The 482464-nt window shown below is 43.4% G+C and overlaps 3 protein-coding genes across 9 annotated transcripts; 1 reads left to right on the top strand and 2 right to left on the bottom strand.

Annotated features, from left to right (window-relative positions):
* Positions 1-26547: 26547 nt before the first annotated feature.
* Positions 26548-79668, top strand: GOLPH3 (golgi phosphoprotein 3). Its single transcript, XM_059916174.1, has 4 exons — positions 26548-27237; positions 61834-61965; positions 67731-67845; positions 77748-79668. Exons 1-4 carry the CDS (start codon positions 27013-27015, stop codon positions 78170-78172), a joined length of 897 nt encoding a protein of 298 aa, XP_059772157.1. The 5' UTR covers positions 26548-27012; the 3' UTR covers positions 78173-79668.
* An 11028-nt stretch (positions 79669-90696) lies between these two features.
* On the bottom strand, positions 90697-464100 carry PDZD2 (PDZ domain containing 2). 7 transcript variants are annotated; one of them, XM_059916168.1, is made up of 25 exons: positions 464036-464100; positions 328284-329123; positions 189494-189995; positions 180173-180315; positions 177043-177175; positions 171623-171778; positions 144161-144272; positions 137746-137891; positions 134285-134404; positions 133359-133473; positions 130426-130499; positions 130057-130282; positions 129130-129247; positions 127356-127488; positions 123034-123115; positions 121537-121571; positions 120664-120811; positions 118600-119405; positions 113491-113635; positions 107097-111102; positions 106188-106305; positions 103182-103283; positions 101336-101606; positions 99379-99513; positions 90697-93537 (listed from the first exon to the last, which is right to left on the bottom strand). In XM_059916168.1, exons 2-25 carry the CDS (start codon positions 328757-328759, stop codon positions 93356-93358), a joined length of 8484 nt encoding a protein of 2827 aa, XP_059772151.1. In that variant the 5' UTR covers positions 328760-329123; positions 464036-464100; the 3' UTR covers positions 90697-93355. The 7 variants fall into 7 exon arrangements, with proteins under 7 accessions (XP_059772151.1, XP_059772150.1, XP_059772152.1 ...); XM_059916167.1 differs by having other exon boundaries at positions 463795-464094; XM_059916169.1 differs by lacking the exon at positions 464036-464100 and adding an exon at positions 349659-349720.
* Positions 151371-151877, bottom strand: LOC132363556 (transcription initiation factor TFIID subunit 13). The gene has a single exon (XM_059919239.1). It carries the CDS (start codon positions 151840-151842, stop codon positions 151468-151470), a length of 375 nt encoding a protein of 124 aa, XP_059775222.1. The 5' UTR covers positions 151843-151877; the 3' UTR covers positions 151371-151467.
* Positions 464101-482464: the final 18364 nt, after the last annotated feature.

Genomic DNA, 482464 nt, shown 5'->3' with positions numbered 1-482464 from the left:
ATGGGAAAAAAGTGCGTAGGAGTATATCAGTCTTTTATGGGAGAAGAGAAACCCTATCCTTATCAAACTACCTGGCCACCAAGAAGATATAATGGAACTCAGAGAAGGGACCAGAATGTTTGTGTTCTCCCTCCCTTCCCTCCTTTGAGAATTTGACAAAGATGACTGCATCACAATTAGTGAGCAGTTAGTAGCTGTCAAAGTACCTGCCCCCTTTTTCTGTTTCCATTGTCTCTGCGCCATCATTTTCTGTTGCCTGGATCATTATTCTAAACTCCATTTTCTCTGCTTTTGGTCCCTTCTCTCATCCTGCCCGTGAATCTTACTAAAGTAGTCATGTGATTTTTTTTTCTTTTTTTTTTTTCGGCTTCAAAACATGTAATAGGTGCATCCGTTAGAACTCTGGGTTGCAGTATATTAAGCCAAAAAGAGGGATTGTATGTGTTTGAAGGTGTAAGTTGGAGATGCTGTTGGGTCTTGGTTCCTGAAGCCCATGGAGTCTTTTCCGAGTGTTCTTTGCTGCTCCTGTGCTGCACACCAGCTTTCTCGTCTTTCCAGCCGATGAAGTGGGATGAAACTCCCACAGTCACTCTGTTTTCAAGAGGCCAGTCAGATTGAACTGGAACCTTGGTCGTATTCCACATCCTGGACAGAGAGTCTGGGCCAGCCAGCTGTGGGGCAGGGTCTTCGTGTGGGACTCGCGCCACTCCTACCAGCTCTGAGTGTGCTGGGCACTTACTTGCCTTCCCAGCACAGACTTTGACAGCTACTAACTGCTCACTAAATGTGATGCAGTCATCTTTCTCTGTCAAATTCTCAAATTTTGTCACATTAGGAATGTCACAATTCGTTTTTTTTTTTAATTTTATTTATTTATTTTTATACAGCAAGTCCTTATTAGTTATCCATTTTATACATATTAGGGTATACATGTCAATCCCAATCTCCCAATTCACCCCACCACCACCCCCCCCCGCCACTTTCCCCCCTTGGTGTCCATACGTTTGTTCTCTACATCTGTGTCTCTATTTCTGCCTTGCAAACCGGTTCATCTGTACCATTTTTTTAGGTTCCACATATATGCATTAATATACGATATTTGTTTTTCTTTTTCTGACTTACTTCACTCTGTATGACAGCTTCTAGATCCATCCACATCTCTACAAATGACCCAATTTCATTCCTTTTTATGGCTGAGTAATATTCATTGTATATATGTACCACTCTTTATCCATTCACCTGTTGATAGGCATTTAGGTTGCTTCCATGTCCTGGCTATTGTAAATAGCGCTGCAATGAACATTGTGGTACATGTGTCTTTTTGAATTATGGTTTTCTCTGGGTATATGCCCAGTAGTGGGATTGCTGGGTCATATGGTAGTTCTATATTTAGTTTTTTAAGGAACCTCCGTACTCTTCTCCATAGTGGCTGTATCAATTTACTTTCCCACCAACAGTGCAAAAGGGTTCCCTTTTCTCCACACCCTCTCCAGCATTTGTTGTTTGTAGATTTTCTGATGATGCCCATTCTAACTGGTGTGAGGTGAAACCTCATTGTAGTTTTGATTTGCATTTCTCTAATAATTGGTGATGTTGAGCAGCTTTTCATGTGCTTCTTGGCCATCTGTATGTCTTTTTTTTTTTTAATTTTATTTATTTATTTATTCATTTATTTTTGGCTGTGTTGGGTCTTCGTTTCTGTGCGAGGGCTTTCTCTAGTTGTGGCAAGTGGGGGCCACTCTTCATCGCGGTGCGCGGGCCTCTCACTATAGCGGCCTCTCTTGTTGCGGAGCACAGGCTCCAGACGCGCAGGCTCAGTAGTTGTGGCTCACGGGCCTAGTCGCTCTGCGGCATGTGGGATCTTCCCAGACCAGGGCTCGAACCCGTGTCCCCTGCGTTGGCAGGCAGATTCTCAACCACTGTGCCACCAGGGAAGCCCTGTATGTCTTCTTTAGAGAAATATCTATTTAGGTCTTCTGTCCATTTTTCGATTGAGTTGTTTGTTTTTTTAATATTGACTTGCATGAGCTGTTTATATATTTTGGAGATTAATCCTTTGTCTGTTGATTTGTTTGCAAATCTTTTCTCCCATTCTGAGGGTTGTCTTTTCGTCTTGTTTGTAGTTTCCTTTGCTTTGCAAAAGCTTTGAAGTTTCATTAGGTCCATTTGTTTATTTTTGTTTTTATTTCCATTACTCTGGGAGGTGGGTCAAAAAAGATCTTGCTGTGATTTATGTCAAAGAGTGTTCTTCCTATGTTTGCCTCTAAGAGTTTTATAGTGTCCGGTCTTACATTTAGGTCTCTAATACATTTTGAGTTTATTTTTGTGTATAGTGTTAGGAAGTGTTCTAATTTCATTCCTTTACATATAGCTGTCCAGTTTTCCCAGCACCACTTATTGAAGAGACTGTCTTTTCTCCATTGTATATCCTTGCCTCCTTTGTCATACATTAATTGACCATAGGTGCATGGGTTTATCTCTGGGCTTTCTGTCCTGTTCCATTGATCTATATTTCTGTTTTTGTGCCTGTACCATATTGTCTTGATTACTGTAGCTTTGTAGTATAGTCTGAAGTCAGGGAGTCCGATTCCTCCAGCTCCAAAACTATGTTGAATAATAGTGGCGACAGTGGACATCCTTGTCTTGTTCCTGATCTTAGAGGAAATGCTTTCAGTTTTTCACCATTGAGAATGATGTTTGCTGTGGGTTTGTCGTATATGGCCTTTATTATGTTGAGGTAGTTTCCCTCTATGCCCACTTTCTGGAGAGTTTTTATCATAAATGGGTGTTGAATTTTGTCAAAATCTTTTTCTGCATCTATTGAGATGATCATATGGTTTTTATTCTTCAATTTGTTAATGTGATGTATCACATTGATTGATTTGCATATACTGAAGAATCCTTGCATCCCTGGAAAAATCCCACTTGTTCATGGTGTATGATCCTTTTAATGTGTTGTTGGATTCTGTTTGCTAGTATTTTGTTGAGGACTTTTGCATCTATATTCATCAGTGATATTGGTCTGTAATTTTCTTTTTTTGTAGTATCTTTGTCTGGTTTTGGTGTCAGGGTGGTGGTAGCCTCATAGAATGAGTTTGGGAGTGTTCCTTCCTCTGCAATTTTTTGGAAGAGTTTGAGAAGGATGGGTGTTAGCTCTTCTCTAAATGTTTGATAGAATTCACCTCTGAAGCCATCTGGTCCTGGACTTTTGTTTGTTGGAAGATTTTTAATCACAGTTTTAATTTCATTACTTGTGATTGGTCTGTTCATATTTTCTATTTCTTCCTGGTTCAGTCTTCGAAGCTTATACCTTTCCAAGAATTTGTCCATTTCTTCCAGGTTGTCCATTTTATTGGCATAGAGTTGCTTGTAGTAGTCTCTTAGGATGCTTTGTATTTCTGCTGAGTCCGTTGTAACTTCTCCTTTCTCATTTCTAATTTTATTGATTTGAGTCCTCTCCCTCTTTTTCTTGATGAGTCTGGCTAATGGTTTATCAATTTTGTTTATCTTCTCAAAGAACCAGCTTTTAGTTTTATTGATCTTTGCTATTGTTTTGTTTTTTATTTCATTTATTTCTGCTCTGATCTTTATGATTTCTTTCCTTCTACTAACTTTGGGTTTTGTTTCTTATTCTTTCTCTAGTTCCTTTAGGTGTAAGTTTAGATTGCTTATTTGAGATTTTTCTTGTTTCTTGAGGTAGGCTTGTATTGCTATAAACTTCCCTCTTAGAACTGCTTTTGCTGCATCCATAAGTTTTGGATAGTTGTGTTTTCGTTGTCATTTGTCTCTAGGTATTTTTTGATTTCCTCTTTGATTTCTTCAGTGATCTCTTGGTTATTTAGTAACGTATTGTTTAGCCTCCATGTGTTTGTGTTTCTTACGTTTTTTTCCCCTGTAATTGATTTCTAATCTCATTGTGGTCGGAAAAGATGCTTGATATGATTTCAATTTTCTTAAATTTACTGGGGCTTGATTTGTGACCCAAGATGTGATCTATCCTGGAGAATGTTCTGTGCGCACTTGAGAAGAAAGTGTAATCTGCTGTTTTTGGATGGAATGTCCTATAAATATCAGTTAAATCTATCTGGTCTATTGTGTCATTTAAAGCTTGTGTTTCCTTATTAATTTTCTGTCTGGATGATCTGTCCATTGGTGTAAGTGAGGCATTAAAGTCCCCCACTATTATTGTGTTTCTGTCAATTTCCTCTTTTATAGCTGTTAGCAGTTGCCTTATGTATTGAAGAGCTCCTATGTTGGGTGCATATATATTTAAAATTGTTATATCTTCTTCTTGGATCGATCCCTGATCATTATGTAGTGTTCTTCCTTGTCTCTTGTAACATTCTTTATTTTAAAATATTTTATCTGATATGAGTATTGCTACTCCAGCTTTCTTTTGATTTCCATTTGCATGGAATATCTTTTTCCATCCCCTCACTTTCAGTCTGTATGTGTTCCTAGGTCTGAAGTAGGTCTCCTGTAGACAGCATATATATGTGTCTTGTTTTTGTACCATTCAGCGAGCCTCTGTCTTTTGGTTGGAGCATTTAATCCATTCATGTTTAAGGTAATTATCGATATGTATGTTCCTATTACCATTTTCTTAATTGTTATGGGTTTGTTTTTGTAGATCCTTTTTTCCTCTTGTGTTTCCCACTTAGAGAAGTTCCTTTAGCATTTGTTGTAGAGCTGGTTTGGTGGTGCTGAATTCTCTTAGCTTTTGCTTGTCCATAAAGCTTTTGATTTCTCCATCGAATCTGAATGAGATCCTTGCTGGGTAGAGTAATCTTGGTTGTAGGTTCTTCCCTTTCATCACTTTAAATATATCATGCCACTCCCTTCTGGCTTGTAGAGTTTCTGCTGAGAAATCAGCTGTTAACCTTATGGGAGTTCCCTTGTATATTATTTGTCATTTTTCCCTTGCTGCTTTCAATAATTTTTCTTCGTCTTTAATTTTTGTCAGTTTGATTACTGTGTGTCTTGGCGTGTTTCTCCTTGGGTTTATCCTGCCTGGGACTCTCTGTACTTCCTGGACTTGGGTGGCTATTTCCTTTCCCATGTTAGGGAAGTTTTTGACTGTAATCTCTTCACATATTTTCTTGGGTCTTTTCTCTCTCTTTTCTCCTTCTGGGACCTGTATAATGCGAATGTTGTTTCGTTTGTTGTTGTCCCAGAGGTCTCTTAGGCTGTCTTCATTTCTTTTCATTCTTTTTTCTTTATTCTGTTCTGCAGCAGTGAATTCCACCATTCTGTCTTCCAGGTCACTTATCCGTTCTTCTGCCTCAGTTATTCTGCTATTGATTCCTTCTAGTGTATTTTTCATTTCAGTTATTGTATTGTTCATCTCTGTTTGTTCTTTAATTCTTCTAGGCGTTTGTTCTTTAATTCTTCTAGGTCTTTGTTAAACACTTCTTGCATCTTCTCGATGTTCGCCTCCATTCTTTTTCCAAGGTCCTGGATCATCTTCACTATCATTATTCTGAATTCTTTTTCTGGAAGGTTGCCTATCTCCCCTTCATTTAGTTGTTTTTCTGGGGTTTTATCTTGTTCCTTCGTCTGGTACAAAGTCCTCTGCCTTTTCATTTTGTCTATCTTTCTGTGAATGTGGTTTTCCTTCCACAGGCTGCAGGATTGTAGTTCTTCTTGCTTCTGCTGTCTGCCCTCTGGTGGATGAGGCTATCTAAGAGGCTTGTGCAGGCTTCCTGATGGGAGGAACTGGTGGTGGGTAGAGCTGGGTGTTGCTCTGGTGGGCAGAGCTCAGTAAAACTTTAATCTGCTTGTCTGCTGATGGGTGGGGCTGGGTTCCCTCCCTGTTGGTTTTTTGGCCTGAGGCGACCCAGCACTGGAGCCTACCCAGCTCTTTGGTGGGGCTAATGGTGGACTCTGGGAGGGCTCATGCTAAGGAGTACTTCCCAGAACTTCTGCTGCCAGTGTCCTTGTCCCCATGGTGAGCCACAGCCACCCCCTGCCTCTGCAGGAGACCCTCCAACACTAGCAGGTAGGTCTGGTTCAGTCTCCTATGGGGTCACTGCTCCTTTCCGAATCCCGACGCGCACACTACTTGTGTGTGCCCTCCAAGAGTGGGGTCTCTGTTTCCCCCAGTGCTGTCAAAGTCCTGCAGTCAAATCCCGCTAGCCTCCAAAGTCTGATTCTCTAGGAATTCCTCCTCCTGTTGCCGGACCCCCAGGTTGGGAAGCCTGACGTGTGGCTCAGAACCTTCACTCCAGAGGGTGGACTTCTGTGGTATAAGTGTTCTCCAGTTTGTGAGTCACCCACCCAGCAGTTATGAGATTTGATTTTATTGTGATTGCGCCCCTCCTACCGTCTCATTGTGGCTATTCCTTTGTCTTTGGATGGGGGGTATCTTTTTTGGTGAGTTCCAGTGTCTTCCTGTTGTTGATTGTTCAGCAGTTAGTTGTGATTCCGGTGCCCTTGCAAGAGGGAGTGAGTGTACGTCCTTCTACTCCACCATCTTGAACCAGTCTCCAGGAATATCATATTTCTATATTTCTTTAAATTAACTATCACTGCCCCTCATTGGGGGCTGTGGAATGTGATGGTTAAGGGGCTGGCCTCTCTAGAGCCAGACTGCCTGAGTCTGAACCCCTGATTCGCAACTTACAAACTGTGGGACTTGGGTGAGGGAGTTACCGTCCCTCCCTCTCAGTTTCCTCATCTGTAAAATGGCAACATTCATAGAACCCACCTTATTGGAGCATTGGAGGGTTAAAGATGAGTTCCTTTTAAGTGTCTATCACATAGTAGATGGTCAATAAATGTTAGCTATTATTGTGTGGTCATTTAAATACTTTATGTAAACAGAGGGTGTGTGTGTGTGTGTGTGTGTGTGTGTGTGTGTGTGTGTAAATTTAACCAGGAGCAGTTAGCATTTGAAATACCCTAAACAGGAATCCAACTTCCAAAGGTGGCTACATAAGCACTTCAAATATTCAAAATCTACCTCAAAGGGTTTGTTGAGGATCTTCCAGTGGTGAGATGTGTAGGTGTTTGGGGTCTGCACTTGGCTAGAAATGCCATAGAGGCTCCATCCTCAGACCTATAGGGTAAACATATCCCTCAGTCCCAGCAGTGTAAAATGTTTGGAACAGAGCACAAGGTCTAAAAACCTCATTGGTCCCATGAGCTCCAGGTCACTTGACAGACCACAGGGTGGGCCGGTTCTGCTGTCTCATTGCATCTATCTTGGAAGTGAAACTTTCATGCAGGACACTTAGTGGAGGCCTGCGGACAGAGAGGGGGACATCTCCCACAACCAAAGAACAAGAAATACTATTGTTTTGTGCTGTTAATAAATGTTCACACATCTGGTAGACTTGGTCCCAGACTGGCTTTCATCATAAAACGCCATCTCCTAAGGAGGTTGTGGTGATGGTGCCAAGGAGCTATAGCCCCCACCTATCTCTGATTTCCAGAAGCTACTGACTTACAGAAGAATGTCACAAATGCAGCATGGCCAAATTGACTTAGATCAAGTCATGACATCAATTCAGTCATGATACATAGTTAGAGTTACTGGATGTTCAGTCATAGTTGTATCTGGGGGACTCCTCCCTTGTTCCTTAGAATTGTATGCGAGGCTTGGGGTATATGAAGTCTGCCTGTGGGTGGCTGCCGCCTAAGGTCTCCATGTCTTAGTTTGAATTGGCCGACTCTGAGACAAAGGTTTGGGTGCAAGTAGTTTATTTGGCAGGTGATCCCAGGCAGCAGTGTGAAAGACTGGGGAATTAGGACAGGAAAGGGCAAACAAAGTGCCTTCATGAGCAAGTTACTGCTGTGAGCAATGGGGCTCAACCCTGCTGGGGACTCTCTGAGAGACCATATGAATTTGGGAGGGTGTTGATTACACCCATATCTCTTTATCTTGCCTTAATCACTCAGCATGGTCTTCTGGAAATTCCTCTAAATTAGGTGGTAGAGTTCCAATGCATTTTATATAATAGCTCCTCAGAGAGCATCGTAAAAGGCTTTGTAAAGCCCATTCCTCAACTAACCCTTTCAGCTCTCTCCTACCTCAAGATAAATTCTCTGATTTTTCCCCAGATTGCAAATGTGGGACTACCTGTGGCTCCTCTTTTTATAAAGGGGTACTATTTTTGTACATCCTCAAAGTCTGTGGGCATTTCTAAATGCCCTTGCTATTTCTACCAGGAGGTTGAATTTCATCCTGCCTCAGAGCTTCTGGTTACAGGGCCTGATTTCCCAGAATTCTTGAAGGTTCGACCCACACTGTCCCTTGCCTCACAGGAAGTGGCAAAATTAACTAGATGATTATGTGATTCAATCCTTACTGTAAATTAGCAAATTTTGTTTAATTAAATAAAATAAAATGAAAATAATTGCAGTGTTTTCAATTCCAGAGTACCCCTACATTCGTCATTCAATTTCAAGGACCCCTGCCAGCCTTTTCAAGTGCAATAACATTCTCAAATGTGCAATACCACCCCAAATCCTCTAAGCTATGAAGCGCTAGGAAAGGGCAGTCAGAATTCAAGAAATATTTTGTGATTTTTTTTTTAAATGAGCAAAAACCAAGACATTAAACAGCCTCTGTTTATAGTAGGTGGTAAGAAAAATGTAATGTAACACATACCATTTCCTGCCTTTGCCTAACAAGTTTGATGTATACTTCTAGTATGTGAGCAGATTCAAAACTTGTTGGTTTTCTTCGCAATAACATAGCACGTGCCAGGGAATAAGGGCTCAGTGTGTTGTAGGCACAAGGAGAACTTATCCTGGACTGACTCAGGCAGAAGGGAGCCAAGTTGTTGAGACAAAGGGCAACTGAGACCCATGATCCAACACCATGCCCATGGCTGCTCAGTGCAGAGATATAGTTCCATGACTGTATCCCAGTGACCCACATTTTGGGTACCCCTCTACTTAGACTAGGTGGTTGAGAGTATCCGTGACTCACAGAGAGAACAGGCTGGGTAGAAGGAAGCTGCCCTTTAGCTGAGAGTTTCTTTGTCTTTTTTTTGGAGGCGGTGGCAGGTAACAGCTTTATTGAGATATAATTCACATACCATACAATTCACCAATTTAAGGTGTACAAATCAATAGTTTTTAATATATTCACAGTTGTGCAACCATCACCACAATCAATTATAGAACATTTTCATCGCCTCCAAAAGAAACCCTTACCCATCACTCCCCAACCCCCATGTTCCCCCAGCCTTAGGCAACCACTAGTCTATGGCTCTATATATTTGCTTATTCTGGACATTTTATATGAACAGAATCATGTATGTGGTCTTCTGTGATCAGTTTCTTCCACTTAGCAGAATGTTTTCAAGGTTCATCTACATATAGCACATATCAGAGCTTCATTCCTTTGTGTGGCCTAATAACAAGCTGTTGTATGGATTTACCACATGTGGTTTATCCATTCGTTAGTTTGGGTGTTTGGGTTATTTCCACATCTTGGCTATTACGAATAATGCTGTTAGGAACATCTGTGTGCAAGTTTTTGTGTGGACATATGTTTTTATTTCTCTTGGGTATGTATCTAGCAGTGCAACGTCTGGGTCAAGAGTAACTCTTTGTATAACTTCTTGAGAAACTGCCAAGCTGTTGCCCGGAGTGGCTGCACCATTTTATATTCTCCTCAGCAGTGTATGAGGATTGCGATTTCTCCACACCTCACCAGTACTGGTTATTATCTGACTTTTCGATTCTAGTCATCCTAGTTGGTGTGAAGTGGTGTTTTTTATTCGCATTTCCCTGATGATTAATGATGTTGAGCACCTTTTCATGGGCTTGTTGGCCATTTATCTATCTTCATGGGAGTTGGAGAAATGTCTCTTCAGATTCTTTGTTCATTTTTAAATTGTGTAGTCTTTTTGAGTTAAGAGTTCTTTATATATATATATTTTTAATATATTCTTGACACAAGCCCCTTATCAGACATATGATTTGGTGCTGGCACAAAAACAGACATATAGATCAATGGAACGGAATAGAGAGCCCAGAAATAAGGGTAAGGGTCCAACTTCATTGCATTCCATGTGGATATCCATGCAAGTTTCTTTTTGAGGCTTCTCTTTCCATTCTGGCTGCTGGCGGTTGAGGTTCATTTTCCTTAGAGGTATCCAGTAGGATACAGAAGTGATGTGCCTGGACACTGTAACCCCACTGTATAATATTCTGACCCAGTACATACATGTTGAAGAGGCTAATTCAGGAGGAGATGAATTTAGACTATTTGGTCTCAGATTTGTTATAGTATTATAAAAGATTGGCTTTGATATTTGTGAACAGAGCCATTACTGGAGATTAATAGAAAAGATAGGATTTATTTATTTATTTATTTATTTATTTATTTATTTATTTATTTATTTATATTTTTGGCTGCATTGGGTCTTCCTTGATGCACGCAGGCTTTCTCTGGTTGCGGTGAGCGGGGGCTACTCTTCGCTGTGGTGCGTGGGCTTCTTATAGCGGTGGCTTCTCTTGTTCCAGAGCACAGGCTCTAGGTGCGCGGGCTTCTGTAGTTGTGGCTCTCAGGCTCTAGAGCTCAGGCTCAGTAGTTGTGGCGCACGGGCTTAGTTGCTCTGCGGCATGTGGGATCTTCCCGGACCAGGGCTCGAACCCCTGTTCCCTGCATTGGCAGGCGGATTCTTAACCACTGCGCCACCAGGGAAGCCCAGGATTTATTAATAGAGAAGATAGGAAGGAAGCCCCCCCTAGCTCTGTGGATCTAACTCAGCACTGTGTTCAGGGAGGCTGTGGCTCGTGCTCCACAGTCCCTGTCACCCTTGGCTTCCCATTGCCTTTATCCCACCGTTTTCCTCTCTGTCCCTCCTGTTACAGTGGAAGACACCCGTATGGAGCCGCAGGACCTGTGTGCTGGCTGCTGTCACCTGTCATCTGTGTTATCTGCTCAGGAACCTTTGCTCTCTTACCTTCTGTCTCCCTTGTCCTTCAGTCTCTGCTGATCCTGCCCATCACTATTTCAATGAGCTCTGCTTTAGTTTATCTCAAAACAAACCAACCCATGTCTTGTCTACACTCCCCACCCCACTCCTGCCCTCCAGCAGCTGAGCTTGAGTCCTCTTCACTTCGGGTTTTCGCTGTCCCACCTCACACTCACTTCTCAGTCCACCCCAAACTTCTGAGCCTGTTGTCTCAAGAACACAGTGAGCTCCATGCCACCAAACCCAAAGGACACTTTTCAGTTCTCATCTTGTGTAGCAGTTAGGACTGAGTGTGACAAGCCAAGAAGAAGGGGAGAATGGACATGGGGAAGGTGGCTGTCGACGACGTCTGCCAGACCTTGCCTGACTCCCTCGGTGGTCAGCGCTGTGGGCCGTTTCCTCCTCCTTGAATAAGTCTCTTCTCTTGGGCTCCATGATATTATACTCCCCTACTTTTCTTCCTACCCTTCTGGCTCCTCCTCCTTAGTTTCCTTGACAGAGATTCTTTCTTCTATCCTCCTCAGGTCCCTTCTCACTCTTAACCCTCTTCCTGGGTGACGTTATTCATTCCTGTGGCTTTAATCACCTCATGGATGCAGATGACTCCCAAATCCTTATCTCCTGTCTCTACTCCAAATCTTTATCTCCTGCTTGCTACCCGTATATCAAGACTTGAGGGCTTCCCTGGTGGTGCAGTGGTTAAGAATCCGCCTGCCAATGCAGGGAACACCGGTTCAAGCCCAAGCCCTGGTCCGGGAAGATCCCGTATGCCGCGGAGCACCTAAGCCCGTGTGCCACAACTACTGAGCCCTCGTGCCACAACTACTGAAGCCCGCGTGCCTAGAGCCCGTGCTCTGCAACAAGACAAGCCACAGTGATGAGAAGCCCGTGCACCACACGAAGAGTAGCCCCCGCTCGCCGCAACTAGAGAACACCTGTGCACAGCAATGAAGACCAAACGCAGCCAAAAATAAATAAATTTTTTAAAAAAATAATCAATCAATCAATTAATTAATTAATTAAAAATCAAGACTTGAATGTCTGCAAAGCACTTAGAACTCAACATGTCCAAAATTAAACTCATTTTATTCCCTCCAAACTTGCTTCTCCTCCAGAACTGTGTCTTCATAAATGGCTGTACCATTCACTTAGTCGTTCTAGATGTCTTGTTTCCCTTTACTCCCTGACCCTAATTAACCCCACAGCCCATTGAGTCTACCTACTACGTGGCCTTGGAGTCCTTCCTCTTCTGTCCATCCTCACTGTCACCACCCTCATCTTAACCAACTTGGGCAGTCACCTGGACTCCTCTCTCAGTGTCTCTGATCTCATCTTTCTGGATGTTTACCTCCAATCTGATCCCCACTCCACAGCCAGAATCTTTCCAAAATGTCAACCAGATCCAGTCACTTACTTCTCATGAACGTAAATTGTCAGAGTTATAAAAATGATATTTTTGAAGAATATATTGATTGACACAAGAAAATGCCCACAACCTAATCCTTAAGTGAAAAAAAGCATGAATTTAAAACTCCTGTCAAATGTCTAATTTCCTTTATGTAAATGCATAGAAAAGTGACAGGAAAAATATTCCAAAATGTTAGGAGAAGTTATCTCAAACTGGTAGAATTATTGGTCACTTTTTGTGTTCTTCCTTATACTTTTAATAATTTAACAATTGTTTCTAATAATGAACTTGTGAATAAGTTAGGTTTTTTCCCTCCTTTGGTTGCAAGAGACAGAAACCCAAATCAAATATGCTTTAACCAAAGGGAGGAGTTAATGAGAATCCTGTTCTATCTAAGAAACTAAATGACAAGAAAACAGCCCAGCCTCAGCAATTACTGGAACCAGTAATGCAAATGCTGCCTGTGTTCTTTCTCCATCTCAGTGGCTTTCCTCCGTACGTCTACTTTGCTACCTCCTTACTTTCCAGACCAGTTTTCCCTGGTCCAAGTAGGAGAAGGTGTGGTCCCTGAATGCCCCAGCTTCACATTCATAGTCCTGAGATTCTTAAGAAAGACTAGACCACCTGTTTCTAGATCCAAACCGGTTAAGGATTAGGAGTGTCCCAGCTCAGACAAGTGCACCAGTTACCTGCAGACAGGGGTAGAATCACGGCACACTAACATGGTGGCTTCCATGGTAATCATGTGGATGGTTGTGTGTGTGTGTGTGTGTGTGTGTGTGTGTGTGTGTGGTGGGGGGAGGGATTGAAGAGAAGAATAGTAGGTGGTTGCTTCCAAAAGGAAAGAAGCTCTGTATTTACAAAACAGTAATCTTTTTTTTTTAAATTTATTTTTGGCTGTGTTGGATCTTTGTTGCCACGTGCGGGCTTTCTCTAGTTGTGGCGAACAGGGGCTACTCTTCGTTGCGGTGTGCGGGCTTCGCATTGCGGTGGCTTCTGTGGTTGCAGAGCACGGGCTCTAGAGCACAGGTTCAGTAGTTGTGGCACACGGGCTCAGTAGTTGTGGCACACAGGCTTAGTTGCTCCGCAGCATGTGGGATCTTCCTAGACCAGGGCTCGAACCCGTGTCCCCTGCATTGGCAGGCGGATTCTTAACCACTGTGCCACCAGGGAAGCCCACAAAACAGTAGTCTTTATACCAACGTGAAATTTTATTAAAATTAGGAAAAAGTATACAGTATGATATTTTTTACATCTCATAAATTGTTTTCAGTAACTTCTTAGTAAGTCATCACTTACAGATGAGTCAGCACTGACTCATCCCCTTTTCTTTCCAACAACTAAACTCATTCCTTACTAGCTTTCTCATAAATTCTTTCTACTGGTCATTTACCCATAAAATGTAGAGATTATCTGCTTCAAACCTGTCATTTCTGAGAGGATGAACTCAAGCCCAGAGGGATGACATGACTTGCTAAACTCCCCCACGGGGTTAGCAGAATGTCATCTTCAGCACCTTTCTTGTCCATTGCATTTCCTCTCTCCTTCCCAAACTACCCGCCTTCATAAGCCTCTCCACATCTCAGCTTGTGCTCCCAAGACTATTCAGAACAAAGTCTGAAGAGTACAACAAGCCTGATAGTCCCTTGGCATTGTTACTCTATTCAGCTGCATTTACTAGACCTAGACACTCAGTGGGAAACCTTGAGTCTTTTCCTGCATAATTACTCTAACTCCCTGACATTCAATAGAGCATCGGTAGTGCAAAGGGCTTCCAGGGCTATGCTGGAGAGGATATAGGCCCATTCTGAGGGAGGGAAGCCTCATGCCTCTAAATGCTACAGATTGTAGATCTGGGAGTCCCAATACCTGAACACATCCAAACAATGAGATTGCTATAAAAGACTCCCCCACTCACCCACCCCCAGCTTCATTATGTATTCATTTTTAAAAAGCACACCATTGTATTAGTCGAAGAAGGCAGGACGTGCTTCAAGTATGGACTACCAGGCCTAGGTTGACTGGTTGGCCATATCACATGGCCTAGTTCATCTTATAAAGACAGGATGGTAAGAACAATAATGGTCAGCAAGAAGAAAATTACTTAGTGTGGCAGGCAGCACCTAAAACGGTTCCCAGTGGTCATGTCCTTGTGAATCTTCTCTCCCTGAGTATGGGCTGGACCTAGTGACTCCCTTCTAACAAATAGGGTGTGGCAAAAGTGATTAGGTTACAAAAGACTGTGACTTTCTCCCTCTCTCTCTCTCTCTCTCTCTCTCATGTTTGGAGCCCTTGGTTCAGGGGAAGCAAGCTGCCATTTTGTGAGCTGTCCTGTGGAGAGGTCCACATGGCAAGAAACTGATGTCTCTGGCTCATGGTTATTGAAGACCTGAGGTCGGCCAACGACCAGGGGTAAGCTTGGAAACAGACCCTCCCACCCCCAGTTGAACATTAAGGTGACTGCAGCCCTACAGGAAACCTTGATTGCAGTCTTGCAAGAAAGCCTGAGCCAGAGGACCCAGCTAAGCCATGCCCAGATTCCTGATCTTCAGGAACTGTGAGATAAAACTGTTTTGTCATTTAAAGCTGCTATTTGGCAGGAATTCCCTGGCTGTCCAGTGGTTAGGACTCCACGCTTCCACTGCAGCGGGCATGGGTTCGATCCCCGGTCGGGGAACTAAGATCCCACATGCCATGCGGCGTGGCCAAAAAAAGAAAAAAAAAAAAAAGCGGGACCCTGAAGAATTCAGGGTACACACACTTACATACCCTCCCCAACCTCTCTTGACTAAAGACCCTCCGGCTGGGAAGGAGAGTCAGCGGAGAGCAGGGATGGGCTGGAGTATCCTGTTCCCTACCCCTACCATTGAGTTCCCTGAGTGTGAGCAGAGGAAGGTTAGGACGCCACTCCGCCACAACCCACAGCATTGATTTGGGGAAACTGAGAGTAGAGGAGTCCTATGTCTCATCCCCATCTGTAACTTAGGGAAGAGACATGTTTCATAGACCTCTCCCCACGCCCCACCCAGGGGGTAGAAGAGTAGACGGTTGGGTGGGCCAGGTGGAAAGAGAGGCCTGAGGAATGACAAAAGGATAATTTGGGCCAAAAGGATAATTTGGGCCGTGGAGCAACTAAGCCCTGTGAGCCACAACTACCGAGCCTGCACCACCCACGCACCTAGAGCCCATGCTCTGCAACAAGAGAAGCCACGGCAATGAGAAGCACACCCTCACTACAACTAGAGAAAGCCTGTGCACAGCAACGAAGACCCAACACAGCCAAAAATAAATAATAAAAAAATAAATACATTTATTGAAAATAAAAAGGATAATTTGGGAGCATTGTAGGCATGCCCCTCGGCTCTTGCTTAATGGAAGAGCATCGTAATGGGTCTCAGAAATGGAAGATGGTGGCTCTGGCTGGAGAGCTGAATAATGAGTGTTCTGAGAGGTCAGTTTGCCGTGGGTCAGGCGTGGCCCATGGACGTGGACGTGTACATGGTCACAGTAAAGTGTAACTTCCTGATTATAAACAATGGAAGATAGAAGGGACCCCATTAGACACTGTCCAGGAGAAGTTGGGCCCATGAGGGCTAAGGGATCTGTGGGACCACAGTGAAGCTTGGAGATACAAGGTGACTTTGGAAACGATGTTTTCGTTGTTGGTGCGTTATTAAAAGAATTCAAATGGGGATTTGCTGCATTTGTGGTAGCTGTAGGGGCTGAATATTCCCTAAAAAGAAGATAGGGAGCATGACCGAAGATAATACCTTGGAAGTAAGTATCTTAGTGGCTTCTTAACTCTCTCATAAAAATAAGATTTCTTCTCTGTAAAAAAACAAAAAAGAAAGAAATGGAAGATGGTGGGACTTCCTTGTTTATGGCACATCACCTGTTACTCTCGTTTCTTCTCCCCCAGATGAAATGCTAAGCACCGTGGTGAGATCACAGCAGCCAGTCTACATGCTACCACTTCATCTCCTTTGTTCCAGCCATTCAGTCCCATCAGCCAGCAAACAGATGTCCTCAATCACAACTTTCTAAATCTTAATTCCAAACAAATCTCCTCTTCCTGAGATTTGAATTTTAGTTCAAATTGCAATGGCCTTTTTAGGTTTATTTTTCTGTTATAAACAAACTCCTATATTTTTGAAGTTAGACAATTTGAAAGGTGCCTCTCGATAAACAAGCCAACAAATAGACCACCGTTAAGAAGAAACTTTTCTCATGAGGAACAAGGAGGAGATGTCTGTGGCAACTGGAATGGGATTGTCACAGCCCCCAGGAGTTACGGTTGAGGAAGGAAACACATCTTAGAATAGTAGGTGTATCTTTGACATAGCTGTAAGCTATGCTGTGGTTTTACTAACATGATAGGTGAAATACAATTCAATTATATAAGGCCCCCAAACAAAGATTTATTTATATTTAGCTTTGCCTTTGAAACCGCCCACTGGTCTGGTCTTTGTAAAAGGCAGACCTAACCTATTCGTTTTCCACTTCCCCTCCTCAACCCTTATTGAGACAAATAAATAAAAATAAAACTGGTAAGCCAGATCCAAAGGCTGGATGTAGCTGTGATTTAGACTTGGCCTTTGGAAGAGACATTAGGATTTTAAGGTCATGAGGCATCAGTTAGTACCATGAGGCAAATGTACTAAGAGGAGGCTAATGGGGTAAAGGAGCTAATGACGCTTCCAAGGGTACATGCCGTTCACCCCAGGATGGGCATCTACAGGGGGAGGAGATGGCTAATTTTAGCTGAAACTTTCTTCATTTATGTTATAAGCCTTCCTTTTTTAAATTTTAAAAGCATGTATTTATAATCAAGTATTAACTTCGCCCAAGGAACTAAAAATAGTAGGGGAACCAAGAAAGTAAACATATGTCAAGGCCATCTTTATTAAGAAACTCTTTGGGAGACCAAAATTGCTTTCCAATGGCTCATCTCAAATTCAATGTCTTATTTAACCTCAGCTTCTGTAGCTTAATTTTCCTGCCACTGGAGTCTTCTGTTTCCTTAGTGAGTAGCCATGCTAGAGTTCCTTGGGAGCAGTCACTCAAGAAACAGTCCTCAAAGGCAGAGGAAAGAAGGATGTCAGAGACTATGTGAATGTTATGTCAACGGGAGAAATAAATGGAGACATGAGCTGCTTTATTCATCAGCTCACACTCAACCTGAGTCCCAGAATCGATCTTACAGAAACACTCTGCATGCAGGTGTTTGTACAAAGGGGTTTATTGCAGCACTGTTGGAATAGTGAACATTTAGGAATAAGTTAGATGTCCATCATTACAGAATTGATTAAATTGTTTGCCCATACCGTGAAATATTTTGCAGCCATTAAAAAGAATGAGATAGAGGTAAATGCACTGATAGGGGGAGAGTCCCAAGATATATTATTATGTGGAAAAAGCAACTTGCAGAACAAGGTGTACAGCATAACCTGTTTGCATTAAAAATCTGTATAATGTATGTCCATGTATTACACATAAATGCATAGAATAGGGACGGAAGGATGGCTGCCAAACCACTGTCCTGGCTAATTTGGGGGAGGGATGTGAAAAAGGGAGTGAGGATGAAAGTTGACTTTTATATTTTGCTCTCTGGAATTGATTCTTGTTTGAATCTTTTAGCATAAGAATGTGTTCATGATACTTGCTCAATTTTCAAAAGATAGTTTGATGCATGTAATCTACTAAAAACAAGAAGTAATGAATTCATTGAACCCCTTTGGCATCTGACCTCGTCCCACCCACACCCACCTTCAAGAGCTAAAAAACAAGAGAGATGATTTCTGTGACAGCTTCTCAGACTCAGCTCAGGTCACTTAACTGACTTGAGTTTTTTTTGTCCTGCCCTCACAGTTGGAGGGGTCTCTCCCCATCTTTTGAGAGCACATCAACTTTCTTCTCTTCCCGACTGCTGCATGAAACTGCTTGTTTTTCTCAGCCAGACTGCTCCTGGCCCTGGTGTCCACTGATGACTTAACTCTTCCTGTTTAAAATCTCCAGCCTGTAAAATGGGTGTAGGGTCAGCTTTCACTAAATTACTTACTTGGGTGAGGGAAGCTGACGGAGGGTTCAGAGCTCTATTGGCAGTTAACAATTCCTCTTGATTACTGGCTTGGTTGGTTTACCTCAGGAAGAGGGAAGTCCTTTGTATGTAAATATACACCAGACTCCACTCTAGAGTGGTTTGAGCCTGGGAAACTCTTCTTCCTCTGTGTTTCAATTACCTATTTCTCAAGAATGGATGGCTCATCTCTGCTCCACATGGCATCAGCTGGGACAACTTCACTGGAGGGCAGGATTCACTTTCAAGATGCCTCACTCACATGGCTGGCAAATTGTGCTGTTAACTGGGAGCTCAGCCAGGGGTGTGGGCCAGGGGCCTCTGTTCCTTTCTAGGTGGGCCTCTAAACAGAATATTTGGATTTCCTCACAGTATGGTGGCGGAGTCCAAGAACTATCATCCTCAGAGAACAAAGCAGATGTACATATTTATAATCTACCCTCAAAAGTTACATAAGCTCACTTCCCCCATCCCCTATTGGTTGAGGCAGTCTCAAGTTCTACTCAGGTTCAAGAGGAGGAGATACAAACTCCATCTCTTGACTGGGGACAAATGTAGGCCATCTATTGACCACACCTTGGTCTTGAGAGGTGGCAGAGACAGAACTGATGACTGGATCTGAAGTAAAATATAATAGCAGTTAAACAATGCAACGACAGAGAAACTGATCTTCTCAGATCTTCCCCAATCAGATCTGTAGTTTGGTTGATAAGAAAATTTCCAATTACCACAAATGCAAATGCAAAAAGAATAATAATTAAAAAACAAAAACAAAACCTACTTAATCAGGCAACTTTTCCAGAAAAACACCCAATTTCAATGTCAAATGTAGGATTATTTATTACTTTTTAAGTTTTGACTTATCTAGACCTCCCTTTCATAAGAGAAGGAAATAGAGTTAATTACATCCCACTATCTTATTTATTAATTAAGTGGGTCAAGGTAAAAGTTTACCGGTATTTTGAATTAAAGAAGATGTAGTCATTATTAAGATTATTAGGAACATTGCTAAGTCACCTATTAAGATAATTTCTTGCATTCTTATCTCATTTTGGTGGGAAGAAATAATCCAGTTGGAGTAATCATTTCTATTTTGAGTAGATTAAATTTTGGTAAAATTAGTGTTTTGTATCTAAACCCTGTTGCTGATTCACATGGTAAATATACTCTATTCAGAAGAGCTTTTTCAGTTGATCTGGAATACTTTCTGAATTTCGTTGTGAACTTTGCCCAAGTCTAGAAAGGAAAAGAGGTGGAGTCTATTTCCCCCCCGTATTGCATCTGGGCTTGCCTTTGATCAACAGAATGTGACAGAAGTGATATTGTACAACGACTGAGCTTTGTAGCTTCTCTTCCTCCTGGAACTCAGACACCATGTGAAGAAGGCTGGGCCAGCCTGCTGGAGACCTAAAGCCAGCACCAATTTCCACGTATGTGAGTGAGGCTGTGTTAAAGCAACCAGCCCACATCCAGCTGCAGACGTGTGACTCCAGCCACAGGCGAAACCCCATGGGAGAGCAGCAGAAGAGCCCAGCTGAGGCCAGCCCAAATTGCTCACCCTCAGAAAAATGAGCAAATAGTTGCTGTTTTTTTTTTTTTTTTTTAAAGATTGATTGATTGATTGATTGATTGCTATGTTGGGTCTTCGTTTCTGTGCTAGGGCTTTCTCTAGTTGCGGCAAGCGGGGGCCACTCTTCATCGCGGTGCGCGGGCCTCTCACTATCGCGGCCTCCCTTGTTGCGGAGTACAGGCTCCAGACGCGCAGGCTCAGTAGTTGTGGCTCACGGGCCCAGCTGCTCCGCGGCATGTGGGATCTTCCCAGACCAGGGCTCGAACCCGTGTCCCCTGCACTAGCAGGCAGACTCTCAACCACTGCGCCACCAGGGAAGCCCAATAGTTGCTGTTTTAAGCCACTATTTGCGGGACATGTTTTGTTAAACAGCAATAAATAACTCATACAAATGCTTTTCTGAGGATTTATGGATAAAGAAAAAAGATAATGTAAAATACTGAAAGATAGGTTACCTTTTGTTTATTAATTTGTTCATTCACATACTCCATCTCCGTGTAGAAAGGATTCAAGTCGGCTGTGCTGGGCCAACCTAAGGTGATCTGCAGTGATCCCTGTATTCTGGTGTTCATACATTTATATAATCCTGTTCTCTTGAGTGTGGGCTGAAACTAATGACTGTCTCTAATCAGTGGAATATGGCAACAGTGAAGGAATGTCGCTCCCATGACAATGTTACATTCTATAAAACTCCATTATGCTGACAGATTCACACTAAGGATTCTCCTTTTTGGTTCGATGAAGAAGCAGCCATGTTGAAGAAGCCCATTCAGCAAGAAACCGCATGCAGCCTCTAAGAGCCGAGGGTGGCCTTCAGCCAACCGCCAACAAGAAACAGAAGCCCTCAGTTCTACAACCTCCAGGAAATGAATTCTGCCAATAACCTGAGCAAACTTGGAAGCCAGTTCTTTCCCAGTTGAGTCTCCAGATGAGAATGCAGCTCAGCTGACATCTTGATTGCATCCTTGTGAATCCCAGAGCAGAGAATCCAGCTAAGCTGTGCCTGATGCCTGCCCCACAGATTGTAAGATAATAAATATCTCCTGTTTGTTCTGTAGCACAGAAAGCTAATATAGCCACTCAGGAAGCTTCAGCATTCAGTCCTTTGACAGGAAAGCAACCTTTGTTCCTAGAAGGAAAATTCGTGGTTTGTTAAAAGAGGGAGACATTCTACATATGAAGAAGCTCAGTTCTTTCTCATCACACCGTGATTTATTTAGAATCTTGGACAAGAGGGCATTTATTTTCATGGTGGACTCAGGGAACCGAGGATAATTTATTCAGAGAAGGTGGGGCAGAGAACAAATTAAATTTGTATACATGTGTAAGGGGCTGTTTTCTAGGTAACAGTGAGTAAGCTATTCAATTTCCACTGAGCTGAGAAAAAGAGAGGGGTGTTTAGTGCACCCAGAGGATAGAGGATTATACTTAAACCTCAAGTAAATTCCAAGAAGATTGCTTTGGCCTAAAACGTCCAGTCACAGTAGAGATCTTTACTAATAAGTCAGGAGATGCCTTATCTCCACGTCAACAGCTTTTCATATCTGGCCTCATATAGACTAATAGTTAAGGATTTAACATAGAAGTTTAGAAGACTTCCTGATGATCACGGTGGAAGGATACTAAACTACCTGGTATAATAAAACCATGAAATCTTGCCTTTCTAGATTTCCAGGAAAAATGAGTAGGCAGTTGGAAAAATTTCAGGATTGTGAATTGTTTAATCTCTTGAACGCTCCTTAAACTATATAATTCTAGAATTTGTGTGACAGACTGTTATATAAACAAACAGCTAAAATTGTTTTTATAGCCTATCTAGTCTGTGTATTTCTTTGATGTTTATGTTATTTGTTTTCTCACTATAATCTTCAATGAAGGTAAACAACAATGCTTTGTTCTACATTTGTTTAAAATTTTAAATCCTTCTCCAAATTTATTGGTGAAAAAAATATGAGTTTATGTTTTATTATGCCAAAAGTATGTTCGTTTTTCATCACCAACGAGCGAACCTTGTTCAAAACATTTTAACTTAAAAACTAAAAAGTACCTATTACAAAAAGCACATTTTAAAAAAATCCAAATTTTTTTCTCAATAATATATAGTATCTTGGAACATGCTTCTAGCCAGACCTAATTCAAAGATCCCTAATTTTTGTTAATAACAGATTCATTGGAATATAATCTACATACCACACAATTTACCCTTTTAAAGTGTATAATTCAGTGGTTTTTAGTATCTTCACAGAATTGTGCAGCCGGCACCACAACTAGTTTTAGAACATGCTCACCACCCCGAAAAGAAACTTTGGACAAATTTAACAGTCATTCCCCATGCCCTCCAACCTCGCCAGCCCTGGGCAATCACTAATCCGCTCTCTGCTTCTATAGGTTTGCTTGTTCTAGACATTTCATATAAAGAGAACTGCGCAGTGTGTGATCTTTTGTGACTGGCTTCTCCAGTTAGCATAATGTCTCCAAAGTCTATACATGCTGCAGCATGTGTCGGTACTCCATTCCTTTTTGTTGCCTAACATTTCATGATGTAGATATACCACATTTTATTTATCCATTCATCAGCAGATGGGTAGTTGGGTTGTTTCCACTTTTTCATTATTATGAATAATGGTGCTATGAATATTCATGTACAGGTTTTTGTGTAAAATATATTTTCCATTTTTCTTGGGCATATAAGTAGACACGGAATTGCTGGGTCATATGGTAACTCTGTGTTAAAACCTATGCCAAATGGTTTTCTAAAGTGGTGCATTATATTACCTTCTAACAAGTATTATGAGGGTTCCAGTTTCTCCACATCACAATATTTGTTAATATCTGTCTTTTTATTATAGCATTTCCAGTGGGTGTGAAGTGATATCTCATTGTGGCTTTGATTTGCTCTTCCCTAATGATATTGAGCATCTTTTCATTGGCTTATTGGCTATTCTTGTATCTTCTTTGGTAAAAAGTCTATTTATATACTTTGCCTATTTTATTTATTTATTTTTGGCTGCGTTGGGTCTTTGTTGCTGCACGCGGGCTTTCTCTAGTTGCGTCAAGTAGGGGCTACTATTTGTTGCGGTGTGCGGGCTTCTCCTTGCAATGGCTTCTCTTGTTGCAGAGCACAGGCTCTAGGCAAGCGTGGGCTCAATAGTTGTGGCGCATGAGCTTAGTTGCTCTGCGGCATGTGTGATCTTCTCGGACCAGGCATCAAACCCATGACCCCTGCATTGGCAGGTGATTCTTAACCACTGCACCACCAGGGAAGTCCCACTTTGCCTATTTTAAATTGGATTATTCTATTTTAAATTGGATTACTTTTTATTATTGAGTTGTAAGCGTTCTTTATATATTCTAGATATAAGTCCTTATCAGATATATGATTTATAAAATGTTTTTTCCCATTACATGGGTTGGCTGTTCATTTTCTTGATGGTGTCTTTTGAAGCACATTTTCTTAATGGGGTTCTTTTAACAATGTTCAATTTATCTCTCTTTTGTTTTATCATTTGGGCTTTTGGTTATATCTAAGAAACCATTGCCCAATCCAAGATCATGAAGATTTATGCCAATTTTCATCTAAATATTTTATATTTTTAGCTATACACTTAGATCTTTGACCCATTTTGAGTTAATTTTTGTATCTGGTATAAGGTAGGGGTTCAACTTCATTTTTTTTGTATGTGGATAAACAATTGTTTCTGTACCATTTGTTTGTTTATTTATTTTGGCTGCACTGCATCTTAGTTGCAGCAAGTGGGATCTTTGTTGTGGCATGCAGGATCTTTAGCTGCAGCATGCAGGATCTTTTAGTTGCAGCATGCAGACTCTCAGTTGTGACACGCACGCAGGTTCTAGTTGCCCGACCAGGGATTGAACCCCGGCCCCTGCATTGGGAACGTGGAGTCTTACCCACTGGACCACCAGGGAAGTCCCTGTACCATTTGTTTTGAAAAGACTATTCTTTCCCCATTGAATTGTTTTGGCACCCTTGTTGAAAATCAATTGACCACAAAGTGAGAGTGTATTTCTAGTAACTTTGTGTACGTGTGGTCTTATTTTTTTTTAATTTTTGTTTTATATTAGAATAGTTGATTTACAATGTTGTGTGTACGTGTGGTCTTAAAGTCTATTTTGTCTGATATTAGTATAGTCACTCTAGCTTGATTATGGTTGCTGTTTGCATGGTATATATTTTACCACCCTTTATTTTTTTCAACCTACTTGCATCAATGACATAAATTACTACAAGTTCAGTGGCTTAAAACAATACACATTTATTATTTCAGAGTTTCCATTGGTCAGGAGTTTGGCATAGCTTAACTGGATTCTTTGCTCAGAGTCTCACAAGGTTGTGATCAAAGTGTTGGCTGGGCTACATTCTCATCTGGAGATTGGGGTCTTCTTCCAAGCTCATTCATGTTGTTGGAATAATTCAGTTGCTGTAGTTCTAAGACTGAGACCATCAACTCTTAGAGGTTTCCGCTCTCCGTAGGCAGTTCACAACACGGCTGTCTTCCTCAAGAGAGAGTGTCTTGAGAGCGATCAAGAGAATGTCTCAGCTGACTCAAGTCTCTCTAATTAGGGAAGGGATGGATCCACTTTCGAGGGAAAGTGATTATGCCACCTGATTACGTAGGCCCACCCAGGATAATCTCTCCTTTGATTAACTCAAAGTGAATTTATTAAGGACCTTGATTACATCTGCAACATTCCCTCCCTTTTGCCATATTCTAGTGGTTAGAAGTAAGTCACAAAGTCTGTTCACACTCAAGGAGAGGGGATTACACAAAAGTGTAGATACTAGGGCAGCAAGAATTATGAGGGCTGTATTAGAATTATGCCCATGACAGATGGGGACATGGGGAGGAGCACAAATTCTCTGTGTATGTTCAGTGGTAGAGGTTCAGACTCTTTCATGAGGTTGCAATTAAGATGTTAACTAAAGGTTTGACTGGGGCTGGGATCCACTTCCAAGATGGCTGACTCACATGGCTGTTGGGCAGGAGGCCTCAGTTCCTTCCCAACTAGACCTCTTCATAAGGCTGCTTGAATGTCTTCATGATATGGCAGCTGGCTTCCCTCGGAGTGAACGATCTAAGAGAGAGCAAAGGAGAACAAGGAAGAAGATGCAAAGACTTTTATGTCCTAGTCTAAGAAGTCACACACAGTCCTGCCTGCCACATTCAATTCATTTGAAGAGAGTCACTAAGTCTGGCCCACACTCAAGGGGAGGGGAATTAGGCTTCACCTAATTTGTTGACATATTTTAAAATCACCAGGGGGAGGGGAGAACAACTGGGTGAACAGGGTCAGGGCTAGAAGGAAGATTTTCACTATAGCTATCTTTATACTCTTTAAACTTATGTATTTGACTATATTAATCAAATAATTATATTTCTTTTAAAAAGAAACATTTTAAGCTATTTGGGAAAGAACTGGGAGAGAAATAAAAGAAAAAAAAATGAGTTGAACAGGATGTTAATGAGAGAAATTGGTTGAAGTGAAATTGACCTTTGCCCAAAAAGATAGGAAACAGGGAGGGTCTACTTTGTGCTCACCCTTCCCCCTTCTCCCCACCCCAGGAGATTTAGCTTCTCACTTTCCCGGGCACAGGGTGATGGTGATGGTGCACGGCCAGTATGCGTTCTGGATAATGGGTTTGTGGAACAGGAAGAACTCTGTAGCCAAAAATGTTCTATACGATGGTTTTACCGTGGGCGTTTATCGCTTCTTATAGCTTAAGTCCTGTTACATTCCTCCTATCTAAATCATTCTGTAGCCACAGCCTGTGATCACTATTGACTTTAAATAATATCGGATGGCATACAATGCTATTTCTGTATAATGTTTTACTTATAATCTCCACTCTTCTGGCCCTACAAACCCCCCCTCTCAGGTTGGACATCTATTCTTTAACATAACTTGCTCAAACTGTCAAGCACGCCAAGAGGATTTAACCGAGTAATTAAACTGAAAGAGATTTAATGTGTACAAAGACGTGGCACGAAACCCAACAGGTTTATTGTCTCTATAAAAAGTTCGTTAAGGTCGACTGTACTGACGTGTGCAGTATTAACTGTACTCACTGCGCCCTGGTCGGGAAGGAGGAACAAAGTTTTACAAACAAAACTATTCAGTTTGTTCTAACCTCTCTTTTCATACCGTAATACACCCAGAAAAACTAAAAGTCCGCTTGCAGGCCATTTAAACGCTGTTGCTCCTTCTGAAGGGTCTGGGAATGTGGGCAGAGCGCGCGCCCTCTCCCCGCCCCATCAGCGGTGAGCAAAGTCCTTCCAGTAACTCGTGGGGACCCCGGATTCCAAGCCGGGCCTCTGCAGCCCCGGGCGAGGCCAACTCCGAGGACGGTGGTGTCTGGGGTGCTAAGGGGACAGCTCCAGACGGAGCAGGGTTCAACCTCGCGAGGCCAAGGCTGCCCGGATTCGCTGGGGCCTTGCCAGACTCTGGCTCCAGCCCCGGTTCTTTGGGGGACACAGGGGAAGGCGGGCGGAGGAAGGACACGTCACGGGAGGGGGGCGGCGGGCCGGGCGGCGAAGGAACCCCAAGAAAAGGGCGAGCGCCGGGGGAGACCCGGGGGGCGGAGGGGGGCTCGTAGACAGCGAGACGCGACCCCCGGGTCCCTGCCCGCCGCTTCCGGCGCTCTCCCGCCCCGCCCCGCCCCGCCGCGGCCGTGCCACATCCTCCAGTGACGTCAGCCGGCGCCGCCATATTGGAAAGGCCGCCGCCGCTTCCTCCTCCTCCTCCCCCGCCTCCGCCTCGGAGCTCCGGCAGCCCGTGGGCTGCGACCGCAGGAAGGAAGAAGCCCCTCGCCCGCCCTGACGCCCGGCCCGCCCGCTTCGCCCCGGCCCGTCTCCCCATGACTGCACCCGGCCCCGCTACCGACGGACGTAGCCCCAGCGCCCGGGTTTAACACGGAAGCGCGGGTCGGGGGCCGCGGAGGGAGGAAGAGGGAGACCCGGCAAGTCCCGCGTCCCTCTCGGCCCGGCGCGGCGCCTCGGCCGGAGCCATGACCTCGCTGACCCAGCGCAGCTCGGGGCTGGTGCAGCGGCGCACCGAGGCCTCCCGCAACGCCGCCGACAAGGAGCGGGCGGCTGGCGGCGGCGGCGGCAACGGCGAGGACGACGCGCAGAGCCGCCGCGACGAGCAGGACGAAGACGACAAGGGCGACTCAAAGGAAACGCGGCTGACCCTGATGGAGGAGGTGCTCCTTCTGGGCCTCAAGGACCGAGAGGTGCGGGCGCAGCGGTCAGGGCGGGGGCGGCCGGTGCGGGGCCCCGGCGCCAGGCGGGAGCCTGGCCACCGGCTCCGCGCGTCTGCCCTCCCAGCTACCGAGCTCCGCGCCCGGGAGCGCCCAGCTGGTCCCGTGCTTCCAGATCCTCCCCGCCCTGATTGCTTGGATTTCCCTTTCTCCTTTCACAGTCACTTCTTTCATTTTGACTCCCCGGCGGTCTGTTGCTTCCTCGCTTTTTTCCGCGTGTTTAACCCGGGTAGACCCCAGGGTACAATTCCTACCAGGAGACTTGCAGGTTAGAGTGTACCCGAACTCATAGGTTCTGCAGGTTTTAGGACCTGGGAGATCAGGGGACCTAGGTCCACTCATTTGCTTTCTGGGTGATTTAAAAAAAAAACAAGGTGTACTGTTCGGAATTTTGAAAAAATTTCGGTGAAATGGTAATGGAGGCAAAAGTTGTTTTACTGATAAAAGTCCAACAAAAATCTCATGAAACCTGGAAATTGACTTTCTAGGTAAATTTGTTTTGCCTGAGAGATTTTTAGTATCGCGTTTACATTTTACCAGTTTACTATTCTTAAAAAAGTCTTGCAATCTCGAGGAGGGGCATTTTCATGGGCGCGCTTGAAATGCTAGGTTTGTGATTTGATGAAAGGCCTCAGCGTTTCGATAGATACTTGTGTTCTGACTTTGAAACGATTGTTTTCACCCCAGTACCTTGTGAGATTGTTCACACATAGAGAAGTTGAGAAAAATGCTGCAGTGGACACCTGTACACTCACCTCCTAGGTTCTATAATTAACATTTTGCTATATTTGCTTCATCACGTGTTTGTCTCCAAAAATGATTATTTTTAGAGACCTGCCAGAGGGTCAGACAGATGAATGGATATTGTATAAATCGTGTGTGGTGAGGAGTCCCAGAAGCTTGTTTTATCTCCCTATGGAAACTACAGACGGCACATTTTGAGAGTCAGATACAAAAATATCTAAGTTTTTTTTTTAAATAAAGTTTTCCCAATTCACAGAGGTGGGCAAAAAAAAATTAAGTCTTATTAAAACAACTTAGTCTTATTCACCAAAACTTATCAGATATACGTGAGTTTTATATGGATTGTTTGTGGACTCCTGATATTTAGTAATCTAATGAATTAAAATTTACCCTGATGGACACGTCTAGTGTATTTGCATTTTCTGGGTTTCCATTTTGCTCAGGTTTTTCTGATGATTTCTTGAAAAAAGTTGATGTCCCTCTGGCTATGAAAGGGGCCCCAGTATCTGTGTTTTAATTACTGAGTTATGATGAAAGCAGTCTGTATGTGAAATTCCTTTTTGTTCTTTGGAAAAGCAAACTAGTTATATAGTGTCCTAGAAATGTGATTTTTAGTAAGTATTCTTAAAAAAAAAAAGAAAGCTTTTTTTGGGCTTCACCATTTAGAATCTTGGTAATAAACATTTTTCTTTTTTTTTTTTTTTTTTTTAAACATTTTTCTTTAAGTCTCTATCTTTTTCCTTTGGGACAAAGGTAACATAGAAAATACCAAAAAAAAAAAAAAAAAAAAAAAGCAAAGTGAAGAAAAGTCATAAAGTCATCCATATTTCTGAGTGAACATTTTGGTTTATAGTTTCTGAGACTTCTATGTGGATACATTCTGTGTGTAAAACTAAAACTTAAACGCTAAAACCAAAACTAGCTTTTGGACTTCTGAGTCACTCTAAATGAGAAATTATGGTGAGAAAGTACCTTTTTGTTTTTTTTAAGTATGTGTTACTCTAAATGTTTACGCTGAAACATATTCACATGCTGTTTTTCTGTGATTGGTTTTCATGAAGATAATCTAAAAAATTTATTTGTTGAAGCTTAATGATACTTACAAAACCTAGAAAATTTAAAGTTCTTTGGTGGTACATAATTGAAACCATCTGTTGTGTTTGTGTCAGGAGTCACTATACTTTGCCATGTCATGGCCGAGGTCCAGACACTAGGTAATTCTCAGCAGTTCAACAACCACATAGGGAAAATTTTTTTCCCTTTTGCAGGCAAGTGCATGGAGTTGAAGTGGCAGTGGGTGGGGTTGGGACTTTGCATTGCTTTAGACTTAGGTTTTAGGGATTAACCTGTATATTTTCCCCTGTCCTCACATCTTTACATAACAACTAGCCCTGGCAACTCATCCATTCATTTCTTTCTCTTTAGGAGATTCCTTCCACCTCCCCCACCCCCCCCCCCCCAACCCCCGCCTGTTGCCTGTAGCTATGTCTTCAACTTGTATCACTCTTTTTAGGGGACAGGAATTACTCTCTTACATAGGTTCTAGGCATTTATGCTTTTAACTTACTAAGTTTATTATTTATTTATTTATTTAAAATTTACTTATTTATTTTTGGCTGTGTTGGGTCTTCGTTGCTGCGCGCGGGCTTTCTCTAGCTGCAGCGAGCGGGGGCTGCTCTTCGTTGCAGTGCGTGGGCTTCTCATTGCGGTGGCTTGTCTTGTTGTGGAGCACGGGCTCTAGGTGCGCGGGCTTCAGTAGCTGTGGAGCACAGGCTCAGTAGTTGTGGCTCGCGGGCTCTAGAGCGCAGGCTCAGGAGTTGCGGTGCACGGGCTTAGTTGCTCCGCGGCATGTGGGATCTTCCCGGACCAGGGCTCGAACCCGTGTCCCCTGCATTGGGAGGCGGATTCGTAACCACTGCGCCACCAGGGAAGTCCCCTTACTAAGTTTAATATTAACAAATTGTAAACTTTACCTGTAATATATACAGCTTAATAAATTCACTGCTTTAACTTTTTATTATTTTAACTTAGTGTCCATCTTTGTTATATTTCTGGGTACTTTAAAGATATTTAAAAGCTAAATTCAAAGGTTAGGTTTGTCATTAATGATGGACACATTTTATATATATGTGAGCTAACCTTACTTGAAATCAGAACAAGAAGAATTTTAAAGAAATTGTGAGAGGTGAAATTAGTTTGACTTTTCAAAAATGCTGGGACTTATGGTTTGTTAAAAATGCTTTTTGTTGAATAATAAACCCACAGAAAAGTGCACGAGTGTGAAGAATTTTTGCAAATTGAACACACCTGTTGAACCAGCACCTAGATCAAGAAACAACATGACCAGCTCTCCAGAAGCCCTGCTTGATTTCCTTTTCCAGTCACTGCCTGGTCCTCAAGGGTTATTACCACTGGCTTGACTTTAGAATTCAGCATAGAATAATTTTGCCTATTTTTGTACTTTGATTTGTGTCTCTTGTAAAGCAAGGTTTGTGAGCTTCATCCATATTGTGTGAGGTTGTCATTTGTTCATTCTCACTGTATTATCAGCTTACTTTTAACACATTTACAATCTATAATATTAAAATTATTTTCACTCATATCCCCAACCCAGTATTCTCTCCCTCAGCCCTCTGCTGAACGGAAGGCTCAGCTTGCCTGCCGGTAAGCAGATGGTCTGGCTTCAGATTACCTATCAGGGATGACTCTAAAGTCACTGTGAGTTTCATTTCAGATTTTTTACCAATGATTTTCCTTTCTGTCTTTCATTAAAACACCAATGCCTGGGCCCCTCTGGGGATTCCGATGCTCAGTCTGGGCAGAGGGCATAGGTATTGAAGTAAGTTGTCAGAGATCACAGCAAGGATGGCAGATGGGTTTAAACTTGAATTCAACTTCCAAATAATTAGCAAGATTTCTGCTGTCTCCCCTGTAGTTGAGAGGAAGGGACAGCAAACAAGCTAGGTATTTTTTTCCTCCCAACTCTTTGATTTTTCCATAGGTGCCTCCAGTAGTTAGTGTTTTCAGAATGCCTCATTGAGAATTATGTGAAATAACTGGTGTCATATACTGTTAAATATCTTTATTCATGACAAATCTTAGTGCTTTAAAGTTGGATTTGATTACTTTAAACGGCCAGGTATAATTTAGAGTGTGCATGTGGAATAGCAGAGTGGAAAGAGGCGGTATAGTATAGTCCTGGTCTGAGGTGTATCCTTTGTTTTACATGTTATTTGATCTCTGAGCCTCAAAGCTCTCTAAAATGGAGAGAGACGTAGACCTCTCCTATGGTTCTGATTGGACTGCTGCGGACATTTATTGTTTTACTCTCCACCTTGTCCTTTCTAGGTTTTGTCTTGTTTTTAGGGTGTTCCCATTGGATGTATTTCCAGGATGCACTGTTGAAGCATTTACCCTTTCCCTTTTGTGGTGCAGTCCAACCTAGACTTGTCCAACCAGACATTTTCTCCTGGGGCTTTGGATCTTGAGAACAGAACAGCAGGCTTGTGGGGTTTTTTGGAGACCTATCAGAGGAGTGTCAGTGTGTGGGTCAGAGTGGTCTCTGACTTGGGTCCTTTAGCTTCTTTCTCCCTAGCCCTTTGGTGCTTGTCTTTCCCATCCCGATTTTCCAGGCACCTTTCAATTTTGTAAGCTTTAGGAACCTTACAGTAAAGTCCCTCTTTAAAGAAAGCCAGAGTCAATTATTAATGTTTTTAATGCTTGCGGATAAGAACCTTAATGTGATAATTTAACTCTGTATCTTGAAAAATAAGTAAGTGCTTGAGCTGGATAATACACACTTAGGGTAAAATAGTTAAGTTTAACTAAAATGATGGAACTGACTTTTGTGTGGCTTTTAAATTGGCTCCAAAGATTGATACCAGAGTGTTCCATTTTTGGAGTGAGTTTCCCAAGGTCGCTACTTTGAAATACAATACTTAGCAAGGTGGATAACTTTGTTTTTTTTTTTTTTTAATTCTCCTTTCTATACATGCAGTAATACACACCATCTCTGGATATCAAATCTGTTAATGAGAAATTTATTTAACAAATATTCAGTATTTAAAGGTGTGCTAAGATTTCAGTAAATTAAAGTATAATAAAGACTTCAGAGTTTTGGAATTTTGTTATTCCTTTAATACAATTAATATGCTGTTCATATTTTTGAAAGATTTGAGTTTTCATTTATTTTTTTCAGGTGTATTTAAGAGTAAGTACACACATAAGAGATATACAGGAATCTCAAAAATTAGTTTTTGGAGGTCATTGAACCACTTGATTGTATCTTTTAAACAAGATTTTATGTTAGTGAAGTTACTTTTCAGTGCTTCAGGGTCCTTTCACAGTATGGCCAAAACATTCACTGATTCATTTTATAAGTCATACTAATATTTGATATTTATTAATTTTAAACCATCTGAGCATTCCTGTATGGATCATTTGAGATTATCTTGTAGAATTTTACTTTGAAATTATTTTGATCAAATATTTGGAGAGTTTTTTGATGTTTAAAGAGATAACCTATTACAGTAAGTGTCAGCTTACATGTAAATCTCAAAAGACCCTAAATGCATTATGCTTGTCCAGTTATGTTGTGTTAAACCTTTGGCCCAAGCAAACTTTCCCTACTTTGTATCAGCATACTTTTTCTGCTATTAATCAGAGTAAATTGTATCATTCAGAGTTGCTGTAGTCTTTGTTTAGGGGATTTTATTTTCATGCTAGTTTCCTTTTGAAGCAGCACAAAGAGACTGCTGGTCCCCCGTTTCTTCCACTTAATAAGTGTAGTGACAGGTAACAAAGGTGGGAGCTTGGCTTCATTTTGGAATTGATGTTAGTGGCTTTAGGTTTCCCTGATCAAAGCTTGAAAGACTGCAACATGTTTCAAAAGTATTGTAGAGTGTTATAATGTAATTTAGTAAATCTTGGGGTTTCAATTTAGGTATTACAGGTAAGTATGTAAAATAGGCTGTTATTTTATTCATATTATCTCATCTTATTAGTTGTTTGGTAAACATCTGATCTGCAAGAATACAATTAATATTAAAGTACATTACATTGCCAGAAAGAATGCTTCTTGTAAATATATTTTTAAGCTGATGAAAAAGTTAAATTTTAAATGAAAAAAAGACCTTATTTTTAAACTTAATAAATTGTGTATAGTTTACATATTCCTTTAATAAGGGAAGTTCTTAAATTGGAGTCAAAGGATGGAGTTTCAAAGTCTGTAAAACGTTCTGCAGTTGTGTGTGTTGTATGTGTATATTTTTCTGGAGAAAGAGAACATAGCCTTCATCAGATACTCAAAGCATTTAGTGAACCAGAAGGTTAAAAATTATCTAATAGAAAAAAAAAATTATCTAATAGAAACTGTTTCTTTGTTTTAGTTTAAGTTTTTTGTTTTGGCTGTGATTTGTCTTTTTTTTCCTCTTGAAAATTGACTACAGAAAATTTCAGGTTTCAGGGTTGTGGTGGGTTGGATTTTCAGTTCTGTGAGATTTGAGATAGGAAGCCAGCATTTCTGTAGCCTGGTCTTTCTACCACATGTAGAATTCTAATACCTTCCATGCATTAATCAAATGTTTATTGAGCCAAGCCCTCGACGAGGTGCAAGCACTAGGAAGAAGTTCTCTATCTTCAAGCCCATTTCATTTTGTTCTGTGGGTCAAAACTCTTACAGTAAACTAAAAAACTAAATTGTGTTGCAGTCGTAGAATTTTCCCATGGTGAATATCTCAGCTTGGCATATAGCTACCATTCAGAAGATATTTACTAAGTAAATCATGTATTTTCATTTAGGGTAGCGTCATACCCAAGGGAGGGAAAATTGTTTCTGGGGGTGGTGGTGAAAAATTCTTACTTCTTCTATGTGTAGAGCATAGATACACATACCGTGTGCCATCTTACTAAAATTTTATGGGGGAGGGTGTGGTTATAGAAAAAAGCCTGAAAAAGCTTCTTTAGGGAGCAGTAATGGAAAAAAAAAAGTTGAGAAATAGTGAAATAAGTTAATATTGAAAATACTAAGTTCGTGCTGAGTTGAGGATTAGAAATCTTTTTCTCCAATAGGACTTTTTATTGTAATAGAATTTGACTTGTAGTTCAGTAGTAGGAGGAACAATTTTAGTATACTGAACTGTAGGGAGTTGTGAGTTAAATTTTAAGAACAAAGTTATTCTTGTTGGTTGATAATGTGTAGGTAAACTCTTTGTTCCCTACTGTCTACCCTCTGCCCTGTGGAGGGACTGGAAATTAAAGGACTGCATATACATTGCTAGTGGTTATTTTTACTCTGGTTTCATTTTCTAGTTCCAGTTTCTCAAATGCAACTGTTAAACAGTTTTATACTATGTTAACAAAATAAGCTCAGAAATAGCATTTTAAGAATTTAGCTTAAATTTCAGTCACTGAATTGAGCTTGTCATTTAATTTTTGTATCTATGCCCTGTTATATAAAATGGAAACAGATTTAGTTCAGTCCAACTTTTCTTTTAAAAATAAATTTATTTATTTATTTATGGCTGCATTGGGTCTTTGTTGCTGCATGTGGGCTTTCTCTAGCTGTGGCGAGTGGGGGCCACTCTTCGTTTCGGTGCACTGGCTCTAGGCGCGTGGGCTTCAGTAGTTGTGGCACTCGGGCTCAGTAGTTGTGGCTTGCGGGCTCTAGAGCGCAGGCTCAGTAGTTGTGGCGCACAGGTTTAATTGCTCTGCGGCATGTGGGATCTTCCTGGACCAGAGCTCGAACTCATGTCCCCTGCATTGGCAGGCGGATTCTCAACCACTGTGCCACCAGGGAAGCCCTAGTTCAGTCTAACTATTGAACACCTATGTGCCAGTGTCTTTGCTGGTGGTGAGGTTGCAAAGAAAAACTTCTTACCCTCAAGGAGCATCCAGTCTATATAGAAGACAGATTTGCAAATGATTCCAATAAAATAAGTTATTGACTTTAATGGAAGTACACGTTAATTGCAATAGGGACATAAGGGGGGTGCCTTGGATCAGGAATCAGAAGATTGCCATGTTTTTGATTTCCAGCCTTGCCCTTGAGTAGTTGGAAGAATTAGGATAAATGCTTTAAATTCTTAGACCCTCAGTTACCCCCTGGGCACAATGGGCCTACATTTGTGGGCTGTCCCATAACCTCTAAATTGTAGGGATCCAATGAATTGGCATATGTGCAAGTGCTTTAAAAACTGCAAGGTGTTGAACAAATGCAAATAGGTAATTACCTAGCCCAGAGAAGAATTAAGATTTATAGTGATCTTGACAAGTATTTAATATTTCCACTGTTTTTATTATTTCTTAACCCTCTTGTGCTTTGCTGGGCTTAGTGAACATTCTGTTCAAATGCAATTAGTTATCTGTGCTCGCTTATCTTTGTGTTTGTCCTGAACCTACAACCCGTTTTATTTTTTTGGTAATCCGTGGCATACTGTACTGGGAAATCTGGAAACCTGAAGTACCACTTCTTATTCTTAGGCCAAGTCCAGAGTCTTCCTTGAACAATTCTTATAAGATACTGCTGACTCTCCAGAGACATCAGAAGCCTCCAAACCTCCAAAATGATAAATGATTCTAATGACAAGTAAATAAAATAACACATGTAAAGTGCCTAGCATAGTTGGTGAAGAAGTATTAGGTTTCATCATGTCTTGGCTCTAAGTCGGAAAGCTTAAAAAGGTTCTTGACCTCTTCTAACCCCTCTGGTCACCAGTTCTTCCCACCTTTCGTTGTTCCCACCTCCCATTTTTGATGCCCCTTCTCCCATTTTTTAGGGGGAAGGGTCCTTCCTGCCTAAGTTCAAGGCCAGGATCTCTTGAAGGTCTTAGGGCTGGGTCCCCTCGAAGGCATTGGCCCACAACTCTTTCTTTTTAAATTTATCTTTATTGAAACATTTTCCCCATTTCCTCCATATCTTTTAATTTACTTTTCATTTCTCCTTCACTGTAGGTCCTTTGGCTACCAAAGTGCCTTCCCTGAGGAGGTTGAGAGTGGGGAAAGACGTGGGAATAACAATTTCCAAAATTGCACCAAATTATAAAATTGTACTTTGTGCAAGGTTTTGTTAAATGGGACTAGGAATGAAGTAAAGTAACAAGAAAAGTCTTAGTCTTCACAAGTTTATAGTCCAGTAGTGGGGAGATAAGGCACTTGAGAATTAAAGTAACAGTGTAAAGTAGTACTGTCCTAAGTGCCAGTTGGGTAATAGAAGACAGTACATTTTTGGTTCAGAGGAAGTAGTGAATTAGGCTGAGGCTGTCCCGGAAAGTGTCAGAAGCAGTGGGGAGTTGGGCCGGACATTGCACTATTTACAGAAGAAGGGGCATATCAGTTTAGGAGAGTAGGGGGAGCTAGGGCTTGGAACAGAACCTCCTGGGGAATTCTATTCACAAAGTACTTTGAAGCTGACTGGAAATTGGTTTTGGGATTAACTTCCATTTGATTGTCACAAATAGTCTTTTAAGATGGCGTCTATGAAATTCTAAAAGTTAAAAAATTGTTTTAACATATGTTTTAGTGATCTTCAAAAATATTTCATATGTTTAGAAATTGTTTTTAAGTTTTGAACTTATAGTATTTTGTCCATCCATCCATCCATCCGTCTCTCGCTTGTCCTCAAATAGTTGAGGATCGTTTATGCTCTGGGCAGTGTCCCTAGTGCTGGGCTAGAAACTATTAAAATGGTTCCCTCGTACAGTCTCCATAGTCTTAACTGTGACTGATAGGTCTAAAAGAATAAAAGGAAAGGTTTTTTTTCAACTTTTTTTATTGTGGTAAAATATACATAACGTTTACTGTTTCCGCCATTTTAAAGTGTACAACTCAGTGGTGTTAAGGACCTTCACATTGTTGTGAATGTTGCAACCATCATCACGATTCCTTTCCAAACTGCAACTCTTACCCATTAGCTAACTGCTCCTTTCCCCCTCCCCCTAGCCTCTGGTAACCCTCATTCCATTCTGCTTTCTCTCTCTGAATTTGACTCTTCTAGATACTTTGTTAAGTAGAATTGTACATCTGACCTTTTGTGTCTGACTATTTTACTTAGCATAAATGTTTTCAGGGTTCATTCAGGTTGTAGCATGTATCAGAATTTCATTCTTTTTTAAGGCTGAATAATATTCCATTATATGTATGTACCACAGTTTGTTCTATCCATTCAACTATCATGGACATTTTGGTTGTTTCTGCTTTTAAGCTATTGTGAATAAGGCTGCTTTTGGAACATTGTTTGAGTTGTTTGAGTCCCTGCTTCAATTCTTTTGGAGATATACCTAGAAGTGGGATTGCTGGATCACATGGTAATTCTGTGTTTAATCTTCTTGAGGAACTACCATACTGTTTTCCACAGTAGCTGCACCATTTTACGTTCCCAGCAGCAGTGCACAAGGATTGCAATTTCTCCACATCCTGGCTGTCACTTGCTATTTTCTGGTTTTTTGGGTTTTTAAAAAAAATTTATTTATTTTTGGCTGCATTGGGTCTTCGTTGCTGCACGCGGGCTTTCTCTAGTTGCGGTGAGCGTGGGCTACTCTTCATTGCGGTGCACGTGCTTCTCATTGCGGTGGCTTCTCTTGCTGCGGAGCACGGGCTCTAGGTGCACGGGCTTTAGTAGTTGTGGCACGTGGGCTCAGTAGTTGTGGCTCCTGGACTTAGTAGTTGTGGCACACGGGCTTAGTTGCTCTGCAGCATGTGGGATCTTCCTGGACCAGGGATCGAACCTGTGTCCCCTGCATTGGTAGGCAGACTCTTAACCACTGCACCACCAGGGAAGTCCCTTTTGCCCATTTTTTAATCAGTTTTTGTTGTTGTTGTTGAGTTTTAGAAGTTCTTTATATATTGAGATACTAATCTCTTATCAGATGCAGGCATACCTTGTCTTGTTTTATTGTACTTCACTTTATTAAGTGCTTCACAGATATTGCATTTTTTTTTAAATTGATAGTTTGTGGCAACCCTGTGTTGTCAAATGATTAAGTGTAAACATAACTTTTATATGCACAGAAAATTTGTGTGACTTGCTTTATTGTGATATTTGCTTTATTTCAGTGGTCTGGAACTGAACCCACAATATCTCTGAGGTATGCCTATATGTGATTTGCAAATATTTTCTCCCAGTCAGTGGGTTGCCTTTTTGCTTTGTTGATAGTGTCCTTTAATGATGAAGTGTAGTTTATTTTTTTCTTTTTTTTTTGCCTGTACTTTTGGTGTCATATTCAATAATTCATTTCCAAATTCAGTGTCATGAAGCTTTTCTGTTGTTTTCTTCTATAAGTTTTATAGTTTTAATTCTTAATTTGAGGTCTTTGATTGATTATGAGTTAGTTTTTGTGTAGGATACAAGGTAAGGGTCCAAATTCATTCTTTTACATGTGGATATCCAATTTTCTCAGCACCATTTGCTGAGAAGACTGTTCTTTCTTTATTGAATGGTCTTGGCCTCCTTGTCAAAATCATATGATCATACATGTGAGGGTTTATTTCTGGGCTCTCTAATCTATTCCATTGGCCTAATGTCTATCTTTATGCCAGTACAACATTGTTTTGATTACCATGGCTTTGTAATAAGTTTTTTTTTAATTTTTATTTTTTTAATAAATTTATTTATTTTTGGCTGCATTGGGTCTTTGTTGCTGTGTGCGGGCTTTCTCTAGTTGGGGCGAGTGGGGGCTTCTCTTCATTGCGGTGCGCGGGCTTCTCATTGCGGTGGCTTCTCTTGTTGTGGAGCAGGGGCTCTAGGTGTGGGGGCTTCAGTAGTTGTGGCTCGTGGGCTCTAGAGCGCAGGCTCAGTAGTTGTGCACGGGTTCAGTTGCTCTGTGGCATGTGGGATCTTCCTGGACCAGGGCTCGAACCCGTGTCCTCTGCATTGGCAGGCAGATTCTTAACCACTGTGCCACCAGGGAAGTCCCTGTAATAAGTTTTGAAATCAGAAAGTGTGAATCCTCTAACTTTGTTCAAGCTGTAAATTTTTGAAAATGAAACTAGATATTAAAAGAATTATCTGTCTGCCTAAATAGTTAGAGGCCTTGAAAAGAGCTCAGAGGTCTCATTTAGACAGTCCCTTGTAGTCTGTTCACTCTCTTGTCTTTTTTGTCTGTCTGCAGATTTGTACTGGGTTGTAAGTGCCTTTAGGAAATGCAAAAGGAGAGGTCCAGTAACTTATTTATTGGGTTGGCCAAAAAGTTTGTTCAGGTTTTTCTGTAAAATGTTATAGAAAAACCTGAACGAATTTTTGGCCAACCCAATATTTCTATCTAACCTTTATGCTTCAGTAGGCAGTTGCAAATTTGGTGTTCAGGAGATGTTCGGACTGGAAATGGAGATTTGGGAGTTGCATCTTTGCACTAAGATGTTCTGCATTCCTTGTCGGAGCCCATACGCTTGCAGCCACACAGTTGCTAGGTCAGACTCTACAGCCTTCTCTCTTTCGCCATCCACATCTACTAGGTGACTCAGTCTACATTCTCGGAATTAATTGTTTGAATTTGTCTTCTCTCCATTCTCAGGGCCACTGCCTTAGTTCAGGTCCTCATTATTCTCTGCAGTGACAATTTAAAATCTTCACCACTCCCTTAAAGTCTCTTGTTTTACTCCTTCCTTGCTCTGAGCCTACAAATAGAGGAGTCCCTCACCTGTCTTCCCCTGTCTACCTTTATCTGCAGCTCTTCTGTTCAGTTGCAGGGTAAGTGGCCTTCTCGTAGGCTGATCGCCTGCTCTCACCCCAGTATGCACTCTGCTTCTTTGGGGTTCTTGCTCTTTCAACTCTTGTGTCTCCTTTTCCTGCATCCACCCATCTCCTCCAGTAACCACACACTGCCGATTGAAGCTTTGTCGTGACTTTACTTTCCCCATTTCCTTTGTGGGTATGTTCTGATTATAAACTTTGTTATTAGAAACTCTGCCTTCAGTAGAATTGGTATTGAAGAGGGTTTGTGTTTTTGTATGTTTTTTTCACTGTTTGGTGGGGGAAGTAGCTCTTCTCTTACCTCCAGATTTCTTTGATCACATTTTGGCGGATGCCTTTGCCTCATCTGTGGAACAGTGGCAGCCTTTTTCTATTCCCTTGCAATTCAGGGGAAATTAAAAAACATCTTAATAGCTGGTAAGAAAAGAGAATTCCTTTGAAGGAAGGAACTCCTTATGTGGGCTCTTACCTAGATTTCATGAGGAAGGGAAAAGTGACTCTGTCATCAGTGGTAGAGTGGGTAGGAGTGCTCGGTGCTGTGGGGACCGGGGCAAGTGAAGAAGACCTGAAGTTGGGGGGTGTCACTGAAGAAGGATGTTGGAAATGGAAGGGAACACTTTAGGGAGATAAGTTTTGAGCAGATTTTTTTTTTCTTTCTTTTTTAATTTTTATTTTTGTTGCGTTGGGTCTTCGTTGCTGTGTGCGGGCTTTCTCTAGTTGCGGCGAGCAGGGGCTACTCGTTGTAGCGGTGCGTGGGCTTCTCATTGTGGTGGCTTCTCTTGTTGTGGAGCACGGGCTCTAGGTGCATGGGCTTCAGTAGTTGTGGCACGTGGGCTCAGTAGTCGTGGCTTACGGGCTCTAGAGCTCAGGCTCAGTAGTTGTGGTGCACGGGCTCAGTTGCTCCGCGGCATGTGGGATCTTCCCGGACCAGGGCTCAAACCCGTGTCCCCTGCATTGGCAGGCAGATTCTTAACCACTGCACCACCAGGGAAGCCCCACTGAGCAGAATTTTGAATGAGATGTGGCACCTGACTTGATAGGAAACTAGCATTCTAGATGGGATATATTATGAGAGGATATATATGTGAAAATAACTAGATGGGAAAGTTATCTTTCTAAAAATGTTATTATTTTACACAGCTGAAGAAGAAAATCTGAGTCGTCTAATAATGAGAACTGAGCTATGAGGGGGATTGTGCGTAGACTAGGGAAAATAAAAAGTCATTCGTCCCTTAGGACCTTTACACATAAGTTGGCAATGATGTTGGAGGCAGTTGGAGGTCTTAAAAATAGCAGGAATAATGTAAACTGGATTTTTGGAACGGCATTTCTTTTAAGTGAAGAGAGGATTGGCAGATGGAAAAGCTAGAGGCAGGAAGGTTTGTAGTAGGCTTGAAGTTACTAGAATTTGTGAAATTTGGTGCCTGGATCTTGGATGAAGAGGGAACAGGACAGATCAGAAAGATAATTATTATAGAAGAATTATTTGGATTTAATTACCATTAAAGCTTAGAGAGGAGAAAAGATAATTGGTTTGAGTTTAAAGAACCAATAGGTAGTAATATTGTCTTAATTATTTTCTTATACAAGTCTATGCTCATTGTTGAAAAAGATTTAGAAAATATAGATTACAAAAGAGAAAAATAAAATCCATAATTCAACTTTTGTTCCTTCAACAAGCATTTATGGAGTGTCTCCTATATAGTAGGCACCGTACTAAGGAAGACAGAGACATATATAAACACATACAGATAGGTACATATATGTATAAATTATACACCGTGATAGTTACTGTGAAAGAAAATCAGAGGATGCTGTATGAGAATGGGTGTTGAGGGGAGGGCACGGGGAAGAACTTTCCAAGGAAATAATATTTAGGCTGAGACCCAAAGAATGGATAGCTGCCAAATCCAGTGAAGACAGACTAGTATGTTTCAAGGCCCTGAGGTGATAAAGAGCTTGGTTTGGCTTGAGGAACTGAAAGATGGTTCAAGGCAGGAGTGGAGCGATAGGGAGAAAGACCTGAGATGATGATAGAGTGCCAGAACATAGAGTCCTTACACATCAGGTTAAGGATTTTGTGTATTATGCTGAGAGCAATTGGGGAACCATTGACGGATTCGGGGAGTGGTATACCCAATCTTTATTTTAAAGAAAAGTTCTGTGTGGAGAACGGATTGAACAATGGCAAGAAGTGGAAGTTGGGTGGTAATATTTTGGTATTACATTATTCTCCCAGTCCTATTTTAAACAAGTTTACCTATGTTTATTTTTTTACTAAACAAAAGAAATCTCATTCCAGTACTGTTTTGTAACCCCTTTTCTGTTAATGATGCATAGTGACCACCTTCCCGTGTTAGTAAATAGGATCTTTCCAGTGAGAAATAAGGTGCTCCATTATTTGCCGTGACTGCATGATAGAACATATTATTTGATGTACCCTAATTAGTAGGGGTGTATTATAAATATGGTCATGCTGTGGACCTTCATCCTTTATTTATTTTTCTCTCTAATGGCCTGGAAATCACATTATTACTTTTTTTAGGCCTTCGTGTTTGTATTTGCAGATTCTTCTATATAGGGTCTCCCTTTTTCCACCTGGCAGCCATTTCTTACCCATCTCTTGATGCCCAGCTGAAGCTCTTTTTGCCTTATTCTAATCCCCAAGGCACCGTTTGTTGCTCTCATATGCCTTTTCCTTATCATTGTGTACACCTAGCACAATGTCTAGAATGCTGTAGTTGTTTATACATGTGTGTTAGTCTGCTGGGGTTGCCATAACAAAATACCAACAGAATTAGTTTAAACAGCAGAAATTCCTTTTCTCACGGTCCTGGAGGCTAGATGCTTCCATGGTTGGGTTCTGGTGAGGTTCCTCTTGCTGTGTCTTCACATGGCAGAGGGAGACAGCAAAATCTCTTGTATGTTATCCTATAAGAGCACTAATCTCATCTTGGGACCCCACCTCCATGACCTCATCTCAACCTAATTATGTGCTGAGGCATTGTTTCCATATACCATCATATGAGAGTTAGGGCTTCAACATGTGAATTTGGGAGGGGGGGGTTCCTCTTCCGTTCATAGCATGTTTTTTGTAGCAAGGAATGAATGGATGTCATTTTATTCCTATCAGTATTATGATATTTATCACATTGAATTATAATGATTATTTTTTTCTTTTCATTTTGTGCCTTGTATCATGGTCATCTTTATCACTTCTGCTTAGCAATATCTTGGTATTCAATAGGTGCTTATTGAATTAAAATTATATTTTTGTTATTTCAAGAATTTGAAAATTATTTTTTTACTTTATGTACTTTTAAACTTTATGTAACTTAGTGCCTTTGCCTACCAAATGGGATTGTTTTTTTGTTAGGAAAAACAGAGGCAGAGGCCAACATCTAATAAATAAATTGTGTTATGGTGACTTGATAGAAAACTTAAATGCTTTTATTATTCTATATGCTTTCCAAAATGTACTCAGCTTAAAATACTGACAGTGTTAATGTAGAGGTGAAAGTACTGTGTCTAGAGTCACATGAGGCTTGAGGTATAACTGCTTGAGGTATAACTGCTGATTCTGGAGTGTGAACATGATTATACTTCTTGATTTATCTGAACTTCAGATTCTTCTAATAATACTTTACTGGGTTATTGTGAGACGAGGTGATAATTTACATATGTGAAAATAGTTTTGCAAACTGAAATGTTGCTGTGTTTACTAACTAAAACCTTCATGTTTCCTAGGGAAGAATTAAGAATATGGAATTATAGTTAGGTCTTGTTAATAAGATGCTGTAAAATATACTGGTTAAAACTTTGCTAGGGAATTCCCTGACGGTCCAGTGGTTAGGACTCCACACTCTCACTGCCGAGGGCCCCGGTTCAGCCCCTGTTCGGGGAACTAAAATCCCACAATCCGCGCGGCGTGGCCAAAAAAAACCCCAAACAAACAAACAAACAAAAAACTTTGCTAGTCAAAAGTCTGTGCATTTTTGCCAGAAATCCTTTTAAAAAATTTATTTGCTTGAGAGGAAGTCAGTTTCTGCTCACACTTTTTGTGCTGTCTGCAGTGAACAATGGCAGGCGTGGAAGGAAAAATGAGTAATATTCTTTTCCATTTTCATGGAGGCTGAAAGGAAGCATTTGTGGATCATGCATTAGACAGACCGGACTTGGAAGGCAAGACAGAATGAGAGCTAGGGCTTTAGAGCTAGGGAGACCAGTTTCAGTTCCAACTTTGCCACTCGGTATCTGGCAGGTCCCTTAATTCCCTTGAGCCTCGGTTTCATTATCTTGTGAAAATGGAGGAATAAATCCTACTTTACTAGGTCTTCTAAGGATTAGATAATGGTGCTCATTAAATGCTTAGCCTAGTTTTAATTTATAGTAGTACCCGGTGTATGACAAACTGTGTGCACATTGGAAGAAAAAAGGATTTGGGGAGGATATGTTCCAAATGTTAATAGAAGTTACCCTTGAGGGAGTGGGGGATGGATGGAAGGGAAGGGAGGAGGTGGGGACTTTAATTTTCCCTCATGCGGTGCTATTGGAAAAACATTTTAAACAAGCAGGAGTGACTGAGACGTCTCAAGAAGAGTGTATAAATGAGATAAGAAAAGGCCACTTAGCAATACGACACACTCAAGGAATAGGTAGAAGAGTAACCTTTAAAAGCCTGAACAAGAGCTGCAGCGGAAAACTGGAGCGTGGTGTTGGGGGAGCCAGGGGCCGAGGAGGGAAAGTCAACAGCATTAGCTTTTGTGGGCGGTTACTCAAGAGAACTGTAGCTCTTGTTGAGAACTGTATCAGATTGCATGGGTTGGGAAGTGAAAGGGAAGTGGTGGAGACTTATTTTTTTGACTATACTTTCAAGGAGTTTGCGGTGAATGGGAGGAAAATAGGGCCATGTTGGCCCTTGACTGTCTCTTTCTCTTGATGGGCAAACCCGAGGATGTTTGAATGTCACTAGAAGATGCCAGCATATATGTGAGAGGTTTAAACTATTTTAGGAGGGCAGGACTTGTGAGCAAAGATACTTCTTGAGGTGGGAGAGAATGGGTAGAAGGATCAGCCTTAGGCAGCTTTCCTGTCGTAACCAGACAAAAGAAGGTGTGTGGACCGTGAAGTTGAGTTTATTGGTGTGGTTCATTGCTGGAGGTTGAGGTTGTTCCCATCTGATGGTATTTACTTCCTATGATGTTCCCTGCTGAAAATGAGTTGAGTTGAGATTTGAGGGGAATGTGGTTTTGAAACAGCTGCTATGGAGAGTGGTAAGAGGTTTGACTAGGGAAACGTAGAAGGATTTGCCAGGATGGGCTTAGTTTACGTTGTACTGAGATTGCAAGACATCTTTTTTCCACCAGCATTTCAGAAGCACAGGTACAGAAAGGAGAAAGTGGACAGCTGGATTGATCCGTTGGAGTTTTGGTAGGAGAATGCAATGGAGGAAAAATAGTTGAAAATGCCTTCAGGAAATGAGCAGGAGTGTAGTTGAAGTGGTGTGCTTGGGGCTTATTTTCCCTATTGTGGATTTGGGAGCGATGGTAATGGTACTTGCCTCGGAGGGTTGTGGAGGTTTAAATGAACTACTTAGAATAGTAATTGGCACAGAATGAGTGCCCAGTAAATGACTGTTGGGCTGGCTGGAGATGAGCGTGAGAATGGAGGAGACTGATGTGAAGAAGGGAGGGAGGCTTGGGTTTGGAGTCTGCACAGAACTGAGAAAGAATCGTACATAGATTGAATTTATTACTTGGATTGGGTTCTAACAGAGCGGTTCTTGGTTCAAGACTGGTATCCACGTTCCCAGGGAATAGATTGGTCCTTAGCCTGGAGGCAGTGGTGGAATTGATGGTAAAATGCTTGGATGGGAAAAGTAATTACTTTTAACAACCTATAACTGAAAGTTATCTACTATTTACAATTACGGATATAGGCAAGCTGAAGTAGTTTTAGTGGTATCTGTGAGTTTGTCACCAATAGAAACCAGAGATATTATCATATCACATTACATTTATTGATATTTAGACATCTTACATTACTGTCTGCTCATCACTATGTTGGAATTATACTTGCTGCTAGAATTTGTTGTTTAATGTGCTAATAAAGAAGCACATGAATTGTTATCACAAATTTATTTTAAATATTGTAATACTTTCTATCTGGTTTCCTTTGTAATCCTATGCATTTTATTTTATGCACTCAAAAGGCAGTATAAATACAGTAGTCTCTCAGTATCCGCCGAGCATTGGTTCCAGGAACCCACATCCCAGGGGATACCAAAATCTTTGGATGATAAAGTCCCTTATATAAAATGCTGTAGTATTTGCATATAACCTACACACATCCTCCTGTATACTCTAAATCATCTCTGTATTACTTGTAATTCTTAGTGCAATATAAATGCTATGTAAATAGTTGTAAATACAATGTAAATAGGGGCAAATGCAAGTTTTGCTTTTTGGAACTTTCTTTGATTTTTTTTCCCTAATATTTTCAATCTGTGGTTGGTTGGATCCTTGGATGCAGAGGGCTGACTAAACTTAATTTTCTTTTAAGTGCTAAGTTTTAGAATAAGGAGTGAGTTAGTGTCTTAGTTACTTCCAGTGAGGTGTGGGCTTTTTTTCTTTTTTAAAACTATTACTTGTAGTTTGTTTTTTTTTAAAATTTATTTATTTTATTTATTTATTTTTGGCTGCGTTGGGTCTTTGTTGCTGCGTGCAGGCTTTCTCTAGTTGCGGCGAGCGGGGGCTACTCTTCGTTGTGGTGCGCAGGATTCTCACTGTGGTGGCTTCTCTTGTTGCGGAGCACAGGCTCTAGGCACGCAGGCTTCAGTAGTTGTGGCCCGAGGGCTCAGTAGTTGTGGCTTGTGGGCTCTAGAGCACAGGCTCAGTAGTTGTGGCACACAGGCTTAGTTGCTCCGTGGCATGTGGGATCTTCCTGGACCAGGGCTCGAACCCATGTCCCCTGCACTGGAAGGCATATTCTTAACCACTGCGTCACCAGGGAAGCCCCTACTTGTAGTTTTTTAATATATTCATTGTGTTTCAATCACTTGTATTAATTATTCTTTTTTATGTTCAAGTTGTCCCACCTTTGGCTTATGGGAATTCCTTTCTTTTGACTTCAGTGTTCTTTTGATTTGACTTACTAACCTTTGATAACTTCTTGCTTTCTGGTCAACACAAAAATGCCCCAGGCTCATTTTGTACATATCCTGTTTCAGACCTGAGATCAATCTTCAAGGAATCCTAGATATTTTTCAGTGGGGAGTGAACCACAGTCTGGGTACTGGATGTCCTCAGTGTTATTGGGATGTCATTGCTTCTAGGACTTTTCAGTACACAGAGATAGAATATATTTTCTTCAAGGGATAGAGCTAGCTAGCATTTTGGGAGGAGAGAAAATCAGTTTACATGGTTTTTGATTAAAATTTAACATTATGGCTTTTTATTTCACTTACTGAATTTTATACTTGTATCTCTTTTTCTCTTAATTGAAAATCTTGGTTCCTAAAATATTAACTTAGTTGCATTTGGCTTACTACATGTATTTAAATAGTTTCAAAATAATAATAATGTCAGTATTACTACGAATTGACTATTGAGTTCAGCCTAAAATTTCTTTGCAGTACTTTACTAGGATGTACAGTTAACATACTGCATTCTAAAGGCAGTTAAAATAGTTAATATTTCTTTGTGGTTGTATCACTAATTAGTATACAGTTAGATTAGTTCATTTGTTTTCACTCTTTAAAAATGTTTTTTCTGTTTTGACTATGTACAACTATATAACAACTTAGAAGTCTCATTTCCATCATCCCTTCTACCTCATTCCTTCCTCCTCCTATTGGTCATTTTTAAAACTTAGTTTGGGGTTTGTCTTTCCAGTGTTTTTGTAGCAAAATTATATGTATTCGTTCTTGCCCCTCTCCTCCATATACAAAAGGTAGCCTACCATATGTGCTGTTTGCATCTCTCTTTTTATATATTATAGCTTGAAGATTATTCCACATCATTATATAGAGATCTTCTATGGCTCCATGGTATTCCATTATGTTAATATATCTTCATATATTCATTGTTTTTATTGATGTTATTATGGATTATTTCCAAGCTTTTACTGCTTCAGGTAATGTCACACTTAATAACCATATGCATATATTGTTTCATATTTACAGGGATGTATTTTCAGAGTAGATTCCTAGAAGTAGGATTGTCAAGTTAAAGGGTGCATGTGATTTTCCTTGATTTCTGTCAGGGGTGGTATCATTTTTGCATTCCTGTCACAGTGTATTGGCCTCATCTTTGTCAACAGAATGTGGTATCAGATTTTTGGATTTTTGCCAGTCTTATTAGGTAAGCGTTGTCTCATGTAGTTTTTAAAATTGTGGTAAAATGTACATAACAAAATTCACTGTTTTAACCATTTTTAAGTTTATAGTTCAGTGACATTAAGGACATTGTCTTATTGTGCAACCATGACCACTATTCATCTCCAGAACTACTACATCATCCCATACTGAAACTCTGTACCCATTAAACGACGACTCCCCGCTCCCCCTCCCACCTGCCCCGGCCAACTACCATTCTACTTTCTGTCTATGAATTTGACTCTTCTGGGTACCTCATATAAGTGAAATCATACAGTGTTTGCCTTTTTGTGATTGGCTTATTTCACTTAGCAGACCTGGTTCATCAATGTTGTAGCATGTGTTAGAATTTCCTTTCTTTTAAAGCTGAATAATATTCTGTTGTATGTATGTGTCACATTTTGTTTATCCATTCATCTGTTGATGGACACTTGTTTTGCCCATTTTTGAATTGGGTTGTTTGTTTTTTTTGTTGTTGTTTTTTGTTTTTCTTATGTTATTTAAATGTGTGTTGTTATGAATGATACAAAGCATCTTTTCATATGTTTGAGTCATTTTCATTTCTTTTGTGAATTTACTGTTCATATCTTTGCCTTTAAAAAACTGAGTATTGATCTTATTTTCCTATAATTTTAAGGAACTAATTGTGTATTTGTGATATGTTATAAATATATTTTCCTACATTTTCATTTGTTTTTTTACTTTGCTTATGCTTTTGCCATGCATACTTTAAAAAAACTTGTTGTATAGTGTAGTGTATCAGTCTGTATTTCTTCTAGATTTTGAGTAATAGCTGGGAAGTTTTGTTTTTTTTCCCTCCACTCCCAGTTTATGAAGGTATTCACTCCTATTTTCTTGTAGTACTTATACTGTTTCATTTTCCATTTCAATCTCTGATCCATTTGGAGTTAATTTTGGTGTATAATATGAAGTATGGATCCGATTTTGTTTTTCTAAATGGCTATCCAGTTGTTCTAATACTAATGATTAAACTGTCCATCTTTCCCTCTCATGCTGATTATGTCTTCTTTGGAGAAATGTCTATTCAGGTTCTTTGCCCATTTTTTAATTGGATTATTTGGTTTTATTTGCTGTTGAGTCGTATGAGTTCTTTATATGTTTTGGATATTAATCCCTTATCAGATATATGATTTGAGATAACACCTTCATCATATACTAGATTTCAATGTACTCTTGAGTTTATTTCTGGATTTTATTTTCTTGGTCTGTTTGTTCATGTGCCAGTATCACATTTATCTAGAGGCTCTTGGTAAATCCCATAAATTCTGATATGTTGTATTTCCATGTTTGTTTGTCTCAGGAAATTTTTTATTTCTCATTTTGTGTCTTTGATCACTTTAATATTTAAGAAGATCTCGGTGTCACATGAGAACTGGAAAATTTTCTTGTTCTCTTCTACATTATGTATAATAGTGCCAAATATCAATTTTCAGGAACCCCATTATAAATGTTTGTTTATCCTGAGATATGTTAACTTTATTCTTCAGACACTTCTTTATATTGCTATTAAGCAGTTTTAAAAATACCCTTGATGATTGACTTGCAGATGCTTTTTCGGAAATTAAAATAGATCATGTATCCTGTTTTGCCCTAAGCCACGTACTTACTCCCTTAGGGAATTCTTAACTGATTAGAATCATACTTGTAGAATGCTTGAAGTCTGTCTGTCTCATTGTGTAGAGGAGAAAATGGAGACTCAGAGAGGATATTAAATGACCTGCTTAAAATCCGCTAACAAGTCTTCCTTGTGGCTGTGGCCAGTATTCAGGTTTCTCAACATGTGGTCCATACTCGTTCTTCTTACATCTCAGTAACACTCTGTGTGTGTGAAGATTTTTATTACCTAATTCAATTTCTTGTTTTAGGTTTATTCTGATTTTATATTTTTTCTTGAGGTGGTTTTGGTAATTGGTGTTTTTCCAGCAATTTGAACATTTTGTCTAAATTGTCTAATTTATTGGCATAAAGTTGTTTATAGTATTCCCTTATAATCCTTTAAATTTCTGTAGGGTTGGAAGTGATGTCCCTACTGTATTTTTATTTTGGTACCTTTGTGTATCTCTCTTCCCTCTCCTTTCTTCCTCCCCTCTACTCCTGTTTTAACCTTGATCTTTTTAAAGAAACAACCTGGCTTCATTGACCTTCTCCTTCTTCTATTTTTCTGTTTTGCATTTCATTGGTTTCCATGCTGATCTTTATTATTACCTTCCCTTTGATTGCTTTGGATTTAGTTTGCTCTTTTTCTAGTTTCTTTTTTTTTTTTTTTAATAAATTTATTTATTTATTTATTTATGGCAGTGTTGGGTCTTCGTTGCTGCGCAGGGGCTTTCTCTAGTTGTGGCGAGCGGGGGCTACTCTTTGTTGCAGTGCACGGGCTTCTCATTGTGGTGGCTTCTCTTTGTTGCAGAGCATGGGCTCTAGGCGCACGGGCTTAAGTAGTTGTGGCATGAGGGCTCAGTAGTTGTGGCTCACGGGCTTAGTTGCTCTGCGGCACATGGGATCTTCCCGGACCAGGGCTCGAACCCGTGCCCCCTGCGCTGGCAGGCAGATTCTTAACCACTGCGCCACCAGGGAAGTCCCCTTTTTCTAGTTTCTTAAGGTGGAAGATTAGTTTGTTGACTTGAGATCTTTCTTCTTTTGTAATATAGATATTTAATAAAGCTAAATTTCTAAACACTGCTTTAGAAATTTCTAAACACTGCTTTAGCTGCATCCCATAGATTTTTATATTTTGTGTTTTTATTCTCATTCAGTTCAAAATACTGCTCCCTAACTTCTTTTGTGATTTCTTTGACCCATGGATTATGTAGAAGTGACAGATTGATTCTCACATGGAGATTTCCCATATTTTATTCTGTTGATTTCTAATTTAATTCTCTTGGAGTAAAACATTTCCTATGATTTCACTCCTTTTAAATTCACTGTTTTATGGGCAGGCATATGGGGTATCTTGGAAAATAATTCAAGTGTGCTTGAAAAGAATGTGTATTTTGATGTTCTTGGTTGGAGCATTCTATAAATGTCATTTAAGTCAAATTGGTTGATATTGTTCAGTTCTGTATCTTTGGTGTTTTCTCTCTAGTTGTATCAATTATCAGTGTAGTCTTCAACTACTATTATTGTATTGTCTATTTCTCCTTTTTGTTGTCAGTTTTTGCTTCATGTATTTTGGGATTCTCTTGTTAGGTGTGTGTATGTATAAGGGTTAAATCTTCCTGATGGTTAACTTCATTATCATTATGAAATATTCCCCTTTGTCCCTCTTAATTTTTCTTACTCTGAAGTCTGCTTTGTCTCATGTTAAGATATCTATTCCAGCTTTCTTTTGATTAGTGTTTCCATGGTTTTTTAAAAAAATTCATTCTTTTAAACCTGTTTGTGTCTTTGAATCTAAACTGTCTCTTATAGACAGCATAGGTATGGTTAGATCTTTTATCTAGTCTTGGAAACTTTACCTTTGGAGTATTTGATCTAGTCACATTTAATGTGATTATTGATAGAGTTGGATTTACACCAGCCACTGTGCCCTTTGCTTTCTATGTCAAATGTCCTTTTTGTCTCTCTGTTCCACTCTTACTACCTTCTTTTGTGTTAAATAGAAAATTATACTATTTAAATTTCCTTCCTCCTCCCTTTTTCCCTCCTTCCTTTCCTCCCTCCCTACATACCTATATCCATTTGAGTTTTTTCCTTAGTAGTTGCTCTGTGGATTACAATATGCATCTTTATCATACTCTTCTTTAAAGTAATACTCAGTTAATTCCAGCAAAATACAGAAACTTTGCTCCAATATATCTTCATTTACTACCCCACCTTGTGCATTATTGTCAGAAATATTATGTTTATATGTTATAACACAAACAATACTGTTTTATACTTACTGCTTTATGCAATCTTTTGCTTTTAAATGAGTTTTTAAAAGCAAAAAGAGAAAATATACAGTCTTCCTTGTTTATTTACCTTTTTGTTTGTTTGTTTATTTACCTTTGTATCTGTCTTTACTTCATATGGATTTGAAATACTGTCTGATGTTACTTTCAATTAGCAGGATTTGTAAGGCAGACCTGCTAGCAACAAATTCAGCCTTTGTTTATCTGTGAATGTTTTTGTTTCACCTTCATTTTTGAAGGGTAATTTTGCTGGGTATAGATTCTTGTTTGATAGTTTGCTTCTTTCAGCACTTTGAGTATGTTATCCTAATGCCTCCTGGTCTCCAGTATTTCTAGTGAGAAGTTATCTGGTAATTGTATTGTTCCTTTATACGTGATAAGTTGTTTTCTCTTGCTGCTTTCAATATATATTCTCTTTGTTTATGTAACAGTTTGTGATGCATCTAGGTATGATGATCTCTTTGTGTTTATCCAGCTTGGAGTTTATTGAACATCTGGATCTTAGATGAATATTTTTCACCAAATTTGTTTTCAGTTGTTATTTTTTCTGCCTTCTCCTCTTTTTGAGACTCCTGTAACTGCTGGGAGGCTTGCTTGAACATTTTAGTCTCTGAGACTTTCCTTATTTTCTTTATTCTTTTTTCCTTTTGTTCTTTAAATTCAAATTCAAGTTCATTGATTCTTTCTCTCTCATCTCAGATCTACTGTTGAGCTCCTCTAGTAAACTTTTCATTTCAGTTGTACTTTAAAAAAAAAAAAAAGTTTATTTATTTATTTTTGACTGCGTCAGGTCTTAGTTGCGGCACATGGGATCTTTTGTTGTGGCACACAGGCTTCTCTCTAGTTGTGGTGTGCGCGGGCTCAGTAGTTGTGGCGCGGGCTTAGTTGCCCTGAGGCATGTGGAATCTTAGCTCCCCGACCAGGGATGGAACCCACGTACTCTGCCTTGGAAGGTGGGTTCCCAACCACTTGATCACCAGGGAAGTCCCTCAGTCATACTTTTTAACTAAAGAATTTCCATCTCTTTACTGAGATTCTGTATTTGATGAATCATTGTTTTTCTTAATGAGTCATTGTCATTCTTTCCTTTAAGTCTTTAAATATGGTTTCCTTTAGTTCTTTACCCGTTATTTGATAGAATGTCCCTCAGTTTGAATTTGTTTGATATATAAATGATTATTAATGTGTGTCTTAATGCTTGTGTGTTTTCTGTCTTTTAAGGTTGGGGCTGTCAGGGTTTCATTTGTATGAGATTAATTGGAATGTGGCACTTAAAGTGTAAGTGGTATTTGATAATTGCAAATCCTAATTTGTTCTTTGACAAATTGGTTAGTTGGGTTGATGGGACTGCTGTTTGTTTTCTCGTAAGCAGCTGCCCTTATTGTCATAATCACACTTAGTGGTTTTCTAATAGCAACTAAAGGTTACATTTATGCAAATTTGAATTTCTTGGCCACACATAATATTTTTTAGCCTGTGATGAATATTTTAGTTATAGTTTCTATACTTGAATTACAAAAACCTTTGCCAGATACCACTGATTTATTATTTCATTAAAGTCCTTCTGGCATTACTAAAAGTCAGTTGCTTGCAAGAACAGAAATCTCCTCCAAGTAGCCTAAGAAAAGGAGATATAGGTGAATCTCATGGAAATAAGGTTTAGGAGTACAGCCCAAAGATACAGGAATGCTTCTGTTAGGATGCCATTCTCTGTGTGTGTCTGTGTGTTCTCTGTGTGTATGTCTTGGTCTGCCTCACATTCTGTGTTCTCTCATTTCTGCTCTGCATATCTCTTTTATACCTTTCAGTTTATCATTGTTCTCTGGTTGCATTTGTGCACAATGGCCAGTGGCTTCTGAATCCACATAACCAATTACATCTCTAGTGCCCATGCGCATGTACCTGATCCAGCCTCTGTGGGCCAAGTTCAGATTCCCAGGAGGAAAACTGTAATGTGTGCATCCTGGTCCAGTTAGATGTGGCAGAGTACAGTCATCTCTTTCTGTAAAATCTGTAGTTGAGGACAAGTTTTCTAAAAGGGGGATGTGAGCCAAGAGTGGCCTCAGTACAAATTTTGGATTGAGTTTGGTAGTAAATCTCAAATGTTTTTGGAAACCTGGTATTTTCTTTTGCTGAGGAAAGTCTATGTAGAAAGCCATTTCTGAAACATTGGTCACAACAGAATTCAACATTATAGGTTGTTTTTAGTGATTTCATTTTGAAATACTTTGTGCATAAAAACAGAAACATAGCTGGTAAAATATGAAAACTCCTCTGTGTACCTTGTACATATATTGACAACTAGTAACTATTTTGAATTGTTAGGTGTTTGTAGTTTCAAAGTCTGGGCTCTTCAGGCCTGTTCTGTATGACCTCCCAATTCTGGTTTACTTTGTAGTTCTTAGATCTTTCCTTTCCTTTTCCTTTTCCTTTTCTTTTTTCCTTTTCCTTTTTCCCTTCTTCCCTCCCTTCCTTTTTTTCTCTCTTTCTTCCTTCCTTCCTTTCTTTCTTTGGGTATATATTTATTTACTTCTTTTGGAAATATAGTTGATGCACAATATTATGTTACTTTTAGGTGTACTATGTAGTGATTTGACATTTTCATATATTATGAAATGATCACCACCTAAGTCTAGTAACCATCTGTCCCCATACAAAATTATTACAATATTACTGACCATATTTCTTATGCTGTATATTATTTATTTAATAAATTTAGGTTTGTATCTCTTATCCCCTTCACCTGTTTTGTTCCCATCCCCTTCCCCTCCAGCAACCACCTGTTTCACCTAGCGTAATACCCTCCAAGACCATCCATGTTGCTGCAGATGGCAGAATTTCATTCTTTTTTATGGCTGAGTAGTATTCCACTTTATATATATATATATATATATATATATATATATATATATAAATGCAGTAATATGATAAAGAAAGACAAAATACTAGAAGTAGTAGAAACTTCCAGTGATATATATATCACATTTTCTTCATCCATTCATCTGTTGGTAGACACTTAGGTTGCTTCCATATCTTAGCAATTATAAGTAGTGGTTCTGTGAACATTGGTGTGCATATATCTTCTTGAATTAGTGTTTCTGTTTTCTGCAAGTAAATAGACAGAAGTGAAATTGCCTGATCATACAGCAGTTCTGTTTTTAATATTTTGAGTAACCTCCATACTCTTTTCCTTAGTGACTGCTACAATTTACAGCCCCACCAACAGTGCACGAGGGTTCCCTTTTCTCCACTTCCTTGCCAACACTTATTATTTCTTGTCTTCTTGATGATAGCCATTCTGGCAGGTGTGAGATGGTATATCTCATTGTGGTTTTGATTTGCATTTCCTTGTTGATTAGTGATGTTGATTATCTCTTCATGAGTCTGTTGACCATCTGTATGTTTTCCTTGGAAAAAATGTTTACTCAGGTCTTCTGCCCACTTTTTTTTTTTTTAAATTATTTATTTATTTATTTATTTATTTATGGCTGTGTTGGGTCTTCGTTTCTGTGCAAGGGCTTCCTCCAGCTGCGGCAAGCGGGGGCCACTCTTCATTGCGGTGCGTGGGCCTCTCACTATCGTGGCCTCTCTTGTTGCGGAGCACGGGCTCCAGATGCGCAGGCTCAGCAGTTGTGGCTCACGGGCCTAGCTGCTCCGCAGCACGTGGGATCCTCCCAGACCAGGGATCGAACCCGTGTCCCCTGCATTAGCAGGCAGATTTTCAACCACTGCGCCAGCAGGGAAGCCCCTGCCCACTTTTTAATTGGGTTATTGCTTGTTGTTTTGATGTTGACTTGTATAAATTCTTTGTATATTTTGGATATTAACTTATCAGATATATCATTTGCAAATATATCCCATATAGTAGGCTGTCTTTTTTTAAAAAAAATAAGTAAAGCGCCTTTTTTTTTTTAGATTTTATTTTTGGCTGTGTTGGGTCTTCGTTGCTGTTCGCGGGCTTTCTCTAGTTGTGGCAAGCAGGGGCTACTCTTTGTTGCGGTGCATGGGCTTCTCATTGTGGTGGCTTCTCTTGTTGCGGAGCATGGGCTCTAGGCGTGTGGGCTTCAGTAGTTGCAGCACGCGGGCTCAGTAGTTGCAGCACGCGGGCTCAGTAGTTGCAGCATATGGGCCCTAGAGCGCACAGTCTTCAGTAGTTGTGGGTTTTATATGTTAATACAGAAGGGTTTTATGTATTAATACATATAAACATTCTCTATGCATATATATTTATATAATTTCAAATTAGGGTCATACTTTATATATACTATTTTATACCTGTTTTTCATGTTTTATTTATATATATATATCATGTTCTATATTTTTTATTCTGTGCTTACATTTTATTTTTTATATGTGTGTGTGTGTTTATGTTCTATGAAGGAAAATCACATAATACTTTTGGTTGTATACCTCTTATGATATTTGTACACTATGTTTTAAATATTTTATTGCAGGTGGCCAGCCTTTTGAGTTCAGTCTTAAACAACAAACGTCTTCTGGTTAAATACTCTGGAGCTCGTAACTTGAATGATGAGAACTCAGTGTTTGTATATTTAGGGACCCAGTGAGCATTTCCCTTTTCCTCTATTCAAGTTGAGCCACTTGAGAAGAAAAGGGAATCAGGCAAATAGAGATCCAAATAAATGTTATCTTATCACTGAGAAAAAGTTGTGTTGGAGGTTGTTGCTTAGATCTACAGCAACATCAGGTTTCATATATGTAGTCTCTGTCCCCTAAGTTTAGATCTTGGAACTGCCCACTGAGGGAAGGATTGTGTCTGCAGAGCTTGTCCCTCGTATCGTTGCCTCATTTGTTACTGTACCATTCATTCTTTCTACTTAGCTCCTTGCTTCTGAGTGGCATACTATATGATAAAGGTCATTTATCACAGTTTAAGTTACAAGCTTCTCTTGAGGTCTGCCTAAAGGTTGGCCATTTGTCTGAGTGTCTGATGCTGAGTATTACCAACAACGTAAGATTGATTGGAGCACTCTGTAGTCAGTTTAGCTGGCTCTCCATTGGGAAAGTCTCCACCTACCTGGTTATTATTAGTTGTAATTATTAAAGTAGATTGTTGGTGAAAGGCAAGTAGAGGTGCTTTGCATTAGTTTCCAGGGCCTTCTGATTCCCTGTCTCTTGTGTTCTGTTCTTGGTTTTGTTGGAGGCTTGTGAGCTGCACATGGTATGACTTTTGAATGTGCCTGTTTTGATTTTCTAGCAGCGCAACTCACCAGGAAAACCGTATTAGGGTCTTAATGTGCCCGTTTATTCTTGCATGTTTCCCCTTGTTTTGGATCCATGAACCTAATGAAATCATGTTTCTCTGGATTCTGTGAGGGCAGTGTATGATCCACCTCTATTTGGCATATCTCTGCCTCTCCCATTCTATTTTAGGAGTAGGAGCTGATTCTGATCATAATCTTGAACTTGTAGGGCCCCAAAATAGTTTTTTTTTTTGGTGGTTGTCCAGCCTCCATCAGGACCCAGTTGAGTCTTCTACAGTGAGTGGGGGACATCCTCAAGATACTGTGGCTACTAGTATTCCCAGCGCAGTGCTGCTTCTTTATCAGTAAGTTGATTGCCTGGCCAGTGGTTCTCCCTTGGTGTGACCCTGAACTTTGAGCACTAGTACCCTATCCTTGGACTAACCTGGGATATGAAGCTATTTCCTCCATTGCTGGTGGTAGAGTCTCATACCCATTGGGGGGATCTGAAATGATTATTGGCTTCCAAGCACAAGAGCTGTGCAGTGTCACTGAATACATAGTCATAATTTGTTATAATAATCATCATTGCTATTTCTTTCTTTCTTTTTTTGGCCTTGCTGTGCAGCTTGTGGGATCCTAGTTCCCAGACCGGGGCTTGAACCCGGGCCCACGGCAGTGAAGGCACCGAGTCTTAACCATTGGACTGCCAGGGAATTCCCCATCCTTGCTATTTCTTTACTCTCTCACGGTATGGTTGCACATGTAGCTAGTTGTGCTTTTGAACCAAATCGTAAACTGCTTGATACTGTCAGGTCTTCCTCACCTATTTTAACCATCTTTTTTAATGTGGCTGGCTTGCCTTTTTGACAGATACGGTATAAGATTTTTACTGGGGCATAAACACATTCATGCCCTGAATATATAACCATCCTGTTTAGACTGCAGCTTCTTGTAATTGTTTCAGAGAGTAGTGGTTTATCTGAGGACAAAATCCTCTGGGCAATGTGGTTGTTACTGACCTGCTCTTATAAACTCTTTTCCACTGAGAAGTCAGGTGGATTGATGGCATGCCTGGATCTGGATGTTCAGTCACCCAATCTTGTACCAAGTTTTAAGATGCCCAGTAATTGACATGGTAGGCTCTAGTTCATCATTACACTGCTGGGCACCTGTGAGGCCTATGCCACCTGTCTCTTCCCTCTTCCATGGGTTAAGGTTAGCTCAGTAGTTACAATACCATATTTCCTTTAATCTAAGGTACCATCTATTTAAAAATGCATCCCAATATCAGAGATAAAACATTTTCCCGGGCTTCCCTGGTGGCACAGTGGTTGAGAATCTGCCTGCCAATGCAGGGGACACGGGTTCGAGCCCTGGTCTGGAAAGATCCCACATGCCGCGGAGCGACTAGGCCCGTGAGCCACAATTGCTGAGCCTGTGTGTCTGGAGCCTGTGCTCCGCAACGGGAGAGGCCACGATAGTGAGAGGCCCGCGCACCGCGATGAGGAGTGGCCCCCGCTTGCCGCAACTAGAGAAAGCCCTCACACAGAAACGAAGACCCAACACGGCCATAAATAAATAAATAAATAAATAAATAAATAAATAAATAAATAAATAAATAAAATAAAAACAAAACAAAAAAACATTTTCCCTCAGTTTTATTGAGAGATAATTGACATACATCACTATATAAATTTAAAGTGTACAGCATCATGGTTTGATTTACATATGCAGGCATACCTTATTGTGCTTTGCTTTATTGTGCTTCACAGATATTGTATGTTTTACAAATTGAAGGTTTGTGGCAATGCTGCGTAGTCAGATGACGGTTAACATTTTTTAGCAATAAGGTATTTTTAAATTAAGGTATATACTTTTTTTTTAAGACATAATGCTATTGCACACTTAATAGACTACAGTATAGTGTAAATATAACTTTTATATACACTACGAAACCAAAACATTTGTGTTACTTGCTTTATTGTGATATTGGCTTTATTGTGGTAGTCTGGAACCAAACCCGTGTTATCTCTGAGGCATGCCTGTATCATGAAATGATTACCACAGTAGGTTTAGCATCTGTTATCTCATATGGAGATACTAAACTTCTAAAATATATGTTTGGGGATCGATGAAATCTAGTTTTAAGGTTAACACTAGAGATTAAAAGATGTAAGGGCTCTTTAGCACTTGGCAAGGCCTAAGCTGGTGCTCCGGCTTCTCAGTAGCTCTGCTCGCATGTGTTGTGACATGGATTTACTGCAGAATCTTGCTGGCCTAGATCATGACCAGATTCACTTGACTCTTTTCCAACATACTGCTTTCCCTCTAATAGATGTAATTCTTAAGGATGGTGTTGTCATTTTATCCAGTAATGCCATAAAAGTTTTTAATTTAACACTTCCCTTTTTAGTACCCTTTCTCCCCCGCCTCCTACCTCCTGCAACTTGCTTAATTCCTGATCCTACTTTTATGATGCAGATTTTACCAGGTGTCATCAACATGCTGGACTGTTCTGTTGCTTGGTATGGCTTTTTTGTTTTGTTTTGTTTTTAATTAATCTATTTATTTTTGGCTGTGTTGGGTCTTTGTTGCTGCTCATGGGCTTTCTCTAGTTGCGGTGAGCGGGGGCTACTCTTCCTTGTGGTGCGCGGGCTTCTCATTACGATGGCTTCTCTTGTAGCAGAGCGCGGGCTCTAGGCGCGCAGGCTTCAGTAGTTGTGGCTCGCGAGCTCTAGAGCGCAGGCTCAGTAGTTGTGGCGCACGGGCTTCGTTGCTCCGCGGCATGTGGGATCTTCCTGGACCAGGGCTCGAACCCGTGTCCCCTGCATTGGCAGGCGGATTCTTAACCACTGCGCCACCAGGGAAGCCCCTTGGTATGGCTTTGATGGCTTCATTTATTTTTGGAATATTGCTCATGTGTCCCAGAAGCTTTGCTACAGAACTGTCCGCGCCCATTTGTCTATTTTCCCACATGAAATCAATTCTGTTTAAGCATGTGTCTTTTTATGTTAATGCCCAAAAGCCATTCATTAAATGTAGATCTTTGACGTCTGTTATTAGAGACTCCATTTTGCTGACATCTCTGGGTATGCCATTACTCTGAGAGCAGTTGAGGCTGAGGTGTATTTCGTTCTCTGCTAGCAAATGTAAGCTTCTAACGAGTACTGTTCATCTGAAATTTCCAGGCTGCAGAGACAGGGCATTGTCCTGTCTACGTCCATCACTGTTTTATGAGGTGTACTCTATTGTTTATAGTTTTTAGAGGCTCACCTAGGAACTCCATCTGTCTGTCCAGGCCAGTTGAAGCCCGATAGCTGTAACTTTGATTTTATGTGAATCCATTCCTAGGCTTCCTAGGGCTTTAATTGTTTTGGATGGATACAGAAGCCATCGTTTGTACCTAATGTCTGTAAGTTATTGGTCTTATTAACCACTTAGCTAATATCTGGCAGTCTTAATTTAATCAGATCCCTAACACTTAAGTTTAAGAGGATTCCCTCAAACCTAGTCAGTGTTTGCTTTCCCTGCCTCACATTTAAATCTCCCTCTTTGAATTCATATTTTTGTTGATCTCCTTGTGGCTCCCTTCATCCAAATTTTTATTTTCCCAAAGCCTTCATTCTCAGAAGCGGTAGCTTCGTCATTTAAGTCCTTGTGTCAGTGGTGAAGTCCCATGGACCCTGATGGTCAGTCATCTTCTTAAATACAAGCTGACCACTGTGACCTGGCAACGTACCAAGACTGACCTCAAGACAGTACCGAAACCAAGGGTCTAGGCCTCCCTATTCCTGGCCCTCCATTCTTCAAAGGATCCATTGACCTGTTCTCCCTCCCATCAGAATTACGTGTTACCTTGTTCTGAGCCTTAACCAGAACCATTTATAGCTTCTGCTTTCTCTTCAGAGTTGGGTACTTTAAACTAATAGCTGGCAACTCTGCTGGCAAAGTTCATAGCTTCATAATTTGGACAGTCCCAGTTATTAGCTCTCAAAGAGTGCCCTGACTTTATCTGGTGATGCCTGTTTCACTTGAGAATTCCCAGATCCCTGGATGTCTATCAATCTCATTCTGTCTGGCTGTTTTTCCACCTTGGATGTTGCCCTTAAATTTCTCTTGGTGGGGTGGGGGAATCCAATCGCTTTACAGTTTGTTATTCAGAACTTTAGGCATGGCCCCATATGTAAGTTTTCTGATATATTCTTCCAAATATAACCTTGTATTTTTATTGTAAACAGCATTGAATGATGTTCTAATTCTCCATGAGGCTACATTGGGCTAGATTATTTTTCCTGAGCTTCTTAATTTGCCCACATATACTAGTAATAAACCACTATAATCTAAGGTTAACTGAGTCGGTGAGCCCTGATGCCTGCAATCTGCAAGAGCCTAATTAGCTCATAACTTAGTGAGTTCCAAAGTTATTTGTTGTTTATCTACATGTAAGGAAAGTGGTGAAAAGACAGTAAGTCCCTGAAAATCCTAGTTTAATAATGTATAGTAACTGTATTTTTTCAGTATTTTAATTTTAATTATGGAAAGACATGCAAGGTAAAAGGCACAAGAGATAACTTTGGCTAAAAAGTATTTCTGTTCTTGACTCTGAGTTCAAAGTAAATTAGCTCTTTTGTTTTCTTTTTTAAATAGGGTTACACATCATTTTGGAATGACTGTATATCATCTGGATTACGTGGCTGTATGTTAATTGAATTAGCGTTGAGAGGAAGGTTACAGCTAGAGGCTTGTGGAATGAGACGTAAAAGTCTGTTAACAAGAAAGGTAAGAGGGGGCCTATATAACATCTCCTTTTTAAAGAGTTTGTGCTGCCTAAAAATGAAGACTGTTTCTACTAACAGTTTTCTTTTTTATTGAAGTATAGTTGATTTACAACGTTGTGTTAATTTATGCTTACAGCAAAGTGATTCAGTGATACATATACATGCATTTTTTAAAATAATCTTTTCCATTATGGCTTATCACAGGATATTGAATATAATTCCCTGTGCTATACAGTAGAACCTTGTTGTTTACTAATAGCTTTCAAAAATTAAAGAAGAGAAGTTGATTTTAAAGTTAAGTCTTTGTTGAATCATGTTTCCATATCTTTTCTTGCATCCTTGGGTTTTTGGTTCTTTGCGCATAATGAGTAATGTAATTCATTGTTAGGATCACTGGCCATTGCATCCTACATATTCAGAAAGACTCCAAACTTTATTTGCTGCTCCTGAAAGCCATGATTTGGAAGACTTGACATAACTACTCAAAAGTGGTATTGTGCAAATTAACTATCCATAGGCTGTTGATCTTTTTGCCAGAATACAAATAGTTTTCAGATCTCCGCCTCTCCACTGTGAAGGTCTGTGTTAATAGAGGTATTATTGACTAGTTTTTAGAATTTCTAACTTTAACCTCAATCTAAAATACTCAAGACTCTTTCTCTTCTAGTCTGTCATTGTTTCTTGGGGGACGTGGGGTGTTTCAAAGCTATTTTTTCCTTAATACATTGTCTTATAATGAAATCCAAAAAGTTTTAGGTGAAAACTGAACATTTTTTGATTGATATGCCAGAGAGAGTAATAATCCTATAGGAAAGAAAGAAATGTATTCTTGAAGGTTGTATGCAAAGTAAACACGGTATGGCAGAAAATATTCCTCGTGGAATATTAAAATTAAATCTAGTCATTTAGAGTCAAATGAGCTGGCATGAGATTAGTTTTGAAGTTACTGTTTTAGATATCTATGTCATAAAGCAGAATAAAATTTTTATTTGTTTTACTGTACAACCATAGATTTATGGAGGACAGAAACCTTAAGAATTTGTCATTATAATTATCAATGAAATACACACATTGGTTACTACTAATAATAGAAATTACAAGTAATTTTACATTAATGTTATGGAGCCCTGACCTAAAGTGAAAAGATTTTGATACTGTTTGTTTTTTTTTGGAACAGGAACCAGTTTTGTGTTGATTATCAACAAATTATTTGCTCTTTCATTCATTTATTCATTCATCATTTACTTATTTAGTGCTTAAGTCTTCCATGCATTGTGCTTGACTCTGGGGATACACTGGAGACCAAGAGACACATGTTCCCTGCCTGCATGGGCTTTTTATTTCAATCTACTTGTTTGTATGATCTTAACTAGGCAGTTGATAGGTCTTTTGGAAAAATACTCCAATATGATTTAATCTATTCATTTAAAAATAATGATTGATTATATTAAGATAATACATATATGATAGTTATAAAATCAAATTGTACTTAAAGACTGACAACAAAAAAGATAGCAGTCTTCTACCTGCCCTTCCCCACTCCTTAGTCTTGTATCTGGGCGGCAGCCATTCTCAGTCCTTGTATTAGTTTCGTAAGGCTGCCTTAGCAAATTACCACAGACTTGGTTGCTTGAAACAACAGACGTTAATTCTCTTTACAGTTCTGGAGGCCACAATGTGCTGTTCCTTGCCTCTTCTAGTTTCTGATGGCTTTGAGGCTTTCCTTGGCTTCTGGCTGCATCTCTCTCTGTCCTCTGTTTTTACATCACCCTCTCCTTTGTATGTCACTCATAAGGACACTTTCATTGCATGTTGGGGCTCATCTGGATAATCCAGGACAATCTCATCTCCAGATCTGATTTAACTTAATTTTATCTACAAATATTTATTAAGGGTTAGATTCTGGGGGTTAGGACATGAACACCTTTTGGGGGTCACCATTCAGCTTGCGACTTGCGACAGTTTTCACTTATTTGGGCATTTACCTCCATATTTCTAAATAAGCTTATACTGCCATTTCTTGATAAATCAGTTGGAGATGCTCTTTACTTACTTACATCTATTACTTAAAATAGATGCATATTTGCGGGCCTTCCGTGGTGCCGCAGTGGTTAAGAATCTGCCTGCCAATGCAGGGGTCACGGGTTCGAGCCCTGGTCCGGGAAGATCCCACATGCCGCGGAGCAACTAAGCCCGTGAGCCACAACTACTGAGCCCGTGTGCCACAACTACTGAGCCCACGCGCCTAGAGCCCATGCTCCGCAACAAGAGAAGCCACCGCAATGAGAAGCCTGCGCACCACAATGAAGAGCAGCCCCCGCTTGACGCAACTAGAGAAAGCCCGCACACGGCAACGAAGACCCAGCGCAGGCAACAAAATAGATGAATATTTGGCTTTCTTACATACCACTCTTTACCGCTACCTTTCAATCTTCCTAATAGAGTTATATCATAATTTTTGGCAAAACAGTAATGATTGTTTTATATTGTTACAACTATATTAATACTGTTTTCTGTAGAGTTAAGTTTATATCCTATGATTTCCTTTCTTAGATAGTTTTGTTTTTTTCTAGAGTTAATCCCTTTTTTTAAAGTTTTCTATGTAGCTCTCCTTTTTTCTTACATGCTCCATCAGAGAAAAGTTAGATTATTAATTTTCAAATGTTCAGATACATCAGATAACTCCATTAAAATTTGCCTGTGCTCCAGTTTGGACTGGTTATGCTTTGGTTCTACTGGGACTTCCTGTCACTTTTTTTTTACTGCTTCAGCCCCCTGTTTTCTGGATCTAATGTTTTCTTCCACCCTCGTGGGAGGAAAATGTTTTGAGACTTTGCATGCCTGAAAATTCCTTTATTGTACCATATTTCTATTTGACAGATTGGCTGGGAATAGAATGTTAAGATTTTTCCCACAGAATTTTTAAGGCATTTCCCTATTGTCCTCTAGTATACAGAGTTGCTGTTAAAGTCTGATGCCCTTCTGATTTTCATTCTTTGTATGATACCTGTTTTTTCTTCTCTGGAAGCATTTAAGATCTTCTGTTTATCTCTAGTGTTCTGAAATTGTATAATATGCCTTGATGTGGGTCTTTAAAAAGTCACTATGCTTGGACTTCTTCAATCTAGAAATGTGTGTCTTTTGATTTTGGAAAGTTTTATTTCTTGTATCTTCACTCTGTTTCTAGAACTGTATAAGGTGGAGTGGACCTCTTGGCTGTTCTTTATTTTCTTTCTGATTTTTATGTTATTTTTCTTTCTGGTTTGTTTCCTAGCTTTTTTGAGATATAATTGACATTCTCTTGGTCTCTCTTACCTTTTAACCCTCTGTTGAGTTTTTTATTGTGGCTTTCATGTTTTTGATTTCCAGGAACCTTTTTTTTTATCATGGCTTCTTTTTTTTTTTTTAATTTTATTTATTTATTTATTTATTTATTTTTAGCTGTGTTGGGTCTTTGTTTCTGTGCGAGGGCTTTCTCTAGTTGCGGCGAGCAGGGGCCACTCTTCATTGTGGTGCACAGGCTTCTCACTATTGCGGCCTCTCTTGTTGCGGAGCACAGGCTCCAGACGCGCAAGCTCAGTAGTTGTGGCTCACGGGCCCAGTTGCTCTGCGGCATGTGAGATCTTCCCAGACCAGGGCTCGAACCCGTGTCCCCTGCATTGGCAGGCAGATTCTCAACCACTGCGCCACCAGGGAAGCCCATCGTGGCTTCTTATTCTTCTTGTTTTATGGATATAAGATTTTCTTTTAAATCCCTGAGGATATTACTGCTCTTTTGAGAGTTTTCTTTATCTGTGTTATCTGTTTCTTCAGTTCTTATTTTCTCTTTTGGTCTCTTCCTTGTTGAAGACTTTCAAGTGTCTTGTCGTCCTTGGTTATTTGTTTGCATTTAAGAATGAGGCTTGTCCTCCAAGAAGAAAAACCCTAAATATAAATTATATGTATGGGCAGGAATATTTACTAGTGGGCCACACATTGCTGAATTTTGTTAAGGAGTTGGAACTTGCTCTGAGTTATTGAAGAATTTTAAGCGGAAGCTGAAATGTCATGATAAGATTTACCTTTAGAAAGATCAGTGAGGAGTATGGATTGAAAAAGGCTAAAACTAGTTCAGGGAAGCTAGTTAGGAAACTTAATCCAAGGAAAGTTAATCAGATTAGGTAGATTAGAATGATTGCAGAGGTGATGGAGAAAAATAGTCCATCTGAGAGAGATTTGGGGGGCAGAACTTCATAAGAAGAAAGATCCAACTATACCCAGCTTATTGTCAACGTGAGACCATTCTCAAAGGGGTGGGCATGCACTGGGTGTTCAGGCCAGATGGAAGTAGATTTAGGGAGTAAGTGAGAAGTAAGAAGTGGTGGCATGACCATAGCATATAGACATACAACTTTTTATCCCAAAGTTCTCCTTTTTTTTTTCTTATTCTCTCTGACCCCCTACTAAAAACATGGTCTAGAATAGTACTTGCCAATCAAACTCTGTGATGATGAAGATGTTCTATATCTGCACTGTCCAGGATGGTAGCCACTAGCCACATGTGGCTATGAGCCAGACACTTGAAATGTGGTTAGTGCAAATTGAGACATGCTGTAAATAAAAACACCCTGGATGTTTGAAGACTTACTATGGAAAAATAAGAATGTAAAACAATCTCAATTTAAAAATATTTATTACATGTCAGTATTTTGGCTATGGTGGGTTAAATCAGATATATTAAAATTAATTTCACCTGTTTTCATTTTTAAAAATATAACTACTAAAAATTTTAAAAATAGATTTGTGGCTTGTATTTCTGGTTCTAATTATATTTCCATTGGGCCATGTTGTCTCAGATACCGTATTTTTTTTTTAACCTTTCATAAGATTGAGCAAAAAGGAAAGGACGTATTGTCAAGGACAAGTTTGAGGGAAGACTCCCATTTTAAAAATAATACTGTTAAATTTCATAACATCTTAATAGGTAATGTAAAGTAATATAACAAATTCAACTTTGATATTATAGAATTTCAACTAGAAATTTGTTGTTTAGCCAAGAACGTTATAAGGCTATAAAGATCTAGTACTTGGTTAAAGCAGTGTAGCCTTTTCTTCTCTCATACCCTACCTCTGGTTTTTCTACTCTTAAAGTGGATTCTATATCCATCTTAACTTAAAGTTTTGTAGTATTTCAAAATTTTACGTAATCAGACCTATTGGTATTTTCAAGGATTCTGCTTGTTGCCACAATTTTGAGAAAACTTTCTCATCCCCTCAATTATATTTCATATTTAAATCTTTATCTTTTATTGTGGTATAAGCTCTGAGGAGCCAAGTCTTACTTTACCTCTAATTTGTTAGCCAGTTGTTTCAGTAATATCTATTGAAAAATTAGTTTCTCTACTGATGTGAAATGCCACCTTTATTATATATTGAATTCTTATATATAATTGAGTCTGTTTCTATAACTAATAAATGTTTAAAAAATGAATTTCAGGATCAAATAGCCCAAGGTTTAGCAGTAAAAGGAATTATGATGAGTATAAACTGTTCTACCATTTTGCTTTCCTAATTATTGCACGGTAGCTAAATTTTCGTTCATGATTGTGGCTAATCCGGTTAGGTTAAATATTGGATTTCCTTAGTATGGAATTAGTTTAAAATCTGAACTTTGATACAGTATGAACACTTGGGGCTTTAAGCATAATGAAATGTTTGCATAATTGTTTAAGTTTTTTGTTTAAAAAGATCAAGTAGATCATGTGATTCTTGTTGATTACATTTTAGGTGATTTGTAAGTCAGATGCTCCAACAGGGGATGTTCTTCTTGATGAAGCTCTAAAGCACGTTAAGGAGACTCAGCCTCCAGAAACGGTCCAGAACTGGATTGAATTACTTAGTGGTAAGCTTCTGTGTATAAACTAAAAACTGAATTCTCTGAAAGATTTTTGTAAAAGTTTAAAATCCTTTTGAAAGGAACTTAGACAAAATAGCCAAAAGCTTGTTTAGTTAGTTAGGCAATCTTGAAAGTTAATCAGTCACTAAATAGGGAAAATAGTGGTTTTTAAAATTTCATCACCTTTAACAAAACAGAGCAGATGTGAATCAGATATTGTATACTTCCTTAGCTTCCTTAGCTCCTGTCATTCTTTATCAAAATTACTTCATGCTACCTTATTCTGGATAGACTGGGTTAAGCTGTGGTAACAAGCAACCCTAAAACCTCAGTGGCTTAAAACAACAGTTTATTTCTCACTCATACTGTAAATCAGTCACAGGCCACTTCATTCTCATTTTGGCAGCTGGGCAGATGGAGCTGCCACCATCTGGAGCACTGTCAGTCACTACTGTAAAGGAAAGAAGAGAATAACAGATCACCCAGGCTCTTAAATTTCTGCTCAGAAATGACATGTGGTTCAGGTTTCATTGGTCAGAGCAAGTCACATGGCCTCCTCTAACTTTAAGGAGACAGGAAGTGCAGCTGTAGGAAGGAACACCTACTTGGTTGATAGCACTAATGACTACATTTATTTTAAAGTTATTTGTGTATTTGTCTAATCTTTAGATAGTAAACTCCTTGAGTATAGGACCTGAGTTAGCTTGTTGTTCCTCTCTACTGTTATATAAAACATAGCTTCTGCATACATCTATGATCACTTCACTTCATGTTCAAATATATTGCTATTTAGACTGTTTTAAAAACCTTTGGAGGTTGTCAGAGATTGGTAATTAACATGATGTCATTTTTCTCACTTATAAATAGAGTTTCTAAATTAATAGTTGTATTATGAAGATATTCTTATATCAGTAAAAGATTGAGTTTTGCATGTTTGTTTATTTATAATGTGAATACACATATTCCAAACTTAGGTAGTAGGACAATAAATGGGCACTTTATACTTATGGCAGGGTTCATTCTTCCTTCTTATTGGTAGAGAACATAAGCTTATTTACAAGTTTGTCTTGATAATTTTGAGGGGTTTTCTTTGACCACCCTCTTGTAGATCTGCTGATAACTTTCTTTTTACCTCATTGAGTAAGAGAAACTTTAATGTGACCCTTTTTCCTTCTTTGTGGTTGTGATATTGATGTTGTCTTCAATGATAATTTTTTTTGTAGGAAATCTTTTAAAATTACTTTACCCATTTGATGAAAGTTTGTTTGGTTAAAACTAGGTACTTACTCAGCACATACCAAGACTATATGTCACAGTGCTCAGAACATTGTCAGCCCTCTTTGGGTGAGCCTTCCACCTATTCAGCAAACTGTGGCCAGCTGACAAAGACTCAGTGAGGGTATGATGTTAACTCCATATGTTAAATATTAGCAAATATGATTTTTTTGAGATAAAAATAGAAGTGCTAATACCTTCTAACTGATGGATCGTTTCTACATTCTCTGGAGTTCACTGGCCTAAGCAGTCTTTGTGTTGTGCTCATGTTGTGCTGCCATTGTTGGCCATTACCACTTCCCGTGGTGCAAATTAGAATTTGTAATTAGGTTCTCAGCTGACCAAAAGGAGGGTTTCTCAAGTTGTAGTTACTTTTTTTGGGAGGTATGTCAGGTAAGTCAGAGTGCTTAAAGTTCTTTTTATGGAATATAGTTTGTCTTGCCTTAACGTCAATGTTTTTGATGTCACTTTGGTGCCACTTAGCACGTGGAGGTGTTTTCAGATGCTTCATCCATCAACAGTCTCTTTATCTTACATCATATATGTTAATGGCACATTGGGATTTGGGTTAATAATATATCTTAGACCACTGGATTTCCTTTGTTATGTATGCATGGTACACAGGGAGTATGGCTTGCAAAGAGTTGAATCTCACCGTTTAAGGTGGCTCTATGTGTCTTAAACTTTACCTGTTATGTAACATTTTATGCATGTAGCTTATCCAGTACTCAATGTGTATGATAAATGAAAGTGGTTTTCAACTTGAGCTGTGTGCGCTGTTCTCACTTGGTTGAGTGAAAGGAGGGCAGAAGTCTATAAGCTTTTCTCAAAAGTATTAAATATAATTAAGATTTTGTGAAACAGTGTCCATTTGAGTTAGGAATTTGTGTAAACCAAGAAGCTAATACGAAGAAAGTGGTTTTTAAATTTTTTTAAACAACATCCTGTGAAGTTTAGGATGGCTGTAAATGCCAAAATATCACCTATAGCACTTTGGTTGCATGTTCCTGATGTATAATAGGATATAATATAATGTATAATAGGAATGACCTGTAATTTCAGCGTAAAAGAAAGGAATCCAGAGTGGGAGAAGGAGAAAAAAGCACATTTCTTTTAAATTAAGAAAATATCTACTTCACACCTAGTTAAAAGTACTGCTAGTGCTTGCTGATTTTTAATAAAAAATTGTATCCAACCTAACACCATTTTAACCATTTTTACGTGTTCAGTTCTGTGGGTCAGTTTGTTGATCTAAAATTTTTTAGTTGCTTCAAAATAATGAGTGGTATCAAATACCAGTTATTGCAACAATACTGATGTAGGTACTATGAAACTTAAAAAGAAGTGCTTCCATACTAAAAGAATCTTAAAATTCATTTGCAGAACAGTTGTATATTTCTGTTTATTTATTTATTTATTTAGGCTGCACTGGATCTTTAGTTGCAGCATGCAGGATCTTTAGTTGCAGCATGCGGGATCTTAGTTGCGGCACGCATGCAGGATCTAGTTCCCCGACCAGGGATCAAACCCGGGTCCCCTGCAATTGGGAGCACGGAGTCTTACCCACTGGACCACTAGGGAAGTCCCCAGTTGTGTATTTCTAATAACGGATTGATAACAGATTAGAGTTTAATAGTATGGTTCTGTGAAAGTGCAGTAGCCCAGAGAAAAGAAATCCTTGGGAGCTTTAGTAGTTGGAGGAAGTGGAACTTGGATTGGGCCTTTGAAAGGTAAAAATGAGACAGAAAGAAGGAAGTGTTCCTGTTCAGAGGGCTTAGAGGGGGTGGTAAAATTGGTGGACCTATCCTTACACAGTTAAGTCTGTACTTGTTACTAGGTTTTCAAAACTATGTATTGTACTGTGTTGTTGAGGGATACGTGCATAGATGGTGAGACTATATGTAAAGAAAAAAGAATGATTAACCTAAGTTTGTTTGGTGGTTACCTCTGAGGCAGAGAAGACACAAGGGAAGCATCTAAGGTCTTGATGAAGCTTTCTTCTTTACCTGGGGTGGGAGGATGGATACCCAGGGGTTCATCTTACTGTTATTTACAGTGTGCATATATACATGTTAAAATTAGTGATATTTAAATATTACTTATATATCTTGTTAATTAAAAAAATTAATAAATATGTGTATTTGAGGCAAAGAGTAAAAAGTTTAAAGACTACTTTGTTTTCAAGAACAGTATTTTTTGCTTTCTGAAGTCTTAAGACATGTAATTGATCAGTTTGGTCACAAGGTGTCGCTAGATTGCCAAATTTATGAATAAAGCTGCTTTTTTTTGGTAACATGATGTCAAGGAAGATGGAAATTTTTTGTAGTGAAATTATTTAGGTGCCTGCCAGTATGTCATTTTCACTGAAATAATTGTTGGGCAGTGGGATATAAATAACCTTTGAAGAAATTTTCCTCTCCGTATATACTTCTCAGTTTCCTTTATAAAAGAGTGAACTATAAATAAATTCTATACATTTAAAATTTGCTTGTATAACTTATAAAGTCTTTTTTGCATAGTGAGTAATTTAGGATGAATGACAATATGGATCACAGTAACATATTTTAATCTAGAATTTTGAACATTATTCCTCCATTGGGGGTTTGTTACAGTATATTTAAAAGATGAATTCAACATTCTGCTTAAATTGAAGCAGCTAAATCTTTTAGTAGATAGTATAGGTTAAACCTTTATTGTATCTTCTCTTCACTTAACCAACTCCCCTCCTCCCACCCCAGTTTATACTGTTGTCTTAAGTATGCTAATCTCAGGGGTAACTTTATTCTTTGGATTTAGATTAATTTGGTTCTTTTAAAATAAAAGACGGAAGTGTAAATCAACCAAAATAAAAAAATTAAAAAAACAAAAGCCCAAATAGACAAAAATAAAATAAAAGGCAGAAATGTCAGGATGCCAAGACACTTTGACCACTCAGTTATTTATTTATTTATGTATGTATGTATGTATGTATGTATGTATGTATGTTTATATTTGGCTGCATTGGGTCTTTGTTGCTGCGCACGGGTTTTCTCTAGTTGAGGTGAGCAGGGGCTACTCTTCATTGTGGTGCACAGGCTTCTCATTGCGGTGGCTTCTCTTGATGCGCAGCACGGGCTCTAGGCACGTGAGCTTTAGTAGTTGTGGCGCACGGGCTTAGTTGCTCTGCGGCATGTGGGATCTTCCTGGACCAGGGCTCGAACCCGTGTCCCCTGCATTGGCAGGTGGATTCTTAACCACTGTACCACCAGGGAAGTCCCACCACTCAGTTATTTTATCGTGCCTTTTTTGGAGTGTTCAAAATAGTATCAAACAACATTTACATATTACCCATACTGGTTCAGCTTTCTGCTTACGGGATTTTTTCATTTTTAAAAAATATCTGAGGAAAGCTGAATAACATTTTTGTTGGAGTGGGCACACAAGATTTGCCCTTTTCCAGGGAACTGCATCAAAAGATGATGATGTCTGAGTCCTTTTTTGTTACTTCCTCCGAGGCAGAAATGATTGCCCACAAGAAGGTCCAGTCATAAATGGAACACATTATTTGAAGGTTGGTCTGTGTTCAGGCTCTTCTCTTTCTTAGTAGCAACATTAAACTAAGGTAGCATATTTTGGATTTGAGGAATTTGTCACAGGAACTTTGTAATAAGCATTTCTTGTTCTATTGGGTGCAGTATGTAAGATTTAATTGTGGATAAGGTGTGGATAAGCCTTATTAGCATGACTTCAATACAATAGACAGTGAATTATAAACTGCTAATACCATTTATTTCCAATGAGAGGAAAAAAATCATTGTATAGCAACATCAGAGGGATTTCTGTTTTTTTTAGGTCTATAAAGAGAAATTGACCTATAAGTTTCTTAGAATAATCTTAAACACCCCCCGTCCCGCCCCAACAATTACTTGAGAATAGATAGCCAAGATGTTTTCTGAGACATAGAATAACTTCCTAATTGACTAGTGAGTTGCCAGGGAATAGTACTTCTTTGATAACTCACAAATTATTATTATGAGTATAGTTAATTAATTAACCTTGGATTTGAACTCTAGTTTTTTATGGGCTTTTACGTGAATTTGGCTATTGATTATTTTGTGTTTATTAGTTTGAATTTCCAAAAGTAATTTAAGAATGTTGGAAAACACAACCTAGCTAATTCTAGCCTGGTGCCTTAGGCTGCCTACCACGTGCCAATGATATTAGAAAGCACAAAACAAAACCCAAACTGTCTGGTGAAAGTTACGGCAGGCATTTATTGGGGAGAGAGTGGGTTGGTACAACAATTGAAAAATGAAAGTTATAACTAACCTTTGAAAGATGTGTGCCCTTAACATCAAACTCAAGTAATTTCTTATTCCTCTGGGCTCTTGGTTCATATTGTTTTTATGGCCCTATTTATATCTTATTCTAGCCAGTTAAGTACAGTTAGTTGTTATATTATGAATGTTCCCTTCATTTGATTTAAAATATCTAGAGTTAGAAATATGTGTTACTAGGACTTCCCTGGTGGCGCAGTGGTTAGGAATCTGCCTGCCAATGCAGGGGACACGGGTTCAAGCCCTGGTCCGGGAAGATCCCACATGCCACGGAGCAGCTAAGCCCGTGCACCACAACTACTGAGCCTGTGCTCTAGAGCCCGCGAGCCACAACTACTGAGCCTGCGTGCCACAACTACCGAAGCCTGCACGCCTAGAGCCCACGCTCCGCAACATGGGAAGCCACCGCAATGAGAAGCCTGTGCACCGCAATGAAGAGTAGACCCCGCTCGTCACAACTAGAGAAAGCCTGTGTGCAGCACCGAAGACCCAACGCAGCCAAAAATAAATAAATAAAATAAATAAATTTAAAAAAAAAGAGAAATATGTGTTACTAATGTCTGCATTCTCAGTACCTAGTATGATTTTTTTAGACCATTATAAATAGGATAAACTCTTTCTGCCAAAGTGCTGATTCTGCACATGGATAAATAATAATAGCTAACGTTTATTGCAAGCTTACCATGTACCAGGCTCTATTGTAAGAACTTGATATGTCTTTAACTTAACTTAATCCTCATAATAACCCTTGTGAGCTGGAAAGAGTTGTTTTCATTGCTTTACAGATGAAAAGACAGAGGAATAGAGAGGTAAGAAGCCTTGCCCAGGGTTGCACTGCTAGGAAATGACCAAATTGGAATTCAAATCCAAACAGTCTGGCTCCAGAGCTTGCTCTCATAACCTGTTATGCTATAGTGCTTCATCAAGTAACTGTTAATGATTTCTCTTTTTTCGTTGTTTTTTGTTTTTGTTAATGATTTCTTAACATTAAATGTAGGTGTGGGCTAATTTAACACCAGAAATTGAAAGTAAGTAGAATTTCATTTATTATTGAGTTATATTTTTCTTTTATACTATTAAGTTTTAAAATCTAATAGGGCCCCAAATATATTTCAGCTCTTTTACTTTTTGAAGTTATCAAGGAAATTGAATGCAATGATTGTTTTTCTTTTTGTGGAAGCTGATTTGCCAGGGTTTTTTATTTGAAAAGGTTATCTTTCTTTTCTTGTTTTCTTTATTTTTATTTTTTGCTTTTAATCTTCTTTTTTTTTTTTTTTTTTGGTTGTGCCTCATGGCATGTGGGATCTTAGTTCCCTGACCAGGGATTGAAGCCATGCCCCCTGCAGTGGAAGCATGGAGTCTTAACCACTGGACTGTCAGGGAAGTCGCGGTTATGTTTTCTTTAAATGTAGAAGATGACTTTAATAATGATTCATGGTACCATTTCTTCATTATTTAATTGACAGTTTTTTTTCAAGTCCCTAGTTCTTTTTTTGTTTGTTTTTTTTTTTTAATTTTATTTATTTATTTATGGCTGTGTTGGGTCTTCGTTTCTGTGCGAGGGCTTTCTCTAGTTGCGGCAAGTGGGGGCCACTCTTCATCGCGGTGCGCGGGCCTCTCACTATCGCGGCCTCTCTTGTTGCGGAGCACAGGCTCCAGACGCGCAGGCTCAGTAGTTGTGGCTCACGGGCCTAGTTGCTCCGCGGCATGTGGGATCTTCCCAGACCAGGGCTTGAACCCGTGTCCACTGCATTGGCAGGCAGATTCTCAACCACTGCGCCACCAGGGAAGCCCCTCAAGTCCCTAGTTTTATAGCGTGAATAACAAAATGTAAAATGGCAGTTCCAGATCATTTAGCCTTTAAAAAAAGAAAAGCTCTCGTTTTCTCTTCATTGTGCTTGTGTTTTCCTTTAAATTATTTAGATATTTATAATAGCCATTTTAAACTCCTTGTCTGCTAATGCCATTGTCTCTTGTCATTTCTGGGTCATGTCAGATTTGGTTGACTTTCTTTTTTGGTTGTGTGGCATGCGGGATCCTAGTTCCCTACCCAGGGATCGAACCTGCGCCCCCTGCAATGGAAGTGCAGGGTCTTAACCACTGGGAAGACACCAGGGAAGTCCCTGTTTGACTGTTTCTATTGATTTTTTTTTCCCCTTAGTTTTGGGTCACATTCTTCTACTTCTTCACAAGTCTAGTAATTTTTATTGGATGCTGGACATTGTGAATGCTATGTTGTTGTGTGCTGAATTTTGTTTGTCTTTAAAGACTGTTGAAATTTGTTTTGCTAGGCAGTTAAGTTACTTGTGGATCAGTTTGTTTGTAAGCTTTGTTAGGCCAGGTCTGGAGTAGCCTTTACTCAAGGGCTAGTTTAGCCCTATTACTAAGATGTGATCCTTCTGGAATCCTTTCTGAATGTCCTGGGTGTTCAGTGAGACCTTTCCACTCAGGCTAATTGGCATGCATATTTTTCCTAGCCCTCTGTGAACTCTTGGAATTGTTCACGTTACAACTTTCTTGAATTTTTTTTTTTTTTTTTTACCTTGTTTTGTGGAGTTTCTCACCATAACACATGTGGCTTTGTTTTTAGCCAGACTCAAGCGAACACCATGCAGATTTCTAGAGCTCTTATTCTGCATAGTCCCCTCTTCTCCAGTACTCTGCCTTGCATATTCCAGCTGCCTTAGCCTCCCCCAGCTCTGATCTCTGCCTTTTTACACAGTGTGAGTTCTGTGCTCTACTTGAGGTCTTCTGTTCTGCTCTGCTGCCTGGCATGTGCCTTTGGGTAGCAAGCTTGGGCAGTAGTAGGGCTCAGTGAGGTTTGTCTCAAAAGGTCACAGCTCTGGGCTGCCTTTTGACTAGCATCTGAACAGTTGTTTCATATATTTTATGCAGATTTCTAATTGCAACAGTGGAAATGTTTTATTTCTGTGATGTCCGCTCAGTAACCTCTAGCCCCACTTGGCTGTTGAGCACTTGAAACGTGGCTAGGGCAACTGAGGAACTGAGTTATTTTCCCTCCTTATTTATTTATTTGGCTGTGCTGCAGGGCTTGTAGGTTCTTAGCTCCCTGACCAGGGATCGAACCTGGGCCCCCTGCAGTGGAAGCATGGAGTCCTAACCACTGGACCGCCAGGGAATTCCCTGAGTTTTTTTATTAATTTAAATTTAATAGCCCTATATAGTTAATGGCTGCTGTAGTAGACAGTACAATTTGGTTTTTCTCAATATTATAAAATTTCAGCTTTTGCATATAATAAAAGTGCCAGTGGTTGATCTCTGACATGTCCCAATTTAGAAAGGTACTATAGTATTTTTTTCAAATTACCCAAATAGTTACATGTTCATTGGAGATTATTTGGAAAATACAAAAATTACAAAAAAGAAAATTTGTCACATATAATCCCCCAAATAATCAAGATTAATATTTTGATATATTTCCTTCTAGTCTTCTATAAAGAAAAAACTGTTTTAGTGAAAAATATTTGGTTTTATTTTTTTTTTTAAAGATTTTTTTGATGTGGACCATTTTTAAAGTCTTTATTGAATTTGTTACAGTATTGCTTCTGAGGGTTTTTTTGTGTGTTTTGTTGTTGTTGTTGTTGTTGTTGTTGTTGTTTGGCTCCAAGGCATGTGGGATCTTGGCTCCCCGACCAGGGATCCAACCCGCACCTCCTGCATTGGAAGGTGAAGTCTCAAACCACTGGACCGCCAGGGAAGTCCCTTGGTTTTATTTTAAGTATTTATGTCTCAAAGGGAAATACGCATAGATGACAAGATTAAAATGATGAAAATGTTTTGTCCTTCTATAGTTAGGTTTATATTATTTGTCAGCAAAGAATAGCATTGCCTAAACAGGCCTTCCCAGCTTTATAGGTCAGGTATATGTAGCAGTTCAGGAATAACTTATTAATCAGGGAACTTTTTAATTCTTTTCTCTTTTTGTTGCAGATGGGTGTTTAACAGAAATGAAATCTCATATTTTGCTATTGGCTGCTTTTTGACAGTAGCTAGAGAGAAGCCAAACATAATTTAATATTGATATTTGGCTTATTTCCGCATTAGGGGAGCTGGTTTGGAGACTGCTTTCAGCTTGAGTAACTGTTGTGCCTGAAAATCATGTGCCAGGTGCCTAGAAGCCGAAGGCCTGGCCATCAAGGGGTTCATGGTTTAGTTGGCAAGAAAACATAGGTGGATTTTCTTCTGCTTCTCTGGAGGAAAAAAAGTCAAATGTTACTGTTCATTTTAACAGTACAAAATTTAATAAGATTAGCAGATAATACCTATCATTTCTCACTTCGGGAATCTTTCTTTTAGGCGAGACGTGGAATCCGTTAAAATTGCATTATCAGTTAAGAAACGTGCGGGAACGATTAGCTAAAAACCTGGTAGAAAAGGGCGTATTGACAACCGAGAAACAGAACTTCCTTCTTTTTGACATGACGACACATCCCCTCACCAACAACAACATTAAGCAGCGCCTCATCAAGAAGGTGCAGGAGGCCGTTCTCGACAAATGGGTGAACGACCCTCACCGCATGGACAAGCGCCTGCTGGCCCTCATCTACCTGGCCCACGCCTCGGATGTCCTGGAGAACGCGTTCGCGCCCCTCCTGGACGAGCAGTACGACTTAGCCACCAAGCGGGTGCGGCAGCTCCTGGACTTAGACCCTGAGGTGGAGTGTCTGAAGGCCAGCACCAGCGAGGTGCTGTGGGCAGTGGTGGCCGCCTTCACCAAGTGACCCTGCACAGAACCGAGCGTCCCCCTTTCTCTCGCGGGAGCCAGTCGTTTTTCTTCCAGGGACTTCTGGTTTTCTGCAGTTTGTACTTCCCACACTATAATTGGCTTTTGTTTTATGAAATGGTGGGTGGCTTTTTCTTTTGTGTATGTATGCAGGATTCTGCTGGTACGAGAGGCCTTCCTCTTTCTGTTGTGAAAAAAGTTTCACTGCCATACTGGCATTCCATTCCTCGTGGCCATCCTCACTGTTGCCTGTTTGGGTTCTGGTGGGCTTTGACTGTCAGAGTGCCTCCAGGCTCCTCACACGCACATCTTTTGGATTACCTCAGGTTGAGTTTCTCCCACATGTGCATGTACATCTCGCATTCTGCCTGCAATTCAGACAGAAGTCACAGAAAGGCCTTTAACTCACCAAAGGTAAATATCTGTATCTATTAGGACATTTTATACATAGACCTCAGTTGAGATGTATACTTAGCAAAATTATTTTTAAATTGAAATACACAGTAAATAATATAAAGTGCCCCTTGGATCTTGCTTCCCATGTAAATCTATTGTATTATTACACTTGTTATAATTTTAACTATTAAATCATAAAGGTCCAATTGTTTCACACAGCCAGTTTGGGATGAGCTGCATTCCAGTTATGCTGTATATAGTTTGAATTATATAGAAGTTGTTCCTTCTTCTGGCCACCACTGCCCATCTGAGTATTTTGCAGGGTTTAATTAGTTGTACACCTGGTGCCCCTTACTTGCTACAGTCATTGTAATTTGATGGCAAAATAGACCTCTCATCATTGAAGGAGAGAGAAAACATGTGTGTCTAATTGGTCCCAAGATTTTTTGAGCTGTGCCATTCATGGTACTCTTTGCCTATGCATCTCCTTTCTGGAATTTTTTTCAGTCTTATTATTTTTATCATTTCTGTAGAGAAGAGGCTTGTGACCAGTACTAATCTTGAGTACAGTTTTATCTTTTTCTGTCCACAAGTAAATTAATGTCTGCTCTTAAATAAATATCTACTCACACTTTCTTGGGGGAAAAAAATCAGATGTCAGTACTAGCAGATGTTGCATGTAAATCGTTAGCAAGTAACGACTACAACTCAGATGATTAAGAGTTTTGTAACAGAAAGCTCTGCTATGTTTTAATTTTTATATACAATTATGATAATTAGCACATTGTAAGAATATAAACCTTTGCTTTTTAGAGTTTATTTTTACTATTTCTTTATCACTGTTTATCATATCTCCATTGGTTTCATAATGTAAATACTATATATTGAACAAATTAAATGTCAAATTTTTTATTACCATAGTTCATGTTACTAGTGGGGCTTTCAGGTGTTTAGAGACTTTTTTGGTTAACATTCAATGCAAAAGTACTAGATGGTGTATAACTCTAGAGTTGAATTTTAAGGGATTCCCTGATATGTATACTCTCTTTTTATCTGAAGTAATAAATAAACTATGATCTTGAAAGTGCCTGAATCAGAGCAAGCATGTCATTTGTATTTTTGTATTCCAATTATTGTGGTTTTAGTTTTCTTTCTGATGAAGTTTTACTTAGCCTTAGTTTAGTATGGCAATATTTCTATGCAGGGGTTGGCAAACTTTTTCTTATTGGGCCAGATAGTAAATATTTTAAGAAAATATTTTAGGCTTTGTGAGCCATATACGGTGTTGCAGCTACTCAACTCTGCTGAATGAAAGTTGCCATAGACAATACAAATAAATGGGTGAGGCTGTATTCCAGTAAAACTTCATTTACAAAAGATAGGCAGCTGGCCATGGGCATTGGTTTGCCAATTTCCTGTTTTAACTCATGAAAAAAGACAGATTTTTCTCTCCATTAAAATAACCTCCTTTACCTCCAAGAATGATAACTACTGGTGGTAATTAAGTATAGAAAGTATTAATTTATAGTTTCTTCCCACAAAATGGATACTTGAAACTTATACCATGTCCTGGAATTTCTTTTTAGGTGAAGATTTACTGTTTTCCTCCAGCAGAGATTTTAGAAATGAGGTAATGGTTGTTTCTAAGGAAATCTTGGCTTTCTAAGCCGCATCTGTATTCTCAGGCAAGGGGGAAAGGGCCTCACCCAAACTTCTGTCAGCGTTTGTTTCAGAGCAGGTAGGGCCTGTCAGCCCTACCTGTGTGTGACCTCAACTTCAGTACATGTTTGTGTCTCCGGAGGAGAGGACAAGTGGTACCATCCGGAGGCGAGGGTGTTACCTAGAACTCCTTCTTCCTGTAGAAGGCCGCTGTTTACAGTTCTCTGTAAGCAGGAATGGTGTGACTCCAGGGACATTATTCTGTGTGGAAGGAGCAGTATGTCCACAGGCTTATGCCACTTTTGTTAAAAGCCTTCAGATCCGAGAATCAGGCAGTGAGTTTTAATATAATAAAACTTATTGTGCAATAATAAATCGATCTCTTCATATGTTGAACTGCTGAGTGTTCCTTAGAATAACCTGGTCTGGAACAATGCTGTAACAGAAGGGAGAAAGGAAACTTGCTGAATGCATGCTCTGTGCCTAGTAAAGTATTTTATATCTTGTTTTGACCTCCCCAAACCGCAATTAACTGTCTTCATTTAATGAAGAACAGGCTTGGAGAGGAGGGGTTGCCCAGTCTCACATTATCTGGTAAGTGTTTGAGCTTTTAATCCTGAAGTGATTGAAAACAGTAATGGCATTCAACCATAATTTTTCCTTTCTTATTTGGGGACTAGGAGGGGGCTTCTTTTCCTTAACAGAGATAAAAACCACAATAGCGGGCATGCAAAAAATCCTCATGGTGGTGCAAAATACAATGATAAAAAGATATCCCTGCTTTATTCTGATATCTTGGTATAACTTACATAAATTATCTTTTGGGGGTGAAAAAGTTGACTAGTTCTGTATATTCTCAGGAGAAAGAAGCATCATCAGATGTCAGTTGGCCAAGAAATCCCTGGCCTGCTGAAGTAAGATTGCCTTGTGGCCTCTGATGCATTACGTTACTCAGTTCCTCCCCTCGTTTGCAAACAGATGGGTACAATACTTTTTTAAAGTATGACAAACCCTTGAATTTGGCCACCACCTGAAGGAAAGTGAGAGGGGCTGGTGTGTGGTTCGGTGGCAATATAGGACCAATGAGTGATGACATCCAGCCTGATGATGACAGGAGTCCATGCATGGCTGGCTACTCTTGCCCCAGGAACATGGAAACCACTAGTCACAAGTCTTTGTGAGGTATTTATGAAGTTTAATTCCAACTCAATGGCCTCTCCATCTTAAATGGAGATACTTATATTGTCAGATAACATTGTTCCATTTCACTTTCATCCAGATCAAGATGACTGACAACCTGAGGTAATTTCCAATTCATTGCAGCCCACTGGGTCCCAGAATGATAGCCCTGACTCTTGTAAGTTCTGCATGAATGTCGTATGTTCTTCAACATGTCGTATGTTCTTTAGCACCAAGTAAGGAAGTGATATTAAGGTTTGTCACCTTGCAGGCTACTTACTCTTCAAAGAGGCATGGATGGTAAAGTTAGATTGATATCCACACTTCCTCAGCCCAATATTAGAATTATGTAGGCAATTACTCCTGATAGAGCAGTGGTATAACTGTGATTCCCACTAGCATCATTATATACTGGTGTGCAATTTACTTTTTGCACTTACATTGTAGAGAACTTTCAGAATAAGCACACATCATTCTCTTTAATCATTTTTGGCTTCATTGTATAATTTCTCCCATTAATGGGCATTTGGGTTCTTCTCATGTTGTTCATTATTACAAACAGTATTGTAATGTATATTTTTGTACATATCTTTATATTTGATTTCTATAGGAGGAATTAATAGAAGTAAGTTTGCTCAAAGACTATGCCTTGAAAATGTAAAAGATAAAGCCAAATTTTCTAAGATTCATGTTAAGTTCCACTTCAAATTAACATGAATGCTGGTTTCCCCACACCTTAGCTAATACCGTAGAGGGTGTCATCAATCCTGGTCTTTGCCAAGGTAGTAGTGAGGAGAAAGGTCAAATTATTTTAATTATCGAAGAGTTGATTATCATTTACTATCTTTATTGGTAATTTGTATTTTTTTTCTGTGAGTTACCTGATCATGTTCTTTATTCATTTTTCTAATTTAGGGTATTGATCTTTTTATGTATTGATTCACCAGGACTTTCCATATATTGTGGATATTAACCCTGTGTCTGTGATGCAATTGTTTTTCTCAGTCTTTGGAGTTGGTATATATGGTAAGTATTTTTTTTCCTTTTTTCCTTTTTTTTTTTTCTTAACAATTCAGAAAAGTGTAAGGTGCAGTAGTGCTTAAGCATGGAATCTGTGGAGACCTTAATTATCATACTAAAGAGATCAGCATGGTATTCAGGTTTGGGGATATATATATTTCATAAAAATTTGGGGAGGTATGATTAAATATAACAAATATAAAAATCATGAAAAATATGTATAATTATATGTGTATATAAAGGTTTCGTGTAATTTTTATGATTAAAATGCAAATGGAAAATCTCATAAACAAATGTGTAGGCTAGTGGATTATTTGAAGGCAAACATGCTTGCAGCCATCACCCAGGCCAGGAGATAGAACCTTGCCAGCTGTCCAGAAGCCGTTCAAGGCTTCCTCCCAATTACAACCTCCCTTACAACCTCCCTAAGTCTCTATCCCAACCCAGTATTCATCTTTAATAATTTTGTTCTGTTTCATTTTTCGTTTTATATGTCTTTTTTAGTTTCTCTCAGTCTATAAGTTCTTTCCCTCATCTCTCTTATTTTTTTCCTTGTGGAATATTTGTTGATAAAATTGGATCCCTTTTCCTGTTGTTTGGATTTTGCTGATTGTATCCACATAGTGTAGTTTAATGTGTTATTGACCTCTACTTCCTGAGAATTGGGCGTTAGATCTGAGGCTCCGTCAGATTCAGGTTGGTATGTGTAGGCACCTGTTGCATCGGTGGTGGTGTGTTCTTTCATCAGGAAGCACATGGTGTCTCTCTTTTTGTGATGGTTTGTGATAGCAGCCTTGCTGTTCAGTTCTCAGATCCTGTGATTTATTGAGGTTGCATGTGGTGATATTTTAACTGTTATCATTTCTTCTTTGTTTATTAGCTAAAATATTTCTATAAAGAGAAACTTCACCTTACCTATAATACCTTTTAGTACAGTTCGTAGAGGAAAGGTAGGAGAATTTCTACATTTTATTTACCAATTTTCAAAATAGACTTGGTTCCAAAGCATTCTCCAAAGGTGACTGATTAATTTAAGTATCTTGAACTTGTGGAAATTAACATTCTTTTATCATCATCATTTTCCTTGATGAGAAGTAGGATTCTTGATGTGGAAAAGTAGAGCTATAGCTTTAAGACAGAAGACAGAAAACCCTTGTAGTTCTAAATTCTAATCAGAAGTATTGCTGTAAACTTACAGGGTACTTTATTTCTTCCTTTTTTATTGTGGTAAAATATACGTAACATAAAATTTACCATTTCAACCATACTTAAGTGTACAGTTCAGTGCGTCTGCTTTTTGTAGTTGCGCTGCATCTGCTTTGTAAGGACATCATCATTATATACTATAATCTCTCCCTTTTAACTCTTGCTTTAGTCTTAACTCTTCAAGTAAATACATGCTTAATGCTCTCCACCAGTCTTTGTGTCATCTATCCAGTCATTCTGCTTGTCTTGCTCGTTTGTTAGTAGATTCTTCTGGAAGGGCTTGTGAGACTAGTATACCCTGAGTTTTCATATGCTGACAACAGTTTATCTGCAGCCTTTCGTTTGAAAGTCTGTTTGGATAAAATGGTTGGGCCACATTTTTTTTTTAGTATCTTAAGTATGTTCTTTTTGGCTTAAAACATCACTGTCAATGTCTGATGATAACATGATTTTCTTTCCCTCATGAATGCCTTATTCTTTTTTGCTGGGAGCCCACGGGATTTTTTTCCCCCGATTTTTTGCCAGTGATGTTACTGCAGTATGTTTTGGTGTTGGTTGTTCTGGATCAGTATTCCCAAGTACCTGGTGTGTTCTTTCAATAGGTAGCATCAAATCTTTTTTTATTCTCAATTTCAGGAAAATTAAAGTTTTAGTAATTGTTCTGTTCCCTTGTTTAGGCTTTCTTCTTTGGGCATTGCTATTATGTATGTTGTTTTGGGTCACTTTTGCTTGGCTTATTTTATTATTGATCTTTAAATGTTTTACTCTTTTTATCTTCTCTTCCTCTTAAGACATCCTGTTTATTTACTGTGAATGATCTTTCTAGTTTAGTCTTTTCTGAAATTAATTTTTTCCTGAGTTTTTTTTTTTTTTTTTTTTTTTTAATTATTATTTATTTATTTATTCATTCTTGGCTGTGTTGGGTCTTCGTTTCTGTGCGAGGGCTTTCTCCAGTTGTGGCAAGAGGGGCCACTCTTCATCGCGGTGCGCGGGCCTCTCACTGTCGTGGCCTCTCTTGTTGCGGAGCACAGGCTCCAGACGCGCAGGCTCAGTAGCTGTGGCTCACGGGCCTAGTTGCTCCGTGGCATGTGGGATCTTCCCAGACCAGGGCTCGAACCCTTGTCCCCTGCATCGGCAGGCAGGTTCTCAACCACTGCGCCACCAGGGAAGCCCTTTCCTGAGTTTTAATAACCAATTTCTGAATTTTTCTAATTTCTATTGATATCATCCATATTTTGTGTCATTTTCCTGATGTATTTTAACTCATTTTGGGGTATTATATTTTTCGTTGGTTCCCTAGGTATGTCTTTCTGGTGTGCTTTTGTTGTCTCTAGGGATTATATTTTCTCCTCATGCTCTTTTTTTCTTATGATAACTTTGTATGGGATTTGACCTAGATTGTCTTCTGTTGCCCATGTTTACATGAAATTACTTTTCCTATTTTCGAAGAGAGATGCAGGTCAGGGTAGCTTTTCTAACTGTGTTTATTCTCTAGACCCCTTTCTTCTGTTTTTGAGTGTGAAGAAATATGGCAGCTTGCTTTCTGAGATCTGGTTCTGCCACTCTCAGCCACCTTTATCTGGACCTTCTTTTTTTTTGATCTCTGTTGTTCTTATCTTGCTCAATTTCGATTCTGGTCCCAGTAGTTTCTCCTCAGTGTGGGGCATTGGCTGATCATCTCTGAAAGTGAGAAAACGATTCAGGTTTCAGGGGCCGTTATCCAGTTGGTCCTCTGAGCTTCCCTGTTGATTATGAGGCCAAGGGTGAGGGTGTCGGGGTGGGTGTGTGTCTTAGGGGTATCAGATGCCCTGTTGCTTCCCTCTACCCTCCTGGCACAGATTCCGATACCAAACTGGTCTTGTTGCTGTTAGTAGTTTACTCCTGCTCATTTGTACCTTCTGGGGTTTGTGAGGGTACTTTCACACCTAGTTTTGTTGTAGATGTTTACCATGGACTTTCGATACTAGTTGGTCTGGGTTGTATGTGTGTGGTGTTAGTGGTGGGGAAGGGGAAATGGGTGCTATATGAGGAAATTAAAACACTATGTTGGGGAGCTCCCTGGTGGCCTAGTGGTTAGGATTCTGTGCTTTCACTGCCGTGGCCCGGGCTCAGTCCCTGGTCTGGGAACTGAGATTCCTGCAAGCTGTGCGGCACGACCAAAAAAACAAACAGACTGTGTCACTGTTGTGTTATCTTGCCTGAATCTGCCGGGAGAGCCCCCAGTGGTTTTTAGTTTGTATGTAGTCTCATTAAATTATGAGTTTTTTGCTTTATAGCTTCTGCATTTAGCCTCATATTCACTTTATGATTAAAACAGTATATTTAGCTCTTTTGATGGGTTTTTATTTTCCTTTCTTGCTTTTAAATTTATGTATGGTGACTCTGGAATTTTATTTTGTTGTGAAGGATTTTGTTGCAAGGAATCCAGCTTTTTTTACCCCCCCTAAAATATTTAGCCAGTTTTTCCAAAATCAGCTATTGTATAATCTAGGTTTTCTGTAACTGACTTAGAATGCCCCTTTGAATTTTCTTTGAATTCAGAATCTATCTGTCATCTTTATTCCAGTGGTTTGGCTGTCCATGGAAGAGGAGACACTTTTAATTATAGTAGCTTTTTTGATGATGTTGTAATAGGGCTAGTCCCCCACTTATTATGCTTTTTCAAAATCTGGTTATTTTTACGTGTTTATCCTACCAAATGGACTTCAGAATAATTTTTTTCAGGTTAAAAAATTATTTTGAGATCATTGTTCAAATTTTATTACATTTATAAACTAGTTTGAGGAGAGTTGAGATTTTTAGTGTTGTCATCCTATCCCAGAATAAGCTAAACCTCCCCATTTGTTCAAGTTACTGGTTTTATGTCCCTTAATAGAATTTTGTAATTCATTTAGGTCTTTTTAAAAATAATTAATTAATTAATTAATTTTTTTTGGCTGCGTTGGGTCTTCATTGCTGCGCTCGGGCTTTCTCTGGTTGCAGTGAGCGGGGGCTACTCTTCGTTGCGGTGCACGGGCTTCTTCTTGTGGTGGCTTCTCATGTTGCAGAGCATGGGCTCTAGGCAGGCGGGCTCAGTAGTTGTGGCGCAGGGGCTTAGTTGCTCCGTGGCATGTGGGATCTTCCCGGACCAGGGCTCGAACCCGTGTCCCCTGCATTGGCAGGCGGATTCTTAACCACTGTGCTACCAGGGAAGCCTTCTTTTAGGTCTTGCCAGTCCTTGCCAAAGTTAGATGTATTTTTAGTTACTATTGTGAAGTGTTTCCTCTTATAATATGTTTTAAGTGGTTATTATTTATAAATAAGAAAGCTCTTGTTTCGGTGGATGATTTCTGATAGCCAACTTTACTGAATTCTAATATTTTAAAAGTTTTTAAATTGATGTGTTTGTGCTTACAAGTACCCAGATATATCTGTGCACACTATGATACATTTGTTTCTTCTATTTATACCTCTTTTAAAAAATTTTTGTCTGATTGTATTGGCTTGTACCTCTAGAATATTGTTATCCAACAATAACAGCAGTGAACATCCTTTTTGTGTGTATTCCTGAATCTAATGGGAATGATCCTGGAGTTTTTCCGTTAAGAGTTTGAAGCAGGCTTTTAAAAAAGTATGTCTTTCACAGGATTTTTTTGTGTGTGTGTGTCCTACTGATATAATGAACTACATTCTACATTTACATTTATAGATTTCTTTTTTTTAAAAAGGAGCTCTTTATTTATTTATTTATTTATTTTTGGCTGTGTCGGGTCTTCGTTTCTGTGCGAGGGCTTTCTCTAGTTGCGGCAAGCGGGGGCCACTCTTCATCGCGGTGCGTGGGCCTCTCACTATCTTGGCCTCTCTTGTTGCGGAGCACAGGCTCCAGACGCGCAGGCTCAGTAGTTGTGGCTCACGGGCCTAGTTGCTCCGTGGCATGTGGGATCTTCCCAGACCAGGGCTTGAACCCGTGTGGCCTGCATTAGCAGGCAGATTCTCAACCACTGCGCCACCAGGGAAGCCTCTATAGATTTCTTAATTCCAAATCATTCATGCATTCCTGGAGTTAACATCACTTAGACTTGGTATCTTCTTTATTGTACTACTGGATTCATTGGCTAACATTTAATTAGGATTTTATTTATAAATTTGTTTTGTCCATTTTCATTGTATTCTAAGCATTTTTCAGGTTCATCAAGTTCATCTTCAATGGCACTGACTTGTATCCTGCAATCTGATTTGACTTGATGCTTATATGGCTTTGGTTTGGTAAGGTGGTCTCCTCAGTTTCTGTTTAGTTCTACCAGATCCACATTAATCTCATTTGATTTTCTTATCTCTTCTTTGATCTTGTGCTTCTTAGAAGCCACATTCTCTTTGAGTGCATTGAGAATATGAAGCAGTGTGTGTTTATAATTTTCTTTTGATTCCTAAGGTAGTCGTCCAAATTATTTTATCTGCCTTTTGCATACTATGTTTCAGCACCCTCCCCCCACCTTTCCCAGCTTCGTATCACGAGAAGGGCCCTTGCTCAGCCTGTGTAATGGGGGAGGTCGGCTTCTACTGAAGCCTGCCATTTGGTCAGTAATGGATACTCTAGAGCTCTGTGTTTAAGCATCGTTCAGTTCCTCCCTTAGGATGAGAGAGGAAAGTTGGATACCAGATGGTTTTAACCTTTATTCAGATCTACTCAGCTGCTTTGGGGGGATCGAGAAGAAGGCTGTGATCGGTGCTTGGTGTGGCTTTTACGGGGTCGGGTGAGCAGAGGCTGCTGATCTCTGAACGGATCAGTTGAGGCCTTTCGTGGCAGGAACGTACGTGGTCGGGGCTCCCCTCAGATCAGACCATTCCTTCCCTGTTACTCCTCTGACCTGCTGAGGCTGACCAGGTGCCTGGGAAAATCAGAATGAACCTCCCCTTTAACTTCACCTTCCCTACCATTCTGAGGAGTGGGAATGGCTCTAATTCCGGGGGCTTCCTGCTTTTTCTGGGGCTCACCTTCTGTAATTCCCTTTCTTCAAGTTAAGGGTTTTGGTGACATTCTGATATTCTTCAGAACTCTCATTTCATACTATCTTTGCTTTCTCACATTCAGAGAGAATTGTATCCCATTTCATTGTTCTCCTTCAGTTTGGTTTCAGGTTTTGTTTTTTTTTTTATTAATTAATTAATTTATTTATTTTTGGCTGTGTTGGGTCTTCGTTTCTGTGCGAGGGCTTTCTCTAGTTGTGGCAAGTGGGGGCCACTCTTCATCGCGGTGCGTGGACCTCTCACTATCGTGGCCTCTCTTGTTGCGGAGCACAGGCTCCAGACGCGCAGGCTCAGTAGTTGTGGCTCACGGGCCCAGCTGCTCCGTGGCATGTGGGATCTTCCCAGACCAGGGCTCGAACCCGCGTCCCCTGCATTAGCAGGCAGACTCTCAACCACCGTGCCACCAGGGAATCCCCTGGTTTCAGGTTTTATTTATTATACATGGTATGTAGCCTTCAACATTCATAGAATGGGTTTGTGGCTTTTTTTTTTTTTTAAATTTAATTTATTTATTTAATTTATTTATTTTTGGCTGTGTTGGGTCTTCGTTGCTGCGCGCGGGCTTTCTCTAGTTGCGGCGAGCGGGAGCTACTCTTCGTTGTGGTGTGTGGGCTTCTCATTGCGGTGGCTTCTCTTGTTGCGGAGCATGGGCTCTAGGCACGTGGGCTTCCGTAGTTGCGGCACGTGGGCTCAGTAGTTGTGGCTCACGAGCTCTAAAGCGCAGGCTCAGTAGTTGTGGTGCACGGATTTAGTTGCTCCGCGGCATGTGGGATCTTCCCGGACCAGGGCTCGAACCTGTGTCCCCTGCATTGGCAGGCGGGTTCTTAACCACTGTGCCACCAGGTAAGTCCCTGTGGCTATTTCTATAGTGTATTAAAACTCTCCCCCAGGAAAAAGTTCTACCCAAGTGTAGCAGTGGACTGAGCCAATCAGAATCTTAACTTTTGGAGGATATATGGAAAATCAGGCAGGTAGCAGCCTGTATGTCCAGAGAAATTCTGTGATATAGAGTGGGGCTAAAATTATAACAAAATAGCATTCATTGGTTTCTAAGTAAAGGAAAGGTGTGAGGAATTGGGGATAAGGCTGCCAGCTAGTGGAGGGAGGAGAAGCGGGTCTGCAGAAACAGACCCACAAACAGCAGGGAAGTCCTGCCAGTGGGGAGCACTGAGTGACAACCCATGAGCCCCCGAGTTCCGTCGAGGCCTGGTCATATGCTGAGTTCTGTTCTGGGATTTTTGTGAGATGCCGTCTTGCTTTCTTCCCTTGGGCTACTCTAGTTTGGCGTCTGCATCTGAAAACCAAAACAGCCTAAAATAAAGTAGATGCTTTTTATTTCACTCTGTGAAATAAGATCCCAGATCATCCAGGTATTTGGGGGGAGGGAGTGGTGAATGGGTAGGGATTTTAGGAAAAATGAAGAATGTATTCATTGTGAAGAATGAGAGAAAAAAACTGACAAGGAAACAATTGCCAAGTAGCATCCAGAGTCCAGTTGAGGTTGGAAGCCGTGAATTTATAGCAAATCACTATGTGTAGTTGTGAGATTTTTCTTTAGGAATAAGCATGTAGGCACCAAGAGGCTGGCTGGTTGGAAGGATCCTGGATTAGACGGGGTGAGGGAGCTGTGCGCCTATGGGCTGGAGGGCGATTGTTGTCCTCTACTGTGGGGTCTAATCTAAACAGACAGAGAAGGGAAGGAAACACGGGTGGGGATTCTGAAGCGGAGAAAATTGCCAGTTGCCTAGGGATTGGAGGGCCTGTTGAAATTGAAGCAGCAGAACCAGGAGGAAGGGGAGTAAGCTCCAGAAGGTCAGGAGGTTGTAAAGAAGGCATGAGATGTTTGATTTTGAGATCTCAGAGGTGGAGTGGGTTTGGATTGTGTCAGATCCTGGGTGTGGCCATGGAAGAAGAGTGGTTGACTTGACTTCTTTTGCCTTTGTCCCTCTCACCCATTCAGGTAATCACCATTTCTTAGCTTGATGGTTTAAAAGGTTATTCTATAGATGCAGAACTAAGCAAACAAAAAACCAAGTAGTAAACAGTGTTTATTTTTTTAAAATTACTTAAAAAAGGTTGTTTATAGAGACGTGGATTTACATAACTTGGCGACAACATTTTAAAAATGTACAGGCTATTTCATATTATTGCACTTACTCTTTAATAATATATAAGGCATTTTATTTTACATAAATAAAGGATAATGTATAATATCATACAACAGGTGTGGTGCCAACTAAAAGTCAACCCTAAAATTAAATGAGCTGTGTATGGGATGATAGAAATGAAACCCAGCCTACTTCAACCTTCACGGTATATCCTTGCAACTACGATTTACATGTTATAACAGTTACCATCATAGCTTATTGTGGATGACGGACCAGTTAAAAAACCAAAACAATGGAAGTTTTAGTAGGACAATACCATTAGTGTTCATGTCAGGAAGTTTGGGAATTTATTAGAGTAATTAGAAGTACTAGTCATGCCTTGAACACTGACGACAAATAAATAGCTTTCTATCTTAGGGTCAAAGTTTAGCTTTTGCTTCCTCCCTTAAATTCCAATTGTCGAATTCCAAGGGAACCCTTCTGGCAGGGTCCACTGGAAATGGCTGATGACTTGAATATAGTTCAGTGACCAGAGGGCTACCCTTGCACTCTTCAGATAAGAGGATTAGGAACTCTTAGAAGGAGACCAATTCCGCTGCTTCAGAAACTCCTGTCACACAGGACTGTGCATTTCTATGTAGGCACAGCTGGAAGAGTGGAGGCAAAAAATCGTTTTCAGTGTTGACTTCAAAGAGTCTCTCATCATTTAGGCAAGAAAGCAGAAGCCACAAAGCTGACCCCAGAGACTTAAAAACAATCTAGCATGCACCTTGCACTGACTTCCTATAGTATCCTACTTGGAACTGTAGTAGTGAAAAGTAGAAGCTAAATTAATCAGGTCTTTCTAGCTAACTCCTGAACTACATTCTCTTTTGTATAACCTGTTTAAAAATGAGAAATCTGGGCTCACACCAGCCAGATATTTCACTCCCATCTGAGAACCTCTCTGGGCCAGCTCCACAGAGGTTTACTGGGATTAGTCACTCAGAAATAGGTTAATTAAAGAAATCGCCGACATAAAACCTTAGCGTCACCATGCACGCAGGTATGCAACCTCACCCGTATTCCCAGGACTCAGCTGGCCTGCACCACCGAGGAAGTGGCTTGTACCTACGCAGTTCTGCTCGTTTACCTTGAAAGACTGACTCACCCTCGTTTTCCACCTTCTTATTATGTTTTGGTAAATGAAGCTGATGAGGATTTGAGTTTTAAGAAAAGAAGGTACAGTACGAGGGAGAAGAGCCAGCTTTGTGACGAGGAACAGCACACGGAATGGGAACAGTTACTGCGAAGAAGCTTGTGCTTCGGAAGGAGGGCAGCTGGGACGAGTGTCACAAGCAAGCGTGAGTCACAGCAGTGTTCTGCTGGGAAACATTTTTGGCAAAAGGAAGAATTTGCAAAACAGGAAAACAAAAAGAGCAGAACTTCAGTCACTGCAGACCTATGCCATTACACCCAGGTCAGGAAAATAGATCCAGTGCTTAGAAATGTTACATTTCTTAAGCTTGTTGAGAAGAGAAAGGGGGAAAAAAATCAGCCAAACAAAAGAAAGTCCCCTAAAAGGATTATTTTAAGTTCCTCTATTTGGATTATAAATCCAAGGACACTAAAAAGATAATTGATTTCTAAAACTTTAGTTTAAATTAGTGGTTGGATCTATAAAATATAGAAATGGAAACTCAGTGACAATGATATTTTTGCCTGCTCTTTTGTTGACCAGTCTTGAATTCAAATACTTATTCAAGACAAGTTCCAAACTAGATGCAAGGTGCTTTCAGAGCTGGAACTTTCTGCTCATTCTAAGCAGCAAAGTTCACGGCTGTTTAGTACAGTTTATCAGAACTGCATTCCCGTAAAATTGCCTTATGACGTACGCTTTTAGATCATGATCAACACTTCACGGTGATCAATAACCACCGAGTTAAACTATGCAGCCATACGTTGCACATTACACTCACTAAAAATACCACTTTCTGTATTTTGCTTTTTCATTTTTGGATAATTCCTGAGCTCAGCCTAACCATTAGGTCATAATTGATTTTCTTTTTTTCAAGTCTCATTTTCTTTTCAGGATAACATACAGACCCTACAGCTCCTTCCACTGAATGTGCCTAAAAGCATTCTGTCATTTACTTACTTACTTACAAAATTATATAAAACTATAGTCCTTTTTAGTTGTGACACTTGTGTTGCCCCTCAGACTTTGTTAGCTCCCCAGTTGCCAGGATTGAGTGTGTTGGGAGAGGTGGCTAGAAGGATACGGAGGTGTCACTATATGTTTCAAGTGAAGAAGGGCATGCCGCATCTTGTGTCCCCATCAGGAAACATAGAAGGTGTCGGGACAGGCACTGGAACAGAATGAACCCTCCTGGCCTAGGTGATCCAGGCAGAAGGTTTCTGAGTTCAGCTCCATTGCTGCTGCTTCATGTGTAAGTAAAAAACTGGAGAGTTGTTTGTTTTATCGTCCTTGCCACACCAGTGCTTCTGCGTTGTTTCAGGAACCCATTGTTTAAAGAAGTCAGTCATTCTGATTTGCTAAAGAAAGAAGGGAACTGAGAAAAGGAGATTCTGATTAATAAAAAATGTAACAAGCGCAATTAGTGTCACTACCAGTGCTTGTTGCATGAAGAATTCCTGTGCTTTCTAATTACTAACTGCACAGGTCCCTCTGGGACAGACTTCATAATATTCCAGGCATCGAAGTGCATGAGCCCAACCAGGGATTTCCCATTAATGGCAAGAACTTCATCTCCAGCTTCTATTGTTCCAGCTTGCTCAGCTGCACCACCTGAGAGAATAAATACAGAATAATAGTTTGGTACTTTCATAATATCCAGAATAAATTCCAGGTAAATGAAAAACTTACTTAAGTGAGAAATATCTCTAAACCATGTGCCTGTATTCTTCAGAGAGGGAAATTTTTCTTAAACAAGACACACAAAGCAAATACCCATAAAAAGAAATTTGACTACATAAAAAATTCAAATCTGTAACCCCTCTTTCCCCAAAACATAAGCAACTGACTATGGGAAGATATTTTGATTGTATTTAGTCAACAAATAAAATGAAACATTAGGGTTAATATCTAGCCAAGCTAAAGAACTCCAAATCAATAAAGAACACACCAAAAAAATCCAAATGACCAATAAAACAAGTTCAACTTCTACTCGTTAACAAATATAGTCTGATATACCCACATGCTGAGACTGTGATTACCGGCTCAGCAATGACTGTGGAGATTACTTAAATTATTACTTACACAAAATTTAACAGATTTCTAGACTACAGCTCTGGGTATGTCAGAGCAAGTTTATGAGCTTTTCTATTTACTTTCTTGCACATGCGCATCTAAAACAATCGTATTGAAGGAATGCACACTGGCTGTGCAGGTGAAAGGACATTAAAAGAGAAAAATTCCCAAGTTTGAAAATAATTTCCTCAGAAATATTTAATTAGATCTCAAAACACTGAGCAGATAAATCTACTTCGTTCTAAATTCCTGAAAATCACTGTTAAATATTATTTGATATCAATACACATGTAATTATAGTTGATTATAAAGACTGACAAAAAAATATAGCTGGAAGAAAGTGAGTTCAAATGCAACCCACTCAAGGACAAAAACATTTTATGTTGTTAATAACAGAGGCAGATGCTGTCATCGGAAAAGAGGTGAGCCTTCACCGTTACCGGTCCTACCGTGGGAGCAAAGAGACTGATTTAGTCCCCGTCATTGCTTTCTCAAGATACACATTTTTGGAAGTACCAAAGCACTGTTGTCTGACATGCCCAATTATACTGCGTTAGCATATTTCCCGTTCTAGGAATATTACCTAAAGGCCTCAAGCAGGTTATGTGAAACGAAAGAATTTTCTGAGTGTTCATCTGGGTCTGAGGACGTGGGCTTCCAACCAACCCAAACAGGAGGCTGTGAGTGAGGGGAAAGCACGTTGAATACCTGCAGGCAGTCAGACTGGCTTGGGTTCAATTTTGCGACTTCAAGCAAGTTACAGGTTTCCCGAAACCTCAGTTTTCTCATCTGCAAAATGGTGTTAGCCTGTCTCGTTCCCTCACTAGGTTATTACAGGGATCTAATGAGATGAAGCAGATGAAAGTCCTTGATGAACCACTCAGTACTGTTCAGACCAAAGGTAGTGCCAACTTTTGGACTTCTTATACACGAGAGAGAAATAAACTTTTCTTTAAACCATTGTTATTTGGGGATTTCTATTACATGGGGCCAAAGAGAATCCTAACTAATTTGATCAGGCTATGTCTCTCTCCATTTATTGAGGTTTTAAGAAAAATGTAGAACACTTTTATCTTTTTTCCAAAAAGGTCTTGCATAGTTTTCCTGTGACACACTCTTAGGTTCCTTACGGTCGTTACTGTGAATTGGTATCATACAATACTGAATCTGCGATTAGCCTTTTTTCCCCCGTTCAGCCCTGTTTTTGAGCTGGTCCCGGTTAATGGATATAGCTCTAACTTGCTTCTTGAATTGCTATATAGTTTTCCTTTCTATGGATGTAATATATTTTACTCATCATTTTGCTACAGATAGAAATTTAAACTGTTTTATAGCTTCCATTTTAGCAAGCACTGCCAAATTTTTCCCCAGAGAGAGGAACCATTGTATATACTTCTGCCAGAAAGTATGAGTGTTCTCCTTTCCCTACATCTTGCCAACACATCATATTATGAGATTTCTTATTTATGGCCAACCTGATTTTAAAAAGATGATTCCCAATAGTTATAATTTTCACCCAATAACTAATACAAGTTTGAGTGACCTTCCCTATATTTCTTGACCATTTAGGTTTTAACTTTTTCTATTTTCTATTCATTTCCTTTACCCAGATTTTCTATTTAGTATTTTTCTTTTTTTCTCAGCCACGCTGTGTGGCTTGTGGGATCTTAGTTCACTGACCAGGGATCGAACCCGTGCCCCCTGCAGTGGAAGCGTGGAGTCCTAACCACTGGACCGCCAGGGAAGTCCCATGTATTTTTCTTATTGAATTATAGTTCTTTATATATTCTGGAATTAGCCTTTTGTTGATTAAATACATTGTAAATATCTTCTTGTCGGTCACTTAGATTTTGTTTATGATATAATTTTTTGCCATATAGAAGTTAAACATTTTACATATGTATTCTTTCACGATGTGTTTTTGTGAAATTTTTTGCCATACAGAAGTTAAACATTTTACATATATATATATATATATATATATATATATATATTCTTTCATGATGTGTATTGTGTTATAAAACCCTCCCTATAGGGTTTTAAAATAATGGTTATTGCTGATATATAGGAGATTCTATTGTTTTTTTTTTTTTTTTTTTTGTATGTTGATTGTGAATTCAGCGATCTTGGTGAGCTATTTATATTGGCTTGACATTTGATTCTCTTAGATTTTTTCAGTCAGGAAGAACATACAATTTGCCAATAATGACGAATTGTATTCCTGTATTTCCAATCTTTATACCTCTTATCTTTTTCTTATCTTATTGTATTAACTGATATTCTTGGTAAAATGATACAGAAACATCTTTAAAAGCAGCCCAAACATAGTAAAAACAAAAACATTTTTAAAGTGTTAAAATTTTTTTTAAAAAGCAGCCCAGATATTAGTAGTGACAGTGTTCTACCTGGATGGCTGCCGCTTCACACAAGAGGTTACAAGTAACTGTTTACTGCATTTTTTTCATCAGTAAAATCCCCGATCTTCCAGAGAGCTTTAGGGAAATATGATATTTAACTCACTTATTACTCAAAGAATTTTTTTGTATTAGATTGATGCAAGAAATTGAAGATTGCTATATTGCTTTTGGTGTTTGAGCTAAAAGGCACAGGAAACCAAGATAAACAGAAAACCTGTACCTGTACTTAAATTTGTAAGTATGAAATAAAGGTAAGATGATGAAATCTTTGGGCAGAGCTCTAAGCCTCTACAAAGAAACTAGATTTACCAGTCTCCAAAGAGTGAAGGGGAGGGATCTGTATAATATTCAGAAATCCTTGAATGCCTTTTCCCAAGAGTAAATCTGCAGGCCTGCACACAAGGGCACTGGAAATGCTCATCTGTGGAACAGGTGCTTCTTTGTATCAATTCTTCCTCTCTATCCATTTATATAGTTTCATGGATTTCTAGCCAGATGCTAGAGACAAAGGCCAGGAAGTCACCCAGGACATTGTCCTTGCTCTGCTGGAAGGAGATCTGGGGGATGCTCATCTCCCCTGGGGCTGCTTCTCCACTTCAGTGCTGCAGATTCCATGGGATTCCTGGGCCTGGCCTCCCAGTCTCCACCTGGGCTGCTGCTTTAGCCACCTTCAGCTTCTGGCTGTTTGGCTCACAGGCCAGAAAATCCTTTTTAAGCTGTGAGCTTCTTGGCCTGCGGAGGCTGCGTGTCCTGTGGCTGATCACAGTGGCGGTGACTCCGGCACCCTTCACTGTGTGTCCTAAACACCTCCATCTTGCTGTTTTAGGCTCAGTCCTCTGAAGGTTAGTCTGTTTTCTGGCATTCATGCTGCCAGTCTGATTACTGCCTTTGTGAGCAAGCTGCAAATTTTCTGTGTGCTTTTTTTCTTTAATTAATTTTTATTTATTTATTATTTATTTTTGGCTGTGTTGGGTCTTCGTTTCTGTGCGAGGGCTTTTCTCTAGTTGTGGCAAGCGGGGGCCACTCTTCATCGCGGTGCGCGGGCCTCTCACTATCGCGGCCTCTCTTGTTGCGGAGCACAGGCTCCAGACGCGCAGGCTCAGTAGTTGTGGCTCACGGGCCCAGTTGCTCCGCGGCATGTGGGATCTTCCCAGATCAGGGCTCGAACCCGTGTCCCCTGCATTAGCAGGCAGATTCTCAACCACTGCGCCACCAGGGAAGCCCTCTGTGTGCTTTTTAAGTTCTTTATATTTTGAAACTTTTTTGTGATACATCAAGGTTTGGGTTTCTATAAAATTCATCCTGTTTTGCCCTTGATGAGAATTTTCAGCCTGAATACTCCTGTTTTTTTTCAATAGTCATGACTTCTCCAAATATTTCCTTTCTCGTGTTCTTTTTTTTTCTTTCTTTCTTTTTCTGGCACTCCTCAATATTTCCTCCTCATCGCTCATCACCCTTTTGTAATTTTTATCTCTTTTTTCCCTTGTGCTGCAGTTTTTCTGGTTTCTTCTTTCTTGATTTTTATAAATTCTCTCTTTGTAAGGATTTAGTATACTTTTTAATTCTATTTATTAATTTAAAAATATATTTGACTGCCTTTTTGCTAATGGGCTTCTCTGTGTGTGTCTGTTTTAACATATCTGCCTGTTTCTTTTGAATACCCTCTTGCCTTGTTTCATGGCTAATATTCCTGCCTTAATTTTTTAATGGACTTTCTTGTTTATTGTGTCTGTTGGCGATTTCCTCATGTACTTTGTACACTTTGTTTTAGAGCTCTTGCTTAAGAGTGCTCTTATAGTCAGACAGTTTCACGCTTGCCTTAACTTGCCTTTCTGTGTTCTACTGCTGTCCAGTTAACATGTATAGGGTTTTCCCTTTACCCTGGTACCGTGAGTCTAGATGTCACACACAGCAGAGGCCTGGCTCCTGATTTATGCCTGTCCTCTGCTTGCCCCAGGGATCGTGAGCAAACAGCCTGTTTCTGGCTGCCACCCATTTACAGTTTGAGTGTGTGCTAGACTGGAAGAAAGTAGACGGGAGCCGTAGATATCACTGGACTAGTTGGCAGATACGAAATCTCTTTATACACTTGAATAATTCATTTTATGATATTGGACAGTTCCCAAAAATCTCTTCAGCTGAATTATATTAACAATATCAGTATATATGTATATGTTTTAATACTAACAATATCAGTATAAATATATATTGAATATATGAAACAGTATTATAGTATAATAAAATATTACATATAATAGGATATATAATCAGCATATATGTATATATATATATAAATATATCATTAGTATAATTGTTAATATAATTGCTCAGCTCAGGGACCTGAAGAGATAATTTTGAGAACTGTCCAAGATCATAAAATGCATTATTTAAGTTCATGAAGAGACCTCATATCTACCAACTATTTCAATAATATCTACTGCTCCCATATTACTTTCTTGAAATCCAGTATTTGCAATTTTAAGTGAATATGACCTTGACCAATGTTAAGTACCCCTGACTGGCAATTCTGATGGCATTACTTAGCTTGCTGTGTTCACATCCGTAACAGCTAATCGTAAGTAAGAACACGAAGACAGGAGCATGGAGTTAGGGGATACAGTATTGAGGTTGGGGGCACAGACTCTGGAGCCTGGGTTCAAGCCTGATTCTGCCACTTAATCTGTGTGACCTTAGGTGCCTGCATAACTCCCCTGTGGCTCAGTTTCTTCTTTGGTAAGACAGGGATGATAATAATAGTACCCATCCTATAGAACTGTCATGTGGATGACATGAGTTAAAACGTGTAAAATGCTCACAAACAGGGCTGACACACCGTAAACCCTGTATGTCAGCATTAAACACATTGCAGATTTTTTAAAACAAATTTGATTTCCAAATGGAAGGCACTGACATACACAGAAAACTGGTACTAGGCAGCAGATTGGGGTTTCTAGAACATTACCTTTGTACACTCTTTTAATGAACAGGGGCCCATCTCCAGACATAGACGATTTCCCTCCATCCAGACTCAGTCCCAGCCCAGCCGAGGTCTTCAGCACTTCAACACACAGAGCCTCGTGTGCACCTGTGCTTCTCCCTGCAGCGACAGTGTTCGTAAAGATGATGATGACTGACAGGGAACCGCAGCCCCTCCTGCCCGGTGCCCCCAGGTGTGTTCCCTGGGCACCCTCGAGTCCCGTCCACCTTGAAGTGCTGATAACGACATCTGAGACCAACTTTAGGGTTGCTCTCCCAAATCTAGAGCTGTGTTCCTGCTGTCCCTTGCCCCGCTAAGCACTCTCTGCAAGCACGGAGAAGGCATTTATGCCCAAGCAGAAATCCCCAGAAGCCAAACTGCTCTTGTCAACCCCAGATAGTCGGTGCACATCATCTCAGTGGAGACTGAAGTCACGCTTGGGGAATCAGATTTGATTTCCTGCCAACCTTGGCAGCCGACGGCAGCAGAGCGTCACAGCCTGGTACTGACAACCTGCAACACCCAAATGCCAGGCCTCACATGAGACGTGGAGCTTCCTTCCTTCCCCTTCTGCTCCTGTGAGGGGTACCCCTGCCTCTGGTTGTCTGTCTGCATCACACACTAGCTGCCTTCATTGCCATCTCCTGGCTCCACTGTGGGGAGCGCGTTTCCTTGGCGATGCCTGCTTCATAGCAACGAGCCTGTGCCTACTTTGTGTGCTAGTGTGGAGAGGCTGGGCTGGGGTCTATCTTGGGGGTCTGAGTAGGGATTGTAAACTTGCCTTTTGTTTCCCTTACTTGCTTGCTGTATCAGTGAAGGATGTCTGAGTCGAGTGGAAAGGGCACTTGATTGCTTGGGAGGCAGGGGAAGGACCACAAACAGATTAAAACTGTCCACTTGGGGTTGAGGCCAAGCCAGAATCACTGCCTTTGAATGTAATGGCCAGTCCATTCTTGTGGTTTAGAGAAGGCCACTCCACATGGTCTGAAAGAAACTTACTAGCAGTGGGAGCAGCACCGTTTTTCAGTAGGTCATTTTACTTGCAGTTAAACAGGAAGACAGGCCCACACTGGACTCACCTGGGGAACCTTAAGAAGACATGGATGCTGGTCCCCCATCCCACCACCCACACCCCTCAGAGTTTGACTTAATTGAGCTGGGGGATTTCCTGGGGATCAGGATTTTTTAAAAGCTTCCCAGGTGCCTCTGACATCAAGCCTACTGCATCAGGCCCCAAGTGGGCTGCTCAGTGCATGTTAAGGCATAATTGCATAGGATCTGGTAGAGCCCCGGGCAGGGGGATCTTAAGGAATAGGAATACGAAGAAATAAGTTTAAGCCCTGAATGTGCTTGCAATTTGATAACTTTGTAGAGGTTGGTTCAAGGCCAGATGCCTTGAAGGTGCCACAGGAACACTTAATGATTATAAATTTCGGGATAGTCTTCCATATCTGAGTTCCTGAGTCTTAAAAGCTCTGAAAGCTGTTAGGACTAAGTGCCTGGTGGTTTCCTTTGACAGGTTACGTTTCCAGGATCCCATTGAAAATACACCAAACAGGGAATTCCCTGGCGGTCCTGTGGTTAAGACTCAGCGCTTTCACTGCCAGGGCCTGGGTTCAATCCCTGGTCGGGGAACTAAGATCCCACAAGCCGCGTGGCCAAAAAAAAAAAAATACACCAAACAGTTGAGACAGTGCAAGGGCAAAGGTGAGCATGACAAGGTCTGATAAATAAGGTGTTTCCCTGTACTGGGAAGGGCTTTAGCTTTCTAGAAGAATGAGAGCAAGACAACAGAGCAGAGAGAAGACTAAGAACACCCCCAACACTGTGGAGGCATCTGGACAAGAAGAGGTTCTCATTTGTTCAGTGGAATCAGTGCCATTCTCAGCAAAGTCATTGCAAATAGCTCAGGCCCCTGCTGGTTGCTGAACTGGTACCTTACCTGTTCCAGGCTCCAGGGGGCTGGTCTTTCTGGACAGCAAGCCCTTCCCATTGGCCATGGGAGGCTCCTGCCTGAGGGAGGGCCTGGGCCGATCACTCCCTTTCTTGATGACCACGAGGACATCTTTGTGCAGCTGTGCCTGGTGCAGAACCTTCAGGACCTCCCCGTGGGCTAAGCCAGCCAATGAGGCGCCGTTGACGGACAGAAGGAAATCCCCTCGGCTCACGGTCCCTTCCTGAGAAGCTGCCCCCTGAGAAAACACCCTGTGGATCTGGGACAGGAGAGGACAAAAGCCAAGTTCATTTATGACCTCCAGTAAAAGCAAAAGGGCAAATTTGTAGTAAAGGAGCTATCTAATGGCAAGTTTTCCAAATCATACAAACACTTGGTTTATCAAAAACATTCCGTGTGAGGAATGGGATTAAAAATGTCAGTACCAGCACCTCAACACATTTTTACTCTATTCATGCTAGCATCTCAAATGTGTCTGGCACTCCACGGGGCCATAAGAGTAGAAAGATGAACAGGACCTGGCTTCGTCCAAGGAAGGTGGCCTCCCTAGTGATTTCAGAGGCTTTTGAATGATAAAAAATTTTAAGTTTTTGATCTTGAGAAAGAAGTGATTTATAAGCAAATGCAAGTTTTGGTCCGTTAGTTCTAATGTCCTTCCAATGCTTAAACCAATAAAATGAGGTGAATATGAGGATATAGACAACTGTGTTTATATGTATCATCATCTTAAAGGTCACTCGCTATGTGTTAAAAGTGCGTCTCCCAATGCAAATCAAAACTATAACGAGGTATCACCTCACACCAGTCAGAATGGCCATCACCAAAAAATCTACAAACAATAAATGCTGGAGAGGGTGTGGAGAAAAGGGAACCCTCTTGCACTGTTGGTGGGAATGTAAATTGATACAGCCACTATGGAGAACAGTATGGAGGTTCCTTAAAAAACTAAAAATAGAACTACCATATGATCCAGCAATCCCACTCCTGGGCACATACCCTGAGAAAACCATAATTCAAAAAGAGTCATGTACCACAATGTTCACTGCAGCTCTATTTACAATAGCAAGGACATGGAACCAACCTAAATGTCCATCAGCAGATGAATGGATAAAGAAGATGTGGCACATATGTACAATGGAATATTACCCAGCCATAAAAAGAAAAGAAATTGAGTTATTTGTAGTGAGGTGGATGGACCTAGAGTGTGTCATACAATGTGAATTAAGTCAGAAAGAGAAAAACAAATACCGTATGCTAACACATATATATATGGACTCTTAAAAAAAAAAAAAAAAATGGTTCTGAAGAACCTAGGGGCAGGACAGGAATAAAGATGGAGACATAGAAAATGGGCTTGAGGACACAGGGAGGGGGAAGGGTAAGCTGGGACGAAGTGAGATAGTGACATGGACATATATATATACTACCAAATGTAAAATAGATAGCTAGGGGGAAGCAGCTGCGTAGCACAGGGAGGTCAGCTCGGTGCTTTGTGACCACCTAAGAGGGGTGGGATAGGGAGGGTGGGAGGGAGATGCAAGAGGGAGGAGATATGGGAACATATGTATAACTGATTCACTTTGCTATAAAGCAGAAACTAACACACCATTGTAAAGCAATTATACTCCAATAAAGATGTTAAAAAAAAAAAAACACTGTGTCTCTTTGTCAATGATAACATTATGTACTACTTTCCCCACTTTTCTGTTTGTTTTGGTGGCAGGGAACAGACACCAGCATTCTTTGAACCCACTGACATGAATTCTGTCCTGATCAAATTCTGAGGCTGCTTCAGGAGTGACTCTTCCGACAGCATCTCGACATTGTCACTTACCACAATTGATTTTGGCTCCACATCTGTCCCTCCTGCCACACTGAATCCCAGACCTGAGCCTTCTTTTTTATTCAAGACTATGAAGTAAATATCTTCTTTATTCTAGTGAAAAGAAACAGAAACAAGTATATCCCTTGTGCCAGAGTAAGGAAGTTCTGATGTCAGTCCTCCCGCAGTATTGCAGAGCTTGTCACCACTAGCCCCAGTGGTTCTTTAGGCACTTCCACACAATACTGGAAGCGGAGAGGCCATCTTGAATATCCTGCCTTCCTCCTTGGTGGTGCTTATGTGGAGTTTTGAGGGTCTATCCTGTAGCTATAGAACCACCAAGGTCATATGAACCAGGATAGTGGCAGGGACACGGGACACTTTAGAAGTCATTCTCGGCACCAGACTGTGTGTTCCCAAATCTGATCACAGCACATAATTCAATCATGAAGGGATTTCTTTACAATTAGAAAATTCTAAGTCTGCAATTGAGCAAAGCCCATGTTGTCAGCAGGAGAGAGAAGTATAGGTGCCAAGAGACAGGACAAGAGCACATTGAGGCCGTTAAGTTTTACGTCCCACCTTCCACCATGTTCAGCTTATTGGATTTTCGGTGCAATTAATGAACTGGTAGTCATAAAACACAAAGTATGCTGAAAAATAGTACATTAAAACAACTTGTCAACTCATATTGAGACTAGAACATTCTTAGTAGGGTCCTAGGGTTAAGTAACAAAAGACCGTCCTGTGTTCCAAGCATCAATCAAAAGATTGATGCTTGGAATAAAAGCATTTAACTAAATGCTTAAAAAGATTTTAAAATTAAAAAAAAATTAGCTGGGCTAATTATTCTGAATTTGGACTTCCTTCACACACACGCTAGATAAGATTCAGCATCATTTTAAAGACCTGCATTGCTAGGTTTCCCATGAAGTGATTTATAATCCATCAATTCAAGGTGTTCTCAAACATGTTGATAGAAAAAGAATCTAATAATAACCCTCCAGGATTGCTTTGACAGAGAGAAAGTGAAAATGTTGGAAGAGAAAACCACCTCTGTATTGTGCTGGGGAAAGAAACCAACATTTAAAATAAACAGTGTTTAGTCCTATTAAGTCCTAAAGAGTAATCCCAAGCATTTTACACCTCTCTAAAGAAGTTCATTCAAACCAAAGCTCCATGTGCTAACACTAGAATATCGTGCAGAACTGTCGGGGGCTGGGATTTTGACTTCATGGGCAAGTCCAAGTGCATATATGCTCAGACACTGTTCACTGGAGAGAAGAATGATGACTATGCTTTCTCACAAAAACAGGAACATGTGGTCTGGGAAATGATCTCAGATATTTAAATGCCTTATTGGAGCAAAGACAGTATTTGAAAATGAGAATCTCCTGCATTCTAGGCCATATCACCAAAATTCTAATTTATTCAAAGTCTTCTTCCAGTTGTGTTTGAGGATACAAGTCGTCTAGAGGCTGATTGCCAGGCCAAGTGTTGCCTCTTTGAGAAACTTAATTAGCACAGCATCAGGGAAGCTAGAAGCACCTCAAGAGCTCTCCAAGGTTTGGGCGTGTTGAAGTCACAAGACCAGGGCTGTTTCCTGACTCTCTCTAATCTCTCACAGCACCTCCAGAGGTCACAGGAAGTCACTGTGTGCAGGGCCGTTTTCAACACCTACAGACCATACTCTTTGGAAAAAAGCAAGGCAGGAAACTTCTGAAGATGGCAGAGAGAGGAGATCTCTACTCACAGCTCCTCTCTGAAATTAACTGAAGACAATTAGAAAAAGAGATAAAAGCAAGCTGCATTCTGATCAAAGGAGGAATAATCTTCAACACCTGCTGGTGGTGAATATGCAACCAGGCTGAGGGGGTGAGGGAGGCCCAGAAGATGACCCCAGGGTGGCGCTCAGCGCCCCGTTCACACAAAAAGTCTCTGCTTTGTCTGTGGTCCCTGACAGTGTGCCTCTCACTTGTGAGGCTGGTTGAGACTTTTTGGTTTTCACCTCATGTCTAACACCGTAAAATGTCTGGAGCAAAGAGCCTGGCAAAGTGTGAACCCACTGAGCCACCTTGACTCAAAATCCCAGAGTAAGGTTTTCATGCTTTGTAACAGAAGGAGGAAGGGAGAGGATGAAATAGTCCCTCATCCTGAAAGTAAAAAACGCAGTATGTCTCAAGGTGTTTCCTAACTTTACAGACCCAAACCAGGGGCCGAGAATCCAAAGGCAGTGGAAGCTGAAAGGAACTGGTCTCTATTCCATCCCATCTCCTCTCCATTCTGGCTCATTCCTTATTAGATGCCAATGTCACAGCCCTGCTGGGTAATATTAGAATTTCTGGAGCAGTGTTCTCGGGTGACATCCGTGACCCAGGTACATTACCACTCAAGAAAAACTGTTCATGTTTGCTTTTCTTCTCTGGACAGAAAATATTCATATATTAGGGTTCAAATCTCAGTGAACAGTTCTGAGAAATTAATGTGCTCCAGGGTTAGATATGGACCATTTCTTTTGTTATTGTTTATTGTCACATCCAATTTACTGAAAAACTTTACTTGTAATGACTAATCAGCTTCTTTGAAGCTCTTACACTTAGGGCTGGGGTAGGGCTACACAGCCGTTAAGTCTCATTTCCCCAGCAGGTGGCTCCCTTGACAGGTAGTTTATGTCCAGTTAGGTGGACAAAGGTACTTGTGCCCATTCCCCGACAGTTCCAGGATGCCTCGTCCTATTCGGAGGACTCACTGCAGACAAACCAAGTGCGGGGGGGGGGGGGGTGGTGGGGGTGGGTAGGGAAGATGGTAACTCATCACTGCTGGGGAATTAAAACACCAGCCTGGCACCTAAAAATTCAAGACAAGCAAGCTACAAGCGAGACAGAAGTCAGGCTAAGCTGTAGGACTCGCTACACAGCCCTCGGAGAAGGGCCCTCCCAGGCCCTCAGCCCGTGGCACACGCCTGAGCACTGAGGTGGCAGCGGTCCCATCTTCCTGTGTTTTCTGTATTTCACTCACCTCTGATTGTGCTTTCGCTTCCTGAATGAGAGCTAGGACAGTAGATTTTGACTCCACTGACGACAAAACAGACTGTAGTCTTTGCTGATCCTCCGCTGAGACCAGGAGTTGATGCAAACTAAATAATATAAATATATTTGAAGAACATTAAAGAAAAAAGCAATTTCTCCATTTTGCTAGGATGCATTTAGAATGATCTCCTTTCTACCGTATTGCAGGTATTTTCTGATTTTCACGCTCTCTTTTGGTCGTAACTCCCACTCCAAACTGCTTGAAGAATTCTGAATGTTGAACGGGAATTTCATTCACTGCTGATAGCAGTGGGAATTCCTATAGATTTTGGGATCCCTCCAAGATGTTAGGAGACCAATGCCAGAGTTTAACAGAAAATTTCAGACATATTAAATATTCTATAGGCTCCAGTGAAACATTTTAAAACACATTAGAAATTTCCCGTTTGACTCCAGTCACCCTCAAAGGCCCCGATTCTCCCCTGAGCGTCGGCTTTCCCTGTCCAACCATCTCTCTCGCTCGCTCTCGGCACTTCTGTATAAGTGCCCTAGCCTACAGAAGCCTCTCTTTAGAGCAATATTTTGGCAAACACTTTTCCCTGCAGGCACTTTATTTTCCCAGTAATGATATTAAAACCAAAATTGGAGGCTGGAATAGAAAAAGGACGTTTAGTGGAATTTATTCAGTGAAATCTAAATACAGTCTGTTGTTTAGCTAATAGTGTTGTTCCAATGTTAACTTCTTACTTTTGACAAATGGACCGTGGTTACGTAAGATGTTAACATCAGAAGCAGCTGGGTAACGGGTACAGGGGAAGTCTGCACTATCCTTGCATAATAAAACCAGTCCATCAAAAAAAAAGTTTAATTACATAAAAGGGCAGGGGTGGATACTTACTTAACTGACCAACTTTTTCCGGAAGGCAGATCCTGGGTGGTCTCACCCACATCGTGGGCTGAACTGGGTGCCCCAGGCTCAGTGGCTTTAGGGCTGCTTCCCCCTGGACAGGCCCTGTCCGCCCCCTTCACGGGCCATGAAAGGGCAGTGGACCCGTTGAGGCCTCCAGCAGGGGAGCCAAGTGACCTCTGGGGGACGATTTCCAGCTCGGTTTTGAAGAGCACGGCAGTCGGCCCAGCCGAGAAGTCCTCGCTGCAGAGCTTGTCGAGGTCAGGCATGCTCAGGGCTCTCAGCTCCTGCAGCTTCGAGCGGGACAAAAGTGAAGCCTGGCTGTGACGCACCGAGGACTTGTTTCTCTTGGCGGGAGAGGCCGGGGTCACCGTGGGGGTGGGGATTCCCGAAGGACCAAGTGATCTCTTTGGGTCTGAGTCAGCGCCCTTGTTACCAGCCTCCACTGGGCTCTGCCGGGAGGCTGTCAGAGTCATGCTGGACGGGGACTTGGTCATCGGGGGAATGAGGGTGCTGGCTTCACCTTGGCTTTCACTGCAGGAACTCAGGCTGCGTCTCAGCAACCTCGCTGCTGGGTCACTGGAGTGGCCGAGGTTCCCGGACGCCACGCTGCCTGAAGACCGCCTCACAATGGGAGGCTTGGAGCTTACCGACAGAAAGGGGGAGGCCCCGGACTTGGCCGTGGGCCGGTCAGAATTGGCCAGGTTCTCAAAAGACTTGATCCTCTGCTTCACAGAGAAAAATGAGGTAGATTCATGGGGCCAGTTCTGCTCAGAGTAGTAGTATCTCCTGGTGACTTTGATTTTGTCTGTGAGTAGGCAGCTTGTTTCCTGCACTGATAGGACATCCCCTTCGTCTGTTGTTGGAAGGTTCCTCGAAGTCTCCAGCAGGGGCTTTACGCTATACACGCCCTGTCCATTAACCAGGCTGAGAACACTGCCTCTGGACGCCTTGGCCTCGAGGAGGCCCCCACTGGTGGCAGGGATCTGGCTGTCCCGAGGGGCGCGCCCTGGGCTGTGTAGGGCATGACCCTCCCGGCCGAAATGGCTGGAGAACTGGGCCGGCATGGAGTAGGTCCTGGTTGCTGGCCTTGGCGTGAAGTAGGGATGGTCACCCAGCGCCGGGCCCACTGTCGTGCCGTTCCTGGACATCCCCAGGGAGTCTGCCCTCTGGTCTGACTTTCCCTGGCAGGGATCTGCCGTTTTAGCCGGCAGCCGCGGGGAGGAGGAGGAGGAGGAGGAAGTCTGTTTCGCCCTGCTGACAGACCGCTGCACTTCCTGCTCCACCGGGGAGGCCCGAGGCGTGCGTGAGGATGGATGATTTGGGGATGACTCCACTGACTGGTGACACAGCCTGAATTCACTCTTCTCCTGACAGTTGCTCTGGGCCAGGAACCCTCCCTGTCTGTCACTTTCAGCTGGCTTGTCACCATACGCATTCTTCGGCATCCTTTCAGAAGAGATCTCAATGATTTTCAGCTGGTTGGTCCTTTCGAGGGGCTCACCAGCGATTATTTTGCTTCTTTTGTCGCCAGTCCCTCCGGCCTGGAAGGCTTCTGCTGCTGAGTCCATTTGGCTGGACGGGGGCTGCTCGCCCTGCCCGGTAGGGGGGACCTCCCACTTGCCGGCCGCTGTGGACACGCCACTCCTTGGTGCCATGGGACTCAGCAGCCCAGGGGACGCAGGGGGAGCCTTGCTCTCTGGACCACACTTTGGAGATCCGGGGGCAGCCGGGCAGCCTCGGTCCGGTTCTGAGTGCACAGCCGGGTGGGGCCTACTGCACGCACCTTGCTCAGGAAGGGTCTTGGGGGAGCTCAAGGGCGAAATGAACATCCTGATGCTGGTGTCGGATGCCGAGGGCTTCAGGGAGCCTGGGGTGCCCTGGGGCAGCCTGCCCTCCACACACTGCGGGGGCTGGGGGGAGGCTGCGGCACTTCTGTCCGGTTCCTCCTGGTCACCTGTGTGGAACCGGCGTGATGCCACCTTAGAAAGCATTTTGTGGGAGCTCTGGGGTGAAACAAGGGCTTTCCTGTGCTCTGTGCCCCCGGCCTTCCCCGGGTGAGTGGCTGGGGCCTCGGAGTTGACTTTGCTTTTGCTTTTGATGCTCAGTCTCTTCAGCTTAGGGCCGGCTTTGGGTTTCTGACAGGTACTCAGAAGGGTTTCCATGGAGCTTTTTTTAGGCAGGTCTTTATTCTCGGGACTCAGCCGGGGAGGGGGGCCATCCGGTACGGCCACCCCCTTCCTGTGGCTGGAGCTCAGCGCCTGATCCTTGGGGTCGGGCCTTCTGGCCGGCATCGTGGGTCGGTCCGTTTCACTTTTGCTCTGCGGATGCGTCCCTTGGTTGCTTTTATTTATCTCTTTAAACCAGGCCATGATGGGCCGTCTGGAGATGGGTTTCGGCTTCGGCAGCAAGTCGTCCGGGTCTTGAACTTCGGAGATGTGCAGGTTTGCCAGAGCCAGGTCTCTGTTCTCGGGGACGCACGCCCTGAAGGCGCCCCGGTTTCCAGTGGCGTGAACATTTGTTTCCTGTTCTTCGGGCGGGGTCTTGTCCTCCAGCCAGTCATGCTCCAAGCCGTTCACCATGTTAGGAGAGCCGAGGGTGCCCGGGGGCCCGGGGACAGGCCTGGGGACGGGCGGAGGCTGGGCGGCTTCCCCGGGGTCCTCGGCAGCCCGTGCATCCTGGGGCGTCTCCGGCTGCTGAGGGCTCGCGTCCGAGAGAAGAGGCAGCCGTGGAGGGCCCGGGGCTGCTGGGCCCAAGGCTCCCGGCGCGGAGGAGGCGGCGTCGCCGGCGGCGTCTCCCCTCGCCCGGCTTAGGGCTCCGCGCTTCGGTGGCAGGGCTCTGGCGAAGGCAGGGCAGGCGGCGCCCTGGGCAGGAGCGAGAGCGGCGGCCGCGGGGGGATCGGGGGCGCCCTTCGCGGAACAGATTTCAACCTGCTCCTCCTCAGACTCCGTCGTGTCTCCCTTGTGAGAAGCCCCACGAGGACGAGGACAAAGACGAGGACGGGACCAGCTGTCCCTGGCGGGAGCTCGGGGGGCTTCAGTGAGCGACTCGGGGTCCGAAGATGAGTCCTCAGCATCTCCGTACATGGACGAGAGGGACGGCTCCGTGCTGTCGCCCAGGCCCGACAGCGATGTACTGTCTTCGTGTTGGCTGCTGAGGTTTCTAGAGTAGCTGCTCAGAAGGCTTTTGTTCACAGTAAAATGTCTGTCGGGGTTGATGGAATCCAAAACCGAAGGCTGGTGGGCCCACTGCGGGGAAGCGGCTGGACCGGCAGCCGCGGGCCTCCTCGGGCCGGGGGCCTGGCTCCCCGAGTCCGGCTCCGGCTCGGCCCGCGGTGGCCCCGGGCCAGCGCGCTCCCGGCTCAGCCCGCCCCCTTTCCCGGCCGGCGGAAGCCTTGCTCCGGAAGCATCCAGCTCCTCCAGGAGCCTGTCGATGTCAGTCACGGGGCTGCTCCCGCTCCCCCGAGGGCAGCCGGGCCCCGCGGCACCGCCACACCCCTCGGGGGCCTTGTCACTCGGTGACGGCAGGCAGGGGCTGGCCCGCGGCGCCCTTGCAGACCCAGAGTCTGTTCCTGGGGGCAGAGCCGACCCCCGGCAGTTTCCAGGGACGAGGGTTCCCGTGGTTCGCAGAGCCTCGCTGTGGTGACCCGGAACCCCCTGTCTCTTCTCCAGGGTCGTGAGGTCTCGTGACAGCATGGCAGTGGCCGGAGATGCCCCCTCGGCCGTGGGTCCCGCTCCGCTGTGGGCAGCGGCCTTCCTGGTGGCGCGGGGCGAGCTGGCTTCTGGGGCCGCTCCGGTCTCGCTGAGGTCAGGATAAGCTGTCGCCATCGTCCCCGGGGATGCACTGTCCTCAGACTCAGGCGCCCTGGGTGACTCTGTCTCTCCGGGGTCCTCGGGTGGCCTCACTGGCCCTGCGTGCGCTGAGGTCTCGCTGGGGTCAGGGTGCACCGCCCCCTTCTGCCCTGGGGAAGGGAGGGGGCCTGGGGAGCCGTGGGGTCCTGTGTAGAGAATGTAAACAGAAGGTGGGTGGCGGGGGACATACGGGGGCGGGGGGGGGGGAAGGTGAGAAAATAGAAAACCTCTCAATTAAAAAAGTGGAAAACTGTAAACAGCCTCGATTTTTTGGTCTTGTTCAGAAAGACATCCCACAGCCTAAATGTAGGCTTGTTTTTGTCTCTAAAATTACAGAGTGCTCACATCTAACAAATACCACCAAGCTTTAGAGGCTCTAAAATAACTCAAACTGGATGGCAGAAGGAACCTCTGCTTCTGCCCTTTTTGGTTGTTTATGAAGATGGGGGACACCAGAAATCCTTCACTTGGGTTTCTGTGCACCATCTGCCCTCTGATGGCAAACCCCACAGGAGTCAGGCCGTTGTTCTGTTTGATTCTGCAAACCTCTCAGTCCCTGGCTGATCACGTCGGGGTTTAGCCCCATGCCGTGGGCTGTGAGCCACAGAGTAAAGTAAAACAGTCCAAGCAGGGTACTTGAGGGCCTTACTGCTTCGTGCAGGAGAGGAGGCTAATTGGGGAAAACACATGGAATGCTCCAGACAGATGGAAGCCTGTCCTGAGCTCCAGTGTGTCCTGACCAGGTTCGGGGGCGTGGGTGACCTAGGAGGTAAGATTGTCCCGGGAAGCTGTGACAGGAGGGTCCGGACCTGAGTGGGGTTCTGGAGGGATAGTTTGATCAGAGACCGATGAGAAGGAAGGTAAGGAAGGAAAGGGAGTCAAAGCAGAGAAGCAAGAAAAAGCATGGAATCTCCAAGGCACAGGGAAAGATGACACCTGCCTAGAGACAGTGGGAAGTAAAGTCATTCCATGAGGTGGGTTCTGGACAGCCACTCTGTCCTGGAGGCTCCTCCTCAAAAGGCCTGCATATGCGTGACCTAAGCTGTCCACCTCTGGCACGTGGCATCTTACAATAGATGGGGAAACTGGCATGATAACATTAGATTTGCATTTTCTTATGAACTCTGGGTCTGAGCTTGGAGTGAAAACCTCAGTCACAATGAAAGCCCTTGCTTGGAGAAGTGTTATCTCCCCCAAATGTTATATTCACTCCACATCTCCCATGCAAATCATCTGAACTGCATATGCCTACCCCCTCCGAAGGGGGCGGTCAATAATTAAGAACGAATTATTAGGACTTAGCGCTGTGCTAAGAGTTTTTCATGCACTTAATTTTCCTCCCAGCACTGCGACCATCTGCACTGGAACGGTGGGGAACTGAGGCACAGAGTTGTTAAGCAATGTGTCTGGGGTCACAGAGTTCACGGCCAGGGGTCAGCCCAGGAGGCTGGCTCTGTAGCCCACACAGTTACCTAAACCCTGACCTCTGGGGAGAGCACCTGGCAGCAACAAGGCTGGCTCATCAGGACACGCACGGAGACCAGACACCACTTCCCCAGGTCCCCGAGGACGGCCGGGGCACCACAAGATTCACATCCACGGCCTCCTGTCCTTCTCTGCTCAACCTTTTTGAACTCCCTTCAGCATGACTTTCCTGCTTCTGCTGGTGCCAACCTCGGGGAAAAGTAGCAATGAGACAAAAGGAGGGGATGTAAGGCTGTTTTTCAGGTGATTCACTCGCTGAACAATTTGTTCAGCAATTTGGCTTTTGTGCAAAGTGTGTAACCTAAGAGGGTTTTATTGAAGGAGATTAAATTACATGGTGGCAGTCCATGACATCACCTTTCAAAATACTCCTTCATTTGGAAACCCCCCAGATACTCAATAATGGGAAGCACATTGACTCAGTTATGGCACATCATGGGGTAGAAGGCCCAGCCACCTTTGTAACGGACGTCGTCGGTGTAGAAGTACAGGGAGGGCTTGGTGCAGCTTCCTAACTGTAGCAGGTTACAGGTGTGCTGATAACCTGAGTCCCTGGTGCCGAGGACAGCCTGCCAGGGCCAGCGACAGTCACGCGGGCCTGGGAGCATCTTGCTGACCTTGGAGGGCTCCTCAGCTATTATTTTCTGAGGATACATGAGGTAAAAAAATATTAATTTTTTACTTGTCCTCTGTGGAGGTTTTTCCTGCCATTTTTCAGTACAATTGATTTCACGTAAGCAGAGTGTTGAGTTTCTGAAGGGCAGGATATGCTTCTGTTTCATCTCGTGCCTCATTCACTAAGGTACATGTCAGAAAATGGGTAAAGGCTGTGGACTGGCTGAAGACAGACACACTCGACATGGAATTAAAACTATGAATTCAGGCACGATGATCTAGTAAAGTTGTTAAATGCAGGCAGATTTAACTGTCATTAACCTGTGTAAGATTTCTCTGCCCCTCAAAATTCTCCACATATATCGATAACACTTTTATTAAGGTAACTTCTGCCCTCCCATCCTGAAGCTTAACAAGTGATAAAATAATCTTACCTGTCGCGGGTTCTTGCCCCTGCTCGGGTTTAGCTTCAGGTGGCTTCTCTGTGGGGTGGCCAGCATCTGGGTGGGGCAGGGTACCAGCTGGCCCCCAGTCGGTGGGTACTCGTCCATCCCCAATGGTCAGCTTGCCCAGAGAGTCCTGGCATAAGGACAACTACAAGTCACTGTCAGTGGCTTTCAGGGTTTCTGTGTCCTAAGACATCATATACAGAGAACTGGTTTGGGAAAATTCAAAGGGCCCTGGACTAGGGGCCACAAGATCCAGATTCTGGGTTTAAGGTCCAACAGAAATGTTATGGTCTTGTCGCTCTTCCTAAACCTCAGTTTTTTCAACTTTAAGATGTGGGTGATTAGGAAAATGCAAATCAAAACCACAATGAGATACTACCTCACACCCATTAGGATGGCTACAATCAAGAATACAGAAATAACAAGTGTTGGTGAGAATGTGAAGAAATTAGAACCTCGTGCACTGTTGGTAGGAATGTAAAATGGTGTAGCCATTTCCATACTATGGAAAACAGTATGGAGATTCCTCAAAAAAATAAAAACAGAACTACCACATGATCCAGTAATCCCACTCCTGGGTGTATACCCAAAAGAATTGAAAGCAGGGTCTCAAAGAGATAGGTGTACACCCGTGTTCATAGCAGTGTTATTCACAATAGCTAAAGTGTGGAAGCAACCCAAGTGTCCGTCGATAGATGAATGGATATGCAAAATGTGTTATATACATACAATGGAATATTATTCAGCCTTATAAAGGAAGGAAATTCTGACATATGCTATAACGTGGATAAGCTTTGAGGACATTATGCTAAGCGACATAAACCAGTCACAAAAAAACCACAAATGTATGATTCCACTTATATGAGGTACACAGAGTAGTCAAAATCATAGAGACAGAAAATAGAATGGTGATTCCCAGGGGCTGGTGGGAGGGGGAAACGGGGAGTTGTTGTTTAATGGGTACAGAGTCTCCATTTTGCAAGATAAAAAGAGTTCTGGAGATGGATGGTGGTGATGGTTATATAACCTTATAAATATACTAATATCATGGAACTCTACACTTTAATGGTTAAGATGGTAAATTTTATACTATGTGTATTTTACCACAATAAAAAAAATTAGAAAAAAGATGGGGATGATAAGACTTGCTTAAATAAAGGATAATAAGTTTTAAATAAAGGATAATTAAATGAGATAACAGCTACAATACGCAGCATACAAAAGGCTATACAGACCCACAGACATGGAAAACAAACTCATGGTTACCAAAGGGGAAAGTGGGGAGGGGAGGGATAAATTAGAGGAGTTTGGGATTAACATATACACACTACTATATATAAAATAGATAACCAACAAGGACCTACTGTATAGCACAGGGAACTACACTCAATATTTTGTAATAAACTATAAGGGAAAAGAATCTGAAAAAAAAATAGGTATATATGGATATATAACTGAATCACTTTACTGTACACCTGAAACTAACACAACGTTGTAAATCAACTATACTTCAATAAAAATCAATAAATTAATTTAAAAAATAAGAAAATGAAGAAAAAAACCCACGAAAGGCTATACAGAGGTAAGGCATTATTGTTATAATGTTGCATCAAGATATCCAAGACCAGGGACTTCCCTGGCGGTCCAGTGGTAAACAATCCACCTTCCAATGCAGGGGATGTGGGTTCAATCCCTAGTCGGGAAACTAAGATCCCACATGCCCCAGGGCAGCTAAGCCTGTGTGCCACTACTACTGAGCCCATGCGCTTCTCAACTAGAGGGCCTGCCTGCCGCAAACAATAGAGCCCACGTGCTCTGGAGCCCACGTGCCACAACTTGAGAGAAGCCCACATGCTACAACGAACAGCCCGCATGCCACAACAAAAGATCTTGCGTGTCGTAACTAAGACCCGACACAGCCAAAAAAAAAAAAAAAAAAAACCACACAGGATGCCCAGTTAAATCTGAATAATAATAATAAAAAAAAGATATCCAAGACCAAAATCAGCTCCTCATTTTGGGAGTTAGGGAGAGGACTAAGCTGAATAAATAAAATTAACATTTCAAAATTGCACTTTAGCCAAGTGTCAATTACTTCATCTTCCTTTCTTCTATCTAATACCTACCGTAAAAAAAAAGTTTTTAAATAGACTTGCTAAAAAATTAAATCGGATTTATTATAAATTTACCCTCTGAGTGACGGAGTCATAAAGTGGCCCAAAGGTGGCAGCAGAGGAAAGAGGTGAAACAGATGGAGTTATCTTTTAGCTACTTTTGTAAAAAAAAGAAAAATCATTTAGTAAAATATCAATTATCTGCTGAGGGAAATCTACACAGTGTTTAACTCAGTGAATTTTCTGTTTACTAATAAGGCATAAATGTAATATAAAACCACTGGAAGAGCCGGGAACTCGATAGAGGTAGTGACTGTACAGCACTGAATGCAGCAGGTGCTACTGAACTGGACATTTTATTTTTTTACTTTTTAATAAATTTATTTATTTATTTATTTATTTATTTATTTATTTATTTATTTATTTATTTATTATTTTTGGCTGTGTTGGGTCTTTGTTGCTGCGCACAGGCTTTCTCTAGCTGTGGCGAGCAGGGGCTACTCTTCGTTACGGTGCGTGGGCTTCTCTTGTTGCCAAGCACAGGCTCTAGAGCACACGGGCTTCAGTAGATGCGGCGCGTGGGCTCAGTAGTTGTGGCTCGCGGGCTCTAGAGCGCAGGCTCAGTAGTTGTGCTGCACGGGCTTAGTTGCTCTGCGGCATGTGGGATCTTCCTGAAGCAGGGATTGAACCCGTGTCCCCCGCATTGGCAGGCGGATTCTTAACCACTGCACCACCAGGGAAGCCCTGAACTGGACACTTTAAAATGTTTAATTTTATGTTATGTGAATTTCATCTCAATTTTAAAAAGTATTCAATAAAAACAGTGGAAGACAATCCATTTGCCAAAAGAGAAAATTTTGGTTTTTTTAAGCTTCTAATATTTGAGGGTAAATACCTTATGGCAATGTAGTCTATTTTCTTTTGCGTATATAAATAAAATAAAATTTGGGAACTAAAAATTTTGTGAGAAAAATTGAACTTCTTTTGTACAAAAGTTTTAAATGCTGCTCAAAGTTCTTACCGGGGATACTAATTCACAAGTACAAGAGCTCTTATTTTAATAGAAATAAATTATTATGAATAAAACCCCTGATTTGGCTTCATACAGTTATTCAAACCTTGTGATACTTTTAAAAAGAAGGGGTTTACCCATTAGCTGAACATTACATTTTAAACACATGTGCTGGGACTTCCCCGGTGGCGCAGTGGTTAAGACTCCATGCTCCCAGTGCAGGGGGACCGGGTTCGATCCCTGGGGTCAGGGAGCTAGATCCCATAATGCATGCCACAACTAAGAGTTCAAAAGCCACAACTAAAGAGCCCGATTGCCACAACTAAGGAGCCTGCCTGCCGCAACTAAGACCTGGCACAACCAAATGAATGAATGAATGAATGAATAAATAAATAAATAAATATTTTAAAAAATGACTGAACCTATGACCAAAAAGCTTTGTTAAAAAAATAATAATAATAAAAAAATAAATAAAACGTGCTAGTTAGAGGTAATAGTTTTTTAGGAGGAGGAAAAGATGTGAGTTTCTACTTTTTATACAAGGTAAAAAAACCAACAAAAACCCTTCTGCCTAGAATAGCTTTTATGACTTTATATTTTCTGGCTCTCTTGTATGTTTATACAAACCACTTGAACACACATCTTTATAAATATAGGAATAAAAACTGCACTTCAGAGATACTGTGTTTCTTACAAATTAAAGGTTTGTGACAACCCTGCATCGAGCAAGTATCTTGGTGCCATTTTTCCAACAGCATCTGCTCATTTCTGTCATATTTGTCTCTGTCACATTTTGGTAATTCTTACAATATTTCAAATTTTTTCATTAGTATTATATTTGTTATGGTGATCTGTGATCAGTGATCTTTGATGAAACTATTGCAAAAAGATTATGACTCACCGAAGGCTCAGATGGTTAGCATTTTTTAGCAATAAAGTATTTTAAAGTTATTACATGTACATTATTTTTAAAGACATAATGCTATTGCACAATTAACAGACTACAGTATACTGTAAACATAACTTTCATATGCACTGAGAAGCCAAAAAATTCATGTGACTTACTTTATTGCCATATTCACTTTATTGCAGTGGTCTGGAACTGAACCTGCATTATCTCCGAGGCATACCTGTATAGCCTTATAAGTCATCTCAGATTCTTTGCTCAGAATGAAGTTATTTATGTTGAGGAGACTGTACACAATGTTTGTTTCTCTTACTCTCTCCTTGCTAAAGTGGAGGTATGTTAAAATTTTTTTAAAAAGGTACCATTTAATAATTCTGGGCCATTCTAACATACTGGTATCCAAGTAGAAACATAAATAATATTAACGTGCATTTAATGTGGTACATTATATGTTTCTAAGTGAACACATGCCCCTATTTCATGTGATACTCACAACAAGGGTACGAGTAGCTATAACTATACATCATCACTGTAGAAAGTCTGAAAAAATAGGGATCAATCAGAACATTGACAGCCAGACGTAATCACCATTAACCTATATTTGATGGTCACCCCGACTCTGGGAGATGATCAGGGCAGACAGCACCATCCCTATTTTACAGTCCAGACAACTGTGGTTCAGGAAGATTCAATAACTTGCCCAAGTGACCACCAATTAGTCAGTGGAGAAGCCGGTACCAGACCCAGGGGTTTCCTTCACTGGCCTAGCACTGCCCTTCCATCATCAGCCACAGGCCCTGTGTACAGGTAAGAGAGCGATGATATCTTTTGGCCGAATGATCTCACGACTCAGTACCTAGGCACCTCCCCCCACCAACCTGGTGATGCAGTATTACCAGGCTCCCAAGCAGTTTGTGTATTGAAATGAATGGCTCTATTGAAAGATAATTCTCCAATCATTATCCTTTCTTTCAGACAGATTAACGTATGCTTTACAGCATGCTCCATGCTCATTCATATAATACTCACTAGATCCCAAGTAACTAAGAGAAATCAGTTACCTTCTCCACAGGTCCTCCTGGCTGATGACCAGTCACAGCCACTTTGACGGAAGCGGCCTGGACTTTCAAGTCCGGACCACATGGGTCACTGGCTCCATCGGTCAGGTTTGCTGTTTCTGAGCTCCTGGGCCTGGCCTCAGCCTCGGGCCTCTTGTGGTGTGGGCTGACCCTGGCCACTGGTTTGTGCCTGGACCCCAGGTTGTCATTCTTCTGCTGGAGGGAACTGGGGCTATCTGTGCTCGCCAGACTCTGGGTGCCTGATCCGGCTTTGCACTCCAACTTGGGTGAACTCCTCGATCCTGACGGTTCCTTCCTCCCCAGGCCGCCAGGGCTACCCTCGGGGGCCTCTGAAGGGACCAGCGGGTTGGCTGCACGTAAAAGGGTGTCCCCCACGCCTCCTGGGACACTCTCCTGTAAGTCCAGCGAGCTGCCAAGGAGAGGCACCGAGGAGGCCTTGCTGACCAGGGTTTTCTGGGGATGTTCCTCTTGGTTGATACCCGTGACCTTGGAAGAGGCCGCTGAGACGCATGTAGAGTCATCCTCTGTCAGAGACCTGCTGGGACCTGAGAGGGTCCCTGGGAGGGAAATGCAGTCCCCTTCGCCATCAAACTCTTCCTCGTCGCTGGCGTCGTCATCGTAGCAGCCCACCCTCCTCTGGCGGAGGAGAGGGTTTCGGAGGACCTGTGGGCTCCCGGGAAGACTGGCTTGCCTGGCAATTGTCACCTGCTTGTGGAAGAGCCCAGAGGCCCGCTGACTTCCTAGAGACACAAGGCTGTTGGCCCTGGCTTTTCCTGGTTCCTTGTGAGCTGGTGGGGTTGGGGAAACAAAAGTTGAATGAAACATCTTCCCATCTGGCGTGGTCTTTTAATCTAACCCCCCTCATTATACACACGAGCATTTCCATGTTCACGAATGCCAGATACACACCTTCTGGCTACTGGACACCAGGCTGAAATGATACGCTTTCTGGGGATCTGCACAGAGCACAGAGCTGGCTTCCCTCTCTCCTTTTCCTACTGGTCTCCCTTTTTGTTTTTTTACTTTTTAAAAATATCTTAACCTCTGGATTGTTTAACTTAAACATGTGTGCTGCCTAGAGACAGAAATGTATTAACTTGTCAACATCCGTGATGTCTAACACATTACTGGGTTCGACCTAAATGCTGCTGCCAAATATTCCTCTGTGGGAGGATGCCTGGGGACCAACGGGTCCTGCACACCTGGGCCTTCTTATCACCTGAGGTCCTTCCTTCATCTGCAAAAGTTGGGGGTGGGGCTTGATTAACGGGCACAGTGAAGCCTGAGATTACACATGATTTATAAACTCCAACCTGGGAAGGGAAGGAAAGCGTGGGCTGCTCTGCAAACTCTTCGCTTCTCGTTAAATGTAGTGAAAAATTACACGTGCTTCCGCCTTGAAACTTTTCTATCAGAGACCAGAGGAAGCACATCAACTGCTCCAAATGAGCTAGATGGGTTCTCATCTGCCTCGCCTGAGACCAGGGATTTTCTTATGCAAACATTAGAAAAGAGCAAAAGGAAACCACACCGGCAGAAATGAGAAGTCAGTATGGTTCACATCAGATCATTATTTCTGATTATACTGAGAAAATAATCAATGAGGTTTTTTTCTAAAAATCCCTATTTGATAATGTCTAAGTTCTGAATCTTTCACTCACTGCCCTCTTCAAAAGAATTAAGGTAGGGCCTAGTGAGGGAAGGAGTTTGGCTAGGATTGCCCTAAAACATAAGGCCATCAGGTTGCCAGCCTCGATTCGATGCCATAAATTCCAAGACTACACTGTGTAAATACCATCCAAAGGGGGGCGGTTCAGCATCCTTCAGCACTCCGGGTACAGAACGTCAGCCCAGCCCATCTACCACAGAACTGGGGGGCCAGTCACTGAGAGTGGGCTGCATTTTCCGAGAGCAAACTCTGAATTTAGCCAGGGTAGAAAGGTGGCTTCTTCTCAACCAGAGGTGTGATTTCCAGTTCTCTTTTCGTATCCCAGCACCGTGACATATAAACCAACACATCGTGGAATCGGGAAAGTCATGGCTTACGGGAGGCGCCAGGCAGCTCCGCGGAGCTGCTGCAGCCACTTCCAGGGGGATCCTCATCCTCGGAGCCGGCCACCACGAAGTCAGACAGCGGGCCTGGGACATCGTGAGCAAAGTACTGGGAGAGTTCAGATTCAGAGATCAGGGAGTCCTGTTGAAGAAGGCAGTGCGGGATGAGGAATTTGCACCAGAAGCAGATTATTTTAAACAGTAGTTGCATCCTATCTTCCCGAAAACACTTTGTTCTAATCCGCGGTCACTCAAAACAGCTCTGATGGTAAACACCTACTTCCATTTACTTTAGGACGGCTAAATTAAACAATGCATTAAAAGGCAATGGCTGCCAGACAATGTTTTTAAGAAATATTTTTTTGGCTGTGATCAGAAAAGCCACAGCAGCAAAACATCAACCATCCCAGGAAAAACACTGGAGGAAGAGGTAGGAAGTAGAATGGAATTCCAAGCCACTGGTTCAGCCTATTGATGAAACAACAAAACAGGAGAGTTTGACTCCTGTTCTCTGATCCACTGGGATTTGGGAACGGCCACCTGAGAAAGATTCCACACTCTCCTTAAAGTTGCAGGTACCCTCCCGCAAACTGACCAGGGTCCCCCTTTATTATGAAGCAGCTATTTTTCAAAGTGTAGCTTAGTTCTTTTATTTTGTTGTTCTGTTCTTTTCCTGGATGAATATTTAATAAAAGAAACACACATTTGTATACTTGTTCTCAAATGAACATTGTTGCCATTTCCTGTGTAAAGTGGCCAAAATGTCTCATGGACAGACATATGGGCTGGGGTCTGCAGTTTGACTTATGGGCTTCAGGAATTGGTTCGTGGGCCAGCTGAGCGAGGCAGCAGTGTGTCTTGACTCACCTTTTTTGCAAGAGAAGGACTCTTCAAGGGGGTACCTGTTGGGGAAGAAATTCACCATATTGTCACTGAAGCTCAAATCCTTACAAACAGGCTCACTTCCTTAACTGGAAAAGAAGGAGCCAAGCATATTAAACAAAACCTCCTTCGCTTGACTGGCACAGAGGGGCCATGTGCGTGGGTATGGACGTGCATGCAGTCTACCTAGGTACCTGATCCCCATCCTGTCCCACCTCCCAAAATTCTGCTCATGCTTCAAGCCCTCAGCTGCTGCTAACTCCATGATGATCCCAGTTGGAAGAAACTTCTTCTGAATTTCAAAAATGTTTTATACTACCCATATACCAATTTCCATATGCACAATATAATTTAATTACAAGTGGATGCATCTCATCGCCTTCCTCGACTATTTACGTATCAGTGATCTGGCCCTGCAGGGCTTAGCACTAGGATCTAGGAAGTGCTCAGTGATATTTGATAAATGGATTGAAGGATGAATGAACAAAGGAACACCACCCAAAAAACTCATGGAAGAATGAGGGAGAGGGCTGAATATCTATTTTAGTTTTTAGTTGAAGGACAAAAAGACTCAGCATTGAGACTTTAAATTATATTCCATGAGCAAAAAGATCTTGGGCTTGAGGATCATGGCTTAATAAAATCTTTTATAACTGACTGAGTGGATATGTTGGGATTATGAGAGGACAGCCTTCAGGCAGGTCAGGAGAACGAGTTAGCTGAATAAAGAGCCCATTATGGCTATGCCTACTTTCAATAGATTAATTATGGATGTAAATAATTAGGGTATTTCATGGTTGCCAAAAAACTGTATGCCTTCCTTTGCCTCTGACAACCAGTAACTCATGCCTCAGTTTCCTCCCGACATCAATCTTAATATCAGTAATATCTTGAGTTCAGACATGTCTGCAGAGCCCCTTTAGGTTTCCACTCTACAGGAAACATTACTTTTCAAACTTGATGCAAAGTTTCATATTTTAAATTCATATAAAATTCTTACTACCTCAATCCTTCTCTGGTTGAACTTTCCACCTAAGAAGGGGGAAATCATGATTTTTTGCAGCCTCTGTTACCCTTGAGTTGAAACTTTTAATTCATATAAAGAAATCCCAGGTTTTTGGATGGATTGTATCCTGCGTCTACCAAAACAGCTGGTATTTTGGTAGCACTTCATTTCCACCTAGAACATTTCAAATGAATTGTACATAAACACCTGAAATGCTGTTAACTCATTTTTGCAAATTATCTTAAAGCAGTATAAGAAGCATGCATCGGTGGAACTTTAATACAGCATATTAAATAACTGCAGAAATCAAAAGCAGCAGCGGCAGCAAAGAGAAAGCATGGAATCTCTCTGACAGCTACTTCTGCCAAATGTGATAATTACCAAGACTCCAATAATACTGGGCAGGGGAGTGCCCCTGGGGGGAACTCAATGAGAAACTCTTCTGAATGTTGAATGAAGATGTGCAATTACAGTACCTAAGCCAGGAGAGGAATTGGCCTCTTTGCTCTCCTGATAAGTGCTGCGTGCTATCACTTCATCCATTTCCTGCTCGGAAACCTGATTGTCAGCAGAAAGCACAAATTAGACGATTTTATTTATTTATTTTTCCCCAATAAAAGTAGCTAGGACCAGAGTCAGAGGCCGGAGTGCAGATAAAGAGGAAAACTGCAGGGCCAAAGACTATGACCACCCCCTGAAGCAATAAATCAGGGCATGTAAGGTAGTATGGCTGGGTTAACGATTGCTTCAAACAATGTGTTCAAAACAAGAACTTCAAAGGGTTCCCAAGTTCACGAAGCAAAGCATTCAGCTCTAGTTACCAACAACATGGCTGATATGTGCCTCTCTCTAGAACACTCACTTCTAATTCTTTTTTCCTAAACTTTATTTAAACAATTTCAAACTTAGGTGAAACTTTCAAGAGTAGCACAAGAATAGTATACTCTTCACCTAGACTCGCTATTTTTTAACATTCTGCCACATTTATACTCATGCTGCATCGTTACACACACACACACACACACACAGCTATAACTTTTTACTAAACCATTTGGGAGTTAGTTACGGACATCGTGACCCTTCACCTGTAAATAATTTAGCAAGTATCTCCTAAACTCAAGGACCTTCTCTTAAATAACCCTGGTACTATTATCATGTTCAGGAAATTTAACGTTGATACAAACGACCGTCTAATATACCTTTAACATTCCTAATACTATCCTTCAGAAATGCTCAGAGACACTCAGAGTGTGTCTTTAGGCTGGAAATAATTCACCGAAAGTTTGACGCCAGGCTGGGACGAGATAAGGATTTTCCTCGAGCATGTAAATCAGCGCTCCGCTTCTTTGATCAATGTCTTGCGAGGGGAAAAATGTCAACTGAGTTAAACAGTGTGCACAGTGATGTGACCGATTTACATTCTGGTGCAAGCTCCTTATCTGTGGTGGACCTTTAGTGGCCTGTCACCCATCAACTTCCTTGCCTAGCAACGCTTTAGAGAAAAAAATGTTTTTGGTGGTGGTGGGAGGGCGCAGTGGGGCTAGGGCGGGGGTCAGGCAACCCAGGGTCCTGGTCTCACGTCTATTCAGCAACCTTTAACCCCAAACAGTTCTGAGCCTTTGTCTTTCCTGGTGTTGACAATGTGAAAGAAACCAGGCCAATCCAAACCCTCAGTTAGCAGTTGTCTGATAGTTTCTTCCTGCTTAGATTTACATTATGCATTTGGGGGCAGGAAAACTACCAAACTACAAAAACTTTTCCCTTCTCAGTGCATCACAGAGGCACTCAGGGTCAGTGGGCTTCATGTCTGGGGATAACTTTGACCCCTTGTTTAAGGTGAGTTCACCAGATCTCTCCACAGGATTTGTTGCTGTTGTCGTCGTCATTAATGAGTAATCCGGCAGGAGACAATCTGAAACTCCGTCTGTATCCTGCTTCCCAATATATCCACCCAATGCTTTCAGCATCATTGATTATTCTCGCTGAATCAATAATTGCGATGAAGTTTTCAAAACGGTGATTTGATACCTATCTTTTCCTTCTATATTTATTGGTATCATGGTAAACTCATGGATTTCCCCACCCCCCATCAGTTGTTATCCGTAACTGTAATGATTCGTAGGAAGATTTTTTAAAAGCCTGATATATGCTGAACTATGAGATATTTTAAAAGACAACTATGCAACTTGTACAGTTTCTTTTTTAAAGAATATTTTAAATGTAGAATGGTCATTTTGTGTACTAAAATAACATTTAGCATAAATAATATTTGGATAAGCTTGCAATCTGCCTTAAGAAGTAAATAAATATTTCTGTACAGGATTCAGCATGACACTTTAACCTAACAGATACATCATTATCACATCATAGCTTTTGTGTAACACTCTCCAGTAGTCGTCACAGGAAATAAAATATGTACACACACATGCACACAGGCACATCTCCCCGCCGCCGACATACCTTCATAAAGCAAAGAGTAATTTTGTATAATTGAGCCATTAAACAGTGGTTGCAAATTTTTCTTGATATTAGACTTTCAATATTTGCAATTATTTTTCTGAGTGGGAAAAAAATGGCTGGGGTTTGAAACAAGTGAAAGATTTCCTGGATAACTCTAATCATGCTGAAAGCCGCAAGACCAATTAATAATGAGCCTCTGTTACTTTCTTCTACTTCACGTAAGCTAGAAGCTGCCACCCGAGCAGGTCTAGATCTTAGCTTGTCTAGACCTGGAGGGTTTGAATATCCCAATCGGGCAGCCACTGCTCCAGTCATTATGAGAAACAGAAGAAAAGAAAATCCTTGTGGTATTTCTCTTGGAACAACATGAAAACTGAGGAAGCACATACATTTAGTATCAAAATGTACTACTGGCATAAAATGTTGGGATAAGTGGTACAAAAATACATTCAACGTAAAATGGAATCTTGACCAAAAGGAAAATATAGTATGATGTTACAACTAAGAACACCATGTTTACCTAGGAGGAAACATGAAATCCAGTCAAACAAATACTGAAATTTGGTTTCACTGGACACATCTCCAGCACCATCCTGACGACCATATTACTGCGGCTAGAAACATGAGTCAACCCATGCGTTCCACGGGGTCACAGACCACCAGTCCGCCAGGATTGTTATGCTTTGCACTGGAATGCCATTTTGATGTTTGATTGTACTGGCGGATTAGGCAGATGCTTTGGGCTGACATTAGGCAGACCTCCGAACAAATCATGACCTGTGTTAGGTTGGAATGGATTTTGAAGTCGGGCATGCCTGGAAGCCAACGACTGCAGACCACGGAGAACTTAATTTTCTATGTTGCTGAGGGATGTGCTGGGTCAGCCACAGCTTGTTGGGCTGCTTCCTAAGGTGAGAGGAGTGGCCACCTGGGTAGTGGAATCCAAGGGGGGACCCCGGAGGGAGGAGCTGAGACTATGAGGCAAAGTGGTGTTAAAAGTGCCCCAGAGAGAGCCATGGGGACAGCAGGGGGACAAAGTAGAACAGATTCTAAGAGAAAGTCAGGACTACAGAACAGAAAGGAGAAAAATGGGGAGTGCCAAGTAGAAAAAATGGAAAAAGGTGGAGGAAGCAGGACTTGATTTTCTATTAATGATATTTATTCAAGCAGTTTTTAATGTAAGACATTTTAAAGAATGCTTGTAGACAAGAAAAAACGATCTGGGGGAGAGAAAGCAGTGGGGTTGAGTTTGAATCAGTCTGACGGCCATCGTTGTTCAAGCACTGTGGATGACATCACCTTCCCAAATCAAGGCCTGGAGTCATAGCTGGACAGCGCTTATTCGTACAGGGGAAACTGGACAACAAGTGAACACCACGGAGACAGTGAAAATGACCCCGTAAAGTTAATGCACTAAAGAAATCTCAGATGTGGCCCATGGGAGGACCTATCAGGTCTCCTGGCACAGAAGTCTTACTCTTAAAATGGCACAAGAGTCCATCCAGTACAGAAGCCTGGGACCATTTAGTATGTAATCAAATAATACTACAAATAATACAAAGGGGATGGCCACATGATGGGCATGGGAAGAGCTAATGTTCTTAATAAGCATTTTGAGTTGTTGAAAGGTCAAATTTTGTAAAATACAACCTGATTACCATGTTAGAGACAGGCTAATTTTAAAAGATTTTTACCTGGAGTGCTCAAAAACAACAAAATTTAGCACTCGAAGTGGGTTGAGTTGAACTTGCTAAAGTGTCCTGTGGTTAGCTTAAAAAATTAAAAGCAATCGCATAAGTAGAAGAGATACAACCAAGTAAATAGCAGAGGCCAACGATACGGGGGCTATGATTATCTGCAAGTTAGTATGGGCCAACTCTGTGATATTGATGCTGAAAGAAAATTAGTGGGCTCTTAAGCCTTAATTACACGAGTATTTTGCTCAGGTCAAGGATGGCCAGGACAGATCACCTAGTTTACTGCTCTCAGATTTTCTGGATGCACAAACCCAAAGAGGTTAAGTATCTCACCAGAAATCGAACAATCAGCTGGGGGTTACTCAGAACCCAGCACTCCTACCTTCCACAAATTTTAAATTCACCAATCATATTGTCAACATTTTCTAATAAAATTTTCTGAGTGTGGAGATGAAGAAGTCCAGATCAATGATTCATTTCCCATGTGTATCACTTACCTTGGTCACTGTGTGGCCACAGGCTGATTCCCATCCCCAGCTGGGTGAACTGTCTCATCAAAGAGTAGGCATAGGAACATGTGTGTCATTGCTACTGGACAAATAGCTGTCTTCCCATACTCAGGAGAGTATGAAATACTTCACCTTTGGATTAGGGTGCCGGCCGATGACCAGGCGAACGGGTCCTGGGGGGCATTTGCTCAAGATGGCGTGGACTTTGCTCAAAGCAGCATGGCGGACGTTGACTGAGTTCACTTCCAGGATTTGATCTCCGCGGCTAGGGAGGCAACATGATCAACTCTCTGCGGTAACAGTTAGCTTTTTACAAGATTTCCTTCTGGGAGAGGTTTAGAATATGAAATATTTTCTGAATACTTTAACAAAGCAAATGACATCCTTTCATCTTTGCATACGTATAAAAAAGCAACACAGTCATAAACACATTAGGTTTTAAACTGACAAAGACCATTACGCATATCTATCTGCATTTTCAGAAGTAGTAAAGTTAAATAAAATTGATAATAAGGACAACAATGAAGGCTACCATTTCTTGAACACATAGTATATGCCAGGCACTATACACAGAGATTTACATAACAATGCTTTGAATAGGTATTATTATTCCCATTACGTAGATAAAGCCACAGGCTCAGAGAGGTCACCCAGATGTCACACACTGTTGATCTCAGGTCTGTCTACCTTTTGATCATCAAGTGACAGTCCCTCGACCACCATCAGTTTCTTTTTCCCTACCATCTTGAAATGATTATTGTAATATAATTTAAGAAGGAAATATCTGAAGCTCAAAGGTTACCCAAGAATTTGTAAAAACGTTTCAAATTTGAACAAATGAGAAATTGGGGACAAGATGCCCATTTTGACTTGAAATTATAGGGAGAGAACTCAGTACGAGAGAACAAAGACTCTTTATGTGGGGTTTGAAGAATGTTCATTTGGCAGGCTCCAGACATATGGAACCATTCAAGAAAGAAACATCATCTTGGGATGTCATTAGAGGATTTTTTTTCCTTGGGTTCTAAAAGTATATTTTCTTTAATGTACTTTGGATGATTTGCTAAATTTTTTTGGTATGGAAATTCACTCTGATGATTAACTAAAAACATAATATAATCTATTAACAGCGCCCCAAAATGGCAACCTCAAGGAATGTCATTTTGACAATTCCTCAACTGCTCAAGGACTTAGAAACTTCGAGGGGAGAAAGATGATACTGTCTGCACAGAGTGCTTCGTGCAATACGTGTACATTCTTGTGAAGTTTAGGTGGGCACAGACCCATTGCAATTACTATATAATAGAATACCTAAACCTCTCTTGTATAAACAGAATACCCAATCTACAACTCAACTAGCTGAACTGAGAAATCAGACATGTGGTGATTTCAGACAGTAAGCATCTAGACATCACCTCTTAAAATGGAACAAAACAACAGGAAAGGTTCAGGAGATTGTACTTAATAATAAAGGCCTCCTGTTCAAGGGCATGATTTCAGGACTCTCTTGTATCCAGTGATTCTGAACCGTTTTGAGAAGTTCCCAGTATCTCATATGAATTTTACATAAATGAATATAAAAGTGAAAGAAAATATTTGGATAATCATAGATATCTATATAGAGTTGTATTGTGTCAGGTTTCTGAGACTGAACTTCTGAGTCCAAATAGAACAAAATTGGTAGGGAAAGCCAAGATCCAGAGTTCTTGAATTCAACCAAATTTCATTTATATTATCTTTTCATCTTTGGAGATGTTTTTGATTGTAATCCTGGCTATATGACTGCAAATAATACAAACATTTAGAATCCCACAGGGGAATGTAATAGGGCAGGTATCTTACATATGTATGTATTTGCATATTCACAAACACACCAGAACTCTAAACTTTCAGGTTTACAACCAACCTCAGATTGCTCTCCATCTTGGCCACTGATCCTGGGGCAAGGCTGTGAATGTAGATGCCCGGAGGGCTGTTTTCTAGGGCCAGGCAGCAGGCACCAATGCCTAATCCAACTCTGGGCTCTGTGGGAGGCATCATTGAAAGAAAACAAAATTAAAAACAACAACAAAAACTGAAAAGCAGTATTAAGTGATTTGAAACGGCATTAATGTATATGTTGACCAATAACCATTTATTTTTGGACCAGACTCAGAATACAAATTTTGCTTTTCTTTGTTAATAGGGCCATATTCTGTTAATGAGTCCACGGCAGAACCAGGGGCTAACTACGGACTGTGAATTACTCAACGGTCCATCCTCTTCTTAGTCTAAAGAGCCTCCTCGAAGCTGTTTTTGGAAATAGGCAGAGTCCAAGTAATATTTTCTATTCTGGATACACAACTTTAGGTTTTCTTTCGCCTCTCTTTTTAGCAACTAATCTCTTGGTTATTTAATTGCTCACCATATTTCTATAGCTGGTGGGGAGGAAAAGGAGACAAAGATTAAAAGTGATAACATTTGGTGTCACCCAGGACTTTCAGTTACTGGTGTTAACTGTATTCTTGACTATATTCTTCATTCTTTAAAATGTTTTATTAGCCCTAGAATTAAGCTAGTCAGTGATGTTTTTCACATGAGTCTCTGACACACCGTGATTCATCTGGAGAGAGCTTAAAAAATTGTGCTACTGGTAACTTCCCTTCACTTTAGTGAAATGACTAAAATCTCTACTTTTGATCCCATTGTCCATTTAGAGAATAACATATGTTGTTGGTAGCAGAGTGTTCCAAAGGAGCAATTCATAGAAAAAAATATAAAAAATTAACCTAAGAACAGATTACAAATTATTATTTGAGAGAATGTAACAAAAGTGAGGAAGAGCTGGTATCACCTTTGTTGAGGGTCACTTCCATGACAATTCTGTCCTTTGGCCCGGGGGCCTTTCGTCCCAGGGACGAAGAACTGCCTTCATCGGCACCCACCGCTGAGGTTCCCCCACTGGCGTTGAAGTTTGGGGAGCTGGATCTGCTCATGTGTGTGGGTGTGGAGCAGGGTGTGAGGCTCGGGCTCAGTAACTTGGTGCGTACTGTTAAGACAAATAATCCACTCCGGATTTGCTGAAGAAACAAGAAGAAAGAAGGGCTAAAACATTCAGGCTGTCCTTTTATCAAAGGGTGAAAAAAAAAAATCACCAAACCCAAACCAGAAGGAAATAAAGAAAAACAAAGAAGATAAAGGAGATCAATAAGAATGTCATTACCTTAAAGGTATGAATGGCTTCTTGAAACGTCAAGCCCTTGATTGGTATTCCATTTACATCTAGGATTTCATCCCCTAGTGACCAAATTTGAGAATTACATTAACATCAAGTTTTTGTTTACTGGAATCTGCTTGGTCAGTACTAGAATAAGATACCATATGGTCCCTGATTTACAACTCTATAAGATGAATTTTATTGTTCCAATCTATTTTCATTAGTTTAGCTCCAAGGAATGTCACAAAATGGGACAATAAATGACAATGCATATTCTTTTGCAGTAATTCTATATTTCCATCTTTAACTAAAACAACTGTGGGAAGCATCAAGATCTTATTCTCTAGCCACTGCCAAGTCTGATAATAGATGTTCTACATTTAGAGATCAAACTACAAAAACTGAATTCCTAGTCTTTTCTTATAGTCTTTGTTTTACAACTTAAACCCACTGGCAGTGAAGCACAAACACACGTAACATGTGAGAAGCCTTGCCTATATTTGCAGAAAGACATGGCATGTGAAAAATGGTTTAAATGATAGAGACAAAAAAACTCGTGAGATATTATTTAGGAGTGGCAGCCCCACGTCTACATCCAGCCCCGTAGTCTAGATGCCTGGTCTTACTGATGGTGTTCAAGGTTCTCAGTCATTAAGCTGGCTAGTTATTATACGCTTCTATCTAAGAGATTACTGTAGACTAACATCAAATTGCTTTCTCTCTCTCTCTCTTTCTCTCTTCTCTCTCAAACTATCCTGGACTCATCTTCAACTCCAAGAAGGCATAGGTCATTTTTCAAGTTGTTGATAGTGTCTGCTGGGAACATAAAAGAACTTGGACATCCTGTTGACTTAACAGAGCTAGTTTCCGGTTTTGTACTCTTGTGACATGGTCTGTTTTTGGGAATAGCAGTTCATCAAAAACACCACAAAGATGTGCAAGAGAGAAGAACAGATGAACCTTGCACAGCAGTATGGTACAGAAGAGGAACTCCCTTTACTTACAACAAAGTACAAAGCAGCCTAAGAACACACATTTTCTCCTCTCATGAACAGCCAATCCCAGGAGCACGTGGGGTATTCCATTAAAGGAACCCTGTATATGAGTTTAAAAAGGTAGCTGTACCCCACCCATTTGTTATGTGCCTTCTCTTTAACGCAATTACAGAAGTTGTAAAATAAGTGAAATAATCTGTTTAAAAATCACCTGGTATAACCAATTACTCAACTAGGCGAGGTTTTTGGTTTGTTTCCACCTGGGAAAAGGGTGGAAACATTAACATAATGGCTCATGCTCTTAAAAATCTTTGCAAGATTACTTAAAATACAGATCATCCAACAGGTTGAAAATCCATTCTGATGACTTCTATTTATTGTAAGTGAATACATATGAAAATACAGTATTTAGGAGAAGCAAGTGCTGTTAACCTCTCCTATCGATTTTTTTTCCCCTCCACTTTGTTCCATTCTACTGGCATTGCAGGATGAATTTCAATCAAGTGAACACATGGCACATCCATTATAAAAATGCTTGGCTAAAATTTTACATTGTTGTGAAACTAGACACAAACACCACCTGGGAGTTAACTCTTCCTCTGAGACAGAAATAAATATTCTGCCATCAAAATATTAAGCCTGGGCTTCCCTAGTGGCACAGTGGTTAAGAATCCGCCTGTCAATGCAGGGGACACGGGTTCAAGCCCTGGTCCGGGAAGATCCCGCATGCCGCGGAGCAACTAAGCCCGTGCGCCACAACTACTGAGCCTGCGCTCTAGAGCCTCTGAGCCACAACTACCGAGCCCATGTGCCACAACTACTGAAGCCCCGTGCCTAGAGCCCGTGCTCCACAACAAGAGAAGCCATCACAATGAGAAGCCCACACACCCCAACAAAGAGTAGCCCACGCTCGCCGCAACTAGAGAAAGCCCACGAGCAGCAACAAAGACCCAATGCAGCCAAAAATTAATTAATTAATTAAAAAAAATTAAGCCCGGTCACAGATTATCGTTAGCACACAGGCTTCTGGGATTGCTCTACCTACAAAAAAGGAGGCTCCAATTCACTCTTAATCAGTTTTAAGAAAATAAGCTGGTTAAACACAACAGCACCTATCTTTGGACCAATTGAACTGAACAGTCACAGCATTTTTGAAGGTAACTAGAAATAGTGTGATTCAATCATTCCATGCAGGAAGTATGGAAAAAGGAGGAGAAAAATCAGGATTCATGAACAAGTTCTGGGGATCTGAAGTACAGCATGGGGCCTATAGTTAACAAGACTGTTATATACTTGAAAATTGCTAAGAGAGTAGATATTAAATGTTCTCACCACACGAGCACACAAAAGGTCATTATGTGAGGTGACGGAGGTGCTCACTAACCTTGTCTGGCAATCATTTTGCAATATATGTGTGTCAAATCATGTTGTACACCTTCAAGACACACAGTTTATCAATTATATCTCAATAAAGCTGGGAGCAAAAAGTGCTTGTCTAGTATGTTTACATGTGTGCAAAATGGTAGGTGCTACGGAGCATGTAAAAGATGTTTCTGTACTCCAGCCCCGAAACAAGAATGCACTGCAAACTCTCAGGAATTTTCAAGGCAAGGAACACAATCAAAGACCCAGGGGACAAGACACATTTAAAGACCCAAATAAAAATATCAAGCCACTTCTCACATAATGTCTCATTTAATCCTCACAAGAACTCCTCAAGGTAGGTATTAATATCCCAAGTTTACAGCAGAGGAAAGTGAAGCTCAGGTTCTATCAATTGTCCAAGGTCATGATGTAGTAAGTGCTGGATTCAGCCCAGGTCTACCTGACTACCAAGCCCACAGACTTAGCTGCTGTGCCATTTGCTTCACATCTTGCACGGAGGCAGATTCTCCTGGGATCAAAGCTCACTGCACTGAGGACCACCAAGAGGCCTTCTCCTACCTTCTTTAAGTCTTCCGTCCTCTGCAGCTGATCCATTTGGGAAAATGGTCTTGACAAAAATCCCCATCTGTCCTCGAATGCAGTCTCGACCTCCAGCAATGCTAAAGCCAAGGCCCTACACGCAAAGGAGGTAGGGGTCCAGGTTGTCAGTGTGGTATTTAACTAAGGGCATCCTTTCCCACTGCAGTATTTCACTGAGGGCACCCTTCTCATTGTAGTATTTAACTGAGGTGTCCTTCCCAAACAGGCTCAGAGTTAAGCTAACTAGCTGTAAAGTCAAATTTGTGTTCCCTTCACCATTTCCCTCCTCAGATCCATTTGCATTGTGCTAGCTATGCATTACATTAAAGGGTGAAAGTTTTAAGTAAACATATGAAATTGCCTAGATTTGACAATCTTTGATCTCCAAAGATGTCAATTTCACATGGCTCAACTAATAGCTCATGAGAGTCATTTCACACTGCAGGTGCCATATTTGTTTTATTCTTTTGTTTTTGTATAATATCAAAATGGATATTTTGATATTTGTATAATATCAAATTATTTATACTATTCCTCTTATAATAATGGCAATGCCATGAAATTCATTCAAAAGGATAACTGGGATTAGTCTCTGAAGCTGCAGGGTCTGACTTTCTTTCAATAGTGGTAAAAGTTGGGGCATTTACCCCATCCTTGATTGTGCCCTAGCTGCCAGGCGGTGACTCCTGAAATCATAAGGGCAAATATGGTACGATGTCACTTGGAGGCCCACAGGAAAGGATGCCAGGGAATCCAATCAAATCCACCCAAAGACCACTTAATCTATTCTTCTTTATACATTTTACTTTTTATTTCATGTAAAAACAACACTAAAAAGTAACCATTTAAAACATATATGCTAACATTTACCTGGAGAGCAAAACAATGTACAGAAAGGAGCTCACCTTGCCTTTTTCTTTGTACAGCCCAATGATAGAGATGACCGATGGCCGAATGAGTCTCCAAGGAGATTCCACCTGAGTAGCGCTTAGCGAGCGAGTGGACTTCTTCACAATGTGGTATTCCTAGAAATCGGCACATGAGGTCAGAGGTAGTCTCACTCATCCTGCTGTGGACTCTGGCATAAAAATATACTCAGATTTGGAAAACCTCAGTTGTCTTTTGTGTTAGACAGCCATTGCCCTCTGGTCCATATCTGGTCCAGTGGCTTAAATAAAGTTTATCATAAAGAACATTGAAGGAACAGCCCCAACTGTCACTGACTGTCATGCTTTCTTCCCCCCACATAAAGAACTGCTTGGCAACCACCTGGGGCTGCTCTTTCCTTGACCCTACTCCACAGATCCTACTTCTCGCCTTCTGGATTGGAGTTAGGAACCGGAAACTGAGAGGCCTCGGAGATACAGAATGACCATCCTCTGCTCAGGTTCTCCCTTGGAAGTCACCCTCGCCCCACCCCAAGTTCACAATCATGGTTAGAAAGTATCTCACAATTTTAAGCTTAATTCACTCACTCAAAACTCAGCAAGCCCTTGTTTCTTATAAAGCCCAAACCGCAAACCCAGACAACTGTTATTTAGTATAAAAGATCCCGCTGAGAGACTGCAGCAGCTTTAGTTCTAATCCCTCACATTTGGAAAATAAAATACTTTCCCACAAGCCACACTTTCCCTTCCTGGCACACAGCAGCTCAAAATCTCGATCTCTTTTTCCTGTCCATCACCCACCATATCCATGTGTGTAAGCAGGGTGCACTATTTATAACAAGAGACTGAACGAATCTCTTGCTAAAGCATTGCGACAATCTAGCTCCTTGCTATTCTTTTTTTTTTTTTTTTAATTTATTTATTTTATTTATTTAATTTTGGCTGTGTTGGGTCTTCGTTACTGCATGCAGGCTATCTCTAGTTGTGGCGAGCAGGGGCTACTCTTCGTTGAGGTGCACAGGCTTCTCATTGCGGTGGCTTCTCTTGTTGAGGAGCATGGGCTCTAGGCACGCAGGCTTCAGTAGTTGTGGTATGTGGGTTCAGTAGTTGTGGCTCATGGTAGAAAATAGTTTATCCTTAATTAGCATATTCTACATTCAAAGTTAGAAATGAGATATCTGCTAATGATATTTTCGTATTCTTGGCAACTTAGAACAATTGTATTTTGCTGTTTTACAAAATTATCTGTCAGCCATGTTGGCCTCCCAGACTCTGATTCATTAAAAAAATGACATTGGCTTGGCCAGGTTACCACCCTTTTACCAAAACCATCATGGAAATAGCCAGACATAGCTCTCAAATACAGAGGTTCATGTGCAGACTCATAGGGGAACTCTTTCTCTGATCACCAACCTCCAGCAGCACCTCATTCCATCTCCCCTTTGGCAACCAGAGGCCAGCATGCTTCACTGTTCTCCTGAAGAGTTTCAGGGGTCCCACTACATTTTTAGACCTCCGTTGTCCAATATGGCAGCCACTAGCCACCCGTGGCTATCTATATTTAAATTAAGATGAATTAAAATAAAAAATCACTACTCAGTTTCACTAGCCACTTTTCATGTGCTTAAAAGACACATGTGGCTACCATATTGGGCAGTACAGACATAAAACATTTCCATCACTGCAGAAAGCTTTTTACTGGATAGCTCTATTCTAGACAATACTTTTTAGTGGAGGGAGAGAAGAAAGAAAGAAAGAAAAAGAAAGAAAGAGAAAGAAAGAAAGAAGGAAAGAAAGAAAGAAAGAAAGAAAGAAAGGAAAGAAAGGAAAGAAAGAGAGAGAAAGAAAGAAAGAAAGAGAAAGAAAGAAAGAAAAGAAAGGAGGGAGGGAGGAAGAAAGAAGGAAAGAAAAAAGAAAGAAAGAAAAGAAAAGAAAGGAGGGAGGGAGGGAGGAAGGAAGGAAGGTGAATCCTGGGAGGAAAAAAAAAAGGCAGAAAATAAGAGAAGACAAGGGAAAGAACAACTTGAAGAGGAAAAAAAAAAGTTTCTTCTTTAAAATCTTCACTAGCCTGTGCTTCCTGGTTCCTAGAAGCCTGGTTAGAAGCAATAGGTATTCCTGGGCTATAAATACGGTCAGGTTTCCTCAGCAGGTCAGTTAGGAAATCAGCACCTCAATGCTGGACATCCTTGGCCATGATGGCAGCAGATCCGCTCTCACCTTCCTCATTAACTAGAATCCTCTGATAACGCGGCTCTCCTACGACTTCTTGATCTCCCCCCTGCCTCTGTTGATCCAATTGGATCATTCTGCACAGGCCACAGACTTGTCTCCAGACACGGGTCTGGAGGAGTTCTAACCAGGCCCTATGCAAGTTTTTTGCTCTGCTTTTGCTCGGTGCCCCAATTCAAGTTGCCATTGGGGGGATTCAACACAAGACAGCCTAATCAACAGCTGCCTCTGAAACACGGGCACTTTTTAATTTTATTGGTCAGGCAAAACTCCCTGCACAGGGATTCTGGTGCATCGCTTGGAGCCAAATACTCAACCTCTTTGGGATTCTGTTGTCCTATCTGTAAAAAGGTGAGACACAAAAAGCAAGGGCCCAACCCAGATGCCCTGAGGCAGGTCTTTTAGAACTCAACTATCTGAGTCTCCACGCACTTACAGGAGGTGCCACACCCTCCTCCTCCATCTCCACTTCACTGCAGGCCTGGGGACAAGATGCCAGTGACTCCTCTTGAGCGCTCTGGCCGATGGTGCCAGGACTCAAAGACACTCCACAAGTTCCCCAGAGACTGAGCCTGCCTCCAACTGGGTTATGAGACGTCTACCCAGTTTCTACTGGGTTGAGGATGACGGAATTGAGGGGGAGCCCCTGCGCAGGGTTATGGAGCCCCGAGCTCTGGTGGGGACAGGCCCTGGAATATTAACATCCCCACCTTCCTCCGCCCTCTCGCAGCCTCTTCTGACCTTGGCTGCTTGAGTCATTACTGTATAACAGGTAGGATCCCAGGCACAGCATAGGCACACCCCACCGCCTCCCTCCCTCACACGTCCCCACACCCACCCACCCACCAGGCTATGCTGACACACGACACACCCACTAAACAAGAGATGGTGGTTCTCGCCACAGACCGTGAGGCGCCATTGTCTCCTGGCAGTTGAAAGCAGCTCTCGTTTCCAAAACACACAGTAGAAAGAGGATCAAGGTTTTTTTTCTTCTCTTCTATTTTCAAATATTAGGCTGACTACTTCCTTCTAGCCTCCCTGGACAGATCTCACTGACTATGCTATATCCCTAGTCCTGAACACCCCTGGCCCTCACAGACGGACAGGCCTTCAGAAGACGGAAGCTCCTGCTGGTCTCCGAGAGAATAAAAGAAAACCTGGAGACCCAGGGCTGGAGACATGCTCTTCCATCCCTAACCAAGTAGCTGTGACTGGATAAGGAAGCCAGGGGCTCCACGGTGCTGCACTACCTGTGCTGTGCCCGTCGAGTCCAGGAGCTGGGGGAGAGAGTGCTTCCGGCCATCTCGGGAGACCTCCAACATCCTGGCCCGGGGGTCCCCATTTCTCAGCATCAGCTCATTATATTCTTCAACAGACTCTAGACGGTGCACACCCCCTTGAAAAAACAGAGGGAAAACATGACTTGATATAGAATGAAGGGAATCCTAAGAGCATGCATAGGTATAAACTTGTTGATTTCCACCCACATTCATGGTTGCTCAGACGGCCTGGTGTCCAATACTTCAATACTTTCAAAGCACCCAGCTCACTGCACTCTGCCATCAAGCTCTGTGTAAGCTTGGTGCGTGCTGAGGCCATAATGCCAGACTCTGAAGAAAGTGCTCGTTTTTGAAGTGAACAGCTTCAAAAAGGGGCAATGTATATGTTTCATCCAAGTAAGATGTAGCTGTGGTTGATAAGGCAATAAACAATAGTGAGAATGCTATCAGTAGATGACTTCTTAGTGCTGGAGGAATATCACTTTGTGGCTGGTATAGTTCCATGATTGGGGGATGCCTTTTTCCATGTATAGCAATGACTACTGAAACAAACTTTTAGTTAAAGTATAACAACTTACAGAAATGGGCAGAAATCATTAAGTGTACATACAGTTCCATGAAATTTCACAAAATAAATATGCCAATAACCAACATCCAGACTAAGACACAGAATATTACCAGATCCCCAAATCCCCTTTTGGGCCACTAACCCCCTCACCTGAGGGTAACCATTATCCCAGCTTCTAACACCACAGATCACTTTTGCCTGTTTTCAAACTTGATATAAATGAACACATACAATATGTTTGTTTTGGTATCTGGCTCCTCGTTCTTAGTATTTGTGAAATTCCATCATGTTGCTGCATTCCAATGGTTTGTTCATCTCCTTTCTGCATACTATTTCATTGTATAAACACAGCACAATTTATTTATCCATTCTATTGCTGATGGACATTTGATTTGTTTCCAGTTTCAGATCTAGAATAAGGGTCAGCAAACTTTTTCTGTAAAGGTCAGATAGTAAATGTTTTAGGCTTTATGAGTCACAAATGGTCTCAGTCACACATTCTTTAAAATTTTTTTTACAATGCACTAAAAATGTAGAAAGCATTTCTATCTGTGGGCCATAAAAATATAGCTGTGGGCAGAAGCTTGCTGACCCTGATCTAGAATATACTGTTACTGGACATTCTGTGACGTACCTGTTGGATGTACCTAGGAGAGGCGTGGCAGGGTTACAGGTATGTGTTCCCCTTCACCACGCAGGATCACCAGGGTGTGTGAGTGCTTGTTATTCCACTTCCTTGTCAGACTTAGCAGTGTCAGTCTTTCTAATTTTAGCCACTCTGCTGGATATATAATGGTACTTCCCTGTGGTTCATAATTTACATTTCACTGAGGACTAGTGAGATTGAGCTTCTTTTCAAGTATTCATTGGCTGTTTTTCTTTTTTAAGGTTGTAAGGAGGCTGTTCAAGTCTTTTGCTCATTCCTTTTTTTTTTTTTACTTTTTAAATTGGACTACTAGAAAATTTTATTATTTTTTTTCTTTGCTCATTCTTTTATTGGATTTTTCTCTGTTGATTTACAGGAGTTTTATTTTTTTAATTGTTAATATATTTTGGATATGAGTCCTTTGTGGGATCTATGTATTGCAAATATCTTCTCCATGTCTGTGACTTGCCTTTTCACTCTCTCAATGGTATTTTTTGATGAACAGAAGTTCATAATTTTAATGTAGAACAACATATATTTTCCCTTTATGGTTAGTACTCGTGTCTTGTTTAAGAAATCATCATAGTAATGATTTTTAAAGACATCTTTATCATACTTAGTTTATATTATACACTATTTTAAAATAAGATAGTTTAAGGGACTTTAATCTTTTAAAAATTTTTAATTTATTTTTTACTGAAGTATAGTTGATGTATAATATAAATTACACATGTACAATATAGTGAATCACAGTTTTTAAAGGTTATAATCCATTCATAGTTATTATAAAATATTGACTATATTCCCTGTGTTGTACAATATATCCTTGTAGCTTATTTTATACCTAATAGTTTGTACCTCTTAATCCCCTACCCCTATGGCCCCTCCCCCGCTTCCCTCTCCCCAATGGTAACCACTAGTTTGTTCTCTATACCTGTGAGTCTGCTTCTTTTTTTGTTATATGCACTAGTTGGTCGTATTTTTTAGCTTCTACATATAAGTGGTATCATACAGTACTTCTCTTTCTCTGTCTGACTTCTTTCACTTAGCATAATACCCTCCAAGTCCATCCATGTTGCTGCAAATGCCATTATTTAGTTCTTTTTTATGGCTGAGTAATATTCCATTGTATATATATATATACACATCTTCCTTATCCATTCATCTGCTGATGAACATTCAGGTTGCTTCCATATCTTGCAATTGTAAATAATGCTGTTGTGAACACTGGGGTGCGTGTATCTTTTTGGATTAGTGTATTAGTTTTTTTAAAATATATATACCCAGGAGTGGAATTGGTTGGTCATATGGTAGTTCTATTTTTAGTTTTTTGAGAAACCGCCATACTGTTTTCCATTGTGGCTACACCAGTTTACATTCCCACCAACAGTGTATGAGGGTTTAAGGGACTTTAATTTTAAATGATGGATCAATTACATTGAATGTAGCTATAATCATATTATGATGTTTATATTATATACTATATATATGCGGAGAGCCATGTATATATATGTGTTTGTGTATATAACTATATATACATATAGATTCTTTGAAATATCAAATTCTCCTAGACTATGTAATATTTCATTTGATGACTTAAAATTTCAATTTATCTAAAAATTTCTCAGGAAGTTTTTCATGGAATAAAACAAGATGATTCTGTACTCTTTTAAAAATGTATAATATATTGATGAGTTTTTAATAGTGATGAAAAGTTAGAACAGGGCTGATACAGTTATATTATAATGGACATCACTAAAGGCTTGGTTTTTCAAAAGGTACATATTAACTTTGTGATACAAATTTCAGGTTTTCAAACACCTGAAATTCCTTTGCAATCAAAAGAAAAATTTTCATTTTCACAAACCTAAGGCATTAACATGGATAAATCAAAAATACCAAAGTTAAAAGGGACCCTGCTGGCAAAAAAGGAGGTATGAAGTAAAGAAAACTCTGGTTAGAATATCAGGAAAAATGTTCCATGAAATCGCTTTAGTCATTTTGGAGCCAGACTGGCCAAAATCTTAGTGGAAATGGCTGGAAACTCTTTACAGAACCTCCTTAATAATTCATGACTTAATAATTCATGACCAGATTAATCTATCTTGGCATGCTTACTCATCTGAAAAAGATTTATTAGAAGAAAATTCCTTTTGAGCTGACAGGGAAGCACTTGCCATTGATAGAAGAGAAACCACATACGGTAGTGTCTGTAGATAATATACTGATATGTGAATACCAGAGTGACTCGCTTAAGAAAATATGAAATAAATATCCAGGTTTACAGGACACAGAAATTAGGAGGTGATCACATTAAAATCTCCTGCATTCAAATGTCTTTAGACTGAACATATTTCAAAGCACTGAATGGAGAACCAATTCCTTAAGCCTCTTTAACGTGCCTCCAAATTACTTTTCCAGTCTTAGCTCCCACTATCCTGCTACATGAATTCATTGCTCTAGCCTGCTGGTCCTCAAAGGAGAGGATTTGTCCTCTACCCACATCCTTTCCCAAACTGGGAAGCATATAACTATCACTTGAAGTTTTACTCAATTTTGCCCACACCATCACCTCCCATGCCAAGAATCTCCTTCCCTCTAATCTCTCTGCTGGACTGAATCGTTGTTACTGTTGGATTATTGGATCTTTCAGATAGCTGAGGCAGAAAAACAGTTGCCAAAAACTTCTCTAACCAATTCTTTTCCCCATCGTCCCTGAGTATTTCTCACGCATTTTTGTCCCCAGTCGAGACCCTGGTTTTCCTCCTCCTATGTTCTACCACGCCCCGCCAACGTACCGGCCATCCTTTACCTTACATCCTCTGGATGCCTCCCCCAGTGTCACAACTCAGAGAGATTTCAGTCTTCAGACCTCCTGTTTGTGCCTTATCATGACCTGCAAGTTCTTGAGAGTCTTCCTATCTGAACCCATTCAAGCATCTTCCCCTCTTGAGAGGGAGCGAGAACGATGATAATGATAATGAAAATGACAATGATGAACGTGGTATTAACGATGACAGTCATTAACAGTGGCAGCTACCATGTGGTGAGGGCCTACTGCTGCCACAGTTTAGAGTAGCGGTACCATATGCATTCGCTCAACTGGATCTCTCAACAAGGCCCAGCATTTAGAAGGCATTCACACTGATTTGCAATTATAACCCTCATGTTACAGGTGAAAAATTTGAGACCCAAAGAAGTTAAGTCACCTGTCCCAGGTCACACAGCCAGTAATGGCAGAGCTGGGAATTGCACACAGTTCTTCCTGACTTTGTGCATGTGCTTCTTCTACTATATTTCCTTGTTATGGCCTTGGATGTCTAGGAAAAACACAGGAAGAGAGGGTGGCATCCATTTGTGGCAAACAGTAGCCAGTTCTGGATTTACTACTCAGCCAAATGTCTTGCACATTCTAAATTAATAGGACGAACATGGAGAATCATAGACCTGGAAGGTGGTCAGCTAAGATCCCCTCCCCACATCTGTATCCGTAAAGCCCCAGACTGGGGAATGGGATTCTCTCCAAGTTCCTCAGGAAGCCAAGGGGTGGGTAGGAAGAACTCTGTCTGGAAGGCAGACTGAATGAGTGACCTTTGGGATCCCCTTAACTTCTCTGGTCACATCCATAAAATGAGGAATGTGACTGCACTGGTTTCAAAGGTCCCTGTATTTCCCCAGAGCTCTATGACCCTCCCCTGGGAACTGTTTATAAGGTGCTGATCAGACAGCTGACCTAAAGACCTCCTTCCCCACCGCAAACACACATAGGATTTAGATGTATTTCTCTCAGTTGTTCCTCGGGGCTGAAGGGGAGCTGCTCGTTCTCTCCATGTGAGGACCATCAACATGAGCTTTCCCTCTAGTCTTATCAGCCTCTGGTCATCACATTGTTTTTTGTCGCAAACCGATATCCTAACACTCAGTCAGATAGACACTACCTAATTATTCTGAGTTACAAATACAAAGCAATTCATTTTGTCACTGAGTGGTTTTTTTTTTTTTAATGGATGTATTTTATGGTCCTAAACCCGCCACCTTACCTGAGAATAGTAGGGGGCAGGCAATGTGGGTTGGAGATGCTCTTGGTTGGCAGCCAGAGACAGCAGGAAGATGAAACTGACATACTGGGGGATGGCGATACACCATGCTTTGTACTAGGTGCTTTTATGTGTGTTTTTTGTTTGTTTCAACCTTTCAAAGTCAGGATGATAATCTCTTTTTTTAGGTGAGGGAGTGGAGGTTCAGGGAGGTTAAATAACCAGCCCGAGGTCATAAGGTAACTCAAGAGCTGAGGGGTAAACTTGATTCCACCAAGCTTCCAAACTCTTGCTTTTCCTGCTAGACCAGATGTCTTTCACTGCTGGGTAAGCCAGGGGTGATTTCTCCATGAGACCAGCAGACACATTGCTGAGGGCCCATGCCACTTCTAGGGGCCCGCAAAAATGTTTTGATTTCTTTTAAATTCAGGAGAAAAAAAATGAACATAATAGTAATTAATAGATGATAATGAATCCAGCTTGTATCTTTATACCAGTGCAGCCATGAAATATAATTTGCGGGTTTTTTCCCTCTTTTTCTATAGAAAGAGCCTGTCAAGGCTAAAGGGCCTCAGACCCACAAAAGTCCCCACACACAGCCTCTGACTTTCTCTCTCAGGGCCTAGGCCAGCTGCTATGATGTGCCCAGGAAATGTCAAATCTATTTGTTACAAAAACTACACCTCCATCCCATTTCCCCCTTCCCTACCCCATTTAGTTGAGATGCAGATTTGTTACTAAATAAATAGCTCTTTGCCCCAGGTTCCCATGGACCAGGGGTTTGAGGAAGAGGTATGTTTGCTGGAAAGATAGGCCATCAGGAGTATTCCACAGTGAAAGGGTCACCTTAATCCTGTTGAAGTAAATGAACCAAACACTACAGGAAATTTATGTTTAAGCAAAGGCAAACAGAGATGTTGACATTCATTTCATTATGACTCAAATAAAAATACTGACGTGGGCAGCCAGGCTGAAGGTGGTTGTTATGCCCGGGGCCTGCACCATCAAAAGGAAAAAGAATTTGGAGGTTTTAAGGAAAAAAAGAGCTCATCCTGCAAATGACTTTATCTTCCCCAACTCCTGAGGCTGGAAGCTCCATTTCAGGCAGGCGTATCAGGCAAAGAGTCCACATACCTGAAAGACGACTCTTGAGCTTCATTTTACTGTTTCCTTGTTTCGGACTTTCCAAGGGCCCTTTGGATTCCTCGGGGCCGCATGCATCTTGGGGGTCCTCTGTCCCAGGCATCTGAAATGCAGAAAAGCACAGAGCTGATGGGAGAGGCTAGCCTGCGGCCACTTCCACCATCTCCTCTGAGACATTATCTCAGGCTCAAGCAGCAGCAATACAGGCGTCACATGAGAAAAAAGGTTCATGGGATCAAAGCACAGCCCTTCAGATAACCTGGAACCACACAGCCTCACGTGGACAAGTTCCTCCTCGGCACGCATTTCACCGCACAGCATAGAATCAGGGAGGTTTCAAACTGGAAAGGGCCCATGGGGCCATTTTGTTTCTTGAGAAAGTGTGTTGATCAAGGTCACCCAGGTGGTCACAAAGCCACAAGTAGATTGCAGGTCCCCTGACTGGTGGGCCAGTGCTTTTCTCTACAGTACAAACTGCAACAATTATTAAACCAGAAATTTTAAATTCAATTCTAAAATTCTTAAAATACAGTAAAGCCTTGATTTTGTGGCAGCCAAATAACTACACCCTGGGTCAACCAGATATTCCATGTGTTACACTCCCATTAAAAAGAAACAACAACCCCAAAATGGAGTTGCTTGTGCTAAGCCCCACCAAGACTTCATACCTAAAGGAACTGCAGTTCCAGCCTCTCTCAGGAGTAGAATTTAAACCAGTCAGCCAGGAATCTCCTGGTCAGTGAGGTAATCTGCCTGAAACCCCATTTTTCTTTAAGGGACGGTAAACTTGCCTGAAAGAATCCAGTCTTGTAACTTCCGTCCCACCGTCTCTCCGCCTATAAAACCTTCCATTTTGTACAACTTCTCAGAGTGTCTTTCTCCTTTCTAGATGGGATGCTGCCCGAGACATGAATTGCTGAATAAAGCCAATTAGATCTTCAAATTTACTCGGCTGAATTTTGTTTTTTAACACTCCTGAGTACTGACTAAATACCTTCCAGAATCAAGCACCACCCAGGATACACAGAGGCATCTATGAAGTCAGCCCACACGTCTGTTAAGTTGTATGTCTACATTATCAGACACCAACAGGTTATGCAAAAAGGATGACCCCAAGGCCCCTTGGTCCTCCATCTGAGAAAAGCCCAACATGCTAAGAAGAACTACGCTTATTAGAGAGGAGAAGGAGACTTACGTGCTTGAGAGTGGCTATAAAATATCTGGGGGGTAAATTTATATGTGCAAAACTTAGGAGATACAACAAACAAATGAGCCTTCTCATTTGAAATTTTATTTTCCTTTGAGGTTCTGGAGAAAAAAAGCCATATGAATTAAAATAGATAAGATTCACACTAAGGAACATATATGTACTTTAAAAAGACATAGATGATATCCTTTACCACTTAGCAGTCATTGGAAAGTCTTGTAATTATAATGTAAAAAAAAACCCCTGAATTTTAATAGATAATAAAAATTATACATTGTATGTCAAATTCAGTTTATGAAAACATAAAGTAAGCAGTAAGAGTAATCTCCCAGGTAAGCCCCCTTTTTAAGAGGTAATTGTTTATAGCTAAATCTTATACGTAATATAAAAGATCTGGAAGCTTCCCCCATCCCCCTCAAGTTCAAGTATCTTTTGGGATGAGAAAGAAGAAAAGAAAAATTCTGAGAAATGAGGAGATGTAGGCAAATTGAGGAAGAGGCATTGGGAAAACAAATTAATCTTGATATATAAAACAAAGATAAATTTGGTGAATTCCTATTACAACGTCCAGGATTGGCAGGTCTCCAGGTTTAAATTATGAAGTAAAGGCAAGAATGGAATCCTGAGGGTGATTTTAGAGATTCTCTAGAGGGACATCTTTCCCAACACCAAATTGGGGCATTAATTCATACACAGTACAAAAGAAGCCTCTTGGAGACACGCCAGGGATCGGGGGGGGGGGGGGGGGCACAGAAGGAGACATGCAAATAGGAATAATCCAAAGAGAAGCCTCAGGGCCTCTCCTTTGCTTGGCTTAAAAACTTTATGGAAAGAATCTGTCTCCAGACTGTAAACAGCAATTGCTGGAGACGGAGTAAAATTCCTGGTTCTTCCTGGTTACACCGCCTGACCCAGGCTCCCAGAGAAAGGTATTCCTCAGTTTGCTAGTCATTACCTCCTCTGATGCCCATTACATAGGTGGCTTATTACACAGCGGTCAAGTCTCAGACCATCAGAAAGGCTGACTGAGAAGCTCATATGCCCAGCAACCCCAGCCCACCGTTCCTGGACCTGAGAGGTTTCCTCCTTCCACTCTGCGCTCCAGTTTTCCAGCACAGCCCCAGGTTTGCACACAGTCAGAGACATTTTGGAGATGACAGAAGCACTCACAGAAGGAAAGTGGCCTGTCCGAGGCTTCCCAACTCCTACACGCGAGGTTGCGACTTCACATTCAGTCTCCGGATTTCCAGCTTCAGGTATTACCAGGCTATTTCCCACCTCCAACCTGAGATGCTTTTCAATTAAGTTAACACTTTGGATGATCAATACTGTACTGTATTGATGAACAGTTGAACAGGTGAACAGTTTGTTCACCTCGATTTTTTTCATTTAATTTGCACAGCAAATATGTCTCAAGGTAAAGAATATTATCTCCATTTGACAGATGAGGAAATAAACTGAGACCCTAAAGTAACACCCTTTTGTTTACAACACATACCCGGGATCTAGGATAGATTATATGTGACAAGCGTACAAAATGAGTGGTGTAGAGTTTTACAAGAGCTTTACATGCTCTATGTCGAATCTGAAATCTTTATGACGCAAACATGAATGCTGTAAACTCTTTGATTTTTTGAATCTGGGGGAGGTGGTTTAGAAGAAAGAACCACAGCCTTAAGAAAAAATATTTTCTTTTTTTAAATCCTGAAATGCACCAAAGAATGACATGATTTGGTTTCTATGATCTATAAAATACCAAAAGACTATACCAAAGAAATCTTACGCTCAAGATGGTGTATGTTACATAACTACCGAAAGCCTGTAGCTAAAAGCTAAAATCAATCAGAATGGACCCAGAGATATCTCAAAGCGTGGCAAAGGGCACACTGATGAGCTTGAGGCAGAAGTGAAATCTTATTTCAGAACCTCCTGACCACGTTAGCAAAAGGTTCTGAATTTAAATGGAACCATTTCCTCTTGTAACAAAAAACCAGTCTGTCATGGTTTTAGGTAGCTTATAACTCAATGAACAGGAAGTAGGTTGCTTAGATACATTAGTTCCAGATTATTTCAGGAAGTAGCAACATACAAAGTGCAGTTTGATTACAATGAACCTCTCTTCAGTTTTATGACTATTGTCTGAAAATGTCCACACTGTAAGAAAGACCCTTTGCTGTACTTTTTTTTTTTTTTTCAGACATGAAGAACAAATCAAACTGTTCTGGAAATGATGTCATTTTAGTTGTTCTAAAATGAAATGTGCAGAAAGTTCTCCTGGAAGGCCTTTGGTTCAGAGAAACAGTTGATATAATCTATTATTCATCAGCAATTTCCAATTCATGTGTCATATAACAATGCCATTATATTAATGGAATCTAATATAATTTGTCAATTTCCAGGTTTACAGCCTCTCTATTCGTACAGTTTCCCACACCTATAACCTATGAGATTCTCTCTCAGTGAAGAAGAATCTCTAGCTTCTGGTTTTATAGCAAGGTGGTAGGGGAGTGTGGTTGAGAATCCTGGGCATTAATCCTGGTTGCACCATTTAGTAGCAATTTAGGCATGTTTGTCAACCTCTTTGAGCTCTAATGTTGTCATTTGAAAAATAGGGCTTGAATTAAGAATTAAATGATACAGTCTTCTGATTAAAGATGGCAGATTCCCCTCTTGAAACCACAGTAAAATTACGGGGAAGAGATTTCTTTTTTAAATGAAAGACATAATCCCACAAAGAGAATAGAAGACAAGAGCAACAAAATTCTGGAAACCAGTAAGCAAATGTGAGGTCACAGATCTCACTTGGGAAAGCTGAATCCTAAACGGGAGTTGGACAAAGCCCCAAAGCAACTCAATTTGCACACAGACCTCCCACAAAGGCCCAGGAGACAGAGGAGCTCTGGAAGTGGGAATGAAGGTAAGGCTGAAGCAGTGGTGTAAGAAATGGCCCAAAGAGTTGGAAGTAATGACACAGGTAAGAGTGGATATGATTTTGAGGGAGATCCCCAGGAGTCAGGAATGACCTAGACAAACTTTAGAGAATTCATAAAAGCCCAGGCTATGCAAGTGGAATAGAGTATGGGCCTCTGTAATTCACCACTGCCCTGCTCCAAACAGAACCAGCCTCCAAAGGAGCCGCAGGACTGAGCTGGAATCTCCCCACTCCTCCCTGCTCTCCCAGCCTTACTCCAGAGATGGAGAATGGAGGCTCCCAGCTACACCAAAGTAGCCCATCAGCCAAAGAATACGGGAGAGTTGTTATCATAGGCTGCTCTCTATTCAGAATAAAGGTATTTTAATTAGCAGTTGTAGAAAGAAACCTCCATCCCACTCTCTGTATGAACTACAAGCACAGGAAGTGTATATAAAGTATAACAGCACAAAAACAGAAACATAGAGCAATGGAACAGGACGGAAAGCCCAGAGATAAACCCACGCACATATGGTCACCTTATCTTTGATAAAGGAGGCAAGAATATATGATGGAGAAAAGACAGCCTCTTCAATAAGTGGTGCTGGGACAGCTACATGTAAAAGAATGAAATTACAACACTCCCTAACACCATACACAAAAATAAACTCAAAATGGATTAAAGACCTAAACGTAAGACCAGACACTATCAAACTCTTAGAGGAAAACATAGGCAGAACACTCTATGACATAAATCACAGCAAGACCCTTTTTGACCCACCTCCTAAAGAAATGGAAATAAAAACAAAAATAAACAAATGGGACCTAATGAAACTTAAAAGCTTTTGCACAGCAAAGGAAACCATAAACAAGATGAAAAGACAACCCTCAGAATGGGAGAAAGTATTTGCAAATGAAGCAACTGACAAAGGATTAATCTCCAAAATTTGCAAGCAGCTCATGCAGCTCAATATCAAAAAAAACAAACAACTCAATCCAAAAATGGGCAGAAAACCTAAACAGACATTTCTCCAAAGAAGATATACAGATTGCCAACAAACACATGAAAGGATGCTCAACATCACTAATCCTTAGAGAAATACAAATCAAAACTGCAATGAGGGATCACCTCACACCGGTCAGAATGGCCATCATCAAAAAATCTACAAACAATAAATGCTGGAGAGGGTGTGGAGAAAAGGGAACCCTCTTGCACTGTTGGTGGGAATGTAAATTGATACAGCCACTATGGAGAACAGTATGGAGGTTCCTTAAAAACCTAAAAATAGAACTACCATACGACCCAGCAATCCCACTACTGGGCATATACCCTGAGAAAACCGTAATTCAAAAAGAGTCATGTACCACAATGTTCACTGCAGCTCTATTTACAATAGCCAGGACATGGAAGCAACCTAAGTGTCCATCGACAGATGAATGGATAAAGAAGATGTGGCACATATATACAATGGAATATTACCCAGTCATGAAAAGAAATGAAATTGAATTATTTATAGTAAGATGGATGGACCTGGAGACTGTCATACAGAGTGAAGTAAGTCAGAAAGAGAAAAACAAATACCATATGCTAAGACATATATATGGAATCCAAAAAAAACAAAAGGTTCTGAAGAACCTAGGGGCAGGACAGGAATAAAGATGCAGACATAGAGAATGGACTTTAGGACACGGGGAGGGGTAAGGGTAAGCTGGGATGAAGTGAGAGAGTGGCATGGACATATACACACTACCAAATGTAAAACAGATAGCTAGTGGGAAGCAGCCGCATAGCACAGGGAGATCAGCTCGGTGCTTTGTGACCACCTAGAGGGGTGGGATAGGGAGGGTGGGAGGGAGATGCAAGAGGGAGGGGATATGGGGGTATATGTATATGTATAGCTGATTCACTTTGTTATACAGCAGAAACTAACACACCATTGTAAAGCAATTATACTCCAATAAAGATGTTAAAAAAAAAAGTATAATGAAGTTTACATGTACCATAGGTTGTGACATGTGTTGTACCCATAATATATTAACAGAGCATTGATGTCAGAGGCAGTTCTTTGATTTTGTAAAGTAGCAATGATACTATTTATTTATTTATTTTTTTTTCAAGTATTAATCTTTTTAATTTTTCATACTTTATTCCTTATATTGATAGGTTAAGTAAAATTTTCCTAAGTACTGATTCATAGATAATGTTTATAAGCGGCACACAAAACATTCAGTTTCACAAACAGTAATATCCAATGATCCCCTTAAATGCAATTTTAAATCCTTACTTTATGCTAAGTGCAAGAATAATACAGTAAGCTAAATACACACAAAACCTGTATATGCTGAACTACAAAAGTGGTTTCCATAGCCACACATGGTCTTAGTCAAGTACACGTTTCCACAATGAACAAGTACTAACAAATATGTTAATAAAACACTGCCCCAAATGCTTATCCTACCATCAGCTTTTTCAGCAATGCCATTCCTGCTACTGAAAACACTTATATTTAGAAGCTTTAATTTGACCTGGGGAAATGAGTTCTCTTAAAACCTGACAAACAGTATAAGCCCCAAAGATTTTAAATCAAATAGGTCTTCCAACACAGAAGCATTCATAGGAAACTTTTAGTTTCTCAAAAAATAAAAAAATTAAAATCAAAAAAATCACTCATTATCTAAAGAAGAGTATTAAAACAAATTATCTTAAGACAAATAAACACTCTTTAAAAAGGCTGTATTTTCTATCTTTTTCTCCTTAAAAGAAACACAAACCAGTTCACTATCTTTTAATAACTTAGACTACTGTAATCTAAAAACTTTAGAAACATGAAACACATGTCTTAGCTATCAAAGGTACCATTTAGATTTCACATATTAAACAGCCACAGTACAGCCTACAATGGCAAAAAATCAGAAGGAACTGAATGGTTTGCAAGGTACTTTGACGTACATGTGGTCATTAAAATCCAGTAAGTAATTCAAAGTATGGTAATATGATGGCAGGCAATTAAAGGCTCAAATAACACTCTAAAATTGAAGACATGAAAATAAAGACTGAAAACTTTGTGGTTCTCTATCTTTCATTGACATGGCTAGATATCAGAACCTTACTGTGGAAAATATAGTTATTAAATATGGTTTCCCCAGAAAATAATGAAGCTTCAGAAAGTACAAAAGGTGTCAAGATCCATAGTTTGCTTCATCAAATGCTTTTCTAGCTCGTTTCAATTCTTCATTCATAGTAAGCAAGTCTTTAACCCTAGCAAACTTTCTTGGGTCCTTTCGAATCAAGAAGACGATATCTTCAACTTGTACCCGACCTTGTCTTCCAATTGACATTGCCTTGTGAGTCATTTCAGTGATGAACTCTATGACAAGGTCTTCAAGAATATCTACTGACTCAGTATAAGGATTCTGGTCATCCCCAAACCCATACATCATACACCGTAATTCTTTAGAAAAAAGTCTCTTTCTTTTACCCTGTCCACCTTCTGCACCTCCTCCAATTTCTTCATTTTCTTCCTCAAAGGTGGGGTCTTCTTCTTCATCTGCCATTCCAGCAGCCAGCCACCTCCAAGGCGCGCCCGCCTCCCACCATACTATTTATTTTTAAAGGGTTAAAATTCCCTTGTAATTATCTTATAGGGTTATTATGAGGATTAAATAAGAATGTGCTTGAGGGTACTAGTAGAGTACCTAATGTGTGTATCATAGGGGTATAGTGAAGGTTTAGTTGAAATAGAAAAAAAAAAAACAGCCCGCAAGCTTTCTCCCCACTAGATCTCAGGATGCCTCTAGCTTTGATGATTACATTGACTATGACTATACCACTCGACTGCAGAGATATACATTTCAACTTCATACCTACAGAAAGGTAGCAGATTTAATTAATGAATAAAACAAAACAAATGGGCACCCAAAGAGAATATGCCACCTTCCTGGATTCAAGATGAGAAGAAAACTCCCCCAAATTACTGCAAACCTAACAGCTGAGAAGGCAGTTTTAAAGGCACGTGCCTGGAACACTTAGTTTTTAAAAATCAGGTTTGCACAGGACACCGAGGAGGATTTGAGAACACACTCTGGTCTTACCATCAGAATAGGAGCAATGGAAGAGAAAAAAAATAAAGAGAACGTGATGAACACGATGTTAGCTGCAGGAAGAGCGCTAAGTCTTTAGAAGAAAAGATGAGATCTTAGATGACAGACCGGACAGACATAAGGGGAGAGGAGATTGTGAGGTCAAGGGCAGCACGGTGTATAAGGAAAAGAGATGTGCCAGCTCCTGACTACTACTCTGAAAATGGGCATCACAAAAGTGGGAGACACTGGTTATTCCTAGTTTAGAGGGGGTGACTGGGATCTAAGGAAATCCAACTGAGGAAGAGAGGCAAAACCACAGAGAACACAATGCAATGACTCCCCCATGGGGATCCCAGGCCCAGAAAACAATGAGAGATGTGATTTATATATATATATTTTTAAATTATTATTTATTTATTTATTTTTATTTATTTATTTATTTTTGGCTGTGTTGGGTCTTCGTTTCTGTGCGAGGGCTTTCTCCAGTTGCGGCAAGCAGGGGCCACTCTTCATCGCGGTGCGCGGGCCTCTCACTGTCGCGGCCTCTCTTGTTGCGGAGCAGAGGCTCCAGACGCGCAAGCTCAGTAGTTGTGGCTCACGGGCCTAGTTGCTCCGTGGCATGTGGGATCTTCCCAAACCAGGGCTCGAACCCGTGTCCCCTGCATCGGCAGGCAGATTCTCAACCACTGTGCCACCAGGAAAGCCCGAGAGATGTGATTTATAAACTGCAGATGAAGAGCTTGAGCAAGAGGACTTGGAACGGCTGTGACAAGAGGGGTCTGAACGTCTGGACAGATTCAAAGGTGAGGGGTGAGGAAGACCAGGAAGAGGAAAAAAATTTCTGGGTAAATTTTAAAGGGACAAAGATTTTTCCCCCCCCCCAACAACAGTGGCCTGGGAGATAAATGAAATTAGGACTATAAAGAAGCAAACAGAGGGAAGAGAAATGGGAACATATTGTATATGTATAACCGATTCACTTTGTTATAAAGCAGAAGCTAACACACCACTGTAAGGCAATTATACTCCAATAAAGATGTTTAAAAAAAAAAAAAAAAGAAGCAAACAGGCATCCCAAAGGGGAGCCCGGCAGGATGGTAGTAAGCCAGAACTTGACGTTGGTCTGATGGGAGAATATTTCCTGGGTGGAATTAGCCAACTCAGAGGTGGTGGTGGTCAAGATGCACTAGAACAATAGATACTTTAGTAAACAGAAGCCTCACTGATTCTATCTCTTTCACAATGATGGGCCCCACGCAACAGAATCTATCTCTTTTCTTTTTGTTCTTTTTTTTTTTACACAACAGAATCTAGAAGAGTATTTTAGAAAAAAAAAATCTGAGTCAGAAAGCAAAGGAGAAGTAAAAATGGCACGCTGATTCAGCAAGCAGGGCCATGAAAGAAGAAAGGAGTCTTTCACAGAAAGAAGAAAGGTTAAGCAGAAACATAAGTGAGTCTTTCCCAAAGGAGGCAGATGTGAACCACTAGAGGCGGATCCAATTACTGCCCCCCCCACCAAAACCTAGCAGAAAGCAGTGCTACTCGACCCCTGGAATATTCAAAACCTGAGGAAAAACAAATCTCATGGAGCAGGTGGCAGAGGTATTAGCCTTCACCAGCTCATTAGGACAGAAGCTTCAGAATCCTCGACAGCAGGTTTGGTTCATGAATCTGCAGAGGGTGTTTTTCCAGATGAGTAAACTGGGGAGGAGAGATGCAGCTTCCTCCAGGCTAAGCACGTCTATGCCAAGAGGCAGTGGAGATGGAAAAGGAGGCCCAGGACTGAAAATGTCTGCTCTTGAGAAGTGGAACCTCTGGCAGAGGTTCAGTCCACACCCAACGCAGTACATCAGGGAGGCCTACGCTTTCATCTCAAAGTGTAGATGCAAATCAAGAAGCTTTTGAATAGAAATGAAAAGCACTTTAAGTAGGACCAGGTTGATTTTCCTCCACCCAGACTGGGAGGTAGATTCTTGCCACTGGGTTTAAATTCATGGTCACAGACTCCAAACAACTGCTATAGGCTGACTGGCATCTTTTTAAGAAAAGCCAAGAATATTTTTTACCATCAACCCTCTTTTACTTGCTATTACTGAGTCTGTGCTATAGCCTTGGCAGACCATTCTCCATGGGTCTCCCCCATTTCTGTGTGGCTTGTGAACAGGGGCATAGGCTGTTTCTACTCTGGATTATCTATCTTTTCAAGGATGTTGGATGAACAGCCTGGAAGGTTAGAGACAGTGTCTCAGAAGGAAGGGCCTGGTTTGTTCACTGTCCAGTATAATCACGTCTCTTTCTGGAGCAAAGGGCCATCAAGTTTGCTTCTAGCCCATCATAAAAGATTCAGGTTGCCTACGTTCAGGGTTCCCAGCTGTGAAGCAAATCCACTGTGTATGCATCTATCTGAGCCCCTCTGCTTCACTTCCATAGGCGGGGGAAGTGGGAATTATGCAAACAGGAAGCTCTAAACTGGGACTGAATCCTAAACTGGGATTAGAGGAAGCCAAAAGTTACTTGCTGTGCCATGAGTAATAAAGTCATTTGTCTCTGACCCAGGAATCTCATGTCTTCTACCAGCAACCATGAAACTGTAGTGTAAAAACCTCAGACTTCTTTCAGTTCTTGACGGGGTCTTTGGCAAAATTAAATAAGATCCTGGGAACAAAATTTTGCCTGGGACAACTGTCCAGGGGCTAGGAATTTGTTCCTTTTTTTTACATGTCAAGGGTGTGGCGCCAACGACTTGAGACTATTATGGGTCCATTTACTCTTTGTTCATTTACATTTCACTAAAAAGTAAAGCACACAAGAGACATGCTGTTGAACAAATTCAACTTTCTTGGAGCTGAAACAGCCATATTTGTTACAGTAGAAAACAGCCCAGTCTGCAGATGGTGAACAGAACCATCTCTCCCCAGCACCCAGCATCAAGTACCTCATTTTTCTAAGACGGAACAAAACAAGAAATCGGAATGATCAAAGGAGGCCATTAAGTACTTTGGTTTTTAACTCAAAGGGTAAGGAAATTTAAGTTTGGATGTTAATTGTTCTAGATTTTAACATCTTTGGATTATGACTTGCAAAGGGATTTGAATTTGTTGGTATTTTAATTGTTTGAATATCATTATTATGTTGACATTTTATCTCATTGCAGAACCTCTGAAAAGCTGCACTGGACAATGTGGCTAGAAATCATTTTGGATGAGAAACGGCATAGGGATTGAGTTTTAGCTTCTGGCAAATTTTAGTCCTCTGGAGGCAGGGAGCAAACCATCATTCCCCATGAGACAGGCCCCCTGGGTCCAAACTAAAACTCTAGTACTTAGAAACGTCCTGTAACTGCTGTCCAAAGCATTTATGAGATCTCCTTGAACACACTGTGACTAATATAATGCTTAACTCATAAGCATCATCTGTCTTTCTCAGCTAACTCTTGAAGCCTTACAAACAAACCATGCAAAGTATGGCTTTTATCTCCAACTATTTCCATTGAGCAAGCACATCTGATCCCAAGGAAAACTGCAGGAGGACTGGTTGCACCCAGCTCATGCCATGTTTTTACGGTTCCCAACACTTGAAAAAAAAAAAAAATCTGCAGATGTGACAGAAGACATCCAAGCTCCAAATCCCTAGGAAGCCGTGTGGGCTCATTCCCCTGGTCAGTATCTACAGGACAGGGGAGGGTGGTGATTTCTCTATCATGCTTCAGTCACACTAAGCTTATTTTTAGGCTTCCAGAGGAAGCTCATTTTCCAAATCTCTGGGGCAGATGTTCGAGTGACCAAAGGAGAACCAGATGGCCATCAGAGGCCAGCGCTGGGAATGAATAACCATTCAGAAAAAGGGAATGGGAACAACAATAAATCAGCCTAAAGTAGCAAGAAGCCTGTGAGTTGACTGCAGAAATTAAAACACAAATCTCCTGCTACGCTAGACTCACTGCTTTCCAACAAAGAGACTAACTCAGGACTGAAGAAGAAAACAGTAAAACTGAAAAGTAAAACTGCCCCCCCTCCCCCCTGCAGCATGCTCTGGTCCACGCAGAGCGTCAGATGCAGCTGGGGGAGAAGCAGCAGCTGATGTCAACTGAGGTGCTCAGGTTGTGGCTTCGCAAATGAAATAATACTGTCCTTGTTCTATCTGAGCCCATTTCCCGTTTTCTCCCATTTATCATCCCCAAACAATGTGAACAGGCTTAATACACTTTGTTGGTGATTACTTGGATGATTTTTATGCATACAAATTAAGTAGATCCCTTGGTCCTTCAGAAAGGTGAGGCAAAGAAATCACCTTTAAGGGTACAGAAATGTAATCAGTCATTGGCCCACATCTGCCCCTCCTGTGGTGCGTTTGTATGTGTCACCCTCCCAAGGAGAGGACAGTATCCTCAAGGGACTCTCAGTTCATCAAAAATAACAGGAGACGCAGAGGCAAGAAGGAGAATCTGCGTATGTCCCTCCTTGGTATCAATTTCAAATTGGGCAAGGCAAGTCCAGACATTCTCTACAAAGCAGGGAGCTCTCACTCTCGCCATGTTCCCATGACCTAGTGAGCAGACTGGGGTTTGGAGTTCTTCTTTGGGTTTGTGGGCTGGCTAGTGAAGGCAGACCCTTGGGTCATTTCTCAGCAGGAGCTGGCTGTCTGCTCGCCTTGGACACATCTCTGGGAGCAGCAGGCCTGTGGTATGCTTAGTCCTAAATTCTAGAATGATAAAATCGAAGTTGTGTGTACATATGTAGGAAAACCGCAAGACACACAAAATGTAGACGTGGGAGCGCTATCAAAAAAAAAAAAAGAAAGGCATGCAAAAGACCTAAGAAGTAAACAGGAAGATTGGCAGGAAAGAAAATAAGAGATGAACTATCTGAGGTGCCCTAATACAGCCGCTGAGTCAAATCCAATTCAGCAATAATGGTAAACAGGTCAGATTTTTCCAGCACCTTTTTTCTATGCAAACATTTTAAGGAAGTTTTACATGATACTAAGGCTTATTGCAATAGAAAAAGACTGTTTTAACTGGACATGCCATTTAGGCAGATTTTAGATAAACAGTAACTGGTGGTCATGTTGAGGACATCGTGGTGAAGTTTTGGTTTGCTGCTAAGTTCCAGGCAGTACCCTAAGGCCATCTGCTGCCTTTTCCAGCTCAACACAAGCTGTACTCTGAGTTCTTTACTTTCCAAGAGTGGCGTTGAGTTCACGCTGATTTGCTGGTGTACGTTTCTAAGGGCATGTACTTCTTGAAGAATTGGACTGGAAAGCTGAGATGTGTGCTGTGGAGCCCACAGGGGAAGTAGTAATAGGGGAGGTGGTCCCAGGCTCATACATGATCTCGCACAGCAGGGGTCGGAAAACTGCCGCCTGTGGGCCAGATCTGGCCCCATACCTGTCGCTGTAAAGTTTTACTGGAACAGTCATGCCTATCAGTTTGCTTATTGCCTATGACTGCTTTTGCACTGCAAAGGCAGAGGTAAATGGTTGCAACGGAGACTGTTTGGCCAGCAAAGCCTGAAATATTTATGATCTGGCTTTTACAACTGCCGACCTCTCATCTACAGGAATAACTCATACCCTAGCTCTATCCATCGCCCCACCTCCATCCCTATCCAAAATCATTGGGAACAAGCTGAAGAATTTTAAGAAACATAACTTTATGAGTTGAAGGGAAAGTACTGACAAGTAGAGACATTTTAAGGAAGCTACTACCGGAGACAAGGCTTACTGTTCTACCACAGTATTTCCTCTAAAAACATCTGTGTCATCCAGGCTTTTGTGATTTCATCTTTAGGTTTAATTTAAAAATGATCCTGATAAGAAACTCATTTGAAGGCTTCCCTGGTGGCGCAGTGGTTAAGAATCCGCCTGCCAATGCAGGGGACATGGGTTCGATCCCTGGTCCAGGAAGATCCCACATGTTGCAGAGCAACTAAGCCCGTGCACCACAACTACTGAGTCTGCGCTCTAGAGCCCGCAAGTCACAACTACTGAGCCTGCGTGCTACAAGTACTGAAGCCCGTGCACCTAGAGCCCGTGCTCCGTAACAAGAGAAGCCACCGCAATGAGAAGCCCGCGCACCGCAGCGAAGAGTAGCCCCCGCTCACCACAACTAGAGAAAGCCCGTGCGCAGCAGCGAAGACCCAGTGCAGCCAAAAATAAATAAATTAATGGGAAAAAAATGCACATACTCTGCTAAGTGTCATAGGGTTATTGGCCACCATTTGCCCTGGTTTAATCACATTGCTTTGTTAACAAACATACTTACTGCTTAGAAGAGATGGAAAGGGTTTTGTGTGTTTTTTGGTCTTTGTTGTTGTTGTTGGTGGTGGTGGTGGTGGGAAAAGGGGAGAAAATGGCTTGGAGAAGAAGAAAGGAGAGGTTTCTGGGGAGGATGCAACCTCTTAGGGGAGAGGGGAGAGAATGGGTGCCTCAGTGGGGGGTTTAGAACAGTATGAGGATACCGGGCTCCAGGAAACCTGGGGAGAGAGCGTCCAACAAGTAAGGAGGAGCAGATGACAAGAGGCTGGAGGGTTCAAAGGTAAACAAAGTCCCACTCAAAATACTGCTTTAGGATCAGTCCTGCCTTCAGAAAAAAACGGGGGTTGGGGGAGCAGGAAACTTACTCCTTGGTGGTAACCAGGGAGCCCTGCTTGCAGAAGCCAGCTCTCCAGGCAGCCGGCTGGCCCTGCTCCCTTCCTCCATTGACGTGTCAGACTGCTTCCTGCCTTTCCACCCTCTGGGCCCCTCTCCTTCAGTCCAGGCTCTGCTGACTTCTCCGTGGAGCTATAGCAAACACCTCCACCTCCATCTGCCTTTCTTCAGCCCAGCTCTTCCTCTACCTCACTGCTTGAGGAACCTTAAACCAAAAACTCTGACCCTGTAACTCAACTTTAAAATCATCAATGAGTATACAGCTTGTAAAATAAGTCACAGTTTTTTTAGTGTGGAACTAAAAGCATGGGCTGGACATTTGCACTTCATTGACTATTTGTTGATCCTTGAACAAGCCTTAAGATTTCCTACTTGTGGACCACTGTACGTGTTATTTTTCCACTCCAGGGTGTCACCCACTCCTGTGGGTGTTCCTGTGGAAATCCTATGGAATAGTCAAAGTCAAACATCACCCCATCTACTGAGCCCTCCCTGATCCCTGGATGGAATGAGACATCCCTCCTCTAGGTCAATATAGCATATGGCTCCTAAAGATTTATTATACGGAAGAGGTGAATATAAAAAGTATAGAAATAACTATCATTTACTATGGAATATAACAAATCCTGTAACAGAGGAAGATTGACTGCTACCTCTTTGAATCCCCCAAAGCACCGGGCATGGCGCTCAGCATGTAGATGGCTATGTCAAAGCTGGCTACAGTCCAGTGTCGGCTGGTACTACGACTTGGTTGTGGACACCTGCAAGGCCACATTATCAGCTTCTGAGATTGTGTCTGGTGTCAGTGGGATGACTGTTAGGAAGAATTAGAGATGTCCGCTTTGGGAGCTGAAGAGGGGGTGTGTGGTGCCATGTAGGCTACCTATTTGCCACCGCTAGCTTAAAAGATAATTCCACAAATATTTATTAAGTAAATATGTTTGTTTCTAGGGGAAATAAATTTGAATATCAGCTTTACCAACAAATTTTTGAAAACATCTACTCCTTTATAAATCAGGAGGCGTCTTTCTGATTTTTAAGGTTTTTTTTTTTTACACATCTTTACTAGAGTATAATTGCTTTACAATGTTGTGTTAGCTTCTGCTGTACAACAACGTGAATCAGCTATATGTATACGTGTATCCCCATATCCCCTCCCTCTTAGGCCTCCCTCCCACCATCCCTATGCCATCCCTCTAGGTGGTCACAAAGCACCGAGCTGATCTCCCTGTGCCATGCAGCAGCTTCCCACTAGCTATTTTACATTTGGTAGTGTATATATGTCAGTGCTACTCTTTCACTACCTCCCAGCCTCCCGTGTCCTCAAGTCCCTTCTCTACGTCTGCTTCTTTATTCCTGCTCTGCCAGTAGGTCCATCAGTACCATTTTTCCAGATTCTATATATATGCGTTAGCATACGGTATTTGTTTTTCTCTTTCTGACTTACTTCACTCTGTATGACAGACTCTAGGTTCTAAAATGTGAGAAACAGACAAATGGAATTGGCAATGAGAGAAAGCAGAGATGACAGAAAGCCGGAGGGATTAGAAAAGTCTCTGAGGAATGAGGGGCTTCAGAATTTCGAGAGTCAGGAATAGAAGGAAGGATATCCCAAGTTAAGAAGTTAAGAAGTTAAGAAGAGGAAGAACCAGAAGGGAGAGGCATGGATTTATTTTTTCTGCAAACATCATTCACTGAGCTAAATCAGTACTTATGTAAAAAGCTAGGCAAGCAAAAGCAAGCAAACAAAAAGCTAGGCAAGCAAACACAGTTACAATAGGGGGTGGGTGAGGAGAATTCTATTCATTTTAAATAGCTCTACTTCTTTGAGAAATTCCTGCCCTGGATTCCAGAAGGGAACTTCTGATCTCTCATATTTTGCTGTGTTTTTATTTCCAGGCTCTATACTACCATGTTGCATACAATGTGGTGAAAAACAAAAAACAAAAAACAAACCAAAACCCCTTCAAATCTTCCACTTCTCATGAAGTCTTCAAGTCAGGTGTGCTTTTTTCTAGCATACATTGCCTATTTGTCTAATTCACCTATGTGTCAAAGTGATTTTCCTAAAAAACAAAACAAAACCCCAGCACAATAACTGGAATTGAAACTAAGTGGAGATATCCTGTTTCTCTTAAGAGAGTGAGACTCTGTGTATCAGCACCATCTCCATGTAAAGTCTCCAAAGACACATACATCTCAAGGATTTCTGTTACCTTAAAGGCTTAGCAAAGCTCATAAATGAATAAGATATATTACCTAAGATACATGCTGCACAAATGAGTCCCAGAATCCTGATTTTTCCCCTGGGTAATTGCCATCATTTTGTCTATTTCAGTTCCATTTCTGCACTGCCACCTTCCTTCAATCTTAATATATTCTACTTTACATTTCGATGGGCAGACCATAGACTTCAACTCCCAGTGGACATATACAACTAAATTAATAAGGATGATATTTATAAGAGGAAAATTCATAACAAGGGGCAGGGCTAAAAGGCATCTTGTAATACTGTAATGGAATACCCAAAGACTGGAACCAACTTACCTGAAGTGATAAAGTCACTTCATGACCACTATGGTGTCAGTTTCATCAAAGAAGTTAATGTGGAGGCAAAGAAACTTTATTACGTGCCCTCGTAGTCCATATTTTATTTCCACTGAAATGTGAAGGAATTTTTCAAATCCAAAAATGATAATAAAGTTGACTGCATACTAAGGGGATTTCTTTAAACTGTATTTCCTACGGCTCCACGCTGTGATGTCAACCTTTATAGATCGGGCAGCCATCAGGCACTCCCAACACAGATTCATGATGTATAACTCTATGCTACTGTACTAATGTACACATACACCATAAAACACAAAACAATCTAAAATGAGATGAAACTCTATACAAGTTCTAATACTTTCTGCCCACACTGCAAGGGACTATCTGACTCCGCCCCAACCCTGCCCTGGGGTGTGCCCACCCTACTTTGGAGACCACCTCGCTGTGAGGCTGTAGATTACAATATTTGCTTTCCTATGCAAATCACTTGAGCTGTTTACTTCCTTGAGAACTGCAAACTGCTCGGATGAAAATGCAGCACAAAGCCAGGTAACGGGTTGGAACAGGCCCCAGAAAATGTGCCAGGGGAATAAGCTTCATTCAAACTTCAGCAGTTTTCTGGGCAATGCATCCAGACCAAATAATTATTCTTACCTTATTTTCCCCCACCTATTTAAATAATCACTTCATCTCCTTAAGTATGAAACCAAATCAAACAAAAAACCACCCCCGAATTTAAATCTTATTTTCTTAGACTAACGATCCCTGCAGACTTGTCTGTCTTATCTCGCTCTGGCAGTTCCACGTACTGCCATGAGCTTCACGCAGCCTCTCTGACGTGGCCTGAGTTACCTAAAGAGTTGCTTAAGGAACATCTAAATGCACTGGGGTCTACTTGGGGAAGTCTAAGATGCTGAGGGGAAGGAGAGGGTAGTTCACAGCTTGGGACAGTGGAGAGAGGAATATACAACCCGGGGGAATTACGGATCAGTACGAGTTCCTGCCTGCTTTGGGTTGGTGGTGGCAATAATACAGCTTCTGCAATAACCACACCAGTCTATATACCAGGAACTGATGTCTGCGAAGGCAATGAGAGCCAAAGTGTGCAAGCAAGTCTGTGTTCACAAAGGATGCAGAACGGGCTCGGGGGTCTCTGCTTCCAAGTTTCCCACAAGCAGCACAACCACCATAGCTTCCCTCCCCGTGCCCCAGACTGCAGGAAGGAGGAAGGCAGTTGGGGGCCTAGAAGCTCTCTTAGGAGCCCTGCCACTCTGGGTCACGTCTGGAAGTTGCCATATGGCTAACAAAGGTGTGTGGTCGAATGGGCTGCTTTCTACAGTGGCCACCATCTTTCAAAGGTTTGCTTTTTAAAATCTGGGTGAGCATCAGAATCACCTGGGAAGCTTCTGAAACTAGACCCCACTCAGATCTGCCAAATAGGCTTCCCGGCGTGGAACCTGGGGATCGGACGATCCGCCTAAACCGCACCCTCCCTGTGCGTTTTAACATACACGAGAGCATGGAGCTACCTGCGTACATTCACGCGTCTGCTACACACAGCTCTTGCCCTCACGTGTTTGAAATGCGTTCACCTTTTCCTTCCAGGCCCTTTTGCTTTTCCCTCGTTGCTGCCTTGGCTATAACATGACTTGTCCAGGGGAACAAGTTTGCTCTCAGCAGAGCTCAGCGATCTTCTCTCTCACCGAGGATTTCCAGCCTATAAAACAGCAAGTATGGAGCAGCGAACCCCCCAAGGTTCCTGGTGGCTCTGACACTGTATATGACTACGTACCAGAACCTGCATCTTGAGACTCGAGGTTCCATGCTGTCCTCCCTGGGGCCTTCTTGGCTAGTCTTTTCACTGACATTCCACCTACTACTTCACCAGCTCCCTGGGGATAGTCAATCCTTTGTTGTGGTTGATTTGTTAAAAGTTCCCTTTTCTAAATTCCCTTTCTAGCTGCTAGCAGCTCTGGAAGCTTAACCAAACAGAAAATAAGAAATCTACTCATTTGTTAATGAGGTGGTTCCACTAATGTCCTATTTTAAGGAAAGGGACACTGTTCTCCCAGTGCTATACTTGGAATGCTTGGAAAAATGATCTTGTATACACTGATATTTGTATATCAGATGGAAACTCCCAAAAGGGAGAGGCAGATACAAACAATAAATGCCTACTATGTGCCATGCCTATTTAAAATTCGTGGTGTGCTGGGCAAGACGGGCAAGTCAATGGAAGGTAACTAAGCCTTATGATGAGGGGCACACAGGAGCATTAAGGAATGAGAGAGGGAACATGAACCGTTCAACTTTCTGCCCACCTGTCCAACCATCCATCCATAATACATATTGAGAGCCGACTGTGAGCAGACCTGACAGGAGCCCTGTCCCCATGGATCCTCTCCTCATGGGGAGGATGACATTAAGCAAGCAGTCATATGTATAAATATGTCTTTACAGTCTGTGTTAAGGGTCATGAAGGAAAATACAGTATGTATTACAGGCATGAAGGATATGCATGTCCAGGAAGACTTCCTGGAGGAGGTGAGTCCTAAAGTTAGATAAGTAGAAAGTGGAAGCCCAGGGAGAAGGAAGGACTGTTCCTGACCCAGGAGCAGATGGAGGACGTCTCTAAGCAGTGGCTGCCCCCGCCCTGTGCTCAGAGGGACCCTGAGACGCAGCAGCAGAGCCACCCGTGCCCATATGAGCAGCCTGTCCTAACACCCTCCCCTCGAGGCTTTAGTAAAGAACATCTGCTCCCCTTACAAAAAGCTTGGGGAGTCCTGAGCCAGTGTCTCTCTGCATTAATAGTTTTACTCTGTGAAGACCTGATTTTTCAGTCAGACACTAGGACCTTCCTGTTTTAACACTAATCGCAAGTTTACACTCTTGGTGTTCTCTGTTCCTTGCATTAGCCTCTAAGTTCGATTCACCAGAAAAATCTAGCTCAGGCCCCAGACAACAGACAATCCCACACTCTGACTTCACCAGCAATGGCACCCTCAGACACTGCACTGTAAGCCCTCAGGGCCCAGGCTCTTTCGGAAGCACTTAAGAGCCAACACTTTATCACGTATTCAATCCAAATAAAACACAAGAGAGGGGCTTCCCTGGTGGCGCAGTGGTTGAGACTCTGCCTGCTAATGCAGAGGACACGGGTTCGAGCCCTGGTCTGGGAAGATCCCACTAGATCCCACTAGTTGCGGAGCAACTAGGCCCGTGAGCCACAACTACTGAGCCTGCGCGTCTGGAGCCTGTGCTCCGCAACAAGAGAGACCACGATAGTGAGAGACCCGCGCACCGCGATGAAGAGTGGCCCCCGCTTGCCACAACTAGAGAAAGCCCTTGCACAGAAACGAAGATCCAACACAGCCAAAAATAAATAAATAAATAAATAAATAGAATACCATGGCCAAAAATTAGAAAAAAAAAAAAAGAACAAAAAAATAAAACACAAGAGAGCCTCTCCTTTCTCTCCGCATATAGACGAACATCTACCCCCAGGATGCTGACTTTTCCAAAAGACTGTGATTCAGGTTCTCACACCTCAGGGTTAAGCCATCAACAAACGAAGAATCAAACACCAACATCAGACTTACAGAATCATAAGATCCAGTTTGGCTCTTCTTTTCTCCTTTTGAGAGGTGAAGTCCTTTATTCCTTCTTAAACCCTAATAACCCCAATGTTCTCCAAGATTTTCCAAACCGGTGATTCCAAAAATGTTAGAACTGATTCCCTTGATGCCAAAGGAAGCCGGATACAGGTCTGCTGATTGATGTGCTAAACAAAATCTTCCCAGCTGAGCTTTGACAATTGCAGATTTGGCAACAACAATCATTACTTCCATTTTTGTTTTGTTTTTGTTAAATACATAAAAAGGGAAAGACAGGTTCCTAATCACTTAAGAGGTATCACCCATTGCACATCCTGTTATATTAAAACTCTTCTTCCTCTCTTCAATTTAAAAAGAGCCACTCCCTCAGAAGGCCAGATATATTTTTTTTCCTTAAAAACCTCATTTAAAAAAAGATGAAAAAAAAAAAGATGAACTAGATGCAAACTATTATATATAGGATAGATAAACAACAAGGTCCTACTGTATAGCACAGGGAACTGTATTCAATATCCTGTGATAAACCATAATGGAAAAGAATATGAAAAAAAAATGCATAGCTGAGTCACTTTGCTGTACAGCAGAAATTAACACATTGTAAATCAACTACACTTCAATAGTTAATTTAAAAATAAAAATAGATGAACTATAATTATTTACACTTGAGAAAGGATACTCACTTTTTTCAATAGCTAATAATAATGCATGTGCCACTCATTTTATTGGCGGGCTCTAAAGTTCTCAAATGTTAGCCTTAGTCCAAATCACCGGGAAGGCTTATTAAAAAATTTTTTTTAGATACCACCTCAGAGTTTCTGATTTAGCAGGTCTGGGGTGGGACCTGAGGATTTTTATTTCTAACAAATTTCCAGGTGATTCTGACGCTGCTGGTCTGGGGAACTTTGAGAACCACTGTTCTACAGATACATTTATGATTGAGAAATATGTACTGAGTATGTATTGAATACAAGGTACTTCATTGGATACTGGGGGTCCAACGAGGTATACCTGACTTCAAAAGTTTATAAATATAAGTATTTTCTTTCTTCTCCCAAAAAGATATGTAGCAACAAATAAATAGAAAACAGCAGATGCTAAATGCCAGGTGAGCAGTGATTAGCAGATTTGGGAGAGCGCCAGGGAGGGCTGTGTGCACGCACATGCATGGTGTGTGTGTGTGTGTGTGTCTGTGTGTGTCTGTGTGTGTGTGTGTCTGTGTCTGTGTGTTTAGGGCTGCCAGGAGCATATACAAGAGGCAAGGCAGCACAGGCAGGCTGGAGCCAATGGCTCCACGTTAAGGAGTTGTGATTGTAACTTCACTGTGATTGAGACCCACTGGAGGACTTCAAACGAAGTGACATGGTCAGATTCTCACTTAAAAATTGTCACTGCAGAGCAGAAGACAAAGTGGAGAAGAAAGCCTTGAGAAAGAATGGCCAAGCGGGCGGATCGGGACCGCAGTCGGTATGGGGGAGGGGACTAGACTCAGCTACTTCTGCGACCAGGCTGGCAGTCTTTAAGATCGGGATGTCTGTGGGAGGTGGAGGGAGGGAGGGGGAGGGAGGGGGAGGGCCCTCCCTCTGAAGCCAGACCCCCTGAGATGGATGACAATCACGCACGTGCCTGTGGGATCTCCCTGTCCCATCCTTGCTCCCTTTTTCTTGCCTCTGCGCCTCACACTTGATGTTCACCACATGCTTCTATTCTAAGCACGGCCCGAGCTTTTCGAAAGGAAAACCTCATGGCTGTGTCCTGTAGCCATGAAGAGCTAACTCACAAGGGTGCTCATGGCAGATCCTGAGCGTTTGTATTACTTTTGCTCCACCTAAGTGCTTGCAGCGTCCACGACTTACAGGTGCAAGAAGAGTCAAAGTCAGAGTGGAACTCGGCTGCAGGTTTAATCATTATCATCTGGGAAGTAAAAGGCTTTGTGACTTCACTGATTAAAACAGTACCAGGTTTCTTTCGTTTCAGTGGTTCGATAGTGTTTAAAAATGATAAAACAAAGAGTCTTGGATTGTAAACGTAGAACTGAAACATTTCTTTTTCTCAGTAGTTCAGCACCTCTGGAAGGCCCAGCAGGGCAGACCCTGGGCAGATTGTGAAGGTGGGAAAATGTCGTGTGCCCACTTCCTGGCTCTGCAGGGCTCTGGCTCACACCCGGGTCGTCTGGCTTGAAACCAGAGCTCAAGAGAATGGCTGACAGATGGTGGGCGTTCAGGCAAGGGTGACGAGCCAGGGAGGAAGCCCGATGTCCCCTCTTCCGTGATGCTTTGTGAGGGGGTGCAGTGGAAGGTGAAGTGGGGCGAGGTGGTGTCCGGGGCACAAAGAAGGCAGAACTAACTGTCAAAGCAGGATGAGTGCTGGTTTCTCCACCAACAACAGTGGATTTGGGATTTGCGTACGAGAGCTGGGGGTGACGTGACGGAGAAACCCAGAAGTACGGCCCTGAAACGTGTGTACTTGTGGGGGACGATTGCTCAGAGTCATTTGTTTCTCCTTAAAGTCAACCTAAAATTTCCCAAATAAAGTGTGTGATGACAGAATGCACTGAAATTCCTTTGGCAAAATTGCAATAATAAGCATACACAACAATATGTGATTAATTGGTAAACTTTTTAAAGATAATGTTATCGGTGATGATGGGACCCGGGCACTGCTGGAAGTGTAAATTAGTAAATAAGCACTTCTCCTGCTACAAGATATCTAAGCAAATAAGAAAATGAAAAATGTGCACAGAGCTACATGGACAAACATGTTCTGTACAGAATTCTTTACAATTTTAAAAATTAAGTATACATGTGACTGATGTAAATGGAATTTCTGGTAGAAAATTAGTAAAATAAATTACGGCATATCCATGTTATAAAATATTAGCCGTTACAAATCATGTTTCAGAAGACCCTTTAATGACATGGGGAAACGTTCAGGATCATATCATTAAGACCATAGCAAGTCTCACAAGTATGTTAATATAAGGTCAATTAAAAATATATATGTGCTTAAGAAAAAAAAGTCAAGTAGAAAGGCATAGCAAAATGTTAAAGACGGCTCTCTTTGAACAGTAGGATTGTGGGTGATTTGTATTGTCTTTTGCGGGTTTTTTGGGGTCAAAAAACACATTTATGTAGTGGAAACATTACTTTCGGAACCAGAACAACTCATTTAACTTATAATTTAAATTATAATACATTTATAAAAAACATGATAAATTTATAAAACTATAGTAAGTTTAAATTATAATTTAAATAAAAACATGTAACATGTAACACATTTAATAAATGTAATGGCCCATTTATTAGAGCAGTATTTAGTGTAAGAAAATTCCTAGACAAATAATTCCTTGGATTTTTTTTTGCAAGAGATTATGAATTATGAGATTAAAAAATATATGCGGACTATAAGCTCTCTACAGACTACTGTGCCACATTACTGGCTCCGGGCTTTCTCAGAGGAGGTGCAGGTATGTTGCAGAGATTTCCTCTCTTTAAATCCTGAGCTTACTTAGCTCTCCATTGAACACTGGCTGAGCTGGGCAGGGCACAGTTGCCAAGCAGGGGGATCTGTTCAGCAGGGGCAAGCTCTCCAGACTGTGGGCACGTGAGGGGAGAAGTTGTGGGCTGGAGCCGGGCTGGAGAGCCACGTCTGGTTAGAAAGGTGGGAATAGCGGAGTCAGGCTGGAGTTGGGAGGTCTGCTGGCTGAACTGCCACACGCTCCATTCCCCTTCTGTACAGAGGGTGACTGCTGCACCAACAGAGAACGGCGAGGGCAGGGGAGGGCACAGGGAGGAAGGGTGGGTAGACTCAGAAAGATCGTGGCCTTAAAGGACGGGTGGACAATAGCGGGAGAAGAGACACATGACACTCAGCCTGTTCCAGGCTTATCCATGGAGCGTCTCTGTAGGTCATTCCTATAGGGGCGGGAACGTGGATATTGCCCCATCAGCCCTCTGAGGCTGCCATGATACAGTCAGCTACGAGCCAGGGCTGTAACTGTAATGTTTATGGTGGATAAACCTAGTTAGATTTTGTTGTCATTTTTTCATTAGTTTTCAGTGAATGCTTGTCCCGTTGTTTGTTTCTAAATTTATTTAGTTATTTATAACTCAGCACCAGATGTACTGGCTACGTTCTAGGGATTCACTGGGAACTCAAGCCAGTCATCGCATTCCCACATCTCATGGAGTTCACAGTTGGACGAGAGAAACAGATTTTAATCAAATAATCACAAATCTAAATGTAACAAGCAGTTCAGGGGAAAGCCATATGGTCTTGGTATGAGAGCTAAGAGATTTAATATAGATTGGATATATTCTGGAAGTTTCTCTGAGGAAGTAACACTAAAGGATCCAAAAGATGAATTGGAGACACAGAGAGATCAAATGTATGGACACCAAGGGGGAAGGGTGGGGTGGGATGAATTGGGAGATTGGGATTGACATATATACACTATTGATACTATGTATAAAATAGATGGCTAATGAGAACCTACTGTGTAGCACAGGGAACTCTACTCAACACTCTGTAGTGACTTAAATGGGAAGGAAATCCAAAAAAAGAGGGGTTATATGTATACGTATAGCTGATTCATTTTGCTGCACAGCAGAAACTAACACAACACTGTAAATCCACTATACTGCAATAAAAATTTTTTAAAAACCCAAAAAACAAAAATGAATTGGAGTCAGTCAGGCAAAGAGGATTCCAGAGAGACAGAACAGCATTTGCAAAGGTCCTATGGCAGAAAAATGTACGGTCATCATGAAGGACTGCAGGAAGGGCAGTGAGCTTGGCGTGAGGTGAGGCCCAAGAAGTGGGCAGAGGTCAGTCAGGGAGACAGTGGAGGTCATGACCATTAGTGTGGTCTCTATCCTTACTAAAAGTAAAATTAAGGGAAAAAGTAAGGAAAAAGTGGCTACTGAATGGTGTCATAATACAAAGAGGCGGGAATAATCACGCAGTTGTCTTTAAACTGTTTACTTTAACCCCATCCATTCAGCTCTGATTGACCTGCTTTACAGGTTAGTCTTCTGAGAAAGCTTTCCTTTGAGGGAAAAGCTGTTGGAACAGTGTTTGAAATCAACAATGGGCCTGTACAGGACCTCTGGGAAAATTACAAAAAGTACCACTTCTTCAAGATGTTTTCCTTCTTTTACTGGAAAATTGTCTTAACATACTGATTTTCTTAGAGCAAAACTCTTTACTGCCATCTTCCAGAAAACTGTCCGCATAAACATAAAAGCCTATGATGTTTACGATGTAAATGGTGCTCCCTTAGATGTGGCACCTTTGTGCAGTCCACAACCTGCACCACCATACTCAGTGGCCCTGGAATTCCCGTGATCATAAAGAAAGGGGAAAAGTAACTTTTTCTTCCTTAAATTCAAATAGCATATCATGTAAATGGGAAAAGTGATTTTCTTTTTTGTCTTCTAAGGCAGAGGTCCCCAACCCTTTGGGCACCAGGGACTGGTTTCGTGGAAGACAATTTTTCCTAGGACGGGGTCGGGGTGGGTTGGTTCAGGCGGTAACGCGAGCGATGGGGAGCGGCAGGTGAAGCTTCGCTCCCTTGCCCGCCGCTCACCTCCTGCTGTGCGGCCCGAGTTCCTAACAGGTCGCGGACTAGTACCGGAGTTTGGGGAACCCTGTTCTAAGGCCTAATTATAAAGCAAGACTAATTTCCCAATGCTTACCCATGCTGACTAGGTTCAGTGCTGATGGGAAGGAGTAAGGGTTCCAAATGGCAGAAAGAAAGCACTCTCCCCAGGGCTGGTTGGATGGGGAACAGTGGCTAACAAGGTTTTACACTAAAAATGACAAATCTACCAGATCTGGGATACAAAGAGGAGACCATAGAGCCGCAATGCAACCACAGTTAACCACAAGCCCTCCTGACTCTGTGCCAGACCACGCCGGGGAGTAGCCCACAAGGGCGTGAGGCATCACAGGCTGGGTAAGGAAGCGCTATGAGCCGTGGGAAAGTCCTGATTTCATGAAAACTGGGAGACACATCTATACAACTTCACCTGAATGGGTTCTGTGTTATTTTAACATTCCACTTTCAACCAGACATCTCTCAGTCTAAGTTTAAATTCACAAACGATAGTTTTCAAACACTATATCAAGAAGTAGCAATAAAATCCTTGTATATATTATTAGACTTCTTAGAAATTGATATACGCACTGAACTCAATACCCAATTGCTCTTGTATTTCCAGTGTCAATTCCAGTGTCAATTTTTTTTTTTCTTAAATAAAAAGTAGTACCCTCACAGATTTTTCTGGATGATTCTGACAAAAAAATAAAAAGATGCACTCTGGTCCTCTCCCATCCTGGTCTCGACCATACTATCTCAAGCTTTTATCTCTGATCCTGGCACCCATGTCCTCGGGAAAACATCGTCCCAGCAGAGTAGCCCGGGAAAGCACAGGCACACTTACTGCTCCCTGGACGGAAGATGATCCAGTTCCTTCGTCCTCGTCCCCGTCCGGCTCCTGGTCTTCGTTGTCAGTCCAAGAGGACACGTCCTCTACCGAACTGGTCAGATCAGGCAAACTCTTAGATGTTAGCCTGAGGAGGTCCTCTGCAGAGCTTTCCTATGGGGACACAATGAAAGGCCCACGAGTTACCCCATGATGTCAAGGTCAAGGTCAAGGAAAACCTAGCTAAGTCAACCGTGGGTGGTCACGTGCTCCCAATCCAAAGACTATGTGGAGTGCAGGTTCCACATTTCCAGGGGTGCAAGGTTACCTCAAATGTCAGGAGTATGGACCCAATTCAAACCCAGACCATTTTTTTTCTTGATGAATCTGTGTTTCTTAGGTGAATGTTTCCATGGGCAATCTAAACTCCCTGAACTTAAGATCCTTTGATGCCCTCCCCTGTCTTACTTTCAGGATATAGTTTAAACTCCCTCATTGGCAGGCTAACATCAGAGATTTGGCCTCTGCCCAGCTCTCCAAACTCACCCCCCTCCATTCTCCCCTCCCTTCCATTCAAGCTGTACTGACTTTCAAACACGCCGGGCTCCCCCCTGCCCTGTTGCCTTTTCCACCAGCAGCTCCCCTGCCTAGACCACCCTTCCTCTCATGACTAAGGCCTCTCTGGGCAAAGCTTGAGCATCGTCTCCTGCAAGCCTTCCTGGATCACCTCTGGAGGCATTTGCCTCTCCTTTCCCCTCTAATGTCCTCTACTGTTTATCGCCTCGCTGTGTGTGTCTAACTTACTCATCTATCTCCCCTGCTTGTCTGAGAGTTCCCCAAACCATGTCTACTCAGTGCAGTGTCCCCAGGCCTAGCTCAGAGCTCAAACATCCACCATATCCTCCTCTCCCTCATTGCTCATCTCACAGGCCCATGGTCATTAGAAAGAGATTAGATTGTTTAGTGAATTACAATGTCAAAGTGGAGACTGATAATGTCTCTGCAACGAAAGCAGCCCTTGAACAACTTTTAAAGGTCAACAAAAACACATGGAATCAGACTCCATTAAGATTAGACTCCAAAGGGGGCTTCATGAACACAGCCCTTCCTTCCTACACACAAATAAGGTCAGAATGGGTTGAGGAATGCAGGCGAGATCAGTGAGACCATGTGACAATCCCAAGGACAAATGAGGCACACACAGGAGCCGAGAGCTCTCCTGGGAAATGACACAGCACGTGAGGCCAGGGACCGGGGCTGCAGGGCTGATCTGAGGCCAGAAAAAAGGAGCAATGTGTCCCCTCCTCTTTCCCCCATACCAGCAATTTCTACAAGGAAGGAAACACGTGGAGAGTTTTGATCATCATATTCCTTGGGGGTTGACAGAAAAGAGAATAACAAAAAATACCCATCTTATACAAGGGACGTTATAAACTACTACTGAGTTGGCATCTGGTGACAATGTCATTTGTTACTAGTTTGATGCAGTTTCCACCTTCAAGGTACCTGAAGCTCATTCATTTTAGATCAGTAATTTGTGAACACCATACTTTTAGACCTTGCCTGAGGAAGGGAAAAAGAGTTATTAATGAGAAAATGAGTTGAGTCCTCTTCTGTGATGTCAATTCTGCTCAGCTATTAATAGAAAGCTTTAAAAAAGTGAAAGTCCCTTGGGGGCTTCCCTGGTGGCGCAGTGGTTGAGAATCTGCCTGCCAATGCAGGGGACACGGGTGCGAGCCCTGGTCTGGGAGGATCCCATGTGCCGCGGAGCAACCAGGCCCGTGAACCACAATTACTGAGCCTGCGCGTCTGGAGCCTGTGCTCCGCAACAAGAGAGGCCGCGATAGTGAGAGGCCCGCGCACCGCGATGAAGAGTGGCCCACGCTTGCCTCAAACAGAGAAAGCCCTCGCACAGAAACAAAGACCCAACACAGCCATAAGTTAAAAAAAAAAAAAAAAAAAAAGTGAAAGTCCCAACTGCTGTGTAAATTTCACAATAGCCACAGGATGGAATACTCCGCCGCCATAAAAAATGCTGCTCTAGAAATTTATTTCCTGATGTGGAAAGAGTTCTTATAGTATGTTACTTACCGAAAAAGCAGGTTAAAAATAATATGTAAGAACCGTATTAATAACAGATGTAATAATAAACTGGATACAATACTGTGTGATAACCATAAAGGAGCACATTTCTCCAAGCGTTCTCTGTGACCAACTACATTGTTCAGAACCCTTTATAGTTCATTGAATCTTCCGAACATCCCGTGAAGCAGTTATTGATTCTCATTGTACAAGTCAGACTTCAAGGGATGTAGTAACTTGCTCAAGATACACAGCTTTCAAAGGGCTGAGCTGGCACCTGAATCCTGGTGGGACTGCCTCCAGGTGCACTGTCTCCTTGTGTTTGATTCCATTTAAAAGAAAACGTGCGTGTATTTGCACACACATATGCGTTCCTGTCTGGAAGGACACGCCAGTTAGTGGATAGTTACTGTTGGCGGTGTCACAAACATTTTATCTTCTTTTTCTTCTCTATATTTTTTCTGGGCTTTCTACATTAGATATAATGAATACATATTTCTTGTTAATAAAAACCAACAGTGAAACAAAAAAGAGAGAGAGCACGAGAGAAAGCTGTATTGCTATGCACGTACTTCTAGGAATATCAGAACGAACTTGGATATTCTGAGTTTATTCATTCAACAAAAACTTTCTAAGCTCCTCTGTATACACAAATGACATATTTGTGTGGAAACATGAGACACCCTCTCCAGAAGAAAGTAACTGCTATATCTCCAAAACAATGCCTTAAAGTTTTGTGACAAGGTGACGATTATCTGCAATAATGAATTTAGATTTTTTATTACTGCTTATATTCAGTTAAGTCAAAAGTTCCTTTTTCTTTTCTCCCTCTCTTCAAATATAAAGGCAGAAACAAAGCTTGTGGATGACTTGGTCTTGTGGGATGAAGAAGAGGAACAGATGCCCAGAGATGCCTAAAGACTGACTTCTTTTTTCTCCTCCATGGATGAGCACCTTGGATGGTGTAGATTAAGTTCGGGAGCAAAGAGCAGGCAGCTGCCGTAACAGCGTACTGCCTAGCTGTAAATGGAGCAAATGGGAAGGAGTGAAAGGAGTCGCAACTCTGAGGACTGGGTCAGCCTTAGGGCCACAGCTCAGGACAGCCGGCCAAGAGTCAACGAGTTGAAAAGCAGAATGGACGCCTGTTCCTCAGCTCTGGATGCTGCTCAGCCCTACAAAGACCCCAGCAAGTGTCCCTAAATGTCCAAGCCTCTGGCAGGAACACATTACCTTTTTCTAATACCATTGGCTCCGGTGTCCTTTATATCTTATGCGACTAAGGGGCAGCATGAAACTCTGAAGTCCAATGAACCCAGGATGAAACTTGCTTCTGTCACCCACTGCTGGTGTGACCTCTGGGCAAATTAATTAACCTCTTACATTTTAGCTTCATCCTCTGAATAAAATGAACGAATGGCTCTCTCATGGGATTTAAGAATTAAATGAGATAGTAGGTACGAATTGCCTGGCACCCAGCGGAACCCAATACAGGGGAGTGTCTTTCTTCCTTCAAGTCAGTGAAAATATTGGTCAGGCTTCAAAATCTGTTTTCAGAAATCTCATGTGTGCCCCTTAATTACCCATGAGTGGCCCCTTTTTGTTTTTATTTTATATTTTCTTTGTGTAGTATGTTTGTGGATAATGGCTGACATTGAAGAGACTTCCCTTCCTCATTTTCCAACTAGCAGGAGAAAGAAGTCAGCACAGAAATAAACGTTTGGGGGACATGTATACCACCTGTGCAGAACCCCTGTGTTCTTAAGCTGCAGGCTGTGGGGAGGTGGGCCGTGCAAACATAGGACTGTGTGTGGTGCGTGCGTGTGCGTGTGTAAGAACCGGCAATGCTTTCCAAACTCCCACCACATCTGGCCAAATGAGGAATTTGTTTCTCCTTTCCTCACAGCCTTCCCCTCCTCGTGGGATTCACCAGGCTGACCAGGAACATCCCTAGCTTTGCCCCTTCCCCACCCCTAGGGAGGGGATGCCCCACGGCATCTCTGGGAGCGGGGGAGGGGGCCTGTGAATGGAGAGTGTCTCAACTCCTGCCTCCAGGGCCTCCGTGTCAGCTCCTCCTGCCAAGTCTTTGCCAAGGTTCTATATTCTGGTTGGAAACCTAAGGGTCTAGGTCAGGGACTTGGGGTAAACGGTATAAAGGGAGGAAAGCCGATTTTTCAGATGGCTCAAAATACTCTTCTCATCTATTTATTAAACACTCCCCCAGTAGGCAGTAGACCGTGCAATCTAAGAAAGAAAATATATAAAAACCTGTAGATGCTGGGTTCAAAAATCGCATCAGGGATAACCGGGGGAAATCAGCCATCCCGTCAAGAGCGTATTGCTGCAAAGGGTTAAGGACTGGGGGGCCTCACACCCGTTCTCCCGTCAGCTGGCTCTGGGATAAGCCCGTGGCTCCACTGCACAAGCCCCCGAGCCCTGTGGGCCCCTCCCTGGTCGCATCAGCAGCACCATCTCATCAGACAGTGGAGCAGATCCCAGACAGCCCAGTTCCTCCCCTCCTGCCACACAGCTGGGGCATCCTGCCGCCTCTACCCAGTTCTCTAAGGCTGGCGAGAGCCCGGGGAGAAAGCAGATGGGGGCCCGGACCTCAGCACTATTTTTACACGCTCCAGGGGTGGGGGTGAAAGAAGCCCCAGCCCGAGGCTGGGTGACGAAGAAGTGGCAGCGAGACGGAGGGGACAGACAGACACCACTGGGCGTCAAGAACCAGGGTCCCGGCTGCACTGCCGGCGGCAGCATCAAGGCCTCCTCGAGACGGGAGCCCCCGCGGAAGCTCTGCCTCGCTGGGTCATTTGTAAAACTGAGGAGGAGGAAGAAGGCGGGGTGTGGGGGGACAAGCGGGGTTCACGAGGCTTCTTCCAGCAGCAACAATCTGTGCTGCGGGGAGCCCCGGCAGCCCGGAGCCTGCCCACGGACGGCCCGAACCCCCTTCCTGCGGGACCTGGAAGATGCGCATCTCCCGCCCCCCTCCCACCCCTGCTGTCCCACTGACTTCCGCATCTCCTCCTTGGTTTCCCCCTGGACCAGTTGCTACTCTGTCCACCCTGTCTCTCCTCCTACCCTCCCATTCTTCCCTTTTCCTTAGTCCTGTTATTGCTTTTCCATCTCCTAGATATACCCATAAAGACCCTTAAAGGAAGGCAAGATGATTAAATGCCCTTTAGCTCAGGGCCCCTTGTGGGCTCGTGCCACAGAATCATGGCTATTTGAATGGCCCAAGGTAAAGGCAAGTACGTGTGTATGTGGGGTGGGGGGTGTCATACATGGGGAGGGCTCGAAACCAAATCCACCACCACCACCATTTAAAATATTTTACAAAACAAACAAAAACCACCTACCTTGCTGGCCACCACCAGCTGAACCACTCCGGTGGCTGAGCGAAGAATGGCCACAGCTTCCTCGTGGGAGAGCCCGACTAGTAAGTGGCCATTGATTACCAGCAGCTCATCTCCTAAGGACAGTCTGCCATCCCTGAGGAAACGGAGATGGGAAAGAAAATCCCTCGTCAAGACGTTCTGGGCTGGAGAAGGGCCATCTTCCTGGAGCTGGGGAGGGCTGTGAGAGGGGACAGTTAAAAATGGGCTAAAGAGGAGAAGGGACAACTGGAGACAGCTGGGATGGGACTGCTTCATCCTTCCGTCTGCCCAGTTAGGGGACTGAGGAGCGGCACGGTTTCAGATGGTCGTTTAGTAACAAGCACCATCTCAAGTTACCACCATATCCCACGTCAATGTCAACGAAACGCCTTCCTTCCAAGTGGAGACGTGATAGAGGAACCGAGACCCCAAGGCTTTAGGATAGTTAGTCGTTCTTTTCTCAGTCCTACCTGCCACCCTGCCCTTGAGACTGAGTCATCAGCTGAGTCTGTGAGCTGAGCCCCAAAAGAGCAAAGGTATCCTAAGCTCACCAGGAATCCTTCTCTAACCCACGTCCCTCCCTAGGTGACACACCCTTGCCCAGATTTCCTCTGTGGCACCTGTGGCACTACACCATGTGTGTCTGTAACCCCGCCCCCGAGAGTTACAGGGCCTCGAGGGTAAAGTCTCACAATGCCTCCTTCTTCTTTGTGTCCCTACAGCCAAGCTTCATAAGCAGAAGGATGAACAGAAAAATGAACAAAGAAACTGCCTAAGTTACTGCTTGCTGTTGTAGGTATCAGGCCTGGTGTGCCACACAGGCGTACAAACATGTTCTATTTCTTTATTTCCTTTAAATTAAGTGAATGACCTGGAGTTTCCTTCCCACTGGGCTGGCAGGAGGCCCAGTCGTCACGGGGTCTGCCTGCCCTACAGTGGGTCAAGGGTGGCAGACTGTTACAGAGCACCGGGCAGGTCCTGTCAATCATGGTGGGTTAACAGTGTGTGGGTTCCAACTGAGCCTCCAATGGCCTGGTCTCCCATGACCCCAAAGCAGTCAGAGGCTTTTCATCTGCATCGCTAAATATGGGATGGGAAATCTGGTGAGGCTGAGAGACCCAAAGCCCAGGATTCCACCATCCCCTCTGAAGGCTTTACATCAGCATCCAGGATTGGGTGGGACCCATGCTTGTCTCCAACACTCCCAGATTCACCCCACTCTGTTTCTCTCTAATCTATGCACTCTCTCCTCCTTGCTTTGTTTCAATGAATTGACCAAGTTCTCTATCCTCCCCCCCTCACCAGTCCCTCTCTGTGTCCTCTAGGGCATGCATCATAATCTTTTCTATGAATCTAGGCTTTAACAGAAGACAGGAGGCACCAGAGACTCTGACAGCCTCTGCTTTCTCTTCTTCAAAAATCCCTAAAGCAGAGAAATGCTAAGAACCCCAGGATGTTGTTCAGGATGGAAAGAGAAGGGAAGAGGAAAACCACAGAGAACAAGCAAACTGGAACGTCAAAGAGGTATGTGGGTGGGCACTCTGGAGGAGAGGGATTCAGGAATACAGGAGAACGTAGTGGTTTGGGCCAGTGTCCCTGGGCTTACTTACCCACACCACCATCAAGATCATCCCTGCCCCTGTTCCTTTTATTTCCCTCTTTAATCCCACATTTCTCATCTCCAGTTATTAACTAGAATGCCCCACATATAAATTAAATACCCAGACACACACACACACACATCTAAGCTAAGGCTGTAAGAAAATGGTGAGACCCACTAGAAACAGCTCACATGGAAAATAGAAAAGAACAGTTCTACATAAGCTCATCTCTGAGCACAGGAATTTCCTAATTGCCAACTTTCCAAAGACAGACTAGAACCTGAAACCTAGGACTAATGGGAAAATGGCTATCTCATGAGAGTTCCTTAAAGCATCCATCATTTGGGCAGTGTAATGATGCTCTTCTGCATACAAACTATCTAAGGTCTTAATCTTTCAATGATTACTGCCACCCAGATAACTGACACCTGCAGTTGATCTTATTTCTACTTGAGTTATCAGGATCGTACTCTCTACTTAGGGGACTGATGAGCATGAAACACCTTGATAGTTTGCGCCCTGGTCCTCTCTTTGGTATTCTGTTCCTCAGACTAAATACCTTGAGCTCCTTCAACTGTGGCTCATGAGATACGTTTCTGAGAGCTCCCTCGGTCTCGAGCAGGCCAATACTGCTCTGGTTTGCCATCTCCCCTTAGCGTCAGGGTACCTGGACTGAACACTAATTCCAGACTAGATTCACCTCCCTCATCAGTGAAACTCTACCTTTATCCACCTACTGTATACATATGGACATCCAACATATATACACGTCCCGCTGTGCTTTGCAAATAGTAGACGCCCTATGTATACAGAAGCAATTAGCTACATGGCAAGAGCATACCTTACATTTGGGGACGGCTACATCCCTCTAACTCAACATGGACTTCTTCTTTGACATGCTCTGCCTAAGCACTGTCCCTCTTCCTACTTCCGATGACCGTTCAGGTTAAAAAAGAAGCTTTAGAGTGTGAATTGTTTTCAGGTCACAAGGAGAAAATTCACATTTATTTTTCCCCCTCCACATCTGCACGGCAGAGACACACATATCTAAGTGAGTATCAAATCTGGATAGACCCGACGGATCCAGACACGGCACACGAACTGTGGTCACGTTTAAACCCCATCACTTTCCCAAGTCATCAGCCATAGTCTCATGGGAGTGACGATGTCAGGGATGTGGTGTTCCAATGCGTGGATAAGGAACCACGTGTCACAAACATCCCGAAAGTCAGGATAAGTAACATTCACTTGACACTCAAACTGGATTAGAAAGAAATCTAATCTTTCCTTCATGGTGTGGCAGAGCTTGCAGTAGCCCCAGCAATTAACCATTTCCTGTGCTCAGAGCGGTGTTTAATTAGAACCGCTCGGGCCCGATCTCCTCCTGTGCTCCAGCATCATCCTTGTAAACTGTAATCCCCAGTGCTCTGACCGAACGGAAGAGTCCCGGCACCCGGGGGAAGGGGAGGGGAGGACAAGGAGGCAGAGAAAGGGGAGAGTTATCTAGTCACCTGTGAGCGGCACCTCCTTCCTTCACTTGGGTGACAACGATAGCGTGAGGTGAGCGCTTTGATCCTCGGCCTCCACTAACCTGAATTCCCAGCCCATCCGATTCTTTAAGCAGCTCCATCTTCCATATCCGGCCAACTTCCTCCTTGGAAGAAAAAGTGAGCACAATGTGAAGTATCTGGACAGACACGCACCACTGTCAAAGGAGAGGCGAGCGGGGAGGTCCAGCCAAGTACTTATCACTTGTCGACAGATAGCGCAGGGGACCACCGATGAGAAAATTCTGTGGGTTGGACCAAAGTCTCGAGCTGGCAGCGCTGCCCAAAGCAACCTTCTGTGATGACAGGAGTGTTCCCTGTCTGCACCATCCAATAGGATCCACCAGCCACAGGCGGCTACCGAACACTTGAAGTATGGCTGGTGGCAACGGAGACACTGAATTTTTAATTTCATTTCATTTTAATTAAATTTAATTAGCCATCTGTGGCTAGTGGCAATGACGTTGGACAGCACAGCAAAAGTGATTTGCGAATTTCCTGACCAGGGTCCTGTTAAGTAAAGCTCTTTTGCCTGGAACCCCGATACCACTACGTGTATAAATACTGGCTGTGCCTGGGTTCCTTTTATTTACAATGGCTACTAATTGATAAAGGAGGATGAAAGGAAGACAGAGGTAGGTCTTGGTGCGAGGAGACTTCAACTAGTCTGAGCCAAGCTCTGCCACTTGGTACTTACGAAAGTCACGTAAGGCCTGAATACCTCAGTTTCCTTGCCTTTAAAGGGACTTCCCTGGTGGCGCAGTGGATAGGACTCCGTGCTCCCAGTGCAGGGGGCCCAGGTTCGATCCCTGGTCAGGGAACTAGATCCCATATATGCATGCCACAACTGGGAGCTCGGATGGCGCAGCTGGGGAGCTGACGAGCTGCAACTAAGGAGCCCCGGAGCCACAACTAAGGAGCCCAGCTGCTGCAGCTGAGACTTGGTGCGACCAAATAAATATTAGAAAAACCCGAAAACAAACAAAAAAAACATATAACTATTTAAAAAAAAAAATAAAGTGGGGTTAATTATTAATACTTCCAGGTCTGGTGTTAGGATTAAAGGAGACGTTTATGGAAACAGGCAGCAGTGCTCCTGACATCTAGTAGATACATAATAAATGTTGATAGGTAACCATGTATGACTTACACATGCATATCGTATATGTTAAAAACATCACATTGAATTGAATCTCAAACTTCCTTAAAATATATGAATGAGATCTTGGGTAGGAGAAACCAAAACAGGAAATTCACCGATGAATCTGTGATCAACTTCTGCACGCATTGGTCGGTACACTATTTAAATGTATTAAAAAATGCTTCAACAACTATAAAAATCTACCCCTTTTATTTTATTTATTTATTTATTTATATTTAGGCCACGCCACAGGGCTTGTGGAATCTTAAATTCCCCGACCAGGGACTGACCCTGCGCCCTCGGCAGGGAAAGCGCGGAGTCCTAACCACTGGACCTCCAGAGAACTGCCAAAGATCTATCCTCTTCAAAAACTAATAAAGGTGTCTAAGTCCTCTTGATTGCTAGTAGCTTTTCTGCTCTGGTTTATTCTCCATGTGACTCCGTATTTCACGCCAAGGACACAAACATACACCCACTGCAAAATGTTTGATAACTAGCTGCTCAGAGAAATGAAAGCAAAAGCTTCTAAAGTGATTTATTTGGGAGTCTGACTTTAGGCTCATCCCAAAGTCCTTGTTGGCTCCAGGTATATAGGTAGGGGTCACAATGCATTCCTCAATTTATAAAAGAAAAGCTATGTGTTTTCTCCATTCATCGTGAAGGTCCAACGGAACTGTGAAGGTCCAATACAAAGCCAGTATCTCCCTAAAAATAGGCAACCTGCCCATTCAAGCTTCTTGCAAAAGAGGAAAAATGTGAAGCATTTAGAAAATCTGAACTGCATACTGTCAGCAACTAAAATGCAACGGTAAAAAAAGCAGATGTTGAACGGTCACTAATGTGCAGCAACAGGAACATCTAGGGAAATTATTACCAGACAGAGACCTGTTGGGCTCTTTTCCTTGCCCAGCGCAGCTCACGGGGGCTCCATGACTCCAGCAACACGCCGTGGTGCCAGCTGTCTCCTCCATCCACTGACCACAGGCCCACAAAGCCTGTCTGGCCAAATGTAACCGCAGAAGTCACTGGCTTTTCCCACAGTAGTTCATGAACTTGTCAGCAATCCCTACACCATCCCATCGTCTCACTTTGGACTCCCTGGGTTTTGGTTGTTTGCCTCTGACCTCTGGAACACCTTTCTCTCTTTCCCATTTAGAAACAGCCTTCCTGGCCTTCAGAGTCTCTCACAGCTCCATGACTTCCAAGGAGCCATCCTTGAGAATCAGTGCTACCACGAGATAGCAACCTTCAGTGCTTCCACTACACGAGACCCTGTGGCTATCGGAGGACCCCGAAGAGAACAAAGGCAGGGGTGCTCCGGTTAGCTGTCATCCCGGCGCGCCGGGCATCCCACAGTGGCACGTGGGCCAGCCCTGTGGCCTCATGGTGCAGGTAACAAATGAGAGCCGACGGTTGCTTGACTTTTTTCCTTGGAAGATATGCCATGGCTCCTGGGGTCTTGAAGATGCGGGACAGTGTTCCTCCCTCCCCCAGTACAGAAAAGCTGTAGAACTCTTTCCCAAGAACCACACGGACCATTATGAGAACCCAGAAATAAGAAAACCCCTTTGGTTTTAGCCCAAATTAGTTAAAACCTATCCATCCCTATTACTAGTTACACCATCATCTTCTCCCGTCCTACCCTTCTTTTGCTAAACAGAACATGTTAACTATGGCTCACAGAGGATGTGCCAATAATTTTTAAATGCTTAGAAATAGTACTTGTGACAAGAAACATGCAAAACTACATTCACGGGGAAAGCAGAATGGCCTAAATGTTGACCCTGACAGAGGAGTTAAAGACAAGAGCACCCACATGCCCACTCCACACCCCTGTCCCTGCCCAAGATGCACACAACTAGTTAAAAGCAAAACAAAAACAAAACACATATCTAATAGAAACGGCTTCAGAGGGCAGAAATGACCAGTCTGTAATACAGCCCCCAACTACACTAGTCCAGAAACAGATTTTCTTTTATCCAATAATATGATTTTCCCCCGACAACAGAGAGTAGAAACTATAAGGGGAGGGCTTCCCTGGTGGCGCAGTGGTTGAGAATCTGCCCGCCAATGCAAGGGACACGGGTTCGAGCCCTGGTCTGGGAAGATCCCACATGCCGTGGAGCAACTAGCCCCGTGAGCCACAACTACTGAGCCTGCGCGTCTGGAGCCTGTGCTCCGCAACAAGAGAGGCCACGATAGTGAGAGGCCACGATAGTGAGAGGCCTGCGCACCGCGATGAAGAGTGGCCCCCGCTTGCCGCAGCTAGAGAAAGCCCTAGCACAGAAACGAAGACCCAACAAAGCCATAAATAAATAAATAATTAAAAAAAAAAAAAAAGAAAGAAACTATAAGGGGAGAATTCAAAGAAAATGATGCAAATTTCCTCACCCTGGAATTTCTTGATCATCTAATGAAGGAGCTCTGAGGAACACAAAGAGAGGCAGAAACAGGAAGAGGCAGATGTTATCGGTCTCAATTGTACAATTGTCAGTAGTAAATCTAGCTGCCTACAGCTGAAAGCAGCGCTCGGTTAAAAATAAAATCAGTGTCTAAAGTGTATTAGCCTAAAGCTGGCACCGGCCAAAAACCAACAGGCCAACTTAAAAACAATAATGTCAAGTATATTTCCAACTGCCTCCTTACAATTCCACTTAGGTATCCGCTACACGCACCAGTAGGATCAAAACAGGACTCTCCTTCTTTCCCACCTCAGTGGGAATAGCAACATCATCTACTCGCGCTTAAGAGGATATGCAAACCAAAAACCCATGAATTGTCTTTGATTTATCCTTCTATTTCCTACACCTAAACCATGAGAGAGACCTAAAAGCTCTATTTGCAAAACAGATACACATTCATCTACCTCTGCTCCTCTTCCCTGACACCACCCTCGTCAAAGCCACCAGCATCTTTAGCTTGGGTTATCACAGTGGCCTCCAATCTGGTCTCCCTTTTTATGCTTTACCTCTCACAAACCACTATTATCCATTACGCATCTAGGGTAAACGTTAAAAAATATATATATATAATGATGCACTCAGCTTAAACCTTTCGACAGCTCCCCACTAGACTTAGAATAAGGTCCACACGCTTCGCAATGGCGAACATGAACCTTTGTAATCTAGTCCCATCCACATCTTCCACGTCACCTCCTAGTCGTCTCCCCATCACTCACTGTGCTGCGGTCTCTCTGCTCCTGGAATATTCTATCATTCCTGTCTTACAGCAGCTGCATGTGCTAGTTCCTCGCCGGAAACATTCTGACCCCAGACTGTGCAGGGCTGCCCTTTCCTGACACTCAGTCTTTAGCTGCAACATGGCCTCTTCAATGAGGTCTTTTGCCGACGACACCCAATATCAATTTGCCCCCTGCCCATGTCACTGCGGGGCCATCTTTCACGTCACTGTTTTACTTTATTTATCGTACTTATGGTCAGCCTCTAACATTCTGATTTATTTTCTTACGTATTGCTTGTGGCCCCTTATACGTGACAAATGCCGCAGGACAGGAACTTTATCTCTCATTTACAAATGGGTTCTCCAGCAGCTAGAACAGTGCCTAGCACATAACAATACTGCATAAATGTCACTGAATTAACAAATAGAGAATGTTTATCCACTAATCCTAGGGTTCTTCAAAGTTATTGAGACTGACGTTAAGAAGTTTGCCCAGATGGGAGACCTGCCTGTTTGCCAATGTTCAGCGCGTGAACACAGATCCAGTTGTAGAGATGATTGAGTTCTGAAACAGATCCTGTCTAGACAGAGGGCTTGGGCCTTTGCTTCCTTTTACATTGGCTTAAAGGGCAATGAGACTTTGTCAGCTTGTTGAGAAAAAGCCAAACCACGCAAAATTGGACGCTACGGACGTCTGTATTAATGTTGTCAGAGTGCTACCCTTTCCTGTAAACCGCCAATTACTGTGTGAGCTCACACGTGCATCTCTTCACGAAGGCACACAGAGGGATTTATTTACCAAAACAGGGGTGGTACATTAAAGGGAGCGGCCTCGGCAGCATTTAAATGACCTCATCTGCTAGAACCCAAAATAAAATTTTACAACAGCATCTTTGCCCCAAATGTGAGAAGACACATCATCCAACTAGAATTTCACTGCAGTAAATGCTCTGGCTCCAGTTGCAGCCCTATTTTGAGACTGTTTGCTTATCCCTTCTTACTTAGAATGATCAGTAAGAAATGAAGAATCATGTCATCATAATGTCAGAGTTGAAATCCCTTAGTCATCAGACCAAAATGCTCAGTGTGTAGGTAAGAAAACTGAAGCTCAGAGAAAGGACATGGCAGCCTGAAGGCCACAGAGCTGGGAATGGAAGAACCAGGGCTGGAACTTGGTGCCCCATCTCTCAGGCCTGGGGCTCCCCTGTGCCTTCATTAATAAATATCTACAGAGCACCTTCAGGCGCAAGGCGCTGAGCTGGGACTGAGAGAGCAAAGGCTCAGAGGCAAGAGTGAGCATGGCCTTTTGAAAAAAACGAACTCAGCCAAAGTCAGGGAGGAAGAAAGCAGTGAGAAATGAGGGCAAAGAGTTAATCAGGAATCAGGTGATGAAAGGGCCTCACATGCTATGTCAAGCCAAGGTATTTGGGTATTACCCCAAGGGCAAAGTGGACCACCAGATGGTTTAAGCTTTAGCGCACATGCGTGTGTACATGTGCGTGCACGCTTGCGCAGTAAGATTTGCTCTTTAGAAAAGTCCCTCTGGTTGCACTGGGGACAGTGGATGATGGGATGAAAGCGGGAGCAGTGAGACGGGTGGGAGACTACTGTGGCCACACAGGTGAGAAATAAGAGCAGCCTGGCCCTGACCTAAAGCTTTCGGAGGGAGCACAGAGAAGTGGAGCAGACAGAGATCCTAACGGGGGCAGGAGGTGACAGGATTGGTGACTGACGGGAGGTGGTGTAAGGGAGAGGGCAGCGTTCCTGCTGACTCCACGATGCCAACTGTCCCAGTTTGCCTGGGTGAAGGTGTTTCCCAGGATATGGGGTTGTCAGTGCAAAACCAGGGAAAGTTCTGCACAAACCAGGGCTAGTGGTCTCTAGTTGAATCTCAGGTTTCTGGCTTGGGCAGCTTTGTGGATGGTGAGACCTGGAATGTTGGAGCAGGCTTGGTGGTGTGGGAAAGCAATGCATCGAGTTTCAGGCATGATGTGAAATATCTAAGATTGGAGACATCCTGTATGTGGTTGGTAGAAAGCTCAAGGGCTCAGGAGAGAGGTGAAGGCAGACATGAATTTAGGAGACATTACCATGTAGAAGGATATAAGTTCACCCAGAGACCATGGGGACTTCCTAGAAGAAGACCATCCTGCTGCTGCCTCTGCTTGATACAAACATCAGGGACCACCCAGGAGAAGTCCTCAGTGTAATTCTCCTTCTGAGTTTCACATACTTTCCTGCAGATTCAGACCCGGGGAAGCCTTTCTGAGGTCTCTGCTGAACCACTTACAGGAAAGAGGTCTGGTACTGCACAAGGTGGATTTTGGGTACTAGGGTAAGACCACAAATGGACCCGTAGACACACACACCAGCTGTGAATAAACTCTCCTGACTGGCAAACGGTAGAATTCTTTTTTTTTCATTGTTACGTGCCTAAGTTTGGTTGTATTCATTTTCACTATGCAGCATTACAAAAATACACATTATGTATATTTCACTTTGGATGAGTAATGATCTTTACTAGACAGAGAGTAAGGAATTTTGAACTCATTTCTAAAACTGCTTATCTATGTCCTAGGAGATTCTTGTGCTTTAGAAGATGGGCCCAACTTTTTAAAAAATTAATCTGTTTGCATGTGTATCATTACGTGTTAATATTTTACAGGAACAAGCCATTTTTTAAAAGGAGGTATTTGTTAAAAGGAAATATGTTTCCTATAGGTCCGTTAAGGCAGAACAGAATATAGAAAAAAAGTCTGAGGATTTATTTTCCTGTAAGAAATAACAGTCTATGAAAAAGAAGTACCTGACAAATAAAAATGGTCTGAATGATGATAAGCCTTGTCTGTAATTTATTAAGTCTTTGTAGATATATTAAATCATTAAGAAAGCAGAAACGGAACAATGCTGACATGTCTAATCTCCCATTATTCAAATGGAATGGAATTTTACCCCAAGGCTTAAGAGGTAAATAGCTAATTTTTGTTTTTCTGGAAATTCCATTTTAGCATGACCTTGGGCTCGTCCTGGAGTAAAAATATAAATCTATTCATCCCAAGAACCTAAGCAGACTTCTGTCAGGTCTATTGGTCCCAGTTTGGGTGACACCAGGGTGTGGAGGAAAGCTGTGAAGATCTATTTCTTGCCAACCCTATCAATCCCAGGTAAATGCATCTAATGAGGTTATTTCTGGGGTTGAAGAGGGTACTGAAATATTCATGCCTGAGAAGGTGTGTGGCCCATTCTGACTTTCTAAGACCAAAAGTACAATCCAGGGTCAATAATCAGCCTATAGATTTAGAACAGTTATGAAGAATTCCAGATGGCAAGTCTCTCCTTGCTATAGGCATGGGGCTTCAAAAAAAAAAAAAAAATCCCCAAGGTAATAGATCATGGTTTGGTTTTTTCACCCTTCATTTGTATCTTCTTGGACATTTGACCTTGAGTACAAAAACCAGGCAAAGGAACTCTGGTATGTGCAGTCTTAAGATAGTCTAATCCAGAAATTCAAGTTTATGTTATTGCCTTCAATCAGGATGAGTAGAGGATGGTATTCTCTTAGAAGTTTGGTGTGGCGTTTTTTCTTTTAAAATCATTCCAAATAATTTCCACTGTGTCCTAGGCCAGATGAAAACCTATTCTTTGGACTGAATGTGTGAGATTCCACCCTAAACTTTGGTACCTTAAAACCTCAAAATGAACCAGTACTACCCACTTGTTTTTTTCACCTTAAGCTTTCTGCATATTCACAATCATCAGAAGAAAAAAATCATATCAAGATATAGTATTCATTGATAATATTATACACATTATAATATTTTTATTGCCTTTAATCCTTTTTGGGGGGAGGGGCATAAAACAGGTAGAAAATCATTAATAGAAACATTAATTTTTTTCTTCTCATTTGTTTGTAAATTCTATCTACAAATATACCTTCTTTGTGTAAGGCTTTATGATGATCACCCAGCTCCTCAAATGAAGGAACATGGTCCCTTAAGAGAGGGGTTATTTTGATTCTTCTCAACCCATTATACAGATTGGCTACAGTTGCAGAAATATGCATGAAATAGCCTTATTAGAAATTACATTCACTCCTAGGGCACCATTTCCCAGGCTGCAAAGCTGAACTCGATACTTTCTCTGTGCCCATTTTCCATCTTTCCAACTTCCTCTTTCATCCTTAGAAGGCATCTCCTGAGTCAGAAAAGAAACCAATCAGGAACCATCTAGCTAGTTACTGCTTTGTTAGGAACCCAGAGGAATACCTGGCCAAGAGGATTCTTGGAACAAGCACTCTGACCCTAAAGAAATGTAACTTAACAAGAGAGTGTTGGTTATACTAGGGGAGACGATATGAGGCTAGAAGTGTGTCTATCACCATTCAGAACTAGACAACATCTGCTTTGCCTTTAGGTGAGGGCAGCTCTGACCATCACAGCTGGATATCATAGTATCAGAGATTTCTGTGAAGTTTCCAAACTTCACTGGAATTCAGCAATATTATAATACTATCCCATGAAAATGTCACTGGTTTTGAAATGTTAAAAATAAAAGCAGATGCTTCCCTGCAGGTTGGACATCCTTCCTGTGTAATACCAAGGCTTGGATATTTATGCTATCAGTGGTCACCAGGAATTCTTGGCCTTGCAGTGGCAATTCCACTGGTGACAGCAGTGATAAATAATGATGCAGTTCAAGTACTTTATCTGGGCCTCATATGACTCAAATTATACCACAGAAGGCTTGAATTTTCCACTTAGCATCACTCGACTAGCTCTTTATTTAAGTGTGATAAAATGACTTGGTTTTTTTGTTGTTATTGTCATGTCCTATGATCACTTACCTTAATAAATCTTTCAGTTGCTAAATGCAAGGTCATCTTAGATGTATTTTCCAAACCTTAAATGCAACTGCAAACAACATTTCATTGAAAATTCAGGTTCTACCACCAAAGCAAACCTTACCCGTGCCAGGCAGTCGCTGGATTGGAAGTCTGTCTTCCCAGATTTTGAGAAGCGGCGTCTGTCATTGCTTGTGGGCAGAGGGGCGTCCGTCTTTGCAATCCTAGGCTCTGTCCCTTTGTCTAATTCCGACCTCTCTAGATGGGATCCAGCCACCTCCTTGAGCAAATCTGGGCCATTTTCTAGCTCAAAAACATGACCGTTTCCCAGTTCAGGGTCCAGGCCGTTGTCCAGTTCAGACACAGGGTCACTGCCCAACTCACAGCCAGTGCTGTTCTTGGATTCTTCAGTGGCTTTGTGGGTAGAAGGCCTGGCAATGACCCCAAACTTTCTTGCTCTTTTCCCCTTTTTCACAGTTCGGTCCCCCAGCTCCAAGGCAGGCGTCTCCCCTGGTTCAGAGCTGTTGCTACTGTTGCCGTTATAAGGAGAATGGACTTGGTGCTTGAAGCGGCGCAGCATGATCAGGTAGATGAAGCCGCCATTCCAGCACTGCTCAGCCAGGTAACTGCAACGGACAGAGCGGGGTCAGAGAGGGGCTGGTTAAAACCCTCCAAACATCCTCCAAGAACAATGCCACGGGTTGACGCATCTGATGGCCCACACGGGACCCATGTGACTAAAATCCTGGCCAAGTGATTGAGGCACTAAGCTTCTTAAAGAGGCTCCGCACTTCATTCGCTCTTTTAATCTATTTAATTGTTGATGCTAAAAATAACCCCCAAACAAACCAAAAAACCACCATGAACTGGAAATGACTCATGAGAGTACCCTACGAAGGTAGTCAGAGAAGGATTTTTCTATTAACAGAGCCAATCCTAACATATCATTAAGAAAGAAATTATTCTCCATTCGCTCAACAACTTGTTGCATCAGAATGATGCCAGCTTCCCATTCATAACATTCTGATGGGATAGCACTGCGAGTCCCCAGGGGAAAATGGATAAAATAGATTGGGGGAAGTGTACAGTTCTGCACGCAGGATCAAAAAATCAGCTGCATGATGCAAACTATTATATATAGAATTGAGAAAAAACAGGGTCCTACTGTACAGCACAGGGAACTATATTCAATATCCTGTGATAAACCATAATGGAAAAGAATATGAAAAAGAATGTATATATATGAATAACTGAATCACTTTGCTATACAGCAGAAATTTACAACAGAAATTAACACAACATTGTAGATCAACTACACTTCAAAAAAAAAAAAAACAAGCCACAGATTGGAAAGAGCCAAAGTGGAAAAAAAAAAATCGACTGCACAAGAGGAACCTTTGCCTCACAGCAGTTAAAGGGAAAAAAAGATCCTGAGTTGGCGGGGGTGGGGGGGTGGGGGGGGCGGGTAGAAGGGGTTGGCTGGTATTAAGATGCAGCCAGGAAAGAAGCGCAGCAAGTGTGTGCGGCATGAAATGAGGATCAGGTGCATTTCTTGGTAATGGTTCTAGTTTGGTGGTTCATAGCACACGTGAAGTGTCATTTCCAGTCTGGGCATCACATGAGGAGGAACACTGACAAAGTGGAAAACACAGACATAGGGCAACCAGGACGAAGACGGCTGCTGGAAACTGTGGCAACCAGGAATAGTGGGAGGAAGGAGGGATGTTTAGCCTGAGGAAGATGAGGGCCAGGGTTTTCACATGTATCTGAGGACTGCCAAACACTCAGAAGCAGGAAATCATATAAATCAGATAATGCATGTGAAGCCTGACATACCATGACTCCTCCAGGTCTTAAAGAATAACAATAGACCCTCAAACGAGATGAGTAATTAGCGGCATCCAGGACCAGATCATTAAAGTTTCAGCAAAGAAAACACTTGGCTCAAAGTCAGGAAGTCAGGCTGGGCTGGATCTCCCACCAGTGCCCCCCGAGATAAGGAAGCACAAACCCCAGATGAACCCAGGGGATGCCTTCACCACTGGGATCTTGCCACACACTACACGTCACTGGTTCCCAAGCAAAGAATGTCAACCACCAAATCCTTAACGAGTCAGACCTGCTTCCCGGCTTCAAGCCCCACAAAGAGAAGGCCTGGGGCTATGTTGCCTTCATCTTCAGTGCAATGTGGAAAACAGAACTTTTCCCAGTATACCAAACCAGAATTGAGAGCTGGGGCAGTCAGTATGTGGGAAGGGGGCCAGGTCATAAGGAGAGGTGACCAGTCGTGTTTGAAATGTTCTAAGTTCTGAGCCAAGGGCGTATATTCCCCCTACCTAATGGTCAGGGCAATGCAATGACAGTGACTGTCTAACCGAAGAAGAGAACAATTCTGAATTTTTGCCTTGGAGTAAAATGAACAAGAGAGAAGAGTCCTCAAACATCAACCAAAGCTAGTAAAAACTTTCTTTGATCCTGGGCTATAAGCCATGGAAATGAACTTACACATAAAAACCAGGTAGATAAAAGATACTGTACAGACTTCAGGTTGTTCTGTGAACTACAGTGAGATGAAGAGGCATGAAGACATTTCTAGACTGGAATCTAGAAATTGAAAATGAATCCTGGTTCTCCGCACCATTTTTCTACAATTAGATTAGACTTTACTTTTTGAATTGTGTATTTTTTTTCCATACTGGATAAAATCTTTTAAAGATATAAAATCATAAGAGTAATTAGCCAGGTTGTAAGGGTTTCCTCGGAACAACCACTACTATTAATCCAATACACATGCTCAGATGTTATGAAAAACAGGAGGGGGTAGGAAAAACAGGACCAGGTTGACAGTTAGACACCCAAGTTTTTGTTATAGCTTTGGCCCAACCATGTAAAACAATGGCAATTACACCAAATTTCCATTGACTGATGAATGGATAGACAAAATACAGTATATCCATATAAGGGAATACTATTCAGCAATAAAAAGGACTGAAGTTCATGCTACAACATGGGTGAAGCTTGAAGCATTATGCTAACTGAAAGATGCCAGGCCACAAAAGGCCATATATCATTCCATTATTGGACGTGTCCAGAATAGGCAGATTCATTGAGATAGAAAGTAGATTAGTGTTTGCCAGGAGCTGGGGGGATGGGAGAGAGAGGAGAATTGAGACTGACCGTTAATAGGTACAGGTTTTTTGTGGGGGGTCATGGAAATGTTCTAGAATTAGACAGTGGTGATGGTTGCACAACATGGTGAATATACCCACTAAATTGTACACTTTAAAATGATGAATGTGATGTTATGTGAATTATTTCTCAATTAAAAAAAATAACAGCAAATGTAATAATATTGGCCAAGTTTTGAATTTATTCTTTGAGTGGATGCTCCTTAAGAGCTCTCTTGACAGAAGAAGCAATTGAGGCTCAGAAATATTAACTAAATCGCCCAAGTTCGCATAACTGCCACTGGTAGACCCAGGTCTATCTGCTTCCCAACCATGCACGTCCTCTGTGCAGTTCTGCTTCTTAAATCATTACCATCCCTGTGCTTCAGTTTCCTCATCTGCACAGTGAAGGTGTTAAAATAGATCATCTCTAAGTTGCTTTCGACTTCCAGGGATAGGAGGAGCAAGCCATCCCAGTGACAAGGATAAAACAAAAACCTGGAAAAACAGAAGCAGTCCTTTCATGTCCAAGTCATCCTAGGCCTCCAGGACATTTACCATCAACCTGAAAAAGATTTCACCTGGAGAGGCAATTCCTCTAAAACTGCTTTTGGGACTCTACTTTTTGTCCTAAAACTCTGGACAACTTGATTTGGATTGTCCACCGGGACCTTCTTTTCAGTACCAAAAAGGCTGGTCCATTGTTTTGGAGTACAAGATCTTGAATATCTTTCCCATCTCTACTCTCACGGGCATTCCAAGAACCTTGGAAGGTTCCATGACTGACAGTCTTTTATTCCTTCAGGATCCACACTCAGCAAAATTACAAAGCAAGAGGAGTTTATCTTTAGTTTTGCACCGTCTCCCTGTCCTTCCCTGGCTTCCTAGCAATAAATAAGATCCTGACACCTTCAGGGAACCGTATGGCAGGTTACTGTATTCCTTCCTGGACACTGTATTTTCTAAGGTCATCCCGAAGGCAAAGGGTAATGAATGAATTACGGACACCTGTAGCAAGTTAGTGAAAAAGAGACTATTAGGCAGTGGGTAATTTTCTTACAATTCTTTGAATCACCTTAAATGTAAGGCTGCCACACCCCTCTCCATCTGTATTTAAATGACTTGCCTAACTTTTCCTGCACCTGCCTGGCTCATTTCTACTTCCAAATCCCCTTTTCTGTTCAGTAGGATTCTTACCCACCATTAGAATCTTTAAACTTCAAAGTCAACATCAGAGAAACCAGAAATGAAATACAATCACGTGACTTAGAAAAAATAGAAGGTCTCCTCTTCATTAACAACAGGTAAAATTAGCTTTTCAGAAGCTTCTCTACCATACAATTATTTTTTGGTTTCTTCCAAAAATTTGAAACTGTCCTCTGGCGTGTAAAATTATTCACTCAATTCAATTAAAATTTATTTGATTTTGACCATCCCAGGCTGGCCTTATGATAAACAAGGAAAGGCCAGAAATGAGGGTCTGAGCTCTAGCCTAGAACGCTCCCTCTGGAATGTGTTGTGGTTCTTCATTTCACTCGGCCTTTGCAAGCATTGTGTCTGGCTAGATCCCTTCCTCCTCCTTTCCCTCAAAAAGTGCTTTATCCAAAGGAAAGTTTAAGTACCTTCTCTGTTTCTTGATGCTGTCATAATTCTGGAGTCTGGGTTCTGCAGGGGTGGGAGCCTGGTAAGGGGATGGCAGGTGAGATTGGATGTTTGGAGGACCTGAAGGGATAGAGCTGCCTGGAGTCTGAAGATCAAGATGGATATGGGGCAGGAGATAAGAGAGAGGCAAAGACAGGAGAGATGCTGGAAGGCCAAAGACACCCATTATTTACTCATAGTCTGATTCTATCAAAAGAAGGCTGGAGGGAGCTGTACAATTTTGATATTTGGGACTGTTTTGCCAAAGCCCTTGGAAGGGGCGATCTCCAGGTGCCTCTGGAAATCATCTTGGGGCTCCAGCCATCGATCACTGATGCCTGGCGCATGGTGTGAACCCACAGAGGGGTGCCACCAGGCAGAACCGTGGGCGCACGTGTGCGTGTAACTCAGAGGAACTGGATTGCCATTGCAGGACCCTGGCCTATACTACAGGGGCTTGTATAACTCAGAGAACACATAAAAGAATTCTGGAACTTTTCACCAAAGCAGCTATTCTTACTTCATCTGAGTATGTCAGGTCCCCAGTACAGATAGCAGGAGACGAAACACTGACTGCAAGAAGATATTTATAGACAAGTTATTATATCAGGGTCTGAGTTTTCTAGAGCGAGACGAGCTGCTAATAGCCACCCTGTCTAACACATAGGACAAACAGAGATCGATTGTTCTTGCCTATGATTTCCTCTCGCCTAAGAAGTAATGGGAGGCTGAAAAGCTGTTCGTGGTCCTTTGAAAACCTGCTAAGCCTAATTACTCCAGAGGGCTGTCTGAGGTTATAAATCTGTAGGTTCCCAGAGAACAATAGGCTGAGAGGAAGTGTTAAATATATAGATTAATTCCCCAGTGAAGTCTTGGCTGGGAAACAGAGGGAGGCAAGTTTGGACAGCTCTCCAGGAGGGGATGGGAAGATGATAAACATCATTTTCCTGACTCATTTAGGAACTAGGTTCCCCAAGGGTAGTCTCTCTCGGGTGTTGCCTAACCAGCTACCTTGAATTTGGGGCATGCTTCTCCCAGATTCTATGACCCTCCCTAGAAAGAGCCGAACTTTCTTTGGGGGACCCGGAAGGCAGAATTTGGGTGCTGAATATCATGCTGGTAAGAGTGACTGATACCCTTGGTGTGCTCCTAAGTCCCCTTCTGGAGAGAACTCAGTCTCCTTCCTCGCTAGTTCACAGAGGGGAAAGTTAGCTCTGAGCAGGCGGAGGAAGGTGGGACTTAGGCACCAATGAGGATTTGAAAATAGATCAGCGTCTAGGCCTAGTGTAGAAGTAACTAGAACGCCGTACTCCAACTGCTGGGTAGGGGAGGTAACTGAGGAAGCCAATTTTTACTAGTTCTCACCTCCTATTCAGCACAAATGCCTGGGTTCAGCGACTCACCCCTCCTCTCTCTTATCTGGAGTCCAGAGAATATGAATAAATGAATATGTTCTCTTTAGTATAAAATGTGTATTTATTATTTTTTTATCATAAAATTTGGATTGAGATACACAGGTTGAGAGTGAAGAATCAGGGTGAATATTTGAAAAAAAATCTTTTTTCCGACCTATGATACAATGTTAGCCATTCGAACCCAAACCAAATGATCAGCTACCGAAACCTGCAACCTCCACAGGATGTAGCAGTGAAATTTAAATCATACCCATCTATACACCAGGACAGAGGTCCACATTGCCCTAGGGGACCTGGGATGTGGGGAAGAGGTGCAAATATGCTATCCTCTGGCTACTGCTATTTCTATGAATAATAAACTGTCTTTCATCCCTGATCCAGGAATCTTCTATCTTCTGCTGGCATCCGTGGAACTGTGGCAGGCTAACTCGTTAGCTTACTAGTTGGGTAAAATCATAGTTCTTGACATGTAGCAGAACAATACACCGCCTAACTCAGTTTATAATTGATCTTGTTCCCCAACATCAAACTTATCAAAGGAGCTCAGTGACATATTATCCTTCACACCAGTGACTAAGAAATAAAACTCAGTACATACCTTACGTCAAAACAATATTGAAATTAAATCTTTCAGGCAGAATCAAACAGGTGGAATTATACTAAGAGGAGTCATAAAGAGAGTGGGTGTTCTAGCCTCTGACTCCACAAATACTGATTAAATTCAGTGTGTCAGCCTCGAAGGCAGCAGCTACATTTGTGTCCATCAGCATTAAGTATACACGGTTCTGCCCTTACCCTGCTTAAATTTCACCTCCCACAACCACTGGCTGCAATATCTATTCTGTGCTGAAGCAAGAGCTGGTTCTCTTTTTGTTTGCTATGAAGAGCTTCTGGATGTAAAGGGGTACAGGTAGGGGGGACACTGCAGAAAAATACTCGATAAAAAGCAGCTAAATCATTTGATCACTGAAAAAATTATTTTGATTTCCATGCAACAAGGTATCATTGATTTTCATATTTATCTTAAAAATTCACCTCTCAAACTAACAAGATTAATTTAAATTCACCACCCTCACAGCTAAGTATCTCTACACACCAGGACGCATTCCACATTTTCAACTCCAATAGAGCTTTAACAGGAAGGAACTAGAAGCGTGGCCCTTGCTATCATGTTGCAATAAGTTTACATGAAGTTTCAGTTTTCCTCCAAGGTTTTCTTGTACCTCATGTCTTTATGAATCAATAAAAGCTTTTTAAAAAGCACCCATACACATTTGGGAAATAGGAATTCAGAAGCTGAATTAAGGAGAAAATGCCTGATCAACAATAAGAACTGACCTTTAAAACATACTGCAGAGATACTGCCCCACAAAAGACAACCTCTAGGCTTCTATTTGCAAACGATCGCATTTCTTTATTCAATTACTGTGAGTGAATCAGGGTTTCTTGTGACTACATGAGATCAACCTGCAGTCTATCCAGAATCCAATTAGAACTTCAGCCACACAGCTTTGCTAACTCACACTGATGATGTTGGTCACATTTTCCCTGGGGGCAGAGGGCATGCAGGTAAAGTCAGACTTTGCTGTACATAAATGAATCAATTTCACCTCATGAGGGAACTGATAAGCTCCGACGCTGTACATAGGAACTCCTTTCACTTCCTTTTCACTCATGACATAATGCTATTTTTTTTTTTTTACAGAATTACTACTTGCTCATTACAAATTCATTCATTCATTCATTCACTCATTTGACAAATAGTTATTGAATATCTACTATACGCCAGGCACTGTTTTAGGCATTTGGGGGTACAGCAGTGAACGCACTGATGCCCGTCTTTGTGGAGCTCACAGTTTAGCAGGGGCAGACAGACAATTAAACAATAGACCTATTAAAATAAGCATCCAAATAAATAGTATGTTAGAAGGTGAGATGTGCTATGGAAAATGGAAAATATTGAATAGGATAAAGAGGATAGAGTATGCCAGGAGCTGGAAGAGTCAGATTGAAATTTTAAGTATGTTGAGCAAAGACTTGAAGCAGATGAAAGAGCCAGCCACGCAGCTGCCTGGGAGAAGACGTTCCAGGCAGAGGCAAGAGGCAGTGCAAAAGTGGTAAATTGGAAATGTGCCCGGTGTGTGTGAGGAGCAGCGGGGAGGAGAGGGTGAGGAGGAGAGTAATGGGGAGGGGGCGGTGAGGTAGGAGAGATACCAGGGGCCAGTCTATGCAAGACTGTTGTGAAGACTTGTGCAAAATGGGGAGCAGTAACTCCCCTGAGCAGAGGAGTCACGTGATACGTAGTCATGATGTGGAGTCATGTGATGTTTTAAAACGATCCCTTCATTTCCGTGTTGAGAATAGACTACTGGTAGAGCAAGGGTAGGAGGGAGACCAGATATTCGATCATCTTCAGAAATTCCAGTGACAGAGAAGCTGGCTCAGTGCAGAGTAGCAGTAGAGAGGGTTAGAAGTGGCCAAAATCATGATCCGTTTTTGAAGGCAGAGTCAGCAGCCTTTGCTTTTGGATCTGACACAGGGTGTGAGAGGAAGGTGGTGTCTAGGTGTTTGGCCTGAGCAACCAGAAGGATGGAGTTGCCATCACCTGAGGCTGGTAGAGTAGCCTTCTGTGCGGTGGGGCTATCTGACCTATTCTGATGCACAGATCTATTCTGGAGTTACGTTCTGGACGAGCTGAGTTTGAGATGCTCGTGTGGTGGTTGTGTGGGCAGCTAGATATCTGAATCTGGATGTTGGAGCAGAGGATTGGTTTGGAGATAAAAAATTGGGAGGTGTCAGAGTATCGATGGTACTTAAAGCCTCCTGAAGATAAATTCCTTTAGGTGGACTTTCTGGGTCCAAAGTTCTTGCTGGGTCAAAAGCACCGTCAAATGTTTTGTATGTACTTCCAAGCTTTTCTCTAGCAAGGGGTATGACAATTTAGAATCCCACCAGAAGTGTCTTAGAGAACCACTTGTCACTCTTTTTAATCTCTGCCAGTCTGATAGTCAAGAGCTACCTCATGTCCTAATTTGCAAGTCAGTAATGATTAATGAGGTCAAAATTCTTAGTATTTCTCTGCCTTCTTTGAAAATTGCCTATTTATGCCTTTGTAAAGATCTTCATTTTTGTATCCTCACAGTCTAGCACAATCACTGGCACATATTAAGCACCACAAAAAAATGACTGGTCAATGAAAAGATCCCTTCTATTTAAAAAAAAAAGACGCTTTTTTTTGGTAAAATGACTGTATTGAGGCATATTTTACATCTCATATAATTCATCCATTCAAGTGTACAATTCAGTGATTTTTAGGAAATTTACCAAGCTGTGCAACCACCACCATAAATCAGTTTTAGAACGTTTTCACCACCCCGGTAAGATCCCTCATGCCCTTTTACCATTAATGCCATTCCCAGTCCAGCCACCACTTTCTGTTTCTATAGATCTGCCACTTCTGTACATTTCATATCAATGGAATCATACAATACATGGTCTCGTGTCTTGCTTCTTAAAAGCAACTCCTTTTTAGTAGATCCTTAGTCACCAGACTTCACCTCCTTCTGCATCCTCTCTGTCATATTTATCGTACAAAACCTCGATTCATGCAAACATGCTGTTTTGATATCTTTCTCACTTTCCTTCAGATCATGCTCAATTATCCCGAGGAGACAGCTCTCATGGCTCTGCCAGCATCTTACCCATCTTTTCCCCTCACATTATTCCAGGGAATACCCACCATTCCTTCCAGGTTACGCTATAAAGCCCCTGGTAGCCTCTTCAAAGTTCCTCCCGTGACAGCACTGAAGTGAAGGACGCATTCTTTCCCATTTGGCCTCCTAGATTTTCCTCACTGTTCCAATATCATCATAAACCAACTCTGCTTTAAAAGGAAATCCTTCCTCATTAATGCTAACCAGGCATGGATTCCAAACACCATTCAAATGTAATAGTATATAATGTATATCATATGCTAATATATTCATGTTACTCTGCATTTCATTTTTTCATTTTTATTTTACAACTGCATTGCCTTTTAAATTTTCTCCATGTTATTTTTTGTTCAGGACAGATTACCAGGGACTACAGGACCCAAAGTCTCTTATGTACTTCTTTTGCCTGGATTGGTGCTAAGGAAGCTTCCATGTCTTTCCTATGCCCTGCTCACTGGCCAGCCAAAGACACTTATTTTACATCACAGAGGTCTCTGCTATGACTTGCCCCTGAGAGCTGAAGACAGATCAGGTCTGAGAAAGAGAAAATCCAAAGCAGCCCACTTCCCATGCCTTGAGCCTTACCTGAGATCCACCATCCCCTCCCAGCCCTGCCAGGTGCATTTCCTATGGCAATTCCTGTGCTTCTCCACATATGGTGTTGCCCTTGGTCTTGCCTTGGAAGAGGCTACTATCAATGCTAAAGGGTAACTGAAGCCAAACTTTACGTCCCAAAGGTTATGGTCAGTCATCTTCTAGACTCAGAATCACCAAGCCCTGAAAAATGCATTAAAGATGACCCAGGGACTGAGTTCCGTACTGTCCCTGCCACATCTTCCTTGCCCCTCCATGGTGAAAGCTGCTGGCAGCTATGAGAATTAGTAACACGCATTCTCCCTTTCTGTCCCTCTTCCCACAAACCAACTGCATCTGAGTTCACAACCAGCCAGTAATCCTCAAGTCCTCACCGTGCACCATTCAAAAGGCACCACCCCCTTCCCTTCCCCAGAGGTGGCGCTAAAAGAAGGGAAACTCCTGGGGGGCCCGTGCATCTCTGAACGCACATGCCGCTAGTCAAACGCTAATTCAAACACTGATGAAATGACTGTGCCCCCCACTTCCCTCCCCTTTCAAGTGGATCCAACTGCATCTTGAAACAATTTCCCCAGCTTGTCTCAATCCTTCCAGGGTCCGTTCCATTGGCTTGGCCAGAGCCTGCCCCTACCTCATGCCAAGCCTGGTTTCACTTATGTCAAAACAGCTTCCATCAAAATCATGGGCTTCTTTTTCGAATTTCTTTCACTGTTTTTCAGCAGTGAAAAGATACTTAAATTGCAAACTGACTACCTCCATTAATGTGTTCTGGCTAATGCCAGGCACTGTTCTTCTGAATCTCTTCTACACAGTGTACTGTGGATTCTTTAAAATCTGACTTTCTGTTTTTCTTTCTTCTCAAAGGCTCTCTGGCAGGCATGGTAGGGCTGAACAGGTCTCATGATTTACAAAGGTTCATGTAGACTGACTTTCTTAGTTTTACAACCTTCTTCTCCAAGCTTCCTTAGAAGCTGGATTTGTTGGATATTTTCCCTGTTTTTCATCCATCTGCATGATCCTCTAAGACTCTTCTTAGTTTGGAGGCTTTCAGTTATAAGAAAGCCAAATCAATAGAACTCTGGCCTAGAAAAATAGATAAGCCAAGTCCTTATAGATGTGGACTCTGGCCTAGAAAAATAGATAAGCCAAGTCCTTATAGATGTGGACAGAACAATTTTAAACTCTGGGCTCCCAATCAGTATACTCTTCATGTGTCTGTTGACCAGTTGTAACTGTGACACTGTTGACATTTGTGGTCCCTGGTTCTTAATTATGTGCAGACAAGGAAAATGCACAGGCATTTTGTATTTATCTACTGGGATTTTTAAAATAACTGCAAGTGAAGCATTAAAGAAACCATAAATTATTGGGTGCACAAGCATAAACACTGGCGTGAAAACGCAAGGCTTGCTTTTAATGGTGTGTTTATGTTAGAAGCGCCAAAAACTAATACGAATTATAACAGACAAGGGGAACGGGTACCAATATTGATTAACTTTATATGCTGTGTATTAACTACACACAAACATCACCTGGATCCATCTTTGAGAGATGAGAAAACAGGCTCAGAGAGATTAACTTGCTGGTATAGGTGGAGCTGAGATTCAAATTTCCATCTGACTGCAAACAAACCCAGGCAATGACCTTGGGATTTAGTGTGTGCCCCATCCTAATGTTCATTATGACCAGGTTTAGATAAAGAAAAAGGGCAGCAACTTCTAACTGCCGAAGAAGCCTCTCACCACATGAATATTGTAAGGGATTCCACTTCAGTGGTATGTTAACACCCAAAATATGTCCCACACCCATAAGAAAAGGGGCCTTAGGGAAAATAAGAGGTATTTTCAGGTGGGCCCAGAAGGCAGGTGAATACTTGGGAGGGGTGAGGTGGTCTCTCAGTGTGGGTAGAAGAGGCCAACTACCCCAGTCCTTCTCTCTGCCATGAGCTGGATGCAGACAATCCCCGAGAGTTCTGGAGAAGCAAAGGCGACACTTCCTCAGATTACCCAGAATCAGAGGACTACAAGCCAGCCTGGGCTCCCAGTGCAGCCAAGGTCCAACACAGCGGCTAACACGAGCTATGCCCTCCAAGGTAGGCCTCCCCCCTCGGGGGCGCCCTGAACCGTGGCCACCTTGCCTCCCTCCCTGCAGCCCCGTGGCGCCTCCACTCCAGACCGGGGCCTCTCAAGCAGACTGTGCGCCGGACACCTCCCTCTCTACACGGAACCGCCCCTCCTGATGGCAGGCAGTCTGCGTCCACCTCTGGCTGTAAACAAGAGGTGTCTTAACACCGCATCATTGTTCCTGTGGATCCTTGTGGAAGATAACGTGATGTCAGGTGATGACGGGCCGACGGAAATCAGAAGAAGGGAGGGGCAGGCAAATCCCCAGGCTGAGGTGCCACTCAGATGTCCCTTCAAGGAAGGACTTGGAGGAAGGTCCAGTGGGTGAGTGTGTCAGTTAGCCCACGACCTCCGGCTGCGAGCTTCATCAAGGTCCGGCTCAGCTTTCAGGTCAAGGTCACGCTCTTTTGGGGCAGTTCGTGGCCAATGGCAGGCAAGATGGGGAGGCTAGGCCTGACCGTTTCCACCCGGGGAGACTCCTCTAAGGGGCAGGCTTGGCTCCAGGGCCCCTGTCGGGCTGACCCTGTCACGGCAGCACTGTCAGTACCAGCTCCCAGCCACACCTGCTCCCTCCCTGTTCCTCCCACGGATGTTTTCCCAGCACACGTTCCGCACTCTTAGCTCTAGCTCAGCCTCTGCTTCCTGGAGAACCCAATGTGAGGAAGGGCGATAGGATGAGAATAACAAAATATTTCCCCAAAAGGAGATGTTGGGAAATAAGAGTAGCCAAAAAAGTCCTGTCAGGAATGGGTAGAACTCAGCTAATCTGAGTATAGAAGCGGCCAGCAGAGCATTCTTGAGAAGTCAAGTTGGATAACTGGCATTCACAAAGATTTCCTTTAAATCTGTTGGCTGGTAACAGGAAAAACCAACAGCAGAGAGCTTTTTTGGAGTGAGGCTCTGTTTACACTATCCCTAAAGAGCTTCATCAGAATTCACCCCAATATCAACCATTTGGAGCAAGATCTCACTTGGTTCAGGTGTCAGCACTACTGCTTGAGGCCCTCAGGCAGGACACTGTACCTCAGAGATGAATCCCTCAGTCTCACCTACCTGGGGTTGTTGGGAAGATTAAATGGGATAATGGACTAAGCCGGCTTTCCCACCAGGCGCGAAGTACATGTCAATAAATGTCAGTTCCTTACGCTTTCAGAAATTTGCCAGGTGATCATAGGTCAACCAGTTAAACTTGTTGGTGGCTAATGTCCTGGACAGAATCCCCAGAAGGTGAATGCACAGAGGGGAGTGGTCAAAGCTGATTCTGTGCTTGGAATGGAGCAAAGAGAACCACAGTTAAGTCAGGGTGAAAAGGAGTCCCTGGGAAAATCAAGTTCACAGGGATAGGCAGAAAGTCAGAAATGGATTCCAAAACGAAAGATCTGGAAGAGTAGGGCAGACGTGCCTTAGATGCTGAGCCTCGTTGACCCAAGACAGAGAGGCTTCTTGAGGGTCTCCTGGACCTAAGTCATCCCAGCGAGAAGGATGGGTATGTGTGTGTGTGGGTGTGGGGAAACCAGGCTATGGGGACAATCAGCACAGAGTATGGCCGGTTGCAGGCCATATTCTCTGCCAGAGACAAGAGACAGATGTCTTTCAAAACACAGACCAGCGGTGGCCTCTTGTTTCGCTTCCATGTCCATCTGGCCAGTGTCAGGCTCCCAACTCCCAGAGCAATTGCAAGCTTTCTGGCCTGACCTGAACTCTGAGGATATTTCCAGAGGTCCTGGAATCGCCCCAAAACTCAGGGTGGAGTCTGGGAGGCTGCCCATCCCAACCAAGCTGTGAGATGGGCTGACCCCTGAATATTTTGTAAACTATGCCGGCTGCTCACAGTGATACAAGCAACTGCCACAAATAAATCAGATGCATGTGTGTGCGAGGAGAGACCTCCTCTCCCAGCACCCACTCCCTCCTGACCTACCTTTCCTCCATCTGTCACAGGTATCTGGATGATACATCTGTCACAGGTATCTCCCTTCTGGTTCAGATGCCTCCTTTAAAAGGGCCTCGTTCATTTTGCTGAGGCAAGAGTTTCAAAAGCCCAGTTGTTTTAATATTAAATATTTCAATATATGACAATGCCGTGAGACAGTCAACATTATGTCTTTTTAAATGTCGAGAGAGGGTCTCTCTGCAGACACACGATTTCAACTCTAGGGGAAAACATTTCCAGCGTGAACAGCCAGCTCCGCTTTTGTATGAGGTGTAAGCAGGTGTGGGTATTTGAGTCACATGCATGTTTTAGAATATTAGGAACTCACTTCGTTACCAAGTGCTCTCAACAGGAAAGAGCTGGCAGATGGCACATACTAGACTTGGAACCCTCCTACTTAGAGCAAACGGAAAACATCCAAAAACAAAATCAGAGCCATGGGCTGGCTTGGAAAAATAAACACCCCCCCCCCCCAAAGTTATTTCTTGAATTGCACACCAGGAAGAGTGTGATCTGGAAGAATCTGGAAAGGGGGAGAAACAAAAGCATTGACCAGAGGACCTTCTCGAACCTCTGGGGGAAAAAAAAAACACATGAGAGTTTTCCACTGTGGCACTGTTCCCTTTAGACTCCCAAATATTTCTCACAGATAAAGGGGCATCTTAAGTGTTCTAGCTCCCCACACTGAGGAGCAAACTGCACTCATTTTTCACACAGATGGGAGCTTTAGGAGGGGTCCCAGGTCAGGGGTCGAAGCACCCAATTTGCCAGATACTTAAAGGACTCAACGTGGGCTCTGGGAAAGGCCCAGGACACGGTGTTGTTGAGAAGAGAGCCACACTCCATAACTAGGGGATTTTTCTGCTCTGGTTAACACTTTTCATCATGAGTTCTCTTCAAAGATTTCCTCCTAAAAGACTGACTGCAGTCTTTTAAAATCAGCTGTTATGGACTGAGAGCATCAAGATGAGATTTATTTATTTGTTTTTAATTTTATTTATTTATACAGCAGGCTCTTATTAGTTATCTATTTTATACACATTAGTGTATATATGTCAACCCCAATCTCCCAAGATGAGATTTATTTAATTACTCTCCTTGTCCAACTTCCTCCAAGGGCTTACATATTGGCACCACCTGTCCTCAAAAGAGCGAACTGCCCCCCCGCCAGCACTTTGAGCAAAAGGGGGTGATTCCAGATAGGACTTAAAGAAAAGTTAACTTTGACAAAAGGAGATCTGGGGGAAATATCGATTTTGCTGTTTCTTAAAGAACTGAAAAGCAGGGTTCTCTAAATGATCAGGCACCAAGTTTACAAGGTCCAGTTTCATTTGAAACATCTTTAAAAAATATAAAAAACTATGTGACTAAGTCCAAAGAGGCCTCTCACGGGCTCTTTCCAATGGCTAGAGTTCCAGATCGAAGAGTTTACAAAGAAGAAAACGTCTGTTTTTTAAAGTTTAGATGCCCCGATTCTCACTCTTCCTCTGGCAGAGGTGAGGGATAGAAGGAAAAAAAGAAAAAGCAACTGAGAGTAAGAGCAAATAAGAACAGTGAGTTTTCAGATTTCATTCTTTTCTTAAATCCCGGTAGGATGAATTAATGGAGCTGTATTTTAAATGCCCTGCCTCAGATTTCAAGGCAACACAGAGACTCCCTCAGAAAACCCCCAATCCAGCTCCATGGACGAATGTGGAGGTTGAAGAGGGAAAACACAGAACTCCTCCCCCAGCCCCACCCCCAGTGGGGAGGCCCGAGTGAGGCACTCAACAGCAGACCCAGAAGGGAGTTGGTCTTGTGCCAAGGAATGGATTTTCTCTGAAAATTAAGGAAATGACAGGACAAGAATAAGGTTCAAAAACTGAGTGCAGGCGTCGGGCTCAGTGCTAACAAAGCAGTGAATAAGGCAGTGGATCCCTGCCCTCAGAGCTTTCACAGTCTACCTGCAATTAATTTTTAAAATTAGGGGCTTCCCTGGTGGCGCAGTGGTTGAGAATCCGCCTGCCAATGCAGGGGACACGGGTTCGAGCCCCGGTCTGGGAAGATCCCACATGCCGCGGAGCAGCTGGGCCCGTGAGCCAGTTACTGAGCCTGCGCGTCTGGAGCCTGTGCTCCGCAACGGGAGAGGCCGCGATAGTGAGAGGCCCGCGCACCGCGATGGAGAGTGGCCCCCGCTTGCCGCAACTAGAGAGAGCCCTAGCACAGAAACGAAGACCCAACACAGCCATAAATAAATAAATAAATAAATAAATAAAATTAATGTGTCAGTTATACAATTAATTACATAGATTGTTGAAAATTTTATACAACATGAAATAGTAATATATAAATAATACATACTAAATTTATTCACTGTGAAAGTAAATGTTTAACAAAATAATATTAATATATAAAATAGTAAAAAATATATAAATTTATATCCTATAAAGTTAAAAATAATATTAACTATATGAAGACTCTTCCAACAGAAGCACAGGTTACTTCAGAAGCTTCCAAAAGAGAGACTGGCCTGCTTTGGGGGTGGGTGTGGACAGGCAAGCTTCCTCAGGAAGTACCAGGGGTTTGAGGTCCAGCGTGAGTTAGCTGGGCTGGGAGGAGGCCAGAGCGTGGGGTCTGGATGGATGGTAGAGGCAAGAGGGTCCAGGCAGGGAGGTTAAGAACAGGTTTAGGGCTGTGGGCCCGGAATCTGACTGTGAACTCTAGCTCTGCCTCAAACCGGAGATGCAGTCACAGCAAGCCTCTGGGTTGAAGAGTGTCCCCGCCAAATTCATGATGTCCATCTAGAGCCTCAGAGTGTGACCTTATTTGGAAACAGGGTTTTTGCAGATGAAATTAGTTAAGTTTCCAGAGAAGAACATACTGGTTTAGGATGAACCCTAAATCCAGTGAGAGTGTCCTTCTAAGAGTCAGAAAGGAGCCTGGAGAGACCCAGAGAAGAAGGCAGTGTGAGGACGGAGGTAGAGATTGGAGTGATGCATCTACAGGCCGAGAGATGCTGGGGGTTACCTGCGACAGCTGGCAGTTGAGAGAGCGGCGAGGGACACTCTCTCCCTCGGAGCCCCCAGAAGGGAACAACGGTGCTCACCACTTGATTTCAAAATGCTAGGCTTCACAACAGTGAGAAAATAAGTTCCTGCTGATTTAAGCCTTGGAGTCTGTGGTGCTTTGTTAACGGCAGTCCCAGGAACAAATGCAGCCTCCTCCCCGCCTTTTAGCTTTGCCAAGACGTTTTGATTCTTGGACTTCTTTCGTGATAAGATGCAATCTTGTAAAACCTCTAAGATCTGCTTAAAGTAATTTTTATCATGTTTTGCATGGTATGACAAAAGAAATGGTCACATGTTGAGGTATGGGGAAGTCATTCTGGCTCATACGTGAGTTGACCTGAATTTTATGGTCACAGCCTGCTCCTGTGGCTGTGGTCTATCAAACATACATTGTACATCTGCTTTAATTATTAAATGAAAGGGTGCATTGACCGGAAGTAAAGAACGTCCATGTAAAAATAAAGATTAAACGTCTCCCTTCCTGAGATGCCAATGCTGGTACCCCTTCAATGGTAAGACTCCCTTCCCAGGCACCAAGGCCATACTGACTCGCTATGTATGTGCTGGTCTTTTTTTTTTTTTTTTTTTTTTTCTACTTTGAAAGAATGTATCCCTGACTTGTTTGATGTTCTTTGTTCTGACAAGATATAAAACTGTGCTGAAAACCGTGCTTCTCCGGAGTAGTTCCTCAGAGTTGTATGAGAGGCTGTCTTCCAGGCTATAGTCCTCAGTTTGGCTCAAATCAAACTCCTGCCTGTTCCTATTATAGACTGTTTACTGATTATTTGTGTCAATAGTTATATAACAACATGATTTTAAATAAATATATTAGATATGCTAGCCAAGAACTTAAAAACCATCTTTAAAAATATCAAGACAAATTTCCCTATTTCACAAGGGATGTGCACTGTTTCATTTCCTTCAGATTAATCCATAAGACCAAAGATGATTTACTGACGCAAATTTAAATCATATACGTCATTTTAAAATATTTAAAAGATATATTTTAAAATACAGAGAAAAGCTACCTATATGTTACCTATGGCATCAAGAATAGAAAAAAACCCCAGCCATTTAAATTCTTGGATGTTCAGAAGTTTTGCACTTGAATTGTATGAAATGTTCTGGTTTGTTTTTCAAATCATGATATTTGGTATCTAGACAACATGAGAGATTTCCAGCTGCAACTGCAACCACTTCTCAAACAACACATCACAGGGGTGAATACTCTTTACTCCAATAAATAGCAGCTACATTGGATAGAACGAGAGACAGCTGTCACGGATGACTTTTGATCAGATGAACGTAACCTAAAGGTCCAGTGGAGATTATCTTGAGAATCATGACTGCTACATTGTTTGTTAATTTGAGTCACCTATCCCCTATCCTTCTTGTCATTCATGACTCATTCAAAGCACAGCAAACAAAGACATTACCAAGCAGGGGAAATGATTTAGGACCATGCAATGGGCAAAACCACTATGGTGGCTAGAGCCAGTCATCTGTGAGATGAATTGGGTACCTGAGTCATAAGAACACCGACTATTTTCCTGTTCAGCACCTGCTTTGAGATTCTCAAACCGTCTTAGAGGGAGGAATGTTTAAGCAATTATTTTATTTTCTGATTTTCAGCAATGCATTTGAAGCTGACTCCTTGACCACCTTTAACAGCATGAACTTCAGAAATGCCTCTGCCAGCTCCGGGTAACCTCTCAGTCACAGGTTTGTGAGGGTGGCATCTTGCCTGAGGGTGGGATCTTGCTTTCACAGTCAACCTGTGATCTTGCGGTACAGTGAGCTTCAGAGAGCTTGAACCACCGATCGGTGATTTGCCTCTGGGTCAGAGCCAATGGGCATTAACTGTGCTATCATTTCAGCCTCTCTCCTCACTAGACACAATTCAGAGGGTATTTAGAAAGCAAACAAACCCAATAAAGATGTCAGTGTGTACTGTCCATGTTTCACTCAGGTTTCTAAAGGACCCTAAACACTGGAACGGACTCAGTTTCCTCTTTGTCCTTTCTCCTATAGCATCTGACAGGTTATCAGAGCACACGTTTTAACTTGCTAGCCCTGCCTCCATTTTCCTAAAGCACAGAATGGGCCGCCATCTTGTCAGCCAAGCATGGACAGACATGTTACATAACAGAATTAAAGACTTCAGTCATTTGCACTGCTCAGACCTCACCCAAAAGTTCTTATGAAGGAAGGAGTCCCCATTCATACCTGCTTTAAGACGTGCCTACGTTTCTAATGGGTGCCTTCATCTAACAAGGCTATTTTCCCTTCCATATACAAATAAGGTTTGGATTTGCTGCTCATAGCTTTATAAGTAAGGGAGAGTAGGGGAAAACATCAAGAGAAAAGTGTTAGGCAAAGTGTATCAGTGGAAGGATAAAAGACCCCTCCCAACTGCTGTGTTACACGTTAGACAGGAAAGCTGCTACTATTAATACCACCTTACTTTGGTATAAGTCTTTATATCTTAGGAAAGTCACTGTTAGTGGTAGTATCATCATCTCTATCTGACCATTCCAAACTTGTGAGGTGGGTAAGGAAGATGAGGTTGTCACCAGTCTATAAGTGACAAAGTGTAGGGGTAGAGATGATGGAGCTTCATGGAGCCTATCTGGACTCCTGGTCCAGAGCTCCTTCCTCCCCGTGTGCAGAGGGACAAGACATGGTAATGCTGCTGTTTCAGGAACTAGCTGGACTCTGGCCAGATCTTCCAGAATTCTCCTGGAGCCACAGGAAGGGTGTGATAGTCACAGGGGAGTGGGCTGGGTTAGGTCCAGCAGCGTATTGGACAGAATGGAGGTTTCAGAGCCTGGCAGACGTAGGTTCTGTCACTTACCAGTTGTGTGACCTTAGAGCAAATTATGGTTTTGTTTTTGTCTCAGCTTCCTCATCTGAAATGGGCTGCTATGAGAATTAAGTGATATTTAGATGCAAAGCAGGAGGCCTACAATCCCAATACTTGAAAAATGTTCACGGTGACTACATCCAGCCTACTGGGCTACCTATGGAGAGAAGTCAACTAACAACACATAAAAATCCCCACCAGTGAAGGAAAGGCATGAAAACCCACATGGAGAAGATGAAAATGCTGGACAACTGGATGCCAGCCCCAGGGCCCTCGCCCACGTGCTCAGGGAAAGTACTGCAGCCCCAGGAGAGGCCATCTACCTCCCAAGTAAGCCAACTTCCTAACCTGGCACTCTAGAGCATCACATGTGAGTCACCCCAACCTCAGAGCCTGGGCCCAGAGAGAAAGAGGTCTGCTTCAAGGGAGCAGGAGGACAGGACAAGTTTCCGGAAACGCCTGCCTACCGGTGCTGGGCTCCTTTCTCCACCTCTTCCTGACCCCTGGAGGGTCAGGTCTTCTCTGGAGGTTCCACAGGGCACAGATCTTGGCCATGCTCCAGTGTCCAGCCCTGGGCTGATTACACTCAACTTGGCGCTTTTACAAATGCTCTAGTGGTTTGTACTTGTACGTCTTGTCAATTAGCAAGACCGTGTACACCTTGAAGTGGGTTCGTGGACCCTTTGCAACCTCTTGCCCCTGCCTCCCCAACGTCCTCCCCCAGAGTGCAGCGTATCCCTAGGTACCCTGCAAGCTAGCACTCACAGTGCATTTAAGGGAATTGAATCCTTTATCCTCTGCATTAAGCAGTAATGAGGCATGGTAGAAAAATGCATCAACAACAACAACAGAGTATCAACAACAACAACAAGGCAGTGATTTTCAAAACCTAAGAGAATTTTACAAAAATACATTTAGACATGGAGCTACGTTTTCTAAACGGGAATCCCTGTAAGTGAGGAAAGGGGTTTGAAAACAATAATAGCTGCTATAATTTATGTGCATGTTTGTCATGGTCCACACACTGTGGTAAGCACATTGAGAAAATTACACAACTCATGAATACATTCTTGTTAAAAAAAAACAAAAAAACAAAAAACCTCACATGGTGAAGTATACTGAGTAAAACATGAAAATCACTCCTTTGTATCACACCCAAAACCACTCCTGTAACTTTTGACTTTTATCTTACAGTGATTCTCATCCAAAAGTTTAGTATACCTTCTTCTCCTTTATAACGTTCTGAGTTTAAAGTCTTACTTAGGAGGCTTCCACACCCTAGCTAATATTCTCCTATTTTCTTCTAATACTTTCACAGATTTCATTTATTATGTTTAGCTCTTTAGCTCATCTGGAATTTATTTATTTAAAGGTGGGACCTAACTTTATACTCTTCTCTAAAAAGTTTTAGCTAATTCTTTCAATAAAATTCACTAAATATTTATCCTGCAGTTTTGAAATGTCTCCTTTTCATGCACCAAATTTCCTGACACAGATGGGCCTATTTGGGATTCCCTGATGGTCCGACATAGATGGGCCTATTTGGGATTCCCTGCTCTGCTTCACTGGTCCGTTTGTCAGTTCCTGTGCCATTCTGTTTGAATTACTATAGCTTCAAAATACAGTTTGCTGTCTGGTGAGAAAGAACACACACCTCCTTACTGGTCTCATTTTTCCAAAAATTTCTTAGCTATCCACTCACTTTTCCCCTTTTCAGATAAATTTTAGTTCATCTGTCTAGGTTCCAAAATAATCATTTTCAGATTTTGATGGAAATTGCATGCTTTTACAGATAGGAAAGGAAGAAGCAGCATCTAGTATCCTTAAAATGTCTGCAGAGCCCATTTACTAGGTATAAGAACTGTGGTTGTAAATATGTAATCTGAACAACTGTTCTTCACTTGGGGATATGACAAGTTAAGGTCACCCCCATTAGAAAGCAAATGACTAATTCACCCAGCCAGCCCTAGTGGTCAGCTCTGAATTTTTAGAGTAAATCTCTATGTTATAATCAGCATCCCACAAGTTTTCAATTGAGGTTATGAAATCCAAGAAGGTTTTCTTTAAAAGTTATTTTTACCAAATCATAAATCAAAGGTACACAGAGGTTACAAATTCAGACATTCCCATCACATAATTACTTCATGTCACCCTCTCCCTTCTCCATTCTAACCTGAATTTCAGAGCACAGTGTTTATGATATAACTATATATCTCTTGGCATAGATATCTCAAAATTATTACCATAGACATTTAGTGGAACAAGTCCAATTTTAAACTGAAAGCAGTACTTTAAAAGATTTTAAAATTCTGGCATCCCTGTTTATGTAATAATTGCAATTCAATAAAAAAAGCTATAATATTAAAACAGTGACATATTTCCTTTAGAGATGCTTGACCAGATTTTTCCTTAAAAAGAAAAAAAAAGAAAAAACAATAAACAGAAGGGTTTAAACTTGTTTCAAAAAGTAATAAGAGATAGAAACAAGATCTGTATTCAAAATAGACAAAAATCTAGTGCTGATGCTTGCAGGCAAAGAAAAAGAAAACATACATACTCTGTCTAAATACTCTTCACATTTTTCTACACTTCAGGAAATACTATAAAGATAACAATCTAGCATAACGGAAGTGTAGAGATCACACATGACAGCAACAATTTCTCTGTCTGATAGACTGTGTTCGGCTGAGAAGAGAGAAGAAACACAAAACCTTTCTTTCATGAGATGTTGCACAGACCTCTGTCTGATGCAACAGCACATTCAAGGAATGAATGGGTAAACCAACCGTGGCACATCTATACAATGGAATACTACTCAGCAAGGAAAAGGAAGGGACTATTGATACATGTAAAAACATGGATGAATCTCAAATGTATTATGACAAGTGAAAGAAGCAAGACTTAAATGGCTACATGCTTCATGATTCCATTTATATAAAATTCTGGAAAAGACAGAACAGTAGAACATATCAGTGGTTGCCAGAGGCTGGGGGTAAGGAGAGGGTTTTACCACAAGGCAGTGTTTTTAGGGTGATGGAATGGTTCTCCATCTTGACTATGGTGGTAATTCACATGACTTGTTTTTGTTAGAATTTATAGATTGGAACAACTAGAAAAGTCTTCCTTTAGTTTCTTTCTTGTTAGCATACTGTCTCAATCTTGTACTTTAAGTGTAGTCCATTTAATCCTTTCTTCTGGAATTGGGGAAATTTTATTATGCTAAAGAGTGTAAGCAAACTATACTTCAAGAAACTTATCATCATCATCAAGAACACTTTTGTAAACCAAACCCCATCTTCCCATACCATCTTCCATCCATCAACAGCATGTCAGCTATTTATTTGCCTATATAGGAAGGATTTACTTAATGGAAGTAAAGTGTACAAAACTCAGTCTTCCTTGCTGGTTTGTGCTCTTCATTTTTTCAGGTCATCTAGAACTCACTTTCCTGTGGATGTTCTCTATAGTAAATCAAGTTAACCATATTAAATGCTGGTCCTAGGCTTCTGGATCAGAATCTGATCCCATGGGATATTTGAAACAGGTCCCACATAGCTTCAGCCCAAACCTACGGGTTTTCAGAGACAGTCAACTAAATCCCATGACAGAACTAACTAAAGGCACTGCAATATCTGACTGCATTAAGAGAAGTATACTGTCCACATCAAAGGAAGTGATAATCCTGTTCTGGATAAGACTGCATGCAGAGAGACTGATTCAGTTCAGGCATCAAAATTTTTAAATGACAATTCCATCACATGATAAGCAGCTGAAGAAACTAAGGGTATTTACCCTGGAGAAGATAATGGAGGGAGGTGGTTAGGAGGTATATAATGGCTTTATACACAAATACCTAAACGGTCATATGAAGAAAGGGGCAGACCACTTCAGGATGACACAGGTTATAGCATCAGTACTAATGAGAAGATAAGGAGTGGAAGATATTTGGCTTTATAAGACAAAAACTTTTCAAACACCTAGTGCTAACCCTTGATGCAGTGGCTGCTTTCTGAGGGAGGAAGGCCACTAAGGATGTGTCAGGTGGGGTTTCAGATCTGGTGGGAGGCTGGGTGAAAGGGCTTACATGAACAGAAATGACCAAAAGTAAGCTCATCACACTGAACTTGGTGGTCAACAAGCGATATCACACCCAAGAGAGGATGGGACATCGGGGAAAGGTACTGAAAGAGAGGAAAAGCAGGAAAGGAGAAGACGTGGACACATGGAAAGATGGTGGAGAAAGAGGAGACCAACTGAAACTCATTGTGCCTGTGTGGTAGGGAAGATGAATGTTTGCATGGGTATCCAGCATCCAGTTGTCCTTTGGATTTGGGAGAAGCTCCCATTACACGGGAGGTGGTGGAGAAGGGAATTTATTCTCTGTCCCCACTCCCCCACATTGGTCCATAGGCACATGACTTACATTTGGTCCACTGGAGACTCTTGCCTGACTCTGTATCATAAGGAAGTGATGCGAAGACACAGGGATAGATAAAGGCTAGTCACAGGAGTCTAGTAATGGTGGTGGTGGCAGTGGTGATACCCTAAGCAGACTGTTCCTGTGCCATGACCTTGGATGTGTTCTTGACCATTTGGTTCTTGCTCATTCTTTTGAGCCCAGACCTTAATTAACACTTCCCTTGGTTCCTGTGCTACCCAATATTTTGTCGCTAAATTTCTGCTAAAGTGAGCCAGAATTGGTTTCTGTTGCTTGCAACTTCAAAACCCTAAGGATAGGATCACACAGATTGGGGAAGGGGAGTTAGTTCTAAGAGCTATTTTACATCGTCTTTACATCATACATGAGGATGAAATTCTTAAAAAATTACATGTTTCCTAATATTGGTTGCATTTGGAGAACTTAAAAAAAAATAGGTTCCAATTGGAAGCAATTAGGGGTAGGGATAAAGATTCTGAAATACTAAATCAGGGCCAGGGGGGTAGGTGGTGGGGGATGAAGGGGTGGTAGAAGGTAGGAGCACATTTTCTTTTCCCTCATGGTTTTCAGGTAGTTCTAATGCAGACTCTTAGCAATCTGGCATTTGTGTTTGTAAGCAAATGAAAATGACTTGAACCATTTAACACAATTCGTCTGTATTGCTAAACTAAAGTCTTTTCAATCTCCTCTTTTTCAGACCAAATCCGAGCAGCCTGTAAGTATGTATGGGCGGAATCTTACCGCTGGCTCTTCCCCTCGTTAGCACACAGCTCCTCACACAAAACCTCCCTGCGTCTCTACTCTGTACTTTCACCCTCTGGGAATGCATTTCCCATTCTCTCTGCCTAAATAGATCCTATTTATGCACCAAGGTCCTCTTCCATGAACTCTTTCCCATCCATTCCAACCTAGGTTTTTCATAGAATCTTACTATCTCGGAGCTGGAAAGGCCCCCTGGTAAGCACATGCCGTCTATGTCATGGCATTACATCAATACTCCTTTCATCAGAAGTAATTTCTTACATTTTTATTTCAATGTTCATTGTACTTATACCCTGCCCAAAGTCCATAAGTTTTCTTTAAGCAACTCTACAGAGACATATTTGGTGCTTAATATCGTTAAGGTTGATTACCACAGACTGATTCCCTCATTTTCAAGCAGTGCCATTTCTTAGGGAGAAAAATTAAGCTTTATCCTTTTTAGGTTTATCTCTCTGTTGGAACAGTTGCAGAAACTTTTTACAGATATTAGAATCTGTCTGGTTCTTAATCTAGTCTGGAACACAAGGTTGAAAACTCTGCCATTCTCAAGATGAAAAATCTTGAAGCATTTTCACCACTCAGAGCAGCAGAAGAGGCGTGAAAGACAGTCCTGGCCTCTGAGCAGATGGGAAAACATCCTGTGACTTACATGTACCAACTCGCTCACCCAAATGGTTCCTGGCTCTGGAGCACAGCTGGAAAGTGGCCATTAAAGGGCAAAGGGTGTGAAATGATTCATTAATGGGCCATTAGAGCTGCTTTAATCGGGAAATTCAGAAGTAATATATCTCTATGAGAATCTTGATTCTCCTCCCCGCCCCTCCCCTCCAAGCAAGCCTTTCACTGGGTTATGATAGAATAAAGTATTTCTTCTATCTGTAGTGATTCTATTTGGAGCCACTCAGCAGACATGTAACGTCTTTGCGGGTAATATAATAATATTGGTGGTGGACTTCCCTGGTGGCACAGCAGTTAAGAATCCGCCTGCCAATGCAGGGGACACGGGTTCGATCCCTGGTCCAGGAAGATCCCACATGCTGCAGAGTGACTAAGCCCGTGCGCCACAACTACAGAGCCTGTGCTCTAGAGCCCGTGAGCCACAAGTACTGAGTCCACATGCCACAACTACTGAAGCCCACGCGCCTAGAGTCCGTGCTCCGCAACAAGAGAAGCCACCGCAATGAGAAGCCCACTTACTGCAACAAAGAGTAGCCCCCTCTCACCACAACTAGAGAAAGCCCATGCATTGCAACAAAGACCCAATGTAGCCAAAAATAAATAAATAAATTAAAAAAATAATAATAATGTTGGTGGTGATGATGAGACACGTTATGATTACATAATGCTTTGTGCTCTTCTTCCCCAAAGCCCTTCACATACATCGTTTTGTATGACTTCACAACAACCTTGTAAGGGAGGTAGCACAGTTCGAATTATCCTCATTTGATAGATGGGAAGTTGAGACATCGAAGGACAAAGTGTTCTAAGGAAGAGGTGGGGTCCCTGTCATTCCAGTGGCCTCAATCTATCAGCTGTAGAAACATCAGGACAGCTGATAGCACTCACATTTTAGTGCTAGAACTGGGGGACAAGGTTTGGCTTAAATGTGGTGCTCACTCTGCATATATGGGCATTTGCTTATTGTTGCTCTACTGTGACACCCCAGAAACAAGGCCCCTGCGGCTGAGAAGAGTGGGTCTCATCAAGGAGCAGGGAGACTGTGGTGGACGTGGTTTTCAGACCTTAACCCAGATGGCACCCCCTGATGCAGTCGGCCAGTTCATCCACAAAGCTTCAGTTTCCTCTCCATGAAATAAGGGCTCTGGGTCTGGGATAATGGGTCCACAGTGGTGGTTTCCAAACATGGCTGACTATCAGAATAAGCCTTTCATTTGAACAAGGGAGGAAAATAAAGAGACTGCTTTGTACGATGACACAGTTCACTACATAGATGATTTGAGCAAAAGAGAAAAGTATAAGTAAGAAGTAAAAGAGCTCTCCAATCACCATGACCCATTGGTGACAGGATGGCAGTGACACAAAAACATCCTGAAACAGATGGCCACCATCTGAGAGATTTCTCTGCCTCTATGGAATGTTCTACAAGTACGACTCTGGATGCTCACCCAGAACTGGGGGTTGGGACCTGGCAATCTGTATTTTATAAAAATGCCTCTTGGGTTTGGGAACCAGGGGCATCAATGATCAATGGGGAGTCTTCTTGCAGAGACTGATATAAGGCTGGGATCCCCACTCTCGGAGCTACAGGGAATTGGCCCTGAGAGTGCAAATAGTGAGAAAGAGTTAAAAGAAAATAAAAAGTAAGAAAGGGTAGCAATAGTAAGAGTCACCCTGTGATGGCTGTGCACCTGCAGAAGTCGCACCTGTGCCATCCACACACGCACACCTCTCCTCACGGAGGATCCACAGATGGGCGGGTGGGCAGCTGAGGAGACCCCGGAAACATCTGGATCCAGTCCAGGGGAGCAGAGGTGGTGTCAGGCAGGCAGGGCCTGGAATCAGGGACGCTGAAGCAGAACACCTGCTGGGGCTCCACAGTCAGGGAGAGAAAAGGGGGGAAAGAAATGGGCTGGGGGAGGGGGAGGTATGAAGGGAATCTAGTCAAGGTGAGCCCAAAGGCTGGGGGAATCTGGGTGTGATTATTTGGTCTTATACATGAGAGAGAACACTGAGCCTAGGTCCCTGGAACATTCCTTAAGACGTACTCCATATGAAGTCCTCATTTTCAACTACCTCTCTCCTGGGAAGATAGGGCTAAGATGGCAGAAACAAGCGAGCAAAGAAGGTGGTAACATGTTTGGTGACCGGAAAGACCCTTCCTTCACTAGGAATTCACAAACTGGGTTTTGGGGGCTTCCCTGGTGGCGCAGTGGTTGAGAATCTGCCTGCCAATGCAGGGGACACGGGTTCGAGCCCTGGTCTGGGAAGATCCCACATGCCGCGGAGCAACTGGGCCCGTGAGCCACAACTACTGAGCCTGCGCGTCTGCAGCCTGTGCTCCGCAACGAGAGAGGCCGCGATAGTGAGAGGCCCGCGCACCGCGATGAAGAGTGGCCCCCACTCGCCGCGACTGGAGAAAGCCCTCGCACAGAAACGAAGACCCAACACTGCCAAAAATAAACATATAAATAAATAAATAGATAAATAAAAAAAGATTACTACAAACTGGGTTTTGGATACCAGTCTCCTGGGAGTTTGATTAGCATGAGTCAGTCCCCAGGCAGCTGATAACCTCTGGTATATGAACAAAATTGGACTTCTGCACCTCTGAGGCCGCCCCGTGAAGCCACCACCCGGCTGCAAGACAGAAGTGGTTTGACCGAGGCCAGCAGGACATCTTCAGGAGGCAGCAGGTCAGGACTGGGGGCTCTGGGGTTAGAGAATGCTGCTTGGGCCGTGGAGGCTCAGTGACATTTTTCCCCTCAGACTCCACCAAAGGACCTTTCTCCAGTTTGCAAATGTCTATGAAAATCTTACAGAGTTACACAACTTGCATCATCTAATTACACACTTAGTTAAGTCACCCTTGGGGAGAGAAGAGAGCCAGACACAATCCTCCTCGGAGCACAGCACAGGGCCGCCACGCACGTACAGGGATCGGACGGTAATCCTGGCCTCTCCGTGCCGAGCCGGGCTGAGGCCCCGGGCTGCAGGCAGGCAGCTGCAGCGCCCTCGCGGTTCACCTGGAGCACACGGGGCCCGGGAGCCCAGCAAGCAAGCCGTCACAGGGAGGGGCACAGCTGCAGCAGCTTCCCGGCCTCCCGGTGACACACATCTGCTCCCACACCCTCTACCCCACCCTTTACCCCAGGCCTGAGCTGCCATCACCTTCACTGCCCAGCCTGGCAGCTACTCCAGGCTCCGAAAGACCCAACATATGACACTTGGAAGCAGGTGAAGTTTGTCCTTTGAGATTCTCCCCATTTCCCACTCCTAGGACATCTCTTCCCACAACCGAGCGTTACAAGAGTTAAGTTATTACCTACAACTAAGATGGATTAAAATGATTAAAAGTGAGTTTGGGAAACGCAGGCCGTTCTTTGGATTGCTGTGGGCTTCCTCCTAGCTACGCTGAATTTGTTAGAAGTGCAGAAATCTCAGGCCTCACCGCAGACCTACTGCATAAGAACCTGCATTTTCTCAAGATCCCCAGGTGATTCATAAGTTAGAACACACCCTACTGTCCTGGGTTAATATTTTTCTCCTGGTAAATGAAGATCTAAATAAATATCAAATGGTAACCTTTAAGACAGGTTTCTTTCTTTTCTTTTTTCTTTTTAAAAAATTTTTGTACCACGGGCCTCTGTCTGGAAAAGTCTCAAAATAATATTTTTAATGCATAAAATACCTAGGATTACAAAGAAAACCAATCACGTTGAAATACAATAGGCTAAATATTTTTAAATGTAAACTATCATAACCCCTGTGCTTTTTTATTGACCCGTTAGGGACCTCTAGCAACAAATTTATTAACTGACATATTTTCAAAGTAGTAATAAGTGTTGATGATATTGAAAGACACCCACCACAAACGATACGTATCACGTCTACTGGTGACAATGACACGGGGGCTGTGAATACGACTGTGTTTTGCGGTCCACATCCATTATTGAAGGAAACACTACATTTGAGCTACAGTTTAGTGACAGTAACATTTAATGTTCTTCCCTTCAGGTTTACTGTACCCCGCTCCCCCCCAGAATCTATTCCTAGAATCTAGGTTATGAGGAAGAGATGCTTAGGGACCTTACACAAAAGGAGTATAGAGCGATGTGCCCCGTATCTGTGTTTCTGTCTGTCTGGTCTTAGTTGGAGCACAAGCTGGTCAAATCACTGCCTTCTCTGATAGCTACTGCGTTTGCTTTTTGGCTTCTGTGAGCTGGCCTCCCCACAAGTTCCCACCACAGAGCTAAACACTTTGACGTGTAATAAGTACTTCTGATCAAATCCCTTAGGTTGGGGTCTAAGTCTTTCTGAAAGGGACATGCCAGGCTACATTGTGAATACCATTACACAGAGAAACTAAAATAATCCCATTTTGTAGGAAGCCGCCTTCGCCATCTACATAGCTACTTCCATACAAATGTGGATTTAATATAAATTACAGACCCTGAGTTCCGAATCACTCCCCTGGCTCTGCCAGAGAGGCCGGGGCAGCTCCCTGTCTCTTGGATCATAAGCACCTTTTCAGGGTAGTTTTCTTGCCGAGAATAAGCAACACTTCCCACGGCCATGTCAACTGTGGTTCTCAAAATAAGATCCATTTTCAGAAAAAGCCAAAATCGATTTGTCTCTGAATTTCAAAATTGTACATCCAAGTCGTCTACACCGCTCCGCGGGCTATTTTCCCCTCATGCTAACCAAAGCGCCATGAAAACAAAATGGGACCTAACACAGCAGCCTGGGGAAGTTCATCTGACACTCGGTTTGAACTCTCATAGAAAAGCCTCTACTACACAGTGAGGCATTTCTCTAACAAAAACAGATTATGTGAGCATGTTTGAGCCACACGCTTACAGAAGAGAAAACAGGCCTACACATCTGAGACACATTCTTACATAAAGAGTTATGCTAAAAATCAACCATGTTCCCAGGTCCATATGATCACCATGAATTAACTATTAACTTCGGCTTGCAACCCTGTATACACACACACACACACACGACCACAGTCACTCACACTTAGCCTTTCTTTAATAGGCTTGCTCACCTGATAAAGTTGACTAAACCTTGCATTTTGAATGTCCTACTATGAGTTAGTTGTATCATCCTTATTTAGTTTTGCACCCATCCTGATTCAGGAGCTTGTAATCTAAAATAAGTAATATAAGAAAGAAAATAGGCTGGAAGCAGAGGAAACCTCACAGATTAGAGAGTCTGTCTGCTGATAACAAGAGTCTATCATAGTAAATCATATCAGGGTAAAACTGATTTCAAAAATCAGCACTGTATTATTCACTGTCGCTGGGCTTAGAAAGGTTTGCTGTCTCAGCTTTGAGACCGCTTGGGTTTGGGAGTAACCTGGAGGCAGCTTCTGGAGTAGAAGAAGAACTCACAGGTAAAAAAGACTAAAACTGATAGCAGACCCTCTCCCAGTTCTGAAATCCCAACGGCAACAAATGCAATTAATTAAGCCCCCAGGATGCTATAGAAATGACTCATGTTTCTCCTAATGAGAGTTTGAAATAACTGACTCCACTCACTTTTAAGATGAGGTGTTAAACTTTTGTTGCCATAGAAACGCATTAAGAACGTCTAATTAGTTATAGACACAAGAATGTCTAATGCCTCATCATTTTGAAAACAGCAGGATTCCCACCACACCAAGTTTGGTCGGGCCACTGGGACCCCAGTAAAATCCTCACGCACCGAGATGTCCCCAGGTCCCTTTCTCAGTTTCAGCGTTCCATTCTCTTTTAACATTCTTTGACTCACTTGAGGGAAACTGAAGTCAAGCAAGTTCTAGCCTGTGAAAAGGATTGTGTAAAAGACTTAGCTTTACAAACCCAAACTGCCTCCTTCATTTCTGCCACCTTCTTCCCGGCAGTGCTTGAAGGTAATTTTCTGTTTCCCCTCCAGGTCTTTATTGCTCCCCTGCCAAAACTGTCTTGCGTCTGTTACAATAAAATACCTGTGATGTTTTTCAAAGCCAGCAGCTTCCTGCCAACAGTCAACCTTCTACCCCACAGGCAGCCATCTGGGAACTTCAGTCAAAGTGTTGCAAGCTGAAGGTGATGGTGGAATTTGGCAAGTCCAAGGCGGGATTCCTTGGAAGGCAGAACCTCCTTTTGCTGATGGAGCCAGCCAGCAGGAGAAAATAAAAATACTTTTGCCAAAGGGGCAGAAATAGGAGCACAAGGCAAGAGGAAAGGGTTGCTGTGCCATCAAGAGCACCATGACAAATCCTGAGATTCATGCCGTTTATAAGGTCAAGCATGGTGCCTGTGAATTCCCTCCCCCTTCCCCCTGACTTGGGCCATCCAATTCATGTTCTGCTTTGGGTAGGAATTCGAAAATGTTTGTTGTAAGACCACTTTTTTTTTTTTTTTTTTTTTTGAAGGGGGAGGGAGGAGAGCTGGTAAGAATGTTTAAGTTTTTCTTAAAAGGGCAAGGCTTGGGGAAATATAATGTATCAACAGGAGGCCATCTATCTACCCATTCAGGGAGTAACCTGCACCTGCTGCTTTGCCCCCACAGTCTGAGAAGTCTCACTGAAATAGGGGCTTTTCACCAAACTGATTCCCAACGGCCACTCTCACCCTTCCTCAGACTTGCCCTATTCTACCAATTTCCAACTTGGTTTCCATCTTCTAATTTGGGAAGAAAAATAGTGTGGAAATTAGAGAGGCAAAGAAGATGGTCCAAGAGTGTCTTGTTTTAAGCCTACCTGATAGCTCCCAAACCTTGAAATTCCGAAAATCCAAACCATGGGGGTGAGCTCTCTCTTTCACCAAAGGAATCACTTCTGGTCTAACTTCTCAGTGCCGAGTTCTTCTGGTGCATGTAAAACATAGCTGTATTGCTTCTTCAGGAAGAGATCAAAAAAAAAAAAAAAAAAAAAAAAGGGAGGCTCTAGAGTACAGGGTCACTGTCAGGGCCTGAGTCACCGTGCCAGGGACCTCGTATCTGAGCCAAGACTGAGCTCAGGCCCTGCCCTACTTGAGGCCACCTGCAGAGCCGTGGTGTGGCTGCATGCCCATACGCACCTGGATGGAACCAACCGAGGCGCCCTGGGCCAGACGTGCCCGCGGGAAGAGCAAAGCTATTGGAGGATCTCCTAGTGCGGCACACTCAGCCCGCCCCTTGGCTAAACAGGGCAGGTGCCGTGTCAATGGAGAAGGAAAGCTGCCGTCTTGTTCCCCGGCCATGGAGAAGAAGGCAGTGCCATTGGGACCTCCAAGGTGAAAGGGATTTTGTGCTACACCCCCTGGACGCCGCTGCAGAAAATGTATAAAAATCACGTTTGGAACTGAGAGGGTGCATTGCCTACAGAAGTTCTTAAGGAATTTTTAACTTGTACATGAACACAAAGCCACACAAAGCGATACCTGCCAGCCACTGAGATGTGAAATTATTGATTCCCTTCCATAGACATGATCACCCATTTTCTCTCACTCAGAATCACAACTTCTATTTGCTCAGCCGTTCCTCTCCTTTAGGTTTACACACTTTTGCACACATATGCACACATCTAGCTCAGTCTTCTATTCCATTCACCATCAGGAAAAAGCTGATGAGCAGAGGTCAGACTCCAGCCCTGTCCAGAGAGCCAAAGGGAGGGGCAGATGCGCCAGGTTTGAGCCAAAACACTCAGTCCTCCCAACGTGCTATAAATGAGTGGGCTAATTAAGGGCTGCTCATGGCATGTGCTCCACTTCAGCTCATGATCAGACTCTGCCTGCCTCCTTAGGAGCCAGCTTGGTCGTACAGCTCAGAAGTGAAAAGGTCCCTCTTGCTGCCTTCAGACACCAGGTAGTTCTAGGTCTCTGAGATCCGTACCGCCGACTCATGCAGAGGCCTTCTGGGAAACCAAAGCTGACCCTTCGCCTCAAACCCTGCCCCACCGAGTCTGGCCACACAGACCACGCCGCCTGGGGCAAGTTTGATCAATTCCCTCATGTGCTGTGATTCCTGACTATCTGCCCCTCTCGTGGGGAGCCCAGGCCTCCGTTTGGTTGGCTTCCAGTTGAGTTTTAGCAGTTACGCAAATCAGATTTCTGACTATGTCTGAAATTCTGGTGCATACAGGAATAGCAGGTTGCTTAATCTCTAAGTTCATAGCCAACCCTCTTTCTAAATACAGACAAAGGTGAGGCCTTGCTCACATGGTAGATTAAAGGACCCACCCTTGCCAGGTCTGACAACCTGACTTGTCAAGTGTATTGCCGCCATCTTGTTTTCCAGGCTCCGACTCCCATGGGGCACCATATGTACATCTTTTCATCCTTCCTCACTTGTTTTCATCTGTCAGAATAGGCCCCACCCCCATTCTTCTCTACTGACAGCATCCAATTTCCAAATACAGGAGGATAGATGGCTGCAATGTCCTGGAGAAAAAAAAATTATACCAGCCATTTTATTTTTCTTCTTAAACTACAATCTTCTTGTGAAAACTTTCCTGTGTTTCTGCAATGCACAATAAGCTACTTACAAATGTCAGTTGCACATCCAGGCCTGCAGTTCTGACACAAGGTAAGCATGAGCAAGGTCACTAGATTTTCCTCTTATTAGAAATGACATTAACAATGAAATCCTGTTGCTGTGTCAAGAAGAATCGTATGTTCAGGGGTCAGGTTGGCCGGCCGACAGTAAGCTTTCTTACAGACCAATAAAGAAACACTTCTAAATATGAGAAAACATGATATTCACTTAACTATCTTTTTTTTTTTTTAATTACAGAAAGCATCTTTTTTTTTCAAAGTGACAACACCGAACAACTCTGATTGTACCTGTCTGTCCAGCACTCAGTCTGCAAAAGGGGGAAAAAAGGAAATGAAACATTTTTGAGTAAGATAGATGAGTTTTGGTTCCCCCATCAGGTTCTTTCAGTGGCAGACACAGTCAACACATGGTGGGTCTCAAAGGTACCTACACCAGTGGCTTCACCAATGAGAGGAGAGGGTGAAAACCCAACTGACATTCTTTCCTATTGTTTGTACCCTGCAGAAAATCTTCAGCTTCCTGGCTCCAGAATCTCCCCTTTTGGGGGTGGAAATGCCATCTAACACAGATTCAGAAACTAAAATCAGTTTGCAAAACGACAGCCCATTTGAACCGCCAAGGACTTAATGAGCTGATCAATCCGCTGGTCACACTGCTCCTGAATGATGTCAATCAGGGGTCAGCAAATGTCTCCTCTAACAGGTCAGATAGTAGATATTTTAGGCTTTGAAGGCCACATCCATCTCGGTCCTATATTCTTTGTTTGTTTCTTCAACCCTTTAAAATGGAAAACACATTCTTAGCTCGGGAGCCATACAAAAACAGGCTAGGGCAGGCTGGATGTGGCCCACAAGCCACAGTGTAGCGCTCTCTGACTGCTTCCAGAATGGACCCTAGAATGGAGGCTGCCCCCTGGCTTGCCTTAATTCCCTGCCAACAGCACCTGGGACAGACCAGTGTGAGGACGGGAGACGAAGGGGCCTCACCCAGCAGGTAGATGGTAGCAAGAGTCGGAGTGGAGAGGTTTCCTAGAGACCACAGGAGTGATGCTCCCCGACCCACGAATGGGTCTAGCTGTGGAAGGCTGAGAGGTCGGAGATAAGGTTCAGGCTTGCTTGACTAAGCACCACCATCTCCCAAACCTCCAGGCCTAAAATGCAAAGCCACAAGACTTGGCCACCGCGGCATGAGGACGACAGCCAGCCAGGGAGCAGTAACTGCGGCAGCTCCCATATCTGCCTTCCCAGACAGACAGTAGGGCATTCTCAGAAGCTCAGACAGTGCCAGTGTTCAGGCTGGACTATTCGGCTGGAATGAAGTTCTCTGCCTAATTCTGACATTCCTGGCACGCTGACCACACACACCACTTCCGACCTACCCCACGTCAGCTCAATTTCATGACACTCTGACCACTTCATCGTGGCGGAAATCCAGGTCAAATTATCCAGGTGCCTGTCAGAAGCAAAGCCTGGAAATGGTTCAGAAAGCCAGGCTGGCAATGGTCTTTTTTCTGTTCTGCTTCTCTTATCACAAGCCCCGACGATGGAAGGGATGCTCTGAGACTCAGCTACAACCGCGGGAGCCCCAAATCTGTCTTTACCTTGTCCTCGAGTGTGGCCGCCACCCATGACCCTCCCTGTTTATCTTCTGCTCCTGAGTGCGGAGATGGCATGGTGACAATTTCCAATCCTCGCCCCCTCACACGATCCACACCACCCGCCACCCGCCCCCAGACAAATATTCAGGATCCACACTTTGCTCTCACCATTCTTTCCAATTCCCTGATTGAGAAGCTGAGCAGCGGCAGCCTGCCTTAATGGAGAAAACATTAGTGCATTCAGGCTTCGCTCTGGACCCCAGTCAATTTCTAGATATTTCCCAGCTGTTATACATCCACCTCCTTTCTTACAAAAGCCAGTAAAAATTAGCAAGCACCTTGTTAGCTTGGAAGTAAGAAAATACAGCAACAGTCAAGTCTGAAAATCAGTTTCTCGTTGACTATCTTCAAAGTACTGATTCTAAAACAGTGTCTGCAGCTCATTGATTATCTGCCAATTTTTAAATCGATTTTTAACTTAAATGCTGTAAGATCCGGGGTGACTTTAAGGCAACCCCTAGAATATAGCTGTCATTTGGTCATCAAACTAGTAACTGAGAAAATCTCTGGCTTGGGCGGATATCAGCATAATGCAGGCTAAGTCTGTTTCTTATGTCAATATTATCTTCTCATTTCTCATACACTTAAAAAACAAAGCAAAACAAAAGAAACCTTTGGAAGACATGTAAGTTGTGTTCAGAGAGAAAATAAGATTCTCCTGGCTGCTCAGGTCTCCCCTCCTACCTGCTTCATGAGCTGATCGGGTGAACGTCTTCCACTGTGTTTCACAGCCGCTGGCACAGGACAATCTCCAAAGTGTGTTGTGCTTCATTTCCCTTCTCCATTCAGTTCTATAAAGTCCTGGGTTATGAACTATCAACGAAAATGTGAGCCATGCCAGTGCAAGCTCCGACATCCTGCCAAGTCCCCATATTCTACTGAGCCCAGGAGTACGAGCTCTATCATTCTGTCTCTCTCTCTTCCCTCCTCCTCTCAGCTTTACCTCCTGAGCTTGAGGGCCCCACGCGCAGCACTCAGATCATCTTTCATTTATGAATGCATCCTGTTAAACTGTGTTTGTAGGAGGACAAGCCAACCCTTGCCCTGCCAGTGAAGTGGAACTATGCTGCTGAAACGGCTTTGATTTTCTGAGAGTACCGGGGAATCAGACCCTGGCAGAAGTTAGGCGTGCCTTCCTCCTGCAGACGTCTGTCAATCAGCTCTTCTACCAGCAAAGGAGACACACCTTGGTGACGGAGTCAAAACAGCCCCATTATACAGACACCACCACCGCCCACTGAGGTGGATTGACGATTTCAGGCATAAGACAACCAGAAATACACCGAAATGTGTATTTCATGTGCCCCAAAATGTGAAGCTAGGATACTGGGTTGAGAAATTTTCCACACAGTCACCTAACGCTTAACAAACCAAGTATTTTACTTTGCATTTTATACCAAAGGGCCAGATTCTTATTGCATTCAAGTAGGAATAACAATTTTACTCCCATTTAAATAATTTTGCCATCATGACCCCAAAGCAACAATTTTCCTAACCCAACAGCACTCCCATCTTCTTCCCCAGACCACTACCAACAAAAACACCCAGCCCTTGAGAACATTTACTCCAGTTAGAATGCCAGCAGCTAGGAAGATGATTGGATTTTACTCTCTAAGACTTTATCAGAAAACAGAATTAAAAAACAAAAACAGGATTCCATACATATATCGTCACTCCTACTATGTGTAAAATTCACCTTATTCTGCAGCTACAGCAAAAGGGGTCTTTCATGATCCACCAAACAGAGACAGAGGTCTCCGAAACCCTACGGCCTTCATGGTAGGTATGGAAATTCACAAACTGCTTAAATGGGAATAATGTTATTAAAATCCTGATTATCCTTTAGAAGCCACACTTGTCGGGAATAAAAGAACAAATGTTGTCTGCTCACCGGAGTCACTGTCAGGGCGTGTTTCTAGAAAACCCAGAAGGACTGCTGGGTTTTAGGATGGTTTGTTTTTAATCTCTTCATTTCTTTTAGAGTTTTATCCACTATGGATTCCCCTCCCCCTCCCAGGAACTCCAATTATTATGAGCTAGTCCCAAAAACCATGGGAAATTCTTCATTCTTCACAATTGTTTTTAAATTTTTCATATATTAAAAAACTGATGACTGAGTGTCCCAGGAAGTCTGTTTTTTTGTTTGTTGGTTTGTTTTTGTTTTTTATAATTAGATGGTTAAAATGTCTCCTAAAAAAAAAAAAGGTATATATTTCTGTACATTCTCCAAATCAGGTTCTAGTCATCCTAACACCCTAATACCACATCCTTGAAAAAAAACAAGCCATCTGCCTTTTATAGTTGAGAAAAAGAAAAGAAAGATAAAAAATCACTGATGTATACACGATGTTTCACTGGTCGGGCAGAGAGAACTGACAGGAGGATTAGTGCCGAGTCTCCAAACTCAAGCAGGAAACCCCAGAGCAGTCTGAATTGTCACATGCAGTCGAGAGGCCTGAGAACTGATCACATAGGTGACCTCCTGGGACTTACCTTCCCAGTTCAAGGAGAGTGGACTTGCTCTGAGTTTAGCTAAGGAGAAGAAAACTTGTTCTTTAAAAAAAATTTTTTAAAGAAGTGAGGGAAAAAAGGAGGTTAAAATTTTCTTGGCCCATGATCAAGCTACAGTCTTAACCAGAGGTAAAATTTGCCTATAGAGTATTCTCTCCAGTATTGGTTTGTGACATCTGCCAAAAATCTATGGTGAAAACAGTTATTCCACCTTTCTTTTGTCTATTCTCTCAACAAGTATGGATAATATATCATATAGTTTTGCTTTAAGGGGAAATGCTGCTATATTTACTCATAAAATTAGCTGTGTAGCATGTACCAGAATGCAGCAAGTACACAAGCCATTAGAAGCAACCAAGAATTCAGGGCAGATGAGTTTTTGGTCAAACTGCCCACATTAAGAGTTTGGAGGTTGGGAATTCCCTGGCGGTCCAGTGGTTAGGACTCCGTGCTTTCACTGCCGAGGGCCAGGGTTCAATCCCCCGTTGGGGATCTAAGATCCCACAAGCCTCGTGGTGAGGCCAAATAAAATAAGATCATCAACTTGAGATGCCTGTTTTAAAAAAAAAAAAAGCATCTTAAAAAAAAAAAAAGAGTCTGGAGCTCTGCTTCCATCTCATGCACCACGGTTCCTGGGCTTAGGAGACCACTATGCCCTCCTCCTCTGTGACGTGGGAGGGACCCCATCGATTACTTAGTTGTACCTTCTCATTGGTGGGGATGTGGAGACAGAGGCCCAGAGACACAGGAAACTTGCCAAGGTCAGGGCACATTAGTGGAAGTCCTGAGATTAGAATACAGATCTTCCAGATTCATACGCTAGGACAGAGCTAGCTGGACAAGATGTAGATCTTCATAGCCAAGAACTACAGGCAGGGGCTCAGTGATGGCTCTCCAGCTGGATACAAAGCCCAGCCTAAGGACACACCAGACTCTCCCATGAGCAGAAGCAGAAGAGTAACAAGAAAAGGAAGTTATCAGAAGCACAGGGAGCTAGGGATTGACCCCCCAACAGAGAAAGCAACTGACAATACACAAAAGCCAATGGACACTTCTGGGTACATACCTAAAAGAATCGAAAGCAGGGTCACAAAGGGCTATTTGTACAACCACATTCATAGCAGCAATGCCCAAAAGGTGAAAGCAACCCAAGTGTTCATTGATGGATGAGTAGAAAAACAAAATGTGTTATATATGTATATATAGAATAGAATATTATTCAGCTTTAAAAAGGAAAAAAAACCCTCAGACATATGTTACAACAGAGATGAACCTGGAGGATATTATGCTAAGTGAAATAGTCACAAAAAAACATACTGTATGATTCCCCTTTTGTGAGGTACCGAGAGAAGTCAGATTCACAGAGACAGCAAGCAGAATGGTGGTCTAGGCGTTGGGGAGAGGGGAGAATGGGCAGTTATTGTTTAATGCGTAGTTTCAGTTTTGCAAGATGAAAAATGTTCTGGACACGGATGGGGTTGCACAACGACGTGAATATACCTAATGCCACAGAGCTAGACGCCGAAAAATGGCTAAAATGCTAAATTTTATATTATATATACAGTTGTCCCTTGGTATCTGCCGGGGATTTGTTCTAGGACCCACCACATTTGCCAAAATCTACATATACTCAAGTCCCACAGCTGGCCCTCTGTATCCACGGATTTCGCATCCCCAGTTTCAACCAACCTCGGATCATAAACATAGTAGTATATGTATTGGAGAAAAAATCACGTATAAGTGGACCTGCGCAGTTCAAACCCACATTGTTGAAGGGTCAACTGCATTTTGAAAAAGCCAATGGAATCCGAATTCTCTTTACAATTTCCCATCTTCCAATCCTAAGGCTATCAGGCTTCATATTATTGAAGCCACAAAGTGAAAAGACTGTCACTTGCCAAAATTCATAAGTGACTTGAACACACAGGAAGCACTCAAGTTTCCTTCTCTCCGTTCCCCACGCCCCAGTCAAAAATAATTCACAGAGAATGAGGAAAGCCATCAGGTGCTCAGTTTGCTTCCATGTCCTGTGATGGGAGCTGATGGGAACACCCTACAGCCAGGCAAGCAGGGACAGCCGTGACCTGGAAACGTGAAGAAGCAGCTCCCTTCCAACTTCTGTCATCAGTGCAGAGGTTTCACAAATACCCTTGAGAAAGCCAGGCTCTATGCAGCTGTGATCCATTCTTATCCTCTACAAAGCTCTCTTAGAGCTCACACACCCCTTTCACCTCCCTCCACCTTGGCAGCATATACTGATGCCATTATGCTTTTTTGGTCCTTAATTATATACAGAACTGACTTTTAGCTGTTGAGGCTGTCCAATTAGACCCTAAATTGCTGGTGGATAGAACTTTCCAGCTCTATGACCATCTATTCTCAGCCTCCATCCTTGACTTCCCTCCTCCCTCCTGGTAGCCCAGGGTATCTGGAGGAGCACCAGCATTTCTCTCCCTTACCTCTTCCCTGGGTTCTCCCCTCTACATCCATAGCAATAACAACCAAGGAAGAGCCGCCAACTCCTCAATCTCCATCTCTCTTCAGAGTTTCAGACCCAGACCTCCCCCTGCCTCCTGCCCAGCTCCAGCTGGATGTCCCGCAGACATCTCAAACTCAGCATGGACTGAAATAGAACCAATTATGCTCTCCGTCACCTGGTCCCTCCTCGTATATTTCCTCTTTTCATTAATGTCAATCCCCAGTCACTCAAGCACAGATGAGTCATTCTGGACTCCTCTCTCCCCTCACATTTGGTGGTGAGATCCTGTCAACTCTACTTCTTAACTCTTTCACCTGTGCCCTCCCCTGTATTCTGTCACATTTTAGGGCTTTGACTCCAAACTACTCTCTCTTCCTCAGTTGCTGATCCCTTCAATCTATCCTGCACACTGAGACATCCAATGGTAAATACATAAGACCTGCTTGATAATTTCTCATTGTTCTAATAATTTCTCATGCCCAAAGAGGAAAGCCATTCTTGATCTCGTTCCAGTGCCTGCATCAGGAAACATGCCGGCTGCTGCTGTTTTTCGTGTATCTACGCTTGCACATAAACCAGTGGTTCTCTCCTACGGGGAGGAGGAGGGGTTGCTACTGGCATCTAGTGGGTAGAGGCCAGAGATATTGCCAAACATCCAACAATGCACAAGACAGCCCTCTGCAACAAAGAACAAACCATATGGGTTCTTAGAGCATTAGATTATACTGTTCATTGTTACCATGATGGCTTCCCACCCTAGGGACTGCAAGCACAAAGGACATCGGGGTGCAGAAAATTGAATGAGGAAAGCAGGTTAGGCAAAAGCAATAGCGGGTGTTTGGGACTGGAGCAGGCGTGTCCTTCCAAAAGCATTCAGATTCAAAGCCAAAAATCCTGAGCTGACTCCCAAAGCAGGGGGTGGGTTCACAACTTCTTGGAGGCTCCTGAGCAGGGGTGGGGTTGTTCACCTCTCCCGCACTTGCTTCCTTGGAAATAGCGGATCAATATGTATTGAAAAGTTCCCTCTTATACGTCCCTTCAAAGCCCGGCATGCTCCTAAGTTCTAGTAAATAAATGGAGAAATAGGACAAAACTCTCTTCATCTCAGATCCTTAATACAGTTTCACTATCCTTTTGAATTTTTCCCCCCAAGGGTGCTTTCTTTGTAATCTTGCTAATGACCTCACTCTAGTTTTTCTGAAAAACAAAACAAACAAAAACAAAACAAAACAAAAGCATTCTACAAAATACCAGTGTGAGGAGATGTTCTAGGGAAGAAAGACTCCATGGTCAAATAAATTAGAGAAATTTACATACTAGCTCTCCCTTTAACTGGTATGTCCAAATCTTATTTTATCAAACAGTTCTCACCCCTGCCTTTTTACCATGTGGCTTAGTAGTCGGAAACAAGTGCTTTGAGTTTTTGAAACACTCTCAGATGCTCCTCCTTGGCCTCCCTTCGGTATAGGGCATTTTTTTTGGTTTAAACTTCCCTTTGTGCGCAGAAAAGTGCCAACGCCCCCTAACTCAGTCCCCATCGCTGAGGCTGGGACCCTCCTCTCCTTCTCATAGCTTGTCTCCACATCTAAATGAACACGGGCACTCTGAAACTGCCCAGTGTTCATCAAGAAGGAGCCGTCCTGGGTAAAGGTAGAGGGATGCAAAGGGAGTTCACACGGCAATAAGAAAGTAAAATGGAACAGGAAGTGCACAGCTGAGGAACAGGACCTGGATCCTAGACAAGGACACCTGTCTCTTAGGGCTACTGGTCATCTCAGGCCAGCTTTTCAGAATCAAGGCCTATTAATGAGGATTAGGTCTGTCCATGAAAAAAGATAAGCATGTTTCTTCTGGACATAGATGGAGAAAAGGACCAATCACTTTGGGGCAAGGAAAACCTGACTTTAGAGGAGCAGAAAGCCTTTATGACTTACACATCTGACCGATTCCCCCACGGAAAGCTGGAGCAGCCCACACCCTAATGTCAAGGCATTTGTACCTGCCTGGCCCCTAGCCAAGGACAAACCACTGAAACACACCAGCCAGGGGTCTTGGTCACCAGATAAGTTCTCAGCCCCCGCTTTCTAGTCTGGCTTGTCTGTCCAATCAGTCTTTTGACTTGGGGGTAGCTTTGTCATAGAAATGGAGACATTTTTGGTTTCAGAGACTAAATCCAGCCCCATCATGACTTGAACTCACTCCCATGAATCCTGCCCCAACCTGAGGACTCCCTGGACCAGGCCATGAGAGTCTGTGGTTACTCACACTCAGTGGGGCAGAGGGAACAAGGGACCTCCTTAGCCAATGTCAAGGCCACCTGCAGCTTGAGATCTCTCTCTAACGCCTCTCCAGGCCCTGGGGTCTCTAAGAAATCAATTTCAGGAGCATCCCTGCAGACATTTCCCCAAAGCTTTGGTACATGGTCTTGTTGGTGTCCACGAGATTAGCTCTCAAGACCAGAATCAAAGAGTAATTAAGAAGGGTCTTCTCAACCCAAATGTGGAACATCTGGTGAATGGATAAATAAAATGTAATTCATTCATCAATTAATTATTATTCAGCAATATAAATGAGTAGAATACTAATATACACCACAACATAAATGAATAAGAAAGCATTATGTTAAGGAAAAGAAGCCAGACATAAGATCACATATTGAGTTATTCTACATATATGAAACGTTCAGAAAAGGAAGCTATAGAGATATAAAGTAGGTCAGTGGTTGCCTGGGGCCAAGCGTGGAAATAGAGAATAACTGTAATTGCGGATGAAGGATCTTCTTGTGGTGATAAAAACGTTTAAAACTGGATTATGGTAATGGTTTCATAACTCAGCTAATTTAGTAAAAATTATTGAACTGTAAATTCAAAAGTGGATGAATTGTACGGAATGGCACTTATATCTCAATAAAGTTGCTTAAAAGTAAAAAAAAAAGTGCTTTCTCTAAGCATTTGTGCTATGCAGACTTGCTGGGCAGATGAGACCCTGTCCAGAGGAGAAGATTCCCACCGGGGCGGGACAACGTGTGCTAAGTGGGAGGTGATGGATAAAGGAAGTGAGGGGGCAGGATTTCCACAGGGAGGTGTCACCATGGGCTGGGGTGAGCAGGAGCTACCTTCCCCAGGACATGGGTCTTAAGTAAAGGCTGCTTCTCGGTTTTGACGTTTCCCACAATTTCAGACTCCTCCCTTCATAGGTGAAAGGAAAGTGGGCTACTCCTCACGCTTGCTGCACCTGGAGACAATCGGGTTCCAGCCCGACCCACCTGGCACCATCATAGCAAGCAGAACGTGCCAAATGGCAGGCTTGTTAAAAGACCTGCTGGAAAGGACCGCTGCCAGCCAGGTTCGGAATCAGATTGCCGCCCACCCATACTGCTTGGAGCCCATGAACTGGACAAGCTTGAACTCCACAGTCATAATTCCATTAAGACTCCACACAAGGAAACAAAAATGGGGGGCAGGGCTTAGAATCTCCCACTCTCTATATTTTATTTTTACTACATTGCTATTGTCAAGTAGTCAAAACAGCCACTCATTTGGTTCTCAGAAACTGAAGGTGGTGTGGATGGTTAATTACTCCATAATGACTCCACTGAGTGAGGTACGTCCTAAATGCACGTAGACTGTAGAAGTACACACCTTCTAGAAGGCTCAGAAGCAGGAGGCCAAGTTCTGGTGGTTCCCAACAGCAGGAGGATAAGCTTAAATTTCTACTCTTGCCAAGGTGCTAAGCAGTCAAGGGGAGCCGCTGAGCTATGCTGCTTTGGTCACCTGAACAGTGCGTACACCCAACGCACGGCCCACGCCTGTGACCGGGCTGCGAGTGCATTTCAGATGGGCTGGTGAAACCTGTGTGAGCTAGAAATCTGTTTTTTCAAAGTGGTTTCTGTGAGAGCCAATTCCTTCCCTCCCTGTCTCTGCCTGCTCTTCTGTAAGCTTACCAGTGGCAATGGAATTCCCCAAATTCCCCGTGGTGCTCAGAGTTTTACAGGTTTATTGCACCCATTCTGTAATTTCCTGATCTCGAAATAATTCCTCTTCAAAAAAAAATATAGTCCCCTAAGCTTACCAAGTCTACATTAGAATGAAAAATTATTAACCTTTCCTACTCAGGTGGGGATGGGTGGAGTGAAGGCCTTGGAAGAAATCCATCAAAACCCACTAAATGCTCAATGACGCGTTTGGGCTCAGCAGTAATTTGTAAGTATTTCTCATCTTTACCAGGAAGAATCTTCTCTGTCAGAATCACGTCTGGGTCTGTGGTGGTAGGCACTTGACTTCCAAACCCTCGGCCTTCAGAAGCACTGGTGAGGAAGCTAGGTCACATGTGGAAATTTCTTTCTATGAGCCTCCAAACAATCACTTGTTTGTTCCTCCCACCACCTTTTTTTTCCCACAAGAAGAATGTCTCTAAATAATTGGAGGAGATTTCCCATGGGAATTGGGCAATGATGACTTCCAGGTCTTAAACTTATCTAAAACACTTTAAAAACAAAAGAAACAAGAATGTGCCTGGCTGGCCTGTAACAATACAAATTCTAGAAGAGTAGCCAATGCGTGAAACTTCTAGTACCTCAGTGGAGGGTGGGCACGGCAGGTAAAGCCTCTTTGGTTTGTATTTGCTCAACTAAGAATATGTGGTCCTCCTAGCACTGACCAATTGAAGTTTAATTTTAAGACCTATGAAAAAAGTTTGCACAGGGCCTTCGTAATCTAAGTAGCAAGAATAATATCAGACTCCATAAGACATGAACTGGGTTCAAGAGCTTCAAAATTACTTTAGCTACAACCATTTGCGTACAGTTAACACAGATTTCAGCGTGTCAACAAGAGAGGGTTAAATGCTTCACGGGGCCGGGGTTGGGGGCATGGAGGGGTGCGGTGGGGAGGGCATTTGGAGCCCAGAGTACAGAATGGAATCTTCAAGAGTTTAAGCATCTTCCCTAAATCGCAGAGAGGGGGACAGTGGGGATTCAGATTTCCACCCAAATCAGGTCTGCCTATTTACAAACCAAATGTTCTTTCCTCTCTGGTACCGGACTCTCAATGTGTCCCATTTGACACAGCAGATCTAAGTGAAATCTCTTAGGGGGGCAGCATATTTCACGAAAAGACAGTGAATTTTGGTTGGACGACCGTGGGTTAAACTCAGCATCCCCTGCTTACTAGCTATGTGAATAATAAGCAAACATCTCTAGTTCTCAGCTTGCTCATATGAAGAAGTACAATGCATTTAGAGAGTTTCTGCTAAAAGAGAGAGATGGTAATGTTTGAGATCATCTCAGCACTGGCCACACAGCGGGCGTTCGATAAATCGTGGTCATAGCGACTTTTGTATAAAACCTATTCACTCCACTCCTATGTTTTTATATTTATGTTTCCTCTCCGCTGTTCTGGCTTATTTAGATCACTAACCAAATTATACCTGGCTTGTCCTGGTTCCACAAGTTCCTGGCTTAATTGAAAGTGACAAAGGGGACACGGGGAAGGAAAGCAGAGTGCTCAGGGAAGGGCGGTGTTCAAAGACCCAGAAGTCAGCGCTGTGGGGCTGCCAGCCCCAATCAGGCCACTGGTGACGCGACAAGAGGACGAAAAAAGGAACCACGTGCCGCCCAGGGTCTTCCCTGAAGAGCCACACAAAAACACCGACACGGAGTCCCGTTGAAAAACATCCTGGCCATTCTCCGGGTGACTGCTTGTGTCACCAACAAGATCAGGGCGCCCACTCGGAAGGGAACTGCGCTTTCCTTCTCAGGAGCACCAAGGGCTTCAACTATTTTATTTTCCAAGTTATCTCCTGTCAGGCTAAGGATGAGCCAGGTCTCAATCCTCTTTTTATTGATGAAGAAACAGAAGAAAAAAGAAGTGTAAAGACTAAGGCGACTCTAAAAATCAAAAGAGATGCCTGAAGCAGCATTGTTAGCTACGCTATTTAAAAGGAAAAGTTAGCTCTGAGCGACTCGGGAACTCCAGGGGAACCATGGGTATCTTTGTCCTTCCCAGGGCTTACGATAACATTCCTTGGGGAGACTTCTGAAATATCCAGAATGAAGCCCATAAATGATTTCCAGCTGGTTCTATGACTGAACTTCTCAATCCCAGAAACTCTGTGTACTCACCCAGCAGGTTCCACGCAGATGAGTGACATTGGCAACTGAATGTGCCAGTACCCGTCTACCCAGCTCCATACCTCCCCCTTCCGCCTCACAGGCACCTTCACTCTGAGCTCTTGGAAAATCCTTTCAGAATTTCTCTTTTCTCTCAGTACTTTCTCCAGTGCAAAGGGATCCTATTTTTTATTTCCTTCCTAGCTCTCCTTGGCCATTGGTTTACAACAGGCACTATCTGGCAGGTGTCAAATGCCATAAACATTCCAATCCTGTGACCCCAGAGTTTCTCTGGGTCCGAAGCAAACTCCTGACTGTGGTCATCGAGCCCTTCGACTGGCTGACCCCATCTTCCTCGAGGCTCCCTGGTTGCCTTTATCCTTCCCGGCAGGCTGTTCTGTCCCCACCCTGGCCCAAGTGGTAGTGCCTGTCTTGGTCAACCTTTTCCTCCCATGACAGCCACACCCTTCCCATGTCTGCAAACAGTGCTATTGAGTTTACAAACAGTTCTGCACAAAGTGGACCTCCTATGGAGACGGTCAGCATAAGGACCCTCAATAATTACTGACTGATGCTGATAGGAGGCGCACACCTCTATCCTATTCACACTCAAGAACACTGCCCCATTCCTCCAGGAGCTCCCCACTTCCCCGGGCATCCCGACACTAGGTTTAATCTCCAAATGAAATGCTCTTGCCCAAGAATAGCTGGGTGGATGGCTTCTGCGCTTGCAGCGCTCTGCAGATGACAAAGCCTCCAAAGAGCTGGAATCAATGAACACCCAGGGATCCTTGCAGAAAACAGCCGAGCACGTGCAGGTCACAGCCTTGCAAAAGTGACACTCAAATCAGGACAAGCTCAGTCTAAAAATAGATGCACCTGAATTAGGACATGAGGAGATGTCAGAAGGCACGGGAACACCACACCTAGATCACAGGGCTTGCTTGCTGGGCTGGGACACAGGGTGCCCCGGGTGTGAAGCAATGCAAAGACGGCACAGGTGTACTTGTTCACCTCTTGGTCAAAGGCAATCAGGAACCCAGTGGGAGTAGAAATCAAGCCTCCGTACCTGACTGAGGGCACACAAAGGCACTCTCCCGTCCCACACAACTGCAGCTGCGGTGGAGAAGCCAACCCCTGGATCCGGCCAACAGTCTCTGAATGACGCCAGGGAGATGTGTCTGCCCCAGGCAACACAAGGCCCTAGAATGGACCAATTAGGAAGGCTTTTTATTGTATAAATGCACCCAGAAAATACATCTAGAAAATGTCCAGGAAAGAACACAGAAAAAAAATTCCAACCTAAAAAACCCCCAAACAGTTGTTTGCCTTCCAAGGACTAAGTCTTTAGACTTCACGAGCACTTCTGCAAACAACAGGAGCGTATGGGGGCCCATACCCCCTCCCTAAGGGCCCCCCAACCCGTGCATGTGGAGATGCCTACAGCCTCTGCCAGACCAACCTCCAATCAATTCTTCTTCAGAACAAGAGGCTCTGAATAAAGGATTTCTGAACAAAGCCCTGGTCTGAAGTTACCCTGTAAAAAGGAAAATTTCTCTGCTGACAGAGTGGAAAACAGGACTGTGCTCGGAGAAGGCCAAGCGTTCGTGAACCTGTCTGCATACTGCTGGTCCTTTCATCAGCTTTTCAAAAGCATCTCTAAGAATGATATTTGTTTGCATGCAGGATGAGTGTTGAAACAAAGAAAAATTAAAAATCAACACACACACCCCAGCGCGTGTGCATGTGTGTTTGTGTGTGCGCACACACACACACACACACACACACACACACACAGCCCAGCACACATACAGACCAGGACCCCCTCTCTCTCACATCCTCAGCTGCCAGCCTTTAACACTTCGGCCTGTACTGGGATGAAATGATGTGCTCATAAGACTTCAGGGTGTTTTAGTCAAACCCAGAAACGCCCTTCTCTTGGGGAGAGAGTTGGGAAAGTCCGCCTGCCTCTAGGCTGACATGTCTGGATACAAGACTCAGACGAAGATGGTTCTCTTGGCTGAGTGCCCAAAGGACGAACAGCAAGGAATAGAGGAGACCCCCGGCCTCAGGGTTCCCTGCCTCAGCGGGGAACACCAGCCAACACAGGTTTGTGGCTGGTGACCTGGTTAACCGGGGAGTACGAACAAAATCTAGGGAGACCACAAGGCTGAAGCTGGTCTAGAAAGGGCCAAATATAGCAGGCTCAGGGTCACCCCTTTTTCTTTGCATGGACTTGACAGCTGCAACCTAAGAAAGGGAAAGATTTTCCAACTAGAGTGTAGCCAACAGGAGGGTAGGTGCCATCTCTTCCCAGTAGTCCTTTGCATCAACTGCACAGTTCTGGAAACATCCAACATACTTTTCAAGAATGTAAAGATGTCCGGCGCGAAGGCCCCCTAGCGCTTTTAAAAGAGATAGGAATCCATATCCAAAACGGTGCCTCTCTCGCAACAGCTAAGTACATTCTCTCCACTTCAGGCTTTCCCTGTGCCCTACATTTTGCTGAACTCAACCTCTGTATGTGCTCATCCTGCCAGGCTCCTTGTAAATATTTCATGCTGCCCCCATCTCCCTTACAAGCACTTGTCGGAATGACTGAGGTTGCTAGACTGGATTCGGGTTTGCTTCACCAGCTTTCTGTGTCAAGAAGGGGCACTGTACACAGTGCAGCCTCGATGTCAACTGAGCTTCCAGCTGGAACAAAACCAACCTTTATCCCTGAATTACTGCCACAGTTTCCTCCCCTAAGGAAATGGGGTTAGCTGTGGCACCATATTTCATCGGGTTACTCTCACGCTGACCTCTGTCCTCCAAAAATTTCAGAGTGGTCCCCTGAGACACATGCCACCCACTCACAAAATTTTTCTTTTCAAAATGAGATCCTTGTGGTGATCATTTTGAAATGAATAGAACTATCAAATCACCACGTTGTGCACCGGGCACGAACATAGTCTTGTAGGTCAATTATGCTTCAAACAAACAAACAAACTCAGAGAAAAGAAGATCAGATTTGTGGTGACTAGAGGTTGGGGGGTGAGTGGAGGGGAAAGTGGATTAAGGTGGTCGAAAGGCACAAACTTCTGGTTATAAGATACATAAGTACTAGGGATGTCATGTACAACATGATTAATATAATTAACACTGTTGTGTGTTATATATGAAAGCTGTCCAGTGAGTAAATCCGAAGAGTTCTCATCACAAGGAAAAAAAATCTTGATTATCAACAAAATTCAAAGAAAAACACACGCACACCTAAAATGAGATCCCCGTGTTAGGAACAGAATCTTGGGAATGACAATGCAGTGAATTTTTGTCATTAGTGATTTTAATTTATGAAACTCCAAGTTTGGGGAATTCCCTGGTGGTCCAGTGGTTAGGACTCCGTGCTCTCACTGCTGAGAGCCTGGGGTCAGTCCCTGGTTGGGGAACTAAGATCCTGCAAGCTATCCAAAAAAACCCAAAAAACCAAAAAACCAAAACCACTCCAAGTTTTTTTTTTTTTTTTTAATGCTTTGGGGCTGCATGGGCATGAGTCACTTGATCCAATAATTTTCCTAGCTTTTCAATTCTGGAATCATGTTGTGGGGGAAAGGCAATGGCCCAATTAAAATGCAAATGATTCCTTTGCTTGTTGCTGCTCAGTGAACTCCGAAGGAAAATTAATGCATATATTGCAAGCCCCTGGCCAAATCAAGACTTCAAGGTGACCAGAAAAATGCAAACTAAGATCCTTCATGATGACTTTCATATTCTGTGAGCTCGAAAACCTAGTCATAGTGAACAAGGGAGTTAAAGAATCAGCTTTGTTTTTTTCCTCCCAATCATCTCAAGTTACTTAAACTTTGATCTGCTTATTCACCTGATGATGTAGACTACCCCTGTAATTACCAAACTACGAAAAACAGAAACCCACGCTGGCAGAAAGAACCGTGGAGGGGGGGAGATGGGAATAGTGATTTCTTAAATGGGCAAGAAGTTAAAATGTAAGAATCGCATGCCAGACACTGTGTCCAGAGTGTGAGAATTTAATTCTTACAATTACTCTTAGCATCTCAGCATTTGTATCTTTTCCAATTTTACAGAGTAGCTAACTAGTCAAATATATGAATGACATTTGCCTGAAGTAGCCCAGCTGATAAGCAGACCATCAGTGAATTCTTGGGTTCGTGCTCCTTTCACTTCTATACTATTCCTCCAGTCAACACTTTTCCCTCAAGTATTATTTTCAGACCTTGGGCCTCCACATGATGCTTTTCTCAAAAGCAGTTGAACACCTGAAGCCTAGAAGAAGCACACAATATAGTTCTTATAAAGAAGAAAGATGTTGACCCCTTTCACTTGTTACTCCTGTCATCACAGTGCTCAGGATGTGGGACCCCGCAGATGAAAGCCCTGGTTGAAGAGAAGCCCTCTGGGAATGGAAGCACCCCTTCGCTGGACCACGCTCCATGCCATCTCCAACTAGCACACCTGACACGCGAGGAAAGGCTTCTGCTATTAAAACGTAACTTGGGGAAATTCTGTTGTGCTGGATGGACACCCCTACAGAGCGGGTTTCACTTGTGGCGTTGAATAGCTTTCCACGAGGACCCTCCAGTTACCCCACTCACTGTTGGCTGTACCAACTACAGTCGGAGAAGCAGAGCAAGGTAAACGGGGCCCAGCACTCAGAGGAGCACGGAAGTGTCACTGTGTACCCACCAAGGCGCCAGGTAATGAGCACAAACGCTACCCATGTGGTCTTCGTGGGGTGCAGTCAAGGTTGGGGCTTAGGAAAGGGATGAGTTACGTGTGGCAGGCACTGTAAACCGGGTCATCAACCCCCGCTGGGCAGAAAATTGGAAAAACCACATGTCTCAGAATCCCCTGTAGCCAGAGTGCAGGCATGGGAGCTCACTGTCACCAACCAGGACTGGAGACGGAAGCGGGCAGGGGCCACCCACCGGGATCCAGCCTCGTGGTGTGCGCTGGCGAAGATGCCATGTTCTGGCGGTCGTTCCCTGAAGCCCTGGGCCTGAGCGGGGAGCTGGGGCAGCGTGTTCTTCCTGCTAGAACAGTCCCACCGTGTGGTTTGGCTCTCTTCCCGGCTCCACAACATCCAAGCTTGACTCTTGGTCCCTCCCAGAAATTCTGTGAACCACCTAACTAACATCCTTCAATACATCCTTTTCTGCTTAAACTAGCTACAGGAATTTCTGTTGTGTGCAGCCAAAAGCTCTGCCGGGCTCAGCAAGGGGGAAAGCAGAGAACCAAGAGGAAGCTGGAAGGACAGCGGAAGCCAGCTGGCACAGGCCTAAGGTGCCCACATGCGCAATGTCGTGGGCTTCTAAGCCCAGTGCTTTGTGCCCAGCGACACCACGAGGGGCCATCCACAGTGCACGGGCCGTACAGCTGGCTGGACATGGGTTGAAATCTCAAGCCCACTGCCCCATCTCTATATCGTGCTGGGCAACTTTCTCATACTCTCTGAGCCTGAGTTTACTCATCTATGAAATGGGAACAATGCTATTTGCCTTACAGGGTTGTAGAGAAAATAAAACTAGGTACTATATACGTAAACAGCCTAATACCATGCCTATGACCAACAGTTGTTCCAGAAATTATAAGGCTATCTCCCCAGATCTTCAACTGATCTGGCTTACATGCTAATATAGAGAACATACCGCATCTGTCAAAATATATTTTTTCCCTAAAATGGTTCTCACAAAGGAGGACACCATCTTATATTTCAATCTATACAATTATATTATGAACCACTCTTTCACTTACTTTTCTTTTTAAAAAATTGTTATGGGTTTATCTTTTATGTGCTTTAAACATTTTTAATATAATTTTTAAAGATTATACTCCATTTACAGTTATGAAAAAATATTGGCTATATTCCCTGTGTTGTACAATACATCCTTATAGCCTATCCTACACCCAATAGTCTGTACTGCCTACACCCCACCCCTATCCCCCCACTCCTGCACACACACACTCTGCTAACCACTAGTCTGTTCTCTGTGTCTGTCTTTCACTTACTTTAATCTGGGTGACAATATACCGTTTGGAGAAGACACAGTTATCTCAGCCTTGATCAATGCCAATTTTAGATACTTACAGAGGTCGGAATTGGTTTAAAATAAAGGGGGAAAATAAGTTTAATGGTGAATTTAACGATTATTCCTGGGAGAAATGACCTCACAATTTAAGTGCTGGATTTCCTGGTAGCAGAGCAGCATGGTGGTTAAAAGCATGAACGCTGGCACTCTACAGCTGGGTCTGAATCTTGGCTCTGCCTTTCATGAGCTGTGACTTTGAGCCAGGCACTTGGCCTCTCTGGACCCCAGTTCCCTCAGTAAGATGAGATAATAAAGGCCGCCGTCTCACAAGGGTGCTCTGAGGAGTAAATGAGTCAATACGTGTAAAGCTCCCATGACAGGGTTTGGCACACAGGAAATGCATCCATGAGTATAAGCTACTTTCAAATATAAGACGAAGGGGCGGGAGACCTGTGCTAGGGTTCTTGTGGACAATGTATGCCTGTGGCCTGGGATCAAAGGTCCAGTGACAGTGCTACACATAACATAAAATTGCTGCCTCTCAGATAATGAAGATGGAAATGAAGGTGACAAACCCTGAAAAACTGACTTAGATGACATAAAATGTGGCTCTTCTTTATAAACTGCATGAGTAGGAGAAGGAATATTCAAAATTACAATATCATTTAAGTTTTAAACTGGATTTTAAATGTGTGAATTAATAAAGCAGATATTAGAGATAGACATGACTATTTCATGTATATTGCTATATTAGTACACTGAAGAGTATACTATTAGTATACTAAATATATACTATTTCACCTATATTTACGATTATGTATATTTATGTTGGCCAAAACCTTTTTTTGCAGATCTGTGGAGATTATATTCTACTATATACGGTAAAAGAAAATGTGCTTATTCTCTTTCCAATCAGCATTGAAAATAAAAACTGATATTAAGAAATATCTTAAACCATATGTCCCTGCTCCCTTAAATCAGTGCCCTTATGATCCCATTCCTGCTTTTCGCTTAGTTTCAAACAGAAATAAGCAGTATCAAACGAACTTGAAAATTGGAGGAAGATGTAGAATATTTTTAGGTTTCTTAAATACATACAGTCTCCAAAATGGATAAGGATGTTACACAATTGTTTTCACCCAATACATTCATTATGCCTCATTTTCTTGGGCGCGGGGTGGGTATAATAAAACCCAACAAAAACAAGATTTTCTACACTCATAAAGCATGGAACATGAAACACAGAAAATATATTTCACAGGGTCTTCTCTCATCTCTGGTCTACGACATATGACAGAGAACCCAAAGGTAAGGAGCAAGGCCACTCGAAACGCTGAGAAGTGACCATAACTAAACTGTCAACAAAGACTATCGTCCATTCCGACAAAATGAACACTTTATGTTGCTCTTTTTCTCACTTCTCTTTGTATCCGATTATAAACCTGTGCTAACCAAGCATTCTACCCAGAATTAGATCATTTGTACAGCTCTCAAAGTTCAGACATGATATTAAATACAATTCTTATTGGATATCAGACTATCCAAATAAGGAAAAGTAAGTCCAAACATTCTGTTTAAGATATTGGAAGCAGCTTCTTAATGAATAGATTTCTCAAGTCATTGATAAAATCAAACTAATTAGACACCAGTATCACACGGTATATTTTACTTGTGTGGAATTTAAGTTAAAATTACCTCGATTTCAGTTTTAGCAACACACACACTTAAAATCCAAGAAGAGTCACTAAAGTTAGCCCAAGAATTGAGGGGGGGGTAAAAGATGATATAAAACAGCGCAGTGGTGTATAACTGCACTCTACTGAGGAAAGAGGATGACAGCAGACAACAACAATAGAAAAACCTCCCTCACACTTCCGAAATCTAAGACTACTTCTAGCAGATGGGCCACGTCCTCCAGACTCTGAATGGGTTGTTCCAAGACTAGCAGATGGGCCACGTCCTCCAGACTCTGAATGGGTTGTTCCAAGCCTTTCAAGTCCTCTGAGATGTTATGAATCAGTGCTGCCCCAAATCAGCATCATTAGAAGGCACTCAATATTTGAATAAAGCTGCTCTTCCTCTGGGAAGCCCTCAGCAGGGAGGTATAACTCTGTCTTAAAAAGACACCATTTCTGACCGAGAAGAATATGCAGAGAGCCAGCATGGGGTTATATTTAATGGTACTTAACAAGGGGTCTACTGGGTTGGGAAATGCAAACATCTTTCAGTGGTAGATTGAACGCAACTCCAAAGGAGGAAAATACAGGCCAAAAGCACAGAGGAAGATTCCATTACCTGGCTTAGTTAGAAGAGGAAGGAAAGCAACCTCAGCATCTTCGGGATTTAGACAGAGAAGGCAAGAGATTAACAAACCACTTAAACTTACGCTAGAATACCTGCAAGGTAGGAGAAAGTCTGTTTTGCATTCCTGCATCCATTAAGAACAAAAGAAAGGACACTGATGGGGCTTTCTCAGGTAAAAGCAGACTCACCTGTATAATTTTATAGGCTAATTTAAAAGGCAAGCAGCAACATTTAGTATGTGCTGCTTCTTTTCTGATACTTATTCTAACCTCAGCTTTTTCCAGGGTAATGCAGGGTAATTACACCCAGAATTCTTTATTTGTATCTTTCTAATAACATTCATCATCTACTACCTTGAGTTAAACCGTTTAGGCTCAAGTTCCATGTCTCAGCTACCAGGTACTGATAACAGCAGTTATTTATTGTTTTCTTCAAGCAACATATTGGCATGTTTACAAATACTGGTTCATTTAAAAGGCCCTACTACATTTCCTTGATGTCAACTATGACCAGCTTTGCCCATAGTAAGCACTCCATAAATGTCTGTTAACTGAATGACTGTTGACTAAGTCAACTTTTCCTTGATTTTTTTTCTTGAATTTTATTTTATTTATTTTTTTATACAGCAGGTTCTTATTAGTTATCCATTTTATACACCTCAGTGTGTACATGTCAATCCCAATCTCCCAATTCATCACACCCCCACCCCCACCCCCCGCTGCTTCCTTGATTTTTAACATTAGTAGCTGATTTTATTAACCCTCACCAATTTGTAATATGCAGAAAGTTAAGATGTAGTAAGTTCTTATTAATAACTAAGAAATGGGATAACTCAATGTTGAATAAATATCTCATATACAAAAATAAACTCAAAATGGATTAAAGACCTAAATGTAAGACTGAAAACCATAAAACTCCTGGAGGAAAACATAGGCAGAACACTCTTTGATATAAATCACAGCAATATTTTTTTGGATCTGTCTTCTAAAGCAAAGGAAATAAAAGTAAAAACCAACAAACGGGACTTAATTAAACTTAAAATCTTTTGCACAGCAAAGGAAACCATCGACAAAATGAAAAAACCTACAGAATGGGAGAAAATATTTGCAAATGATATGACTGATAAGGGGTTAATATCCAAAATATATAAACAGCTTTTACAATTCAACATCAAAAAGACAAACAACCTGATTTAAAAATGAGCAGAAGAACTGAACAGACATTTTTCTGAAGAGGACATTCAGATGGCCAACAGGCACATGGAAAGATTCTCAACATCGCTAATCATCAGGGAAATGCAAATCAAAACCACAACGAGAGCACCTCACACCTATCAGAACGGCTATCATTAAAAAGAACACAAATAGCAAATGTTGGCAAGGATGTGGAGAAAAGGGAACCCTTGTACATTGTTGGTGGGAATGTAAATTGGTGCAGCCACTGTGGAAAACAGTATGGAGGTTTCTCAAAAAACTAAAAATTGAACTACCATAGGATCCACCAATTCCCCTCCTGGGTATATACCCATAAGAAACAAAAACACTGATTCAAAAAGATACATGCACCCCAATGTTCACAGTAGCATTATTTATAATTGCCAAGACATGGAAATAACCTAAGTGCCCATCAACGGATGGATAAATAAGATGTGGTATATGTATATATATATATATATATATATACACACACACACACACACACACACACACACACAATGGTATACATACTACTCAGCCATAAAAAGAAGGAAATTTTGCCATATGCAACAACATGAATGGACTTGGAGGGTATTACGCTAAGTGAAATAAGTTAGACAAAGATAAATACTATATGATATCACTTATATGTGAAATCTAAAATACAATAAACTAGTGAATATAACAAAAGAAACAGACTCACAGATATAGAGAACAAATTAGTAGTTACCAGCGGGGAGAGGGAAGTGGGGAGGGGCAATATAGGGGTAGAGGATTAAGAGGTACAAACTATTATGTATAAAATAAGTTACAAGGATATATTGTACAGCACAGGGAATACAGCCAATATTTTATAGCAGCTATAAATGGAACATAACCTTTAAAATTGTGAATCACTATATTGTACACTTGTAACACATATTGTACATCAATTATATTCAATTTTTTAAAATCTCATGATAAAGACTTACCAGTTATTATTTTGCTGCATTTTGCCAACTTGTTTTTTATTTGTGTTTTCACGCATTAAAACAGACACACTTGAAATAAATACATTGCTTTAAAATATTCAGAAACATATTTTTCACTAATTTGGAATGACTTTTCCTTTCCCGATTATTCTCTTTTCACCCCTAACTTACATAATAATACTTAATTTTTATTTTTGAATTATAAGGGTGTTTTTCTGAATACAAGTCCCCCTATCAGATATATGATTTGTAAATATTTCCTCCTATCCTCTTCAACAAACAGTGCTAGGATAACTGGAAATCCACACACAAGGGAATGAAGTTGGACCCCCTCCTTACACCATGCACAAAAATTAACATAAAATGGATCACAGAACTAAACATAAGAGCTAAAAATATATTTAAAACCCCCTAACAACTCAATAATAAACCGACAACCCAAATGAAAAATAAGCTAAGGATCTGAAGAGACAGTTCTTCACAGACGATATACAAATAGACAATAAACACATGAAAAGATGCTCATCGTCACTAGTCATCAGGGAAAAGCAAACCAAAACCATAATGAGAGACTATTTCACACCCACTAGGATGGCTATAATAAAAAAGGCAGATAATGACAAATGTTGGTGAGGATGTGGAGAAATTGGAACCCTCATGCACTGCTGGTGGAAATGTAAAATAGTGCAGCCACTTTGGAAAAGTTTAGCAGTCATTCAAAATGTTAAACATGGAGTTATATGACCCAGCAATTCTACTCCTAAGTATATACCCAAGAGAAATGAAAACATATGTTCACACAAAGACTTTGAATGTTCACAGCAGCATTATTCAAATAGCCCCAAAGTGGAAACAACCCAAATATCCATCAACAGATAAATAGATAAAAGGTGGTATATCCACAAGTTGGACTATTATTTAGTTGTAAAAAGAGATGTACTGATGAATGCAACAACATAGAAGAATCTTGAAAACATTATACTAAGAAGTCAGTCACAAAAGGCCACATACTGTATGATTCCATTTGTATGAAATAGCCAGAATAGAGAATTTATAGAGACAGAAAGTCAATTAGTGGTTGCCAGAGGCCAGGGAGATTGGGGAGGATATGGGGAGTGACTGCTAATCGGTACAGGGTTTCTTTGGGGGACAATAAGAATGTTCTAAAATTAGATAGTGGTGATGGCTAGCACCACTCCGAGGATACTAAAAACCATTTAATGAAAAAAAAAAAAAAAAAAAAAACCCATTTAATGGTAAACTTTAAATGGCTGAAATTGTATGTATATTTAAAAAACAAAAATAAAACCTCCTAGGAGGACGGATATGGGCATGTGGATTCCCTAACACCCTATCTATCCCTCACTAAGGCACTGAAGATTGACTGAGGGGAAATATTAACTTCTCAAATTTTAAGCAGGCAAAATTAAGATGACCTAAAACTAATCTAGGTAACAAAGTCACTTACTCTTTTTTTTTCACTTCATTTTTATAGGTGTTTTCAAACATTGAAATATAGTTAATTTACAATGTGGTGTTAGTTTCAAGTGTACAGCAAAGTGATTCAGTTATACATATATACATATATATATATACATGTATATTCTTTTTCAGATTCTTTTCCATTATAGGTTATTATAAGATACTGAGGAGAGTTCCCTGTGCTATAGAGTAGGTCCTTATTGTTCACCTATTTTATATACAGTAGTATCTGTTAACCCCATACTCTTAACTTATTATGTCTCCCCTCCCACAGCCTCCTCTCCCCCTGCTACCCCCTTTGGTAACCATAAGTTTGTTTACTCTGTAAGTCTATTGCTGTTTTGTAAATAAGTTCATTTGAACCATTTTTTTTTAGATTCCACGCACAAGTGATACCATATGATATTTGTCTTTCTCTGTCTGAAAGTCACCTATTCTTATAGCAGTTAACCTAGAATGCACATTTTAAATGCTTGGCAACTAGAAAGTTCTTAGAAAGGTCAGCTCTTGCCTCAACTCCCCAACCCCTTTTCTAAACTGCCTTGTGCTTGGGCAAAAAAGAGAAAATTATCAAGCTATTTTAAAAATAAGAATGGTGAGCATTTGTCTAGGAAGATTGATGAGGACACATTTTAGTAGAAAATTAATTAGGAATCTCTCTAAGCATTCTTGCTGTTTTTTTCCTTCTCCTCAACACCCCATTCCCACACAAACCTTGGGGCCCAGCAAAAACGAGAACGTTTCTTTATTCCAAGGAGTAGCGGGGTCCATATAAGTATGTCCATTATATAGATCAAGAAACAAAACTTCAGGGCCATAAAACTAGCTGTCCCTCAAGGCCATAATTAAGAGAGATGGCTTCAGTGCTCCTGGAGGCTCACATATTCTTCTACCTAAGAAATAACTGAACAGCATTTTACATGTGAAATCACCTAATTATGGTCTCCAGTCCCCTCGCTTCCTCTTGGCAGGGCCTCACTTCCCCAGGCCAAGGCAGACAGATGCCCAGCAACAGGAACAAAGTGGAGAGCGTTAAAGGCTGGCTGGGCTTGCAGAAGCAGCCTGAGTCCATCCCCAATACCTCACCTCACTTTCCTTGAGAGGACAAGCCCAGCCTTGGCCAGCCGGGAGCTGACCCTCCTTCCAGGCCCCAAGCCCTTTGCCGGTCACCTTCAGGTAAGGGAGGCAGCTTGATTTCCATCACCAATAACCAGTGAGCTCTCTACAATTCCCTCTACCTGTAGATGGCTTTCTATATATGAAGGGTAAGAGTCAGCAAATCCATAAATCAGTCAACATCGCCTGTGATCATGAGTATTTCCTGACTGCCCAATGTCATCCAGGAACTCGGAAGGCTGGTACACCAGTGCTGCCTAATCCCCCTCTACCCCCAGCATCTTAACTGAGAGGAGCCACCAGAGGGGGCAAATGGGAGGACGCACAACCATCCCTCCCAGCCACTTGCCCTCTGCCATTCTGGAACTGCTGGCAACCATCGTTTATTACATCATTTACTGTGTGCTACATGCCAGCGTGTCAACGGCTTTACATGCATTCTTTCATCTAAGCCCAGTAACAAATCTGAGTGGGAGGTATAGTTATTATTCTCAGTTTATATGTAAACCCACTTGGCGAAGCTAAATAACTCACCCAAGGCTACCCAGCCAGTACATGGTAGAAGGTGATGAGATTCAGGATGCTGAAGCAAACGTTGTTAATCACAGAGGATGGGAGTTGCTGATTCTGACACTGGAAGGTCAGTAGGAGCCAATCTACCAGGATGATGCTAGAAGTCTGCAGAAAAGAGGCTCCACCCACCCCTAGGACTGAGCCTGAAAGCCATCCCGCATGAGCTGGGCAGTGAGTTCCCACACATTTGAAGGGAACTTCAACACGGAGCTAGGAAGGGCTTGGCTGGGAGAGAGCTGGCTCAGCAAGTCTCTGTGCACACAGTGTGGAAGGTGGGCGCTCAGCTTGTAGAGACCCATGGTAGAGCAGCCCTTAGGAAGGCTTTCTGCATCAAAGCAGTGAAGCCCCTGCCTTCACTAAACAGCTTTGACAGGAGGGACCTGGCGGTGTCAGCGTTTTATTTACTCCATCAGTTGACCTTTGTCCTTGGCAACTGGCTGGAGGAGTCTCTTCTGCTCCTCTTTTCCTAGGGCTTCACTGCCAAGGACTCTCTGTCCTAAAGCCTCGCTTTACACCTGTATGTCCACACTGTTATCGTCAAGCATGTATTATGTGCAATTACCTGCTGAACTGACAGAAACGGATAAGTCTATAGAGGCAGCCAACGGAAAAACAACAGGATCTGAAGTTAGCCAATTCTGGGTCCTATCAGACTATACTTTGGGGGGGTATGATTTATTTTAGTTCTTCACTAAATAAAATGTCTATAACATAGTCAACTTCAGGGAAGAAATAAATGACTAAGAGTCTCCACCCTCTAAGGGTAAAGACAAAAGATACATATATGAAACAATGGTCGTGCAAAATGACAGATGATGTCATTTGAATGTTTTATACGCGTCTCTCTGTACTTAACTAGACTGACTTGTTGGTAGCTGGGGACATTATGCACATTACTTCCTTATCTGCCCTAACCCCAGAAAAAGAAACCATTTCCACACTGATAGTAGGCATTGATAATGCTGGGGGAAGATAAGGAGTCCTGAGGTCAGTGGTAATTGGGATCTCCTGTGCAACTTCAGCCAGTGTTTCTTCTGAACACACATAGCTCTTGCTGACATCTGAACGTGAGACACCATATAGGAGACAACAGAGGTGTGTACAGCACTTCAAGGGCTGAGAGGTAAAAGTGATCGTGCTGAGAGGCTGGGGAAACACCACGGAGCAGCCCAAGCTGCCCACAGATTCTCCAAAAGCAGGAACCTGGTTTTCACGTTGTGATAAGGGACCCTGAGGCTCACTTTCCCAGAAGTATCTACTGGGGCCCTAAATTCCAGGTGGGAGCTATTCCATTGCATAAGGTGTTATTTCAGAAAGTATTTTAAAATGTAAATATGTTTCTGCAGGAGGGAAAATATTTAACCATGCCTTGTTCACACATGAGTAATGTATAGGCCAATTTTAAGAAAAAAAAAAATCTTACCAGACCCCACTGTATATCTATACAAAATTCTTTTGAGTATTACTGACTTAAGAAGATAAAATGTTAATTGCTAAATCCTTCAGTTATAAATATTGTTACAAAAGAGGAGTTTTCTTCTTAGTAATTGGCAAAATACTTTTTAAAAGATTATTGTAGCGAACAATTTTAAAAATTCTCATGCATCTCTAAAGATTCAAAAACCCTTGTTTGAAAATCATGGCTTTAATCTATTTAACAGTCTCTATCAAATTAATATCCAGCCCCTAGCAAAGGACTTGGCATGTAGTAGGTGTTCAATAAACTTTTTCTGAGTGGATGAATTTTACATGATTACAGACAAGAGCTGAGCCAAGTCTACCGCCGGGGTGGGCAAGTCCAGGCAGGCACCAAGCTGTGACCGTGGGCAGCTGGGTTTAAGAAAGAACCACAGGAGAACATCAAATAGGTGATTTGATGAGTCACCCAGGATGGGCTAACTGCCCACGTTTACCACCAGGAAACTGGCTGATGAGGACCACAGACCTCTTCCTTGGCCCACGGGCGCCACTGTGTGCACACATACACTCAACGCCTAGCATAGTACTTTTTTTTTTTTTTACCTTCCATTCATAGCACCTGGGAAGTCTCAAAGAGAGGGCCAGAGGCAAGCCTGGTCCCATGGAAAAACGGCAGGATTTGAAGTCTGCCAGTTCTGGATCCTGGCATTTACTGGGTCTTGGGCACATTTCTTAAATTCCAACTTAGAGTCTCCTCATTAGTAAAACAGAGCAAATAGCTATGTCACAGTGCTGTTGGATGAATTACACAGGGGAATGTCTGTAAAAGGCCCTGGCACATGGTTGGTAGATAATGAAGCTAGTTGCCTGACAGGGGCAGGAGGACAGAGCCTGTTATCCATGGTAATGAAGGAAGGAAAAGCTCAGGATGGGAAAGAGGCCCAAGTCCAGTCCCTGCTGCTCAGGCAGGAACACAGGTCCTTTGGGTGGGGCAGAGGGAAGTGAGGCGAGGAAAAGGCAGAGCTGCTTTCTCAAGGGAGGTATGTTTGTTTTGTGGCTGACTGAAAAAAGAGGAAGGGGATTTATCACATGCTCATGTGAGTTTCCGGGCAGAATTTTAAGTCATTCCATTGGCTCAAGTTGAGAAGGACTTCTTTCCAACAAATCCCAACATCCCAGCAGAAGACATGTTGTTGAGCCAAAAGCGGTTTGGCAAAAGAAGAGAGGAGAACACTACGTACAAAGCACCTGTGCTACCAGTGAAGTGGACCAAGGACCGGGGGATGAGGTAATAAGCTCCTAACAGCCTCTCCAGCATCTGAGTTACCCTTTGGTTTGCCTTCTGGAACATTTTCCTCATCTGTCATCAAGGATTCATTGAACCGAGGATAGAGCCATGCTTAGGCCACTGTCTTTCAATCCTTCAGGTCACACCACCTCACCCCAAACTTAATTTCACGCTATAGTAAAACCAGAATAAAATGAAATCAGGATACACTACAAGCATAACTATGCTATTATAAGGATGCATGTAGACAGGGGTCTGGAAAAGCTTAGAAAAGCAAAATAGTCGATATGTATTGGGTGACAAAATTAAGGAGAACCTTCCCTTTTAAAAATTATTTTTTAAGTTATTATGGTCTTATTAATGCAATATGTAAAAGCTAGAAGGGAAAAACATTAAGTCAGGAACAACCCGACCTCATGAATGTCACTTGGCCTAAGGCAGGAGGTTTTGGACTGATCACCGTTGAGATCACGCATCCCATCACACCTGGCTTCCCCACCCACTCGAGGGTAGGCCAGACGCAGATGCAGCCTGACCTCAAGAGACTGAAAGGCTCACGACTGAATTTCTTTTGGTCAAAACTTTCATGCAAATTTCACTCACATGCAGCACCCTAATAATGCTCCATGCTGATCTCAAACTAGACCTGAGAATTTTTTGGTCTATACAACTTCATGCTACCAAACACCTAAATGAGCATTTTCTAACTAGTCTGAAAGTTTTAGTAGCTCTACTGCACACAGACATACCTGCATCCCTGCTGAGGAACTAAGCAGTCCCCAGTAAAGGGCGAATAGGACGAGAACATACACAGCCTGACTTATACCTTCTGACATAACTGATCACTCTACATTTACTCCACTGGAAAATCACCTACACCCATTAAAATTCATTACCCACATATTTCACTTGTTTAAGGTTTTTTTTTAAACACAAAGCACAGTCAATGTTGGACTAGACGGTAATTTGGGTATAGGATGATCTCAAGGATGAGTCTTGGAATTTACTGTCTTCACCCATATGTGACTTAGCCAAAACCTACACAAATAACCCCAACAAGGGCAAATCACAAGGTCCCTCCTGCTCAGTGGATGAAGGTTCAATAGTCCCAAGGTTCACTTGCCTCTGTTTCCTTCTAGAAAATTCCTTCTAGAAAATACCCTTACCCTCTCCATTGTCTCCTCCCATCCCCATACCTTGTTCACACCCATTTCAGTACTCATGCCATAGTATTACATTTGCTTATACACTTGTCTCCCTGCCAGACTGTGAGTTCCTTGTGAGGAGAAACTAGGTCTTCTTTACGTGTCTGCACACCAACTCAAGCCCCGTGCCTGGAACACACTGGTTTAAATGGTTTAAATAATCATGGTTTAAATGATCCCAGCATGATTATCAGTGCCCCATTTACTCACAAAAGTGCACTGGTGTGTATGATCTATGACCACCTTATCAATAAACAGTAGATGAATGTTAGCTGTTGGTTTTATGAAATTTGTTTGTGTGTTTGTTTTTAAAGTCATCTCCCCATTATCTGTTGCGGTTATTGTAGGTAGATAGGCAGGTAGGTAGGTAGGTGGGTAGGAGATGAGTAGACAGACTGACTCTGAGAAGCAGGTAATCCAGAAATTCGTTTTATTAAGGATGTGAAAGCATGATGGGTAGCTTTGATTTGTCACAGCAGATTTCCCTTCTAATTATCTAGACAATCCTTTGATAAGAGTAAAAGGATTTTGTTTCTCTGAGCACACTGGCATGGTGTGAGCTTGGATGAGGACGGTTACAGCTAGAATGTGCTGGTGGCGGTTGGGAAAGCCACCCTGGCATTAAATCCATACCACGATTACCGAGAATCAGTGGTGTTGGCAAGTGTTCACTGTCCCAACCCAGATGTCACTGCTCTGTGGCCCAGCCTCCTGCCTGCGAAGCCGACCCCCCTCTACAGATGCCCCTTGGAGATGGGAGAATCCCAGAGCTTTTCTTACAGTCCTCAAGGATGAGGTGAAGTAGCAAGAACCAGAGAAGGCGAGGATGGGGCTGGAGCCAATTAACGGACTCCAAGTTTAGGGCTCTGGTTTACAGAGCAGCAAGGGGCATGTTAGTTAATAGGGCTGCCAGAAGCACTGATAAAATCAGGATTACCCAAGTGTGGGCTATTTGTCCTGGGGCCTGGCCTTTTTACAGCACATTAAGGGTAGGAAACTAGAACCACAAGTCTCCATGGGTCCTTCCCCACTTGTAATCGCCACAGACAGGGCCACGCAAAGGAGGCCAGAAGGGAGGGGAACTACTCCACCTGTCTGGCCCATTTCCTCTGGTTCCAGAGAAACCCCTCCTTGGATTTAAGGTCTCAGAGGGATTTCCTAACTCTCCCTGCTCATTAAACCTGTTTGATTTTAAAGGAGAAGATTAAGTACACAGCCCACAGCCAAGACTCCAGATGTTAAGCAAGCCTTCCTTTTGTGGTTGGCTCCCCTACTAAGAAGTGCTTCTAATTAACATCTAACGCTGGGCTCCTAGGGGCTCTCAGAGGTGGGAGTCCAGGCAGAAGGGCCCTGGCCCTAGTCCCAGCTCTGCTGCTTTTATTAGTCCAAGATCTGAGCCCCTCATTTGGCTCCTCTGAGACTCGATTTCTTCATGTTTTTCCTGTGGGAGTAGATTATCTACCAAAGGTCCACCCTGCACCAGCGGGCTGTGAAGGTCAAAGGTGATCAACTTAGAGTTCTTCAGAAAAGGCAGGAAAGCCCTTCAGAACTGCCCTGTTCAGTGCGATTCCCGTATGTAAACTTGAGCTAGTTAAAATTTAAAATTCAATTCGTGGGTCACACTAGCTGCATTCCGAGGGCTCAGGAGCCACACGTGCCTGGCGGCTGCCGTGTTGGGCACCTCGGATGGAGAACACTGCCACCGCCGGGGAAGTTCTGGGGGACAGCACTGCCCTCAAGCCTCTTGGAATTCTCACCATAGAAACATTGAGAAGGTCACTCCAACCCTGTCGCGTGCTCAGGAAGACAGTGGTCCACGTGTGTCTTAAGGCCTGCAAAGAGAGGAGCCCTTTACACCGACACAGTAGGGCCACAACCAGGCTCTTTTGCAAGTTCTTCAAAGAAAGCGGCAGAGTTTTTCTTCCCAACACATAAAACAGGCGCTGGCAAGGCAAGGGACTTTTCTCCCACCAGCCCCGCTGCCGGTTCTACTCAGATCACCCTTTCAGACCTCATCTATTATTTACACAGTCCCCCTTCTTCAGAAAACGCATTTTCAAACATTCTCTTGACAGAACTGTTAGGTTTGTGCAAATCCAGGGCCCACGAAGACCCAGCCACTTCGTTCCCACCTGCCTGACAGGCCCTTCCACATAGCACCAGAAAATGGCCAACTTGAACTGTTTAACGAAACAAAAGGACACAGTCCTCCCTGGGGCCAAGTGTTAAAAGCATTCCAAAAGAAAATGGCCCGAAACAGAAGCTCCTCCCCTCCAATCTGTTCCTCATCGGCCAAGGATTTATTGGCTCTTGCAGTAAATTAGCCAATTGCCAAGAGAAAGTAAAACCGTGGCTCCAATGTAAATACTTGTTGGTAACAATCCTTCAATGTGACACTTTGGATTTCAAGTGGCTGGGTGGCCTTCCAAACGCCTCATTAAATGGCAACTTTATAGCATTAAGGGGAAAAGGCTCTGGGATTTTCCTTTCAAATATATAAATCAATCTTTTCAAAGACAAACAATAGAACAATTCACAAAATGTGTGTGATTGGGGGAAACAAGGAGGAGGGTCCAGAGAACTGAGGAAGGAGAAACTGAGAAGCAGAGAGAGGCTGATCTAGAGTTTTTCATGCCTCTGTGCATTAGGGTACCTTGACTCTGGACATTTCCACTCTGCCCAACATTTATTTGGCCATCATCAAATGGGACCTCGCTCCCAAATGGTGAACCCCTAGGCCCTGTGTGACTCTGTGTGTGTGTGTGTGTGTGTGTGTGTGTGAGTGTGTGTGTGTGTGTGTGTGTTCCCATACTGATGGTGTCTTTGTTCATCTTCCTATCCCTCACGGTATTTACCATAAAGATTTCCAAGCGGGACTTCCCTGGCGGTCCAGTGGTTAAGACTCCGTGCTTCCACTGGGGTGTGGGTTCAATCCCTGGTCGGGGAACTAAGATCCCGCATGCCACGCGGCGTGGCCAAGAAAAAAAAAAAAAAAAAAAGATTTCCAAGCAGCAGGCAATCAAAATTATCAACAGTTGCTTATTGACTACCCTGTGTGTGAGCTACCATAGTGACCCTTGGAAAGACACTTACCCTTTACTCCCCAAAATAATTTAACATGTTTTATAGAGTGTAAGCCACCAAATTAACAGTTAAACCCACAAGGGCACCACTACCTCAAAAACCTAAACTTACTGTTTAGAAAAGTTTCCATGGGCATTATCTGCTCCATCCAAATCCCACTGCACAAATGGATTGGAACAGCTGCACTCCTGGAACCCGGGCTTGGAAAATAGGGTTGTTTCCTTGTGATGTGCCCCCAAACACCACTCCCTCTGCCCTTCAGCTAAGTAGCCTCTCAAAGCTACATGTGGCCCCCAGGAGGCCAATCCATTTTATTTTTTCTTTAGAAAAAACTCTTTTTAAAAAAAAACATATAAACCTGATGGCTGAAATCAAAGAGCAGAAAGTTCTGCTTGTGTGCCTACAACCCTCTGCATGCGGCATGTGTGCCGGTGGCAATCTCGACTTTGTCCTCCTAATTGGCAGTTCTCTGTATAGCTATATTCAATTTCGTCAGATTCCTATGGAAAAATCAGTCCCATTGTTCCAAAAGAACAACGGGCAACTGATAATAAGCGCAGTGAGACAAGGCAAGCGGACTCTGCAGAGCTCAGGAATGGTACTTTTAGGCTGTTAAAATGGTTCTGATTGGAAAAGCTGCCATCTCAGTAGCCCTCCTCCATCCTCAAGTCTGCTTCTCCATCTCAAAAAGCAACACGAAACAAAATCGAGTGTGCAGATTAGTGAAAACTGTTCGCAGACTCCCAGTGTGGTCCTTCCACCAACACCCCAGGTCCCTCCCCCAGAGAGAATGTCTCCAGTTCCAAATCTGCCCCAAGCATTTCTCAGGTGAGAGCCATTTTCCTAATATAATTCCTATTCTGTCATTGCCTTGGTGGTCACTGCGTATATCACGTGTGTGAGTGTGTGTGTGTGTGTGTGTGTGTGGGAGAGAGAGAGAGAGAGAGATCTGCTTTGGACTGTTTGGAGTCTAGCAAGTCCATATTTAAAACATCCACCCTTCAATGGACTTGCAGGATTTCCAGAATGTATCACGGTGGTCTGTGTACAGAAATCCAAGGAAAGAATTAGGTCAGCCAGCGTCAAAACTTTAAGGACTAAACACAGGAGGAACATGCCGGTCAAAGCACTCACAAGACCACAGCCTGGCGTGAAGTCTCGCACCAGCAGGCATTCAAGAGACTTCGGCAGACTCTACTTGATGCATTAGTACTTCGGGGCTTGGTGTGTGGGAGTGACTCGGTCCTAAGGCAAGACTTGAATTCCACCCTAGGCTCGAGGGCCAGGGACGTGGCAAAGGCCCCGCGCTTCACAGCATCCTTCACAGAAGCAGTTTCCTGTAGGGACTGTGCTGGTCCCCTGCCAACCCACAGTTCTCAGAAGGGTGGAAGGGCAGAGGGAGGAATTTCTCCAGCTGGCAGATCCTCAAGGCGGGAGGAAAGAGGAAGGGAGTCGGGGCAAGGAGCTGGGCAGGCCGGGAGGAAGAAGGAGTGGCAGGGAAGGAAGAGGCCCTCCGGAGGCACATCCACAACTTGGCGATGGCAGATCAAACCAAGCCCAGCCTCTGAGCCCCTGCTACCCGTCCTAGAGTCCCTCGAGCACAGTGGCATGCTCTAAACAATCGTGTTGTTAGTTGCTTAAAATATGTATGCATTCCTTCTGTCTGTTACTCAAACTATGTAGATAAGCCTTAATCTCCTCCTTAATTCCACTCTTCTCCTGCAAAACAAACATTGTTTTCTGTTTTTCATCTAGATCTTCTGGATGCAGCATTCACATACTGCTATATTCATATGGGAGAAAAATATCACTTTACTTATTAAACAGCCACATAGTGTTCTTGCCCTCTATACTGTGCTTTTCTTTCCACTTAATTATACACCTTAGAGATCATTCTATCCTATGGAAGAGACCCACTTCATTCTTTGAAACCTTCCACACAGTGTTCTACAATGTGGACTCACCATATTTTATTTATTTAATCTTCTACTGATGTTTAATTTTCATTTTCCCCCTTTTCCCAACAGTTCTGGAGTGGAAATATGTTCAGATGCAAGTATTTCACTAGAATACAATTCTAGAAGTGAATCACTGGGTCAAAGGATATGTATGATTTTAATAGACACTGACAAGATCCCACAACAGGTTTCACTCCCACTCACAGCATGTGGATACTCCTTTCCCTAACTCCACCCACATTTGATTCTATCATACTTTTAATTTTTGCCTAAGTCTAACCTTAACCCTGGCTTTGTCTGGACTGGATGATGGGCAGTATTAGGGGAAAAAAAAAAAACCAACCCACTGCTTTAATTTGCATTTTTCTGAGAGATCAAGCATTTTGTCTTATGTTTATCGGCCATTTGCATTTTCTCTTCAGTGAGTTACCATTTCACAGACTCTGTCCATTTTTCTTTTGGGTCTTTGTTTCTTTTTCCTCATGAGTTTATAGGTTTTTACATATTCTATTAATCCATTGTCTGTTCTATTTGTTTTGTACATTTCTCTCAGTCTTAAAAACTTTGCTCATGGCATTTCCCCACAAACAAGGTGGTTTTCCATGAACAATACAGTGGCTTCCAAACTGTCCTTTTCAGCCATAGAATCCTTTCTGCAATCTAGGGGAACCCCGATAACAGACAGACAACAGCAGAGCTGCTCTGGCTGCGGCCGAACCAGCCTCCTAAGGTCCCGCCAGCTCCCCCATCCTGATTCTGAGGGATGCTTCCAAGAGCAGAGTTTGAAACCACAGGTTCAGTCCAACCCCCTCGTGGAACAGATGAAGAAATCCAGGAGAAGAGGCATTAGAAGGACAAGCTCAAGGCCTCCTAACAGAAATAAGACCAGAAGTGAGTTCTTCATTCTGTTTCTATGAACCCAGCACAGTCTTTAAATTATAGAAGGTAAATTAATTCCAATTTGATCTGACAACAAAACCCAGCTATTTGGCATCTGACTCATGTACTTTTCTCCCGTCCAAGAAAAAGAAAGTCACAATGCTAATAAAATAAACTGAAAGATAATTTCACCCAAAAACTCAATTAAAAACAAACATTTATCACTGCTTTCTAGTTATTTATTTCTGCGTTAACTTCCTGTCTCTCCCCACAAGAATAGAAGCTAAACGAAAACAGGGAATCCTTGTCTGTCTCTCATGTCTCAAAGATCCAAGACTGGGCCTGTCAAATTGTAAGTCTCAATAAACATTTACCACCCAAACTGTTCTCTACAGCTAAAAACAAGAAGAAAATGATCCAATTTGCTTTAAAAAAAATTTCAACTTCATGTATCAATGTAACCTCTACTAGAATAGCTATTCATTAGGTGGCCTACAGCGTGCGATGCAGGAAGGAACATCAAGGTCTCCATAATCCAAATGGAATAATTGAGAGCAGTACCGTTGGAAACATATGATCACCCTCTTCCTCCTTCCCCTTAATTCTCTGGGCTTCTGATTGTTATGTTTGTGTTTTATAGGGCGTCGGGCCCTTGAAGGCCCCTTTGTAAAAACCTCCCCAGAAACGGAGGCATTTTGAATCAGCTGAGTTCCAGTCTGAGGTTTTTTTTCTCACCTGCTAAGTACTAACTACCAACCATGGGAACTCGAGGAGGTTGAGCAATTGTGGGACCCAAGTCAGGTCCCCACTCTGTAAAGTGGACACAACTACAGGCCCTGCACCTCATAGGTTTTCAGAGGCTTGGTGTCGATGTATGTCTGCTGCTTAGTGTAACACCACACACATGCGGTCCCTGGAGTTGATCAGTTAAGATGGTCTGCGGAGCTGTCAACTTTTAGGATGGGATTTTTATGCCCAGATGAGGGGACAGAGTCGGACTAAACACTGTCAAATACGAGGACATGACTCAAGACAGGCCAATGTTATTAAAAATTCATTACAACACTCACTGTAATGAGTGAGGGAACAACACTCATTTTCAGAGCAAGTCAAATCCAATCATCATGATGAATATTAGGCGGAGGTCTCAGAACTAGACCAACCGCAGAGGGAAAGGTTGATTGGAGAGGCTTCAGTTAAATGCCAGCCTGCTGTAAACCACAGCCAGAAGGCCACTTTGTACCTCTGTGTCTGAGGTTACAGGAGCTCATGTTTACTTGGCTTGGCTGCAGGGACATTCACAGCTTCCATTTGCTCCCCGGGAATCACAAAGAATGTGTTCTGGCCCAGACCCCCCCCCCAGGGAACAATAACCATTTCATACATTGGTTTTTAGTTACAGGGCTATGAATGCCCTACAGCCAATCAAAATAGGGGTCTTACAGATCAGATTTTGATCTCTGCAAATGAGGATACTGGCTAAAGCCACTCTGGAAAAGCAAAAAGAGCAAATGTTCTGTTTACAGAATTTTGAAAATGCTTGCTTCCTATCCATTGATAGAGACAGTTCTTGAAAAGCAGTGGTGACGGGCATCGTAGAGCAGAATGTTGAAACACAGGCAATTCACGTGTCATAGAATTCTGATACATCTGAAAAGATGTAAATAATAACAGAAAAATCTGCATCTTCAGGACTTCTCTGGTGGTCCAGTGGTTGGGACTCTGTGTCCCAATCTGGGGGGTCTGGGTTCAATCCCTGGTCGGGGAACTAGATCCCGCACGCATGCAGCAACTAAAAGATCCCACATGCCACAACTAAAAGATTCCGCGTGCCACAACTAAGGATCCTGCATGCCGCAACTGAAGATCCCGCACGTGGCAGTGAAGATCTGCAACTAAGACCCAGCGCAGCCAAATAAATAAATAAATAATATTAAAAAAAGAAAAAAAAAAGAAGCAAAGAAAAATCTGCATCTTCAAATTGGCCAAAGCAGGACAAACCCTCATGGATTTTACTATAAAGCATAAACAAAATGCTCATTATAACGCTGGTCTTTTAAAATCAGGTATTGCTGGAGCAAGTGTGAGTAGTCTCAGAAGCCCATCTTTAGCAGAACTGAAATCAGATCTAGGGATTGAATCACACACAGAGCAGTTTGGTCACTGAAGGCACCTTTCCCTTCATCTCAGAAAAAAAATTTTTTTCCCTTTATTTAACAAAGATACTGAAGATAAAGAAAAATGTTAAGCAGAAAAGCATTTAAAAATCTGCTTTGAAAAGAAAAAAATCCCCAATTCTTACAGCTCCCTGAGTATTGCCTAGGCTAGAAGAAAAGGGGAAGAGATGACAATTGAAATGGGGCATGAAACACCCACAAGTCGACAAAACAAGCCCGCCTCTTGTTGAAATTGATTTGACTGTTCTTAAGAACACTGGAAGATCTTCCTCTCCTGCTAAGAAGAGACCCAGAAGAAAGCTTTCAGAATAACTAGAGTTGCTCTCAATCCCAGCCTTTGTTCTCTAGAAAAACAGAGTGGGAGACAACTTGCTGGGTCATACATGAGGAGAAATTTCAATTCCTAACACTGACCTGGGCACTTAGCGACAGGGCTTAAAGTACAATGCCCCCCGCCCAGCGCCTTACCACGTGGACCTCATGGTCTACTACCACCTGCCTTCCTCACTCCACAGTGCCCTGTCTATGCAGTCACAGGCGGCCAACAGCGGGGTGTGCCACAGTAGATATTTAAACACAGGATTAGTCATTTTCTACCAAATTCCAAAATAAGCCAAGGCCACTCCACCACTAGAAACTTTACAGCAAGCTCTGCCATTCAGGGTCTCGAGATTGTCTGTGTTCTTCTGAGGGTCAGAAAAAGAACAGGGCTTTAAAGCAAAATTCTAGGAAGCCAGGACGGTTGAGAAGGGACACTGAGAAGGGACGGAGCTCTTTTTTCAGGACCAAGAACAAAGGCCACTGTGGGAGAGATGGGCCAGAGAGCACTTCCAGCGAATGGAGAAGGGGCCCAGAGACGCTCTCCCAGGCACCTGGACTCATTACCACCTAAGCAATCTGAACAAGTGAGGTTCTGGGGTGTTTGTTGAGCTTATGAACCAGTCATAGTATTTTCTCCCCTATCTCAAAAATTAAAGTGCAAACCACTTCAAAGCTCTAGATTCTAGTTTATCCCTCTCTCAGGACACTAGGGCTAGAGCCCTAGATAACATCCTCATTAAGAAAAATAGGCCCTTTCGCAAAGTTTGTAAAGCAAATTTCTGTGAAACAACTTGCCTTTTGATCTGCATTGTACTAGCATGATCTTACCGGAAGTGATATAATTACAAAGAGCACAGCACTTCAAAACAAAGGATGAAAGAGAAAAGGTCTACTTTCTGATAAAGCACTAGTAAGTCTGAACTAATAACAATCTTATGCTACATAGCATAAAGATTCCAAAATACCTAAAGTTAGAAAATGCAGTAAGGATGTCTCATAGTAATAGTTAACAGTTATTGAAAGCTGAAACTGGGCCAGGGACATGCAATTACTCATTGAAACCTCACAACCCCCATGATTAGATATTACTATAACCTCCATTTTATTTATTTATTTGTTTGTTTATTTATTTCTAATACCTCCATTTTAAAGCAATCTGAGGCACAGACAGCTTCCAAGGACATTCAGATGTGACAATATAGGAACCTGGGAAGTCTGGCATAAGAATTCAATAGTCTCAAAAGCTGCATATACTGTACATTGAAATTTTATAAGAACTGAATTTGAGGCCATACCTGGTCACCACCCAGAACTGGTGCCCCACTGTCTGTTTTCATCTTTATGTCCCCTGGTACATAGCCCAAATCCAGAGTCAAGGCTATTTGACTACATTATGCTCAGGGAACTTTGTAACATTGTGGATGACAATGTAATTATAAAGTATATAATTCAAAATGGTAGTGAGGACTTGCAGTCAGTTTTTTTAATAGTTAATTATCAAGACCAACCTTTGAACAATCAGAATGGATAGGAGGTTACTGCAAGATTGCTGGAAACAAAAATCCAAATTCAAAATCAGTAGCATTCCTTTACACCAGCAGTGACCAAATGGAGACTATAAGAAGAAAAAATTGGCTTCCATAGTAAGCCAAACTATAAAGTAGATAGGCATAAATCTAAAAAGCAACTTTAGTAAGAAATTATAAAGCTTCATTGAAGGATAAAAAGGAAGATTTGGATTAATGGGGCAATAAACCTTGTTTACAGAGAGAGAAAGACAACATTTTAAAGATGTTAATATTGCCCAATCAATCAATAATTTCAGTGAAATTCCAAAATGATCTCAACAAGACGTTTTAGGAAACTTGAAAAATAGTTTAACATTTATATGTGAGAGCATAGGTCTGAGAATAAAAATTTTGAAAAAGAAATACAAAGAGGATGGACTACATTATCAGATATTAAAATGCATTAGAAAACTATAGTAATTAAGACAGTGTGATATTGATGCAGGAATAGACAAATTATCAGAATGGGATAAAGAGTCCTGAAACCAACGTACATATTTTTAAGGACTAAACGACAGACGTGGTGCAAGGGCGTGCTAATCACTGTGCTCCATTTGAAATTTATTTTTAATCCATCTTCAATTTGTTTTTCTGTGTAGAATGAGGTAAAGATCAAATTATATATTTTCCACATGAAAGCCAAAAGAAAATAAACCTAGATATAAAAAATTACTGGAGGGGCTTCCCTGGTGGCACAGTGGTTGAGAATCTGTCTGCCAATGCAGGAGACACGGGTTCGAGCCCTGGTCTGGGAAGATCCCACATGCCGCGGAGCAACTGGGCCCGTGAGCCACCATTACTGAGCCTGTGCATCTGGAGCCTGTGCTCCGCAACAAGAGAGGCCGCGATAGTGAGAGGCCCGCGCACAGCGATGAAGAGTGGCTCCCACTTGCCACAACTAGAGAAAGCCCTCGCACAGAAACGAAGACCCAACACAGCCATAAAGAAATAAATAAATAAACCCAAAAAAGATAAAAAAAAAAAAATTACTGGAAAAAAAATATAGGAGAGGTAGAGAATCTTCTTAAAACAGAAAAGTCAGTTGAAAGGTATGATTCCATTAACATGGCCAGATCTCAAAAAAGAAAAAAAAGAGTATAAAAAGCAAGACGCAATATGATACCATTTATGTCAATTAAAACACACATAAAGATGCATGTGTTTATCTATAAATATAGTACTCAACCATCTAAAAGTTAGCCTGGAAGGAGATGCACTGTAACGAGATGGGGGAAGTTAAGTTATGACTAATTTTTTGTTTAAGAAAAAACCTTAAAAGAAAATATGGCAAAACACTAATGGCTATTAAATCTGAGTGGCAGGAATATGGATGCTTGCTAGATTATTTTTGCATTTTCTACATCTTTAAACTTTTTAAAGAAAAAATTGTCAAAACTCAAACGTTAAATCTAGAGGTTCTTCATTAACCTATCAACCCAGAGTATTTTCTTGATTTTTCATATAATCTTATTCTTACTTCAAAATATAGAATATAAATAGGGCAGATAAATAAATGCAGTTATCAATCCTAACTGTGATGCTTAATTTTATGTGTCAACTTGGCTGGGCTATGGTGCCTGGATGTTTAGTCAAACACTAGTCTAGATGTTGCTGTGAGGGCATTTTTTTCGATGTGATTAATATTTAAATCAGTGGACTTTTTGCGAAGATTATGCTCCATAATGTGGTGGGCCTCATCCAATCAGTTGAAGGCAGTAAGAGAAAAGAGACTGAGGTTTCCCAAAGGAGAAGGAATTGTCCTCAAGACTGCAACACAGAAACTCTGCCTGAACTTCCAACCTGCTGGCTTGCCCCACAGAGTTCGGATTTGCCAACCCCTACAGTTGTATGAACCAATTTCTTAAAACAAATCACTTTCCCCCCCTCTCTATACACATATATCTCCTCTCCATTCTTTTTCTCTGGAGAATCCTGACTAATACCAACATTGCAAGTTTGGGGGGCAGGCATGGTTTCTCAACAACTAAAATGGTCCACGATTTTTGTAACATTCAAAAGGGTAGAAAGCCATGCTCTGGGGAAGCGAGGGGACAATGACAGGCCAGTTCACGTTGACACGTTGGGATTAAACACATCTTGTGTTTATTTTCTAGGAACATATATCTCACGAGAAGATAAAGTTCTTCGGTAAGGTGGCTTCTTGTTGGAGATGTGGTTTTTCCAGGTGGAAATGTCCCCATTGGGCTGTGATTACACTTGTTGGCCACGTGCTCTTGGGGAGGACACATGTCCACACTCCTACGTGGAGAACGAAGAGGGGCCGGAGGAGTGAGGTCTGGCCTTCCTGTGCCCGTGACATTTCTTGAGGAGAATTCTCCTTGTTTGTTTCACCAAAACCACAAGTTGACAGGCGGCCCAAGATTGACTGCTCTCTGTAGACTACTTCTCCATGAACGGGACTCTGCTCACACCATTATCAACCGTGTCAAGGGCTCTAGCTTCATACACAGCCCACACTCCTCATAATCTGCTCAGTACAATTCCAGACACCACGCATGTGTGGATATAAGGCTATAAGGACCCCTAAATATAAGTTGGTACCCCTTTGCTCAGGTTAGATCGCTTACTGATTTTAGAGAAAGTATATTTGAGCCATTTAATGTTCTGCGTTCCTGTGCATTTTATTTTATTTTGGTTTGGCACTTGCAAACCAAGAAAGTTCAAGTAAGAAGCAAGAATGGAGTTACTGAAGCAACAATTCAAGGTGACAACAACATGTGTTATAAAAATACTTCTTGACATTAATTTGCATTTCCTATAGAGGCGAACAAACGCCATCTCAGCGGGATTGTGAAGTGAGCCCCAACATAAGCAATCCTCTACTGTCCCAATCAGAACATAGCTGAAAAAACTGGGCAGGGGGGTTAGATAAATGTAAATGATGTAAGTGAAAGACTATATCATTAGATGTAAACATTCCATCTAAGATATTAAAAACGTAACATTTAAAATATTTACTATATGCTATTTAAGTGATTAATGTAGCAATACACATGTATGTGCAAGAATATCATATACACAAATACTATGTAAACAGCATAAGTTAATGCTAATTTAGAAATGTTTCTGGTTTCCTCCCACCCTTGACTCTCACACATTAGGAAAACATTTATTCAAAGTCTTCAGTGGCCTTTTTACACCCTGCCTGTGATTATGGCTACATTTCGAGTTTTCCAAAACCTATCCCCTTTACTTCCATGTCAGTTATTTGCATAAGGTTCTTGACTTGTTCCATTTTTAAATGATCTTTAAAAGTCTTGTTTACAAAGAAATCCAACACTTGTTACTGTGAGGTCAGATGCCCAGGAATACTACTAGATTTTTTAAACCTTTTTTTAAAATATGATTTCCTCAGTTGACCTCTATTAAAGCATCCAAAACCAGCACTGACGAAGGTCATTTCAGGCTAATGTGTGTTCCCTAAATAACACTTTGATGTTCAAAATAATTGTGAGATCCTTCCACAGCATGAGAGAATTTGTAAAGACTTAAATATAAGGCAATTCCCTCATTTCTGATGATAATCTGTTTTTATTGGGGGGGCAGGACCGTGCCTTATATTTGATTTGGGCTTAATTAAATCCTGTAGCTTCACTTCCCACACTGCCCCCATCTGCCTTTCTTCCTCAGCAGGGCAGCATGGAAACGTGGTACAGAATCACACGTGGGCTTTCTCAGGGTAGAGGTGGGGGACTCCAGGGGAATCCAAAAGGTTGGGTCTAGAGGACCCAGAAACAGGTGCTTCTCCCACAGGACAGATGCCACACCAGCCAGGATGGGAGGACACTGACTTTCTGTCTTATCTGTCTTTCTTCTTCTTTGAAAAATAATTGATGCAGCTGCAGTGTGGTGCCTTTAAGAGTGGCAGGAGAGTAGCTGCAATGGGGAGACTCCCGGGCAGCTGTGTGGTCATGGATCCTCCCAGATGCCACCACCACCTTCTGAAGGGGTGAGAGCCGCCCTCTAAGCTCTAGCACTGCTAAACGCATTCCCAACAGCAAAGGGAGCCAGAGAAGTCTGTATGTAGGAGAGGGAAAATTTTCCGGAACATTCCGAAGAAGGGCCTAAATACCCTGGGAGCATAACTGAGCTCCCACCCATTACCTATTTCGGTGACTGAAGTGGAAAGGAACAATGCGCAATGCTCCAAGCCGTACAAGGTGCTTGCTGCGGCCATTAAGTTTTAGTTCAGAGGAGAAAGGTGCGGAAGGAGGAAAAAATGAGGATGATAATGATGACAACTGTATATCAACACTGTGATATTGTGATTTACAGTAAGAAATAAATATTTGGTCTTTGCCCACTGTTCCTGGCATAGCACTCCTAAAACTCTTGGAATTCCCTACGTAAGAGTCATAGGGGCATCTTTCCTTACAATATTTCGTTCCTGAAATGGCTCCAGAGCAATAAAGGTGAAACAGGTATCTTTTTAACAAGTCCCTTTCAATCACATCTGAGTCGATGATAATGTGGTGACTTCTTGAAAGTCCTTAAGGATAGAGGCTGGTTGCAGGGGTGCGGGGGGTGGTGGGAGGGTGCTGCAGGCATGATTAGAAGGGTGGAACTTTCAATCCCACCCTCTTGACCTCTGGGGAAGGGAGAGGCGCTGGAGACTGAGTTCAGTCATCAATGGCCAATGATTTAATCAATAACGAGGGCTCCGTAAACACCCAAAAGGATGGGTGGGCAGAGCTTCCGGCTTGGTGAACACCTGGAGATGCCACGCCCTTTCCCCAGACCTTGCCCTATGCATCTTCCACCTGGCTGTTCCGGAGTTGTATCCTTTTATAACAAACCAGTAATCTAGCAAGTAAACTGTTTCCTGAGTTCCATGAGATGCTCTAGCAAATTAATCAAACTGATTAATTAATTAACCCCATTAATTAATAGGAGAGGCCGTGGGAACCTATTTACAGCCAGTCGGTCAGAAGCACAGGTGACAACTTGGACTTTTGATTGGCGTCTGAAGAGTATATGGTAGGGAAGGGGGTCAGTCTTGGGGGACTGAGCCCTTAACCCATGGGATCTGACGCCACCTCCAGGGAGCTGGTGTGTCCCCTTGCCTACATATTTGGTGACCAGAAGTGTCAGCAGTGAAGGAGTATTCAGAGAGTATTGTGTATAATGTAATTGAAAACAATAAATAGAGTTTTTCTTTACAACGGGGACAGAGTCATGAAAGAGAGGAAACCCCAAGTGGTAGGAACAGAGGGAGTGTTGCTGGAATTTGGCTGCTTCAGAAAAGCTCCCTCCAGGGCAGCTGACGAAGTCTAGATTCTCTCCAATAGACTTGGGTGGGTTTTGTCCTAAAGTAATACATAGACCCAGCACTTTCAGAAGTTTCATAACTACAACAAGAAAGATGGGGATGTGAATTAAAAATAAAAAATAATTATTAAAAAAAATTTTTTTTAAGTAATAAAAAAAAGAAAGAAAGAAGAGAGCAACCAAACCAAAAAACAAATCCACTAATGGTAACAAGCGCTAACAACTATATTAAAAAAAAAAAAAAAAGATGGGGATTTGCCTCATTCTCCTTGGGTTTTTCTCCATTCAGAAAACTGACCTTTAACCCAAGCCTCGTTTTATGACTGAGGAAACGACTCAGGGAAGTTAAGAGATGATAGCTGACAAAGCACATCCAGAAAGGAGAAGCAGCAAACCCAGCTCTAGGGGCCCAGGAGCTAAATTTCATTAAGGGCTTATGTGCCTGGCACAAGAATGGACACTTTGTACGCAGTGCTTCGATCCTTACCACCAACCTATGAGGGAGCAACGCACATTATCCCCACTTTACAGCTGAGGAAACCAAGGCAGAGAAACTAACCTTCCCCAGAGTCATTTAGCAAGGATGTGGGCCAGCTGGGTTTGGAAAGTCATTACTTCACTGACAAGGTTTATTTGTACAGTCAGAACTGAGGAGATGATATATCACCTCACCCTACCTCTGTACTTCTGGGTATGTCACAGCCCTTGTGAGCCTCAGTTTCCAAACCTACAAAATGGGCATAACACTTAGCTATCTGGGTGTGAGATCTTTTAGTTAAAGCTGCCAGGACAAAGCCTGACAAATAGCAGGCACTCAGTAAAGACACTATCCCTTGCTTCTCTTTCCCTAATCTTCCCGAACCTAAGTCTTACAGGTGAGGTGTAGCAATTTATCAGCCTCCAGCTGACTTGCATATGTGAAAAACTGTAACATATGGAGAAAGAAACACTAATTACCGACATTCGTATCATCACTCGCAGACCTAGGCCAATCTGCTTTCTCTCTGTCCATTAAGGAAAGGCTTTTTCGTATCCATTTTAAACCAACTTTAAGCTGTGATTTAGCGGAGTCAGAGGTTTTTGATTTCATAGGGAACACCTTATACTCTGGTCCTTGTGCTAAATGGATGCAGGAAGGGCTGTCATGGCAGGAGCCGTGCCCATCGGCAAACGCCCCACAGGAAAGGCCCTGCAAGCAGCTGGGCCTGACTTGGGGATTGCATCCCCACAGATGAGGCCTGAGACTCTGGCTGCAATAACCGCAGGACTGGCAACTCACTCACCCACCCCAGCCCCTCATACCCCCTTGTAAAATGCTGCTCCAAAGCTTAAAGTTGGTGTAGGGAGATGGCCAAGAGTGGCTGCGGGTTGGCCCAAGTGTTCCCCCAGCTGTCTACACGTGGGGCTAACGTTGGAGCCTAGGTTAGAATCCACCGTCTGCATCCTATTAGGCCCTTTTATGAGCTCAGAGCATGACGATCTGGTTTGCATTTGCAACACAGAGGGAAGCAATAAGGGGCAGCAGAGAGGCTTTCTAAAGAGTACCTTATGGCGGTTGGTTTCACCAGAGAGCACCTATGAGTGAGCAGGCTGACTGACTGGAGGAAGATGGGGAAAGAAGCCCTGGACAGACTCAGGGTACCAAGTTCTGGCATCATCCATACCACCTACTACCTGTGCCCCAGAAAAAAGCACTGAACCACTCAGCCCAAGCTTCACCTGAAAATGATGAAACTAAATTACATACGTTCTGAGATTCCTTCTAGCTTGAAAATTCTGTTATTTCAGCTCTTTCTGAAACCCCCTTTATGAATCTTTAAGAACTCTGAAAAAAAATTAATGTAAATACCTAGCATAATAAGTTGCCTATAACTGATACCTGGTCATTGTTTACTTCATAAAAAAATTAACTGGGCTTCCCTGGTGGCGCAGTGGTTGAGAATCTGCCTGCCAATGCAGGGGACACGGGTTCGAGCCCTGGCCTGGGAAGATCCCACGTGCCGCGGAGCAACTAGGCCCGTGAGCCACAACTACTGAGCCTGCGCGTCTGGAGCCTGTGCTCCGCAACGAGAGGCCGCGATAGTGAGAGGCCCGCGCACCGTGATGAAGAGTGGCCCCCGCTTGCCGCAACTAGAGAAAGCCCTCGCACAGAAACGAAGACTCAACACAGCCATAAATAAATAAATAAACAAATACTTAAAAAAAAAAAATGAACTGATGCTGATAAAGATACAAATAAAGGGTATTTTAAAAAATCAACAATCACAGGTATATTATACCCACATATATACATGCCCTCCTATGTGTATGTTATTATCTTACTTCAAGAGTTGCCAATTGTTGTGACCTCTGGATGTAGAACAGTGTATTCGACATTATAGGGAGAGGGCAGAATAATCCACACCCCTGTCCCTCACCATCTAATAGAAAAGACAGAAGAGACACAAGAATAAGATGACAACTCACGGACAGGACAAGATACGATTCAAATTCAGATGTGCTATAGTAAATGCAACTGGCATTTTAGAGCCAGACATGACAATCAAGATGTTGTATGAGAAAGAGATGGACACACACTATATCAGCCAGGGTTCCCAGCAGGAAACAAAAGACACTCAAAAAGGGCTGAACTAGAGAGAGTTTTATACAGGGACTATTTACAGGGTGAAGCACCTAGAAACTAGCAACAGCTGGGGAACTATCACTACTACCTGCAGGTCTGAAGGGCAAGGGGAGAAACAGTGTGAGCTGGAGCCATGAAAGTGAGCTGTCCATAAGTGCTTAGAAGAAATCAGTCATTGTCAGGACCTCAGCAAGGTTGAGGGGACAGCAGTGAGGAGGGTAAATACCCCGACACTCTCTCCTCCTGCCTTCCGATCCCCTGCCTGTGTCTCCCATTGCTGAACCCAACCAGAAGCAGGACAATGGAGTCCAGGTGTTGTAGTTCATAGATATAAGCCTCTTGGTACAGAGGAAGGCAGAGAATGAATGGAGGGGTTAGGGGAGGAAGCAGAACACACACACACACACGTATGCATACATGCATAGACACTGGAGATGTATTCGGGACAAGTATGTCTTTGACTTGTCCGAAACTGTAAAAAAAAGAAAAAAAAAGAAAAAATGTAAAGAAAAAAATATAGAAAATATAAAAAAAGAAAAAAATCTAGAAAAAATCTAGGAAACAAGATTATTTATCTTACCAAAGGATCTCACCATAGGACTAATCTAAATTTAAACATCAAGGTCTTCTAACATATCTCAGGTATAATTTATACAAACAGAAACGTTTTAAACTGCAAGTAACATCTACAAGATGCTCATATTGATGCCCGGTGTGTTTGTTTACTTAGGGCCTAACAAGGGAAACTGTTAAGAAGACAACCCACCAGACAAAATTGTCTAAATTTTCCTTAATCCTCTTCCCTCACCCCACCCCCAATTTCCAAAGATAAAACAAACTCCAAAGTTTGCACGCGAACACATTTTTCCGTTTATATTTTCTATCAGTTGGCAATTAAAACAAGAATCCCAGAGGTCAGCCAAAAGTCTTAAAAAACAAATGAAAGAGTCAGATATATTATCTCTGGATTCAAAAGTGCAAAACGACCTGTTATGAGAAACCACCTGGAAAACGGCACTTGGCAGGCGGTGTTTCAGAGATCCACGGTTCAAACGGTAATTCCCTGCCAACTAACGCTTAACCTTTAACAGAGACCCTCGGAGAAAGTTCTAGCAGTATGGAATATTGAAGCCTTTGTAATGCCATCTACTTTTACGCAGAGTACCAATGATGGTAACAGGAATCTGGAGCTGGGACGAGGATTAGGATTGCTCCTCGGGGTGGCAGAGGGTGAGGAGAGTAATGTGTGAGGGAGGGCGGAGGAAGAGGAGAGTTAAAAGATGTCTCCTGGTCACCTCCCAATTAGGGACCACATGTCTGAGATTTCTCAGGATGGTCCCCGTCTCAGATACCCTAGGCCATACTACTTACATGTCCAATCCTGGGGAAATAGTTAAACAAATTATGGTCCTTTAACTTGATGGGGAAATATGTTGCCATTAAAATTAATGAGTCAGTAATGACTGAAAAATCCTTGAGTTTATTCACTCACAGTGACATTTGAATCCCTACTGCACACTACAGATGGTGTAAGGGTGTTCAGGCTGTAATGATGAATTATATAGCATGAAACATACATGCTATATAACACAGAATGACCTCCAGGACCAGACTGCCGACATCTGAATCTCTGCTCCACCACGGAGAAGCTGGACGACCTTGAGCAATTTCCCTAAATACCGTGTGCCTCAAGTGATCTCCATTGTAAGACAGGGATAATAGTGGTACCTTCTACATAGGATTGTAGTGAGGATAAGTTCACATGTGTAAAGCTTGTAACAGTGCAAGTAGTAGGTAATCAATAAATCTTAGCTATATTACAATATGAAGTGCCTGTCCTTACAGTCTTGGTTTGGTAAGAGATGCAGATACAAACAGGAAAATGATGGTATAATGCTAAGCGCAATCAAAGGCTTCCCCTCAGGCTAACATTATACTGGGAATGGAAGAGATCAGGAGGGCCTCCTGTTCATAAAAATAAAGACAGTGCGTCTTTGCCACTTGAGTCAGACAGGAGAAAACAGGAACGGTCAGTCTACTTTCTCCCGCATTCCACTGAGCACTTCCGGAGTTTATTTCATCGTCCAAGCTTCCCCAAGTCTGGGGTGCACGAAAGACAAAGGGTGGAAGACAGAGGAAATGATACCAAGTGTCCGGACAGACCTGCCAGCCTCCACCACCGAGGGAGTGAGTGGTACGCGCTTGGCTTTTTCACAGGCTGGAGTGCATGGGGTTTCTTCGTGGCCTGCTCATTTTAAGAACGGTGTTCATTTCTGGGACAGCCCCAAGACGTTCTCTCGCTGGGATCGGCTAGCAATCTCCAAAGCAAAGGAATCCTCTTTTCTTCTCAAAATGTCTCATTGGTTATTCCTTCCTTTGAAGTTGGAAGACAGAATTACTTTCATCTGCCTGGAAAATCAGCAGAGTAGAGAGGAATCCTGCTTGGAATCGGAATGAGGGATCGGGTAGCTCAGCTCTTCCTTAAGGTGAGCCCATGGTCTGCCTTCACTCCTTTTGGAAGAGAGACGCTGTGTAAATCAACATCCACCTGTATCAGTTTGGCAGCAAATGATACCAAACCCCGATTCAAAATAGCTTGAACAAGGAGGAAATAATCATCTCCCATGATGGGAAGTGCAGAGAAAGATGGTGCTTCTGGACGACTCTCTGGGATCTGCTCTCTCATGCATGTTGGTCTCTTCCTAAGGCTGGTGGCAAGATGCCTACAGCCGTTCTAGACAGCAGTGTACCAAGGAAGCAAAGGGTTCATTTTTGTGTGTGTGTGTTTTTTTCTTAGTAATGAGCAAACCTTCCCCAGAAGCTCTATAAGAGACATTCCTTCACACCTCATTGCGCAGACTTGGATCACATACTCTTTCCTACACTTGTCTCTGGGGTGTGGAATGGAGGTATTACAATTGGAGTGAACTAATCGCCTCAGATAATGGATGCTGCTGGGTCCATGTGACCACTGAGCCTGCAATGGGCTTCTGGCGAGGACAGAAGAAGGAAACGAACATGAATATATTCAGAGGGGTCAGTGTGCTGTACGGTTATTCTCACAGACAGAATTCGGATAAGCCACAGCATCAAACACATTCAGAAGTGCCTCTGCCTGATACTCCACACCTACAAAGAAGAAGAATCACTGACCTGATAGAGAAGATGCTAACATACCTGGTATAAATGCCCAAGAACCACTCTATTCAGGGCCTGGACATTTATAATGATTATTGTTGAGCTGACAGTGTATCGTGGCCTGTTAGCATTCTGTCCCAAGTGGGCACCTGCGGCAGAGGGGTATAAATACAGAAGGAAGAACTGAGAGGAGGAGGGAGGGTCACTCGCCAGCAAACGTGATGGACTGAAATGAGAGAAAAGGAATTTTTTAAAGTATGGGGGGACGGGTTCACTCAACTCTCAGAGACAAAGAGAACAGAAGAAACAATGACTGCAACAAAATTTTTGGAAGCTGGGAAGTGGTCTAACCCGTGGTAACTGACTTAACAGACAAAAGAAAGCTGAAACCTAGCACAGCAGGATGGGAAGCCTGGAAGCAGGCAGGGACTCATGCCACAGAGTTCCAGGGTCTCTGGAACTGGGGGCACCAGGCACTGAGGGGGTCAGGGGCCCAAAAGCAGTAGGGCTGGCTGCGAGACTGTGCCTGAAGCTGTCAGACCCCAGGTCACCCCTCTCAGTCCTGGCTCCCAAGTGACTGCCTATATTGAGACCTGTTTGCTCTGTTGAATCAGAACAACTGTGGAATCCAAAACACTAAGTGTAGCTGAGACAAGGGGTGTGCTTTAAAAACAGGGAAATCAGAGAAGGTCTCCATACCAAATGCTAGACTCCTGGTCTCGGTTCGAGTCTGGATCACAGAACGCGGCAGTCACCAATTCCCCTCGGTATGGGGATTTCTCTTCCCCTGGTCAGTTTCCTTTGAGAGGAAGGACCTTCCACCAACAGGTGGAAATCCTCCAATGAAACCATTCAACAGGACAATTCTATGGCAGAAGTGCTCAGGGCTGGCCACACATGTGACTCACCTGGGGAGCTCTTGATAATCACCGCTACCTGGGCCCTAGCAAGATCCTACATCATTCAGTTACTTGGCAAATCTAAATGGAAAGTTTACTGTGTGCCAGTAATTGTTCCAAATTCTGAAACACTGTTCTAGGTGTTCTTCTTGGTAAGGTGGAACTATTCCTGGGTATCAGCCCCATCCAGATATGCAGACCTTCGGTAACTTTTCAGTAGTCAGTTCCAGGTTATCAGACATTTGAGGAAAGCCTTTAACATGTAAGAGACTTAAAAACAAAAACAAAACAAAACAAAAACTAAGAGGAAAATCAGAGGAAAAGTAACAGAACAGGGAGTAGAGGGAAGCTTCTAAGAAACTGCCACTGAGATCCTCAGAGAATTGAAAAGCTTTTCATCAGTGAAATGAGAACAGGAGGTTATAAAAAGAAAAATTTGGAGATTTTTAAAGAGCTCTTGGAAATTAGAAATTTGATGGCAGACATGGACATTCAATATATGGGTTGGAAGAGAAAATGAGGAAATTTCCCAGGAAGTAGAATTTGTTTTTAAAGGAGATAGAAAATATAACAGAAAAAGTAAGAAAATTAGAGAGTCAATCTATGAGGGCCCCCTTTCAACTTAATACATGTTCCAGAAGAGGAGAGAAATCATTTTTTTAATATTCCAGAAAATGGTTTAGAACTGAAGGACATGAGTTTCCAGATTAAGAAGGTCCAATGAAAGCCAATAAATGGATGAAAAAAAGACTCACGGCAAGGTATATTATAATGAGATTTCATTACAGAGAGAAAGGACATTACAAAGACAAGACACTTTCAGAGAAGGGGAAATGATTATATTCAAAGCATCAGGAGTTAGAATGACAGGCATCTCAACGGCAATACTGAACCTGGAAGAGCACCGCTTTCAAAATTCAGAAAAGGATTTCCAATGTAGAGTTCATACCCCAGTAAATTATCAGTCAAACTTGGAAGATCTCAAAAAGTTTATCTCCTGTGTACTCTTTCTCAGGAACTTCTAGAAGATGTTTTACCAGCAAGATATCAGAAACAAAGAAAGAGGCAGATAAGGGTCTACAAAACAGGTGATGCCGCATGAGAAAGAGCAAAATGAATCACTGGTATGATGATGAAAGGGGATTCCAGGATAATGCTGTGCCTCGGGCCACAAGAGCAGCAAATCCAGAGCGAAGGAGGCCAGAGGGCTCTTCGAGGGGGATGAACCAGGAGGAGCAGGGCGCACCTGCTATTTAGAAACACGGACAGAGTTGAAGCAGTTGCCTCTGGGCACCAGAGCTGAGGTTGGTCAGAGGTGGGCCGAGTGAATGCTGTTTCTAGTTACAAGCCTTGTAGAACTATCTGGCTTTAAAATTATGTATAGGTACAGCTTTGATAAGGAAGGAAGGGAAGCTCAGGCAATGAATCAGATTCCAGAATGAAAACCCAGGCAAAGATCAGGAGAACCCGCTTCTAGGAGGCAGCCAAGGTACTCGGTTTCTCTGGGAAACAGAGAAGAGTTGATGAAGGCAGCAAAGGCTGAACACCTGGCAGAGCAGGTGAGATGAGAACTCGATGGCCCGGGAAAACAGGCAGGAATGGGGTCACTATTTCCTTTCAAGGAAGTAATTCTTAAGTGTGACCTGCCTGGAGTTACGGAGATCAGTAGGAACAGAGGATTAAAGGGAGTTGTGCGTGCCAAGTGTGGTGTCAGGCAACTTACGGAAGAGAGAAGGCAAACAGAAAGGCAGTTTTGGAACACCTTACTGCTCTTTAGGCCGGCTGTCTTCCTTTCCCCCTAGATTAGGAAGAGATTGACTCTATCTCCTCAGACAATTATGCCCAGCTGCGCTGGCTCACAGAGATCAAGGCTGAAAGCGCACCAGCAAGCCTGAAACCCTGAGTCCGCGTAGGTTTCCCTATCACTTTCCCTGGTACATCCTATTTCTGTTTCTTCTGTGTGTGACACACTCTGAGCACTCTTTTCTTTCCTTTAGAACCGGGCACTGGCCTGGTTTCCCAAAGCCCACCCTACTCACGGGTCCCCAGGGCAGCACCTGAGGGACAGTGGGTTTGGCTAGCAGTCCTGAAGGCAACTAACTGTTGGTGGGTCCTGTTAACTTTGTTAACACCTCAGTAAGAGAAGAGTGCCACGTTCGTCTACACGTTAATGAGGATATGACTGCCAGATGAACTTTTGGTGGTAGGGAGATCCCCTTGTACCTTACTTTTCAGTTCATTTGCAAAGTGAATTTAGAGTTGCAAAACAGTATAGGAGTGCGAAGTCTGAAAGTACTACATTTTATGTGTATTTAAAGATACTTCTGCATTATTTAGAGTTTATGCCACCCCCCTTACCATATGAAACTCAGCCTAGATACTTCTACATTATTTAGAGTTTATGCCACACCCCTTACCATATGAAACTCAGCCTAGATACTTCTACATTATTTAGAGTTCATGCCACTCCCCCCTTACCATATGAAACTCAGCCTGACCTATTTTTATGAAAAGCGTTTACTATTTACATTCACGGAATCTATTCCCCAGGAATTGGTTCCCAGGGTGACAGCTGTAGTTCCCTCCTCTTTACCCCCCCATCTCATGAGACAAAATTTGACTTAATTTCACTCCTAGTGTTTACAAACTGCTTACTAGAGAATTGCGGCATGACGGAAAATGTCATTCTTTCCGCAAACAGCCTTCATCTTTAAAATCTTTGATTTGTGGATCCTACAACCAAAACATTGTGTGAATCAGGGGTGGGGGAGTTGTCCAAGCAGGCTGTTTAGTAGTTTAGGGCCAAGATCTGTCCCCAGAGGAGATTATGATCACGGAGGGATCATAAACAGTTCCTGCTGGTAGAAGCCGCAGCTTTTCTCTACCCCAGATTCATCCCCTGCTAGTCACAGGGAGAAGCGGGCGGGGGGATAAGGACACAGTAACAGCTGCCTGGGGTGCTGGACACCGCCTCTCCCTTCTTGGGCTTCGGCACCTCTTCTCCGAGGTGACTGTAAGAAGCGTGGCTCTGGAGCCCCTCCGGACTTGTGCCTGGTTCCCCCAACCCCCCAGCGCTCCCCGCCCCGCCGCTCACACACACTCCGGGCGCCTCCTTCCGTCTAGTAATCGACAAACCAGTTCCATGTCGGTTACTCCTCCCAAGGAGCACAAACCATCTCTCAACACGCAAATCCCCCAAGCCAAAAACAAGACACCCAAGTGATCTGCGAGATGAATACCGCGGGCGTTAGTTGGCTGCCGCGTTTCTGTGGCTCAATTTCCACATCTGTGCATGCAGCCTCAATCCGCACCCCAACCCGGATCGGATGGGGACGCCTGAGCTTTTTGTTTGCTAAGCCGATTCCTACCTCCAGTTGTGAAGTCACCTTCCGGGTGGCGGGGGGGGGTCTCCTCTCGACGCCTTCGGTGGAGGCTCGGTCAGGAGCAGCCGGCCCCGGGTAATCCTCCCGGGCTGGGCTCACACGCCCCGGGGCCGAGCCTGAGCCTAATCACCTGCTGGCCGCGGGCGGGGCTGCTCAGCGCGGGCGCCCGGCCTGGGACGCGGCTCCCCGGGGCGCCCCCCGACGGTCCTGCAGGAGCATGGCTGGTGCAGGAGTCCCTACCGCTAGCCTGCGAGCGCTGCAGGTCTGTGGGAGGATCCCCGCCTCCCTCCTCCAGCCCCGGTTGGGAGGTTATGAAAAGACTGTGATGGAATCCCGGCTCGGCTCGTCACTTCCCTGCTCACTTGTCAAAACTCACGGCATTCCAGAACCCCTTCCCCGGTCACTCCCCTCGCAGGGAAAAAGGAAACCGCCCCGGAGAGGTTTCAGGGAGTTTGGGGTTTCTGACGCAGACACCTCTGCTTGTATCAACTGCTGCGGCGCTGCCAGCGGTAACTGGGAGCAGGTTTGAGGAGAAGACGCCCTACCCAGCTACCCTCGCCCGGTCAAAAGTTCTCCCTCCAGCCGCCGCGAGAAGCTCCACCTCCCCGACATCAATTCATTTCATAACCACTCCGTTTCATAATCAGCAGCAGCACGGATTCTTACTGGGGGTGGTGTGGGGTCAGGGGGAGCCCCGAACTAGAATCACAACCGTCACACGCCGGGCAGGGTATCAGACAACTTTCCAGAGGGCTGCAGTCAGATTCTTTGTGCTGGAGAACCCAAATTTACCACTGCTGAATTACAATCGCCGGTGACCGCACAACTGAAGCATTTCCTTTATACCTTCTCCCGCTCCCGCGCCCCTCCCGTCTTCTGCGTGGTTCAGTCAACAAGTCGTCCCCCAGAGAGGCATGAATGGGCTAGGGCCGCGGAGCCATATCTCCAGCTGCAAACTGATGAGGAAGCCCTACCCACGAGGCCGAATTGTTTACATCACACCCTCTGAGGGCTTCCTGTCTTAAATTAATGGGAATACAAAGAAGACAGGAAAAGAGTGCTTGCTTTTCTTAGAGCAGGGATGGGGGCTGGCGGGGGGCGGGGTGCCCCGCGGGGTGCCCCTCATCTCACTGCGAAGAGGTTGCTTTTCAAAACTTCAATTGTATTTCATTCCTTTTCCCCACTTTGAACACTTGTTGAAAAGGAAAAGCATCGCTGTGCCAAACCTCAAACCATTAAGGAACTTCTGCTCAAAACACATTTTCACCTAGCTTGGAAAGGGATCCAGGTTGGAGCTCGCAGGGGGAGCTAGAGGTATGGGGACCGCCTGTGGTTGAAGGGCACAGATCTCCCCACAGCCTGAAGCCCTGCACCACACAGGCACCCACACTCACCCCACGCCTTGGGGTTCATGCCAGATTCTTGCCCCAGTCCCACTCTCCACCCCTGTGTCTCTAAGCTATGGTTCTCTTCCTGGGCATCCCGCAGGTCTGCAATGGACAGATCTGGTAGAATTCAAAGCAATTAATTAAAAAGGAGGAGGCAAAAGAAGGCTTCCATTCTCGGGACCATTATTGCCACTGGAAAGGGTAATTAGAGTCTGGGAGGGGCCAACCCATGTCCAGGCTGGCCTGGACATCTACCCACTCTCGGAGGCAGCCCGCAGAGCACATGGTAAATAATTATCATAATCGCCAGTCCTGAAATTACCCCCAGTTGCTTCATTCAGGTTGGCACAACAGCAAACCCAGACACAGGCAGGAATGCCAGGCGGTGGCGTTCCTCCTTTGCAAGTACTAGTAGGGAACAAAACCCCAGGATAAAGTATATCTCAAAGTGGTATGGCATTGCAACCAACAATGACAATGGAGTTTAGGAGAACAGTACACGTGCCCAGTGAGAACAAGCTCTGCAAGCCAGTCCTCAAAATACTGCAATTCCTGGGTCAAAGCAAGTTAGACTGATGATTTTAGAAAGAGCCAAGTGTATCAGAACTCTCTAACAGAAAGTGACTGCCTTACAAATATTATAAGGGTCCAAGTGAATGTTAGTTCCTCCCTACTTCCCCTTTTCCTCTCTTCTGCCAGGAGGTGGTAGTCCTGGTGGATTCATTAGCATACTTTTATGTGGCATCTTGGTATCTGATAAGTTTTACGGAAATTAGGTTCAAATTGAATAATCTTCGAATAATTTCAGAAGGGCTCCCTTTCTTGCTTCTGATTGCTTCCTCCACTGACAGTTTTCTTCTAACTTTCTCTACTCCTTCCATCTGGTATGTAATTTATGATGTGCAAATCAATGCTGATTTTAAGCATAACGCAAATAAATATTCCCCTCTTCCTCCACCACTCTGTGCCTAAGCTCAGTTTAGGGTGTGTATGTGCTGAGAATTAAAATCTGACCACATCTGTATAATATCTTAATTTCAGGAAAGCTTTTGAATGCATATGACATTCTCATCAGCAGGCCAGAAAGGTATGATCTGGTCTGTCTTTTCCCTCACTGGGTTTCACTGCAGACTGGAAAAGAGATCACTGGCTCAGTAAACATAAGGGTGCTTAAAATGTGGCCTCCAATTTTATCCTAGGTCTGGTTTAAATAATACTTAAAATTGCTATATGCACACCCAGAGCCTACAAGTAATATTAATTTGAATGGGAATTGCCGATATGCTAAGAGAATCCAAGTTGGCTTCAACACATGAAGGAAATGTTTCATGAAAAACAGTTTCAAGTTCAGCATGACGGCTGATTACAGAAGTAGTATCCTGAGGGGTGATGATCAAAATGGCAGGCATAAACGGGGCTTAATATCTAGATTGGAGAATAACTGACAAGGATGTGAGGATCACAGATGATTGTGCATTTAATAGGAATCTGTGTGTTTTACTGATAAGAAATAGGCAACACAGCAGTGGGGTGAATTCAGTTGGTGGGAGTCTGACATGAAAGGAAAAGTGTCTCTCCCCATTTCTCTCTCCCCCATAATAAGGAATTTGGCAGCGGATACACTCTTAATAGGGTGGTAGGTCCAGTCTGAGGCCCCTTATTTTAAGGGCAACGTGGAGACACTGGAAAGGTTCCAGAGGAAAACCAAAATGATTAAAGAGACAGAAAATAGAACCTATGAGGGAAGGTTAAAGGATTTGGAGTTGTTTAGTCTAGAGTGAAAAAACTGCCTAAAGGCAAACTTAACAGTCTTCTCCTCCCACTTGAAAGGTTATTATAAAGAGGACACAGACCAGCTGTTCTTCATCTCTACAGAGACAGAAGAGGTAAGAGACTCAAAATGCAACACTGAAATTTGGGTCAGACACAAAGAAGACATGCTTGATGCTAATGGTCACTGACTTGACATTGACATCACTGTGCAATCTTCACCTCTCAGACTCCATCCCAGTGATAGTCTTGTGTGTTTAGGCAGAAGTCAGGCTGGAGAACTCCTTTCCTTCCCTTCTAGGGCTGCAGTGGTCCTCATGACTCCATTGAATAGGGGGGGGGGGCGATGATCCTAAGCATACATGTTCCCTAATTCAGAAACACGGTGCCGAAAGAATATAATTCTCTCTTAAAACATATGCCCACATCTCATCGGACCTTTGTTTATTGGGTGGGTATCTCTAAAAATATGCCCAGCTTCAGACATTGACAAGCATATTTTATAGATTCACTCCTCTATATTGTTTCTATATACAGGCAGCATTACTTTTTTTTTTTGCAGTGCCACATGTGGGATCTTAGTTCCCCGACGAGGGATTGAACCCACGGCCCCTGCATTGGAAACACAGAGTCTTAACCACTGGACTGCCAGGGAAGTCCCAGGACAGCATTACTTTTTGTTTAGTGAGCACACAAATATTAGTTGATGATGATAATGATAATAATAGCTACGAATTATTAAACTCTTCCTATAATTATGCTGGGCACTGTGCTAGCTACTTTATGTAGATTGTCTATCTCATTTATTTTTTGCAGTAGCCCTGTGAAGTGGATATAATTATTAGCCTTATTCTAATACAAGGAAACTGAGTCACAACGAGGTTAAGTAACACAGCTAGTAAATGTTGGAGTCCCAGTTCAAACCCATTTAGTCTGAATCAAAAGGGTGTGCTTAACCGTTACGCCACTGCCTCTCATTCATTATTTTTAGCTCTTGAGAGGGAGGAAACATTGCAAAAAGAAGTATTTATTCTTGTTGGCCCAAACTGATTAAAACCCAAGTCTTCTACAGGTTTACATTGCCTGGGAAGCACAGTTGTATTTTTCCCAGCATAGCAGAGGAAGGAAGGACTGACTTTGCCTTTTGATCAGAAGTATGCCTTGCTATCTCCCACAAAGCTAAAAATCGAATCAAAGTACATCTCTATTTTATTAATTAGAAACACTTAGCTATTCATCTATACTCTAATTTTGCTTATAGTAAGTGTTCCATGACTGCTGAATGAATGAATACAAATGTAGTATGACTTTGATGCTTTAAGGCAAACTGAGCTGAATTGAGTTTTTCCAGCATGCTGGTGATCAAGGCTCTGGTGGGTCATTTCTATGGGCCTCTTATCAGATGTTCCTTAAGAGTCTTAAAATCCAACTGTTTCCTTTAATTCAGCATCCATGAGAAAGGCATATGTACGGGTCGCATTTTCCCAGTGTCAACTACTTTTAGATCAAGAAAAGATTTTTAGTGGGGTTTATTGAGTGCTGTTGTATATCAACAATAGATGATTCATAAGTGAAACAGACATCAAAATGATTTTTAGAAAGGCAAACGAACCACACACAAACAAAAAATTAAAAGCCTTGATCCAAATTACGCCAAAGGACAGATATTTTCCCATTAGGACAATTTATCCTGAGTCTATAAACAGAGAGGGGCATAATTACCCAAGTGTTTGCTAACAGATCTAAACCTTATGTAGCTATAAAAAGCTGGAGAGAGGAAGAAAGAGGAAATTCCCAGAAGAAGATCCCCCACCACATCCAGGGCCATCAGATCTCCATAAATACAAAGCCCAGCCGTGGTACCAAGTGGAGCATGAGAAGAAACCTCAGGATTTTAACACAAGCCACAGAAATAACTTTGAATTGTCTTAAAACTAAACAGTGACAATTCTATCCAATAAACTTTCAGCCGACACATGGGCAGAGGGGTGACTTACTGGCATTCCAGATGTAGTTAATAGAAACGTGATGCCCAGAATAAAAAAGGTATTCAGTAAATGTTGATTGAATGGATGGATGAGTGAATGAATGTCTGAACAGATGTCCAAGCTGCCTCTTCCCCTCTTTGAATCTCTGTTGGAAAGATGTCTTCGATGCTTCAAACCCAAAGCGCACACAGAGGTGTTGAACCATTTGAACTGGTACTCTAGGAAAAGGTCTAGAGCCAGAGACTGGTTTCTGACCCAAAGATACCAATTGATGATCTTGCCATGAACACAGGAAGGGGGACTGCAATACCTGTGGAGCATCTTTGCAGGCCTTGATTCAAAAGCTCCCATTATTTACAGTATTTGAAGTCCAATACTTGAAGCCCAACAGAATCAAGTACTAAGTTGCTAGCATCTATTGAGCACTTACTGGATGCTGGATCTTGTTCTAAGCCCTTTATGTATTAACTCATTAAATCCTTATTACAATCTTAAGACTATGTACTATTATTTACAACCCATCCTACAGGCAACAAAACTGGGCCAGAAGATTACCTAAGATAGCGCATGGTCACACAACTAGTAAGCAGAGGAACTGGAACTCAAAAAGATTGCGTCTGGAACCAGCTCTTCCTCCTAACTGCTGTCCAATGCTACCCATCCAAATCTTACCTCCTGTCACTGCTCAACACAAATTCACTATCCAAGTCAAAGTGTTTACCCACAGACATTCAAAGAGCATTCTCACCTCTGCAGGATGTGACCCATGACTCCCCTAGTGCACCTCTCTCCTGCGTGCTCTCATCACTTATTCTGCAACGAACACAACTGTAACTTATTTGATTCATATCACATCTCTCCAGCCAGGTATTAGGTTCCTTGGAGTTAGGACAATGTGTTGCATGGCAGTCTGGGGATATAGTACAATAAGGAAGACCTAGGTTTAAAGTCCAAATCCCATAATTATTACCCATGGAACTCTGGGTAAGTCATTTAACACTTCCTATTCTCGTATTCAAACTATATTCCTTACGGGCTTGCTGAAAAGGGGAGATTAAATGAGAAAATGAAGCATACAGTATAGGATGATGCCTGATGGTGTAAGCCAGTGATTTTCAACCAGCAGCTATTTTGACCCCCAAGAAACATTTGGCAGTGTCTGGAGATATTTTTGATAGTCACAGCTGTGGGGAAGGGTGCTACCGGCATCTAGTGGGTAGAGCTCAGCAATGCTGCTAAACATCCTACAAAGCACGGGGCAGGCTCCCGCAACAAAGGATTATCCATCCAGAATGTCAGTAGCAAGAGTACTGAGGTTGAGACACCCCACTGCGAGCTATTAAAAATTTATCAACAATAAAAGTTCCCATTCTCTCTCCTTTCCTTATTTTTCATGGTACTGTGCTTCTGGGAGGTGTTCTGTAAATCTTTGTTGGGTAAACCTTTGGACAAATGGGTAAGTGAATGTATGAGTTCTAAGATACTTTGCTAGTAAACACTTGAGAGTGTGGTCTAGTCATGGCAGGGGTTCAAGTGGGAGTTAATTAAGCTAGAACCAGAACCTTCAAATATCCATGCACAATGAAAGGAATCTGAAAATCTGAAATAACCCAGTATAATACTGGGGGCCTGAGCCCAGTGAAAGTGATGTCAATGTTGGTCCTAGGAAAGCTGGAGAACTTAGACAAAGGCCAGCTCCTCCTCACTGGTGGCTTCCCAAGTGATTTGGCTATCAGCCTACAAATGCTCCCTCATCTGACTCTATTTTCTACCCCAAAGATACAGTAAAACAGCCAGAAGGCCATGGAAGAATTTATTCAACTCTCTACCCTAGGCCATCACCCATCCACCCCTGCAGCAACCACACACAACCTGGGGCCCAATCAGGTGAACTCTCATCTAGAACATGGATTAAAAAACACAGTGGAAGCAAAAAGGGCATGTAGTGATTACCTGAGGTCTTCAACAGGTTCAGTAAGATCGGTTGCAAGAAATGGAAACCCAAGAATAAAAGCCTACACTCCTGGGTATAGCGTAAATCACATTAACACAAACCAGGAAACCAAAAGATCTCTTCCATCTCCCATTCTCTAGACTTGGTGGCAACATCTGCTTCTTAAGTTCTTAAGAAGAATTTAAGAACTCCCAGTCTTTTATAGTCAGAATCCATGAATGATTCTAGTGTGGTTGGATATGAGAAAATCTAAAACTTAATTTGAGTTTCCAGGCATCTTTAAGCATATCTGGGATATGAACTAAATACCTGAACTAAATTACCCGCCCAGAACTGTAAGACAGATCTTGCCTTGGGCGCCTAACACATCTAAGCTGGGATTGTCCTCCACACTCTAACCACCTTCCCGAATCACCTCTAATCAATTCCTATTCGCCTCTCTGGGCTCAGCTCAGACATCACCTCTGGGGATCCCACCCTGGCACCCCTGGAATATATCTGAGGCCCTCCTTGCAGCTTCGATAGCATCCCCACTGCCCATTCACTTGTCTGATTACCCTTACAGACTGTGGCCTTGTTTGCTATTTTATTCCCAGGGCCTAGCACTGGGCCTGGAACATACAGGTGCCCAATAAATAGTTGTTGAATGAATGAGTATAAAACATTCATTCCTGGGACTTCCCGGGCAGTCCAGTGGTTCAAATTCCGTGCTCCCACTGCAGGGGACATGGGTTCAATCTCTGGTCAGGGAACTAAGAACCCGCATGCCGTGCGGGGCGGCCAAAAACAAAAACAAAAACAAAAAACATTCATTCCTGAAACTACTTATTGAGTGCCTACTGTGAATCAGGTATTGGTTTAGGCACTGGGAAAACAACTATTACTATCTTAGTATTAACAACAACAACAGTAAAAACTATTGTAGCTAATGTTTATTGGGCATTTACTGTATACCAGGGATCATGCCAAGCTCTTCTCTGTATTGTCTTTTAAACCTCCCCCCCCATACCCATATGGCAGATACTATTATTATTCCCATTGTACAAATGAAAAAAGATGCCAAGCCACTCTTATGGACCTTAATGGGAAAGAATCTCTGACATTTAAGTTCTTTCAGGTCTATTTACATGGGCTTAACTCACATCAACTAAGAAAAGGTTACCTGTAATTCACTCATGAGCTTTGCTTATGTCTGTCCCTTGCCTGGAAAGTCCCTATCCATTCTTCATATTGTCTGAGATTTATTTTAAAATATTTTGGTATAGGCTATCAAGTGATGACAACTGTAATCTACACTCCAGAGGCTGTGAGCTGGCATTTGAAGGATACTTATCAAAGTCCATCCAGCAGCAGACATCTGAAATGTCACTACCTAAATCTGCAGCACAAGGTTCTGCAGTTACTGAAATGAAGGTTAGAAATATTGTTTTTCCTCTGTGGAATGAGAAATTTTTAAGATAAGTTGGTTAGAACAGTTCGTACAGCCACCTCTGTCGCTGCCTGCTGAGCTGTAAGAGTCCAGGGTGTGGTGCTTCGGCGGTGGGACTCCATATGTCTGGGGTCCTCCCAGTTAACGGAGGATTCTGTCACTGGGCCTGATGATAAAATCAGGTGATTCTGCCCACAGAGGACTACTGCATGCCTTTCAGAGTGAACCTGCTGGGAAGGGGCCCAATGGAGCGCCTACAAGAACAGCAGGGGAGATGCACCAAATTTATCCAGGCAGGTGGTAGGACTATTTCTGTGCCTGCTTGCTAATACCTGCTCTAAGTATGGCAGGAGTCAAGGACTTGCTTTCATGGTAACCTACCACCTGGCACTGAGGCTGTAGCGTTCTCAACCTTTCCTGATAATAGGAAGCTACTGATGTTTAACAAAAGAACCTGACAACTGTGAGCAGCCAATTGGCTCGGGCAACACCCTCTCCCCTACCCTGGTCTCTTGAGAACATCCGACACTAAGCTCAAAATCCCCCGCTGCTGCAAAGGCCGTCTTGATGACTCATCTCCACTCAGGAGCTCTGAGGAACCCTCTAGTTGCCTGCACACAGCGGAGATCCTTTTGATAGACTCCAATCACCTAAGGTAACCTGGACGAGTCTCTTCCAACACCCTGAAAAAGTCTAATTTAGCAAATGAGTTTACTTTAGGGTATGAATTATCGAGCCAAGGGCCACACTAGGTGCTGAGAAAACACTGATGAGCGGCACTGACCGTGGGCCCAGTGAGCTTAGAGATGGTGGCAGGACAAACATAGCAACAGGCGTTAGTTCCAATGCAGCGTGGGCTAACTGCTAAGTTCAGGGGCTATGAGAAGTCCATCAGGGACACCTAATTAGACCTGGAAGGTCAGGGAAGGCCTCCAGAAGACGTGACTGGAAGCTGAGCCATGGGGATGAGCAGGCATTAGCACGATGAAGAAAAGACTCCAGGAAGAGGAACTGCCAAGTGAAAAGGTCCAGAGCACAGACACGGGCGCCATGCTCTGAGTTCACAAAGGTTCAGCCTGGCTGCAAGTGGGGTCGGCTGGAGGTGGAGTGAGGAGAGTGGAAAACTGGACGGGGGCTGGAGAAGCAGGGCTTTGTGAGGAAGTGGTTTGGGCTTCATTCTTGAAGGGCTTTTGGCAGAGGAATGCATGAACAGATTTCCACGTCAGAATGATCATGCTGGCTCCGGGGAGACCAGTTGGACGGACGCATGGACAGGGGTGAGGGAGCTGTTGTACGAATCCAGGCAAGACAAGATGGCGCCTGGCCTCGGGGAGTCTCTGTGGGCCCGTACTTTCCCTATATCTGGGATGAAACTCCAGCATGGCTCTGTCTACAGCTCTCTGCCTCTGCTAGACTGTCAGTCCTTTGAGTGCAGAAATTGGAATTTACTCATCTCTGGAGCCTTAGTGCTCCCAGGGGATGAAAAACTCTCAGTAAGGGGTTGGTGGTGCCTTTTGAAGGACAGAATTCCTTAATTACAAAAATGATTTCCTTTTGCTGGGTTCCTCATCGCCAGACCCCCGCCGCCACCCCGCCTCGCTGCCTGTAAAAATCTCCTCAGCAACTACTGTATTTCTTTTACATTTGGTCACTCCAAGGTGTAGGGTGACTCCCACTTCACTTCATTTTGATTTTTAGTCTTCACAGCCTCCTGAACATCTTACACTGTCCTTTTCTCTCAGTACAGCCTAGCTCATGCCCCCATTCCATACAGTCAAGACTTCACACAGGTCGGCTTAAAGTGCCCCTCCCCACCGTCTTGCAACTTCCCCAGGGATGACCTCACTTATGTGAAGCAGTGACTCCCTCCCACCTGATTTCCTAAATCCATGTCATAATTTATGTATAAAAACAAAACAGTCCCACCATCTGCAAGAAGCATTCATGAACTCCGGCTAACCTGGTAGAGAATCCCACCCAGCCTTAATCCCATGAATATGTATTCCTGTCAACTGCCCATGATTCGATGTTTTCCCTTCAAGGACATAATACCACGTCCTTGTCTCTACCTCCCTTGCCTGTACCATCAAGTTCCTACTCCGTGCTCCCCTGGCCCTGTTCCCTGGACCAGCCAAAATTCCCTGGACTTGTTCCAGCCCACAGGGGTCTTCTACTTTGACCTACCCCTGAGAACTGGGGCTCGGCCAGGACGAACTCAGAAGCAGAAAACCCACTGTAGCCACTACCCACCTCCAGCCTTGGCCCAAACCTCAGCCTTGCCAGCTGGCTTCCAATAGTGAGCACTGAGTTACCCAGAAGGGCTTCTATAGACTCTGTAGTAGAGTTAAAAGTGGGCAGTATCCTAGAGATTATTCCTTTCCCCGGGGGCCTTCATCTCCTTGGGGCTGGTGCCCTTCCTTCCACAGGTTTGTACTAAAGTTGACAGATACAATATAGGAGACCCACTAACATTAAAATTTTCGGTGAAAAATGAAACTTTTTTTAGTATTTAGTCCCAAATATTGTATGGAATTTTTTATTTGCTAAGTTTAACAACCTTAGTTTGTACTTGCTACTCAGTTTTTTAAAAAATCCTATCTACACTTAATAGGCAAATAACTATGCAGAAAACAAAACACATATACACTGTTAAAACTTGGGACCCTTGAAAATATCCTTTGTGTTCTCTGTTTCTCACTCTGATGGACGTCTTCTTACAAGGATAGGTTTGCAATCATCTTTATAGCTCACTTGAAGTCCCTCGCCTCTGTCCAACCTTGCTCGCTTGGTTTATAATTCTCTTCCCATGATCACTCTTTGCATCATTAAGTTCAGCCACTTTGACCTTTCTTCCATTCCCAAGCAATTACCATTCAATCGAGGGCTTCACCTTGACTTGCTCTATCTTATGATGATATATCAAAACCTCTCCTCTTTACAAGTCAGTGAACTACATTAAGGAAACACTGAACGGTTAGTGTTGTCCCGTGCTCTCCAACTCTAGGAAGTCCTTCCAGAAAAGCAACTCCAGGACCCCAACCCTAGTTCTGATCTGGTCCACCACTGCTCTCCAGTAGCCGGAGAAGGTCCTAGTTGGGAAAAGCAAGGGACCAGATAAAGCCCTGAACAATTTTCTCACAAATGAAAAAAATGGATTCCTCCCAGAGTCTCAGGGGACATCTTAATCATGTTGTTTACAAAAGCCATACTCTTTACAAATCGCGCCACAAAAAGGGCACATTTAACATTACGCCAGGAGTGGAGAGTTTAACCCCTTTATAAATGTATGTCTGGAGGAAAGGACAGGAAGGGGAGCTATAACTCTGCAGTTACTTTCCAGTTTTCACAGAGAGTAATTGGGATTGAGAGAGACTGTGGATATAACTCAGAGAGGGAACCAGAGTAGCAGTCAAGATCTGATGAGATATGGATGCTCCCTGGGTGGGCTGGTTAGGAAGGAAGGATACTAGTGAGATCAGGAAAGAGTCGTTAACGTAACAAGGGGGAAAAACACTTTGAATTACCAGGAGAACATCATTAAGGACAGCCATGGTGGTAGAGAGGTAGATAATGTCATTGCTATTTACAACTTCCATCATATTATTAGGATGATCATCACTTTCCTCTATCACTTCATCCCCACGAGAAAGGTAAGATAGATAATTATTACACCCTCTCCAAAGGAAAAGAATGCAATGAGAAGGATGTAGGAACTTCAAGGGACCCAGGTTTCCTCACTTCTGGTCCAGGTGCCTTCCTTGCCTAGCAGATAGTTGTTGCTCTCTTAGGAACCAGCTGGACCCTGGCCAGGAAGTTGCTTTCAGACTCATCCCAGCACTTCTGGAAAGATGTGCTTGGGATTTCGGACTGGGCTGTGTCAGGGTGAGCAGCCCAGGAAGAAAAAGGGGCCTGGGTTTGGATCCTGTCTCTTCTTTGCCAGCCTGAATTCTCTCATCTGTATTTGGGGCTAATGATGGTTATGGCGAAGCGGTGTTGTGCGCTGTCACTGTGCTGACACGCGTGGAGTGATGGCGCAGAGCTGCATGCATTCACATTATTATTAACAGTGACTCTAAGTGTAGGTTCAGGAATCTAACCTGTGTTCACATCTATGCAAATCCTCACTAAGAGAGAGATGAAATTGATGAGAGCTGGGTAGTTTCTCAGAGCTACCAAAAGGCTGCTTGACTTACATGTTTTCTGAAGTGACAAGAGAAAGTTACAAGCTAACAATGGCTCCCATCTGTTGACTGCTCACTGTGTCAGATACTGTGATAAGCCTTTACATGCATACCCTCATTTACTCTCCCATCACCTTAGGAGTCAGGAATTGTTCTTTACTCCAGTTTACAGTTAGGGAAACCTTGGTTTAGTGGGGTTAAGAAACTGCCCATCGTTACACATTTCATAAGTGATAGGATCCAGATTCATTAAGTTTATGCTCTTCAACAGACACATGTAGCCCAACCAAACAAACCATTCTTGTAGTGGGGTGTGTGTGTGTGTGTGTGTGTGTGTGTGTGCGTGCGTGTGTGCGTGCGCACGCACGCTCGTGCATTCGGAAGAAAATACATCAAATACTAACAGTGGTTACCTCTGGGTAGTGGGATTACAGGTGGTCACTTTCTTCTTTTTGTCTTACTGAATTGAGTATGCACTGCTCTTATCATTTTAAATATTTTTCATTTTGATAACAAATACGAACTTTGTGAATCAAAACAAGTCTTCAAAAATATAATGAAAATGACTACACCTTGGACACATATTGGGGGAGGAAAGATATAGTCATGGCATTTTCGAAGTCCAATGTAATAATTAAACTTTCAAGTTTTTCTTTCAGTCAAAGAAACCTTCAGAATAAAATGAGCTTCTTGAAAATAAAAATTATATTCCTCCCTGCCACCTAAAAGCTCAGGTTCTATTAGCCCTGGCTTTTAGGCAGAAGATCTGAGTTCTAAATCTTAAATCTGCTCATGATTTGATCATCAATGCTAATCCAAAGATTTTTCAATTATTCACTCTAGAACACCACCACCGAGTTCTTAAAATCTGTCTTGTTTTACTACATTTTCTCTCTGCATGACTATTTATAACTTCTGAGCAAACCCCTTTTCTTCTCCGGTCATTACTAAGGATAAAATGATGAAAGATCCCCAAAGCAAACATTCGTCTTACTGTTTGCTCTGAACTCTGAAGTCTTCTTCCAGAGAACTGCGATGATAAATTAAGATTCTGTACACCCTGGAAACAGAGCTAGTCCACAAGGATGACCTCAGTGGGGGAGTAAAGGAATTGAAAGCAAATCGAAGGAACTCAAACATGATGACCTTTTCCTGTTTTTTTGCTGTTGGCAACAGTGCAAGAGGAGACATGAGAGAGGCTCCTGTCCTCCAGAGCTGGGGCCCAGTCCTGGTGAGAGCTCCTGGGGGGCAAGCGGTTCCCCAGGTCATGTGATCATGTGACCCAGAGGGAGTCATTTCACCTAGTGGGCTTATACCTTCTCATCTGCAAAATGAATATTTCATACCAGTGTAGCATCAAGAATGCTCAACAAAGACATAGTGAGCCTAGATTTGGGGGGAGGAGTTCAGGCATGTGAATTCTGTTTGAAAATTCAATATGGATTCTTATACAATATTTATTGTTATTATTATATAGATTCTTATTTTGGGGAATTAACTAAAATATACCTTTCCTCTTCTTTCAAAAGTGAATTAACATATATTATTTTAATAATCCTGGATAGACTGGACACCTTCTTCTAAAAGGAATTCCTAGAGGTGATCATAAACGCCTTTGCCTACACTTCCACTTTTGTCATTAGCACACTATCATGGTGGGAGAGAGAAAGGAGGATTTAGATTGAGTTGGGGAAATTTGCAAAAATCACGTTTGTTTGTTTTTGCAAAAACAATAAAATTACTACTTGTTTATAGAGAAAAGACTGCAACAAGCTTCCATAAACACCACCAGCATGCTATTTTTGTAAGGATACATTTCAATGTATTCGAAAACATCTAAGTCAGACTGGTGAATTGGGAACATGAATATAGAACACCTTTTTGCAAACATAGCAAATTAAAAAGCACTTAACATGTAATACTTCTATCTATTTTCAGGTGGACAATTATGGAAATTCCAAATCTGGATCCACCGGAGTTTAAGACTACGTTCTCAATCACTGATGCTTCTGCCAGAAATAATGGGACTGATTCAGGATACACAGAACCGAGACTTTGGTTTTAAGAAGGAATATTTATCTTATTCAACATTTATTGAGCTTTCATTATATATTAGGTGCTGAGCTAATCAGAGATGCCTACCCAACCCCAGACCATGAACCTCTGGTTTTTCCAGTGCTATTGATGAAATGTTAAATATCAGCTTTAAAAATCACTGAAGGAGAAGATGAGCTATCTGTAACTGTTCTAGATGAACTTTACCACTTAGTCAGTAAGGCAAGATCCTTAGGCTAAAAGATAAACTTTTAAAAACATTAACTAGAGCAGCACAGAGAAGAAAGGTATAGAAGATACTTGACGGATAAGAACTTGCAGTGGTCTCCTGCTGTAATAATTGCATCAGTCATGGCCACATATCAGTGACCACCATTCTGCTACATTATCTTTGAATTGTGTATACTGGACAGACTCCAGCACAGAAACGAACTGAATTGTCTTGCTCTCAATCATAACACACAGAGTGTTCTTTCTTTGTTTCAAAAGCAACTGAGAGTTGAGTCCACCTGACTGGGCTATCAGAGTTATGAAATACCAGCAGATATTTCTGAAGAGCAAATATTCCTAGACAGTTCAGGGTTTTTTTCTTTTTGATCACTCCTTACTTAAGACAACTAATAACAGAAAAAAATAAACCTCATAAAGATATACTTCCCAGTCACTGAACTCTTATTTTTCTCCACAAGCTGAGGTCACCCATCAGTTTTCAGGCTTGAAATGTCAGAATGAAAAACTCACCAGGAATGAGCACTGCAAAACATTCTGGGGAGCAGGCATGCAGATGTCACCGCCAAGCCACAGCTTACAGCCTCTCTCTACCTTCTATTTCTGTGGCAGAGTCAAAAGAATTTTAAAGGGTGTCCATAAATTCAAGAAACTTTTTGTTCCTCATCTTTAAACTGATGTCTTGTTGTCATGAAATCAGCCATGTTAAAACTCCAGGAAACCCCTTTAAGCCGAAGCTTTGATTAAAGAGGTATATTAGTTAAAAGTGGAGGGTCTAAGTGTGTCCTAGCCCACATCTTTAGACTGTGGCAACCAGTGGCTAGCAACGGAGGAGGGGGAACAGTTGCTCTAACTGGTCACATTCTTCTCCAGACCTGGAGACCCTAGAAGAGGAGTCAAGGGATAGAAGGAGCTCTTTTCAGGTGTTTCCTCTTCCTGGAAACAAAATCTGGCTTAGCTTCTGGTGCTTCTTGTTCCTGAAGTTACTTTGTATTAAATGGAATTCATCATCCAGGCAAATGTCCTATAAATGTCCAGCAGGGCATCCAATTCTGCATCAGAGGCGGGAGAGGTGGGCACTCCATAACCCTCTCCTCCCTGAGGCACCCCTCATCTCTAGGCAGGGCTGCAGCGAGCCAGCTCACCCGGCCTCCCCCTGCCCCAGGGTGCTCGACACGTATCAGGCACACAGGCCCAGGGGAGGCCTCATGACATCACTGCCACGGCCACAGCGCCCACTAGGTGAGTCTGTGTGGGTTCTAGCCTCATGGCCCTTCTACCAGCTACCACATCAGCTCTTCCTGGCTGCCATCTATTTGGAGGTTTGGTAAGCTTCTCAGGTGATGTTGGTTAAGTAACAACAACATTCTAGGTCAATGCTGCCCTCAAGGTCCAAGTTGAGGTATTCACCAGATTGTCTCAGTGCACACCACACTGACACCCTTCAGGCGAAAAGAAAGCAAGCCCTGTCCCTACAGTCTTCACACGGGACTCTAGAGGGCCCAGGAAATTGGAATGCACCCACATTTCTCTCTCCACCTTTGTTTCTAGCGGCCACTTTCAAGTTATTGTCAACAAGTGTCTTAACCTTTGAATGAGTTTTGGGAGGAAGCCAAGTACAGTTGACCCTTGAACAACACAGGTTTGAACTGTGAGGGTCCACTTATATATGGATTTTTTTCGATAGTAAATACCACAGTACTTCATGATCCCTGGTTGGCTGAATCCGTGGGATGCAGAACTGTGGAGACAGAGGAACAGCACATACAGAGGGCACTATAAGTTATATTCGGATTTCCCACTGTACAGAGGGTTGGCATCCCTAAGCCCGCCGTAGTTTAAGTGTCAACTGTATTCACGGTAGTTTGTTTATCCATTCATCCATCAACAGACATTTGGGCTGTTTCCACCTTTTGGCTGTTATAAATAATGTTGCTACAAACACTGATGTGCAAATATCTAAGTCCTGCTTTCAATTCTTTTGGGTATATATCTAAAAATGGAATTGCCAGTTCATGTGGTAATTCTACATTTACGTTTTTTGAGGAACCATCATACTGCTCTGCAATTTTTATTTTACTCACCACTCACAGTAAAAAGTTGAAGAGAAGATACAAAACAGTATATAAGTATGTATTGGTTTGGACTCTGGAAATTTTGGCCTCTGTTCTCTTTTTATTTTTAAAATTAATTTATTAATTTATTTATTTTTGGCTGCATTGGGTCTTCGTTGCTGCGCATGGGCTTTCTTTAGTTGTGGCGAGCGGGGGCTACTCTTCATTGCGGTGTGCGGGCTTCTCATTGCAGTGGCTTCTCTTGTTGCAGAGCTTGGGCTCTAGGTGCGCGGGCTTCAGTAGTTGTAGCACACAGGCTCAGTAGTTGTGGCTTGCGGGCTCTAGAGCGCAGGCTCAGTAGTTGTGGCTCAAGGGCTTAGTCCCTCTGTGGTATGTGGGATCTTCCCCAACCAGGGCTCGAACCCATGTTCCCTGCATTGGCAGGAGGATTCTCAACCACTGCGCCACCAGGGAAGCCTCCCTCTGTTCTCTTTTAAAGCACTCTTGTCTACTACTATGATGAAAAACATTGTATTTAATAATTTTTATTAGTTATTTCAAGTCCTTTATCTTTGTCCAACTTTTTCACTCAGTTTACAAGTTTTCCCATGCTTGGTTATTCTTTGTACCATTAAGCTCAACCACCTTGACCCTTTTCACTTCCCAAGCAATTACTCTTAAACATCAAATCATTGTGACTTACTGCATCTTCTTTCATCCTCCATCAGAATATCTCCTTTTCTACTAGCTAATGATCCATGATGAGGAAAAACACCTAAAGGGAGCTGGGTCCCCACGTGTCATAAATTGCTCCAAGGAGGGCCTTCATCCCCCTCACTCTCCGCTGGGGGAGTTCCTCAACCGGAGCAACTTTGGAATGTAAACGCTGAGTCCGAGAGGTGCCACAATGGCTCTGAATTAGCTGGAGAAGGCTTCGTCAGGAAAAGCTAAAAAAAAAAAAAAATCTGCATAGAAGGATAAATCTCCCAAAGGCCTCTGAGAAACTGCTCCTCTATCTGTACAAATCAGAAAGTTTGGACATTGTGCAAAAGTCCCATGAAAACCCATCTAACTTTATCCTGAAGTGATTCCAGCTTTCTACATTTATGTGGATGATCAAGTGTGTCCATAAGTCTTGGAAAACGGGATAGAGGAGAACTACAGCCAATACTCCAGGGCCTGGTTAGTGATGGGAGAAGAAATTGGGGAGGCAGGAGGAGCTTGACAAAGATAAGTGGGTGTCCTACGTAGGCTAATTAATTTTAAAAAATTGAAAAATTGAAAAATTAAGTTTAACAAGTAAAATAAAGATGCCATTAGATTAAATGTGTTAAGGGAGTGGTTTGGCGGGAATGAACAATTAGAGTCAAACAAGTTGGAAAAAACCATTATGATGCCGGACAGGAAAGTTATCCTGTGGTGATTAATACCATTTTACTTTGGCTAAGGGGTGGGGATGGTGTTAATACCTGGCAAGGGGTATGAGGGAGGGCTCTGTGGTGCTAGTGAAGTTCTGTTGCTTGATTTGAGTGATGGCTAATATAAACATTCACCAGCTGAGGGCTTCCCTGGTGGCGCAGTGGTTGAGAATCCGCCTGCCAATGCAGGGGACTCGGGTTCGAGCCCTGGTCCAGGAAGATCCCACCTGCTGGGGAGCAACGAAGCCCGTGCGCCACAACTACTGAGCCTGCGCTCTAGAGCCAGCGAGCCACAACGACTGAGCCCACGAGCCACAACTACTGAAGCCCATGTGCCTAGAACCCGCACTCCACAACGAGAGAAACCACCGCAATGAGAAGCCCGAGCACCGCAACGAAGAGCAGCCCCCGCTCTCCACAACTAGAGAAAGCCCACACGCAGCAACAAAGACCCAACATAGCCGAAAATAAAAATTAAAAAAAATAATAAAAATTCACTACCTGAATACTTATGATTTGGGCCTTTTTCTTTATGTATATTATACTTAAAATTTTTTTGGAGGAAGCATTTCTGGAATGATAGAATAAGGACCTCCAGAAATCCATTTCTCCATAAAAACAACAACAACACTGAAAAAAAATTATCAAAAGCAACTTTTTCAGGACTCTGGAAATTAACTAAAGGTTTGAAGCAGTGTAAGAAACACTTACTCAAGAAAAATGGCTGAATCTCAGAAAGCACAGTGAGCTTTGTGGCATTTTACCTTACCCTATTACCATCTCTTTCTCCCCAGCCCACAAACCCTTCAAAACCAACTATGGCAGCTGTAGCAGCCGCTGGGTCAGAGCAAGTTTGGGGTTTTCGAAAGCTCTATCCCCAGAGGACTGCCAGTATTAACCAGTCTGGCAGCTCTCTGAAAAGCTCCATTTTCAGGACTTAACGTTATTTGACTTGGTTCAGAGTTGACTCTGCAAGAACAGCCCTACCCCTAGGTCATCTGTTGAAAACAATCAGTGACAGTTGTTTAACATCTGTAGCTTCCTGAGAAAATATTTGCAAATCATATATTTGATGATAAGAGACCTGTATCTAGAACATATAAAAAACACTTACAACTTAACAACAACAAACAGAAGCAACAGATCCAATTTAAAAATGATCTAAGGATTTAAGTACATGTTTTCCCAAAGATATACAAATGTCCAAAAGCCCATGAAAAGGTGCTCAACATCATTAGGTACCAGGGAATGCAAATCAAAACCACAATGAAATACCACTTCACACCCACTAGAATGGCTGTAATAATAAAGACAGATAATAGCAAGTATTGATGAGAATGTGGAGAAATTACAACCCTCATGCGCTGCTGCTGAGAAAGTGAAATTGTGCAGCCCTTTTGAAACGCAGCATGGCAGTTCTTCAAAAAGTTACACATAGAGTTTCCGTGTGACCATCAGTTCCATTCCTAGGCATACACCCAAGAGTACTGAAAACATATGTCCACACAAAAACTCGTACACCAGTGTTTGCAGTAGCATTATTTATAATAGTCAAAAGTGGAAATGACCCAAATGTCCATCAATTGATGGTTAAACAAATGTAGTATATCCATACTATGAAATACTATTCGGCAATATAAAGGACTGAAGCTCTGAAAAATGCTACAACACAGATGAACATTGAAAGCATCATGCTAAGTGAGAGAAGCCAGGCACAAAAGACCACATACCAAAATATCTGGAATAGGGAAATCTACCAAGACAGAAAGTAGATTAGAGGTCACCAGAGGCTAGGAGAAGGAAGAAATGGGGAATGACTGGTAATGGGTATGGGGCTTCTTTTTGGAAGGATAAAAATGTCTTAAAAGTAGATATTGGTGGGTGGGGCTTCCCTGGTGGCGCAGTGGTTGAGAATCTGCCTGCCAATGCAGGGGACACGGGTTCGAGCCCTGGTGTGGGAAGATCCCACATGCCGCGGAGCAACTAGGCCCGTGAGCCACAGCTACTGAGCCTGCGCGTCTGGAGCCTGTGCTCCGCAACAAGAGAGGCCGCGATAGTGAGAGGCCCGCGCACTGCGCTGAAGAGTGGCCCCCGCTTGCCACAACTAGAGAAAGCCCTCGCACAGAAACGAAGACCCAACACAGCCATAAATAAACAAAAATAAATAAATTAAAAAAAAAAAAAGTAGATATTGGTGATATTCAACTCTTTGAATATATAAACCCACTCAATTATACACTTTAAAAGGGTAAATTTTGTATGTGAATTGTACCTTAATAAAGCTGCTGTAAAGCAACAAAGTTTACTTTAATAATTCCTTAATATCATTATTAATCATATTATCCTTACCCTAGGGGTAAAGCAGTTTTCTGAGGCATGGATGCAAACCCCCCCATAAAATCAGGGATGTTGTATGTCTTACACACCAGTATTTCCCCAATACATACAACCAGGGCTAAACGATGGTAGGTGGTCAATAGATATCCTTATATGAATAAAACAGTAGAGAGATTAAGAAACTGTTTAGAACCAGATATCCTGATTTCTGATTCTTCCTTCCATAGTGGAGAGGTGGGTAGACGGTGATACCATGAATAAGGAATTTGAGGTGACCTGGCCAGCATGCCAGGTACACGCCTTATTGGGAAATGGATATGCTGTTTATTTAAGATGGAGGTGCTCTCCTTTGGGATAGACATGCTATTTGGCGGATGGGTGGTAATGGGCAGAGCATCCCAGCCAAAAAACCCTCAGGTCTTGGAGGCAGGTAAACCTGGGCTCAGTTCCAGGCTCTGTTCCTTAGCAGGTATGTTTGCCTAATCTTTCTCAGCCTAAATTTCCTCATCTATAAATGCAGATAATAATACATTGTTGGGTTGTTGTCAGAATTAAGTAAGAAGAGTATGTGTAATGCATTTAATAAATATTTTCATTGACATTATTAACATCTAATGACCAAACGGGTTTTCAAATACCTAATTAAAAAATGGAGATGGGCCAGTAGTTGTTTTCAGACCACTCAGAAGGCCCTGAAGAGGTTTGGACCTCACTCTACCCTCCCAACATGGTAGCATTGAGCAAAGTAGAGAAAAACAATGACTCCTTCCCCTCCCACAGCTCACACTCCCCAGCGGCCATCAGCCTGGCTTGAAACCAACACAGTTATCGGGGGTGGGGGGAGGTAGTAAAAGGTAGGAAATAGGAAATATCTCACCCTTAGGAGAGAAGAGGGACATAGGCAATTTACACACACGTCAACCAATTACTCCCCCCCCCATTTTATAATGGTGTCATATTTAGTTGTTTTTCTTATTAAAAAGGAATACATGCCCATAAAAATGCAAATTATATCCAGGTATATCCTCTACATAAAGTAGAGGAGGGCCAGTTGAACCTGAACTTGTTCCTATCAGAAGCTGTAACCTCATTAAAAGAAAAAAAAAAAAAAGTTTTCATTTTGCTTGACACAGGTTAATAACATACCTGTAGAAACAAGTTACAATGCTAGAGAGTATTCTGTAATTGCTGGGAAGAATTGGGATTGTTTAAGATTTAAATTAGGTAAAGCAACCAGCACAGTGGCTAGCACCTGGTAGGTCCTCAGAAAATGGTCACTATTATTTTCAACACCCTTCTCCCAAACATTCTGTGTGTGTAGTATGCACTACTATGAAATACACAATTGAATAGTGCCCTCCAGAGGCCACTGGGATTCAACTGTGCTGACAGCTGAAAGTCTGGAAAGACCAAAGAGAAACTCAGCTTTATGAGGACGATGAAATCTAGCGGAAACGAGTCCAGTTAGGCGCCGTGGGAACTGGTGCTGGGAACTGCAAGTCGCCAAGCCCCTGGAAGCTCTCGTCTCATCCCTCTCTCTCTGGGGACACTCTCAGCTCTGCCCATTTCTGCATGTCCACTCTGTGCTGCTCTAAAGGGACCAACTTCCTCTTGATGTCTGCCCTTCTGGGACTTCAGGCATGTGGCTCTGGCTCTCCCCGGACATGATTCTGGACCTGACTCCATTTGACCTTTCAGCTCATCTCAAATAGCTAAGCAGATTGGTCTCTCATGGGCTTGACTCCAAATTCCCAGGAGACAAAACTGTCCGCCTAGAGACTGCATTTAGTTTATCCATCCCTGGTGGGTGGCCAGTTGCTGCTGGAGGTAGGGGTGTGGTGTGTGTCTGGTGTGTGTGGTGTGTGTGTGTGTGTGGTGTGTGTGTGATGTGTGTGTGTGGGGTGTGTGTGTTGTGTGTGGTGTGTGTGTGTGTGGTGTGTGTGTGTGGGGTGTGTGTGTTGTGTGTGGTGTGTGTGTGTGCTGTGTGTGTGGTGTGTGTGTGTGTGTTGTGCTGTGTGTGGTGTGTGTGTGTGTGTGGTGTGTGTGTAGTGTGTGTGTGGGGGTGTGTGTGGGGTGTGTGTGTGGTGTGTGTGGTGTGTGTTGTGGTGTGCATGTGGCGTGCGTGTGGTGTGTGTGTGGGTGTGTGTGTGGGTGTGTGTGTAGGGGAGGGAGAGAGGGCCAGGGTCATGTGGTACAAAACAGATTTAGCACATACAGAATATACAGACCTGTGGGAGGCATGTCAAAAGAGTCTGCCTTTCTCATAACAATGAGCTAATATTTACCGAGCTTATCATGCACCATGCACCCTACTAGGAGCTTTATAGGCATCACCTCATTCAATCTCACAACCTTCTTGTGAAACTTGATCCTGTTATCATCTCCCACCTTTAGAAGTAACTGCTGGTAACAATGGTTGTGTATCTTTCAGTAATTTAACTGATGCATTTTATTCCCACTTTAAAGATGAGGGAACTGAGGCTTAGAGAGGTAGAGCTTATTATCTGACTGGGGGAGACAAGATTTACACATGTTAAATGATTAGTAAATGACATGGGAGTGATTAAGTACTAAATTGTGTGTTGCCACAGTATTAGTTTTCATTGCTGTGTAACAAATTCCCACAAATGTAGAGGCTTTGGAGCAACCCTCATTGATTAGCTTGCGGTCCTATAGGTTAGAGGTACAGCACTGCACGATGGCACTCTCTGCTCCGTGTTTCATGAGACTGACATCAAGGTTTTGTCTGGGGCTGCCAACAATCTCATCTGGGGCCCAGAGACCTCTTCTAAGCTCATTGGTTGTTGGCAGAGTTTAGTTCTTTGCAGCTTTAGGACAGAGGTCCCCATTTTCCTGCTAGCTGTCAATCGCCAGCTGCTCTCAGGTACTAGAGGTTGTACTTTTCCATGGCCAGTTCACACTGTGGATATTTGCTTTCCTGCAGGTCAGCTGAAGCATGTCTCCCCGGCTGCCCCATCTGGTACCAGCCAGGGAACACTCTCTGCTTTTCAAGTGCTGGTATGATTAGGTCAGTCCCACCCAGATAATCCCCCCTTCCGAAAACTAACTGTGTCATGACACACCTTATCATGGGAGTAAAATCCATCCAATTCACAGTCCTGGGGGATATGAGGGTGTGTACAAGGTGGGAGTGTGTGGAATTCTCGGTGCCATCTTAGAATCCTACCTATTATACCCATGAAAATAGATTTTGTATGTGCAGGTCAGAGCTGTTCCCAGGATGGGGAGAAGGAAAGGTTTCAGGTTTGGGGGGTGAGGATTGGACTAGGCCTTGAAGGATGGACCATGCTGGAAAAGACAGCATTTCCCTGAGATGGCCTTAGAAACTCAACACCATGACTCAAGATAATTTGGGAAAATTAATGGGTAAGAATTTCAAACAATATTTAGAAAAAATTTCAGCACTGAGATGGAGGAAGAAGCTAGTACTACTAGATGTTACAACATGATCAAAATACTATGTGATGAGCATAAAAATAGACATATAGTTGAGAAGAACAAAAATAAAAAACCCAGAAATAGAAATGTATGTATATGTGTATGTGTATGTGTCACAATAAATCAAGCCTTACAAATTAAGTGAAGAAAATTAATTATTAATAAATGATGTTTGGATAATTACATAGCAATTTAGGAAAAAAGAGACATAAAATTTCTACACATCAAAATAAATGCCAGCTAAATTAAATTTTAAATTATAAAGATAACTTTAAAATGCAATCATGAAAATTGGTAGAAGAGAGTTTCAGGTCTTCAGGAAGATAGCAACATCCTAAGATTAAAGCAGTGAAAAGACAATTACAAAAGAAAAAAACTCAAACTCATCCATAGAAACAGTTAAAATTTCTACACAGTAATAACAACAATTTATTAAAAGATTAAGGGGAATTTTAACTGCAAAGGGATTAAAAAGATTAAGGTCTATTATATCTAAATGCATATTCCAATGCTGAAGATTAGGACTCCAACAGATAGTAGACAAAAGACATGAATAGATGATTTAGAAAACAGGGAAGATAAAATAGAGAGAAAAAAAAAAAACTAGGGGAAAATGGCCAAATTATCTGATCAAATAAATGCAAATTAAAACCATAAAAGTGATCCATATTTTAATTAACTTCTACTAAACATAATTTAAAATCATAATACCAAATTCTGAAATGATCCTGGTACACTGCACTCATACATTTTTGGTGAGAGTATAATTAGGTAAAGCCATTTGTGAAAAGCAATTTGGCAAAATGTCCTTTGACATAGTACCTTCATTCCAGGAAATCTGTCCCAAGAGCAGGATTCAAAAGGAAAGTCCTGGTCAAAAGCATTTCCAATGCAGTGTTACACACAGTATTGAAAAACTGGGAATGACAAAGAACATGCTTACCTAAATGATCATTAATGATTATACTTATCAAGACTATTAAGGTGGAACGTGTCTGAATATGTTATATGAAAAACGATAATACAGAATTCTGTATGTAATATAATTTAATATTTTAAAAATATTCCTATGGTACTGGTGAAAGAGAAAAACAACTTTTACATACTGTCAGTGGGGATACAAATTAGTGTAACCTCTTGGGCAAAACAATTTGCAATGAGTAAAAAACTTTTAATGGGATTTGTTTGAGGATTCCACTTCTAGGAATTTATCCTTCACATAAATGTACTTGTACAGTACACAGAGACGTGAACATACGATTTACTGCAGAATTGTTGACACAGCAAAGACTGCACAATGAAAATGCCCATTAATTGGTGATCAATTAAATAAATCACATTAGAACCCTTTGGTGGAATATTATATAGCTGTTGAAAAGAATGAGAGAGAAAATGATACTTACTTGTGATTGAAACAATCTCTAAGATAGGGGTTTTTTTTAAATTTTTATTTATTTATTTATTTATGGCTGTGTTGGGTCTTCATTGCTGCACACGGGCTTTCTCTAGTTGCGGCGAGTAGGGGCTACTCTGCCTTGCGGTGCGCAGGCTTCTCACTGCGGTGGCTTCTCTTGTTGCAGAGCACGGGCTCTAGGCGCATGGGCTTCAGTAGTTGTGACTTGCGGGCTCTAGAGTGCAAGCTCAGTAGTTATGGCGCATAGGCTTAGTTGCTCCGTGGCATGTGGGAATCTTCCTGGACCAGGGCTCGAACCTGTGTCCCCTGCATTGGCAGGTGTATTCTCAACCACTGTGGCACCAGGGAAGTCCTTAAGATAGGTTTTTATTTTATTTATTAATTTTTAAAATAAATTTATTTATTTATTTTTGGCTGTGTTGGGTCTTTTTTTATTTTATTTATTAATTTTTAAAATAAATTTATTTATTTATTTTTGGCTGTGTTGGGTCTTCGTTTCTGCACAGGTCTTTCTCTAGTTGCTGTGAGCAGGGGCTACTCTTCATTGCGGTGCACAGGCTTCTCATTGCGGTGGCTTCTCTTGTGGCTCATGGGCTCTAGAGTGCAGGCTTAGTAGTTGTGGCACACAGGCTTAGTTGCTTAGTTGCAGCATGTGGGATCTTCCCGGACCAGGGCTCAAACCCGTGTCCCCTGCATTGGCAGGCAGATGCTTAACGACTGCACTACCAGTGAAGTCCTAAGATAGGTTTTTAAATTAAAAAAAAATTAAGATGCAGAATAGTGTGGATAGTGTGCCCCTGTTTGTGTAAAAGAGAAGTAACAAAGAGAATTTGGATATGCTTAGAGAATTCTTGGAAAGATACCCCCAAACTGGTAATGGACAGGACCCTGGGGTGCAGCTAGAGACTAGAGAGTGGGGTCTGAATCAAGGAGAATTCTCAGTCACCGTCTACTGTGAACATTCTGTTCTACTTGAATGTTTTGCCATGTACAAGCATTACTTTCCAATGGTAAAATAATAGTTAAGAAAGGTAGTCTGAAAATTATATATTGCAGATGAACATAGATGAGATGGAAATAGACGAATCTATTGAGTTAGCGTGGTGGGGCTATATTTGCATGGTCACAGATTAGACACTAACATAGAAAAATTCAATTAATTGAGAATTAGGGTAGTAGAATTGTAAGTCATTGCTTCCTTTAAAATTCCACTTCAACATTGTTTTAATGTTGCCACTGAAATAAAGATTAGTGTGGGGCGAGGGACTGGGTGCCTGAGGAATTAACTAATAGCTCTATAAATACGCTGCTCTGGAATGAATAAAGGGAAGAATAATCAGACAAAGAGAGCTCGCAAAATGGTCCAGGGAGCAAGCAGTTAGCAAGAGGAGTACAGCCAGGGTGTCTGTGCTTGGTGGGACGGCTGACCAGGACACCCCATGGTGGGAACTCAGGGGCCACCTGGAAAGCAAGCGCGAGGGAACTGGGAGGGTTTAGGAAGAGGGTGCATGCCTGCAGAGCCTGAAGAAACCAGCCCTCTGGAGAGCCAGTCAAGGAGGAGTGGTGGGCATGGGGCTGATGAGAAACATCTAGATCCCACAAATCTCAAATGAGACATTTCCTTAGGGAGTAGGGCTAACCTTTGTACCTGTGAGATGACTACTCTGGAAATGCTGATTTCTCATGCCTCTCAGAAAAAAAAATGTGAGCATGCATCCCATATATATATGTTTATTTATTTAATGTGTACATGTACTATTGTACTAATACATTAGATACATTATAAAACATATATGAAAAAGCTACATTTTTAAAATATACACTTAATATGAAGTGCTTAATATTTTAAAATCTTTTTTCACCTTTACTAAAATAAATCACATAAAGTGAATATTATTTTTAGTAAAAGCTATACAGTTAAATATACTCCAAGGTCTTCAAAAACTTGGCTTAACATTTTGGAATGTGATAATTCACAAGTACGGTCTGAAGTTCAGAATAAATGGATGCTGGTTTTAAAGGCTGCCACAGCTGAAGCTATCTCACAAGGATAGGGAGCTCCAAATGGAAACAATACATTAGTGGCAGCACTTAATAAAAAGTAATATTCATTTTGCAGCCCTATCTACCACTTGTGCAAAGGTTTTGGTTAAAACTTTGTGTTAATTTTCAACTTGGTTGAGTTTTTCTTGCCGAGTTATTGAGAGGTACTGTCTTTTAAAATAGTTTTTAACATATAAGTTTTGTAAAATTCTTTGGAAGATTTAAAAAATAGAAAATTTTGTTCTCAAGATTTCAAATATGTGCATATGAAACATTTTGTTGGCAAACATAGCATTTTGGGGGAAGAAAGTAATAAGCATGGAAACATTTCCAAAAATCCGTTTTGAAAATGCTCTTTCCATAGCATGAATTTCTTTCAAATAGTAGTTACTACTTTCTTATCGTTGTTGCAGTATCATCTTTACCTTGAAAGACAGGTTATGTCTGTTTGTGTTTGCAAAAATAGCCTCCAGGCTGTGGGCCCCAGGACCTGCCCATGCTGTCCCAGGAGGGTGTGGCCAGCTTCCGTGACTGGAAAATCCATCAGTGCATGTCAGAACCCACCTTGCTGCCCCGGGAGGGCATGGACAGCTCTCACTACTGGGAAATCCACCAGTGGGTGCCGGGACCTGCCCCACTGTCCCAGGAAGATGTGGATAACTCCCCCCACTAGGAAATCCATCAGCAAGTGCCAGGAGCTGCCCGCCATCCCAGAAGCATGCAGAAACCTCTCACTACTAGGAAATCTGCCAGTGGGTGCCAGGACCTGTCCCGCTGTCCCAGGAGGGCACAGATAGCTCCCCCACTAGGAAATTTGCCCAAAGGAGGGACTGAAACCACAGCTGAGCCCCAGGGGCTATGTGACTAATGAAGAAGAGCTGAAATCTCTCCTCGTGGCTGTGTGAACTGTGGAGTTACACCCCCACTGAGGGCTTCCTAAATTCAGCGCCTGTGAAACATCTGAAAGGACAACAAGCACTCTTGCAACTGGAACAGGTCTGGCTTTAGCAGCTGTAAGCTCTGTGGGCATGTACACGTGGAGGTAGGGACAGACCAAAGTTCGAGTTGCCTCCATAGCTCCCACAGTGGGTCCAGGTGCATGACTACCGCAGTACTGGGACCTAACCTCAGTGGACCTGCACCAGTGGCTGGGTGAAAACAACGCCTGAGAGTCACCAGGGCCAATTGTTGGTATACCCACAGTTAAGGCAAGACTGAGAGCAGTGCCAACAACAGTCCACTTTGTGAGCTCGCGCAGCATGTGAAGAGAACAGAGCATGTTCACAGGTGAACGGCTCCAAAGGAGGAAAACTCAGTGGCTTCCCTCCCAGTGGGAGTGCTCCAATCCCACCTACGTTGCACCGCAGATCAGAATCACAGCTAAGAAACAGATCTGGGGGCCTCTACTCCAACAACTAGGGAGCAGACCCCACCCCTGACAGGGCAGTGACAACCACAGAGCAAAGGGGAGGCCCCGCTCAATATCTAGCGCAGGATCTGATCACCACAACACCAATCAAACCCCCTATCAATGGGATAATGTCGCAAGCCTCTGGACCAACCTCACCCACCAGGGAGCAGATTCCAGAAGCAAGAGGAACTGCAATCCTGCAGCCTGCAGAAAAGAGACCACAAACACAGTAAGTGTGACAAAATGAGATGGCAGAGAAATATGCTGCAGATGAAGGAGTCAGATAAAAACCTACAAGAACAATTAAATGAAGAGGAGTTAAGCAATCTATCTGAAAAAGAATTCAGAGTAACGATAGTAAAGATGATCCAAGATCTTGGAAACAGAATGGAGGCACAGATAGAGAAGATACAAGAAAAGTTTAACAAAGACCTAGAAGAACTAAAGAACAAACAAACAGAGATAAATCATGAAAAGAAAAATACACTAGAAGGAATCAATAGCAGAATAACTGAGGCATAAGAACGGGTAAGTGACCTTCTCTGCTGCAGAACAGAATAAAGAAAAAGAATGAAAAGAAATGAGGACAGTCTCAGAGACCTCTGGGACAACATTAAATGCACAAACATTTGAATTATAGGGGTCCAAGAAAAAGAAGAAAAAGAGAAAGGGCCTGATTTGAAAAAAATATTTGAAGAGCTCATAGTCAAAAACTTCCCTAATATGGGAAAGGAAATAGTCACCTATGTCCAAGAAGCACAGAGAGCCCCATACAGGGTAAACCCAAGGAGGAACACACTGAGACACATATTAATCAAATGAACAGAAATTAAATACAAAGAAAAAATATTAAAAACAACAAGGGAAAAGCAACAAATAACACACAAGGGAATCCCCATAAGGTTATCAGCTGATTTTTCAGCAGAACCTCTGCAGGCCTGAAGGGAGTTGCAAGATATATTTAAAGTGATGAAAGGGAAAAACCTATAACCAAGAATACTCTACCCAGCAAGGCTCTCATTCAGATTCAACAGAGAAATCAAAAGCTTTACAGACAAGCAAAAGCTAAGAGAATTCACCACTACCAAACCAGCTTTACAATAATTGCTAAAGGAACTTCTCTAGGCAAGAAGCACAAGAGAAATAAAAGAGGAAGGGAAGAAAAAAGACCTATAAAAACAAACCCAAAACAATTAAGAAAATGGCAACAGGAACATACATATTGATAATTACCTTAAATGTAAATGGATTAAATGCTCCAACCAAAAGACATAGACTGGTTGAATGGATACAGAAACAAGACCCGTATATATGCTATCTACAAGATACCCATTTCAGACCTAGGGACACATACAGACTGAAAGTGAGGGGATGGAAAAAGGTATTCCATGCAAATGGAAATCAAAAGAAAGCTGGAGTACCAATACTCATATCAGACAAAATGGACTTTAAAATAAAGACTGTTATGAGAGACAAGGAAGGAAACTACACAGTGATCAAGGGATCAATCCAAGAAGAAGACATAACAATTGTAAATGTTTATGCACCCAACAGAGGAGCACCTCAATATATAAGGCAAATGCTAACATCCATAAAAGGGGAAATAGACAGTAACACAATAATAGTGGGGGACTTTAACACTCTACTTACACCAACGGACAGATCATCCAGACAGAAAATTAATAAGGGAACACAAGCCTTAAATGACACATTAGACCAGATAGAATTAATTGATACTTATAAGACATTCTATCCAAAAGCAGCAGAATATACTTTCTTCTCAAGTCCACATAGAACATTCTCCAGGATAGACCACAGCTTGGGTCACAAATCAAGCCTTGGTAAATTTAAGAAAACTGAAATTGTATCAAGCATCTTTTCTGACCACAGTGCTATGAGATTAGAAATCAATTACAGGGACTTCCCTGGTGGTGCAGTGGTTAAGAATCCACCTGCTAATGCAGGGGACATGGTTTCGAGCCCTGGTCTGGGAAGATCCCACATGCCGTGGAGCAACTAAGCCTGTGTGCCACAACTACTGAGTCTGTGCTCTAGACCCCACGAGCCATAACTACTGAGCCCACGTGCCATAACTACTGAAGCCCACGTGCCTAGAGCCCATGCTCTGTAACAAGAAAAGCCAGTGCAATGAGAAGGCTATGCACCACGATGAAGAGCAGCCCCCACTCACTGCAACTAGGGAAATCCCACGCACAGCGACAAAGACCCAACGCAGCCAAAAAGAAAAAATTTAATTAATTAATTAATTCAAAAAATAAAGAAATCAATTACAGGAAAAAACTGTAAAAATTACAAACACATGGAGGCTAAACAATATGCTACAAAATAACCAATGGATCACTGAAGAAATCAAAGAGGAAATCAAAAAATACCAAGAAACAAATGACAATGAAAACACAATGACTCAAAACCTACGGGATGCAGCAAAAACAGTTCTAATACGCAAGTTTATAGCAGTACAATCTCACCTCAAGGAACAAGAAAAATCTCAAATAAATAACCTAACCTTACACCTAAAGCAACTAAAGAAAGAAGAACAAACAAAACCCAAAGCTAGTAGAAGGAAAGAAATCATAAAGATCAGAGGAGAAATAAATGAAATAGAAATGAAGAAAACAACAGCAAAGATCAATGAAACTAAAAGCTGGTTTTTTGAGAAGATAAACAAAATCGATAAACCTTTAGCTAGCCTCATCAAGAAAAAAAGGGAGAGGACTCAAATCAATAAAATTAGAAATGAAAAAGGAGAAGTTACAAAAGACACCGCAGAAATACAAAGCATCATAAGAGAATACTACAAACAACTATATGTCAATAAAATGGACAACCTGGAAGAAACGGACAAATTCTTAGAAATGCACAACCTGCCGAGACTGAACCAGGAAGAAATAGAAAATATGAACAGAACAATCACAAGTAATGAAATTGAAACTGTAATTAAAAATCTTCCAACAAACAGAAGTCCAGGACCATATGGCTTCACAGGCAAATTCTGTCAAACATTTAGAGAAGAGCTAACACCTATTTTTCTCAACCCTTCTAAAAAATCGCAGAAGAAGGAACACTCCCAAGCTCATTCTATGAGGCCACCATCACCCTGATACCAAAACCAGACAAAGATGTCACAAGAAAGAAAACTACAAGCCAATATCACTGATGAGCACAGACACAAAAATCCTCAACAAAATACTAGCAAACAGACTCCAACAACACATTAAAAGGATCATATGCCATGATCAAGTGGGATTTATCCCAGTGATGCAAGGATTCTTTAATACAAGCAAATCAATCAATGTGATACACCATATTAACAAATTGAAGAATAAAACCCATACGACCATCTCAATAGATGCAGAAAAAGCTTTTGACAAATTCAACACCCATTTATGATAAAAACTCTCAAGAAAGTGGCCATAGAGGGAACCTACTTCAACATAATAAAGGCCATATATGACAAACTCACAGCAAACATCTTCTCAATGGTGAAAAACTGAAAGCATTTCCTCTAAGATCAGGAAAAAGACAAGGATGTCCACTCTCACCACTATTATTCTACATAGTTTTGGAAGTCCTAGCCACTGCAATCAGGGAAGAAAAAGAAATGAAAGGAATACAAATCGGAAAAGAAGAAGTAAAACTGTCACTGTTTGCAGATGACAGGATACTATACATAGAAAATCCGAACGATGCTACCAGAAAACTACTAGAGCTAATCAATGAATCTGGTAAAGTTGCAGGATACAAAATTAATACACAGAAATCTCTTGCATTCCTATACACTAACAAGGAAAGATTAGAAAGAGAAATTAAGGAAACAATCCCATTTACCATTGCAACAAAAAGAATAAAATACCTAGGAATAAACCTACCTAAGGAGGCGAAAGACCTGTACTCAGAAAACTATAAGATACTGATGAAAGAAATCAAAGACGAAACAAACAGATGGAGAGATATACCATGTACTTGGATCGGAAGAATCAATATCGTGAAAATGACTATACTACCCAAAGCAATCTACAGATTCAATGCAATCCCTATCAAATTACCAATGGCATTTTTCACAGAATTAGAACAAAAAATTTTACAATTTGTATGGAAATACAAAAGACCCCGAATAGCCAAAGCAGTCTTGGGAAAGAAAAATGGAGCTGGAGGAACCAGGCTCCCTGACTTCAGACTATACTACAAAGCTACATTAATGAAGACAGTATGGTACTGGCACAAAAACAGAAATATAGATCTATGGAACAGGATAGAAAGCCCAAAGATAAACCCACGCACCTATGGTCAGCTAATCTATGACAAAGGAGACAAGAATATACAATGGAGAAAAGACAGTCTCTTCAATAAGCAATGCTGGGGAAACTGGACAGCCACCTGTAAAAGAATGAAATTAGAACACTCCCTAACACCATACACAAAAATAAACTCAAAATGGATCAAAGACCTAAATGTAAGGACAGACAGTATAAAACTCTTAGAGGAAAGCATAGGCAGAACACTCTTTGACATAAATTGCAGAAAGATCTTTTTTGATCCACCTCTTAGATTAATGAAAATTAAAACAAAAATAATCAAATGGGATCTAATGAAACTTAAAAGCTTTTGCACAGCAAAGGAAACCATAAACAAAATGAAAAGGCAACCCTCAGAATGGGAGAAAATATTTGCAAACAAAGCAACTGACAAGGAATTAATTACTAAAATATACAACCAGCTCATGCAGTTCACAGTTCAATGTCAAAAAAACAAATAACCCAGTCAAAAAATGGGAGGAAGATCTAAATAGACATTTCTCCAAAAAGACATACAGATGGCCAAGAGGCACATGAGGCACTAATAATGAGTGTTCAACATCACTAATTATTAGAGAAATGCAAATCAAAACTACAATGAGGTATCACCTCACACCAGTCAGAATGGCCACCATCAAAAAAAATCTACAAACAGTAAATGTGGAGAAAAGGGAACCCTCCTACACTGTTGGTGGGAATGAAAATTGATACAGCCACTATGGAGAACAGTAGAAGGTTCCTCAAAAAAACTAAAAATAGAACTACCACATGACCCAGCATTCCAACTCCTGGGCATATACTCAGAGAAAACCATAATTCAAAAAGATACATGCACCCCAATGTTCATTGCAGCACTATTTACAATAGCCAGGACATGGAAACAACCTAAATGTCCATCAACAGAGGAATGCATAAAGAAGATGTGGTACATATAAATGATAGAATATTACTCAGCCATAAAAAGGAAGGAAATAGGGCCATTTGATGTGGATAATGTGGATAGACCTACAGACTGTCATACAGAGTGAAGTAAGTCAGAAGGAGAACAACAAATATCATATAATCTTGCTTATATGTGGAATCTAGAAAAATGGTACAAATGAACTTACTTGCAAAGCAGAAATAGAGACACAGATGTATAGAACAAACTCATGGATACCAAGGAGGGGAAGCAGGGGGTGGGATGAATTGGGAGATTAGGACTGATATATATACACCCCTATGTATAAAATAGATATCTAATGAGAACCTACTGTATAGCACAGGGAACTTTACTTAATGCTCTGTGGTGACCCAAATGGGAAGGAAATCTAAAAAAGAGGGGATATACGTATAATTGATTCATGTTGCTGTACAGCAGAAACTAACACAACATTGTAAAGCAACTATACTCCAATAAAAATTTTTTAAAAAATAGCCTCCAGGAAGCAGGCCATTGAGAACCACTTGTTCATAGATAAAGTGGGTAAATGTGAAACAACTGTCTTTTTTGTAGAAGGAAAAAACTACACAGCCATCTTTAAGTTGGATTACACTAAATGCATTGCCTCAAGATAAACATCAGACCTCTACAGAGTAAAACATTTCCATGGTCATTCCCCATCTTATTACAGAGAAGAGTAAAAATTCTACTAATTTAAAAAGTCTTATTTTTACAGAATTAACCATACTGATGACATTCTTTAGCATTTTGGGCACTTCTGTCTTTAGCTTCTTGGCTGTATCAGCTTTCCTAGGACCAATGCAGTGAATCAGTTTCATGTTCTGACCTATTTTTATAACCTTATCCTGAATTTAAAATTCTAATCAAAGCAGCTGTTACCTTATATAATTTCCCCATAAAGCATTATTTTAACTAACGAAGTCACTGCCTTTTAAAAATATATCCTTTCTTGTACCTCTTTTCTTTAGTGACTCATGCATAAGTAGGTGTCCTATTGCACTAGTGAAGCAGAACCAAGCAAATACCCTTATTTGGAACATGTGAGAAACAGCCATACTTTTCTCAAACCATACAGCAAACTGCCACATGGCATACTGTTTCTTTAAAACTTCAGCAATGTTTCTGTGTACCTTTTAGTAGAATTTGCTGAAAAAATCAGGCATTTTATTTTGTAGCTATATTGTCTTCTATGTATTATTTTAGCTATTTTTACCACATCAGTGAGAATGAGGGTTTTCCTAATGGCATGTGACATTTTGCCTTAAGCCATTAAGTAAAAAGAAATTCCAAATAGGCTCGTAAAATATTCAGTTTACTAAAATTCTGGACTAGATTTAGTATTGCATAATTTTAAACATTGCTAAAACATTTAACACTATTTGTATTCACGTGGTGGATATTTAGATTTTAAATATCTTGTTAATTATCATGACTTCCCACCATAATTAGGGATTAACTCAAGGTACAATCTGTTTACGCTGAGGTTTTTCTTTAATAATAGAGGCTGGAAATTTGTATTTCACATAGTCTCTTGATAGCTTTGAATTTTCATTTTTTGTCTGACTTCTTGTCACTCTGAATAGATTGTCATCAGTTTACCTTATAATGTGGTTGAGCACATACCAGTGGTAAAGAAAGGGTCAACCCAGCCATTTTCTTATGGTTTGCTTACACCTGCATTAATTATTTTTAATCCTTTTTTTTTTCCCTCAAGAATTTTAGTTAATCTATTCATTTGGTAAAGTTAATTTAAATCCTACAAAATACGTACTTTAATTCATAAGCCTACTTCACTGAGTGAGCCTACATAAACTATATTTCCTTGAAATGAGTCAAAAGTGAATTAATCGGTGAGAGGACTTTTGTGGATCACCTCTTCTTCCCTCAGGACATGTCACATACCACACAGGACATGGGATCCTCTGACATACAGATTGAATAAGGATGCCACTGTCAATCCATGTCTAAAATATTAGCCAAGCTCAATTTCTTATTTTTTTAAGATAAAAATATATCTTGAGATGTTAATAATTTTTTCCCTCACCCCATGGATCTTCTTCTCATCCCACTTGGACGATGAACTTTCTCAAGCAAGAACCATTTCTGGTGACTGCCATTTAAGTCCTCTCTGCCTATTCTACTGGGTCAGACAGGAACCTCACGGGAATGGACATCTGGACTAAATAAAACCCTTGAGTCAGGGAAAACCCTCAAGACTTGCCATGCAATTTGACAGAGACCTGTATTTAATGGAGCTTGAATTTTTAAGAAGGACACCTACTTCCTCTTCCCCTGATAACAGTTCAGACCTCCTTCAGGGACATTTGTGAAAATATATCTGTGATCCCAAACGTCAAAAGTTTCTTAATAAATCCTAGCTCCATTTAAATGGTCTAACCTTCAAGTCCAGCTTAAGGGCAGAACAAATATGCACTTCAGCCTTGGAAATAGCTCAGTCCTCCCCCTTTCCCTCCCCCACCTCCCCAATGTCTAAATTTAAGCCCAAGAGACATTGTAAATGATAGAATCATCCTTTCTCTGGTGAAGAAAGAACCCTGAATGAGATAACATGGGAATGAATCAGCTATTAGACCATCGCTGATGCCCCTGTATCCAGGTTTCTGTGGCTCAGGGGTACAAAGGACCCGGATACTCAACCTGGGGTTGCTCTGTCCATTTCAACATTGGAAAGCCCAGTCATCCAAAATGCCACTAGAAGCCACTTCTCCATGACCATTTATTTAAAATAATATAACTTAAACTCATACCCTCAAAATCTTTGAAGGAAGATCATGTATCAAAAAAGAAGCCCATGAAGAAATCTATGTAACTGTTGAAAACCCATGTTTTATTATAAATTGCACAGAAGATACACACACACACACACACACACACACACGGGTCCTGAAAATATCAGATTTTATTCCCATCCAGGAGAAGGCAGCAACCCATAGTCCAACACCAAAAGACAGGAGTTCAAGTCTCCGAACCTCTGTGCTTGGCAAACAGGTTAATTAGGAACAGCGAAGTCAGGCCACATGGTTACCTGCCTCCACTCCAGAAGACTAGAGAGGAACAAGGATCGAAACAGGTGCTGAAGTTTGGACAATGACCTTTTGGAAAAGAAAAACACTTGAGGGCATCTGGTGCTCAAAATGAGAGAATAAAAATGCTTATCACTTATTTAATACCCGGACATAAAGATGAAGTAGAAGTCAAAATTCTTGAATATGGCCCAGGAGTGCCCAGAGAGAGAAGGCTATGAAGTCAGGCTGGTAGAACTATAATCACACTGAGATGATCTAATCCTTTTTTCCTCTATATGGTTTACAGTTACAACAATTCTCAAAAATAATGCTGAAAGTTTCAAAGCGAGTGTCTCAAGTGGGAGATTTGGGTTTTCCATCTCCCATGGCTGAAGTCAGTCCCCCAGCAGTGGCTCTGATGGGGGGTACCAGAAGAAGCAGGTCACTGGGATGAAATGAAAGAGCATCTCTGGATGGAGCTCTGCAACCTCACCCACTTTTAAATCATGAAAAGTGGCTCCTTTAATGTAATCTTTTCCCTCACAAGAACAAACGGACCTTGAAAAGCTGCTCTGTAAGTGGCCCTGGAGTTGCCTGCAGGCTGTAATTGAGGGCTCGCCAAAGATGCTAGGTTTCTAAAGAAATCCACCCCATTGGCTGGCGGAGTGTTTGACATTGCCCTGCTACTCACCCTTCCCTGAGGCTTTCTGATTCCAGGAGGCTTAAGCTGGGCTGGGGAAGGACAACTTCCCCCGACCATCTGTCGCCAAGAGCTAAGCACCAGTGGGCTTATCAGATCAGCTACTTACCTACTTGTAGGGGACCGGGGCTGTGAGTGTTAGGAGGGGATGCCAGGGGGGAACAGGGATGAGGCACCTCCTGGGGGCAGCACGAGGACACCAGGTACCAAAGAGGAGAGGGATGATGCCCGAGTCCCTTTCTGCTGAGGGATGGCTCAGATGTTCCCATTCTAGAGAGAGCTCTGAAGGCTGAAAACACCATCCTAACGGCACAGTTGAGAAACCCACACAGCCGAATGAATAATAAGCTTGACTAAAATGCCCAGCACCATGTTCGACTTCAACCACAAGAGGGCAGGCGATGGCAGAAGATGGTCTACAGCCTTGCCCAGAAAGTGCTTGGAAGACCTGAGGGAAAGTTCAGTCCAAGGGTCATCAATTACACATTTATGAAGCGGCTATAAGTTAAACTCTTGTTGAGAAGGAAGGTTCTAGATGTAACCAACATCCATTTAGAGAATGGTTGTAGAAATATGTAGAAAAACTTGATTTTCTATTTGTTTCTTACCGTCAACAGTAAAGTGCAAAAAATTTTTTTCTAATTTCATTGGTTACTGTTTGTAGTGTTGAAGAAAAAGTTCTAGAATTTGAGCCAGAGGCCCTGAATTCTGGTCCTTGCTCTTCTCTTAAGAAGATTCTTGACCCCAGGAAACCACTTCCTGGAGCCTCAGTTTCCTCCTTGGTACGATGATAAAATAGGACTTGGATGAACTCTGGGCTACCTTCCAGAAAACAAGACATAAAATGCAGTAGCATGTGGGGAAAGCAGGCTGAGAGGAACGAAGTGGGCACGAATGTAAGGTCTTGTAATGCTCCACTGACGCCGCATCCTTGGGGAATGGGCTGTTCCACGTGGTGACTTTTCCAGATAATTGAATTTTAAATGCTGAAATTTGTTTTCCTTTTAACCTTCTGTAATAGAATCTTTCTGAAGTGTATTACACGCCTCTCTGGCTTCTTAAATGGAAAACTGAATATAATTTAACCTTTCCTGAATGTTCTAGGTCATCATGATGACTACCTCTTAGTATATATACAGTCCTGAATAGAGCACTGGTGCCTTTGGGCACAGTATTCAGGTAAGCAGGACCCTCGTGCGTAATGTCCCCAGAGACTATATTATAAAGCTATAATTGGCAATTCTTCCTTCCTGCAATCTCCTACATCACTACCTGCAGTCATTTTTCCAAGTAACACCTTCTAGCAGCCTCCTGACACTCTGTTTAAAATCTGCTATAACCTAGAGAGAACTCAGGGTTGCCATGGGTAACCGGTGTCTGAGCTTGTAACAACTCTAAATTTAATTTTACACGCAGTTAGTACTGTGCTGAAGGTTACCTCTGGCCAGGGCTGATATTCAGCTAGTTCGCCCAGTAGTAACGCCGTTGTACCAGCTGGCCAATCGCCCTGAGCGCCCCAGGTCCTCCTGCCAGCCCAGCACCCTGGCCCCTATCCTGGGACCACATATATATCTCACACCCCAGTAACTCAAAGGTGCAGTCTGGCTCTGGGGGGGCGCCAGGATGCACTAGCATCCTTTCCTACAGGCTGGTACCCACGCCATACAGGTCGCTCAGTATTTGAATATCACCCCGGTTTCTGGGCTGAAGATTATTCCCTTTCCTGCTGAGCAAACTGCCAGAGTTTTAGGCTCTTCTCTGCCCCTCAAACTCAAAGGCTTTTTCTTGGTTCATGCTGTGCCCTGGGGTCAGGTCGCCTGAAGCCAACTAGGAAGGGTGTTAAAAGCTACCTTTGATTGAACATCTACCATGTGCCAGAGGCCTATTCAGTACATTAAATAAATCATCTTATCTCATCCACTAAATGATCCTGTTGGGGGAAGCATCAACATCCCATGGCTGAGGTAACCTTACCACACAGCCAATAAGCGGGGCTGGAAGCCAGGTCCACCTCTCCAAGGCCCCTGTTCTTTGCTCTGTGCCCTGCTCATATGTATTAATGGACAAAAAAAGTCCACTTGAGGTTCACATCCTGAAAAATACATTTTAAGTGGAACATGGGCCCTTTTACTTTTCAGAAAAGGCTACTTGTTTTTGTTTTGGTGTGTGGGTTGTGTTTTAATTAATTCCACATTTTGTTACCAATTTGGAACAATCTGTCCGCAGGGAACAGATCTGGTTTACTTATAGAAAGCTAGCGGAGGGAGGGAGGGAGGGAATGGGGTTACAAAGTATTCCTTGTAGGAAATAATCTAAAAAACCTTCCCAGTTCTCCCTTCTCCAAAAAGACATATACAGAACATTCCAGAAAATCTCATCTTCCCCGGAGTAGGTATGATAGAGTCGCAGACAAAAACTTTCCTCCATGTGTTATCAGCTACGCCTGACAGATGGGGCATGTGACATCGAACGTTACTGGTATCCCTCGCCGTCTCAGAAAATTTTCTAGAAGTTCACTCTGCAATGATGCTGTTACCACTCAAAAGAACGAGGGGTTCCCAGCGCTACTTGGGGATGCTGGAAGCAAACTGCCGACCTCGTGATTGTCAGTCAGGGAAAAAGCAGAAAGGGATCTGCAATTTTGGGACAGTAACAGGTTAAGCTTTGGAATCGGTTCTGGGGTGCAGAAGGGTGTCAAACCCATGGCTGTGAATTCTCTACTCTTCCCCCAGGGATGAATTTTCCAAATTGACCCTAAACGAATTTTTAAAATAAGCCAACCATGACCTCATCTCCTACATTTGGCACCTGCTTCTCCCATGCTTAGCACACATGCGATCTTCAGAGTGTTCTCTTCCGAAAACATCCACAGTGCTCTAAAGTTTCCAGAGTGACCTCGTCAGGGAGGAAATTGCCTGAATAACTGACTAGCCATAGGTGACAGGGTCAGAATACCATGTACATTAGTTTGCTAGAGCTGTCAAAATAAAGTACCACCAACCAAGCGGCCTAAGCAACAGAAACGTGTCGTACAGTTCTGGATGCTAAAAGTCCAAGATCAAGGTGTTGGCAGAGCTATGCTCCCTCTGAGTACTGGAGAAATATCTGTTCCAGGTCCCTCTCTTAGCTTCTCGTAATTCCTTGGCTTGCGGCAGCATGATGCCAACCTTCGCATGGCATTCTCCCTGTGTGCATGTCTATCCCCAGATCTGCCCTTTTTATAAGGACACTAGTCCTACTAGATCGGGGCCCACCTTACTCCCACACGACCTCATCTTAACTAATTACATCCACAATGACCCTATTTCCAAATAAGGCCACATTCTGAGGTTCTGGGGGGTTAGGACTTCAACATGTGAATTTGGGGGGTGGGACACACGATTCACCCCATAACATCATCTAAGGGAGTTTTGAATTCTAAATCAAACTCAAGAGAAGGAACAGAATGGATTGCCCAAAAGAGTGCCCCCTATTATAATTCCAAGTGATATTGTGGATGACTTATTGTGTCGGTGGGGGGGTAGGGAAGTTAGTGGATTGACACCTGAAATCTGTTGCTCACAAGTAAAGGTGACAAGGACCAAAGTATAACTCTGGTGCAGACTTGAGGTAGTACAGCACAGAAGTTAGGAACACAGAATGTGGTGGCAGCTAGACCCAAGTTCACATCTGGTTCTGCCTCTTTCTTAGGTGACCTTGGACAAGTTACATGGCCTCTCTGTGGTCAAGGTTCCCATCTAAAGCTGTCCTTTATAAAGTTGTGGTATGTATTAAATCACACTGGATGGCAGAGTGTCCCTATGGTAGCAACTGCTCAATAAACAGCATTTCTTATAATTATGCCAGAGAACTAAGGAGTGAATCTTGAAAAATCGACCTTGTCTCTTTCTCTCCTGTCTTGTGAACCTGCTGGTTGTTATGGGTATTGAGAAGTCAGGACTCCAGGAGCCCTTGCCTCATTACTTGATTCACTTTTATACTGTCTTGAAGACCAAGCAGAGGGTCTTGGCCTTCTCCTTCTCCTACCCCTACATCTGAGGGGTTCTGGGGGTAGACCTTCCCTTACCTGGCCCTTCATCATCCAGCACACACACAATAGCCCCATCAGAAAAGGGAAGTTCAGAGCCATGACTATTCACTAGTAAAAAAGTTATGGATAGAAAGCCCAGAGATAAACCCACGCACATATGGTCACCTTACCTTTGATAAAGGAGGCAAGCATATACAGTGGAGAAAAGACAGCCTCTTCAATAAGTGGTGCTGGGAAAATTGGACAGGTACATGTAAAAGTATGAAATTAGAACACTCCCTGACACCATACACAAAAATAAACTCAAAATGGATTAAAGACCTAAGTGTAAAGCCAGACGCTATCAAACTCTTAGAGGAAAACATAGGCAGAACACTCTATGACATAAATCACAGCAAGATCCTTTTTGACCCAGCTCCTAGAGAAATGGAAATAAAAACACAAATAAACAAATGGGACCTAATGAAACTTCAAAGCTTTTGCACAGCAAAGGAAACCATAAACAAGACCAAAAGACAACCCTCAGAATGGGAGAAAATATTTGCAAATGAAGCAACTGACAAAGGATTAATCTCCAAGATTTACAAGCAGCTCATGCAGCTCAATAACAAAAAAACAAACAACCCAATCCAAAAATGGGCAGAAGACCTAAATAGACATTTCTCCAAAGAAGATATACAGATGGCCAACAGACACATGAAAGAATGCTCAACATCATTAATCATTAGAGAAATGCAAATCAAAACTGCAATGAGGGATCACCTCACACCGGTCAGAATGGCCATCATCAAAAAATCTACAAACAATAAATGCTGGAGAGGGTGTGGAGAAAAGGGAACACTCTTGCACTGTTGGTGGGAATGTAAATTGATACAGCCACTATGGAGAACAGTATGGAGGTTCCTTAAAAAACTAAAAATAGAACTACCATACGACCCAGCAATCCCACTACTGGGCATATACCCTGAGAAAACCATAATTCAAAAAGAGTCATGTACCAAAATGTTCATTGCAGCTCTATTTACAATAGCCAGGACATGGAAGCAACCTAAGTGTCCATCATCGGATGAATGGATAAAGAAGATGTGGCACATATATTCAATGGAATATTACTCAGCCATAAAAAGAAATGAAATGGAGGTATTTGTAATGAGGTGGATGGAGTTAGAGTCTGTCATACAGAGTGAAGTAAGTCAGAAAGAGAAAAACAAATACAGTATGCTAACACATATATATGGAATCTAAGGGAAAAAAAAAAAAAAGGCCATGAAGAACCTAGTGGCAAGATGGGAATAAAGACACAGACCTACTAAAGAATGGACTTGAGGATATGGGGAGGGGGAGGGGTGAGATCTGACAGGGTGAGAGAGTGTCATGGACATATATACACTACCAAATGTAAAATAGATAGCTAGTGGGAAGCAGCCGCATAGCACAGGGAAATCAGCTCAGTGCTTTGTGACCACCTGGGGGGGCGGGTGGGATGGGGAGGTGGGGAGGGAGGGAGATGCAGGAGGGAGGAGATATGGGAACGTGTGTATATGTGTAGCTGATTCACTTTGTTATAAAGCAGAAACTAACACACCATTGTGAAGCAATTATACTTCAATAAAGATGTTTAAAAAAAAAAAAAAAGTTATGTTTGGAGAACTTACTTCCTTAGCCATGGAAAATTCCTAGAAGCCCAGTACATTAACTGTTTCCTTAGTTTCTGTATTCTTGATGCTCTGGCATTTGGGGCCTTGATTCTGGAGAGACTGCCTCCCCCGTCCCCTCCCCCCAACCACCCTGGGGCCAGCTAATTCCTAGATATAGCAAACAATTCCCCTGGGAATGTGCCTTTGCTATACTAACCAACCAGCCCAGAGCCCACACCCCAGCTGTCTTCTTTATCAAACTCTCACACATCAAGCCCATACTCCCCTGTCTAAATCACCCGGGGTCAGGTACTGGACAACTAGAGACCACCCGTATAGCTCAGAGCCTGCCAAAATTACTCAAACTATCCTATCCTATCCTAGGATTACTCAGTGTACCTACCATGCCTCGCCCAATCCATCCCTTGAAACCCCCAATAAAGGCTTTGGGCCATGCTTTCCCCTCTCTCCGCTCTGCCTCCTGACCAACGCTGGTGCTTCCCCCTGTGGCCCTGCGCAGTGTGCTGTGCCTCTTGTTTCTAGGGATCTGTGAGCATAAACTTCTTCCTTCGTGACAGTCATTTCCCTGTCTGCAGGTCTTACCATACTTGATTCAAACAAATCCCAGGCACATTTTAGAACACCCACAGGCCTGTTCCTTGACCTTTTTCCTATTTCCGTTCCCCAAGCTCCTCATCTTCAGCTATTTTAGCCCAGATGCCCACCGGCCACACCTGCCTGAGTGTTTCTTCCTGACCACACTAGGTGGAGTGGTGCACTGGATCGGGTATCCAGCTGGGAGTCAGCAGAGGGAGAACGAGAGTCAGCTCTGCCAGTTATCACTGGCCGGGCATCACGGGAACACCACTTCACCTCTGTGGGCTTCTGGAACCAAAACACCAGCTCAGGTGGCCCAAGTGAAATGTTTCATAGATCTCTCCTAATATGTTAGCAAAGGTGGCTAACTTCCTTCCCACCCCCACTCCACTATCCCGACACACTTACCCAGGGTCTCAAAGCTAGTTTCCAGAAGACCTGTGGAGAGAACCCAGAATCCCAGGCTCAGTCCTACTGCTTCTTCCATCACATCACACTTGCTCCTTCCTCAGAGCTTCCATGAAAGAGTCTAGTGCTGTGTTCCATCTTCTCATGACCCTGGGCCCATCACCTTTCTATTCTTCTGTATCTTCTTTCTTTGCAAAATGGGCATCATCCTATCACTTGCTCCAACGAGTAAATTAAAATCACCAAGGAATCCTCCCCTGTAGGTGTAAAACCATCTTATTCCAGGGCCAGATATACTTTCAGAGCCTGGGACAGAAAACTTTGCCTCTTAAAGACTCCACAGCCTTAAGCGGTACAAGAGAAGAGCTTCCTAAACAGATAAAGAACATTTCCCAAGTATGGGAAGACTTTCTCCAACGTCCTAAAGACTCCACCAATCTCTTGGATAACAAAATCCCAGTCTTCCAAACCACTCTCCATGTACAATAGTCATCCTGATGCTTTTATTGAGCACTATTCATTGTACTAGACATAGTACTAAGCCCTACATGTGCATTATTTCATCATTTAGTCATTGGTATCAATAAATATTTGTTCTTATTTCACAGATGGTAAATCAGAGCCTGAGAGGGATGATTCTCCCAAGGTCGACCAGCTGGTAAGTGGGGAAACCTGGGGAGGCAGCCCCGGTTGTCTGGCTTCAGAGCTGCAGCTCCTGACCACTCTCCTGCTGGATGTGCCCTCCATGCTTCTCCTTCTACCTCTCCATCCAAACCCACTCCCTTCAAATCAGACAGCTGCAAATGATGAGGACATTCAAGAATAGCTTTGAAAGGGCTGCCTTATAGTGATCCCCACTTCTAACCCTAAGGAACCCACCACCAGGGACTAGAGTCACCTTATCAAGTCCTTGTAGCATCTTGAGTGCTATGGGGGTCAGCGTTGCTCCTTTGCTAAGAGCAATCTCTAATCCCAAATAAAAACATTTATCTGCAACATCACTCCTGAAAATGAGCAGTGTCTCCCAGTAACTGCCAGTTAGGCACTCAGCCATTAGCCAAGAGCACCCCATCAGTCCAAGAGGCAACCCAAAGGAAATACTGGTGAAAGTGTCTACAGAGTAAGTACTCACATCAACCAGCCAGCCCTGTGCTATGTCCTTTCCATGAACTGGCTCATTTAAACTCAGACCATGTTGCATGTGCCTAATGACTTCTTGTTTGACCCCCCCGCCCCATAGCCACTCTCCACCCTTTTCTACCCTGCCTTTTATCCCAGGAGGCTCACACATATGAACAACATCAGTGGGATCCCTTGCCCCTGGCTGATTCCCATTGATGGGAAGCTCTGGTAGGAGATGGAAGGGAAGGAAAAGATTGGAGTCAAGGTATTTTTGCACTGTTTTTCTCTCTTCAACGTCTTCTCGGGTTAGATGTATCCCCCATCAAAAGGTCACCATGATTTCCAAGGTGCCCTTCTCTCTATGATTCTCTCCTTCTGGGATATAGGAGACCTCCTCACAGGAGCCCCTGAAGGCTTGACAAAACTTAACGCATCTCAGAATATCTTCAAACTTCTCTTTTCCTGTCTCTTTCATATATACCCATCGTTAAAACCCTGGTGTGCAGTAATGGATTAACTTGGCAGGTTTGGAGTATTCAATACCTGTGCATACCAAAGAAAGGAATGTCCCTTGACCAGCTCCTGGGAGGTAACGTCTAAGCTCTTGAAATATCCTGCCTGATAAGAGTGTCTTTGTATACCTGGGGCCTTGGGCCACACCAGATAGTTTATGCTAATAATGTGATCTATGATGGCGGCTTTGGGCCATGTGTTACTAGTTTGGTCTCTGGAAGGACTGGATACTTAGTAACTAAGGTCAGCTACACAGGCATGGAGTGCTTGTGTGACCGACCCCCAATAAAAACCCTGGACACCAAGGCTTGGGCAAACTCCCCTGGTTAACAATACACCGTTAAGTGTTGTCACACATCATTGCTGAGAGAATTGAGTGTTTCTGTACAGCTCTGCTAGGAGAGGACAACTGGAAGCTTGTTCCTGGTCTCTCCTGGACTCTACTCTATGCACCCTTTACCTTTGCTAATTTTAATCTGATTCCTTTCATTGTGATAAACTGTAGCCATGAGTATAATAGCTTTTCTGAGCTCTGTGAGTTCCCCAAGTAAATCACTGAAGCTGAGAGTGGTCTTAGAGACCCTAACTCACCCAGAAAACAACAAAACAGTCCAATCGTAACTTACTGCCATGGTAGGTTGTCACATGGGTAGAAAACAGAAATATGTTCATTCCGATAAGATCCAAATGGATCTTAAAAAACTACAAATAGAACTACCATACGACCCAGAAATCCCACTACAGGGCATATACCCTGAGAAAACCGTAGTTCAAAAAGAGTCATGTACCAAAATGTTCATTGCAGCTCTATTTACAATAGCCAGGACATGGAAGCAACCTAAATGTCCATTGACAGATGAATGGATAAAGAAGATGTGGCACATATATACAATGGAATATTACTCAGCCATAAAACGAAATGAAATGGAGGTATTTGTAATGAGGTGGATGGAGTTAGAGTCTGTCATACAGAGTGAAGTAAGTCAGAAAGAGAAAAACAAATACAGTATGCTAACACATATATACGGAATTTAAGGGAAAAAAAAAAAAAAAAAAGGCCATGAAGAACCTAGTGGCAAGATGGGAATAAAGACACAGACCTACTAGAGAATGGACTTGAGGATATGGGGAGGGGGTGGGGTGAGATGTGACAGGGTGAGAGAGTGTCATGGACATATATACACTACCAAATGTAAAATAGCTAGCTAGTGGGAAGCAGCTGCATAGCACAGGGAGATCAGCTCAGTGCTTTGTGACCACCTAGAGGGGTGGGATGGGGAGGGTGGGAGGGAGGGAAATGCAAGAGGGAAGAGATATGGGAACATATTGTATATGTATAACTGAGTCACTTTGTTATAAAGCAGAAGCTAACACACCACTGTAAGGCAATTATACTTCAATAAAGATGTTTAAAAAAAAAAAAAAAAAAGATCCAAATGGATCTTCCAGGATGGGGAAACTGACGGGGTGGGGGATGGTCTAAAGACATTTCTAAGCATCTCAAGGGTCTTCTGGACTGTGAGTGTATGACAAAGGTGATATGGGACAGGCAGACGGAAACATAACCAGGACCTAATCTTTGTTGCTCCAATCAGAGGTGAGATGCTAGGTTGAATGGAAAAGAGGGTCTAACTCAATGTGACATTTCTCATACTCTTATCATGTACTGTTTCTCTTCTTTCTAACCCAAGTTTCAAGGAAAAAGGAGAAACTTTGAGCCTGAGTCTTCTAAGAGATAAGGAAGCAAAAAAAGAAACATATAAATACCAAAAAACTTCAATTTAGGGTGTGTATTTTCCCTCTGTAAGATAAATGCCACTGGCTAATCACCACAGTAAGACTCACAACCCTCAGCAGCTGCCGATCCCAGCATCAGGCATAAGCGAACCACAAGGGCTCCGCATCCTGCCCCTACGCCAGCTGGCACTCCCCACTCACCTGGCCCCAGTGACATCAACTCCGACCATCAGCTGCCCATTCAGGGAGAGGATCTCATCCCGCAGTCGGACTTTCCCACTCTTCCCCGCCGGGCTGTTCTTCCTCAGCTCTGTCACCCAGATGCAGCCCACATCCAGCACGGGGCCCTGGTGGGTTTTCCTCTTCTTGCCCCCTCTGCGCTTTTCTCCATAGTCCCCGAAAACAGGGATGTTCCCAAAACTGAGGCCCACAGTCTCTGCGTCCCCCAGCTCCTTGGCGAGGTACACAGTACAGATCTCCATCCCCGGGGGGCTGTGGTCAGGTGGGACCGCACTCTCGTCCACAGCAAAGTTCAGCTGGATGTACTCCTGCAGCTTCCGGATGGCCGCCTGGCAGAGGCGCTGCTCCGGCCCGGCCCCGCCCTCCCGCAGGCTGTTCTGCAGCCACTGGTAGAGGAGGGCCAGGTGCAGTCCAGCATTGTCCTGGGTGATGGGCATGGTGCTCACTGCCAGACGCCAACATCATGAGAGCACCTGCTCTTGGGGGCTGGGCCCTGCGGGGCCCCACGTCCCACGGGAACGCGGGCTGTCCTCAGCTTTGCCTGTGTTCATGTTCAGGCTGGCAGACAAGCCTAAGGAACACCTACTCCAGTTCTGGCTGTTTGCTTTGGCAAGAGGAGGATGGGACACAATTAGAACAACAGTGGAACAATCGCTGGGCCCAGAGTGTCAATGAGGGAAGGAAGGAAGTGTCTGAGTGGTCCGCGCTTGGTGCATTTCACAGCGAGGCCCGTGCAAAGGACCTGGAAATGAGGTGTTCCACCAGCAGCGACAGGGTTACCTCCCCTGGACTCGTTCACACCTGGACGAGGAAAAACAAAAAATTCCCGTCACAACAGTGAGCCTTCTGACACAGCATGCATGGCGGGAGAGCATTACGGAAGGACTGTGTTTGCTTTTGGAGTCGGGACCCTAATGCCCCTCCCCACCCCACAGCTTTGTTCCCTCCACCCTGTGCACACACACACACTCCTATACAGATGCACACACACAGTTATACACAAACAGATGCACATATAGACACACAGATACAAAGATACACAGATGCACACAAAGATACACCCGTACATACAGATGCACAGATACACACGCACGCACGCACGCACACCCTTCCCTCAGACAAGAAACCTCCGGAATGCTGACCTTCCCCAGGAAGTTTCCCTGATCAGCAGGGAAATGAGACGGCTTTTGCCAGGACAACCCCCATCAAACTCACATCCACCCCGGAGGCTCTGTGTGACAAGACTCCCTGGAAGACTGTAGAGGGGTTCTGGACATGTTTAAGAACTCACATTCCTGGGAAGTTCAAGTCTATGTCCATTTGCCTTGATCAGCCCAAGTGTATGCACAGGAGGTCTCTCCATTCCAGAACTCTGCTCTAACAGCGCTACCAAGAGGAGAAGGGCCGGTCAACACCGCAGAGAGATGCAGGCTCTCCCCTAGACCACCGCCGGTCCTAAGTTTAGCCGAGGGTCCTGGCTTTATCATGTAGACTCAGAGGGTATCATGTCCCTTTACAGCCTATAGCTTCAGTCGCCTCGCTTCTTTTTCTTTGGTAAACTGCTGAAACCAGCCTACACTTAGGCCAACCCCAAAGCTATCTCCGGCAGAGAGATGTTTCTCCAGGCTTCTGGGGGAGCAGCCCTGGCCGCTCCTTGGCTTGCCCTGGACACACTGCTCACACAGCCATGTACCCCCAGGCTGCACACGTCTGCGGCAGCTGCGTCTCCCCAGCGGGGGCGGCAATGATCCCCCCCCACTGAACATGCACAGCGCCCGGCACGCAATCCATCCCCCCTCGGCGATAGGTTAATTGAATTCCATGGCCAGTTCTCCTTCTCCACCAAAGAGATTTTCACCTCCATCCTCTGTAAACACAGAAAAATGACTCCTTTCAGTCTCTTCTCAGAACTTCACTTTCACCCAGAGAAAGTCCATACACACTGTGCCATCAAAGATGGAAAACATTCTCGAGCCTTCTCAGGAAGTGATTTAACAAGGAATAAAAATAAATGGGAGAGGTGTCCGAAGCCACATCAATAATAAATACTAATACTCAGTAACCGTAAAGAAGTTTCCAATAGAGTAAGTTGTGAGTTTCCAAAGAACTTGAGCGCCAGCTATTAGTTGGTTCCAAATAAACCAAAAGCTGAGCAAATATCATCTACGTAATCATGTGCCTATTAAAAAGAAAGGCAAGATCAAAGAAAAGATAATCCACACATGGACATAAATTGAATGTCTCCTTTGGCCAAAATACATAACACCTTTCACTGAAAAGTAACTCCACACAGATGTATTAAAATCTTATGAATAAATCAAAACGTTTTCCATCAGGCCTAACAACTCTTACTGAGTCTCTGTTTCCTCATCTGTAAAATGAGAAAGTTAAGCTAAATGATCTCTAAGTTCTCTCATACTCCACAGAGAGGTTCTCAAATATAGTGGCAATGTCTGGTTCATCAATACATTCCCTACCTCAGCACAGTGTCTGTCACCTTGTAGACTCAATAATTTAAAACAATTTTTTTTTTTTTCAGCCGCGCTTTGCAGCATGCGGGATCTTAGTTCCCAGACCAGGGATAGAACCCATACCCCCTGCAGTGGAAGCGCAGAGTCTTAACCACTGGACCGCCAGGGAAGTCCCTAAAACAATTTTTTAAAGATGGTTTAAAATTAAAATTTTGATGGTGATTCAAGGCGTTAGTCACGGTTCAGGTGATTCCGTACATATGAAAACAGAGTAAACATCTTGGGTAAGATATTCATTAAATAAGTCTGATTGAAGAGAACCAAACTTAAGAGTAGTAGAGAATTTTTTCCCAAATGTCAACTTGTATTTAAGCAACATGTATTACTGAACATCTATTAAGAACCAGACCTTGAACTTGGCACTGAAAATATACTATCAAAAAGGCAAATTCCTTGTCTTGAAGGTATTCATAGTTTAATGGGAGATGCATAAATAAACGGAAATTAGTGGGTGACAAGTCTATGACCACCCTCTTAACAGAATTAATGAAGGCACATTCCTGGCAGCCACGTTCACATAATATAAGTCCCCAGCCCCTGTTGATGGGTCCCAGGCTGGGCATCTCATGCAATCTGGAACAGAGTTCTTCTCTGAGAATGGAGACCTTGAGAGAAGGGATCTAGTCTCCAGGGTGTGGCAGGAACTATAACTTTTGAAATAGGACCTCTGGATGGCAATATTCTACCTGCTCTGTGAACTGAGGAGCAAAGAAAGTCATCCTGCCAAGAAATAAAATAAAGATGATTGGTAGAAGGCAGAGGGGCAAGACTGGGGAGAAAGAATGCTCTAGCTTCCCCACAGCATCCGGGGTTTCACCCATCCTAGATGGGGCTGTACTGCCCTCCCTCCCACCTCGATCTGAAAGACCCTATCAATTCTTATAATACATTACATTTGAAAATTTTAACTACTTAAATTTATAAAAAAGAAAAAGAGAAAAGGTAAAGCAAAACAAAACTAAAAACAACAACAACAAAAAACCTTTAAACTTTACCTTGAGTTGTTTTCTGCTCTGTGCAGCTCAGAAGTTTTTAATGAATACATTGGAGGTGAGCAAAGCCGATTGGCTCAGACTGGATCATTTGTCTATCAGTAGTCTAATTGGTTATCGTCAAGGGGGCAGGGTCAAGAGGTATCAATATGGCTGCTGGGAGCCCACCCTCTGGCCCTGAATGTGGTGAGGGCAGAGAAGGAGTTTTCAGAAAAAGAAAAATTATTTCAAGTGTACAGACACCCTCAAAGAGATTTAGTCTTATTAAGGTGTTCATGAGCTACATAACCTGTCAATTCCATACCTATAATTAGGAATTTTCCAGTAATCTTTCCAGCCCCCTATTTGATCAACTCCTTTTCTGCGATTTGCTATAAAAAAAGGAATTAGAAGCATTCCCATACACTGTAACATTTTGAGATGACTCAAGGCATATGCAAAGACACACAATCTTACAATACTACTGTGAAAAGTGTGGTTCTTCCACAATATCCCATGAAACGTTCCAATACCAAATATTCCAGTGAACAGAATGTTGAACCAGAGAAGACACAGAAGTCTGCAAATGGTTACAAATAACAACATCCCTCCATGGCTGATGTGTGTAAAGGTCTAAAAATTTCTCATCCTGAAGATCAATCTATTTCAACAGGGAGTAGAATTTGTGCACATGGCGGTCTGCTGCAATGGTACAGTTCAGTTTTGTCTACCATACATAATTCTCCAATTAGCTTCCTATCTCAAGCAAACAACCATGATAATTTAAATTAATTTTGAGTAGCCTGAAGCTGACAGCCTTAACATTAAAAATAAATGCTTCTGTCCCCGAGGTAATTTACTAATGTGGTGTTAGAATCGACCAAATTTCTTGGATCCCCTTTTAGCTAAGCCATGTTTTCTCAGCAGGGTGACATTACCCACAAAACTTAGATATTATAATGGTTAATGCCCCACCTCCCCTGCAAAGCTCAATCCCACCTGACAAACACTTATTCCTTAGTATTTAATTTCTTGTGTTAGAATTTAAAGTAAATTAAAATTTTCTCTGGGGTAAGAGGAGGGGGACAATAATGGAAAAAAAAAAAAAAAAGAGAGAGAGAGAAACAGTGAACTAAGTGAAACCAATCATCTGCCCAAAGTCACAGACTCAGAGTCACCTGAAATCCAAGGCTAAATCCTGAACCTGGCAGGAGGTGTGAAAAGGCCTTCTGGCTTATCCAGATCTTGTCTCAAAATCAGGTTACACTGGACTGTCTTACTGTACTAACTCCCACTTCCAACTGTCCTGGATTCTAAATGTTCTCCTATTCAAACCTCTGCTAAGTTCAAATTCCTCAACCTCCATCTAATCTTCCTTCCTCCTGGATAGGACTCCTCTCTTGACTTTTAGAAAATGCTCACATTTTAAAAGGAAACCAATGTTGATTAAATATTTACTACTGATTTATTCCACAGACGTTCACTGAGTGCCCATCACGGGCTGGGCCCTGAACAAAACAGACAACGTTCCTACAGAGCCTCATGAAGCCTGTGATCTGATGAGGGTGCATTAGTAAACGTAAAATATGGTAACATCAGATGGTGATTAGCACTGTGAAGAGAATTAGGGTAGCATCAGAGGACAAAGAGGGATGGGCGTAGGAGGGGATTAGGAGAGGCCCCTCTGGGAAGAGACCTGAATAAAGTGAGAGACGGAGGTGAGAGAATATCTTTGGCAAGGCTATTCTCAGCCAAGGGGACAGCAAGTGCAAAGACCCTGCGGTCAGAGCCTGCTCAGCTGCCTGCGGAGGTAAGAGAGGACAAGGAGAGCGTGGCTACAGGGAGGGAGTGAGGGGAAACCTCCCCCTGTGCCGGCTGCTTCCTCACTGCCTCATTCATTCTCCCTCCGATCCCCATAACCACCTTATAAAACGAGAGCATCTGCCCCCATTTTACCAACACTGGCTAATGGCTGATGTTTTCTGAGTATAACCACATGTCAGACACTGTTCTAAATGAGCACTTTCCATTGATCACCTTATTTAATTGTCACAACAATACTGCAGGGAGATATACTGTTAGTATGTACTTCTTAAAGGCTCAGAAAAAATAACAGAAACAGAGAGGCTAAATAATTGGCCTGAGATCTCACAGTAAGTAACAGAGCCAGGACCAGAGCCCAGACCCACGGGACGGGGCCTTGCTCCTCTCCACATCAGCACGCTGCCTGCCTGCTCCGGACAACCTTGCCTTTCTGCACTTGCACCCGACTGCCCCGGATGGGCACCCTGCCTGGTGATCTCTGCTCCACCACCGATGGACCTCCTATGATAAATAAGCAGGTAGCTTGAGTCAGAAGCTTGTGACTGTCTATCTGATAGCCATTCCCTCTTTCTTCCTTTATTTTCTTGGACGTGGTGATGTGTTCATCTAAAACCCAGCCTCTCTTGGAGGAGGTATGGAGAGCTCTACAACGGAGACCTGGCCAATGAGATGAAAGTGGATATTCTGGGTGGGGTTCATGCCAGCATTCCTTAAGAGCAGACATGGAAGAAAAAATAACCCCCCTTGTCGTTTAATGACCGTTATTTGGATTTTTCAAAATCCAACCGATTAGCTGAATTAAACTCCAAACAAATGCACAGTGTGGTACCTAGAAGTGGGGAAACTAAAAGTAACAGAACCTGGGGCTTCCTTAGCAGTCCAGTGGTTAAGACTCTGAGCTTCCACTGCAGGCGGAGCAGGTTCGATCCCTGGTCAGGGAACTAAGGTCCCGCACGCTGCACGGCACGGCCAAAAAATAAATACGCAAATAAAATAAAAGTAACAGAACCTAAAATGTGGAACTAGATGAGCAAGGGGGGGAGGGAGGGAGATGCCAAGGACTTAGATACTGTAGGCTGGAAAGGTGACGCTCACTGTACTGTGAAATATTTGGTTCACCTGGCAGCTGCCGTGCAGTGGAAAGTCACAGACGTGTTGACTGAGACTGTGGTGCTAGAGAAGTTGGTAGGAAAAATTTAGAATATTGGTGGTGCTTTATCACTCCCAGCAAAGTCCTGCGCTCCTCAGCTGGCAAGTGAGACGGGAAGAAATACCACTCTACTAAGGAAGGCACGCTTGACATTCAGCCTGCAATCTGTCTCTTGAGAGGCCTGCATTCGGACCCTGGCAGGGCTGAGACAGGCTGCTTGCTTAGAAGGGGGCTAGCGGTGCCCTATCAGACAGAGGTTGTAAGCCTGCTGCCAAAGATGTGATCACGCACCGGAGGCCGCTGTTGCAGCAATGGTGAGCAGCATACATTAAGTTAAAATGTAGGGACATGGGCAGAACTCATGAACTAGAAAGGAAAGGAACAAGTCATCGGGAATTGACCAGAAGCCTACTAAGTTTGTGAGGGAACTCTATTGCCTAAAGACCCCAACCTGATTTGCAGCAATTCACATCAATGAGCAGTCGGCTTGGTGATATGTATAGCCCCAGAGAAGCTGTCCTCCCCGTGCCCACCACAGAAGTGGTCATGGGAAACAGTGAATGAGGAATAGCCCCCTGAGAGAGGCAAGGGCCATGGAGGGCAAGGAACAGGAGTTCTTGCCACAAGAATGAGGGGTTGGACTCTTGCTATTCCAGGAGAATTTGGTCATTGCTAAGGACAGTGACTGCTTTGTTTTCCATCCCTCCTTTTATAAAGGAAAGTTTTTATTGTAGCTATCGTACACCTTTCCCAGTACTGCAGGTTAGATGTGTCGGGGCTCAGTTGCAAGGAGTTATATCCAGAACTGATGGAGAGAACCACACATCACCCAGAGATCCAGGGCTCCAATCTTGATATGCTAACTATATGAAGCTTGAGAGCCTTCTCTCTTGAAAATAGAGAGTCTATCCCACATATGGAAAGAAGGGTATGTCTGAGGAACCACAGGAGGGAACTGTGGCTACAGTTGACTACATTATATTCTTTCTCTTCTATTCTTCCCTAACAGAAATCCATCTGTGTTTGAAGAACAAGTACCCAGCCAAAACACTATGTTTGTTAGTGTTCCTTCAGAGAGGGGTAGCCATAACATATAGTCTTGGCCCATGAGGTGTTGGGTGGGTCTATCAGAGAGGTTCCTTTTTTTATGACAGATCTTTTTCTTCCTTTTTCATGCTTAAAATGCACATGTGATGGCTGGAGCTCTAGTAGCCATCTTGTGACCAACCATAAGACAATGGCCTGACTTCCTTGAGCCGCTGTGCCAACCCTAGGTGTTCTACCTCCAGACTTATTACATGAGAGAAAAACAGGCCCCTACCTTCAGTCCTGTTAATTAGTCATTCTGTGACAGGTGAACAAAATCCCTAATGAAGGCATTGCTTTAACTCACCCTTAACCCTCAAATTCAAGGTCCAGAATATAATCCTGAGTGTTTTAACATCAGCCCTTCTATTTTGTCAATTAGCAGCTATCACTGAGTTCCTACCTTGATATGGGGGCACCACCACTACCACCGAAAACAACAACAACAAACAGGGCATGTTTCTATCCCTTAAAGAGCAAAAGCCCGCATGAATCCGTCTACCACCTGCAGTCCCAGGTGTTAACAGACAAACCTACAACTGATTGAGAAACATGATAAATCAAATGATTGTGACTCCTTTAGGTTGGCTTATGTTTTGGAAGAGCAAGATACTGGCTAATGTTTAACTGTCTACCTGACTGGCTCTAGACTAGCGGAATGGCTGTGTATGAGACAGAAGAAGAATTTGATCGGCCTTTTTTTCATGCAGCAAGGATCAGCTGTGCCAGGCATGGTGCTAGGCCAGGGAAGAAATGATGACCAGCCCTGTGGAGGCTGTGGTCTGCTGGGGAGAGAGATCACTGAACGCAGTGTGCGAAGGGCCATGAAGCGGCACATTTGCGGGCACGTAATGGATTCTGGAAAGTGAGGCTTTCCAGGGTCTGTGCTGGGGTTTTAGGGGATGGGAGAGCTGTTCTCATAGAATTAAAGAAGGTGAGGACCTAGAGGGGCTCTCTGGGATTACTACGTCCAGCCTTCAATTAGACAAATGAGAGAAATGCACATCAAGACAGGACCCAGATCCTTTAGTTTCTGGGTCCAATGACCCTTGAAGAGTAGGAAAAAAGAAAAAAAAGATGAATGAAATGAAAAAGAATGACCTGGCAGCTAGTTTGAGAATCTAGTGCTTGAAGATATTCTGTGTCCTAATACATGGACTATTTGTTCAAATTTTTAAAAAATGGGAATGAGTAGAAATTGCAGAAATTCATGAAACATCATCTTTTCTCTCAAGATGAGTGCAAGAAAACAGTTGGGGACCAGAAAACCAAAATGAATATTATAAATTATTTCCGCTTCCTATGTACTTCTAAAATATATCTGTTGTGGCTTCAAATACTGAAACAAGTTTGTACGTTTGCAGTTTAAGATTGTTTACTCAGAATGTCAGGCATTGGGCAGTTCTGGATTAATTATATATCTGGAATTTAGGCATCTAGATTCTGAAAGAACACGATGATTGGGGAAAGAGGGCATTTATGAGGTAATGTACATATTTGTGAAATGGCAATTCAACACTTTGAAACAGTTGCTGTCTACCAAATGGGTAACTGACTGAGACTTCTATGTGGGCAGCAAGACTTTCCTGAGGTCACTGTGGTTGCTCATTTTAATGTGACCATCCGGTCCACTTTGTATGAATTGGGCAGCCATGATGCCACCACCTGTCATCTGCAGGCCTGTAGATCATGCCATCAACATACAGCATGCATATAAGTTCTTCAACTACACTGGAGTTATTCTTTTTTAATGGGTAGTTATTTTACAATTGTTTCTTTCAGAACAATTGCACTGTTTAGATGCTTCTGGTGTTTATAGACTTTTGGGTAAATAATCTTCTCACTATATTTAAATTCTTAGCATCCAACTGCATAGGATCTGACCTCATTGTTAATTAACAGTGACTCAAGTATTTCTAACAGCCAATGATACACTCTGCCGTTAGCTAGCTGTAGGTCCCCAGGCAGGATATTTAGCATCTTTGAGGCTCAGTTTCCTTATCTGCCAAATGAGGCAGTTCTACGAAGTTTCCTTTCAGTTTGAGCAGTTTGCTGGACATTGGAGCTGCGTTAGCACGTCAGGGATGGAGTCACTAGTCTCATTAAGAAGCATGTACACCACACATGGAAGTTTTAAACTGCAGAAAAGATGGGCCAAATTGCTTTGTCAGATTTTGAGTATTTGCCAAGACAAAAGGGTGGGGGGGGCCCTGGGTGGTTTACATTCATGTGCTTATAACCACAGTTCAGCCTTTCCAGAAGACAAGAAGAAATATATCCTACTGAATAAAAACTCTGTGGAGTGGCAGAAAGAACCAAGGTTTCAGGAAGGGGGAAGGAACTTGCCTGAGGGGGGTGTGGGAATGAGAGGAAATCCGGTGTTTCCATTGAGGACCTGCAGACTTTCCAATTTGGCAAAGGCCTAAGCTGTGCAGAGACCGGCCTCCACTCCCTCCCCTCCCAGACTGCTTGCAGCCGTCAGGGCTGCAGCGCCTGGTGCGGGGAGAGTATCCTCAAAGGAAACCAAAAGATCACGGAGCACAAAGGTTCATCCCCTGTGCCTCTCTGAGAAGCGGCCCCTTTTCCCAGGCCTCGCTGTGGGAAAGGCTCAGACAATGGTCATGAGAAGGCAAGTCAACATCCATGGAGTGACAGGAAAGGAATCCTCATTTGACCTCTTCCAGGCGGGACATCAGAATTAGGGAAAGAGAGACTTCCCTGGTGGCGCAGTGGTTAAGAAACTGCCTGCCAATGCAGGGAACACGGGTTCGAGCCCCGGTCCGGGAAGATCCCACATGCCGCAGAGCAACTAAGCCCGTGCGCCACAACTACTGAGCCCACATGCCACAACTACTGAGCCTGCGCTCTACAGCCCGCGAGCCACAACTACTGAAGCCCGTGCGCCTAGAGCCTGTGCTGCACAACAAGAGAAGCCACCGCAATGAGAAGCCCACACACCGCAACGAAGAGTAGCCCCCGTTTGCCGCAACTAGAGAAAGACCGCATGCAGCAGCAAAGACCCAACGCAGGCAAAAATAAATAAATTTTTAAAAATAAAAATAAAAATAATTAAAAAAAAAAAAGAATTAGGGAAAGATTGTGACGGCGTGTGATACATGAGTCCCCGTGTTCTCAATGGCCCCCAAGGCTACTTGTGTGCCATCTTGGCCTTTAAAAGGGTAGTGAAACCGAGCACGACCCTTTGGGGCCCTTCAGGGTACAAAAGCCTTTTGGTGTCCCCCATTTCTTGTTTGTAGGAAAAAGGCTTCAGGCTCCTAGACCGTTCCTGAGTTCCAGAGGGCAGATTCAAACAGTTAATGATTAGAACAATAGAGGCACAGGACTCCTGGCTCCTCCTGAAGGGATATACATAACAATATGATACAAATCTCTGAGTTTTTCTACAGGAACTAGGGTCCCACCCGGGTGGAGGATGGGAGCTTCAGGCTGAGCACAAGCACGAGGACCCCAGGCTGGCTGGAACCGGAAGGCTGATGAATGATTCCTGCAGCACCACCCAGTTACCTCACCACCGACCAATCAGAGGAAGGTCACACACCCTGCAGCCTTTAAAAATTCTTTGGAGCATGAGTCGCCCCGTTCTGCTTGCTTGGCCCTACGATAAACATTTCCTGCTCCAAACTCCAATGTTTCAGTGTTTTGGACCTCACTGTGCGTTGGGCACAGGAACTTGGGTTCGACAGCAGCGGGAGTGTTGCCAGAGCTGCTCCAGGTCTTTGCTCACAACCCTCCAACCCCCACCTTTAGCAGGAGTTAACATAAATCTTTAGGTTAAAGAGTCCGGAGATAAGAAAGGAAGCTACCAACAAACAAATAAAAAAAACCAGATGGAACCAGCTGGGACCAAGATGGCGACCGATCTGACCTCCAACAGACCTTGAGTCTCATTATATGTTGATTTTACTACATTAGCATATTAAATGACACACCTACCAGAGGCCTTGACTGGACATTAAGGACCAATAAAAAGGATAGTAAGCGGGTGGCACCCCACTCCTTCAAAAAAGCCCTACCCCTTCCCTGCTAGACTAATGCATACGCCTCCCCATCATTAGCCTCACTCCTTCTCCTTTTGTCTTTACTCTTTAAAATTAAATCCCTCTTACCACATGGGCGAGAAGTCGATCTGTGAACTTAGTTCCCCCTTCTCCATCCTTTGGCCACTGAATAACGCTTATGCTGTGTGCATCTCAGCTTCAGTTTCGTTATTCGGCTGCTTGAACCAGAAGAGGAAAAGAACCCTCCCCCAGCCGCGGCAAAGAGCCTCAGCCAGCCTAGGGCCCGAGCAGGGTCCATAGGACTTAATTCCATAACAGGAGAGAAATGAAGTAGAGAGAAAATAAGATCAAAGTTTGTAGAAACAGAAAGGAAATAGGCCAGAAATCATCAGATCATCGATTCTACTCTGGGCATGAACCTTGGGGAGAAGCCTGGGGAAATGAAGAGGTTGGACCCACTGTCTAAGATCCTGCTGTTACTGTGTCTGTGCTAATGTCCAGGGGCATGTGCATAGTTAAAAGATGTGGCTGGGGAAGGTCACTGGTAGGCCAGAGAGATGCCACAAGGTGAGCCTGACCTTGGTCAACTTCCCACCATCCATTTCTTCAGGCTCCCAGGCTCGGAAACATGAATTCTGTCAGCACATTGAAAGATAGAGATATACAGTTACCAGCAGGAAAGCTCATTCGTTAACTTTCAGTTGGAAAATACAATTATTAAGTGGGCAGGATGTTTGCATGAACCTGATCAATGCCTGTTTTCCCTGCAGGCAGGATGCAGAGGAAGGCAAACTGCAGAACAAGGAGAACCAGGTGAGCATAGGAGGGCTTCCCAGCTAAGGCACTCCCTCCTACTCCAGCCTGGGCTTTGCAAAGGAAACTGTCCACATAGCCAAGATTCCCCTCCACCTGACAACATTTGAAAAGGTATCACCCACATCTGGCTCCTGGAGGTTTTTTCCCTGTTCTCTGCACTAACTACCCCCCTTCGATTTACACCCCTTTCTCCTAACCACATACCATATAACATCAGTATGGTATGATTTCTATCTTTTGAATTTTGAGCACAATCGTATTTTAGTCTATCCTCCCCAAGATTCCTTTGATTTTATATGTTTTGATGGACAATTTCTTAACTTGGATATTCCTGAGGCTGGCTATTCAACCGTGCATGATGTATTTACTAGTTTAATTCTCAACATAGAAAACTTGTCTTTATTTCTAAGGTCAGGGTTGTGAGGCGGGGGTCTCACTATTGCCCCCAAGTACCAAGAATACCTTCCAGATTTAACCAAACTACAGGAGGCCACAAAGTGGTCACACAGCAGCCCCTCCTCAGCACGGCTTTGATCTGCCCAGACTGGTACATAGGAGACCTTGAGTGAGGCAAGGGCAGGAGAGACAGAACTAAAGTCACGAAGAAAAAGCCAGGGGAGTCGATTCTCTTCTCACCGCTCTTAACCCAGAGCCCTGCCGAGGAGCCGTATGCTGCTGAGATTCCAGACGGTTCTAGCATTTCCCAGAGCCCTGCGGCCCTGCGGCAGCATCCCCGCTACACAGATGGGGCAACAGATTGAGAGGGGACCTGCGATTCAGTCGGCAGGCAGAAAGCTAGGTGTCCATGACGTCACCCAGCAAACTCTCACTTGGGATTGGAAGCACATTCTCATCCATCAGGCAGAGCCTCTCGCCAGGCTGGAAATTGGAACCAAAAAAATCCTTTCTAGTTCTCTGCATTGGAGAAAATGTAGGCACTGGGGCACAACTATTTGGGAGACATGTAGATGGTTGAGTCCATTATGGGTTTAAAGTTTTAGGACAGTAATCTAGTTTTTTCTAAGCCTGCAGAGATGGGTGCTATGGGAAAGACATGCTCCCCGGTACCCTGCTGGGGTGGGGAATTACCAAGATTAGCAAATCGGCCATTACCTGCCACCCACCAACTTCCTCTGAAGCGCTTCCAACACGCTTTAAGCGTCCTGGCCATTCCCCCTGCAAAGCTGGGCACGTGCCAAGTCAGACTCGAAAGGAATCCTGTGAAAATAACTGAAGACCTGTTCTCAACTTGAAATCGCAAGTCTCTTCGCCTGTGGAGGTGATTAAAAACTTGGCCCACCTCCCCATGCAGATGTTCTTGCCCCCTGCCTGGCGGGCCCCAGTCGCTGGCTCTGCTCTCTCCTGCTCTGTCTTGTTACCCCCTTCATGTCCACTGCTCTCCAAGACTCTCTCCATTTCACCTTCCACCCAAGTCCTTTCCCACGAGTCTCATGACCAGAAAAGAAATGGAAAGAAAGACCCTGTGCTCCTGGGGTTCCTGGGTTCTACGAGATAAACACAGATTAAGCCAATGAGGATTCCTCAGAGAGGAATCATTCATTCATTCACTCGTTCTTTTAACAAATATTCATTGAGTGCAGTAAACAAAGCAACATCCTCACCCTTAGGAACTTAAAATCTGAAGCAGTCTTCCGAAGCTGGGCCAAGTCTCAGAATCACTGGAGGCCATGGTGGTTTTCAGATAACTGCATTTTTAGCAAGCGTTTCAGGTAATTCTGATGTAACAGGACTTTGAAACTATTCATTGGGTAGAACAAGAGGTGCCACAACTCCATGACTCAGAATGGAGACCATGGGAGGAAAGCCAACTCTAATATCCTAATGTTTCAAAACATTAGGGAGCCCCTCCCAGAAATGGGAGCCCCCTCATTTCTCATTCATGTAGGGCTGTTAGATTTAGCAAATAAGAATATATAGTGCCCCATGAAAGGATGCTCAATATCATTAGCTACTAGAGAAATGAAAATCAAAACTACAAGGAGGTATCACCTCACACCAGTCAGAATGGCCATCACTAAAAAGTCTACAAATAATAAATGCTGGAGAAAGTGTGGAGAAAAGGGAACCCTCCTACACTGTTGGTGGGAATGTAAATTGGTACAGCCACTATGGAAAACAGTATGGAGGCTCCTTAAAATACTAAAAGTATAGTTACCATGTGATCCGACAATCCCATTCCTGGGCATATATCTGGAAAAGATGAAAACTCTAGCTCAAAAAGATACATGCACCCAAGTGTTTATAGCAGCACTATTTACAATAGCCAACACATGGAAGCATCCTAAGTGTCCACTGACAGATGAATGGATAAAGAAAATGTGGTGTATACATACAATGGAATATTACTCAGCCATAAAAAAAGAATGAAATAATGCCACCTGCAGCAACATGGATGGACCTAGAGATTACCATATTAAGTGAAGTAAGTCAGACAAAAACAAATATCACATGATATCACTTATATGTGGAATCTAAAAAAATGATAGAAATGAACTTATTTACAAAACAGAAACAGACTCACAGACATAGAAAATAAACTTATGGTTACCAAAGGGGAAACGAGGGAGGGAATTAGGAGTTTGGGATTAACGGATACACACTACTATGTATAAAAGAGATAAACAATAAGGGCCTACTGTATAGCACAGAGAACTATATTCAATTTCTTGTAATAACCTATAATGGAAAAGAGTCTGAAAAAAAAAAAAATATATATATATATATTATATAGCTATATATATATATGTCTGAATCACTTTGCTGTACACCGAAAACTAACACAACATTGTAAATCAACTATACTTCAATTTAAAAAAAAGAATATAAGTGCCTAGTTAAATATGAATTTCACATTAAAAAATGAGTAATGTTCTAATATAAGTATGTCCAAATATGTAGTATACCTTAATATATGTATGCACCATGCAATATTTGGGACATACTTATACTAAAATTGTATTCATCGTTTATCTGATATTCAGGTTTAACTAGATGTCCTATATTTTACATGGCAACTCTATACCTACCCCATCCCAAATGAAGCTCTTAGAGCCTTTGACCTGCATGCCTTCTCTGCCTTTTGTGAAGCAATCCTACCCAGCATCTCTGTCCCTGCCTCAACAGGCCTTTCACTTCCTCCTGGATGCAAACGTCACCCATGGGCCAGGGTCACCCACACGAGGTAGGCAGAGAGTGAATGAGTCAGCTCCAGGATCATAATTCCTCATGCTACTCAGAGGAACTTCTCTTCCCAGCTCCCTGTCACCTCACCCTCTGGTCTCATGTGCCCAAACCTGCTACTCGCGCCCCAGATGCCATCCTTGAAAGCCCCTGCTTGTCTGGACTCTGTAAATACTGGTCCTCTCTGGCCAGCTGACCTGTTGTTCTATATAGTACAACTGTGTCATAAGGATGAAAGAAGACAAGGAATATTAAAGTTTGATGATCTTAGGACCACAATCTTCTGTAGATTTACAACCACAAACTTTTTATCAGTTTGTTTATTTTTCTGGGTATGGTTTTATTTCAACAAACTAGCTAAAAAAACTGTTTGAAAGTCACTAGAGTATAGAATTGGCAACCAATTCTATGGCTTATTTTGGGTTGTAGAGGACACATCTGACTGTCTACCCAGGATCTGTTCTCTCTTTTTTACTCCCTAACAGAATTCTGGTTTTTGTTTAGGGATTCATCCAATCTCTTCTACACAGCAGGTGCCGCAGCTGTAGAGATGGGCCTGACTGATCAATTGTAACACCCTTCCCTTGCCAGCAATGGTTTCAGGAAAGGTCAGGTGACCCAACACTGGTCAACGAGTCAAGGTGAAGCCTTTCAGGGGTCTTCTGGAAAACTTTTCCTCACTCCTAAAATAAAGTGCCAAGAAGTGATGGTCCCTCTTCTTCCTCTGGATGTCATCAGGGCTGAGTTGGATGGCTAGAATTGCTGCTGCCATCCTGATACCAGCCTGAGATGAAGCTTAATGCTGAGGATGGCAGAGTGAGAGGGAAAATGAAGTTGGGACCTCGATGACATTGTGGACACTGGAGAACCACTAAATATCCTTTCTGTTGAAGCTGGTTTGGATAGGATCTCTATTACTTGTACATGTGCTTGGAGCTTCTATTAAAAAGGAATGTCAAAGGCAGACATTTAAACTTCTGAGATTTGCAGCAATAAACATGGATCTACCTGTCCCTATTTCTACCCAGAGGGCAGAAATTTGCTCTTCCTTATTTCTCTATGGATATTACCCATAGTAGGAGCAGAATTGACTAGCTTTCCCTTTTCTATGAGTCTGAATAAAAAGAGCACTAGTTTAATGTTTGTTGATGAAGTGTTGAAAGTAAATTTACTGCTACCTCGGGAAAAACCTCCATATTTAAGCATCTTCAGACCCACAAGAAGCAACACATGATGTTTGAACTAACTTATGCATTTTTCTCTGGAGCCCAGGCAGCTGCATAGGCCGGAGTTCCTCACGCATCTTTAAGGTGCAGAATTCTACAGCTCATGGGCAGAGCTCTGGACCAACTACACCACACTCTACTTTCATGCCCTTGACTTTTCCTACCCCCTTCCCCTCCAGTGAGTGTTGAGCTAGCCCCCTGGCTTGGGGCTCCCACTCTGGAAACTCTACCCATGCTGCCTTCTCCTGTTTCAAACATTTCTATAAACCTATACATGACTTCTTCAGAAGAGGGCTGACTCTGGGCTGTTGACTCCGAAAAAGTGAGTTTGCGTCTCAGGTATTCTAAATGGTACAGTAAAGCAACTAGAAACTAATGACATCTTCAATCCACCAGCAATGACACAACTAAAGTAGTGGATGGCTCCAAGCCAGGGGCTCTTATTTCAGTATGGTAAGACCGAGACACAGTAAAGGAAGAAAAGAAAATATAACATGGATTAATAAAAACCAACACACAAAACTGGCAAGAGGATAAAAACAGACATACCAAAACGAGGCCAATTCATTCCATAAATATTTACTGAGTGCCTGCTACCCTGTGCCAGGCATGACCACAAGTTGCCAAAAATACAAACTAAGTTCTGTTTCTGCCCTCAAGAGATTCCCAATTTTCCTAGGGACAGACACATAAATAACTTAAGATAAATCTTACAGAATGAAAGAATTCACAAAGTGGGAATTGGGGGAGGTGGGAGTCACTTACACAAGCCAACTCATATGGAATTCTCAGAGTAAACACATAGGCTTTATATTCAGGCAAAAAAATGGTGGCGTGGAAGTTGTGGGACCTGGTGGGTGGGGGTGGGAGGTTAGTGTGTGGATTGGGGCTAGTTATGTTTGGCCTTCCCTCCTGTCCCGAGGAATTTGACCTTCCACACATAGGCAATGGATTTTGGTTGTTTGGGGTTTTTATTTATGTAATTATTTAAGCAAGGAAATGATAGGACCAAATTTGTGATTTCATTGTAGAAAAGTATCAAAATGGGAAAATGAGGAAGAAGGTTACCAAGTAGTTTTGACTGTTTTCATTCCTCAACAATCTCTTTGAGGGATATTCTCAAAAATAACTGTTTTCATCTCAGGGAAGTAAGTCCATGAGTGGTTTTTCACCTTTAAACATCTGCATTTTCTAAATACTTATGAACACATATTACTTTGCTGATTTTAAAAACAGTTTGTGTGTGTGTGTGTGTGTGTGTGTGTGTGTGTGTGTGTGGAGAGATATGGATGGGATTTCTATAGGCTCAGTGAGACTAGACATCAGGAAGTCCCCTTAGAAGACTCCTCTTGGCTCAGGTGTGATATATGATCACTTGGACCGAGGCAGTGGGGACCACGTGGGAGTAGATTCTTGGGCTATTTCAGAGGCAGAGTTGACCAGTCTAGGTGACCACTTGGAAGGAGGTTGGTGGGGAAAGGGCTAGAGAAGAGGAGTCAGAGATGACCCAGGGGATTGGAGAGACCTGGGGCTTACCCAGCAGAGAGGCCCCTTATTCACGCTGGTTCTGTCCTTTGCCTCTTACGCTCCGGGCAACTGAATGTTGCCCTCTTGTCAGGGCCAGACTAGACTCCTTGCCATTCTCTATTCACACGACAGAGGTAGAGGCGAAGGCCAAATCTTCCCTTCTTAGAGCTGCAACAGTGGACCCCCCCCACCGCACCCACTTACAACACCCCGAGCCCCGCACCTAGGCAGTCTTAGTTGGAAACTCCCTGTCTGAACTCACCGGGCCTGGGAGAGCCACAAAGCTCAGCCTCTTTGAAGGCAGTTAAAACTCCAGTGTGGGAGACCTTTGGCACCAACTACTTTTTCCACCTCGCCGACTCTTACCATAGATGTAATGGTCCACCAGGCCAGGAAGGCCAGTGTGATGATACCTGGAGCCAAGTGGGAGATGACTACACACACACACACACACACACACACACACATACACACACCACTGCTGCTTTGTGAGTGCAGCCCTCCACTCCCTCTGCCCCTTGCAACTTCCCAGAGCTCCCATTCAACAAGGAAAACATGGATCTGATTAGCGGGTTTGACATGGGCCAAACAGTTGCAGCCCCATTCTCATCCACCAGACAGGAGGGGGGCCAATTTCCATCCGAAAAAAAAAAGAAAAAATGAATGACAGCTCTAGAGCTGGGCTGGCTGGGCCCGGGGGAAGGAGAGCAAAGGACAAAATCGCCTCTATTAAGTCAAATCCATCCTGGCATAATGGATTGTAGAATCAGTTCCAGATCACCATTTGCTTGATCACATTACTCTGTCATTTTTTTTTTTCCAACTACATTTCTATTCCTGCCACCTAATAAAGTTCGGGTCCACTCCCCACTCACGTAAGGGTCTCCAGAACACGAGAAACAGGCAAATTCTAAGCAGAGGGCGACATTTACAATTAGTGGCATAGGCTGTGATCTGGCTCTAAGTTCCGAAAGGAAAACGATTTTGATTCAAAAAGTAGGTAATTTGATACAGACAACTTTCAAAAGTTTAGGCGTAAGACTTTTGCACTATATTGTGAGGGAGGCGAGGCTAATTAGAAAACAAAATTTGGTCAGTGGTGTGCCCTTGATGGTCCCCAGAAGCTGATTGGTAAATTATCAGGAATTTTGCAAGCTGGTTGACATCACGTTGGTAGTTGGAAATCAGCTATGGTGGGCGCATTTACACCATGGAAATCGGTAAATGCTACAAATCATGATGGCCTCTCCCTCAGGCACTTATAAAACATTTACCAGCACACAACTGAGTATGATCCTCTTTTCATTTAAAGGTCTATTTATATACACGTGTGTGTGTGTGTGTGTGTGTGTGTGTGTGTGTGTGTGTGTGTGTATAAAAAGCCAGAAAGTACAATAGCTAAAATATTAACCATTTTAATTCCAGGTGATGAGACTAACAAGTACTTTTATCTTCTTTTACTTTATATTTTTTCCTACAGTGAACATGTATTCTTCATATAATAACCAACCTTCTGGCAAAGGGAGCAGTTCCCTTCTCTTCTGAGCTCTCTGACTCACCCCTTTCCTCTCCTTCTTCTCCTTTAAATTTCCTCCTGCTCTGACCTGCCAGGTTTTTATTCCCTGTGTAGGGTGCTGCTGAAATCCCAAACTACTCACCTACCCCCAGGCAGGCAGAACGCCAAGTAATGAGACCAGGTGAGCGGGCGCCAGGCTCCAGGTGCACAGAGCCCAAACTCAGCCCACGCTAGGCTCAGCTGTGGGTGGACGGGGGGGGTGGGGGTGGGGGGTGGGACTGGCTTCTGCCCTGGCCGTAAAGCTGGTGCTGGTGATGTAACCAAAGAGCAGTGACCAGCTGTGGAGAGCAGGAGTCTCAGCCCAGGTGACCCCACGCTCTGTGGATGGGACCACACCACCCTTCCATGCATTCATATCTGCTTTCACCCGCTGCATACTGGCCTTTCCAGTAGGTTTACAGAGCAGGGCAACCACTCTCAACTTTCACATCTAGTATCTCACTGTATCCTTGCCATGGCTGGGTGTTCTCTCAGTTTACCAGACATAAACCCAGGCACAGAAAGCCCGAGTGATTTGCCCAAAGTCCCCCAGCCAGGAGCAGAGCTGGGACAACAATCCAGGTATTAATGCTGAAGTTCAGGGTTTTTCCCTTGACTATATCAAATATATCATAAGACCCTGAATTTACAACTGTATCGTTTGAATGAAACGAGCTCCCATTTTCTCATGATTAAAAATGTCTAAGACAGCCTTTTTGAGTAAAGGAAAGGGGCTACTAACCCCAGTTTGACTTGGTTTTGGAACCAGTTTCTGGTCTCTGCAGGAAGGTAAGATTCCAAGATGTTTTTTCCTACTTTCTACATATTCCCTGCACGAGAGACTTTTGAGTGTGGGGTGAATGCTGGCATTATTGCTGGTGTTGCTTCTCGAGCACTTTCACTTCCTAATCCCACAGACTGTGAGTCTCAAGACCCACCTGCTTCCTCCAAATACCCCACCTCCCATGAGGCTGAGAGGGCTGGGGTACTGAGGACTGTCTAACGCTCCACGGGATCTCTTCAAGCGGACAGAGGACAACGTGTGTGTCCACAGTGTAATCCAGCTCTGGTCGAGGGCCTCCTGGCTCTGGTTACTCAGCCAGCCTGCAGAAACTTCTGGTTGGCCGATGATTGGCAGAGAGGCCTGGCCCTGTGCAGAGGGGAATCCCTCTAAAATCAGGAGGGGCTGCCCGCCAGGCAAAAGTGTCTAGGAACTAACTCATGAGCAGCTTTAGAAAAAAGGCAGCACTGATTTCAAAGTCTTGTTAGCTAACCTGTGAGCTAGAAAGGATTTAAAATTTTTATCCAATATCCTTTAATGCCGTCCTTGGGAGGTGAAGGAATCACCATGATATATAAGACAGGGGCCAAGTAGTTGGGGCTCGGGTGCCCAGTCCTGCCCCCTTCAATGCCAACTGGAGTACACCCACCTTTTTCTGATGCATGTTGGGTTTTCTTATCAAAATCTTACTTTAAGGAAGGGTCCCAGTACCTAAAAAAAATAGTTAAGTTTGAAAGTTACTCATCTAATCTAACCATGTGTTAAAGAGGTTGAAGAAACTGAGGCCCAGGGAGGCCAAGTTCAGGTGGAAGTGAGTGGAAGGGCTGGGTCTTTCCACTATGCCCACAGCCACCCTTGCTTCAACTGTCCTTTGACTAGGCGGGCAGTTGACCTTGGCCTTATGAAACACTCCGATCTTTCTGGTCTACCACAGCCCTTGCTCTTGCCGGTGAGGAAATGATCGACTCGTTTTCAGTTTGGACCTGGCTCCACCACCTGCACTTGTCTCCTTCTTGACTTAGATTTCCTGTCCATGGATGCTGGCCAATCCAACAGCAGACCTGCCAGACTCTGTCTTACCGCCACATCCTCTGCCTCTCTGCACGGTGCAAATCCACACCGACTTTGGTGGTCCTGGGAACTGCCAAAACACTCCCATTGACCTGGGATGGAATAGACTGTAATAAACTCAGTGCCCTATGCCAAGTCTGCCCTGACTCAATGTTACTAAAGATGCTGCTGATAAACTTAGGGAGGACAAGATAGCTATACACAAGATAAACACCAAAATACACTGCAGCGTCTACACAGAGACTAGGAATGCCCCCGCCAAGAGTTCTGAATAGTTACATGAATAATAAAATAGTCACAGACAAGCCCTATATCACTCTCTACTTCCTCTTCTGTCAAATACAGAGTGGCAGAACTTCATCTACTGTCACAGAAGGTCCCAATTTATGAACAACAAATACATTAGACTCAAAGCTCATTCCCAAGCAGTTCCATTAAATCGTGCTTATTTGTACAATCAAAGAATTCCTCCTTTTACAAATTGCATCGTTGCAATGTCTCCTTTAACAGCAAGCTTCTCTAATGATTTAACCACACACTCTTCTTTACACACACACAAAAGAAGCCATGCAAAATTTTCAAGACCACAACTCCTGCAAAACAGTGAGGTACACTTAAAAACTGAAAATGATAGGCAAAAGAAAGTGAAAAGACAGAAGACAAGACCCAGAGCTGAGGCGATTCACAGCATAGTTGCTTTTTTTTTTTTTTTCTAACACTGAAAATCTAAGAAAGCTGCAGGTACAGCAGAGAAACTGCCTTGGTTTGTTACTTTACACATAAAGCTTCCCTCTGAATGCAAGTGTGTAGAGCTCTCCAAGCCACTAGATTTCGTTTGTATCAGACAATTCTGGGATGGTCATTGCTATGAACGCCTCTCTCAAGGAATCTGACCTGGTCCAAGGAATCCCAGAGCCCTAAAGACCAGGTGAGTTAGCACCTGTTCTGGGCCTTCCGAGTATCCTAGCCCTGTTTACAATTTCTAACCCCACTGACAGCCAACCACAGCCAGTGAACTAGGAACAGGGAGTGCCCCTGGGTTACCTAGACTACAGCCACTCAGGATGAATTGCCCAACCCCAGACAAGCCCCCCAAACACTGTCTCCCCTCCCAAATGCCAGCTGCACATGAGACTCGCTGAAGCACACATGAGGGATACATCCATTGACTCCATTGGTTCCTTGTGGCCCACACGTCTCACGGAGCCTGGCTTGCACAGGCTTTCTTCTAGCCTGGGGGAGACACAAGAGTGCGAGCGTGAGGTCAGTTCCCAGGCCTCTGACACCACTGCTTGGGCTCAAGAAGCTGCGATAAAACTAAATCATCTGACACTTCTTCTTCATCCTCTTTTCTTTTTCTTCCACAGACAGAACAGCCTCCAAATGGGACCTACTTTCCTTTGTTTGTGATTATACAAAACTCACAATGCTTTTCCTTGAGCCTGATGAGTATTTTCAGTGACATGCCTTTCATCTTTCGAAAGAGTGAGCGTCAGCCTGCCAGAGCACGTAAGTCTTGGTGAAATGACCGAAGAGGGCAGATAGGTTATAAGGACTTCACTGGGGGACCCATAAGGGACTTCACTGGGGGACCCATAATAAACTTCACTGAGCTCAAGGAAAAACAACAACAACAAAATCCAGATCCGGTTCCTTGAATGGCATTAGCATTTAGTCCGAAAGTTTTCATCAACAAGAATCAAGACGTTATTGATGAGCTAAGTGACTCCAAAACTCCTTACCATAGCCTGTGTCCTGTGACTGTGGACTTCGGCCTCGCTGGAGCCCTGCCACACTCCGAAAGCCACTCAGGCACATCCAAACTCTGCATTTTGCATTAAAAATTGATTGACTTCTTCCATTTTTCAGTGAATCAGAACACAACAGGATTTTAAAATATCAGGAGGAACAACTTAAAACTAAAAGCCAGCCTCCTAGCCTGGCTGGAAACCTCACTCTATTAGTCAAAATTAAGTTGATATTGATTTTTTTTGCCCTATTTGTAAACTCGGAGGCTGTGCACTTTTTAATGTCTGATCAGCTGTCCTTTTCTGATATCGAAATGCCGAATTACAATGGGTAATTGGAAAACATTTGCTTGGTGATTTTAGAAACGTCGCTGCTGATCTGAAGTCTGGCTCTAGGGTTCTGATCCAAAGCTTCCCTTTTATCCTCAGTGAGGTGAAACAGAGCCTGCTGAATGTTTACTGGACAAATTGTCCAAACTAGAAACAGACTTGCAGCCTCGGAAGCCAACTATGTTGGCCTCCATCCAGGTTAGTTCAGCTTCATGCCCCATCCAGGCTGTCTGGTCAGCGCTGACTCAAACACAAGCCACTCAAGCCTGAGGGGTCTGGAAAATCACCGTGTCAGGGAGGTACTCACAAGCACACATCCTCCCTCTCCAATGGAAGGACCCAGATTTCAAGCTCCTTGAGCATCGCCTCCCGCGCGGACTTCATTCCACTACTGTTAAATAGTTCCAATTCATTCACGCATTCATTTCTGAAAGCATTTACGGAGAACCGCAGGGGCAGCGCTGTGCTCAGGCAGTACAAAGGTGAACAAAACAGGCATTGCCCCCATCTTTAGAGAATTTGTGAGCGTGAAGATCAGGAACAGGATTACAAGTGTTACACAAGGGGAAGCAGAGGGCGCTGTCGGTTCTCAGCCTCAGCCTCTCGCCTCTCCCTACGTGTGAGCCCCTGTGATCCCTCCAGCCCTCCACCTACCCCTGCTCAGCACCGTCAGTAATTGTCGGGGCCACCGTTCACATCTGGCAGGAAAGATCGGAGAGCGGCTCAGCAGTGTACCCCTAGACTCGGCATCAATTCATCCCCATCGCTGCTTCCGTCCTCATCATGCTCTCAGCTCTAACCACCGAGCCTCATCTATCTCTTGCTAGTCCCCATCTTAGCATCTGGAAGACCGCCCTGCCTCTTGCACCGACAGCTGGAGTGTGTTGCAAGCTGCCTGTCTGCCCGCCCTTCACTGAGTTCCACCAGCCTTCGGAGACCCTGGTGCAGCTGTCTGCCTGAACCACAGCGTGCTATTAGTAGATCTCTATGATATGAAATCCTGCCCACCTCACCTGGTGGACAGACACCTAACTCCAGGACCTGGTTCCATGCACCTGGTACCACCTATCCTCTTGCCATTGGCTGCGCCAAGCCTCTAGGTGCAACAACTCAGAAGGAAGCGCTGATCTCACAGGTGGAAAGATAGCCTAGTGAAGAAGCCGCTGTTCCAAAGGAGTGCATCTGGTTGTTCCCAATGTATTACTCTGCCTTCAAATATGTCACCAAAAAATATTTGGCGAGGGATCTCGCTACCTAAATTGGGACAAAGGGAAAATAGCTAAATACCAGTTGGCATAAGGGACCTGGATAAATCCTCTCAAGAAGTATGGGTTAAGAACAAACCAGGAAACAAGACAGGAGCCATGACCTCAGGCTCAAAGGAGATCATGCATGGAAAAGTGAGGGCCTGAGGGAAGACCCTGAGCCTGCAGGCAGGCACTACATGGTCACACTGCCCAGCTCTGCACTGACTGGCCGGTAGTGTGGCCATGGGCGACTATATCATCTCGCTGGGCCTCTGTCCTCATCATTAAAGCTGCAGATGATAAGGCCATCTGAAACCTTTAAATAGTCCTCCTCTTCGAGCTGGTGGATGGATCTTTTATAAAACATCGTCAAAATGGGTCAAAACCATCACGTAGAAGAGAAATGAATACAAGGTATTGAGTCATCTAGTTTGAAAGATCAACTCAGACAATGAAAGGTTTGAACTGAGGAACAGGTACAGAGCAGCCAGACGTGTTCTACTGAATAACCAAGAGCCACCGGACTGAAGAGCGTTCCATAATCAGGTACATTTGAGAACTGCTGTCTGCTGCACACTCTTCCTAGAGTCGTTATTCCTACTGAAGGCTCTGAGCAGTCCTGTACTGTAGACACCAGCTTAAGGCTTTCACCAGCGCTGTTAAAGCTTACTGACCATGGAACTCTTTTTTATATTTATTAGCATCTTTCAGATGTGGGCTTGCAAGTTTCAGATTATGGGATATAGTACTATAAAGGGAATTTTTTTTAAAACATAAAGAAGCAAAAACCAAGCAGGCATAATCTTAATTTACCATTTTGAAGCCTAGGCAACAGCTCACAGCTGGATACATATTCAAGGTCATAGCTGGCCTCAGCCTTCTCTTTCTTACTCACTGACCCTTGGGTCACTGCAAAGATATGGTCCAGCTGGGAGAAGTGGTGACCTCAGTCTTCACCAGCCATTTCTTATGGGGCCCGAGGACACACAGCACACTGTCAGCAAACCAACCAACACAGAACTAAATCATGGTGATGTCTTCCTGCCTCAGGGACACGCCTCTGCTTGCTCGGAGACTGCTCAGGGACAGCTAATTGCTCTTCAGCTCAGGCTACACAGCTTTCTCACATCCACTATTCCCCGGGGTCATATTTTCTCAAGCTGCATTTTTCAGAGAATAGGGCAGGAGGAAGAGGAAAAAAGAAGAGAGGGTGAGAAGTGGTGGGCAGGAAATTGCTTTTTATCTTCATTGTAACTTAAATTACCATCTTCAAAATCCTTCACTTAAAACAATAAAAAAAGTCCTTTCCCAATTTTAGCTTTTGGGTGTAAAGTTGAAGTTTGAAGCTCCAAACTAGAGGGAAGTGTGGCCACTGATGGTCTGGGAGAGAGGAGTATCTTCCATGGAGGGGTAGGAGGAGTTTCCTCTCTGGGCGCTGATATGCTGGTCACCCTTAGCAGAAGTGTTGTAGGAGTGGACAGCAGGTGCCCTGCCCAGTGTTCTGGGGCTTGTCTCCTTAATGCTTCTGTCTTCAGTATTTCAGGGCCAGACGATCCCCCTTTCATGTGAGGCCTCTACTGTGACTCATTACACGTTGATCTCATATTTTATTATTTTATTATCCTCTATTTTCAAATTCTTTGAAGACTGATTGTGTGCTATTGGTCACTTCCAACTTGTAGTCACGTGACTGGCCTCGAGAAGCTGGTTTCATGCCCACCTGGGTTGCAGGAATCTCTTAACTGGTGTCTGGATTTCTCACAAAGGCAATTGGTCCACGTACAGTTGTTGAGTAGATGTCTCCCTGGGGAAAGAGGTGTCTGGGACTTACTATTCTGCCATCTTGCTGACGTCACTTCCTCTCCATCTCCTCAGTTTCCATGTTCCTAAATTCATGTTATATGTAAGAGCACACACACCATTAAAATTCATATGACTTATTTGCCAGAGTGGTTCTTCACCTCTAAGTTCTTTCCCTCCAGTGCGGCTTGTGAACATCACTCTCTTTTTGTGGTAGGCGGTGGTTGTTATTGAGGATGGTGAGGGTCTTTATTTTTTTGGTCTGCCCTAAAGAAGAAACCACACAGCTGGTAAGGGCAGAGCTCCGTGGCTGAAGTGGACGGCGGGCTGAAGTGGATGGCGGGCTGCATGCTGGGGACCTGCCCGGAAGACTGGGGACTGCTTTCCATAGGAAGCAGGTCAGGTTGACAGTCCAATACCAGAGGGCCAGTGGGGGCTATAGCCCTTGGCATGAGGTACTTTGTGGGCAGGAGCCAGAGGTCATGTTGATGCTGGCAAGTTTCACCCTGGCATTAAGAAGTACTGAGGGCTACTCTCAGAGCCCCACAGCTTCCTAGGACACAGACAATGATGTCTCAGTCATTGCCCTCACAAACCAGTAACTCTTATTCAAAGGAAAAAGGCGTTTCTGACTTCTCATAACTCCCTGAGTGCTTAAAAAAAAAAATCACATTCTTAATTACCCGCTCTACTGAGCTCCACCTTGATTTCAAGTCAAATTATTCCCAGTTTGCTCATCGCTGTGGGGAAGTGTGTGGCAGAGGGATGGGGACAGGAGAAGAGGCTGAAAAATGCCTATAAATGTCAGGCCAAGTTTAAACACTCCAAGTGGGAAAGACACTAGAGATAGCAGACTGGATTATCTCTCACATTCAGCCCTCCATTTACAGTCGCCTCCCTCCCCAGTCCTGATTTATTTAATGCTTCCGTCTAATGAGCTTTGATTTGTGGCCAACGATTGCACTCAGCCAGCTGTACTCAAAACCACCATGACACATGGCTTCCATCAAAGTTGTTGCACGACTGTGAACTGGTTCAAGCGTTGAACAGTCTCACTAAAGGGAGGGAAAGGCCAATGGTAGCATAAGATGTGCTGGTAACTTTTGGAAGGTGAGTCGGGCATCAGAGGGAGTGACTGAGCAGGAAGGCAGATACCATGAAGGTGCTGAAATCGTGAATCAAGATTGGGCAGCCGAACTTGAGGCATTTGGCTGAGGCTTGTCCTCTCCATCGATCACCATCGTGGTTGTGGTCACAGAGAGCTGAGTCTTGAAGACCATTGGAGGTCGCCCCACTGGGGTCAGCCCCTGGCCCTGGAAGAAGCACCTGGCTGTGAAACTTACAACAAGAATTAGTCAAACACATGTTGGTGAGGATGTGGAGAAACTAGAACCCTCATACATTGCTGAGGGGCAGGTAAAGTGGTGCAGCTTCTGTGGAAAAGTTTGGCAATTTCTCAAGGAACTAACACAGAATTACCATTTGTATTCTGAGGTATATACCCCTGAAGAATTGAAAACAGGTGTGTAAATAGAACTTGTACACGAGTGTTCATGGCAGCACTGTTCACAACAGCCAACAGGTGGAAACAACTCAAATGTCCATCAACTGAAGAATGAATAAACAAAATGCGGTATATCCACACAGTGGAATATTATTCAACCATAAAAAGGGAATGATATTCTGACACGTGCTACCATGTGGATAAACCTTGAAAACATTATGCTAAGTGAGAGAAGTAGGTTACAGAAGGCCATATGATTTCGTTGATACGAACTATCTAAAATAGGCAAATCCATAGAGACAGAGAGCAGATTAGTGGGTGCCAGGGCTGGGGAGAGGGAGATGGGGAGGGACTGCTTAATGGGAATGGGGTTACCTTTTGGGATGATGAAAAGGCTCTGGAACTAGATAGCGGTGATGGTTGTGCAACATTGTGAACGTACTTAATGCCACTGAATTGTGAATGCACTTAACGCCAGTTTAAAATGGTTAAGCAGTCAATTTTATGCTTTGTGTATTTTACCACATGCACACATAAAAGAATTAGTCTTGGTCAGTTATGTGCCTGCCCTACCCCTCAGCATTCTGTTTTCGTCCCTGTGCCTGCTGGTCTTCACCTCTGACTTTGCCCTTGGCCAGTGCTTCTTGGACTCCCCGTGCTTCTTATTCTGGATACCGTGCTAGTGATTTCCAAGTGTCAGGTCCCCAGTCTGGCCCTGGCCTCAGCCTGCTCACATTAAGGCCTTCAGCTCCTGTCTAACCCCAATATACAATCAAGGGAATGTGGTCACCACTTCAGTCTGATATTACTGCTGCTAAATCAGTCTGGTCTTTACACAAAAATATAAATAGAGTCTATTCTATTATTCTGCTCATGACTTTAAAAATTAAAAATCCTATGTTAAAAAAAAATTTTTTTAAGTACAAAAAGATAAAAATCCTCAAGCCGTATGACAGATATCCAGAGGCTCTGTCTGAATATTAATTAGCCATGGTATCTCAACATAACGGCTCACAAATTCTCATTTATCTTTCAGTGCCATGAAAATTTTTGAATGAGCTAACTTATTTTGACCACCTCCAGAAAGTAAGAAACTGCCTATTAAGCCAGTGTGCATGAACTGGTGGACTGTTAATATTCAAGTGGCCTTTCTCCTATAACATTTAACCAATTGGCATGAGATGCGGGCAGCAGAGACATGGTCTTCAAGGCATCGTGTCCATGGAATCCCATTATATGCTTGTTTATAATCCAGATGTCCAGATGCCCAGAGATTCTGGTTCAGGAAATTTCCATAAGGTCTCTTTGGCTCTTACACCTGATCCTTCAATGTCTGCTTCAAACCCTCCCATAGTAAATATCAACTTGGCCACAAACTTACCCTCTATCTTTTGGGAGGAGGTACCAGGGGCAGTCCTGAGCCCTTAGCTTTCTCCTTTTCCTCTCTGAGACCTCTCATGCAAACTTCAACATTACATTTCCAACCATCTTCAGGACAAATCTAGTGGGATGCTCTGACTACGTTAAAATCTGGACTTTTAGACATGCCTCCGTTTTTTCCCTCCAAGGATACCAACATTCTAATTATTCAAATTCTGGGTGTTGTCTTTACTTTCTCCTTCTCTTTTATTTCCCCAAACCTCTTTCTCTCCTTTAGAATGTCTCTCAGATTCTTTTTTCTATACTCTCACTGCTACCGCCCATTTGGAAGAGTCTGATTTCCTCCTGCCTACCCTGCAGTTGGTCATCAGGCTAATAACCAGACTGCTGGGATACTGCTGCTGTTGTCATTTTTCCATTTTGGTGGCTCTTCCTGTGGTCTCTTTCCCATGTTATCTTCGTAAATTAAGAATCTACAACATCACATTTGAATTCCCATCCTGGCATTCAAGACTCTTGACAGGTTGGCCCCATCTTATCACTCAATACCTCCTAAACGGCTCCATCCCACCACCCCACCCCACTGCTGCTCACACCACCAACAGAGTAAACACGTTCCCACCCCAGAGCTTCTGAAACGCCCTTCCTCCCTCCTCTACCATATCATTCATTTAACAAATGTTATTGCAGCTACTGTGGGCTGGGGACGAAGTGCTTAGGATACCTGAGTGTGGACAAAACAAAGAACTCTTGGGATCCCATGGGACAATTACATTCGGCTGCTCTACAATCCATATCCCTCCCATTCTCTGACATCTAGTTCCACTTTCTCCCAAATGTCATCCTGATAACCCTAGGCATGTCCAATTTTTCCCCTATTTTAACTGTTCACACCACTTATTGTTGGCATCATATTCCTCAGTTCACCAGCATATATTGTCTTGCATAGTTCCCTGATTATTCCTCTAGGCTTGTTTCATGGAAACTGCTGAAGTTATTTCACACCCGGAACTATGTTTGGTTCACTATTGTTTAAGCACCCGGCACATTGCCTGCACATTTCCTAAGAATCACTCCCAGTGCATGACGGATGCTCAGTAAATACATGTTTTAATGCAATTCTGCCTGAGTTCAACATAACAGCCACCACTCCAATGGCCACTTTATCCATTAAGGGCAACCCTCCTCCACTCCTACTCTGCTTCCTTAAGGAGATGAAATATTGGCCAAGAAAAACCCTCCCCACCCCTCCCGCCTGCTTCGCCTAGAGCAAGATGCCCTCAAGCCTCTCCTGGGAGATGCTCTGCAAATACAGGGTCCTGAGGTTGGGAGAGGCCGTAAACCATATCTCCTCTTGGAAATTCATGACGCATTTTCTCATTTTTGATCATTTTTTATTTTTAGCCATCGGAATGAAGAACAAAGATATGGCCCCTGCCATCACCGAACTTAACCTATTAATACTTCTGAGAAGCCCCTTGGTAAAGAGATTTTAGGTTTGTTTAACTGTGTTTTCCCAAACCTTACTCACTAGAAGCACCTAACAACATTCCGTGGATCACATGCTGGGCTCCAGGCGAGAGGGCCAGCCAATCAGGCGAAACCAAAGTTTTGGGTGAAGGAACAAAGAACTGATCTTTTAATTTCATACTAGGAAGCTTCGCTCCCCTGGAAGCCTCCTCAAAGAGCCTGGTGTGTGTGCACCGACAGCTGTTCAAACGCATCCTTGTTAAAACACAGTGCGGTTATGAATAGGGTGGTCCCAACACACATTGACTGTGCAGCAGCTAGTCACGCTGTTTGCCCCCAGGCACCCAGAAATAACAACAATGGAAACGATAGAGTAAGAGACTGGGGGAGTGGGTGGGCGCAGACCAAGGGAGGCAGGGGCTGATGATTAGAAGTTCCGGTCCTGGGGGCTCGCTGATCGAGGATTGTATGAGTCTTGCTAATGGGGTTAGAATTGGGGCAAAGCTAATGGCTCAGAGAGGGTGAGAACCTGCTGGAAACTGAGGTGGAGGAGGAGGAGGAGCAAGGAGTGGGGAACACAGTTAAGCAGGACTGGGAACATACTGTAATGAGAGAACCCGGGGTGGGGGGGGGGGGCGGCGAGAGGAGGGAGAGGCGGAGGCTTCCTGGGAAGAGTGGAGCTGCTGCTCTGACACTTTATTCCTCTAGCATTTTGTTTTTAAGGCAGAGACCATACACTTTCCATACTTTAGGAGGAAATGGGAAAATTCTGAAATGGACACATCTATCCACCTGGGGTGCCTTCTCTGCCCTTCTGCTTCTGGAGAGAGAAGATGGAAAGGACAGGTTAAGAAGGGAAGGGAAAGAGGAAGGAAGGGAGGAAGAAAGGGAAGGGAGGGAGGGAAGGAGGGGGGGAGAGAAGGAAGAAGGAAAGCAGGGAGGGAAGCAGGCAGGAAAACTCTTCCTAAAAACACATTTTGAAGAGTTTTCCTGCCTGCCTAGAGAGTGGCATGGACTTATACATTACCAAACGTAAAATAGATAGCTAGTGGGAAGCAGCCGCATAGCACAGGGAGATCAGCTCCGTGCTTTGCGACCACCTAGAGGGGTGGGATAGGGAGGGTGGGAGGGAGACGCAAGAGGGAGGGGATATGGGGATATATGTATATGCATAGCTGATTCTCTTTGTTATACAGCAGCAACTAACACACCATTGTAGAGCAATTATACTCCAACAAGGATGTTAAAAAAAGCACACATTTTGGAAAACTCAAAATTAGAGGATTTCCCACTTGAAGATGACACATGACCACGGGATTGTGTCAGGTAGGCTCGTCCAGGGTCCATGTGTGACAAGGTACATCCTCCCAGCGGCCGTCAACTTCCCATCATGTCCCGCGTCCCCAGCCCCAGAGCCACGCAAACATGTCAAGGCCACCCTTAGGCGTGCTGCACCCCCAGACCAGAACCTGGGTACCTCCTCCACCGTCTGAGCTCTGGGGTGTCCCCTCACGGCACCCCCTGGGCTGGAGGGGCTGCCTGACCCTGCTCCGCCTCCCCTGGGAAGCCCCCCACTCCTGCTCTCCCCGGCGTGGTGGCCGAAGGCGGGTAGCACGCCAGTGCTTCGAATTGCTCACAGACTGAACGAGATTTGTTGAGCCCCTGCTAAGTGTCAGGCTCAGAGAAGATATAAAATACAAGTGCCTTAAGGTCCAGGCCCTCAAAAAGTTTCCACTCCACTGTGGGTGAGAACGGGAGGAGGCACTTCCCAGGAGAGGCGCCTGTGAACCCAGGGGGCTCGTGGACAGAGCTGCCAGCAGACAGGCTGACAAGACACACGAAAGAGACGAGCCACCGCACCTCCCCCCTCCCCCCGGACCCCGGCCTGGGCAGTGACCGCCGCGGGCAGAAGGGACCAGACATGTGGAATGAATTAGGGAGATAGGCAGGAGCTGGAATTAACAGCACAATAAAAACAAGAGTTAATTCACCCTCAGAAGCCGGAGCACTTCACAGGGCGCAAGGTTGGGCCAACGGCCCCGGCTGACCCCTTCTCTTGACGTGAGGCTCCCAGAAAAAGCACCGTCCCGCGCAGCTGGCGGCTCGTCGGGAGGAAAGCGACAGGGTCAGGGTGGACCTCGTGCGTACCCGGGACGGAAACTCGCCGATGCTCTGGTGGGGTTGAACCAACAGCAAAACCACCCTGACCGTTCTCTTTCACACTGAGACTTTTCCTTACGAATGTGCTGAGTGTCACATCAGCCAGGAAGCTGTCCTAGCCCCTGGGAACTGCCATTAACGTTCTTAATACACTGTAACCTGCTGGCCCTTGTCGCCCTTGATTCAAAATAAAATAAAAGTCTAAAATGCATACAGGGCTGTTTTTATTTTGTTTCTTCATATTTGCTTAGCTAACCGGATTACTCATCATACCGAGGATTCTTCCAACTCCTGCCCCCAGGGGACACTGTGTTTTTTCCCTTGGCCTCCCCAGCACGGCCACCCTGCTCCAGCAACTTGGAAGGAGGCCCCCAAGTCACGTGTAAGGCAGCGCCCCGCCTCCTGCCAGGCTGGCCGCAGCGGGGACAGCCAGGACCCAAGCCCACGAGCGGGTGGAGGCATGACCGCGCACTCTGGACTTGGGATCTAGGAGTTGTTTGGCGCAGGGGGCGGCACTGAGGGGCCAGAAGCAGCAGGACAATGTCCAGGGATACCCAGCGGTGTCGTGGGCGCTGAGTCGGCCCAGCATCACCAGACCAGCCCTGTAAGCCGCCTGGCTGTCATCCTGCCGTCCACCTGGGTTCCTCCCTTCGATCTTCAGGGCCCCTTGGCTCCGTGGGCTGCTCAGCATCCTTTCAATAAACGCCTTTTCTGCTTTAAGCATCCAGGGGAGGTCTGTTCCTCCACCAAGCCCTAGCGTGTCACCATGGCTGACCCGGCCACAGACCCTCAGGGTGAACAGGACTCCATGTGGGCCAATGGAATGGCTGGGCAGGGCTGGGGTGAGGTCTTCCCCAGCTCCTCTCCCCCTTCCTTTTATCTGATTATCCACCAAATAGTAATGAATAATAATATTGGTTGGTAGGTGCTGGGGATGTGGTGATAAACAAATGAAATGGTCCTCACCCTCAGGGAGCTGACAGCCTTTAGAAAAATTCTGACAGTTTCTCAATGCCATCTTAACCCCGAGCCTCATTCCCAAAGGTCTCTTATGTCAACGGTAAGCACGTGACCTTTCGCTCCACACAGGCACATGCAGACACACGCCAGGTCCTGGAGGCACCCGGCTGCCTCTTCCTGCAATGTTTCACCTGAACCCGTCTTCTTTTAGTGCTGTCCTTGCCTTTCCCCATCAGAAAAAACTTATTCCGTGTCCCATTCCTGTGCAGCCCTGGGCGCATCTGGAGGCCTAAATTACGGCCATCAACACCTTAGTGGCCAGCAATTTAACAGTGAAGGCTTTTTAAGAAATCTGAAGACAACAGTCTTCTGTACCTAATCTGTAGACCTCAAAATTTGGACCCTAATTCTCAGAACTGGAATCAGTGTGGGCGGCTGTTTACGCCACGTCCAGCTCTTTAGAGCAGTGAGCACATGGCCTTGTGTTCCAGCCTGCTCTGCCCACCCTTCCTCTCCCCTCGCTGCACAGCCGGCCGGGCTGTCTTCACCAGCTGCGAATATCTGCCCCTCAGAAGCTGTTATTCCGTTTCACAGAGAGATTGGCAAGTTGTTTCTGGAAAAGGAGGACATGGTTTCCCTTCCACCGCATCTATCATTCACGTTAGGTTCAGTCCCTTTTTTTTTTTTTTTAATTTAAAAAAAAAAATTATTTATTTTTGGCTGCGTTGGGTCTTCGTTGCTATGCACGGGCTTTCTCTAGTTGCGGCGAGCGGGGGCTACTCTTTCACTGCAGTGCGTGGGCTTCTCATTGCAGTGGCTTCTCTTGCTGCGGAGCACGGGCTCTAGGGCACGCAGGCTTCCATACTTGCGGCACAGGGGCTCAGTAGTTGTGGCTCGTGGGCTCTAGAGTGCAGGCTCAGTAGTTGTGGCACAAGGGCTTAGTTGCTCCGCGGCATGTGGGATCTTCCCAAACCAGGGATCGAACCCATGTCCTCTGCATTGGCAGGCGGATTCTTAAACCACTGCACCACCAGGGAAGCCCCTGGTTCAGTCCTTTTTAAGAATGTTTACTTTGAGAGAACAAAGCCTGTTAACTTTGGTTGTCCATTTTCCCCTACAAAAAAATACAACACCCCACCTAAAGATTAAGAAAAAAGACTGAAAGTGGTATAGGTAGCAAAGTCTACTGATGCACTGACTTGGAGCCTCGAGGAGCAAAGTGTGCTCAAAAGAGGAGAGAGGGCGAGGCAGAATACAGCTGTCTGGTCAGCTTTTCGCAGGTGACATTTGTACAAAATCGGGTATTCTACGTGTGCTACCTTCAAACTCTGCAAGCACCACTTCCTCCAAAACGCTGGTCCAAATGGTCACCGCAGATTTCCAAGCCCAGAGAAACTTCTTCAGGCTTCATGTTTCCATTTTTACCCTCATCCATTCTTCCCACGTTATAATTTGCTCCTGTCTACAACAAAAACAAAAAGCCATCTAGAAATGGTGGTCGAAGCCAAGGCAGTTCAGACCCCAAAACAAATGAGAGACTGCTTGTCATCATTGATGGTGAACTAGCCCACAAGTTCTGAACGTCTGTGGTTTGTCCAAAGGGTGGACCCTGGGAAACCTCCAAAGGGCGGTCGTCAGCTGGCCACGGGTGCTGCTACCCTGTCATTGACTGCGCTGCCTGTAATTTTCAAGCAGGACGCTCCACATCACACGATACCAGCATCCTTCTCTGCGCTTTTTATAACACAAACGCTGAGTTTTCGCTGAACAAGCCCTCACTTGTCCAAGCCTCAGTTAGTCTTTTGTATGACATATGTAGATTGGTATTTTTATTGACTTCTGAAACACACCAAATGTCATCCAAGGAGGAGTTGGGTGTCATTTCACAGAAACACTTAAGTCCTCTATCACAAGCACTGGAAGGGACGTTGGTGGTCGTGTACTTTAATCTACTCATCCATCCAATGCTTCAGAAATAGGTTAGGAGAAGTGAGTATTGTATTTAAGTTTATGCAGATCATTCTAGAAAGAGTCATAATCAGAGTCCTGGCTCTCTGATTTCTGAACCAGGGCTCTTTCCACTTGGAGAGTCCAAAGTACAAGATTTAATCTTTTAAAGGGACTCTTTATTGGCCATGGCAAAAGAAAATGAAAAAAAGTTATTGAAAATACAGAAAGAAGCTAGAAGCCTGATGATAACCAATTAAGTTAATATATCTTCTCAATTAAACCTTCTATACAGAAGCAAAACTGTGGAATTTGCATTCCTCTGCTTATCTTCCAAAAAAATTCCTAATGAGCTGTGGGGTGACCCAAAGGCGAAGAAAGAGAGGAAAAAGACAGCAAAGAGCCTTGATGGTCCAGCCTCGGACCCCTATGCTCAGGGCACAAAGAGACGCCCATCGGCTTCCCTCTCCTCTAGTGGCCCCCGGCTGCAGCGGGCATTTGGCCCCCTCATCCCTGTGGTCCATAGCAGGATGTGGTGAGGGGACTCAGGTCCCTAACAGCTGTCTGCTTCTGAGGAGAGAGGGTATACAGATTGCTGAGTGACCGGCTGCCAAGGGCTGCCAGCAGAAGCTGAAAAGCGCTACATTAAGCCCAACATCATTATTATTAAACCTACAATTTAAAACCAATTATGCTTTGCAAAAGACTGCAGCCTCCATTTAAACCACTCCTGGAGGAAAATAAAAAGCCCATTATACAGAGTTCAAGGCAAGCTATAGAAGCGCTTATGCCACATGGAGTTGGCATTCAGGCACAAATTAATACTAGTAACCCTGGGGTTCCCACTCAAATAAAAGCAGGACAGTGGAAAGCAAATGCTAGAGAATAAAAGCAAGAGGCAAACATCCTCTTTTTAATGAAAAGCAGCTAGATCTCCTTGCAATTTCAAGATAAATATACCTATTTGCTTCAGTGGGGAAAAGTCTGACATGTAAATCAGAGGTCCTAAACTGGAGCCAGGCCCTCCGAAAGGTGCTGGCTGGGGACAAAAAAAAAAAAGGTGGGGGGGATATCATTTGCTAACATCTAGGAATCAATGTTTTCCATGCAAAAATTCTGAATTTGCAACTTCTCTTGACAAATCAGGTTATCCAGGAACACTGTGGCAACGTCTGTCTAGAGCCAAGGCTTGGTTGTTGTCGACTTTAAATGGATGGATCAGCACACACTCTCTTGTTCACCCCAGTCTCCACCACTCCCTATTGCCTCCCAAGAGAGACCCTGCATCTATTGCCTCTTACCATCTTTTAAAGGGTGACAAAGAAAGTGAAATCTTTCTTATAATGGCATCTCTATCAAAAATACTAATCTCACTTCATTTATTTATATTCTCCATCTGACATATCTTAGACATTTGGTTGTTTGATTCCTGACCCAAATCTTCTTTAGGAGACAAGTGTCCTGCAGCTGCTGAAAATGAGTCATAAAGGAAGTCAACTTCAATTTGAATAATAGTTATCAAGTGCTTACTGGGTTCAAGAGACTGCACTGGGCCTTGGGGGAGGGACTCAATGATAATTAAGGCTCATCATTTCACTATGGGCATTCCAGCTCAAAAGACTGGGTAAGACCCTGGAGAAGATGATGTCATAAGGAAGGTATAAACCACTATGGGGTTCAGAGGCGGCAGAAACCACATCTGGCTGGGACATTAGGAATGGGCTTAGAGGAAGGGGTGGTATTTTGACAAGTGAACAAGCAAAGCAAGAGAGATCTGCTCAAGAGAGAACAAGGTGAGCATTTGCAAAGGCAGAGAAACACCAGCGTGAGCAGGGAACAGGGAGGAACACTCCCCCAAAGATGTATAAACTTGGAAAGAGAGGGGCTGGGCTGTTGAACTTCTGGGTTCTGTTCCCACCTCCTCCCCCAGCCCAGCTCCTGCAGAGGCGGCATCTTAAATCCCTGATGACAACTGAGTGATACAGAGGGGCCACCCTCACAAAAATCTCCTGTACTGAGAACACCCAAACCACCACCCTGGATGCTGAAGCCACGGAATGGGGTTAGGGCTCAAGGTTATCAGTCAGCAGCACTGGCTGTTCCTGGACTCCATTATTTAATGCAGCATCAACTGGGGCCCAGGCCCTGCCAGGGGGATGTCCAGGAAACTGACAAACAGGAAATTAGCAAACACATGGGTTTAACATCATATTTGCACCCAATTGCTGATGTATAATAAAAAGTCCTGCAATTCAGACTTGACTTCCCATTCTTATCCCACCCGTCCTCAGAACACATAGTCTCTACCCTTAAAATGCACTCTGAGTCCAAACTCGTCTCGTTATCTGCACTGATGTCACTTTCTCCCAAGTCCCCTAGCCCTAGTCCTCTGCAAGAACCTCCCACTGGTCTCCCTGCTTCTCCCCTAACCCCTCATAGTCTATCCTCTGCACTGGGGGAAAGGCAGTCTGATCATGTCACTCTTCTACCCCTCATAGTCTATCCTCTGCACTGGGGGAAAAGCAGTCTGATCATGTCACTCTTCTACCCCTCATAGTCTATCCTCTGCACTGGGAGAAAGGCAGTCTGATCATGTCACTCTTCTAACGCAACACACTGAATAGCATCCCCTCATACTTGGAATAAAATCTGAAGTCCTCACAGTGGCTTTCACAGTGCTGTACACCTTATTCCTGACTACCTCTTTCCCTCACCTGCCACCCCATCCTCTTCGCTCCAGGCATGGTCATTCGGGTATTTACCGAGTCCCTACCCAGTGCCCAGCAGCCCTCTAGGTGCTAGGAATACACCAGGAACAGTGACCCACTCACTCTTTCTTGAATACAGTGAAAATGCTCCTGCCTCAGGCCCTTTGCACTTGCTGTTCCCTCTGCCAGAAACAATCTGTGCCTCAGATTCACATGGATCCCCACCTCACATAGCTCACTCAGCCCTTCACAAATACCCTACCCAGAATGGCACCCCTAATTATCCAGTGTCTCACCCCCCCTTTGGTTGCTTCCTAGCTCCTGTCATTAGCAGACCTTGCCTTATGTTATAGATACATTTGTGCATCATGTTTACTGTCTGCCTCCTCTACTAGAATGCAAGCTCCACGAGGACAGGGCCTTTGTCTGTTTTGCCCACTGTGGTATCCCTCAGATCTAGACAAATACTTGTCACATCACAACTGCTCATTAACTATTTACTGAATGACTGAAATAAGGGCTAATTTTTAGGCCTCACAGGAGCCAGCAGTGGTCAGAAAAGAAGGAAGCAAGTGTGAGCTGCCTGAGGCAAAGGCAGGGCTTGAGGATGGGCTGGACTCCAAAGGCCACCTGCAATGAAGATAAAGGCCAAAGGGAGCAACGACTTTTTCAACTGGGAGGAAAACCACGACCCAAAGTGTGGAAGTGGGATGTGGCATGGCAGGGGCTGGAGAGGGCAAGCTGGCCCACGTGACCCTATAAAGGTCAGCTCCTGGGGGATCTTAGCTGACGATGAAGTTGGATAGGAAGGGCAGGATCGGTTGCTTTTAAAAGCACCTGCCTGGTCAGGGGTCCATCTCCAGAAATCCTGATTCAGTAGGCCTGGGAATGGCCCAGGAATCTGTATGTCTAGCAGGTTTGGGAACCCTGGAATGGAGAACCCTGCAATCCCAAAGGTAAACACCACCAGAGCAGGATGCCGGTTTTCTATAGACCACTTATCTCCTTATGCCCTTTGTGAGCCTCTCCCAGAAGGGGGAGCCAGGGATAGCCACGGTGGGGAAAGAAGCAGTCTTGAGCATCGGGAAAGCAGGGCAACCCAGGGACACTTAGAGGAGGGCACAGGGAATGCAGGCAAGCACCAAGAAGATGAAAACACTGGAACCCCACTTCCACCTTCTTCACTCTTGAATCAGCTGGGCTTGATGGAGACAGATGTCTACCCCAGATTTACTGCCTAGCTAATTACTTAACGTCTTTGAGCTTCATTTGCTCATTCACTCACCTATCTTGGAAAACAAAAAAACGAACCAAAATCAGTGGGCCTACCATGTGCGGCTGATCTAAGCCAAGATATGCACAGATCAAGCATCATTCTTGCCACTTAGTTCCACCAGGAGACAGATAAGCAAGGAAACAACTTCAAAACAGTAAACACTATCTCACAGAGTTGTTGGGCAAGGATTTAAGAAGTAAATATAAATTAAGGGCCCACATAAAATAGAGAGTCAACAAGATCACTTCCAACCACTTACTCGCTTAGAGCTGCTCCTATTTTAATAAGTGCTGACAAGGGACTGGTGCATCCCAGATCAGGGTTATCCTAACTGCCATTCCAGGTCTGGGAACCACTGCCCTAGAGGCGGTGCTAGAGAGACATACAGACTAGGACAGTCAACCCACACCAGACACTCCCAGGCGCAGCAAGCCCAGCCCACTGGAATCGCAATGCACAGATAACCTAAAACCTTCTCTGAGTCCTTGGTTTCAACCTTCGCCCCAACCAAGTGTGTGATCGGAGCTGCTGATGAGCAGCAAACCGGAGAGATTTAAATTTCATCTCCTTTTAATTTTCCCACCCACCCCCTGCCAAAAATGCCTACACGCAGGGAACAGCCTACGCGGAAAGATGGCCAGAAGGCGGGCAGCAGGAGAGAAACATCACAGATTCTACTGCTGGGGGGAGTCGGGAAGACCCACAGCCTTCTCAGGCTGGGAGCGAGGGAAAGCTCCACGAGCCCGGATCAATCTGGGCCTTGTTTTGGCTTCAATCAGAGTAGGTGTGGTTCTGCATGTTAGGATTATGTGTTACGTTTTGGAAAGGGGGGGACCATTTTTAAAGCGGTGTGATGGTCATTTTTCTGGTCCACCCACCTACCTTACAGACGAGGAGAGGAGTGTGGGGAGGGGAAGGGACACATCCACAGTCACACAGACCATCTGTGAGAAAGTCAGGTCTAGAATCCAAGTCTTCTGTCTCTACCACTCTCATCTCATACTGGTAACTAAACTAACCACCACCGACCATACAAAATCTATTGGCCAAGGACACTGTTTGCCTAACCAAATATCTTGATGCTCAATCTGGGAAATGGGGCTGGCGCTCCCAGGTGGCTCATCTGAGCAAGGCCCAAAAGCTTACCAGCAAAATGGCCAACCAGACATTTCCAGAAGGAATCTCTGCGGTCAAGTCAGCTGCCCATTGCATCATTTTAAATTTGTGACTTCAGTCCCACTCGGCCTGAGATTATTCATGGTAAACTAAAGAATGGGGGCCTTTCTTGGGAATAAAAGTATATGCAGGGTTTTAACAAAGAAAAAAAAATAACATACCTAGGGAATCCCAGCTCTCTCACGCTCAGGACCCAGAGCTCTGCAGTCATTCATGCACGGCTCGTGGGCCACGGTGTGAGTGAGGTGCCCCGTGGGAGAGCGTGGCGGCCAGCCCAGCTCAGGTGCAGGCTTGTGGGACTGCGTTTTTGGAAAGCTAGCTCTCTGAGGTCAGGTTGTAGGGCCATTCATACCACAGGGACTGGGATGGCACAAGCCTGGCATGTGGAAAAACAGAACAAGTAGATGGATTTGATGGCTCTGCCATCAGGAGGAGCAGAAGCCAGCATTGAACATGCCCTGGAAACCTGCCAGCATTGGCAGAAAAGTCAGCAAGCCACAGAGCTCTCACTCGGAGCTCCTCTGCACAGTGTGTTGAGGACAAAAGGAGGTGGATGCTTGGGTCACTCCTTGTCAAGTTTTGGGGTCTTGAGACAAACACACGCCAACCAAAGGGCTCCTTGGAAATAAGGCAGAGCACAGTGGAAGGGAGATCTTGCCCAAGTAGCCCCCGAAACTCGGGGGGGGGGGGAATGTACAGGAGGGAAAACCTTTCATGTGAAGACTGTTTGCAATGAACAAAAGTATCAGGTTCTTGTTTACTCTTGCTGCCTTGGGATAATAGCATTTCATTTCACTTTTAGAAGTATCCTAATTTGATTTTAAAAAAAGCCTATGGTCACCCTAGTCAAAGGGCCTTTTCTAAGGGCGATAATTTAAAATTCCATTTTTGAGCACAATCTCCTAATCTCTCAATCCGTGCCAAGGATGACAAACAGCTGGCCTACCAGGCCCCCTCACTCCCCTCCCCGTGACAGACATTGTTAATGGATCACAGCTCTTCTTCCTGCTGATCCTAGACATAGAATCTTCTCAAAACAAATCTGCTGACGGCCAAGGAAATGAGTTGACTCCTGAGTAGATACTGATTTGCCCTGGCTGGTCTATATCTCATCTGTTCAGGAAGCCACTCACGAGGGCTTCCACTTCCTGAGGCCATGAAGACACAGCCACAAAAGCCTTTCCCTGGCTGCACCTACCTAGGCGTTTGTCTTGGCCAAAGCCAAGACTATTCTTTTATTTTGGGGGGAGGAGGGGGGGATTGGCAGTGACTCCTGCCCAGGACGCCAGGAATCCAACCAACACTGCCCGACTTCCAAGCAGACCAAACCGGCTAGAGCCCCACAGCTCTGTTGAGAGCCCTGTAAGTGGTTGCTCACGCTGCTCCAAGGCAGTCTCCATGGCGGCTTGCTCTAATGCTAGGCCCTCCCGTGGCTTTACGGATCAAGTTTCACTAGTTTTTGTTTTTTAGTTTTTCCTCCCAGAGTTTGGCTGTGGTAGGAGGCACACTTCAGACAAGCTCTGCTAAAATTTCACATGCTGTTTCCTAGAACAGACCCTTTAGTTCTTGGTATCAGAAAAAATTCATTTACATGGTTTAGGGAACACCTTACCACTAAAGTATACAAGGAGCATTACACTAAAAAGTGCAGATTTTCACCAAGGCAGGACATGGGGGCATAAGTATAGCTTGAAATCAAAGAAATTTGACCTCACAAAGACCTCCTTCCCTCCAAAGAGGGGAAGATACTAAAGCAGGAAGGCTAAGAGGCTAATGGCACACTCCTCTAGGAATGGACAGGTCTCTAACGAGCGTGGAGTATGGAGAAGTGAGCAATAGGTGTGCACAGTGAAGGGCCAGTGAAGACGGCTTGGCCGCAGGTTCACAGGTTCAGTGAGACCTGGAAAAGGATCTCTTAGGTGGTGTGTGAGAATTCCCTGGAGGAGGGAGACTTCTAAGATCTGTTTTATTTTTTTCAGCAAATATTTATTGAGCACCTACTATGTATCCGGCACTGTTCTAGATGCTGGGAAGAAACTAATGAAGAAAGCAGACAGAGATAAAAGTCAGTCTCCTTCTCTCTCTCTTTCTCTCTACCTCTTTCTACACCGCCTCCCCCCCCCCAGGTATTAACAGCATTTTTATTTGGATGGTGGGATTGTCTTTATTGCCCTTTCACTCCATCCGTATTTTCTGATTTTTCTACAACAAATATGAATTTCTTTTTTAATATGAAAAATACTATTTAAAAATTAAATATGAACAAGAAAACGCTGAGCACGAGCACCAGGAAGATGCAAGGCAAGGGGCGTCCAAGGGACACTCAGGATCCGTTCATTTGAATGATGAAGCGGAGGACAAGGGTGACCCAGTGACTGGCATTCTCACTCCGTCCTCTCTAGTCTCTCCAGGGACCTGCTGAGGCCTCAGCCTGCAGACTTCAGGTACCCCAGGTGGAGACAGAGCCAGGAGCAGAAATGACACACACTAACACAGAACTTCTTATCTTACCAGGATCAGAATTTTTTTAGCACTACTAAGCTTTTTAGTAAAGTTCTCTAAAGCCCCCTGAAATCATTTGAATATAGCCTTAGCCTCAATAATTATACATACAAAGAAAAAAAAAAAAAAGGACAAAGAGAACACAGGTTTTACACTAAGATTCTTTCCTGTTCGAACTACAAAGGGAAAAAAATCTTTTTTTCTTTTTCTTTTTTCTTCAGAATTAGCATCAAGATATCAAGCACTGGCAAAGAGAATAAATGTCAAGAGAAAAAAGATTTTATGACTCATTCAAATGATATCAATATCAAAGACACTCTTGAAGCAAGTCATTTTCTTTCCTTTTTTATTTTTAAAGGGAAAGAAGACCCTCTCTTGGACACCAGCTGAGAGAGAAAGGACGTTTTTTGCCTAATAAGGAAGTGGCCGACCCTCCCCTGATCCTCCTCTGTCAGTGGCCAGTAAACATGGGTGAGACAAGCCCTGCCCTGGTTTCGAAAGAAACCAAACTGACAACTCTGCCCAAATCTCAAGGAACTGATATAATTTTCAGTACATGCCTGTGATTTAGAAAAGGAAACCACTTTAGAGCAGGGTGAAGCCAACCACCAAACCATAACCCTCAACAGGACCATGCTTTTCAGTTCAATTGTGGCAAGAGAAATTCCACCTATGAACTCTTTAGAAAGTAACTACCTCAGAACGTTCCAGACAAACCCAGTTCTATGGACTTTGGAGGCCAGCCCTGTATAACGCTGTTACCACATTGCTAAGAAGTTGCATGCGCTTGGGGTTATAAAATAGGCAAAGTTAGAGGGGAAAAATTGAAAGACCAGGACAGAAAAACTACACATGTGATGTCACCTGAGCCATTTACCTGCGCCGGAAATACTGATTTCATCGCTCACGCTCCGGCCACTCAGAATGCGGAGTCATTGCCTGGGACAGCAAACGACACATCAGGTAGGCCTGGCTATTCCGTGTCGTCCATGGGCGCACCTCCTCCGTTGCTTCAGTATCGAAGGCAGTATCTAATCTCCTGGCTGAGAATCCGACAGAGAGTGGGCCCTCTAGGAGGGGTTGCTGGGGACGGATGAAGGGACGGGTAATGTCGCTATTATGAAAGACCTGCCCTGTAAGAACCTGTAAGGATGCCACTGGGCCTGCCTTCAGAAGAGCCATTTACACATCCTTCTAGCAATAACTTCGGCTGTTCGGTCCACGAGCGATTTATTATCTGCAAAATGCTAGGTACCGTACAAGATATAGGAGCAGAAAAATAGGATGGAGTTCACACTCTAGTTGAAGAGGAAAGACAGGCAGCAACTAGCAGTAGAATATAATCAAGTATGAAAACATGTTATATAGACTCACAGGAGGTCAAGAACAATGGATGGATGGCACGGCAAACTCACCAAGAGGAAAAGAGTTCTCATGTTATTCATATAACATCCTCCAAAAGGAAAGATAGACTGGCTAGCCTAAAAGAATATTTGGAAGAGTTTCTAATTTGTTTAGAAGCCCACTTTTTCACCCAGAACTACCAATTAACATAGAGCAGAGAAATTACTCGATAGTTAGATAGGTAGACAGATAGATAAAGTAATAGAAACAATATCGTCTGATTCCCAGCTTCTAGAAGAAGTTGATAAGTCAAATGCCTTCAGAGGCCAAGCATATAAATCTGATCAAACACCTATGTTCTGAGTGTTCTACACCCATTTTTTCACTTAGTCCTTGGTGCAATCCTCTCGGAAGATACAAATAATTATCCCACTTAGATTAAGAAACAGAGGGTCCAGCAAGTTACGGCTTTGCAAGTTCACAAGTTTGGCTGAAGTCACACAACCAGCAAATGGTTCAGCAGAGACTCGGGGAGGAAGTTCTGCCTTCAAAGCCCCAGCCTCCATCATCACTCCCCTCTCTCACCATGGAGACATGGCAGCAAGTGCTGGGCCTGGTGGGTGCTGAGGCCTGGACCCCCGTGACAGTGAACAGCCGCTACTGAGTTCCAGCAGACGGGTGCATGCCAGAATGCCAGGACCCAGAGAAGTAAACAAACAAAGAAACAAACCTACACTTAAAAATGCGAAATCTCTTGATTTTAAAATATTGACAACAAATCCGATCCTTAAAAAATGAAAAAGAACCACTCAGCAAACCCAACAAAACCATGTGCAACGAGCTTCAGCCCACGTCCCTCCAGTGGGCAACCTCCGCTTTATACTTTGCCAAGGCTCATCTCACATGGGTGGTTTCACTTTTCACAATAACCTTGTGAAGGAATTATTATCATTTCTGATGGAAAATCCCTGAAGGCTCGGGGAAGGTGGATGACTTTCCTGCAAATGCACCTGTTCGCAAGCAGAGGGCCTGGGCTCAACATCCAGGCCCTTGGCGAATGAAGCTGGGCTCCCTTGAACTCCACCACACTGTCAGTGCGTCCACCCGGCAGCCTGCTGGAGAGAGCTGTCCTTCGATTTACAGGTTGTTCCCTTTTCCCGATGAAAATATAACTATCCATAGGCAAGGTCATGGGTTGAAGTATTTACTGGTCAATGAACCTTGCATTTAATAAACATGTATTTGAAAGAAGGAACCAGATCCTTTCCAAAGAGCAGTTTTCCTGGGGGGAGAGTTGCAGACAGCATGAGAAGAGGGATGGGGTGGGGGCATCATGAGGAGGAGCGAACACTATGGAAGCAGATGTACAAGCATCTCTCTGCTTCATAGTCTTGCCGAGATCTGGCACTGGTGGATCTACTCCTCCCCCAGGAGACCTGGCAATGAGAGGAACCTGCAGTACCTGATGGTCTCCCCCAGACTCTCACTAGTAAGAGAGGGAAATTTGGGTGAGAACTCCAGTATTCTGACTGCAGGTTCAGCTTTCTCTTTTATTTTTCCTGAGGCCACCCTCTTGTTTATCACAACAGACTAAGCCCAGAGCTGTCCTGACTTTGCAGGTCTCAGTTTGAATTCACTATAGAGCTATGGATGCCAATGTATCAAAATAAGACCCCGAGTAAATTCTCGGGGAGAGCTTTTCTTAAAAAAATAAGTAAATAAATTCTGACCCTTAACTGAATCAATTCTCATTGCAAAAAACAAAAAAAAAAAAATAGAGAAAATAGAGAAATACATAAAGAAAATAAAGTCACCCACAATCTCACCAATCAGAGACAACCGCAATTTTGGATTCCTTCTTCAGTCTTTTTCCAAAGTGTGTGTGCGTGCATGTGTGTGTGCGCATGTGTGTGTACACGTGTAGTATTTTGTGCTTGGTTGAGGTCATACTCTATACTCCATTTTTAAGCTTGTATTTTCACTTGTTATATCTTAAACATTTTACCATATCGTTATAATTCTTCAAAGACTGATGTTTTAATAACTGGGCAGTACTATAACAAATGGATCACCATAATTTATTTTACTAGTTCTATTCCTTGGGACTTTAGGATATGGCCCATTTTTTTTTTTGCATCATTAAGTGATGCTCTGATGAATACAAAATTGTCTCTATTTCCAATTTGTTCTTCAAGATGTATTTAGAAAAAAGGAATTCAGGGCGACAGGGCACGCACCCTGAGTCTCTTTATACACATTGTCAACATGCTTTCCGAAAAGACTATAGCAATTTACCTTAAAATTGTAAAAAGATCTTTGCCCCTTAGTCTTTCTTAACTTCAGAAACAACTGCTCTTCTGAAGAGATGGGGCTCCCTCCCCTTGTGTATCGCTAAATAATACCTAGGCAATAACTGCAGCTGTGTTCTTCCCCATGAAGCTTTTATTTCATTTCGCTTCAGTTTTGACTAGTAAATGACCATGCAACACTTGCTAAAAGAGGCAAAAATGCACGTTATTGTTTTTCTCTGGTGCGTAGGCTGCAGTGAGGTTCTGTGAAACGGAGCTGAATTTATCCCAATCACGTAAATCAAGATGAACAGGCCTGAAGGAGAAGCATTCCATTTGAAATGGCAGTGGTGATTTAGAGCCATGTGGCCAAAATGCCCATTAGCTGTTTGTCATGAATATTTTTAGAAAGTGCAGAACAAGACTGTGACGAGAACCAGGGCCATAGTGTCCCCATCTCCCCAGGAATCTGCCTGAAGCCTTCAAAAGCTGGCCAGGAATCAGCTGTGCTCCCTGGGCTGACAAACCCGGCACATACACACCCCGAAGAGCATTAAAGGCACAGCAGATGGAGACAGGACACACAGCTGCTCTGAGGACCGTCCCTCCGAGGACTGGCCCTCTGAGGACGGTCAAGATTTCCACTTAGCGCAGGTAAAGAACTTCTGTTATCAGACTGTGTAGACATGAGAAAGGTTGAGGTTAAAGCTGAGGACCCCATCTGTGGTGATGTGGACCATTATTTCTCAGCTCTCTGAAAGGATTCTGGGGAAAAATCCCATGATCTAAATATATTATAGATTTCAATCTCTCTAACCTTCAAAAAATGTCCTTTTCATTGCTCTTCTTCAGGTCTGAGGTTTTTCAGAGTGAATGAAGCTTGTGGCAGAACTGTGTGACCCTGAGCAAGTCACTTAATCTCTCTGAGCCTCAGTTTCCTCATCAGAAAAGTGGGTCAATAATAATGTCTGCCTCGTAGGGGTCTTGTGGGAATTAAACAAAATAATCCATACAAAGCACTCAGCAGAACACCAGTACTGTAAGATGCTCTCAGCAACTGCTAATTTTAATCCTGGAGGTCATGGTATAGTTCAAAAGCAGATTTATCCAGCTATAAATTATTGGCACATTTTACTTCTGGAAACCACAGCTCACTAGCCTCCCCAACAGAGGAAGGGAAAGAAAAGAAATGAAACCTAAAGAGTCACATTTGCATTATTTTAACCACTCCTGTGAGCCGCATAATGGGAGGAGGAATTTGTACCAACTGCTAAAAATGAAATTATTAAATGACCTGCGGCTATTTCTGTCCCCACTTAGCAGCTTTCAGAGGAAGAGGACATGCAAAGGATGTACGTTTGTGTGAACTCTGCCCGGAGTCAGGACTTTTCCTCTGATTCTATCCTCCCCTCTTCCAACAACAGGCAGGCTGTCCTGAAGTTCCATGAAAAGGCCGAGCCTCTCCCAGCCCCAAGGGGTGAGTGTCCCCGCTCAGGTAGGACAGTATCAGAGACCTGGGGTCCAGCCTTATCCTACCACTGGCTATGCAAGTCACTTCCCCTTTCGATAAAATAAGGCCAGATGGAACTCGGGGTCATCTCTAAACTTCTTTTTAGTGATATAAGAGTTTGTGGTTCTCTCCGCATAAGCAATTTTAAGATCAAAAATACTTTCTTCCTGTGGACCTTGTGAAAGTCTCTTTTATTGCAGTTGCTCACATCAGGGGGAGCAAATGAGTCAAAGACGGTTGAATGTGAGGTTGAAACAAGGTTACATGACAGCTGGTAGACTTGTGAGATTCAGAGCAAAAAACCTGCATCAAATTAGGTCAAGTCAGGTATTTATTGAAGGGCTGAATCACGACCACGCACTGTAACAGGCCCCCATGAGATACCCAGAAGCCCGCTAGCCCTGTATGGACTTCCAGGCCGAACACGAGCAGTTGACAGGAAGATAAGCCAAAAGCAAGAAACCTGTTCATTATTTTAATGATATTCTTTTGTTTAGCTGACCCCTGAACAACATGGGGGTTACGGATGCCAACTGCCTGTGCAGTTGAAAATCTGCCTATAGCTTTTGACTCACCAAAAACTGTTGACTGGAAGCCCTACTCATAACACAAATAGTCGATTAATACATATTTTGTGTGTTATATGTATTATATACTGTATTCTTACAATAAAGTAAGCTAGAGAAAAGAAAATGTTATTAAGAAAATCCTAAGGAAGAGAAAATACATTTACAGTACTGTACTATACAATGTCACAAGTTTATGTCATCTGTTTACAAGATGAATCGTCTGTCAGTACCTACATCATATTGTCTTAAATGATACAAAACGCTATGGAGGTTATACGTATTACTAACACTAGACATCAAAAATGAAAGAATAATGTGAAAAAGAAATTCCTATTTATTTGCAGGTATAACGACTCATGCATTGATAAGGAAGCAGCAATGTGATTGCTTTACGGTAGCCTAGCCTGTATACTAATGAATAAATTGTTATAAAATTTTTATGGCATACAGTATTACAGTATTGGAAACATTGTTACATTAAGAAAAAAAACCTTACCTATGAAAATAGGCTCATACACAGCTTCTCCAATTAGGAGAGACAGGCATCCTGTATCGTAAGGTAATTCTTTGAAAGCAAAGTTATAAAACAGTAGAAAAACTAATAAGTTATTAGTTTTATGTTAAATATCACTCACCTTATGCCTATGGAAGGACAGACTAGTATCTACATATATTTTATGCATTCATGACATTTCTAACTTTTTCTTCATTTTTTTGCTATTTCTAGGCTACGTGGTTCATTGGTTTTTTTCTTTTTTTAGCAAATCTCCAAAAATGTTTCCAATATATTTACTGAAAAAAAAGCCCACTATAAGTGGGCCCATGCAGTTCAACCCCACGTTGTTCAAGGGTCGACTCTACTTACAAAGTTATCATAAATCATTGAATGTTTTTTTGAAGAATATTTTCCATCCAATGAATAGCTGAAAAGCTATACAGCAAAACATAAGATACTGTTAGAATCACTTTCATTTTAGATGATTCTGATTCAGTGCATTCCTCTGCCCTCCCAGGTAAGACCACCTTAATAATTTTATTCCTAAAACTGCCACCTTAGAGTTCCTTTACGTACTTTATAATTTGGGATATCTTAAAATACAGAGTTTACATAAAATGGGTAATGGGAGGTCATTGTTGGGCCCTTCTTGGTTATCTCCAGCAGGCTGGTAAGCTCCCATCAGTCTACGTGTGCTCATCTCTTCTACTTCTGTCTCACACATAGAAAAGTCATCAAGAGCCAAGTACCAGGAGCATGGAAGGAAGCAGTGATCCAGTGACACATTAAGTTCCCCCCACGCCACCTGAAACAGTGTGTGAGCCGGGCCAGCACAACTTTGGAACAAATCCCCTTCAGCTCATCCCTCCAACCAGATAGCTATTCCTAAAGTTCCCCCAATCTCTCCATCCGCAACCCTCACAATTTGGAGCTGCCACTACACTCACAGGGGCTCACAGAGAGACTGTGTGCTACAGTAGAAGAAGTCAGATTTGGACAAGTACATCTAATAGTTCCGACTGATCAAGAAACAAATCTGTTTCAATTAGTAGAACCCTTGGAGGCAAGGGATAAAAACTCAACCTGAAGAACAGAAGAAGGGAATTTATCAACACATATAAATGAAAAGTCCATGGGGAATGGGGATAGCTCTCGACACGGCTGGATCCATATACACACTCGCCAGGAGTCTTGATTTTTCTGTCTTCTGTGCTGGCTTCATTTCCAGCTGGCACTCTGCACATGGTAGCAAAGAGGGTCACCAGCAGCTGAAGGTTCTATGCTACCAGCTCAGAAACTCCAGCTGAGAGCTTATGCCTCTTTCCCAGTGGTTCTAGCAAAAGTCCTGAGATGGATTCTCATTGTCTAACTTGGATCATGTGCCCATCACTTAACCAGCCTCTGAGTTATGTGCTGGCTCCTGGAGCTAGAGGGTAGGACAGACCCCCTGCGGCACATGGACTGAGTGAGAAAGGGCATCCTCCAGAGCAAGGGGTCAGGGGGAAGGGTGTCGGAAAGACAGACACCAAGGATAGCCCTAAACAGGAGGCTTAATCGTCTGAACCACATTCACCCCGGGCTTTGTCTGTTCTCAGTGTGGTGCATCCTCAGTGCTATTTCACAAAGAGTTGTTACCAGTCAAGAATCTGAGCACAGTCAGCTCTCCGGGGCGCCCCTTGTGCTCCCTTCCAGGCGCCCCTCGTGCTCCCTTCCAGGCACCCCTTGTGCTCCCTTCCAGGCACTGCCCTCCTAAGGGTAACCACTATTCTGCTTCTAACACCACAGATACATTTTGCCTGTTATTACACTCCATAGAAACAGCATTGCATGGAGTGTGCTTTTATGACTGTGCACTTTTCCGTAGGTACATTATACGTCAATAAAAAGTTTATTTAAAAAAGAGAGCTGATTATGACATTTTCCTCACTTTACCAACATCAGAAACTGTGCAACTTTCAAGGACTTTCTCAGCTTTTTCAGAAATGGCCTTGTCTCCAAATGAAACAATCTCTTGGATAGCAAATTCTTTCAGCATCTGCAGTAAACCACAGGTGGCCAAGGTCACAGGCAGTGGGGCCCATGCGAGGGGCTTGCTATGCTCTTCGGCCTCCTACCTGCTTCTGCACAGCCTTTCAGTCTGGGCTCTGTCTTCTCACAGTGGGGCGTTTGGGAAGACCCTTTGCTGTTCTTTGCATCTGTATGGCAGAGGTCAGCAGAGGGCAGCTGTCAACCAAGCAACGGTCTGCCAGTAAGCCTTTGAAGGCTCGTGGGCAGAAGAGAGAGACGGCATTGCTGGGTCACTCCAGAGCAGTGATTCAGGGACCCCTTAAAGAATGATGACAGTTACAAACTCTGCCTTGCACCTCTCAACGCTGAGGTTCATCTGTGGATAAACCCCAAAAGTCTATGGATTCCAGGTGAAAACTTCTCTATAGGGCAGAACTAGAGCAAGCCAACAGGTGACACTGGCCACCCTTGGGAGGTAGGGTGTCCCTCTGCCCTAGAATTGTGCATGCAGGGGATGGACGGGCTTCTATAAGGTTTGTTATAGACAAGACTTCCTGGAATGGGTGAGAAGGTGGATTACATTATCTTTAAGGCTCTTTCTAAGGCTCTGATTCCATGATTCTAACAAAGCCCCTCTAATGGTCCTAACAGCAGACCAGAGACTAGACCATCAATGTTAATTCCTCAAAACAAAACAAAACAAGGAATTACCATGTAACTGAGTAATTCCACTCCTAAGTATATACCCCAAAGAACTGAACACAGGCATTCAAACAAATAATTGTACATGAATGTTTTTAGCAGCACTATTCAACATAGCCAAAAGGTAGAAACAACACAAATGTCCATCGACAGATAAACAGATCAACAAAATGTTGTACATCCATGCATGCAATGGCATATTATTCAGCTTTAAAAAGGAATGAAGTTCCAACACATGCTCCAATACATGAATGAGCCTTGGAAACACTATGCTAGAAGAAGTCAGATACAAAAGGCCACAGATTGTATGATTCCATTTATATGAAATGTCCAGAAGAGTTGACTCTACAGACAGAGAGCAGATTAGCGGTTGCCAGGGGCCCGAGGTCGGGGTGCGGGGGTGATGGAGTGAACGGGGAGTGACCGGTAATGGGTACAGAATCTCCTTCTGACGGATGATGAAAATGTTTGGGAACTAGACAGAGGTGATGGTGGCACAACACTATGAATGTACTAAATGCCACTGAATTGTAATCTTATGTTATATGAATGTTACCTTAATACAAAATAAATAAATAAGACCAATGGTGAGCAAGCAGGCTCTGTGCTGCCCTGGGCTCCCAGGTTGCCTGGCAAATATGGGGCCCCTCTCCATTCTGGGCCTCCTAAACGGGCCTGCCCAGCCCACAGTCATTTCCTGGATTTGGAATTTTAAACTAAAACAAAAGAATAACAACATCATCAACAAAAACACCAGCCACCCTGAAAAGGCTCTTTACCCTCTAATACCCAACCTCCAGGCTAGAAACAGAAGAGGCAGATGGAAATTAACCCTTTCGAGCCATAAGGGTAAGCATTTTAAGCCTGAAAACACCTTGGGAGCGAGCGCAGAGGCTAGAGGATTTCCCCTAAACTCCAAATAAAGCAAAGGAATTCCCTCTAGTCCTATCATGGCTCACACAACCTCGAGAAGACACAACAGTACTTGAAGGCCTCAAAATCCACCATTTCGTTTAGGCAGATCCAGCAAATGGCTGGGTCATGAGAATCATCACCCAACTACCCACCCCACTGTTCCTTTAATCAAACCCTCTTTTGCCTTTTAGAGCAAGAATGCATCGATTTAACCCAGATAACCAAGTGATCCTCAGGTTTTACAATGATATAAAAGGTAAATAATTTCATGGTCCATCCCATGACAAAGTTGGTGACTTTCTTATTTTGAGACTCATTCCAAGATACCCCTGAAAACACTGATCCCTAAGGTCTGTTGTATGGGATGACCACTCAGTCATTTACCAGGTAGAGATTTTTCCACCACCCCGATCCCAACTCCCTTACTCACTCACACACACACACACACACACACACACACCTATTTGTGGCTTGACTTCCCGGAGGAATTTCTTCCTTAGCTGAACTGCCCTCCTTATAACAGCGGGGAGCTCCCCTTTCATGTGGTCCAACTGAACAGAGATGCACTTGCATCAGAGTCATACGCCCCCAGTCTTCACAGATACAGGTCCTGCAGAAAGAGCGACTGATGTGAGTGGCAGTACTACTGGAGTATCTTGTCAAACAGCTGCTCCTCACGGTGTCTAAAATTAGAGGGCAAACAAGAAATCATTCATCCCTGGAGCTAACTTGTAAGAGTGAATTTCCATTCCTTAAGAGGTATGAAGAGGTTTTACTCCTTCTCAACTAAATCTTGCTAGAAGTACATAGGAATGAAGAAGAGTCACAGAGCAAATATTTATTAAGCACCAACTCTGTGTATGACACTTGAGATGGAAAGAGTTACAAGATACACTCCTTATCCTCTTAGAATGTATAATTGCTTTGAGTGGAGAAGACACGTATACTGAAAACAGATACAACCATTTTGTAAAAATACCTCTCAGGGGAAAAGAAATTATTCTTAAATTGATGGATGGATGAAACAACTGGGGACAGACCTTGAAACCCTAACCTGACATTCCTTCCAGTGTCGTGGTAAACAAAGGCCTTGAAAGAGGAACAATCTGAATTTGAATACCATCCCCATCCTGCACAGGCTGCGTCACCCTGACAAGATACTAAACCTTTCTAAGTCTCACTTTTTCCATCTGTAAAATGGGCATCATGCCACCTATTCTGCAGGGTGGTTGTGAGCATCCAATAAGAAACAAATTTAATAGAACATGGAAGATGTGCGTTGTATAATAGCTATAATATAAATAGCACATGACAGAGAAATCAGTCAATAATACATAAAAATAGCTATGAATTGGAGGCTGAGTATGGGACTTGCACTATCTAAATTAATCTTCCCAATGACTTTGTTATTAATCATCTTATAAATTACTTTATAAATTTAATTTCATAGACATTGCGTTTGTTAAGGCAAACTAATCTTTGCAGTCAAGGAGCCCGTAAATCTCTGAATTTTCCTAGGCTAGATAGAAACTGTAAAGAAGCATCATATCGGGTGTAGTCAACTAACATTGTCTTCCCACCACCCTTAGTGCTTGCCAAGCAGCCCCCAAAACAAGGGCCCTGCAATGCCCAGACAGTCAAGTGACTCACATAAGTGGATTTGTGTTTTGTATTCAGCTTACAGTACACTCCTCTTCAAAATTCATGTTGTCCATCCCATTTACTGGACAATTACTTCTCTCAGGGCAATGGTTCTCAAAGAAGAGGAGGGATTTTGCCCCTTGGGGACATTTGGCAACATCTGGAGACGTACTTGGTTGTCACAAGTGTGTGTTTGTGTGTGGGGGGGAGGGTGAGCGGAGCTTGGTACTGGCGTCTAGTGGATGGAGGCCAGAGGATGCGGCTGAGTATCCTGCAATGCCTGGGCCAGCCCCTCCTGCAAGGAGTCACTGAGGTTGAGAAACCTTGCCTTAGGGGCAGAGAGGGAATCTTAGATTTCCTTGTAGCCATAACACATGCCCAGTGGTAGTCAGAGACAGTCTTGTAGCGAGAGCCCAGCTTCATGGAATGCAGCCTTACATATTTACAGCGGGAGACGGTATTGGAGGAAAGTAAGATTTCAACCAACCTCGCTCTCGGAAGAGCCCAATGACATGTCACCAAAATGAAGAAATATAGCCCCAGTCAAGCCTCTTGAGTGTCAAGGTCAATGCCTATCCTTTGCGAGGAGGCTCTCAGCTGGCTCTTTAGTATCTGAATGGGGGATGTTTTGTGTGGCCAAACCTGTGGTCTGGGCCACAGTAGAAGGCACAGGGCCAAGCCTTACACAGGACTGTCATCCCCAGGCTCAGGCCCACTCCTGCCCTGCACCCCATGATTTAAGGGGGTCCTCCTGATCGGCTGAAGGCACAGAAATTCGGTGCAGTCAACTTTTTTGATCTGTCTCTCCTTTCTCCAAGTCTACCCTTCTCGTCCTTAATGACACCTACCATGTTGGGCAAAATCCTACTATGCCACACTTACGGTGGCGACAGGAAGGCACCGACGTCACCTCGGTGGCCCGAAAGAAAGCCTGGAGCAGGGGCCTCCACTCACATTCGATAGCTAAGGAAAGGAACGCTCAAGAGAGAGTGTTTCCCAGTTACACGGCGAGGGGGGTGGGAGTCTCCACAGCTGAGCTTCTGCCTCCAGGTTCAGGGCCCTGTCCACTCCAGCACACACCACAGGGGAAGCCCACGGTGGCGGCCTGCTTTACTGCCTACTACTCATGCAGCAGGGAGCGGAGACCTGTGAGATGGGCTGGTCTCACTAAGCGGTGGGAGGTGCATCATCTGTATTTGGCTGCCGTAGCTGAGCACGGGGTGGGAGAAGCACAAGCCAGCGAATCCCCCAGCATCCGGTGCAGGCAGGGGAGGGGGGCAGCCTGTGAGAGAGAGGTCTCCTCCCAGGAGGAGAGAGCGCTCCTCAAAGGCAGGGTACGAAGAGGTCTGGCAGAGGACGTGAAGGTTCTAGATTGCTTATTCCTTCATGAAACATTTATTGAGCACACTGGGCCAGATGCTACAGATACAGAGTGAACAGGGCAGGTAAGAGCCCCACCTCCTGAGAACGTAGATTCTAGGAGGAGAGAGAGAGGATACGTAAACCAGAAGAACACAGATGATTGTGCTAAGTGCCAGAAGATAAATAAACAAGAAACTGCAATCAGAAAGTACCAGGTTTGGGGCGAGCACTATTTAGACAACAGATCAAGGAAATATACTTGGGGAAAGCGCCATTTAAGCCGAGACCTAAAAGGTAAGAAGAACCCAGCTCCCCAGAGAGGAGAGAGCGGAAGCCCGTACAGGCAGCGAGCAAGGGTCCCGCGTCAGGTATCTGAGGGCGTGCTTGAGGGACGACCTCTGAGGCTGCGATGGCAGGAGGGAGTGGAGTGATATGAAGCTGGCCAGGGGCCACCACAGGCAAGACCTTGAATTTTATCTAAGAGTGCTGAGAAGCCAGCACTGGAAAGTTTTATGCAACAAAGAGACATTTCTGTTTTGCAATACCATTTGGCTACAGTGAGAAGCAGGGACGAGGAAAGACCAAGACTGGGGGCAGAGTACTGGTCATGAAGCCTCGGTCCAGGCAGGAGACGGAGGGACCATGCCTGGGACTAACAGCAGGGCACGGGGAGGAGGGGACAATCTGAGCTGAGGATGGAGGCGGAGCCACCGGGACTTGCTGATGGAAGCGGGTGGGGTGAGGGAGGCAGAAACGAAGGCCATTATCAAGTGATGCCAATTTCCAAGACGGGAAAATGCAGAGGAGAAAGAGATTTAGGGGAAGGGGGGCCTGTATGCCAACTCTCTAAACCAACCTTGGTCTTAAAAATATCCTCATTCTTAGCCTCCTTACTGTTATTAAATACTTGTTGACCAAATACAACATTAAGACACTGCTACTGACTCACTTTTAAGAAATCTAAGACTCACTTTTACGGAAAGCGGGAAAAAATAATTGCAAAGCAAGTGTAATTTGATTGCTTTTGAGATTTTTCAAAAAGATAATATATAAATGCTAGTTATCAAGGGACTTGTACTTTCCACTTTATACTTTCCTTATTACTTTTTATAGCAACACTTTTTTTTAGAAAGAATGAGTTACTCCTTTGAAGTCAGGCTTTGTGTTTCCAAAATGCCCCTCTGAAGATGCACAGCATATTTCCTCTTGGAAGCCATAACCTATTAGGACATCTGAAGGGAGCAGAGTTGGGAAGGAAAAGGACACAAGCCAGGTCGATTATGCAGACAGCTCCATGCAGGATGCCCTGAGCACCTTCCGGCCAGCTCTCACAAGAGTCCACCACTAATGCATTCAGATTCCAACCTGCCTTTTCTTCTTGCTTCATCGGTTCTCATTTTTTAAATCTGGCCCACTCACTGTGGAGGTATGTTTAAAATCAGAGAGGGAGGATCTTTTTCTTATTTAGCTCCAAGCTGGCCCACTTTTGCTTCATCCCATCAAGATAAGCTCAGTCGTCAATCACCTCCTCCAAGAAGCCTTCCATGACCATCCCAGGCTATTAACAACTTTTTTCCTGGTCTCCATCATACCACAAGGATGTCTCGATTATAGCATTTGTCCCATTAATTTTTAATATCCAGTAAGTCCCCTACATACGAACGAGTTCCATTCCGAGAGCACATTTGTAAGTCCAATTTGTTTGTAAGTCCAATTTGTTCGTAAGTCCAACAAAGTTAGCCTAAGTACCCAACTAACACAATCGGCTATCTAGTACTGTACTGTAGTAGGTTTATAATACTTTTCACACAAATAATACCTAAAAAACAAATAAACACAAAAAATAAAGAAAACATTTTTAATCTTACAGTACAATATCTTGAAAAGTACAGTAGAACAGTACGACAGCTGGCATACAGAGACTGGCATGCACGTTTGCATCTTTGAAAGTTTGCAGCTTGAAGGTTCGCATGTAGGGGACTTACTGTACATCTGTTTCCTCCATTAGATGGGGAGTTTAGAGTGGACACCTGTCATGCTTTTTGTCTACCCAGTGCCTTTTGACACTTTTCCTATGTGTACAGAATTTCCCATCTCATGATTTTACACATCTTTAAGGTAAAAGGCAGAAACTTGTTTTCCCAGTTTCCCTTGCCAGCTGTGGTACAGGCACGTGACCTGGGCTCTGCCAATCAGGCGTAAGAGGCATGAAGCAGCGGTTGCCTCGTGGAAGCCATTCTGGCAAAAGTGGCTGCAGACATCCAACAAGACATCAACAGCAGAAAAGTTTAAAGTAGTGTCTTGTGCTCAATGTCAAGCGTCGGTGCCCGTCCACCAATAGGGGCAGAAGCATCTCCACGGCAGCAGTGCATTGCCCAGATTGGCCGCTTTGCTTCCAAGCCAGTTCTGCCTCTGCCGGAGCTTCTTTAATAAATTACTTCTCTGCTTAAACCAGGTAGAGTAGATTCTGCTGCTTGCAACCAAAGTTCTTAACTGATAACTGAGGTCTTCAAGGCAGGGATGGAATGGATTCATTTCTCTATCACTCCTGTCTAGGAAAGTGTTGTATACATTCCCCATCCGCCTACCAGAATACCGATGCAAGCATTATTGAAGGTGCAGATCAATTATGTTGAATAAATGAATAAATGGATGGAGAAGCCAGACTGCAAATGATTAGCCTCTCAAATCCCCATTCTTTCAGTGATCATCGAGGAGTGTTATTCCTTCTATAAGTCTTCTGCTAATTAGAGAAGACACACAGGAATGTGGCTTCCCATAGCGATTCTCAAACCAGGTTTCTCTGGAATATTGGTGGTTTCCATTGCTAACACTGAATAATAGCGAGTTTTTCCCAATACATACAGAAAATTTATTTAGCACATGGGATTTGTCGGTTTCAGGGTTTTCACTCAGAAAGTTTGAAAACTCTGGCATCTGCTACTGTTTTGTCAGCAAGTACAATGGATGAAAAAATAGTTGAGCAAGTAAGCAAATACTACAGCAAAAACTCAAAACTGCCGGTCTGCTTAGTTCAACAATTTTCCTTCTCCTCATGCCCAATTTTTTCACTGGGAATTTAGATGGCACACTTAACACACCATCCTCTTTTCCGCTAGCAAAGGTGTTCTTAGTTCATATAATGGAATCCACTGATTCAACATGGTATTGAATGGACAGCACTGACTCACAAATGCTTGGCCACCCGAATATTTTTGAGCACTGCAGTTCTAAGTTCCTGCCCCCGTGCTCTCCTTCTGTTATAGGCTGCATTGTGTCCTCCCAAATTCATATGATGAAGCCCTAACCCCCAGTACATCAGAATGCAACGGAATTTGGAGACAGGTTCTTTAAAGAGATGATTTAGCTAAAATGAGGCCATTAGGGTGCCCTAATCCAATATGCCTGGTGTCCACATAAGAAGACATTTGGACACACCAGAAACAGAGACACCAGGGGCATGCAGGAAAAAGACCATCCGAGGACACAGAGCGAGAACACAGACACCTACAAGCCAAGAAGAGAGGCCTCAGGAGAAGCCAAACCTGCCAACATATTGATCTGGAACTACCAGCCTGCAGAAGTGTGAGAAAATACATTTCTGTTGTTTAAGCCCCTAGCCTATGACAACTTGTTACAGCAGCACCAGCAAACAGCTACACCTTCCTCTGAGTTTCCCAGCCTCCAATCAGAGCTGCAAATGCACAGTGGAAGCTGTCCTGGGGCTCCTGGCCCTACCCTCCTCCTGCCCCATTGCTCTCCGCACCCCTAACTGGGAAGGTGGAGGAACAACCCTGACTGCGCTGTGAGGCCCACAGGGCCGTCCCTGTGAATCCCCAGGCTCCTGACTCGCAGCCCCTTTAGGGAGTCACCCCCTCGTAGTACGGATCGTGCCCTCCTTCCCGGGCTCTTTTGTGGCGGCACAAATACAGTGGGGAGGAGTGACCTTTAGATTCTGCGAACGTGACTGAGTTACACAGAGGAGCTGACAGCCCGGTCTGCGGCACCAGGCCCCTCTGGGAGGCCCTGGGGGAACTAGGCCTCAGGATGGGGAGAAAGACACAAAGAGGAGGCGGGAGGGGCCCGGGACAAACTGTCTACCTCAAAATTATCTCTGGCCTTGTGCTGGCTCCAGGCCCCCGCCAGAGACAGTGGTTTCTGGGGCGAAGAGAGCATTTTATTTTTTTTGGCCACACCATGTGGCAGCTGGGATCTTAGTTCCCTGACCAGGGATCGAACCCGTGCCCCCTGCAGTGGAAGTGTAGAGTCTTAACCACTGAACCACCAGGGAGAGAGCATTTTAAAACGGAGTCTCTGGGTGGTTAGGGCTCTGGTGGGCAGAGATGCTCCCACCTGACCTTCAGGGTGCCCCCCGCCACTGCTCCCCTCCCAGGGGCCCACCACGGCCGGTGCAGCTGCTCTGAACGAGTGCCCAGGCTCTGCTGCATAACAGACGACGCAGACAGGAATCGGGGAGGGAGGCACCCACCCGGCCCCTCTGACCAGGCCTCTAGAAGGGGCGGCTGGGGAAGTTGGGAGGCAGTGGTTTTCCTTCAGTGAAGTAGTGAAGTCACACGGTGTCTCTCTTTGCAGTCAGGAGAGATGGAGAAGAAGGGCCAGGCTGGGCAATAGCTTTAGAGGAAAGAGTGAGCGGAACCTGACGCCTGGGGGGTGAAGGGGTGGGGAGGTGCGGACAGGGAGGAGCTCGGGCCACTCAGGTTCGGCCTTAAAAGGCCAGGTGGACCACGAGGTCATTCCCTGGCACCAGGGACTCTAAGGAGTAGTTTTGGAGATGACGGTAGCTTTTATTGTGGCAATTATAATGTTATAATAAGTACAGGTCTCCTCCTCCAACTAGACTGGATACTTCTTGAGGTTAGAAACCGCATTTCAGGCCCTGAAACTATATGGCACCTAAGACACTGTACAGACAGCGTTTCAGGCACGTCTCCATACTCCAGGCTGGAGTCCGGAGCATCCACTCAGCACTTAGGTAACAACATTAGTTGAGGGCCACCGCGAACCCAGGACTGGATCGAGTACTGTGCTGGCTCTGGAATTGCAAAGGCCGGACGTGCAGCTGGCACTTAATACATGTTCATTGTCTCTTGGGTAAACATTTTGAAGGATGGCATATTAACCGTAATTTTTAGTTTTCTGTATTCCTGATGCTCTGGCATCTGGGGGCTTGCTGACTTGGGAGAGACTGCCCCTCCCAGCGCTAGCCAACTCCTAGAGATCGCAAACCACCAGGCTTCTAGCACACTCTTCATATGCAAGCCAACCAGTCCAGAGCCCCCCTCTCCCAACTACCTACTTTATCGGGCTCTCACACACGACCCCTGCTCACATCACCCCGCAACCTCATTCCTCCAGTTGTACCAAACAACTTGGGGCATTCCCTAAACCATGGAGCCTGCCAAAATTATTCAAACTAGCCAACCCTAAACCTGCTTAGGCCGCCTCACCCAATCCTTCCCACAGACATCACAATAAAGGTTTTACCCACACTTTCTCGTCACTCTCCTTCTGCCTCCTGACCAACCCTGGTGCTTCCCTGTGTGGCCCCGTGTGGCGTGGTGTGCCTTCCGTTTCCAGGAATCTGTGCGTCTAAATTTCCACCACAACAGTCATTTCTGTGCCTGCGTGTCTTACCATGCATGATTAAAGCAAATCTCGGGTACATTTTTAAACAGATGGTTAAATGTGAATAAGCATTCGGTAACTGTAAATTAACAACTGATTCCTTCCAAGCAGTGCAAAGTACATCTTCTTCAGAAGAGAGAAAAGAGGTGTTAGTTCTATCCATCATGTTAAAATTGTATGGAAGTGAGAGAGGAAGCTAGTTTTGGGAGATGGGCCAATCCATACACAGTCAGTCCTCAGTCTAATGTGAGGTCAGGATTTGGGACAAGAATGAAAGGCAAAGAAAGCAGAAGATGCTTTTTCACCATACACTCTGCAGAGCCTTGCGCAGGCTGGGAGGACAAAGGAAAATCCAGTTAACACTTGCATCAAACTCAAGACTCTAACTTTCTAGGAATGACGTTATTAAAGCCATGCAAACCAACAAAACAAGGAGACAAAAGAAGCATCCCTTTTATGACATTTATTTATTAATGACGCTACCAGAAGCTCCCATTAATCCAGAGAGATGACATGAGATCATGGGTACATGAAGCATGTGGCACAACATCTGGTATCAAGTGAACACTCAACAAATTACAGCCGTCATTGCTGATGTTCTTAGCAATTGGCAAATCGGATTCTCTGAGTGGCTTTTCTAATAAACAATATTTAGATCACCAGTTATCAAAAAGACAATAAAATGAAATTCATTCAGCATTATGGCTGGGCTGCACGTAATTTCACCTTCCTCTGATGCATTTGACGATTCAGAACATACTTTTAAGATCTCACCCTCCTTCCAACATATCATGAATAACATTAATTGCCTCTATATCTTAATGATCATAAAACCTATCCTGATTATTTGTGGTTGCTGGATGTACACAGGGTGATTCAGCGGGCATGCAGGGAAACTACAGAATCGTTGGACCAGGAAGAAGTGTGATTTACCCATGGGGCATCTGCAGAGCTATGACCCTTCTCAGGGATGCCAGCCGTGTGTGAGTTTATCTCCAGGGAGGAACCAAACTGATCTTGAAGAAATGCTATAAAGTCCTCTCTACTAGACACCCGACAAGAACAGACAGGAAACAGGTGTCTAAGAGCCCTGCTCAAAATTGGATATTGACTTTTTCCTCCTCACCCCACCCACCCATGGATCAACCCAGGTTCCACAGAATTAGGTAACTTATTAGAAATAAAGTAACCTAAATTATGATGTCTGCTTCTTCACATTTGTCTCTAGGGATTTTATATGTGCAGAGGAACCCAGACACAGCAATACACAACTCAAAGGAATTCTGCCAAATCCACTTTCTCAGTTTTGAGCTCCAGGTATGGGAGCAAAGCACCTGATAAGCACTAACCCTCCAGAGGCGAGAAGGAACAAAGTCTTTCCTTGGGAGGCATGAGGTTGAAAAACAGGGAAGCTTAATCAACCACTCCCATTCCCACAAGACTTCCAAAAGCTTCTCTCGCCACCCCCATCACACTATTTCCTTCTCTGCAGTCTTGACACATACCCCATTCACTTACCAGAATACTAAAGCATTTTCAGACTGATAATTCAAACAACAGGCAATAATAAGGACCAAGGGAGCTTAGAGACATGTGGAAGCTGTGGGCATGTCATCAGGAATTACTCCTGCAGAAGCACAGCCACCCAGAAACCTCAGCCAGAACCAGCACCTGGGGCCATGGGACCAACAGCTCTGCTTTGGCCCTGGCTAAATACCCCTGTTTCCAATCCAGGCAAACTCTCCTGGCAAAACCCACAGCTGAGCCTGTGGGTATTAACCCATTTCTACCATCGATGCCTGTTCGCAAGGAAATATAGATGCAATATATTCAAATTCTCTCCTAATGCTCGTCTTAAGTCACTACCATCAGAAGAAATGCCAACTTACTTCTTGGGAGCTGTAAGGAAGGATACCAGGACATATAAGAACCAGACCCTGACTTCAGTTACCTAATAGCCTAGTTAGGAATAATTAGTATGCAGATGAAAAAGTAATTAACAATGCATGGTAGTATCTAATGGTGGAAATTCACTCAGCCTAAATGTATAGAAATCTAGAAACTAGGGCAGTCCAGCAAAGCTTGGAGGAGGAAGACCTTGAAGGCCAAGAAAGTCACAGGCAACCACTAAGAAGGAGAGGAGCCCTGCAAATGGGGGCATGTGGGAGAGCACATGGCAAGTTCAGAAGCCAATCCATATACCTATCTATCTCCCTTCTGGTAAGAGCATGGCACAGTCAGACCCAGGGATAGAATAAATCTCCATGGCACAAGTGATGCCATCCTCCATTCCACACCCAAGGCAGACACGACCCATGTATCACAGCACTGAGCCTTGATGTGGTCTCAGAGCCCTTCTCGACACTGTGCTCCAGGAAACACTAATAGTCAGTCAGAGCTGGCACTCATGATAAAAATCGTTTCTCCCTCCCTGAGAGGGAACGGGGTAAACCCTGGCTGGGTGAGGAATTCCGGGGCTGGACGTGTCCAGATCACTGAGTCAGGATGGCTTCCTGGACGTAAGAAGGAAAGAGCTGTCATTACATCTTACCCCCAGAGCCAGAAGGAGGCCTGATCTTGAGGGGCAGTTACGCTGACATGCTTGCAACCACAAAGGCCTTCTGGGCATCATTACCCCTGATGTGATCCCAGGACCCAAATCCTCCCAAATTCTGCCAGACGGGCCTTATAGTAGCTTATCCCCAAAGACAGCCACCTTCAACTTCCCTTCCTGTGCACACATGCTAGTCTGTTCCTCCATCCCTTTGAATCTGAGCTGCTCCGGGACTGCTCAGTGGAATATGGCAGAAATGGCACTGTGCCAGTTCTGGTTTTTTTTTTTTTTTTTTGAAAGGAAGGAATAATTCTATATTTAAATGTAAATAAATTTTTTCATAGGAAAATCCAAAATGATATATATAATACTCTCAGAAATAATAAGAAAAATTTGAAAATTTGTTAGATATAAAATCAATATAAAAAGAAACTACATTTAACATATCACCAGTAAGCATTTAAAACATTCTCCAACAATACAATTTTAATATTATCATGATATATCAATACTAATGTTTAAAAATTTTTCATTAGAGTATAGTTGCTTTACAACGTTGTGTTAGTTTCTGCTGTACGGCAAAGTGAATCAGTTATATGTATAAATATATCCCCTCTTTATTAGATTTCCTTCCCATTTAGGTCACCACCACTGTGCCAGTTCTGGTTCCAACCTTTATGAGGATTTGCAGTTTCCTCTTCCCCTCTCTCTCTCCCTCCCTCTCTCTCTCTCTTTCTCTCTCTCGGGAGCCCAGAGCCATCACATCAGAAATCTGGTGACCCTGCTAAAGAGACCACATGGAGAGACCAGATGGAGAGGAAGAAGCCCTGGGACTATAATGGAGAAAGACACAGAAGCCAAGCATCCCAGCTGAACCCAGCCTTGCAGCTCTGCCCTGCCAAGGTCTTGACACCAGAGGGAACCCTCCCTAGACCAGCCCAGCCATGAACTGAATCCCACACCGAAGGATCCAAGTCAATGCCACGTGGAGCAGAAAACTGCACAGCTAAATTCTGCCCAAATTCCTGGCCCGAAGAATCATAAACAATAAAATGATTGCTCTCTTAAGCCACCAAATGTGGAGTAGATTGTACCACAACAAGAGATAACCAGGATTATCTGTGCACGGGCCCCACTCCACAGGCAGCTGAAGTACTTCTCAGGGCTCTGGGCTCCGGTACTACTCCCTGCAAGTCCTCTGGGCCTGACCACATTCAAGACAAGTCAGGGCACTGCATTCTGGAGCAAGATGCCACACTTCTGATTACCCACAGCCTTGGCCTCAGCTTCCCGCCCACTTTTGTCCTTTAAGTCAAGATGTACAACTTCTGAAGAACCCAAGTTAATCACTGACCTCAAGTCTCCAAAGTTCAAGTGTTGCCTGTTCCTTGTTCTTCTTTAAAAGACATAAAGGACAAATTCTCTTCCTTCTGAGCCTGATGCCTTTGAGAGCTGCAGCTTCGGCTACGGACTGGAGAACGTGTGAGTTCAGATCTGCCAAGGAAAGCCTGCGAGTTGGCTGTAGATGATCTTCACCTGCTCCAGCCACGGGGTCATCGTGCAGCAGGGATGCACCTGGCCTACTGAAGCTCAGCGCCGCCCGAAAGCTCACAGGGTCCAACCAGCTCATTTGGCAGAAGACACAGAGGCCTGAAGAGGAGATGTGGCTTGTTCTGGGTCAAAGAGGAAGTCAGTACGACTGCAGCCAGACACCAGGCCCTGAGTTAGTTCAGGAGTGACCCACGAGCTCCATACAGACGGCTTTGGGGAAGAGGTCCTCAGCCTCAAGGAAATACTTCCTTTCCATGCCCTCTGGTTTGTGGTGGCCTCTGCACCATCCTTTAAACCACTCTTGGTTTAAGGCACATGTGCAGAGTCAAGCACAGGCTTGTGTCTGCTTTGGGGTCTCTCTCCAAGAGCTCCAGGAAAATTGCACCAGGGGCAAGAGCAAAAAGACCCTCTCTTCTATATTTAACTCCTTCCCATCCCCTGACACACACACACACACACACACACACACACACAGGGTATCTCCACGTACAGCACATCTTCTGGTTTAGTGGTGTGCGTGTGGACCCTCTGCCTTTTAATTTGGTTGAATTGCATATTCTCTTGCAAAGCCACAAGGGTTGAACCTTACTGGTTCCTGTTTTAGCAAAAAGGGCAAATTCAGATCCCTCTACCCATACCCATCTACGCATATGCATCTACTGATGAACATCCTGCATGAATCTTATAACTGCAAATGATCTTCGCTGCTCTGACCCCAACTTGAATACTAAGTCTTGGAGGCACCCCAGATAGACCTAGCAGGTTGGAAGAGCTCCTTAAACAATAGTTATTTTCACAAGGCATCGTTGGAAATGGTTGTAACCTGTACTCTTGATGACCAACGATGATGTCCTACATGCCAGATGCTCTCTTAGGTGCTCTGCAAATGGATTTATCTCCTTTAAAAAACCCCCACCACAATCTGAGGAGGGAGGTTCAGTTATCTCTATCCTTTATAGATGAGGAAACTGGAGCTCAAAGAAGTTTAGAAACAAGCTCGAAGTGACCAGAAATTCAGCTGCAGAGCTGGAATTTGAACAGAAGTCCAGCCAACTTCAAAGTCCATGTTCCAAACCACCATACTGCATTGCTTTATATGTATATAAATGTATCTCCATATGGTTCATTAGTGTAATTCATTCCAAACATATAAAACCATCACCCGTATGACAGTCTCAGAGTGGTACTGGGACCACAAAAGTACAGTCCTGCAACCAAAGGGGAAATCCAAATAGTTCACATTCTTTTTTTAAAAAAAATTAAGATATCATTGATATATAACATTATATTAGCTTCGGGTATACAACACAATGATTTGGTATTTGTATGTACTGTGAAATGTACTTCATGATCTTTGCATGCATTTTTTCAAACATCGTGGAAGAATTTTGTAGACCATAGCTACGTTTCCTAGAATCTCCCTCTTACCTCTAAGCCATTTCTTTCACATGCTGTTCCTGCACTTCTCTCTTCAAGATCTTCCCCAAATATCCTTCCCCAGATACAAACAGAACTCAAAGAGAGCAGCTGTAACCTTGTGCACACTCTCCCAAAGTGGCTCATGTTTAACTGGTTTTGAAGGAAATGTTGCGATGTGACTTCCTTTATGGCTTTGGGAAAGATACTGGAGGAAGCTCGGGGGTGCCCTGTCCCAGGCATGCATCCCCTAAGGGAAAACCTGTTCACGACCAACCTGGACTTCACCCTTACAAAGACCTAAGAAAAGGGAAGGCAGGGCCCTCTGCAGAAGGTGGGCCAGAAGAAAATGAGCTGAACCTCTCCTGGGGAGGGAGGACGAATGGGAGAAAGGCTGGCGACATATCCAATTAATTTTTGTTCTGTCATATTTACATTCTGGGCTTGTTTATCTCATTGGTTGGTTGATTGATTTTCCAAACACAGAGTCTATAGTGATAATCCCATGAAAACTCAGGAATATGTAAACCCACAGGAGCTTTGGCATAGGTTTTGTACATTGGCTTCCTTAAAAGGGAAAAAGGAACTCTCATGCATTTAATAGCAGTGCAAGCTAAAAAATGGTTTTCCATTGAAAGACTTATTTTTCCAATCAGTAAATACTTTTTTTTTTTTCGGGCTGCACCATGTGGCTTGTGGAGTCTTAGTTCCCTGACCAGGGACTGAACCCGGGCCCCAGCAGTGAAAGCGCGGAGACCTAACCACTGGACTGTCAGGGAATTCCCCTAAATACTTCCTTTAAAAACAGAAAGAGTTGGTATATGTGAAAGTTGTTAAAAGAGTAAATCCTAAGAGTTCTCATCACAAGGAAAAATATTTTTCTTTTTTTGTAATTTATAGGAGATAATAGATGTTAACTAAACTTACTGTGGTAATCATTTCACGATATATGTAAGTCAAATCATTATGCTGTACACCTTAAACTTATACAGTTCTGTATGTTGATTACATCTCAATTTTTTTAGAACGAAAAAAGGGGAGAAAAAAACAAAAGAGTTAAATTTTCCTAGGTCTTATTACTATCTAAAACTCATGATTTTAGAAGATGGAATCAAATTGGTACAATTATTCCTATGACTTCTTGGAAAACATCATGGAATCCCTATTATCTTATTACCATAATCACTTAAAAATAATTGGTGAAAATGACCAAGGCCATCAGGACCCACATTTAGAAAATGAGGGTTGGAAGGAGAAGATCCAAGCTAAGGGCTTTCCTTAATGTCTTATCAAAGAAACAAGAGGTTAGGCCTGAGCTGTAGGTGACCCCAGTGTGACTTTGGCCTGACACCTGGGTGAAAGCCCAGACTCAGGCCCACCATGTGGCACAATTCTAGGGAAGGGCTCTCACTCCCTTGAGTTGATCAGTGTACACCCTGTACATGGGAGCCCAACTTTACAAATAAATAATGATTTTTCAGAGACAGCATTTCCTCTTACGACAAAACAGAAGCATCAATTTCGCTGTAAAAATAGATTTGGGGGCTACAAAAGTTAGTTGAGAAAGCATAAACATAGTCCAAGCCCAGAAGAGCCAAAGAAAAACACAGGCCCAGGCTCCTGCCACGTGGCCCCTCCCCCAAAACACCAGTCTCCCACGGGCCGTTTATGGCTGGGACCAGATGTTGTAAATGAGGGGTGTGCCGTGACTCCAGCTGTCCCCCTACCATCTACCCCACAATGTGTAATTTTAATTTATAATTGTGGGTGAGCTATATCTGTGCTCAGAGTGGGGCAGGGAGGGGCCATGGCGGGGGTTGGGGATGGTGGTAGAGGGACTTAGATAAATAAGTTGCAAAAAAAGAGAGAAAAATGCCAGACCAAAATTGGAGAGATTGAATGGGGCTGGTTCAGACTATAAGAGCATGCCCTGCTCTGCCACCGCAGCTTGCATTGTTACATCCCCCTGAGGAAGAGGGCTGCTGTGAGCTGCAGATACTACCACGGTGGGGTCGGGAAAGCTCTCAGATATGCGGGGACAGACTGATGATTATCTTTCAGTTATCTTTATTCTATATAAAGATACATAAATTATCTTTTATTTTATTTCAATTATCTTATATTATCTTATCAATTACCTTTTATTTTATTTTAATTCAATTATATTTTATTTTATTTCAATTATATTTTATTTTACTGTACTTTACTATTTTATTTTATTTTTTCACTGTATTCCATTCTGTAATTGTAGAGCTATGTACCTGTGTGTACATCTACTATCTATTAATTTTTTAAATTTAATTTTATTTATTTTTTTATACAGCAGGTTCTTATAGATTATCTATTTTATACATATTAGTGTATATATGTCAATCCCAATCTCCCAATTCATCCCACCACCACCACCACCACTTCCACCGCTTTCCCCCCTTGGTGTCCATACGTTTTTTCTCTACATCTGTGTCTCTATTTCTGCCTTTCAAGTAGGTTCATCTGTACCATTTTTCTAGATTCCACATATATGCGTTAATATACGATAGTTGTTTTTCTCTTTCTGACTTACTTCGCTCTGTATGACAGTTTCTAGGTCCATCCACTTTTCTACAAATGACCCAATTTCATTCCTTTTTATGCCTGAGCAATATTCCATTGTATATATGTACCACATCTTCTTTATCCATTCGATTGTTGATGGGCATTTAGGTTGCTTCCATGACCTGGTTATTGTAAATAGTGCTGCAATGAACACTGGGGTGCATGTGTCCTTTTTTTTTTTTTTTAAGAACGCAGGTTTTATTTATTTATTTATTTATTTATGGCTGTGTTGGGTGTTTGTTTTCTGTGTGAGGGCTTTCTCTAGTTGTGGCAAGCGGGGGCCACTCTTCATCGCGGTGTGTGGGCCTCTCACTATCGCAGCCTCTCTTGTTGCGGAGCACAGGCTCCAGACGTGCAGGCTCAGTAATTGTGGCTCATGGGCCCAGTTGCTCTGCAGCATGTGGGATCTTCCCAGACCAGGGCTCAAACCCGTGTCCCCTGCATTAGCAGGCAGATTCTCAACCACTGCACCACCAGGGAAGCCTGCATGTGTCTTTTTGAATTATAGTTTTCTCTGGGCATATGCCCAGTGGTGGGATTGCTGGGTCATATGGTAGTTCTATTTTTAGTTTTTTAAGGAACCTCCATACTGTTCTCCATAGTGGCTGTATCAATTTACATTCCCACCAACAGGGCAAGAGGGTTCCCTTTTCTCTACACCCTCTCCAGCATTTGTTGTTTGTAGATTTTCTGATGATGCCCATTCTAACCAGTGTGAGGTGATACCTGATTGTAGTTTTGATTTGCATTTCTCTAATAATTAGTGATGCTGAGCAGCTTTTCATGTGCCTCTTGGCCATCTGTATGTCTTCTTTGGACAAATGGCTATTTAGGTCTTCTGCTCATTTTTTGATTGGGTTGTTTGTTTTTTTAATATTGAGCTGCATGAGCTGTTTATATATTTTGGAGATTAATCCTTTGTCCGTTGATTTGTTTGCAAATATTTTCTCCCATTCTGAGAGTTGTCTTTTCGTCTTGTTTATAGTTTCCTCTGCTGTGCAAAAGCTTTTAACTTTCATTGGGTCCCATTTGTTTATTTTTGTTTTTATTTCCATTACTCTGCGAGGTGGGTCAAAAAAGATCTTGTGGTGATTTATGTCAAAGAGCGTTCTTCCTATGTTTTCTTCTAAGAGTTTTATAGTATCTGCTCTTAAATTTAGGTTTTTAATCCATTTTGAGTTTATTTTTGTGTATGGTGTTAGGCAGTATTCTAATTGCATCATTTTACATGTAGCTGTCCAGTTTTCCCAGCACCACTTATTGAAGAGACTGTCTTTACTCCATTGTATATCCTTGCCTCCTTTGTCATAGATAAGTTGACCATATGTGCATGGGTTTATCTCTGGGCTTTCTATCCTGTTCCATTTATCTATATTCCTGTTTTTGTGCCAGTACCGTATTGTCTTGATTACTGTAGCTTTGTAGTATAGTCTGAAGTCAGGGAATCTGATCCCTCCAGCTCTGTTTTTTCCCTCAAGATTGCTTTGGCTACTCACCACCCTGAGACACTTGTCTGCTCACCCGCCAGGGGTGGGGTGGGGGCAGGGAGCTGAGGCTCAGGTTTCAGAGATAAGATCACAGGGAGGGGACTGGGGTTGGCTGCGTGAACACAGCCTGAAGGGGGCTAGTGCACCACAGCTAGCTGGGAGGGAGTCCAGGAAAAACTATGGACCTGCCTAAGAGGCAAGAGACCATTGTTTTGGGGTGCACGAGGAGAGGGGTTTCCTTCCCTGTCTGCCCACAGAAGGCAGAGCACCGCCTAAACGAGCTCCAGAGACGGGTGCGAGCCATGGCTATCAGCTCGGACACCAGAGACGGGCATGAAACACTAACACTGCTGCTGCAGCCACCAAGAATCCCATGGGCAAGCACAGGTCATTATCCACACCTCCCGCCCCAGGGAGCCTGTGCAGCCCACCACTACCAGGGTGCTGTGATCCAGGGACAACTTCCCTGGGAGAACACACGGGGTGCCTTAGGCTGTTGCAACATCACGCTGGCCTCTGCCATCGCAGGCTCGCCCCACATTCCAATTATAACTACCATACCCCTCCCTCCCCCCGGCCTGAGTGAGCCAGAGCCCCCCAATCGGCCACTGCTTTAACCCCATCCTTTCTGGGCGGGAACAGAAGCCTGAGCGCAACTTACATGCAGAGGTGGGGCCAAAACCAAAGCTGAATCGCAGGAGCTGTGCGAACAAAGATGAGAAAGGGAAATTTCCCTGTGCAGCCTCAAGAACTGTGGTTTAAATCCCCACAGTCAAATTGTGGTACCCTGCATCTGTGGAATACCTGAACAGACAACAAATCAACCGAAAATTGAGGTGGTGGACTTTGGGAGCAACTGTAGACTTGGGGTTTGCTGTCTGTGACTGACTTGTTTCTGAATTTTATGTTTATCTTAGTATAGTTTTTAGTGCTTGTTATTGGGGGATTTGTGTATTGGTTTGGTTGCTCTATTCTTTTTTTTTAATATTGTTACTTTATAAATTTTTTTATTTTAATAATTCTTTTTATTTTTTTATTTTTCTTTCTTTTTTTTTTTTTCCCTTTTCTTCTGAGCCGTGTGGCTGACAGGGTCCTGGTGCTCCAGGCTGGTTTCAGGCATGAGCCTCTGAGGTGGGAGAGCTGAGTTCAGGATATTGGACCACCAGAGACCTCCCGGCCCCAAGTAATATCAATTGACAAGATCTCTCCCAGAGATCTCTGTATCAATGCTAAGACTCAGCTCCACCCAACAGCTAGCAAGCTCCACTGCTGGATGTCCCATGCTAAACAACTAGCCAGCCAAGAACACAACCCCACTCATTAGCAGAGAGGCTGCCTAAAATCATACTAAGTTCACAGACACGCCAAAACACATGACCAGATGTGGTCCTGCTCACCAGAAACAAAAGATCCAGCCCCACCCACCAGAACACAGGCACCAGTCCCCTCCACCAGGAAGCCTACATGAGCCACTGAACCAACCTTGTCCACTGGGGGCAGACACCAAAAACAACAGGAACTATGTACCTGCAGGCTGCGAAAAGGAGACCCCGAACAGAGTAAGTTAAACAAAATGAGAAGACAGATAAATGTGCATCAGATGAAGGAGCAAGGCAAAAACCCACCAGACCAAACAAATGAAAAGGAAACAGGCAGTCTACCTCAAAAAGAATTCAAAGTAATGAGAGTAAAGATGATCCAACATCCTGGAAATAGGATGGAGAAAAAACAAGAAACGTTTAACAAAGACCTAGAAGAACTAAAGAGCAAACAAACAATGATGAACAACACAAAAAATGAAATTAAAAATTCTCTAGAAGGAATCAATAGAAGGATAACTGAGGCAGAAGGACAGATAAGTGACCTGCAAGATAAAATAGTGGAAATAACTATCGCAGAGAAGAATAAATAAAAAAGAATGAAAAGAATTGAGGACACTCTCAGAGACCTCTGGGACAACATTAAACACACCAACATCAGAATTATAGGGGTCCCAGAAGAAGAGAAAAAGAAAGGGTCTGAGAAAATATTTGAAGAGATTATAGTTGAAAATCCCTAACATGGGAAAGGAAATAGTCAATAAAGGCCAGAAAGTGCAGAGAGTCCCATACAGGATAAATCCAAGGAGAAACACACCAAGACACATATTAATCAAACTATCAAAAATTAAATACAAAGAAAAAATATTAAAAGCAGCAAGGGAAAAGAAACAAATAATGTACAAGGGAATCCCCATAAGGTTAACAGCTGATCTTTCAGCAGAATCTCTGCAAGCCAGAAGAGAGTGGCAGGACATGTTTGAAGTGATGAAAGGGAAAAACCTACAACCAAGATTACTCTACCCAGCACGGATCTCTTTCAGATTCAACAGAGAAATTAAAAACTTTACAGACAAGCAAAAGTTAAGAGAATTGAGCACCACCAAACCAGCTCTACAACAAATGCTAAAGGAACTTCTCTAGGCAGGAAACACAAGGGAAGGAAAAGACCTAAAGAAACAAACACAAAACAATTAAGAAAACGGTAATAGGAACATACATATCAATAATAAACTTAAATGCAAATGGATTAAATGCCCCAACCAAAAGACATAGACTGGTGAATGGATACAAAAACAAGACCCATATATATGCTGTATACAAGAGACCCACTTCAGACCTAGGGACACATACAAACTGAAAGTGAGGGGATGGAAAAAGATATTCCATGCAAATGGAAATCAAAAGAAAGCTGGAGTAGCAATTCTCATATCAGACAAAATAGATTTTAAAATAAAGACTATTACAAGAGACAAAGAAGGACACTACATAATGATCAAGGGATCAATCCAAGAAGAAGATATAACAACTGTAAATATTTATGCACCCAACATAGGAGCACCTCAATACATACGGCAAATGCTAACAGCCATAAAAGGGGAAACTGACAGTAACACAATAAGAGTAGGGGTCTTTAACACCCCACTTTCACCAATGGGCATATCATCCAAAATGAAAATAAATAAGGAAACACAAGCTTTAAATGACACATTAGACAAGATGGACTTGGTTGATATTTATAGGACATTCCATTCAAAAACAACAGAATACACATTTTTCTCAAATGCTCATGGAACATTCTCCAGGATAGATCATATCTTGGTTCACAAATCAAGCCTTGGTAAATTTAAGAAAATTGAAATCCTATCAAGTATTTATCAAACCACAATGCTATGAGACTAGATATCAATTACAGGAAAAAAAACTGTAAAAATTACAAACACATGGAAGCTAAACAATACGCTACCAAATAACCAAGAAATCACTGAAGAAATCAAACAGGGAATTTAAAAATATCTAGAAACAAATGACAATGAAGACACAATGACCCAAAGCCTATGGGAGGCAACAAAAGCAGTTCTAAGAGGGAAGTTTATAGCAATACAATCCTAACTCAAAAAGTAAGAAAAATCTCAAATAAACAACCTAACCTGACACCTAAAGCAATCAGAGAAAGAAGAACAAAAAAACCCCAAAGTTAGCAGAAGAAAAGAAATCATAAAGATCAGATCAGAAATACATGAAAAAGAAATGAAGGAAACAATAGCAAAGGTCTGTAAAACTAAACGCTGGTTATTTGAAAAGATAAACAAAATTGATAAACAATTAGCCAAACTCATCAAGAAAAAGAGGGAGAGGACTCAAATCAATAAAATTAGAAATGAAAAAGGAGAAGTTACAACAGACACCGCAGAAATACAAAGGATCATGAGAGATTACTACAAGCAACTATATGCCAATAAAATGGACAACCTGGAAGAAATGAACAAATTCTTAGAAAAGCACAACCTTCCAAGACTGAACCAGAAAGAAACAGAAAATATAAACAGACCAATCACAAGCACTGAAATTGAAACTGTGATTAAAAATCTTCCAACAAACAAAAGCCCAGAACCAGATGGCTTCACAGGCGAATTCTATTAAACATTTAGAGAAGAGTTAAGACGCATCCTTCTCAAACTCTTCCAAAATATAGCAGAGGGAGGTACACTCCCAAACTCATTCTACAAGGCCACCATCACCCTGATACCAAAACCACACAAAGACGTCACAAAAAAAGAAAACTACAGGCCAATATCAGTGATGAACATAGATGCAAAAATCCTCAACAAAATACTAGCAAACAGAATCCAACAACACATTAAAAGGATCATACACCATGATCAAGTGAGATTTATCCCAGGAATGCAAGGATTTTTCAATATACACAAATCAATCAATGTGATACACCATATTAACAAATTGAAGGAGAAAAACCATATGATAATCTCAATAGATGAAGATAAAGCTTTCAACAAAATTCAGCACCCATATATCATAAAAACGCTCCAGAAAGTAGGCATAGAGGAAACCTACCTCAAGATAATAAAGGCCATATATGACAAATGGACAGCCAATATCATTCTCAATGGTGAAAATCTGAAACCATTTTCTCTAAGATCAGTAACAAGACAAGGTTGTCCACTCTCATCGCTATTATTCAACACAGTTTTGGAAGTTTTAGCCACAGCAATCAGAGAAGAAAAAGAAATAAAAGGAATCCAAATAGGAAAAGAAGTAAAGCTGCCACTGTTTGCAGATGACATGATACTATACATACATAATCCTAAAGATGCCACCAGAAAACTACTAGAGCTAATCAATGGATTTGGCAAAGTAACAGGATACAAAATTAATGCACAGAAATCTCTTGCATTCCTATACACTAATGATGAAAACTATGAAAGAGAAATTAAGGAAACAGTCCCATTTACCACTGCAACAAAAAGAATAAAATACCTAGGAATAAAGCTACCAAAGTAGACAAAAGACCTGTATGCAGAAAACTATAAAACACTAATGAAAGAAATTAAAGTTGATACAAACAGATGGAGACATATACCATGTTCTTGGTTTGGAAGAATCAACATTGTGAATATGACTATACTACACAAAGCAATCTACAGATTCAGTAGAATACCTAGCAAACTACTAATGGCATTTTTCACAGAACTAGAACAAAAAATTTCACAATTTATATGGAAACACAAAAGACCCCGAATAGCCAAAGGAATCTTGAGAAGGAAAAAAGGAGCTGGAGGAATCAGGCTCCCTGACTTCAGACTATACTACAAAGCTACAGGAATCAAGACAATATGGTAATATGGTACTGGCACAAAAACAGAAATATAGATCAACGGAACAGGATAGAAAGCCCAGAGATAAACCCACACACATATGGTCACCTTATCTTTGACAAAGGAGGCAAGAATACACAATGGAGAAAAGACGTTCTCTTCAGTAAGTAGTGCTGGGAAAACTTGTCAGCTACATGTAAGAGAATGAAATTAGAACACTTCCTAACACCATACACAAAAATAAACTCAAAATGGATTAAAGACCTAAATGTAAGGCCAGACACTATAAAACTCTTAGAGGAAAACATAGGCAGAACAGTCTATGACATAAATCACAGCAAGACCTTTTTGACCCACCTCCTAGAGAAATAGAAATAAAAATAAAAATAAACAAATGGGACCTAATGAAACTTAAAAGCTTTTGCACAGCAAAGGAAACCATAAACAAGACAAAAAGACAACCCTCAGAATGGGAGAAAATATTTGCAAATGAAGCAACTGACAAAGGATTAATCTCCAAAATACAAGCAGCTCATGCAGCTCAATATCAAAAAAACAACCCAATCCAAAAATGGGCAGAAGACCTAAACAGACATTTCTCCAAAGAAGATATACAGATTGCCAGCAAACACATGAAAGTATGCTCAACATCACTAATCCTTAGAGAAATACAAATCAAAACTGCAATGAGGGATCACCTCACACCGGTCAGGATGGCCATCATCAAAAAATCTACAAACAATAAATGCTGGAGAGGGTGTGGAGAAAAGGGAACTCTCTTGCCCTGTTGGTGGGAACGTAAATTGATACAGCCACTATGGAGAACAGTATGGAGGTTCCTTAAAAAACTAAAAACAGAACTAGCATATGACCCAGCAATCCCACTACTGGGCATATACCCTGAGAAAACCATAATTTAAAAAGAGTCATGTACCACAATATTCATTGCGGCACTATGTACAATAGCCAGGACATGGAAGCAAGCTAAGTGTCCATCAACAGATGAATGGATAAAGAAGACGTGGCACATATATACAGTGGAGTATTACTCAGCCATAAAAAGAAACGAAATTGAGTTATTTGTAGTGACATGGGTGGACACAGGGTCCGTCATACAGAGTGAAGTAAGTCAGAAAGAGAAAGACAAATACCGTATGCTAACACATATATATGGAATCTAAAAAAAAAAAAAAAAAAAAGTTGTGATGAACCTAGGGGCAGGACAGGAATAAAGACGCAGACATAGAGAATGGACTTGAGGACATGGGGAGGGGGAAGGGTAAGCTGGGACAAAGTGAGAAACTAGCATTGACATATATACACTACCCAATATAAAATAAACAGCTAGTGGGAAGCAGCTGCATAACACAGGGCGATCAGCTTGGTGTTTTGTGACCACCTAGAGGGGTGGGATAGGGAGGGTGGGAGGGAGATGCAAGAGGGAGGGGATATGGGGGATATATGTATACATATAGCTGATTCACTTTGTTATACAGCAAAGACTAACACAACATTGTAAAGCAATTAAACTCCAATAAAGATGTTAAAAAAAGAGATTGCTTTGGCTATTCAGGGTCTTTTGTGTCTCCATACAAATTTTAAGATTTTTGTTGGGCTTCCCTGGTGGCGCAGTGGTTAAGAATCTGCCTGCCAATGCAGGGAACACGGGTTCGAGCCCTGGTCTGGGAAGATCCCACATGTCGCAGAGCAACTAAGCCCGTGAGCCACAACTACTGAGCCTGCGCATCTGGAGCCTGTGCTCTGCAACAGGAGAGGCTGCGACAGTGAGAGGCCCGCGCACCACATTGAGAGACCCGCGCACCATGATGAAGAGTGGCCCCCGCTCGCCACAGCTGGAGAAAGCCCTCGCACAGAAACGAAGACCCAACACAGCCAAAAATAAATAAATTAATTAATTTTTTTTAGAGAAAGGATTTTTTGTTCTAGTTGTGTAAAAAAATGCCATTGGTAATTTGATAGGGATTGCATTGAATCTGTAGATTGCTTTGGGTATTATAGTCATTTTCACAATATTGATTCTTCCAATCCAAGAACATGGTATATCTCTTCATCTGTTAGTGTCATCTTTGATTTCTTTCATCAGTGTCTTATAGTTTCCTGAGTACAGGTCTTTTACCTCCTTAGGCAGGTTTATTCCTTGGTATTTTATCCTTTTTGTTGCAGTGGTGAATGGTAGTGTTTCCTTAATTTCTCTTTCTGATTTTTCATTGTTAGTGTATAGGAATGCAAGAGATTTCTGTGTATTAATTTTGTATCCAGCAACTTTACCAAATTCCCTGATTAGCTCTAGTAGTTTTCTGGTGGCATCTTTAGGATTCTCTACGTATAGTATCATGTCATCTGCAAACAGTGACAGTTTTACTTCTTCTTTTACAATTTGTATTCCTTTTATTTCTTTTTCTTCTCTTATTTCCATGGCTAGGACTTCCAAAACTATCTTGACTAATAGTGGTGGGAGTGGACCTCGTTGTCTTCTTCCTGATCTTAGAGGAAATGCTTTCAGTTTTTCACCATTGAGAATGATGTTTGCTGTGGGTTTGTTGTATATGGCCTTTATGATGTTGGGCTAGCTTCCCTCTATGTCCACTTTCTGGAGAGTTTTTATCATACTCTCCAGAGTATAATAAAAACTCTGGGTGTTGGATTATGTCAAATGTTTTTCTGCATCTATTGAGATGATCATATGGTTTTTATTCTTCAATTTGTTAATATGGTGTATCACATGGATTGATTTGCATATATTGAAGAATCCTTGCATCACTAGGATAAATCTCACTTGATCATGGTGTATGATCCTTTTAATGTGTTGTTGGATTCTGTTTGCTAGTATTTTATTGAGGATTTTTGCATCTATATTCATCAGTGATGTTGGTCTCTGATTGTCTTTTTTTGTATTATCTTTGTCTGGTTTTGGTCTCAGGGTGAGGGTGGTCTCATAGAATGAGTTTGGGAGTGTTCCTTCCTCTGCAATTTTTTGGAAGAGTTTGAGAAGGATGGGTGTTAGCTCTTCTCTAAATGTTTGATAGAATTCACCTGTGAAGCCATCTGGTCCTGGGCTTTTGTGTGCTGGAAGATTTTTTATTTTTTTCTAAACTATATGATCTGTTTTTTTTTTAATTAATTAATTAATTAATTAATTTTTGGCTGTGTTGGGTCTTCGCCTCTGCGCGAGGGCCCTCTCCAGCTGCGGCAAGTGGGGGCCACTCTTCATCGCAGTGCGCGGGCCTCTCACTGTGGTGGCCTCTCCCGTTGCGGAGCACAGGCTCCAGACGCACAGGCTCAGCAGTTGTGGCTCACGGGCCTAGCTGCTCTGCGGCATGTGGGATCTTCCCAGACCAGGGCTCGAACCCATGTCCCCTGCACTGGCAGGCAGACTCCCAACCACTGCGCCACCAGGGAAGCCCCTGTGCTGGAAGATTTTTAATCACAGTTTCAATTTCATTACTTGTGATTGGTCTGTTCATATCTTCTATTTCTTTCTGGTTCAGTCTTGGAAGGTTATACCTTTCTAGTGATTTGTCCATTTCTTCCAGGTTGTCCATTTTATTGGCATAGAGTGGATTGTAGTAATCTCTTAGGATACTTTGTATTCTGCAGTGTCCGTTGCAACTTCTCCTTTTTCATTTCTAATTTTATTGATTTGAGTCGTCTCCCTCTTTTTCTTGATGATTCTGGCTAATGGTTTATCTATTTTGTTTATCTTCTCAAAGAACCAGCTTTTAGTTTTATTGATCTTTGCTACTGTTTTCTTTGTTTCTATTTCATTTATTTCTGCTCTGATCTTTATGATTTCTTTCCTTCGCTAACTTTGGGTTTTATTTGTTCTCCTTTCTCTAGTTACTTTAGGTGTAAGGTTAGATTGCTTATTTGAGATTTTTCTTGTTTCCAAAGGTAGGGTTGTGTTGCTATAAACTTCCCTCTTAGAACTGCTTTTGCTGCATCCCATAGGTATTGGATCATCGTGTTTTCATTGTCATTTGTCTCTAGGTATTTTTTGATTTCTTCTTTGATTTCTTCAGTGATCTCTTGGTTATTTAGTAACATATTGTTTAGCCTCCATGTGCTTGTGTTTTTTATGTTTTCTTCCCCTGTAATTGATTTCTAATCTCATAGCATTGTGGTCGGAAAAGATGCTTGATATGATTTCAATTTTCTTAAGTTTACCAAGGCTTGATTTGTGACCCAAGATGTGATGTATCCTGGAGAATGTTCCATGTGCACTTGAGAAGAAAGTGTAATCTGCTGTTTTCAGATGGAATGTCCTATAAATATCAATTAAATCTATCTGGTCTATTGTGTCATTTAAAGCTTGTGTTTCCTTATTAATTTTCTGTCTGGATGATCTGTCTATTGGTGTGAGGTGTGAAAGTCTCCCACTATTATTGTGTTACTGTTGATTTCTTCTTTTATAGCTGTTAACATATGCCTTATGTATTGACGTGCTCCTATGTTGGGTGCATATATATTTACAATTGTTATATCTTCTCCTTGAATTGATCCCTTGATCATTATGTTGTGTCCTTCCTTGTCTCTTGTAATATTCTTTATTTTTTATTTGTTTTATTTTTTTTGGCTGCATTTGGTCTTTGTTGCTGTGCATGGGCTTTCTCTGGTTGTGGCAAGCGGGGGCTACTCTTCCTTGTGGTGCGCAAGCTTCTCATTGCAGAGGCTTCTCTTGTTGCGGTGGAGCATGGGTTCTAGGCGCATGGGCTTCAGTAGTTGTGGTGCACAGGCTTCGTTACTCTGCGGCATGTGGGATCTTCCCGGACCAGGGCTTGAACCTGTGTCTCCTGCATTGGCAGGCAGATTCTTAACCGCTGTGCCACCAGGGAAGCCCAACATTCTTTATTTTAAAGTCTAACTTATCTGATATGAGTATTGCTGCTCCAGCTTTCTTTTGATTTCCATTTGCATGGAATATCTTTTTCCATCCCCTCACTTTCAGTCTGTATGTGTCCCTAGGTCTGAAGTGGGTCTCTTGTAGACAGCATATATATGAGTCTTGCTTTTGTATCCATTCAGCGAGCCTGTGTGTTTTGGTTGGAGCATTTAATCCATTCATGTTTAAGGTAATTATCAATATTTATGCTCCTATTACCATTCTCTTAATTGTTTTGGGTTTGTTTTTTTAGGTCCTTTTCTTCTCTTGGGTTTCCCACTTAGAGAAGTTCCTTTAACACTTGTTGTAGAGCTGGTTTGGTGGTGCTGAATTCTCTTAGCTTTTGCTTGTCTGCAAAGCTTTTGATTTCTCCATCGAATCTGAATGAGATCCTTGCTGGCTAGCATAATCTTGGCTGTAGGTCCTTTCCTTTCATCACTTTAAATATATTGTGCCACTCCCTTCTGGCTTGTAGAATTTCTGCTAAGAAATCAGCTGTTAACCTTATGGAGTGCCCTTGTATGTTATTTGTCATTTTTCCCTTGTTGCTTTCAATAATTTTTCTTTTTCTCTAATTTTTGTCAATTTGATTACTATGTGTCTTGACATGTTTCTCCTTGGGTTTATCCAGCCTGGGACTCTGCACTTCCTGGATTTGGGTGGCTATTTCCTTTCCCATGTTAGGTAGGGAAGTTTTCAACTATCATCTCTTCAAATATTTTCTCGGCTCCTTTCTCTCTCTCTTCTCCTTCTGGGATCCCTATAACGTGAATGTTGGTGCATTTAATGTTGTCCCAGAGGCCTCTTACACTGTCTTCATTCCTTTTCATTCTTTTTTCTTTATTCTCTTCCACGGCAGTGAATTCCACCATTCTGTCTTCCAGGTCACTTATCTGTTCTTCTGCCTCAGTTATTCTGCTATTGATTCCTTCTAGTGTATTTTTTATTTCAGTTATTGTATTGTTCATCTCTGTTTGTTTGTCCTTTAATTCTTCTAGGTCTTTGCTAAACATTTCTTTAATCTTCTCGATCTTTGCCTCCATTCTTTTTCCAAGGTTGTGGATCGTCTTCACTATCATTATTATGAATTCTTTTTCTGGAAAGTTGCCTATCTCCACTTCATTTAGTTGTTTTTGGGGGGTTTTATCTTGTTCCTTCATCTGGTACATAGTCCTCTGCCTTTTCATTTTGTCTATCTTTCTGTGAATGTGGTTTTTGTCCCACAGGCTGCAGGATTGTAGTTCTTCTTACTTCTGCTGTCTGCCCTCTAGTGGATGAGGCTATCTAAGAGGCTTGTGCAAGCTTCCTGATGGGGGGAACTGATATGGGTAGAGCTGGGTGTTGATCTGGTGGGCAGAGCTCAGTAAAACTTTAATCCGTTTGTCTGCTGATGGGTGGGGCTGAGTTCCGTCCCTGTTGGTTTTTTGGCCTGAGGCAACCCAGCACTGGAGCTTACAGGCTCTTTGGTGGGGCTAATGGCGGACTCTGGGAGGGCTCACACCAAGGAGAACTTTCCAGAACTTCTGCTGCCAGTGTCCTTGTCCCCATGGTGAGCCACAGCTGCCCCCCACCTCTGCAGGAGACCCTCCAACACTAGCAGGTAGGTCTGGTTCAGTCTCCTATGGGGTCACTGCTCCTTCCCCCTCGGTCCTGATGCACTTACTACTACTTTGTGTGTGCCCTCCAAGAGTGAAGTCTCTGTTTCCCCCAGCCCTGTTGAAGATATGCAATCAAATCCCGCTACCCTTCAAAGTCTGATTCTCTGGGAATTCCTCCTCCTGTTGCCAGACCCCCAGGTTGGGAAGCCTGATGTGGGGCTCAGGACCTTCACTCCAGTGGGTGGACTTCTGTGGTATGATTGTTCTCCAGTTTGTGAGTCACCAACCCAACGGTTACAGGATTTGATTTTATTGTGATTGTGCCCTTCCTACCGTCTCATTGCAGCTTCTCCTTTGTCTTTGGATGTGGGGTATCTTTTTTTGGTGAGTTCCAGTGTCTTCCTGTCAATGATTGTTCAGCACTTAGTTGTGATTCTGGTGCTCTCACAAGAGGGAGTGAGTGCACATCCTTCTACTCCGCCATCTTAAACCAATCTCTCCTCAATTATCTTCTAAAATTGAAAAACTCCATGATGTTTTAGGCTTCTGGGACTAAAGTTCACTGGCAGTTTTCACCTTTTCCAGGTTCATGTGAGTTTATCTTTCTATAGAGGTTGTATTAATTAGTTTGCTCCAGCTGCCATAACCAAATACCAGCCTGGGTGGCTTAAACAACAGAAATGTGTTTTCTCACAGTTCCAGAGGTTAGAAGTCTAAGATCAAGGAAGACACCTGACTTGTACACAGCTGCCTTCTCACTGTGTCTTCACGTGGTCTTTTCTTTGTGCACTCTCAGAAGTTGAGAGAGCTCCCTGCTGTCTCTTCCTCTTGTAAAGGTTTCACCCTTACGACCTCATTTAATCTTAATTACCTCCTTAAAGACCTGCTCTCCAAATAGTCACATTAGGGGTGAGGGCTTCAACACACAATTTTGGAAGGACATGATTCAGTCCATAAAAGAGGGTTTAGGTCTGGGAAAGTAATCATGGGATTATTTTGCTTTTAAGTAAATCCGCCTTCTGCCCAGGCTCTCTCTTATAGCTCCTTACAATGCCCTCTGCCCGTCAGGAGGCTCCTCTTCACTACCTGCCAAATATGCTTCTCTGCTACTCCCACTCACTAACCAGCTCTCTAAACTGCTTCCCATAGCAGTCCTACTCCTTGGAATAGATCCCCCACTTTCCCCAGACATAACCTGGTCAAATTCTGTCCCCACTGCCTGCTAAACGTCTTCTTTATTTGTAAATCAAGGTCCTTTCTGAACATGTTATCTACCCTATGCTTTGTCTGCAAGGAAGCTCAGAGTCAAAACTCCATCTGACCACTGGAAATGTACACAGGGCCATACAGCAAACATCTTAGCCAAACCTTTCATTCATTCCTTAATTCAACAAATATTTACTGAACACCTACTATATATACAGTCATTAATCCAGTTCTGTGGAATCCATCAGTGAACAAAACAGGCAAAGAATCCTTCCTTCATAGAGCTTACCTTCTTCCTATCCATATTTTCCCTTCACCCTGATTTCGTCTATTTTAAAAATATTTATTGTTCTGTGTCTATGTCAATCATATTATATTTGCAAATATTACCAACCTTATCATACTGTATAAATCTATAATATTATTGTACTGTATATTTTTTGCAAGGATCCAATTGCTTTTAACAATAAATAGGCAGAGCCATTGTAAGGAATAAATTAGATGATACGTATAAAGCCCCAAGCACATTGTCAGGGCTTAGTACATGGTATCTTTCTATCTTTTAAAATCCCAGGTATCTTCTCTCTCCAGAAGTCTTTTATGACACCAGAAAATGCAAGGATTTTCCCTTCTTTTACTATTTTCCCTTAGTACATATTCATCTATTATATAGCTTAACACCTTGTTATATTCTTTCATATATTATTCTCTCATTCTTTCCTGTGTGTAAATCAGTCTTCTTTAGGAGTAGGTTGTAAACTCAATGTATATTCTTAGACCACACAACACAATCTAGGTTTACATAAGGGATGAAGAAATGTACAAGCATTCCCTCTCCCGTTTTCACTCTCTCTTTATTTTATTTTAAAATCTGGCCCTCTTTATAAAACAACACCCAGTTCCTTAATTGGGGTGAGGGGAGTTCTTCTGAATTTAAAAAGTAGTTTGATTTACATTGCTGTAACACATCCATCATTGAACGTGGAACGAAAGCAGTGATACTTCAAACAAAAGAAACATTTCAAGTAATTAAGAGTGAAGGACCAGAATATTACTGTGTTTTCTATAAAAGGAAAAATCTGCAGTCAAAATGGCTGAGAAAAAGAGCACGGGTTAAGTCAGTTGTGGTGTATCCATTGGATGGAGTCTTATGTATTCATTTAAAAACTGCAATTGAAGGCTCTTTAATGAAAAAGGAGGAAGCCCACCAAGTGCTCTTAGGTTGGGGAGGTGGGTCAGGAAGCAGTATTCAAAACTGTAGAGTATATGCTCAATTTTATAAATATTCTATTTACATATCTACAAAGACATCGAAAAAAAGATTAAAAAGAAATGTCTTGGAAAATGAGCATTATCTATGGGTGGTGAAATAACTGGTGAAAATCTACTTCATTTTTATACAGACATTTCTTCTACAATCAGGAAAATAAGAACACACGTTGTGTAGAAAACTAAAGTTAAAGAAGGACTTGAAGGCATCACTTTAGGGACAGGCGCTGTACCGGGAAATGTGAGGATTGCCTGTCATCCTGTATGTGGGGTCAGGCCCTCGCCTCTGGTCCTGGCATTCAGAAAGCATTTCTTGAAGTAATAAGGGCTGCATTTCTTTTAAAATACCCTGTAATTTTGGCTTTCCACAAAATCCAATGGATGCTCTTTACAGTTAAGGCAAAAGTTTCTCTGGAAATAAACACGAGTACTCTGCCCTTCCATTCAGAAAGGATGAAGCCCATTGCTATTCCACGGATGGGTGGGGCTGAGAAGACCAGCTGGTAATCAGCGGTTGTTTCCGAAAGAGAACCGGGAGGGCAATCCATCTGAAATAGAGCAAATGCGAGGGCACAGGCCGTCCTTCCTCAGTTTCCCTCCCCTGCCCCAGCAGACAGAGAATTCACAGCAGCCCTCAACATCCCGCCTCATTCCTCCAGCCAACAACCAGGTCGGTACTTTTAACAAGGCATAAAACTTGCGATTCTATTAAAAACACATGTCTCTTGTTTCAAAGCGTGGTTAGCAACAGCAACTGACATTCAGTAAACACACCATCAACAGGGGAACACGCTCAGTGAACTCCAAGTCTCAAATTCTGAGTATTATATTTTTACAAAGCAGCACAGGATCTTCTGGCTGGAATAAATTTTGAGATAATCTCTTGGGCCTGCTTTCTGACTTCTTGAGAAGACTGCTCAATCAGCTTGAAAACAATAACTGTTCCCATTTTTACCATTTCTCACAGAGAAGAGAGAAGATCAGTATGGCAGAATTTTGAAAAGTGGGCGAGGGGGGAGGAAAGAGAAGGCTAATGAACTATACAGAGTGGGCAAAGAGTTGGGAGGCCAAGTCGCCCCCTAGATCTATGGTCAGACAACGTGTGTCAACGAGAAGTCCCCATTCAAGTAAGTGTTTTGCTTAGACACTGCATGGATTGGATGTTTGTGCCCCTCAAAATCCATTTGTTGAGGCCCTAGCCCCAGTGTGATCGTTTGGAGGTGGGGCCTTTGGGAGGTAATTAGGGTTAGATTAGGTCATGAGGGTAGGGCACTCATGACAGAATTATAAAAAGAGGAAGAGACATGAGGTTTCCCTTTCTCCCCTCATGCACCAAAGGCCATGTGACGACATAAGGAGAAGATGGCCATCTGCAAACTATGAAGAGAGCCCTCACTAGGCACCGAATCTGCTGGCACCTTGATCTTGATCTTCCCAGCCTCCAGAACTGTGAGAAATAAATGTTGTTTAAGCCATCCAGTCTATGGTATTTTGTTATGGCAGCCCAAGCTGACTAAGATAGACACCTTTTAAAATAAAGGAAGATTTGAATTTGCTGATCTCATTGGTGAAGAACTTGGGCTCTGCCATTAGACAAACTCGGCTTTAAATCCATTTCCCCACTTGGCTCTAGTAGCTTAACTTGTCTAAGACTTAGTTTTCCCATCTGTACAATAGGGGTTACAAGGATGCCTCCTTCATGGGACTGTTTGAAGAATAATACGAGACTAACAGCAGGCACGGCATGTAGTATTTCATAACCCTCTCCCCGCTCTCGACTCCTGAAATGCTGCAATAAAGCCCATGAGAAAGTCAATAAGAAGAACATATAAACCGAGGTTGGGATAGGAAGAGCCAGGTAATCAGCCAGCAAATAATGGAGAATTGACTGTACATCTGTGAGCTGGAGTTTCTGTAGGAACACAGGCCATATGTCCGCTTAGAAGCCAGTTCCATACACACAAATTACCAGCCTTTTAAACGCTTCCCCTCAAATCCTGACGCTTGGGGCGGAGGGAGAAGAAGGGAGGGAACCTCCAGACCAGATATTTCAGACTCCAGGAAAGGAAATGGGAAGCTTTATTTATCTGGGCTCCCCAGCTTGCTAATTAACTCAGGACTGGAAACTATCCTCATGAGTCAGTGCCTGCACATCTTCTCATTATTAGCAAAACATCTGCTCATTATCCCCATGGTTTCTAAACGTGAGAGACGGTGAGAGTTATGATCCCAGATGCAAATGTATGACATCAAAGCTGCCTCAGGCACTGGCATTAGGAGTAGAGTTAAGACTTCAGGGAGATTAGAACAGGTATCGGTTTTTCTAAATAAAGCAGGAAGACGACTTTCATCTTGGAGGCTTCAGAAGGGAGATTGTGAGCAGAAAGACACCTGTGTGTATTCAAGAGGTCTGCCGTTTAATTGGTCAAGAGAAAGCAATTACTCTTAACTCTGCCTCTTTTCCATATATAACCCAGGCTTCAGTCACTGGGCAAATATTTATAGAGGATCTACTGTGTGCTGAGTACTGGGTCTGCACAACAATTCATCCCCAGGGACCTGGGGACTCAGGGCTCAGATGGCAGGTGGCTCTGGCACAAGAAGCACCCGTGTCTCAGAGGCAGCCTGTGTGTGGCCTGGCTACTGTGTCCCAGAGCCCCCAGAGAAGGGAGCCCAGGCTGAGAGCATGCCTAAGCTCCTAACATGGCAGGAAGTTTCCCTCCCTTTCCCCACCCAACCTCAGATGATCAACCCTCCAGGTGTACCCAGGTCCGAAGGGTTCCCTGGGATGCGGGACTTCCAATGCTAGCATGTGGGACAGTCCTGGCAAACTAGGATGAGTTGGTCACCTTGCTCAAGTCCCCTCCTCTCGTCCTTCTCCCCCTTGGCCAGACAGTGGCTTCTCTCTTTCCTCACTGGGAGGCTGATATATAACAACTTACAAATATGGGGGGAGGGGGCTCAGTTTCCTTATCTGTAAAATGGGGATGCTGGGGATATTGCCAGGACCTTACAGGGAATGGAGCCATCCTGGCTTGAATAAAGTGCACAGAGGGATGAGGCAGGGGCCAGCCACATACATAAGGACTGACAGCTGGAGGCTGGGGTGGGGTAAAAGGGAGCAGGAACATAGGAGCGGAACAAGGAGAGGGGGACCAAAGCAAGGCCCCCAAATCCTACATTTCCAGCCACTGGAAACTGTCAGTTTAACTCATATGCATCTCAAACTCATCCTCCTGCTTCTATCTCCTGAAAGGCCACACCACCCACCCTGGTCCTACTCCAAAATTAGGTATCATCTTTGCCTCCTCCGTGTCCTTCTGTCTCTGGACCTCACTCACGGCCTCCCTGTGTGGAGTCTTCCTCCCAGTCTCTCTCACATCTTGTCCCTGCAGTCCAATCCTCTGTCCCGCTGTTCTTCGGGCCAAATCGCTTCCCCGCTGCAACAGACTCCTGTGTGCAGCCTGTCCCCCACCGACTAGCCTCCACCCAGAAGCCAAAGTGTGCTCCTTCTAAAGCACGGAGCTGGTCCTCAGAATCCTTGGGGATTACAGGCAGACGAGTCAGTGGGTCACCCCCGCTCCTTTCTGAGCCGGCACTTCTGAGCCCCCAAGATTATGTCCTTCACCCCTCACTCTCCACCCTCAATTTGAGCCATAATGGACCGCATGTGGTTTCCTGGACTTCATGCTGTCTCACGCCTCTATGCCTTCGAAATTCAGCTCAAAAACGACTTCCTCTGGACAGCCCTTCCTAGCCACTCCCCACCCCACCTTCTTAAGGCCGTTTTGGATTGAGATGCTTCTCTTTCCTGCCCCAGCCTTCTCTCCCACTGTTCCTACCATAGTGAAAGGTATTCACTTGTCTTTCTCTCCTACCAGATATAAATCTCCTGAAGGGAGGGACTTCATATTAATTTTCCTTCCCATCCTTAATGGCAGCTCAGCACTTGGAGCACACCAGGCACTTAGAAATATCTGCTGAATGAATAAATGAAAATCAGCAGCCTCGTCCATACAACACAAAACCAAAGCCCAAAGCAGGTTGGTGTTCAGGAGTCTGATCTTCTCTACTGAGAGAACAGAAAATACTCCAAGCAAAGACAGATCCTCCTTCTACCATCCCAGCCCTGGCACAAAGCAGGGTGGGGAGAGAGACTGACCCTGCGAGCAGCTTGGGCTTTGGAGGCAGGTGACCCAGGGCTGCCGTCTGCCTCGGCAGGGAGTCCCGTGGAGCCCTGGGCCACCGGCTTCAGCTCCAGAGCCTTGGGTTCCTCTTTCTTCATACAGGGAGAATGATAACCCCCATCGCCCGTGTTGTTGTGAGAAGTAAATGAAATTACGTATGTAAAACTGTTAGCACTTGGCAGACACCCGCCCAGCCCCCTTCCTTTCAGTGTCGCCAAAGCAGAGTCAGAGCCTAATAATATCTGTGTTCCTAACACGCAGGCAGCCCCTGCTGGTGAGACTCAGTGGAAACAAACAGGGAAGGAGGCAAAGACTCGCTTCCGGGACCATAACCCTGGGAGGCGCTAGGGCCGGCCAGGGCACCCCGACCGGGTCGGAGGTCTTCCAGCTCCCTGATTGGGACACAGAGATCTCCGAGGCCTCCCCTCACCCCAGGCACCTGGCAAGGCCTTCATGCCAACGTCCCCCCAACCCCGCCAGAAGAAAGAGAGACGCAAGAAAGTCTGAAAGAACACAAGGAAATCTTAACAGTGGTCACCTCCGGGGACAAGATTCCAGGTGACTTTTAAAATCATCTTAATATTCTTCTCTATTTTCTAAACTTTCTATAGGGAATTTCTTCTATTGTCTGAAACCATTTACAATGCCCTGGTTATACTTAGTAAGTTTCCGGAGTCTCAGGTCAGTTATGCCCCTTTGAGCACAATTAAGTTGTAACAGCCAGTCCTGTTCTGGAATCTCTGACAGAGGAAGTTCAGGACTCTGTGGCCTGGGGACAAAGAATGCTACGATGACCCTGGAACCTTGGGACCATCAAGCAGAATCACTGTAGCTTTTGAGAGGTAGCTGAATAAAACCTCCCCCGGTGTAGGCTGAGGCTCATTCGGGAACCACAGTCATCTCTATGGTCAGTGCTCCTCGGTAAGAAGAGCCCAGAGCTGGGGACAGGTAATGAGGAAGAGAGAGGCTGATGCTAAGACACTTCATAGGACAAATTTCCAGGGAAACTTACCTCCGGTAAAAGAAAGCAGTGAGAGAACCATGGCAACTTGCCAAAGACCCTCAAGTTTCTTGTAATGGGTTTTTGGGCTTAATTAAGAAGAGGTGTAGAAGAACTCCTCCCTTGGTAAAATCCCCTTTCCTGCACCTGGGCTTTGTTTGTTCCTTCACTCGTTCATTCATTCATCCATTCACTCATTCATCAGTCACTCTTTGAGCCCTTCTGGGTGCCAGGCATTTTGTCTGTGGGGCAGTATGACTAACTAAGACCCTGTCCCCATTATTCTCATCACCACCACTACTCAAGAGGAAATCTTAAGGAATAATAGCAGTTGGGGGTTTGTTTTGCTTGGGAATGTGGAAATGAAGAGAAGGGCAAGCAGAGATAAGACAGCTGGCCGGAGAGAGCTTTGGAGAAGAGAATCAAAAGATGTCTAAGTAGGATTTTGAAGATATTATGTCCTCTATCTTCCCCATGAAATCCTCAGTAAAATTCACATCCTTCACCAAATGCTTTCAAAGTGGGACTGAGCAGAATCTCAGCTGAAAGCAAAGGCAGACCAAGGAGGCCCAATCAGGTCTTTCTCTTACACCAAAGTAAAAAGATGCTGTCCCTGCCCTCAGAGAGCCTCCAGTGGGAGAGACCCTGCAAAGACATGAGCATGTTAGGGGGTGTGTGCTGGGAGGGGAGTTACCAGGGCATTGGGTACAAAATTTAAGGGGCTTCAAAAAACTCTGTAATCAAAACACATACAACTGAAGCAGTAGTTTGCAAAATGAAAACTAGTGCAAAAATGCACGATAAGCAAAATGTCACAGTTTTAACTAAAGACAAGATCCGTGGACAGGGCTGGGATTAGGGAGAAATCAATGAGGCTGAGTCAAGCAAGGCAGGGTCAGATTCTTCCAAATGTTGATATGTAGTTCAAGGTAGACTTTTTTTGCATTAAATTTAATTTTTAAAAATAGTGACTAAAATATCATTTATCTTGATTACTGCATTTTTTTCGTGCTCTTATATTTTTTACCCTAGCCAGGCCCCAAGGGAGCACCTGGGGAGAAGGGATCAATTGGCCTGAGAGGCCAGAAAATGCTTGCTTCTCTGAGGACCCAATATTCAAGATGGATTCTGAAGAATGAATGGAGTCTAATGTATGCAAAAAAATAAAAATAAAAAGTATAGGCAATCTAGCCCGAGGACACAGCCCATGGGAGAGGCTGTGTGCTTAAGGAAAGGGCCACCAGCGGCATGTAACTGGAGCGCCCTGTCTCATTTCATTCCGAGCCATGTCCCTCACTGGTGAAGCAGCAGGTTGAACCAGGTGACCACTGAGTCTGTCGGTCAGCGTTTATGGAGCAACTCCTACATGCTGGGTAGCCGAGATTCGAAAATACAAGAAAATGCAGAAGATACAACCCTGCCCCCTAAAAGCTCACATCCAGCCGAGACATTCAATGTCATTTCTGGCTGTTCATGTTCTACAAGCACCGTTTTTGTTTCTGACATTTTAAATGTTATCGTCGTTACAGAAGCATCATTAGGAATTGCCCACATGGTTTGTTGTTTCTTTTAAAAAATAATATTCAGTTAGATGCAGTGATAGAGTGATGATCTGCTTCCAAAAGGGCTTTCACAGGTGAGATCTCCTTTGCTCCATTCATTCACCTGCAGACTGGAGTGGGCACTCTCATCTCTCATTTTCCAAGAATCTGACACTCAGAGCATTTAAGTGGCTTCCTTATAAACTTTTCTGACCATAAGGGCAGAAGTGGGACTAGAATCCAGGTCTCCTAACTCCTGTCCCTTCATTGATCTGTGTAGGGGGAATGAGCGAGCAGACGGGAAGGCAGTTTTCCTTCAGTTCCATAGGAACTTTGCTGACAGTTTCAAGCTGATCCCCCGCAGCCCTGAACTCACACAGGCCACTTTGGTTCATTCTGAGCTCCCTGCTGGGGGTGATAAGAAAATGACCAGCCCTCAAGTTTCATCAGCAATGGAGACAGAAAAGAATGCTTTCCCCACCCTCCTCCCACCCCCACTTACAGATTCTGTCCCCCGGGGAGCACCAGGGGGCCTCGAAACCTCACATCCAACCATTAACTGCACAGCAGGCCCCCGTCAGGCGCATCCTCTCCACATGGGATTTCATTTTGCACAGCGAGATCCCTGCCAGATCCGAGAGCTGCCTCTTCCCATCCTGAAATTAAAAAACAACAAGCCTCCCAACCTAAGCCAAGCAGGGCCCTGAGGGCAGCAGCACCCCGGCTGGGAGGAGCGCCTTCCCACGCGGGGAAGCGGGGGAGACACTGCCTTCCCCAGCCCAGACGTGGGCGCCTCGTCCTCCCAAAGGCTTGCGCAGGCGGTTGGATGCAGTCGCCGGTCCTGCAACGCACGGCAGCTGCTCTCAGCAGCAGGTCAGGGCCCTGGCCAGGCCAGAACGTGGAAGATGGGCCTGCTGGAAATGGCATCACGCTGAGCCCTCTGAAGGTCCACACCCCTCAGGCAGGAGGCGGGCAACTGGCCTGAGGAACAAACGGCACAACGCCTCCAAGTCCTGGCTGACCCAGGAGCTGGCCCAGGAGCCCAACAAACCTGGGACACAAGGACACAAGGGTGTCAGAGCTCCGGACACAGAGAACGGTCTAGAATGCAGGGAAGGGTAGGAGAGCGAGTCAGGCCAGAGTTCAGTCCCCTTTGGCGCCACCCTTGAACACTCCCCACAGGCCCCTAGATTTATTTGCCTGCACTTCTTTACTGCTTTGTATTGTCACTGTCACCGTCACCATCATTACCACCACAGGTAGCACTTACTGAGTATAGTGGGCTCCTCCACAGTGGCACCCAAATAGCTATGTCCACACCCTAATCCTGCGAACCTGTGAATGTTACCTTATTTGGAAAAAAATTTGGATTTTCGCAGGTGTAAGTAAGTTAAGGACCTTGAGAGGAGGCTCTTAGCCTGGACCGTCACACGTATCTTACAGCTGAGAGGCAGAGGGAGATTAGACAGAGACGCACAGAGAGGACACAGAGGCGAGGAGGAGGCCATGTGACCACAGAGACTGAGATTGGAGCGATGCAGACACATCCAAGGAACACAGGCAGCCACCAGAGCTGCGAGAAGCAGGGGAAGATTCTCCCCCAGGGCCTTCCGAGGCAGGCAGCACAACCCCACCAATACTTTGATTTCTGGACATCTGGCCTCCAGAACTAGGAGAAAATAAGTGTCTGTGGTTTTAAGCCACCCAGTGTATGGTACTTTATAAGGGCAGCCCCAGGAAATGAAGACCCCAAGCACCACGCCATCCCCATCAGCGCGGCACTTCCTGAGCACATCCTGAACAGCTACTGACACATCCCAGGCCCCGGGCAGCGGGCTGGGTGCTCTGCAAGGTTGGCAACGGCTCCTGAGTTATTTCCATTTAGCAGATGGGCAAACTGAAGCAACATGATATTAAGGAACTTGCCAGGGTCCTCTGGGGCCCAGCTGAAACACAACCCCGCTTACTGTTCTTTCCAATTAGAAGACCATAACCGCTTTTAAAAATACATATCCAATCATGTTAAAAAAAAAAAAAAAAGAAGAAGAAGACCATAACCACTGTGACAGCGCCTTGCTTCTTTGCAACCACCTTAGGAATCCGCGCATAGGAACTGAACTCATTTTTGATCCCCAATGATATTTTTACCAGAGTTATCTCTGAGGTTTGGCCCGTTCCCAGAGTCAGGGGATGACTAACTGTGGGGCTGGGAGACAACGTTTCAAATGACCTGCGTGTCGTCCTGATGAGTTTTCCAGCACCTAAATAGCTCCAAGAGGCCAGTGGGAATTTCCCGTTCTCCCTCCTAAGGAAGGACTTTGAAGCCAAGACCCCTCCACGAGACACCTCGGCCTCGACTACTGGAGCAAAAAAAAATAACACGGGGCTTTTACCCTCTTTTGGAACAGAGATTAAGGCACACAAGAACTTCATAACCTTCCAGAAGTCTCCCTGGCCCAGAGAGCAGAGCATCAGAGGAGGTTCCTGAACTTTCCTTTTCTAGGAACAGAGAGGAGAATCTCAGAGGTCAGGGTCAGCTCTCCTCAGGAATCTAAGGAGAGGAACAGCCACGACAGGCTCCCAGAATCCAGTCAGAAGGGGCGGGGCTTAGAGGACCAAATTTCACACCAATATCTTTAACCTGTCTCATTAGACACACCACATACACGGGCAGGGCTGGCTGGCTTGACCCCCAGTTTCGCTTGCACAGCAATATACCTTACGGCTGGACGTGGTTCCATCTGGAAATGGGTCTGGACAAGCCCATCCTGCATCCCACAGACGCTGGGCCATGCAGTTCCCAGGCCCTAGCTGGTCCCCGTACACAGAGCAGCAGCCTCGAGGCTTTCAGTGATGCTACCCCGGGGAGGCCCAGAAACTCAAAGAAACGGCTGTAAGAGTAGCTTTATACCTCATTGCCACCTGGCTACCTCCTCCCTGCTCTGCTCAGAGGAAACCCCATTTCCTCAAGAAGAGCAAATATTAAGTTGACTTGGCAGTCTCTTTCTAGTCTCCTCAATCTTCACTACTGAGGAGAAAAGAAAGGGAGGGGCCTAGAGGTAATTCCCACCTCAGAGTGGTTCTCCTCAGCTTCCAGGAGTGAGAAGACAGCCTGCTGGTCAACCCCTCGGTGCCCTAGCCCTCAGCGCTGTACATCCAGCACCCACCCTGGCCACCTGGTAGGGAAAGTGGGCCAACAGCTCAGGACACAATCCCTTGGGTTTCCCACAAGGCGTGCAGTAGGGAGAGGGGGGAGGTCGTGGAAAATGTGGAGCAGTAAGAAGCATGGATTGTTAGCAAGCCCAAGGTTCTGGCATGTTCTATGTGTAACTGGAGATTCTCAGAGCATGGGACCTTGGAGGTCAACCAGTTCAATGGCAGCCAATCCAATGAGAAAGAGCCAGCCCGGCACATCTCTTTATTGCCTCCCCAGGGAGACTTGTTTAGTTTCTCCAGGGCCTTTGCTTACCAGGGCTCACAGCTCCTATTTGCAACTCCCAATCCCAAAGAGCTTTGACAACTGAGTTTGTTCTGTAAGGTATTTGGCAGAGAAACTTTGCCTGATCTGAACTGTCTTGAGGCCATTTAGAATCTTTCTTTATCCTACTCTTGTAATAGTCCGATATTTTGCTGCCAAAATATCAATTCATTTGATTACAAGGTGTTACTCCAGACCCCACTGGAAGTGGCATGTAACACATTATATGCATCTCTTGACTTTTCTAAAGATTAAAAAAAAAAAAAAAAGCTGAGTTCTGAATCATATCTGGCCTTGAGGATTCCAATAAGGAATTGTGGATGTGCAATTCCAAGGTTGGATGTGCCCCTGTGCTTCCCTGTCAGACCCGGTCCACATCTCCTGGACCCCATCCTACTGTAAGATCTCCTGTACTCAGAAGCCTTTCTTGAAACTTGGTGACTTCGTTTGGACTTGCTGATGAACTTCGTGTGTATTTGTGAGTGTGGGTGTATAATTTTGTCTATTTTTATGTCTCAAATGAATTCCCAAATGAATTAAATTCCCTCTGGGATATAATAACCTGTTTGGGTCCCCGTTAGCCTCATTGCACCAACTCCTCAACCCTGCATCTGGCAGGTGTGCCAAGATTTGGAGTGTGTGTGCCCTCACCACACTGACTCCCCGATCCCAGACCCCTGCAACTATAGGCATGAAAGGACTAGAAAAGTCTAGTCTAAGAAAATTCAATAAGGTGGCAGATTACAAAATTAATATATGAAAATTGTTAGTGTTAGTATATACAAAAATAAGTTTGAAAAATGCAGTGGAATCCAATATCTCCATTTTCAATAGAAACTAAAAAAGATTTTTAAAACTTTGACGTATTGATATTCAAAAACATATATATAGATGTAGATAAATATATACATATATATTCAATAAGAAACATGCCTGAGCCATTAGAAGATAACTTTTAAACTATTGATAAAGAAATACTGTTAGTTTTTTTAGTATAATAGTGGTATTACAGCTATATTTTAAAATAGCTTCTTCATCTTTTAGAAATACACACTGAAACATTTACAGATGGTAATGATGTCAGGGATTTGTGTGAAAATAATACGGGGGAGGAGTGGGAGTGGAGAGGAGGCATGGCTACAGGTTGAGCGGGGTAGAGGCTGTTTGATGGGTACAGGAAGGCTCATTTTACTGTTCTCTTAGTGTTCTCACTACTCCTGTGTATGTTTTAAATTCTGCATATTAAAAAGTTTTTAAAAAAATCTATTGAGGGACTGGAAGAAATTTTTTAAGTTTAGAGAAAAGCCTCCCTTACTTTTAGATGAAAAGGTTCAGTGATTTTTTTTTTCTCTAATCTATAAATTCAATGTGAACCCAATTAAAATAACCAACAAGGAGTACTTTCAGAAAATAAATATACAATAGCTAGGAAAATTATGAAAGATAAGGGGGTGAAGGGATTAGGGCAGAGAAAGCCTGGTCTTGGAAGCACTCAAACTTATTACGAAGCTACAATAATGAAAGCAGTTTAGCAATGGAGAACATGTAGACAGTGCAATGGTGCAAAATAAAATTCCAGAAATAGGCCCAGGTGCCTATTGTGTACTATTCAAGATGTTGAATAATTACAGAACAGACAAAAGAATTCTAAACTGTAAATAAGTGAACAAATAAGAAAATTCTTATAGTGATGTGTTGCAGAGAAAATAAAGCAAGACGATGAGATGAAGAGTGATGAGGGGGATATTTGTGTTGAGACCTAAGGAATTAACCATGACAGAGATGAGCTAGAAAAGCCCATTCTAGGCAAAGAGGAAAGCAAAAGCCAAACCGTAAGGTGGAAATGAGCTTCAAGTGTTCAAGAGACAGAAAGAAGATCATGGATGACAGGAAAAGAAGCCAGGGAGATAAGCAGGGACCAGATTCTATAAATCTTGCAGGGGCTGTGACGAGGCTGGATTTTAGTCTAATTGAGATGGAAAGCCATTAGAGGGTTTTTGTCTGCAGATGTGATCTGATTAGCGTTAAAAAAAAATTACTCTGGCTACTATGTAGAGAGAGGACTGTCTAAAGACAAGAAGAGAAATGCAATTTCAGTTTTCCCCAGCAAAAATCTACCCAAGAGGTGATGGCGTAAACTAAATGGAAGTGGTGGACATGTTAACAAGTGGTCTGATTTGGGACACAATATTTACCTAGTGCCAGTCTGCTGATGGGTTAGAAGTGAAGGAGGAGAGAAAGAAAAGGAATCCAGGATTATGCACGCTAGTGCTCTGGTCTGGTCTGAGTCACTTGGTAGATTATGCTGCCACTACTGAGAAAGAGAAGATGAGCAGGAGTACAGTTGGCAGTGACGGTAGTAAATCAAGGACTCTATTATCACCTCTATCACTTGCAGTACCTATCAGACATCCAAGAAGTGTTGGCAGTAGGCAGGTGGCTGTTACATGAGGAAGGAGCTCAGCCGTGGAGATGTATATTTGAGCATCATCGGCATAAAGATAAAATGAGCACAGCATTTCAGATCTATAGGGAACACAGTGTTTGATAACCAGGGCTGAGATAATTAAACTTACATTTGGGGGAAAAAAAAACCCAGATGAATTCCAAATTCAAGCTCAGGACAAAATAATTTCCAAATGGGTCAAAAAATTTTTAAAAACAGCAGTGAGTGTACGTGGAAAATGGCCCCTCTGTACTCTTGTTGGGAGGGTAAATTTGTGCAACCTTACTTAGGGACAATATGGCATTGTATCATCAGATTTAAAGTGCATGTTTTCTTTGTTCCAGTAATCCTACTATCTGTATTAATTTACCCAACAGATATACATGGAAGAAATTGTAGGTACAAGGATGTCCACTGCAGACTCACTGCAGTAAAAAATTAAAAATAAGCAGTGTGTCTCAACAAAGGACTGGTTAAATAAATGATCGTATGTCCATACAATGGACTACTTTGCAGATGATACAAAAGGTGAAGGAAACCTTTGTGTGCTGACCTCGAACTATCTCCAAGACACATTCAGCAAAGTACAGAACCTCTGTGTTTCATTATCCTTCTGTGTAAATACATGTATGTTTATGTATAAAGCCTTTCAGTTTCATGTTTTTTTATCATTCTGTACTGTTTGAATTTTGTAAGCATGTACGTATTTTCCATTAAAAAAACACTAAAAGGGATTATCTGAACAGTGAAATTATCGGTCACCTTTTTGTTTTCTTTATACTTCTGTGTATATTTTTTAAAAAGCAACCTAACAAGTGTTATTAGAAAGAAAAAAGAAAAACTTTAGGGAATATGGTCCCACATCCTACCCTCTAAGACTGTAGACAAATCTATTTAAATCTCCATGAAAATCTTATGACCTTCTTTTCCAATTCTTTTTTTTAGCATTCTGATCTAACAAATTTTGTACCTTCAGGCTCTGTTGGAAGCAGCCTATACCCAAAGCCAAGCTGTAAAAGTTGCAGGGGAGCTACAGAGCTGCCAAAGAGGGTGTTTAATGAGCAAAACTTAAGGGTTGATGCAAATTGCTGGCAAACACCAGACGGCAGGGGTCAGGCGGGAGATCACCTCAAAGAGATAAAGTCAGAGCATCGGTCAGGTCCAGAGAAAGATAAACGATGCCCATCTGATTTGGAGGACAGGAGCGTATCACGGGATTCCCGCAGCTGGGTACACACTCACTCAAGATCAGGACAAGGGGTCTTTCTCCTTCAGCTCACGGTTGGGGGATGGAAGCCGGGAAAAGGCAGGAGCAGAGGTTGCAAAGGAATCAGGCAGCTTGTGGTAGAAATGGAGTGTCTTGGCCTGTGTGAAATTTACCTGTGGTGCTTGTGAGGCTTAGCTGCTCTGAAATCCCAAAATATCTGAGCCATGCACACACACACGGGCCTAAAATTGAGACTGCGCTAGTTCTGTTTAACCATGGAGGAGAAAAAACCCAAAGAGAATTCAGTTAAATGATTATTAAGAATTTTAAAGGGAAAAAGAAGGCATCCAATAAGCCCTTATTTTTACATTTCTTTAACCTTTAACATTATACACCTTATTAAAATACAAAGTTAATAGTGTCAGTTAGTACTAGGCTTATTTGTTATAACAAAGCCTTGTTTTTAACAGGCAGCAAGAGGGTACCATTCCACCTCTCCCAACTAAGCACCTTTATAGGAAGCCGGGCTGCAGGAAAGCCAAGGCTGTCACTAAGGCACTGAGACCTCCCAGAGGCAGTCAGCCCTGCCTGTGGACATAGTACCTTGGCAGAAGTAAATTTATTTGCATCGGCCTTAAATACTCAAACTTAATAGTGATCACAGACATGATAGCATCCCATTCGAGTGCTGACCCCTCTCACTGCCAAGTCTAACCTACAGCCCTCTGGCTAAGCTTGGGGAGCTCTCCCCCTCTTCTTCCGTCCTACAGGAAATGTGGAACAGCTGCTGCAGCCCATCACTTCTACCCCTCACTCTCACCTCCTCTAGTTTAACCAGTCCCAGTTCCTTTCAACTTTCCTTCTGGGTCTAATTTTCCAATTGTATAATTAATTATCACTGTGGGTCTTAGGGAGAAGAAGGCATGTGGTGTTCCAAAAAAAGTATATCCTTCTTTGGGTCCTATACTCTGCATTTTCTGCCCCTGGTAAAGGAATCTAAACTATGCCACCACAATAGATCTAGTCGGAGTAAGCACCTCTCCAGCATTCTTTCTTTTAAATGTACTCTTGCCTTCTTGGGAGAAACCGCAGCTCAGGGGAGCTGGGTTTTTTTAATGGAGTTTCTATATTCTCCAAAAGCATCAAATGCCTTGAGAGCAACAGAGAGTGGCCATAGGCTGAGGTTACAGGAAGAGAGGATTTTCCAAACACCAAATTACTCAAGCTTGTCCACACTGTTCCATGGCCAGAAAACAAGGATTCAAGGTTTAATGAAGTCGAAATCATCAGGAAAGGAGAACTGAAGAAAATATATACCCCTTGATTCAAACAGTTGTTAAAATCAGCTTGTAAATATCTCAAAAGAAGGTCTAATCAAGCATTTTTTAAGGTAAACTTATCATAAGGACTAACTTTTGAAAAAAGTTTTATAGTTTTGAAAACTTTCTACATAGCATTTTGTAATACAATATGGTGGGAAAGGCAAGTGTTGATAGGCAGATAGATAGATACAGATATATATTACATATACATTATATAGCCTTTTATACATATATTATAAATACATATAAAATATATGTATAATATATATATGATATGAGGAACACGAAGTTCAGTTTCAGTTTCTTGAAGCCATAAAACTAATAAATAGACATCCTTGGATTCAAACCCAAGCTGGACCATGAGTCCTGTGGGAAATCTTTGATATCTATGATATGAAATAAGTTGACACTGTCTGCTGTTCACAACTAAAGATGACAGATGACAGTCAAGTTTCAGTTGTTATTAGAGAGGAAAAGTATATTTCCTATAAAAGAACCCCACAATCAATGCAATTCACTCTGTTTTGCTTTTTTAATGCCCTGAGATACTCTGATGTTAAACAAAGATGTTACTAAATGCACTGGATAGGATCTTGGAACAGATAAGGGACATTAGTGAAATCTGCATGAAGTGTTGAGTTTAGTTAATAGAAATGTGCCTTGTTGGTTTCTTGGTTCTAATGACCCATGGTTATGTAAAATGTTAACAATAGGGGAAACAGGATGAAGAATATACAGGAGCTCTTACTATCTTGGCAATATTTCTATTTGTCTAAAATTATTCCAGAATAAAAAGTTCATTAAAAATAAACAGATGTTATAAGTATCAATAAGCCAACAGTCTTAAACCTTTAATGTTTATCATATGTTAAAGGAAGGAAACAAGTAACTTTCTACCCAAGTGATGGCTCCACATTCAGAAGCATTTAGTGATAATCTGGCAATCAGCTCCATTCATGGAGAAAGCAAAACCATTAACTTATATGGTGGTGATTATTTTGCAGGTGTTGACCTTGAGGGAAGGAAGGCCGGGGAAATCCTGGGAAGGAGTTCAGAGGTGGCCAATCCCCCAAACTGACATCAACTATTGCCTGAGAAGCCGAGACCGACTAGAGAAGCACAAGCCAGACCAGTCACTATGGTGCATCTCTCTGAACTGCAGGAGACAGGCTGCCAGACAGGCACAGGCTCCCTGCGCTCAAAACAGGAGGTATTTACAAACCAGCAGGGCCTGGCGCCCGGTCACGGATTTCAAGGACAAGCCCGCAGTGTTTCCAGAGAGCAGCCAAGACATTAAGCTCGCAGGTCCAGATGAGAAGCCTGGCAGCCCCAGGCTGCAGAACGACAGAGTTGCTCCTGGCTGAGCGAGTGTGTTCACACCAGGGGCTGGCCACAGAAACGAAACCAACACGCAGGTCAGTTCCAGGCAGCATGGGAAGATGTATCTTCCTGAGGCTGGCATGAATGGGGAATATTTTTTAAAACAGGTTTTCCAAGCGCAAAGCTCCTCCCAATTCTCAGGAGGCTGAATCCACAGCCAGACCACTCTACCTCTCACTAGCAGTTGGCCTCAGTGATTGTATTTTGGACTCAGCACTGTTCTGATTTCCTCTCCCATTAGACGGATGGGTAGAAGCCTTTCTGTTGCACTGTGTGCAAAGCAAAAGTCTGCCCATTTTCAATACCTGCTCTACTTCTTCCATCTGACAAAAGCCTTTGCTGTGAAGGGAAGCTGGAGTTACTATCAGACTTGTACTCCAGGATCCAGGCAAGTTCTGGTGATAGGCGGCCAGCGAAGGGCCTTTTCCTCTCCAGGCCCACCCTCCACTCAGCTTTTCCAGGACATCGACCCCCAACAGTGAATGAATGAAAGAATGAATGAATGAATGAGGACTTGGCAAGTTTTCTCAATCACTTTGTGAATACAAAGCACATTATAAACATAAAACATTCCACGTCTGATATCTAAGCAAGATGCTATGGAAGATGCACTTAAAACCTTTAGAGCTGAACATTTGGGGGATGATGGTGTTTGAGGATTTGATAAAATTCTACATACCCTGTGCTTTTATATAAGTTTAGGCATTCTACAGAGCCCTTGAAGATAGATGAACAATCCATGGTTGATACAGTCTCAGTACTACGAGATCTAAGAGACTTAATAAAAAGAGGGACATTCAAAAATCTAGTATTTGTTCCTGAAAGGAAGGAGATTAAAAATGGATTAAGTAGACATAAATACACAGCTTTCCAATTTTTCAGCCCATGAGTTGGAGGTCAGAAATTACTGTTTTCTCATCTGTAAAAAGGTTCTATTTCATAGGGATGCTACAGAGTAAATTAAATGAGCTAATATTTACAAAGCATGGGGACAATGGCTGGCACATAGTAGGCACTGCCTAAGCACTTGCTACAAAAAATACAATCCAATATAACACAATACTCTACCACATGATACGATGATGAGTATCTTATCAGGTCACAACACCCCACAAGGTACCTGTGACGAATCTCAATGTCCTTCTCAAGAGACATAATCTCTCAAGATGAAAGAGCAGCTGCCTCAACCCGCTTTTTGAAATCCCCAGCTTTCGAGAGGGAGACTTTTGAAAGCATAAGCTACTGGAAATGTCTTTAAGCATAAGCTGATTTGCAAAAGGAAAAAAAATATTTTGCTTTCCACAAGAAAACTTGAAATCTGTGCCAATCCAGCATGGATACTTCAGTCAAGTGCAAGGAAAATCAGAAGCACCTGTAAAGTCATTTTAATAGGAAGACAACTCGGCTAAGTATGACTCCTGCACAAGACAAGAGAGCCCTTCTCCTTCGTTAGTTCAACGGGGGGGGGGGGGGGGGGGGGGGGGCTCTGTAACCAGAGACCACCATCTCACCCACTTCTCTGACCCTCAAACAGTCTGGCAGGACTAAATTTTTTTGACATCACCAAATGTCTAAAAACAAACAAACAAACAAGAAGAGTTACCTAATAAGGCACAACCCTAGCTAATTCTCCCTTTGACATAATTTAAAAGCAAAAACAAGATTAAAATGCCCAGACTATAGGGAGTGCTGTGATGCAGGGCTAAAGCCCCAGCTGCAGGAGCGCCACCAGCACACAGCCCTCGGCTGCCAGAGGGAACCGCCCTCAGCAGCTGCTTCCAATGTGGCATCGAGGCCCGGCTCTCTGATTACAAGTCAGGCCAACTCTTAAGGGCCGTCCTCGCCCAGAGCTCCCGGGAGTTGCCCGAGTCCTTGGCTGAGTCTGTATCGCAACCCAGCTTCTCCCTCAGCCAGTCCCACTTCCCACCCTGCCGCCATGGGGTCCGATCATGAGATCCCCCCATGAGCTTCCTCTGTGCTGTTACCACTCAGAGTCGGCCTCCCAGGGAATCCAACCCACAACACACATGGGCTCTGGGCGAATGTCTGTTGACCATCTTTCCCACATGTTCGGGTTTTTATAAAGAGCTTTATTGAGGTATAACTGATATACAGTAAACTGCACATATTTAAAGCATATAATGTTTTAATGATTACTTTTAACGTATGTATATATCCAGGAAACCATCATCACAAGTAAGATGATTCTCACATAGGTGATGGGTCTCACACAGATGGAGGGTCTCACATAGATGGTGGGTCTTGCATAGATGATGGTGCAACACAGAACCATGATTTGGTACCTTCTTGGGCTTTAAGCTCCCAAAGTCCCAACTTTGAATCCTCCACAACTTTCAGCTCTGACAGAAGACAGTGTTACTTGACCTCTCTCTGCCCTCATTTGTCATATTGAGGCAATGATAGCACCAACCTCGATGGACTGTTAGATGAGCCCTACCCAGACAATAGGATGTGAACCTTGGATTTCCAGCAGGAAGGTTGTGTGCATTAGGCTTATTGTGGAAGGATTTGTGTGGGATAGAGAGGAGTGAGATTAGTCAGTGCTATGGACTGAATGTTTGTGTCCCCCTGCCCCAAATTCATGTACTGAAGCCCTAATCCCTATTGTGATGGTATTCAAGATGAGGCCTTCAGGAGGTAATTAGGTCATGAGGGTGGAGACCCCAGGATGGGATTAGTGCCCTTAAAAGAAGAGGCACGAGAGAGCTGGCTCTCTCTCTCTCTCTCTCTCTCTCTCTGCGCCCTGTCCCCCCGACCCCCCCGCCGTCTCTCTCTCTTGTGCTACATGAAGACATAACCAGGAAGAGAATCCTCACTAGGAACCGAATGGGCCAGCACCTTGACTTTGAACTTCCCGGCCTCCAGAACTGTGAGAAATAAGTTTCTGTTGTTGAAGCCACCCAGTCTGTGGTATTCTGTTCTAGCAGCCCAAGCTGACTAAAACAGTCGAGAAGACAACTTAGACCACCAGGCTTCCAAATTCTGTCTGTAAAATGACAGATGCTGTTCAGTGCTGGAGCTTCTGTCAGTCTGGTGAGAAATGAGGAAAACAAGATCAGTACGGTGAGTTTTTCTTAAAGAAGCTAAACATCTTCATTTTAAAAACAGAGCTTTATGCTCTTCTACTTTGGAAGAGTTTAAACTGTCTTGCCATGAATTAAATTATGGTATTTCTTAATGACATTTAGTTAGTTTCTTTATCGGCCAAAAAATGTTAGGAATACTTCAGTTCCAAAAATAATTTGTAAAATTTTTATTAGTCTATGAAATCTCAATGTCTAGAAGCCACTGAATTGGGTAATTATATAAGTGAAGGCAAGAGATGATAGCAGTCTGGACAAGGCTGGTGGCCATGGGAGGGGGAGGAAACAGAAGCAGGACACAAGACAGAGCTTTGAGACTGACTGGATGCATCTGAATCAGGGCAACTTAGAGAGTGATGATGGGACCTTTTAGAGGAACGTGGAAGTTGAAGAGGGAAGGAGTCTGGGGACAGATGAAATATTTGGGAGTCATCATCATAAAACATTAATGGCTACAATTTGTTGAGGGCAAGGAACTGTGAGCTTTATTCCCATTATTTCATTTGATCAATGAAACAGTCCATCGAGGTTGGTGCTATCATTGCCTCAATATGACAAATGAGGGCAGAGAGAGGTCAAGTAACACTGTCTTCTGTCAGAGCTGAAAGTCATGGAGAATTCAAAGTTGGGACTTTGGGAGCTTAAAGCCCAAAAAGGTACCAAATCATGGTTCTGTGTTGCACCATCCTCTATGCAAGACTCGCCATCTATGTGAGACCCTCCATCTGTGTGAGACCCATCACCTATGTGAGAATCATCTTACTTGTGATGATGGTTTCCTGGATATATACATACGTTAAAAGTAATCATTAAAACATTATATGCTTTAAATATGTGCAGTTTACTGTATATCAGTTATACCTCAATAAAGCTCCTGCCCTCACAGAACCAGCCGCCACAGGTAAGAGAGCTGCTCTGGACACTTGAGATGTCCCGGCGGGGATCCCGGCCACCGCTATTTAGAGACCAGGATGGCAGTTCCCTGCTGCCCTTCTCCTTTCCCCACACTGGGGTGCCTCCTTTGGGTGACTTTCCCGGTGCCACTTTTCTTTCCCCACACTATCTCAAACCTTTTCACTAAAGCATGGAGGAAAGGTCTCCTAAGAATTTTTACTGTTACCAACAATAGGAAATAGACAATGGCTAAAAATAACAACGGGCAAGGTGACAGCATTTCTAGAAGTCTACAAAGAGCTCATTGCCAGAATAGTTCCTGGGTTCAATGTACACGAGGGGAAGACTCCCCCCACCTCCCAGCCCCATCTGCCTTAGGCCATCCATGCTCCATGATTGCAACTGCTTCTTTGGCTCTGAGAACCATGCCCTAAGCCCTACTCCCCAGAGACTATCTCCTCTGACCCTCTGAGAATCTCAGGTTGGAACACCTGAGCTTCTTACTTTCCATAAGGAAGGCTCCCTCCTTTTTTCCCCCTTTAAAACTCAAGTTAAAAAAAAAAGACTCATATATACTACCAAATGTAAAATAGATAGCTAGTGGGAAGCAGCCGCATAGCACAGGGAGATCAGCTCAGTGCTTTGTGACCACCTAGAGGGGTGGGATAGGGAGGGTGGGAGGGAGATGCAAGAGGGAGTAGATATGGGGATATATGTATATGCATAGCTGATTCACTTTGTTATAAAGCAGAAACTGACACACCATCGTAAAGCAATTATACTCCAACAAAGATGTTTAAAAAAAAAAAAGACTCAAAAGGGCAAAGTGGGCTCTTTGAGGACTGAGAGGGCCCTAGTGAGATCCTTGTACACATCAAAGGCAAACTCAGATCTGCTGTCACTCACAGACTAAAGCTAACTCCACCCCACACAAGCAGGACCAGAGGCCCCTGGGCTGGAGGAGGGGTTGGGGGCAGGGAGGGGAAAGAAGCAAGCAGCCACAGCTTGCATCAACCTGGGGAAATAAGAGGGAACTAGAGAGACTGGCCGATTACAAGCAAGGACACCTTTGAGCCTTTGGGTCCAACCAAAGCTCTCCACTCACTGGAGTGTGGACAGCTGCTACTCAAAGTGCAGTCCCCGACCATCAGTATCAGCATTACCCAGGAGCTCAACAGAAACCTAGACTCTCAGGCTTCTCCCCAGACCTAGGAAATTAGAATCCGCGTTTTAGCAAGATCCCGCCGTGCTTGGTGTGTACGTTGAAGCCTGAGAAGCAGTGTTTAAGAGCATCTTGGTCAGTGGTTCCCCAGCTAGGGAGAGTTTACCTCCCAGGGGTCATCTGGCAACGTTTGAAGACATTTTTGGTTGTCACTACTGAGAAATGCTACCAGCCTCCAGCGGCTACAGGCCAGGGGTGCTGCTAAACATCCTACAGTGCCCGAGGCAGCCCTCCCAACAAAGGATTATCCAGCCCCAAATGTCAAGAGCGCCAGCCCTGAGAAACCTGATCTAGATGAAAACAGCCGAGAGGGAGGTGGATAAGAGGTCCTAGAACTTGCTTCCCCACGTGTGGACTGCAGACCAGCAGCATCAGCATTGGAGGCTGCTCAGTGCGAGACCTCTGGCTCGAGCCACAGCCGTGGAGTCAGAGCCTCCATGGGCGGGGCCCAGGCTTCTGTCTTTCAACACAAAGCTCTCCACGTGAACTGCATGCATGCTTTTTGCCTCTAGATTTTTGCACGGAGAGTAGTAGTGTAGGCCACGGGCCCCTGCCTTCTGGATGGCCGTCAGGAAAGGTAGGCTCAGCCAGGTTGGCCACTTGTCCAAGATTTCACACCAGTAACAACTGCGATCTGGATTTGAAGAAGGGCCAGCTCTAGTGGAGGCAGGGGGTCTGGCACCAGCCTCTTTGCTATACGACGTCAAGGACAATGGCTTAGAGGTTCTAGCCACTGCTGGTGCCAGGCTCATGGGCCTGATGCTGACCAGAAGAGCATCCTGGCACGACAGGGCACAGGAAAAGGCGAATTCAAAGCTCTCAGACAACAAAGGCCAGACAACACTTGACACGGCATTACTTCACGAAGCCCTAGGGATAAGAATAAGGAAGATGTTGGTGATAGGGAACTATATTTAACATGTTCTCAGCCCTTCAATGTCACCTCCTCTGAAAAGCCTTCCCTGATTTCCCCCAAAGGAGTCATCATCTCTTTTTTGCTGTTCTCCATCCATTGTGCTCATCTTCCCACTGTCCTACTGTTCTGTGAATTCTACTAACAACTCCCTTGCCCATAGCAGGGTGAGTTCCTTGAGGATAGTAAGTATACTGTAGCAGATGTTGTGGTCATAGCCCCTGGCCCACCCACCCTGGAGATCACCTACACAGTCCCAAACTTGCTCTAGACTTCTTCTATATCCCTGCCTGAGGGAAGTGCCTGGGAGTTTATGCCCCCAGAAGCAACCTGCACCCAGTGAAGGAATAAGAGTGGAGGTTGGTGGGTGAAGAACCCAGCATCCACTTGGCCATTCTGCAGTGTGTTCTGCTCAGTCTCTCAGAGACCCACGGAGGGACTGAGCCTCTGTTGTCACGGCAGTAAGCACATTATACCCCCTTCGTCAGCTTTCCTCCCTTCCTCTCTCACCTCCACTCTCCTCACCATGATTTCTGCACCCAGATGGACTTCCTGAACCCAAATCCTTGTCTCAGGGTTGGCTTTTGGGGGAACCCAAACTAAGACAAGTATTTTGCTCACTGAATCCCCACTATTTAGCCGCCTCCCTAACACACTAAATGCTCACAAAAATCAGTACTTACGGAAGTTAAATAAAAGTCCCCATATGCCTGGAAAATCCAAAGACAACAACAACCAAAAAATGAGCAAAAATCCTACTGATGACCTGGGTGATATAATCCAGAAGAATGTATCTACGTTTCTTCTTCTTGAGTTTTGGTCAAAACTCTAAAAACAATAGTCTCCTGACTATAGTAACAGTTTAATTTCTCATCATCATGTACAAAAAGAGGAGAGCTCAGAGGCTAGGAGTTCTAGCTCTGGAATTCGGTAGAACTAGGCTCAAATTCCTGGCCCCAGTAGCTGCTAAGTGACCCCAGCCTCGTTCGTCACCTATAAAAGGGGAATTATAATCGTATCTGCTTGTGGGGTTGTGGGGTGGATTTAATGAGATAAAGGATTTATTGAAGGCTTTAGTATAGCCCTGGCCCAGCGTAAACCCGCCATACACATTCTCAACGGTACATTCCTATCACTATGACTGCATTGCCCATTTTAGGCAATGTCACTCAGGTGACAGATGGTAGCGGAGTGCCAGGAACATAGCAGACCCTCAGCAAACAGTTACCTTAGGAATGAATGAAGTGATAATCTAAGAGTAGAATATTAAAAACCTGCAAAAACTCCTTTTGCAAAAGCTCCTTTAGGAAAAACAGGAATTTTTCCTGTTCAATAATCCTACCTCTGTTACTCACAAGCCGTGTAAACTTAGGAAAGTCACTCAACCCATCTGAAGTCCTCCAGGCACTACCTGTGAAACTTAGATTAGTATTAGGTCATTTCTAAGGCCCTTTCCAGGCCTTCCCTTGGATTTGAAGTAACTCCCAGGGAAGGGCTGCAGAACCACTTCACAGCTGGAGGTTGGACAGGACAGAACAGGGAGCCGCAGGCAGGCGGACGTGCTCAGCCTGGGCACCTGGACGCTTGGGCGGGATAATCCTTCATGGCATTATCTCAATGACCCCTCACCACTCGTGCATCGTCGGATGTTTAGCAGTATCCCTGGCAGCTACTCACTAGATGCCCCCAGCACCACCAGTGACAGCAGAAAACGTCTCCAGACATTGCCAAATGTCCACTGCGGCAAAATTGCCACTGCAGGAGAACCCCGGTGGTCGAGGTTTGCTTCCCTCCGTGAGCCTCAGACCTGCACGGCCCTGCAGTCCAGCCCCAGCCCCACAACGGGGAGGTGGGCCTCCAGCATGGTTCCCTTGCCTCAGTTAACCTGCGTTTATTATTTTAAAAAGCGCCCCTAACCCCCCAGAAACTCCTGGGATGCTGTGACTACTTTTTCCCCTCTTATCCTTCATTCTCTACTACACTCATTAAAAAGCAGGCCCTTTGGAAATCACCAAGCGCTCACTGCAGATTTTGAATTATTTTGTTTTCCCTAGTCTGTCATTAGCTATATTTGCCTGCAAATAAGATGGATGTTTTTAAAGCTCATGTACTTGCAAGCCTGGAACATAATCCCCTCCTGGGTTATTACCATCCGTTTATGACATTAGGAACAGCAGGAGACCGAAACTCCGAAACCCAAATGATCTCGACATGCAAATGCGTCATAAAAACCCAACCACGGCAGAAGATTTCAAAGGATTTATTAGCAACGGAGCCACCGTTAACTAGACAGAACCGAGGAGTTTTCCAGGCAATGGTCAGAGTGGCTGTCCAACGGGCCAATTAGACCCAAAGTCCTCTGTTCTCCCAGGGAAAGCGCCTGCCCGGCGGTGGGCGGCCCCCGGGTCCTGAGGACAGAGAGGAGTGGTTTCATATTCCACCAGCTTCCAAATGGCTTTCCCCAAACAACAAGGTTGTCCGTGTTCAACTCCTTCCTTTGCACTAAAAAGCAAATTCCAGTGAAGACTGGAAACCAAACCTACATGTCCGCCTGTATTAGATTATAGCAATCAAAAAAAGGCAATTCGTTAGAGAACTCTGCTCTCCCTGCAGACTTCCCTTACCCTCCTGAGCAGGGGCGAAACTCTCCTCAGCTAGCATCACCCCCACTTCCTCTTGCCTCTGGTGACCTGTAGTGGCCCTCCCTTGCTGCGATCCCACTGCCACCGGCCCTGTTGGGTTTCCTCCCCCAGGGTCTGTGGATGCCCCTTTCCCCGGATCAGTGTCTAGCTGGCTCCTCATTTCTCAGGCCTCTGCTCAAACGTCACTTTCTCAGAGCGGCCTTCCCTGCCCTCACAATCTACCCAAGCCCCCTCCATCACTCTGTAGCCGCTGAACCTGCTCTATTTTTCTTCAAGAAGCATTTGGTTCCTGAAGTTATACTGCATATCCATTCGTTCACTGGTTTTGTCTCTGGCCTCCCCGCTCCTGAAATGTGAGCGCTGTGTGGGGCAGGGGTTTTGAATGCCTTGCTCACCCCTGCATCCCTAGTGCCAAGAAGAGTGCCGAGGAGGTGCTCTGTGAGTATTTGGGGAATGAATGCATGTCTGTACTCAGGCTGACAAACCACAAGAAACAGAGTGGACCACCTGGGAGGCGGAGAGCCTCAGGGCTCCTGAACGGCCGCTCGTCACTAGTCACGCACTGCTCCATCTCACCTCAAAGATTTACTCCGAACCGTGGATTCTTTGCCTTCACTTTCTGTATCTATGATTATTCTCCTGTAGTATACTGATCTAGCTCTGGGCTTCAGAAAAGCAGGCCTTCAGACTGGAGCGGGGAAGGACAGAGAAACAGACAGCATTCTGGGGAGAGCCCGTGGGGTTAATTTAATCTCCTTCCTAAAGCATCCTGCCAAGATCTTTTTTTGAGTACCTAGCTCGCAGGTCTGTTTTTAGGTCACTCTAATGGTAACCTAAACAGTCAAAGCAGCCTCATAAATGCAGGATCAGGAGGTCCCTTGCATGTATGAACTTGTCAAGATAATCGCAAAGGGCACTTTTCCTTGAGATCATTAAAATAATTAGCATGAAAGTATTTTTTGAATAAGGAGATAAGTCCAGCTACAGGAGAAACATGCTCATTTCTTACATCCAAAAATTAAAACCCCATGTTCCTTTATAAGATCCTGGGCCTGTTGGAACAGGAAGATGCATTCCATCATTGCTTCAACCCTGGAAGGTTCTACACTCCCTCGGGCCTCTGCTTGGAGACTGAGGCTGACTGCAAAACCATCTCCTTCTCTTCCTGGTCAAAGAGGATGCTTCCCCAGGGAAAGCCTCTGCCCTGATTTGGGTGTCCCACTCCTTAACCAGCATTTGGAAAATTTTCTCATTTATTCTCTAGAAATAAGGCCTGAGAAACAACTCCTGAAACCCACTGTTAGCAGTGTAGGTTCCTGACTGGAGGTGGCCTGGAAGCCCCCTACTGCCTGCCCACCTCCGAAGCGCTGGAGCTCTCACCTCCAGGTGACTGGCAGGTTGGAAAAGTCCCTGCCTCCCTCCCCGCCTCATCTTATGCCTTCCCTACCCCCCTCTTCTCCTCAATGCTTCTTGATTCCCTGAAGTTTACACCATGGAAAGCTGCCATTTGATTAGCAGGAGTCCCTTCCTAGGGGCTCTCAAATCTCCATAAATAAAAATCTGCTGGCTTTGCCTTCATATAAAGCCAGAACACATACACGCAAACTGGATTTGTGGTCCGTCCAGGAAAGGCTTCTTGGGAGAAATGCCTTGCAAATCTGATGGAATATTGAGCTAGCCAGGGGAAGGGCAAGGTGAGGTGGGAGAAGAGTTCTAGGGAGAGGAAAGAGCACGTGCAAGGGTGTGAGAGACACAGAGAGAGTGACACGCCGGAGAAGTGAAACCAGGCTCAGGAGGAAGAGAGGAGAAGGAAAGAATAAGTGATGACTCGCCTGTCCCCACCGCCACCGCACCCCAGTTCCGGGTTAGGTGTTTCTCTTCCGTGCCTGAGTAGCTTCCTGAGCACCCCCAGGCCCCCATAAAGTACTTATCAGACAACATCAGAGACAGCCATCCAAACCCCAAAATCCCATAGGGAAGGTCTCCTTCCCTAGTGCAGGCTCAGCCTGCACTATACTTCCCAGTGCCCTCTGCATCTACACAGGGCTGAGCATTTCAGAAGAATGTACCTTCTGCCTTCTTTCACCTTCCACTAGTGGGAGGCAGAGTATACACTGCAGCCTTAGGACACAAGATGGAAAGAGCACGGGGGCCTGAATCACCATGTGGAGGAGAGCTACCTGCCGACCAAGAACTCTTGCACGAGGTTGTTATGTGAGAGAGAAATAATTCTGTCTTATGTTAACCACTAGAACTTGGGGGTTTAATTGTCACAGCAGCTAACATTACCCTAATACACAGGCTAGGTAACATTTACTTATTTAATTGTAGGTAACCTCCTCTTGGTGGTAGGAGTCCCCATTATAGCACCAGCACCCAGCAAAAGGTGGATATTAAATAGACATTTGTTCGGTGAAAACAGTTCACTTGATTAGAAGGAGGGCCTTCCCAGAATCCCCCAAATCCCAGTAGACAGAAAACTTCTGACTTTGCCATAAGGTCAGCACACACTCACATACATACTCACCCATACACACACACATACCTGCACACCCACCCCTAAGTTTCCGCACCAAAGCCACGGACAGTTCATGGCCAAACCTCCCCAGCTATCTTGTGATTCATGTGACAGCAGAGACGATCCTAGCAACAACCCTTTTGAGATTCTGTTCCCCAGCATGGGTATCATACATAGCCAAATACCGCAAAAGAAAACTGGAATAGGAAAGAGAAAGTCATCAAGAAAAATAGTCCAGATTTCTCATGATCTCACCCATGAGTCAGATTTGCATTTGGGATAACAGCTAACCGAGTAGACCAGAACAGTCTGTCTGTAAGATGTCAGCCTGCCAATTTCAACAACGTAGAGAGGGCACACTCCTTCAACTGGCTTAAAAGGACAAATCTGGTGCACTTGTTTATTATTTTTTTTCTTAAAAAAATTCCAAGGTGAAACAGCCTCCTGTTTAAAAATAACTCTCTTGGAAATTAAACCATAATTTTCTTTTAACTGCTGATTGCCAAGTACCTGTATCTTTCCCTTTTGAGCAGTGGGGAAAATGTCCTACAGAAGACTCTTTGCTGTGTAACACTTAGAAAGCCACCTCACCTCTCTGGGCCTAGATTTGTACATTTATCAAATATGAGATTAAAAGAGATGATCTCTAACATTTCAGGGAAGAAATAATTGTCAGTGGAAGGGAGACTGAATTTTTCCTGCCTTGTACGTCTTTTAATATTCATGGAAATTATTCCTGACAGAAAAGGGTATTTTTGATGGGTAGCTTAATTTAGAGGAGTTGATTCATTTAGGACAGAACGTGAGGTCCAAGGCACTACAGACATGAGTGGGTCTTCAGTGGTGCGAGGCAGGAATGGGATGATTTGTTCTCAAGTAACAGGCAATATGTGGAGTACTGAGCTATGAGCGTGTGTCAGGACATTTTCTTCTTTAAGAGATAAGAGAGACTTTAAGAATCATTAAGTGCAATTGCTTCATTCCAAGTGTGAAGAACCTAGGATCTAAAGCTAGACAGTGGCAGTATCTGAGCTAGAGCAGAGTGTTGGCTGCTGGCCCATTACTCTTTTCATTCAACCTTCCCAATCCTGCTTTGCACCTTTAACAATGACAACAGCTACATTTTGCTTCTCTGAAAAAAAGCATTGAGAGAGAAGCTGGTTATTCTATCCATCTTTAGGCTTGAGAATTAATGCTGGATTTTATTTCCTCAATCCTTGCCTAACCCTCAAGCCTGCAGACTAAGAACTGTGAGTACTCAAACAATAAGGTTGGGATCAGGTGAAAGATGGAGAAGTAATCATATACCTTAGAGGGTGTAAGAGGATAAGTGCTCCTTAGAGCTCTGGCAATGGCAGCTAATGAGGGCCACAAAAATATCCACTCATGGTTATCTGCAAGGTGAGTCTCTACAGCTTGGATTTCAGATCCTCAACTCAACCATTCCCTCGGACCTCTAGCTCCCGCCCAGGTACTGTCCTAGACTGGCTGCCTTTCATTTCGATGCTTATCTGCTGTTTTTAATCAGACCTCTGTTTCCCTCCATGACACTGTAGTAGAGGCAAAAATGACAATGTAAATATTTGCTTATATTCTTTCTATACCTCAAGCCAATCCCTCCCTTCCCCAAATATGTGGCATCTCCTCCCTTTCTTTCAAGTTCGTAAAAGAAAACCCGGGATTGCCCCCTTCAGGGTTGGTCACCCAGCAGGCTACTATTTTAGCAGCAACACAGAACCTCTGCGGCTGGAACCTGCATTTAATTAAAAGCCATCTAAGTAAATGGAAGCATTGACCCTTTCTCATTTGTTCCTTCCCAAGCCTCTGGGAAATGGAAATGGTGGCCTAGGAAGAAAATTGAATTTGGTTATTAGGATTGATCGTTATAATGATAAAACATCTGGAGACATGGAGGGGAAGGATAATAGGCCAATAAATATGGGGACATATTTAAGAAAAACTTAAGCTCCAAATTTATTTATTTAAGCTCTGAACCCCAAAGTTGCTCCTTTCAATTATCTTCAAAGGTCTACCTGCGTCAGTGAGCTGACTACACTCTACTGAATTGAAGTCTGTTTCCAATGCCAAATAGAAGGCAGCAGCTTCACAAAAACAGTGGGCTTTGGGGACACTAGTCTGCTTTGGAGGCCTGGCCCAAATACTGATCACCCCGCTGGATCACCTTGGGAAAATTACCTGACCCTTGAGCTTCTGATTCCTCATCCATAAAATGGGGCTAATAATCTACTAGGAAGCATAAATGAGATGATGGGGACAAAGTAGATGGGAAGAACTTATTAGCTGCAGAATTAAACCTCAGAGTTGGCAGAAGCATTAGAAGTCCCCCAGCCCAGTCCTGCAACAGTCCTCCAGCCCCTGCTTGGTGCCTGCAGTGAAGGGAAACTTACCGCCTCTCAAGGCAGCCCATGCCCCTTTGAGACTATAATGTTAAAAAACATTTCCCAACATGGAGCTATATCTCTGTCCCTTAATTTCAAATGCTCTGGCCTTTGTTCTGGCTTCTGGACCAGAAATGAGAATAAGTCTTAGCAGTTCTGCCCAGGAAAGCCATTGAAATTATTTATTTGGCCACCTGATGGATTAGAGTTGCAAACTTCCCACATGCAAGTATACAGAACCACAGAGAGTTGAGGGTGAGTCCAGATTCATTGTTTGGGGGCTGGCTGAGGGGGTGCCATTGGCCAAGACAGAGAACAGAGGAGGAGGGGCAGGCTCATGTGGGAGAGGTGATGAGATCAGTTTGGGATGTGTTGCTCTGGAGTAGCTGAGGGTCGCCGGGTGGAGGTGGTGAGCGGACACTGGACACGGGAGTCCTGAGCCCAAGAGGAGGGTAGAGGCTAAAAGGACAGAGTTTGGAGGGGTCTGTATATACTGGTGGCTGGAGTGGAAAATGCAGCTGAAATTGCCTAGGGGGGAAATGAGAACATGCCTGTTTAAGAGGTGAAGTATAAACCAGTCCAAAAAAGTAAAGAGGAATAAAAGTTGTTGCAAAAATCAATGAAAGTGCTCCATGGAGACGAGCTCAGAGAGAAGATTAAGACTAGGCATCCATTAAAGAGGCACGAAGAAATCCAGGAGGGGAGTGGTAGCAGAGAAGCTGGAGAACAGTGTTTCATAGAGGAGGAACTGGACTGCGGGCCAACTGAAGTACTGAAACGTTTCCGTTGGATTTGGATGTAGAGGCCCATCGGTGGTCACCACAAGGGTCTTTCAACGGAGGGTTGGGAATGGAAATCAGATTGCACAGTCCACTGAGGGATTAATGAGAGATTAAAGAAGTAAAAACAGCCACTACAGACCAGTTTCAGGTAATTTGGTTGTTAAGGATATAAAGGCAGAGGGGACTTAATTAAAGAGGGGTGACGTTTGCACATGGTGGAGAGGAAAGGCTCATAGGCAGGGGGAGGTTAAAGACAAAGGGGAAAGAGTATGCTGATTAAGTGTGATCGATAACTGAGTCTGGCGGAAATGTTCAATAAAAGGAGGGAAATTCTCTCAGGCGCGAAGGAAAGAGTGCAGGCTGGATGCGGAAATAGACTGTAAGTGAAGGAGCAGGACTGAGAGGGTTTCCACTGATTCTCCCTGTGAAGAAAACATGAAGGTCCCCAGCTTGGAGGGAGGGTGAAGGTCACAAGGTAGGAGTTTGAGGTGGGCGGGGGGAGAGTCAGACAAGGCAGTGGGGGAAACGGCAGGGAAAGGTGATCTCCCGTAGAGACTGTCCACCTTCCTGCCAGCCTATGAGGCTGATGAGTTCAGAGGCCATAATTCTGCAGGTGCACCGATCCAAATAGATGGTGGGTTTTTCCTCTTTCACAGAAGTGCTTAGCAGCCGGGACACAGAGGCAGAAAATGCAGGTGGTTGAACTTATTCGGTGGAGGGATTTTGGTGGGGATAGCAAAAGGGAAGGAGATAGGGAGTTTAGAGTATTGGCAAAGGAGTGGGTGAAGTGATGGTCCCCAGGGGCATGGGCTGGAAGGGGGAGGATTTGGAAGGCACTATCATCTTTCCTTCAGATCTCTCCGACCAATTCCCCCATCTTGGACCCTTGCCTCTGGATATGTTACTTTACACCACATGTTGCCTGGAGCAGCACATAATAGTCTGGATGTGTGGGACTAGTGCTGAGGATCAACACTGTTTCTGGGCCCCTCACAACTGGGATTTACATTTATTTAATAGTCACATCACAGTGTTGGTGCGCACTGATCATATAGTCAAATGAACTGCCTAAATCTTTTACACAAAGACCACTATTAAAGCAGCTTCCTGACTGTCTTGTAATAAATGCAGCTGGCTTTTCGGACATAAGTGAGGGAACTTCACTTGAGCCCTTGGCTGATCTTGCAGGACGTGGCCTATCCTATATGTCAGTTTAGATTCTGATTCTGGTGTGAAATGAGGTCACTGTGCTTCCCAGATCTGGGTCATGAACAAATGGGATAAATGTGTCATCCATGTCTTTATTCAAGTCATCGATAGAAACGTTGAACAGGAGCAGGATAAATCCAGTGGCAGAACTATGTCTGACTCTCACTGCTAGAACCCTCTCTCTGGATTGACACCAATCCATCAACCCCTTTGTACGAGCATTTAGCCAGTCAGCTACAAATCACCACCTTCTGCAACTGTCCAGTCCACGTTTCTCCAGCTTGCCCACAAAGATAGCACAAGAGACCATCCAAACACCTTGTTGAAAAGTCCACATTCATTATGTCAACAGCTTTCCCATGATGTACTGGTCTAGTAACCTTATCCTCACTGGATAAAAACACAATGCGCTTTTCTTTGCTGTGTCTTATACACCTAAGACCAGATGGAAATCGGTTTATGACATTTTACTGCTTTATAACACTTCCTGTCTCACCATGACATCACTTTTCCCCAATCCTAGGGCTTCACAAGGCCACAAAGGTGTTGAGACCTTAGCTTCTAAAACTTCCTCTTACTCCAGTAGATCGGGTTACCTGATCTCCCAGCCAGTTGAAATGAAGAATGTTAGCCTGATAATGAGACTATAATAGAAAAGCCACTATTTCAAATAGAGAGAGAAGGGCTGTATAAGGTGCCCCACTTTGCCCTGTCTCAGGACTTCCTCCCAGCAGCCCTAAAGAGTAGTTTAAATTTAATTCCTTGAATCTGATTTTGAAAATAAAGGCAAATGTGATTATACCTGAGCTTTCTTGAGTACATCATTTTCAACCAGGTTACTGAAATCCTGAGATTTTAAATCTTACAAGCTACATATTTAGTTGCTTAAAAAAGAACATGGGGCTTCCCTGGTGGCGCAGTGGTTGAGAATCTGCCTGCCAATGCAGGGGACACGGGTTCAAGCGCTGGTCTGGGAAGATCCCACATGCCGCGGAGCAACTAGGCCCGTGAGCCACAACTACTGAGCCTGCGCGTCTGGAGCCTGTGCTCCGCAACAAGAGAGGCCGCGATAGTGAGAGGCCCGCGCACCGTGATGAAGAGTGGCCCCCGCTCGCCGCAACTAGAGAAAGCCCTCGCACAGAAACGAAGACCCAACACAGCCAAAAATATAAATAAATAAATTAATAAAAAAAAAAAAGAACATGGGATGAGAAAGATACAGATCAACAATAACCCAGAGTAAAAAATGCCAGGGTGTTTATGAAGGGTATAGTCCCTAATTATGCCAAGAGGGACACCCTTTCCCCTTGGCAATGCTCCTTAGAAGCTGCCTATACATTAAACAGGACCAGTTTAGCCAATCCATCAACATCTGTTTACAGCCTGCTGCTGGGGACACAAAGATGTGAGAGATATGGTCAAGAGCCTCCGAGACTTCACAGTCTAGCCTAGGAGGAGCTAAAAACAAAGAAAGACACTTTCACCAAAAGGTTCACCAACCAAGGCAGCATGTGCTGGATGCCAAGAGAATGTGCCAAGCAGTGTGTGCGCCAGACTTTCTGAGAGAGGCTGCTAGCTGGAGGCTGAGGAGAAACATTCTTCAAAGGGAATGAGACTTTGGCTGGGTCTTAAGGGATGGACAGAGTTTAGGCAAGGGGTAGGGGGGCATTCTGGGTGGGCGGTGTGAAATAAATGCATATAGCCCATGCAGATGAAAGAAGTTAAGCTGCATCCAAATCCCGTCTCACTTTTCAAATACATTCGTGGGTCATTGGTTCCAGGACCCCTGAGGATACCATAATCAGAGGATGCTCAAGTCCCTTGTATAAAATGGCGTAGTATTTGCATATAACCTATGCACATCCTTCCTTGTACTTTAAATCATCTCTAGATTACTTATAATACCTAATACAATGTAAATGGCTATAAATACAATGTAAATACTGGCAAATTCAAGTATTGCTTTTTGGAACTTTCTGGAATTTTTTTCCCGAATATTTTCCATCAGCCAGCAGTGGGCTCAGTCTGCAGATGCAGAGCCCACGGATACACAGACAGGGAGGGCTGACAGTAGGAAGAGAAAAGCCTGCTGCTCAACAGGGAAATTAACAAAGAAAACACTTAACTTTGCAAGAGGGGGTCTGTGCCTCCAGGCAAAGTTCAGCCAAGGTCATGCAAGGAGGAACGTCCACTACACTCACTCTAACAAGATGCTCCAATGAAAACCCTAGTACGCTATTACACACAGCACAAACTTCATTAAAATCATCCCCAGAAATTTAAGATTTGAGACTTACGGACTTTCTAAGAATGCAACAACATATGCCACAGAGGTAAAGATCCCAAGAAGAAAAAAAACAAGTAGTGGTTTGCAACCCTGGCTCCACATTAGAATGACCTGGGGAACGTTCAGAAAATACCAATGCTTGTGCTTGTCCTACCAATTACATCACAATCCCCAGGGCATCAATATTTAAATGAAAAATACCAGTGATTCTAACCTCATTCTCTCGACAAATTGTTTCCTGAGTGCCTGCTATATGCTGAGCCTTGTCCTAAGTGTTGAAGATATGAGTGAATCAAATAGGCTTCCCCCCTTCAGAAAAATAGCCTCATAAATTTTACAATGCAGCGGGGTAGAGCAGACAGAAAGGCAAATTAAGTCAGTAAAATATATATGCTTAAACACTGACCAGGTGCAAAGGAGAAAATAAAGCTGAGAAGGGGGTTATGAAATCTCAGGCTGGAACAGGGTGACATGGAAGACTTCACTGAAGGTGACATTTTAATCAAGACCTGAAGAAAGTAGCAACTCAGCTACATGAAAGAAGAACACGCCAGGCAGAGGAAACAGCAGGTGCAGTGCCCCCGAGGCATCAGTGTGCCAGGGTGGCGTGTGGCTTGAGCAGAGAGGGAGAGTTACAGAGATGGAGTCAGGGAGGATGGGAAGGGGAGGGCCTGGAAGTTAAGTAATGAGTTCAGCTTTTACTCTGAGTGAGATGGGGAGTCATGGGAAAGTTTGAACAGAGAAGTCACATGATCTGGTTTATATTCTGAATCTAGAATTACTCAGCTGCTCTGTTGAGAATATGCTATGGGGGGAAAGAGAAGAGGTCGAAATCGAGCAATTCCTGAAATAGCCCACTTGCGAGATGAGGACACCGGGGATGAAGAGAGGTGATAAGCCATGGTCAGATTCTGGGTATCTTTGGAAGAACTAACTAGAGACAAAGCATCTGGAAGGGGAAGGGGTGGGAATCAGGAACTTAGTTTTAGACGTTAAAGCCTGAGATGGCCGTCAGTGGAGGTATCAGATAGATAATTCTATACGCAAGCGGTACAAGATGGAGATACACTGGTGTGAATTCTTGGCTTACGGATGGCATTTAAATCCATGAGAATGACTGACATCACAGATAGTAATCACAGAAAGAAAAGACAAGAAGTGCAAGTAATGAGTCCTTGGCCCTCCAGCAGTTGAGAGATCAGGGAGAAGAGAAGACAGTCAAGAAAACTGCGAAGGAATGCTGGCTGGTGAGCAAGGAGGAATGTCCGTACGGTATGGTGTTCAGAGAGCAAAGGGAAGGATGCATTTCAAGAAAAAAGCAGGGATGAACTGTGTGCATCAAATGCTTTGAAGGAGCATGGAAAAGACTGAGAGTCGGTCCTTGGGTTTAGCAATGTAGACGTCATTAGCGACCTTGATAAGAGCAGTCTGTGATGTACAACAAGGTAGTGAATCACTTCTCTAGGAGGTCATGTTCTTGGACGCAGCTTAAAATATATCGAATGTCTGTCTTCCCTAATAGAATCTAAGAGTCTAGTACACAGTAGGTCTCTACCTGATTTACTGAAGAAATGCCCCGGGGCTGTACAAGTGCAATGTTCATGAAATCACCTAAAATGATCACTCTGTAAAGTGGAAATCTTTCCATTTGGAAAAATATTGTGATGGAAAGATCTCTCTTAAGACACATATCAGAAGATTCATCTTCCCATACATCTTAAATCATAACTAGCACTGTCTCAGATTTACTAGCTCCCCTATTAGATGATAAGTTTCTGAAGGGCAAGACCATTTCAGACTTCAGGGATCTTCATGGATTAGCTGTAGGTATGACCTGAAGTATGTAGTACCGATTATTCTCCCCACTCAGCCATGCTGGTCTGACACTAGTTTCATTCATTTAAAAAACCTTCATGAAGGATCTAGTATGGTCCAGGCACTGCCCTGGGTGTTTCAGTCACAGCATCTCATGGTTTCTGCCTAGAAGAACCTTCTAGTCTACTGTTTCTGACACACTGCTGACATCAACTGAAGAAGTGGCTCTGGCTTCACTTTGGACTGCAGTTCACTTTCCCAACAAAAGCCACAGGTGATACAGCACAATGTGACATTGCCCAGATTCACCCAGGCCTAGATATACATGTTTATGAGTAAATATGCCTAAGGGGGTTCTTAGCCAGTTCCAAGTTTCCAGCAAAAGCGGGGTTTAGGAAGCACATCATGTTCTTCAAGGAATGCTTTCTCTGTTGTTTCTCTCCCATCCCAAAAGAGAGTTAAATAATTTGATGGGATTGGTAATTCAAGGCAATCTGAATTTTATTTATTCTTCTTCCTCATGCATTGAATGTGAAGTGTACATACCTTTTCTGTATGTGATATGTACTAAATAAATAATAATTGGATGAAAAGGAAAAAAAATTGGTTTGCAGCGGCGAGGACAAAGTACAAACTCTAGGAGAGAACTGAGCATCATTGATAATACTACCTCCTTCAAATGTCTGCTGAGCTTTCATAGTTTTCAGTGATTTTACGGGAAGCTACCTACTTCCTATCTGCAGGACCACCCCTATTAGCAAAGTTCACATGCTGTGTCAAGATGAAGATGGGGAGTAGCCATTGAGGAAGAGTTAGAAAAAATAAGTCCAACTATCCCAGCGTGCAGGTTCCAGCATGGATTTTAACCAATGGAAATCCAGAAGGACTTCTTGATCCAGCAAATGCGAACTGTGGTGGGTGGCGATATTCCACATCAGAACAGCACATACAATTCAACCTGGGCTCCATTTGACCACCCACCTGCCTGTTAGCAGAAACAATGAGCAGCTCCTCTTTGGTTCATGATAAAAATAAAGGAGACTGCTAATGAGTGACATTTTACATGCACAACCCTCTGGGCAAAGTTCTGGTTACCATAGCAACCCCCCACCCCCCCCACCCCCGCTCATGACAGCAGAGGCAAAGCGCATGACGTATCAAATGGCCAGAGTTCTGCTTCCCTGCAGGAAAGCAGCTATATTTGCCAAATACACTAATCAGCCACTATAGCCCTTTCTACGAATAAAAGCCCAACCTACATTTGTGGGTCTTGGCCATTCTCACAATTACTATTTGCCTGAAAGAGTAGCTTTTTGTCTGATGCTTACTTATCGGGATGCTGATGTAATTCTCAAGATGGAACCTATTTTTAAAAGGGGGCCCAAGAGCAGGGAAGGAAACAAATAGCTGCTTTCTCATTTTCCCCAGTCTGAAACTGGCAGAAGTTCCTTTGAGCCCCACATCTGGCAACAGCCTATCCTTTGGCCTCTTCCATGACTGGCCCAAAGCTGGTGACAGAGAAATAGACCAGTGTTTTAGCAAGACCCAATGCAGAGGGTCTTGCTCTCAACCATCTAAAGATGGGGTCCATGTTGTCATTGTAGGGGTCTATCAACTGGGAGGAGACAGGGAGGCAGACAAAAACCAAACTACAGGAAAGTGATGATACAAAAGGAAAACCAGGAGGAGGAAGATCTCAGGGCTTCTTATGAATGCAAACAAATTTCACCTTTGCACTCTCCCTGCAGAGATGATCAGGATGCAACCTGCTCGTCTCTGCCTTTCCTATAAGCATTCAAAGAAGAGGGTTTAAACCATTAATTCTCTAGGTGGATCAGAAAACGTCTTCAGCCTAAATGACCAAGTGGTGAAAAAAAGAAATGAACTTCTTGACTTCTCAAGCTTAAGCCCCAGGGCCAACTTTTCAGAGAAACAGTACATTGAGAATCTGAGTAAGTATATTTCTTCCCTGTGTTTTAACAATCTGTGTCCTGGGTTTCTGAGCAGAAAAATGAATTAGAAAACTCAGAGCTCTGTAGGGACTTTAGGGATCCTAGGCAGTCCCTCCTTCTCGGAGACTCTATATGGAATAACAGTTAAGAACGCGGGCTTAGGAGACAGAGAGATTTGGGTTCACATTCTTGTTCCAACTCTTAACAGATGTGCAACTTTAGGCAAGCAATTTAAACTTTTTGAGGCTACTTTTCATCATCTGAAAAATAAGGATAACTGGGATCAGTGCTTGGAATGTAACAAGCGCTTTACTTGTTCAACAGCTATTTATTGAGTGCCTACTGTATACTAGGCATTGTTGTCAGCACTGGGGATACAGTAAACAAAACAAGGTCCTTGCTTTGATGGAACTTACGTTCCAACAGGTGAGACAAACAATAAACAAATAAATCAAAACTTTATTTCAAACAGAAAAAGAGTAACATGATAGAGCACCTGGGGGTGGCCATTTTAAAGTATATGATTGTGAAGAAGGTCTTTGAAGGTTTGAAGGAAAAAGCTTCCAGGAAGAGGTAAGACCGTCTTCTGGGATAGAGCTTGCTATGCTCCATAAGGGACAGTGTTTCTGGACACAGAGAGTGAGGGCAATGAGTGGGAACAGAGGAAATCACCTGCGAGTCGGGTTGGGGCAAAGGGCCTGAATCATATTCAGATGGCAATGAGAAATCCCCACGTTGAAGCTGCAGAGTGACATGACTTGATTTGTGTGTTAAAAGGTCCCTCTGGCTGCTCTGAGGAGAAAGGATTAGGGGTCAAGAGTACTCTGGGGAGGCCCAGTTAGAGGACCATGGCAGCAGCGGTCCAGGGACACGTGGCGGCAGCTTCAACTAGGGGGGCTGCCATGGAAGTGGGGAGAAGGTGGATACTGGAGGGAGGGCCAGCAGGACTCACAGACTTAGCTGCTGGAGTGGGAGGAAAAGAGAAGAATGAAGCGTGGTTTCTAGGTTTGAGGAATGAGCCTGTAGGTGGATGCTGGTGCCAATTCCTGAGGTGGGAGGAGAAGGAAAGAAGTAGCCTGAGGGGTAAATATCAAGGCTTCCATTTTGATCGTGCTAGGTCTGAGGCGCCCATTCTATTCCCATGCAGAGATGTCAGGTTGGCAGTGGGGTATACACGTCTGGAGGTCGGTGAGAGCTAGAGACATAAATTTCGGAGGCAACATAACACAGATGGTAGATGAGATCTCCCTAGAAGGGAGAATAACTAGAGAAGAGGACCCAAGGTCAAGTCCTGGGGCAACATCATAAAATAATGAACATCAGTTGATGTTGTTGTAATTTTCAGTACGCTGGGAAGGAGAGCGTTGGCCAGTTATTGCTATCAGCATCTTTCTACCCATCTATCTACCCACCCATCCTGTCATCCATTCATACCATAAACAATCAGAGCACATTTACTGAGACGTAGTAGAGAACATAGATGGTCCTCGACTTATGATGGTTCGACTTACAATTTTTCAACTTTACGACGGTGCAAGAGTGATACACAGCCAGTAGAAACCATACTTCGAATGCTGAATTTTGATCTTTTCCCGGGTTAGCGACAGGCAGTTACAACACTCTTTGGAGATGCTGGGCAGCAGCAGTGAGCGCAGCTCCCGGTCAGCCACGCCATCACCAGGGTAGACAACCGATACACTTACAACCATTCTGTACCCATGCAACCATTCTGCTTTTTACTCTCAGTATAGTATTCAATAAATTACATGAGGTGTTCAACACTTTTTAATTAAATAGGCTTTGTGTTAGATGATTTTGCCCACTATAGGTTAATGCAAGTGTTCTGAGCACATTTAAGGTAGGCTAGGCTAAGCTGTGATGTTTGGTAGGTTAGGTGTATTCTTTGTTTTTGTTTGTTTGTTTGTATGGCCACACTGCGCGGCACGCAGGATCTTAGTTCCCCAACCAGGGATCGAACCCGTGCCACCTGCCTTGGGAGCTTGAAGTCTTAACCACTGGACTTAACCACTGGCCAGGGAAGTCCCATAGGTTAGGTGTATTCAGTGCATTTTTGACTTATGATATTTGCAATTTACAATGAGTATTACTATGATGGGCTTATTATAGTACGTAACCACATTATAAGTCGAGGAAGATCTGTAGTTCAACAACACAAGCTCTGGAGCCAAACTGCTCTACTTAAATCCTGGTTCCACAAACTCCTGTAACCTTGGGGAATTTGCCTAAACACAGTGCACCATTTCTCCATCTGCAAAAGGGTATGTAGTGGGATAAATGGTGACTTTGTAATAGATATGTTCACGTCCTGGTGCCTGTGAATATGACCTTATTCACAGATATAATTCAATTAAGGATCTTGAGCTGAGATCATCCTGAATTATCCGGGTGGCCCTCAACCCAATGACAAGTGTCCTTATAGGAGACACGCAAAACAGAGACATGCACACACAAGAGAAGACACGAGCGCACAGGGCAGAAGGCGATGTGAAGACAGAGATGGAGATTGGCGTGAAACAGCCACAGGAATGTTGACAGCTCCCGGAAGCTGGAAGAGGCCAGGAAGTCTTCTCCCTGAGAGCCTCCAGAGGGAGCATGGCCCTGCTGACACCTGATTTCAGACTTCTGACCTCCAGAGCTATGAGAGAATAAACTTTTGTAGTTCTAAGCCACCAAGTTTGTGGTAATTTCTTACAGCAGCCTTAGGAAACAAACATGGGGATAATAACAGCATGGATCTCATCAGATGGTTATGAGAATTAAATGAGTTAGTACGTGTAAAGTGTCTAGAACAGTGCCTGTCAAATAGGGAACATTCAAATGACTTTCATTTTTCCCCATGTACTGAATATTGTGCCAGATCCTGAGGCGTATGGATCCTGAAGAGTATGGGGGAAAGGGCTGATCATCTCCAGAGACCCTCAAGAGATAGATGGTGCCCAGGACACTGAGCTGGTGAGGGGCCAGAGGGTGGGAAGGGTGCTCAGGGGCCGTGTGTGACTCCCAGGTGCCAGAAACTGCTGAACGCTGCTCCCCAGCAGTCACGATAAAGAAGTCAATAAGCCTCACATCTGCTCAGGTTTTTAAAGACAAGTAGTTGGTCCAGAGAGGGGTTAATGCGGTCCTTTCTGGTACCTTCCTCTCCCTGTGCCATCTCACTGCCTGCTGTCTCATGAGAATCCACGCTGCTGAGGACACTTGGAACACATTTTCTGGGGACAGCTGTCTCTTCTTTTAGCCTAATGATACTGGGAATAACTGTGACCAGGGTGGGGTAGGGGTGGAGAGTGGGCAGTGGAAAACTGGAGGAAAGCGATGACAAATTTACATGCTGAGTGACTTAGGAATAATATTTGCACGGCTGCTTTAGCCTTGGAAGTTAATTTTCTTCACCTAGAGACCCATATAGCACACTCTAGTTTTACCCAAATCTCTATAAGATGCACTGTGTCAAAAAGGGGGTGGTGGGGCTTCCCTGGTGGCGCAGTGGTTGTGAATCTGCCTGCTAATGCAGAGGACACGGGTTCGAGCCCTGGTCTGGGAAGATCCCACATGCCACGGAGCGGCTAAGCCCGTGAGCCACCATTACTGAGCATGCGCGTCTGGAGCCTGTGCTCCACAAGAGAGGCCGCGATAATGAGAGTTCCGCGCACCGCGATGAAGAGTGGCCCCCACTTGCCGCAACTAGAGAAAGCCCTCGCACAGAAACGAAGACCCAACACAGCCATAAATAATAAATAAATTAATTAATTAATTAATTAATTTAAAAAAAAAGACCTGCATTTGCCATCTTTAAAAAAAAAAGGGGGTGGTGGGGAATGTAACTGAAGCACAGCTGAAATCAGACATTCTATAAGTGTCCATTGGCCAACACATAAAAATGTAAAGAGTTTATTGACATCTTGCTTTATTAAAATTGGCTCCATTCTCATCTTTATAGGTGTAAAAAAAGAAATGTTCAAACACTAGAAGAGGCTTTGTAATTATATTTGATCACCTGCATGCAAATATAAGCAGTGTCAGAACCACTTAATAGTCTTCAGGGGTGAGGGCATTACTGGGTGTTCAAACTTGTTTACATCAACCTAAGATAGCATGGCTAACAGAGAATGGGTCTTGTGGAATATTGGAATTCCAACCCCATCCCAAGACATGTAAACAGGACAAGCAAGTTCACATTAGAAGGCATGTGCAGCGCTCTGGCCTCTGGTGAAAGGGACGAAAGAGCCAGTGTTTATTGCATCTTCCCCCCTAGGTATCCCAAGAGCTCGTTAGGAGAGACAGTAGCCAGACAGGGCCCCGGGGGAGCCAGTCTCCCAGGCACTGTCTCTCCTCCCACTACCTTCCTCTGGATGCCCAGGGGCCTCCCCTGTGAGGCAGCCTAGTGCCCCCACCCTCTACTGAGAACACCCTGATCCAAAAGTACCCTCCCTCCCAGCCGCCTCCCAGCACAGCTTGCATTCCTGCAGCGGGCAGGTCTCAGCCAGGGAGCTGGCTTTGGATTCCACAGCTCTCAGACAATGGTGGGAACCTGATTCTGCATCGCGTCCATGCATCCTGATTTTTAGCAAAGCAGGATGCTCATCCCTCGGAAGCCAGGGTGACACAGTGTATGTGTTTTAACTAGGATGATTCGGTTGAGGTAGCAGAGTTAGTTAAAGTGGAGCGCAGGCAAAAGCAAGTGCTGGTGGTGTCAGGTGTTGATAAAAAGGGAGACCATGAGCGGCTCAGTCCAAATGCATTTCCACTCCTGCCAAAACCCTCCAGGGACCCAGTCTGGAGCATCATTCTATTAAGGGCCACAAACACCATGAAAGCCCCTCCTCAGGAGGCTGCTCAAACACCACAGATCTATTCTGGAATGCGCTAAATTTACTTCAACCTGAAGGCAAGGGATTGGATTATGGTCCTTCAGAGATCTGCAAATCCTTCAGAGAGTGTGATTTTTTTTCTTAATCCTCATGTGGATAGCTAGGCATTTCAGGCTGCTTAAGGCAACAAAACTTCCCCTATCTCTTTGCTATTATTTTATCTAAAGCTGCGACATCAGTGTGGGCAAAATTAGTCCTCTTTGCTGTAAAGCTGGTTCCCCAAACCCTGCTTCTCCAAAACCCCTTCACGTGTTAGTGTTTGATGAGCCACAGAAACACTTAAAATCCCAAAAACAAATAATCCAGGCATAACTTAGTCAGATGTTCAATGCTATCTGGTTTCATTAGACTGCTTCACAAAGAGAGTGAATGCTTAAGTTCCTGATTTTCCGCAAGCTAATAGCCCAGTCACTGTTCACTCTATGTATTCGTGCAGGTAACGCACGCATCCCGAAGCCAGCGGCTCTCAGGATGGGGATTGTTGCCCGGCCCCACTGCGAACATGGGGTGGAGAAGATGTTATTGGCATTGGAGAGAGGCCCCGGCCAGGGGCAGGCCTCTTCCGGGAGCTGGAGAGACTTAACAGACAGATGTGTCTTCTCCGCACACTTAGTGCCTTAACAAGACATCTCTCGGCCCGGCCGCCGTATCAGACCACAAAGGGACCCTTCAACTATTGAGTTTTCAAACCGTAAATGCTCCCAGTGTTTTCCTGAACACGTTTGTAAATAGAATGCTGAGCTCTTTAGATCACAGGCGATTCAAGTCTGAATCAGATGACCTACCTGGCTTCAAATCCTGTCTCTGCCCAGAACTGCAGAACCCCGGGGAAATGTATCCTTTCCCAAGTCCATCTTTTTTTTTCCATTTCCATTTCCATCAATAGAGATGGTTATTATAAGATCAAGGATTAAAAAGTTGTAAATGCCATGAAAGGATCCATCATTTTATATGGAACCTATGCATAAACCCAAAGGACAACATAATCTAAACATAGACCATCCGGCTGGAAAAATAAATCAAGGATAATCTGAGAACATATTTTTATACTTCTCTTTCCTTAAAAAACTTTCTGCACATTTTCCCCAAATATCATTTAATTTGGCACACGTTTATTATTTCCTAAATCAAGTTAAGCGCTCCTTTCCCTCCCCTCTTTACGAATGAGTGAGAATATTTATCTAATCTAAGTATAATGATAGATCCATTAATAAAACCAAGGGAGGCCACAGATTTTGAATTCCTCATCACCCACCTGCATCTTGCACAGCTGCCATTGAAAGATGACGGTTCCCAGATCGAGCACCTTAGACTGTGAATCTAGCTCTGGTTGTACTGAAATGAGGCGAGTTCTCTGCTTTTCTGGGCCTCCGCTTCTTGGAGTGCAGGAATTAGCCAGTCTGAATGTAACGCTCCTTCCAAAAACCACTAAGGAGAGGGGAGACCATCCAGGATCTCCCTGCTTTGAGCCCTGGCAACTTGACTTTTGCATCAGAGAGGGCCGTGATACATCTTTCACCCAGAACTGGGAGAAAGCTTCAGTCGGGTCTACTAAAAAGTCCTGCCTCCTGTCTCTACAGTCAACTGGGCTGTCACTGACTTTGGCGAGAGGTTTATTCATTTCTCAACACACTCTCATCAGGACCCACACATACCAGATGCTGTCACTGAGACACACGCATATCTCAGTAGCTCTTTTTATTCCTCCTAAGAATAATCCTGGGAAGTAGCTACTCTACCAATTTTGCCCATGCAGAAACTGAGGCTCCAAACTTTCGAATCATCTGGCTAGCGAGACGTTCTCTCATTGTGAGGATTCCAGCCAAGTCTCCGACCCCAGTTCCACCATCCTTCCTTTCCCTCTTCGCTGCCTCAGCTGGTGCCACGAGCCAGGTTCACCCACCCTGGCCAGCAGCAGCCTGTGCCCCCAAGCTCCCAGCCTCACACAGTGCCCACCCGGCTGTCAGCAGCCAACCCTTCTCTTTCACCAAGACTGATACTTTCTTCCTCCGCTGCATTGCAGGCTCTCTCCAGCACCTCGCCCCACCTCTGCTTCCCGCCTACATTTCAGGGAAGGCAGATGTCAGCTTTTTTCTTTCCCTCACCTGCTCCTGATGTCTCTGGCCCCTTCCCTCCCTTATCTGCTCCTTATCTTGACTCCATTCTCTCCCACTTCTCTTTTGTTTACTAAACATGCCTGGGAGGGGGAGTTGGGGGACTCTCCTGAATAAACCTTCCCATAACACTACCACCTCCTCAAACTACCCTCCTGTTATTTTTGACTGGCATGCTTCTGGATCCAGTGTCTACACTCCCCACTTGCACTGTCTTGGCATTTGCTCTCTCCTTCGTCCCTCGCAACCTGGCTTCCTTGGGCATCCTTTACAGATGCTGCTCTCAGTCTCTGTCGATGGCCTTTTCCCATCATCCTCGTGGGATGCTGGCCCTTCTCAGACATTCCTGCCTGCACTTGTCCGCCCACCCTCCTTAGGGGCCTGCCTGCCGAGCATCCTACTTGGTAGTATGGACACACTTTTGAGGGCAGAAGAAAGAGGTTAAAAACTGTTGAGTCTCCAAGTCTGCCCTGTTAATGAGATTCAGCCTCTCCTTTGGCTTGGTCCTGACCTTTTGTGGGTTTGTCTTCTTCGGGATGTTTCCCCTTGTGGATGATGCAGAAAGAGGGAGCTGGGGCCACCTTCCAGCAGGGACAGCCACCTCCCACCGTAGTCTGAGTCACTTAGGCCCACAAGATCTAGGCCAAGGGAGTATGCACAGCTCTGTGTTACCCTGTGCAGCCCACCAGCTCTGGAACTTCCAAGCCAGGGTTGGGACAACACCCTACAGTACAGTCAGCTGGCGCAATGGAGTGGGGGGGGTGTCTGGAGTGCAGGCTCTGTGTCTCCTCTTGTCTAACCTGAGGAAGTTGGTGGGTGACTGGTCGAGGCCTTTTCTGGGCATGAATAAGACTAGGTCCTAAAGAAACAGACCCAGGGGGCTTCCCTGGTGGTACAGTGGTTGAGAATCTGCCTGCCAATGCAGGGGACACGGGTTCGAGCCCTGGTCTGGGAAGATCCCACATGCCGTGGAGCGGCTGGGCCCGTGAGCCACAACTACTGACCCTGCGCGTCTGAAGCCTGTGCTCCGCAACGAGAGAGGCCGCGATAGTGAGAGGCCCGCGCACCACGATGAAGAGTGGCCCCCGCTCGCCACAGCTAGAGAAAGCCCTTGCACAGAAACGAAGACCCAACACAGCAAAAATTAATTAATTAATTAATTAAAAAACAAACAAAAAAAAGAAACAGACCCAGGACTTCCCTGGTGGTCCGTGGTTAAGACTCTGCACTTCCAATGCAAGGGGCGCAGGTTCCATCTTAGTCGGGGAACTAAGATCCCACATGCCATGCCGTGCAGCTCCCTGAAAAAAAAAAGAAAGAAACAGGCCCAGACAGCATGATGAGTGTGCAAAGGGGGCTCTGTAGAGCTATGGTCCAGAGGTAGGACTGCTTTACGTCTCCTGGGAGAGGCAGAGGCAGAGAATTCACAGAGGAGGAGGCTTTGAGCTGGATCTTGAAGAATAAAAAAACGGTTCATCAGGAGGACCAGGGGAGAAAGGATATTCCAGGACCCGGCCCTTCCCACTACTACTGCAGAAAGACAGCGCTGTAGAGGCTGAGAGGAGTACAGGTCAGGAGGACTACAGCTCACATGCGTGTCGGGGGATATGGCAGAAAAGAAGTCTGAAGAAGGGCATAGGATTTGGAATTCATCCCACAGGTCCTGGGAGCCACTGATGGGTTTTACAAGGAAAGGCAGTCAGTGGACCTTGGTGACTGATTAGATGTGGGAGAAGTCAAGAAGCAGAAGTCTGAGAGGATTTCTCCAGGCCTCTGGTCTGCTGAATGTTAAAACTCCAAACTCCCCATTTCAGCCAACTGTGTATTCTGCTCCTCACCTGCAGGTGACCTTTGTTTCTTCTTCACTCCAAGTCAAAGCAGTGCCCATACTTCAAGTCCATGTCTGATGAGCCTTTCCTTTCTTCCAAGCCTGCTGCCACCCACCGGCTCAGAACTCCATAGGTCCCCACCCTCTATCTTATTACAGTAAGCTCACCAGGGTCCTCACCTCTCATCTCTCCCCAATCCCAATTCTTCCTGCAAGAGATCAGACGAGTCATCCTAAAGCACATAGCTCCTCCACCAAGTCTGTCAGATCCCCTCAGTCAAAAGTGGTTTCTTTCTCCACCATACTCCCAAAATGTTGCATCTGGATCACTCTTCAGGTACTTTATTCGTTAGATCATCCCTTCATTTCTCCATTCAATAAATATAGGGTGCCTATACATGCCACATGGGCACCGGTTTGCATCGGAGCTCTCAGTATACGTATCTCACATCTCCTGATAGACTGAAACTCTGACAGCAAGGAGGGAGCCTCTGTCACCTATGCACATCCCCAGGAACCTCTAAGCCCCTGTGCACGCAAACCACAAAAATGGCTGAAATGAATAGAGAAATTATCATAAGTTTCCTTAAATAGTAAACTGCCGTAAGTGCATGCAAAATCAATCTCAATGATATTTAAAGCAGAATTCAGTGTTTTTCCAGGAGCATATTAACTGTGTTAAGGGAGGTACATTTATATACTTTACATGGTTTTGATTCTTCCTTTCCCAGCACCTGCCATCCCCCTGCTCCCACATCTCTCTCTGCACCCCTCCCCCCACCAACACTATGTGGTTATTAGTGGAGCAGTGGGTTTTGGCCCATTCTAATGGAAGAAGGAATTGATGAAGCTCTAGAACCACCTGCAGCCAAGGGTATGTTCTGGGACATTCTCTTCTACTCCTACAAGCAGCCGTCCCACACCACATCTGCCAACCTGTGCCTACTTGACCCCCACTCAGAAGTCACAGACTAGAAAAGCTGGCCCTAGAGCTGGTAAAAATACCATGTGCCTAGAGCCCAAGTTCAGAGCAGACTGAGTGGGGGAGGCCTCACTGCGGAAGGACCAGCAGCACAGAAGGTCCAGCGGGGGCTCTGTGTAAAAGCAAAGCCAGAGTATCACTTTCTGCAGCCATCTTCATCATGATTTGTCAAGGGAAACACATCCACCCGAAGCACCATACCTCTGTGAGAGGCAAGAGGCCGTGCAAGCTGCAAGAGGCCGCTCCTTCCCCCAACGCTCCTCCACCTCCAGTGCCAGCGCACGTCTGCAGCTCTGGAATGCCCTCGTGCCTGCCATTCCAGTCTCTGCGACCAGCCTATGTCAGACCTTGTCCTCTTCACACTCCAGTGTCCCTTATCAAGGTCTCCACATGGATGAGGGCTGCTGAGGACAGGCTTCTGGCAAACTCCAACCAGGGACCCTAGACCCTCCCCCTCCCCAATTCAGCATTGCAGGAAGACAAGCAGCCCTAAGACCTAAAACGTCAACGCAAATCCAAGAGAGCGAGGGAGAGAGAAAAGAGGAGAAGGCCAGGTTTGCGGAGGAACTGGACTTCAGAGGGAGAGAAGGTAGAGCAGCATCGCCTCAGCCGTAGTTCCCCATCTCTCTGGCAGACGCCGGTAACCTCCCCAAAGATGCCCTTGCTCTCTGCGCGCCCTGCCCTCGCGCCGCGTGTCTCTTCTCCAGGCAGGAAGGGGGCAAGAGATGAGTAAGCGCGGGAGGATGGACCCCAAGGCAGTACCTGAGGCCAGAGCACCTGAGTGCCTCCGTCCTGGAGGAGGGGACCTGGCGATGGCCCAGGGATGGGGATCCTGGGCGCGCGCCCCGGCAGGGGCTTCAGGCCCTGTACTGAGTGTGCCCAGCAGTGCGCCTCGGGCTGTCCCGCTGTCCCCGGCCCGCTCTGTCGGGCCCTCTTCCCGAGGCCGCGTTCTCCCTGCGCCCAGCCGGATGCTCAGGGAGTTTGCGCCGCCCAACGTGGGCCCGGGGTTCAGCTCCCCTACTCGCCGCCTAGCCGGGGCTGGGATTCCCGCACCTGGATTGGTCCCTAAACTTTCCTGGGCGCACGCGGTTTCGGGGGTGCCAAGCCTCCGCCTCCACCAGCCCCCACCGACCCCCACCCACCCTAAGCCCCACGTCCCGGCCACAGCGGGACTGTCGCTTCACCTGCACGCGGCTCGGCGGAGGCTCCGGCTGCTCCTCCTGCGTCCGGACCGAGGCGCCGCCCGGTGGGTCTCGGCGCAGCTACCGCCGCTGCTGCCACCGCCGGTGCCACCACCGCGCCTGCCCGGAGCTGCAGCGCCTAGGTTCGTCCGCAGCCACAGGAGGCGCAATCCCGGGCGTCCACGGCCCGGCGGGTCCCCGCAGCCGCCACCCACCGCTTCTCCCTGCCCGGGGCCGCACGCACCGGCGCCGGGAGTTCGCTTCTCGCCCGGCTCTCCCAGCTGCGCGGCGCTGGGGCTCCACTGAGCCTCCAGGATGGGCGGGGATTCCCTCCCTCTGGTAGATTCGAGGGGCGGGAACTCCCTTCCTGGAGTGACATGGACGGGGGGCGGGGATTCCCCTGCAGGAATGACAAGGTGGGCGGGGTTCCCCCGAGCACGGCACACCGCGGACCGAGTCCCTCCGGGTGAACCGGGAGCCCTGGGGCGCTGGCTAAGAAACCTGGGGATCCTGGGAGGAAAGGATCCGGGGAGATGGCAGCTCAGAATTTCCAGATGGTGGGGCTTGGGGCGCCATCTAGGTGGAAGAGAGTGCGCTAGGGGACGGGAAGTTGCCTTTGCACGGCGCTTCACATAGCACTGCGAAAAATGTCAGTCGCTATAAAATACAACAATGGGGCGGAGAGGCCAAGGGAGAGGAGGGGAGGACTAAGCCACTCCAAGCCATCCTTGGCCTCTACTCTTTGGGATACCAAAGTTAATTGAACACTGGTATGAGAATTTCGAGAATTTCGGGGAACCACTTGGCACCTCAGAGCTGCTTAGTCCCCCAGTTAAACCCCTCAGAAGCAAAGTCCCTTGGCTCCCGGGTGGTGGTTTAGGTCATAGTGAGAACTAGCCACGAGCCCCTGCTGAGTGTACTGTGACAGCTAATGCCAATTGCCCTTGGCCTTGTTCCAGGTCACTCGAGGAACAGAAGCCTTGGGCTCTTCGGATTCCTCATTCTCGTGGATTTTCAGGAAGGCCTTCAAATATTTTTGGTTCTTTTTTTGTCATCCTTGACATTCTGCCTACCACAGGGAGAGGATGATAAGAACATAATAGGGAGACTGCACAGCTCTGCAAATTAAGCTCTCTTAAGAGGAACAAGCTGGTCTTTTTCAAGTGCTAGCAGATAAGAGTAAAAACATATGAAAAATTACAAAACCTGGGATAATGAATAGTTGAATAACGCTTTTGACATTTTCTGCACAGCAGTAATTGGAAATCTTTGCTTTGGGGGGATGGAGATGGGGTGGGGCAGGGATCTGCTGCAGCTTTGCCCAGCAAGGCGATAAGCTCTGGTCTCTTGGAAGAGCAGACAGACATAAATCACCTGCACAGATTCTGCAGAGCTGTCCCGCAGCATCAGAGGCCAGGGTGGTCCCAAGGCATTTCGAGATGGTATGTTCAGCAGGGGTTGGGGTGGGGAAATACTTGAATTCAGCTGTTCTTCAGCATTTATCATTACCAGGTCACTGAGATCAATGTCTGCGCAAGTCCAAGCTTCATGTATTACAAGCTATGCAATCTTAGGCACCCAGAGTTTCTCTTCCTAGCTGTGAATAGAAAAAATGCCTTCTACGCAGGAGTGTTGTAAGGATCAGCAGTAACATAGCTACTCAGCACAGCACTTAGGAGGTACTTAATGAAATGGCAGCTATTAACTAGAATGATATCATTGGAACACACAAAAAATCCTTCTACAATCAAACAGGACTGGTGGTTTCTGTTTGGTTCACAGTCCCAGGCCTGTGTTCCACCACTCTCTTCCAATCACATGAGCCACAAAGAGGCAATGCGTGTCTCCTCTACCTCTGTACCCAGCACCTAGCTCCTTCAGCACCCATTGGAAGTTTGCTGAATAAATGAATATGTAAATGAACTTATCATTCAAACCATAAGCACTACTGTTTCTTACCCAGCCCACTCTCAATCCCTGCATCCCAGCCATGTACTCCTCACCTGTAAATTTTGTTCCTCCAGAATGACACTCCCACCCTCCTGTGTCTGCTGAAATCCCAAAGAGTTAAATATCACCTCTTCAGGGAAGGCTTCTCTGATCACTGGTTTTCTCTCCTCCATTAATCATGGTAATGGGAGCACTTTCTGCCAGTGGCTAATATCACCTTTGTCAGGTTGTGTTAAGTTGTAGAAATCACAGTGTTCCCTCTCACACATTTCCAGCTTGTGAATTCCTGGAGGTAAGAGAACGTAGATCTTATTATTTGTGTTCCTAGAACCTAGCACGGCATAGTGTCCAACTCAGTAGCCATTCAATAAATACTTGCTAAATTAAAATGAATTGTTAAATATATAGATAAATATATGATATGTTATATGCATTATATGTAGGCATAAATATTATATATACATATGTAATATTTTATCACCTGTCTCCTTCAGACATGTCTCCGCTGACCAGCTGAAAATACATACTTCTCGTTTCAATGTCTTTTCATCCGATATTTTCCAGATAGTTTCTGGCAAGTTCTTGCTTGCTAATAATAGCTCACCTCTCAAAGGGTCAATCAAATGGAGGGAAATTTTGTTTTGCCCTTGCAGGCTTGCCAATTTGGAAAGCTCACAACTGAGGGCGTTTATTTTCCAGTGTTTGAAGATCAAAATGTAAATTCTTTCTGCCCCCTTGGTAAATATTTAGTCACAGATTAGTACTTCTATTCAAGTTGCCGTTTTAATTTATTGCTGATAATATACATGATGTGGAGGAGGATATAGTGAATCTAAGGTTTAGAAAATCTAAGGATTTTCTATATAGAAAATCTAAGGTTTAAGGACAAATAAAGATTAAAATAATGAACTAAGGGGAAAAAAATGTATGATCCTGGCCTACAGTCGTGTCAGTGATAGATAAAAGAATGCAGCGTTCTTTAGGTGAGTCCGAGTGGATTCATATGGACTATAGTGGCTTTGGTTTACCTCCGAGCTTCCCCCTCTGTGAAGAAGAATCTACCCTCAGGCAGCTGGAACAAAATTGGATGTTTCATCACCAACTCAAATGAAATCTTGAAGATTGCTTTCCATCTTTCCTCTTTAGTTGTTCTTCCAAGTGGGTTTCCAGGGGGAAGGAGGAGGAGCCTTAGTCAACAACTGGCTCAATTCCCTGTTTCCTCCCAGCCTCTTTGGGTTCATTTTACCTCCAGAACAGATTCTAGCTTCCTGTTTACCTAGCAAATTACCCTCCTTTCTTTCTTCTGCAAATTCCTGGCCACTAAATCTTCCATTCATGAACTCACCTTGGAATGAGCCATCCCTTGGCCAAGGAAGGGCTTATATATAAAGAACAATGATGGTAAAGAATATAAAGAACAATGATGGTAAAGCATCAATTCAGCGGATCCTAATCTGGAATGTGTTTAAGGCTCCCCAGCAGATTTGAAAATTCAAATCTGGTCTCACCCCCTGAGACCATGTATGCTGAGTCTGTAAAGGGGCTCTGGATACTGCAATTTAGCCAGCACGCCAGTGATTGTGACTTGGGTAGCTCCCAGAGGATACTTGTAGAAACACTGAAATAGAGTGACTTTAAAACTGGGAGGGAGCCCAAGTTAAATCACATTCTAGTATTTAGTCATAGTGGTGATAGATTTTATTTTAAACCTAGATGAAAATTTTGCAATATTTATTCTGTCTCAGACCAACTTTTTGGTTAGCCAGTACATGAAATGGACCTACATTTGATGTGTCCTGTTTCAAAATACTTGTTTAGGGGAAAGGTTTAAGTACATTTCATCCCATGTATATTGAAAATGAGGCATTTCACTGTATCCATGAGCGTGGCATTGGAACTTATGCAAATGTATTTTGTTGTTTTCAGTGTTGTAATAATAGTACCGCACGTGCAGAATTTATTATTTCCTCCTGGGGGAGAAAATACAGAATATACTATCTCTCCTTCTATTTATTTAGGTGGTTAAATAATCCATTATTTTATATCTTTGATTCAGCCTTCCATTTATACTAAGGAAGCACTGGTTGCCAGGGTAATCTTTTACACAGTTTTTGGCACGAAAAAATGAATTTATATACTAGCAAGCATAAAGCAGGTATCCTTATTACTTTCACAGTTTATACAGATGATTCAATAATTCTGTCCAGTGCTGAATTACCCCCTTGTACTTAGGGCACCAGTGAAACAAGGCTGCTGAAGGAAAGGGAGAAAGTGAGAGAGATTCAGCTTTGATGAAAGTAACCAGTATTTTGCAATCAGCATATCTAAAGAGAAGCTATTTTAGTTCCACATATACATAGGATTTGTTTTATAGTGTCTTTATTTTGATTCACACAAGAGACAGGGTGCGGGGTTCTTCTTGGGGCTGAGGGTGTCTATCACATTGGCACAGGTGTAAAAGATACGTTCCCCCCCCAGGAGTTGGGAGCTTGTGTCCCCCCTTCCCTGTTCCCACTTTGTTGCAATTCGGTCAAGTCACCGCGTATCTAAATTTGTTGACTATTTAAGTAAGATATTTCCTCTCTCCTCACTTTGTGCACAACACAATCTCATTCTGAACTCCTGTCTCCCCTGATGATTATTCCCCTTGTTCTGTTCTGCTCTACTTACTTATGAAAAGGCATCATTCTAAGTCAATCATATGCTATTTTTACTCCTTCCTCAGTTACTTCTGCTTCCAGATATCTTCATTTAATAATCACCAAAAAAAGCAATTATAAAAATAAACATATTGCTAGTCTATCTCTTCTGTTTTCTTGTTTTATTTTTCTAATTTTATGTCTTTATGCCTCATTGCCTCTTTTGTCAATCTTAGCACCTGTCTTTACTGGTACAGCTAAAATGGACATGGATATAAAAGGCAGGTAATGATACCCAGTCTGAAAAAGGAACAGAGAGACAGTGCTGTGTTCTGTGGCCAATCACAGTAACACAGTAAGGTGGAGTAACCTCTGGTAAGCTTCACTAAAATGGGGGTAATAACACTTGCCTCTAAAGGTCTCCTAAGGAACTTGAGTCCCCAGTGAGGTCATAGAGGCAAAAGTACTTTGAAAAAATTTAAAAGTCTTTGCAGAAGAAAAAATCTATGCTCACCCCAACAATGGTACCTCAGAGACTGGATTCAGGACTCTCTTGAGCCTGGAAGAGATTGTGGAGAAACAGGGAGACATCATAGAGTACCTGAAGCGGCACAATGCCCTGCTCAGCCAGCGGCTGCTGGCCTTCATGTCCTCTGACCTCAGCTTTCAGCCAAGTGGGATTTGACAACAATTCCAGAGGAGCCAGAGTAATTTAGACTGACCGACTACCTGACAAGCTGTCTTAGCGAACTGCAGCTTTGCCAAGTAACTTTCTACAATTTCTGGTGGAAACCTGAATTTGATTCTCATCTGTGTGGCTGTTTAATAAGTAGGACTCATAGATCATTTGAAAGACACTTTGTAGCACCTTGGTAACTCAAGGGGAATGTCTGTTTTGCACATTTTGAAATTATTTGACTGCCTGGTTTATCCTAGGATCAAAGGTAGATTAAACATCTCCTTGGCCAAAAAAAAAAAAAAATTTAAAAGTCTCTTCAAATAAGACAAGGGGAGAGCAATAGCTCTTTGACTGATGTCTTCAGTTTGTTGTTGAATGTACACGAATAAGATGCTTTATGTTTCATCTCATTGTACAGCAAGAATCACCAAGGGTATTTGATAAAACTGTCAATAAGTCATCATTAATGACTTATTTGCTTGACGTATGAATTAGTGGGCCAGACATAAGAAATGCATTTTGCATCTCTGCTGTGTCAAAGAGCCATGAACCAGTCAATGAAGTCCATAAAAAGTAGAACCTCTGAAGATAGGATACAGTGAACTTGAAAAAGCCAGATCTGGTGAAAACACAGTCATTGTCTATTGGAAAATACGTAAGAACATCTTAATTTTGCTTGGTTTTAGCAAATGTTGAGTGACTCCTTCTCTCTAACTGCCCATCTGAGTGGGTTCCTCGTACGGCTGCTGCTTGAAAAGAGCCCCAGGGATCATACTCTTGGTTGGCCTCTATTTAAGTCACGGTGTCCTTCTCATTTCTGGTTAATAGAACATTGTTTAAAATAACATTTAAATGCCCATTTTCGGGACTTCCCTGGTGACACAGTGATTAAGAATCTGCCTGCCAAGGCAGGGGGCAAGGGTTCGAGCCTTGGTCCAGGAAGATCCCACATGCCGCGGACCTGTGCTCTAGAGCCCACGAGCCACAACTACTGAGCCCATGCACCACAACTACTGAAGTCCGCGCGCTCTAGGGCCCACATGCCGCAACTACTGAGCCTGCATGCTGCAACTACTGAAGCCTGTGTGCCTAGAGCCCGTGCTCCGCAACAAGAGAAGCCACCACAGTGAGAAACCCGTGCACTGCAATGAAGAGTAGCCCCTGCTCGCCACGACTAGAGAAAGCCCGTGCACAGCAACGAAGACCCAATGCAGCCAAAAATAAATAAATAAATAAATAAATAAACAAACAAACAAATAAACAAATTTATTTTTTTAAAATGCCCATTTTCTCAATTTGTTAAAATTTTTCATGAATCCAGGGAGAAGTGAATCATCTTTTCCACTTCATCGTGTACTTGTCAACAAAGCGAATAAACTATATTGCTTTTAAATAATTTGCTTTTGTAACTTAGACAATCAGACCATCTGGAAATAAAGAGAGAAAAAAACAAAAGAGTGAAGGCCAAACACAAGATGACAAGATCTCAGAATTCTACAGCCCAAAGGAAACTCCTTAGGCATCAACTTGCCCAGCTCGCTTCTGTGACTTGCCTAGAAGTACTTCTGTGGGGAGGCAGAGTGTGTTTTGGAAAGGCCGTGGAGAAAGATCCTGTAGGCTCAGAGGGGCTCTCTTTCTGCCCATCATTTCGACAACATTAATTCTATCTACCGCATAATATATAAGCCTGGTTTTCACAATCGAGACGCTGTGTCACAGGGCTATGGGCTCTGAGGATAGAAAGACTGACTTAAGGACTTCAGCGTACACATTTCCTTGTCATTGAAGGGTGCACACATATCTTTGTGTCATGCCAGAGTAGAGGAAATATTCTCTGACGAAGGGAGCAGACTTATAAATTAATTCCTTATGATAAATTCCAAATGCTCCCTAAAGAATGATGTTTTTCTTATTAAAGTCTTTTGAGGCATGTACCATCAGTTGGAATGTCATGGGGCTTATCAATATTGTATCTCCAGCATGAATCCCCAAGAAAGGGCTTTTAGAGATCAAAAAAGTTCACAGAAAATACAGTAATGCAGAGCGCCACGTAGCCGAGTTGCCCAAAGTTTGCTTCTTTGTGTCTGAATATTTTCTTTCTAAAAGGAATTCTCTGGCAGTCCAGTGGTTAGGGCTCTGCACTTGCACTGCGGGGGGCACAGGTTCAATCCCTGGTCAGGGAACTAAGATGATCCTGCAAGCCGCGCGGCATGGCCAAAGTAAATAAGTAAATAACTAAATAACAAGGATGCACAATTTACTCCAAAACTAAATGTTTTCCCTAGAATTGCTAATGGCAAACCTTTATCTAAAATCGAAGTGAATGGTCCCATAGGTAGCATTCATATTAGATTTTTCTGCTGGGCTAGAAACCAGGGTGAGGTTCAGAATTGTAGGAGGCGCTCACACGCAAGGCTGTGCCTGACTCTGAGAGTGAAGGCCTCCTTAATCTTGCGCCCTAGGTACCTCCCTTGCCTCATCCTAGCCCTGGCCCCGGTTCTCTGACAGACCACAACAGAGAATGCAGAAGTCACCGGAAAAGTCTGGACACTGATTCAGCCAGAAGAAGTGTAGCAATCGTGATGAATAGAACGAGTGCTAAAGACCAGTTAGCCTTTGCCAATGACCACAGGGTGACCTTGGGCCAGCTGGGCCCAGACGCCATGCCCCGCGATGCAGTGCTGTGCCCCCTGCCTTGCCCTCCACCTCCTGGATGACCACACCCACGCTGCCAGGCACAGCTGTCAGCCCCTCACGGAGGATTAGCGGGGGCAGGCTTGGTGCCACCATAGCCACTTTCTATTTTCTACATCTCAGCTGAATTCTGGGCAGCCTGAGCGCTCTGCAGCCTGCAAGAGACATTGGAGACGGCAATCACAGGGCCTTCTTCACTAAGTCTTCTTTGGTTACCTGCCGTTTGCCACGCTCTCATCCCCACGACATTCTGCCGCAGCCCCAGTGCAGTTTCCTCTTCACCCTGCCCCCCACACTGCCGGCTAGCACCTCCACTCCCTCATCAACAAGCTTCCCCATTTCCTCAACACTGCCCCGTGTCTTCCCTAGACATTCCTTCCAACTCCAGACTTTCGCCTTCGCTGAAGACGCAACTTCCCCTGCAGCTCTCTCTTGCAGAGTCTGTTCATTTGGTCACAACAAGCATTACCTATAGCCCAGGGTCAGGAGTGGTGTGAGGAACCCCCATGCTTTTATTCTACAGCCTGTCATTTCCATCACTCTCGTATCCAAACTGTCTTTTGCCTTGGTTGCACCTACCCGGAAAGCCCCAACCCAGGATGGAACCGGCCCTTCCCTGAGCCTGACAGTTGACTCACTGACCGAAAAAAAAACATACCTGGGTAGATGGTGAATTCCTGGTTATCCATCTCAACTGTCTCTAAACGGTGTTCAGTTACTATCTAGTAACTCCCATTCTCCCATCTGCACAATAAGTATTTCAAACCTTCTGCACTATGTTCAAATTTCTGACTCCTCTTGTCTTATCTTTGTCCTACCCTCTTATTATTTGAAGGTGATCCTGATTTCTAATTCTCAGATAAAATAAAAGTTATGAGACAGGAGCTTCTTTAACTTCCTACCTCCAGATTAATAGATCTTTCCTAAAATCAGCACCACCTTCCTCTTCCTTCTTGGAGTTGGTGTCTCTCCACTTGACTATCTCATAGGTGCCTCAAACAATGTACATATAAAGTGAATTTACACTCTTTTCCCCCAAATTTCTCCTGTATTGTTTAGCTATCCCAGTAAATAGAGCTCTAGTATCAGAGCTTGTCCACTTGCCCAAACCAAAAGCCTCATTCCTCATCTCCAAAAAGTACATTCTATCAATTTTTCTCAAGTACCTGTAGGCTCTACCACTCTGGTCCAAGCTACCTTCATCTTTTGTCTACACCAGGGGCTGGCAAACAAGTTTTATTGGAACACAGCCACGATCATCATTTATGGATTGTCTATGGTTGCATGTACTACAAGGGCCACAGAAACCATATGGCCCACAAAGCAGAAAATATTTACTTTCTGATCCTTTACAGACAAAGTTTGCCAATACAACCCTTGATCTACACTACTGCGAGAACCTCCTAAGTGTACCCAGCACCAAGCCTGGCAATCTATTCTCAGATTATCCACAGGAAAGCTGATCATCTTTCTAAAATCTTGTAACAGCATGCTTGGATCCCTTCAGCGCATGAAGACCATACTTGGGATAACATGCAGTGTCCCTGGTCTGGCCTACTTGGCCCCTTATGATCCGCCCCTGTCTACCTCTCATCCTCATCTTGTACCACTCCACCCCTTGCTCACTAAAGCCATCAGTGCTAGCCACCTTTCGGCTCATCCAATGCACCATGCTCTTTCATTCCACAGAATTTGAAAATTTTTATTTCCTTTGCCTTGGAGGCTCTTTTACTACCTCGATTTGCCCCTCATCCAACTCCCACTTATTCTTCATGACTCTGCTTAGACGTCCCCTCCTCCAGGAAGCCTTCCCTTTCTCTCAGATTGCGTTAGGCACCCTGTTTCACGGTACCATGTACTTTTAAAGTATTTATCTCAACTGGATTTAATTCTTTGTGAAATTGTTTGTTTAACATTTGCTTTTTAAGATAGACTGTAAGCGTCATGCTAGAAAATCTCTGTCTATCTGGTTCAGAAATGTAATCTTCAGTTACTGACACCGTGCCTGGCACAAGACAGGTACTCAGAAAATACCTGTTGAATAAATGAATGAATAGCAATAGCATACTAAGGTTGCGCTGATGATACTGGGAGGTAATGTACACAGACCATTTAGTTAATTGCCTGGTACTGGCCAAAGTTAGATAATATTTATATTTTAGTATTATTATGTTCTTATTTTGAATTGCCTCTGCACTTCTTGATTTGGCAAAGAAAGAAGGTACCTAAAAAACATTTTGTTCTTGTAACATGTAGCATGAATCATTCTTCAGTTCAATCATTCTCCTGTTTAGCTGTCTATAACAAACATATCTGACTTTTCATAGAGCAAGACCTCTAAAAAATCAACGTATCCAATCCCGGAAGCCAAAAGTTATACTGACTTGTGTTTCCCAGTCTGGATAGTTCCTGCCTGCCCTCCAGATCTGCTTCCCACTGTTCTACACCCTTCTGCATGCCTCAGGAGGCTGACCTCCTGTTGTGCTCCTTGCCTTCTGCCTTCTGGTTTGGTTTGACCAATGGGTACCACCAGCCAGAGATTGGAGGCAGGACAGCAAGGAGGAGACTTTAATCCCTCCGGCTCCTTCTTTAGACTGTGGTCTGACAGTGACTCCGCTGCTCTATCTGAGGTCTTAGCTCCTATCAGGGGATTTCTCTAATCCATCACTATAATCACCAGGCCCTCTCCCTATAGATATGGCTTCCTCTTGCTTATTTTGGCCTAGGATAGTTACAGCTCCCTGCTGCTGATGGCCTTGGCATGCTTCATTATCCCTTTCGGATTCCCTTAACTTGTCCACACCTTTGTCAATTAAAATCCTAGTTATTCCTGTTTGAGTGTGCTTCCCGTTTTCTGATAGAACCCTGACTCATACAATTCCATTGCTGAAGTAAATATAATGAAAACACATCAAGAGGCTCTTAGTGCCTCTCTAGATCTCTCAGCTACCTCTGCAAGCTTGGTTGATATGAGCTTAGGTACCATTACCCTCATTTCTCAGGCAGACAAAGGAGTTTTGAAGCAATCAAAGTAAGGAATGTATCCACACTGCCAGAGCTTGGTGGTGGCAGAGTCAAAGCTGCCGATCAAGTCTGAACCTTACACATTGAACTCAGAGCTTTATCTCGGCTACTTCCCTCCCAGAGGACCACCTGCCAGAATCTGGACAGCTAGGATCTCAGATAAATCATTCTTGGTAACAAAGCTCTCTGCAGTGAGTCTAATCCAGGTGAAGGCTGAAGCTGGTGGGTGTGTGCAGCTGGCTCTGTGCCCCAGTTTGGAGCAGGTCTGGGAAGCATTCCCAGATGGCTCCTGGATGCCATGACTTTTTCTGGCTGCATTCCTGGGGGAGGTGGGAAAACACTTATAGGTCTCCTAGCTGCAAACCCAAGCAAAGAGCACACTGTCATATCTTTAGCAAATGATAGCACACAAAATACAGAAAGCCAAAGGACTAGAGAGAGACATATTTACCCAGCTGAACTAATTCACTCTTTAAAGATAAGGGACAGCCAGTGTAGAAGATTTTCTATCCTCTTTGTGAATAATTGTCCTTCTTAAAAACAACTGCCCCTGGCTTTGGGCAAATCACAGACAGCCCTTCAGACTATCCTCTCAATTTCCACCTCTGGAAAATGGAGTCCTGCCAGTTTGTGACAAGGGGAGCAACTTCCCATTAAGGTGAGCAGAAATCTCCGTAGGCCTTAATTTTAAAACCTCAAATACAAAGCTACCATTGATTTTTCTCCTTTTTTGGGCAGGAGGCAATATGAGTCATAGTTGAGAGCATAGACTCTGGAGCCAGACTACCTGGGATAAAATCCCAGTTCTAGCCACTAACTAGCTATGTGATCTTGGGAAAGTAACTTAACCTCTCTATGCCTCTGTTTCCTTATCTGTAAAAGAAGGATAATGACAGTATCCACCTCATAGGGTTGACAGGAGGATTAAATGACTTATTATAAGGAAAGACTTTGAATGATGCCTAGTATGTGGTAAAGACTACTTATATAAGGTGGTTGAGTAAAATGATTTCAGTAATTATCCATGTATCTTTACAGAGACACATGTGGAATACTGATCATCTCACGATTTTTCATTATTTTTTTGCCTGTAGCCCAAATAACTTTTAGGGTAAAATAACAGATCCAGAGAAGATTTGCTAGCACTGCCAGTCATTAGATCAAGGGAATTTGGCTTGTGTCCCAACTGCCATCAGGAAGAGAATATACCTGGGAGGCTAATAATTGGAAAAGCATATTTTGGTACGTAGACTCAGCCTGGCGCGTTCATCAGTTATGCCCCAAGAATAAGGGGGAGCACCAGGTGGCCTTACCTGCAGGAGTGATGGAGAATGAAGAGGTGCCTTTTAAGCAGACCATCCATCCCTGATAACTGAAGGCCTAGCATGAGTCCTTATCTATCATTCACCAAAGCCTTTTCATTTAGGCATCTGTTGCACAAGGCAGACACATCTCAGAGGCTGGATTAGTATGCATCCTTCCCTTTCCTCTCCTCTTCTTCTTCAATTTCCTGTTGGAAATCAGTGACCAGCCCAGTTTTCCATAAGCAAGCTTTGGTTTTCTCTACTGGCTGTCAACTGAAACATCCATCCTCCAGGTCTGAGGAGAGCTCAGTGTCTCCAGAAGGCCCTCCTCCTCTTAGGGAAGTCCTGATTGAGTGATGTTCTTAATGAAAACATTTGAGCTCCCCTGAGAAGTCGAGAGTTCACAAGAGTGACTGTCCTTTCATAACTCAGTAATAATGGCCAATTTTTATTGAGTTCTTACTATATGCTGGGCACTATGCCAAACACTTTATATACCATTCTCATTTAATTCTCACAATCATTCTGGCATAGGCATAAGAGTCCACCATCTGAGTCTCTAGGGCTGCGCTGTCCTATAAAAATGTAATATGAGCCACAGGTGTGGCCACATATATCATTTTGAGTTTTCTAGCAGCTACATTATATAAAGTAAAAAGGAACAAGGGAAGCTAATTTCAATAATATGTTTTGTTTAACCCAATATATCTTAAAATTGACATTTCAACATGTAATCAATATAAAAGTTATTAAGGAGATATTTTATATTCTTTTTTTGTCCCAAGTCTTCAAAATCCAAATTCCAATTAATAAATGTAGAAGGAATGAGGGAAATAGAAAAATCACCATTTGTCAAAAACACCACAGTAATAACTGTTGCATGCAAGATCCATCTATAGAGGCTAAAATTAGAGAATGAAAGTTTGAAGAAAAATAGGATATGTCCATACTCTGAAAATATCTCTCTCAAGATCTTGCTTAATTTCAAAGGGAGAAACAGCGACTTTACAGTGGAGAAACCCAGCAGCACCATCTTAACAAATGGGCAGCGTTAACATCATCAGTGAGAGGACACATCAACATCATGTAGCCCCGGGTGGGATGCACAGAGGATACATCACTCCTGAGATCTTACCAAAAATCTATAATCTCAATTGAATCCTGAGAAAACATCAGAAACACCCCAAATGGAGAGACAGTTTACAAAATAACTGGCCAGTTCTCTTCCAAAATGTCAAGGTCATGAAAGAAAAGGCAAGACTGAGGAAGCTTCACAGATTCAGGGGGCACCGAACAGACATAACAACTAAATGCAATGTGGGATTCTGGACCAGGTCCTGACGCAGAAAAAAGGATATTAGTGGAAAAACTTGTGTAGTTTCAATAAGGTCTATAGTTTAGTTAAAAATCATGTGCCAGTGTTGATTTTCTGGCTTTGATCATTCACCCTAGTTATGTAAGTTGCTAACATTAGGAGGAATCTGGGTAAAGGGTATACAGGAACTCTGCTTTTGCAATTTTTCTGTAAGCCTAAAATTTCAAAATAAAAAATGAAAGAGCACAGTGCAGTGCAAGTAAAAATGCCAATTGATTACAAGGTACCTTTGCAATTATTTCAAAAGATACAGGAGTCTATGAAGTTGATGAAAGAATTGAAGTATTGCTGAAAATGCATGAAAAACCAATGACGAACTAGGTAAACCAGTTAACATTTGGAGAGGAAAAATCAACAAGCATGGTAACAGGATGTGGGTTTCAAAAAACAATAATTTAAATGTCAAGGGATTATGAGAGATCCTTGGAAAAATGAATGAAACTTTCTAATATGTTTGCCAAAAAATTTTTGCTATTAAATTACACATTAAGTGAAAGCTGTTGTATCACGCCATGTATCATTTTAAAAATTATGCCGAAATATCCACATGAGATTTATTTGTGTTCATTCTAAGAATGAACACAGAGTTGCAACGATAATCTATCTTATTTTATTTTATTTTATTGGAAAAGATAAAATTTTATTTTCATAATTTGTAGCTACATTTTTTACATTTTTTATATTAAAAAGAAGCCTTGTTTAAAATTTTGATTCATCTCAAATAGCTTGACTTTGGTCTATTTCAGTCTCAATTATCCTTGGATCATGTGCACTGCCCGTCAGTTAGTGAGAGACCCAGGACTCGAATCCAAGTAATCGGCCCCTCTGGTCCATGTTCCATGGTCCACGCTCCGGTCTCATGCAGTGAGCATGTGCACTCTGCACTGCGCCCAGGTCCCAAAAATGAGGGCTCCTCTTTGTTTCCTGATCAAACTTCCTCTAAGTCATTCAAAACCAATTTTGTGTCCTTTGTGAGGGCAAGGCACCCTAGAATGTTTTCTACCACTCTCTATGAATTTGTTGAGGATGAGCAACTCTATAAATCAATGGGAGACAAGGAAGAAATGGACTTGAATGAGCACATGAACTTCATCAGCCATGTCTGTGTGCCATCTGTGAAACAGCCACAATTGATCTCTAAGACCCATCAAACCTGTTAAAGACGACATTCTTTTTTCTTTTAATTAATTAATTAATTATTATTATTATTATTTTTTTAATTTTTGGCCGTGTTGGGTCTTCGTTTCTGTGCGAGGGCTTTCTCTGGTTGTGGCGAGCGGGGGCCACTCTTCATCGCGGTGCGCGGGCCTCTCACTATCGCGGCCTCTCTTGTTGCGGAGCACAGGCTCCAGACGCGCAGGCTCAGTAACTGCGGCTCACGAGCTCAGTTGCTCCGCGGCATGTGGGATCCTCCCAGACCAGGGCGCGAACCCGTGTGCCCAGCATTAGCAGGCAGACTCTCAACCACTGCGCCACCAGGGAAGCCCGGACGTTCATTTTTAAATAAAAGCCCCCTGAATCCTAACTCAGAAACCAAACCTATAGCCAATGAAAATAATTCAAAATGCTTAGTGTTCAAAATGATGAACTGTGATATTTAAAAATGAAAGACTGGGGCTTCCCTGGTGGCACAGTGGTTGAGAATCTGCCTGCCAATGCAGGGGACACGGGTTCGAGCCATGGTGTGGGAAGATCCCACATGCCGCGGAGCAACTGGGCCCGTGAGCCACAACTACTGAGCCTGCGTGTCTGGAGCCTGTGCTCCGCAACAAGAGAGGCCGCGATAGTGAGAGGCCCGCGCACCGCGATGAAGAGTGGCTCCCACTTGCCGCAACTAGAGAAAGCTCTCGCACAGAAACGAAGACCCAACACAACCATAAATTAATTAATTAATTAATTAATTAATTTAATTAAAAAATAAAATAAAATAAAAACTAAATAAAAATGAAAGACTGAAGAAAGGATATATGTACCATCAGGAAGGAGCTTCCAACATTTGAAACGATCAGTAACAAATGATATGGACAGAAGACTAATAAATTTCAGTGAGCGGGATGCCAGGGCAGAGTGGGTGGAAGAGACCAAGTGAGAAAACATTCTCAGATTGGCTCCCCATATCCTGGAGCAAGCATTGCTTTAGAGTGAAACACACAGACACACACACACACACAACTGAAACTTAAATGATATTGATAGGGTCATTATTAAAATGCAATATGGGGGCTTCCCTGGTAGCGCAGTGGTTGAGAATCTGCCTGCCAATGCAGGGGACACAGGTTCGAGCCCTGGTCTGGGAAGATCCCATATGCTGCGGAGCAACTAAGCCCGTGCACCACAATTGCTGAGCCTGCGCGTCTGGAGCCTGTGCTCCGCAACAAGAGAGGCCGCGATAGTGAGAGGCCCGCGCACCGCGATGAAGAGTGGCCCCCACTTGCCGCAACTAGAGAAAGCCCTCGCACAGAAACGAAGACCCAACACAGCCATAAATAAATAAATAAATAAAATTAAAAAGAAAAATGCAATATGGTAAGTTATCAGTCCATCCCTGGCCCTGATCACACCTGAGGTTAGGAGGTTTGTTTAAGAGAGACGCTCTCAGTCATGGGGCATTAAACAAGGCATGCTTGTTTTCTCTAGGTACACCTGCTGGTACAGGGGTTCATTCAGATTCATCTTTATCCTGAAGTAATCCTTAAAACAACTGAAAATTGGTCAGTCTTCCAGTAACCTATTGTGTTGGCAGTGGGAGAGATGGCATAATGGGGCCAAGCCAAAGTCAGAAACCTGGGCAAAGGGGAGTGGCTTCCTTTATCAGTGTACTGCAAAGTCAAACACTTCTTTGTGGTCCAATCTCTTCTTTTTTCTGCAAGAAGAGTTGGGTCACTTCCTGTTGGCCTCAGGTGGGCTCAAATCCAGGTCAGGCCACTCTCATCCCAGCCACAGTGTTACTGCCACAATTACCAAGAACAAGACGAAGGTGGGGATGGGATGGGGGAGGGGTGACAATGGACCCTTTCTTGGTCTAGCCCCACAATCCTTGTAGCTCTTGTTAATTCTTTACAGACCTTTTGGAGATTTCCTTTTTTCTGAGTCTCCTGCTTATGATTCCTCAAATTGCACAGTGCAGTGGACACTCCCGTGCACTGCTTGCTATGACCCCCCCCCGCCCCGCTTCAGGGACAGCACTCAGCTGTCATCCCTCGTCAACCGATTCCCGGCCCCTCTTGGCATTTCTTTTCTACATTGACTTCCCAGATTCACTGGCCCCGGGTCCCTGGTCACTATGGTCTCCAGTTTCCAGGGAAAAGCTCCCCATCCCTCTATGCATGATTAACCACCTCATTCTGCCAGAAGGAAGAAAGATCTGGCCTGCTGTCACCACACATATCCATCCCTCCTCTACCCACCCAGGGGACTGTCAGAACCGGGTGGGGGCTGGGAAGGAGTAATGTCAGTGTGAGCCTCTATCTTTCTAGTGGTTCAACCCATCCCAGCACTCCCAGCTTACTAGAAGGCAGGCTATCCTGACTTTAGTCATTTCTGGGCCAAAGGTTATACGTGATCTTAGGCAGCTTCCGTTGTATATCTTTGGCCAGGATGCTTTACTACCCACCTGGGCAGCAGTGACAGGTGAGCACAGCAAGCCAAGAGCCGTGAGTCCTCCTTCCTTGCCTGCATGTAGCAGTTGCCAGCACCTTGAGAGGCATCAGAGTAGAATTGAGGGGCAGTTGTGCTGCCTTCATGAGGATCGACTCTAACAGGAATAGAAGAGAGCAGGCAGGGACAGAGATAGGGGTGTGTTCAGAGACTCCTCAGGTGTGAAAGCTCGGGAGTCACATGGGGCACGGCGGAGCGGGGAGAGCTGAGCTCAAAACCAGGAGAGGCCGGATTGCCGCTGAGCAGAGAGGGGAGGGGAGGGCAGCCTCTGAGCAGAGAGGGGAGGGGAGGGCAGCCGGGAGGGGAGGGCAGCCTCTGAGTAGAGAGGTAGGGAAGAAAGTGCCTTAGGTGAATGGCCCAGGGGAGGTGGGGCTAGAAGGTGGGAGAAAGATAAGACGTGGGCCAGGCCAGGTGGTTCAGTAAACCAAAGCCACAAACCCTGGGCACAGAACAGAGTTTCTTCTTTGTCGGAGCCTCTGAGGAATTCTGCTAGGTGTGGGCAGCTCCCCAGAGGTACCCTAAAAACAAAGAGCTCCACAGACCTTCCAAACTCAGAACAAGGTGCTTGTGATGAACAGCCCCAGCCAGGGTGCCAGCCATCACGGCACCCGACTGTAGGAGGTTTCAGTCGTCCCAAACACAAGGCCCTTGCCCTGACACTTGATTCTCACTGCTGGAAACAGAGGAACGTCTCACACTCCTCAGGGGGCTGCGGGGGCAGTGCATTTCTCAAGAGAGATAGATACACAAGGATGAGCCCAGCACCTGTGGCAGCCCCATGCCTCCGAAGAACACAGCACACTATGCCATGGGAACCTTCCCCATGACCACTCCCACCAAGACCAAGGTATGCAAGCCCCTCCACTGCTGTTTGTTCTTGGTTCCCTCAAGAAATAACCTTTGGATTTCCTTGCCCCTGAATTTTGGGCGAGCTTCCCCGAGAAAGAGAAGAATGTTGGATGCCACATAGGCTCGTGACCTTCTAGTGCAATTACAAATGTAGGAAAGAACAGCTGCCGTGGCTAAGGCTGTCGTGGCCGTAGGACGAAGGGCACGCGCTGAAGCCACATCTCGCTCTGGCGCACACGACGCCTCGGTATTCTGCTTGTTCTCAGGGCTGTGTGTTTTACAAAGTTCAAGTGACACTGCTTTTCATGAGCTGTTCCCACGGTGGATCATATGTGCACCAAGGGCCTTGGCTGAGGCTTATGTTTTTCTATTAATTAAAAATCAAGCCTCCCTAAAGGAAAACTGCTGACCCAGAAATTACGACGAGCGCAGTGAGAAATTTTTTTAAAAAGCACAATTTCTCTCTCCACTCCTCCATTTCCTCACAGTCCTTCCAAGAGCT

This window comes from Balaenoptera ricei, chromosome 3, assembly GCF_028023285.1.
Source record: "Balaenoptera ricei isolate mBalRic1 chromosome 3, mBalRic1.hap2, whole genome shotgun sequence".
NCBI classification, from domain to species: domain Eukaryota; kingdom Metazoa; phylum Chordata; class Mammalia; order Artiodactyla; family Balaenopteridae; genus Balaenoptera; species Balaenoptera ricei.
Note: the sequence above shows the minus strand (reverse complement) of the source record. Positions and strands in the feature narration are given on the sequence as shown.

Excerpts from the sequence above, each read along its gene's own strand:
- GOLPH3 (XM_059916174.1), top strand. The coding sequence starts at position 27,013 with ATGACCTCGCTGACCCAGCGCAGCTCGGGGCTGGTGCAGCGGCGCACC. Across the intron at positions 27,238-61,833 it reads TGGGCCTCAAGGACCGAGAG|GGTTACACATCATTTTGGAA; the intron begins GTGCGGGCGCAG and ends TTTTTTAAATAG. Across the intron at positions 61,966-67,730 it reads AAAGTCTGTTAACAAGAAAG|GTGATTTGTAAGTCAGATGC; the intron begins GTAAGAGGGGGC and ends ATTACATTTTAG.
- PDZD2 (XM_059916168.1), bottom strand. The coding sequence starts at position 328,759 with ATGCCCATCACCCAGGACAATGCTGGACTGCACCTGGCCCTCCTCTAC. Across the intron at positions 127,489-129,129 it reads AAGATGGAGAGCAATCTGAG|CCGCGGAGATCAAATCCTGG; the intron begins GTTGGTTGTAAA and ends TTGCCTCCCTAG. Across the intron at positions 120,812-121,536 it reads GTCCTTCTCTTGCAAAAAAG|GACTCCCTGATCTCTGAATC; the intron begins GTGAGTCAAGAC and ends CTTCTTCAACAG.
- LOC132363556 (XM_059919239.1), bottom strand. The coding sequence starts at position 151,842 with ATGGCAGATGAAGAAGAAGACCCCACCTTTGAGGAAGAAAATGAAGAA.